The sequence below is a fragment of the Panthera tigris genome, chromosome A1, assembly GCF_018350195.1.
Source record: "Panthera tigris isolate Pti1 chromosome A1, P.tigris_Pti1_mat1.1, whole genome shotgun sequence".
Taxonomy (NCBI): Eukaryota; Metazoa; Chordata; class Mammalia; order Carnivora; family Felidae; genus Panthera; species Panthera tigris.
The window spans coordinates 122,922,758-123,499,473 of NC_056660.1; the positions used below are offsets into that span (position 1 = coordinate 122,922,758).

General features: G+C 38.0%; 10 protein-coding genes, 2 long non-coding RNA genes and 3 pseudogenes across 29 annotated transcripts; 7 read left to right on the forward strand and 8 right to left on the reverse strand.

The window, feature by feature from the left end:
- Window positions 1-6,859: 6,859 nt before the first annotated feature.
- On the forward strand, window positions 6,860-10,730 carry LOC122238682 (sperm-associated acrosin inhibitor-like). Its single transcript, XM_042986740.1, has 4 exons — window positions 6,860-6,926; window positions 7,953-7,990; window positions 9,174-9,289; window positions 10,681-10,730. The coding sequence occupies exons 1-4, from the start codon at window positions 6,860-6,862 to the stop codon at window positions 10,724-10,726; spliced, it is 267 nt and encodes an 88-aa protein (XP_042842674.1). The 3' UTR covers window positions 10,727-10,730.
- Window positions 10,731-10,807: 77 nt separating this feature from the next.
- Window positions 10,808-99,823, reverse strand: CDC20B (cell division cycle 20B). The gene is made up of 15 exons (XM_042986759.1): window positions 99,716-99,823; window positions 96,311-97,748; window positions 96,071-96,133; window positions 73,553-73,781; window positions 72,198-72,328; window positions 66,681-66,774; window positions 64,007-64,123; window positions 59,522-59,718; window positions 58,142-58,236; window positions 49,680-49,905; window positions 47,683-47,808; window positions 47,089-47,206; window positions 41,879-42,063; window positions 35,921-35,972; window positions 10,808-10,835 (listed from the first exon to the last, which is right to left on the reverse strand). Exons 2-13 carry the CDS (start codon window positions 96,440-96,442, stop codon window positions 41,918-41,920), a joined length of 1,674 nt encoding a protein of 557 aa, XP_042842693.1. The 5' UTR covers window positions 96,443-97,748; window positions 99,716-99,823; the 3' UTR covers window positions 10,808-10,835; window positions 35,921-35,972; window positions 41,879-41,917.
- GZMA (granzyme A) lies at window positions 30,851-38,814 on the forward strand. Its single transcript, XM_007079949.3, has 5 exons — window positions 30,851-30,944; window positions 33,718-33,856; window positions 35,456-35,597; window positions 35,797-36,066; window positions 38,598-38,814. Exons 1-5 carry the CDS (start codon window positions 30,875-30,877, stop codon window positions 38,760-38,762), a joined length of 786 nt encoding a protein of 261 aa, XP_007080011.2. The 5' UTR covers window positions 30,851-30,874; the 3' UTR covers window positions 38,763-38,814.
- LOC102972454 lies at window positions 81,947-82,373 on the forward strand (annotated as a pseudogene).
- On the forward strand, window positions 84,386-89,700 carry GPX8 (glutathione peroxidase 8 (putative)). 3 transcript variants are annotated; one of them, XM_007079944.3, is made up of 3 exons: window positions 84,386-84,830; window positions 85,402-85,666; window positions 89,075-89,700. In XM_007079944.3, exons 1-3 carry the CDS (start codon window positions 84,627-84,629, stop codon window positions 89,236-89,238), a joined length of 633 nt encoding a protein of 210 aa, XP_007080006.1. In that variant the 5' UTR covers window positions 84,386-84,626; the 3' UTR covers window positions 89,239-89,700. The 3 variants fall into 3 exon arrangements, with proteins under 3 accessions (XP_007080006.1, XP_007080007.1, XP_042842661.1); XM_007079945.3 differs by having other exon boundaries at window positions 84,389-84,830; window positions 85,405-85,666; XM_042986727.1 differs by having other exon boundaries at window positions 84,390-84,677; window positions 85,405-85,666.
- Window positions 93,229-94,217, reverse strand: LOC122238684. The gene is made up of 2 exons (XR_006217737.1): window positions 94,171-94,217; window positions 93,229-93,369 (listed from the first exon to the last, which is right to left on the reverse strand). It is a non-coding gene; the product is annotated as an uncharacterized LOC122238684 (long non-coding RNA).
- Window positions 99,824-131,345: 31,522 nt separating the features above from the next.
- On the reverse strand, window positions 131,346-138,133 carry MCIDAS (multiciliate differentiation and DNA synthesis associated cell cycle protein). Its single transcript, XM_042986789.1, has 7 exons — window positions 137,787-138,133; window positions 137,604-137,700; window positions 137,334-137,425; window positions 134,090-134,162; window positions 133,300-133,523; window positions 132,570-132,680; window positions 131,346-132,321 (listed from the first exon to the last, which is right to left on the reverse strand). Exons 1-7 carry the CDS (start codon window positions 137,901-137,903, stop codon window positions 131,881-131,883), a joined length of 1,155 nt encoding a protein of 384 aa, XP_042842723.1. The 5' UTR covers window positions 137,904-138,133; the 3' UTR covers window positions 131,346-131,880.
- A 4,437-nt stretch (window positions 138,134-142,570) lies between these two features.
- Window positions 142,571-145,268, reverse strand: CCNO (cyclin O). Its single transcript, XM_007079943.3, has 3 exons — window positions 144,595-145,268; window positions 143,793-143,978; window positions 142,571-143,274 (listed from the first exon to the last, which is right to left on the reverse strand). The coding sequence occupies exons 1-3, from the start codon at window positions 144,976-144,978 to the stop codon at window positions 142,789-142,791; spliced, it is 1,056 nt and encodes a 351-aa protein (XP_007080005.1). The 5' UTR covers window positions 144,979-145,268; the 3' UTR covers window positions 142,571-142,788.
- Window positions 145,269-145,352: 84 nt separating this feature from the next.
- LOC107179439 lies at window positions 145,353-187,796 on the forward strand. Of its 2 annotated transcripts, XR_006217752.1 has the most exons (10): window positions 145,353-145,486; window positions 148,720-148,781; window positions 149,964-150,035; window positions 162,898-163,120; window positions 165,410-165,480; window positions 169,665-169,861; window positions 172,223-172,360; window positions 175,532-175,668; window positions 177,273-177,361; window positions 187,764-187,796. It is a non-coding gene; the product is annotated as an uncharacterized LOC107179439 (long non-coding RNA). The 2 variants fall into 2 exon arrangements; XR_006217751.1 differs by lacking the exons at window positions 149,964-150,035; window positions 162,898-163,120; window positions 175,532-175,668 and adding an exon at window positions 149,276-149,416.
- Window positions 163,478-209,658, reverse strand: DHX29 (DExH-box helicase 29). Of its 2 annotated transcripts, XM_042986774.1 has the most exons (28): window positions 209,290-209,658; window positions 202,130-202,203; window positions 200,620-200,733; window positions 198,518-198,647; window positions 197,675-197,817; window positions 195,620-195,745; window positions 192,596-192,722; window positions 191,434-191,592; window positions 189,556-189,721; window positions 189,175-189,298; window positions 187,327-187,935; window positions 185,502-185,645; window positions 177,984-178,160; window positions 177,207-177,347; window positions 175,761-175,905; window positions 175,507-175,624; window positions 174,810-174,894; window positions 173,235-173,323; window positions 172,236-172,364; window positions 172,073-172,148; window positions 171,117-171,341; window positions 169,660-169,796; window positions 169,164-169,257; window positions 167,243-167,545; window positions 166,291-166,422; window positions 165,317-165,413; window positions 164,437-164,490; window positions 163,478-163,773 (listed from the first exon to the last, which is right to left on the reverse strand). In XM_042986774.1, the coding sequence occupies exons 1-28, from the start codon at window positions 209,468-209,470 to the stop codon at window positions 163,718-163,720; spliced, it is 4,155 nt and encodes a 1,384-aa protein (XP_042842708.1). In that variant the 5' UTR covers window positions 209,471-209,658; the 3' UTR covers window positions 163,478-163,717. The 2 variants fall into 2 exon arrangements, with proteins under 2 accessions (XP_042842708.1, XP_007079999.2); XM_007079937.3 differs by lacking the exon at window positions 164,437-164,490.
- Window positions 209,659-209,839: 181 nt separating this feature from the next.
- On the forward strand, window positions 209,840-314,939 carry MTREX (Mtr4 exosome RNA helicase). Of its 2 annotated transcripts, none has more exons than XM_007079939.3 (27): window positions 209,840-210,045; window positions 218,236-218,373; window positions 219,737-219,803; window positions 223,726-223,788; window positions 224,638-224,750; window positions 229,930-230,104; window positions 231,619-231,709; window positions 233,126-233,250; window positions 234,517-234,615; window positions 235,283-235,385; window positions 237,004-237,135; window positions 238,700-238,779; window positions 240,271-240,381; window positions 242,321-242,422; window positions 245,489-245,614; window positions 252,679-252,829; window positions 263,533-263,705; window positions 264,526-264,594; window positions 275,952-276,080; window positions 287,752-287,862; window positions 289,092-289,280; window positions 294,260-294,423; window positions 299,742-299,847; window positions 303,727-303,783; window positions 304,928-305,090; window positions 312,266-312,370; window positions 313,874-314,939. In XM_007079939.3, the coding sequence occupies exons 1-27, from the start codon at window positions 209,912-209,914 to the stop codon at window positions 313,924-313,926; spliced, it is 3,129 nt and encodes a 1,042-aa protein (XP_007080001.2). In that variant the 5' UTR covers window positions 209,840-209,911; the 3' UTR covers window positions 313,927-314,939. The 2 variants fall into 2 exon arrangements, with proteins under 2 accessions (XP_007080001.2, XP_042842719.1); XM_042986785.1 differs by lacking the exon at window positions 209,840-210,045 and adding an exon at window positions 217,332-217,522.
- LOC107179410 lies at window positions 217,213-217,851 on the reverse strand (annotated as a pseudogene).
- On the forward strand, window positions 253,839-256,594 carry LOC102958812 (annotated as a pseudogene).
- On the reverse strand, window positions 314,029-402,436 carry PLPP1 (phospholipid phosphatase 1). Of its 3 annotated transcripts, XM_042986815.1 has the most exons (7): window positions 373,929-374,013; window positions 368,383-368,636; window positions 349,106-349,257; window positions 343,295-343,575; window positions 325,665-325,722; window positions 315,042-315,218; window positions 314,029-314,519 (listed from the first exon to the last, which is right to left on the reverse strand). In XM_042986815.1, exons 2-7 carry the CDS (start codon window positions 368,393-368,395, stop codon window positions 314,388-314,390), a joined length of 813 nt encoding a protein of 270 aa, XP_042842749.1. In that variant the 5' UTR covers window positions 368,396-368,636; window positions 373,929-374,013; the 3' UTR covers window positions 314,029-314,387. The 3 variants fall into 3 exon arrangements, with proteins under 3 accessions (XP_042842749.1, XP_042842747.1, XP_007080004.2); XM_042986813.1 differs by lacking the exons at window positions 368,383-368,636; window positions 373,929-374,013 and adding an exon at window positions 401,862-402,436; XM_007079942.3 differs by lacking the exons at window positions 349,106-349,257; window positions 368,383-368,636 and adding an exon at window positions 401,862-402,431 and having other exon boundaries at window positions 373,929-374,083.
- A 72,992-nt stretch (window positions 402,437-475,428) lies between these two features.
- On the reverse strand, window positions 475,429-559,139 carry SLC38A9 (solute carrier family 38 member 9). 11 transcript variants are annotated; one of them, XM_007079935.3, is made up of 16 exons: window positions 559,023-559,137; window positions 558,089-558,188; window positions 545,745-545,891; window positions 524,495-524,627; window positions 520,102-520,223; window positions 519,901-519,964; window positions 519,580-519,673; window positions 517,653-517,823; window positions 515,073-515,132; window positions 511,731-511,925; window positions 509,627-509,734; window positions 494,864-494,970; window positions 483,901-484,014; window positions 482,331-482,479; window positions 477,370-477,459; window positions 475,429-476,211 (listed from the first exon to the last, which is right to left on the reverse strand). In XM_007079935.3, exons 3-16 carry the CDS (start codon window positions 545,855-545,857, stop codon window positions 476,046-476,048), a joined length of 1,686 nt encoding a protein of 561 aa, XP_007079997.2. In that variant the 5' UTR covers window positions 545,858-545,891; window positions 558,089-558,188; window positions 559,023-559,137; the 3' UTR covers window positions 475,429-476,045. The 11 variants fall into 11 exon arrangements, 10 of the variants coding, with proteins under 10 accessions (XP_007079997.2, XP_042842789.1, XP_007079996.2 ...); XM_042986855.1 differs by lacking the exons at window positions 545,745-545,891; window positions 558,089-558,188; window positions 559,023-559,137 and adding exons at window positions 526,431-526,515; window positions 539,570-539,925; window positions 543,116-543,362 and having other exon boundaries at window positions 524,495-524,755; XM_007079934.3 differs by lacking the exon at window positions 558,089-558,188.
- Between the last annotated feature and the right edge of the window lie 17,577 nt (window positions 559,140-576,716).

The following is a 576,716-nucleotide window of genomic DNA, read 5'->3' on the forward strand; positions in this document are numbered from 1 at the left end:
ATCTTGGTTACTTTTAAAAATGCCACGGGGCACCTGGGTGGCTCAATCGGTTGAGCGTCCGACTCCAGGCTCAGGTCATGATCTCACAGCTTGTGAGTTTGAGTCCCGTGTCAGGCTCTGTGCTGACAGCTCAGAGCCTGGAGCCTACTTCGGGTTCTGTCTCCCTCTCTCTCTGCTCCTAGCCCACTCGCATTCTGTCTTTGTCTGTCTCAAAAATAAATAGACATTAAAAAAAAAAAAATGCCAGTGCCCCCCCACCACCACCACCACCACCAAAAAAAAAAAAAACCCCACCAATGCCCAGGGTCTAACATAGAGCAATTGAATCACCATCTCAGGGAAGGAACCCAGGTATTATTATAAATCTCCTCAGGTGATTCTCATATCTGGTCATACTTAGCAATTACAGATCTAGAATTCTTTTTCTCTTGCCCTAGGTCTTTTGAGCCTACACAACACACTTGCTTGGACAGATTCTACATATCTGTTGTAGGACCTATAACTACACATTATTTTCTCCCCTCCCCATTCATCTGTGCCTATCAGATCAAATTGTCCCCTACTGCATGCTGCATGAATAGATTTGATGCCATCTGTATAAGGCAAGTTCCCACAATCTGAGCAGGATGAAAGGTACTCCAGTGCCTTATCTATAATCGTTTATCTTATATCTAGTTTCTTACACAAATATATTTAGAGGAGATTTCTCAACATAGTGGAGCTAGCTGATGAGGCAAGAGTGAACAAGACAGTCACAGTCTTCTTTTGTCCTTTCTTCTTCCTGAATGGGCAATCTGTGGTAGGTTATGGTGACTTGTGTGTAAGATAGCTTCCCTTATCAACAATAGCCAAATTATGGAAAGAGTCCAAATGCCCATTGATGGATAAATGGATAAAGAAGATGTGGTATATACATATATACAACTGAATACTACTCAGCCATAAAAAAGAATGAAATCTTGCCCTTTGCAATGACTTGGATGGAACTAGAGTTTATTACTCTAAGCAAAATAAATCAGCCAGAGAAAGTCAAATACTGTAAGATTTTCACACATATGTGGAATTTAAGAAACAAAACAGATAAACATAGGCGAAAGAAAAAAAGAGAGGGAGGTAAACCATAAGAGAGACTCTTAACAGTAAGAACAAACTGAGGGTTGCTGGAGGGGAGGTGGGCAGGGATGGGCTAAATGGGTGATGGGCATTCAGGAAGGCACTTGTTGGGGTGAGCACTGCATGTTATATATAAATGGTGAATCAGTCAACTGTATTCCTGAATCTAATATTACACTATTATGAAATATAAAAGATGGCTTCCCAGACTGCTCTAGGCCTGATCTTTCTAGTAGTGTCTCTTCCTGCTTCTTTGAAGGATCAATTGAATATTCAAAATCGCATGCATTTTTAAATGCTGCATCGAGGATTATTATCCCCTAGCTTTGCCAACACATATCTGTTAACATGCTACTTTCTGCTGATTTCTGAGATAGAGTAAAGAAGGTAAAATCTTCTGTATTGGAGAATAAGGGATTCAGAAGTTAGGGAATTATAGCTGTTCTTTCTCAAAGGGGAGGATCTAGGATATGGTCTTTGGTTCCAGGTCTTCTGCCCATTAAAAAAACAGACAGTGGGGCTGTGTGTCATAAACATTTTAAAGAGTTTCTTTACAGAATTCTTTGAGAATAACCGGGGGGGTGGGGGGGGGAGGAGGAGGGGGGAGGGTTCCATTTTGTAATGCTTAGCTCTGACATTTTCAATAGGTTAACAAAAGAGAGTGCTTCAAAAACCCTTTTAAAAATTGCATCAGTGATGGATTCTGGTCCAACATGTAAAGAGCTTGGAAAGTGTCACCCACATCTTCACAACAAGAAAAGAATCTGAATGAACTGAAAATGAATAACGTAGGTCTGTCAGAGATCACAGGGAAACCACTGACTGAAACCCAAAAAGACTGGCTGATGTAGAGAATTACAGCCACTGTAATTGAGTGGCAAAAGTCACTGCTGGACCCGGCACCTAGCAAGAGGTCTCTAAGGATAATTGACCTATTTATTGCTAGAGATAATGTTAACTAGCTCTGAGTTAAGAAAAACTCTGAGTGCCCACACATATGGGAACTCTCATACTGTCATGTATTTTACTTCCAGGAGACCCAATAGGTTCTCAGGATAAAAATTAGAGAAAAATCCCCTAGTGCTTCTGTCAGGAGATTAATAACCATTTTAAAATATTCAAAGCCCATTTGGTTATTCTTAATAAAGGCCTTACACTCAAGGAACATGAAATGTACCCTTGTCTGATTTGAGTTTTCTAGAGTCTATCAACATGGAGGAAGGGAAATTATGCATAACATAGACTACATTACTTAAAGCAACATTTTCCACCCTTGATTTTGGCACATATAAAAAGTATAGATAACCTAGATCATCCTTGTTCTGTTGTATCAAAATCTCCAGGACAAATGTCCTGTACCTAAAATTTTAGCAAGAACCCATAGTAAGGCAAACATTGACAGACACTGTTAGTCCTAAGAAGTGCTGACATTTGAAAGAAATACAGCTTCTGTACAGAAGTTTGGGCGGGAGTTGCTGTGTTTTTTAAGGTACAGGTGAAGCCAACATTTCAGAGGCAAAAAAGAGTATAGCACTTAAATATGCTTTAAATAATTTGTGATTTTACTTTTTTTTTTTAATGTAATGGCTCCAAGATGAATGGATAGACTTGGGGGGGATGGGGCCCTGCCATCTGCAACTTAAGTCTTTCATGGACTGAGTTCTTTTGGTATATTTTCTATATCTAATATAAAAAGACCAATTTTTTAATGTTTATTTATTCTGAGAGAGAGAGACAGAACATGCATGGGGGAGGGGCAGAGAGAGAGAGAGAGACACAGAATCCAAAGCAGGCTCCAGGCCCTGAGCTGTCAGCACAGAGCCCCACGCGGAGCTTGAACTTATGAGCCATGAGATCATAACCTGAGCTGAGGTCTGACGCTCAACCGACTGAGCCACCCAGGCGCCCCCAATTTTTTAAGCTTGGAGCAATAGACTTGAAAGTTCTAGGCCTGCTGAATTTTATCAAATAAACTTTCATGGTGTGACAACCCAAAGTTGTGGCTCTATACAGTTACAAGTGTTTGATGGCACTTCTGAACCCCTACAAGAAAATTATGTCCCAAATGTGCTTAAAGTAAAATGTTGTTCAGTAATACTCTTTTGGTATTTTTATAATTAATGATTCACCTGTGTTAGATTAGATGTTGTTATAACTGAATATAATTTGTTCAACAGGCCAAATAAGGTCATCACCTCTCTTTAAAAGTTTTGGCTTTGGGGCTCCTCGGTGGCTCAGTTGGTTGAGTGACTTGATTTCGGCTCAGGTCACAATCTCATGGCTCTGAGTTCAAGCCCCACGTCAGGCTCTGTGCTGACAGCTCGGAGCCTGGAACCTGCTTTGGATTCTTTGTCTCCCTCTTTCTCTGCCCTTCTCCCGCTCGTGCTCTGACTTTCTCAAAAATAAATAAACATTAAAAAAAAAAAATAAATAAATAAAATTCTTATAAGAATGTAGGGCTTAGAATTACAATAGCATGGTATTAAAACAAATATTCTCCTAACATTTTAAGAGTTTTCTGTCCTGGACAAGTTAGACTAGAATTCTCTGGCCCAGATACATTTGTACTGATCATTGCCAGAGACATCTTTTAAAGTAAGATTGCAAAATGCCTTCGGTTTCTTCTGAGACAGAAGGTGAACTGGAGGAATTCAGTCTTCCTTGAAATACGGGCAAATGTGAACTTTTGTTACTCTATTTTCAACAGTATGAAGTTTAAACACACACACACACACACACACACACACACACACACACACAACATTATTCAGCGACCCGGTGGTGGAGTTCATGTACATGTCTCAGTTGGTGTTTTACATATTTATGTAAAATTCAGGTAACTCGCTGTTTTTGCCCAAAATAGTGGATTTCTTTGCCCACAATTTATACGGCTGTGGCACTGAGAGACTGAGAACTGCTCTTACTTCTCATTAATTCCTTCCTTCTCCCTTAACATCTCTATTACGTTAAAGATACAGTCTTCTCCTTCCTGTCTTACCTCTGATGCAAGTTGAATAATATCTTCATTTTTTTTTTTTTTTACTGGAACTTTTAACTCACACATCTAACATCCCTTGTACTGGACAATTTAAAAAAAAAAAAAAGTCTTGTGGCCTTCTGGGATTTACAGGCTGTCTCTCCTGCTCTTAATAGCGGCAGATGAATACATATAGGAGGAGAGGTCTAGTGTAAGAGACATGAAGGGCTTCACAATAATTTCAACTGTAGGCTTCAGTTTCCTTTTTCCTCAAATGTCCTGCATCAGAAGAACTGATCTGTCACAGAAGCTTCTGATGGTGTCTATGTCAATAATTCAAAGAGCCACTGTCAGAATAATTTTCACTTAACTAGAATAATGGAGCGCTTTCTGCACTCACCAGATTTTATGTTCTTCCATTAAATTGGAACTGAACAGTGCTACACTTGAAGTTTCCTTTCTGAGTCCTAGCTTTTGCCACTGTTTAAAAAAGACAGGTTCGGGGCGCCTGGGTGGCGCAGTCGGTTGAGCGTCCGACTTCAGCCAGGTCACGATCTCGCGGTCCGTGAGTTCGAGCCCCGCGTCGGGCTCTGGGCTGATGGCTCGGAGCCTGGAGCCTGTTTCCGATTCTGTGTCTCCCTCTCTCTCTGCCCCTCCCCCGTTCATGCTCTGTCTCTCTCTCTGTCCCAAAAATAAATAAAAAACGTTGAAAAAAAAAAATTTAAAAAAAAAAAAAAAAAAAAAAAAAAAGACAGGTTCGATTATGGTGGCAAAGGCAAGCCTAACACCCAATTCTGACTGCAAACTGTTTTAATATTTTATTCTTTACATCTGAGACACAGGGATTGTTACTCCCACACTTAAAGAAGTTGTATATTAGGAAATCTAAATATTGTGTCATGATTACTGAGCGGTAGATGGGAACTGAAATCAAGTTTCAATTGCCACAACTCCAGAAATCTGATTGTGAAGGAGATTAGTGAATTAGGAAGACAATGGCTGATTAAATCTTAACCCTACTTCAAAACCTCCAATGTTACCCACTTACCTTATTTATATAACTTAAGGCATTGCGCCCATGTGGTCTCAGTTTCATTCCTGTGAATATTCTTTATTTTCTTCCAGATTTATTGAGATTGAACTGACATATAACATTGTGTAAGTTTAAGATGTATAATGTGATGATTGGATACAAATATATATTGAGAAATGATTAACACAGGAAGTCGGTCTCTCCTGTGCCTCCTATACACATCCTATCCTTTAGGCGAGGGTCCAAAGCTGGCTACACCATTGCTCCTCTGGCAGTTTTTCAAACATACCATCACGCAGGCTTTGGGTACAAACAGTTGATTCACACTCTCGGCGGTGAGATCAAACAGCGATAAAAGGTCTCTAGCTGATATCAATTCCTGGCTGGAAATTTGTACTATAGTTTCACAAGATGCTTTCATTGGGAGAAACTGGTTAGAGAATGTAGGAGAATTCTGTATCATTTCTTACAACTGTATTGACTCTATAAGTATGTCAAAACAAAAAGCTTAAATTTAAACTTTCAGGAGAGCCTATGGGGCGCCTGGGTGGCTCAGTCATTAAGCGGCCGACTTCGGCTCAGGTCATGATCTCGCGGTCCGTGAGTTTGAGCCCCGCGTCGGGCTCTGTGCTGACAGCTCGGAGCCTGGAGCCTGTTTCTGATTCTGTGTCTCCCTCTCTCTGACCCTCCCCTGTTCATGCTCTGTCTCTCCCTGTCTCAAAAATAAATAAAACGTTAAAAAAAAAATTTTTTTTTAAATAAATAAATAAACTTTCAGGAGAGCCTAAATTTAAAATAAATCTCCAAATGAGTCTATGTGCTCTGGTGTTGCAAAATACTGAGGGTCTAGGCAAGTATCAAATTACGGTTCACAAAACTTCTTGTCTTTGCTGGCTTTGATTCTCCTGTCCTTTCCAACTCAATAGCTTGGAAAGCTTACATGTATTTTCTCTATCTTAGTATCTATGATTATTCTTATTACCTTTTCCCATCCTCATACTTGTGTATTCATCAAGATCAAATTGTCCCAAGCCTCTTGCTGAGGGAACAACTGAGACATCTTTATGACACAGAACACAGAATACTTCAAGGTCTTACCTACTAGGGATCATCTGTTTTAGCCCATCTGGCTCCTCACCAATAGGCTCATAAGGGAGACTCCTCTGCTGGGTGGCAGTGGTTGAGAAAAAAAGGTGAGCAAAATAGACACAGTCCCTAGAGATGTGGACCTTATTCTCTCCACTGCCTTCTCTGCTTCCGGTCAGTGAAGTAGGACATGTATAAAGGTAGCCGTGGTCCACAGCATTGCTGTGAGGATTGTTCCAGGTCACTCCTTCCTGTAATAACTATTTCCATGTTCTCTGGAAAAACTGAGACTCCAAAGTACCTTTTCCCTTCAATGGCAGCCAGGTTCCTTGTGGGCTGTGCCAAAGCATCTGGGAATAAGCAGCTCCTTCTTGAATGTGCTAAGAGGATTTTTCTTGGGATTGCTATCATGTCTCTAGAAGGCCTTTTTTTCACATATATGTCCTACTGAATATGAGAGTTGGACAAAGGAAAATGAGAATGCATGGTCTACCTTAATTAGGAATCTAAGAATTAATTAATTAATTAGGAATTCAGTGGGGTGGGAGGGGTTTCTGGGTCAGTCAGAAACTTTTATCTGGAAATAGGAAATTTATCCCTGTGCCGTGTATTATAAACCTGCCAAAGTTTCCTTCCACAGAATTGATAAAATGTCTCTCTTCTCATCGTGGATCAAAGCTATTTTCATCATTGCCTTGGCATTTCCTCTTTATTCTGGTGAGTGTATTTTCCAATTCGAGGTGAAATATTTCATATCTTAGAAAAATGCAGGAAATAACCGCTGTAATCTAGGCATGAGGGAGCTTTTTGGAAACATCTAAACTGATGAAGCGATAAAAGGCACATTACAAATGTCTTTTAAAAATTGCGTCAGTGGATTGTTTTTCCTCACTTCCTATTTTGGACAGGTGAAGACAGAATAATGGGTTAGAATGGGCAGCAGAAGTTCGCTCTTCAGTCATCTCTGACTAAAGACCATGACCCAAATCCTTTTTTTTTTTCCCCCTTTTTGGATGTCAAATTCCATGGTTGATAAATACAAACTGTGAGGAGGAATGATCTCTTCTGGGTCTGCTGTTGGTTAATATCCTGTCTTCTTGACCACTCACTGAGTTCCTGAAGATAGGCCTTTGTTTAAGGAGAGACATGTTGACTCCTCTGGTAAAAGTTATCTTTCTTAAAGCTCAGGATAGACCATGAATTTCAGAAGAAGGCATCTGTGTTCTGTTGGATAGATGCACACATTTAGGTCAGAGTACTGATTAATTAAGCACTAACTGATTTCTTCATATTTAAGTGACATACTCTAATGCATTGTCTTCTCTGTCTTGGATGTGTTGTCTACAAAACTTGGGGGGAAAACAATGCTATCTTCAAAAAAGGATGTCAGGGATTATTAAAAATTATACATCAAATTATTTTTCAAAGAGTGAGAATAATTGGGGATTTCAAACAATTTCCAAATGTGATAATGTTCAGTGGATTTTTTATTTTGCTAATGGCACAAAAGTCTTGCCTCATTACTTGCTGGGTGTTGAGTAGCAATTCACATAGGTGTCTGCTATTAAGAGATGGGCTCTGTTTACCACAGACCATTCTGCTTCTTCCTCCTCCCCACCCCACTTCCTCTGCATCTTCCTCTTCCACCTTCTCCTTCTTCTTTCCTTGTTCTCCTTCTCGTTTCCCTTCTCCTCTTCCTCTTCTTCTTAATTTTTAATTTTTTCATCTATTTGTTGGTTGCAGAAACTACTTTTGCACCTATGCCAGAAGCCAGAAGTACGGTAAGTGAAAAAGGATGGAAGTTGGAAAAAATAAAGTAAATAATTAGTTTATTTTATTATAAATTTTAATAGCAAAATTCATCAAACAAATGTACAAGGAGGTCTTTCAAAAAGTAAAAAAAAAAAAAAGTATCATTATTGCACTGAAGTCAAGAAATAGAAATGTAGCAGCCACATAAAACCATTACCCAGACAACACAAACATGTTCATCTCCCATTACACAAAAATTCAGTTAATGTGCACAAATATGTCATACAAGCATCTGAGAAAGGTCAAATGGTGTTGACAGTAGAAGTGTTCATTTTAGCAAAACGAAGGTTTTAAAGACACAAATAAATATATAACCAAAATATGCACTTTAAGGGTGGATCAAATAATGATATATATACTTAGTGGAATATCAAATAGAGGTGAAAAATTAAACTACAGATTTATGTATATGAATAAACAGAGAAATTTAAGCTGATATAAGCATGCACACATATTGTTTATTTATGTAAATTACCAATACTGTCAATACTAAACAAATTGCATTTATATTCGTATGTTTATACACACCCACACACAAACACACACACAGACACACACATACATAGTGAAATTATCAAGAAAGACAGGGGAGTGATAAATAGAAAAATTCAGTTTCATGATTTCTTCTAGAGTTTGGAAGGAGAAAGACGTGAAGGGAAGTGAAGATGGTGGTCACTAAATTAGAAAACCACATTCAGCCAGTTCTAAGACCTTTTAAAAAAAGTTTGTAAACTTTGTTTACACGTTTGTAAAGACATTTTAATATCTTATTTTTTAAGTGGCATGTCTTCATTCTTATAGGTGTTAGTGTTATAGATGTTTGTTTTCAAAACTACCTACAGACTATAATTTTTAATTTTGATGCATAACATTTCTTTCTTTTTTATGTTTATTTCTTTATTTGGAGGGAGAGAGGAGAGAGAGTGTGCACATGCAAGCAGGGGAGGGGCAGAAAGAGAGGGAGAGAGGATCCTGAGCTGCTTCCGGAAGTGGTGCACGGGCTCTGATCATGACCTGAGCTGAAATCAAGAGTCTGAAACTTAACCAACTGAGCCACCAGGCATCCCAATGTGTAGCATTTCATATGAAGATTAAAGAAAATTTTAGAGTTTCTTTCCCTGATAAATTCTATTGTATCTCTATGTTTAACAGCCACAATGTAGACCATATTCAGATGAGCAAGATTATTGCACCAGAGAATCAGATCTAATCTGTGCGAACAATGGAAAAACTTATGGAAATATATGTACTTTCTGCAGGGAAAAGAAGTAAGTACACAATAGTGAATATTTGCTCTTCAAAAGTATGAAGAAACCATCACAAAAGGATCACAAAATCCATGTTGCCAATAACCTAGGCACAACATATATAGACAGTAACTGTAAGATGCATGTAAAAAATTAGGGGCCACACTTGTATCTTTCCCTGAAGTTCTTGTTTCTGAAATTTAATTTTGTATTTGAGCTCTCACTATAATTTTGCTTCATAATGTGCAAAGGTATAAATCAATTAATTGAACTTAATTGAGAATTACTAATGACAGACTAGCAATCACTATGATGTAATTCCAAAGCCCAGATGCAGAACACTAGATCTCTGAGGTGGCCATGATCCTGACCCTTGCAGACCTCTATCTGCAGGGAGCATAGTCATGCAAGAAACTGAACTAACCTTTACAGTTTGAAATCCATCAAAATGGGCCCATTCATCTAGAAAGAAGCTCCTCTGATGGCCAAGTTTGTCTCATAAACTCCAGGATAGCCTCCAAATATCTTCCTTGGAGGGCAGGGCATTCTGGAACACTCCCATCCAATCTCCCATCCTGTCCCCCTCACTCTGAAAAAGTTTGCCATCTGATGGCTGGTTTGTCCAACCTTCCCACCTCCCCCCCTCATTTTCTCTCACAGGTGTTTGCTTTCACACATCTTTGCACATTTAAGCCCCTAAATTGGCCTCTGTTTCCAGAGAACTATTAAGACAGTCTCCATTATCTCCTCTCTCAGATCTGGGTGCATCCCCAAAGACTGAGTCAAAACTGACTCAGAATGTAGGAAGAGTCAAGCAACCCAATAGGGGAAGAGGACATGGGCCAGACCCTAGTAGCCAAACCCAGCTGCTTCCGGAAGTGGTGCACAGGCTCTGAATCATGTTCCATGTTCAAACCCCTCCTATTGAGAAGTGCTTTGTTATCATCATGTTTCACATACAAACTATATTCTGCATGCATATCATCTGACTTTCTCCACCATAGAAATGGATCCAATTTGTGCAACCAATGATCACATTTATAGCAATGAAGGTATTGTCTTCAGTGATACTACCCGGGGAGTTTAAAAGATCTTTTTTCAATAAAGTTTTCATTTTAGAATAACTTTAAATTTTCAGAAGAATTTAAGAGATAGTATCAATTTTCTATATCTTTTATCCAGTCTTTCCTAAGGTTAATACTTTGTAGAACCCTGGCAAACTTCTCGAAACTAAGAAATTAACATTGTTATATCACTATTAACTAACCTACAGGATTTTTTTGGATTTCACAACCTTTTCCATTAATATACTTCTTTTTTTTTTAACATTTTTTAAATGTAGCACACTTTATTTCTTTCCTAAAACTTTTTAATTTACTTTTTTTTTCCCCTGTCTCTTGCTTTCTCTACAGGAAAAATGGTGACAAATTTGATTTTGCGCATTTTGGTTACTGTTGAATATTGATCACACTGTAGCTTTCATTGTCATCACATTTTGTGATACATTCCACAGCCATTTAGAATATTCTCAATCAGAGCCTTCAATTCATAGATGACCAGGTACATCCTGTGAACAGAAGATGAAATACAGAGCATTTAAACTTTTTTCCAACTCTACGTTCCTGTCATTTCAGGATTTTTAATTCTCTATGTTCAATTATTCAATGATAATTTGAAAAACTAATGTCTTAACTGCATGTTTGATAGCATAAAAAGTAGCATAATTAAAAAAATAAATGTTTAACTCATTAAAATGTTTAATTGTTGTTATCTTTCTAAAATACCCTTTCTTGGGGTACCTGAGTGGATCACTCAGTTGAGCATATGACTTCGGTTCAGGTCATGATCTCACAGCTGGGAGTTTGAACCCAGCATTGGGCTGTGTGCTGACAGCTCAAAGCCTGGAGCCTGCTTTGGATTCTGTGTCTCCCTCTCTCTCTGCCCCTCCCCTGCTCTCTCTCTCTTCCTCTCAAAAATAAGTAAAACATTAAAAAAATTTAAAAATAAAGTAAAATAAAATACCCTTTCTTTAACTGAGCCATGAGTTAAGACATGTGCATACTTTTGGCAACTATTATCAAAGCAATTTTCAGAGGTGAACAAGTAATATGTTACTTGAGTGTTTAACAAAAATACAGATTCTTGGGTCCTTTCTGTTTTAGACAATCAAAATTTCCAAGAAATGGAGGTCTGGGAAATTGAATTCTAGAAACGCCCAAGGTTAATGTTATGGTCATGAAAGCTAGGCAATAAGAACTTAATTGTTTAGTTAATTAATAAGAGCTTAAATTTTGTAATTGAATGAATTAAAGAATGTGCTTAAAGATACTGCAAGATTTCTAAGGCTTAGGAAGTATTTATTGTATTATTTTCTTTCTCACGAATAAATCAAGAGTTGAGTGAGTAATGCCAGATGATACTAGGATATCCATTGGTGGTGAAAGTCTGATGCTTTTCCTTTTCCTTCCGTCTCTCAACTAACAAGAACAGCTTTTAGCTAAGTGGCCAAATGATCATTTCAAGCCCAATTTTGATGACAGAGATGTAGATTGACTACTGGAAAATAAGTAGCAACCTGCCATACACAGTACATCAAGCATGCTCATTTTTGGTTAAAAGTTTTTTTCACAGTTTTATTGAAGTGTGTGATCTATGTAGGGGCTATTTCTTTGCTTAAAATCTTTAGGATTAATTCTTAATGAAAATATCTGTTGGAATGTACTTTTTTGAGAGAGAGAGCGGGAGAGAGAGCACACATGAGCAGGGGACAGGGGCACGGGAGATAGAGAATCTTCAGCAGGCTCCATTCTCAGTACAGAGCCTGATGTGGGGCTCAATCCCATGACCCTGGGATCATGACCTGAGCCGAAATCAAGAGTCAGATGCTCAACCGACTGGGCCACCCAGTCGCCCCTGGAGTGTACAGTTTTTGAGTCATATTGTAAAAAAGCATTCAGCCAGTTTCATGACCTTATTCTTTATAGAAATTTCATATTAAAAAGTTGTTTTCAAAACGCAAATAAATATCAAACTAAGATATCACCTCACACTCCTTCAGATGGCTACTATCAAAGAAGCAGAAAGTAACAAGTATTGGCAAAGACATAGAGAAATTAGAACTCCTAGGCTCTATTGGTGGAATGTAAAATGGTACAGCCAGTATGCAAAACAGTATGATGATTCCTCAAAAAGTTAAAAATGGATGATCGTATGACCCAGTAATTTCACTTCTGGGTATACACATAAAGAATTGAAAGCAGGGAGTCAAACAGATATTCACATACTCATGTTCACAGCAGCATGACTCACAATAGCCAAAAGGTAGAAGCAGAGCAAGCGGCCCTCAGCGGGGAAACAGAGAAACAAAATGTGGTGCATACATATCAGGAAATATTATTGAGGAAGGAAAGTCTGACGCAAGCTACAAAAATGGATAAACATTGAAAACATTATGCTAAGTGAAATAAGCCATTTATGAAAGAATGAAGACTGTGATTCCACTTACATGACGTACCTCAAGTAGTCAAATTCATAGAGACAGAAAGTAGAATGGTGGCTTCCAGGGACTGGGGGAAGGAGGAATGGGGAGTTAGGGTTTGATGAGTATGGAGTTTCCACTTGGAAGGATGGAAAAAGTTCTAAAAATGGATATTTGTGAAGGTTGCACAACAATGTGAGTGTATTTATTACCACTGAACTGCATGCTTAAAAATGGTTATAATGGTCAATTTTATGTTACATATATTTTTTTACTGCAATAAAAAATCCTGCGAAATTTAAAAAAATTTTTAAAATAAAGGAATTAGGAGCACCTGGGTGGCTCCGTCGATTAAGTCTCCAACTCTTGACTTTAGCTCAGGTCATGCTATCACAGTTCTTGAGATCAAGCCCCATGTCACTGTCAGCACAGAGCCTGCTTGGGATTCTCCCTCTCCCTTTCTTTATCTCTCTACCCCCCTCTCTCTCACAAGATAAACATTTAAAAAAATAAAGGAATGAAGTACTATTAAATGCAACAAACCAGATGAGTTTTTTTCTGAAAGATGTTAAGTTTCTCAACATCTGCCATACAGTACATACTGAGTTTCTGGAAATTAGCATCTAGAGCCTGTGAAAATACATTAGCGATAGCCATCTTGGGGATACTGTTTCTCCTCATCCTTACTCTAAACTGGTACACACCCAAGATCTTCCTCATGCCAGAATAAAGGCAGTGTTAGACCCAAAAATGGAATGCTTTTGTTTCAGTGCTCCAAGATACAGTTCACTTACTGTTATATGTTTCTAGTGTTTGTGAAAGGAGTTAGCTTAAGAAACTAGGACTTTCAACATCCAGAAAGAGTTGGCAGGGCAGGTTTGCCAGTGGTGTCTGTGCTGAGAGTGGCTTAGCCAGTCCTCTTCAGAATCGCTGTCAGAATCCATTCGGGAAACCGTCAAGGAAGGCAGACTTCAAGTTGTTGTTTTGACTGACTTCTCCCTTTGATAGGATCCTAAAGACTCCAGGACAGACATGGCTTTCATCCCTAACTACTTCTCCTTCTTCTTCTTCTCCTTCTTCTCCTTTTCTTCTTCTTCTTTTCCTTCTTCTTCTTCTTCTTCTTCTTCTCCTCCTTCTTCTTCTCCTCCTTCTTCTTCTTCTTTTCAGGGAGAGAGTAAGAGAGAGCATGACCGGGGAAAGAGTAGAGGATCTCAAGCAGGTTCCATGCCCAGAGCCGAGCCAAATGTGGGGCTTCATCTCATGGCTGTGAGATCAGGACCTGAACTGATAACAAGAGTCACAACTGACTGAGCCACCCAGGTGGCCCTCTAATTCCTTTTTCAGTAGTACTAATTGAGGCAAGATTTAGGCCTGATGTCCTCCTCTGTATTCTTAAAGGTGTGGAACGTGGCGGGGGGGGGGGGGGGGGGGGCGGGGGGCACTGAGAGGAAATCCTTCTAATTTCACCCAGTTACCTCATGCTCCTGCCAAATTCAACAGCTTGCTATTCGCAAAACACTTTCCCACCTCCCTGCATTTGTGCATGAGCTTTCCTTCACCAGGAGGACCATTTTGCCCTCTCTCTCCAATCTCCACACGTCTAAATCCAACCCTCTCCTCCATGATTCCTTACCTAACCTTCACAGTTGTCACATGATTCCTTCCTCTTCCAGAACCCCATAGTGTTTTAGTGATGTCCAGTTTTTGGCATTTAGCATTTTCTACCTTGTAGTTTGTGTATTGATATTTTTACCTTATCTCCCTTACTAAACTCCTTCAAAGCAAGGGTCTCTTGCTGATTTACCTTAGAACCGACTCCGGCCCCACAAAATGTTAGTATAGCATCTTTCTCATAATAGGAAGTCAGTAAATATCCCACAAATTACTGAATAAATGAATAAACCTATGGATGGATGCATGAAATCCTATCAGAGAAGCCCAGCAAGCCTGGAAAAAGCTGTGCCACCAACCATTAGTATTTCAAACGCTCCTGCTTCAGGCCTTGCCCTGCCCCTCTCACCTCTGCAGGAAATAGAGGCTATGATGGGAGGATATGTCATCATCTTCAAACCTCTGTCTCTAGCCCTTGAGCCTCTGAAACAGTAAGGCCCATGGCCCCTCTCTGTACACATCCATCCCCGTGCCTCACAGTCACTTCAAACATGAAAGCCCAGAATCCACCAGTTAAGGAGGCTGAGTATAGATCACAACTTTTCCAATTGTTCCCTGGAGCCCTGAGGTTCCAAGAAGGAAACTGGGATGGCAGGCCTTGGAATGCTCCCCACCCCCACCCCCCACAAAGACACTTGAATTCAAAGCACTGAAAAGTTCTGTGTCTTCCTCAAAACAAACACCAGGTGTCTCCATCACCCCGAGACATCCGCCATTACCACTGCCTCAAAATCTCCGTCAACATGCTGTCACTCAGCTGTAATCAAGCCCTGGAATCAAGTCACTCTGCAGGAAACTCCCCTAACTGCCAGTCTACTGGCCAGTTTCCACAAAAGGCAGACACGTCCCCCTCAGGCACGTGCTCAGCCACTCCCTCCAGAGGTTCCTCCCTGTCCCCTGGACTGCAGGGTCCCCTCCACACTTCCTCAGATGTTCCCTCACTTTGCCCAGGACAAAGTCACAAAGAAAATGTAGACTAGTGTATATTTGCCCAAAACTATATTCTGCAAGTTAATTTTGCAAGGCATTCGCTTAGCCTCAGAGGTAGTACAAGTCCTCCAAGGGTGAGTATACGCCTACCTAAGAGAAACTGGAGCTGCCAGGTAAGATAAATGCATTACTGTGGGGGCAATCCACGGGGACAGGGAGAGTCAGGGCTAGAATCCAGATTTTTTGCTGCTCTCCCCGCCACTGTAAACATAGCTAACTTAAGTTGACCAGCTCTCTCATTTCAGGGAGATAGTCTCAGACATCACTTTTGTACAGACAAGCGCTCTTGCACAGACATCACCTTTGCACAAACTTTATTGTCACATATACGTCACCTATGCACACTCCTCTCTATTGCACAGATGCTTATGCAGAGACACTGCTGTTGCACAGTGGATAAGAGAATGGGCTCTGGGGTCTGTCCGGATTCGCATTCTAGGCACACAATTAACCAGCTGTGTCAAGTTCCTTCACCTTATTAGGGAATAATAATAATAATAAGTCCCTTATTAGGGAACAGATTCCCCCATGTGTAAAGTGGATAGTTGAGAAAATTGCAAGAGATAATCACAGCAGCATGTATAGTAGCTATTATTAAAGACAAGCTCTTTCCTACAGGTCAGCCATATGATAACTGCCGTTCCATCTTACTCTTAAAAAATAGTGCCACTTTGGAGATGTGCCTACTGAACATCTTAGTAAAACTACCCCATTCATTATTTTCTCAGGTTAGTTCAAAGTTTTCATTCTAACTAAAGACATCTTAATCAAGCTTTTGCGTTAATACATGGTCAGCTTACTGCACACACATACACACACACTCTTGCAATTCACAGCGTCCCTCTACACCTCACCTGACATCCCACTGCCCAGGGCACCCTGGGACCCCACCACATCCCTTTCCAGGTGTCAGTTAAGAAGGTCTCATCTTCCATTTACCCTCAACTACCTCTTGAGAGATAATCAAACAAAGTGGCCTGGTAGACAAAGAAAAAACCATAACCCAAATTGCTTGGTGCCCACAGGAGCTCCCCAATAATTAGCTTTATTTTCCCACAACATAAGATGTGGTTTCCAGCTTCTGAAAACCATTTACTCTACTAGGATGGGATGTGTCGAACTCACAGAGCTGGGGAGCTACCACTCCCTGCCCAGAAGCTGTGCTTTCAAGTGGTTCAGTATACAACCACAAAACTACATCTATGCTTCAATCTGTGAATGCTGTAAAAAGTAAAAAACAAAAACAAAACAAAACAAAAAACCTCTACATTCCTTCAGATTCACCCAGACCCCCCCCCAAAAAAAATCATCTATCTCACAGACTATCAGTAAAATAACTCAAAAAAGCCCAAACAGGGACAACTGGCTGGCTCAGTCTGTAGAGTACAGATTCTTTTTTAAAAAAATTTTTTTAACGTTTATGTATTTTTTGAGAGACGAGACGAGAGAGACAGCGTGAGCAGGGGAGGGGCAAGGAGAGGGAGACACAGAATCTGAAGCAGGTTCCAGGCTCTGAGCTGTCAGCACAGAGCCCGATGTGGAGCTCCAACTCACAAACCTGAGTTGAAGTCAGATGCTTAACTGACTAAGCCAACCAGGCACCCCTGTAGAGCACAAGATTCTTGCTCTCAGGGTCATGAGTTCAAATCCCACATTGGGTGTGGAGTCTACTTAACTAAAAAAAAAAAAAAAAAACCCAAATAAAAATAGAATAAGCATTCAAATATACTAAAATGAAGTTTAAATACTTTTTTTACATTGTAACTCATTGTAATTAGCCAAATCCTTTTGCAATGTTCATATGTGATAATTGGTAAACTGGCCAAGTTCAAGGATACCTCTCCCTATGAGTGGTAAGAATATATTACAAGATCACTCTTCTGTCAAAGGTAAAATTCAATACAGACAACAAAGGAAAGCCAACAAGGACTCTATTTTTAAATGTCCAAAAGTATGGAGAATAATATGTGAACCCATCATATATTAACATATCTATCATCCAGCCCCCTTCACCAGTTAATTATCAAATTTTGCCAATTCAAGGACTTTTGAAAAGTAGGTTTATTTATGTCTTATACCATCATATACTAAAGTATATGTTTTAACAACAACAACAAAATAGCACTTGGTTGTTGTGAGGCAGAGGAAAGACTGAATTAGGTCTCAGAGGAATGAGACGCACTATCTGTTTTGGCCAAGGGTATACTGCAGAAGTGTGTGGCCTTGAGTTCAAGTCCCTAGTCTCCAGATGCTGAGAGAAGCTGAGGAGAGGGATTTCTAAAGGTCTAATCTCCAGGGTGCCTGGGTGGCTCAGTTGGTTAAGCATCTGACTCTTGATTTCTGCTCAGGTCATGATCTCGCTTTGCGAGTTCGAGCCCCACATTGGGTTCTGTGATGACAGTGTGGAGGCTGCTTGGGATTCTCTCTCTCTCTCTCTCTCTCTCTCTCTGCCTGTCCTCTGCTTGTTTTCTCTGTCTCTCTCAAAATAAATAAACTTAAAATTTTTTTAACTTATTTATTTTTTTATTTAAAAAAATTTTCTAATGCTTATTTATTTTTGAGACAATGTGAGAGACAGAGTGCAAGCAGTGGAGGGGCAGACAGAGGGAGACACAGAATCTGAAGCAAGCACCAGGCTCTGAGCTGTCAGCCCAGAGCCCTATGCGGGGCTCAAACTCACGAACCATGAGATCATGAGCCGAAGTCAGACGCTTAATTGACTGAGCCACTCAAGCATCCCTAAAAAAAATTTTTTTTAATAAATAAAGGTTTAACCTCCTACACTCCTGAGAAACAAGCCTCAGGCAGCTCCAGCCCATCCTGGCTCTGACTCACTCTGAGTGGATCTTTTCTCTTCCATCTCCACTCACTCCCCACCCCCAGGCCTAACAAAAAGGAAATCAGCTATAATGCCAAGACTGCGTCTGGCAAAGACTGTAATCTGGAGGAGACTTTAGGTAGATATGGAAGGAATGCTAACATTTGCTGAGTGCCCACTGTGTCGGGGGTAACACATGACATCCGTGCTTCTTTGCCAGTGCTTCAGTTTCTAGAATTGAAGAGGCAACTATGTCCAAGTAGCCCAGATTAGTGAAAGAATCAGACTGCAAATGTCATCTCAGTCTAACGAAGGAAAGTGCAAAGTCTTCCATTCTTTCAGGAGGGATAAAAGGCTCACTCTATTATTTCTTTAAGTATTTCTTCTGCCACCTTGTCCCTCTTTTCTTATTGGGATTCCAATTACATGATGGTTAGTTCAGTGTGTCCCACAACTCTTAGATGAACTCCTCTGGGTTTCTTTCCTTCTTCCTTCCTTCTTTTCTTTGTTTTTTCTTTCTTTCTTTCTTTATGTCTTTCTTTCTTTCTTTCTTCTTTCCTTCCTTCCTTCCCTCCTCTCTCTCTCTCCATTCCTTCCTTCCTTTCTAGTCTTTGTACTTGTGTTTGGACAATTTCTACTGACCTATCTTTATGTTTCCTATTGAATAAAGTCTCCTAATGAGGCATCCAAGTTTTTAGTCTTTCAACATGATTTTCATCACTAGCCTTTCTATTTGGTCCTTTCTTGTACTTTCTCTGTCTCTGCTGATATCCTTCATATGGCCATGCCTGTCATCCATCTTTTCTGCTAGAGACTTTAACATAGTCATCATAATTACTGAAGTTCTTTTTATGATAATCTAACATTTGAGGCATATCTGAGTTCAAGTCTACTGATTGCTTTGTCTCTTGACCATGTGATGTTTTTCTTTGCTTCTTTGTGAGTGTCATAATTTTCAAGACAGAAGACACTGAGGTAAATAGTTTCATGTCTGGATATGTGGATAACTCTTCCTTTTCTAGGCATTTACTGTGAGGAAATGAATCAATCTAGTCAGGAGTTAACCTGGGTTTGTATTTATTGTTGCTAGTTACCACTGGTACTCCTCAGGCTTTAAATTCCTCTGGCATTACCTTGGGTTATGGCTGGGGTTGGGTTACCAGAGTGTGTTTCTCAATGTTCTGTTCCACTTTAGCCTTAGCCTGAACCTTAGTGAGATTCTCTGTCCTCACTTTTGTCTCCTCCCCTCCCCTCAGTAGTAGACTGCTATTATTTTTTACTCAGTTCTTGATGTCCTGGGGGTGGGAAGTGGGGAGACACTTTCTCATGTCCATAATCAGCCCCTGTCTTAGGCAGACATGATATACCTTGGTCTCAGGTGTGGGACCATGTCAGTGATCCTGTCCCTCCCCTAGTGGCAGACGACTTTTTTCTTGTCTCTTCCCAAGAAATAGAAATAGAGTGTTGGTTTTTCTCCGTTCTCTTCTCAGGGCTACAGTGTGTCTTCACCGGTGCCCCGAGGGTTAGTATTTGCTGAACTTTCCTCAGCAGCTTAGGGTGTTTGTGAAGAAAATAGGAGTAAAGCATCCTGGTGAAGTTTTGCACCCTGCCCGCCCCCCTCCCACCCCAGTGGTGACTGCTCTGCTCCTGGCATCAAAGAGGGGTTCTCCCCAGTCTTCTGCCTTACCTCTTAGATCTCTCATGGTGAGGTCCACAGAGAAAACCTGCTAGCTAGTGCAAACTCTCCTTGTGTCTATAGTTCCAAAGGGCTCTCTATCTGTCCGCTAACTGGCACATAGCCCTTAAGCAACTTATGTTAAAATTTGCCTGAATTCTTCTGATCACCTTCTATGATGTCCAGTACCTCTTTCTATCATGCTTTACTCCAGGCAAGCAAGCCCCAGCTCTCCTTGGAAGTATCTATCAACCCTCAGATCTCAGCCTTCTCGGCTGACCTGCAGTTTCTGTTGAAAGCAACTAAAAAATTTTGGAAATAGATAGGACACAACATTATGAATATAATTAATGCCACTGAAGTGTGCACTTAAAATGGTTAAAATGCAAACTTTGTGTTATGTATATTTTATCACAATTTTAAAAATTAATAGCTATATATCAAAAACCATTGAACTATACATTTTTTATTGAAGTATAGTCAGCATACAATGTTATATTAGTTTCAGGTGTGCAACATGATGGTCTGACAAGCCTGTACATTATGTTCACCAGGATAAGTGTAATTACCATCTGTCACTAAACAACATTATTATAATACTACTGACTGTATTCTCCATGCTGTAATTTTCATCCCCATGACTTATGTGTTTTATAATTAGAAGTTTGTACCTCTTAATCCCCTTTGCCTATTTCACACATCTTCCCAATTCCCTCCCTTCTGGCAGCCATCAGTGTGTTCTCCATATTTATGATTCTTTTTTTGTTTTTTGTATGTTTGTTTGGGATAAAGAAGATGTAGCATATATATATATATATATATATATATACACACATATACATACAGTGGAATATTACTCAGCCATAAAAAAAATGAGAGCTTGCCCTTTGTGACAACATGAATTGTATACTTTAAGTGGGTATATAAATTAGATACCTCAGTAAAGGGGTTTTTAAAAAGAAAGAAATGAAATGGGGGGGGGGGGGCGGTCCCAGTGGTAGTAGTAGATAAAATGGCAGTAAGGTGGTTACTGATGTTACAGATCTAGCAGGGTCACATGAGACACAGAGCTGGGGGTTGGGGAACAGGGGGAGGGATGTCTGTTAGCTTCATTACCTAGAAAACCCATGACGTAGAAACCTGTAGCCCTAGATCACATCTAACTGACAGAATTAACAGCCAGAAAGTTGTGGTGGGTACCTCCTAAAAGTCTCTTCTCATGACAACGTTCAGAAATCAAAGAAGTTACAGTTATCCCTCTCCCACCTGCCCCACTTTGGGGAAATCCTGTTCCCACACATCCGTCTTCCGTGGGAGGCAGGGGATGGGGGCGCCCAAACCCCGAACTGCAGGTACGAGGGCAAGTGCCCATTGTACTGCTGCTCTCCAGCCCAGCCTCTCTGCCCTGGCCCTTTGTGGAAAACTCATTACCATTAAATAAACTAATTTTTTTAAGTTTATTTATTTTGAGAGAGACAGAGAGAGTGCAAGCTGGGGAGGGGCAGACAGAGAGGAAGACAGAATCCCAAGCAGGCTCCACACTGTCAGCACAGAGCCCGACACGAGGCTTGATCTCACAACTGTGAGATCACAATCTGAGCAGAAATCAAGAGCTGATGTTTAACTGACTGAGCCACCCAGGCACCCCTTATCACTAAATAAACTAATTTTAATCCCCTTTATCTGTCTCCTCCATTCCATCCCCACAGTGTCAATTCTGACCTAGACAACAATTTCCTAACTAGTCTCCCTGTCTGTTGACTCCCTCCTTCCTTCCCCCATCGCTGGAAGCAGTCAGCCTCACACCCCAAACATGAATTTGTGACTATCTTCTCCCATTTAGCAATCTCTCCTCAGTGAGCATTCATTCTAGGTAAAAATTAGGTCTTGCTAGGCAAACAGCATTCCAAGACAACTTCCAAATCCCCACCTTCTGACAAATTGCTGTTTACTAATCTTGTTATATACAAACATTCTGGAACTGCCACTACCCACAGTGGTGCCAGAGTGGCCTCACTTGAATGAGGACAGAATCCTGAGCCTCTCCTGATTAAAACCCTTTGCTGACTTGCCATTGTCACTGGCCTAGTCCACATACTTATTTACCGTGGTCTAAGATTGCTCCATAAAGTTCCCAACTCTCTACCCTCATCTTCCACTACTTCCCACACTCAGGTTCCTGAAACACTGAGCTACTTTTAGTTACCTGAGAAATCAAGGTCATGAGGGGCAGCATTTATCACACAACTAGCACAGTGCCCAGAATTTAGGAAACAATTAAATATGTATTGAATGTATGTATTAAAATCATATTCTGTATCAATCCCATATGTCAGGAAAATTACCCCACATCACCTCAAATACCCAGGAAGTGCCATATTTATCCTACCATGCTAACTAAGGCAAAATGCACTTTGCATGCCTACTCCAATTCCTGGAACACAGTTCCCTCATTAAACAGGTGGATGGATGGATAATGGACAGATGAATGGATGGCTAAATGGTTGGGTACATGGAAGGAACTGAAGGACTATGAGAGAAGGTATGTGATGTGAGGAGAGGTCCCCATCGGGATGGCTAAGTTCCTGAGTGCAGAGAACATGTCTTCATTCATTGCATTTTTGGAGCTCAGAACACAGTCTAACAGAAAGTTTTCAACAGATACATGAGGGGTTAATCAATGTGTGCTTACATGAATTATATAAACAGTATTTTCATTGTAAACCTTGTCTTAACATTTACATACACCATTGAGATAAATATGTGAAAACCCAATCCTATTTTGTGATGGTCCAGTTTACAAGGCCACTCCCCACTCCTGGTACCACTCCCAGCTCTCTTGGCCAGAGCTCCCAGGGAGGAGAGATGATGTGCTACCATTTTCTTAGAGATCAGAATACTTGATGAGGGGGTGGGGGGTGTGTGGAGGGAGAAAAGGAGTATTGAGGAGAAGTACCAGTCCAAGGGCACAGAGCTGGGCAGAAAACATCTCGGCAACAAGAACAACTGATTGCTCAGTCTTTCAAGAGCTGTAAGAATTACTGCTTCAAAGAATACCCTATGGGAGGAAGGAGGAGAAGAGAATTCATCTGCTAGATTCCATCTCCTGCTATTCAATGGATTTCCCAAAAAGGCTTAAACTCCCTGTATTTCTGGGTCATGCTGCATCCTAGTCTCAGCAGCAGAGGCAGAGCCCAGTCATAAGAAACAAAAGCAGGCATGAGGCAAGGTGCTGTCAGGTGGTGCCCAGTGAAGACAGTCCCAGACCATACAGAATGGGTCTCCACAGGGTAGCTGAAGAACAAGTGGCTGACATCCACAAACTGACACAAGGCAAGAGGATCTGTGGTGACACCACAGAGTTGTTTGATACAGCAACATTTTATGATCACTTTGCATGTTATTTAATAGTTGCACAGAACGGTTGTAGGGATGAATTATAACTTACAAACTATGGCATGCAGAATAACGCTCCCCACCCTCCTAAAGATGCCCACATCCCAATCCCTGGAGCCTGTGAACATGTATACAATGCAAAGGGGGATTGAGGTTGCAAGTGGGATCAAGGTTGCTAATCAGCTCAACCCTAAAATAGGGAGACAACCTGGGTGGGCCCAATGTAATCACAGGCATCTTTCAAAGTGGAGGCAACTGGTCCAGAAGAGTCCATGTAGAAGTGATGCACTGTGAGAAAAGACTCCCCCAGGCATTGCTGGCTTTGAAGCGGGAAGGGGGCTGCAAGCCAAGATCCACAGGTGTCCTCTAGAAGCTAGAAAAGGTGAGAAAATGGATGCTCATCTAGAGGTTCCAGAAAGGAATGCAACCTTGCTGCACCTGGATTTTAGCCCAGCGGGACCCACATCAAACTTGTGACCTACACAACTGTAAAATAATACACTATTGTTTTTTTTAGCCCCTAAGTTTGTGGTAATTTGTTACAGTAGCAATGAGGAACTAAGGGACTTAATTCCTTATTTGGGGGCATTTAGATTACTTTCAACTTTTCTTTGTCACAGAATGATAAGGCAATGGAACTCCTTATGGCTAAATTTTTATGCATCTCCACAATTTTTTTAATTCCGAGAAATGATCTGTTGAGTCAAAGATCATGCATAATTTAATAACCCTTACATGTATTGCCTTCCAGAAAGATAGTAACAGTTTGAAATAACTGTCAACACATCAGAATTTCCAACAGAGTACTCTTTTCGTTTTTTTTTTAATTTTTACCAGTTTAACAGGCAAATATGGTACCCAAATGTTTTAAATTGCATTTTTATTATCGATAATTTGTGCTGTGTGCCAATGCATTCTTCCATAGAGTAGGAATATAGCAGCCTTTTTTACATCTTCTCTGGAAATAACTAGTTCAAATTCTCTGATCATCTGTCTTTTCAGGTGTTCATCTTTTCTTCTCGCTTTGTGAAAATACCTATCTATGTTACATCTATGGAAAATGTGTGCAATCTGACTTTATGTTTTATGTTTTAAGGGGCAGAAGCTTTAACTTTTTATGATTAAGTCCATCAATCATTTTGATTTCTAAATTCCTTGATGCCATATTTCAAAGCCTCTCATTTCTACACGTATATGAATATTTATCTGTATCTTCATTTAGTGCTTTTATGGTTGAATGATGTGAGTTAAGACTCTAGCTTCAGTTTTTCCTTGGTGGTCACCCAGCAGCCTCAACAATGAATGTATCTAATATATATCCTTAGGTTTAAAGATGATATTTCAAAGCAATTTCTGACATAGATTTGAATTCTCAGCTTTCTAAAATAAACTCGTATTTGAAAGTGAAAGAAGTGGTCAAAAGGAGAGCAATTTTCTATCACATGCTCTTAATCTATCAGTCTCCACAGCTTACCCTTTAGGGTAGAAGAGGGCTAAGCCCAAAGGAAATGACTTTGTCTGTGAGACAAATAAGTAACCACACCATCGCTAAAATAAGATTATGTTTCCAAGTAACATAACACTAAAATCTTTAACAGCATAGCAGAGAAATTAAAAAAAAGAAAAGAAAAAAACCCACATCCTTGCGTTTCATTATATATTGCTAATGTCCATACCTGAAACAAAGTGGTCTCCCTATGTGGGTAACAGAGGCCACGAACATTCTTTTCCTTTTGCTTTCCCTATCTCCATGTGTCTCCTCATTCTCCTTACTTGGAAGTAAGACACATTTTCACATGCTTTTTAGTTTTATTCATGAGAAAATAGAATTCTATGTTGCTTTAGTTTATGTTTAACATTGTGTAAAAGGGAAAAAGAAATCAAAACTTCATTTCCAATAGTTTTTAATGTTACTAGTTGTCTTTGCTAGCTCAAAGGCATATTGACTTTTTAAGATGAAAATGTACCTTTTACGTCTACAGTAAAATAAGAAAGCATTGACTGTATCTGGTGACAATCTTAAATTCAGGCCAGATCTATAGAGCAAAACCCTTAAGTGAATGATCAACAAAGCCACTAAGTTGGGGGTATATAGATGACTCATTCAGTCATACAAATACACTGATTAGTCATAGCTCTCAGATAGATAGATCTCAAGACTTTTGGTTTCAGAATGAGTTCGCAAGTCTCTTTTTTCCAGTGGTGGGGGGAGTGAAGAAAGAAATAATATCATTATAAAATAATCCAGTCCAAATATACATATATTTGCTAACATTTAATAATAAAACTTACAATAAAACATGGCAGCATTCTAAATGATTTACTTATATTAACATTTAATTTTTTAAGTTATTTATTTATTTATTTTGAGAGAGCACATGCATGCAAGTGGGGGAAGGACAGAGAGAGAGAGAGAAAGAGAGAGAGAGAGAACCCCAAGCAGGGTCCATGCTGTCAGAGCAGAGCCCAATCCCATTAACCATGAGATCATGACTTGAGCTAAAATCAAGAGTGGGACACTTAACCAATCAGGCACTCCAACATTTAATTTTTTTTAAGTATCAATGTTATCAGCTCCATTTTTATATATAAGAAAACTAAGGCACAGAGAGCTTAATTAAATTTACTGAAGTCATCTACTGCTAGGCCTGGGATTTGAGCCCAGAGTTCATGCTCTTAACCACACACTGTGATATCTTACAGTTCAATGGTATCTTCAGAGCTGGGATTCATACCATGGGATCCATGAGCTCCTTCAAGGTCATGGATAGACATGAAAAAGTCTGTGAATCTCCCCCCAAAAATATGCAAGTATTTGTGTGCATATGTGTGTCTATACTTTATCAGATTCTCAAATGTCTATGTATTTCAAAAATAAAAAATAAAAATGTTAAAGAGTCACTACTTTAGGAAAACAGCCCCTTCGTCGGGCTCTGTGCTGACAGCTTGGAGCCTGGAGCCTGCTTCAGATTCTGTGTCTCCCTCTCTCTCTGCCCCTACCCTGCTTGTGCTTTCTCTCTCTCTCTCTCAAAAAAATTAACATTAAAAAAAAAAAAAAAGAGTTCTTCCCCCTTGTCCATCCAACCAGATAACAAGCATGAAGGCCATGAGAAAGCATGAGTGGCAGAGAAGGAAAGAAGGTGCATGTGGGCATCTGATGCCATGTTCTATGGAAAGGCTTTCCCTTGTGGCTGTTTCAGCTTCTAAATGTTAGCAAGATGGGCCTGGGAGCACCAGTTACTCGGAGGAGCCACTGAGGAAGTGGGGACAGTCAAACGTCAGGAAGTAAGGGCTGAACCCAGTGCAATGATGAGAATGTGACACTGGCCACTACTCTGTTGTCCTCTGTTTTTACAAAGTCCATCATACCAAGACCCTTGGCTGTTTGAAACTGAGCTTGAGGTATGATGAAAAGATGAAAAGAACTAAAATTGGCTCCCTCTTCTGTGTATTCAAACTTGATCACACTCTGTACTCTCCTGGTCTTGACTTTTTTAAAAGGGAGCAAGGTAGTGAGCCAAGAAGAGGGCTTGGCAAATGAAAGAAAAGAATGGAGTGTGGGTGAGCCCTCAAAGGCAGGTGAGACCCTCAGGCTGGCTTGCACATGCTCAGAAATGGGAAAGCCACATTTCCACTAACCCTGGCCCCTCTTCTACTCTGCCCCACTGTACCAGGAGCCTTGGTTTTCTTCCATAGGTCTCATTACCAGTCAGTTCACAAACCTAAGACCATCTGAATGGTGACTGAGTTCCCCACTACAGGTTTTCAAACCCAGAACTATCAGCCGCCACCAATATAATTTTATCACTAAATGGCCAACTGAACTCAAGTTAACCTAGACTAGCCTAGCATAACACACCTATCCTATGCTGTGACTTTTTAAAAATCAATTGTGGATTGTCAGGTCAGAACGTGTCTTCAGCCATGTCTTTCATTAGAACATATTAAATAAGCAAGACCTATTTTAATCAGAGCTATTTTCTGGGTCGTGTTCCTGTTTTTCTTGCCCAAAACTGCATCTCCTGTCTGTCTTCTAACTGGAAGGTAAAGTTACTGTAACCAAAGCTATAGAAATACTTAAGCTACGAGAAATAGAAGACCCAGTGTCATGCAGCAGAATGGGAAAGTGCCAAAAGAGACTCATGCACAAATTTGAATACCTTGAGAGAAGTCAATGTCATGGTGATAGACCAAAAAACATGCAAGTGACACAGACCAGAATCTGAGAAAGGAGGGATAATGACGAATAATTTGTTAGTGTTTATTATTTCTGGGTTGATGATTCTGGGGACTGATTCAGTTCCTTTGATAAAGACACCAATAGATAAGAAAGGGAAAATCTCACTGAGGGGAAATAAGACTTCACATTCAGGGTGGGAGTGAAAGGAGTTAGATATTCCTGTCTAATCAGTAATCTTCTATCTGTAAATTGTGCTTTGAGATGAAAGAGGATGTGATTTCTTAGATGTGACAACAAAGACCCAGACAAAAGAGGTTGGTGAGCATTTAAAATTTTTGTACTTTAAAGAACACCATCAAGAAAAATAAAAGACAAGCCCTCCACTGGGAGGAAATAGTAACAAATCATATATTTTATAAGGGAGTCATATCCAGGATATATAAAGAGCACTTAAAATTCAATAATAAAAAGACAACGCAATTTGTTTAAAGCAAAATATTTGAATAGACATTTCTCCTAAAAAGATAAATAAATGACTAGTAAGCACACGAAAAGAAGCTCGTAGTTATTAAGGAAGCTACAGTCAAAACCTCAGTGGTTACTACCTCACACCCACTCTAATAGCAATTGTCAAACAACAACAAGTACTGCCAATGATGTAGAAACCTTCTACAGTGTTGTAGATTAGAACCTTCATACAATGTTGAGGGGAATGTAAAATGATGCAGCTACTTTGAAAAACAATTGAGAAGTTCCTCAAACAGCTAAACATAGAGTTACCATATAACCCAGTAATCTCACTCATAGGTATATACCCAAAAAAATGATAACATATCCATACAAAAATGGATACCTAAATGTTTATAGCAGCATTGTTCATAATAAGTAAAAAGTAGAAATAGTCCAATATCCATCAACTGATGAGTGGATGAATAAAATGTGGTATATCCATGTGATAGATTATTTGGTAACAAAAAGGAATGAAATACTGATACATGTTACAATATGAAGTTCAAAACCATTGTGCTAAGTGAAAGAAGTCAGAGGGGTGCCTGGGTGGCTCAGTTGGGTGGGTATCAGACTCTTGATTTTAGCTCAGGTCATAAGGTCACGGTTCATGGGATCGAGCCCTGCATTGGGCTCTGCCCTGACAGAGAGGAGCCTGCTTAGGATTCATTCTCCCTCTCTCTCTGTCTCTCTCTGTCTCCACCCCCCCCCACCACTCCTTCCCCGTTCATGTTCACCTTGTCTCTCTCTCTTTCTCTCTCTCTCAAAATAAATAAACATTTTTTTAAAGTAACAAAAGACTACATATTCTACAGTTCTTTGTATGTGAAATGTCCCAAATAGGCAAACCAATGGAGACAGAAATTGAAATAGTAGTTGTCCAGGGCAGGGGTGTGGAGGAAGGAGAGTAATCGGTTCAAAGGATTGTTAATGGGTTCAAAGCTTCTTTGGGGATGATGAAGATGTGCTAGAATGAGTTATGGTGATGGTTGCACAACTCAGTAGATAGACTCAAAACCATTGAATTATAAACTTTAAATGGGTTAACTTAATGGTATGTAAATTATATTTCGTAAAGCTCTTAAAAGTTAACACGAATGGGGGAATAGCAACCACATTCACGTAAAAAGAACAGAATTGTCACTGTTTGCTTTAGGAAACTTACTGTAGCTATAGGCAATCAAGACCCAGCTTTTTTTTAAGTCTGAACTAAAATTACTTGCCAGAACCAGAAGCTGGGTATCCCATTGCTGTTACTGAAAACTGTTACTGAACCTTTTACGATGAACCTTTAATGCACTAGTATTATCTGGGGAAAAGGAAACATTGGGGTTTCAGTGTGACTCCCTTATAATAAGGTCATGTGATTTCTGAAAAAGTAACCACCAGGTCTGAAGTTATCAGCATGTTAACTCTGGGGATGGTTGGTGTAACACCAAACATCCTGAAAGAACATATGTATTATAGTAAAGACCACATCCTCAGCTCAGAAAAGAAGAATAAGATATTTCTAATAGAAAGAATACAGAATATTCTTCCTTGAGGGACTGAGGTTCATCTGTCTTAAAGACATTCTTCAATATTAGAACAAAAATGGGACACCTGGGTGGTTCAGTCAGTTAAGCGTCTGACTTCAGCTCAAATCATGATCTCCTGGTTGATGATTCGAGCTCCACATTGGGCTCTGTGCTGACAGCTCAGAGCCTGGAGCCTGCTTCAGATTCTGTGTCTCCCTCTCTCTCTCTGCCCTTCCCCACGTGCACTCTGTCTCTTTCTCTCAAAAATAAATAAACACTAAAAAAAATTTTTTTAATATATTAGAACAAAATAGCCATGTCTACCATTTTCCTTCTTTAGCTAAATCCAGAAAGAAGGAAGAAAGGGAGGGGAAAGGGGGAGAGGGAGAAAAGGAAGGGTGGGGGGAAAGAGAGAAGGAAAGAGGGAGAGAGGGAAGGAGAAACTCAGTATCTTTCTGAAGTTGTATCATCAAGCAATCAGGGGAAGCACAGAGGACTGCAAAGAGCCACCACCTCCTCCCCCCACCTCCCTCTGTCTCCATACCTGCCACAGACTTCAGACAAGAGCACAATAAATTATCCTCCACAAAATGGGGAAGGAAAATGTAGGGAGGAACTTCCTAACAAATAAGACTTCCTTATGCACCTCTACCTGGCCTTGGTCTATTAATCCTTACATAACCCAAGGAGATAACTAGAAAAAAAATATGATTGGTGATCAATTTTTAGGACACTTTTCCAACCTCTAATTGAAGTCTTAACAGATGCCATTAGTGGATACAGAAGATAGTTCTGCTATTGATGAAAACTAAAATCCTCAAAATTTCTGCTGAGACATTTTAAAGTCTCTCCTTGTAGGGGCACCTGGATGGCTCAGTCAGTTGAACGTCCGAATTCGGCTCAGGTCATGATCTCACGGTCTGTGAGTTCGAGCCCCACATTGGGCTCTGTGCTGACAGCTCAGACCCTGGAGCCTGCTTTGGATTCTGTGTCTCCCTCTCTCTCTGCCCCTCCCCCACTCATGCTCTGTCTCTCTCTCTCTGTCAAAAATAAACATTTTAAAAAAAATTTTAAATAAATAAATAAAAATAAAGTCTCCCCTTGTATAATATGTTCAGAGGACAACAAGGTCCTCTCACCCCCATCCACAATATAGAATTACCATCCTTTGCCTTAGCAGTCCTAGCAAAGGAAAGCATGCCCAAGGGTAAGGAGCAATTATTCATTGTTGTCAGTTGTGTTTCATTTCTTAACGCTCATGTTACAAATTGGAAAGACAAAAACCACATCCTTTGTACCCTCAATATATAGTGTCGGTGAAGAACTAACACAGATTTTCATGTTGACTGATTTGAGGTGGGGATACCAGCCACAATGAGGAACTCCTATACACTTCTGGCATCCTCTCTCTTGATTGCCATTTTTCTCCTGCTAATTCCTGGAGGTAAGACTGATTCTCATCATTTCCATTATAACCATTAAGCAAAGTGGAGCAGACTCTCAGTGAACTTTAGGCAATATTAGCTCAGGGTAAGAGCAGATTTTTTGTTCCTCAAGCTTTAACATTCTTTCTTACATTCTAGCTGTTTATTTTAAAAGGAAAAACATCCTTCTTTCTTCTCTAAAATTGCTTCACAAGAAATAATAGAACCACCAGGGTTTAATACTGCCAATTTATACCTTGAAAGTTGCCCCCTAAAATTGCCTAAATGTTAAAACAATAAAAAATTAAAAAACCTCTTGGGTTAGGAAAATAAATATACCTTTCTGGAAAGGAATAGTGGTATTCAGCCTTTCTGTAGAAAATGCATAGATACTTTTTTTTTTAATGTTTTATTTACTTTTGAGAGAGAGAGAGAGAGAGCATGAGGGAGCATGCAAGCAGGGGAGGGGAAGAGAGAGAAAGTCAGAAGATCCAAAGCAGGCTCCAGGCTGACAGCAGGGAGCCCGATGTGGGGCTTGAACTCACAAACTGTGAGATCATGATCTGAGCCAAATTCAGATGCTCAACAGACTGAGCTGCCCAGGCAGCCCAATGCATAGTTTTAAATAAAATTCAAAAACCTGACTTAGTCACCCAAAACAAATTAGAAACGATTTGAAATTGTATCATTTCCCTAGGCTAGTGTGTCATTGAGAATGTTGCCACCTTGACTCTTTGGAAGTGCTATGGTATTTAGTATTAAGCTAAGTCTTGGGTACACCACCTAGTAACCAACCTACCTGGTTTTGTGTGAGCTACACGGGCACCAGTTTGAAATGCTGTGAAACTCACAGCATTATCACAAGACTGGTTGTAGCCCCTGGGTGGCTCTAGGTTTTCCTTGAAATCCTTCAAGAAAGTGAGGACTGGTCTGGGGCTGCCTGAACTGTGCTGATGTTAAGGACCAGTCATGTGTTTATCTCCAGGTCCATCAGCTTCTGGAGGTGGGAATGGTGGGCAGGGGCTGATGGAAAACCTATCTCACCAGGAATTTCCAAGGAAGTTCTATGGTTTACCTTGCAACTAAAAATGAGAAGAAATTTTTAAAATAACAAGGTTGAAGCATTTGGGGGACAAAGGGGTGGCATAGGATGACTGTGTTCGGGCTTGTTAAGTCCTCGACAACAGTGAAAACAGAGCAGATGAAAAATCCAATGATATCTTTTCTTCAAAGGAAACAACAAAAGCAGCTTGCTCTGCTCTGCTTTGTTTCCTGTGGTCAGAGAGAGCAATGTGGGCCCGTAAAGGGAACAGACACAGCAGATCACATGATGCTCTGGACCAGCGATCTCAACCCTCTTACACATTAGAATACTCTGGAGGGCTTTTTAAACAATGCTCGCATCCAGGCCCAGCTCCAGAGATGCTCATTCATGTTGATTCTGGGTGGAGACCAAGAGTTGCTAGTTTCCCAAACTTCTCACCTGCTCTAAACCCTTTTCCTGACCCTCATAGGAGTGGTTGGTTGCAGGAGATGTTGACCTTTTTTCTGAGGCCAGTGTATGTGTGCACCAAACAGGGGACCCTGAAAAATGAAGTAGTCTACTGACTTTATGATTTCTGCAGCCCAGAAGGTCTAAAGACGCACCTTTTAAATCTATCCACGCATGACTCACCCGAGGAAAATTTAAGATGTGGGTGAAGTTCTCTGCGTTGTTCTAACTTCCTTATCCTTTACCTTCTAGAGCCTAGAATTTCCCCCTTCCCAACTCACTTCCAGAAATGAGAGCCATTCACGTCACTCTCTTCCCCTTCTCTCACTCTCATTATTTGCATCTTACTGTGGATATGGCAGTGAGTTAGCTTTATAAATGGAGTAGCAGGCCCTGTGCCCTTTTTTAAGAAACCATGAGTCTCAGCCAATAGTCAGGAGACATATTTTGGGAAAATCCAAGAATATCTGGTGTAGGAAGGTGGAGACTCAGAGTACATCACAAAGACCCAAGATCACTAAACCAGCATGGATCATGAGCCTTGTGTGTAGGTCTCCTGTTCTCTAGTAATGAAACTATACTCCAGCTCTGTCATCAAGGAAATTTGACTAAGGCACCATTTTCTCCTTATAGCATCTTCTTCCTTCTCCTCCCTCATTGGAGAGGGCCTTCATGAAACCATGTGTTTGAGTCTGCAGGTTGAAGGGGAGCCTTGGGTGCAACAGGTATTATTCTCTCAGCTTAGGAATGAGGAGAGTACATGTTTCAATAAACAGAGAGCTCCCAATGACCAAAGAACTCGTAGGTGAGGGCAGAGCTAAATGGTGCCATATCAGTTTGTAAGGTGTGTTTTTTTGCAAGGGCTTTAGGTGACAAGGGCGGCTCTCAGTCTTCTAAAAGCTTTTCCACTTCCCAAGATGAATAGCCGGAAGGGAGGAGGGAGGAGTGCAGATCGTTACTAGCATCTCCGGTAGTAACTGTTACTGGTGCCAACCAATGCATAGCTGTCTGCCCTTTGCAAGCCCTGAGGCTTGAGGTCACTGGTTGTGACAGATCTCCAGCCTGATAATCCCTGGAACTGCCAATGGCATGGTTTCTGTGGGTGAAACAGCAGGACCCTCTCAGGAGTCCAATAGGAATGGGCTTTACATTCAGACATCTGAACACCTGCGTGGGGTTTGGAGGTGCTCTCATCTGTCTCCTCTCCAAGGAGGAAATGCTTGTCTGGTCTTAGAAACATGGCTTGAGGTAGAGCTCTTTGGGGTGGGCACTGACTTAAGTTGCCTTTTCCTTTTTCACAGATTTCTGTGTAAAAATTATTGGAGGAAATCAAGTGACTCCTCATTCAAGACCCTACATGGTGCTACTTAAAGGAGAAAATATCTGTGCCGGGGCTCTGATTGAAAAAAACTGGGTATTGACTGCAGCTCACTGTGTCCTGTAAGTGCTTGGGTTTTAAAAAATGTTTGTGGAGATATTCTCATTTGGGGAAATATTAACAAAGAGAATAAATCTCACTAAAACCACAGGAAGTTCATGTGTAACTTCATATCACTGAAGTCTCCAGGAAATTGCTGTACCCCAGCAGGGAGTTAAGCCCACAGAATCAGACCAATGGGGAATCCACAGTGAGCACCACACTTCCTCTGGAGCTGCTGGGTCCAGGTGCTGCAGGGCTTTGCTTCTGGCCTTGACTTCAATGACTAGAGAGAATAAACCACAGTCTGGAAGGATAAAACTGAAGTGTCCCCTCAGGATCCTGAGCACAATAGTCAAGTAGAGAAAGCTCGTGTCTAAAACCTTCCCGTTTCCCCTAGTGAACTTCTCTCACACTTCAGCCATCTCTTAACACCTGCTGACTACTACCTTCAAACCTCTGCCAGGCTTGGGTTTTCCTCCATTCTCTAAATCAAACCTGTAAACCTGGGCTGTCCCTTGTAAAAGCCACTGTCATATTGGTTATGTAAATTTCCATGTGGCTCTATGAATTTAAGTTGAAGTTAAATAAAATTGCAAGTTTAGTTCCTTGGTGGCACTAACCACATTTCACATTTTCAGTAGCCACATGTGGCTAGTGGCTACCATATGGGACAGTGCAGATGTATAGAACATTTCATCATCCATTTGCACTCTACTGGAAGTACAGTTCTAGCCTCTTGAGTGAAACTCACATCAGCTGATGTAATGGAAGAAAACTATGTGTAATGGAATAATAGTGTGTGATGGGGGGAAAAATCACTGGAACTATCTGTTTAGTGTAGTTTATACTAGGTTGTGAATGGCACTAAGTGTGACTGACACTTAATTATTAATATACCAGAGAAATTTTTTTAAATAGGCTCCACACCCAACATGAGACTTCAGTTCATGACCCTGAGATCAAGAGTCACATGCTCTACTGACTAAGCCAACAAGGAGCCCCCTGAGTATTTTGATTTTATTAACCAAATGAACCTTTAGCATGGAGTAAAAAAAGAACCCTGGCCCCCTCCTTCAGATCACCATCCCCCACCCCCAATATACACACAGTGCCATGCAAATAGGGTCCTTCATTGGGCAGTCATATTTCTGGAAGTTTGCCCATTTAAGTTTGTTACAAACTTAAATCTTACAAAGATCCCTCCAGTGCATTTCTCTAAACTATCCAGTGCCTTTTGCTTCTGTCTCTAGAACACTGAGAACTTTGTGTTTCAGTATTCTGCAACCAAATTCTCTATCACAGCTCAAGGTGGGTTAAGGGATACAACACTAAAGCCCCAACCCACATGATCCCAAGACTTGGCTTAGCTGCTATGGAATTCTCTTGTTATTTACTTTTCAATGAACCTAGTTTAGCATGTTATAAAGAAGCTGGTGGTAATAACGATGAATTCACAGGCAACTTTTTATTCTTCAACGTACACTTTTTTCTTTCTGAGCCATAAACAAGTATTTCCACAGCAGGTATACTTACAAATGAGACAGTGAAACTGATCACTTAACATGCTCTGCTACTGATACAAAGAGTAAATCCTGTTAATATACTGTGTCTGTTTTCAGGAACAGAACGTCCCAGGTCATTCTTGGAGCTCACTCAATAACCAAGAATGAGCCAGAAAAGCAGATAATGTTTGTTAAGAAACAATATCCCTATCCGTGCTTTGACCAGGACACGCATGAAGGTGATCTTAAACTTTTACAGGTATGTACCTTTGGTTGACTTAAAAGTCATAGAACCTCCTACGTTCTGGCTGCCAAATGGAAATTTTTTCCTCGGTGCCCTAGAGCTATAGACTATAGTTACATAATGGGGTCCTCGATGGTTGGGCTAGAATTTAAGTAAAAATGTGACCATCTAGATTACCTCATTTTGTTAAGTCTTCATGCTTGTCTTCTAACAGCTGACCAAAAAGGCAAAAATTAATAAAAATGTGAGCACCCTCCGTCTTCCTAAAAAGGGGGATGATGTGAAACCAGGAACCATGTGCCAAGTTGCAGGCTGGGGGAAAATTCATAATAACTCACCTCAGTCAGATACTCTGAGAGAAGTCAATATCACCGTCATAAACAGAAGAATCTGCAATGATCAAAAGCACTATGATTATCATCCTGTGATTGGACTGAATATGATTTGTGCCGGCAGCCTCAAGGGTGGAAAAGACTCGTGCAATGTAAGTGAAATAAGATCCCATGTTTGAGCTGTTGGAATTACTCATGCAGATATAGAACATGTAACATCATGCTTTGTCTTGTCATGGCATTGGCTTCTGTAGGGTCCTAGTGCTTTTTTTAAAGAAGTTTGATAAGATGCCAGTCAAAAAACTTAATGTTCTCAGCTTAAGTAAGTTGTTCATCAAAAACAAGTTCACTGCTAAGGCATGGGTTGATCTAGCACATCTTCTTGATTTTACAAAAAAAAAAAAACAAAAAAAAAAACACTGAGAAGCAATGTTTTTCTCATTTTTCGTATGAACATACACAGCTCTAAATTTGAAAATCTGGGACATCCAGGAGAGCTGAAGTCAGGGTTCCTCTAGGGCCTCCACTCCCCGTACAGAGAATGTGCAAGTGTCCATACCAGACTCCCCTGAGCAGCAGCAGGACGGGGCTCTGCTGAAAGACAGGAGTAGAAGAGACACCTCATAAAGTTTTCAGCTCTGAGTTTATCATTTCTCACCTTTCCCAAAGACCCTGTAGAGAGAGCCTCCTCTGAAGAGAAGGAGCTGCCGTGTAGGTGGTCTGGGAGTTTAAATTGGAGACTGAGAGATCCAGAGGTCTCTGCTCTTTTCACAAGTTTGTCCAAATACCGGCAGAATCTGAATGGCTTGATTTCAGGAACAAGGCTAAGCAAATTTCAGGAAAAGATGACATCTGTCTTCTGCATCTTTGCACTTCCTGTCCTTTGCCCTCCCTCTTCCCTCCCCTCCCTTCAGCCACCACTCTGGAAATCCAGGAACCCAGAACCTTCATGCCATTGGGACCACACGCAACACCCTAAAGCCATGGCAGCATCCCAGTATGCCTGTCTGCCTCTCAACAGCCACCCTCTACCATCAAAACTTAACAGTCCTTCTCCCGTTCCCTCAGTGCCCAAGACCCCTCAGAAGTGGCTATGGGTGAATTAAACCTGAGGGACTAATTATGAAAATTTCAGGCACTGCATGAAACACACCATTCCAGGAGGGGTCCCAGGCTTGCACATAGTTGCTTAGTTCATATGCTCATAAGGCTAGTTTTTGCCTGAACAGGAGGGATCGTTGATGCCTTCACATGGCTGAGAAGGAGCTGGGCCCTCAGACCTGGCGCTCGCAGAGCTCCATGCGTATGCCTCAGTGGCCCTCTGTGCAACACCAACAATCTTTCCTAAAGCCAGAGCAGTGAAATGGCCACTTCAGACTCTGGATCTCAAATACATTTAAATATGCTGATTCTAGAATTCCACTAGAGAAAACAGGATCACACAGCTGGTGGCACAGGATGCATAAAGCATTGACCCACAGCTAACTGAAAGGGCTCTGCTAGTGGAGGCAGTTAGCTCTGAAGTGCGATCACTGGCTTCTGGGACCTCCCATCTAGTGTCAGATGCTCCAAAGAGACTTGAGGGAGAAATTTCTATTTGACAGGATGAAGGGAAAATTTGCTTTGGTTTTGTTCCTTTGGGAAAACAATTATCTGCTTGGAGAAACGAGAAAACATGGTATTTACTCTTTGCCTCAACATCCCATCTGCATTTGATTCTTTTACCTCTTGAATTATTAAGCATTTTAAGAAAATGACAGGGACCCCTGGGTGGCTCAGTCGGTTAAGCATCTGGCTCTTGATTCATCACAGGTCATGACCTCCAGGTTGTGGGACAGATCCCCATGTCAGAAATCTCTCTCTCCTGGGGTGCCTGGGTGGCTCAGTTGGTTAAGTGTCCAACTTTGGCTCAGGTCATGATCTCGTGGTTTGTGGGTTCAGGCCCCGCCTCAGGCTCTGTGCTGACAGCTTGTTCAGAACCTGGAGACTGCTCTGGATTCTGTCTCCCTTTCTCTCTGCCCTTCCCCCACTCACACTCTGTCTCTCTCAAAAATAAATAAACATTAAAAAAAATTTGTTTAATAAAAAAAAAAAAAGAATTATCTCTCTCCCTCTCTCTACCCCTCCCCACTCATGGTCACTCTCTCTCAAAATAAATAAACAAACATTTTTTAAAATGTAAATAGGAGGGTTTCCCTTATTTTTTTTAAGGTTTATTTATCCATTTTGAGAAAGAGTGCAAGCAGGGGAGAGGCAGAGATGAGGGAGGAGAGAGAGAATCCTAAGCAGGCTCTGTGTTGTCAGCACAGAGCCCAGCACAGGGCTTGAACCATGAGAGCATGACCTGACCCAAAATCAAAAGTCGGGTACTCAACCGACTCAGACACCCAGGTGCCCCAGGAGGGTTTTCCTTCTAAAGCACAGTCAGTCTCAAAATTAGTAGATAACGTGAACAATAATACATTTTATTTCATGTTCACTGGTTTATAAATAAGTTGAGTAAGCCAGTTTTCAAAATATTAAAATCTTTCCCAACATTTTGAACTTTTAAGCACTAATTTTCATTTAAGTCAAGGTTGGTCTTAACTCCACATTGAATGCTCCACATTAAATGGAACCTCTTCCATTCCACTAGTGATCACGTTCCATGCTGATCTCCACTACCCATCTTGTTTTCCTCCAGGGAGATTCTGGAAGCCCTTTGATATGTGAGGGTACTTATAGAGGCATTACTGCCTTTGGCCTTCCAGGGAAATGCGGAGACCCTCGAGGACCTGGCATCTATACTCTTCTCTCACAGAAGTATCTCAACTGGATAAATAAGACTATGAAGGGGCAGTTTAGATAACTGTATTTCATTTCATTTGCCATCACTTGTTAATGTTATCATAAATAAAATCAATTTGTGTAACTGTATCCATTTCTCTTATAACTTTAGTGGGCAGATCTGCACTGGCAAAGTAACCTTGTGGATAATGCAATGGAGACAGGAGGAAACCAATGTCACAGTGTCATCCATGTGTCAAGTGACAATCATACTTTGCTTGCATTATTCAGCATCTCAGTGGGACCCATCAGGAGTGCCAATAAGGTCAGGTCTGTCTAGTAACAAAAACAGTGTTGGACCCAGCAATTCTGCAGGAAACAGAAACAGCCAGTCTGGAGCATTTGAGTTAGAAGAGGAAATGCCTTATGGTGTTTTTCCAAAGGCAGGTGAGAAATAGAAATTAAAATTTAGGGGACACAAATGAAACACCTGGACACACAAGAAAAGTATACAAGAGAAAGTCACCCCCCTTTCTCATTAGTTGGTATTTAAGCCTTAGATTATCTAGGTGATTTCCTGGTTCTCTTCGTCTCTGAGCCTGGGTAGGGCCAATCAACATGGTGGCTACAGTGGCTGCCATCACATACTAGGGAGTGAGTGCTCAAAGTTTTCCTTGAAAAAATTCCATGTTGTTATTCATCACATTGAACTCAGTGGATAGTCATCAGTTCAGCAGCCCCTTCAAGATGTGATTAGGTGAATGGATTTCTTCACTTTCCATTAGTTCCTTTAGAAATATACATGTGTGTGCATGCACACACAATGTATACCCAAACCAAGAACACACATCAACACTAAGAGACAGCTTCTTAAAACAAAGAAGGAAGCCTAGCTCAATTACCAATGCTCAGGCCCCACCTCTAGAAATTTTTATTTAATTGTATTCAGTGAGACCCAGGACATAGTATTCTTTATCTAATCACCACAGTGATACAAATATGCAGCTAGTGATGGGAATCCCTACACTAAAAAGTGAGGTCTGGTTCTGGTATCTAAAACAGAGGCTCTAAGAGAGTCACTAGGATGATCCTGTAGATACCTACTATCATCCCTAATTCCTAGTTAGGATTTTAACAGCAACAAGAGGATGGAACAGTCCCTACCAGAAATATTAGAGGTTTAGAAGTCCACTTAAAAAGTACTTGCATGGAACCCTCACTCATTGCTGGTAGAAGTGTAAACTGATACTTCTTAGGAAATTGGTCAATGACGTATATTCTATGACTTAACCATTCCACACCTCAGTATATACCCAACAGAAATGAGTGCTTTTGTCCACCAAAGACATGTTTAAGAATGTGCACAGCAACTTTATTCTTAAAGTTGAAACTGAAAATAGCTCAAATATTCATCAATAAAATGGATAAACAATTGTACATTTATACAATGGAATATTACACAGCAAGAAAAAGAACAATCTACAGATACATGTAATGATATGAATTAATCTTACAACCTTAATATTGAGTGAAAGAAGTCAAACAAAAAGAATATATAGTGTGTGATTCCATTTATCTGAAGGTTTGCATAAGACAAAACTAACTATAGGGATAGATGTCAGAATAATGGAGAGGTGTTGACTAAGAGTGGGTACAAGGAAGTCTTTAAGGTACAATAAATGTTCGTATCTTGATCTGAATAGTATATTAATATCAAATGGGTGGTATAGACTAATACCAAGAGTTCAAACCTAGGTAACATCATCTCAAAAACACTTGCTGGAGTGGTTTGGACTTAGCAGATGAGCAAAGAAAATGAAGAAAGTAGGAATTCCAGACTAGAAGAAAAGCTCCAACAAAGGCATCAAGGTAGGAAATCACAAGACTTAGCCCAGGGTCAACACAGTCCCACTTCAGATCCTCTATCCCCCTCTCTCTGTCCCATCCCTGATCACGCCCTTTCTATCAAACAAACATTTTTTAAAAAGGTAATTGAACAAAAGAACAATGGCCTGATTGAGCCTAAAAACAATTTAGCAGTTATCAAATCCAAATTCCTGTTCTTATAAATGTTATAACAAACCCAAGGCCATTCAGTCAGTTTATGGCAGAGCCAAGGTAAGCACAGGTATCATACTTCAGGTTCTGGGCTTGGGACCTGAAGGTTGAGGTGAGGGACTAAGGTAATATGGAGTCATTGAAGGTTTCTGAGCAGGGGCCTAAGAAGATCACCACAGTGCTTATAAAAATGTGACCGAGGGGCGCCTGGGTGGCGCAGTCGGTTAAGCGTCCGACTTCAGCCAGGTCACGATCTCGCGGTCCGTGAGTTCGAGCCCCGCGTCAGGCTCTGGGCTGATGGCTCGGAGCCTGGAGCCTGTTTCCGATTCTGTGTCTCCCTCTCTCTCTGCCCCTCCCCCGTTCATGCTCTGTCTCTCTCTGTCCCAAAAATAAATTTAAAAACGTTGAAAAAAAAAATTAAAAAAAAAAAATGTAACCGAACAGTGGTGTGGAGACCCATGAAGAATAAAGATTGGAAAAACAGTTAGAAGGAATTACAACAGAGTGGTCATCAGGTATTCAGGACATGCCTAGGCTGAAACAAAAGGGAGAGAAAGAGAACAAAAGGTAAGTGGAGTAAACATGGAGCAGAATAATCTGCATGTTTCCTGAGTGACGGGATGACCAGGATAAGGATGAGACCACGAAAGGGGACAAGGAAGTCCTATGGAAGATCTCATTTTGAAAGGAAATAATATGCATGCTTAACATACTGCCTACCATACAGTAGGATTTTAATCAATATTTTTCAAGCAAAATATTATTTGTATGTATTTTTAACATTCTGAGTTTGAGCTAAAGATAAGAAAGGATCTCAGAAAGGAAATATCCAGGGGCAGAAAGAAGGGTGAGGTTGGAGCTTGGAAAGTCAAGTGGGAAAAAGGAGTTTAGAAATCTCTTTTATAGATACTCTGACTAGAGCAGTGGAAATGCATCTCTAACAAGAAAGAGATAGAGAAAAAAGGAGAAAAAGGAGGAGGAAGAAGAGGAGCAGGAGGGAGAGGAAAGTAGAAAAGAGGCCAAGACAATGTCTGGGAAATCCAACAGGAGGAAGTGAGGAAAATAAAGCAACCTGAGAAAGAAAGTCAGGAAAACAGACATTCACCGCAAGAAAAGCACTTTATCCTATTTGATCCTCACCACAACCCCATGGAGAAGACAAGGCCAATGTCATCATTCTCACTTCAAAGTGAGGAAACTGGAGCTCACAGAGGGGCTGAGTGACTCACAGCAGTTCCATACACAGGCTGTGCCATCGGCTGCGGCAGAAAACACTCGGGTCTGGTCTGGACTCAAAGCCAGGTGCAGCACTCTGCCCCTGTGTCCTGTGGGAAAAGGGGAAGACAGTTAATGTCCCACATGACAAGAGCTGTTGCTGAGGTGGGGCCACAAATCCCACCCCAGGATGAAGGCTTCTCCAAAACCTGCCGAGTTTGGAGCTCATGCTCCCACTGAGCCTGTGCTGTGGTAAACAGAGCCAACTATGGTCAGTACCCTAAAGTGGCTGAGGTTTTGCTTCACCATTTCCTTTTCAGACCTCTTCCCCCTTGTATTAGTTTCCTTGGGCTGCTGCAACACGTTACCAGAAACTGCCTGAGACAAGAGAAACTTACTGTCTTACAGTTCTGGTGACCAGAAGTCCAGAATCAAGGAGTGGACAGGGCTGCCTCCCTCTGGAGATTCCTGGGGAGATTCCAACTTTCGCCTCTTCTAGCTGTTGGCAGTCCTTGAGTTGGGGCCACATCACTCTATTCTCTGCCTCTGTGGTCATATGGCCCCTATTCTGTGTGTCTGTTCTCTGTGTGTCTCTTGTAAGGACACTTGTCATTGGACTTAGGGTTCATCTGGATAATCCAGGATGATCTCATCTCCAAATCCTCAGCTTAATTACATCAGCGAAGATCTTTTCTCCAAATAAGATCACAACCACAGCTTCCAGGAATTTGAGGAGGATGCCTTTAGGAATCATTTTTTAGCCCACCACACCCTTCACGCCCCAAACCACTATCACTTCTATCTTCTCTAATCCACCAACACCCAGCAATTGCTATTGCTGTGCTCCTGCCTCCCATACCATCCCTTTTCTTAACCTTTCCAAAAATGTCCTCCCCTTGGGATCTAGATTTCAAGGAGCTAATCAAATAAATTGATTCAGCTTAATAGAAAAGGACCCAAAAACCTCTCCCGCAAAGCAAATATGAGTCTTAGTTATCTAATTCTGGAGACAATACCCCTTTTTTGTTACGTAACCAATTATCTCCCAAAAAAAACCACTTTGTGGAACAGTAGTTCTATATGAAGTTAATGGGTATTAAATATGGAAAAAGTGTCTAATGCTCACATGAGTTTGGGAGCTCCAGGTTAAAAAGAATGAAACAGGATTCCTTATTTTAAGACTGCTATATTTGGGAGAAGAGAGTATAATAGGCAGCATTTCTGAAACATATTTTATGAGAGTCCTTTTGATGCAAGCATCTCACATGGCTCCTGTTCCTTGGAAAATACTTGGCAAAACCTATCCTAACCCAACAGTGACTGTAACAATCAAAACTTCAGGCCAAAGCAGGCAAAACTGACTCCATGAAAGGAGGCTGAGGCTGGGATGATGGGGGGAAGGAACGAGGTTGGATAAGCTTTTGAGTGAGGAAGTAATTGGGGGCACACATAAAATCTAAGTAGGTGAGTGGTCATCTCCTCATAGGACCACTACAGCTTACAACTCAAGTGAATTCTGGAATTTCAGAAATAATCTTGTGTTCTGACACCTGATTCTCAGCAGCAAGAAGTGCAAATATACTATTCCACTCCCAAAGAAGACATATCTTAGAAACTTGGGAATATTTCCATCCACACATATCACTCCTAATCCTCTCCTGCATGTTCACACGTGTGTGCACACACACGCCCCTATGGTGACATGGGATTAGCCGCAGGTGTGTCAGTACATTAAAAAAATGTAGATTTTTTTAAATCTACATGTAGATTCATAGATACAAAGCAGCTCCCTTATTTTATACATGAAAAAAAAAATTCAGGAATACCAAAGGTCTTGTCCTAGTTCACAAAGCTAATTCATGGCAGGACCAGAACTATAATCAAATCCAATGCTCTAAACATTTAGCCCATCCTCCAAATCCAGAGCAAAGAAGAATCTTTTCTCCTATTGAAGACCACTGTCCCTTATTTTTTTAATTAAACACTTAAAAATTAAAGCAATATGAATGAAAAGCCACTTAATTTAGTTAGCATAAATATAGAACATTACACAGGAGACCTGAATGGCTTAGTTGGCTAAGCATTTGACTCTTGATTTTAGCTCAGGTCATGATCTCACAGTTGGTGAGATTGAGGCCGGCATAGGGCTCTGCACTGACAGCACAAAGCCTGCTTGGGATTCTCTCTCTCCCTCTCTATGCCCCTTTCCCACCCATGCACTCATTCCCTCTCTAAATAAACAAACAAACAAACTTAAAAAAATAACATTACATAAATACTTTCAAATTAAACTTAAGAGAGGTGCTTGGGTGGCTCAGATAGTTGAGTGTCTGACTCTTGATCTCCACTCAGGTCATGATCTCACAGCTCCTGAGTTCAAGCCCTGTTTCAGGCTCTTTGCTGTCAGTGCAGAGCCTGCTTTGGATCTTCTGTCCCCATCTCTCTGCCCCTCCCCTGCTCACTCTCTCTCTCTTTCTCTCTCTCTCAAAAATAAACATTTTTTAAAAAGAAAGAAAGTAGAAGAGGAGTAACAGAGAAAAAAATTCCATATCTTTTCTAAAGCAGGCTTTGAAAAATGTCTCAACTTAAAAAAATGGACAGCTACTTCCAGAATTTGTTAGGAAAATGGAGTTTGTATCAGAAGTAAAGGCATTCTCGAAATACTTCTCTCATAAGTGACAATCTTAATTTACTAGATTAAGTGGGAAATTCCATCTTTATCTCAGCCAAAAGTCATCCTTTAGGATTTATATCCCTAAATTCTAAGAATATTATCACTGAAAGGATTGAAAGTTTTGTTTTCTTTATGCAGCTATCATTACAAAGGAGACCACATATCGATGCATGTGCTATGGACTGATGAAACCAAATCAAAGGCCAGATCTCACTTACAGGCTAGAAAGTTACCCACTCCCACTTCAAAGCTTGTAAATTACACCTTTGGGGGGGATGAGGGGAAAGAAAATGGTAAGCTTTCTTTCTTCTGAAGTTATATGGGTGAGGCTTCTTTAACTGAATTTTCCCCCCAGAAAGTCATGACTGTGGTTAACAGAGTGAGACTAAGGAAGGGCATGGCCAGAATCTAGAAGTCTTTTTCCAAATTTTCTGACCACAACTCACAGTTCAAAACTACATTTTATGTAGTAACCCCATATTAGACACATATCTGTACTGCACAGCGTAACAAAAGTTTTGCAAAATAATACCTACATATACATTTTTCCATTCTATTCTATTCTATTTCATTTTTTAATGCTAACCACCTGACGTGTGTTTGTATAACACCCACCCTGCTAAACATTTTTGAGAAATATCGCATGTGGAAGATACTACTGCATCAGAGATGAGAATTAGTGTCTAAGACCTCAAAAGTAACTGCATCTTCTCTGACCATAAACATGTTAAGAGGAGAAAAGGTTAAATGCACTCTTTGGAATTCTGTCTAATATCAGTGAAAGAAATTCACAAAGCATTACTAAAGATGCTAAAGAATTTATAGTTTGTTTTTTTTAATGTTTTTTAAAAATTTATTTAGAGGGAGAGACAGAGCATGAGCAGTAGAGAGGGGCAGAGAGAGAGAGAGAGAGAGAGAGAGAGAAAATCCCAAGCAGGCTCCATGATCAGTGAAAAGCCCAGATGTGGGGCTTGATCCCAAGACCCTGGGATCATGACCTGAGCTGAAATCAAGAGTCAGATGCTCAACCGACTGAGCCACTCACGTGCCCCAAGAATTTATGGTTTGTTAAAGCTAGAGAAAAAAGAAAATGTACCAGTTAAGTTCATTCTTTATTCCAAGTATCAGCAAATTTACTCGAGTAGCTATCAGATGTCCTAACCTAGCTGAAGGATCTAATTAGCTACTGGAATTGTAGTTTTATGAAGAATCAGGTTTAAGGCTTGATTAAAAATGTTTCTCTAATCAGAAAACATCCCATGCACTGCACGTCTTATGATTTAAAATATGCAAAGGATCAACTCATGTCCATCCTACACTCATGGCTGGCCCCCCAAGTAGCTCTATCAAGAACTGCCTACATTTTTATTCACCAAATCACACGGTATAAAGATATAAAGGTCATCCCAAGGTCAGTCAGAGGTCCAGTCAGACTGACCAGCAGGAGCAGGAAGTCTTTCTGTGAAGGGTGTTTTTTTTTGTTGTTGTTGCCAAATGACATTATCAGAATCTGCAAAGAGAGTCAAAGTATTACCTCTGTCTAACAGGATATATATTTGGGCGTTTGTCTGTTTCTTCCCACAAAAGTGTAGTCTCCATAAGGGCAAAGATAATGTCTGTCTTGTTTACATGTACATTCCCAACACCCCCAAAAAGTGCCTCACACATGCTAGATGCACATTAAGTGGGCATTGAATAAATAAATCCCAGGTACTGACCAGGACACACATTGCGTGTGAAGAGGAAGAAGACAGGATATGTTATCAGAAGCCTACAAGAGATTGGATGCCATACTTTGTTCCATCATCAACCATCATTTCTATCTTCATATTTACCAGGGCTGGGTAGAAGGGGATACCTATTCACCCATGAACCCCCTTGAACATTCCAGATTGTCCCCGAGAGGATTTAAGACCCTTGAGGACGAAACCTGAGTCTTGTTCCCCATCATGGGATCTTCTTCTCAAGAAACACCCCGTAAATGTTTATAGAACTAAACTGAGAAAGAACCATTTTCTGCCTTGAAGGGGCAGGGGAGCACCAGGGCTTCTTGATCTTTAGTGGTCTCCCCTCAGAGAACAACATCTCACCCTTTTCATCTTTCCTTATCTCCCACACATTCCAGCACTGCTGGTTCTTCTGCAAAGTAAGGTAAGACAATTTATGATACTAACTCCAGAATTCAAAAACATAGTTTAGGAACTGTCCCTGATCATCACTGCTTCATCCACACAGGTATGCAAGAAGGAGAAGACATGACAATTTTAAGTGATGAAAAACCTTAGTCAAATTCAGAAGCACTCATCTATACACACCCCGAGGTGGTTGTAGGCCTTTCTCCTCTGACAAAATATCTATTTCAAAGAGCCAGCGGGGAAAAATATTTCATTTAGGGCTTTTCCTGCCAATGACACCTCACTTAGCTATAGATACATGGCATTTTACTCACCTATTTACTTACCAAAAAATCCAGCCAACCTGGCCAGACCGGGACAGGCCCACACAGTCACATCGTTCTTAGGAGTACCTTGGCCACTTGCAATCTCCTTTGTCTTAGGGAGCCAGATTAGGGAACAAATCTGTAAGAATGGCCCCCAAAACACAGAATTATGGCAATGTCTGATTCATTATGAATGTGTTTCAAACTGATTCTAGGCAGTGTGTTCTGTCCACGTGCATCCTCCAGTCCGCAGCTGGGGTTAGGGTGTTAGAGGAATGACATGAGTTCTAGGAAAGTTTATCCCAAGCCAACAAAGGACTAAATACACAAATAGGTTTAGCTGCAATGAACCAACAAATTTAAGTAGACTGGCACACAGTCAAAGCAGTGCCGAGAAAAAAGGGAAATGTGGAAAAAATCTGGGGGGAAAAGGATACACAAATTAACTTTCGACTCACAGATAAAGGTTTTAGAAAGAGAAACTCTCGAGAACTGAAATCCCAATAGGCTCAGCAAGTACAGAGAGGTATGTTTGGGTCCTAGGCTCTCTCATGAATCATTTTCACAAGGTTCTAGAATATCAGAGTGAAGGTCAACTCCAGCAGAGACTGTTACCTGTGAGTTCATGTTTGGGGTCTGGATGGTTTGCCCAGTATTTATGTCCAAGATATGTAAGTGTCCGTCCTTCATTCCGCCTCCAACAGCAAGGACTGCAGACTGCCAGGGACACCAATCCATGGCCTTTAAAGTTCAAATAAGCACACAGGCAGGTCAGCCTTGGAGAAAGTGAGTTTGGGAATGTGCCTGCTCAGGTAAGCAAAAGTGCCAGAGGTCTGCACACGCCACAGCTCTCCTGGACCCCTGATCTAAAGGCAGGAGCAATGGCAATCTCTAGAGGTTACTCCGAAGGGACTAGAGACCACCTATTAGGTGCCTTCCTTAAATGTTGATAACAATTGCAAATATTTTTAAACAAAGAAAAATCACCCAATAATATGTTCCGAAAACTACACTCAACATGTCCTATGTGGCAAAACTCCACTGCTGGAGTAGTTGACATGTCCCCTAGAATCTGGTTATGAAATGCAGCCTTCCTCTCATTTGTCTCCCTGTGTCTTTAGGTTCTAGGTCAGAGAAGAAAAGACAAAATGGAGCCACACATGATTGCTCGCAACTCAAAAGCTCTCATGCATTTCAACTCCTAATACGTTTCAGGAAATAAAATTGCCTTTGATTTGCTTATTTATAAATTACTATAGTTAATTCTGAAAAACAAGATTTAGTGTTTCATATTTCTACTGATAATTCAAATGATGAGTAATAGTCATTTTAAAGGACATTCTAACAAATATTTCATTTCTACTTATCTGTATATAGATATCTATAGATCCATCCTGGTATTAGGCTGCCACAAGCTTGACTTGCTCAGGTTTCAGAAACTCTTGGTTGAATTCATTGTATTTCTGACAACAAGGCGTATAAGAAAGTAACTTGTTTGGCTTGGCTTGGGTTTTTCACATGGGTTTCTATTTTGCTTTATTTTGTTTTATATTTTGTTTGCTGACAGAATATTTTACATACGTTTTTCCTACATTTTTTTCAAATCATTAAGAATGGGCATTTGGACTTAAAATCATTCTTAATGTTCTGTGGATATTAAAATCCACAAACCAGAGTATTGGGCCACCACTATTCCTTAGCAGCAGGTATTTTATGTTAAACCCTCTATCAGGAAACTCCATGATAACGTTTTAAGTTCTCATTCCAATAAATTTGCTCATAGTAAAGTAGAACCATTTCTTTGCTCTATAAGTGATAAATATCCTGGGACTAGACTGAAGCCAACACATATCTCTATGTCACCAAAGGAATGAAAGTATGGATTTTTTTCACTAGAAATAAGAATTTAAAATACAGAGAAATAAAAAATATATATTATACAGAGCATGGTGGAATATTGGTTTAAGTGTGAAGCACCCTTCCTCCTCCTTCTGGTAACGGGTTTCCTTTCATGGGTGTGAGCTCATGACTCAGGCCTCACCAGTGTACCCATCTCTCTGGCCGCAATTATCTGTTGGGAGATGAGAATGTGTCCAAGTTCATATCAGAGTCCTGCCTGGTACTTTTCTACCAGAGTTACAGGGAACGGTAGTTTCTTCACCAGTTCCCATCTGGGAGAATCTGAATTTAAAGCTGATAAGAGCCATCTTGCCCACAGAATGGATTCTGAATAAAGAATGAATTGAAACAGAGACAGGCAGAGCCAAGGGCCAAAGAGACAGAACTCTAACGACATTATTTAAGGCCCTAGATCCAGACAATATTTGAAACAGCTGTATGTATCCCGGACTCCTCAGTTGTAAGAGAAAATATATTTACTTTTTTGCTGAAGCTCAAGATTAAGTCTGGTTTCGGTCACTTACAAACCACAAAACCTGATGCATGGGAAGTATAAATAGGATTGTCTTTGAGGAGAGTGATGGCAAAATCCAAAACAAATTCTGGGCAAAGAAAATCTCAAAACGTTGGCTTAATGGCTTTGTTCTCAGGTGCAAAGGATACTCAGTGATCTCTTCGTAAAGAGCAACTTGGAAAGTGATTGATGCTCTTACCTTGACTGCAGTAGGTTGGGGTATGACTTTCAGTGGTTGAACCTGTGCTTTTGCACTCGGGTCACCGGGCCATATAGTCAGCAGTCCGTCACTACAGCCACTGGAAAGCAGCCTACTGTCAGGCGACCACTTCAGAGCACACACAGCTTGTTGGTGGTGAAGTGTTCCAACATGATGCCGGGCTACCCGAACGTCGTGATGATAAACACGGCCCAGCCTCGACCCACTGCACGGAGGTAAAGGGGTAGGTTTCTGGCAGAAAACTTGAGCCCTATTGCTAACAAGCATTTGAAAACATGAAGGAAAGCATAGTCCACACTACCAAGAGACCCCTCAGGACAGATTCACAACACAGGTTTTGAACATTCTTTGTATTAGTCATGATAGAGGATTCTGCCTGGGTTATTGTTTTCACAAGTGAAAAAAATTTGTGGGGCAGACTTTCAAATCTGGGTATTGAGAGGATATCCTTTGATAGATATTTCTAACGGCTTTACTATGATGCAGGCAGCTATAGAAAAGATAAATTTAAAAGATTACCTATTTTTTCAGGAAGGAGTCTTTGTACCGAACCTAGGAAATAGTACTTTCCTGGAACTCAGAATATTTCCTATTATCCCAATGAAATAGTTTGAGTGTATATACTAAATATATTTTAGTAAATATATTTATATATTTATAGTAAAATGTCAGACATAGAAATGTATTATGTCCTTTTTCTCTTAAGCTACAAATCCATTATTAGTTTTGTTAATGCTACTAATATCTTAAAAGGGTATAAAACTATCTGAATGTCACAGAAAAACTGCAATGTGATTCAAAATCAGTGGATAATGTCTACTCAGTCTTAGTGATTTGGATCCAAATAATGGTAAAGATCCTATCACTCTATCAAAGTTAATGAACTCTTTCTGAATGAGTTTAATTTTCCCCAAGGAGCAAGTAAATAAGTACCTTCAATTATTTCTGAAATTTCTCAAAATCCAGTATCATATTTAAAAACCATTCAGGCACCACACTGAATAGCATTCTGATGAACAATATGGGCTCTGCGGCCAGACAACCTGGGTTCAAAGCCTGACTCTGCCCCCTTTACTAACCATGTGACCTCAGGCTAGTGTCTTAGTTTCCTCATTAAGAAAAGGTTGGGGTGGGGGGGAGGTGGATTAGAAAACACTTTATAGCGTTGTTGCAGGGATTAAGACAAAATTACACGCATAACCAGTATAGCACAATGCCTGGCACACAGTACTCCAAAAATGTTCATTGCTATTATTATAAGAAAAGGATCTGTTCATTTTCCTCATGGATAATAAAATTAAACTTAAACAATGCAGCCCATGAAAGGAATTCAAATATAGAACTGACCTCACTACAACCTCTCACAGAAGATGATTAGCCCTTTATATGGTATTTTAAGTGTTTTTAGGTTGGGCTTATAATCACAAGGTATTAAAATCTCGAATTTATATCTTAGCCACTTAAAGAAATTATAAAAAGGCTTTGGAATTTATTTAATTTATTTATTTTTTTTTCTTGTTTATTTTTTTTTTATTTTTTAATATATGAAATTTACTGTCAAATTGGTTTCCATACAACACCCAGTGCTCATCCCAAAAGGTGCCCTCCTCAATACCCATCACCCACCCTGCCCTCCCTCCCACCCCCCATCAACCCTCAGTTTGTTCTCAGTTTTTAACAGTCTCTTATGCTTTGGCTCTCTCCCACTCTAACCTCTTTTCTTTTTTTTTTTTTTTTCCTTCCCCTCCCCCAGGGGTTTCTGTTACGTTTCTCAGGATCCACATAAGAGTGAAACCATATGGTATCTGTCTTTCTCTGTATGGCTTATTTCACTTAGCATCACACTCTCCAGTTCCATCCACGTTGCTACAAAAGGCCATATTTCATTTTTTCTCATTGCTACGTAGTATTCCATTGTGTATATAAACCACAATTTCTTTATCCATTCATCAGTTGATGGACATTTAGGCTCTTTCCATAATCTGGCTATTGTTGAGAGTGCTGCTATAAACATTGGGGTACAAGTGCCCCTATGCATCAGTACTCCTGTATCCCTTGGATAAATTCCTAGCAGTGCTATTGCTGGGTCATAGGGTAGGTCTATTTTTAATTTTCTGAGGAACCTCCACACTGCTTTCCAGAGCGGCTGCACCAATTTGCATTCCCACCAACAGTGCAAGAGGGTTCCCGTTTCTCCACATCCTCTCCAGCATCTATAGTCTCCTGATTTGTTCATTTTGGCCACTCTGACTGGCGTGAGGTGATATCTGAGTGTGGTTTTGATTTGTATTTCCCTGATAAGGAGCGACGTTGAACATCTTTTCATGTGCCTGTTGGCCATCCGGGTGTCTTCTTTAGAGAAGTGTCTATTCATGTTTTCTGCCCATTTCTTCACTGGGTTATTTGTTTTTCGGGTGTGGAGTTTGATGAGCTCTTTATAGATTTTGGATACTAGCCCTTTGTCCGATATGTCATTTGCAAATATCTTTTCCCATTCCGTTGGTTGCCTTTTAGTTTTGTTGGTTGTTTCCTTTGCTGTGCAGAAGCTTTTTATCTTCATAAGGTCCCAGTAATTCACTTTTGCTTTTAATTCCCTTGCCTTTGGGGATGTGCCAAGTAAGAGATTGCTACGGCTGAGGTCAGAGAGGTCTTTTCCTGCTTTCTCCTCTAAGGTTTTGATGGTTTCCTGTCTCACATTCAGGTCCTTTATCCATTTTGAGTTTATTTTTGTGAATGGTGTGAGAAAGTGGTCTAGTTTCAACCTTCTGCATGTTGCTGTCCAGTTCTCCCAGCACCATTTGTTAAAGAGACTGTCTTTTTTCCATTGGATGTTCTTCCCTGCTTTGTCAAAGATGAGTTGGCCATACGTTTGTGGGTCTAGTTCTGGGGTTTCTATTCTATTCCATTGGTCTATGTGTCTGTTTTTATGCCAATACCATGCTGTCTTGATGATGACAGCTTTGTAGTAGAGGCTAAAGTCTGGGATTGTGATGCCTCCTGCTTTGGTCTTCTTCTTCAAAATGACTTTGGCTATTCGGGGCCTTTTGTGGTTCCATATGAATTTTAGGATTGCTTGTTCTAGTTTCGAGAAGAATGCTGGTGCAATTTTGATTGGGATTGCATTGAATGTGTAGATAGCTTTGGGTAGTATTGACATTTTGACAATATTTATTCTTCCAATCCATGAGCAGGGAATGTCTTTCCATTTCTTTATATCTTCTTCAATTACCTGCATAAGCTTTCTATAGTTTTCAGCATACAGATCTTTTACATCTTTGGTTAGATTTATTCCTAGGTATTTTATGCTTCTTGGTGCAATTGTGAATGGGATCAGTTTCTTTATTTGTCTTTCTGTTGCTTCATTGTTAGTGTATAAGAATGCAACTGATTTCTGTACATTGATTTTGTATCCTGCAACTTTGCTGAATTCATGTATCAGTTCTAGCAGACTTTTGGTGGAGTCTATCGGATTTTCCATGTATAATATCATGTCATCTGCAAAAAGCGAAAGCTTGACTTCCTCTTTGCCAATTTTGATGCCTTTGATTTCCTTTTGTTGTCTGATTGCTGATGCTAGAACTTCCAGCACGATGTTAAACAACAGTGGTGAGAGTGGGCATCCCTGTCGTGTTCCTGATCTCAGGGAAAAAGCTCTCAGTTTTTCCCCGTTGAGGATGATGTTAGCTGTGGGCTTTTCATAAATGGCTTTTATGATCTTTAAGTATGTTCCTTCTATCCCGACTTTCTCAAGGGTTTTTATTAAGAAAGGGTGCTGGATTTTGTCAAAGGCCTTTTCTGCATCGATTGACAGGATCATATGGTTCTTCTCTTTTTTTTTGTTAATGTGATGTATCATGTTGATCGATTTGCGAATGTTGAACCAGCCTTGCATCCCAGGAATGAATTCCACTTGATCATGGTGAATAATTCTTTTTATATGCCGTTGAATTCGATTTGCTAGTATCTTATTGAGAATTTTTGCATCCATATTCATCAGAGATATTGGCCTGTAGTTCTCTTTTTTTACTGGGTCTCTGTCTGGTTTAGGAATCAAAGTAATACTGGCTTCATAGAATGAGTCTGGAAGTTTTCCTTCCCTTTCTATTTCTTGGAATAGCTTGAGAAGGATAGGTATTATCTCTGCTTTAAACGTCTGGTAGAACTCCCCTGGGAAGCCATCTGGTCCTGGACTCTTATTTGTTGGGAGATTTTTGATAACCGATTCAATTTCTTCGCTGGTTATGGGTCTGTTCAAGCTTTCTATTTCCTCCTGATTGAGTTTTGGAAGAGTGTGGGTGTTTAGGAATTTGTCCATTTCTTCCAGGTTGTCCAATTTGTTGGCATATAATTTTTCATAGTATTCCCTGATAATTGTTTGTATCTCTGAGGGATTGGTTGTAATAATTCCATTTTCATTCATGATTTTATCTATTTGGGTCATCTCCCTTTTCTTTTTGAGAAGCCTGGCTAGAGGTTTGTCAATTTTGTTTATTTTTTCAAAAAACCAACTCTTGGTTTCGTTGATCTGCTCTACCGTTTTTTTTAGATTCTATATTGTTTATTTCTGCTCTGATCTTTATTATTTCTCTTCGTCTGCTGGGTTTAGGCTGCCTTTGCTGTTCTGCTTCTATTTTCTTTAGGTGTGCTGTTACATTTTGTATTTGGGATTTTTCTTGTTTCTTGAGATAGGCCTGGATTGCAATGTATTTTCCTCTCAGGACTGCCTTCGCTGCGTCCCAAAGCGTTTGGATTGTTGTATTTTCATTTTCGTTTGTTTCCATATATTTTTTAATTTCTTCCCTAATTGCCTGGTTGACCCACTCATTCGTTAGTAGGGTGTTCTTTAACCTCCATGGTTTTGGAGGTTTTCCAGACTTTTTCCTGTGTTTGATTTCAAGCTTCATAGCATTGTGGTCTGAAAGTATGCATGGTATAATTTCAATTCTTGTAAACTTATGAAGGGCTGTTTTGTGACCCAGTATATGATCTATCTTGGAGAATGTTCCATGTGCGCTCGAGAAGAAAGTATATTCTGTTGCTTTGGGATGCAGAGTTCTCAATATATCTGTCAAGTCCATCTGATCCAATGTATCATTCAGGGCCCTTGTTTCTTTATTGACTGTGTGTCTAGATGATCTATCCATTTCTGTAAGTGGGGTGTTAAAGTCCCCTGCAATGACCACATTCTTATCAATAAGGTTGCTTATGTTTATGAGTAATTGTTTTATATATCTGGGGGCTCCGGTATTCGGCGCATAGACATTTATAATTGTTAGCTCTTCCTGATGGATAGACCCTATAATTATTATATAATGCCCTTCTTCATCTCTTGTTACAGCCTTTAATTTAAAGTCTAGTTTGTCTGATATAAGTATGGCTACTCCAGCTTTCTTTTGGCTTCCAGTAGCATGATAAATAGTTCTCCATCCCCTCACTCTCAATCTAAAGGTGTCCTCAGATCTAAAATGAGTCTCTTGTAGACAGCAAATAGATGGGTCTTGTTTTTTTATCCATTCTGATACCCTATGTCTTTTGGTTGGCGCATTTAATCCATTTACATTCAGTGTTATTATAGAAAGATACGGGTTTAGAGTCATTGTGATGTCTGTATGTTTTATGCTTGTAGTGATGTCTCTGGTACTTTGTCTCACAGGATCCCCCTTAGGATCTCTTGTAGGGCTGGTTTCGTGGTGACAAATTCCTTCAGTTTTTGTTTGTTTGGGAAGACCTTTATCTCTCCTTCTATTCTAAATGACAGACTTGCTGGATAAAGGATTCTCGGCTGCATATTTTTTCTGTTCAGCACACTGAAGATATCGTGCCAAGCCTTTCTGGCCTGCCAAGTTTCAAAGGAGAGATCAGTCACAAGTCTTATAGGTCTCCCTTTATATGTGAGGGCACGTTTATCCCTTGCTGCTTTCAGAATTTTCTCTTTATCCTTGTATTTTGCCAGTTTCACTATGATATGTCGTGCAGAAGATCGATTCAAGTTACGTCTGAAGGGAGTTCTCTGTGCCTCTTGGATTTCAATGCCTTTTTCCTTCCCCAGTTCAGGGAAGTTCTCAGCTATAATTTCTTCAAGTACCCCTTCAGCACCTTTCCCTCTCTCTTCCTCCTCTGGGATACCAATTATGCGTATATTATTTCTTTTTAGTGTATCACTTAGTTCTCTAATTTTCCCCTCATACTCCTGGATTTTTTTATCTCTCTTTCTCTCAGCTTCCTCTTTCTCCATAACTTTATCTTCTAGTTCACCTATTCTCTCCTCTGCCTCTTCAATCCGAGCCGTCGTGGTTTCCATTTTGTTTTGCATTTCATTTAAAGCGTTTTTCAGCTACTCGTGACTGTTCCTTAGTCCCTTGATCTCTGTAGCAAGAGATTCTCTGCTGTCCTCTATACTGTTTTCAAGCCCAGCGATTAATTTTATGACTATTATTCTAAATTCACTTTCTGTTATATTATTTAAATCCTTTTTGATCAGTTCATTAGCTGCTGTTATTTCCTGGAGATTCTTCTGAGGGGAATTCTTCCGTTTGGTCATTTTGGATAGTCCCTGGAGTGGTGAGGACCTGCAGGGCACTTCCCCTGTGCTGTGGTGTATAACTGGAGTTCGTGGGCGGGGCCGCAGTCCAACCTGATGTCTGCCCCCAGCCCACCGCTGGGGCCACAGTCAGACTGGTGTGTGCCTTCTCTTCCCCTCTCCTAGGGGCGGGATTCACTGTGGGGTGGCATGGCCCGTCTGGGCTACTTGCACACTGCCAGGCTTGTGGTGCTGGGGATCTGGCGTATTAGCTGGGGTGGGTAGGCAAGGTGCACGGGGCCGGAGGGGCAGGCTTAGTTCGCTTCTCCTTAGGTGATCCACTTCAGGAGGGGCCCTGTGGCAGCGGGAGGGAATGAGATCCGCTGCCGGAGGTTTGGCTCCGCAGAAGCACAGAGTTGGGTGTTTGCACGGAGCGAGCAAGTTCCCTGGCAGGAACTGGTTCCCTTTGGGATTTTGGCTGGGGGATGTGCGAGGGAGATGGCGCTGGTGAGCGCCTTTGTTCCCCACCAAGCTGAGCTCTGTCGTCCGGGGGCTCAGCAACTCTCCCTCCCTTTGTCCTCCAGCCTTCCCGCTTTCCGAGCACAGCTGTTAACTTATGACCTCCCAGAGGCTAAGTCGCTCTTGCTGTCGGAACACAGTCCGTCCGGCCACTCCGCTTTTGCCAGCCAGACTCGGGGGCTCTGCTTGGCCGGCGAGACGCCCCTCCGCCCCGGCTCCCTCCCGCCAGTCCGTGGAGCGCGCACCGCCTCGCCACCCTTCCTACCCTCTTCCGTGGGCCTCTCGTCTGCGCTTGGCTCCGGAGACTCCTTTCTGCTAATCCTCTGGCGGTTTTCTGGGTTATTTAGGCAGGTGTAGGTGGAATCTAAGTGATCAGCAGGACGCGCGGTGAGCCCAGCGTCCTCCTACGCCGCCATCTTCCTATTTTCTTCCGGAATTTATTTAATTTAAACCTATCTTAAGAACTACCATATAGGGGCACTTGGCTGGCTCAGTCGGTTAAGCATCTGACTTTTGGCTCACGATTCGTGAGTTTGAGCCCAACATTGGGCTCTCTGCTATCAGCACAGAGCCCACTTTGGATCCTCTGTCTCCCTCTCTCTCTACCCCTCCCTACCACCACCCTCCTCTCAAAAATAAATAAACATTTAAAAAAAGCTACAGTATAAAGATGAATGGCAGTTATTAAAAGCAATATGTATTCAGATCAATGATTTAGGATCACTGGGACAAGTCACCTAACTTTTCTGGTTAAAAAGTAGTCCGACTAAACCAGTAGTTCTCAAAAATGATAAAGCATCAGCATGTCTTTGAAAATTAGAAATGCAAATTATCAGTGCACCTTCAGCTCTACTGTATCAAATTCCCCGAGGCCAGCAATCTGTGCTTTAAGGAGCCCTTCAGGTAGTGCTGATGCATGCTCAAGTTTGAGAACCACAGAACTGGCTACTCTATGAGGTTCTGTCCAGTTCTGACGTCTGTGGGTCTATGAATTGGAAATGTACCTCAGAAAGCTTAACATATTCCAAAGTCTTGATCCTGATAGGAATAAATACTTGATTTCAACAAAATATCCCTCTAGTAGGTATTACTTGGTACAGAGAAACTTTTTGCTTAAACAGTTTTACATTTTGTCTGAACAATTTACTGAATCCTGAGCCTCACTTTCCAGTACTAGCATATGGCGTAAGTGCATAGCCACCATGGTACCTGTGGCCACTGGACCACTCACATCACCAGAAGATCAGAATATCTGAGAGGGTAGAGTCATAACTGCTAACTAATAGCCTACTTTGTTTTGGTTTGTTTTGGTTTTGGTTTCAAATATTATAGTTCTGTTCACTCAGCCCCCATAATCCTTTGATGATATAAATATAATTGGTTGCAATAAGATGCTTCTTACCTGCTAAGAATATAGTGATTCCAGCTCAAAGCCCCAACCACTGACAAATGACCAAGCATATTTCTCAGCCGCTTTTTAGTTACCACATCCCATAGCTTAAAAAAAAAATTAATAAAAAAAATTAACAAGGAGAGTATATAGCATTAAAATTTTCACAGCCCACTATATTCTCAAAGGCCTGACAGCCAATTAATGTTGATATAGCCAGTCCTTGTACTAAAGGAAAGCTCAGTGAGCACCTTTAATGTTGGGCAGCATTTCTCCACACTGCCTGTATATTCCATCACCTAGGGAGCATGCTATGGATGCTAGCCATTCTGATTTAATGAGGGAGGTAGAGTCTGTGGATATGGTATTTATTTTAAACTTCCCCAGGTGAATTCAGTGGGAAGCCACATGTTGAAAATGGCTTTCATACTTATAGTTTCTTCTAAATTGTGGGAATTTCATATCTGGAAATCCACTGACAGGCTAAGAAACTCCTTTTCTGCCACTATAAATGATATTCTGACCCATATGAGAAAGAGAATTTTGTTATAAGAAGAAATCATGACATACCCTTCATAGCATCCAATATCACCGCAGAGGTGAGAAAGTAGCGAGTGCCATCTATGGCCCTCCAAAGTCATTGAACACATGAGCAATATTGTTTACACTATTGCTAATAATAATAATACATGAGAAAGTAAATAGATTAAAACTGGTAAATTCACACTTCAGAGAGGCTATCAGAGAAAAAAATCATTTATTTTAAGTAACTCTACTCCTGATCATGGCTTGAGGTGGAAAAGAAAAGCTGAAGGTTATCTTCATCTCTCCAAAGTCGTAACACTGGGTGTCTACAAACCCAACTTTAATTTGAAAAAAACAGAGAAAAGACTTTTAAAAAGGTAAATATAGAGTTGCCTGGGTGGTTAAGCATCTGACTGTTGATTACAGTTCAGGTCATGATCTAGAGTATCCTTAAGTCCTCATTAAATGACATTCGGAAAAGAATCAGAATGGTGTATACTCTCGCTCTCCGTAGTTTGTTGTTTTGCATTTATTTTGAGAGAGAAAGAGTGTGTGTCTGTGTGTGTGTGTGTGTGTGTGTGTGTGTGTGAGGGATGGGCAGAGAGAGAGAGAATCCCAAACAGGCTCCGTGCTGTCAGCAGAGAGCCCCACGTGGGGCTCGATCTCATGAGCCATGAGATCATGACTTGAGCCAAAATCAAGAGTCCAATACTTAGCCAACTGAGCCACCTAGGCAACTCACTCTCCATAGTTTCAAATGACACAACTAATATAATTTCTCTTGTGTATTAACTTACTATTAAATGTCAATTTTAGACATCTAGCAATTACAACAGAGCACATTTGGAGAAAAAAACCATCCATTACTTGTACTTCTCCCTCGCTGGTGCCAACTGCCAGGCAGTTTCCCTCTTTTATCCAGGACACAGAAGATACATAGTTACAATTGAGAGTGAAGTCTATATTTTCAATCTTATTGTGGCTTTCCCCATTCCAGATGTACACAGAGGATCCAAGGGCTATAGCAACAAGATTTTGAAAATTCCAATCTAGAATATTGAGATCTACAAGAAAAGATGTTCATATTAGGGTAATTATTCAACCAAATAAAAGTAATTTTCAAATAAACAACTTTTTTATAGGTAGATGAACAAATTTAATACCTTTCCCATAGTCAGTTGGAAAATAGAATCACCCATGCAAGCAGATCATTAGAAGTTCAAAAATAAAAACTACAACTCTGTGTCAAGATTCACAAAGAAGTAATAATGCTTACTATTTACATCAAATACATTTATTTAGAGTCATTTAGAGAACTTCCAAGTTTCATCTACCATTATTACCACCCATGTACCTTCTCTAACAAATCACTAAAAATTAAAAGTCCACAAATTTTTTTCATTGAAATTATCTGGCCCTTCGTTCTGTTTTTGTTTTTGTTTTAATTCTAATGTAGTTAACATACAGTGTTATATTAGTTTCAGGTGTGCAATATAGTGATTCAACCTTTCTACACATTACTCAGTACTCATAACAGTAAGCGTACTCTTTTTTTTTAATGTTAATTTATTTTTTGAGAGAGAGACAGAGACAGAGCATGGGCAGAGGAGAGGCAGAGAGAGAGGGAGACACAGTATCTGAAGCAGGCTCCAGGCTCTGAGCTAGCAGCACATAGCACAACCCGGGGCTCAAACTCAAAAGCCATGAGATCACAACCTGAACCAAAGTCGGACGCTTAACTGATTGAGCCACACAGGCGCCCCAATAAGTGTACTCTTAACCACCTTCACCTATTTCACCCACCCCCCAACTCACCTCCCCTCTGGTAATGATCAGTTTCTTCTCCATAGTTAAAAGTCTGGTTTTGCTTTGTCTCTTTTTTCTTTTGTTCATCTGTTTTGTTTCTTAAATTCCACATATGAGTGAAATCATATGGTATTTGTCTTTCTCTGACTGACTTATTTCACTTAAAGTTATATCCATCAAAAAAAAATTATATCCGGGGCGCCTGGGTGGCACAGTCGGTTAATCGTCCGACTTCAGCCAGGTCACGATCTCGCGGTCCGTGAGTTCGAGCCCCGCGTCGGGCTCTGGGCTGATGGCTCGGAGCCTGGAGCCTGTTTCCGATTCTGTATCTCCCTCTCTCTCTGCCCCTCCCCCGTTCATGCTCTGTCTCTCTCTGTCCCAAAAATAAATAAAAAACGTTGAAAAAAAAATTAAAAAAAAAAAATTATATCCATCCATGCTGTTGTAAATGGCAAGATATCATTCTTTTTTATGGCTAAATAATATTTCATCATATGTATATAGATATGTATATGTATATGTATATGTATATATATATATATATATATATATATATATACACACACATGTATGTGTGTGTGTGTGTGTGTATGTGTGTGTGTATCACCTCTTTTTATCCATCATCTATTGATGGACACTTGGGCTGCTTCCATAATTTGGTTATTGTAAATAATATTGCAATAAACATAAGGGGAAGGCACATAACTCTTATGGAGACATCCTTGAACCTACAATATCCATATGATAGATGCCACCATCATTTCTAACCAAAATACCACCCAACTACGTATATCTAGAAGAAATGGTCACTGACATATATGATACCTGAAAGTTCCTAGCAGCATTCTCCAGCTTATACTCTAAGAACTCTTTAACTGCCAAAAGAAACCATATTTGTATGACCACATTCTAAAATGTATCCTACCAAGGGGTGCCTGTGTGGTTTAGTCAGTTAAGCCTCCAACTTCGGCTCAGGTCATGATCTCGTGGTTCATGGGTTCAAGTCCCATGTCAGGCTCTGTGCTGATAGGTCAGAGCCTGGAGCCTGCTTCAGATTCTGTGTCTCCCTCTCTCTCTGCTCCGTTCCCTGCTCATGCTGTCTCTCTCTCTCTCTCTCTCAAAAAATAAATAAACATTAAAAAATTTTAATGTATCCTACCTTATTTATTTTTAATTGAAGTAGTTGACATATGACCCTATCTTATTTCTTATAAGACAAAAACTCTTATCCTGATTGATACATATCAGTACAAAACTGTGAAGCACGCCAGTTTCACTATAGTGACCTAAGCCACCTATAACCTACCTCTCCCAATGATGACAACCATAAACTCTGAACAAAATTTTAAAAAAACCCATTGAGAACTGGATAATAAGCAAAAGCAGTGAAACTAAGTAAGGGAGTCAAAACTTGAAGAAGCAACCTGCTGAGGGGTGAGTTTCTCACTTTTTTTCTCACGTGGTTTTGCCAGAGGATGGGCCCCAGTCATGGAGTAGCACCAGCAGCCCAAACTCCAATAGAAAAATCACTGTATCTCTGGTGAGAGGAGCCAGGGAAAGAAGCCTGAAGTGGCCAAAGTGTGTAGAGAAAGTCCTAGAGGGGAGAGAGACACAGAAAGGTACCCTCTAATGGTGAAAATACGAACCCACACACATCTCAGCCTATCCCAGAATTTGTGTCAGGACAGGGAAAACTCAAATCAGCTTAGCAAAGACTTTTAGAGCTGAACTGAGATTTGAAGCCTCCATTTAGGTCTCAGCCTGGATTCTGATCCCTATATGTAAGGGATAGACCCAAACCATCATAATCAAGGCTGAAGAAACTGATCTGAGACTTAAAAGGCCACCCACAAAAGGCAAGACCAATAAACCTAACTAAGACAAAAATGATAACATTCTCTGCAGGACCCAGAGTTAATACCACATATAATCCACAATGTCCAGGACACAATTTAAGATCACTGGGCATATATAAAAGGAAAATATAATCAATAGATGAGAAACCTAAAATGACAGTTATAGGAATTATCAGATAAAGATGCTAAAGCAGCTATAATAGAATATACGAGCAGAATAGAATAGATTATTCTCCATGAGGCAAAGAAAAACCTACTTGAAGTGAATGAAAACATAGAAAATAGAAGCAGAGGAATAGAAAAATAAAAACTATAAAAGTAAAATAGAAGCCATAAATACAATAAAATAGACATTTTGAAACTGAAAAATACAATACCTGAAAAATCTTCTGGATGGGCTCAATAGCAGAATGGAAATGACAGAGGGAAGAGTCACTGAATTTGAATATAAATCAACAGAAATTATCCAGTTTGAAGAACATATAGGAAAAGAAATTGAAAAAAGAAATGAACAAAACCTCAGGGTCCTGTGGAATAATATTCAAAGATTCTCACATGTGTAAGTGGAGTCAGGTCCTGGAAACAAGAGAACAAAGTTTCAAATGGCCTTAGACCTCTCACCAGAAACCATGGAGGCCAGAAGTCAGTATAATATATTTTAAACGCTTAAAGAAAAAAATCTGGCAACCCAGAATTCTATATGCAGCAAAAATATCATAAAATGGAGTATAAGAGAAGCCTTTGCCAACTAACCGGATCTGAAACAATTGCTAACAGAAGCTTTTCAGGCTGAAGGGAAATCATATGAGATGGAGATTTGGATCTTCAGGAATGAAAGAGAAGAGTAGAATTGGTAAATACTGGGGTAAATATAAAGACCATTGTCCCCTCTTTTATTTAAAATACAAATATGTATGGACTTTTAGAGTAAAATTTATAGCAATAGTAGAGTTTTCAATGTTTGTAGACATAAAATGCAGAACAACTACAGTAACCTAAAAAAAAGTGGGGGAGGAGGGTGGAGGGGACCTATGTGATTACAAAATTTGCATCTACTTACCTGTTCACCAGTCCCCAGTGTATCCTCTTCATTGCCATTATCATTAACCACCAACTAACGACGTTGCTGAAAAATGTTCTATCTTCTCTCCTCCACCCCTCCAAGTTCTACCCATTTTTCAATCACAGCTCAAGTGTGATTATCTCCACAAAGTCTTTCTAGACAAAGATCCAAAGATCACTGAACTAGCTCCTTTCATCCCACAATTCATTATTTATATTCTACACTGTCATGTTGCTGGAAGTTCCATGTGAGTTAGTCCTGTCTTCCCAACTAGATTATAAAGTAGGCACATGACGAGAAGACCCCATGTGGCTGTTGACTGATTTGATTTATCTATGTTTAAAATATATGCATAAGAATAGGCCACTATTTTCTCAGTTCATTCTAATACAGTAAAAAATATGTATATTGCTCATGCCCTCCCAACACCAACAGTACCCATTCCAAACATGAAATTTGTACAAGGAAAAGGCAAACTATATTAACGGTATTTGGATGGTACAGCTTTGGGACATGAGGCACAAGGACCATCAGGTTCTTCCAAAATCAAATTTCAAGTTCACGCCACCACATTGGATACAATGTGTCACTTCTACTTTTTAATTAATGATCTAAAAAATAACTTACAATAGTCATTTCGAAGACCAGTAAGATGAAATTTCACCTCTGGTTGCAGTATGGAATAGTTTATACCACTGAATCTTTTAAGATGGAAGGATTCATCTCTGACTCCATCTCTGCAGCCTACAAGAAACAAACACATCTACATATCTTTATGATCTCAGGAACATAATATTTATCCTTGCAGGGATTAAGAGATAACAGAGTAAGAAAGAAAGTAGTCCTCCTGATAAAACTGAATTACAAGTTGCAGGAGAAGGAAAGGGAAAAAAGGAAGACTTCAGTATTCATTGAAACAAAAATTTTAAAAATATTTCATGGTTTGGGATGAGCACTGGGTATTGTCTCTAAGCCAATTTGACAATAAATTATATTTAAAAAACATTTCATGGCATTTTTTAATAAAAAGCCTGAGTGCCAGACCCAAATGTGACAACAGACCTTGTGGAAAGCACACAGAAACCTTATATCATACTATGAATATTTATTCTGTCACTTGAGTTTTTAAAATTTTTTTTAACGTTTATTTATTTTTGAGACAGAGAGAGATAGAGCATGAACGGGGGAGGGTCAGAGAGAGAGGGAGACACAGAATCTGAAACAGGCTCCAGGCTCTGAGCTGCCAGCATAGAGCCCGACGCGGGGCTCGAACCCACGAACTGTGAGATCGTGACCTGAGCTGAAGTCGGACGCTTAGCTGACTGAGCCACCCAGGCACCCCCGTGTCACTTGAGTTTTTAAAATCAAAGTAGTTTGGGGGTGCCTGGGTGGCCCAGTTGGTTAAGTGTCAGACTTCGGCTCAGGTCGTGATCTTGCAGTTCGTGGTTCGAGACCTGCATGGGTCTCTGTGCTGACAGCTCAGAGCCTGTAACCTGCTTTGGACTCTGTGTGTGTGTGTGTGTGTGTGTGTGTGCACGCATGTGTGTGTCTGTCTCTGCTCTTCCCCTGCTCATGCTCTGTCTCTCTCTGTCTTTCAAAAATAAATAAATGTTGGGGCACCTGGGTGGCTCAGTCGGTTAAGCATCCAACTTCGGCTCAGGTCATGATCTCACCGTCCGTGAGTTCGAGCCCCGCATTGGGCCCTGTGCTGGCAGCTCAGAGCCTGGAGCCTGTTTCAGATTCTGTGTCTCCCTCTCTCTCTGACCCTCCCCCGTTCATGCTCTGTCTCTCTCTGTCTCAAAAATAAATAAACATTTAAAAAATTTTTAAAAAAAAGAAAAAAGAAATGTTAAAAAAATTTTTAAATCAAAGTAATTTTTGCATATCCATTTGTCTGTCACATCAACAATTACCTGATAGACATAAGCACTACTCTGAGTTTTTGTCAGTAAACATTTGTGGGTTCATTTATTTCAGCTCTTTGTCTCACTGGTTCTGTACCAGAGCATGCAGTTATTTCTGGCTAGTTTTACCCGTGAATATCTGAGGTCAGGGTCATATCTTGGGCTCAGTTTTAATTCTCATCCAAAGACCCAACTAAGTATAAGCCACAGGCCACTGTCTTTTCATCTGTACAACCACTTGGCTTGTGATCAAACTAAAAATGACATAAATGAATAGGTGTTGAGACCACCCAAGTAATTTGTGGTCTCTATGACCACATGGCTTTGGATAAAAGCGTAAGAGCTTCACAGTGCTAAACCAAGAAGTAGATTAGTACTCCCAGCCTTGGTGTTAGCCATGAAGAGCTACAGTTGTGAGTAAAACTGCAAGGTTGCTGGAAACACTCAAGCACCGCCAATAAAGGTTTTTTAAAAAACAGGTTGTTTTTTAACAAACTTTCAGTTACAAAATAAGAGTCATAGGGATGTAATGTAGAGCATGGCAATTACAGTTAATAATACTGGATTACATATTTGAAAATTACTAAGAGAGTAGACCTTAAGAGTTTTTATCACAAGAAAAAAATTCTGTAACTATGCATGGTGATGAATGTTAACTGGAATTACTGTGGTGATCATTTAACAATATATACAAATATCACATTATTATGTTTTATACCTGAAATGAATACAATTGGCCTTTGAACAACATGGGTTTGAACTGCTATGGTCCACTTATATGCTGATTGTTTTTTATAAATACCATACAGTAATATAAATGTATTTTCTTTCCCTTATAACTTTCCTAATAACATTCTTTTCTCTAGCATACTTTATTGTATGAATATAGTATGCAATACATATGGCATACAAAAGATGTGTGAATCACCTGTCCAAATTATTAAGGCCTCCAGTCAACCATAGGCCATTAGCAATTAAGTTTGGGGGGAGTCAAAAGTTATATACAGATTTTCAACTGTGTGAGGGGTTGTTTACTTTTTAGAAGTGTGATATAAGTAGATTGAAGGAGGTGAATGAGGCAGGAGAACTAAGTTGTTATCTACTCTGCTAGAAAGTTATGATAAAGTCTAAAATCTCAAAAAAGAGCAGTTTACAAATATTACTTAGAAAATAGTTGTAAACATTATCAACAAGAGCCAAACCGTGGCAAGAACCCAAATGTCCACCAACTGATGAATGGATAAAGAAGAATAAGGAAGAAATGAAGAAGGCAGGGAGAGAGAATTATCTGAATTTTATAATTATGTTTATTAGTCTAATAAATATAAAAAAGAAATGAAGAAGGCAGGGAGAGAGAAGGGTAGGAAAGAAGGACAAACAAAATCTTTGCCCCATACCTTTCCAAACACATTGGGATTTCTCACAGAGCTGCATTTTCCCACTAACCCAGTGAGCCACCTTCTGGGTCAAAAATAGCTGGTTTAGGCATTTCTGAAAACAAATAAATACTTCTTTAGAAACATATATGCACATCTCAGATGTTATGCATGACATAGTGTTAAACCAGTAATTCACCAGCAAGTTCAAAGTTTCCACATTATCAAAACCAACACTACAATTGCTATTTTTTATTACCTAACCAGCATGTAGTGAATACAGTGCTGAGCATTTTACATGTATTATTTCTAATCTCCCCAACAACTCCATAGGGCAGGTATTACTCAGCTAGAATAAAATCTTCTTTACTCTTCTAGCCTAAAAATCTTTTTAGCCCACAAACCAACTAAAAGGCCAGTGAGATCATCAAAGCCTGCAAGAACTGAAATGTCATGATATTTCTGGTACGTTGTGAAACTGAAAGACCTCCCCAAGATGATAAAGTTGATTGTATGTTAAGGCTACTTTTTCAAGAAAGATTTCTTTCAAAAGATGCCTCTCAGCATTTAACCTGGAGGTGCTCTTTCAGTCTGTTACTGAGATTTTCTCTGGGTCTTAATTTTCCTCCTCTGTAATATGTTGAGATTGAACTAATCATCCTAAAGGTCTTTTTCCATTAACACCTTCACCTATTAGAAATGGGAACACCAAATCACTGGGATCTTAAATAACATACCTCAGTTTCCACGAACACAAAAATCGGATTGCTGTTTCTTTGGACCAGTATACAAAAAGCACTTCCGACATTCTTACATCCAATTTCAGTCAAAAACAGATGAGAAAATTACTACAAGTATAAAGAAAAGTACTTGCAGAAATTTCCTAGAAACATTTTAGCAAACAGTTAAAGCAGAGATGATTCCTTTTTTTCTCCTTCATGATAATATATTTAATCTTACATATAAAACAACTGTGGGATCACCATAATTCACACAGAAGTCTCTCTCACAGGCATCATTTTGAGATTTTGGTTTTCTGCCCAGATATCATGCTACATAATAGGCATTGTCAGTCAATGAATCATGGATTTTTAGGTATTCTAATTAGAACAATTCAGTATAAAGCAGGGTTTCCCACTTTCAGCACCACTGGCATTTGGTAGTAGATAATTCATTATTGTGGGGGGCTGTTCTGTCCTTTATAGGACATTTAGCAGTATCCCAGCCTCCATCTACTAGATACCCTCTCACTAGGTTGTGATAGTCAAGAATCAGACATTGCCAAATGTCCCTTGGGGAGCAAAATCACCTCCAGTTGAGAACTACTGATAACAAATAATGTTCCTAAAATCGACTGGCTTCTCCAGTATCTATAGTCAGCACAAAGCTGCCCAAGACATTACCTGGCACAGTGTGCTTCTGTTTGATGTCCCCAAGGGTGCTCTACCCCAGGTAAGATCTATTAACTACTTTAATGAACAATTTGGCCTAGAGCTGACTATATATCATAATTTTGAACATCTCCTCAGCTATGCAGGCCCTTGTTGTAGAAACACCCCCACATGACTTCTGAGGACCACATGAAGACACACATTTACTGTCAATGAGAAAGACCTCACTGTATCTGCACTACTCCTGATGCTGCTTGATTTCTAATCAGTCATTAAACAAATGCTTGACATAAAATAGTCAAACAGTTTCCATTATCCCTTTCTCAGGTTTTCCAGTGATGCTGGGACAATGTTCTGATTGGATTACAATTGCTGTAACAATGGTAGTTTGCCAACACCATTGTGATCGCACAGAGCCACCTACTTACTGCCACCAGTTACTATAGAGCCTAAGGGAGAGAGTAAAAGGAAGTTCTGAAGATCAAGGCAGTACAAACTCCAACTGGCAAGACGTAGGGTGTGGAAAGGCAATGGTGCTAATAACCTGGCCTGGATGTAAAGTCAACATTTCCCCATTGACTCAGAACTCTCTAACCTTCTGCACTTCCAAACCCTTAACCAACAGTAGAGCACTCAGCAAAAGACCTGCTCTAAGATATTTGTTTTCACTTTGCATGTTATTTCAAATAATTAAATTTTACATTCACGATATTGTTCCTCTAGCAAGATATATATGCCAAACACTGAAAGCACATACTAAATGAGAAACTGCCTAAATTGAGAATTTATGACGTTCCTAGTGTAACGCTTTCTAAATTAAACCTTTATTCCTTCAGAAGCTCTTCGTTGGATTTGATACACTCAAAAATATGCTATTGATATTTCATGTGCCCTAAGATTTGGGTCAGATTCCTCAAAGATCTTAAAACCATAATAAAGGGGCTCCTGGGTGGCTCAATCGGTTTAAGTGTCCAACTCTTGGTTTCAGCTCAGGTCATGATCTCACAGTGCGTGACTTTGAGCCCCATGTCAGGCCCTGAGCTAATGGCACAGAACCAGCTTGGGATTCTTTGTCTCCTCTCTCTGCCCCTTCCCTGCTCGCACATTCTCTCGCTCTCTCAAAACAAATAAATAAACATTTAAAAACACATAATAAATAAGATACTTAAAAGAATGAAATTAACTTAGTCAAGAAACAAACAAAAAAAAAAAACAGTAAAAAGGACTTAAGGGAAATATTTAAAAGACCATCTTGTAGAGGAAGAATAGAATGTATCCTGAGTGACCCCAGATGCCAGACCAAGTCACAGAATAGTTGGAAATGATTGTACAAGAGATCTTTTGGCTGAGGGGAAACATACCATAATATGTGTAATTTTATTATATTTTTAATCTTTACCTTTGTTAATGTTTATTTTTGTAATATAAGTATAATTAACATACATATAAGAGTTTCAGATGTACAATATAATGATCCAACAATTCTATACATTACACAGTGCTCATCATGATAAACGTACTCTTAATCCCCATCACCTATCACAACCATGCCCCCCACCCACCTCACTCTGGTAACCATCAGTTTGTTCTCTGTAGTTAAGAATCTGTTTCTTGGTTTGTCACTTTTTCCTTTGTTCATTTGTTTCTTAAATTCGACATATGACTGAAATCATATGGTATTTCCCTTTCTCTGACTTACTTCACTTAGCATTATACTTTTGTGCTACATCTCTGTTGTTTCAAATGGCAAAATGACATTTTTTTTTAAGTTTATTTCTTTATTTTGAGAAGAGAGCACAAGAGAGTGGGAGAGCAGCAGAGAGAGAGAGAGAGACAGAATCCCAAGCAGGCTCCGGCTGTCAGTGCAGAGCCCAACGTGGGCCTCAAACTCATGAACAGTGAGATCATGATCCGAGCTGAGATCAAGAGTCAGATGCTTAACCAACTGAGCCACCCAGGTGCCCCAAAATGTCATTCTTTTTACAGCTGAGTAATATTCCATTGTATGTATATGTATATATATTTTATTTATTTATTTATTCATTTGTGTGTATATATATACACACATATGTATATATATACACACATATGTATATATACATATCTATATGTACATACATATAGATATGTGTGTGTGTGTATATATATATATATATACATATATATATATACCACATCTTCTTTATCTATTCATCTATTGATGGATCCTTGAGTTCTTTCATATCTTGGCTATTGTAAATAATGCTCCCATACACATTGTGATGCATATATATTTTTGAATTAGTGTTTTTGTTTTCTTTGGGTAAATACCTAGTAGTGGAATTACTGGATCATATGGTAATTCTATTTTTTTTTTTAATTTTGAGAGAGAGGGCACAAGCAGGGGAGGGGCAGAGAGAGAGGGAGAGAGAGAATCCCAAGCAGACTCTTCATCAGCACAGAGCCCGATGTGAGGCTCGAACTCATAAACTGTGAGACCATGACCTGAGCTGAAAGCAAGAGCCAGATGCTTACCCAACTGAGCCACCCAGGCACCCCTGGTAATTCTATTTTTAATTTTTTGAAGAATGTCCATGCTGTTTTCCACAATGCTGCACCAGTGTGCGTTCCCGCTAACAGGGCACAGGGATCCCTTTTTCTCCACATCCTCACCAAGACTTGTTATTTCTTGTCTTGATTTTAGCCATTCTGACAGGTGTGAAGTGATATCTCACTGTCATTTTAAGTTGTGTTTCCTGATGATGAGTAGCGTTGAGCATGCTTTCATGTGTCTTTTGGGCATCTGTAGGACTTCTTTGGAAAAATATCTGTTCATATCTTCTCATTTAATTGGATTGATTTTTTGGTGTTGAGTCGTATAAGTTCTTTATATATTTTGGATACTAATACTTTATTGGATATTGCAAATTTCTTCTCCCATTTGATGGCTTTTGATGGTTTCCTTCACTGTGCAAAAGCTTTTTATTTTGGTGTAGTCCCAATCACTTAACTTTGCTTTTGTTTCCCTTGTCAGAGAAGACATATCTTTAAAAAAAATGTTTCTACAGCTGATGTCAAAGAGATTACTGTCTATGTTTTCTTCTAGAAATTTTATGGCTTCAGGAACCACATTTAGGTCTTTAATTCATTTTGAGTGTATTTTTGTGTATGGTGTAAGAAAGTGGTCCAGTTTCAGTCTTTTGCATGTAGCTGTCCAGTTTTCCCAACACCATTTGTTGAAGGGGCTTTCTTTTTCCCAGTGCATATTCTTGCCTCCTTTGTTGGAGATTAATTGACCATACAATTGTGGGTTTATTTCTGGACTCTATTCTGTTTTATTGATGTATGTGTCTGTACTGTGCCAGTCCCCTACTGTTTTGATTTTTACAGCTTTATAGTATATCTTGATATCTGGGATTGTGATACCTCCAGTTTTATTCTTTTTCATGTTTTCTCTGGCCATTCAGGGTCTTTTGTGGTTCTATACAAATTTTAGGATTGTTTATTCTGATTCTGTGAGAAATGCTGTTGATCTTTTGAATGGAATTGCATTAAAACTGGAGATTGCTTTAAGTAGTATGGGCATTTTAACAATATTTCTTCTTCCAATCCATGAGCATGGCATATCTTTTTATTTGTGTCCTCTTCAATTTCTTTCATCAGTGTTTTATAGTTTTTGGAGTACAGGCCTTTTACCTCTTTGGTTAAGTTTATTCCTAGGTATCTGTTTTACTGTTTTTGGTGCATTTGTAAATGGGATTGTTTTCTTAATTTCTCTTTCTGCTGCTTCATTATTAGTGAATAGAAATGCACTGGATTTCTGTATACCTATTCGATATCCTGTAACTTTATTTAATTAATTTATCAGTTCTATTAGTTTTTTGGTAGACCCCTTAGGGTTTTCTCTACATAGTATCCTGTCATCTTAATCTTTACCTTTTTGCTGTCTCATTTTCACTTTTTTGATTGAGACTAACTAAACTTGTATTATATTTCTTTTACAAAGTGCCCTTATTCATGTCCTTAACTCACTCATTTTTTCTATCAGGAACCCATCATTTTCTTACTGACGTGTAAGAGCAGCTAAGCCAGCTCTTTCTTCACATTTGGGACTCAATTGTCTGAGCCTGTCAGGATATGAGATCTTCAGTTCTTTGTCTTTACCCACCTGGCCTTTTGAGGCAACATTTTCATTCCAGCCTCTGCCCAGTGCATGAGGTGCCTTGCAAAAATGGAGAGCTGAGTTATTTGTTTCAAAATTCCCTTTGACGGGGGTCTTCAGTGGTTCTTTGTAGGACCCTGCAAGAAAAACACTTAGTTTTTAATTTGTTCTTCAAAACAAGATAATCACTTTGGTTGGAAGTCAACCCATGGTGTCTTTCACAACAGAATGTGAAAGCACAGGACCACACCTCTCTAAAAACCACGGAAGATGGGGTAAAAGAGGAAAGATTGGCCTTGTCGAGAATGCCAGGGTCATAAGTGAGCACTGCCTCAGTGGCCTCTGTAAGAAATGCCAAGATTAAAGACCTGATTGCAACTGCAGCAGCAGCCTAAATGCTTTATCTCTGAATGGAAAGAACATACTTGCACATCTGAAGAATAGATACAAACAGTTCCATGGGTTAAAGTGATGGAGCAAAGGTATCTGGTTTGCCCAAGCTATGATCATTCTGCCAGGAAATCACTATGGGATGCTTGCTTTCCCAACATTGGCATCCACTCTATGATCATGAGCAAATCACTTTGCGTCTCCATCTCTCTGTTATAGAAAGATGCTGTAAGGGTATTTTGAGATGACAGTAGTGAAATACTTTCTAAGTGAAAGTGATAGCAAAGTCAGTGTTATTTGCATCATTATTATTCATATCTGTTCTCTTCTCAAGATTGAGAAAGCCCTTTACCAGATTTTTAACTACATAGAAAACCTTGCCAAGTCATCCTGTAAAACTAAGTATATTTTTGTTCATATCACTTGTTCAACAGAGGAGCTAATAAGGACCACTGAAAAATCTTACATATGTAATCTTTACAAAAGGAATCATATACCAATGTAAATCTCAGAAATGCATCGAAAATACAACATACTGTCTTTTGTTCTTGTTTCCTTTCCTGCCCCTTCCCCACCACCTTGGAAATTTCTTATTCAAAGGAAGGAAGAAAAGGAAAGCAGTTGACTAAATGTGATACTAGATAGTTCTATGCTACAGAGATTCTTTGAGGAATTCTATTTCATTGACATTTTTCAACGTTTTTTTGTTTTGTTTTGTTTTGTTTTGTTTTTTTTATTTTTGGGACAGAGAGAGACAGAGCATGAATGGGGGAGGGGCAGAGAGAGAGGGAGACACAGAATCGGAAACAGGCTCCAGGCTCCGAGCCATCAGCCCAGAGCCTGACGCGGGGCTCGAACTCACAGACCGCGAGATCGTGACCTGGCTGAAGTCGGACGCTTAACCGACTGCGCCACCCAGGCGCCCCTCATTGACATTTTTTAAATGGCCTGTGGAATTTCTATTACCTCACCTAGAATCAAGGTCTCTTTTTCAGGAGTTATCTTCAGCACGGATCCAGAAGCTTCTGGGAGGTAAGTGGTTGAACGCTCTTCCTCAAAGGAATCAACTGCCAGATCCCTGGTTTGGCTTTGCCGCCATCTGGTGGTAATTGGGCTACTGGCAACGGGAACCTCTGCCGACAGTCTCTTCACAAAGTTGCTCTTAAAGTTAGAATATGTAGTATTAACTCCGTCAAATATCTATTTAACATAAAAAAAAAAGCCGTAATTTATAGTGGCCTCAACGATGCAAAATTAAATATTCCTTAAAAGGAGAATTATTAACAACTCATTTAGTACAACACAAATTATATATGAGATTTTTTATTTTCGTGACCTGAGAGAATGTTATTTTATACATATATAAATATGTATGTGTGTGTATACTTACAGCCTCTGTTCAAGATTCTCAAGATATATAAAAGCAGCTTATGGAGTGATTATATTTACAGTTATTATAATTACATATCAATATAAATATGAAGTTGAAATAACCATTTATATTGAACATGTAAAATCACATGTTCATATAAAATCACAAAATTGCAAATCTGGAAATAAACAGTAATTTTCTTTTTTTATTTTCTCTTTTTAATTTTACATCCAAGTTAGTTAGCATACAGTGTAATAATGCTTTCAGGAATAGAATCCAGTGATTCATCCCATACATATACCACCCAGTACTCATCCCAACAAGTGTCTTCCTTAACGTCCCTTGCCCATTTACCACAGCCTCCCACCCACAACCCCTCCAGAAACCCTCAGTTTGTTCTCTATTTTTAGAGTCTCTTATGTGTTGCCCCCCTCCCTGTTTTTATATTATTTTTGCTTCCCTTTCCTTATGTTCATCTGTTTTGTATCTTAAATTTCTCATATGAGGGAAATCATGTGATATTTACCTTTCTCTGACTAATTCTGCTTAGCATTATTCACTCTAGTTCCATCCATGTTGTTGCAAATGGCAAGATTTCATTCTTTTTGATTGCCAAGTAATACTCCATTGTATATATATACCACATCTTCTTTATCCATTCATCTATCGATGGACATCTGGGCTCTTTCCATACTTTGGCTATTGTTGATAGAGCTGCTATAAACATTGGGGTGCATGTGCCTCTTCAAAAGAGCACATCTGTATCCTTTGGATAGATACCTAGTAGTGCAATTGCTGGGTTATAGGGTAGTTCTATTTTTTTTTTTAATTTTTTTTAATGTTTATTTATTTTTGAGAGAGACAGAGACAGAGTGAGAGTGGGTTAGGGGCAGAGTGAGAGGGAGACACAGAATCCGAAACAGGCTCCAGGCTCCGAGATGTCAGCACAGAGCCCGACGCGGGGCTTGAACTTGCAAACCACGAGATCATGACCTGAGCCAAAGTCGGACGTTCAACCGACTGAGCCACCCAGGCGCCCCTAGGATAGTTCTATTTTGAATTTTTTGAGGAAACTCCTTACTTTTTTTCAATAGTGGCTTCACCACTTTGCATTCCCACCAGCAAGGCAAAAGAGTTCCTCTTTCTCCGCCTCCTAGCCAACATGTGTTGTTGCCTGAGTTGTTAATTTTAGCCATTCTGACTGGTATGAGGTGGTATCTCACTGTGGTTTTGATTTATATTTCCCTGATGATGAGTGATGTTGAGAATTTTTTCATGTGTCTGTTAGACATCTGGATGTCTTCTTTGGAGAAGTGTCTATTCATGTCTTTTGCCCATTTCTTCACTGGATTATTCATTTTTTGGGTGTTGAGTTTGAGAAGTTCTTTATTGATTTTGGATACTAACCCTTTATCTGATATGTCATTTGCAAATATCTTCTTCCATTATGCTGGTTGTCTTTTAGTTTTTCTGATTGTTTCTTTCACCATGCAGAAGCTATTATCTTGATGAGGTCCCAATAGTTCATTTTTGCTTTTGTTTACCTCGCCTCCAGAGATGTGTTGAGTAAATTGCTGCAGCCAAGGTCAAAGAGGTTTTTGCCTGCTTTCTCCTCGAGGATTTTGTTGGCTTCCTGTCTTATGTTTAGATGTTTCATCCATTTTGAGTTTACTTTTGTGTATGATGTAAGAAAGTATTCTAGGTTCAATCTTCTACGTGTCACTGTCCAGTTTTCCCAGCACCACTTGCTGAAGAGACTGTCTTTATTCTACTGGATATTCTTTCCTGCATGTGAAAGATTAGTGGGCCATATGTTTGTGCATCCATTTTTGGGTTCTCTATTCTGTTCCATTGATCTGAGTGTCTGTTTTTGTGCCAGTCAGTACCATACTGTCTTGGTGATTACAGCTTTGTAATACATCCTGAAGTCTGGAACTGTGATGCCTCCAGCTTTGGTTTTCTTTTTCAGGATTGCTTTGGCTATTCGGGGTCTTTTCTGGTTCCATACAAATTTTAGGTTTGTTTGTTCCAGTTCTGTAAAGAATGTTGGTGTTACTTTGATAGGGATTGCATTGAATATGTAGATGGCTTTGGGTAGTATCGACATTTTAACAATATTTGTTCTTCCGATCCATGAGGATGGAATATTTTTCTATTTTTCTGTGTCTTCTTCAATTTCTTTAATAAGCTTTCCTATAGTTTTCATTGTGTAGAATTTTCACCTCTTTGGTTAGATTTATTTCTAGGTATTTTATGGGTTTTAGTGCAATTGTAAATGCGCCCGATTCCTTGATTTCTCTTTCTGCTGCTTCATTATTGGTGAACAGAAATGCAGCCAATTTCTGTGCGTTGATTTTATATCCTGTGACTTTGCTGAATTCATGAATCAGTTCTAGCAGTTTTTTGGTGGACTCTTTTGGGTTTTCCATATACAGTATCATGTCATCTGCAAAGAGTGAAAGTTTGACTTCCTCCTTGCCAATTTGGATGCCTTTTATTTCTTTGTGTTGTCTGATTGCTGAGGGTAGGACTTCCAATATTATGTTGAATAACAGTGGTGAGAGTGGATATCCCTGCCGTGTTCCTGACCTTGGGAGGAAAGCTCTCAGTTTTTCCCCATTGAGGATGACATTAGTGTTGGGTGTTTCAATATGGCTTTTATAATCTTGAGGTATGATTCTTCTATCCCTACTTTCTTGAGGGTTTGTATCAAGAAAGTATGCTGTATTTTGTCACACGCGTTCTCTGCATCTATTGAGAGGACCATGTGGTTCTTGTTTTTTCTTTTATTGATGTGATATATCGCATTGATTGATTTGCAGATATTGAACCAGCGCTGCATCCCAGGTATCAATCCCACTTGATGGTGGTGAATAATTCTTTTAATGTATTGTTGGATCCAGTTGGCAATACATAGCAATTCCCTAGTTCAAACTTTTCATTTCACAGATGAGAGATCTGAGGCCTAATTGCTCAACATTTATCTCATTCCCTCTGAGAAATCCCAGGAGTTTGGTATTACAGATCCTACGGTGGCAAACCATACCATGGATCTATGTGTGAAATTCAACTGCGAATGACAAACTGGAAATATGATATATATATTTTTTAATTTTAACATTTATTTATTTTTGAGAGACAGAGCATGAGCGGGGCAGAGGCAGAGAGAGAGGTAAACACAGAATCTGAAGCAGACTCCAGGCTCTGAGCTGTCAGCACAGAGCTCAACTCAGGGCTCTAACTCACAAACCGCGTTATCATGACCTGAGCTGAAGTCGGATGCTTAACTGACTGAGCCACGCAGGCACCCCAAAATATATTATATTTTTAATAAGATGTAGGGCATGTTAGGTTATTACCCTTGTGTAAAGGACTGTCAGAGAAATTTAGACAAATTTACAATCCAAATAGAAAAAAAATAGAACATAGGACCTAAACGGGCAATGCACAAAAGAAATAATTAAATGCTCAAAAAATATTCAACCTTGCTAGTAATCAAAGAAATGCTAACTTAAAACAATAACAAGATGCTAGCAATGGTATTTTTTAATGACAAGCCCCAAGGTTGAAGGTTCTAGAAACAAACACTGGCATATATTGCTGGTAGAGTATAAATTAGCATTGAAAAAGGAGGTACATGGTGCATAAAGACGGGAAGGACTCAATGTTTACCAGTAGAGAATTGACGAGGTAGATTTTTGTGACATCCTTAAAAGGGAATATTCTGCAGCCATTAGAAATTAGGACATACATTAAGGAAATGCAAATCCAAAACACAATGATGTACCGCTTCACACGCTCTAGGATGGCAATAGATGATAGGTAAGTAAGTAGATAGATAGATAGATAGATAGCTAGCAAATGTTAGTAAGAATGTGGAGAGACTGGAACCGTTACACATTGCTTATGAGGATGTAAAGTGGTACCACTGTGGATAACAGTTGGCAATTCCTCAAAAAATTAAACCTAGAATTACTGTATGATTCAATAATTTCACTGCTAGGTACAGACCCAAGAGAAATGAAGCAGGTACTCAAACTCAAACCAACTCAGGTACATGGGCGTTCACGGTAGTACTATTCACAATAGTTGGAAGGTAAAATAACCCAAATGTCCATCAGCAAAAAAATGGATGAGCAAATTGTGGAAGATATATGTTTATGTGTGTACATATACATATATTATACATAATATAATTGTTTATTCACAAATGACGTATCAGTTAAGAAAAATGACCAAGAAATTTCTTATTGACAATCTTACACTGTCTTGGCAGTTGTGTGTTTCTCTGGCTCATCTCCTGTCATACCCTCCATACTGTCTCCCCACCTTGATGCTCTTCCACAATTCTCTGCCAAGGTAACTTCTAGCCCACCTTCACAACTGGAATCAGCCATCATATCACGAAGGTGTCTCTGACATTACCTTCCTCTCCGTTCCATTACCTTCCTCCCCCTTCCAAACTCCCCATTAGGCCACCTGTGGTAGGTTAAATAATTGCAATACTTAATTTTATACATCGGCTTGATGGATTAAGGGATGCCCTGAGATCTGGTAAAACATTTTTTCTGGATGTGGCTGGGAAGGTGTTTTTAGAGAAGATTAGCATTCGATTTGGTAGACTGAGTAAAGAGATCCAGCCTCACCATTGTGGGTTGACATCATCCAATCCACCGGGGTCCCAAATGGTACAAAAAGGCAAAGGAAGGGCAAATTTTCTCTCTTCTTAAACTAGGATGTCCATTTCTTTCCTGCCATCAGACACTGGAGCTCCTGGTTCTCAGACCTTCATACTCCTTAATTTACACCAGCTGCTCCCCAGACTTTGGACTCAGATTGAATTATCCCGCTGGCTTTTCCTGGTTTTCCATCTTAGAGATGGCAGATTGTGGGACTTTTTAGTCTCCATAATTTGGTGAGCCTCACGTATATATATTTATGTATACTCTATTGATTCTGCTTCTCTAGAGAATCCTAATGCAATAATGATGCTTTATCATTAGACATGAGAGACAGCTGATATGCATTGAAAATGGCTGGCAGTTTTAGACAGCCACCACCAGAATATGAATCAATAGCATAATGCAATGACCTTTTTTAAGCAATACAATTTTAGGTCTCATTAAAGGAAAGACAGTGTCCAAAACAAGAACAAGGAAAACCCATTGTCTCTGCACTGGTCAGGACCCATCTGCTGGAGAACTGGGTCCAGTCTTGAATCTGTCTTGTAAGAAGGAGATAAGCAAGCCAGGATCCCCAACCTGAGTTCATTTAGAGGAAAGGACTGCAATGATACAAGGTCAGGGAACACAGCAATAGAGCAACACATGAATGGAGTGAGGGCTTCTGGGGTATTTAGTCTACAGGAAAGAACACCCGTAAGGAACAATCTTCAAATATGAAACAGAAGGCAATTTATGAAACAAAGAAAAATTTACTTTGTATTGCTCCCTATGACAAAATTGAGAACAGTGAATGGGAGGAGACAAATTTTTATTCAGCACAAAGAACTTTCAAAGAGTTACAGCATGATTTTCTATCATGTTTTGAATGCGTAGTACAGTTTTCGGTCAGTTCCTCCTCCAAGGACATGTGGCTCATAGTGGTACAGATGAACATTTTTTAAATACTCATGTGTTTTAATGTGCATTTTTAAATGTTTTAAAATGTTCAATGTGGACATAAAGTCTTCTGTTATTAAAAAAAAATGTATTTTGGTAAAATAAATGAGCCAATTTGAACCAAAAATGTTAACTAGCAAATGGCACAGATGGAAAAATCACAGACATATATGCAAATGACTACAGCTTAGGGAACGTTGTGGTAGAATGTGATATTTCATCTTCACTGTTTTTAAACTTTATTCCAGGATCTATCTCTTGCTGGGGAAATGCCTGTTACATAGTTTTAAATGACTGGCCTATGTATCAATAAAGAGAAAGAGGATGATAAGAAAAATAAGACAAAGGAGAAAAGAATGAATGACTGGATACTTTAAGCACATCAGTTTGGCTTGTTTACTTTTCAGAGTTCACATGGTGTTGGCCTTAAATAGGGAGGAATTCAGAGCACCAGGGCCAAAAAAATAAATAGAAAGGAGCCTAGAGAATTTAAAAATAAAGTCAGGAAGTAACCAAATGAAACAACTGGGAAAATAGAACAAACATATATAGTGATAAATTATCTGACTCACAAATATTCAGCAGGTAAGAGAAACCTAAACATTCCAAGGAAAGACATGCTGATGATGCCAGGGTGTCTCTAGAACGTTATGGCAGAGACAAAATTAACAAAGATGGCCCATCAGCTCTCAGGCATATCATCCCAATTCCCTTTCCTTAGCCTCTGAATGTCTGCCCCTCCCCTACCAACCCCACCACCGCCAGTCCAACAAGGCAGCAAGACATTTCAAATTTGGAGTCGTAATAATATTTCAAATTAATCATGAAGATCAAAATGTCCCTCTTCTTATTTTTGCACCGTAAATGTCTCCTCATCCTGGTATTGGGCAATACAAACCAAGCAAACACTTGGAGAGCATTTATTTTCAGGTATTGGTCGCTTTGTTCTGCACTGCCAATGGCTGCCACTGGGGGCTCCAGAGTGTTTTTGGCATCTATCCTTCCCTTCTATCAGGCTGACCAAAGCGGCCTTCATTAAGACACTATTCTCTCTCATCTTTTTTTTTTTTTAATAGTTTTTTTTTTTTAACGTTTATTTATTTTTGAGACAGAGAGAGACGCAGCATGAACGGGGGAGGGGCAGAGAGAGAGGGAGACACAGAATCGGAAGCAAGCTCCAGGCTCTGAGCCATCAGCCCAGAGCCCGACGCGGGGCTCGAACTCGCAGGCCGCAAGATCGTGACCTGAGCTGAAGTCGGACGCTTAACCGACTGAGCCACCCAGGCGCCCCTATTCTCTCTCATCTTGACTTGTTACTCTGCAGACTCTGTGACTCCTTCCAGACAACTTCAGTACATATGGCCAAGTTGTTTTGTTGTGGTGGTCCACTCCCTCTCCTCTTCGGACCCTAACAGTGATTTCTCATAAAACTAAATGTCTCCTGATGAATAAAACCCCCTTACCAGAGACAGTACTACAGTAATCTCATCCACCACATTTTTTTTCTAAGTAAACATATTTCTATTACAGAGAAATTGTTGAATGTAGTTGAAATAATTTGGGTTATAAAGTTAAAAGTCTTAAACTCTCTTCTTGCTTGTTCTACTTACTTGTTCTGTGATTGGGAGATTACTAACTTCTTCCTGTTTGAAAGCATTATTGCATTCTGCCGGTAGAGAGCTTTATACTACATGTGATTGCTTTTAATATGTGTATATATGTGTCTGATTTATAAATAAATCATGGGCAGTATAAAGCTTTCTACAAACATAAGCCATTTATTTAGTGCTCAGTTATTTGCTGCCTTATATTTGTTCCCCAAATGTTTCTTGTGTATTTTCTCCTCTCCAAAACTGATTTCAAGCTCATGTGAGGCTGCCTCCATCACAGACATTATTTGTATCTTCTTCAGTGCCTGTGGTGCTTGATTAACAGAGTGGCCCAGTAGGTTCCCTTGACCTTCAACTCATCATTCTCTTCCCCTCCTTTAACAAACCTTCCTTGATCTCCTGAAAGAGTGTTGTTGGTTTTTCTAGCATACTATCTCCTATGCATTGAAAATTGCAGTGTTGATATAATTATAATTTGAGAATGGTTTTGTATAGACAGAACATGGAAACAATGATGACAGATCCCCCAGAAAACTAAGAAATGATGATATCACAACATATACAGAAAAAGACTCTGAGAAATGAAGAAAAAAAGAAATGTCTAAGGGCCAAAATCTATCTATGTTCACAAACATCCAGGCTGGGAGTTGCCCAAACTCCCGTGCTGAATGTCTGATTAATGGGCCTATAAGGATATTTATATATCATTCATATATGAAATCATATATGTTATAAAAGCATATATATTTCTTTCTGTCCCCAGCCACCTTAGTGAGAGGAGCTGCCACCATGTCCCCCCACCTGCAATGGATGGTCGTGCGGAATTGATCCTGATCAAAAGGGACAAGCAGACATAAAGCACCAAGCCCAACAGGCTTGCAACTCTTTCCACTACAATGGCCTGGTTTACCACAAGACTGCAGGCATGGATCCAGAGGCCTTCAGCAAAAATGTAATGATGGTGATGAAGCGGAGATCTGACCAGTGAAAACCTACCACCTCCTACATGCATACCAACATCAACAAGAATGCCCTGGCCACCCTTAGCAGCATCAGGCACAGGATCCGCAAGAACATGGACCGCCCAGGTCTGTTCATGGCTGCCATTTGCAGAGCCAGCGCCATCCTGCACAGCCAGAAGCCTATGATGGTGAAGAGGAATCAGGCCTGCCCCACCAAGAGCTCCTGAGCACCTGCCCCCTACCTCCAAAGCAACAAAGATGTCAATCACTTAAAAAAAAAACAAGCAAACAAACAAACAAAAAAAACTTAAGAATCGTAAAATTAACAAACTGGCTTTGATTTTGGCCTTGACAAGAGATTAACTTCAGTTTTCAAAGTACTTTTAATATTGCATGAAATTTTGGGACAATCCAACATGAAATATCAGGCTGGTACAAGCCTTTTATTTCTGGTTAATAACTGGCATGTTGGCTTATACAGAACCTCTTGTAAGCATAATTTTGATATTCTCAAAGACCAAGCTGTAGATCACTTGATGGGAGTTTCTGTACTTACAAAACACTGAACTAGAAAGTATCATAATGATTTTATCAAAGTAACATTACCCTATGGGGCCATGCCTGGGGTACAGTCAATCAGCATCCTCCTCCAAGGGAACCCTCTGTCATCTCCCTCAAATCAGTTATCATGGGCTGGGTTTACATGGTTCAAATTACAGCAGGTGTTCTATGAATTAACTTTTTTTTTTTAATTAATCATTAAAACTCAAGTTCCTGAGCCATGTCCTTCAACAGCCTAGACAAACGGAAACTAAAGAGGCTTGTTACAGTGAAAACCAAAGGAAAAAAAAAAAAAAGACTGAGGTCTAAATTTTCTCAAACTTAAATGTATGCTTGAGTCAGGAGGCCAATTCTGGTTCAGGAAATCTGAGGTGGGGCTTGAATAGCTGCGTCTCTAACAAGCACCAGGTGATGGCAGCACTTTTAAGTCCAAGAACCTTGGCGTAGCAAGGTCAGAGAATTGAAGTCCGGGTGTCATATGAAGTTTGGCTTTCTCAGTAACTCAGCCAGAGAGCATCAAAGTAAAATTATCATAGTGAAGAGGTGATACAACGTGTTTTGTATACTTTTTTGTTGTTTACTGGGTATTAGGTTTACAGGAGAATACTTTTCTACTGTATCCTTTATTATCAGGCTGCAAGAGTGGGAGCCAAGTGGTTTATCAGTCTCTTGACAGGTTTTATATGCCTAAGCTGTGGGTTTGGCTCCGGAGGCAGAGCTACCAGCCCCCTGAGCAACACCAAGAGTCAGGACCAGGTAGAATGAGGCACCTTAATTTGAAATTTGCTGTGTGTCTTGGGGAAGAGTCCAAGGTGACTAAAGGAACCATGGATTTCAGGATATGCAGCTACCTCCATTTCCTGTCCACACCTACCCCTATAATTTTCAACAGTAAAGTTAAGCCTCCTGTAAGAGACAACAGCCACAGGAAAAGTGAAGGTAAAAAAAAGAAGCAACTAGATGATGCACCGAGGTAGAGGTGGGTTTGGAGGGTTTCCTTGTTCATTTTTGCCTTCTTGGTAGAATTGTCTTATTTAATTGCTAAATTCCTGATTTATTATCAAGTTCAGTATTTTTCCATCTACAGGTTGCAGACCATTGGTGAACCCTGAAATCCTTCATTGTCAGGGGTCAGAGCCAGGCTGTTTTAAAACTGCCACAGGCATATCAAAGTTCAAAGGGGAAGGAAGGATCATTTAATCAGACTTCTCAGTTACATGCATCTGAGTTAAATTATAAAGTGCATTTCTTACTGGGAGTCAGGATCAAAAATTTGAAAAACACTGGCCTATAGTTGGCTTTATGATAGAGGAGGGTTTTTTAAAGCCTTCACATTGTATCTAATCTATTTATTTTTATTATATTCACCTGGCATTGCCTTAATGAGATGAAGTCAAAGTAAGTAGCCACTTTAGTTATTTTTCTGCCCTTTCCACTGTAAATATCTTGAACTCGTGTAGCAAGTTTAATCCATACACATAATATTAAACCCCTTCAGGTTATACATCATGTTAATAGAGCACGTTTAATCTACACTCTGAACTATTCCTGGATGGTATTTAACCCACTCCTCTACATTCGCCCAGTTACTGGGAGCATTCACTCCCCAGCTTTCACCCTACAAGGGCACCATCTTCTGGTGAAAAATTTTGTCAGGAGAATGTTAAAGAGCTCTCGAAACAGTCCTGATCTTCCTAGCGAAGATTGCAATAGGCATCATAAATACATTGAAATTCTTTAGCACTCTGTTTTATCCAGGAGTCTCGTTCCATTCCCCATCTGAGAAGGGTCTTTCTATTCCTTAGCAGTGAAAGGACCCCATCTGTCCTTCCTGGTTTTCCGTTAAACTGAGCTGGTTTCAAGTTTCAGCTCCTCCTTGAATTCCAGCCTGCTGAGACTTCTCTCTAGAATCATCCAAAATGGAGCCTCTTACAGCTTACCCTTTAAGATGTTCGGGGCCGAAAGCAAAGGTATTTGCAGTTTTACTGTCTATGGTTCTATGCACAGTAATGTTATTTCTTCTACAACTAAAATTCCTAAAACCTAAAATCAACAGCTTTTATGCCTTTGAAGTGAAAGATGCAAAAGGAAGAACGGTTTCTCTGGAAAAGTTTAAAGGCAAAGTAAGTTGTATCTTCTGTTTTTTGTTGGTTTTTTTCCTACTGCTTGTTGATTTCTCTGTTTACTTTAATGGAATCAATTTTTCGTTGATAAAGGGTCATAAGTTATAATTTAGTTTTCAAAGTAATGTAATTAGTATATCACTCTGACCATCAGAGTTCTCATCGTGTATATATACAGTACTTCTAATTGATAAGCTGATTATCCTGTTTTCAGAGGCATGCTAAATTAACACTGTAAGTTGTTTAGGAAATTTTTATAATTAGTAATGTGAATATGGAGACATTAAAAAATACTACTTCCATAAACTAGCAACATTAAAAAGCACTCTTATCAATGATCGTATTTTCTTTTATCTTAAACTGTTTTACCTGATGCTTTTTTAATGGTAGTGATTTTTCAGAGTCTTAACTCATGCATCCAGGTTAAGATTTTCAACAAAATTGGGTATGTCTAAAAATATAAAATAACCATCAGCTTCAAAATGGTTTAGGATTTTAACTACTTGCAGAATATTTTTTTTTAATCTTTTTATTTGCTTCACTTTCCGGTTGGATTTTTTTCTTTTTCCGGGAGGTTGCACTAGTTGTAAACGTGGCTAGTGACTGCCAACTCACAGACAGAAATTACTTAGCACTGCAGGAACTGCACAAAGAGTTTGGACCATTCCACTTCAGCGTCTTGGCTTTTCCGTGCAATCAGTTTGGAGAATCGGAGCCCCGCCCCAGCAAGGAAGTTGTATCTTTTGCAAGAAATAACTACGGCGTGACATTCCCCATCTTCCACAAGATTAAGATTCTAGGATCTGAAGCAGAACCTGCATTCAGATTTCTTGTTGGTAAATATCTACTTTGCCTCATCAAGTTAATGTTTTCAATTGCTTTTCATTTTTAAAACAAATGTACCAGGACCGTACGCTTTCTATTTCATGTGAAATGCTTTAAGTGGGAAAGTTTGGTAAAACCATCAGAAAGCCAGAATCTCATCCTTGGTGACTTTCTAGAAGTTATGCTTCTCTGAAATCAATGTTTTAACTTCTTGAATGGCAAAATAAGTCGACTCCGGTGTATTCTTTTCCTTATGATCACTTTCCTGAAGAATTTAGCTGAACTGTGGTCATGGCTATCTTCACAAAATACCTTAATTCCTCTCTTATTTAACTGGCACTTGGGGAAATGTCCCTCCCCATTACCAATGCTATCCATGTCTCATGAATATTGCTGGGCATTATTAGACATATCTTTGTGATTAATTTTAAGTTCCCTTGTCTGAAATATTGTCTTCATGGATGAATAATATCTCTGTTTTTGCTAAAATTCAAAACAGAAGAATTTTTTTTTTTTTTTTTTTTGAGGACAATAGTGTTACGTTGTCTCTAAAATTAGGCTAGCTACAGAAATCTGTTTAAAGATTTTCCTGGGTCAGTTAGCATAACAGTAGTAAAGTATAGTGACTAGGGAAATAGGTTTTAGCCGCAACCTACCTGGATTCAAGTCCCTGCTCTGTTAGTTTTGCTGTGTGGCTTCAGCTACAAGACTTAACTTCTCTGTGCCTTCTTCCTCACTTGTAAAATAAGATTATCAATATAAGATAATTTGGAGGATTAAGTGTGTTAATAGACGTAAAGTATTTATATGTTTCTTACACTGTGCCTAACACTATTCCAAAGAGCATTCAGGGACTCCTGGGTGGCTCAGTAGGCTAAGCATCCAACTTCAGCTCAGGCTCTGTGCTGACAGCTGAGAGCCTGGAGCCTACTTTGGATTCTGTGTCTCCCTCTCTCTCTGCCCCTGTCCCCTTCATGCTCTGTCTCTCTCTCTCTCTCTCAAAAATGAATAAAGATTTTAAAAAAATTTTTTAAATCATAATAGATAAAAAACAAAGGACATTCAGTTAATGTCCTCTCATCTGACTTATACAGATGATACCCTCAGTCCCTATTCTCACTGCAGATAATTTGAATTTTGATAAAACAGTGACCTCAGTCAGGCAATCAAGCTTCCAGTCTAGTAAGCCACTTCATGATGTTCTACAAAATTTAAGTGTGAAATCAGAATCTTTTTAAAACATTAAATTTCTGGGGAAAATCAACATAATGTTCCACCTACCCTTGTGTAATCAAAAAAGTAAGTGATTTAAGGTTTCAGTGAAGTTAGATGAAGCTCCAGAGATGAAGACCATGAGATCATAGCCAAATGGAAATGAGTTTTTTAAAACTAGCCAAAATTGACAGTAACTGATCATGTGATCACAGTGCACATGTGTGCAGGTGTCACTAAACAGGGCATCTGGGCAGGGAGGCAAATGCAGGCTGAAGCTCAGCCATAGCAAGGCATGTGCTGGGGGACTGTACTGGCCTGGAAGAGTGCCTTTTCCTAACTCGCAAAGATGTTTACGTCAGGTAGACAGAGCTCTGCCCTGGAGGGCATTATCTTTAGAGACACATTTTCCATTATAGAAAAGAGCAATTTTGCAAAATGATGTTAAGATGGCTTTCATGTAATAATAGGATGCTCACACGGAGTCCTTGATGTTTGCTCTAGTCAAAAATACTTTTCTCTAATAATGAAATAAATTGAAATGCTTGGCACAGTACTCCAAGTAAAACACATATAAGTTATCAGGCTACTTTTTATTTTTATTTCTTAATTTTAACCTATGCTCCCTGACTGCTTCTTTCTCCCAGCCCAAAGCAAAGCATTCCACACCTTCAAAACTCTAGACAGTGTGTTCCTTCTACCAATTTCATCGCTATTTCTGAAAGAATAGTTAATACTTACAATTTCTGCCTCCCCGTCTCAATTACCTTCTTAGATGACTGTGTCTGGCTTCTTGCTCCATGAATCTCTTGAACCTAGCAGGTACCAGTGACTGCCATTCTGGGCCCTTCTCTTTCTTCTTTTAAGGTTCCTCTTTTCCATCCACCCTTAACTGTGCTGATTCTCAGGACTGTGCCACGGCCCACTGGAGCTCTTCTTATTCTATCCCCTTTCCCTGACTGAGCTCTCTCTCCTAAGCCCCAAAGCCTTATATTCACCTGCCTCCTCTGACAGAATGTCCCACATACACCTGAATCCCCTCCTGTAAAAAAATGAATTTGTCATCTTCCTCCTAAAATCTGCTTGGAGTAGGAAGTAGGAGTGGGAAGTATAGGAGTAGAAGGTCTAGATATCAGGGCTGGCTCTACCGCTCATTAGCCACAAGACCTCGAGTCTAAGACTCCATTTTTCTCATCTGCAAAATGGGGTTAATGATAATACCCATTTCACAGGGTTGCTGTAAAGATTCAACAAAAGGATCCATTTAAAGCAATGAGCATACATTCCTGGGCACATAGTAGACACTAGATACATCTTAAGTAGTTGTTTATATTTTTTTCACATGTTAGTCAATAATGAACATCAATTCTGGATAATGTAAATGGAAAAAACATTATATTTCTTACATACATTAAGATGGTTCAAAAGGACCACATAATTTCCCAATATGACTTAATACTGTATGTTAACTAACTAGAATTAAAATAAAAACTTAGAAACAAAATAATGTGATTTAGAATTCCTTTCTGTTTTCCTCTACATAATATGTAACAATACTAAAAACATAGGTATATTTAATATGTAAAGAATTCCGTACAGGCCATTACCAAGGACCATAGAGTATCATTTTATCTTTAAAAATGTTAAGAAACTGAAAGTTTTGAGCTAGTGACAAGGTAAATTTTTTGTTGCTGTTTTTTTTAGTTTTCTTAATGTGTATTATTTTTGAGACAGAGAGAAAGAGAGAGAGAAACACAGAACATGAGCAGGGGAGGGGCAGAGAGAGGGAGACACAGAGTTTGAAGCAGGCTCCAGGCTCTGAGCTCTCAACACAAAGCCTGACGTGTGGCTCGAACTCATGAACTGTGAGCTCATGACCTGAGCTGAAGTCAGACACTTAGCTGACTGAGCCACCCAGACGCCCCAACTTTTTTATTTAGATCAATAAATCCAGAATAAACCACTTTGTTTCATGATTCCGGACCAGTAGAATCATCAGTGAAGTCACCAAATGTACAGAAATATGGTTACTTGGAGCTTGAGTTTTGCCTTGTTTGGGTGTTTTATTTTTTGTTTTGTTTTGCTTTTGACATTATGATAATCTTAGAACTTGATTCTTAAGTTATCACTTACATAGATACTAATAGAAATGAAAATCTTGACAAAAAATAAAATTATGCTTATGAAAATATATTCTGGTACTTTAGATTCTTCAAAGAAAGAACCAAGGTGGAATTTTTGGAAGTATCTGGTCAACCCTGAGGGTCAAGTTGTGAAAACCTGGAGGCCAGAGGAACCCATTGAAGTCATCAGGCCTGAGATAGCAGCTCTGATTAGACAAATGATCATAAAAAAGAAAGAGGACCTATGAAAATGCCAGTGAGTCATTCAAATGCCGTAGTCGGAATATAGAAATGTCAAGGGGAGGGGGGGTTTGGTCTCAATTTAAATACTCTGACAATTAAATACGGCACTGACGGATTTTTTGTTTGTTTGTTTTTATGATACCTTGCCAGTGAGTGGTAATGAATAATGCCCCCAGGACAGAGATGTTACCCAAAACAAAAATAAAGAGTATCTAAAGAATCAAAATGAAATATACTAAGTATTTCATCAGATCACACTAAATAATTCAAAATACAGTCATCAATGTGCTTCAATATCCTGTTGTTCGACTTGACATTTTCAGGATTGTACTTAATGGAAATGCCAATCCACTAGACCTCTGTTTGAATTCAAGACACTGTGTGTGACTGAATTTTCTGGATTAACTAACTGTAAATGGCTATTTTTATGTAATAAAATAAAAAATAAACACTGAAAAAATGTTAAATATATAGAGAGATTCAAATCATTATGTACTTTTGTTTCAGGCACAGGAATTTTGTTTCTTTAGTTGTTTTTTTTCTGTTTTCTTTTTTAAGTACAGGTTCATAGTATGTTTTACTGTATCTGCCCAAATAGTCATTTATAAATGACACTATCCTAACATTTGAAAAACCTTCATCATTGTCAATATTTCTCTATTATTTTCCAGAAGAAACTCAAATTTTATAAATAGAATATTAATTGCTGAGTAAAAATCCCAAGAGTAAGAAAAAGGTTATGAGTATATGATTATTTAGCTCAATTCTTTATATATTAATACTGGTTGCTAATTTATTCAGATTAGATTAACCTTTTGGAAAGAATTCAGTGCTGCATCATTCTGATGGCTAAAATAATAAGAATCAACTCTAAATAGTCAAAGGTCTGAAGGTAAAAAAGGGAGGGACTAATTACACCAGTCTTAAGCATCAGCAATCACTAAACCTTTTGACCGAGTCACAACATGCTTTTTCTCCTTTATCATAACCTTTATATTCTGTCCATCTTCTCATTATTGGCTGATAAAGCAACTTGCCAAGTTGATGAAGGCTAATTATTGCCCCACTAAATATATATTCATTTCATGAAATGAATAGGAATACTAGGGCTAAAGAAAAAAAAAAAAGTAAAAACGCAGTTATGTAAAATTTGGCCAAGAAGGAAGACCCAATCTAAATAGCTGTGAGCTGGCCCCCATATACTGTCCTGATTAATGAAAGTAAAGATTTTTTTATGGTGAAGTCAGTAATGCCACCTCAGCATATAGTTCTTTGCAAGTGTTTAAAGTCCTTGGAGAAACCAAAAATATTTCCTGGAACACCTTCTGCTTCAAAGCATATATCCAGCCACACAGCTCTGATTGTATTTAGTAAGATATCTGGGGGCTGGGGGGAGGCACAGTTTCTCTTAGAGGTCCAGAAGATTCACAAGGATAGCCTCAAGAATGCCAGGTTAGTGTGTCAGCAAACCTGCTTGTACCCCTCACCAGCTGTATGATGTTGGGCAAATCACACGACTACTTTCAGATTTCCTCACCCATAAACTTAGGGAGGTCAGACTGAACAAAGAGCCCCTTCCAACCTTCCAAGTCAATGATCGTGCTTGACAAGGTGTCTTATGTGATCAGGACTGGAATCAGTAATCTGAATTATTTTTGAAGAAATAAAAGCCACCTAACAAGCCTATGTGTCCTTTGCAATTTTGCCCCAAGAACATAGAAGCAGTTTGAATTCTGAGCCTAAGCAGTTTGAATTCTGAGACTCTAAGCAAAATTTTGTTAAGGGCAAACTTTCCAAGTATTGTTCTCAGAGCATTCTTGCCATACACCCCATTTACAAGTGCCACAAGACTGCTGCTGTGGTGGGGAATGACCAGGACTGTCCCAGTGAATGCAGTTCAGATGTCCATCCTGCCCAAAGTCACTAGTTCTCTCCAAAGCCATATAAAGGGGGTTTTCACTTACATATCTCCAATCCTCCGTGTTTATTCAACCTACAGTCTCTACTATAGTCAGTCCTTGGTTCTCTTCCCTTCCCCTTTGGGTATGCAGGGAAGGCAGGTGGGGATTTGAAAGTGTGGCAAGTAGGTGTCCATTCAGGGTTCTGTAACAATTAGCCTCTGTGTACTAAAGAGTGTGTGAAGCCATTTGCTGATGTACTGCTCAACCCATAACTCCAGTGTCTTATATGAATTCTGCCAGGTATATATACATAAAGAGAAAAAATTGCATCTTCTTGAATTGAGCCTCTCTTCCCTGTCTCGGCATCAAAGAGCCTTGGACATAGACTGCTACTGTCTAAATTGAACAGTATAACAGAAAAATAGCTGGCATCATGTAAAAAGGTACTCATGGACAAAGGGACAAAATCAAATTCATTTCATTGTGGTCAGTAGTTCGTTGGCTTGAAGTTTGTTTTTGTGTATTTGGAAGGTGGAAAGGAGTACTTCCTTCTAACTCCTGATCTTCATCTCATAGCAGACATAGCCGTGGTGCTGGGAGATTGGAATAAATAGGAATTTGCCTGAAGTATACCATGAAAGTCATACTTCATTTTCAAAAATGCTTAATAATTAGTATAATCTTAATGTATATATGTGCCTATATATAATTCCTAGCGATTGTAGTATATATAGCCTGCACACAGTGGTGGCTGGGAAGTAATAACCACCTCTCTGGAGGAGGGGTTCCAGTTTGCAGCATTTGCCAATTTCCATGGTATAAATGCTCCCACATGGCCAACTTCCAGCTACCAATGCTTTAATAACTGGCATGCCAGATTTCTGAAAATTTAACACTCAGTTCACACAAACCACTTTACGTTGGATCCAGAACACAAAAACTTTTAAAAATCAGACTTGATTAGGTTATCATAAGGATCTCCAAAGAGCTCAATCTAGAGCAAAAACATATATTATTTATTTTTATAAATATACTGTTTTGGTGGCTTATGTGAAAATGTGGAACTACAGTCCCTGAAATATGAAAAGCTGCTAACAATATGCTATATAATCACAGTAAAATCTAATGATTTCACTGGATTGTCTGCAGGTAGTCTCAGGTAGGAAAATACTACTGTAAAAAAAAAAAAAAAAAAAAAATTGTAGGGGCGCCTGGGTGGCTCAGTCGGTTACGCGTCCGACTTCAGCTCAGGTCACGATCTCGCGGTCCGTGAGTTCGAGCCCCGCGTCGGGCTCTGGGCTGATGGCTCAGAGCCTGGAGCCTGCTTCCGATTCTGTGTCTCCCTCTCTCTCTGCCCCTCCCCCGTTCATGCGCTCGCTCTCTCTCTCTCTCTCTCTCTCTCTCTCAAAAATAAACGTTAACTAAAAAAAATAAAAAATAAACAAAAAAAAAAAATTGTAGACAAAGCCTAAGCAGAAAAACAAAACCTGTATTTCTCTATATTTTCAACATATTAACTCTCTTTCAAGACTACCTTGCAGAAGCTAAGAAGTCTTGGTTGGTCCCTGTACAAAACATTACATTCATTCATAGTGTTTCTTTGGGGGAAAAAAGGATGTTTGGGCGTGGCTATAATGTGAACACTTTATCCATGTGTATTCCTCACCTTGATTTCATCTTTCCCATGGAATAATAAAATTCTAATAACTGTCACGCCTAGAAACTAACATACCACACTCCTCCCCACTCTTCCTTCCTCTCGCTGAACTGGTAAGGCCATACCTTGCAGAGTGAAGCCTTCTCTTTTTGGAGGAAAGGAATAGAGTGGCTTTGATGTCCCAGTTGTGGGTCCCTGTCTTTCCCTCTGATTCCTATGGAGACATTCTTCATTTGAATATATATATTCATTCTCCTCCTTACCCACTGATCTCCTTAATTCATCTTTCATGCATTCCATTCTCTCTCTCTTTCTCATCATCTCCTGAATATGGAAGTGAAGAACAGCTTTAAATATGTATTGTTTATTGAGTATAAATGTTTGCATTTTATGTCTCATTCTTTAGTGTAAAAAAATTAAAACACAAAGGCCAAGCCTTCTAAATTAAGTAGGTTTTATTTTTATCAACAAGTCAGTGGCTTTCCATAAAAAATAACATGTTGAAATTTAGCCTTGTAAGAAAAATGATGAAAACAGTATTTACATGGGAGGGATCCTTAAACACACACAGAAAAATGCTGAAAATGAAATGGAAAACAATGAAAAGAGGATATGAAAGTAGCAAAATGCATAAAGAATCAAATTATAGGTATAAATCTCCCATGGTTTTAAATGTTTAAACTTAAATAAGAATAAAAATTGTTAAATCAGTAATTTGTAATTCACTACAGTGGACTGTAATATATTTCTCACATCTCACTTAGAATATAACTAATTGACCAGACCACCTAAAGTCAGCTTCACGAACTTGCTGCAAATGCCCACATGAGGACACTGATGTCACTGTTTATCTGGGACCCAGCAAGTTCCTGAACACTGTTGCATGGGTCAAAATGGCCTCCACAGGAATCAGAAAATATTTAAAAGCATATGGTACAGTTAGTTCTTCCCACTTCACAAGCTAAATATCATGCTCAAATATTTTATGAGTCTGTGACTTGACAGAAAATGAAGTGAAAAATTCAGGCAAATCCTGCAAACAATTCAACCACATCCCCCAACCACACCCCAAAATTTCCACTTTTCTTGATATTTCAAGTGAAAATGTTTGAGTTGATTGATTCATCTTCAAAGTTACCTCTCCATTCTCTCTTCAGCTGGTACATACACATGGTTACAGAGACCTGCTCTAATGGCATATTAAGAAGCTGATTATCTAGAAAGAATACTATAGACTTAGTTGAAAACTGGGGGAAAGAGTTTAGGCTTTCCTTTTCAAATTGTCATTGTATTCTAAATTTTATATTAAAAATAAATACTAAAAAAAATAATTTCACAAATACTTTCATACTGTGTACCCAGGACTCCAAAAATATTACCTGGAAAAAAATTTTAAGAATTAATTATATTGGGGGCGCCTGGGTGGCTCAGTCAGTTGAGCATCCGACTTCAGCTCAGGTCATAATCTCACAGTTTGTGGGTTTGAGCCCCATGTCAAGCTCCGTACTGACGGCTCAGAGCCTAGAGACTGCTTCGGATTCTGTGTCTCCCTCCGTCTCTGTCCCTCCCACACTCGCATTCTGTCTCTGTCTCAAAAATAAATATTTAAAAATTAAAAAAAATTAATTGTATTGCTTTCTTCACCATTTGTAACACTGTCTATGGTGTTATAATTGAGTGACTGAGGAGCAATTACAAGTATTATGGTTACCAGTGCCCTGGTTCATAGCAAAAAGTATACATATGCACCAAACACACACACTAATTACAGAATCAATTATACTCTGATGTTCATTGTATATGCAATAAGATAGCAGTTGCATGTTAGCTGATGTCATTCACATCTTCAACCAGCTAACAATACACTGCCAGCCCATCACACACAGGAAACCAGTGCAGCTTGTTAGCAAGAAGAATTTGTCCAGAAGCAAGTGGCAGGGTAGTTGTGGCTGCCACATTGACCCAAAGCAGCCAGCTAACAATACACTGCCTACCTGACTCAGGTCACTGCTGCTTTTCATGGCCCATGAAGTCACTGAAGCTACTGTATGCAATATGAAACACAGTAGCTGAACTGTAATCTTAATAGTCACAGAAAAGAAAACTCATAAATAAAACTTGTTACTCCAAAATTATTATAAAAAAAGAAAAATACTATTTTTAAATCTCAGCAAAAATTTAAAAAGACAAACTTTCAGAACACTTGCACTTAGCTGTTCCACAGTAAATGCTTGGATATCAAAATATGGTTTTGCAGTACAAGTGAATTAACAAAGTTATACTTAACTGTAGCTTTTCCAATTATTTCTCTTTACTGAGAAATATTTTCTCTTTACTGACCAAAAGACCAATTGTCTGTATTAGGAAGGAAAATATTTAGGAGTCATGGAAGTGCATAATTTTGGTGTAAAAGAAAACTGTAGCTATTTTGGAAGGAAAAAATCATTCTTAAAGTATTTAGGGACTTAAGTTGTCATTATTTTGTCCCCCATTATAAATAACATTAGGCATTGCATTCTGAAAGGGCTGTTATGTGTTTGATTTATTGTGTCACCACTTAAATATTGCAAGATTTTTAAAAGATTAAGAAAAATCTGTAAAAATGTTAATGGGTTTGAAACTAGAATCTATGAGTAAAGTTTAGAGGAATAAGAACAAGTTCATGTAGAGAGAAGCAAGATGAATGGTGATTATGAGAGATTTAAAGCATATGAGGGATGTTTATGTAGTAAAAATAAGAAAAACTCGTTTATATTTGTTTTATTCTTACACTGATGAAGAGAGAAGCTACAGGCCTTGGCTTCAGACTTTGAAGGAGAAAAAGTAATACATCGGATCAATTTTAACGTGAGGATCGACCTTGGATTAGGCCACTTCTCCCGATTATCCACAAGATGGCACCATTTCCATTTCTTTGGGGGGCAAGCTTTTAAATGCAACAGAGGAAAGTACAATTCGCAACTGTTAAAATGAAATAGTAACAGCCAGCTAGCAATGCGCTGCCTACATCCAAGCTTCATCCTTTTCTGTTGAGCCAAAAACTAGAAAGCCCCATGGATATACAAACAATTACTCTTGTCAGGGATCTTCAGTTTCTTATAGAAATGTGGGGGGAGGGTGTATAATTAGACTCTGCAGTTAGTGATATTTTAGGAGACTGATTTTTTAAATTTTCATATTCTTAGACCAGGCCGTACTTCCAACAAGTACCTTCTTTAGGAAAAATTAGTTTGTTCAAAATCAGAATTAAGAGAACCACAGTAAGCACTAGACACTTACCTTGGGAGAACCTTGACTTCTCTTTTGCTTCATGTCTTTGGCGAGCACCCGCATGACGTTCTCCTTGGAAAATATATATAACATATGGAGAGAAAAATCATAATGTTAGGCGCGGAATGTTTCTAGATCCTCAGCTTGTCCAACCCCATTTACTCATTTTCTCTACCAGCCAGGCACCTCTAGAACACAACTAAATTACACATCGCAAAATGAAGGATCGGGGTTTAGAGTTTGTCCTACCTGTTGGTCCTCAGCGGGCAGAGGCCCCTTCAGGGAGTCGGGGCTGGGAAACAAAAGGACGTTACTCACCCACAGCATCTCTTCTTCCGTCCGGACCCTCCGCGGGGCGGTGCGCTCCAGTTTCCACTCCATCTCAGGAGGATTTTCCCCTGCCGGGTGTTCGGCCTCACCTCGATCGGCTCTGGTTTTCCCCCCGGTCTAAGCCAGCCTTGACGCCTAATCGTCAAACCTCTAGTCTCATCCCCCAGGACCATCATTTTTCGCTCTTAACCTCCATTTCCCCCATTCCTCCCACTGCTCCCAGAGAGTATTCCCCAGGGTACTGTTTAAAAAGCTGGCGGGGCGGCAGCGGGAGCGGGAATCCCCCTCTCCCGCTTCTCATTGGCCAGCGCTTTGGTGACGTCAGAGGTCGGGAGGGATTCCCCCCGGCGCGCCCCTCGGCCCGCCTCCACCTTCCAGCCCAGCCTCGCCGCCGCCTGCTCTTTGTCCGCGGAGGCGCGCACTGGAGCGCCAAGCTTTGCCGCGAGCCTTGGCGGGCCTGAGCTGGGCCGGGCGCCGAGGGCTGTCACGCCAGCAGGAGATGAGGGGGTTGGCGGGCGAAGAAGCGGGTTCTGTGAGTTCACGTTCTTTCCGTTTGCGGGGGGGGGGGGGGGGGGGGAGAAAGTTTTGTTACAACGGGACTTTCTCTCCGTTGGTAATGGTGACCGTTTGTGTAAGCCATAGATATTAGACGTATCCCCCCAACGTGTTCATCAGCTCTTGTTCCACTTTCAGATAGGCAGGGAAACGTGGCAAGCGTTCTGTGCTGATGAGAAGGGAGAGCATTGACATTCACTCAAGTGCTTCTCTGCTGCAGCCATTTGGAAGTGGGCAGGTTCTCTCACTTGAGCTTCTGCGCTATCTTCCCAAACAAGAGTTGGTGAGCGAGGTGAAAGAGTTGGTGAAAGCTGGTGACAGGGAGCACCTCATGAGGAGTGAAGAGCCAGCAAGAAAGCTGAGCAGACTGGGGGCTAAGTAATAAAGGAGAGGATGATATTGGGGGTTAAGGGAGGGGGTTAGATGGAAATGACAAGGAGACAGATGGGCTGTGTAGCCTTAGCGGCCCCACCTGAGCTGCCAAGAGAGGTTGGCTGTGCCATATGGCAGGAGGGAAAACCGTGTCTGGGAAGCTTCTGACAGTCAGCTTTTCCCTCCCCATAACCACCTCCCTACCTCCCCCCGTTTGACATGGGACTGCTTGTGCTCTCATGCAACATGTGCGTTTGTGCATTTTACCAGGTAAGGGATTCATAGATATCAGATACTCAGAAGGGTCAGTGATTTATAAACAAAACAACAACAACAAAAACTCTAAACTTACTCTCCTGTTTTCCTTCTTACTGAAAGCAAGAAAAATTGACATCAAGGCTGAGACCCAATCTTGGGACCAGTTTTCCATCTACAGTAATAAAGGTTAGGGAAAATGCTGCACAGGGTAACATAATCAAATGAGGCTTATCAAAATGCTTGATAGCCAAATGGATTGAAATATGTAAGTTTCACCCACAAGAATTTCACCTCCTTACAGTGCATTGACTTCCAGTAAATCTTTTCAGCAAACACGAAGGCTAAATAAAGTGAGATATTGGCTGAGTTTCAACTGTATTGTTAATTTAAAGATCAGTTTTGCAAATGTCAGCTAAAATTAGCAGCATATTAGAAATCGAAGACTTTTTGTTCTATTTTTAAGTACCATTTTACTGTACCATTTAGCAGGGAAAGGATTCATAGATAACAGATCCTCAAAAGGGTCAGTGATGGGCACAAACACAGGAGTAATAAATCCAGTTCAAGTAATGAGCTTCTAAATCCATGTAAACTGTGATTTTAGAATCCATGCCCTTACAAGTATTAAGAATAGTGTTTTATTCTTTTAGAATTCAGTTATCTGTAATGCATTCATAAATTCCATTTTAGCCACTAATTCCACAGCATATCACACAATCTCCAAATGCCTTTCCCCCCTAGGTTAAAGCAGTAAAAGTATTTTCCTTTAAAAAGTTATTGTGCATTTAAGTATTCATATTGAAATTTAGTAAGAATGATGGAAGTAGAAAAATCACCATGAGCAAACACCTTAGTACTAACTGTTGCAGTCAAGGATCATGAATGGTAAAACTGAGGTACATATGATGAGGGTGTCTGCCTCCTATGACCCAATGCAAAAAGGAAAATCGTAACTTCTCATTGGACAAACCTGGCAGCCACCACCTCACCATTAAGGACACCATTTTAATTAACCTCACCATTAAGGACACATTGACATCTTGTGCCTCCTGATATGATGCACTAGAAAGGGCACAAAATAACTTATTTAATATTTTTGCCCAAAAATGCATAACCTGAATTAATAATGAGAAAATACTAAACCAACCAAATTGAAGAACATTCACAAAATGGTGAGTAGTATTCTTCAAAAGTATAGTCATGAAAAAGAAAAACTGAGAAACTATCACCAATTAGAAGTATCTATGTAAAACATAACAATTAAATGCATTGTGAGATCCTGGATTGAATCCTGGACTGGGGTGAGGGGGAGGAACAATTGTTGTAGAAATCTGAATAATATCTGTAGATAGTGAACAGAGTAGTAGTAATGCTAATTTCCTACTTATAATAATTGTGTTATAGTTGTGTTAAATGCTAACGTCTGGGGAAGCTGGGTGAAGGATTTAATGGAATTATTTGTACCATTTGTGTAACATTTTTCTAAGTCAAAAATTATTTCAAAATAAGAAATTAATATCATGTGATCATATTAATAGGACATATGGCACAACTGTTTAAGATAAAATTGATATATCCTGTAAACATTTTATCTTAATATTTATCAAATACGGTTTAGGAATAGGGTCTAATTGATGTATTTATGTGCCTGTGTGTGATTTACTCTCTTCAAAGTGTTTCCTCCTTTCGAGAGCGTTTTGCAGGCAGATCTGTGATAAGGACCAGGGCTGTGAGGAAGGCTTCTCCACAAAAGCCAAGGCCAATTCCAACGGTGTCAAGGTGAAGGGGGGTAAGTGGTGAAGCAGTGAGAAGGGAGAAAGGCGTTTTTCTTGACTCCTGTCTGGCCTGCGGTCTGAGTCTGAACAGGTCTCTACCGATGGGAAGCCAAGAGGAGAAACAAACTTGCCAAGTGCAGATTTTTTCAATTACATGATCACATTTTCTTCCTAAATAATAATGTTAAGAATCTCACATACACAATGCACCAAGTCAGCTCCCTTCATCCGCCCTCCCAGCTTTCTCCTTTCCACAGAGCTGTCAGACCTTTTCCAATGCATTTACGTACATACGTGTGTACTCAGTCTGACGCTGTGCATCTTCCTACGTAAATATGATCTTACTATACTTATCGTTTTGCACCTTGCTTTTTTCTACTTCGCTGTATTCAGTTGCAAACCGGAGAGCTTCCCCATCCCCAGCTCCAACTGCCGGTTCTCACGCCCCTCTGGCCCGGCGTCTCCCGCTAGGCTTGCGCCCCCACCTGTCGTACCAGCCCGCCCCGACTCGCGCCCCACCTCCCGCGCCAGCCAGACCACTTTGGCGCCCGCCTACCGGACAAAAGGGACCGTTGCAGTGCGCTCCAACCGTCCCTGGGGCACTTCCCCGCCAGGTGCGGGTAGGGGGTGGGGAGTAGGAGGGAAGTGCCTACCATTCAGGATCCATTCAGCTCCACTCCAAGTAGGATGGGAAAGCCTGGATGCAGGGGAGAGTTTGGGATAGCTGCACTGTGGTAGAGTCTGGAAGTTAGCTGTGAAGTTTGGGGAAAGAAAGGGAAGGAGACCATCACATTCTGGCCAAATAAACTGAGCGTGTCTGCTCCCAATCATATATAGCTCAAAATAGCACGTGGGAAGGAATAAATGAATCCCTTATAATTCAGGCTAGCAGCCGGGCTCGGAAAATAATTTGTAAAGATTCTACCAAATAAAAGCCTCAGTCAGAAGAGTACTCAATAAACTACTGTGTCACCTCTGGTCACAATGGACTTACCACTTTTTCAGTTATAAGTGGTTTTTGTACATGCCTATTTTTCGGTTACCGCCCGGCTTCTAAGTACCGGGTCTGTCCTTATTAAGATATATTAGTCCATGATACCCGAGCTAATGAAGGTGGAGGGTACAATTTACCGAGCTTAAAGCGTGAAATCTGAAGATCACTTCGCCTCCAACTATTCATCTTCTTTTATGCATTTTCCCCTTCTCTTTCTGCTTAAGGCAACTCTTGCGTAGGGTACTAACTAAAATAAGATACTTCTCCAGAATTGTAAGGAATGTAAGGAAAATACCAAACTGAAATCAGTACAAATCTGTATAAACTATGGATAAAGTGAGGTATATGAACATGGTACCCCCTCAAAGAGGGCTCATGAATGCTGTAGACTTAAAAATACTTTTACTAGATATCCTAGCAGCACTTCAAACACAACATAATCCAAAACAGAATTAAGAATCCTTCTTATTCCCCCTCACCGCAAACAGCCTGTTTTCTGCCTACTTGCACCCTTTTCCCAATATCCCTATCTTACTTGTGGAATAGAGTCAAAGTCAGCCTTCTTTAACACTTTCCCTTCCCATAAGATTACATCTGCCTTCTTCTTGAACTATTATTACAGTAACCTCATTGATAATTCAATATCTAGTCTATTCCCATTAATTCCATTTAACATGTTTATTATTAATAATATATTGATTATTATTAATATAATTGTTACTAATTAGTATTAATTAATTTTAATTAATTAATTATTATCAATTATTAATATGTTTTCATTAATAATGTTTATTATTAATTAATTCCCATTAATTCCATTTAACATGTTTATTTGCACAGAACAAGTTCCAAACACCATGTAAAGCAGTGAGGATCCAGTGACAAAGCTATAAAAGTCACTATGCATTATCTTTACTGAATTGGATTTCTCCCCTGCCCCAAATCCCTATAAGGATTTCCTTACACACAGAATTAATTTCCAAACTTTCTATCTGACATGCAAGCCCTCTACAATTCAACTTCCTCCTACCTTTCTTGCATCATCTGCGATGATACCACTGGTATATTCTGTTCCCCACAATGTAGGTGATGCCCAGCCCTCTCCTGCCTTCGGGCTACCTCTCTTGTTGTTGTTTGTTTATTTATTTTCTTGCAAGGAAAATGTGGGGCTCATGCTCTACTGGGGCTGAGTCAGTGAAGCACCCCACCCAGGCAGCCATCTCACTTTTGAGGGTTTTTTTTTTTCATGTCTTCTAGCAATCTTACCCTTGAAATTTCAGTTACCTGTTCCAAAACCCTTCTCAAATCTCCCTAATTCTAACTTTTTCTTCCCTATGTTCCTGTAGCATTTTGTTTGTATCTTTAGTCAGCTTAATTCCAGGTTTTGTATTTGTATAAGTATATTGTAAGCTCCAAGAATACAAGGATCTGGTCTTTTTCATCTCTGTATCCTCCAGAGAATGGCTCAATGCTTTGTACATAGTAAGCTTTGTACATAGTTCATATTCAATAACCGTTGGCAGAATTGATTTGTAGATGAGATTAGAACCGTTCACAAATCCTGGAACTAGGATTGTAGAGTCACAAAACAAAGACCTTAATATGGCTATTCCTAGAAGGTAATACACCCAATTTTAAGAAAATTATGGGTTAAAGGGTATAGTGGAAAGCAAAGGTGCTTGGACTAAGGTAGATTTGGGTCTTCCTAGGCCTGCCACTTGCTAAGCATGTAACTTGAAACGTGTTGTTTCACCCCTTTAAGTCTCAGGTTCCTCCTCTGTAAAATATGATAATTACTACCTACTATACAGATTGATAATGAGGTTCAAGAGAGATATTATAAAATCCCTGAAAGTAAAAATTCTTTTCTTTGAGATGAAGTAATGATACTTAGATGGCTAATTTAAGAGAGTATTTGGATAATAAACATGTCTCTATAAAGCACTGGCCAGAGGCTAGTATCCCTAGGTCCAGAGCCTATACATAGTAGGTGTCTGACACATAGTAGGTGGTCAAGAAATAATATATAAGTGAACAAATTCCAAACTCCAATCCAGTTCTCTAAGTAGTAATACACTAAATCAAGAGGAATCCATATGGCTACTCTAGTTTGATGGTTATATCACTGGAGAATACACATTTTAAATGTGTTCCAATTCTCTGCTCACCAGGCAACTTTTTGATTTATGACTTAAGCTTAAGTCTGGGAAGTCTTACCCCTGATATGGAAATGATCCCACTCTAGACAGTTATATATCTGCAATTGTAAATGAATTGAATTCCCATTTATTCACCAGATTTGAGCTTGGTAAGTCAGTACCACATAATTGCAATGAATTGACGACAGTTCTGGAGAAGTGGAAGAGAAATGGAGTGGTGAAAAGAACAGTGGAATTCCACTCTGCCATTCATTCACAGTGTGGTTTTGGCCAAGTTACTCCTCCCCACAAGAAGTCAAATTACAAAATGAGGAGAGAGTAGCCTGAGCGAACGCCAACATATTTCTCACCTCTGCATCATACGGTTGACAAATTACCCACCAAAGTGACCTCCACATGGTATCCCCCAACAGGGAAACTGATTGAAATCAGCCATTCCTTCAGTCACTGTGTCTGATCACAGCAATGCGAAAGCCCCCTGCCACAGTTCCCACCAGTACATGAGAAGTTAGCTTTCTAGAGCTTAACATAAAAGGAAGCAGAGTACCACCAAAGGGCAGTTTGGAGCCTTAAGTCCTAAAGTCAGGGCTTCTTTTTATAAAGCCAGAGGGTGAAGAATTGGAGGATCAGTTTAAATAAACCCATGCAAAAAGCTAATTTAAAAATCAGTCTTTGTTTCTTCTTACCTATTTTAAGATTGCTTACTCTTACACCTTTTTTCCCAAGTTTTCCAGGGGCCACTGGTAATTTAGATGTAAACTTTCAAGTCTAGGGTTTGATTTTATCCTATTTACAATCTAAGAAGTTAGCCTCTGCTGTTTCATAGATGCTGGTAGAAGACACAAGACTTGTGGGTCAGAGACAGGGGCTTTATTACTCACAACACAGCAATCAGCAGGAGCACTATGCTTACATCAATTCACCATGCCTCCAAATCTCAGAGGTGCAATGCAGAGGGCCCATATAGATGCCTGCCCCCATAGTGGGTTGCATGAGAGGAAAAGAATGCTTAGCTTGGGGAATCCACTGCTTTTACAGTAAGCAGAAGCAAGCCTGCTCTTTTTCCCAGATGGAGAGGTTAACTCACCACTCAAATTTATTTGTTGCAAATCAGTTCTGAGAAATAGACTAGATAAAGGGTCCTCCAGAGCTCGGATCCTTAGTATATTTAGCAAACCTGCAGGAATGTGAGAGACTCATTCCACTTGAAATTCCACTCCACTCCACTGTGGAGTATCTTCCAGATAAATGTTAAGGTTTCTCTTCCTAATCCAATTTTATTTTTATTAATTGGATTTATTAATTAATAAATCATTGATAATTAAATAAACTATTAAATTGGTTGTTAATTTTATTAATTGGATTAATTTTATTAATGACACAGAATGTGTTCCTTTTTGTCTTTTTGCTCCTTTATAGCATGGAGTTGTGAAAAGACCACAGGCTTTGGAGCCTGAAGACTTGGTTTTGGAAGCTTAGCTTTTTCCACCTACTACTTGTATGAAGTTAGCCACATCATTAACCAGAACCTTTATAAGGCCTAAAATTCCCCAAATGATCTGGCCTCTACCTTTCTCTCCAGCTTTGCCTGGAACCACCCACCTCCTCGCATTCTTTTTATAAGCACTTTTCCTTAAACAAGCCATTCTCCTTCACCTTGAGTTCTGTGTATACAGTTGACCCTTGAACAATGAAGCGCTTAAGGGGCACTGGTCCCCGACATGGTTGAAAATCTGCATATAACTTTGATTCCCCAAAACTTACTTATTGCTGTTGGCCAGAACCCTTACCAATAACATAAACAATTAACATATATTTGGTATGTTATATTTATTATATACTATATTCTTAAAGTAAGCTAGAGAAGCGAAAATGTTTTTAAGAAAATCATAAGAAAAATACATTTACGGTACTGTACTGTATTTATGGGAAAAAGTCTGTGTGTAAGTGAATCCATGTAGTTTAAAACCCATGTTGTTCAAGGGTCAACTGTATTTTGTTCTTCCTATTGCCCCTCCTCCTTGACCTAGTTAACTTCTGTTCTTATTCTAGATCTTAATTCAAACATTACTTCCTTATCTAACTTTTCATGCCATATTCCACCTCCTAATTATTTGCTCTCATGGCACCCTCTTCTTTTACCATTTAGGATTTATTTTGATTTACCCCACCCCAAATCATGAGATAAGCTCTATGTGATTCTACTGCAAGAAGTCTTGGAATGACTTAACTTCTCTTAGCCTCATTTTTTCCTGCTATAGAACTGAACATTTGAATTAAAATCTCTACCTTCTCAGGGCACCTGGGTGGCTCAGTCACTTAAGTGTCCAACTTTGGCTCAGGTTATGATCTCATGGTTTGTGAGTTGGAGCCCCACGTTGAGCTCTGTGCTGACAGCTAAGAGCCTGAAGCCTGCTTTGGATTCTGTGTCTCCCTCTCTCTGCCCTTCCCCTGCTTGTGCTCTCTCTCTGTCTCTGTCTCTCTCTCTCTAAAAAATAAACATTAAAAACAAGTTAAAAATAACTTTTAAAAAAATCTCTACCTTCTCTACATTGTTCTGATGTAATTTCAAGTAAAGGGTATCCCAGGAGTTAGTATAGTGTAGGTATGGTATCCAGAAGTGGACTCTGGAGTACAGCCAAATTTGGTTTGAATAACCCCCCTTCCATTTACTATCTGTAATATCTGGGGCAATTATTTGATCTCCCAGCTTTAATACCCAGGCAAAAACACATGTGATCATGGAACTTTACCTGAAAATCTTATCGGCACTTCATACGTGCTGGGCACATGGTATGTGCTCAGTAAATCTGTTACAAGTGCTGCTGCCACACTGATTTGTATGGCCTAGAAAGCACTGCCTGGTAGAAATATAATGCAAACCATATATGTAATTTTACACTTCCTAGTAGACATACTAAGAAAAGTAAAGATAAGTAGGTGAGATTAATTTAAATATTTTATTTAACCTAATATATACAAAACATCATGTTCACATGTAATCCATATAAAAAATGAGGTATTTTATGATTTTTTTCTATTAAGTCTTCAAAATGTTGTGTATATTCTACACTTATAGAACATCTCAATTCATACTATCTGCATTTCAAGTCCTCAATAGCTAGTGGCTACCATTTTGGACAGTGTAGCCTTAGACACTTCTAGTAGTTCCAATGGCTCTACCCCTTTTCCTCTGTCAGGTTGTCGATCTGACCTACTTCAGCTTCTTCAACCATTTGTTCAGCTTTTTCAACCAATTATTCATGGACTGGGTACTATTTTAAGTACTAGAAGTAATTACTTAACTCTAGTTTTTACTCAATATGGAATATTTCCTTCTTTTTAAAAAAAAAATGTTTTAAGTGTTTATTTATTTTTGAGAGAGAGACAGACAAAGTGGAAGCAAGGGAGGGCCAGAGAGAGAGGGAGACACAGAATCGGAAGCAGTTTCCAGCCTCTAAGCTGTCCGCACAGAGCCCGATGCAGGGCTCAAACTCACCGACCGCAAAATGGTAACCTGAGTCCTAGTCGGACACTTTAACCGACTGAGCCACCCAGGCACCCCTCGAGTATTTCCTTCTGAGACTGGTTAAAGAAACAAAATATCAAGGGAGACTGCTAAAATCTCTTGGTGATGATGTAATAATTGCATGATTTATATATTATGATCTAAGTGTGGTATCCCAAAAGAAAATCAATTATAAATCCTATGCATTCATTTCTAATCAATTTTTAAATTTCCCACATCACAATGTAAAAGTTCACAGATTGGGGCGCCTGGGTGGCTCAGTCGGTTAAGCGTCCGACTTCAGCTCAGGTCACGATCTCACAGTCCGTGAGTTCGAGCCCCGCGTCGGGCTCTGGGCTGATGGCTCAGAGCCCGGAGCCTGCTTCCGATTCTGTGTCTCCCTCTCTCTCTGCCCCTCCCCTGTTCATGCTCTGTCTCTCTCTGTCTCAAAAATAAATAAACATTAAAAAAAAAAAAAAAAGTTCACAGATTGGTCTTCTGCATTGAACACAGTCAGATGGAAAGAATGAGAGTCGACATTCTCTTGATAATCAATTAAATTAAAACATATATTGTCTTTATTATGCCAGATCTTTGGGTACTTGACCTTGCTCAATCCAGTATTTAGTGCACTTGCACTAAATTAAGGAAACTTCTCCCTCCTGAAGGTGGCACTGTGAACAAGGAAGAGTAATTATTAGCACTGTTCACTATAGAACTTACTCAGGAACTATAGGACTATATTACTAGATTTTAAAAAACATACAACATAACCTGCATCTTGGTTATTTGATGACTTTCATAATCCTAATTGCTTTTTTTCTTTCATTTTGATTATTCTCACTTTCCTTTTTTAGCTCAAAATTACTGTCAATTGTAATTGTGCCCATTAACTTTGTAAGTTTTTATATTGAGATACTTTTTTCTTTACAAAACAAAAATAGCTAAAATGTACTGAATGCCAGCTATGTTTAGCCAATGTCCTAAGCACTTTAAATACGTTATAAGCACTTTTCTACAAACTTTGGCAGTGGAATAAAGAAAAACCATTTTAAAAGAATATTTAATGTCCACAATTCCAACCTACTTGATTTTACTGGGAAATTAAGAGTTTATAAACTTATTTCTCTGCTTTTGGGGTGGAGGATAACATGTACGGAGATAAGATATGTTTGTCTTCATTAAATAGAGACTTGACCAAATAAGAGCCTTTATTTTGTTAACTGCTATAAAAAGAAAGAGAAAAAGAAAAACAAAAAGAGAAGGGAAGGGAAGGGAAGGGAAGGGAAGATCTCATTAAGGACATTTTCTGTTTCCTGTTAACAAACCCCAACAAGCCCTGACAAGAATCAGACCTAGTTTAGCATGGCACAAGCCTCCTAAATTATTTTGTCATCAAGTATGATAAATTGTGATTCAAACAACCTGAAAGTTTAGATTACCTTATTACTCAACAGCCTAGCAAAATCTTACACCTTCCACTTTGAGACCACATTATTTGAATGCATTATGGATTGGCTGTGTGCCATGGCTGTATTCTTGTTTTCTGTAGAGATTCCACAGCTTTATGCCCAGATATTTAGTCAACAAATGCCCAGAAAATCTGATTTGTATAACTATTATGAAAAATTTGCTCCTCAGCTGCACCATAAGACCGTCAGATCATCACACTTAAATGAAACACTTCTGGGGCACCTGGGTTGCTCAGTCAGTTAAGCATCAGACTCTTGATTTCAGCTCCCGTCAAAATCTCTGTTTCCTTGGGATCGAGCTTCTCCTCGAGTAGCCTGCTTGTGATTCTCTCTCTCTCTCCCCTCTCTCTCTGCCCCTCCCCCACTTGCATGCATGCAATTTCTCTGTCTCAAAATAAATAAATAAACTTAAAAAAAAAAAAGAAACACTTCCAACTATGCTTACCCAGTAAGCAAACATACCTGTGTAAATACAGAAGCATTTAGTTAACATTTCATACTGTTCAAATTAGCAAGTGGGTCATAATTTCAACACAATTGTGTTTACATTTCAGTAATATTATATGCAAGGACCTGATTTACTAGAGTAAGGCAGTGAGGCAAAGTCTTAAATTCTTCTTTATGGGAATAGGAAACACACAGTAGCATACTAGTGATATTTACAGAGTCATATGGCTGGTAATTTTCTTTAGTAGAAGTATATGGAAATTTGCAAAGTCACTGTATGTACGCAGGACTAAAGTATCAATGCTCTCTCTTCCTTTGAAATGTCATAATTATGTTCAACTCCTGTTCAACAGACTTTTATTCTTCAAACAGTACACACTACAGGGCAAATGGTAAAATGAAATGCCTCTGGTACTCTCAGGCTACAAGTGGAGATATACACAATAATTCTGATACTCACGGTCTGTGTGATAAAATTAAAATTCAAGATACTTATAGGATAGTCTTTTTATATAAATAAGTGTACAGTCATCTGTAAGCATTGTCTTCCTAAGATTAAATAATTTCAATTCTTATTTCTCAATGCTTTGTTTACTGTCCTCCTCTGAATCCTCAGGTTTCAATATTATTATCTTTGATTATAGAACTCCAAACTGTACCACCATTATAAAGGGCCCAAGGGTGAAAATTGGAAGAAATGCCTTACTTCCCTTAAATTCCTAGCATTTTGTTTATTTTTGAAGTAATTATACAATATTCATGATCCCATGAAGATATGTTAAATATCTAGCCATAGGGTATTGCTTAAATAAATCATTCCACATCTCTATAATGAGATGGAGTCATTAAAATATTTCAGAAATATGGGGCTCCTGGCTGTCTCAGTAGGTAGAATATGTGATTCTTTTTTTTTTATCACGTTTCACTATTATGATTTTTTTTCAAGTTTTTATTTAAATTCTAGTTACTTAACATACAGCATAATAGTAACTTCGGGTGTAGAATTAGTGAGTCATCTCTTACATATAACACCCAGTGCTCATCACAACAAGTGCCATCCTTACTTAGTACCTTTCACCCATTTAACCAATTTCTGGGGCCCCCCTCCAGTAACCCTCAGTTTGTTCTCTACAGTTAAGAGTCTGTTTCCTGGTTTATCTCAGGAATAAGAGATACCCTCCCCCATGTTCATCTGTTTTGTTTCTTAAATTCCACATATGAGTGAAATCATATGGTATTTGTCTTTCTCTGACTGACTTATTTTGCTTAGCATAAAACACTCTAGCTGCATTCACCTCACTGGAAATGGCCAAATTTTTCTTTTTGATGTCTGGGTAATGTTCTGTTATATATATTCCATTATATGTATATATATGTGTATATATGTACATACATACACACACACACTCCCTATCTTCTTTATCCATTCATCAGTTGATGGACATTTGGGCTCTCTCCATAGTTTGGCTCTTGTTGATAATGCTTCTCTAAACATTGGGGTGCATGTATTCCTGGTAATCCATACTTTTGTATCTTTTGGGTAAATACCTAATAGTGCTATTGTTGAGTCATAGGGTCGTTCTATTTTTAACTTTTTGTGGAACCTCCATACTGTTCAGAGTGGCTGCACCAGTCTGCATTCCCACCAACAGTGTAAGACAGTTCCCCTGTCTCCACATCCCTGCCAACATCTGTTGCCTAAGCTGTTAATTTTAGCCATTCTGACAGGTGTGAGGGGACATCTTATCATGGTTTTGATTTGTATTTCCCTGATGATGAATGATGTTGAGCATCTTTTCATGTGTATGTTAACCATCTGCATGTCTGTAAAAATGTCTATTTATGTCTTCTGACAATTTTTTAACTGGATTATTTGTTTTTTTGGGTGTTGAGTTTGATAAGTTTTTATAGATTTTGGATACTAACCCTTTATCAGATATGAAATTTACAAATATCTTCTCCTATTCTGTCGGTTGCCTTTTTTATTGATTGTTTCCTTCACTGTGTGGAAGCTTTGTATCTTGATAAAGTCCCAATAGTTTATTTTTGCTTAGTTTCCCTTTCCTCAGAGGAGATATCTAGTAAGAAATTGCTACAGCCAGTGTCAAAGAGTTTACTGGCTGTGTTTTCTTCTAGGATTCTGACGGTTTCCTGTCACATTTAGGTCTTTCAACCGTTTTGAATTTATTTTTGTGTATGGTGTAAGAAAGTGGTCCAGTTTCATTCTTTTGCATGTTGCTGTCCACTTTTCCCAACACCATTTATTGAAGACACTGTCTTTTTCCACTGGCATTCTTTCCTGCTTTGTTGAAGATGAGTTGACCATATAGTCTTGGGTCCATTTCTTTGTTTTCTATTCTGTTCCACCAACCCATGTGTCTATTTTTTTTAAGTTTATTTATTTATTTTATGAGAAAAACCACGAGCATGGGAGTGGCAGAGAGAAGGAGAGACAGAATCCCAAGTAGCCTCCGTTCCATCAGTGAAGAGCCCAATATGGGGCTCAAACTCATGAACTGTGAGATCATGACCTGAGCCAAGATCCAGAGTCAGACGTTCAACTGACTGCGTCACCCATGTGCCCCAATGCATCTGTTTTGTGCCAGTACACTGTCTTGATCACTACTGCTTTGTAGTATAACTTGAAGTCAGGAATTGTGATGCCTCCTGCTCTTCTTTTCTCTTTCAAGATCACTTTGGCAATTTAGGTCTTTTGTGGTTCCATACAAATTTTTAGGATTGTTTCTTCTAGCTATGTGAAAAATGCTGGTGGTATTTTGATAGAAACTGCATCAAATGTGTAGATGGCTTTGGTAGTATAGACACTTCAACAGTATTTATTCTTCTAATCCATGAGCATGGAATGTTTTTCCATTTCTTTGTGTTATCCTCAGTTTCTTTCATCAGTACTTTTTTTTTAACTTTTTATTTAAATTCTAGTTAGTTAACATTAAGTGCAATATTGGTTTCAGGAATAGAATTCAGTGATTTACCACTGACATACAACACCCAGTACTCATCACAAGTGCCCTCCTTAATGCCAATCACCCATCAGTGTATTATAGTTTTCAGAATACAGATCTTTTACCTCTTTAGTTACATTTATTCCTAGGTATTATGGTTTTTTGTACAATTGCAAATGGGATTGATTCCTTGATTTCTCTTTCTGCTGCCTCATTATTGGTGTGTAGAAATGCAGCATAGGGGCATGAATCTTGTGATTCATGAGTTTAAGCCTAGCATCGGGCTCCGCACTGACAGTGCAGAGACTGCTTGGGGTTCTTTCTGCCCCTCCCCTGCACGTGCTCTCTTTCTCCCTCAAAATAAATAAATTAAAAAAAAAAATAAAAGGAAATGCAACAGATGTCTGTACATAGATTTTGTATCCTGTGACTTTATTGCATTTTTGTGGTCTTTTGGGTTTTCTTTTTTTTTTTAATTTTTTTAATATTTATTTTTGAGAGAGAGAGAGAGAGAAAGAATGGGAGCGGGGAAGGGACAGAGAGAGAGGGAGAAACAGAATCCGAAGCAGGCTTCAGGCTCTGAGCTGTCAGCACAGAGCCTGATGCTGGGCTCAAACTAATGCCATGAGGTGATGACCTGAGCTGGAGCCAGTCCCATAACCAACTGAGCCACCCAGGTGCCCCATGGGTTTTCTGTATAGAGTACCTGTCATCTGCAAATAGTGAAAGTTTGACTTCTTCCTTCCCAATTTGGATGCCTTTTATTTCTTTTTTGGTCTGATTGCTGAGGCTAGACCTTCCAGTACTATGTTAAATAGCAGTGGTAAGAGTGGACATCTGTGTCTTGTTCCTGACCATAGAGAAAAAGGTCTCAGTTTTTCCCCATTGAGAATGACATTAGCTATGAGTTTTTCATATTTGGCCTTTATTATGATGAGGCATGTTCCTTTTATCCCTACGTCATTGAGGGTTTTATTAAGAATGTATGCTGTACTTTGTTAAATGCTTTTTCTGCATCTATCGAGAAGATCATATGGTTCTTAGAACATTTGATTCTTGATAACCAGGTTGTGAGTTCAAGCCCCATGTTGGGTGTAGAGTTTACCTTTTAAAAAGTATTTCAGAAATAAAAGCCACAAAAGAATCATATTGTTGGGTAGGAAAAAAAATGAGTGTACAATGGGGTATGATTTCTGTTCTTTCAAGTATGTATTTATATGTGTATGTGTATATATATATATATATATATATACACACAAAAATGGAATTTCCCACCAAAGCAGGGTAATACAGGTGTTTGTTACTCTTTTTTGCTTGCAGTTATTGATTTTTTAACAAGAAAAAAATGCTTCATTTTGTAATAAAATTCTCAGAATTAAAGGAAATTTTAGAATCTTTGTTTATTAGCATAATGCCTAACAAATCTAAAGAAGTAGAAATTGTATATACAAGAGAATTCATACATTTTTAAGACTTTCCAGCCAATTTTAAAATAGACAAAATTCACAGACTAAACCACAAGCTACTCATCATAGAAACCAGATCCCAGCTCAGAGTGGGCAGGTCAGGCTGTGTCCCTAATTGATACATAATTATACATAAGGATACAATTGGAGAGTTGCCTTCCCTTTAGATTCTACAAGTTCTCTTGCTTTTTAAGATCTCTCTTTTAACATGGAAATTCCTTGGCTTTGTCACATTATTAAGTGATATTTATTGACATCTTAGCACAAATTAGGTAAAAGCAAGAATGAAATAGAGATAAATCCTAGGCATGGCGAAGTGAAGGAGGGGTAAGGAGCATGACAGGCATCAGGAGTTTTGAGGGCCAAAAACAAGCTGCTCAAATTTTACTGAGGCAGAGGGAATGTAAATTTCCTGAGTACTTGTATTATCAAGTGAGAAAATGTTTGTAAGAGTACTTTAAGAATGTTAGAGCTCTCTACAAATAGCTAACATTTATTGAACTCTAATGTGACCACTGTACTTGTTCCCATTAACATTCAATTATGAAAAAACCTATGGATATCCACCACTGAGTGAAGTAGGCCCTGCCAGTGTCTCCATTTTCCAGATAGGAAACTGAGGCATGGAAAGGTTAAAGAATGTGCTGGATCCCACAGCTAGTAAATGATTGAGCTAGGACTAAGACTCAGATGGTCTGCTCCAAAACAGCTCTTAGTATTTTTGCTTAAATGTAGATGTTAAAGTTTTTTGTTGCTTTCTTCACAGGCATTATGGTATTTTTTGTTGTTGTTTATTTGTTTTAATGGCTTTATTGAGATATAATTCACATAGCACAAAATTCACCCTTAAAAGTCACTGGTTTTTGGAATATTCACAGAATTGTGTAAGCATCACCCTGATCAATTTTAGAGCATTTTGATGAACCCAAGGAAATCCCTTACCCTTTAGCAGTCACCCCGTTCCCCCTAGGCAACGGTTGCCCTAGGCAACCACTAGTCTGTTTTCTGTCTCTATGGATATGCCAATTCTGGACATTCCTTAAGTATAGACTCATTCAGCATGGTCTCTTGTGACTGGCTTCTTAAGTTTAGCAGAATGTTTACCAAGTTTATCTACATTGTAGCATATATCACTTCTTTATTCTTTTTTACTGCTGGACAATATTCTATTGCATGGACACACTACATTTTATTTATTTATCAGATGGTAGACATTTGTGTTGTTTCTACCTTTTGACTATATGAATAATGCTGCTATGAACATTCATGCAAAAGTTTTTTATGGACATGTTTTCATTTCTCTCGGGTAGACATCTAAAAGTGGAATTGTTGGGTCATATGGTACCTCTATGTTTAACCTTTAAGGAACTGCTAAACTGTTTTCCAAAGTGGCTGTGCCACACTACATTGCCCTCAGCATTATATGGGGATTCTAATTTCTTCATATTCTCACCAACCCTTTTTATCTGTCTTTTTTATTATACCAATCCCAGTAAGTATGAAGTGGTATCTATTACATTGTGGTTTTGATTTGCATTTTCCAAATGGTGACTGATGTTGAGTATCTTTTCCTAATATGCCATGATATGATTATTTCTAAAACTTAGGGGCCCCTGGGTGGCTCAGTCAGTTAAGTGTCCAACTCTTGAGTTTAGCTTAGGTTATGATCTCACAGTTCGTGAGACTGAGCCCCTCTTCGGGCTCTGCACTAACAGGGCAGAGCATGCTTGGAAATCTCTCTCTCCCTCTCTCTCTGCCCCTCCCCTGCTTCAGATCTCTCTCTCTCTCACCCTCTCACTCTCCTTCTCTCTCTCTCTCTCTCCCTTTCAAAACTAAATACACATTTTTTAAAAATAAATAAATAAAACATAGAAAATCAAGACCTGAGCTGATAGTAATATGGGAAAGACCCTAACCTAGGAAAGATCAAGCTCCTGACAACAGGATCCTCATTTCATTCATCTTGGAGACTTTCTCAGCACAGTAGAGGTGTTACAAAAATGTGTGCTGAATTACACTCCTGACGTTCTTTGTAAGTCAGTCATTTCACAGAAGGTATGCACAAGTATTAAGAAGCTTTCCCAAATAGAATGTATTTCATTTAAGGGAGCATCACACTACCTGCATTTCCTACATCACATGAATTGACATAATGGGAAACAAGACTAGAAACAGCCAGCACTATAGAGTGTAATAAACGGAGTCTCTCTGGTTGAGGTAGAAAGTCTATATCTGAAAGACTAAACTCTAGAGCAAATGAAAACAGACTGTGAATTCTGCAGTTAGCCTATCAATTCAGATAAAAAGAGCTAATCAGTTTCACATGGTCCAGTATAGATAATCAAGAAATACAGAAATGGATTTTTTTAAAAAAAGGATTGATCAAGAATAGGTTACATGAAGCAGTCTGGCCCAGGGCTTTGTCATCACCCTCCTGAGAAATGACAAGTTGTTAACTGCAAATACACACTGAGGCTATAGGCCCTTTGTCATCTGCCTGTAGACATGTATACAATTATTTGTAATTTATGTATGATTTACTTCATAGAATGTAGATTCTCTTCTTTTCAGGCAGTTTTCTTTATAACTTCTCAAGGTAAAAGAATCTAAAAAACTGGGACACCTGAGTGGCTCAGTTGGTTTAGTTGCCCAACTCTTGATTTCGGCTCAGGTCACAATATCACCGTTTGTGAGATCAAGCCCTGCATCAGGCTCTGTGCTGACAGAGTGGAGCCTGCTTGGAATTCTTTCTCTCTGCCCCCGCCCCTGTTTGCACTGTCTTTCTCTCTGTCTCATAATAAATAAATAAACATTAAAGAAAGAATCTAAAAAACAAAACAAATGAACAAACAACACACAGGTAAACAGACTTCTTAATACAGAGAACAAAAGGGAAAGGGGGTAACGGAATGGATAAAATGGATGAAGGAGATTAAGAGGTACAGACTTCCAGTTATAAGTAAGTCTTGGGGATGAAAAGTACAGTATAAGGAATAGAAGCAATAATATTATAATATACTTATTGTGGTAAGTGTTTCTTGATGTATGTAATTATTGAATCACTATGTTGTACCCCTGAAACTAATTTAATATATGTCAACTAAAGTGCAATTTAAAAAAAAGAGAATCTCTGGGGTGCGTGGGTTGCTCATTTGGTTGTATCCAACTTTGGCTCAGGTCATGACCTCATAGTTTAAGCCTGGCATCAGGCTCTCTGCCCTCAGCATGGAGCCTGCTTCAGATCTTCTGTCCCCCCCACCCCGCCCTTCCCCTGCTCTCTCTCACTCTCTCTCTCTCTCTCTCAAAATACATAAACATTTAATTTAAAAAAGAGAATCTCTTTGGGTATTTTTACTCTAAATGAGTAGAGCCAATAGGTATTCATAGATACCATCCTGGACAATATCTTATGTTCAGCCAAAATCTTCTCACTGTAAGTAAATAAAAACAAAACAAACAAAATGAAATAAATTAAATAAAAACAAACCTAGGTTACGCCACTATTTAATTTACCTGATGAACTCAAAGTAGGTTCCATAAGATAGTTTGATAAAAATGCCAATAAATATACATTTAATAGAATAAGGACATTATTGTTTGTATATAACAAAAACTAGATTGTATTTTTTGTATTTGGACAACTTTAATTTGTCATTCTAATTCGATCTAGGAGTTCCATTTAGTTGAAAGGTTTTCAACATAACTATAAACTTTTTTTCCCTCTAGTATCAATCTATTAAATATTTTTGTGCCAACCCATAGCTGGATTTCGGGTGCTTTAAGTATTTGTTTCAGGGACACCTGGGTGGTTCAGTCAGTTGGGCATACAGCTTCAGCTCAGGTCATGATCTTGCGGTTCATGAGCTCGAGCCCCACGCTGGGCTCTGTGCTGACAGCTCAGTGCTGACAGCTCAGAGCCTGGAGCCTGCTTTGGATTCTCCCCCTCTCTCTGCCCTTCCCCTTCTTGCACTCAGTCTCTCTCAAAAATAAATAGACATTAAAAAAATTTATTTTAAGTATTTGGTTCAGAAGATGAAATACTTCTTGAGTACATCACTTTGTAAAACTAAACTCTGAAACTAAAAACATTCTCCTGTTATAGATGTGACTTTTAGATGTTCAAATTTCTTTGTACTACAATGACATAAAGATTTTTCTATAATGTAGCTGTATTCATTATTCACTTAGCAACTTTGAATTCATTTTAAAATTCCCATAAAAGTAAGCGTAACACATAACCCCATTCCCTCAGCCTCTCTTTCATGCCAAGTTCAGCTCCACTGTTCTCATCTTTCCATTCCCTCCACATAGCAAAGGTCTCCATTCCTGGTATACATGCGTTATGGTTAAGCCACTTACTGTGGAGTGTTTACTCTTAAGAATAGGTATCCGCAAAACTTTCCAAAAGTAAATGCATACATGTCTTGCTTTCGATCCAGAAACAAAGAACCTAAAGCTAAAGTTTCTCTAAGTAGTAACACCTGAAAGTTTCTTTATTTGCTATTGAATTTGCTGTTTTATGTTTTGTTTGCTCAATACTTGTGTTCATCTTGGGAGGAGGAGCCAAGATGGTGGAACAGCATGGAAGTTTTTTGTGTGTCTCGTGTCCATGAAATACAGCCAGACCAACACTAAACCGTCCTACACACCTAGAAAACTGATTGGAGGATTAACACAACAATCTGCACAATCTGAACCACAGAATCAGAAGCAGGTTCATCTATTCAATATTTTTTTCTTTTCATCTTTTACATTTCTTTTCTTTTTCTTGAATACAGAAAGAGAAAAAATTCATTTTCATTTTCAACTTTTATTAAAAATATTTTTCTTTAATTTTTATTACTGTATTTTTTACTTTGTGTAAGTTTTTTCAAATTCTATTTTACTTCCATCATTTTATTTTAGTCTACTTCAGTGTATTCACGTTTTCAAATTTTCAAACAATTTCCTTTTTTTCTTTTTTCTTTTTTTCATTTCTTTTCTATTTCTTGAATGCAGAAAGAGAAAAACTTCATTTTTACTTCAATTTCTATCAAAAATATCTTTACTTAATTTTTTTACTATATTTTTTGCTTTCATGTAAATGTTTTCAAATTCTATTTAACTTCCATCATTTTATTTTACAGTATATTCACTTTTTCAAATTTTCAAATGATTTCCTTTTTTTTGTTTTTTCATCTTTTTTCCCTTTTTTGTTTCTTTTCTTTTTTCTTGAATACACAAAAAAATTCATATTTATTTTTAATTTTTATTACAAATATTTTTCTTTAATTTTTTTCTACTATATTCTTTCTTTTGTGTATATTTTTTCAAATTCTATTTTACCCCCATCATCTCATTTTAGTCTACTTCAGTGTATTCATTTTTTCAAATTCTCAAATGATTTCCTTTTTTTTTCCTCCCCCCACCTTTTTTTTCTCTAATCTGCCAAACCACTTTCAACATCCAGACCAAAACACACCTAGGATCTAGCATCATCTATTCGATTTGTGTGTGTGTGTGTGTGTGTGTGTGTGTGTGTGTTTAATTTTTAATTTTAATATTTTTTTAATTTTAATTTTTTTAATTTCAATTTTTCTACCTCATTAATTCCTTTTCTCCCTTCAAAATGACAATGCGAAGGAATTCACCCCAAAAGAAAGAGCATGAAGAAACGACAGCCAGGCATTTAACCAACACAGACACAAGCAAGATGTCTGAACCAGAATTTAGAATCACGATAATAAGAATACTAGCTGGAGTCGAAAATAGATTAGAATCCCTTTCTGCAGAGATAAAAGAAGTAAAAAATAGCCAGAAATGCTATAACTGAGCTGCAATCACAGAAGGATGCAGCAGCGGTAAGGATGGATGAAGAAGAACAGAGAACCTCAGCAATATAGAGGACAAACTTATAGAGAATAAGGAAGCAGAAAAAAAGAGGGAGATTAGGGCAAAAGAGCACAATTTAAGAATTAGAGAAATCAGTGACTCACTAAAAAGGAACAACATCAAAATCATAGGGGTCCCAGAAGAGGAACAGAGAGAAACAGGGGTAGAAGAGTTATGCGAGCAAATCATAGCAGAAAACTTTCCTAACCTGGGGAAAGACACACACATCAAAATCCAGGACGCACAGAAGACCCCCGTTAGATTCAACAAAAACTGACCATCAACAAAGCGTGTCATAGTCAAATTCACAAAATACTCAGGCAAGGAGAGAATCATGAAAGCAGCAAGGGAAAAAAGTTCCTAACATACAAGGGAAGACCGGTCAGGTTTGTAGCAGACCTATCCACAGAAACTTGGCAGGCCAGAAAGGAGTGGCAGGATATATTCAATGAGATGAATCAGAAAAATATGCAGCCAAGAATTCTTTATCCAGCAAGGCTGTCATTCAAAATTGAAGGAGAGATAAAAAGTTTCCCAGACAAACAAAAATTAAAGGAGTTTGTGACCACTAAACCAGCCCTGCAAGAAATTTTAAGGGGGACTCAGGGGAGAAAAGATTAATATATATATATATATATATATATATATACTAAAAGCAACAAAGATTAGAAAGGACAAGAGAACACCACCAGAAACTCCAACTCTACAAGCATCATAATGGCAATAAATTCATATCTTTCAGTACTCACTCTAAACATCAATGGACTCAATGCTCCCATCAAAAGACATAGGGTAACAGAATGGATAAGAAAACAAGATCCATCTATACGCTGTTTACAAGAGACCCACTTTAGACCTAAAGACACCTTCAGTTGAAAATAAGGGAATGGAGAACCATCTATCATGCTAATGGCCAACAAGAGAAAGGCGGAGTAGCCATACTTATATCAGACAATCTAGACTTTAAAATAAAGACTGTATCAAGAGATGCAGAATGGCATTATATCATAATCAAGGGGTCCATCCACCAAGAAGACCTAACAATTGTAAACATTTATGCACCAAATGTGGTAGCACCCAAATGTATAAATCAGTTAATCACAAACATAAAGAAACTCATTGACAGTAATACCATAATAGTAGGAGATTTCAACACCCCACTCACAGCAATGGACAGATCAACTAATAAAAAAATCAACAAGGAAACAATGGCTTTGAATGACACACTAGACCAGATGGACTTAACAGATAGATTCAGAACATTTCATCCTAAAGCAGCAGAATATACATTCTTCTCCAGTGCACATTGAACATTCTCCAGAATAGACATATACTGGGATACAAATCAGCTCTAAGTAAGTTCAAAAAGATCGAGATCAGGGGCACCTGGGTGGCTCAGTCGGTTAAGCGGCCGACTTCGGCTCAGGTCATGATCTCACAGTCCGTGAGTTCAAGCCCCGCATCAGGCTCTGTGCTGACAGCTCGGAGCCTGGAGCCTGTTTCAGATTCTGTGCCTCCTTCTCTCTCTGACCCTCCCCTGTTCATGCTCTGTCTGTCTCTGTCTCAAAAATAAGTAAACATTAAAAAAAAAATTAAAAAAAAAAAAAGATCGAGATCATACCGTGCATATTTTCAGACCACAACTGTATGAAACTCGAAATCAACCACAAGAAAAAATTTGGAAAGGTAGCAAATACTTGGAGACTGAAGAATATCCTACTAAAGAATGAATGGGCTAACCAAGCAGTTAAAGAGGAAATTAAAAAGTATATGGAAGTCAATGAAAATGATAACACCACAACTCAAAACCTCTGGGACGCAGTAAAGACGGTCATAAGAGGAAAATATATAGCAATCCAGGCCTTCCTAAAGAAGGAAGAAATATCTCAGATACACAACCTAACCTTACACCTTAAGGAGTTGGAAAAAGAACAGCAAATAAAACCCCAGACCAGCAGAAGACAGGAAATAATAAAGATTAGAGCAGAAATTAATGCTATTGAAACCAAAAAAACATTAGAACAGATCAATGAAACCAGAAGCTGGTTCTTTGAAAGAATTAACAAAATTGATAAATCACTAGCCAGTTTGATCAAAAAGGAAAAGGAAAGGACCCAAATAAAACCAAGAATGAAAGAGGAGAGATCACAACCAACACAACAGAAATAAAAACAATAATAAGAGAATATTATGAACAATTATATGCCAATAAAATGGGCACTCTGGAAGAAATGAATAAATTCCTAGAAAGATATACACTACCAAAACTGAAACAGGAAGAAATAGAACATTTGAACAGACCCATAACCAGTAAGGAAATCAAATTAGTAATCAAAAACCTGCCAAAAAACAAGAGTCCAGGGCCAGATGGCTTTCCAGGGGAATTCTACCAAACATTTAAGGAAGAGTTAACACCTATTCTCTTGAAGGTGTTCCAAAAAATAGAAATGGAAGGAAAACTTCCAAACTCTTTCTATGAAGTCACCATTATCTTGATTCCAAAACCAGACAGAGACCCCACTAAAAAGGAGAACTATAGACCAATTTCCCTGATGAACATGGATGCAAAAATCCTCAACAAGATATTAGCCAACCAGATCCAACAATACATTAAAAAAATTATTCACCACGACCAAGTGGGATTTATACCTGGGATGCAGGGCTGGTTCAATATCCACAAAACAACATGATTCATCACATCAATAAAAGAAAGGACAAGAACCATATGATCCTCTCAATAGATGCAGAGAAAGCATTTGACAAAATACAGCATCCTTTCTTGATAAAAAACCCTCAAGAAAGTGGGGATAGAAGGAGCATACCTTGAGATCATAAAAGCCATGTATGAAGGACCCAACGCTAATATCATCCTCAATGGGGAAAAACTGAGAGCTTTCCCCCTAAGGTCAGGAACAAGACAGGGATGTCCACTCCCGCCACTGTTATTCAACATAGTATTGGAAGTCCTAGCCTCAGCAATCAGACAACACAAAGAAATAAAAGGCAACCAAATCAGCCAGGAGGAGGTCAAACTTTCACTCTTCACAGATGACATGATACTGTATATGGAAAACCCAAAAGATTCCACCAAAAAACTGCTAGAACTGATTCACGAATTCAGCAAAGTCACAGGATATAAAATCAACTCACAGAAATCGGTTGCATTCCTATATACCAACAATGAAGCAACAGAAAGAGAAATCAAGGAATCGATCCCATTTACAGTTGCACAAAAAACCATAAAACACCTAGGAATAAATCTAACTAAAGAGGTGAAAAATCTATACACTGAAAACTATAGAAAGCTTATGAAAGAATTGAAGAAGACACAAAAAAAAATTGGAAAAAGATTCCATGCTCCTGGATAGGAAGAACAAATATTGTTAAAATGTCGATACTACCCAAAGCAATCTACATCTTCAATGCAATCCCTATCAAAGTAACACCAGCATTCTTCACAGAGCTAGAACAAATAATTCTAAAATTTGTATGGAACCAGAAAAGACCCCGAATAGCCAAAGCGATCTTAAAAAAGAAAACCAAAGCAGGAGGCATCACAATCCCAGACTTCAAGCTACACTACAAAGCTGTAATCATCAAGACAGTATGGTACTGGCACAAGAACAGACACTCAGATCAATGGAACAGAATAGAGAACCCAGAAATGGACCCACAAACGTATGGCCATCTAATCTTTGACAAAGCATGAAAGAACATCCAATGGAATAAAGACAGTCTCTTCAGCAAGTGGCGCTGGGAAAACTGAACAGCGACATGCAGAAGAATGAACCTGGACCACTTTCTTACACCATACACAAAAATAAACTCAAAATGGATGAAAAACCTCAATGTAAGACAGGAAGCCATCAAAATCCTCAAGGAGAAAACAGGAAAAAACCTCTTTGATCTTGGCCACAGCAACTTCTTACTCAACATGTCTCCAGAGGCAAGGGAAACAAAAGCAAAAATGAACTGCTGGGACCTCATCAAAATAAAAAGCTTCTGTACAGTGAAGGAAACAATCAGCAAAACTAAAAGGCAACCGACAGAATGGGAGAAGATATTTGCAAATGACATATCAGATAAAGGGTTAGTATCCAAAATCTATAAAGAACTTATCAAACTCAACACCCAAAAAACAAATAATCCAGTGAAGAAATGGGCAAAAGACATGAATAGACACGTGTCCAAAGAAGACATCCAGATGGCCAACTGACACATGAAAAAATGCTCAACATCACTTATCATCAGGAAAATACAAATCAAAACCACAATGAGATACCACCTTACACCTGTCAGAATGGCTAACATTAACAACTCAGGCAACAACAGATGTTGGAGAGGATGTGGAGAAAGAGGATCTCTTTTGCATTGTTGGTGGCAATGCAAGGTGGTGCAGCCACTCTGGAAAACAGTATGGAGGCTCCTCAAAAAACTAAAAATAGAACTACCCTACAACCCAGCAATTGCACTACTAGGCATTTATCCAAGGGATACAGGGGTGCTGTTTTGAAGGGACACATGCACCCCCATGTTTATAGCAGCACTATCAACAATAGCCAACAATGGAAAGAGCCCAAATGTCCATCGATGGATGAATGGATAAAGAAGATGTGGCATATATATACAATGGAGTATTACCCAGCAGTCGAAAAGAATGAAATCTTGCCACTTGCAACTACATGGATGGAACTGGAGGATGTTATGCTAAGTGAAATTAGTCAGTCAGAGAAAGACAAAAATCATATAACTTCACTCATATGAGGACTTTAAGAGACAAAACAGATGAACATAAGGGAAGGAAATAAAAACAATATAAAAACAGAGAGGGGGACAAAACAGAAGAGACTCATAAATATGGAGAACGAAGTGAGGGTTGCTGGAGGGGTTGTGGGAGGGGGGATGGGCTAAATGGGTAAGGGGCATTAAGGAATCTACTCCTGAAATCATTGTTTCACTATATTCTAACTAACTTGGATGTAAATTTTAAAAAATAAAAAAATAAAATAAAGGTGAAAAAAACCAAATGTTTTTAAAGGAAGGCAAAAGATTGCCACTAAAAATTAAAAAAAAAAAATACTTGTGTTCATCTTGTTGTCAAAGTAACATTCTGATTTTACTTTTTAGTTTTTTAGTTTTTGCTAATTGATGGTTTTCCTAAGCATTGCAGAAAAATCTAGCTTTAATTTCTCCCCTCCAGTCTATTATGTTTAAATTTTATTATTCAAAGACAGGAAACGTTTAAATTAGAGAATCAAAGGAAGGAACAAATGGAAAGGATTTTTTCTTTAAAGTCTTAAAATTTACTGGGGCTCCTGTTTGGCTCAGTTGCTTAAGCGTCCAACTTCAACTCATGTCATGATCTCGCAGTTTGTGGGTTCAAGCCCCACGTTGGGCTCTGTGCTGACAACTCGGAGCCTGGAGCCTGCTTCAGATTCTGTGTCTCCATCTCTCTCTCTCTCTGCCCCTCCCCTGCTTGCACTCTGTCTCCCTCTCTCTCAAAAATAAATATCTAAAAAAATAATAATGTCTTAAAATTTATGTAGAGAAAACTAAATATAATAAGACTCACTGAAGTGGGGGCAAAGCTAGGAATCAATTGCAGAGGCAGTTTTGCTATGAGAACTTAATGGCATTGAATCATTTTTTCATTCATCTGTAATAAGAGTATTAGCATATACACTAAACTATTACAAAAATAAATAATAAGGTGTAGAGAATCTCACTGTAAATTTTCAGGTAAAAGCCAAATATTAGTAAAATGAAAACAAACATAATAACATGATTTTGCTCAGTTATGTTTGGGCATAGACCAAAAAAGACATGTCACAGAGAAAGACATATACTGTATAATTTCATTCATATATGCAATCTAAGAAACAAAATAAACAAAAAGAGAGAGAGAAACCAAAAAACAGACTCCTAACTATAGAGAACAGATGGTTACCAAAAGGGAGGTGGTGGGGTATCTATGAAATAGGTCACGGGATTAAGAGTACACTTATCTTGATGAGCGTTGAGAAACATATGGAATTGTTGAAATGCTATATTGTACACCTGAAACTAATATGACACTGTATGTGAACCACACTGGAATTTAAAAATAAATAAATAATAAAAATTTAAAGTAAAAAAAAAAGACATGTCAGTTTAGATTTAGAAATAATACTGAGTCTTAAAGAGCAAGATAATTTTTACTTTTTTCTTTGTTTAACGTTAAAAGGAAATATCTGATAGGATGGATGGATGGATGAATGGATGGATGGATAGATGGATGAAGAGAGAGAGTGATAGCATTTAGATATAACTGTTATGGGGGAAAGAGACAAATTTCTCATGCAGACGAACTCCAAATAATTTATATAGATACTCTACCCCAAAAGAGGAACAGTACAACTCTCTGTTTCTTAAGGTGGGTTACATGTACTAGACTTTCACAGGGAAGTAAGGAAGAAAGAGAAAGAGTAGCCTTATAGTGAAGGAAACTAATGAACACAACATAGGTGATCAAAGGCAACAATCAACAGTCATAAGTTATGTTGATAGAATGTACCCTTGTTATGATATGATGAAAACGTAATTTTACCTATAGGATCTTCCTCCAACAAAACACATAACCCTGCTCTAATCATGATAAAAACATCAGATGCATTTCAGTAGAGGGGGACATTTTAAAATACACCTGACCAGTGTTCTTTAAAGCTGTTAAGGGCCTCAAAAACAAAAAGGGTTAGAAACTGCCACAAAGTCAGTATAAGGAGTCATGACAACTAATGTAATGTGGTATCTTGGGTGGGATCCCAGAATAGAAAAATGATGTTAGGTAAAGACTGAGGAAATCTGAATAAAGTGTGAACTCATGTTAATAATAATTTATCAATATGGCTTATTAATTGTTAACAAACATACTATACTATAGTTAACTATACTAACTATATGTGTTAATATGGGAAACTGTATCCCAGGGGATATCTGGGAACTCTAAAAGTCTATTTAAAAATATATATAAATATTTCATATGTCAAGCCAGAGCAAATTATGTCAAAATATCATAGTCTAAATTCAACAGATAATGTCTGTATGTTCAACTCATTTATGTCTGTGTCTTGTTGATACCAAAGAAAGTAAAAGAAAATTAAATAAAGTAAAAAATTAAGTTAATTAAGTCAGATTCAGAGTGTGTACTAAAAATCTGAATGACTCTTTTTATAAGGTTTTCATAAGATTGAATATTGTTTCTAGAGAAGTTAGCTCAGCTGCAGTAAAAATGAAACCATATTCATTGGTTTTGCTTCCTCTTTCTGATCCTTATGACTTTTTTTTTCCTTACCTTATTAAACTGGCTACAACTTCCAGTACACTGTTACCTAAAAATGAGCTTTTTCATAGATGAGAATTTTTATGGGAGAGAGACACTGTAGTGTTAGGTTTATAGGTTTATAGTTATACATATTGATGAAATGTATATAAAAGTAGCAGAAGGATAAGAAGATAATCATCAGAACTATACTTTTCAGAGTTTTAGAAGTTTTATCTGTAGTCACTCAACATTAAGTAGATTATAATAAAGTGAAGAGGCTCATTTTAATCCCTAGATTAGCAACTACTTAAAAGATGCAAAAAGATACAGCTAAAAGCCCATCAGAGAAATTAAAATGGAATACTAAAAAAAAATTATTAAAAGAAGGCAAATAAGGAACAGAGGAACCAAAAATAGGTGTATATAAGACAAATAAAAAGTAGATGGCAAAATGGCAGAGTTAAGTTCAACTGCAACAATAATTACATTAAACATAAGCGAACTGAACATTACATAAAAAGGCTGATGTTGTCAAACAGGATATAAAAGTAAGAACCTCATATATGCTCTCTACATATCTTAAATATAAAGATAACAAGTGAGTTGGAAATAAAACAAAAGAGAAAATATTTGATGCATACACTATATATAGAAAAGCAGGGGTAACTATGTTAATACCAGGCAAAGTAGACTTCAAGACAAGAATATGACCATAAAGAGAAACACCATAATAATAGAAAGGGCCAATACATTTAAATATATATAATAGTATAAAATATGTGCCTTAATATATGTGCCTAATAAACTTCACTATATATGAAGCAAAGTTGACAGAATGAAAGGAAGAAATAGACAATTCCAAAATTACGGTTGAGGATTTTCATAGTATTTGATAACACAATAAGACAGAAAAAGCAAAAATAAGTGAGGATATAGAAGATAGGAACAAAAATATCAACCACCTTAATCTAATTAACATTTAAAGAAGACTGCCCTCAGTTACTTGAAAATAAACACTTTTCAAATTATAAGTTACATGCACCAACTTAGAACATAAGCATGCCATTAAACAAATCTCAGTAGATTTCAAAAGATCCAAATCTTAAATAGTATGTTCTTTAACCAAAGAAGAATTAAATGTTGATGTCATTACAAAAGGTTAAAGTAGAACCTTTGTAGGTAAGGCCCACATATTTGATACTGGTTCCAAAACCTCCCTAGGGGATTCTCATGAGAGCCAGTGTTAAAAACCAGTGATTTTGTCATGGAAGCAACTAGCAAGGTAAACAGCCAAAAGAAATTTAAAAAAATGGTTGCACCTGGTGAGTACAGTAACAATGGGAGAGGCAGATCATTACTTTTCACATAAGTTCTCTGTTTAAGTTTTTTTAACCGTGTGTATATCACTTTGATAAAAGTTCAAATTTAATACTTAAAACTTCTTTCTCCGAGGTGTGGTCTCCAAGTTCCCTCATGTACGTGGATTCTCCACTGTTACTATGTCTGATCTCTGTTTTCATCAAGGCACCTATTCTAATTTTAAATTATATATTTATGTGTTTGCAGGTTATTGTTTGTCTCACTCCCTAGCTTCTAAGCTCCAAAGGGGCAGATCCACACCTGTTGTATTTACCAGTATGTACCTAATACCTAGCACACAACAGGTATTCAGTATATACCGGTTAAATTAGTGAATTGTTAAATGCCTGGACTTATTTTTATTTCTTTTTTTTTTAAATTTTTTTTTAACGTTTATTTATTTTTGAGACAGGGAGAGACAGAGCATGAACAGGGGAGGGCCAGAGAGAGGGAGACAAGAATCTGAAACAGGCTCCAGGCTCTGAGCTGTCAGCACAAAGCCCGACGCGGGGCTCGAACTCACGGACCGCGAGATCACGACCTGAGCCGAAGTTGGCGGCTTAACCGACTGAGCCACCCAGGTGCCCCTATTTCTATAATAAATATGTATTACCATTACAATATAGTATAATGTATGATGTTATAAAAAGAAAAATAATGTATTTTTAATATAAATATATAAATCAGAGTGAATGTGGTGTCCACATTCATGTTTGCTTAAATTATTTTCCTTGTTCAGTTGTTAAAGATGAAATACAATGCAATTTTCAAGGCTCATTTTACATTGATTAATCAGGCTTTATTGTTTTCTAAGGTCTTATGCTCTTATTTTATACTTGCTTACTCATAAATATTTTTATAAAATCTAAAGATTTGTAGGGAAGATGGAGACATTAAGATTAAACTTTTGGGGCACCTGGGTGGCTCAGTCAGTTAAGTGTCCCATTTCAGCTCAGGTCATGATCTCACAGTTCAAGCCCCACAATGGGCTCTGTGCTGACAGCTCAGAGCCTGGAGCCTGTTTCAGATTCTGTCTCCCTCTCTCTCTATCCCTCCCCTCCTTGTTCTCTCTCTCTCTCTCAAAACTAAATAATAAACATTTTAAAAAATTAAAAAATAAAAAGATTAAACTTTAATATGTTTTAATGTTTATTTATTTATTTTGAGAGAGAAAAAGTGGGGCAGGGGCAGAGAGAGAGAGAAAAGGAGAGAGAGTCCTCTTTCTGACAGGCTTCCTTCTGTCAGCACAGAGCCCAAAGAAGGGCTTGAACTCCCTAACTGTGTGATCTTGACCTAAGCCAAAACCAAGAGTCAGATCCTAGGGTTGCCTGGATAACTCAGTCAGTTAAGTGGCAGACTTTTGATTTCTGCTCAAGTCATGATCTCACAGTTTGCGGGTTTGGTTTGTGGATTCAAGCCCTATGTAGGGTTCCACACTGTCAGCCTGCTTGGGATTCTCTGTCTCCTTGTCTCTCCTTCTCTATCTGCCCCTCTCCTGCTCATGCTCTCTCTCTCTCTCTGTCAGAATAAATAAATAAACATTAAAAAAAAAAAAGTTGGACGCTTAACCCACTGAGCCACCCAGGCATGCCATAAACCATAAAACCATAAAAAAAAAATTTATTTATTTATTTATGTGTTATTTCATGTGTAGAAATAACTCTATATGTGTATTACTTTCTGCTTTTTTTGTTAATGTTTTTATTTATTTATTTTTGGGAAACAGAGACAGAACAAGTGGGGGAGGGGCAGAGAGAGAAGGAGACACAGAATCTGAAGCAAGCTCCAGGCTCTGAGCTATCAGCACAGAGCCCGACACAGGGCTTGAACTTATAACCTGTGAGATCATGACCTCAGGGATGCTTAACTGACTGAGCCACCCAGGTAACCTATGTATTACTTTCAAATAGTAGTTGGTTTGCTAATTTTCTATGTTTCGGGAAAGATTAATTTTTGGTTTGTTCAAAAAAAAATTTCTCACTTATTCTTTGTTGTATGCTGTGTACTCTAATCTCCAGTGACACTAAGTTGACAGAGGTTCATGGGGAGGATGACACCTATTTCAACCTAGTGACCTTTGGAAAACATCTCCCTCCCTTCTGTCTGCTGACCCCAAATACAGTGAATGATGAAAGCCAGTCAACCGTAAGTTTTTTGGATTACTATATTTCTTCAAGTGTTATTAATATTCACAAGGAGAAGATGCCTTAATTTGGGTCACAGCTTTACAAATGTCCTTCTATTCACACCAAATCACGAGCAGGAGGCATCCAAGTTTGTAATGGACTGGCTTTGATTTTGCAGCACGTATGCATGGCCCCTCCATGATGAAGAGCACATGTTTGACGTCCATACTTTATGTCAAACCAAGTAGCACATTCATTTGTCAACAGAAGCCACATTGTCTGTGTCATATTTTAAAAGTTGAGGGACACATTATTTCCCTTGGAATTAAGTGAAATTGAAGACTTACAATAGGCAGCTGAGATTTGATTGCACACAAGTAGTAAGAAACATTAAAGCTACGGCAGTTTTTAAAGTTTATCATTTTCTCAAAAAACAACTCCAAAGAAGAAGAAGAAGAAGAAGAAGAAGAAGAAAAGCAAAAAGGAAAACTTCTAAGCTATAGAATAATAAAATCAGTGGTACCATAAGGTCTCTGACTCTTGTAAATGTGTTCTTAGGGGAGTTTATCCTGCAGGAGTACAGGATACTGACTTCAGTGTAAGAAACTGTTGGTTACTCCTACAGGTTTGAAATTACTGAAGAAGTGTTGTTTGACGCAGGCACCAACCCCTCGACACTCAGCACTAAGCCAAGCTCTCCCTCCTCTTTGTACTGGGAAAACAGGAGAGGGGTTGTGTGCTCTTTATATGTCAGTGACTTTCTGCTGATCGCTCCTCAGGGCAAGCTAAGGTTTTCGTTGTTTTTGTTTTTTCTGAAGCTCAACTGCAGTAACTTTATATAGAAGCTGATGAAAGGAATTCTGAACTGTCCAGTGTACTTTTTAAGAGTCCATTTGTTAGACAAAATATGAGGAAATGTGGTATATTCTATCACTTTTTTTTTTTTTTTTTGCTTTGTTTCTAAATGGCTATTTAAATACAGATAACAGTGCCTAGGACAAACTGGAGGAGCAGGTCCTGCCACCCTGCCCAGCTCCCCTGCTACCTGATATCACCACTTAGATGACAGAATGGGCGATGTGGTGGAACACGGCTGGAAACTCCCCCAAGCTGAACCCACAAATGCAAGGAGTAGCTCTCAGGTTGAGAACGGCAGGTTGGGACAAATCACTACTTGACATACGCTACTCACATAATTTCACAACCCAGTGGAAAAAGGAACCCCACACAAAAGGAAATAGAAAAAAAGTCAAAGTGAAGGCACTATGTAACGTGTAAGTTTTTCTTAGAAGATCAACCTTAGAAATATAAGACATGAATGTGCACCTCAGTTTTATCTATGGAATTCAAATAGATAGTTTTGTTTTTACCAAGATTTCCCAACTGGTTTCTGGTGCGTATGTGTGCATGTGCGCACACACACAAATATACATATTATATATATACATATATATATACATACATATATATACATATTATATATATACATACACACACAAATATATATACTTTTTCACATGAAATATGCCGTTTTCTTAAAATCACTTATGTTTTTATCAACAAGGTTTGCTTTTTGTGTGATTATTCTGTTCAGACATATAAAATTATAATTAATATAAAATAAACCATAAATCTTACAAAATTATATGAATGATCATTACAAACAAATGTGTTTAGCACCTATTTTGTAGGTAGCTCATTGCCTCTACTTTATCGCCCTAAGGCAAGTGTTTTAGCTGTCTCTCCTAATTTTTTATTCTTCCAGCCAGGATAAAAGTTTTCAATAGTAAGAAAATTAAGGGTCCTTCTAGGACCAGGGGAAGTTGAGTGATGTAATTAAACAATCACCCAGAAGCCTGGCTTCTGGACCTACAATCTTTATTAATTTTTTAATATATAATTTATTGTCAAATTGGTTTCCATACAACACCCTATGCTTATCCCAACAGGTGCCCTCCTCAATGCCCATCACCCACTTTCCCCTCTCTCCCCCCCCCCCCCGCCCCCCGCATCAACCTTCAGTTTGTTCTCAGTTTTTAAGAAGCTCTTACGGTTTGCCTCCTTCCCTCTCTGTAACTTTTTTTTCCTCTTCCCCTCCCCCATGGTCTTCTGTTAAGTTTCTCAGGATCCACATATGAGTGAAAACATATGGTATCTGTCTTTCTCTGCCTGACTTATTTCACTTAGCATAAAACTCTCCAGTTCCATCCACATTGCTACAAATGGCCAGATTTCATTCTTTCTCATTGCCAAGTAGAATTCCATTGTATGTATAAACCACATCTTTATCCATTCCTCAGTTGATGGATATTTAAGCTCTTTCCATAATTTGGCTATTGTTGAAAGTGCTGCTATAAACATTGGGGTACAAGTGCCCCTATGCATTGGACCTACAATCTTTAAACGACTAGTGAGAAAACCTGGAAGTTCCCAATAATGCTTCTTATTATAGAAAATTACTTAATCTCTTACAGGCTCCTTTCCCTTCTTATAAAACTAGGGCATTATACAAATATAAAATAGCTAAGTGATTTCTAAGTCCTTTCCACTCTAGAAGTACATAATTCAAAGCTACTAAAATAAATACTTTTAAAATTGAGATTTATATGTGTGTTTACACGCACACATACAGCACACACTGTGGAAGGGAAGGGAATATACAGTATTTTATACCAGGACTGTGCAGGACATCATTATCGAGACGTTTTGGTGTCTGAAAAAAAAAGTTTCAGGGTGGCATTCGCCCAGCAGAGGGAGTCCTTCTGAAGCCAGTTTCGCGAAACAGTTCCCAATTAGCCTCCCAATTAGCCTCCAGGCGCTTCAGTCCGGATACAGGGCAGTGTTTGGGGGAACATCATCCCAGCTCAACTGGGGACCCAGCGGAATTTGTATCCCCCGTTGGCGGTCCGAATGGTGAAGGCATTGCCCTGGGGGAAAGCGAGGGTGCGGATGGTGCTATGGCTGCGGATGGGGGTGCTGAAGGAGCCACCCTCTTCTAGCTCACTGCGGCTCAGGTTTAGCGCGCTCCGGCTGCACTCTGTGCGCAGCCCCCGGAAGGTGCCGTGGAGGTTCCCTGGCATGTCATCCCTACTCGCGGGATCCGGCTGTAGCCGGAGCCGCTTGGGGTCGCGGCCCTGCAGCGCTTCATCGCAGCGCTCGGAAATCTCCCTCAGGATGGCGTCCACTTCCGCGCAATCCTGCCCCGCAGCACTGAACAACTCCTCCAGGCTCCTTTTGGCTGTCGCCTTGAGCAGGAAGGGTTCGGCTGTCGACCCGCAATCCCGGGACTGCGTGATCATCAGCTTCTACAAAAGATGGAGGGGCGCCAAGCTGGGGCAAGCCTGACTCTCTTGGTGCGGGGTGCGCAAAGAAGACCTGGGTCCCTTTCGAACTCCGCGGACTCCGATGCAAGCTGCCAGTGGCTCAGCAAGCTCCCAGCAGCCTCCACCTGTCTCCCAACTCTCTCTGGGTCCCAATTCTGGGGACTGGGGGAGGGGTGCACAGGAACATTTCCGACGTCCTGCAATGACCCACACTCCCGCGCCCCACTTACATCCAGCACCGAGGCCAGGTGCCGGGTCCGGCTGGCAAGTTCCTTCAATTGCACGTTCCGCTCTTTGAGCGAGGCGATCTCCTCCTGCTTCTGGGTCAGCGTCACGTGCAGCTGCAAGAGGAGACCCAAACATTGAAAGGTAGGCCACTGTGGTCGGTCTCATCTGTATACTCTGCATGAATTATACCAGGGGTCTAACATCTAATCTGGAACTGGGGGCCGAAGGGCATTTACACTGGTGAGAATAATAATCGCTTTTGTTTATTTGACTTTTGTTTGTTTTACAAAGCACTTGGACAAAATGTATCTTGATCCTCCGTGTACTGTGGTGGTGAAGAGGACGAACTTGGGCAACAAGCAGATCCAGGTTCTGCCTCAGAAGTTCAATCTTCCTATACCTCAGGTTCCTCATCTGGGAAATGGGACTACTATCTTGTTCAGTGATTGTAAGTATTAAATGAGAAGAGAAAGTAAATGGATAAGCACAATATCAGGCATATAGGAATGCTGCACTAAATACTGGTGTCTGGCAGGATTATTCCCACTTACTGCGGTTGGCAACAGGAGAGGCCCTGGAGCAATCGCAGTTCTGCGAAGCCCTCGCCCCGCCCATGCACTGGTTTTGCCTCACGGAGGGACACCTGCCAGCTCCTGCCACCCCCACTTCCGCCCGGAGCTCCATACCCAGTCCCCACCCCAGGATTCCTGGAAGCCAGCCCAGTGTCCCTACTTGGTTATTCTCAACGAGCGCGTCCCCCAATGCCCTCTGGTTCTGGTCGGCCACTTCCTTCCAGTACTGCTCCGGCCGGGGCACGTCTGGAGGGGGCAGCGGCGGTGACTGCAGTGCCCTTGGGTCCAGCGGCGGAGAGAGACAGGGCCCAAATGGCAATACGTTGCCAGGAGTGAAGGGAAAGTCTCCGCCGGTCAGAGGAGGCGACATCAAAGAGGATGAGTCTGAGGAAGAGTGGGAGCTAGGTTTGCAGCCTCAGACGCGTGCCCAGCTAGCTACAGGGACAAGACGCCACTCCGGATGTAGGATTTGTGGGAAGACCTTGTTAAGTAAAGCACCCCTCACTCTGCAATCCCTACGATTCCCAGGCCCTTTCTAAAATCTTCCTCATACACAGCAGGCACTCAATATATGCCTGTTGAGCTGATCTGAATAGAATCGCCACCGTGGCCAAGACAAACCTGCCCGAAGTCACACCGGTCCGCTGTTCTGTACACTCTTGTCACCCAGCCTCTCCCTGACCACATCACAGCGTAGGGCTCCCTCTCCCAGAGCTCAAACCGACAAGCTGAGAAAGCTCTAGAGATGCAGCGATTCATCTTCTCGGTGAGGAAGGGTGGAGTCTCATAAATACGCAAGGGCCTGACCCATTGAGGAGTTACTGACGACGTCGACAGGTGCTGGGTTTACCGCCTTCGCCGCCACGAAACCGAAATCTGAACTAGTTTGATTTTCGGAGTGGGGGAACACCTCTGCCTCCTTTATTTAACTGCAAGGAGACTGCACTTGCCTGCAATGAGATCATCCACTGTGTCTCTGAAATCCTGCAGATCAAAGTCCGCAGCAGTTTGCAGGGACTGGTTCTGGAAAAAAAAAACGGAGGTGTAAACTAGTTAATGTCAATTCCAGCAGGTCTGAAACTCGTTCCAGACCGAGTGTCGTCCTCCCGGGCTTGGCAGCGGGTCTGCACGCCCTCTCGTATGTTCGCAGCCAAGCCTCATACCTGAAAATCAAAGCCCCATTCCAGGCTTGGAATCCAGCAGGCTTGCACTGTCATGGTGGGGAGCGGGTGACTCGAAGCAGGGACCCGGCTCCAGAGGGTTCCGAAGGGCGCCGAAACTGTGCAGGCTGTTTGAGGCATGGGTCCTTCCGCGCGCATTGTCTTGCCCCCGTCCCCACCTCCTGCAGCCCGCTGCCCCTGAGCCGCCTCATTGGCCCGCCACCAGACAACCAGCTGTCTCCGTGTTGGCCTGTTGAGTTCTTCCAGCTCTCTCTGCACCTCAGTTCAACTTACCTCCGACCCGCCACAGAGCTAGTGCCCTAAGAGAGTGGGTGTGCGTACGCTCCGTCTTTCCTCCCAAGACCCTACGGCGTGGAGTGTCTCCAAAGAAATAACTTGAGGCTATATATCCCGCCAAGGTTCGGTCACAGCTAAACCACCTTCTCCCCATAAGGGAGGGAAAGGTAGGCTATGAAGAAGGGGCAGGGATGGTATGGAAACCGTTTCTGTTCAGCACCCAAGTGTGGACTCTATTGCTCTTTTGTTTCTCAGTAAGAAGTTTGCTTTTCCTTTACACTGTGATGCACCCCAACATCCTGACACCTGGTTCCTGCAAGGTGCCTGCGCGCGGCTGGCAGCCCCTGGACATTCTTATTCCCTTAATTCGTAGACATTTAGAGTTGACAAACTCTTTTACACAGAGTCCCTATGTTAATTTCCATGCCAATGTAGGAAGCAGGCAGGGCCCAGGAAGTGACTCCAACCCCTTTGATAAAGAATCTCGAGCTCAGAGAAATTGAATTGCCCCAAGTCATCCAACTCCGAAATGTAACCAGAGAGAATGATGGTGACTAGTTCAGTCTTTTTTCCTCTATGCCTTACTGCCTCTAGCTTTCATCTTTTTTAAGGAGAGCCTGGCTTCCAATGAACACAGCACTGGAGAAGAGGAAAGAAGATTCTCAAGGCACATGGTGTGAGGGAAGGTATCTAATATGCCCATAAGAAATATCTATTCTATTGATTCCACTATTATCGATTGATTGATTCCTTTGGGTTAATCATACTCATCTCCCCAAAGCTTTTGTTTACTATTCAAATATTGCTGAGAAGAGGAACCTAGTCTGGCCCTCATCTCAAAGAAAGTACAAGTATCAGCTTTCCTCAAGGAGGAAAACTTCAATCCAGGAGGCCTCAAGCACCAGTTGGGAACTGAGGCTATATGGGGTAAAGTAGCTTAGAAAGGGCTCAGACAAATCCTGAAACATTCTGTCCTGGTTGAAGGAGCTGCCTCAAATGAAACCAGACTCATTTTCCAAGGGTGGAAAGGTCCTCCTCTTAGTAGAGATTCAGCTGAAGATCTTACCACGAGGAGACTTGAGGCCAACACGAGACCTGGAGCCCAGGAAATGCTTCCTTGCATGCTTTCCCAGGTCCTTGGCTCATTCTGGACATCAAATACTTCTAGAGAGCTTCCTGTCTCTGTTCACCTTACCCAGCAGGAAGGAGGCTAGGAAATTTGACCTGAATGTGCACTGCCCAGAGTCTTCCCAGGGGATCTTCCTCTAAGTGGTCTCTTTCTTTCTGTACCAGCTCTGTCTTCTCCAGGAAAAGTTCTGGACCTCTTGGTTCATCTGGTAGGAGCTCTGTGCTTGAAACTTTGAATCCTACCTTCCCAATTAAATACAAATCTGGCATTTTCCCAAACTACAATGGCAGCGGGGGGACAGGGGAAGAGGTTAATACACAACATGATGTAAATTTTAAGTTGTGAATACTCAAGCAAAAATTCAACAAGATCCTGCTTGGTTTTCATTACTTGCAAAATAGGCATGTTGGAATAAGGGAGTGATTGGGCCTCTGGGTCAGTTGAAAGATGCTCAAGTTTTGTCTTTCCTTATTTGAGCATCCAGATATAAAAAGAAAAAATAAAATGGCATCTACAGGGCAATGCCCACTCTCACCACTTGCCTTAACAATCTGCTCTCAGTGGTCACCTACCCTGAGTCCATCTGGGCTCTAACCCAATTCCAAAGGCACTTAGGGGAAGCCTGGAAAGCTGTGTTCCATCACTAACCTCGGTTCTGGGAGGTGGTCATATCTTTTGGAATGTTCAGTGTTGGGCATTTCCCCACGGACCCCATGTGCCAAGGGCCTGCTGCTGGGAAGCTGGAACCGACACTTTTCCTGTAGGTTGCATGTAGCTAAGACCTCCTGTCCTTCTGGGCACTTCTTATTCCATTGATGAGCCAACCAGGCTTCTGGCTTCCCAGACACCAGTGCTGGGAGGCTCCATCATCTACCCCTGGCAAGTGGTAGAAGTCGGATGGGAGGAAGAAAATAGGTTTTCGAGGAAAAAAAAAAAGTCAAAATACCTCTTTGCCCCATGAGGGTAAGTGACACGAGCCTTTGCAGGGGGAGAAAATGCCTTTTATAAAGGGCCCAATTGCTGAAGGGCCATCTCTGCAAAGAGGAACGTTTTCTGTCAGATTTCTTCCAGAGTTCTTTGAACTTGGTCCCTCTTCCCCTAAATGTAAACTCTTTTCGTCTTTTCCAGTCTTGATCGAGTAGTTATCCTCCAATCTTCACACTCCTTAGATACCCAGGGAATGAAAACTGTTAGTGAATAGCCAAGAAGGGAATATGGGGGCACTGACAGGGCAGGTACCAGGTACCCAGCTCTTAAATTTGCTCCCACCTACTCGCCTGGTTCCTCAGTGCGCAATCTCCACATTGCTTTGTCACAGCTCCAGGGAAAAGATGGGGAGAACGGGAGACCCCTTCCCAGGAGGGTAGTCCTCCAAGTGAGCCCCTCTGTTCCAGGTTGGTCAGAGCAGCTCTGAGAATACGGCCGTCGCCACGGACTACGAGACAGGAAGAAGTTCCGGTCCTTGGGGCTGAGATTCCAGCACTACGTCTGCCCCCACTAGCCAAACGTGCCTGCGCTCCCCACTTGAGATGAGCCTTTGCGGAAAACGAACCCTTGACTCCTGAGTCGGAATCGGGGCTGTTCGGCTTCCAGAGTGAGGGGAGATACCTGCAATGCAGCCAAGTCACCACTAGGCGGCGCGTCGGACCCGAGTAGCGAGGAGCAGTCGGCGAGGTCCTGCAGGTCTATGGTGGTGAGCGCTGCGCGGGTAGAACCGGAGACACGCGCGGCGGACCCTGAACCTCCCGGCCAGGTCTCGCCGCTGGCATCCCCGCCAGGACATCCGGGCCCCGGGAAGAAAAGCGCTTCCCAGCCACGCGTGCCCCACCCACCCGGTTTGGGGAACCCGAGGGATCGCGCGGGAGCCACTGGGCTCACCTGGCAGCGCAGAGAGCTCCGCGTCCCGCCGATCTTCGTAGACCGACACTGGGCTGCCGCCGCTGCAACCAGGCAAGAACTTCCGCGGAGGGGCGAACTACCGGACACAGAAACGGTGAGCATGGATCAGCCCCGGGGACCCGGAGCGTACGGACCCTGCCCGGCACCGGCCCGCAGCCCCACCTTCTTCTCCAGCTTCCCGGGCTTGCTGAAAGGCCGGCCCCGCAGCTCCAACATCCTGTTGGGGCAGATGCTGTCGAAGGCTCGGCGTCCCGCCGCGGCGCCCCCGCACGACTGCATCCTGTCTCCCCTGCCGCTTCGGCCCAGGAGCCAGGTGCCGGTTATTCGGAGGCGGCGACAGGGGCTGGGTTGGCGACCCAAACTCAGCGCTCCGCCTGGCGCCAGCAGGGGAAGGCGCGTGGCCGGGTTGGAGGCGAAGGGTGGCTGAGGTGTGGAGGGAGGGCCGAGTGGAGAGGGAAGACTCGCCGAGCGGGAGGGGCAGCTCGCGCCTGAGCGCCAGAGGTGGCGCCTTCGGCCGGTGACAATCTGCGCGCGGGCGGAGGCGTTAAACCTAACCTGGCAACGCGGATTCCCCTGGGAGCTGCGAGCGCGCGGCCCCGGCCCGCGAGCGCCCTTTTGGTGAGCGTTGGCGCCGCAGCCTCCCGGCTGTGCCAGAGGAAGGGAGGGAATGAGGGCGGAGGAACCCCACTGGTCCCTAACTGGGCACCGCCTTCCGGCTTTTGGGCAGCAGAGATGGAGAAGTTAATGATTCTTACTTCATTTTCTTCCCACCCCAACCATAAGGCACGAAATAAACGCAGAGTGACACTCACCAAAGCCAGACCGTCCTGTAGGATTTGGTGGGGGTGTAGAATGATGGCAGGACTCCCCAGAACTGCCCCCACATTAAAGAAGACCCTTCCCCCAAGGCTGGGGGCGCACTTCTGGTCTTGATTTACCGACTTGCACGTGTTTTCTCTGGGCTTGATACTCTGTATACCTTGCCCCACACTTTCCGGGGCAGAGACGTCTGGGTACAGCCTTTAAAAGAGGGTCAATAAAGGAAAAGCGACATCTACAAATTCTCCACCCGTTTCTGAAAATGGCACACTGGACGATCCAAAATCCCCTAAAACCCTAGTCTCTTTCTCCCCCAAGGGCTTATCTGTCCACCTGTCCACCGCACATTTGGAAGTTCTCTGTACTGCTGACATTGCTTGCGCTGGGAAGTCTTGGCTGCCCTTTCCCAGCCCCAAGCCTCTCCCAGGAAGGGGCGTCTCTAAATTCCTGGGTGAGGGATCTCTGTCAGGACCACTCATATCTATCCAATTTGAACAATCATCTAAAATTATTTTTGTAACCTCCCATTGGGCACCTTGTTTGTATCTTTTTTTTTCTTTTCAAATTTTTATTTAAATTCTAGTTAGTTGACATACAGTGCAATATTGTTTTCAGGAGTAGAATTTAGTGATTCATCACTTACATATAACATTCAGTGCTCATCATAACAAATGCCCTCCTTAATGTCCATCTAGCCCATCCCCCACCTCCCTCCCTCAACCCTCAGTTTGTTCTCTATCTTTAAAAGTCTCTTAAGGTTTGTTTCCCTCTCTTTTTCTCCACTCCCATATGTTCATCTGTTTTGTTTCTTAAATTCCACATGAGTGAAATCATATGGTATTGTCTTTCTCTGACTGACTTATTTTGTTTAGCATAATGAACTTTAGCTCCATTCACCTCAATGCAAATGGCAAAATTTCATTCTTTTTGATGGCTGAATCATATTCCAATATGTACACATACCCCACATCTTCTTTATCCATTCGTCATTTGGTAGGCATTTGGGTTCTCGCCATAGTTTAGCTATTGTTGATAATGGTGCTATAAACATCTGGGTGCATGCACCCCTTCAAATCTGTATTTTTGCATCCTTTGGGTAACTACCTAGTAGTGCAGTTGCTGGATCATAGGGTAGTTGTATTTTTAACTTTTTAAGGAGCCTCCATACTGTTCTGCAAAGTGGCTGTAGCAGTTTGCATTCCCATCAACAGTGCAAGAGGGTTCCCCTTTCTCCACATCCTGGTCAACACCTGTTATTTCTTGTTGTTAGACCAGACAGGTGTGAGGTGGTAGCTCATCATGATTTTGATTTGTATTTCCCTGATGATGAGTGATGTTGAGCATGTTTTCATGTATCTGTTAGCCATCTGGATATCTTCTTTGGAAAGATATCCAAAGAATATGTGTCTTCTGCCCATTTCTTAACTGGATTATTTGGGTCTTTTTTGTTTTGTTTTTATTTTAGAGAGAGAGCATGATCCAGGGAGAGGGGCAGAGAAAGACAGAATCTCAAGCGGATTCCATGCTGAGTGTGGAACCCAAGGCACATGACCCTGAGATCATGACCAGAGCCAAAATCAAGAGTCGGACACTCAAAATACTGAGCCACCCAGGTGCCCCTGGATTATTTGTTTTTTGGGTGTTGAGTTTGATAAGTTCTTTATAGATTTTAGATACTAACCCTTTATCCAATATGTCATTTGCAAATATCTTCTCCCATCCCATAGGCTGCCTTTCATTTTTGTTGTTTCCTTCATTGTGCAAGCTTTTTATCTTGATGAAGTCCCAATTGTTCATTTTTGCTTTTGTTTCCCTTGCCTCAGGGGAGACATATCTAGTAAGAAATTGCTCCTCCTGAGGTCAAAGAGGTCGCTGCTTATGTCCTTCTCCAGTATTTTGACGATTTCCTGTCTCACATTTAGGTCTTTCATCCATTTTGAATTTATTTTTGTGTATGGTGTAAGACAGTGGTCCACTTTCATTCTTCTGCATGTTGCCGTCTAGTTTTCCCAACACCATTTATTGAAGAGACTGTTTTCTTTCCATTGGATATTCTTTCCTGCTTTGTTGAAGGTTAGTTGACCATACCTTGTTTGTGTCTTATACGGACTAATATTAGCAAAAATCTTCTTTTGAGGTGGCATAATCCTTTTTATTTGCATCTATTATCTGGGTTAATAAAGACATCCCTTATACTAATGGAGATGATTCTACAATAGTAGAATTAGAATAGACTTAGAGACTTTTTTGACCCATCTATAGATGTGGGGACCCAGTTGAGGTGAGGTTAGGCAGGTAGAGTTGGTGTGGTATCACTGATGGAGAGGAGCTCTGGCTTTAGGGTCAGAGTGCCTGAGGATTGGAACCAGGATCCACCAGATCAGTGAACCCCAGATCTTTAGGAAAAGCACTTGGCTGGCTCAGTCAGTTGGAGCATGCAACTCTTAATCCTGGGCTTATGAATTTGAGACTCACGTTGGGTGTGGAGATTCCTTTAAAAAAATACAATCTTTTTTGTTAAAGGAAAAGCATAACACTGACTTCAAAGAGGTGCTATGAAGATGAGATCATTTATGTCATGCAACTAGTGCTTGTAAGTTAATATTATTGCTGTTGTTTTAAGGAAGCTTTTCAGCTACACCTCTAGCCTCCCACAACCTAGTCCTGGCTCTTCTGGTTCCTGAGTAGCCTAGTCACTAGCCAGTCCATCCTCCATCCCTATCCAACTTCCCAATCTGTAAGAAGAGTAGGAGAGCTCTTAGTATTGCGTTTTGGGGAGATCTCTACACATGGAGACCAATCCCAGATTTTGCTGAATACACTCATTTCTCATCAGTGAGTTCCAAAGCATAGTATAAAAATAGAACCATTGTACACAAAAATGTGGCAAAAAGAGCTGGAATAGCATGCATATGTGACTCCTAATCTAGATGATTCTGGCACCAACTCACCCATATCAATGTTGGCTGAGTGATGGAGTAAAAACTTCTCCCCAAAGTCACTCTTTTGTAGAAGAGCCAGTGGCCCTACCTCCACCCTCAATAGCCCGACTGAGGGCTCTAGATATTTTGGGACTTGAATCAGATGATATGATTTTCCTTTTCAGCATCACAGACCAGCTTTTCCTCAAACAGCTTGGGGATCACCACTTCCCTATCACTGAGAAAGTTCCTGGAGGCAGAGAAGGGATCTGAAGAGCTCAGAGTAAGTGCTCCTAGTGCTGGAGAGGATGGGGAGGATGCTTGTGAAAACACGTACAAGGTAGTTTCTCCAAATCTGCTTTGAGCTGTTTGCTTTTCCCCTATATAGTTTCTATTGAATGGAAGACACTGAATAGATAACTTGTCTCACTCCTACCTCAGGAAGAAGGGGTTTTATTTTTGAGCATATCCACAAACCTCTAAGTGGGGGATGTTGAGCAGTGTGGCTGAGGGTGGGACTCTGGAGTCCAATCAACTGCCTTCACATCCTGGTTCCTCTACTATTCTTTACCCACTATGTGGGCCAGTGTTCTTCTATGGAAAATGGGATAATCAACTCGGCCTCATAGTATTGGAGGATTAAAATAATGAATGCTGAACACAGTGCCTGGTCCATTTAAGCACTGAATGATAGCCATGATTACTATGTCATTGTTATTCTGGGCTCACATGCAGCAGGTGTAAGACATATGTAAACTGTTGAACCAAGTGACTGCAGGGTAAATGGCCGTATTTATAGTGGTCACAACTGCCTGCAATGCCTTCATTCCCAACATCTGTTAGTTGCCAGGGTAGCTCTTGCTTTACCCTAGTTCATGGGCATGTATAGTCACCAAAGCTTGCCAGCTGGGCATCCTCTGCACCCCAGCCCCTCCAGACAGCATGGCCTGTCAGCTGTGGGTTCTATTCAAGTTCACATCCCACCTTCCCTTTGGACCTCTGGGAATGAGCAGTCCTCAGCCTCATAAGAGGGTCACAGAATACAGGCCTATAAGGGACCCTCAGACCTGGTGTTCCCACATAGGTATGCTAACTACAGAGTGAGGCAGGACCCTTCCATCGTTAAGGACAGCCTCTATTCCCCAACTGCTTTCACCTTCCTTCCCTTGAGATAACACGGGCAATCCTAGCATTCAGACAAACCAACACAGATAGTCTTTTTATTGGGGAAAAACTCGGATCTCTCATGTGCTCTTAGGACAATAAATAAACAAGGAGATGCTACACTATTTGCAACCTGCAGGATGACCTCGTGATCAAGTAGGAGCCCTGAACCCCTCTGTGGGCCAAAACTGTACTCCTTCAAAGCAATGGGAGAGGTCCAGCAGCTGGGCTAGGATAAAAAAGGAAACCAAAGGTCTCTTTCATTTCAATTTCGGGGACAGTCTGCACTTCTCGCATATCTGGAAGGGCAGCATGTGAGTCAGGGAGGTTTCGTTTATGGCCACCAGTAGCTGCAGCTTGCTCAGGCAGTCCTGCAGTGCGGCCTCAGCGTGCCCGCCTAGGCGCAAGTCCACCGGGCGCGGGAGCTGGAGCATACGGTCGGCCAGCGCCAGACAACAGATGGCTAGCAGGGAGGGAGTATAGCTGGTGAAGGCATAGTCGGCCAGGCTCAGTTCCGCCACGCCGCGGGCCAAGGCTTGTGCCTCCAGGGCTTCGGAGACTTCAGCCTGCCCGGCCTCCACGCGGGCGTGAGTGAAGTGCTCCAAGAAGAAGCTGATGGTTGGTGCGCCGAGACTGAAGTGCAGTTTGTGCAGCACGATGCACTCGAGGTTGCAGAGTTGCTGCCGGGAGAAGGCACCGCAGCACAGGGCCAGGAGCTGCTTCACGCGTGGCGGGTGCACCTCCACCTGTTAATACAGGGGCGTTCAGACCCCGCAAAGCAGCATTCAGGGCCGGACGCCCACCCCCGTATGAAATTCCGGAGAAAACCAGCACTCCCTCTGTCCCCCATCCCTTCCAGCGAGATAGCTGGGCCGTCGCCTCTGCGTTACTTCCACTTTAATCACCTGGGGTATAGTTCCAGCGTAGTTTCTCTAACTGGACAGTAGTCCAGCTAAAAAAAGGTTTGAGAAGTTTTAAAGACTTTTCCCCCCGGGGAGACTAGAATAACAAGGCTACCAAGAGCTGTCGGGACTTACTCTTGGGACTGACTTCAGCCTATTTCTTTGGGGGCCGGGTGAAAGGACTGTTGGTTGGGGGTGGGGGGAAACTGTCAAGTTAAAGCTGTGGGGTGCATACGTTTGGAAATGTATAACAAAATTAATTCAGAAAGCCCAGCACTAAGTCGTGTGCACTTGGAAAGCCAGGTGGTGACCAGAGAGTGGCCAAGAGTTTGGCAGTCCCATAAGACCCCGTGTGCAAGTACCTGTTTGCAAGCGATGAGCAGGGACGTGACCCCCAGCAGCTGGAAGCAGTCTGCAGCCACAGGGGTGGTGGTAAGAAAGCGGTCCAGAGTGTTCACCGCCAGGCACAGCGATTCGAAGGAGAGACGGAATTGGCGATGCACGGGGATCAGCCAGCTAAGCAGCTTACAGCGGGATTCCGCCGTTACCTGCCGGGAGGGAGGTGGGGGGAGGACCGGCTGAGCCTAGCGCAAAGAAGGTCTGCGTCAGGGACCAGCCAAAAAAAACCTAGGGAGCTTCCCTGGAGGAAGGCACAAAGGAGAAACGTAAATGCGCTGGTAACTGGGGAAAAACGGGGCAGCGCTGCTGCGCAGAGAGCAATGGACGGGCAAGGGGCCGGAATGCTCACATTCGTACCTGGCCCTCGGGCCGCGTGTGTATACACATTACCTTGTGTAATCCTCAGATCAATTCAGTGAGAGGAAGGGGCCCCTGCTATTCAGATTAAGAAACAAGCTCAGAATTGTTAAATAGCTTGCCCGGGGTCGGGAGGAGTCCTTACTCGAGCCTAGAAACTTTCTTGACTCGTCTGCATTCTACCGTGTCCCCGCTAACCAGTATGGAAACTTCGGACAAGTCACTTAAGCCATCTAGGCCCCACTCTTCTCCATTTGTAAAATGAGGACGGTGGCCCGGTCCTCCAAAGCCCCTTCCCGCTTGGACTGAGAACCTCCGTGAGCGCAGGCGGGGGCGCTGCGGAGAGCAAACAGCAGAAGAAAGAGCAAGAGGAGAGGCGGTGGGGAGCTCGCTCTACCAGCGCCTCACTTGTGGCTGCCGCGCCAGCGACTCCCGCGGGTGGAAGTGGCTCTCCCTCGCCTTGCGGAAGACGTAGCAGCTCTGACCGTAGTCACGGAAGGTCTGTAGATCTAGCTGCTCCAACTGCTGGGCAGGAGCAGGTAGGGGGCTGCAACATAGCGCCGCGGAAGCTGCTGGACTATCTGCACCATCAGATCCGGAGCTGGGAGACTCGAACACGTCACAAACACCGGAGTCTCCGGGGAGTGGGCACGGGCTCAGTGGCTGCAGCGGCTGCTTCCTCCGGAGACGCGGGCGCCTGTTCTTCTTCACCGGGGCGCGGAGGTTCTGGTCGTCCCGCCTCCTAGCCCGGGCGGCGGGGCTCACGAGATTCGTGGGGCAGGGGGTCACCATTATGCAGTCTGGTGGCCGCTCGGTGATTCCCCACCTGCGGGGAACCGGAGGCCCTCAAGAAAGTGCGAAATAGGCTGGCGAAATCGGCGGCGAGGCCCTAAGTACTCGGCGGGCTTCTGCCCTCTACCACACCCCCGGCTTCTCACTGGCTGATTACTGAGCGGCACGAGGCCGAGTTTTCCCGGCTAAAGAACCGCTTCGGAGCGAGCGGCTGGCAGCGTCCGGCTTGCGCAGCCCGCAAGGGAGAGGAGGAGCTAACTCGAGTACGAGCGCAGCAGCGGGGAGTTGCTAGCTCCGCGCGCGTCCTGCGTTACCCAGGTAACCCAGGTTAGCAGCTTGAGCGTGCGCGCCTCCAAGGGTGGGGGCGGGGCGGTGGCCTGGCCGAGAGAGCGCAGAGTACCGCCCAGGGGCTCAATTGCTCCCGGGAAAAAGATTCCGCGGCTGTCGCCGAGTCCTGGTCCGGATAATCTCGTACGTGCTAGCGCTTTCTACGCAGCCTCTAATCCAGGTTGGTAATTTTGCAAAAGTTAGCTTCCGAACTCCAAACGAAGCCTCCAACTAGAATCCTGTCAGCACAGGAGTTTTCTTAGTAACCCATACAAGCAGTAATTCTAATTCGACTGCGTTTGTAATTATTTTTTAGGCGGGACCCCAGGACCCGGGTATCCCTCTTTGCGCCCCTCTCGAGGAGCAGAGCCCCCGCAAGTTCCTCTGCGCTACGTATCTGGGAGCTACTCCAGCCAGCCAGGCAGGCAATAGTGCTGAAATCAACCAGAAAAAATGGCCCCGCGAACGTCCGACTGCGGATTTGCAGTCCTATAACATTTGCTCCGCCCTTGCCACCCCAAACCAAGTAAACTGGAGCTGTTACGAACATAACAAGGTTGGAGGGTTGCATTGCTAGATTGATCGAATTGCTCACGGCCTTTTCTGTTTTAGGTCATTAGCTTCTAACCCGCTCCCCGGGGCAGCTCAATCCTCCTTGATTATTCCCTGCTCTCCGTTTTTGCTCCTTCAGAAGCTCAAAAAAATAAAGCTGGAACCAGAAGCGGAGTGCCCAGGCAGGAAAGACTGGACTGGATGTGGCAGTTTCCTCAGGGCACTGCTGGTTTGGTTCCTAGCTTCCTGTCCTGGTAGAAGCTGGAGTCTTCTGCCTGAGAGAACCTTCCTAAGGGGCTCGTATCCTGAGGAAAAGGGGCACAGGTAGCATCTAGTCAGCGTTGTAGGCATTTCTCAGTGGCAGAAAACCCACAACCCTCAGTTTGATGAACTTTCCAGAAGAACTCCAAGAAGTGAGGTTGCTAGGTAAGGCAAGAGCAGGTTGAGCCATTCCCACCTCATGTCAGAAGAAAGCAGAGAAATGTGTATAATCAAATTTAAATCCCTGTCCCTGGAAATTTAGTTGCATGTGGGGGTGTTGACTCGTAGAGATGCAGGAAAGAGAAAAGAGACAGATTTTGGGTTCTGGTAAGTTTTACTCCTATTTCCCTGTAACTGAACAAGGTCTTTAGTTATAGACCTAAACAGTGTCATTTGTAACTTGAGAGATGAGGTAAGAATCACCGGTCTTTCAAGATACAGGTGCTAGGACTTGTTGTCTTCTCTCAAGCTTTTGCTGGGGGACCATTATGGGAGGAGCAGTTAAATCTGTGGAGAGGGCTCAGATGTCAGACTTTTTCCTTGAGAAGCTTTCTGGATGAGGAGGAAGGACCTAGGAATTCTGAGCCTTCTTATTAACCCAGATGGCCATTTGGTACAGTGGAAGGAGCACAAAGTCAACTTCTAGGGTCAATATTGTTGCTCCCATTTATTGGTCATCCTGGGCTAGCTGTTTACATTCTCTGAGCCTCTGTTTCCTCATTTGTTAAATGTGGTTGTTAATACTTGGCTTGAGAGTCAAGTGAAATAAGTGAAAACTCAAAGTCCTTTTTGAACATGAAGTAGGGGGGGTCACCTTAAAGCCTTCATTGGGAAGTCAATATCACCCTGGAGATATTGTGAAAAAGCAGAAGAGTCATTTTATCCACTTGTGGATGTGAGGCTAGTGTCTGTAGTTAACTCCCAACAGGCAGTACCTGAGCTTTGTACTGATGGGTGATATATTTCTTGGTATTTGTGGACTGCCTGTGATGCCAGGTCTAAGACAGTTATGAGGGCTTCATGAGTCCTGGGGTGCCTGGCTGGCTCAGTTGGTGGAGCATGCAATTCTTAATCTCAAGTTGAGCCCCAAGTTGGGTGTAGATATTAAGAAAAGAAAAAAGTTTCCGGGGTCCTTCCGTCACAGAGCTGGCACTCTAGTGGGAGAAACAAAGAACCACTTGTCACATTTCAAAAATTATTGTGATAGAGTATCTCCTGGGTGTAGGCTTGACAAATAAAATACCGGACACCCAGTTAAAATGAAGTGTCAGATAAATTTTAGCATGAGTCTGTTTCAAATATTGCATGGGACACATTTATACTGACAGATTGTTATTTATCTGATATCCAGATATTTTGTGGGTCATACTTAAACTAAAAGATTATTGTTTATCTGAGATTCAAATTTAACTGGGCCTTATAACATCTGGCAGCCCCATCTGGGTATCATGGAGCCCATGGTAGAGCTAACTGACCTGGTCTGGAAAGGCTTCCCATGCAAGTGATGGTTAAGCTAAGACAGAAGGTGGAGGGCTTGAAAGAAGAGAAGAGGGATTTGGGTGACAATTCCCCACAAAAAGGAATAGGATGTTGGAAGGTCTGAAATTATGGCTCTTGTAACATTCTAGGGTCTACCTGATAAGGAATGGCTGGAACACAGAGTTGTAAGGGAGAGAAAAAGTGAGATAATCGTTAATACTGACCCAAAACTTGTATGTCTGGTACTGTTATGATCCATATGAATATTATTATAGTATTTAATCGTCACGACAACTCTATGAGATAGATTCTATTATTGTCCTCATTTTATAGATAAGAAAATTGAGGAGTAAGAGGAAAATTAATTCGGCCAAGGTCCCACAGATAGTAAAGGGTAGAACAAGGATTCAAACTCAGCCTGGCTCCCTGTTCCATAATCACCATGATACTGTTTCAACAGCAAGGTCATTCAGTGTCTTGAAGGTACATTAAATGCTAAAGACTTTACCTGAAGCCACTGAAGAGGTCTTAATCCAAAGAGAGAAATCTGTCTTTTGTTTTAAAAGATTATTCTGGCTGATGTGTGGAAAATGGATTGTAGGGAAAAAGACTGGAGGCCATTTAGATGCAGTATTTGTGGTATGAACAATATGGTCCAAGTTAAGGGCTTTTTATTTTTCTTATGAGGAGTCTTTAAAATTAATATCTCTTTTCTAATTTGAGACCTGGGTGCAATGCACCTTAAAGGCACTAGGTAGATCTAAAATACTTTAAAGATGTAGAACCTAGGGGCACATGGGTGACTCAGTCAGTTAAGTGTCCTACTCTAGATTTTGGCTTAAGTCATGATCTCACAGCTCATGGGTTCAAGCCCCACATTGGGCTCCGTGCTGACAATGTGGAGCCTGCTCGAGATTCTCTCTCACCTCTCTGTCAAGATGAATAAACAAACATTAAAAAAAAAAAAAAAAAAAGGTGTAGGACCTAATTAAGCCCAGGCTTTTATAATGAAGGTTGATTAACCATGATTTGACCCTGCTTATTTTCAGGTGTGGTTTTTGGAACCTGCAAGAGAGTATTAATATAATAGAACTAAAGTTACCTTGTTTTGTTTTTTTCCAGTTTGGCACTTCATCTTCAATGAAAAACCCTCATCCTGCCCCAGGGCTTGGACAGTGATTGAGGTAGGAGGAATGCATTTACTAACAATACCTTGTTTAGCAAACAGAGTAGGTGGGTTGGGGTTGGTACCAGATATGTGAACTATTTTGTTAGCACCTCAAGATCCTTGAGCTCACTTTTGATTTTAAGTCACTAAAATTTATATTGGTCACTAAAAATTAAATTTACTTAAGACTGTTTTCTATTAATGTAGTTAAGTGCCCAAATTGGAAAGTGTTTAGGATACTTGAAGTCAGAGAAGTGAATTTCTGGTATCCAATGTGGCTGAGGAAAATAATAACTGCCATAATTTTGCTGATATACCTACATATATGATAGGAATTGGACATTGAGAAGAAGTAAAAGAGTAGTAAGCAAAGTAGCATTCTGTTTGGGGCCACTTCAGGCCCCAGCTCTTTTGAAATACGGGAGACTAAGTGACCTTGCTTCAGTGGGCCTTGAAAGCTTTTCTTCAGACTGTGATAGCCTGATGCTCTCTTTGCTCCTTTCCCTTTAGATGGTAGAATTGCCCATGTAGATCCAAGGTGTCAGGAGGGAACAGTCCTCCATGATTCACTCATAACAAGAAAAATGCAAGCTAAATCCATCATGAGATACTATATTGTACATAATCTGATTGATAAAATTCAAACGTTTGGTAAGAGGATTTAGGGAAATAGACCTCGTTTTTGGTGAGAGTGTAAATTGGTACAGCCATTTTGGAAGACAATTTGGCAAGATCTGTAAAGATTTAAAATGTACATAATCTTTAACTCTGAATTTCCACTCCTTGATAATTAGTCTGCATCAGTGCAAAATTACTTTATAAAAAGGTGTTTATCACAATATCCTTGTTAAAAGCAAAACGTTGATTGTCTTCAATAAGGGACTTCTAAAACACAAAATATTATGCAGCTGTTAAAAAGAATGACGCAGGGGGCACCAGGGTGACTCAGTTGGTTAAGCATCCAACTCTTGATCTCAGCCCGGGTCTTGATCTCAGGATGGTAAGTTCAAGCCCCAAGTTGGGCTCCTTGTTGTAGAGCCTACTTAAAAAAAAAAAAAAAGAATGAGGTAGATGGTTATGGACTGATGTAGAAGGATTTTCAAAATACAGTGTTAAGCAAGGTACAGAGCAGAATGTCAAATATATTGTCACTTGTGTAAAAAAAAGAATATCTACATATATCTTTATATATGCATAGAATCTCTCTGGAAAGATACACAAGAAATTGGTAACATTGATTGCCTTTGGGAAGAAATCCTGGGAGACAGAGGTAAGAGAGAGAGGGTCTTCCTGCTATACACTGTCATGATCTTTTGAATTTTGAACTATATTTGTGTGTAATCTGTTTCAAAAATAACATTTTTCATATGCCTGTGGCCTGGAAGTTAGAAAACAGGGAACCCAGGTTAGTCCTGAAAAATGGTGATCACTATTATATGTGGACATTAGAAAGAGCGGATAGAGTAGAACAGGGCCTGTGTACTCCGGGAGCAAAGTTTTGTAACTTTATAAGTGAAACTGTTCTTTTGGAAGTTGGATTATATATCAATGAACGGAACAAATATCCCGGTCTTCATGGAGTTTATAGGGATGGAAGTGCCCGGAGAGACAAGCAATACAGGGACTGGCACATGGGGAGTGCCACAGGTAGATTGCGTTATTTATTTTTTTTTAATTTTTTTAACGTTTATTTATTTTTGAGTCAGAGAGAGACAGAGCGTGAACAGGGGAGGGTCAGAGAGAGGGAGACACAGAATCTGAAACAGGCTCCAGGCTCCAAGCTGTCAGCACAGAGCCCGAAGCGGGGCTTGAACTCACGGACCGTGAGATCATGACCTGAGCCGAAGTCGGCCGCTCAACCGACTGAGCCACCCAGGCGCCCCAGATTGCGTTATTTAATACATTGGTTAAAGTTCACTGGAAAAATTTGGGCGAAGAACTCTAGGAAATGGGGGAGTTGGCCATGTGGACATCTGAGGGGGTAGCATCCTAGCCAGAGAAAATAGTGATGAAGGGGCCCTAAGGCATGAGCAGGTCTGCCATGTGGAGGAACAGCAAGGACACCAGTGTAGCTGGAGTAGGAGTGAAAAGGAGAGCAGCAGATGAGGTGGGAGAGGTCATGGGGCCAGATCACATAGGACCTTGTTATTGCCAGCATTCAGTGACTTCTTAGGTCTTGTTATGTTGCACTTTTATTTATTGTAGCATTTAACCATCACTTCAACCGTACGAAAGAGGTACAGTTATTTTACCAATTCTACAAATGAGAGAATTTTTAGAGAGGATCAGGTGCTTGCTTGAAGATACACAGCTAGTAAGCAGAAAATTAGGATTTAAACCCAAGTCTGTGATTCTAGCCTGGACATTCATCCTTATGCTCTTCTATGTTCGTTAAATGCTAAGCGAGAACCAAGAAAAGGCTTTGAGTCCACCCTTGGGCCACTGCTTAGAAAGAAGAGTAAAGCTGAGGGAATAGAGTCCACAAAAGATGGAGGAGCCCAGCGGGTCAGAGCTGGTTGGACCTTTTTGTGATAAACTTGGAGGCTCTGTGGTGTAGTTTAGCAAGGCAGGCAGAGTTCCCTACCCCAAGCATGTGCCAGGAGGCACAAGTTGAGCTAGGGAAAAAGAAGCAAGGCTTCAACGCTAAGAGAAGTGTGAAGCCATTTGGAGTGTGATGACCACAGACTGTATCTGATTTCTGTGAACCAGCCACCTCTTAGGAGGTGATGACATGAGAAAGTGACAGTTGACTTAGTTTCTCACAGAGAGCACTGGTGCTGAATAAACAAGTTTAAATTGTCGGGAGAGGGCAAATTTGGTTATCTGGCAGCCTTGCTCAGAGTGAAGAGATGGTCTCATAAAGGCAGCTGAGCTGAAGAGTGAGGGGAAAAAAATGGGTGGGTTTGTACCTTAGCAGTGACTGATAGGTTGTTTAAATGTTCAGCTTTCTTTCCACCTTCCATTCTTGGTGTGAACGTGCATTTTAAATTAATTAGTAGATCCAAAACAAACCAATAAAGGATCTTTAAAAAAAGATCTGTTACTAGAATATCACTGTACCTAAATACTGTAGTTGTCTCTCTCTGCCGTTTCACAGCCATTATTTAACAAGTGCCTACTAAGTACTGGGCACTGCTCTAGGTTTGCAGCAGTGGATAGGATACACAAGGCCTCTGCTTGCACAGAATGGGAGGGGAGAGGCTGAAAGTAAAACAGTGAACAAAATGTAAATGATATCAGGGGTGCTTGGGTGGCTCAGTCGGTTAAGCATCTGACTCTCGATTTGGGCTCAGGTCATAGGAGCCCCTGTGTTGGGCTCTCCGCTGACAGCACGGAGTCTGCTTGGGATTCTCTCTTTCCCTCCCTCTCTGCCTGTCCCCAGCTCTTGCTTTGTGTGTGTGTGTGTGTGTGTGTGTGTGTGTGTGTCTCTCTCTCTCTCTCTCTCTCTCTCTCTCTCGTAGTAAGTCTGTGCAGCAATTTGAGTGTGCTGCCCTGGAGAGTGAATGGGGAGTATTTTCAGTTAGATGGTGAGGGATGCCTTTTGGAAAGCAATGCTCATGTGCTGCTTGTGTTCACAAGTGAAAATGTCTTTTTCTTTTAATGTTGCGCAAATCCATTCCCTAAGTGAGATTTCTCAAAATATCAGTTCAATTGATATGTCCTTGTTTGGGGAGCAGTGTTTTCTGGTGGGGAGGGAATCCTACAAATGTTTAGATAAGGATAGTTAAATTCTCCTGAAGTAGTTATCTCAAGGTGATTGGCAAAGAGGTGAATTTGAAGTAGGCTCACTGTACACAGTGAATTTTTCCCAACCACATGAAAGATAAAGCTAGTACATCTCTGTGCTTATTATTGTTACTTTTATTATTTTAAATGATGAGGCTGCGGGTTGCAGAAAGGTCTTTTTAATGTCCAGTGGGGCATCCTATGTTAAAATAACCTCAGGCTCCTCTGTTAAATAGGGAAGATCTATCCTGTCTTTTCTTTCCCTACCACACAGACAACAAAGAGGGCAGCAATTAGTATCTTTAGACTGTGGTGAAATAACCCTTTGTCCTAAATGGAAAGCAAAGCTGGTCCTATTGAAGAACAACAAAGGGGAAGGCTGAAGGACATGATATGTAATGCAGCTACTTGAATGTCAAATCACAGGGTGCAGATCAAAACAGAGCAGCTGTTGAGGGCTGCCTTGTCACATATTTCTTAGAATTTATGAGAAAAGCCACCAAGGGTCTGCAGTTAACAAAAGCTTTCAGCAAGTAGCAAGTTCGGTTGCCCTGTTGGAAGTTAGGTGCCCTGTTGAGAGGCAGGCTCCACTCTCTAAGTTTGTTTAGCTATGTGGGTTTGAAATGAATGGATGGAGTGGCTGAATTTATTTTCTTCCCATGTGGCAAGTGTGGATGTTAAAGTTGTATCCTTCAGGAGCAGTGTTTCCTAGTACTTTGGAGAGACTGACAGATGCTCAGTGTTCCTCAGCATTATGGCCCACATTTCTGTATTATTACTATATCTGCTGTTTCTGTTTCAGCTTAGAGGCATATATGTGTAAACCCCTTAGGAAGCATCTGATTTGTTCTAGACATTGTGCATTCTAGATTGTATTTTAGAATTGCATTCTAGACTATAACATAATTCTCCCGTATTCTGCAGAATACATTTCTGTAACATTTATTTCTTTACATTTTTTTAATGTTGATTTATTTTTGAGAGAGAGAGCACAAGTTGGGGAGAGGCAGAGAGAGAGGGAGACGCAGAATCTGAAGCAGGCTCCAGGCTCTGAGCTGTCAGTCCAAGAGCCCAACACAGGGTTTGAACTCACAAACTGCAAGATCATGACTGGAGCTGAAGTTGGATGCTCAACAGACTGAGCCACCCAGGTGCCCCTGCTGCCCATTTTATAATGGTTGGTTGGATAGTTTCGATATTAACCCCTTATCAGATGTATGATTGGAAAATATCTTTTCCCATTCAGTAGGTTGCCTTTTTGTTGTGTTCCTGGTTTCTTTCACTGTCCAAAAGATTTTTCATTTGATGTAATCTCATTTTTTATTTTAGCTTTTGTTTCCCTTGCCTCAGGAGACTGGTCAAAAAATTATTGGTAAGACCAATGGCAGAAAGTTTATTTCCTGTGTTTTTTCCTAGCAGTTTTATGGTTTCAGATCTTACATTCAAGTCTTTAATCCATTTTGAATTTGTTTTTATATATGGTGTAAGATAGTGGTCCATTTTCATTCTTGTGCATGTAGCTATTTAGTTTTCCCAAAACCATTTCCTGAAACTATCTTTTCCCCATGGTATATTCTTGTCTCCTTTCTCATAGATTAATTGACCTTCTCATTTTTTTTAAATGTTGGTTTATTTTTGAGAGAGAGAAAGACATGAAGGGAGGGAGGGAGACAGAATCTGAAGCAGGCTCCAGCCTCTGAACTGTCAGCACAGAGCCTGACACGGGGCTCGAACTCATGAACTGTGAGATCATGACCTGAGCTGAAGTTGGATGCTCAACCAATGAAGCCCCAAGTGCATCTTGACCTCCTAAATGTGGGTTTACTTGTGGGCTCTCTGTCCTATTTCACTGATCTCTGTGTGTCTTTTTTCTTGCCAGTACCATACTGTTTTGACTTACAGCTTTGTAGTATAATTTGAAATCTGGTAGCTTGGTATCTCCTGCTTTGTGCTTCTTTCTCAAGATTGCTTTGGCTCTTTGGGTGATGTACAGCTTTTTCTGTGGACATAGGTTTTTATTTCTTTGGGGTATATAGCTAGAAATGGAATTGCTGCTGGGCCATGTATTGACTCTTTGATTAACTTTTTGAGGAACTGTTTGCCAAAGTGGTTGCACAATTTTATATTCCTCCAGCAATGTATGAGGGGTCCATTTTCTCCAAATTCTTACCAACACTTGATATTGTCTGCCTTTTTAGTTATATTAGTAGTGGTGAGGAAGTACCTTGTTAGGGTTTTCATTTGCATTTCTCTAATTATTTACACTCTTAAACATCTTTCCATGAGTTTTAGCCACTTGTGTATCTTCTGTGGGGAAAAAAGCCTATTCATATCCTTTGTTTTTTTTTTTATTGTGGTGAAAAACACATGTGAGATCTACCTTCTTAATACATTTTAAGTACACACATATGGTATTAGTGTTGTATAGCAGATCTCTAGAATTTTTTTATGTTACGTGGTTGAAACTTTATACCACTGAATAGCAGCTCCGCATTTCTCCTCCTTTCCGGCTCCTGACAACCACCACTCTATTTTGTTTCTGTGAGTTTGACTACTTTAGATACCTCATGTATGTGGAATCATGCAGTATTTGTCCTGTGATTGGCTTATTTCACTTAACATAATGTCCTCTATGTTTATTCATGTTGTCACATATTGCAGAATTCCCTTCTTCTTAAAAGTTGAAAAATATTCCATGATATGCATTTACCACCTTTTCTTTATCCATTCATCTGTCATTGAACATTTAGGTTGTTTCTACTTGGCTGTTGTGAATAATGCTGCAGGAAACATGAAAGTATAAATATGTCTTTAAGATTGTGATTCCAGTTCTTCTGGATAAATATCCAGAAGTGGGAATGATGGTAGATCATATGGTATTTCTATTTTTAATTTTTTAAGGAACCTCCATACTGTTTTCCATAGCAACTGCACCATTTTACCTTCCTACCATCAGTGTGCAAAGTTTGCACTTCCAACATCCTTGCTAACAGTCATTATTTTCTAAATAGCCATCCTAACGGGTGTGAAGTGATACCTCATTATGGTTTTGATTTACATTTCCCTTATGGTTAGCAGTGTCGGTCATCTTTTCATATACTTACTGGTCATTTTATATCTTCTTTGGAGAAATGTCTATTCATAGTCCTTTGCTCATTTTTAAAATCAGATAATTTAGGGTTATTTGTTGTTGGGTTTTTTGTTTGTTTTTTTTGTTTTTTTGTTATTGAGTTGTAGGAGTACTTATTTTGGATATTAACCCCTTTTCAGATACATGGCTTGCAAATATTTTCTCCTGTACCATAGGTTGCCTTTTATCTCTTTTGATTGTTTCCTTTGCCATGCAGAAACTTTCTACTTTGATGTTACCTGCTTTTCTTGCCTGTGCTTTTAGTGGCCTATCCAATAAACCATTTCCATTACCAGTGTTATGAAGCTTTCCCTTTACATTTCTTGTAGGAGCTTTACAGTTTTAGATCTTGCTTTAAGTGTTTAATCCATTTTTTAAAAAATTTTTTAAATGTTTTATTTATTTTTGAGACAGAGAGAGACAGATCATGAGCAGGGGAGGGGCAGAGAGAGAGGGAGACACAGAATCCAAAGCAGGCTCTGGGCTCTGAGATTCAGCACAGAGCCTGACACGGGTCTCAAACTCACAGACCGTGAGATCATGACCTGAGCTGAAGTCGGACGCTCAACCGACTGAGCCACCCAGGCGCCCCAAATCCATTTTGAATTGATTGTTATTATGTATGATGTAAGATGGGGTGCAGTTTCATTCTTTTGCATATGGATATCCAATTTTCCCAGTAGCTTCTGTTGAAGAGACTATCCTTTCCCCATTGTTTGGTTTTGGCACACTTCTTGAATATCATTTGACCATGTAGGTGTGGATTTATTTCTGTGCCCTCTATTCTGTTCTGTTGATTTATATGTCTGTCTTGGGTACCCCAATACCATGCTCTTGTGATTACTGTAGATTTGTAATGTTTAGAAATCAGGAAGTGTGAGACCTTCAGCTTTGTTCTTTTTCCTCAAGATTGTTTTGGCTTTTGGGGTCATTTGTTGTTCCATTATAAATTTTAGAATTGTTTTTTTAATTTTTAATTTTATTAATTTTTATTTTAAAAAATTTTTATTTTATTTAAAAAAATTTTTTTAGCTTTTATTTATTTTTGAGAGAGACAGAGCATGAATGGGGGGGCGGCAGAGAGAGAAGACGACACAGAATTGGAAGCAGGCTCTAGACTCTCAGCTGTCAGCACAGAGCCCCATGTGGGCTCCAACTCATGAACTGCGAGATCGTTACCTAAGCCGAAGTCGGACTGGCGCCCCTATTATTTTTTTATTTTATTTTATTTATTTATTTATTTATTATTTTTTTTTTTTAAAATTTTTTTTTCAACGTTTTTTATTTATTTTTGGGACAGAGAGAGAGACAGAGCATGAACGGGGGAGGGGCAGAGAGAGAGGGAGACACAGAATCGGAAACAGGCTCCAGGCTCCGAGCCATCAGCCCAGAGCCTGACGCGGGGCTCGAACTCACGGACCGCGAGATCGTGACCTGGCTGAAGTCGGACGCTCAACCGACTGCGCCACCCAGGCGCCCCTATTTTTTTATTTTAGAGAGCGTGCAAGGAGGGTAGAAGGGCAGAGGAAGACAGATAATTTTTTTTAATTTTTTATTTTGAGAGAGAGTGAGCAAGAGCACAAGTCAGGTAGGGTTAGAGTGAGGGAGAGAGAGAGAATCCTAGGCAGGCTCTGCACTATAAGTGCCTGATGTGGGGCTCAAACCCCCAAACCATGAGATCATGACCTGAGAGAGAGAGAGAGAAAGAGAGAGAGAGAGCAGGCCTCACCCTCAGCACAAGCCTGACATGGACTCTATCCCACAACCTGAGCAGAAATCAAGAGTCAGACACTCAACCAACTGAGACACCTAGGAACCCCTAGAATTGTTTTTTCTATTTCTGTAAAAAATACCATTGGGACTTTTATAGGGATTGCATTAAATCTGTAGATTGCTTTGGGTAGTATAGACATTTGAACAATACTCAGTCTTCCAATCCATAAGCATTTATTTTCCTTTTATTTGTGTCATCTTTAATTTATTTCAGCAGTGTTTTAGTACACAAGTCTTTTGCCTCCTTGGCTAAACTTCTTCCTAAATAATTCATTATTTTCTATGCCATTGCAAATGGGATTGTTTTCTTAAATTTTTTTTGACTGTTCTTTGTTAAGTATGTAAAAATGCAACTGATTTTTAGATGTTAATTTTTTTAATCCTACAAATTTGCTGAATATTAGTTCTAACTGTGTGTGTGTGTGTGTGTGTGTGTGTGTGTGTGTGTGTTTGTGTGAGAGAGAGAGAGAGAGAGAGAGGTAACAGGTTTCTACATATGATATGTCACCTGCAAATGGAGATAATTTTACTTCTTCCTTTCTTGTTTGAATGCCTTTTATTTTTCTTTTTTTTGTATAGTTGTTCTAGCTAGTACTTCCAGTACTATGCTGAATAAAAGTGGTTAGAGTGGGTATCCTTGCTCATTCTTGATCTAAGAGTGAGAGCTTTTTCACCAACATCGGTATGATGTTAGCTGTGGGATTTTCATCTATGTCCTTTATGATGTTGAGGTAATTTCCTTCTATTCCTAGTTTGCTCATTTTTTAATTGGGTTCTCTTTTACCATTGACTTGTAACATTTCTTTATATATTCTAAATACAAGTCCTTTATTAGGATTTTCACATAATTTGTTGCATTACATGGGTTGACTTTTTACTTCCTTGATGGTGTCCTTTGAAGAACCAGTGTTTTTACTTTTAGCTTTATGATGCACTTAATTTTTTGAATATGGTATAAGATCAGGGTCCAAATTAATTCTTTTGCATATGGATAACCATTTGTCCCAGCATCATTTCTTGAAAAGACTGCTCTTTATCTATTGATGGTCTTGGCACGCTTATTAAAAAGCAGCTTACCATAGATGGGTGGGTTTATTTCTGAATTCTCAATACTGTTCCATAGATCTATACATCTATCCTTATGCCTATATACTGCTCAGATTATTTTTGAATGGTCTTTTCATTTTTCCTCACTAGCTGAGTGACCTCAGAAAATTTAGCTTCTTAGCCTCAATTTCCTCATCTATAAATTGGAAATAAATTATCCGTCTCCCCTTAGGATTTTTGTCAGGACTAAACAAAAATATAATAAAGCTCTTAGTTCAGTGCTTATCACATAATGTTCAGTTGAAAAAATTTTTTTGAAGATTTATTTATTTTTGAGAAAGAGCACAAGCGGGGAAGAGGCAGAGAGAGAGGAGGACAGAAGATCTTAAGCAGGCTCTGCACTGACTGCAGCCAGCCAGATGTGGGGCTTAAACTCATGAACCGCGAGATCATGACCCAAGCCAAACTTGTATGCTCAACTGAGCCACCCAGGAGCCCTTAAAAAAATAAGATCACTTAAGATCATGACCTGAGCTGAAGTCGGACCGTCAACTGACTGAGCCACCCAGGTGCCCCCCCCCCCCCAGTTTTTTTCAATGTTTTATTTATGAGAGAGCTCAAACAGGGGAGGGGCAGAGAGGGGGACAGAGGATCTGAAGCATGCTCTGTGCTCATAGCAGTGAGCCCAGTGGGCTCAAAGCACAAACTGCGAGATCATGACCCGAGCCAAACTTGTACCCTCAAGTGAGCCACTCAGGAGCCCCTAAAAAATTTTTAATGGAAAAAAATGCTTAAAAAAATTTTTTTAAACATTTATTTACTATTGAGAGACAGAGCATGAGCGGGGGAGGGACAGAGAGAGGAGGAGACACAGAATCCAAAGCAGGCTCCAGGCTCTGAGCTGCCAGCACAGAGTCTCATGTGGGGTTCAGCCTCACAAACCTTGAGATTGTGACCTGGGCTGAAGTTGGAAGTTCAACCGACTGAGCCACCCAGGCGCCCCTGGAAAAAAGTTTTTAATAGAAATCTGCTTTCCTTTAATGTTTCCTTTCCTTCCAGCTAATCTTCTCTAAGACTGTTCTACTTGTGAACATAAGAATTGATGTACCTTGAGAAGAGGTTGAAATATTCCTATACCACTACCAGGATTCAACAACTTCTTACCTGAAGAGAATGCCATTTTCTCATACGATCCCCTCCCTCCCTTCTGCCTCCTTTCTGCCACCGTGTATCTCTAGGGCCCTGTATTTAAGGTCCGGCACTTTGCTGCTTTCCCACCAACCATAGCACAATAGCACTGGCCTAGTCTTCTCCATCCTTTTCCTGTGTCCACACTGATAAAACAACATATTGATCATCCTGTTTCTGAACCTATCTTCTGTGATACCCATGTCTATTTTGTTGTCTACCAGCATTAGGTTTACTTATTGCAACAATTACATCTCAAATTTTAAATCCTGAAATTGTTGGGACACCTGGGTGGCTCATTCAGTTAGGCATCCTACTCCTGACTTTGGCTCAAGTCATGATCGTATTGTGAGATTGAGCCCTGTGTCGGACTCTGTACTGACAGTGCAAAGCCTGTTTTATATTCTCTCTCCCTCTTTCTCTGCCCCCACCTCCCGCCTGCTCATGCATGCATGCACTTTCTCAAAATATACATACATACATACATACATACATAAATTCTGACATTCTCTTTCTTAATCACCCTCCTTACCTTTCACTTATTCACAATGAATTAGGATTAGATTCTGACTTCTAATTCCTCAGCCTCTCCGTTTTCCTTGTCCATGGCCTCTCTTCTAGTGCCGTTTGCCTTTATGTAAGCATTTTTGGACAGTGATTCAATGAGACAGTCTGTTTCATTCTAAGATCTCATGGTCACCTGAAAGCAAAAGATGCCCACTATCGACTTTATCTGTTCATCTCCTCAAGATCCTAAGCATTCATTGCTGAGGAAAGCCAAAAAGCCTTCCCAACTTGTTCCTGATAATCTTGTTTAGTTCTTTGTTGGGTTCTCTCTGATGCTAATATTACACACACACACACACACACACACACACACACACACACACACATATTTTAAATAGTCTCCATGCCCCTGAGGCTTGAATTCAAGAGTTGCATGTTCTACCCACTGAGTGAGCCAAGCACCCCTCATACTAATATTATTCTTAGTCTCTCTGTTGGTTATATGTTTTGTCTGCAAATCAGTGAGGATCTTCCCATCCTAAAATATCTCATTCCTCAACCTCTTAGCCTTGTTTCTTCATCATATCTGTAAAGAATACTGATTTGGTGCCCCAGCCTTTGAGTTTGTATTCATTACCTAAAAATTAGGCTTTGTGTGTATGGAGGGTTAACATTGCAGCCCCCAGGTTGCTATCTTTAGGAGAGCCTGCCTGCAGAGTTGGCTCCTGGCTGGAGCCTGGGAGCTTGGCTTTTGAAAAGTTGCATGTTTTTCAGATAACACTGTTTTGCCTGCTTGGGGCACTGAATGCTTGCTTTTCTTCTGGGAGTCTGGAATTTTGATAGTTACAGTTTTGATTTTTGTGCCTACATGAGCAACCTCCAGAAAAATACTTTTGGACTCTGAGTCTCAACTGGGCTTCTGTGGGTAGAAAGACTGCACAACATGTATGGGAAGCCTGTGTAGATTCTGCCAGAGTCTATGTGATGTCTTTTTTCCTTGCTAATCCTGTTGTGTATCCATTCTCTAGAATCAACTATAGCCTCTGAGTCCCATACATCCTAGTCAGTCTTTGAATGTGTAGGTGGTTGTGAGACCTGTGACCATGTCCTTCCTTGCCACCCTTAATTATCTTTCTTGACTTCCATAAGAAGCTGCGGTTTTATTTGACTCCTTGTTCTCACTTCCCTCATTCTCAATGATTCATTTGGCAGACATTTACTAAATGCCTGTATGTGCCAGGCATTGTACTCAGTATACATTCATGAGTGACACCGTCATGGTGCAGCATATAGTCTAGTGGGAGAAATCAAAAACCAGATGTTACATGCTGAGGAAAGTATTGTGTCGTAAGAACAATTGGAAGGGGAGATATACTTCAGGACGAGTGGTCAGTGAGGTAGTCAGTAGGGTGGTCTGTGGAGACAGCAATGATGCAGGATAAGTTCTGTTTGGTAAAGAACAGAAGCAGTACTTTACAGCAGAGAAGAGCATGTGCAAATGTTGAAAAGGCCAGTTGGATTCAAAAGGAGCCTGGTGTGGCTGGAGCACTGTGAGAAATGGGACAGGAGAAAAGGAGGTTGGAGAGTTGTAAGGTACAGATCATTTAGAAATTTGTAGGTCATGTGTATGTATACACATGTATACACACACACAACAGAGTACTACTCAGCCATAAAAGAATGAAATCTTGTCATTTGTGACAACATGGATGGAACTAGGGGGTATTATGCTAAATGAACGAAGTCAGAGAAAGACAGCATGCGATTTCACTCATGTCAAATTTAAGGAACAAAAAAGAAGAGAAAAAGACACAAACCACAATACACATTCTTAACTATAGAGAACAAATTGATGGTTACCAGAAGGCAGGTGGGTCAGGGAATGGGTTAAATAGGTGATGGGGATTAAGGAGTGCACTTGTCACAATGAGCACTAATACATAGAGCTGTTGAATCACTATACTGTACACCTGAAACTAAAATAACCCTGTATGTTAACTATACTGGAGTTACAATTTAAAAAAAAAAAAAAAATTGATGATTATTCTTAAAGTGATGGAGGAGAATGGATTATAGAAGAGTAAGAAGGGGAGAGCCTAGTTTGGAGATTACCACAGTGATGTAGGTGAAAGATGATGGTGACCTGGGTCCAAGTGATGGGTGAGGGCCCTTTGGCCCTAATCCTGATGCTACTGTTTGACATTTTCAAAGGAATAATGGTTACATTTCGGAAATTTAAATGGTTCTTGGCCCAGTTACTATCAGTGTGATCTGGAGCTAGTTAGTTCACTTACCTGTGCCTCAGTCTCCTCATTTGTAAAAAGGGTATAATGAACTACCTATTGTGATGGTTGTTGTGAGGATTAAATGAGTTAATATCTAAAAAACATTTGGGCACTAGCTTGCACACTCAGGTGATGGGAAACATTAGTTCTATTGTAGGACTCCAGTCTCCGTAGGTCACAAACTGATCCTCCTCCAGCATATAAACTAACGCTTTATTCTGACATCTCCAGTTCTATTAATGGCACTAGCTAGTGATTCCAAACTGCACTCATATTTGACTTGCTCTCAATTCCCTTATCACACTGCAGGCAGAAAGTTAGTACTTAGTAGCAATCTCTAATTTTATTTTTACTTCCACCTGCACATAAAGTGAAAGTCACAGCTTCTTTTATTCACTCATCAACAAATATTGAGTACCTATTATGATGAGTCCAGCATTTGGACTAGATTCCTATTCTAATCTTTTGTCCTTCAGATAGAATTCCTGCCATTTGGTCTACACAGGACTATATTTGAAGTTCTTCCACAATCTTGATAAGAAATGAAGGGAAAATTCCTCTACATAATCAAAATGGAGTTTCAAAAGATTCTCAGTGAAACAACTGAAGCCACTAAAAAATATCCAAGTACTATCTCACATTTACTGACTTTACCAATTATGAGTGCAAACAAGGATTCAAGGTCATTGATATGAAAAGGTAAATGGTATAAGCTATCCATCCCAAAGTTAACAGTAGCATTAACCATTCCTGCCTGTTCTCTAGCACTGCATCTTTATGCTTAGTGGATAGATAGCATCTATTAATACTGTATACTTATTTAGGTTTTAACTTTGATTATCAAATATTAAATAACTGACTTCTGAAGCTGTTCCTTTTCATGGAAATTTAATTACATTACAACTGCTTTTGAAGCTCATTTTCTCTTCTGGGTCAAGAAGGTCTAAACTCTCCTGATGAGAAGGACTGCTGGAGGATAGAGTGTATACATAGGGAATCACAACACTAAGTTACAGAATCTATACAGGCAGGCACATAAGGATGTATAAAGCATGGATGATACCAAAGAATTTATTGTAAATGTAGTGGCAAATACATTGCAAATAATCATCATTAAAAAGGAACTAGAAAATTACACATGTTTAAAGTATGTGCTTTTTTTTCCACCACCTTTAAGTTATGGCTAGTACCAACATTTTAAGTACTGAAATACTTAATGGGATGGTCGATTTTCACATAATTTCATGACTGTATCTTCATCTTAATTTTTAAAGCAGTTGACCATGACTTTCAGTTTCAGTTCTTATTCTCTGTTTTTATCAATTCTGTAATGATCTGTAGTATCTTGTCATCTGAGTAAAACAAACAAACAAAAACCGTGAACAAATTTATCACTGGCTAAATTCTCAATGTATACACATGTGACCAACAGGCACACTTGATTAAAAGATTCTTTTAAGTTAGAATGCAATACTAATTCCAACAAGATTCAAACAAGAGATGCCCACATAACAGAATTTGTTGCACTACAAATATTATTAATTATTGTTACCATTATTCCACACCTTACTTTGACAAAAAATAGGCTTAAGGCCCAAAGAGATGATGTGATATAACTATTTGTCCTTTATTAGGAATTGTTTCTTTAAAAATTCCTTAAAGGGGCGCCTGGGTGACTCAGTTGGTTAAGTGTCTGAGTCTTGATTTCAACTCATGTCATGATCTCACAGTTTGTGGATTTGAGCCCTGCATTGGGCTTTGCCCTAATGCAGAGCCTGCCTGGGAGTCTTTCTCCCTCACTCTCCTTCTCTCTCAAAATAAATAAACTTAGATCTTATGGTTGTTGTTTTTTTGAAAAGTTTATTTATTTTGAGAGAGAGAAGGAGCGCTGGCTGAGATGTACTGCAGGGTTTACTGGTTGTTCCATGTTCCTCAGAAGATGTAGGGATCTCCACAACATGGGCAAGGAGGAAGGAAATAGTTTGTTTCCTTTGGACTAAACATGAAACAATTACCTTTAACAGCAAAGTGCTCTTGAAGAGGTGTCGATAGGTAGGTGACAGATCTCTCTACACAACAAAGGTATCAAACACCAATTAATTTGACAAACAGAGCAACAGAGGCCACATTATTTGCTAAGGAGGTTTTGTTAACAGATACTTCTACTTTTAACCAGTTGCTCTGATACTGTGACTTCCTAACAACTTCTTACTACTCTTTTTACATAGGTGTAATTATCAGGGCTGTAATACTGAAATTCTTTATATTAGACACCTCAGTGAAGGAATGCCCTGAGTTTCAGTGGTTGCAATGGGAAATTCTGATAACTGGGACCATGGCCTGACATTCAAATTCTTGGGGGCTACTATGACATTAAAAAAAAGAAAAGATAACTTGCTGCAAGGTAAACAATGACAGGTCTAGAAAGAAACAGTATTTTTAAGATCCCTAAGAAAAGACCCCACATCTCTTAACATATCAAAATGTGATCTAACTTTCCATGTCTATTGCAGATTTCTGCTGGAAGGATGTTGTACTTTTTAAATATACACTAGCTCAACATTTGTGAGAATTGTGGAGAAAAACATGCTGGAAACTTCACAGAACGTCCCTTATAATCCAAGTTTACAATGCTCAGTTTTACTATCCTTTTTTCTGTGAAATGGCCAGCAGTTTAGAAGTGAAGCTTAAAAGAGGAAGGAGTAAACTAACAATCTTAAGAGGATAATTAGGTTGTGAATAATGAAGCACTATGAGTCTGATAGAATTCACCATAAAATAAATTTTACTAAAACAGCTTTTAATCACATGGACTTGAAGACTTCAGTGTGCTCTAATATATTGCAATATTTAACAGTATATGGTTTTCTACTTACATTATAATCAAATACTTACTTTCAAGGGACATCTTAGGATTTTCAAGCTTTTTTCTTAAAACGGAATCAATGAGAACTCTAAGCTGCTTGAAAATGACAGCTATTTTTACAGGGGCCTGTTGAGAGAAGACAGATTGGACAAAGTTAATCCCCTGGAGTGTGAATGTGTTTCAGTAAATGAAGGTAAGGCTGTATACCTTATGATCTGCTTTAGCACATCGTGACTTTAATATACTGAATGGTTAAGTGTACAATTTAATGATTTCTAATATATTTAAAGAGTTATGCAGCTATTACCACAATCCAATTGCAGATGACCTCTACCACCCTGTCCTCTTGGAACTGCATACATTTTTAAAGTTGTATTTAAAATCTACTCTCCAGTCTTACTCAAATCATGATGGCATACAGTAGCAGAATGTATTAGATTTGTTTAAGTTGGTCAATGTTGATGGAGTTACAAAGAAATTAGTCTAGTTTTTCCAGAGGAAAACTTGACAATATTCATTAAAAGCTATGAATTTGTCTTTGTCTTTTTAGAACTTAAGTTTGAGGTTCATATAATTCTAGGTCTAATACTTGCTCTGCCAATAACAATCCATTTAATCTAAGAAAAGTTATATAAACTTCTCACTGAACTTAAGTGCCTCATGTATAGAAAGGAAACTAATGAAGTTAATGAACAAGGTTATTAGGGTATTAAGTTTGGGATAATCCATGTAAACTATTGAAGTACACAGCACATGGCAAATTATTTTTACTGATAGTAAATGCCATCTGTAATAGCAATAGAGTTGATTTTCATATTTAACAGATTGAACGTATTTTAACAGATTTAAATGTAGGCAAGATAAAATAAGAAGGTCTTCCACTCTAAGTCAAATTGTAGGCAGAAATTATGCAAACTCCAATAAAATTTAAAAAATCCACCTCAGTAGTACTGCACGTACTACAAGAAAATTTTAATGTTATGAGATCAGTTGTAGCATGTACCTGAAAATAGATCCAGCCATCAACAGAAAGAAGACGTTCCCGGTGTTGAACTTCTATATCACCACCAAAAAGTAAAACTGGAAAAGGGGTTATTAGGGTAGTTTCCCTCAAATATACTCGGGTATACCTTACCTGCACAGGAATAAAGAGAAAAAAAAAAACTTCACAGCCTATAAATGTAAGAAGTTCATTTATGTTCCATGTAAGCATTTTTCTATAATTTACTATTATTTATACTATTGAAAGGCATTTTAAAACATGAATTGTAAGGGTGAATTATATTTCTTGAACATAAATGAAACTATGAACAATTTTATAATGCCAATGCTGTTAATGAGCTCAAAATAATGAGCTCAAAAATAATATTGTTTTAAAGTGTCTAGTTTCTAGACCAGTGTTTAGCTATGGCCTTTAGTAATTTCTCATGCTCTACATGTAAGTTTTGGGAGCCACTCCTTGAAATTATGAATCCTTGTTATTTTAGCAAGCTATGATTTACAAGACTGTTTTAATAGTAATCTATAAATATTTGCTATTAACTTATCTTGGGTTACATTGTGACTCAAACTGTTGCTATAGCATATATTGTTCTATATTATCCCATATGATTATTTGGAATGCACATAAGACAGGTCTTTGTTCCCTTTTGAGAGAGCACCTTTTGGTGAAATCTTAGGAAACGGATACATTATTAAACAATATCTATTTGCTATAATTGTCTTATTTCAAGTAAGAAAGATAATGGTCAGAGTAGAAGTTTTAATATTTTTCTTTCATTAAGTAAAAGAAATAGGGCTTTTTTGATGAAAAACTATATTTTTGTACATATTTGAAATCAATATGTATAAACTCAGTTTGATAACCAAAAATAATAACTTGTTGGGGCATCCTAACTTGTTATGACTGACTTCTAGAATACCCTGAATCGTGGCATTAAGAATGAGCATTTTACCTTCTCTTGGTATAAGAGCCATCCATAAGTTTGCAAATCTCGATTTACTGAGGAGGGATGTACTTGAGCTTTGCCTTGGGCTGTCTCCACAATACAAGCCAATTTTTCTGTAACATCAACTGATTTTGTATAGATGATCTTTCCCACGTTGTCATATAGTCCAGCAGCCAATACAGCTTTAAGAAGGGCAATTTCTTGGAAGGACAGTGTGTGTGAGGCTCTGTTTCCTTCCCAGTCATTAGATGCTGTGGATGATGAAAATCCTGCTGCCTTAACCAACTTTATTAACTCCTGCTTTACATCCTAGATTGGTTTATGTTGAAAAGAGATAAGATCAGAATTGAGTAAAAAAGAAAAAGTGACAAATACCCCTTTAATATATATTGCTGTTTCCTATCAAAATTGATAGGATACCGAATTATTATTTAGTTCCCTACAGCCCAAATCAAATGAGGGAGGAAAAAAAAATTGTACTGGCAAATCAAGGATTGAAGAGTTATCTATTTCCACTACTCCCAGACTTTAGATGTCATAAAACATAATGTCTAAAATAGGAGAGCAATAAAAATGTGTCTGAGCACATTTGCGTTCAATATATTTACTTAGGTGGTAACTCTGCACAATTTTACTCAATGAGGATGATCACACAGAACAAATAATGAAGAAGAATTGGAGAGGAACCTTGATCCTGGATTGCAAATACTTTGTTCATTTGCCTCTGGCAGTCTCACCTTAATTCTAACAATGGCAATTTCATTTAAACTTTATCTAGGTTTAGTAACCAAGTGCCCATTAGCTTAAATCCTATAGGAAGGATAAGCATTTGTCAAAGTAAACCGGCTATAAGCAATTAAAAGGTGACATTTACATTTAGGATTTCCTTTGGGTTTCTGATTTGGGGCTTAAGAGACTTTGATTCCAGGTGAGAAAAAGACAAACAGCTGCCTTAACACCACAGGGTAGGTGAAGAGATGGAAAACCATGCAGCCCAGGGAAGGGGAAGAAAAGGCTCACAGAAGGAAGGAGCTGAGAGGCAACTTGGGAGGTTGGAAGGAAGTGGGGTGGAGTGGAGACATAGGAGTGTTAGCTCTCCACATCTTGAATCCCAGTGAGCCCAGAGGCAGCTGTTCTTCAGTTTATCCCTTTATCCTTTTGTGAAGGACAAAATTCATTCCACTCAGAGATGTCCCTGCTCTTATTCCAGCCATTATTTTGAAGCACAGAAAATAATGGGTTAAGTTATAGGAGAATAAAATATTCAACCCAATATGAGAATAGAGGAATTCTGTGAGATACATTATTTTCTGAATTCTTTTATAGTGTGCCTGTAGTAAAACCTGTAGTCACTTAAATGGTATAATGAACACCATTTCCTAAGCACCATGAAAATTAAGTGTTTGAGGAGGAGCCCTGCTTTTTGCAGTCACTTGTCTTTATATTTTAATTATTTAACTCTGTCTTCCAAGAAATAATTCTGGTCCTCAACAGTAGTCAAAGCCTGAGTGATGGGCACAGCTGTCAGGTTTCCCATTCCAAGAGCAGCTTTATACACCTGGTCACAGTCAATCACAGGGTATGATGCCTTTCCATAACTATCATCCTACACTGCAACTAAGTAGCTGGCTAATATTTAGAAAAAGAGATGAGAATCTCACGAGAAGGAATCAGGGCTCTTAGGAAAAAAGATTCCAAGCCTTGGAGCATTTTATGATTATTACATTATGATTGTTAAACACTATTTTAAATCACTGTGTAATACATAAAAGTTACCTGTTGGAAAAAACAACAAAACAAAAAATTATAGATTAATGCAGTAAATTAAATCCATACTGTATGTCAAGCACTATTGTAGGCATTTTCCTAAAATAAGCCTATCAGTCAACCAAAAAACCCTGAATTACAAAGTTGTATTACGACTTACTTCTAGGGTTAACAGTGATGTTCTATTAAGAAAATTCCTCCGGCAATACGCAATTTCAGAACGATAGCCTCCTTCTTGCCGGGCCTTCTTCCATCTAGATAAATAAAATGACCAAAGTTCAACATGTTTTCTTTTCAAACTGTCTCTTTCAGAGGTAGTAACCAAAGTAAGTTTTAATTAAAGTACAATCATTTGAAAAGAAGAGGGGTCTTGATTGTTGTAGGAGCTACTAATTGAATATAAGAATTTGGCAATACTGTTATTTTTTATGTATAATAGTAAATTAACTTCAAATATGAGGTAATATAGATACAATAATACAAAGTACATTGTTCTTATTTAGAAAGGATTATAAAAATATACCTTGACAGATGAAGTAACTAAAAATAAGTGTAAATCTTAGATGTATCTTTTTAATGAAAGTCAAAGATAAATTTTTTAAAGTAAATAGCCTCAGGTCATCGATTTACTGACAACACCCAGATTATTTCTTTACCCTAGGTATGCATTGTAGATCGTCAGGTGGTCTGAATCAGCCATAGCCAAAGCTGATTTTGCAAGATCTGCCTCATCTTTTCGACCAATTGGTGTAGTAAAAGGAGACTTCTCTGTCATCACTGCAGCTAGTGTTGCCTATCCATAAATAACCAAAAAAATTTATCATTAAGGAGGTATACACGGAAGACTGATTTGTAAAAGTAAACAAATCATAAAATAATCCCACTTTCAAGTTGCATGTTTCTTTAGTACCCTTATGGTGTTCTACAGTAGCTACCATTCAATTTTAATTCATTACTTGGGACTTCATTTTATGTAATTTAAAAAATATATCACTTTTATACCATATTTATAGAGAGGTCACATCACCAGAATCGGATAAAAACCTGTATGTGTGTATAGTGATTCATAGTCTGTCACACAGTTATATCTGGACTTTTGGCCTACTATATTTCTATGCCTGCAAGTCTCTTTAAATACTTCAAAAATAATTTGGAGTGTATAATGACCCATTTCTTACTATTGCAGCTTTTCTTTTTTTTTTTTTTTATTTAAAAAAAAATTTTTTTTTAACGTTTATTTATTTTTGAGACAGAGAGAGAGACAGAGCATGAACGGGGGAGGGGCAGAGAGAGAGGGAGACACAGAATCGGAAGGAGGCTCCAGGCTCTGAGCCATCAGCCCAGAGCCCGACGCGGGGCTCGAACCCACAGACTGCGAGATCGTGACCTGAGCTGAAAGTCGGACGCTTAACCGACTGAGCCACCCAGGCGCCCCTGTTGCAGCTTTTCAAATTAATTATCATGACAGAGGTTATTTTTTGGACTCAACACAATTCTGGTGAGTATTTCTAATAGTAGAGAAACAGACTAGAGTACGTTACACTGTCTTCATTCTGTTTTTAAACAGCATTGATTTGTAGTCCCAGAAAAGGCCACAGCCTGATGAAACTGTAAAGTTGAAATGGAATAGCAGGCATATGAGCTCAGAGATTCAGCAAGAGGCACAAAGTTGGTTAATTCTGAGATAATTAGGTAAAACTGAACTGCTGGTAATTGCTGGCTCAGAGAGATAATCCAGAAACAGAAGGAGAAAGTTTTTGATTCTACTTAAAAAAATCTGTGGGATTCAAAGCTCCTTAAGAATCATCTACTATGTACTCAAATAAATATTTCAAGTGCGATTTTTGGTAGCAAAAGCCAAACCCATTTACAAAATAGTACCTCCAGCATACTTAAGTACATGGATTAATATTTATGATCTTAAAAATAAATATTAAATATTCAAAAATTCTCATCAAGCATTCACACCTCCTGGTTTTAATGCTAGTACTGACATTCTATTAATTAAAAAAAAAAAAAATCAAATTAAAAGTTAAGAATTGCTTCCAAACTTAGTAATTCCCCAGCCAAAATGATAGTTAAAGTGAAGAAGCAAGATCATCATTTATTTTACCACTGGGTCAAGGCAGCCAAATATGGCACCAAAAATAAGCATCTTGCCAATCTTGACGTTCACAGGCAGGGCTGCAAGGTGCTGGCCCAATGGAGTCAGTGTAGGCTCATTTAGTTCACATGCTCCAATCTTTCGGAGTAAATTCATTGCATTGCTGATCACTTGAAGCTGAGGAGGATCTAAAGCTTTGGCAAGGAAATCTTCAGGAGAACCAAGACTGCATTTCTGCAAATTAAAAAAGCGATCAATCAGTATGTTGTTAGAACTGACCAAAGAGATGGTCACATTGGAACTTTAGGTAAAATTTTGAGCAAAGAGGATAAATGTCTGAGGAAGGCTATCCTGTTATAATCCCAAGTGTGTGAGAAACTGTGTATGTGTTAAGGGCTGGCATGAGGTCAAGATCTTCTAATCTGTATTTTAGTTTCTTCATTCCTGATTTTTGTGAAGTCAAAATCTTAAGAACTGAAGGATATTATAGATCTTTCAGACTAGGAAGCCCTTGGTCAACATCAGGGTTTCTCAATCTCCACACTGTTGTTATTTGGGGCCATATAATTCTTTAAATGACTGTGCTGTGCACTATAGAATGTTTAGTAGCAGTTCCCTGGTTTCTACCTACTAGATGCCCATATAGCATGGCCTCCCTCTCCTCCCAGTTCTGCCAACCAAAAATGTCAGAAAACATTGCCACTTATCCCCTGGTGAGCAATACTGCCCCCAGTTGACAACTAAGGTCTAGGTACCGAGACTGTATTTTAGTCTACAAAATATGAGTGTCTCTGGTAGAATTAAAGCACAGTGGGTTTGTTTACTTATAAAGAAAATGGGGGAGGGGTATTTACTAAAAAGTAAATAAAATACTTGGAAATCTAGGGGAGGGGAAGTTTACATCTTTTTTTTTTAGAAAGGGGTAAAGAATGAACACATTAACACCTGAGTTCCTTTAGAATTACCATAATATGAAGACATAACTCCTCCAGAGGCACACGCAAAATTTCAGGGACAGAATAGTCCATAAAACCTTCAAATCTGAAAAATAATATTAAACACTTTACATATTATCAGAAATGCCACACTATAATCGTTTGTTTTTCAATTTCCAGTGCTATGTTGTACCTTTCTCTTGTGTACATTCGGAAGCAGAAGCCATCTCTGACCCTCCCAGCTCTGCCCTGGCGCTGCAGAGCACTTGCTTTACTGACAAATGTCTCAACCAAAGAACTCATCTGACTGCTTTCATGGTACCTAAAAAAAAGTTTTAGGAAAGAATATTTAGATCAAGGACTTAAAATCTGAAAAAGCTGGAAATATGTGACTCTTAAAATTACACTGAAGACAGGCTTAAAATAGTCTATCATAATTGTGGACCAATATTTTCCAAATCATGTTTCATATTTAAATAATTTAGCAAACACTGCAAATTAAATCTCATACTATCAAATTAAAAACTCTGGCACAAGGAAAAAACTTGTTTAACTTGCCCTTTTCCAAATTAATCTGACCACTGCCTCTAGGTAGTCATATGCACTGCCAAATATTGCTGAATTTTCCTAATACAGGAACAGTGTATATATGGATTACAATAGACTACTAAGGTGGTCTTCTCCTGGTTTTTGCAATATAAACATTAAAATGTTTAAAAAGCAGTAATCTGAATCTGAAGATTCAGGTAAGGTTAAGTGCCAGTTATTGTAACAGGTACGTTCAATTATGAAAAATATTCATGCTCCCCATTTACAAATGAGGGAACTGATGATTATATTTAATGGTATTATTACTTGGTAAAGATTACAGATCTGAGATTTAAATCCAACTTTGATTCCAAAACTCACACTGTTATAACCTCACAAATAATTATTGTTTCTGTAAAGCTATTTTGCAAACAAATTTACAAAAAATCATGTTCTGAAAATTTTCTTGGAGAGCAGTTTTCTGCAAGAAGCAGAACACTGGCATTACTTACAGGAAAGCACATGGCATGATTTTCTTGGGTATTTGAAAGTTTCCCATAGTTTCTCTGAGGCTTTGGGTAGAATTAGGACATTGGGATTTTTCCTATATGATTCTGAGATTTCTCCTAAGAATTCAAGAGCCCCAAACCCTTTTCAAACTTACTTATTTTCTTTTGTTCTTCCAGTGTCAATTACAAATACAACATCTGGAATAGTGATACCTGTCTCTGCAATATTTGTTGCTAAAACAATCTGAAAATAAAGAAAAAGCCAAAACATTAGGTAACAACTTCCAGCAATGTGCCATTAAACTTTAGTTTGAGGTGATGCATTTTAAAAAGTGAATCTCAACATTAGTTATAAAAATCCATCACCTACTTGCTGTTACTGTGTAATTTTAACTTGTTATAATTAGTTTCATCACTTCAGCTTGCCAATTAAAGTTACAGATTTTTATTCCAACAAAAATACCATTCCCCTAATTCTAGTCAGTCATTTTAAAAATGATGTTAACTAGCTGGGAAATTGGGTCAGAGAATAGAGACAGCTATGCACAATCACTCCAAATTACTGGAGAAAAAATAGTACATCAGTGAGAAGTGGGTTGCTGCCTTGGCTTATTATCCCTGTGACCACATCCCATGTTAGATCCAATTCTAATTTTAAAATTCTTTTTATTATTTATTTATTTTTGAGAGATTGAGCAAGCAGGGAAGGAGCAGAAAAAGAGGGAGAGAGAGAATCCCAAGCAGTCCCTGAGCTGTCACGTGGAGCCTGGCACAGGGCTTGAACTCACAAACGGCAAGATCATGACCTGAGCAGAAAACCAAGAGTAGGACACTTAACCAAATGAGCCACCCAATTGCCCCTCTCGTTCTAAAATTCTTAATGGTGATGACTGAATAGTGCACTTTTTGCATTTTTCCTTCTGTATTCTTGGAGAAAACATTTTGGGAATTTCACATCAAATATTCAATGCATATTGCTCTATATCAACTCTGTATTTTGATAGTGAATGCTTGTTTCTCTCATTCATTTGACCTAGGAAATAATACTGGGTTCTCAGACTTAGATGGGACCTAGGTGCTCATTCTACCTCAGTAGCATCTAATTTTTTTTTTTTTTTTTTTTTTAAGAGGTTGAACTCTTTTCTTTAAACCAAATCTTTGAGGGAAGCTAAAATGTTACAGATCAGGACAGCCTCAGAACCCAGGCTCCTGCACTGCAGTCTAGGCTTTCTGGGAGCTCTAGTATTCCCTACAGTTCTTATATGGTACCCTTTATCCCCTTCTAAATTTGAGAAACTGTCTACCAAGTATCTCTTCATTCAGAATCCTCAACAGAGGAGGCAGTGAAAATACTGAGACTATTTCCTAACCTAATGGTCTATGCATTAAAAAAATAATCCAGGATGAATACATGTAGAACAACAATGAATCTGTACAGGATTCAAATAGCTCCTGACATCCAACATCTTTCATGAAAAGGATGGGAAAAGTAGTGATTTTTCTTCCCACAAGCGAAAGTGATGCCATGTTTTTCAACTGTCATTCCCCTAAAAGTCTTGTCCCTTTAATAATGTATACTATAAATTTTCAAATACTTAAGTATTGGGTTCACTTTCTCATTATGTTAAGCTAGTGAGCATCTGGAGTCTGCCATGAACTGTGAGACACTTAATTACATTTTCATGAAATATTCAACAGATCACACATAAATTTGCTGTACTGAATTTTACCTTCCTGACTCCAGGAGGAGGAAGTGTGAATGCTGCAGCTTGGTCTTGAGTTGAAAGAATAGAATGGAGAGCTATCACTTTATATCTGAAAGTTAAAATCATAGTTCTTAGCAAGAGTTTCTCTTTAGAAGACACTGCAAAGAATAACAAAATTTATTTGCAAATAGAAAGCAATTTAAAAAATTTTTTATTATGAAAAAATTCAAACACCTAAGTTATGAGAATGGTACAATGAAACCATATACATTCATCAAAGAGAAAATAATATGAATTTATATGGAATATAAGGTTTAAAGAATTTTCAAAATATGCTTGGATACTACAGTGATAACCATGATAGTAATAAACTGTATCAAAACAGATACAGTAAACAGCTGAATACCTATATCTGAATGATAAGTTGCACTCTGTAGGGGTTTTGCACTATCCAGTGGGTTGGGGAGGTGAGTCACTATCTTATTCTGAACCACAGGATTCCCTCTGTTTAATGAATTAAAGACACAGAACAAAAGTAGAAATCATACCTAAAATTTTTAGTACATTTAATGCTATAATAGAAATGTTAAAAACAAAAACCTTACTTCACTTTAGACAATTTTAATTAAAGGTAAAAAGACTGAGAATTCTAAGAGTTTTAATATACAAAACATTTTTTAATTTTAAAACTACTTGGAATATAATGAAGATCTGTGGTTACCGTTCAGAAAAAAATCTTCTGTCAGTTGACAGGAGATCATACAGCTGTTGAATATGAGCGAGGCCTGGTAAAAAGATCAACACTGCTCCTTCAACATTTCTGAACTGGGGACTTCTGTCTGAAATTTTTTAAAAGATAACAATATTCAACATAAGAAAAAAGGTAAGGAATAGCATATAACATGTTAATAAAATGTTTCCAGTTAGAAAAGTTTTATCAAAACAAATAGAGTCAGATTAGTAAAAGATACATACCTAAATATATAAGAAGTTCCAAAATGAGATCAAGGTTGATTTTATGAGGATTCATGTAGAGAATAGCATGCTGAGTGCGGCTACTATACTTTTGGTAAAATGGATTTAAATCAGCACTTGATCCAGTCTGAACTGGTATATATTCCTAAAAGAAACACAATCAGAAAATGGTGAACAAAAATATTAAATATTTTTATAAGACAAAGAAAGATGCAAATCTGCCCTTCTTATCATTATTTTGTTAAAATACAGCAAGGGTACAATTTTTAGTAAGTATTAAAAAGTATTAAAAATTTTCACATCTCATGGGGTGCCTGGGTGGCACAGTCGATTAAGCGTCTGACTTTGTTTCGGCTCAGGTCATCATCTCATGGTTCGTGAGATCAAGCTCCAAGTTGGGCTCTGTGCTGACAGTGCATAGCCTGCTTGAGATTCTCTCTCTGCCCCTCCCCCACTCACAATGTTTCTCTTTCTCTCTCTCAAACTTAATTTTTTTTAAATTTCACATTTCATTTCATTCAACATCCTTAAGTACAGCAAAACTTTTAATCTTTTCATGTACATACTAAATTAAAGAAGAATGGAAGAAAAACAGAACAGTGTATGCACTGTTCTGTGGCAACTAAGAAGCAGATCAAGAGAGGTCATAACTTTAATAAGTAGTTTATACCTGCCTCATTCCTATTAGATTCTATTTCGGTTGCTAAAGTCCAGTCACCTCTTTTGAAATACCTTTAATTTTCTGAAGTCTTTCTTTAGTTTCTAATTTCTAACTCTGGAATTTTAGGGAAAGATTTTAGTTTTTGCTTCTTTGATTTATCTGCTTAACTAGAAGATAAAGTAACTAACTTTGTGTTTCCATCAGATTGGATATAAGCATGAAATATTGTGGATCCAATAAAAATACTGGATATAGTACCACTGGCTAAAATGCAAGCTAATGTAGTTTTATGACAGCTCTAAAAACAAACATGTCACTGAAACGAACTCTCTAGGAAGAACTGTGCTTGCCCTAGACAGCTTCTCTATATAGCTCGGGTTGGCCTGTACCAGGACAGCTGCTGAGAGAACCAATGGCAAGGATCGATCTCGACTTTGGGCCTGCCCCACCCTCAACACGTAAGATGTTCAGATAAAATACAGAAAATCATTACAAATTTACTCCTAAATAAGTGATCACTGCTCTGAAGCAGTAAAGGTTGCCTCTTATTTATATGCTCCTTGATTTTTTTACGGGTATCTATAGGGCCAAAATAGTGAAAGAAGATAAAATACCGTAAACCAAAGACTGAAGATTATTTTAAATTTTGCTCAAAATCCTATCTCTTCCTCTTCTCCCAAATTATACTTGAATTCACTGTGCCAGCCATATGATTTTAAACCTCTCATGGAATGTTATACTTTGGATATCACTATCAGATGTCTTTGAAAATGTTTTCTTTTTACCTGGTACTTTTTTATTCCCCCTGCTTTGCTTGTAACATTAATGGTTATTTCTTCTTCCTCCTCCAGAAATTTCTGACAATATTCTGAGTCTTTCTCCAGTACAAATCCTGTTTCTTCTATTATATCTTCAAGATGAAAAACCTACATAGATTAAGGTATATGAATGGTAAATTCAAATCCATTTCGGTAAATACCATTTTAAAGAGAACAATGGGATCATTGTCTTTTGAATGTTACCAAATGTTAATTTAGAATATTATGAGAAAAGCTTCTTTCTGCATTATTTGGGAATGGAAAACTTTGTTGATATAGATGAGTTTGTCCCTAGAAGTCTCTGGACAAATTACATTATGGTGTATATTTTTTATTTGTGAAAACTGGTTAAAAGAGCAGTCTTTATGAGCTGAACCCAAAGAACAAACATTAATAGAATAAGCAGAAAGGAAGCTTCAAAAACAAGCCTAAATTTGAGAGTTGGGTGAAAAAGGAGTTCCTTACTGCCACCTTCAATCTGGATATAATGGTTTGGACACAGAAGTGTGTTTTACGTTCTGTACTTCTCAGGTGTATCTTTCAGCAGAATTGTCCCTTCCAGCCTCCCCACCCTCAATCCAGGCAGCACTAGCCATCTGATTCCCGAGCCATCTCCAAGTTTTCTCTTGACCTGCAGTACTGTAGGAATAGGTATGGGCTCAGATGACTACAGCCTGTCTTCTGGTGAAACTCCCTGGTAGGAATGTAGTTTCTGTTCATATAGGTGTTTTAAAGAAAACTTACCTCCACAGGATAGCTTCTTCCTGAAATTCTAAGAATAGGGCAGTGTGTGAAATATGTGGAAAACTTTTCACTGTCTACAGTGGCACTCATTAGAATCAAGTGTAGATCAGAGCGTTTCTGTAAAATTTCCTTCAAGATAATTAGTAAGAAGTCTGACTGGACGCTTCTTTCATGAACCTAGTATAAAATGGAACAAAAAAACAATCATATATAAGGGCTACTAAGAGGCTAAAATAATCAGACACTCAAATCTACTAAAAGTTCATATTTATAGTCAGCACATGAGGAGGGAGAGAGAAGCTGTATGTTTCAAATGAGGTACTTGGTAATCTGCTGTGCAAGTCCCTGAGACTTTATCCTCATGTGTTGGGGCAATGATGAAAACACATTAGGGGCACCTGGCTTGCTCATTCAGTGGTGTGTGATTCTTGATTTCAGGGTTGTGAGTTTCAGCACCACGTTAAGTATACAGATTAGAGATTACTTAAAAATCTTTACAAAAAATAAGGGGCACCTGGGTAGCTCAGTCGGTTGAGCATCCAGCTCTTAATTTCGGCTCAAGTCATGATCCCAGGGTTGTGGGATCACGCCCTGTGCTGGGCTCTGTGCTGAGCACAGAGCCTGATTAAGATTCTCTCTCTGCCCTGCTCACATGTTCTCTCTCTCTCAAAATAATTTAAAAAATTTTTTACACAGAGGAATCATGTAGTCTGAGTTCAACTTAAAAAAAGAAAACTGGCTATAATATGGAAAATGTCATAGAGGACAGCAACAGAAAAGTTTCAAATAGAGGTTTTGTAGTACTTAAAGAAATAATAGTAGTCTATATGAGGGCAATGCCATTTGAATATGGAGAAAAGTGAATGAATTTGAAACGAGTAGAATCAACTGGTATAAGTGATGGGATGTGGGAGGAAGAAGGAATAATCCTAGTTTTACTTTTACCAGGATATTTATGTCTGAAACTCATGAGTGATTTCCTGATGGTAAGGCAAATCTGAGGAAGCTCATCAAACAGATGTTAATTTATGCAGAAAATGATTTTTTTTTAAAAGGACAAATAAGGGTAGATCATAAAATAGAGCTAAAAAAATGTGTATGTTAGTAAGCACATTCTGCAGAGGTAGGCAACAACATCTGGCTGTAAACATACTAGCAACCAGCAAGAAAAGCTATTTAACGCACATAGTGACCATAAACTAAAACAAATCACACAACTATTTGTAAGAATAAGGTAGATGTACTATTCTGAATGTTACCAAAAAGAAAGGTCCTGAATAGCATAATGAACTCTGTTCAGACATCTGTTACATCCTTATATTTAACATGATGAATTTCACTGAGCTTTTTCTTTGTTTTTACCAGATTGTTCAAGATGTTAACAGTATTACACTTAAGCACAATTCAGTAAATCATGTAACAGAATGCTAATACTAAACCATGAAAGAACAGCTTCCTGAAGTTGGTCTGGCTTTTCAATGAGGGTTCACTCTGAGGCAAGAATATATAATAGGGAAAAGACAGTCTTTTCAATAAATGGTGTTGGGAAAACTAGACCACCTTCTTACACCAAACACAAAATAAAATGGATTAAAATTCTAAATGTGAGACCTGAAACCATAAAACTCCTAACAGAAAACATAGGCAGTAATCTCATGGACATTGGTCTTAGTAACATATTTTTATGGATTATGTCTCTTCAGGCAAGGGAAACAAAAGCAAAAATAAACTATTGGGACGACACCAAAATAAAAGCCTTTTGCACAGTGAAGGAAACCATCAACAAAAGAAAGGCAACTTAATAATGGGAAGAGATACCTGCAAATGATATATCCAAGAAGGGGTGAATATCCAAAATACATAAAGAACTAAAACAACTCAACACCAAAAAAACACAATTAAAAAGTGGGCAGAGGACCTGAGTAGACATTTTTTCAATTAAGATATATAAATGGCCAACAGATATATGAAAAGATGCTCAACATCACTCATCATCAGGGAATGCAAATCAAAACAATGAGATACCACCTCAAAACACTGAAAATAGCAAGAATTAAAAAGATAAGTGTTGGTGAGGATGTGAAGAAAAGGGAATATTCATGCACTTTTTCGGGGAATGTAAACTGGTGCAACCACTATGGAAAAGAGTCTGAAGTTCATCAAAAAATTATAAACAGAAATACAGAATGATCCAGTAATTCTATTACTGGGAGTTTACCCAAGAAAATGACACTAATGCGAAAAAATACATGCACCCATGTTTACAGCAGCATTATTAACGAGGGCCAAGATATGGAAGCAGACCAAGTGTCCATCCGTAGATGAATGGATAAAGATATATATGGTATATATACAATGGAATATACAATGAAATATTACTCAGCCATAAAACAGAATGCAATCTTACCATCTGCAACAACATGGATGAATGAAGAGATTATTATGCTAAGTGAAATAAGTCAGACATAAGGCAAATAACATATGAAAAAATATGTATTTCCGATAGTGACAATATGGTGTAGCACTATGGGGACCCTGAGTTTGTCTCATCCATGAAACATAGCTAGATTAGCATCAAGCCATTTTGAACACCTGGAAAGTGATCTGAGAATTAATGCAAAAATCTGCCTAATTTGAGCCAGAGAACTTGGCAGGTATATGGTGCAGAGAGGTGAACTGGGGGGAGAGAAAAGCCACAGAGCCATGGAGGGTAGGGAGCTGTTTTTGCAGAGACAACAGAAAGAAAAAGGAGGAAGACTGCAGCACACCGGGATCACGCAAGCAAAGCACTCCCTTTAAGTAAGAGTAGCTGGAGAGAAAGAGATAAAGAGTGAAAACACTTGCAGGAGACTTGACAAGAAATCTGTTCCCCAAAACTATTGATGGGGAGGAAGGAGATGGTTTCAATACCACCAGGCTTCTATAAACAGTGGAGCAGAGAGTCTGAAGTTTCAGAGCTTAGAGCCTGGGGCGCTCTGACGAGGAAGTAGGGGGAATCCCCAGGAGCATGCAGCACAGTCTGAGGGGTCCATGTGCCACATAGGGAGAAGCGGTTCCCGTTTGGAGTGCCTGTGGTAGAGGCCATACAGCCTCCCTCCAGGCCAAAGTCCTGGTGGACCCTGGAGAGCTGCCATGTTTACTGTTATTGGAACAAAGACACGAATACAGCAAAACCTGGCACAAGCTATGTGTTGTGATTTACCATAAACTCAGAGCCTCTGCTGCTGTGCGATCACATGAACATTTTCTGGGACAAGACAGCACCAGGCTGTTGCTCAATGAGACCCTCCTCCAGAGAATCAGCATGGATCCGAGAAGTGGATTTTTGAAACAGCTCCATCTGAGATAAAACACTGGAGGGAGGCACCACCTGGCAATCAGATAACTTGGACACAGGGTAAAGGCGGGGAGTGGGTGGCAGCCTGAGACAAAGGGGTGATTGAGGGCATGAAATTCACGCACCAGAGACTAGAGAACTGGGGAAAGCCATTTTCACCATGCACAGATGACCCCAGTGAGCTAAGCAGCACTACCAAGTGGAGAAGGGAGCCATTGCACCCAGCCCCACCCACCTGCACCCTCCAGGGACATCCCTTAGAAGACCAGAACAAATCCCTTCTACCTGCTTAGCTTATGGACTGGACTATATAATGTGCTGCAAAATTGCAGTTCTAGGTAAACTGGATATAACTTCATTCAAGTTTCACTCTGCTTGCTTGTTGTTCATTTTCTTTGCTTCTGTTTTTCCTTCTGTTTTCTTTTTCCTTTCTTTTCTTTCTCTTTCTTGGATACAGAAAGAGCAAATTTTTTTAAAAATTTTTTAATTCTATTTTTATATTTAATTAAAAAATTTTTTAAAACTTTTTTTCCCTTTCTCTTTTCTATCAAGCTTCTCTCAACAAGTAGACCAAAACACACCTAGGATCTAGCTTCCTTTATTTTTTGTTTTTTTTAATATTTTTAATTTTTAAATTTATTAATTTTTTCTTCCTCCAAAATGATACAATGGAGGATTTTACCAGACAAGAAAAAACAGGAAAAAATGACAGCCAGGGATTTAATCAACATAGATAGAAGTATGATGTGTGAACTAGAATTTAAAATCACGATTACAAGAATACTAGCTAGGGATGAAAAAAGTATAGGAGACACCAGAGACTCCCTTTCTACAGAAATAAAAAAACTAAAACCTAGTCAGGCCAAAATTAAAAATGCAATAACCGGGGCGCCTGGGTGGCTTGGTCAGTTAAGCGTCCAACTTCGGCTCAGGTCATGATCTCATACTCCGTGAGTTCGAGCCCCGCGTCGGGCTCTGTGCTGACAGCTCAGAGCCTGGAGCCTGTTTCAGATTCTGTGTTTCCCTCTCTCTCTGCCCCTCCCCTGTTCATGCTCTCTCTCTCTCTGTCTCAAAGATAAATAAACGTTAAAAAAATTTTTTTTTAAAAATAAAAAATAAAAACGCAATAACCAAAATGCAATTGCGAATGGATGCTGTGATGGTGAGGATGGATGAAGTAGAGCACCCAATCGGTGATACAGAAGATAAAATTATGGAAAATCATGAAGCAGAAAAAAAAGAGGGAAACAAAGTCTAAAGATCATGATACAAGATGTACAGAACTCAGTGATTTATTAAAGAGTAACATTGTGTCATAGGAGTGCCAGAAAATGAAGAGAGACAAAAAGGGGCAGGAGGTTTACATAAGCAAATTATAGCTGAAAACTTTCCTAGTCTGGGAAAGGTCACAGATATCAAAATCCAAGAGGCAAAGAGAACTCCCATTAGATTCAACAAAGCTGACCATCACCATGGCATATCATAATCAAATTTACAAAATACACAGACATGGAAAAAATCATGAATGCAGCAAGGGGAAAAAAACTCCTCAACCTCCAAGGGAAGACAGATCAGGTTTGTAGCAGATCTGTCCACAGAAACTTAGCAGGCCAGAAAGAAGTGACAGGATATATTCAAAGTGCATAATCGCAAAAATGTCCAGGCAAGAATTCTTTATCCAGCAAGGCTGTCATTCAAAATAGAAGGAGAGATAAAGAGTTTCCCAAACAACAACTAAAGGATTTTGTGACTACTGAGCCAGCCCTGCAAGAAAATTTAAGGGGGGGGGGGGGGGAAGACTCTTTTTTTTCTTTACATTTTTTAAAATGTTTATTTTTGAGAAAGAGAGACAGATCATGAGCGGGGAAGGAGCAGAGAGAGAGGGAGACAAAATCTGAAGCAGGCAGGCTCCAGGCTTTGTGATGTCAGCAGACCCCAACATGGGGCTCAAATTTGTGAACCATGAGATCATGACCTGTGCTGAAGTCAGACGCTAAACCGACAGAGCCACCCAGGCGCCCCTAAGGGGGTGGGGAGGGGGACTCTTTGGAGAAGAAACAAAACAAAAACACACCAAAAGACTAGAAAGGACTAGAGAATATCATTAGAAATGCCAGTTGTACAGGCAACACAATGGCACTAAATTTTTGTCTTTCAATAATCACTGTAAATGTAAATGGACTAAATTCTCCAATCAAAAGACAAAGGGTATCAGAATAAGAAAACAAGACTCATCTATATGCTGCCTATAAGACTCATTTTAGACTTAAAGACACCTGCAGAATGAAAGTAAGGGGATGGAGAACCGTCTATCATGCTAATGGATGTCAGAAGAAAACTGAAGTAGCCATACTTATATCAGGCGATCAAATTTTAAAGACTGTAACAAGAGATACATTCATATTATTAAATATATATACATATAAATATGCATATTCAATGTCAACCGTTATTTTTTTTTCTGGGATATGAGATTATAGGTTTTTATTTTCATTTTTGTATCTTGCTATATTTGTAATATTTTCTTTTTAAGTTTATTTGTTTTATTTTATTTTTTTTAAAGTTTACCTTTTTTTTAATTTTTTTATTTTATTTTTATTTTTTGAGACAGAGAGAGACAGAGCATGAACGGGGGAGGGGCCGAGAGAGAGGGAGACACAGAATCGGAAGCAGGCTCCAGGCTCTGAGCCATTAGCCCAAAGCCCGACGCGGGGCTTGAACTCACGGACCGCAAGATTGTGACCTGAGCTGAAATCAGACGCTTAACCAACTGAGCCACCCAGGCGCCCCTTAAGTTTATTTATTTTAGAGAGAGTGCATATGTATGAGAGCATGAGCCGGGGAGGGTCAGAAAGAAGGGGGGAAGAGAGAATTCCAGGCAGGCTCCACACTGTCAGTTCAGAGCCCGATGCGAGACTCAAACTGACGAACCACAAGATCATGACCTGAGACAAAGTCGGACATTTGAATGAGCCATCCAGGCGCCCCTATTTGTACCATTTTCTAAGCAAAAGGAGGAAAATGACCGAACAATCTATATGTAGTCTATTAATTAAAAATCAATGAATGACTCAACTTTAATACTGCCTTCTGAATTTAGTGAATTAACAGACATTTATAAAAACTTTACATCAGGGAAAATTTTTTAAATAGTTCTTGTATAATAGAAATGCTATGTATCTTATTTCTTCTGGACAAAATCATGTACAAAGCGAATCAGTTTACATGTGGTAGGCTACTGCACCATTTAAAATAATTCTAATGGGAGGGGCACATGGGTAGCTCATTCGGTTAAATGTGTGACTCTTCATCTCAGCTCAGGTCGTAGTTTCACAGTTCCTGGGATCGAGCCCTGAGTTGGGCTTTGCTGCTAAGAGCAAGGAGCCCACTTGGTATTCTCCTTCTCCTGCTATCTGCTCTCCCTTGCTTACAGGCTCTCTCTTTCTCTCTCTCTCTCTCAAAAAAAATAAATAATTCTAAGGGGAAATTTTCAATTTAAACATTCAATTTAAGTGTGCATTAAAATTTTATCCAAGGACATACAACTCTTGATTTCTGCTCAGGTCATAATCTCACCATTTGTAAGTTCAAGCCCCGCATTGGGTTCTGTACCGACAAGGTGGGACCTGCTTGAGATTCTCTGTCTCCCTTTCTCTCTGCTCCTCTCTCTCAAAAATAAACATTAAAAAAAAATCTGATTCAAGGAGGGATATATCTATAGAGTAAATGATGAAGATTTCTTGGTTTTTTTTAGTACGAATTAAGGAAAATCCTTTAACAACCAAATGTAGTTAAGAGGCAGTAACACACCACAGACTGCATCCAGATGGCCTCAGTTTGAACCCCCTAGTTGCAGAACTTACTGGCTGTGTGAACTTACACATAGTATTTTAACCTCATTGTGCCTCAGGGCAACTGTCAAAAGAGATAACAGTATCTACTTCACTGGATTTCAGGAAAGGTTAAATGAATTTATATATATACAGTCAGAAGCATATAGCAAATGCCATATGGTATTAAAACAATTAACATGAGACATATTTGTTAGAGAAAATTAAATTATTATATACACAGGGGCATTTAATAAGCATGAAGAAAATGTTAGGTAGTATTAGAAATAGCATCCTTTTAACGTGAAACTGTTTAGAATTTATCTGAACACGACTACAGAATATACTCACCTCGTCTACAATAACATGAGACACATTGGTTAGGAGACCATCTTCCTGAAGTTTTCTTAGCAAAACTCCTGTTGTACAATAGAGTAACCTTGTAGATTCACTAGCTCGAGATTCCATCCGGATCTGATATCCACACAAAGAATTCTATAGGGAGAACATAAGGTTGAGATAAGATTCTCATAAGTGATCTGGGAAACAAGAGCTAAGAAATGAAGCACAGGTGCTGATCCTGCTACTAAGTAGGGCAGTTTAAGGAAATCTAGTGAAATTAAAAAAAATTTTTTTAACGTTTTTTAATTTATTTTTGAGAGAGAGAGACAGAATATGAGTGGGGGAGGGGCAGAGAGAGGGAGAGACAGAATCCAAAGCAGGCTCCAGGCTCCGAACTTTCAGCACAGAGCCCGATGTGGGGCTCGAACTCACAAACAGTGGGATCATGACCTGAGCCGAAGTTGGATGCTTAACCGACTGAGCCACCCAGGTGTCCCAAATTAACTAAAATTATTGTCCCAATATCTTCAATTGTATAAACCTATAAAATTTGTTCTGCTAACTTAAAAAAAATTTTTTTTAAATAATTACTTATTTTTGAGAGACAGAGCGTGAGCAGGAAAGGGGCAGAGAGAGAGGGAGACACACAGAAGCCGAAGCAGGCTCCAGGCTCTAAGCTGTCAGCACAGAGCCTGACACAGGGCTCGAACTCATGAACTGTGAAATCATGACCCAAGCTGAAGTTAGATGCCCAACCAACTGAACCACTCAGGTGCCTCTGGTTTGCTAACTTTAAACAAGAAAAACTTTTGATCTTTTCAAAGTGTTGAGACAAAAGCTGTTCACTCCAGGTACCATCAAAGATTGATTATTGTATTCTAATTAAATTATCTTGCAACAAAATATTGAGGTACTCAGGACAAAAATTTAGAGCAGTTCCTACAATTTGGTCTACTTTTCTGTCAAGATTTCATAAAAGCTGCCAGTGTTAAAGAGCAACTATTCTCATACCAGTAGTGGTGCCTCATGGGAATCTTGAGGTGACTTCTATTCTCATCACATTTTTTTATTTCTTCAGTTATTTTTAAAATAATTTTTTGTATGTATGTATGTATGTATGTAATGTCTGCACCCCATGTGGGGCTTGAACTCACAACCCTGAGATCAAGAGTCACAAGCTCTACCAAGTGATCCAGCCAGGCTCCCTTCTAAGGTCATTCTTTTATTTGCCATGTATGTACATGTCTGTTATTCTCTTAACATAAGTTCCTTATAAGATAGAAATTATGTCTTTTTTTCTTCTTACATTCCATGAGAGAAATCCATACCATGTTTCACAAAAATTTATAGTGAAGGGTTACCTATCTTAAAGACAGAAGCAAAAATGTTAGGGGCGCCTGGGTGGCTCACTCGGTTAAGTGTCTGACTCCAGCTCAGGTCATGATTTCGTGATTTGTCAGTTCAAGCCCCATGTCGGGCTCTGTGCTGACAGCTCGGAGCCTGGAGCCTGCTTCAGATTCTCAGTCTCCCTCTCTCTCTGCCCCTCCTCACTCTGTCTCTCTCTCTCAAAAATAAATTAAAAAACATTAAAAAAAATGTTAAATACCATCTCTAGAAAGAACAATTCAAAGTGTAATTAAGCTGAGTTGTATCAACCTGGAATTCATATTTGGTTCTAAGCAATTTTATTAATTTCTATATTTTGCAGTTATTCTGCTACTGAATAGCCAGTAGCAGTGTCAAAACTCATACACTGTACAGGTGTCATTTGGATCCCAAGAGCACAGATGAGTAATGTCACCATTCACTGAGAAGGAGTTGAACGACATCTTACCCTTCCTCCAGGTCCATTTTCACAGCCCAACTCATCACATACTCTTGTGGCTAAACTCACTGCTGAGATTCTTCGGGGCTGCGTGCAGACAATGTTACACTTACTAGCTCCCCACTCATTTAGAAGCAAATCTTCCAAGAGGAAATGTGGTACTTGAGTACTTTTGCCACTCCCCGTTTCACCTGCCACAACCACTACCCGGTGCCTTTTAAGAGTTTCAACAATTGAATTCCTATGCTTGAACACTGGTAACTGCTGCCTTTCCTTTAGAAGTCTCTGGTACTTAGGTGTGCTTTGCAACTTCCTAAAGAGGGCTCTAACAGGTTCCAAATCTTCTGCCTTTTCTGATTCCAAGGACAGTGCAGAAAAATCCTCATCAGAAACTAAATTTTCCCAAGATTCCTCAGGATCTTCAGAGTTTTCTCTCTTATTTTCAGAATGCTGTTGCTGCTGCTGCTGCTGCTGTTTCAATTTGTTCAGAAGTTTGGCAATAAAAAGATCACGTGGCTTATTGGTTTCCATTTTATTTAATTCTTCCTTTTTCTTTTCTGCATCACTCCACTCCAACCAAACATCTCGGTAAGTGGGAGGAAGTAACTGGTGCACAGACTATAAAGGGAAAAAAAAAAACACCAGTATGTTATTTTCACTAATTACTTAATATTAAAATTCAATAGGCTGGAACTTAGAAGGATAGCTATTTTCCTCTTAAAATGTAATTTGTCTCTTAGTTACTACTTTAAGATGCACATGCATATGATGCAAATTTATAAATAGCATATCATATTTCAGGCTTCTAAACTTACTGTGTGACCTTCGACAAATAACCTGTGTCTCAGATTCTACATTGGTAAAATGGGCCTAATATCTCCCTTACAGACACACTCTAAAGTAAACTTTTAATACATGAAAAGTGCTCATTCTTGGAGCAAACTACTGAGTATATTTTTATTATTTATTCCTGCAGTGGTACTATGTAAATATGTAGGTGACCCATAAAGCATTTCTGAAAGAAAATTCCCTCTGAGATGCTGGCACGTAAATGATATTACAGGTCAAAGTATTTAAAATAAACTACAGTGAAGTGAATCTAAGTTGTCCTAATTCTGTGTCATAAAAGAGCCCACAATTATCTCTATAACACTGAGAGTTACTTCTATCAATTAAGCTTAGCTTATGATCCCTTTTTGCAAAATAGGTGAAATAAAGACATTACAGATTTTTACTGGCAGAAGCTGGAAAAGAACTATCGTTTGGAGTTCCACTTCATCAGGGTCTAAAGTTTCCAGTGGTTCTAATTTCCCATGAAGAACATGTATTTATTGCAAAAAAGAAATGTTGACAATCCAACAATCCAAGAAAAAAAAAAAGCTTCCTTCAGAAGTACTTCAATCTTTCTTAAACCTGAAAGCTTATAGTTCATATATTCTAAAATTGAAAACTGGAACTAAGTTCTATAACTTTTCAAAATTGAGAAAAAAATGTAACATTCAAGGGAGACATAACATTTAAGCATTAAACTGTTTAAAAATTCTCCTTACTTCAACCAACCTAGAACAACTATTTTTAATCCATAAAATAGCACAGCCTGAAAAACTAGACCAGTGAAATTGTTCAGAGCCTCTGGTCTAAGGACAGAAAGACCAAGCTATGTTTAGGGGCAAGACGCAGTCAAAATCATAAGTAAGCATTAAACGAGGATTAATCTGAAGAAGCGCTAAGTAAAAACTGGCACCGAAGGCCATCGTTAAATACATTCCATATGCTCATAGTTTTATGTTGGCAAAGTACAGTACACGCACTACTCCACGAATGACTTTTGAAACACATCAATTTAAAAAGTCTCACCTGCCCTTTCACTAAACGGTACAGAGCTAGAGTTGCTCCCAGGTGCTGAGCTTGCATGCCATCTTCTGTTAAGATTGTAGGGCATACTACCAGTACGTCATCTTCAGACTTGATTACTCTTACCCTACAAGGAAGCCAAAGATTTTTAAAATAAAATTAATGAAGTAAAAACAAGTCAGAATTCCATTCACACTGAGCCTAAGTTTACATTAATTAATTAAATATTTCTAATGAAGACACTGTACTAGATAACATATCAGCACTATCAACCTGAGATGTGGAATAAGAGAGCTTCCTAAATATGTCTACTTCACATGTAAGAAACAGATTTTTCATCTTAGATTTTTCTAAAAGTTCATTCAATTAACCAAAAAAACATACCTACATTTCCAGTATCTACCTACTGGAACTTTTTCAAAGGAAGGATTTGGACTCTTGGGAAGATTCTTCCTGACCCAATCGATCAGAAATTGTTTGGGAGATTTTCCAGTCCAGCTTCGAGCTGTATAGTCAAAATTTCTTACATCATGAGGTTCTTTCTTTTTCTCTAAAATGATAGACAAAGATTGTTTTTTAAAAAATTGTCATGTGGTAATGTGTAGTCTCTTTTGAGTGATCAAAGTCCTCTCAATTTTGGGAAAAGACCTTTAGAAGAGAATAGGTTTAAAAAAAAAAAAAGTTTGCTCTTCTGAGCGATGTAAGGATATCCTCTTAATGGATAAAACCACTAAATATCTGAATCTTTAAAAAAAAGTATCCTGAGTAACTCATCCATTCTTATAAAATATCTATGATAACTAATCATGTGATGAATTGTTCAGGGTACTCTGAATTATAGTATTTGGGAGGCTACCACACAGGGAGGGTAATCTTTTGAAAAAAATATAGATTGGATGTCATTTCTCTGCTTAACAGCTGCCGCCGCCACCGCCACCTTCATTGGTTTCACATTATATATAAAATAAAGTCCAAATTCTTCACCACTGCCTAATACCTTTTCATGGTCCATCTCTGCTTATCATGCTCACTCTATTATAGCCACACAGGCAGGCAGTCACTTCCTCAAATGCTCTAAGCCTGCTTGGCCCAGTACAGAGGAAGTAGCCACACATGAACAAATCTAAATTAATTACAATTAAACTTTCAGTTTCTCAGTTGCATTAATCACATTTCAAGTGCCCATTACTCCTATTTGGCTAGTAGCTATCACACTGGATAGCCCAGATATATAACATTCCTATCATAGAGTGTTCTGTTGAATAGTCTGCTCTACATCTTCTCTACCTTAGACTTCCAATGTACTGTCTCCCTCCTTCTAAGGTGGCTCTTCCCACCAAGGTATCACTGGGCTGACACCTAATCATCTATCAGATCTCAGAGCAAATCAACAGCCCCATTGTTATCTCTAATATGAAACACCAGTATTCTTGCTCTGATAGCATACATCACAATTTATAATTAAATATTTGTGTATATTTAATGCTTATCTCCCCTACAAGACCATACACTTGAAGAGGGCAAGGACTAGGTTATTTTGTTAATTACTGTACATAAAGCAACTGACATTATAAACAATAAAAATTCAATAAATATTTATCATATATAATTAAAAAACTGACAATTTAGCATAGGACTTGACTAAAGTACAGATAAATATCATACAAGCTATTATCAATAATGTACTTAGCACAAATAAATGCACCATTACACACATCCAGTGGCATGGCAGTACTCATGGCAGAGTCCTCTTAGGGCTGTTTGAGTTAACCTTGAAGCGAGGGTAAGGTTGGCCAAGTAGGGGATAACAGAATGAGCAAAATCATGGAGCCATGAAATAACACATGTTCTAGAGAATGTTGCGGCTACAGTACTTAGCTGGGAGAATAAAGTGGGAAGGCAGATTGTGGTAGAATGCAAAGGCTCTTCAATGCCGTGATAAGTATGGACTTACTACTGATTGAGGGTTTTTAACAGGGAAATCACATTTAGATAGGTTATGGAAATAATTCTGGCAGGAATTTGGAGGATGGACTGGAAAGAGATGAGGCTGAAACAAGATACTTAAAATTACAAAATGATACAAGAGTTATCATAATTATTATTTTTCCAAGACAGCATGTGGAAGCGTAACTTTACTGCAAGCTTATGTAGTTTGCTAGATGTTTGCTTATGTAGTTTGCTAGAAACTAACAATTTCTCAGTTGTATTTTCACTGACAGTTTACTACTTTCACCTCGAGACCCTTTCCCTTTGTTTTACCTTTCTCTTCTTCAGTAGCAGGTACAGATTTTTCAAATAAGTTAAAGTTCAAAGCCCTTTCCTCTTCTGTGGCTACAAGAGGCTTTTTCCTTTCATTCTGTTGATGTGAAATCTTTATGGCTGGATTGAATACTGGATGGTCTTCTAAAGTTTCCATTTCTACCAAGAAAAAAAGAATTGTGCTTTGTTGTATTTGTTTTTTATGTCTCTTTACTTTGCAGAGACGGTTAAAAAACAAACAAAAAAACTGCAAAACAACAACAACAAAAACTAGAACAGCATTCTTTCTTTTTCCTTGCAGCCAGTTATTCAACACTTTCTACTTGGAATTTATGCTAGAAGTCAGAGGCAATTTATTTTCACATCATATAGTAAAATGTTTTAAATGAATTATTTAACAGATGTAGAAGGTCTGGAAAAACATACTCATTAGACATGAATGCTCATGGAAGTGTACCTGACTCTCCTTTTTGAATGAGGATGGTATTTTATGGTATATTTCAAAGGCTGACAAACTATGGCCCATGGGTCGCATCCAGCCCTGCTGCCTGTTTCTGTATAGCCTATAAGCTAAAAATGATTTTGGTATTTTTAACTGGTTGAAAAATATACGAAGCATTTCGTGACATGTGAAAATTTATATGAAATTCCTATTTCAGTATCCATAAAGTTTTATGAGAATATAGCCATTTATTTACATACTACCAATGGCTACTTCTATGCTGTGACAGGAGAGTTCAGTAGTTGTGAGAGCATCTATATGGGCCACACAACCTACCATATTTATTATTTGCCTTGTTACAGAAAGCCTATCAATCCCAGGTATAAACTGTTAGGAAAGAGTAGACAAGAAGAGGCAACCTCCATGCCAGGAAAGCCAAAAAAAAGAAGAGACATTTATATACCTAAGAATTTTTTTTTTTTAATTTTTTAACATTTATTTATTTTTGAGACAGAGAGAGACAGAGCATGAATGGGGGAGGGTCAGAGAGAGAGGGGGACACAGAATCTGAAACAGGCTCCAGGCTCTGAGCTGTCAGCACAGAGCCCGACGCGGGGCTTGAACCCACGGACCGCGAGATCATGACCTGAGCCGAAGTCGGACGCTCAACCGACTGAGCCACCCAGGCGCCCCTATACCTAAGAATTTTTAAGTGTTTACCTCTTTGAAATTTCCTTATTTTTTCTTGAGCCTCTTTTTGGCCTTGCTTGTTTTTTTCTAGTTTAAAGGTAGCTGCCTGCTCCTTTGCATCCAGAAGTTTTGCTGCAAGGTGCAAGTACCTTTCATTCTGTTCCAAAGAAGATATTGATTCAGAAATTTAAAAAAGAACAAAATCAGTTAAGTCATTTGTCAATTTATTATAGAAAAACCTATGATCTTTTAATCTTATTCTTTGATCCAGCAAATCTGCTTTTAGGAATTTTTCACAGAGAAACAATACAAAGGTGCAGATTTGTAGGTAGTAGTGACAGAAGAGGAAAAACTGCAAATCAAAGGTACTCATCTACAGAGAAAATCTGTCAGCCATTAGAAAAAAAAAATGAGGTACCAAAAGAATGAGGGTGATCCACATGGAAAATTTCCTTGACATGTTAAATAAAATTAAAAACTACAGAATAAAAGTTAAGTAAGCTCATTTCTGTAAAAAAGAAGTATTTTGTTTTTATACATAATTTACATAAAGGATTGTGTAGATAATAATAATATTCATCTGAAAGTTACCTTTCCATAATCTCTTTCTTGTAGAAAATAGGGACATTAAAAAAAAAAAAAAAAAAAGGCCTCTGGTAAAAATGGGTGTTATAAAACTTAAGGACTAGCTCCGCTGAGCAAACATTAGACGCAGTTTAAAATTAAACTCAAATTTGTTTTTTTCCTTAGGTTAACAAAGTACAGATGAGAAGCATCAATGCACAAGGTGAAGATAAGGGCATGTATAATGCTGCTATGAAACACAACTGTTAACATGAATGGAAAAGAGATCAACTAAGGCAGCACATCGAGCTGAAGTCTGGAACCACTTTGTGTAGAACACACTGATACAGTGTAAACAGAAGCGTTAGCTGTCTGTACCTCCTGTTCACCCAAATCACACTCATTCTTCCATCATTCCTATTTCTGCCATTGATACCACTGTCCCTCCACCTGCAAATCTCTTGCTGTCTTTAGCTCATTAACTTCTTTATTCAGTAAACCAAGACTTTCTATTGGTTCTTGCTTTAAATGTTTCTGTTGCCTTCCAATTCCAATACCAATTTGGAGCCTTATTATTTCATACCCGAGGAAGTGCAAGAGCTACCAAATGGCTTCCCTATCCTTTCCAAATCACCTTGAACGCTACTAAATATTCCAAACCACTTTAAGCACTTTAATTTTGACCTAAAATACCAAATTCTTGTAACTCACCTGCCCCCAACTTTGAGAAGCTCTTCCCAAGAAAAAAAAGTCAAATTCATTTTTGGGGGATCAAAATCTTCTGGTCTCAGCTAAACTCACTTGTTTACTCCTTCCTGTCAGTACTCATCTACATTTTATACTCTGTATATATTCATATATTGTTTAATACCCAAAGGCTCATTGCACAATCCACTTCTGTACACTGTTCACACTATTTTACCCATATGGATCATCTTCCCTTTACTGCCCATGCACACTTTGCACCCTTCAAGTTCCCCCTCTCTTCTTGCAGTCTTGACCAAATGTTCTAATCAGAAGAGACCTCTTCTTTGACCCTTAATGGAGACTCATACTGTCCTAAGTTCTTTTTGCTTATATTAGTTTAATATAGGCACAGAGTTTAAAAAATACGTATAGGATACAGAAGAGTATAAAAAAAGAAGTGTCCCTCTCATTCTACCACCCCAGTCCTAATCACTAATAATAGCTTCTCGTGTATCTTTCCATATCTTTTCTGTGCATATAGAATGAAAATACACATATATTTTTTTCTTTTACACAAATGGGTTCATCATACTACACATGGTGTTTTGCAACTTCCCTTTTCTCTTTCTAAACCAATTTTATTAAAGTATGATTTACATATAACATAATACACCCATTTAGGTATACAGGTGAATGTGTTTCATAAATATATATATTGATTTAACCATCATCCTAATCAAGATAAAAAACATTCCCACCATCCCCAAAAGTTTCCTCATGCTGCCTTACAGTCAATCCTCTTTCCCTATCCTTGGACTCAAGCAACTACTGATCTGCCTTTTGTCACGAGAGATTGATTTAGCAAGGATGACTTATCTGGAATTTAATATGATAATTACACATGTAGTCATCTGTGTCTCCCTTCTTTCATTCAAGGATAATGTTTTGGAAAGTTGCTTGCAGTGTTTGCCTATTATGAATATAAAACTGCTATGCACATTTGTGTACAGGTCTTTTGTGGACATGTTTTCAGTTTTCTTGAATAAATACCTAAGAACGAAACTGTTCTGTCACATGGCTAAGTGTATGTTTAACTTTTTAAGGAAGTGCCAGTTTTCTGAAGTGGATATACCATTTTATACTCCCACAATCAATGTCTGAGTGTTCCTGCAGCTCCATGCACTCCCAACACTTGGTATTACTGATCTCTTTAATTGTAGCCATTTTGATGAATATACAATAGGATCTAACTGCAGTTTCCATTTTCATTTCTCTGATGACTAGTGATCTTGAAATTGTTTTTCCATGTTTACTGGCTATCCATATGTCTATTTTTGTGAAGTATCTGTTGTCCTTTGAAAACTTCTTTATAAATTCTAAAGTCTACTGTCAGACACGTATTGTAATATTTTCTTCCTACAACTTGTTTTCATGTAACCTTACATTTTTAGTTTCTCTTATATCTAGGTTTCTCTGACCAGACTAAGGATTTTTTTGTAATGAAATGTGCCTTTATTTTATTATCCAAGGAATTTAGCACACTCCTTACAAACGATAATCATTTCAAAATACTTGATGATTATATGTTTAAAGATGGGAGGAAATGTAAGTAACACTTATTGAGCAGTTACTTTGTGCCATTTTTATTTTGTTACTTTTAGGTTTTATTTTGCTTAATCTTTCCATCCACTCCTAGAGGTGGGTATTTCTTTAATTTACAAATGAGAAAACTAAGTTACAGAAAAGTTAAATATGTTGCCTATGAATAGCCAGCTAAAAGCCTAACACAAATTTCTAACTCACAGGGTCAAATTTTTCCTCTTCTAAACTTTTAGAATTCTCACTCTTTTCTTCTTCATTTTGCTGTTCGGCATACTGCAAAATCCATTCTTTCATATTTACTTCCAAATTTTTTTCTTCCTTTTTTGGCTAGAAAGGAAAAACAAATATCTGAAAAACCAAAGTTAGAAAAAGGTGTCAAACTATCAAGTGTCCCTGTTTTTACTATTTTTTTTTTCACTCAGAAACAGTAGACACGTAAACCTCATAAAATCATATTATATACTGTTCTGTGAAGGACAAACGAATTCCACCTTGCTTTAAGAAGTCTAAACTTTCAAAATCAAAAAGGTATGTCTATATAAAGAGGCAAAACAATAAGGAGAACTTTAAAAACTAGTGCTACTCCAGGCAACTGGGTGGCTCAGTCAGGCTGAGTATCCAACCTCGTCTCAGGTCACGATCTCGTGTTTGTGGGTTCGAGCCCTGAATCAGACTCTGGGCTAACAGCTCAGAGCCTGGAGCCTACTTTGGATTCTGTGTCTCCCTCTCTCTCTGCCCCTCCCCTGATCACACATTCACTCTCCCTCTCTCTCAAAAAATAAAATGTTTAAAAAACAAAAAAACCAACTAGTGCTATTCCTTAAAAATAGTGGTTTTATGGGGATAATGCTTCCAGATTTTTGTTTTTGTTTTGTTTTCAAGCTTTACTGGGGTATAACTCATATATTTAAAAACTGTACATACTTGGGGTGCCTGGGTGGCTCAGTCAGTTGGGCATGCAACTCTTGATTTCAGCTCAGGTTATGATCTTGCCATTCATGGGATCAAGCCCTGTCTCAGGCTCCCTGCTGACCGCGTGGAGCCTGCTCGGGATTCTTTCTCTCCTTCTCTCTGCCCCTCCCCTATTCACATGTATATGCTTTTTCTCTCGAAATAATAAACTTTAAAAAATTGTACATATCTAATGTACGTGTTAATATATCAATTATATATTAACTTATCATAATGTATACATAAACTCATTCTGATGAGTTTGGACATATGTGTACATTCACGATACCTACAATTGAGATACTAAACATATCCATCATCTCTATAAACTTCCTTGTGTTCTTATGTGCACATGGATTAGTGGGGATAGGGAGTGGTGATTGTGGTGAGAACACATAACATGAGACCTATCTTCTGAACATATTTTAAAGTGCATAATATTGTTCTGTTAACTATAGGCACTATGTTACAAAGATCTCTAGAACTTACTCATCTTGTGTAACTGAAACTAAATGATTAGGCAACATTTCCCCATTTTCCCCTCTCCTCCCTTCAGCCTCTGGTAACTTCCACTCTATTCTCCACTTCTAAGAGTTTAGCTATTTTGGATACTTCACTTAAGTGGAATCCTATAGTATTTATCTTTCTGTGACTGGTTTATTTCACTTAGCATAATGTTCTCTAGGTGCGATACGCAGTGTATTTAAGCATAACACCCTAATGAAGTACACCTTCCAGTCTTGACTCCTTGCTGTAATCCCCTTCCACACGTATTTTGGAATTGGCCATGTGATGTGCTTCAACCAAGGAAACATTACCAAGATACAAGCTAGGGCTTGGTAAGAAATTTATAGACTGGGGCTTATCATCTTGAAATACTTGGTCTTAGAAGCCAGATGCCAAGTAAATCAGACCACCCTGTGACCATCATATATGAGGAAACATAAGTTAGCCACATGGAAAGAAGGATGCCTGGTTAGCCCCCAGCTGAGGTACTAGCCCTATAAGAAACCATTTTGGATATTCTAGCCTAGTAAGACAACTTGGGGAACAGATGGACTAAACAGCTAACCCGGGTCCAGACTGCAGAATCAAAAGAAATAAACTGGTGGTTTAAGTCACTAAATTTTTGGGTGGTTTGCTATGCAGCAATAGACTACCGAAACCGTGACAGAAAAGTTTGGCAAACTAATTCTCTTCAATAAGCAAAAACATTATTGCAACCTAGTATTTCTACTCATAAACTGCTATAATGCACTTTATTCTGATTTCTATACAACTTCATGTGTTTAATTCTTAAATTACCTTAATCTTAGTATCTTCTGGTTTTTTGATTTTAGGTTGCGATGGAGGTGAAACAGTGGCTGGTATTTGAGGAGACTGGAATTTTGGCCTACTTTTAGTTTGTTGCTCTTCAAATTCTTGACTGAATCCTTCAGGAAGTGCATCTTAAAAATTGGGATTTAAAAAAAAAACATACAGATGATAAACATACACATTCATCATACACAAAAATCCTGGCTAAACAAAGAGCACCTAATTTTCTTCCACGCTCATCTCCCCAAGAATAGAAATCCTATGATGAATCTGACTTTATTGTCAAAGTGCGAACACTCATCAGATGACAGCCCACCTCTAACTGGCCATTTATTTCACTCTCAATGTGTTAGGCTCCTAAATTTTCAAAAAAAGATTTGAACCCTTCCCAACTCTTTGGTTGCCTATTACAGTATATGGCAGGATCCTTAATCAGTCATACAAGCAATTTGCACTCTAGGTTCTTGATAAAGATGACAACCTTGACTCTCTGGTTATTAAAACTATCCAAAGCCAGATGGCCCAAGTTTCTAAACCAAAACCAGGAGAGACAGTCTGATAGGTAACAGGTAGGCAAACTTTAAAAATGTGTTCTATGAAGTGCATTATAAAATGACTACTGACAACTGAAAGTAATGCACAAAAAATTTCTTCTTGCATGGACTACAACCTCTGAGAATATACTACAAAGGGCAGAAAAGGGTAAGAACATTCAAAAAATAATTCTAAGACAGTGAAAAAATTTTAAGTAGAGGTTGATACAAATATCACAAATTCTGAATTTCAGAAGGGCTTTAGAAAATGAAAGACTTTAATGATAATACTACTTACCATCTGAAAGATTTAAACAGAGCCAATCCAAGGCAGAATGGAGATCACCTCCCTGTAAGAGTGTGTTAGTCATGGCATCTTCAATGTCCTTAGTCTTAAATGAAAATGCTTGTAAAGCCATGTATAAATCCTGTAAGAGGGAAATGCAAAAAAGTCATTCGGTCAATTTTCTCTCCTTTTATTACTAATTTTATTCTACCACTCATTTTATTTTTATTTATTTATTTAAGTAGGCTCTATGCCCGGCGCAGAGCCCAATCAAGGGCTTGAACTCACAACCCTGAGATCAAGACCTGAGCTAAGATCACAAGTTGGACACTTAACTGACTGAGCCACCCAGGTGCCCCTCTCCCACTCATTTAAATTTTTTAAGTTTATTTATGTATTTAGAGAGAGAGAGAGGGAGGGAAATCAGGGGAGGGCAGAGAGAGAGGGAGAGAATCCCAACCAGGCTCTATGCTATCAACACAGAGCCCAATGCAAGACTGAAACTCATGCCATGACCTGAGCCAAAATCAAGAGTCAGATGCTTAAGCTACTGGGCCACACAGTAGCCCACTCATTTTAAACAAGAAATTCTGATACAAATTATTATTTCAAAAATATCTTTTCTCTCTTCTAGTTAGAAGAGTTAAATATGCTTACCAGATTGAGAATTTGAGAACTATGGATAAATTTTAAAAGGACCTCAAAGGGTGCCTGGGTGGCTCAGCTGGTTGAGCATCAAGTTTCAGCTCAAGTCATGTTCTCACGGTTTGTGGGTCTGGGCCTGGCACTGGGCTCTGTGCTGACAGCTGAGAGCCTGGGGCCTGCTTCAGATTCTGTGTCTCCCTCTCTCTCTGCCCCTCCTCTGCTCACAAAAATAAACAAACATTTAAAAAAAAATTAAAACAGTAAATAAAAGGACCTAGAAAATAAATAAATAAATAAAAGGACCTGGAGACACTGCTCATATTCTTACTATCCAACGATATCGTTTGCAATGTAGTGTTTCCTATCAGTCATTTTTCTGATCTTGTGAAAACAAATTTCACTTAATGTTATAACATAAGCAGGGCACCTGGGTGGCTCAGTTAAGCATCCGACTTCAGCTCAGGTCGTGATCTCGCAGTTTGTGCGTTTGAACCCCACATTGGGCCCTGTGCCGACAGCTCAGAGTCTGGAGCCTGCTTCTGATTCTGTGTCTCCCTCTCTCCCTCTGCCCCTCCACTGCTCATGCTCTGTCTCTCCCAAAATAAATAAACATTAAAAAAAATTTTTTTTAATCATCGTAACATTAGCATCTTCCCAAGTTATCAGAAACTCTTCATCACTTCTAAGAGTTACATACTTCATTAGGTAGGTGTATCATAATCATACCTTTTCCTATTAGTGGCCACTCAGGATGTTTTCTCTTTTTCTTACGATTAGTGCGTCAATGAACATGTTCATCTATAAAGTAAAGCATCTTAATGTACTTTCTAAAGCATGATCTTCAGAGCTGGAGAGAATTACGTTCAAATCCAGACTGTGCTTACTCTACTACTTACTCATTAACAACTGCAGACTATAGCTTATGTAGTATCTTTCCAAGCCCTGATTCCTTCATTTGAAAAATGGGTCAAAGTATCTTCTGGTATTGTTGTGTCAGAGAAAATGTAAGCAAAGTGCCCACTATAGAGCCTAATATAATTTGTGGAATGTAATTTAGTTTTCACATCACCATTTTAATGTGTGTACTTGTATATGGCACAATTCCTTCCCTAGTTTTGCAGATGGCAATGATCTACATAAAATCTCAACAGAGCTGAAAATGTCATTTTTTCTCACTATCTTACAACGTAGAACAGGCTTAAAAATGCTCCATTAAAAATAAGGAACTTAGTGGGGGCACCTAAGTAGCTCAGTTAAGCGTCTCTTTTGATTTTTGCTCAGGTCATCATCTCATGGTTTGTGGGTTCGAGCTCTGTGTTGAGCTCTGTGCTGACAGCATGGAGCTTGCTTGGGATTCTCTCTCTTCCTGTCTCTCTGCCCCTCCCCTGCTCATGCATGCACTCTTTGTCAAAATAAATATTAAATAAACATAAAAAAAATACGGAACTTAAAAAAAGTTTGCAAAATACCTGTAATTTTTTGGCAGTAAGTCTTCCAGAAATCACTCCTTTGTCATTATTTTGCTTTTTATGCTCATTTATCACTCCAATAATTCTTTGCTCTAGTTTGTGATTAATTACCACCTGTTGAAGCCAAAAAGGTCCTATCAATTAGAATCTAAATTATTACATAATATTTAATAAATAAATGATTAGAAGAAAATCACATAGTTTTCTGTATCCCTGCCAACAATCCAAGAATTTCCGCTAAAATCAGGTAAAATAATTATATTTTAGACCGCCATTCATTGGACTATATCTGTACCACATATTTAAGAAAAAATGGGATATGAAAAAAGCAACATATGACAAGGAAGAAATCCTCTTACAAACCCTCTGAAGCTGCACTGTCTTCGAATTGCTATCATAAAGACCGATTCCTAAGCTTGATCGTAAAGCTGAATCAGAATCCTTGTGGATGGAGCCCAGGAATCTGCTTAATGTAAACCCCAAGCAAACAGCTTTAAAGAATGGATGTTACACTAAAAAGAACACATATCAAACAAAAATAAATACTATATAAATAGTAATAATTAGGTAACACAAATTCTTTTGGCTCCCAATGTTTGATCTTGTTTTTCTATTAGCCACTTTGCATTCCATTTTTTTGTTTCATATGTTCTTTCCAAACTTTAAACTTCAGAATACACAAACATGTACCTACAAACATGTACCTTTCCTTTACCACATCTTTACTGAATGCCTACCATGATCTATGCTCAAAAATATACTACAGAAATCAGTCTAGCACAGGAAACCTATATAAAAAGATACACTGTAAACCAGCATGGCAACTATTAAAAAAAAAATGGGACCACAAGAAAAACTGGTGAGTTATGAAGGACTTCTTAGAGGCTCCAGAGGTGACAGACAGATGGAGAAGGGGAAGCAGGTCACTTTAAGCAGAGAGTTCACTGACAAAAGCCTAGAGTCATAAAATCACATGGGACTTGGAAGAACAATGAGATTTAAACTAAAACTTTAAGTGGAGAAGAATAATGGAAAGGAGGCTGGAAATGTATACTAAACCAGGTCTGAAAGGATGCATATGCTATCCTTAAAGATTTGTATCTTGGGGCACCTGGGTGGCTCAGCTAGTTAAGCATCCGACTTGAGCTCAGGTCATGATCTCATGATTTGTGGGTTTGAGACCTTCATAAGGCTCTGGGCTGACCGCTCAGAGCCTGAAGCCTGCTTCAGATTCTTTGTCCCCCTCTCTCTCCCCTCTCCTTCCTCTTTCTCTCAAAAATAAACATTAAAAAAAAAAATTTTTTTTTTAATTTGGATCTTACCCACATCTTCCTTAAGTTCCCATAGGCTTTCAACATATATGTTATGATTTACATCTATTTAGTACAAATCAGCAATTAATTTATTACAAAAATTTTAAATACACCATTTCTTTTATTTAAGAATATACCTTTTTCTTTCTTTTTCAAAGAGAACATTTCTTGAAATGACTCAAGACCTCAGTACTCACTTTCAAAATAGATTTATCCAGATTTGCAGGACCTCCAGAATCATTTGTAGAATTAAAACTATAAATTTTCGGACCTGTATATAACAGACAACAAGTAGTCAAGGCAGTTTAATCATTAATAATTACTACATTATTTTTTCTCTAAAAATTGCTAAACATTAAATATTTGATTTCACCTCTTTTCCCTACTTCACCAAATAACTCAATCTACAAGTCAGCAATACTGCCTCTAAATTTTCACAAACATTTTACCAATTAGCATTCTCAAGGTTAACAAGTTACTTACAAAGAGCAAAAGCATTGTATATTTTTTAAATTAAATCTACGTTCACCTTTATATTTTCAAAGTCAGATGCTCTTCTGCGTGGCACTTAACTGAAGCAAGATCTCTCAGAGGATATTAGATTCCTGGCAGAGAAGATGGTTATTTTTTAAGAGAAATACTCCCACCTAAAGTATAAATGAGGCAGCAGCTCCTGTCATCTTCTCCTATTTTTTTTTTAATCTTCATTTTTGAGAGAGAGAGACAGAGACAGAGCATGGGTGGGGGAGGGGCAGAGAGGGAGACATAGAATCCGAAGCAGGCTCCAGGCTCTGACCTGTCAGCACAGAGCCTGACGCGGGGCTCGAACTCACGAACTGTGAGATCATGACCTGAGCTGAAGTCGGATGCCCAAATGACTGAGCCACCCAGGCGCCCCTCATCTTCTCCTATTGAGTCCAAGGGTTGCTGTACTAGTTTCTTAGGACAAATTACCACAAACTTGGTTGGCCAAATGTAACATATTCTCTCACAATTCTGGAGGCTTTAAGTCCAAAATCAAGTTGTCGCTAGGACCATGCTCCCTTTAGGTTCTAGACAAGAATCCTTTGGTAATCCTTCTGGTAATCCCAGGAATTGCTTGCCTTGTTTGCCTTTTACACATGGGGCTTCACATGGCCTTAGACTCTAGTGTCTGTGTTCACATATCTCTCTCCTTTCTGTGGACACTAGCCACTGGATGATTCCATCTCAAGATGAAAGATCCCTCACTAATTTTATCTGTAAGGATCTTATTTCCAAATAAGGTTGCATTCTGAGGTTCCAGGTAGAAATGAACTTTGGGGAGATGGGGGTGGGGGAGTGGGAATGATACTACTATACCCATTACAGTTGTCAAGTCTGTTCCAGCCAAGAGAAACACTATACATATCATCAGTTCTCTAACGAGTAACCATGAAGGAACACATATTATTTTCAAACCATTAGTCTCATGATCTGTTTATTCTCTTAAAAATCAGTGACGATCCCAAATACTTTTTATGTGAATTATAACACTGATACACATCACGTTATAAAAAGGAAAAATTTTTAAATACTCATTAATTCATTAAAAAGAACAAACCCACTATAATATAAATACTTCTTATGAAAAATACCTACATTTTCCAAACCCCCCCAAAAAATGTTTTGGGTTTTTGCAAATCTCTTAATGTCTGGTTTCTCCATTCAATTTTCTGTATTATCATCATGTAGCCACTGAAAAATACCACTGTACACTCATGAGAAAATGAGTACAAATATGGCAAATAACATTTTAGATTAATGAAAACAGTTCTCATTTCATGGAGTCCCTGACAGAGAGGTTTCAAGAATTCCACAGGATCCCTTGAACACACTTGACAAACCACTACTATATAAGAATACTCCTAGAATCTTAGAACGTCTACTCACTCTGCTGTTAATAAATCTCAAAGTAAGGATTTTTTTTTTTTTTTTTTTTTTTTTACTTTCGGAGAGAAACCTAAACATTAAATTTATAAGTTGCTTATTATGATTTTAAAGGTCAAAAACTTGGGTCTCTGTTGACTTAGAGTTTTCCTTTTAAGATGCTACTTAATATAATTAGCCATTTTAAAAGGAAAAAGTTTTGGGGTGCCTGGGTGGCTCAGTTGGTTAAGTGTCCGACTTTGGCTCAGGTCATGATCTCATGGTTTGTGAATTCGAGCCCCGCGTTGGGCTCTGTGCCAACAGTTCAGAGCCTGGAGCCTGCTTTGGATGCTGTGTCTCCCTCTCTCTCTCTGCCCCTCCCCCACTCATGCTCTGTCTCTGTCTCTCAAAAATAAACATTGAAATAAAAATTTAAAAGAAAAAAGTTTTTCAGAGTAACTATTTACATTTGGGCAGTCTGAATTAGAGACATCAGTGGTTCCCTGAATTATTTCTATGCTAGTTCTACAGGAAGTACCCAAGGTTACCTAGAGTATATGAAAAGATAGGGACAATTCTGGCACATTATGGTTAATTTCCTTATCTTGTAGTCTTAAACTTTAATTCTAGTAACCTTGCTCATAAACTCAAGTCAATAGTCATAAACGCGAGTACATATCAGTAGTCCTTAACCATTTCTGTGAAGTCTCATCATTTGCAGTAAACTTATTCACAAATTTTGCATACTAATCAGAGTTTCTAAGTCCCAAAAACCACTGAGGGGATCCAATTACAACCCTTTTGGGAAAGGTACAGATGGTAGAGCAGTTTATTACCAAGACTATACTGAGAAGCAATTCAAGGTTGATGTGTTACTGATGGAGGTGAAATTATAAATTCCTTTAATAAGTTTTTGTGTTGAAGATTGAAATAAGCTCTCCTTTGTCTTCTCCAACCACTCTCCCTAAGACAAACAACCATATCACTTCTTAGAAGTCAGCTTATATTGTGAACTTCCAGAGGGCAAATAAAAGAAGTGCTGAGTCCCCAGAAAACCAGGGAGGGAATGCACACAGATACTGCTGCACATTCACTGGGTGCAATTAAAGGTCTCTAAAAGTGGATATGTTTTCATTTTAATCAATAGGCCAAGGAACTAAGGCAACAATGAGATCTTGCCACAGAGAAAGTACCAATTAAATCAAGTAAGGCCCTTTCTATTTCGAATTCTTCTTCTTCTTAAAACATGTTTATATAAGAGTTTTAATGAGTGTGAACGAAAGCTTCAGAATTTGAAATGCATCTTAAACAATTTGATGGAAAACTTCCCAAAATATATTTATGCTTCCTGTTATATACACAGTACCATCAAGAAAATCCAAACCTTTTTATGATGTGTTATTATGAATATCTATAATTTAACTTAAAACCTGCAGAGCTAGTAAGAAGACTGACCTTACTCAATTCCTCCAAAACTGCTCTAATTTTCTACTTGGTGATTCTGTAGTCTCCTTTCTTGTCAGCTGCCAACTTTCAGAATGTCCATGTAACTGCCAGATTCTAATGTGTTATTTAGCAAAAAGTGAAGGCACCAGAAGAAAATAGTAACTCAAACTTAGAAATTAGTAACTCTATTTTCAAATGCAATTCTAAGTCATTAGGCCATGGAACAAAGATGGGTCCCATTCTTTTGCCAAATAAAGTGTACAGGATTTAGGACAGCTACTTGAAGACATTTTTCCATAAACTGTGGTTTTCTGTTTCAGACAGAGGGAGTTACTGTAAATTTGACTGGAAATAAGGATGCTAGTGTACAGTATATCCAAGGCAAAAGTATTATTGATTTCAAATTTAGAAATGATAGTTCATAGAACACAGCACACTATTTTAAAAAATATTTATTAAAGTTGAAGCACAGAAAAAGTGATTTCCTCAAGATGACTCTGCTAAAAAAAAAAACCACACCAGCCAAAAAAATCAATGTGTTGTTGCCAACTACTCTTTCTTTCACAACATGTTCCTTTTATAATGTATTGTTTTGTATCACGGAGTGATTATAATGACCCACTATTGCTAATACACTCACTTTGAGTTGCTAGCGCTGGTGACAGGTGTACTGAGGCATTTTGGTTTCTTTCTGACCAACAGTACACATTCGTAAGGGGATGTGAACCAGGTAAGGGATCTAAACAGGGATAAATAAGACGCAGTCCTTGTCTTCATGGAGCTCAATTACTAGTGGAGTCATTAAGTAACTATGCAAATAAACTGCGAAAGGGAAATACAGGGTATCTAGAGAATAAATGAGGATGAAATGATACAATCTGAGCAGTCAGGGTCTGTGAGGAAGTCCATACTGCCAGAGCCACCTGACTAATCCTTTAAAAATGTAAACTACCTAAGGTCTCTCCTACATTTAATGCCAACACTAGCCCCTTCTCTTTCATTCTACCCATGGACTTTCTTCTTTTTTTATTTTTTTTTGTTAACATGCCAAGCTTGTTCCCATCTTAGGGCCTTTGCCCTTGTCCCCTCAGCCTCAAACATTGTCTTCAGATCTTCTAATAACTGGATGCTTCCAACCACCTCAGCATAGATGTTTCCTCAGGGAAGCCATCCCTGTTCTGAGCAAAAACAGACTCTACTATTTAATTCGTTCTTTACCAAGTCACTTTTCTGATTTTTGTTGCACTTTTTGTTTTATTTGGATGACCCTGAAAAATATTTATCATGGTTTTATGAGTTAACTCATGACATTAGTCCCCCTAGTCTTGTTTCCCTCTTAGGATTTTTACATCTCAGCTAGGCTTAAGGATTTTCACAAACGCCAGCCTTACAGTTGTTAGTCCTCTCCCTCGATCAGTTCATGTGGTATCTCCAGGGCCTAGTCTTGCCTAGAACATAGTAGCAATTTAAAAATTATCTGATGAACAAATGAAGTGAAAAAAACAGGAGTGAGAGAATACTGAGAATTGTGCCAAGAGTCATTTCATGGCAGAAGAGATTTTCTCCCTCTATGTGACAGGACAATTTTGAGAAACTAATGCTATGTACAATCCTTCACATTTTTGAAAAGAGTTGAGGGGAAGTAGAACAATTACACTTACATTAACAACTAAAACAAGTTCAGAAATGTTTTTTCCTCCAAAGTAGGCCTATCATGTTATATAAAAATACCCAAACAGAAAAAAAATCACGTCACAGTCTGCACAGCAGATTTATTTTCAGTGCTGTATATATGAACTTAGTTATAAAATCTTTCCTACAAATTTCATAGACAACCTCTCATTTTTTCTCTCTTGACATTTGGGAAGGGCGTTATTGGATTTCACTATTTGGGATAGATGTGTTTGGGACAGATGGCATTCTGTTAAGAGAAAATGGCAAGAATACAAGGAGGCAGAAAGTCAATACCTGCATTTGGAACAATGAAAATACATTAGATTTGCTATAGGTAAATACAGGAATTAGTAACAAGGCTGGAAAAGGAGTCTTAGATGCTAGATGAATGGTTTGGACTTAATCACAAAGTCAGTGCAGACGCTGTGAAACAAACTGAGAAGTGCTATGCACAAAGCAGCATTTCTTCAATATTAATCTGATGACTGCAGGCAGGACAAACTAGAGGAAGAAAAATAAGAGGTAGGGAGACCCATTAGAAAGCTTTGTTGGTACTCCAGGAATTCATGAGTACCTAGACTGATGCATGAACAGCACAAAGTGCTGAAAAGTGAAAATGGTGTACACAGAAGGTAAGTGAAGATTGTATAAAGCACGGCAAGAGATTCGATGTGAGGAAGAAAAGAAGACATTAAAAGTAATTATTAACATTGAATAAAAAGGAATATGGAAAAACAAAAACAAGGAGATCATAGAAGCTAGGGTCAGGAGAGAAGGATAGTTTAGTATGAGCCATGTTAAATTTGAGAGGCTTGCAATATAGGGTCAAAAGGTCCACGTAAATATGGAAATGGCTGACCTGAGATTAGAATAAAAACCAGGACTAGACAGAGTGAGTGAGGAATCATCTACAAAGAAAAGGACAGAATTAGTAATGGAAGTACTCTCCTAGAAGGACTGTAGATGGAGAACTATACTGTTACAGACTAACACCTTCATTGTTTTGGGGCAGGAGGAATAGGAAGCCAAAGAATACAACAAATGATTATAGAGTTGAAAGAATTCAGAGGCATATCAGAAAAGACAAGAGAATCCAAAAGAGGCTGGTTCAGAGGAAAAGAGCCACAGAATAATAGTCAAAGAGAAATGCTATGTATTTGTATTTACAAGCATCAAAACTTGGTAGTTAAAATGTTGCAATAAACTGTGGGGCAAAGATTTATTCACCTTGTAGGTGAAAGTTTGTTAAGTGTATACTTCTTTAGTGCCATCTTCTCTTATGCAAAGCTTACATTCCATGAGGACCTCGGGACCCAAGCTCTTTCTTCACTCACCATCTCTGCACATGGAGTTTCTTAACTCTGCCAGGAATACTACACTATTTCCCCCATTCTTTACAGGGTAACACCTACCAGTCCTCCTGATCTCAGTTTAAAAGTCACTTTCTCAAAGAGACCATCTAGGACCCCTCCTCCTCTCCAGTAAAAATTAGGTTAGCTTGTTAAACCTTCTTCCTTAGTTTTTCTTTGTGGCACTTATCAGTTATAAAGCAATGCTGGTAGGATTATTTAATGCCCGTGTCCGCCATTACATCAGAAAGTTCTGAGAGGTGACTTGTCTACATTGCTCATCCCACCCCTAACATCATGAGATACAGAAGTGTTCAAAAACGTGTTGGACGAACATTTCAATAAGAACTATAGGCAAACAAGCTAAACAGAACAAAATAGAGGATACCTGTACATGTTTTAGAATCAGTTTTTATATAGGGGCCTGCTCATCTGTAGCCAGAATCAGCAATCTCTGAGTTATCAAACTAAATTACACAGTAAGCAAAGAATGCATGACAGTGGTAAAGATTAGAAATATTTCCACAATAGGTTATACCCATATTCGGTGTTTAAGTACTGAAATTCTTATTACTGGTTCTTCCATAACACATGAAAACAGTGGTTGAAAATGATACGAAGATCAAGTACAAAAAGGGCCTGACTCCAGGAGGTTAGGAACTCCACACATTACCCTCTGCATCAACCTAGCTAATTTAGATAATGGCTCAAGACTAATTCCTGCTGAAACGGGAGCAAATGCAATTTTTATTCTGTTCTCTTAAGAAAAAGCACGGTTAAGTGGGAGATGCCAGGCTGCAAGAGGACTACTGTCATAACTTCAGAGGCCCCCAAAGCTTACACTAACCTAGAACAAGGCCACCGCATAGAAACTAGCAGCTGCAGGTGTGGAAGACACAAATTTTGAGACCTAGGGTCGGCCCAGGTTGCGCTGGCTTCTACCGCGTAAACAGCAGCAGCTGCTCGGGGTGGAAAGCCCGGGGCCCCAGGACCGCTCGTACCTTGCTTGACTCGGGGCTCCCTGGTGCTAGCGGCAGCTGCGGGGGGCGGCCTGGCCACCGGCTTCTTGTTTTGGGCCTCCCCAGCAGCTCCGGCCTCGGCGGATTTGGCTCTGGAAGCAGACACGGCGGCCCGGACCGCCGCGGCCCCGGGCGCTTTGTGTTTCTTGTTCTTGCCTCCCATACTGCATCGATGGCAAAGAGCCCTGCTGCTGTAAGTCCCGGAACCACCGCAGCACCGTCTCCAAGTGCTCTTTACATTCCCCGGGTCCCACGCCGCCACCCTGCGTCCTTCATCCGGGCTTCTAGGGCCTTGGCGACCGCTGAATTTCAATTGGTGCGACTCACCAAGGTTCCGCCTCCTCGCCTCCCTCTAGGTGCCTACCGCATGCCGGGCATTCTCGCCGCGCTCCTTCTTTAAGTTAGCGAACTGGCCATCTAGTCGTGGTGGGAAAGGAAAAGTCGGAAGAGAAGAAGTCAAGGAAGAATTCTGGGGGATGGGGTTGCGTGACTAGACTACTTTTGTCTCCCATGGGGTACAGCTGAGGTTTCCCTTGGCGTCATTGTCGGTCCGCTCGCAGAGCATCGTGGGTAGGAGGGAGATTCGGTCTCCCAGCTCGGAAAGATGGCGGACGCTTTCGGGGATGAGCTCTTCAGCGTGTTTGAGGACGACTCGGCCACCGCACCCGGAACTAAAAACGACAGAGAGAAGGAGAAGGGGAAATGGAAGGGGCCGCCAGGGTCTGCAGAAAAGGGCGGGTAAGAAAAGTGTCAGGATGTTGTTTGTTTTTTTTCCCTCTTTTCTCATTGCTGAGGGGAGAAAATACAATATTCTTCTGAAGAGCATGAGCAACTGTGGTGCAGACCGAGTGGCATCGGGAAGTGAAGGGTTTTGGGGAGAATGTTGAAGGCGGGGGGGAGGAATGTTGGTTTGGTGAGTTGGGATTTTGGCGGTCCCCGGTGCCCGCAGACAGCGTGAGCTCCTGCCACAGTAATTCCTTGACGCCTAGGTTGCTGACTCTACCCCCGTGTGCGCCGTGGAGTCGGGAGGACAGGTGAGGTGTATCTGTTAGGTTCTGTGGCCCACAATACCTGGCACGGTCTTTGATGAAACTAATGACCAGTTGAGTAAAGGGTTAAGGAGCTTAGAAAACGTGACTTGAATTGACTTGGAACGGGCAAATCGCAACAGGAGGACTCAGGAGAGATTTAATCTCCAAGCTGTAGCTTTTTGCCCTTAAAAAAGAACGTGTCTACTACTAAGGTTGTGAGGATTGACTGTGAATGCACCTATGTACCAGCACCTAACAGTGCTTATCACGTAATAGATTCTCAAAAGCTGGCTATCGTTGAGTTTACTAAGAAAATTTTTAAAACGTAATGGTTTCTAAACATATGTACTAGATTGATGCATAGAACTATCGTAAAGTGTACGATATTGTTTATAGTAGAGCAAGGAAAAGCTGATATTTGGATTAAAAAGATGATTCATTCTTAACAGAATTTACTCTTAGCTAAGGGAGATACTCAGTAAATAGGATTAAATTAGACATGATTTTTTTCTCAAGGAATTTTTAGTCCTGGTAAAGAGGTAAAACCAGGTACATGTTTTAAAGGTTAGTAGGTGATTGAGATAAAATAGTGTATACAGTTAAGTGCCGTACAGTTCCAAAAGAGATCTCTGTGTCATTCAGGGATTTTTTTTTTTTTTTTTGAAAGACAGAGACAGAGTGCAAGCAGGGGAGGGGCAGAAAGAGAGGGAGACACAGAATGCAAAGCAGGCTCCAGGCCCCGAGCTGTCAGCACAGAGCCTGATGTGGGACTTGAACTCACGGACCGCGAGATCATGACCTGAGCCGAAGTCGGCTGCTCAACCGACTGAGCTACCCAGGTGTCCCTGTCATTCAGGGATTCTTACATGCAAGAGGCTATTCTGGGGAGAGGAAATGATTTGTTACTGGCGGGCTAGAGGGAGTGTTTGTTTAGGGACAAGAGATAAAACAGAGTAAAAGTTGGTTTTATTTAGACTGTGAAGGATGCTAAATGTCAAGCATGAGAGTTTTAATTTCACTTTTAATACCACGAATTTTTTCCTAACTTGGTGATTGGTTAAGTAGAGTGGTAGTTTAGGAAAATTAATGTGATAGCGGCTGTCAGAGTATGTTGAAGGAGGAAAGATAATAAAAATAAGAAAGGGAATTAGGGAAGTATTTCAGTTTATTCATTTAGGAGATGAAAAGAACCTCAATTCAGGAGGTAGCAGAATGAAGGAAAAGGAAAGGTGGAAAATGCTGTGAAGGAAAAAATTGATGTGTGTTAACAATGAAGCAGGTCAGAACAATGGAAAAGGAGTCAAAAGAGATTTTTAAAAAATATTTATTTTGGGGAGAGAGCAAGCAATGGGAGGGGCGGAGAGGGGAACAGAGGATCTGAAGCAGGCTCTGTGCTGACTGGCATCAGTGAACCCGATGTGGGGCTAGAACCCACAATCTCGAGATCATGACCTGAGCTGAAGTCGGGCACTCAACCAATTGAGCCACCCAGGTGCCTCAAAAGAGATTTTGAATTTGGATAACAAGAAGAGGAAAACTATGGAAATTTACAGGAGATAGTGATTTGTAAATGAAATTAATTTGACTTGAGACGAAGGAAGTGATAATACTATATCCAAATGGAGGTGTCCAGTGGGCAATTTTAATTAGGGTTTGGGCAAACCTTAGAACAGGAGGTTATGTGTACATATAGGGATGTTTGAATTGGTAGTGTTTGAGTTGGAGATCCTTTGGGCAAGTACAGTGATGAAGACAGAGATTAGAGGAATAGCAGAATAATCACTGTAAAATGTCTTGTAAATGGGAATGAAACACAGTAGAAAAATAGTCTTTGTCATTGAGTTAAAAGGAGTTGGGAGAGGGTGGGGGAACATTTAAGGGAAAATGAGAAAGACAGTTCTTTGCTTTTATTTTTTTTCCGTATAGGAATAATTAATAGTTACTGTAGTTTGGGCAACTACAATATAATGAAGATAATACACAAGTAATTTCCCACTTTAGTAAATACCGTGCTTCAAAATTACTAAGGTAAAATTAATTCACTTTGCATTGTACTAGTGGTAAGCTGTTTCCACGAACTTCTAAAGGAAGAGTTTGTAGGATACAAAAATAATCAAATTTACGTTTTAATTTTATTAGGAAATATGTGAACATTAGAGAAGAGAAATACATAAGAAAATACAGAACACTAGGGACTTAAGGGATTTTATTTACTAACAACATTCCTTTTTTTTTTTTAAGTTTACTTATTTGTTTTGAGAGAGAGTGTTAGTGCACACGAGCAGGGGAGTTGGGGGGCGGGGTGCAGAGGGTCCAAATCTGGCTTTGTGCTGACCGCAAAGAGCCCTATGCAGGGCTCGAACTCACAAACCATGAGATCATAACCGGAGCCCAAGTTGGGCACTTAACCAACTGAGCCACCCAGGCGTCCCCTGGATTTTCTTTCTTAGGCTGTCATTTAACTAGTTCCTGTATCCTCAAGTATTTACTGTAAATTGTCCTTATATCTAAAGCTTCACTGTCCGCTACACCACTGTAGCTATTGCATACTTAAACTGTAGCTAGTCAGTATTGAGATAATGCTCTCAATGTAATATGAGATTTTGAAAACTTAGTGTAAAAAAAAAAAACCACAAACTGCCTCATGAATCTTTATCTTGATATGTAATGAATTGATAATGTTTTCCATATATTGGGTTAAATGAAATACTGTAAAACTGGTTTCTTTTTAACTCTTAATGTGGTTTTTAGAAATTTAGAATTATGTGTGTAGCTTGCATTATATATGTATATATTCGATAGCTCTGATAGAATTGATTAGATTCAGGTTCAGTTTTAGATAGGAATAATTCATAGTGGTGCCATGTACTTCCAATTGCATTGCATCATAAGATTACATCATGAGACATATGTAGTGTTATTCCACACTTTTTAAGATCGATCATTGGGTTAAGATAGATCAATCTTAACTCCTCTTCAACTTTTCACATGATGGGTTTAGCACACACCTATGTTGATTGCCTAGCTCCATTATTTTGTTGGTGGTTGGCAAAATGGCAGTTTTTCTATTTTTGTCCTTTCTACGTTTATTACCTCACATCCATCTATAAAAAAAAAAAAAAGAACACTCTCATACCAGCTGTTACCTTGAAATACAGTGCATAGAAGAAATAGGAAAAATGCTTGATAATTTATCAATTTTAACAGAGATTAGTTGTGTCCTAAGGAACTTCCAATGGTGACCAGCATGGGTGTATGATTATGTGTTTAGCTTCTTGATGAATGGATTTTCATGATTTGATGTGTTACACTCCTTTGCACTCATTTTTCTTTACCTTTTTTAAGCTTTATTCGGGTATATTTGAAGTATCCTAAATCACTGCCACAATCAAGACCCCCAAAAGTTCTGCATGCCTTTTTGTGATGCACCCCTCTCTCCAGTCCTCCTTCCAGGCAACCGCTGATCTTTCTGGCACCGGCGAACAGCTTGCATTTTCTAGAATTAAATTTTAAATGAAATACTACAGTATATATTCCTTTTTGGTCTGGTTTCTCATATTCATTGCTTTGAAGATTTGTTCAGTTGTGGTGTATATCATCAGTTCCTTTTTGTTGCTGAGTGGTGTTCAGTTTTATGGATATAGCATATATGTTTATACCTTTATCTTTTGACGGACATTTGAATCATTTGCATTATTATTTTTCATAGTCCTACCAATGCTAATTCTTCGTGTTGGCTCTTGTCTCCTTTTGACAAGCTTCATCAGTCTTAGATAGCTTCTCTGCTTTTTGCCAAAAGATACTCTTGACTCATAGTATACATTTTCAGCCCAGACCTGGAATCTGGTGTCTTCAAAGGGTCTCTAGTTCCTTATAGTGGGAAATGTTCTTTAGGGCTTCGAGTGCTCTTGGGTACAGGATTTCATTGCTTTTAGGTCTTTACTATGGAAAGAACTGGGGAATCATTGTTTTTAGAAAAAGAGTTCATGCTGACATTTACAATACAATTAATATTATAGGGTCTTTATTTGGCTTTTTTGGTTTTTATAGTTTTATCCTTTTTTTTTCTGAAAATGTTCATCCGTAACAATATTACATAAACTTTATTTTATGTATTCTTATAATATTTAAAAAAATAACAGTGCATAATAATACTGCAATTCAGAATAAAATATTGAATAGATTGTGGTTCTAGTTCATGGTTCTTTTTGTCCTTAGAAAAAATGTAGCACACCAACAGTGAAAATACTCTGTAATAGTTCCTTTTTGAAATGTTTATGCTACTAATTTGATACCTGTTATGTTCACTTGTTTCAACTTATTTTCCATTTTAAGGATTGCTAAAATTTTAATTTTTAAATCATGGTAAAACAGTTTATGGTTCCAAAATCAAAAGTATAAAACAGTATTCTTGATTTTATCTTTGCCTCTTCTGTCCTGTTTGTTCCCTCTCCTTGAGTTTTTGGTTTCTTTTTATTATTTCTTTTTTTAATTTTTTTTTTTTTTAATGTTTATTTTTGAGAGAGACACAGAGAGACAGAGCATGAGCAGGGAAGGGGCAGAGCGGGAGAGGGACACAGAATCCGAAGCAGGCTCCAGGCATTGAGCTGTCAGCACAGAGCTCAACTTGGGGCTGAAACTTGCAAACCGTGAGATCATGATCTGAGCTGAAGTTGGACACTTAACTGAGCCACCCAGGCGCCCCTCTTTTTATTATTTTCTTTCTGAAAATACACATGTGCATGTCTGTCTTCACTCATTTTTATGCAAAAGGTGCCATTTAAAAACTGTTCATCTTTTTTCTCTTAGCATGATGAAATACAGATACCTCCATGTTAGTATATAGAACTCTTACATTGGGTTATTTTCAGTTTTTTACTGTTACAGATAGCCTTGTACATGTCTGTTTTTGAAATTTTTAAAAATTTTTTGCCATGTTATTTTGGCACAGATTCCTAGTAGAATTTTGAGGTTAAAGGGTAAATGTATGTAGTTTTGCTAGGTGTTGCCAAATTCTTTTCCACAGGCGATGCACCTTTGTCTTCAATGGTGTGGCAGGCCAAATGATTCATCTCCCTCTCCCCCTTAATGATGTCCTTGTCTCAATCCTGAGAATAATTGTCAGAATTAAGAAATTAACATTGATACAGTATTATTATCTAATCTATACACTTAGTCATATTTTGCCAATTGCTTTAATATCCTTTATAAGAAAAGGGGTCTATGTTGGATTCCATGATGTGGTTGTCATGTCTAGAAATAACATATGTTCATGGGGTTTCAGTAATAAAAAACTTACTCTTAAAGGGTAAGCTTGTTATATGTGACACTTTATTTCCATCTTTCTGTTTAACTCAGGTGTTTCAAGGGTGCAAATTCCACATGTGACATACATACCAAGCTGTAAGAGAAATAAATAATTGGGGACCTAGAACTCTAACATAACAGTCTTAATAATATAGCACTTCTGAAGGAAGGTATTCTATAAATTTAGATTTTAAGTTTCTCAAAGGTCTAGGAATTAATTTTTTTGTTTTATGGTTGTCACCAGCTGCTAGTAGGTTTTAAGTGTAGTGGTTTTGTAGATGCTTACTAAATCAGGGTTAGAGTAGTGGAATGTTAGAACTAAAGGGATCTTCAGTATCTTCCAAATGTCTTACTTTACTGAGGACCAAGGATATTGATGGCTTGTCCAAAAGAGATTCATGTAAGTAGTTAGCAATAAATAGACTGGGCAAGAATGGTTACCTTTTCCACTAAATTGGGAGGAATTGGGTTTACATATTTCAAGTTTTGCTAAGCATCAAAGAAGAACCTTTGTTAGCGAAAGATTGTTCAGGCATACCTCACATCATTACCACTATTTGATACTCTTATTTAAAAAAAACAACTTTCTAAGTAAAACATAAAAAGAGAAGTGTGAAAGTCCATAAGTTGAATTTTCATAGAATAAACACACCAATGTAACCCCCATTTGGGACAAAAAATAGAATTATTTCAGACATCCTTCTTTTTCCCCCGGAAAAGTGACTGTCTTGATAATGTGTTAGGTTTTTCTTCTGTTTATGACTGTAATGTAAATGGAATCATTTAGAATACATTCCTTCGTGTCTGGCTTTGGCTCAACATTGTTCATAAAATTCATGACAGTAGCTATGTCAAGTTGAATGCAGAAGCAGATGCAGAGTCCAGATGCATACTTTTAAGCCACACATTAAAGAGATTTGCAAAAATACAAACAATGTCACTCTTCTCATTAAAGATTATTTTTGAAAATACTTATTTTTTTATCAAGTGTCATTTATGTTAAATCTAACAGTAATAATGTTAACATAATGTTAAAATAACATTGTTTCCATCTTAAAATGAATTAATAAGTAAATATTTTAATAAGAAAATTGTTCAATATTATTATCTAATGTGGTAAATATCAATAGGTATAACTACATAAACAAAATTCTTTGGAATTAATCATTTTTAAGACAATAAATAATTCTGAGGCCAAAAATTTGAGAGCCACTGATTTGGTATAGTCTAATTTATAGTTTCATGATGAGCACTTGTTTTCAGTTTATTTTTGTATGCTTATTGGCCATTTGGATATCCTCTTTTATAAAATACCTGTTGAAGTCTTCTGTTCATTTATTTATTTTTAAATTTGTTATCTTCACTCTATTTTAGTTACATAGTTTTTGTCAGTTATATGTGATTCAGATATCTTCTTCCACTCTTTTGTCTTGCCTTTTTACTCTCTTAATGATATATATATATATATGTATACACACACACACACACACACACACACACACACACACACACATATTTTTTTTGGTCGTCAACTTATCCTTTATTAAAATAGTTTACTTTGTAGTTCTTAACTAGCTGGGCATTCCACTGCACCACTATTGATGTCATCTATGATGTCATGAGTGTGGCGGCCATCAACATTGCAGCCCACAGACTGAGTGGTCCCCATAATCTCTTTAATGGTTCCAGAGAGTTCCCTGGCTAATGATCCATGCCGCATCTCTCAGGCAATGTTGACAATCTCATCAAAAGTGTTATTTCCACTGTGCTTAATGTTTTTCTGCTGCTTTCTGTCTCTTGGACGTTCCTTGAGGGCTTTGATAATCAGGGCGGAGGCAGAAGGTACCACTTCAGTCTGGGCCTGTCTGTTCTGAATGGTCAGTTTCACTGTAATCCTCAGACCCTTCCAATCACCAGTTGCCTTGGCGATGTCATCACCAACCTTTTTACTCCCTTAATGATATTTTTTGATTAACAGAAATTCTTAGTTTTAGTTCACTCTGATTTATCAAACTTAAGTTTTGGTTAATAATTTTATGTACTGTTTAGTAAAATATAAAAATAATTCTCTCATTTTATTTTCTAGAGGCTTTGTTGTTTTGCCTTTCACAGTTACATCTAAAATCCACATGTGATTGATTTTTGGATGTAAAAGCATGTGGGTCAGATTAAATTCCCCTTGGCTTTCTAGTCCACCAAGTGCCATTTATTGTCATTACTTTTGACCAATGAATCCAACCACAAAAAATATTCTTTAACTGTAATATTTTGGTAAAAGCAAAAGTATTAAATGTTTATTGAAGGTCCTCTTGTATGTAAATGTTTAACATTGTTTTAATTCATGGTTTTTAAAAATATTAAGTTAGTGTGAGCTGTAAAATATTTTTAAAGCAAAACTTCCAAGAAACTTTGAAATATCAAAGGAGTGATATTCGGTTTTATTAGGGTATTCTGGGCTTTAGCCGGTTTTGATTTGTTTCATCTCCTTCCATGCCTTTTTCTGTTAATGACATATATAATACATGGAGTAATATTTTATGGAATCATCCTTAAAAACTGCAGAACCGATTTTTAACCATTTACTTTTCAGGAAACGTTTTGATGGTAAATTACAATCGGAGTCAACTAATACTGCAAAAACCAAGAGAGATGCAGATTTCGAGGGCACAGATGAACCCATATTTGGAAAGAAGCCTAGGGTAGAAGAATCAATAAATGAAGATTTAAGGTAGTATTCCCATTGGCATAAATGTCAGTAACTCTTAAATGGTTGCGTGAAGTTTTGAAAATTACTTAAATGATGCTACTTTATGAAAGTGTTAAATTCAAGAAATGAAAAATGTATTTTAGTTATACATTCATACAAAAATATAGAACATCTGTATAAGTTTGGGGAAATGGAAGACAATATAGAAGAGTCATCTTTTAATGTTTTAGAATCCAACTTGTGAGAAAGAATCGTGAAGTCTGATTTTTTTTTTAAGAAAAAAACCCCACATTTCCTTTATTTATTAATGTCAAAGAATAGGATGGAACACAGAGAGTGGAATAAATGGAAAGAATAAAACTGACCCAATGGAAAAAGTAATTGAAAAGGAATGTTAAGAGGAATTAGATTTTTACTGTTACGTGTTGGAATAGAGTGGCTCTGAATCTCAAGACTGCTATCAGTGAGGGAGACCATGGATTTCTCTGACTGAAATAGCTGGTATTTCTCTTCTCTTTATAAAAGTTGGTGTCAGTTACTTAGGTTAACCTGTTTGTTATTGTGTGATGGATCTTCACAGCTTCTTTCTTCTTTTATGCCATATTTTGACTTGGCACTACCATGAAGAATTTACTCTGAATTTTTTAAACTAGTTAGCTCTTGTAGTTAGCAGAAGTTACTACTGTAAATGGTGGTAGATGTGTCACTGAAATATTTCTGATACACCGTTTTCCAAAGCTAGTGGAATAGGTTACAGTATAATAGTGGCAATTTAAAATCATTGTTGCTTATTATAGTAACCCTTGGGTTTTGTTCAAAGTATGATTGGTTATTGATTTAAATAAAAATCAAAAGTAAATAAGAATAATCTAGTATAAAAATACATCTATTTTTCTTTACTTTGTCCACAGTCATGTCCTTTCAGAATCTAAACAGAACCTAGATGAGTATAACTTAAGATTTTGAATAGGGAACACTTCTGTTAATTATAGCAATGTCTGTATTAAGCTAGTTTATTTTGTACTCTCTGTCATGTAATGGTTTTTATAATGAGCTTCATGTTTTGAAGTAGTGACAATGCTTTGGAAGGGGTACTTTTTTTTTAAATAGTTACTGGAATTCAGCTGACATAATTCTTTGAATAATCCACTTGGCATCTGTTCTGTATTTGTAAAATAGATGTTAACTGATTTTGAATTCTCAGCCTATATGTGAATAATGTGAAAACTTTTTTGAATATTCTTAATAGCCAGATTTTTTCCAACTTGTAATACTCATAATTAGGCAGTTTCCTTTTCCTTAGCAATTCATACAGGAGGCTTATTATCTAATCATAGAAAAATAATGTATTTTAACACAGCTTTAATACTTTTTTTTTTTTAAGTTTGGCTGACTTGATGCCCAGAGTCAAGGTACAATCAGTTGAAACTGTTGAAGGATGTACACATGAGGTAAGCACAAACAGTATATGGAAGTTGGTGTTATAAATGGAAGTTTGCTTTGGACTATCTAATATGATCAGCAAGCCATTTAGCCTCAGGGGCTTTAGAAACAATTACAGTTTCTGTAGCGTATATAGTCAGGTGGAAGGAGCTGGGGTTTTGTATCCTAACCTGAGCTAGTATCTTGAACAGCACTTAATCTTGAACAGCACTTTATCTAACTACAGTCTTGGATAAATTTCTTAACCTTTTTTTTTTTTTTAATGTTTATTTTTGAGAGACCTAGAGACAGGGCACAAGGGGGGAGAGGCAGACACACATAATCCGAAGTAGGCTGCAGGCTCTGAGCTGTCAGCACAGAGTCTGATATTGGGGTTTGAACTCATGAACCGTGAGTGAGATCATGACCTGAGCCAAAGTTCGATGCTTAACCAACTGAGCCACGAGGCGCCCCAAATTTCTTAACCTTTTTGACATTGTTTTTTAAAATTTTTAAATTTGGAATAATGTGTTGGTTGTGAAGATTATAGAAGAAAATTAGTGTAAGGTACCCAGCACAGAGTAGGTGTTCAATACCCATTCATCCCCTTACTCCTAAAGTCAAGTAATAGTGCCATTTTATAGGTCACATGCTTTCTCATGTCCTGCTCTGATTACTGATACATTGCAATTTCATTATTCGCCACAATGTGGTAACCGCTGATAGCTTGTAGTACCCCTTTTAGAAGAATTTATAAATATAAGGGACTAAAAAACGTTAAGAGAACTGTAACACTGTTTATACTAATAAAATCTTATTAAAAGTCTTTATTGACTAAGCAGAGTAATTCCGAATTAAAATGGCTTTTGATAAACATTTATAACCTTATTTTTTTTAAATACCTGTTTTTTAGCACTTGTTTCTATGAGTTCCTTTGTATTCCTTTAGAATAGCACTTAGTTTGGAATTTGTAATACCCATTTGATCATTCAGTACTTAGTTAGACCCTATTCAATGCTCTGGTATTAAAAAAGATGAGGGGAGGGAGGCCACACAATTTGCTCTTAAGAGGTCACAAGTTCTTGCTGTCCTTCACAATTCTCCACAATCCCTCCTTCTGTCACTTCTCAGTTTTTTAGCAGCTAACTTTACCTTTTACTTCATTTAGAGGGTTGAGGCTATCACATTGGAGTGTCCTCTGTTTATAACCTTCTTCACCAAGCCTGTTCACACCTGTCCTGTCCACTAAAAGGAAAAGGCAATGCTAAGGAGGCTTGTTCAGTTAGTGTTCTTAGTTGTAACTTGTCATGCTTTCACAATGACCTAGAAGCCTTCATTTTCCCTTGTTTCTAGAGTTGAGTCTCTTCTGTATTTGTCCTTCCCTATCAGCATATGAATATTCAGAAGATTCTCTTATTCTAGGTTGCTTTTCAGCCACTATGTTGTTTTTTTTCCCCCTTTTGTGGTCATTTAATCAGTATATATCTTTAGAGTGCCAGGAACATTGTATGATTCACTAAGTATAAAGAAATAGAAGAGATGTGGTCCCTTACTTTTGAGAGTTGCTATTGAGTGCTCTGCTAGGAAAATCCCTGCTAGACTAACTTGCCATTCATTTTTATAAATACACTATAATTAGATTTCTTCTTTCTCCATTTCTTTCAAACTGTTGTCACAAGAATCACCAATGACTATTTAGTATGTCTGTTTGACTCTTGATCATTTTGCTGGTTTTTTATTTATCTGACTCCTTAGTCTCTCTTTTCTGCCTATTACACGTTAGTGTTACCCAGACTGTTCTCAGAGAATAAAAACAAAAACTTTTTGATTCTTATACATGTGAAACATAACCTATTATTCTTGCTGCTGTTAAATCTTATAGAAGCTAAAATCTTCATTGCTTCACATTGATGTTCTTGGTTCATGTCATAGAAAGTACCAAAAGAGATGTGAGAGGGTCACTCAACTGATCAGATACAGCCATATAGGTTAATCATATCTTATTGGGGATCATAACATGATTTGGAGTCTAGGCTTCAGATTTTCAGATCCAGAAATTTGATTTTCTCAGTGTACCAACAGTTGTGCTTTCTTGGATAGACTCACTTTTGTCATATTCATAAGAGATGGAGGTATACAAAAACATGTCATTTCCTTAATTTAAAGCATAAGTAGTTTTCTCACTATCAAACTACCTGTAAATTTCTTAGAATACTAATAAAGGGGAATATACAGTATTAAGGGTAAGACTAGTGAAAACTATTCTGTCCCCCAGAAGTATTCATTCATTAATAAAAACACTTGATAAGTGTTTCTTAATGTATGCAGGATAAAATACCACATTCTTACTTATCTCACCTTTATAGATTACATTTAGAATGTCACAGTCTTTCTAACACATTCATTATACTGGGTATATTCATTAGGTTTCATAATTTACTAAGTTTCACTATTTTAAATTACGATCAGAGTCTAGTTATTCATTTTTTAAATACAGTCCACATTGTGGTTATATGTTTGACCCTGAGCAACATGAGTTTGAATACAGATTTTTTTTTTTTTTTTTTTTTTTTTTAAAAGTAAGCTTCATGCCCAGTATGGAGTCCAACTTGGGGCTTGAATTCATGACCCTGAGATAAGAGTCAGATGCTTAACTGAGCCACCCAGGTGCCCCTAAATGTAGACTTTTTTTTTTTTTTTTTTTTTATAAATACAGTACTGTAAATATATATTCTCTTCCTTAGGATTTTCTTAATTTCATTTTCTCTAGCTTACTTTTTCATAAGAATGCGGTATAAAATACATGTATATAATATGTGTTAATCAACTATATTACCAGTAAGGCTTCTGGTTAACAGTAGGCTACTGATAGTAAAGTTTTAGGGGAATCAGAAATTACACGTGGATTTTTGACTGCATGGGGGGTAGGGGGGGTTGTTGCCCCAAACCCCATGTTCACGGGTCAGCTGTAATTGAGTTGGAAATTTACTGAAGATTTCTTAGTCTTTCTAAGGTGGATAATCTCATGTAATACTTGCTTATTTAGGTTTTGCTCTTATAAATTATTTCTAATTTTAGTGTGTACCTTATTTTGCCCCTGTGCATTATTTAAACACTAAATGGTTTAATTCTTGGGAATTTAGATACATTATGAACTGCTGCTCTCCAGATCTTTTTTTTTTTTTTTTTTACACTTTTATTTCGGAGAGAGCGCGAGTACCCACACAAGCTAGGGAGAGGGGCAAAGGTAGGGAGAGAGAGAATCCCAAGCAGGCTCTATGCACAGCATGAGCCTGACACAGGTTTCAGAGAGAGAGAGAGAGTGAGTACCCACACAAGCTAGGGAGAGGGGCAGAGAGAAGGAGAGAGAGAATCCCAAGCAGGTCTATGCACAGCATGAGCCTGACAGAGGTGTATCGATCCCACCACCCTGGGATCATGATCTGAGCTGGGTTGGGCACTCAGCCGACTGAGCCACCCAGTTGCCCCTGCTCTCCAGATATTAACCTTCTTTACTGGAGAAAAAGAAAGTTTCTGCTTTAGGAAATACGGAGTATTATTTTATTCTACATGGTTTTCTTTCATGTGACAGCATCCGTTTTTATGTCCATTTAGCTTTTTTGAGCATTCCTTAATATTAGGCAGTACATTACATGTGGAAAATACAAAGATAGCTAAGATAGGTCCTAGACCTTAATAAACACAATTTCTTTAGGGAAATGGACTTAAAGGGTTTTAATCCCCTTACCGTTAGATAAACATAAGTAGAGGTTTTTTGATTATTGTAGCTTTAGCATTTGTCTTGTTCTTAAAAGCAGTTATTTAATTTTATAGTGTCTAAGACTGTAGCAGACCCTATCACTTGTACTTTTCAAGCCAGCATTAACTATGGAATGTTGAATGTTCATCAGTTCTCGAATAGTAAGTTGGTGATTTTTGTTTTAACATTAGGTTGCACTTCCTGCAGATGAAGATTATTTACCACTTAAACCTCGAGTTGGAAAAGCTGCAAAGGTCTGTACTTTGGGCAATACAGTTTGTACAGTTTTGTGTCTCTTTTCTAAAAATCTTAAAGATAAATTCTTTCAAATGAGATTTTTATACTTCCCAGTGTGTGTATACCAAGAAGAAGCTACCTGAAGTCAAATGTAATGAGAACCAAATCAGTAAACTACCATGAAGAAAATCATGCATGATGTGATGAGATTTTTAAAAATGAAAGTAATGATTCTCCACATTCTTAAAGAATTTAATGAAAAATATGTCAATCTTTCTCTAGAAAAAAAGCATGTGTGCAATGTCATACATATAGTTTGAGAAGTTTAACAAGCTTTTAATGAAACTTTAATGCTTATGTTAAATTGATTTTGAAGTACTGGTAGACCTTAAATGATAATTCAGAGTCAGTTTTTTTCTCTGAATGAAAAACGGAGCATTTCTTCAAGTCTAGTAGATGTATTATTCTGCCTCTGCTCAGGGAACTTAAGTGAACTCGAGCAGAGTTCCCATCCGAATGGAAAGAATACCTATTTTAGGGGTTGCTGTGAAGGTTAATAATATATGGAAAATGTGTTGCACAGTGCCTACCACAAAACGTGGACAAATGGCAGTGTTACTCTGTTATAACTAATATAACGTGTATGTTAGCATAGTAAATTGAAAGATAGCAGAATTAGCTTCTGTGCTGTTTAAAGATGTTTTTTTAGTCTTCCTGATTTTCTCTGGTGGGTAGCATAATTTTTAAATAGAATCATAAAGAAGTGTTCCCAGAATGCTTCTGGGGGGGCTAGCATCTCTTGATTTTAAGTGTGTTCTGATATGGCTAGATATTTTCATGCCAATACTGTTTTTTTTCTTTTATAGGAATACCCGTTCATTCTTGATGCTTTTCAAAGAGAAGCCATTCAGTGTGTTGATAATAATCAGTCTGTTTTAGTATCTGCACATACATCAGCAGGAAAAACTGTATGCGCTGAGTGAGTAGCTTTCTATTTAAAGGAAATTTTAGGCCTGTTAATATTTGTTCCTATGCTGGTTTCTGATGTTATATTCTCTTGTTGGATTGACTCCTTTATTATTATATAATGTCCTTTTTTTATTTCTTATTATAGTCTTCGTTTTAAAGTCTATTTTGTCTGATCTGAGTGTGGTCTTCCCTGCTTAATTTTGGTTTCCATTTGCATGGAGTATCCTTTTCCCGTTCCTTTACTTTCAGTCTGTGTGTGTCCTTATATCTGAAGCGAGTCTCTTTAGGCAGCATATAGCTGAGTTTTGTGGTTTTTATTCCATTCAGCTATTCTGTGTCTTTTTATTTGGGAATTTAGTCTATCTACATTTAAAGTAATGATAGATATGTACTTATTGCCATTTTATTAATTGTTTTCTGGCTGTTTTGTGTTCCTCTGTTCCATTCTTGTTTTACTGTGTACTTTTTAAAAGAATTTTTGAAATAACTTTTTTTTTTAATCTCACTCTTTACAAGTTTAAATTTTGGGGCTCCTGGGTGACTCAGATGATGATTAAGCGTCTCACTTCAGCTCAGGTCATGATCTCCGGGTTCATGAGTTTGTACCCTGTGTTGGGCTCCCTGCTGTGGAGTGGCTCCCACAGAGCCACTTCAGATCCTCTCTCCCCCTCTCTCTGCCCCTCCCCTGCTAGCATGCTCGCTCGCTTGCTCTCTCTCTCCCTCAAAAATAAATAAAAACTAAGAAAAAAATTCTTTTTACTGTTTAAATTTTTTTGATTTTTGCAAGTAAAGACAGTTTTACTTCTTTCTATTTTAAATACTTTTAATGTCTTGCCTTTTTGAACTGACTAGCACAGCCTAGTACAATGTTGAATGGAAGAGATGAGAGAGGACATCCTTGCCTTGTTCCTGATATTAAGTCTTCATCAGCATGTTGTTATCTATAGGTTTTTCTTAGATGCTTTTTATCATTTTAAGGAAGTTCACTTCTGAGTTTGCTTGTGTGTGTTTATATGCCTATAGAATATTTTGCTATTGTATTTTGTCCAATTTTTTTTCTGTTAATATAATGAATACATTAATTTTCAAATAATAAACCAGCCTGAGATAAACCACAAGGTTATGATACATACGCTTGTAATAAACTGCAGTATTGTGATTTATAAGATACATATTTAGTCATTTTGATGACCAAATATGTTTCTTGTATGTATTTAGTCTTCATCCATGGTTCCTGGGTCAAGACTTCTAAAACCCTTGGAATTTCATGTGATAAGAGCAATAAAGGTCTTTTGTTAGGTTTTAATGAGTTGACTTTGGATGGACTGGTTGCCAGGAGAATCAGCTATGTGATCCCTGTAGAATAGAGGGAAGAGGGCTGAGGGTTAAATCAGCCACTGACCAATGATTTAGTCGTGACTGTGATGTGAAGCTTCCATAAACCCAAAAGGACTCAGGTCAGTGAGGTTCCAGGTTGGTGAACATGTGCAGATGTTCTGGGAACAGATGTTCCAGAATAGTGCACACCTGGATAGGAAGGGCATTGGGAGATCTTCATCCTTTCCCCATACCTTGCCCTGTGTATTTCTTCATCTGGTTGTTGATTTGTATCCTTTAATATAATGGCAAATATAATTAGTATATTTACTGAGCTCTGTGAACTGCTCCAGCAAATTAATCTGAACCAAGGAGGAAGTTGTTGGAACCCTCTATCTGAAATCACTTGGTCAAAAGCACAGGTATCTGGCCTGGAGCTTGCTACTGGCATCTGAAGTGGGGGCTGGAGGACAGTGTTAACTGAGCCCTTAATATGTAGAATCTGAGGCTGTCTCTGGGGAGTGTCAGAATTTAGTTGAATTCTCAGACACCCTGCTAGTGCCTGAGAATTGGTTGGTGTTGTGAGTGGGGGACCCTCTCCCATGTTTGAATTGGGTCTAGGAATCCCCCCAAAATTCATGTTGGTAGATACATTATTGGATTAGATTTGCTTAAATTGTGGTAAGCATTTTTGCTTATGTTCATGAAGGATTTTGGTCTGTAGTTTTATTGTAGTATCTTTTTTTGGTTTTGGTATCAGGGTAACGTTATCTGTTTTTTTTACAGATTAGTCTGCTAAACTGATGCTGTCTGAACAGCGTCATTTTTCTTCTTCTTAAAGAAACACTTTTACATTTAATGGTAGCACAAATCTCTTGATGAAAAATTCTTTTAATTTTTTCTTTCTTTTGGTAAAGATTTTATTTTTAAGTAATCTCTCCATCCAATGTGGGGCTCAAACGCCCAACTGCAAGATACTAGAGTTGCATGGTCCTCCATCTGAGCCAACCAGGTGCCACTCTTCCACCTTTTGTATATCTAAAACATCTTTTACTTTGCCTTCATTTTTGACAGATACTTGCAGTCAATAAAGAATTCTAATTCCTCTAAGAGTATTTTTTGACTTGCATAGTTTATGACAGGAAATCCCTGTCATCCTTACCTTGTTCCTCTGCAGATAATGTATCGTTTTTTTCTTGGCTACTTTTAATTAAGATTTTATCTTTATCAGGGTTTTAAGCAGTTTATTTATTTTTAGAGAGAGAGAGAGAGGAGAGCATGAGCTCTGGGGAGAGGGGCAGATGGCAAGAGAGAATCATAAGCAGGCTCCATGCTCAGTTTGGAGCCGTGCTCCATCCCATGACCCTGGGATCATGACCTAAGCAGAAATCAAAATTAGGCACTCAGCCCACTGACCCACCCAGTCACCCCTTAACCAATTTATGAGGAGGCTTGATGTAGTTTTTTTCATGTTTCTTGGACTTTGGGTTTGTTTTTCCATGTTGCCTCTGGCTTCTCTTCTTTAAGGTCTCTGATTACTATTACATTGGGCTACTTAAAGTTGCCTCATGATTCATTGATACTGTGTTCATTTTGGGCCTGTTCTAATGCTGTATCTTCCAATTCATTAATCTTTGCTTCTGCATTGTCTAATATGTCATTAATCCCATTCCACGTATTTTTATCTCAGATGTTGTTATTTGTTATTAGCTCAGATTTTCCTTGCTGGAAGTTTATTTTTATGTGTGGTGGTTTTTTTTGTTTTTTGTTTTATTTCCCATTTGTCTTACTGCTTAACTTTTTTTAGCTTCTTGAACATATGGAATACTGTTTACAAGCTGTTTAAATGTCTTTGTTACTGCTTTTTTCATTTGTGTTACTTCTAATCTGTTTTGATTGACTTTTCCCTGCGTTATAGGTCCATATTTTCCTCCTCCTGCATATTGTTTTGATGGAATGTTTGGCTGTTGTTAATTTTCATCACTGTCTTGGAGCAGTTTGATTATGATGTGACTTTACATAGCTCTTCTCATGTTTCTTGTGCTTGAGTTTGTTGGGCTTCTCAGATCTGTAGGTTTATTATAGTTTTCATCAAATTTGGGATAATTTCAGCAATTTTTTATTTCAAACATTCCCCTTCCTCCTTTTTCCTTGGGATCTTCACTTAAACTTGTATCATGCCTCTTTAAGTTGTCTCACAGCCCACTTACTGTGGGTTTTTTGGAGTTTTTTGGAGTTTATTCTGTGTTTTTCACTTTGGACAGCTTTTCTTGTTAGGTCTTCAAGTTTAATCATCTTTTTTTCCGCCATGTCTAATCTGATTTTAATTCTATCCAGTGTATTTCAAATCACACAATGGATTTTTCATCTCTACGAGTTTGATTTGGGTCTTTTAATTTTTTCCATTGTTTTTTTCTTACTGCTTTGTCTTTGTCATTCAGTTTGATAATGTTTCTAGGTGTGATTCTTTTTCATTTTTCCTGCTTGGGTTTATTGTATATGTCAAATCTGTAGATTAATATATTTCTGTTTAAAACAAATTTAGGAAGTTTCTCACTGTTATTTTTTCACATAGTTTTTTCTTTTTCCTCACTTTGAAACTTCCACTGGGACACTGAGGTTGTCTCTTTTTTCCTTTCTTTAGATTTGATAATTTTTGTTGATCTATCTTCATATTTACTGATACTTTGTTCTGTCATCTCAAATCTGCTCTTGAACCCATCTAGTGAATTCTTCATTTCAGTTATTATACTTTTCACCTGTAGGGTTTTCATTTATGTATAAGTATAAACACAATATCTCTCTGTTCAGATGGCCTGTTTATTGAATAATTACCCTCTATTTCCTTTAATTCTTAGAATATGGCTTCCTTCCATTTTTTGGACTTGTTTCTGATAGCTGCTTTGAAGTCTGTGTCTGCTAAGTCCAATATCTGGGCCCACTGAGAATTAGTTTCTCATGACTGCTTTTTTCCCTAAGGATGGATCATACTTCCCTGTTTCTTTTATCTTCTAATGTTTTGTTCGAAAGTGGACATTTTAGATAATATATTGTAGCATCTCTGTATCCTTTTTTCTTTCATATCTTTCCCAAAGTTTGTGTTTGATCATGTTTGGACAGCTTTTAATTTTTTGTTTAACTATTCGAGAAATATGGTTATATGGTTGTGATATTATTATTTCCTCAAATAGGTTATAAGCCTTTTGTGGGCCAGACTGTGTTTTAAACAGGAAGACTCTACCACAATGCTAACTTTAGTCATCATGGTCTATATTTAAATACTTAATTAAATTTTCTTTAGAAAACCAAAACTACTTTATTGCATTTTGTTAATAGCTATGGAGGAACTTTTCCATAATTAGACCTACCATAATTCCAGGCAAGGACTGATTTGGTATCTATTACATGTGGGAATGAATACATATGGATGAGCTTATTTTTGAAACTCAAAAGAGCAAAGCTCATTTTCCAATGTTCAGTAATTGTTTATGCTCTATGTGTGTATAAACAGACAGGCAGAGGCTCTCAACTTTTGGAGGCTCATTTATAGAACCAAAAGTGTTTTACTTGGAAGAAATAGGGTAACCATTAGTAATCTTTTGGTATTAATAATTAAGTTACATTAACTCCAAGAGACCAGAGTTAAATATTCTTGTTTGGTTAGACCACTACATTTCAGATTTATTATAATTATTATTTTAATAGTTTGTCAGTAGTGATTAGAACAAGATACTCATGTTCTGCCAAGTCCATTGAAAATAAGTAATTAGGGGAAGTTGTGACAATTTATATATTAACAGAATTTTTAAATTACATACTTTAAAGAAAAGGTTTTGTAAATACTTGATTCTTATTTGCTTTCCCATTTCTAGGTATGCCATTGCATTGGCTTTAAGGGAAAAACAGCGTGTAATATTCACTAGCCCAATTAAGGCTCTGAGTAACCAGAAATACCGAGAAATGTATGAAGAGTTTCAAGATGTTGGTTTGATGACCGGAGATGTTACTATTAATCCTACAGCATCTTGTCTTGTTATGACCACAGAGGTAATTTATATGGTGCCTCATCCAGTCTTTCCTTTTAAATTTAATTAATGTATTTATTCACTTAGTACACCTAATGCGTTTTTACTTGCTCTATATAAACAAAATGTAATGCTTTATTTTCTGAGATTTACTTGACAGGGAAAAAAGTTCATCTTAAAGGTCTATTTTTAGTAATTACATAAATTTAGTTGTAAATTTTAATATTTCTATTATTTGTCATATGATATAGATTTTTTTCACCAAATATTTTTATTTTTAATTAAAAAACGTTATTTTTTGAGAGAGAGTGCACTCGCAAGCAGGGGAGGGGCGGAGAGAGAGGGAGGGAGAGAATTAAGCAGGCTCCACACTCAGCACAGAGCCAGTGGTGTGGCTTGATCTCACAAACGTGAGATCATGACCTGAGCTGTAATCAAGAGGCAGACACTTAACTGACTGAGCTCCCCGGGTAATCCCGTCAATTTGTTTTCATGTCACTGACAATAAGTCTTTAAAAATATTTGGTGAGGGGCACCTGGGTGGCTCATTCGGTTAAGCCTCAAGACTCTTGATTTCGGTTCAGGTCATGATCTCATTGTTTGTGAGGTCCAACCCCTCATGGGGTTCTGTGCTGACAGTGAGGATCTGCTTAGGAGTCTCTCTCTGCCCCTCCCCCGCTCTTACCTGTGTGTGTGCTCTCTCTCAAAAAATAAACGTTAAATAAAAAGAAAATAGAGTTTTGTATACATAGTTTCATATAAGTAGTGGCTTTTCCTTCCACTTTTTATTTTTGTATCTTAGTGTTGATACAAATACATAAATAAGTTCTTTTAAAATGCCCAGTTTAGTTTCCTCCCATAATAGCAGTTAAGTTTTACTTAAAACCTATATGTTTATATCTTATGTTTTGAATACAATCAGTTATCTTTGCTATACCAAGTAATTTCATACGTACTTGATTTATATCCCTGCATTTTATAAGGACATGGTACAACAGAGTGTAAATTAGCTTCTGGTCTGCAGAGTCAACCAAAAACATTGCTCACTTTTCATTTTGGTTCCCAAAGTAAGTTTCCATTCTCAAAACTTTTTCCCATGTGTGGAAGATTTTCTTTAACTCAAAAATCAGGATACTGGTTGCCAGAGAGCATCCATGTTGTGAGATGAAGTAGAAAAAATCAGTAAACAGCATAAGGTACCATGTGTTGGATAGAAGATAATTTTAAGTTACTCTCATATGCTACATAGTGTGGATCTTGTGATGAGTGTTGTATGTACAATGAAGTGGCTTCATACTTGAGATATATGGAAATAGGAGTGATAATTCTCTCCATGGATTGTACCTGATTACTAACTATTGAAAAGCCATTTATTTTGGTTTTATGAGAGAAGGAATATTATTTGATTTATGAAATGTATTTAAGATGTAATCTCCTAAAATTATTTTAATACTTCTATTAAAAAAGCATTTCTAAAATTTCTTGTTAGAAAGAACTTGTGTCACAATTTTGTGAAATCATTTATATTTTTTTTAGATTTTGAGAAGTATGCTGTACAGAGGTTCTGAAGTTATGCGAGAAGTTGCTTGGGTCATATTTGATGAAATTCATTACATGAGAGATTCAGGTATATTCTGCCATGTTGAGATGTGTGCCATGTATTTTCCTTAAGAAGGGCATTAGGAATTTTGAAGAACTAGTTAAATTTTGCTTTGAATTTTCATGTGGCTAGAGTTCTAATAGATTTTCCACTACATTGTGAGAAACATGATATAATACTTTAGATAGGATCTCATTTAACTTTAGTTTCTTAAATAGTAATCAGGTAAGAAAAAATGCAAATTCTTACAAAACAATTGGAATTAAAACTAGTTTGTTTTTAATAGACAATGCTCCAAAATAACTGTTAAAGAATTTTTAAAACTTTTAGCCTACAGAGTTAACTTTCTTGATTTTTGGTTACTATTTTAGTTTTTAAAAACTAAGAAATGCATGGTTATGGTAAAAAAAAATACTAAGGATTATGAAATAAAAATGAGAAAAAATTATAATTGTCCCTTTACTTGAACTATTACACTATTGTAAGGACTAGTAGGTATACTTGGACTTTTGAGTGGAGCTGGGAGGGCTAATGGTTACTTTTAAAAGTTAAATATTTAGTATGTACACAATTAAAGTAAAATTCAGTTTTTATTTAAACTAAAATACTGAGTTAACCTGTATTTGTAGTAGAAGTAACAAATTCATAAAAGTAGGTTTTGAATAGGTCTGTTTTGGTTTTAAAATTCTGAATCCTGGGGGTGCCTGGGTGGCTCAGTCATTTGAGTGGCTGACTTCAGCTCAGGTCATGATCTCATAGTCCGTGAGTTTGAGCCCTGCGTTGGGCTCTGTGCTGACAACTCAGAGCCTAGAGTCGGCTTCCAATTCTGTGTCTCCCTCTCTTTCTACCCCTCCCCTGCTTACTCTGTCTGTCTCTGAAAAATAATAAACATTAAAAAAAATTTTTTTTTAATAAAATTCTGAATCCTGTATTGATACATTTATTTTAGAAGAAAAGTCTCACACTGATTTTTTTTTCCATTTAAATAAAAACTGACATGATTTTACTGCTCATTAAATCTTTCATATCTAGAGATCATAAGGGTAATTTGGATGAAAGTTGCCTTAAAGTAACAGTGTGTCTTTGAAATTTGTTGCTGTATAACTTTTCTAAAAGTTATTAACTTTGTTTTCTCAAAATGAAATGGAAATACTGTTTCCATTGTCATGGGACTCTTATGCTGTGTGAGAAGTTTCAGTCTGGAGCTACTCCAGAGGCTGTAATTGTAGAGTACATTGTGCTTTTAGTGATTTAGTCTCCCACTTTTCTACTGGGTAAATTCACAGTAAGAACCATAGTAGTTTTCAGTAGGGATTTGTAGCTAAAAATATTTGTGTAAAGTGATCTGCATTTCTAATTAATGAGCTTGGGATAAGATAATTTTAGATTACTTACCAATAAAGTGACTCTGAATTCCAAGGTATATTTGTTTTTTTTTTTCAGAGCGTGGTGTTGTATGGGAAGAAACTATTATTTTGCTTCCTGACAATGTCCACTATGTCTTTCTTTCGGCTACTATTCCAAATGCCCGACAGTTTGCTGAATGGATTTGCCATTTACATAAACAGGTATTTTCTTTGTTTTTTGAAGTCTTCAATACTTAAAATGTTAAGTTGTGATTGCTATCTTATATACTTTGTTCTTGATACTGCCCTAGAATTAAGAAAACCTTTTAATGTGAAATTACTTCTCAAGTCAAGCAAGCTCATCAGAATCAACTGACTAGCTTTTTACAAGTGTGTATTTTTTTTTAAATTTATTTATTTATTTTGAGAGAGACAGAGCATGAGTGGGGGAGGGGCAGAGAGAGATGGGAAGGTGGGGAGAGAGAATCCCAAGCAGGCTCTGCGCTGTCAGCACAGAGCCCAGCATAGGGCTTAAACTCACAAAACCGTGATACCATGACCTGAGCTGAAACCAAGAGTTGGAAGCTTAACCAGCTGGGCCACCTAGGTGCCCCTTAAGTTTGTATTTCTGAGTGCCATCTTAAACCCAATATGTCAGCATCTCCTGGAGTAGGGTCTTGGGAGCTCTGACTTTTAAAAGCTCCCAAGTTGATCCTGGTGGTCTGCCAGGTTTGGAAACTAATGCATTTATTCATAGAGTGAGCCCTCTGAGAAGAGAATTTCCTCTAAGACCTCAGTACCAGGAAAAAGCTGGGCATTTCCTGAGCATGTGATATGATTTTTCTGTGAACACAGTCACATGTTTTCCTTTTGCTTTTGTGGTCCAACTTTTGCAGCAGTATAGGGCCTTATGGCAAACATTTGTTTATGTGTACTAAATTTATTCTTGGTTTTGTTTTCCTGCCCTCATTTTTCCTTTGTACCAATATTCTTACAAAGTATTATCTGTTCATAAGGTCTCTAATTGTGTTTTTCTAACACCTATGTTGCTTCTGTACAATAGAAACCTAGTGGATCTTCAACCTGCTGATTTAGTAAAGCTTTGAAAACTCACTCTGGGTCAGACAAGTCCCATTTACCTCAGGGAGCATTCTGTTTCACCATACCACTGCAGTGTAGTAACAGCATCTTCTTTAATTTTAGTATCACAAGTCTAGGGTATGAATCCAAGGTCTTTATTGAAACTCAAATCATATATCTGGCCCTAATTAGGGTATTGATAAAATTGAATAGATGGTAATGTCATTTGAGAGCTGATTTTTCCACATTTTTCTCTTGCCTTGTTTTAAAAATTTTTAGTTTTTCTCTTTTTGGGGTGTTGAATTCAAAAGTGTATTTCCCCAAGATCTTTTACTTAGATCAAATACACAGTATTATTTTGAAGAAATTAAATATTATGTGCCTAATTGTTTTTCATTGTTTTTACAGCCTTGTCATGTAATTTACACAGATTATCGGCCTACACCATTGCAGCACTACATTTTCCCAGCAGGTGGAGATGGCCTGCACCTTGTGGTTGATGAAAATGTAAGGGAGTAATGGTGATTCTTAATCTGTAGTGTCAGGATAGAAGTTCATTTTTTCTTTCTTAAGTAGTTTTATAGTCCAGAATTGTTGGGTTTGTGTGTACTTCTATTTCAAAAATTATATTTAAGACTTGTGTTTGGTTCTCTGTTTCTCTTGTGCATGAATTAAGATTTTTCTTCTTTCCCGGTATTTTAAAATGCCTGGAGAATAGGGATTTAGGATGTGTTTCAGATATGTTATGTTTTGCTTTACCCCCTTTTAGTACCTCTTTATCACCTTTTATTGTACCTTACGCACAACTTTATTTTGTATTTTTTGTTTTACAATTTTTTTAATGTTTGTTTATTTTTGAGAAAGCACGCCTGTGAGCAGGAGAGGGGCAGAGAGGGTGAAAGTGAATCCCAAGCAGGCTCCAGGGTCATTGCCCACAGGGGGCTCATCTCATGACAGTGAGATCATGACCTAGGCTGAAATCAAGGGTCAGATGCTTAACTGAGTGAGCCACCCAGTGTCCCTGTACAACATGTTTTAACTCTTTTAGTGACCTTTGTTATCATTATCGTATTAAATTATTTTTATTTTGAGGAAGGTTTGTTTGGAGGTATGAAAAATGTTTGGATTTTGGTTAAATCTTACTGAAGTAATGTAGAAAAATATTTGATTCCAGGGTGACTTCAGAGAAGATAATTTTAATACTGCAATGCAAGTACTTCGAGATGCTGGTGATTTGGCAAAAGGAGATCAGAAGGGGCGAAAAGGAGGAACAAAAGGTAATTTGAAATTTTGTTAACTTTTTTCCCTCAGGAAGCTGGATAAAGATCTAGATAGTAAATGATAAAATTGGATAAAGGTTCATCTCTTTTTCCTATATGACATTAATTGAGATATAATTCACATACTATACATTTCATCCATTAAAATGTACAATTTAATGGTTACTGGTATATTAACAGAATTATGCAATCATTAACATAGTTTTTTTATTAAGATATAATTCATATACCATAAAAATCACCTTTTTTAAGTGTACAACTCAGTGTATTTTAGTATATTCACAAACTTGTGCAACTACTATCTAATTCCAGAACATTTTCATTAACTCAGAAGGAAACCCTGTATCCATTAGCAAGTATTCCTCATTTTTCCTCACCTCTTCCCACACCCCTCGGCCTTAGGCAGTCCCTAATCTACCTTCTATTTCTTTTTTCCTTTTTGAACATTTTATGTAACTAGAATCACAATTTGTGTGTTTTTTTGCAGCTTCTTCTTTCACTTAGCTTGTTTTCAAGGTTCATTCATTCTATAGCATATGTCAGTACTTCATTCCTTTTACAGTCAAACGACATTTCATTATATGAATATGCCACATTTTATTTATTTGTTATCAGTTGTTGAACATTTGGGTTATTTCTCTTTATTGCTTATTGTGAATAGTGCTGCAAATATTTGTGTTCTGTAAGTTTTTATGTAAGCATACGTTTTCTTTTCTCATTGAGCATATACCTAGCAGTGGAATTGTTGAGTCATATGGTATTTCATATGTTTAAATTTTTGAATAACTGCTAGATTATTTTCCAAAGTGGCAGCTCCATTTTACATGCTTCAGAAGGGTCTGAAGTTTCTATTTCCTCCACATCCCTGCTAGTATTTACTGTAATCTATGTGAATATAGTCATCCTAATGGAATAAAGTGGTATCTGAGGGTGGTTTTGATTTACATTTGTCTCATGGCTAATGTGGTGTTCATTTATCTTTTCATGTGCCTATTGGCTATTTGTATATCTTATTTGGAGAAATACTCAAAATCTTTTGCCAGTTTAAAAATGAAATTGTCTTGTTGTTGAGCTATAAGGATTCTTTGTATACTCTGGATAGTAGACCCTTATCTATATTTTCCCATTCTGTGGTAATGTGGTCTTTTCACTTTTTGTTGGTGTCTTTTGGGGCCCCTGGGTGGCTCAGTTGGTTAAGCGTCTGACTTTTGATTTCCACTTAGGTCATAATCTCATGGTTTGTGAGTTTGAGCCCCACGTCGGGCTCCACACTGACCTTGTGGAGCCTGCTTGGGATTCATATTCTCTCTCTCTCTCTCTCTCTCTCTCTCTCTCTCTCTCTCTCTCTCCTCGCTCTTCTTGCTCTCCTCGCTCTCTTTCTCTCTGCCCTTCCCCTCCCCCCTTCAAAACAATGTTTTTAATTTTGATGAAATCCAGTTTATGTTTTTTTTTTCTTTTGTTATACATCATACCTGAGAATGCTTTGCCTAATATCATATCTTGGAGATTTACTTCTATATAGTTTTTAAGAATTTTATAGTTATGTACTTTATGTTTAGGTCTATAATCCATTTGGAGGTAATTTTTACATATGTTTATATACTCTTTTTTGCAGGACCATCAAATGTGTTCAAGATTGTGAAGATGATTATGGAAAGAAATTTTCAACCTGTAATTATTTTCAGCTTTAGTAAGAAAGATTGTGAAGCCTATGCACTTCAGATGACCAAATTAGATTTTAACACAGGTACTATGTAATTTCAGCATAGTTTTAATGTTACGTGTAAATGAGTGTATATCTGTTTCTAGTAAGAAGATCATTATGTTGTGATTAATCTATTGTGTATTGCTAGGATATGCAGTTCCCCCTACAGTCACAGTAACAAGTACTCATTACCTTATAAAATCTTTAAAAAAGACCTTGTTTTATTCTTTCCTTCCTTTCCTTTCTTTTGTTTTCTTTTACTGGGAGGTTTAAAGTACATTGCTCTGTGTAAAATCCAAAAACCCTTACTGAAAAATACTAGAATTATATTCCCTTATACTTCATTGCCATAAGCTCCTTTGCTTTGGGGATTTTCTGTGTGACTACGTAAGGTTAGGTTTCTTGGTCAGATCACTTTCTATATAGAAAGTGCTGTGGTTTCGGGGTGCCTGGTTGGCTCATTTGGTTAAGTGTCCAGCTTCGGCTCAGGTCATGATCTCACAGTTCATGGGTTCGAGCCCCACGTTGGGCTCTGGGCTGACAGCTCAGAGCCTGGAGCCTGCTTCGGATTCTGTTCTGTCTCTTTCTCTGCCCCTCCCCGCTCACACTCTGTCTTCTCTCTGTCTCTGAAAAATGAATAAACGTTAAAAAAGAAAACAAAGTATTGTGCTTCATTCTTCTGGAAATCCAAACCAGGAAGGCTTGCCCTTTATTTAACCGTGGTATAATCTTTTGAATAAAGTAGTTACTTGTATTTAATTAATAAATTATTCCCACATATTATCTGTAAATGTAACCCAAAGTCACACAGCTAGGTAGTAGCACAGCCTATCCAAAAATTCAGCATACTGAATACCAGCCCATTTATTATTCATTTCATCCTTTTACTATGTAATCTTGTATTGTGAGGAGTGAATAATATCCTCAGTCATCCAAAATCAAATGTCATTTGTATTGCTTTCATTACCAAGGCACAGAGCTAAACCCATGCATTTTAGGGCTGTCTTTTTACTTATCCATAAGCAAAGTGATAATAACAGATAACCCACATAAACTCCTAAAGTTAGTGATATTTTATTTTTTAATGGAGAAATTGCTGTGCTTAGAAATGTTTTCTTTTAACTGCTAATGCTGAATTTGCTTAATGTCGCAGGGTCATATATTTAATTGAGCAAATATATATTGGCTTCCTATTATTTAGTAGATGCTATATGTGAAGGCAGTATAAAGGTTAAGAGCATATGCTTTGGAATTGCTCCTCTAACAGTTAATAGCAGTTTCCATCATTTGGAGTTAGTCTCACTTTCCTCAGTAGTGGATAATAATAGTCCCTGTGATCTATAATTGTTAGTCTTACATATTGGATATACAGCACTTAGTGTAGTTTTTGTTATTTTTATAAGATAGTACTTTTATTCATGGATAAATTCTGTTAGATATATTTTGAAGGGCAATGAATTTTATTAAATGGTAATTTTTATCCACTTTCCCTTTTGACTGCCTTAAAAACTCTTTTATTCTTTATAGATTTTTATTCTTTGCAGTGTGTGAGGTTTGGTATCACTGATTCATTTAGATATTTATGTACCTTTGAATTTTTTCTTAGATGAAGAAAAGAAGATGGTTGAAGAAGTATTCAGTAATGCCATTGACTGCTTGTCTGATGAAGATAAAAAACTCCCTCAGGTATGATTTAGTGTCCCTAAGTGTGGGTATTAAGTGTGATAGGGTACTTTGACTTCGCATTTCTTGGTTTTGTTACTATATATTGCACTCTTTATGCACTGCTTTAAATATGTTGCGTTGTACCCAGAAATAATACCTTGATTTTTATTTTACACTTCTGAAAAGATAACAGTAGGAAAGATTTGCAACCTAAGGGAACTAAAAACTAGCATGGTCTGGAAATTACTGCTTCAGTTCCTAATACTACAGAATTATTAGTGCTAGTTTTAAGTGACTAAATTTCTTTATTTTATTTAGAGACACAGAGAGGGAGGGAGGGAGAGAGCAAGTGCCTGTGCAAGGGGGAGGGGCAGAGAGAGAGAGACAGAGAGAGAGAATCCCAGGCAGGCTCTGCATTGTCAGCAAGGAGCCTGACACAAGCCTTAAACTCAGGAACCAGGAGATGATGACCTAAGCTTGAAGATCAAGAGTAGGACACAACTGACTGGGCCACCCATGTACCCCAAGTCACTAAATTTCTTAATTCATAGGACTACCAAACAAAACACGTAATGAAAATCATGTGTTTAGCAAGGAATTTAATGTCTACTCTGCTTTTAATCCAGTGGCTTCTCTTTTGACTATTGGAAATGCCTGGAATTTCTAAAATCTACTTATGACTAGGTGCCCCTCTCAGAAGTTCTGGTTTCATTGGTCTGGTGTGTGTTGTGGTTGTTAGAATCTCAGAAGCTCTTCAGGTGATTCTGATGTGCATCCAAACCTGAGAACTCCTGTAGTATGACCTAATATATGAAAATTTTGTTTTGTGAAAAGAAAGTTCAGAGGTCAGTCATACTCTGCTTATAAATGATTGCTCTGATATATAAGGGATTTATGGTAAAACTGCAGTAGGATGTTTAAAATAGTATTTAACTTACAAGATTTTCTTGTAATTTCTCTTCCAACCTGAATTACTAGTATTTGAGGGCTGAGCTATGTCTTGATACATTTTTGTTACCTTAGCATAGTTCTAATAGTAGACATGTAATGCCATTTGTTAAAGTGCTAATGAGGATGAATTCTTCAGTAATTCAATTGTTTTTAGGTGAAGTACATATTTATATTGAGTATGCCTTGTGTTTATTTATTTATTTTTAGTAGGAGCTAGCTATTATTTTTTTAAGTTTATTTTGTGCAGATATAAATGTCCTTATGACTTAATTTTTGGGGACAAGGTGAAGTGATGCTGGAAAATTTGAATGAGGCAGCAGTGCATATATGAATTTTATTTAAAACATATCATTCACATTAAGGAAAGCTAGGACAGAATTATGTTGAGTTTTGAGTTTAATAATCTGGGAATATGGGTTTAGTTTTGGTTTTATTCTGAAAAGGTTATATAACATTTCTTTGAACAGCCTTCTTTCTTGATCACACATTTTTCTTCGGTTTAACATTTTTGATGTCCCTTTTCTGTACATTATTGAAAAATAAACATTATTCCAAACATAGGTCGAACATGTACTTCCTCTTTTGAAGCGGGGAATTGGTATTCACCATGGTGGCTTACTTCCTATTTTGAAAGAAACTATAGAAATTCTCTTTTCTGAAGGATTGATAAAGGTATGATTTTATTTTTATTTATTATGCCTTAGAATTGTGTCATATGGACAGTTTGAAAATTATTATTATTTTTAAGTAGGCTCCACACCCAACATGGGGCTTGGACTCACGACCCTGAGATTGAGCTGCTTGCTCGATTGACTGAGCCAACCAGGTGTCCCAACAGTTTGAGAATTATTTAGAACACTGTTTCTAGGCAGCTTTACATATATGTGCATACATATGAATGTGTAAAATATGTAAAAAATGTTTAAAAGTAAATATTTACATATATATGTTTTTAAACTAGGTCCTGTGGAATGACTTAAATACTGAAGTTGATTTTTATATATAGTGTTATAATTCATTCAGGTTTATAGGTAAAATTTTATTGGTTTTTCTTCCTATTATTCAAGTAAGAAATGGTAACACTATACAGTGTGGGGTTTTTCAGAAGGTGCTATTTAATTATCAGAAATGGAATTGATTCTTAGTGGACTCCTTTCTATATACAGACTAAAACAATTAGAAAAGACAGGAGAATTGCTGGTAGACTTACAAAAGAGTTTTTCAGGATATGCTATTTTAAACTGCAGGGAGTCTAACTTAATTTTAAAGGTTATGTTGATGTTTGTACCCAAAAATAAGGTGTTAAAAATGGGAAACAAATTCAAAATGTAGTCATAAACCTGCATATGACTCATAAGTTATTTTATGTTTAATGTTCAGGTTAGAATTTGAAAAATCAGAGTTATGAAGATCTCAGCACTAGTAGAACATTTAAAAAGTTAGTCACATTTAAGAACATAACTTAGGAATTTTAGATAAAAAATTGGTTACTATTTATACCTTGGTCCTGGTAAGGCCCTGTTGATGTTCTTTTGTTGATTATTGTTGAGGCTTATTTTAAAGAATCTTTTCTTAAAAATTTAAGTGATAGTTGGTGGTGGTAAAAGTCAAATAGAACGATTGCAAATAAAGCAAAAAATGGAAGACCATATTCCCCTTCACTTCTCAGGAATACCCATTAACATACATACAAATAATACAGGACTTTTCTTTAATTTTATTTCTTTATTTTGAGAGGGAAACAGTGCGAGAGAAAGAGACAGAGAGGAAGAGGGAGGAAGCATTAGTTGGGGAGGGAGAGAAAGGGAGAGAGAATTCTAAGGAGGCTCCTCATTGTCAGTTCAGAGGCTGATGCGGGGCTCGAATTCACAAATCATGAGATCACGACCTGAGCTGAAATGAGGAGTCATTTAACTGACTGAGTCACCCAGACACCTGATGACTTACATTTTAGACAAAAATTATACTACCCATGTTACTAGATTTTGTCATATGCATAGCTTTTCATTCTTTTTAACAAGTGAATGGCATTCTTTTGAGTTGATGAAATAAGATTTTTTAATTTTCATTTCTATTGGTGAAAATTTAGATTGATAATACTTCAGTGACTTTACTTGTATGTATACATCTTTGTGTGCTTAAACCATACAGTTTTTTGTGTGGTCCAGTTTTTGTTGGTAAAGTCTTAAAAGTGAACTTAGCCAGTAACTCTCTTCTCCCCTCAGAGATCCTGAAGATGGCTCCAAAACTGTGGTATCATTAGTTGGAGAGCCAGGAAATGTGACTTTCTGTGTTTAGAAAAGTAATCTACAGCCTCATGCTTTGTACATTAGACCGGTAGTATCCTCTTCAAGTTAGCACCACTGGAATTTAGGAAAAACTTTTCTTTTCCCTAATTAAAAAATTTCTGGGATGCAAGGGACTTTAGATACTATTTAATCATTTTATATTTAAAATACTGAAACACATCTGGGACTAGTATGTGGTCTTATTTTTGCAATCTCTAATAACTAATTTTGAAAAGTAATGTTTTGTTTGTACTTGAAAATTACAAAACTAGTTTTTTAGCTTAATGTACATGTTTAATCATGTAAATTTTTCATTTATTTAGGCCTTATTTGCCACAGAGACTTTTGCCATGGGAATTAATATGCCAGCTAGAACTGTTTTATTTACAAATGCCCGAAAATTTGATGGGAAAGATTTCCGATGGGTAAGTAAAATAATTAACATGTTGAAATAATTTTTTTTAACATTTATTCATTTTTGAGAGAGCACGAGCAGGGAGGGGCAGAGAGAGAGACACACACACAGAATCCAAAGCAAGCTCCAGGCTCTGAGCTGTCAGCACAGAGCCTGACACGGGGCTTGAACCCACAAACTGTGAGATATGACCTGAACTGAAGCCATACCCTTAACCAACTAAGGCACTCACGTGCCCCAATGTATTGAAATAATTTTTATTTTACCATTTGTTTTACCTAAAGTGATTCGGGCTTATATAATCTTTGAGATTTTTCAGTTATAAATCTGAAGAATTTGTACCCGAGCCAATAAGCAAGTTCATCAACATTACACTTGAGATCCTTCATTTCTATCCATTAGCCAAAAACAAAAACCTCTCTTGATGAAAGAGTTTGACGATGAGGGATAAGTGTGCAGATGATTCGTGAATGCTTTAAAACATTAAAAAAAATTTTTTTAATGTTTATTTTTGAGAGAGAGAGACAGAGTATGAGTAGGTGAGGGCAGAGAGAGAGGGAGGCGCAGAATCCGAAGCAGGCCCCAGGCTCCGAGCTGTCAGCACAGAGCCTGACGTGGGGCTTGAACCCGCAAACCATGAGATCATGACCTGAGCCAAAGTCAGATTTTTAACTGAGCCACCCAGGCGCCCTTAAAGCATTTAAATATATCTAGAATGTTCATTTTTTAAAGTTTAGGGTATTTAAAGCACCCAGTCTGTACTGACTGCAGTTGCACCTCATTATTTAACCTTTCACTTTTAAAATAGAGGTTTTGGGGCGCCTGGGTGGCTCAGTCGGTTAAGCGTCCGACTTCAGCTCAGGTCACGGTCTCACGGTCCGTGAGTTCAAGCCCCGCGTCGGGCTCTGGGCTGATGGCTCAGAGCCTGGAGCCTGCTTCTGATTCTGTGTCTCCCTCTCTCTCTGCCCCTCCCCCGTTCATGCTCTGTCTCTCTCTATCTCAAAAATAAACAAACGTTAAAAAAATTTAAAAAAAAAAATAAATAAATAAATAAAATAGAGGTTTTAATAGGTTTAGATGTAATGTCTTTTCTAAGGCACAAGAAAGGAGAGAAAGGTGGAATCATGCGTAAAACAGTGAATTTGGATAAAAAGTAAATTCTTAATCAGGGACAAGGAACCCATTCAGTAAACAGTTCCTGAATTTAAACTTTGTTAAAGTTAAACCCAATCTCTAAATAAACTTAGTTAGCAGAGTATAATAAAATGTTGTGTTACGGATTCTAAGAAGTTATGTACAGAAGGATAAAGCATATGAAAGAAGACACTTCATAGAGAGGGCAATCCTTATACTTAGAAACAGCAGCAAATGGTTACTTACCCAGTACACAGGGGAGCTTCCCAGGGGTGAAAAGCAGGTAGAAGAAGAGAAATTTCTAGTTTGAGTTCCAGTACAAGCCAAGAAGACTCAGGTAAATTGGGTTTTGAGAAATTTTTCAGTAGTTCGCTATTTCTTCACTTAACCTTTTGTCCTTCAAAGTGATTTTTTTCTGCTTAGAGAAGTTTCTGACAGTAATTACTGATCATCAAAACACTGAAAAGCACTCATGGTAGAATTGTAAAGGCAAGGCATTTTTTTTTTATTTGTTTTAAAATTTATTGAATGCTATACAAAAGAAATAGAAGTACAGTGAGATAGGTGCCATTTCTCTTTAGAAATTTTTACATAGTATTCAGAAACTTTCTCTAACCTGTAACTTTTTAAAATTAAACTTTTAAAAATTCCTATAGAATGTGATTTGTCTGTAAACCAGTTAAAAGTTTCATGTTTTATATTTTAAAATAGTGTAAGTTTTAAAAATCTTTATAATTTATCAGTTTAAAATTACTTAAGTCTCCAAATACAATTGATGCCACAAGAAAATGTGTAAATAAGTGTTTTGCGACTTTACATTCTTCTTGGCATCTCAAGGACTCTAGGGTAAGACTGCAGTGTATGATAGATTATTGAACTTAAGAAAGCAAGCTTGATGAGTCAGGATCATTTTATTAAACCTGAAAATCATAACCAACCATAATCTTGTAATGATACTCTTGGGCCCTACGGAAATTCTCTTGGATTGCCTTTTCAGAATGTTCTTATCAGATCTTTTTTTAGGATTGGCTTTTTTGTTATGTTTTTCTGGTGCCTTTGTTGCTTCCTGGTTGTTAGGTCTGTTTTTGATGCTGTCATTAATACGCATTCTTGTAGCATACTGGTTTTTAACTCTTTGAGTCAGATATTTTTTGAGAATCTGAAAACAGTGGACCCTTTCCATCAGAGAATAGTATAGAGACACTTACAGATAAAACTTTGTCCATTCTGTCTGTGGTTGAATGTCACCCTGAAATGACTTCTAACCTTTCTCCATTAGGTTCTATTCTTAATGGTGAATGGACTCTCCTGAATTCTACCAAAAAATAAGAACTGTACTTGAAAAATAAGTTTATATTAATCTAATTTTGCAAATTAAGAAAGTTTATTACAATCAAGTAAAAATTGGTATTTAGTAGAGTTTGAGTCTTTGTTTACTTTCTTATTTCTTAGACTCTACTATTCCAGAACGTCTAGCTCAAAGATGTTTTTTATGTCCATGGATTAGCCAATCTTTACCTCAAGCTATGGTATATGTGATCATTTTGGAGCTAAACATTCTTTTTTTTTTTTTTTTTTTATGTTCACATATTCATTTTTGAGAGGGAGAATGCATGGGGGAGGGGGGCAGAGAGAGAGGGAGACAGAGGATCTGAAGCAGGCTCTGTGCTGGCAGCAGAGAGCCCGTAGTGGGGCTTGAACTCATGAACTGTGAGATCATGACCTGTGCCAAAGTTAGATGCTTAACCAGCTAAGCCACCCAGGTGCCCTTGTAATATTTGCATTTTTGTGTTTTCACTTAAACTCCTAAAAGGTGATTTTTTCAATCACGTTCCCTTTTTTGGAATGTGTTAACTTGTGTTTTGTGTATTTTTCTGATTTAAGAATATGTTTTTCACCAGGTTTTCTCCTAAACTCTGTGTTTTTAATTATGTTCACTCAGATTTCCTCTGGTGAATACATTCAGATGTCTGGTCGAGCTGGAAGGAGGGGAATGGATGATAGAGGAATTGTGATTCTTATGGTGGATGAAAAGATGAGCCCAACGATTGGAAAACAGCTACTTAAGGTAACTGAGTTAAGATTCTGTGGCGTCACCAGGAATTTGAGAAACTTATTTCAGGAGGTACCTTGAAATTAGTTGTGTCAGTTCCAATACCTTTCTAAGTAGATGAGTTAATCTACTAAGCCATTTCTGCTTGAAAGGTAGAAGACAGTAACTGCTCAAAGTGCTGTACCCTACTTTTGTACCCTACTTTCTGTTATAATAAGTAAAGATCAACTCATGTGAGGGAGGGAATGTAAAGATCCCCACAGAAGGCAGAAATATTTACTTTGCCCTCCCAATTTAAGACACTTTCCCTAACTGCCTTCTCCACTGAACAAATTGCTCTTCCTGAGTAGGGCACATGCTCTCAGTATTTTGGGCCATTACCTTCCCCTAGCTTTGTAACTCCACATAGCTTAATAAATTAATTCTGCAGTCTAGCATTCTAATGCTATTGATGGATCATAAATATCCCAACAAATAAAGTTCAACTTTTAAGCTTTTTTCAAATTAGCCTGTTCATTTTGCGTGTTTAGTATTTTTGTTTTGGATTGTCTTAAGGGTTTTATTTTTGTTTTATCTTGGAGAACTTCTCAGGGAGGTTTGGCCTGGTTGCTTTCCTTCTCCTCCATGCAGTAAGAACTTATTAAAAATTCCTAGAGAAAACTGTTAGTAAGATGGGAAACTCAACATTAATTAAAAATATAAAATTAACTGGCAGATCATTAGCTAAAGCTTCAAAACTTGTTAATTTCATACATGGGTCATTATCTCTGAAATGGACCCTTTTCAGTTCCTAAGACTTGGGAACAGCAAGCAAGGAGAATTTGAGATATGGGTGTGGGAAGTCTTATATGCTAAAGCAAATATATGTAAGAGTATATGTTTTTTTTATTTGAAGACAAAGTTTATCTGTACATATTCATAGCCATCATATGGTGTTTTAGAGATTACCACTTGGAAACCTGTTTTTAAGTGTCCATGTAACTTTAGTTCTTCATGTAGAGAAAATGACACAAGATTAGAAATTTGTATTTTTAGTCTTCAAATTGTGCCAGATATAATAAACATTATTTTTCTTTCCTTGTGATCTATATATGGAAAAAATTGAATCAGGTTGCTAAATAGTAAGAAGCAGGATTTTAATGACAGTATCTGGTTCCTTTAGTACAGATTTTTCATTCCATTTACTTGGCATTTCTGCATGTAAAGTGCACCTGTTAAGTTTAAAAGTTCTTTTTTCTTTCATTTCAAAAATTTTGTTGTGGAAAAAAATACTAATTCTTGAATATTCTGTTGAGATCTACCCTCAACAAATTTTTAAATTTCAAAATATACTGTTGACTATAGGTACACTATCATATGTCATATCTCTGGAGCTTATTTATCTTGCTTGACTGAAAGTTTATGACTTTTGATTAGTAATTAACCTTTTATACCCCACCTCAGTTGTTGGCAACCACCATTCTACTATTTGATTCCATGAATTTGACTATTTCAGAAAAATCATATTCGTGGATTCATGCAGTATTTATCTTTCTGTGGCTTATTTCATTTAGTATGATGTCCTCAAAGTTCATGTTGTCACATATTGCAGAATTCTTTTCTTTAAGGCTCAATTGTGTTCCATTTTATGTATATACCACCTTTTTTTTAATCCATTCACCTATTGATGGACATTTAGATTATTTCCACATCTTGGCTATGTGAATAGCACTGCACTGAACATAGGAGTGTTAGTATCTGGTCACCATTTTAATTTTGATTCTTTTGGTTAAATACCCAGAAATAGAATGCCAGATCATATGTAGTTCTTATTTTTTTTTTTTAATTTTTTGAGGAATATCCATTCTGACCGTTGTAGTACGCAAGAGTTCCCATTTCTCCCATCATTTTTATTTTAATGTTTATTTTATTTGAGAGAGAGAGAGAGAGAGAGTGTTAGGGAATGGCAGAGAGAGAGAGGGAGAGACACAGAATCTGAAGCATGCTGTGGACTCTGAACTGTCAGCACTGAGCCTGAGACAGGGCTTGAACTCACGAACCGTGAGATCATGACTTGAGCTGAAGTCAGATGCTTACCGACTGAGCCACCCAGGTGCCCCTTTCCATCATTTCTTTCTTTTTTTTTTTTTTTTTTTAATTTTTTAAAATATCCGTCCATTTTGAGATTGAGTGAGAGAGAGAGAGAGACAGAGGACAAGCAGGTGAGGGGCAGTAAGAGAGGGAGACACAGAATCCGGAGCAGGCTCCAGGCTCTGAACTGTCAGCACAGAGCCTGACACAGGGCTCAAACCCAGGAACCGCAAGATCATGACCTGGGCCAAAGTCATATGCCCAACTAACTGAGCCACCCAGATGCTGCTCCATCATTTCTTAAATTAACTCTTTAAAGCAGGTTTATTGAGATATTATTCACATTGCATACATTAATCAATATTCCTGATTTTTAATATATTCACGGTTTTGCCACCATCATTACAATCAGTTTGGGAATATGTTTATCAGCCCAAAAAGAAATCTTATATCCATTCAATCACTCCCCATTTCCTTCCTCTTTCCTTTCCCCTAAGCAAACCACTAACCTATTCTTTGTCTCTATAGACTTGCCTTTTCTAGGCATTTCATATAAATGTATTCAGATAATATGTGATGTTTTGTATCTGGCATTTCTTTAGCATAATATTTTCAAGGTTTAGCCATATTGCAATATGTACCAGGTCTTCATTCCTTTTTATTGATGAATATTGTTCCATTGTGTGGATTTAGTACAGTTTATCCCTTTATCAGCAGATGTATATTGAGGTTGTTTGTACATTTTGGCTATTGTGAATAATGCTGCTATGAATGTTTCTTTACAGGTTCTTAGGTGAACTTGTTTTTACTTCTTTTCCATATATACCTACGAGTAAAATTGCAACGTCATATGTAATTCTATGTTTAACCTTTTGAGGACTTGGCAGACTGTTTTTCCTCAGCAGGTGTACCATTTTACAGTCTTACCAGCACAGTATGAGGATTGTAATTTCTTTGCATTCTAGCCAACACTTGTTATTACCTGTCCTTTTGATTTATAATCATACTAGTGAATGTTGTACTAGTGGTACCTCTCACTTAGAATACTGTATAGTTTGACTTGCTGAAAGGGTATAGTACCTGCTTATTGATAATATTGCAGTTACATAAGCAAATATGTGTCTACATTTCTAGGTTTCTGGACACATTTATTGAGACTAACTGCCCTACTACTTTTTTTGTCCCCTAGGATTTTTTCAGGTAGTTTTACTATTGTTAAAGAATTTGTAGGCAACTTATTCAGAACAATAGCAACTAATAGTTTTAGAACATTTTACATATTTTAGGCATGGAAATAATTACTGGCACTATCCCAATTTTATAAATAAATAAGGCATACAGAAATTAAGAATTTTTTCCAAAGTCATTTTGTTGTTAAATGGCAAATCCTGCTTTTAAAGTAAGACAATGTGATTTCAGAGTCCATGCTCCTAACCACCATGTGCTACTACTGCTTCTCAGTACTTCATGCAAATAGATTGTTCAATTACTGGCTCAGACAGAATTTGGCATGACAGCACATGCCAAATTGTTCTTTTGACAAACTTTTTTTTTTTTTTTAATGTTTATTTTTGAGAGAGACAGAGTGTGAGCCAGGGAGGGGAAGAGAGAGAGAGAGAGGGAGACACAGAATCTGAAGCAGGTTCCAGGCTGTGAGCTGTCAACACAGAGCCCGACGTGAGGCTCGAACTCACAGACTGTGAGATCATGACCTGAGTCAAAGTCGGATGCCTAACTAACTGGGCCACCCAGGTGCCCTATTCTTTTAACATACTTAATACAGTATATGAACTTATAAATCATTATAACCTTAGGTCTGTTTTATTTTCCTTTAAATGTCAATAATTGAGATTCGCCCTTAAGTAATAGGATTTTACTGAATGGAATGTTTATTTTCTCAAGTAATAATTAAAATACATAGATTATTCAGAGTCACTGTATGCTAAAGGAATTAGTATGCTTTGTACGTTGGTAAAATTTGGATCTGTTTGTCATATTTAATCATTTTTCCTTTTGTTAGGTTAAGTAGTCTTAGCCAGAAAGATGACAGAATACATCTGTTCATTGCTTGTTGGCTAAAGGTTATTTGTGGCAATTTACAGTATCTTAGCATGCATACACAGTTCTATATTTGTGCATGTAAATCATTTAATGATCTTACATTTAAAATATTTTAGTAATTTCTTTCTTAGCCTCTTTGGCTTGACTAGTTTTCTACCACCCATTATAAAAACGTATTCAACTTTCCAAAATGGCTCTTGTTACAGTGTCCTCTTTTTGTTTATCTAATACCTTCATATCCATTGCCCTTTAAAACTTTTTATTTTATTATGTTTATTTTTTAATGTTTATTTATTTTTGACAGAGAGAGAGAGTGTGAACAAGGGAGGGGCCGAGAGGGAGACATAATCCAAAGCAGGCTCCAGGCTCTGAGCTGTCCGCACAGAGCCGGATGCAGGGCTTGAACCCACAAACCAGGAGATCATGACCCTGATCGGGGTCTGAAGTCGGATGCTTAACTGAGCCACCCAGGTGCCCCCGTTGCCTTTTTTTTTTTTTAAGTATATTTATTAATCTCTACACCTAACGTGAGCTTGAACTCATGACCCCCAGATCAAGAGTTAATATACTTTACTGATTGAGCCAGCCGGGTTCCCCTCCATCTGTTGCTTCTTATTTATGGTCAGAGTTTTTATCTATTAGTTCAGATAGAATTTGACATAAGACAGGAGCTTGTTCTTTTTGTATATACTTGATGTGAGCTACAAAAAAAACCAAAACAACTATTCATTATAGTGTTTTCTTAAATGAAAAGTTGGGTCAGACAGAAAGTGTGTGTATAATACCCAGAAAGACTGGTGAATGTATCTTTTATTCTTCAGCAGTTAAGAGATCCTTTACATTTCTCCAGTATAATCACAAAAACATATATATTCCATAATTTCTGAAATGAAATTTCAACTTAATGGTTTCTTACAGAACATATTGTGCTTCTTGTAAGAGACTATCCAGGCTTTCTGCTCATAAACGGTTGTGTGTTCATTTCAACCTGAATTATGTTGTTAACGGCTAAGGAAGATGAAATTTATTTCCTGGTTTTTCAAAGCTTTTGGAACTTTAGGAAGAACATACCTTGAGTATGTGATTTCTTATGGACCTTTTTTGAAGAAGTGGAAAGACCCATGTTTATGCATTTTCTTCTGTCTTCCACTATTATAGTTCAAAAAGCAAAAATAGAGTGGCAATTTTTTATACTCCTTGCCTGAATGAACCATGCACTCTACAACTTCAGAAATCATTAGAAGTAGAATACCATTCGAAAGGTAGTATTACAAATCTGCTTTGGAAAATTGATATGTAGCTCTCTTAATCGTACTACCTTTCAGTGAGCAACTTGTCAACTGAAATAATCCTTAAGGGGAGCCTGGGTGGCTCAGTCAGTTAAGCGTCTGACTTCAGCTCAGGTCATGATCTCACGGTTTGTGAGTTCAAGTCCTGCGTCAGGCTCTGTGCTGACAGCTCGGAGCCTGGAGCCTGCTTCGGATTCTGTGTCTCCCTCTCTCTCTATCCCTCCCTGACTAGTGCTGTATCTTTCTCTGTCTCTCAAAAATAAATAAATGTAAAATAATGCTTAAAAAACTACTTAGTATTGGCTACCGTTGTTCCAGGTTAAAGTTTAGGTGACCCTTTTATTAGGCTTTCTGTTGATACATGATTTAAAAATTTTATAATTTGGCTGATCAAATTAAATATATAAAAAGTTGAGAAATACTTGATCAATATTTGAGGGTTCCTATAATTTTAGTAATGTGAATATTGAATATTGAAAAGATAGGGATGTGAAATAAGTTGCAATTTAATTTGCCCTCTAGGAGGATTTTAGCCCACAGACTCCATAAGATGGATCCTCCTACCTCTTTAGCTTGAGCAAGTTTCTTCACATCTCTGAACCTGTTTCTTGTTTAAAATTAAGACAGTAAATTGGTTTTGTTAGGAATATTGTGAATTGAAAACTTATTATTGAAAGTGATTAGTATATTGATTGGCAAATGCTTTGTAGATGTGGTCATTTTTAAACTTGGTGAATCTATTTACATATATACATAGAACAGAAAGTGAGTAGCGAGCAGTATATGGCTCAATAGCACAGTGTCTACTAACTCCAATTCGGGAAGGAAGAAGATGGATTTTCACACCAGCAATTAAATACTTGGCCAGAAAGTGACACATCACTACAATTTATTGGCCCACACACCAGGAGTCCAGAAAGTGTAACCTTATGAAGTGCCTAGAAGGCAGAAAGCTAAACATACTTGGCTTTTATTTTAAGAACAGTATTTTTTTTTTTTTAATTTTAACGTTTAATTTTTGAGACAGAGACAGAGCATGAATGGGGGAGGGTCAGAGAGAGAGGGAGACACAGAATCCGAAACAGGCTCCAGGCTCCGAGCGGTCAGCACAGAGCCTGGCACAGGGCTTGAACTCACGGACCGTGAGATCATGACCTGAGCCGAAGTCGGACGCTTAACCGACTGAGCCACCCAGGCGCCCCAAGAACAGTATTTTAAGAACTGCTGTTGGGGTGCCTAGTTGGCTTAGTCGGTTGAGCATCCATTCTTGGCTCTCAGGTCATGATCTCACGTCTTGTAGTTTGAGTCCCCCGTTGGGCTCTGTGCAGACAGCTCAGAGCATGGAGCCTGCTTCAGATTCTGTGTCTCCCTCTCTCTCTGCCTCTCCCCTGCTTACATTCTCATATCTCTCTCATTCAAAAATAAATAAACATTAAAAAAAAAATTAAGAACTGCTGTTCCTAGTCAGTGGATTTTTTCCCCCTTCCCTTTCCCAAATCTCAACTGTTTTATCACTTTATGTTGGTCATTTAAAGGAAATAACTTAATACATTTCTATAGTATTCCTTAACATGGATTAAATTGTTAAGCAGTTTAATTGGCATCTGTATAAATTTATTTGAAAAAGTTACAACATTGACATTTTTTTTTTCCTCTTAGGGCTCAGCTGATCCTCTAAATAGTGCTTTCCATTTGACCTACAACATGGTTTTGAACTTGCTACGTGTAGAAGAAATTAATCCTGAGTACATGTTGGAAAAATCCTTTTACCAGTTTCAACATTATAGAGCAATTCCAGGAGTAGTAGAGAGTAAGTATAAAATTACTGTAACAGTCTATTTAGCTAGTAGAGTAATAGCATAATTACTGCATTATTGGCTGCTAGGCCATTGTTTATTTTCTGGTTAGCTATATCTTGGTTTTTACATAAAGTGAGTACTACAATCTGATTATTATAACCAACTAGAACATTTTAAAATAAAAGTAAGAAAACTCTGTCAGAATACCTTTATAGTTGGTTCAAATTTAATATAATTTAGTGTTATGGTCATATTACGTTATAGCTCATGTTGATGAATAATGATACAGCAAAAAGCCTGGTATATTAAAATTTGACCTGTAAGAAGCATGTGTGTATTAGCCTTGCCCTTGTATGTTTTCTCAATATAAAAGAGTGCTATAGCACAGGTTTGTAAATGATTAAGGAAATTTAATACTTCAACTGGGATTTGAGTTCAGCCTTTTTAGAATTTCTAGCTCCTATTTTGATAATGCTTTCTGAAGTTGAGAAACTAAGTGTTCTGTGGTAACTCTTTTCAAGTAGAATTGATTCTTAGAGGATATTTTGGCTGATCATCAGAGCTGATTAAAATCCAAAACAGAGGCAAAGATTGAAAATACTGTTTTGGGTAGATCTTACAAAAATAATACATAGTCATAAAGAAAAAGCCCCCAGAAAATTGAGCGGAAGATAAAGAGGAAAGTTAAAATCACTTGTAATCTCCTACAGAGCCAGCCACAACACTTTGTAGCTCTTCAAAGTTTTTTTCTTTCTCATACAAATGTTTTTTTTAAAGTGGGATTAAGTACATTAGTTCTTCCTTAACCACCGTTGTTATGTGTTCCAAGATTCCCACAGGATACCTGAAACCACAGACAGTTGTAACAACATATTGTAATAAAGGTTACGTGAATAAGGTCTCTCTCTCTCTCTCTGTCTCTGTCTCTCTTTGTCTCTCTCTGTCCCTCCCTCCCAACCTCCCATACCCCACCCCCAAAATATCTTATTATACTGTACACACCTTTCTTGTGATGATAAAATGCCTACCGAAGTAGGCAAAGTGAGGTAAATGACATAGGCATTGTGATGTAGTGTCAGGCTACTATTGACCTTCTGACAGATCATCTGTTTATAGAATGCATTTGAACACAAGTAACTGAAACCACAGAAAGCAAAACTGTGGATAAGGGGGAAGATGACTGTATACAGTTTTTATAAAAGTAACAATGATATTTACATTTAGTACCTTTTGTTAAATATTTACCTTATGCCTTGGCTTTGTGTTAATACTTTACATTCATTACCAGCTCTGGCTTTTTAAAATTTAATTTCCAGTATTTTTTGAAAGTATGATATTTATAACTACATAACATTTCCATTTTATAAATGTGCTATGATACATTTAACAATAAAGGCAAATTTGAGATACTTTTATATCAGTTCAATTTTTATGTAGCCAAAAGTAAATGAATTTTAATAATGTGCCTTAAAGGAAAAAGGCTGAAAACATCCAACTGTGTTAATTTATTTTTTCTTTTTCTTTTCTTTACCTTTACATGGATGATAGATCATAGTTATTTCTTCTTATGTTAATTTTTCAGGTCTTAAGTAAGAGAGGGTTCTTCATTACAAACTATAAAACTGGAAGGAGCTTTGTGATCATTTTACAAGTTGTTTTAAAGACCTAGCACTCCCTTCTCCCTGAATCCCTGTATCCTTATTGCTAAGTGCCATGGCTTCCCCTTCAGATTCTGATTAGACTTTACCAGCCATGTGGGACCAGTCATTCGCCAATCACTGGAAGATTGAGCCCCCAGATACATTTGTTTGTCCTGTCCCCAGCAACCCCAGTTGATGGCCACAAACAAAGCAGATCTGGTTTTGGATGATACCATTCCATGTCCTTAACCAGAGATACTGAGGAAATAACTTTCCAAATATTGTCTTACAAAATAACTATCACTGTAAAACAATACTTGTCACCAGCCAGTGAACAAGTAGTAGAAACCCACAGGTTTGGTGCACTTTGATTTGAGGGAAAGTAGGGCAGGGCATCTATCTGGAAAGAAGTTTGGAAATTCTGGGGGAAACCTAGTCAAAAAAAGAAGTGGGATCTTGATGAGCTGCCCAAATTTGAGACAAATTTTTAGGTTTGGCGAGGCACACTGTGCAAGGGGTAGAAACATATAGAAGGCATAAGGAAATTACAAATTGCAGTTAGAGGTCACAAGTGCCCAAAGTCCGTTCTGAATTTTTATGAGGCAAACTTGCCTGCAAATGTAATGGTTGTCATTGTAAGATCAAATTTTATTGAACGTGCTGCTGTTACAAGGTCAGTGATAGCTCCTAACTCCAAGTGGATTGGATATGGTTGGAGCAGCACAGACTGGATCCAGGAAAACATTGTCTTATTTGCTGCCTGCTCTCCTCCACATCCATCAGCCATTCCTAAAGAGAGCTGATGGGTTTGTTTGCTTGGTGCTGGCACCAACTTGAGAACTGGCCTAACATGTACAGCAAGTAGCTGCTGAATACTGTCGAGCATGTCATTGGAAGCCCACTTGCATCTATGGTGGTGCTCCTCAGGGACCACATATTTGTGATTTCGAGAGAGGTGTGGAAATCTGTATTGCATTATCTGGAAGACTATTTAGAGTGTGGAAAACCAGTCAGAGAAGAACCACCTACTTTGTCCTTGATGAAGTAGATGGAATGCTTATAGGGGCTTCGAGCCCCAAATAAGGAAGATTGTGGATCAGATAGGACCTGACAGGCAAACCCTAATGTGGAGTGTGACTTGGCCCAAAGAAGTAAGACAGCATGTTAAAGATTCTCTTAAAGAACTACATTCCTATAAACATTAGTGCACTAGAACCGAGTGCAAACCACAACATTCTTCACATTGTAGGTGTGTGTCATGATGCAGAAAAGGATGAAAAACTTACTCGTCTAATAGGAAAGATCATGAGAGAGGAGTACAATAAGACCATTTTTGTTGTTGTTGAAACCAAAAAAAGATGTGATGAGCTTACTAGATAAATGAGAGAGGGATGTCCCACCATGGGTATCCATAGTGACAAGGGTCAGCAGGAGTATGACTGGGTTCTAAATGAATTCAGACATGGAAAAGCTCCTATTCTGGTTGCTACAGATGTCACCTCCAGAGGACTAGTTGTGGAAGATGTGAAATTTGTCATTGGATATGACTACCCTAACTCCTCAAAGGAGTTCATTAAATTGGAAGAGCTGCTTGCAGTACACAGCACAAAACAGGCACAGCATACACTTTTTTTTACACCTAATAAAATAAAGCAAGTGAGTGACCTTATGTCTGTGCTTCCTCAATCTAATCAAGAGCACTTATTCCCAGTTTGCTTCTGTTGTTTGAAGACAGAGGTTCTGGTTGTTCAGGGGTAGAGGAGGCATGAAGGATCACCGTTGGGACAGATACTCTCTGGGCAAAAGTTGTGGATTTAATACCTTTAGAGAGAAGTAAAATTAGGACAGAGGTTACTGTAGTCTGCTTAAGAGATTTTGGGGCAAAAAGTCAGAATAGTATTTATAGTGCTGCAGTCTACACCTGTGGGAACTTTGGAAGTAATTTTGTGTCTCTTTACCAGTTTTAGGACTGGTAATCCAATGGGCACTTACCAGAATGGTTATGATAGCACTTAGCAATATGGAAGTAATATTCCAAATAATGCACAGTAGTATGAACCAAAGGGCATATGCGTATCCTGCTACTGTGGCTGTGCTATGATTGGCTATCCAGTGCCAACAGATTATTCTGAGTAATACTTGAGAAGTATCTGTAAATGTCTGTTTTTCGTAATTGTTCTTTATCTTCTATGTTTTCAGACAAGATAGTTTTTTAAAACTATGTATTTATTTATGCAGAGAAAGAGCACACAGGCATGTGTAAGTGAAGAAGGGGCAGAAAGAGAAAATCCCAAGCAGACTCTGTGTTGACAGCTCAGAGCCTAATGTGGGGGCTCAGTCTCCTGAACTGTGAGAAATCCACAGTGACTCTTAGCCGAAATCCAGAGTCAGGCGCTTAACAGACTGAGCCACCGAGACATCCCAGACAAGATAATTAATAAATAAAGGGAAATGCAGATATGACTGCACTGCAGCAGTATTTATGGTATACATTTTCACTATGTAAGTTGGATATTTCTCTGCATTCCTGAAACAGTTTTTAGGGTGGTTTTTTTTTTTGTATTAGAAAATGCAGGCTTTGTTTTCATAAAAGTAAATGTACAGTAATTAGAAATAAAATAAATGAAGGCAACACATGACCTTCTAATGAAAATATTTGAAGACTGAAAAAAAAAAAAAATCAAGGCCTAAGAATAAATAAAGGTCTAGGGAAGTTTAACTCAATATCTGTGGGTATACGTTTGATTGGTGGCATAATTAGGATTAGAATCTTGGACTCGTGCTGCTAAGCTAAGCTGTTTTTATTAAGTCATAGGTCATTCTTTTTTTTAATGTGGTAAGAGTAGATTCAGTAACTTCTCTGACTGAAAAATACAAGGCTGAAAAAAAGGTGATTAAAGAAACTTGAGCTGGTTGGTTTTTTATTTTTTATATTTTGGGAAAACTTTTTAATGTTTATTTATTTTGAGGGGGAGAGAGATCCCCTTCAAAATTTTGAGATCACAACCTGAGCTGAAGTCAGATGCCCAACCAACTGAGCCATTCAGGTGCCCCTGAGCTGGCTGGTTTTAAGACTTACCTTTACTTTAAATACCACAAACAAAACTTGAATTTTTAAAATACACCTTATAAAATTAATGGCAAATGTATGTAATTTCAGATTATATTTATTATTTTCTTGTTAAGTATCTGATGCCATTTGTCTTGGTGAATAATTATGACCTTAGCAAAGAGAATAATGATTCTCTTTTGTCAAGGAAGCATATTTTTAAAGGGGTTATAAATCTTTCTCCTGCAAAGTAATTATATATAATAATAGAATAAAAAACAGTATCAGTAAGATTTAAGTACATTGTGGATTTGGATGTAAATTAAGTATTTTTATCAGATTAGGACATTCATTAATTTTGCTTCATATGTAGAAATTTCCGATGCTGCCTTTGAAACACATATACGGTTACAAGCCAGCTTAATATTTTAAATAAAAAGAATTAAACTTTAAAATATTCCTACTGGGGTGCCTGGGTGGCTCAGTCAGTTAAGTGTCCAACCTTGCCTCAGGTCATGATCTCATGGTTCATGGGTTTGAGCCCAAATTAGGCTCTGTGCTGACAACTCAGAGCCTGGAGCCTGCTTCGGATTCTGTGTCTTCCTGTCTCTCTGCCCCTCCCCCACTCATGCTCTGTCTCTCCTTCTCTCTCATAAACAAACGTAAAAGATTTTTTTTTTAAATATTCCTACTAAGCAGTTGCCGCTAGGTCATGCATGAATGGGATAATTATATACACACATACACAGCCATTAGTTAGATTGGTTTAGTTACTGAATAACCAAGAGAAATAGGAGGCACATTGGTGCACCAACCTTTCATGTTTTTTCTTTATAAAAATACTGTATTCTAACAACCAACAAATTCTTTTTAATTTCACTTTATATTCTTTTATAATTCCTTAGAAAGTATGCCAGATATGGTGGGGGATAGAGTGAGAAGTCAGTATTTTCCCATTTATTTAAACCCCTTTTTATGACTTCTCACTGGACTCAGATTATTAAATATGACTTTGACAAAGTCTCTGCTACCTACTCTGTGAACTTAAACATTACCATCATTTCTCAATCCCCTGTTCTCTGTCTCTCTGAGCCCTGGCTGCTGTTATTTTCAGGGTGGTTCTGACTGACTTGCCTTTTAAAGGGATTGTAAATAACATAATCTGCAACTCCTGGTATTGCTACGATACATACACTGGATTCTTCCTGTACTTGAATTATCCCTGCTTTCCCTACCTATGTTTTTAAAGGAGAAAGACCTTTTTTTTTTCTGACCTTTTGATACTAATAAAAAGATTAAGTGTTGAGTAGAAAAGTTTAATGTGAAAGAGGTAGAAATTTAAGTACTGAAAAAGAATTGATGACAGAATTGTACCACCTTTGCTACAGTCTGCAGGACTGAGTGGTATGACCCAAGAGTCATGTTGGTGTAGGAGAAGATGGTTTTAGGTGATAAAGGCTATGCTGTGTGCTTTAAAATTGCAGAATACATCTTAAATGCAGTTTGTTCTCATTTTCAGTTATTACGAAGAAGGGTATAATTCCTTTTGCTATTGATACTGCTAGAACCTTTTCAAGAGAGCTGGTATTATTTTCATCATATTAAATATATCCAAATGAAAATGGAGACTGTTGTCTTTGAAGTATAGAATTAATCTTTATACCTTCTTGTGGTTTGCAAACTTAGATGGCTGGCGTACATGAGATGTTTTCATTTTGATTTACTGAGTCCACATTAGATTTTCCAGTGGGCTATAGAGAAAAACTTCTAGGATTTCACTGTTCTTATACTGAAAGGGAAAATGCTAAATCAATTTTAATCTTTTGTGTAGTGTCATTAATAGATAACGCAATGGTTAATAGCAAGAGTTGTGAAGTTAAATATGGGTTTGATTCAAGACTATCTGAGCCTTAAGTTTGCTCATATCAGCCACTTGTATAATATCTAATTCATCCAGTTCATAAGAATTAAGTGAGATAATTTATGTTAAGTGCTCATCTAGTAGTTTTAATTACTGATAGCAGTGCTATACAGATCAGTAAAGCCATTTAAACTTTAATCTTTTAGAAAATTTGCTCAATACTGGGAATAGCAGTCCTTTCCCCATCACTCCCAGGTCTATATCTGTGCACATATTATAGGATATTAATATATTTTTGGAACCACCACCTTGCCTCTCCCTCAAAAGGAGGAAATTGGTTGCTAACTGTCTTAACAGTTTATGAGAATATCTGTCACATGCTGTTTCCTAAGATACTGAGGCTTTCCTATGGTGCTGCACTGTAGTAAAACCAGCTTTTTATACTCAGGTTTCTCTACACTTACAAAGTTCTGTATGGCTGTAATGAGAATCTTAGATACAAAATGCATGTGACTTCTTAAAATGTCTCAGACTTTTGATTCATTAGTTAAGTGGTCTGAGCACAGAAGTGATTTGGAGTGGAGGATGGGGAACAATATTTAAGACCCTATTGTCTCCATAAACAAATTCTGTCAGTGCTTAGTGTTTCATTGATGCCTACCAGTGTTACTTTGTAACTTTAAATGGGGCAGCAGGATTAACATTTCTGTGTCGTTTTCCTTACAAAATTTCTTTTTTTTTAAGTCTATCATTTTTGAGAGGGAGAGAGGGAAGGTGACCAGACACAGAGAGAGAGAATTCCAAGCAGGCTCTGCATGGTCAGTGTGGAGGCTGCGAGAGAGAGAGAGAGACAGAGAGAGAGAGAGAGAATCCTAGCAGGTTCTGCATCGTCAGTGTGGAGCCTTACCTGGGGCTCGAACTCATGAACTGTGAGACCACAAACTGAGCTGAAATCAGGAGTCGGATGTTTAACTGACTCAGCCATCTAGGCGCCCCCTGCCCCTTATAAAACTGCTTATTCACTTTAGTCTGTCAAATATTCTTTTATAGTTTTATATTGTTTTTTTAATAATATTTATTGCCATATATGTGGTAAGAATTGCTTCTAGTCTTCATTGAATGTAGTACAGTTCTTATAAGAAGCCATGCAGTTTATTTAAAAATAACTTAAGAGGATGTATTATGCCTAAGGAAATGCAGAAGACCAGAAATTTGAGGGAACAGTCTGTGAGAATGTTGAAGATGATAATAAAAATAATAATGAAACTTTTAATATCCTCCCTGAGTGTGTACTGTGTGTTATACTCTTAGCTAAGTTCCTTCCGTATCTTTTGTCAGTTAATCTCTAATTATAGTCTTGTGGAGAATGGGTGCTCTTGTTATCTTCACTTTGTGGATAAAGAAATTAAAACATGCAGATTACATAGAGTTTGATCAATGGAATAGAATTGAGAGTCTAGAAGTAAATCCATACACCTGTCATCAGTTGATTTTCTTTTTTCTTTTTTTTTTTTGAAAAACAACAAAACAAACAAAACTTACGTTTTTAAATAGACTCACTTTTTTTTTCAATATATGAAATTTATTGTCAAATTGGTTTCCATACAACACCCAGTGCTCATCCCAAAAGGTGCCCTCCTCAATACCCATCCCCCACCCTCCCCTCCCTCCCACCCCCCATCAACCCTCAGTTTGTTCATCATTTGATTTTCAACACATGCTCTTGGAGCAATGGGATAGCCACAGGTAAAAAATGAGGGGCGCCTAGGTACCTGAGTCAATTAAGCATCTGACTTCGGTTCAGGTCATGATCTTATGGTTTGTGAGTTTGAGCCCCGTGTCGGGCTCTGTGCTGACAGCTCAGAACCTGGAGACTGCTTCAGATTCTGTGTCTCTCTCTCTCTGCCCCTCCCTTGCTCGCGTTCTGTCTCTCTCAAAAATAAACAAACATTTAAAAAATGAAATAGACACACCATATACAAAAATTAACTACAATTAAATGAATGTCCTGAAAGAAGAGCTGAAACCATAAAACTCTTAGAAGAAAACATAGATATAAATCCCCATAACCTTGTATTTGGCAGTCATTTCTTATATAAGACAATGAAAGTGGAAGCAACAAAAGGAAAAGTAAATAAATTTTGATTTCATCAAAATTAAAAACTTTTATGCTTTCATAGACACCACTAGTAAATAAAGTAAAAAGTAAAGTCCACAGAATGGGAGAAGATAATTTGCAAATCACATATCTCATAAGGGTCTAATATCCAGAATATGTAAAGAACTTTCAATAACTCACAAACAGAAAAGACAAATAATGTAATTTTTAAATGGACAGAATGTTTGAATAGACATTTTTCCACAAAGAGGATAAACCATTAGCCAACAAGCACACAAAAAGATGCTCAATATCGTTAGTTATTAGGTAAATGCCAGTCATAACCACATAGAGATGCCACTTCACACTCACTAGGATAGTTTTTGGGTTTTTTTGTTTTTTAAATTGTTTTTAGTGTTTTATTTATATTTGAGAGAGAGAGTGTGTGTGAGCAGGGGAGGGGCAGAGAGAGACAGACAGAATCTGAAGCAGCCTGCAGGCTCTGAGCTGTCAGCACAGAGCTCCACATGGGGCTTGAACTATGAACTGTGAGATCATGACCCGACCTGAAGCAGATGCTTAACCAACTGAGCCACCCAGGTTTCCCGTTTTTTTTTGTTTTGTTTTGTTTTGTTTTTTAAGATAATTAACAAAACGGTATGGTAATGGTGGAAAATAGTTCACTTCCTCAACAAGTTAAATATAGAATTATTATAATATCCAACACTTGCACTCTTGGGTATATAACCAAAAACAGAAAAGTATTTTCAAACAAAAACTTGTGCATGAATGTTCATGACAACACTATTCACAGTAGCCAAAAGGTGGAAATAATCCAAATGTCCATCAACTGATAAACAGATCACCAAAATGGTATACTTATATAGTGGAATAATATTCAGCCATAAAAAGGAGTGAAGTACTGATACATGCTGTGCTACAGTGTGGTTAAACCTTGAAAACATGCTCAGTGAGGGAGGCCAAACACAAAGGGCACATATATGTGATTACATATATGTGAAATATCTAGAATCCATACAGACAGAAAGGTTGTCAAGGACTAAGGGAAGGAGGGAATGAGGAGTGTTTACTTAATGAGTATGGAGTTTCCATTTGGAGGAGTGAAAATATTTTAGAAGTGATTGGTGGTGATAGTTGCATATGTTGTGAATGTAGTAAATGTATTAATGGTGAGTTTTATGGTTTGTGTGTTTTACCCCAGTTGAAATAGTGTTTGTTCACAATGGGATGGAGGTGTAATGAAATGAGTGAAGAAGGGAAGTCAGCACTAGGTGCAAGAATCAGAGCAGGGAGTGGTATCAAATGGTTAGATTGAGAGGACACTTCTGGAAAGGGGCCTCTGTTTTGGCCACTGACTCAGTAGAGAAAGAACTGTAGTTGAATTGCCAGTCCTCGGTTTTAGCGACCTACACCCTGGTGGTGGTAAAAGTCTGATGTCAGTAGCAAACTGGATTCTTGCTGAAAGTGAAAGCAGCATATTATTTAAAAGATCCAAAATAGTTCTATCCAGTGGGACTTTACACAGTGGTGGAAATGTTCTATATCTGTGCTATTCAAGTACAGAAGTCAGTCAGTAACCGCATATGGCAGTTGAGAATTTGAAATGGTGCTAGTGCTATTGAGGAACTAAATATTTAATTTTGAATTAATTTTAATTTAAATAGCCACATATGGCTAGTGTCTGCTGGCAATATATTGGAAAAGGCTGACAAAGTACATTTCTACCATCACAGAAAGTTTTACAGGACAGTGCTGTATTGAGCAGGATAGGCCTAGTATAAGTAACCCCCTTCCCACATCCATAGGAGTGAAACAGTTTATCACATGTCTGCCAATTCAGACTCACTTTGAGGATTGACAGTTAGTGAGTTGCGGAACTTTAATGTGGCACCTTAAGGTAGAAAGGAGAAAAGACACAGGATGACTTACAGTTATCAATGCAGGCTGACTTTCTTTTCCACATTTGTAGTAGGAAAACAGAGGTATCTTTTATAAAATTTATGTAAGTATATTTTTTAAATATTTTGTATGTGTTTTATTTACAGAGGTAAAGAACTCAGAAGAACAGTATAATAAAATAGTAATACCAAATGAGGAAAGTGTTGTCATCTATTATAAGATTAGACAGCAGCTTGCCAAACTGGGTAAAGAAATTGAAGAATATATTCACAAACCAAAATACTGCTTACCATTTCTACAGCCAGGTCGTTTGGTAAAGGTATGTCATTTTTTTGTAAATTATTTGGATGTTTCAGTATTTAATATTTTTTGGATCAAGATTTTAATTTTTTGTTTTTAATTTTTTAGTGTTTACTTCTTGAGAGGGGTGGCAGAGGGACAGAGAGAGAGGGAGACATAGAATCCGAAGTAGGCTCCAGGCTCTGAGCTGTCAGCACAGAGCCTGACGCAGGGCTCAAACTCATGAACTGAACCGCAAGATCGTGACCTGAGCCTAAGTCAGACGCTCAACCGACTGAGCCACCCAGGCGCCCCTTAATTTTTTTTTTTCTTGTACAAATGCTTCCTGCTACAAGACTTGATCTGTATAAATTATATTGTTTTTACACATTTCACATGGGATTGATTGGGGGTAGGGTCATGGGTGAAGACCTTTTAATCTACACTGATTTTCATCTTGGGGGATATAAATTGAAGTAGACACTTTTGGAAATAAAATATTTCCAGTAATCAAAAAATAGAAGCGGTTTTGTAGGTAGTTTTAAGAACTGGTTGAAGTCATTAGCTATAAAATATAGAAAGATTTCAGATATTTTCAGAACATATGCATCATATCATTTTAAAAATTTGATTGCCAGTTGAGAGATTCCTATTGCTATTCTAGAGGCCTGTGAAATTTGGTGGTGATTTCTTTCTTTAAGGCTAATAATCTTTTTACTTATGTTTAATAGTGATCTTTCAACAAATATTTTACCAGGAAAACGCAAAGTTTTCTTAGCCTATATATAACATGGGCATGGAAGTCTACAATTGTCTTTTGACATAAATGTTCTTGTTTACTTGCTTCCTTTTCTTTTTAGGTAAAGAATGAAGGAGATGATTTTGGCTGGGGAGTAGTGGTAAATTTCTCCAAAAAGTCAAATGTCAAGGTAAGCCATTTCCCTTGAGGTAGAATCATATATAAATTTTTCGTGAAGTTTTTTCAGACTCGTGAAATTGATCAAAGTAGAGATAGCATTACTTTAAGAGAAGCTGTATTAAATTCTACCATGAGGAATTAAGGTTTTGAATTATCTTAAATTTTATCCTTAAAGTGCTGTGGTTGTTTTCCTAACAACCACAGATTTTAATTTCATTACAATATGCATGTCTTCTCTGAATTCATTAGTACTTTTTATAATTTTACTCTTTAAACTGAATATTAGAAAAAATTATCTTCTGACACTGAAAATTAGAATTTTGATTCAGGTACATAATACAGATTTGAAGAAAAGGTATTAGAAGAGCTAGATTTACTCATTCCCTCTAAAGGAAGACAGTAATGAAGTTTACTTTGGTCATTATTTATATAAATATTTTGGAAAGATTATTTGTATATAAAATCAAGGAAGATTTTGTTAACTTGTTACATCAGTGACTGTCTTGAAATTAAGTTAGCCATTCCGTCTGTTATGTTTTCTGTCAGTGTGTAACCTCAGGCAAGATATTTTGTGTCTCCATGTATATTTTTCCTTATTTTTAAAAATGAATAGTTTTCATAAGATGGTATCTGCATTCTCATGAGGTTTACCATTATGATTTTATTGTCATTAACTTCTTTTTCCCACCTGTGAATAAAACATGTAGGAATTAAGCTTTCGGATTGGAAGTTATTCCTGATAAATGTAAATGAATTTGGAGATACTGAAGCATTTGTTTTGGAGAAACAATTAAGTTCATAGGTTTGTAATGGGTGTTTTTGTGAGTGATCTGTGATTAATCCCACTGAAGAACTTCTTAAGGATATTCAGTTTGTTTTTACCATTTTGATAAATTACCATCTTCATTAGTAATTATAAGATTTGTTTTTTAAGTATTGTCACACTTGGATCCCAATTTAATAAGCATTCATTGGCCACACGCAAAATCTCTGTGCTTACATCTTTTGGTGAACAGCAGAAAGCAGATAATTAAAATAAAAGGCAGGATAGTATAAGTATTTTAGTAAAGATGTAAGTAAAGTGCATTTGTAGCACAGAGGAAGAAGAAATTATGTCTGAGCTATTAGAGATGGCATCTAATTAGGAAGATAATTTAAACTTTCAAAGGAACCTTGAAGAAAGAGTAGTATTCATTTAATGAATATTTACCACTGGAGGAGCAGCGATGTGCAGCAGGCCCAGAACATTTCAGTTAAAGAGTAAAATTTTTAAAAGTATTGAAGTTAATCATGGAAAATAGTTAAAATATACATTTGAGTATATTGGGTCTCAATCTAAACATGTGAAAACAATGGTAGAACATATGTTTGAAGATGAGTTGGTTGGCTGATTGGTTTGCTTGCATTTAGTTTGGTTGTTAGTTTTTTTAATGTTTATTTTTGAGGGAGGGATTGATCTGATCAGAAGTTACTGTATTGTTACAGTGTTTGAAGGATATTGGAAGAGATAGCATAGTAGACGCAAGTTTGTCAATTTAAGGAGACTCTTACACTTTCAGGAGTGAGTCAGAAGGAGGATGGTAATAGAAGGGTTCACATGGTGGAGACTGAGGAACTAAAATGGACAGACTTGTGTGGGAAGTTGGGGGGAGTGTTAGTGATGGTAAGGTTTCAAAAAAAGTTGGCTTTATTGAGTCTAACAGTATTAAACTGGATAAAGTTGCCTCTTTCATTCTGTCCTTCCCCTTTTTTAAAAACACATAATGAAGTGAAGCTTGGGATTTTAACCTTGACAAAGATTGCATCAGTATTATTCATTTGAGTTGTGACTAGCTCTGACTTAGAGCCTTTTATATTTTCTATTTCACTACCTTTAGCTATGAGAAACTATTAAATGCTTGCCTACCTCTTCTCCTTTCCATACACACACGCATTATTTTCTTTAGGAATAATTATTAGTAACATAGATAAGATTTTCCTTGAGAAGCACTTTAAAGGATGGTAGTCTTTATTGAAATTTCTGACAGATGTTAAGTTCTGTTTTCTGTGTACATTGGAAAGTGTGGCAGTAAATGCTAAATGTTGTGGTTCCATTCATACTTAGATAACTCATGATGGAAAAGCCGTTGCCAGTTTATTCATTCTATAACTTGTCTGTATTTAAGGGAATTTGCTAGGGCAGAATATTTTTACCTACACTGTACTGAAGTGCTATTTTTTTTTCACTACAGGGTTTACATATTGCATGTGTTTCTTTTTTCATCAGTTTTATTGAGGTAGTATTTACACACTATACTCAGTGACTTAGTATATTCACCATCACCACAATTTCAGAAGATTTTCATCACCTCAGAAGGAAAAGGAAACTTTTGTCATCCCACCCTATCTTCCCATACCCTCAGTCCTAAACAACTACTGATCTGCTCTCTATAGATTTGCCTATTCTGAAAATTTCATTAAATTGAATCATGATGTGGTATGTGGTCTTTTGTGTCTGGCTTAGCATAATGTTTTCAGGGTTTAAGCATGTTGGATATGTCAGCACTTCATTTCTTTTTATGATTGAATAGCATTCCATTGTACAGATACACTATGTTTTGTTTATCCTTGGACTGTTTCCACCTTTGGGCTATTATGAATAATGTGCCTGTAAGCATCCATGTCTAAGTTTTTGTGTGGACATATGTTTTCATTTCTCTTGGGTGTGAAATTGCTGGGTCCTATGGATACTGTATGACCATTTAAAGAACTGCCAGGTTGTTTTCTCAAGTGTCTGCACCATTTCACATTGCCAGTAGCAGTGTATGAGGGTTTTGATTTCTTCACATCTTCATCAACCCTTAATACCTAATTTTTTATTACTTTTGATGTATAATGGTATCTCGTTGTGGTCTTGATTTGTATTTCCATGATGACTAAATACTGTCAAGGATCTTTCTGTGTGCTTTTTTAGATTTTATTTTTTATTTATTTTTAATGCTTATGTATTTTTGAGAGAGAGAGAGACAGAGTGCAAGCAAGGAAGGGGCAGAGATGGAGGGAGACACAGGATCTGAAGCAGGCTCCAAGCTCCAGGCTATCATCATAGAGCCTGAGATGGGGGCTCAAACCCACAGCCTGTGACATCATGAACTGAGCCAAAGTTGACGCTCACCCGACTGAGCCCTCAGGCACCCCTCTTTTTATGTGCTTATTGGCCATTTGTATATTCTTTGGAGAAATGTCTTCAGCTCTTTTGCTCAAATTGAAATTGAGTTTTCTTTTTATTTCTAAGTTACAAGTTCTTTATGATACTTGATTTCCAAATATTTTTCTCCCGTTTTCTGTCTTGTCTTTACTTTCTTGATAGTGTCCTTTGTAGCACAAAAGGTTTTAGTTTGATGTAATCCAATTAATCAATTTTTTTTTTCTTGTTACTTATAGTTTTGGTGTCCTATATAAGAAACTATGGCCAGGGGGCACCTGGTGGCTCAGTCAGTTAAGTGTCTGACTTAGGCACAGGTCGTGACCTTACGGTTCATGAATTCAAGTCCCACATCAGGCTCTGCTGTCAGCACAGACTTCGCTTCAGATCCTCTGTTCTATCCACACACACCCCGCTCTTCCCACCTCCTGTCTCTTCTTGTTCGCCCTCTCTGCTCTCTCTCAAAAATAAATAAACATTAAAAAACAAACAAAAGAAAGAAACTGCTACCAACATCAAGGTCATGAAGATGTACCCCTGTGTTTTCTTCTAAGAGTTTTATTGTTTAAGCCCTTATATTTAGGCCCTTGATCCATTTTCAGTTAATTTTTGTATGTGGTATAAGGTAAGGATCCAGCTCCATTCTTGTCCTAACCCTGGTTGTTGGGAAATTCTTTCCTCTTTAAATAATCTTGTCATCCTTATCAAATCTCAGATGACCATAGACATAGGTTTATTTCTGGACTCTCAGTTCCAGTTAAGATTCTCAGGACCCGCATAAGAGTGAAAACATATGGTATCTGTCTTTTTCTGTATGGCTTATTTCACTTAGCATCACACTCTCCAGTTCCATCCATGTTGCTACAAAAGGCCATATTTCATTTTTTCTCATTGCCACGTAGTATTCCATTGTGTATATAAACCACAATTTCTTTATCCATTCATCAGTGATGGACATTTAGGCTCTTTCCATAATTTGGCTATTGTTGAGAGTGCTGCTATAAACATTGGGGTACAAGTGCCCCTATGCATCAGTACTCCCGTATCCCTTGGGTAAATTCCTAGTAGTGCTATTGCTGGGTCATAGGGTAGGTCTATTTTTAATTTTTTGAGGAACCTCCACACTTTTCCAGAGTGGCTGCACCAATTTGCATTCCCACCAACAGTGCAAGAGGTTTCCTGTTTCTCCACGTCCTCTCCAGCATGTATAGTCTCCTGATTTGTTCATTTTGGCCACTCTGACTGGCGTGAGGTGATATCTGAGTGTGGTTTTGATTTGTATTTCCCTGATGAGCGACGTTGAGCATCTTTTCATGTTATTATTTTTTTTAATTGGAAGAATTTGGCACCTGGGCCTCGGCTTTTCCTTGTAGGTAGTTTATGATTACTAAGTCAGTTTTATAGGTCTTTTCAAGATTGTTTATCTCTTCTTGAATTCGTTTCATTGATTTGCTTTCTTAGAAATTAGTCCATTTCATCTAGGTTACCTAATTTACTTGTACACAGTTGTTCATCATATTACTTTGTAATCCAATTTATTTCCATAAGGTGGCCAGTAATGTCCGTCTTTGATTTTTCATTCTAATAATTTGAATCTTTCATCTAGCCAAACGTTTGTCAATTTTGTTGCTCTCAAAGAACCAGCTGTTTGGTCTCAGTGGGTTGTTTTTTTTGTTTTTTTTTTTTGTATTTTTCATTTTCTTAATTTCTGCTCCTTTATTAATCCTTCCATCTGTTAGCTTTAGGTTTAGTTTGCTGTTCTTTTTTATTGTCTTAAGGTGGGAGGTTAAGTTATTAATTGGAGGTCTTTCTTTCATTTTAATATAGGCATTTATGCTTGTTAATTTCCCCGCAGATATTTTAACTGCATCCCTTAGGTTTTGGTATATTGTTTCTTCATTTTCATTCACTTCCAGGTATTTTCTAATTTCCCTTTTGATTTCTTCTGTGACTCACTGGTTATTTAGGAATGTGTTAATTTCCATATATTTGTGAAATTCCCAAATTTATGTCTTTTTTTTTTTTTTTTTAATGTTTATTTTTGAGCAGGGAGGTGGGGTGGGTGGGGAGGGGCAGAGAGAGAGGGAGGCACAGAATTTGAAGCAGGCTCCAGGCTCTGGTTAACACAGAGCCCTATGCAGGACTCAAACCCACGAACTGTGAGATTATGACTGGAGCTGAAGTCGAACACTTAACTGATTAAGCCACCCAGGTGCCCCCTATATTTGATTTCTAATGTCATTCCATTGTTATTGAGAAATAATTGGTATTATTTCATTCCTTTTGAATTTATTGAGATTTGTTTAATGGCCTGACATGTGGTCTATCCTGCAGAATGTTTTATGTGCAGTTGAGAAAAATGTATATTTTGGTTGAGATATTCTATAGATGTGTATTAGGTCTGGTTGGTTTATAGTGTTGTTTATGTCTTCTGTTTCTTTTTTGCAGATCTTTATGTTTAGTTGTTCTATGCATTATTAAAAGTGAGACATTAAAGTCTCAACTATTATTTTTGTTTCATTTTAAAGTTTATTTTGAAAGAGTGAGAGAGAGAAAAGGAGAGCAAAAATCCTAAGCAGGGAGATCATGACCTGAGCTGAAATCCACAGTCAGATGCTTTAACTGACTGAGCTACCCAGGGGTCCCTCAACTATTGTTTTTGAATTGTCTATGTCTCTTCTCATTTCTGTCATTTTTTGCTTTATGTGTTTTTGTTTTCTATTAAAGTAGAAATTTATCTGAAATTAGCATAGTTATGTCACCTTTTTTTGTTGCTTACATGATACACCTTTTTCCATCTTTTTATTTTGAATCTTGTGTCATTGAGGTTCAACTTTGTCTCTTACAGACTGCATAGTTAGATCTTTTTTTATTCATTCTGAAAAATTTCTGCTTATTGATTGGGTTGCTTAATCGATTGGTTAATCCATTCACCTTTACTGTTATTGATATAGTTGGATTTGTGTCTTTCATTATGCTTTTTGTTTTCAATAGTCTCATTTCTTGTTTTTCTACTCCTTTAGGTTTGCATTCAGTGCTTATTTTCTAACATAACATTTCAGTTTATTTGATGATTTCTTTTTCTATAATTTATATTTTTCTCTCTCTTTTTTTTGTTATTTTCTTAGTGGTTGCTAGGGCTCAATATTTAATATTTAATATTTCCATATTAAGTTAATAGAATAAGTTTCAGATTTATACTGAATTCCAGTGAGATGTAGAACTGTTACTCCTGTATGCATTTATTCCATTTTCCCTCTTTTTTGTGGTATAGTCTACAAATGTTATGAACCCAACAATACACATTACAGTTATTAATATAGTTTTATGACGTACAAAGAAGCTTAGAGACAAATTAGTAGGAGTGCTATAGTGAGTATAGTTGATAGGTTATTTGTTTGTGAGGCTCAGGGCAGGGGCAATAATGCAATTTCTAGACAAAAGGAGACCAAGTATTTATAGTTTTTGTTATATTAATCTCATCATTTATCATTTCTGGTACCTTTTATTGGTTCCTCTGGATTCAGGTTACCATTGGAGTTACTGCCTTAGCTCAGTACAACTTTGCTCCTACCCACTTACTTTGTGGTATTATTGGCAAATTATTGGCAAACGTTTCTATATATTATAGACTTAACAATTCAATATATACATGTTGATTTTACCTTTAAATCATTTAATAGAAAAAGAAATAATTCTTTAATTATTTTTAAAGTTTTTTTTTGGTTTTGGTTTTTGTTTTTTTTTTTTGAGAGAGAGTATGAGCAGGGGAGGAACAGAGAAAGAGGGAGAGAAAGAATCCCAAGCAGGCTTTGTGCTGTCAGTGCAGAGCCAGACATGGGGCTTGATCTCACAAACCGTGAGATCATGAACTGAGCTGAAATCAAGAGTCGGACACTTAAAGCGGATCTGCTAACAACATATTGTGTCAGTTTTTCTTTTTCTGGGAATGTCTTTATTGAATGATAACTTTCCTGGATAAATAGATTCTTGGCTAACAAGTGTTTTTCTATGAATATGTCAACGCACTGCCTTCTGTTCTTCATTGTGCTGAGAAGTTTCTGCTGTTAATCTTGTTCTGGTCCTTTGTGAGAGATGAGTCCTTTTTCTCTTGCTGCTCTCAAGAGTCTTCTCCTTGTATTTGGTTTTCTGCATTTTTTTTAAAATTTTTTTTAATGTTTATTTATTTTTGAGACAGAGAGAGACAGAGCATGAATGGGGGAGGGTCAGAGAGAGGGAGACACAGAATCTGAAACAGGCTCCAGGCTCTGAGCTGTCAGCACAGAGCCCGACGCGGGGCTTGAACTCACGGACCGTGAGATCATGACCTGAGCTGAAGTCAGCCGCTTAACCGACTGAGCCACCCAGGCACCCCGGTTTTCTGCATTTTTACTGTGATGTGTCTGTTTTTTCATCTCCTTATATTCATTCTACTTGGTATCCATTGAGTTTTCTGGATACGTAGATTAATGTTTTTCAGTTAATTTGGGAGTTTTCAGCCATTATTTCATCAAGTATTTTTTCAGCCCTTTCTCTCCTGGGACTCACATATGGGTATGTTGTACTTATTGTTATCCTACATTTCTCTGAGGTTCTGTTCATTTGTCACCTTTTCCCCCCGCTGTTCTTTGGATTGCATAATCTCTGTCAGCCTGTTTTCAGATGTGCTGCTGTTTTCTTCTACTTCAGATCTCTTGAGCCCTTCTAGTGATTTTTTTCATTTCAGGCATTGTATATAATGAATTCATGGATTTCCTTTTTGTTTGTTTTTATCATATCTGTCTTTATTGATACTCTATTTGATATGATATTGTTATTGTACCTTCCTTTACTTCTTTAATTATGGTTCCTTTACTTGTTTGAACATACTGGCTACCATTAAGTCTTTGTTTAATATAACATCTGATGACTCTGATAGGTACTTTATTCTGTTTCTTGCTTTTTTTCTGGTACATAGGTCTTGGATCATACTTTTCTTTTCATGTCTTAACGTTTTTTCTTTGAAATTGGACATTTTAAATAATGTAGTACTCTTGGTACTGGTCCCTCTTTCCCTCCCCTCTCACAGGCATATTGTTATTTGCTTGTTTATTAAGTTAGTGATTAGCTGGATTGAGGAGCAGAGAAAGAGGGAGAGAAAGAATCCCAAGCAGTCTTTTCCACCCCCCCCCACCCCCCCAAAACTGGCTTTACCTAGCATGTCCTAAAGTGTTTAGGTAAGGACCTGGCAGGTAAAGCATGGAGGCAGTAGCCTCAAGTATTTACAGCTTGCCTCTCCCAGCATGACAGCAGTGCCTTAACGGTCAGGTAAGCAAGAGCAGTTGAGGCCCCAGCATTCTCAGCAGTCCCACACATGTAAGATAGAGTCTCTGGCCAACCACTGGTGGCTGGGCAGAAGAAGGGAACCCCTACTTCTCAGATTCACTTGCCCAGAACTTAGCCTCAGCAATGGGTAGGTGGGAGCAAGTTAAGAAATGCTGCCATCCTACCCCTCTTCGGAAAATTGCCCTCCAACTGAGAGAGCTTCGGGGAGAAGGGAGCCTTGCTATGTTTTTTGCCTTCAGTAGTCTGCAGTTTCTGTCTTGCTGAGTTAGGAAGAATGAAGTGGGAGTGATCTTGGCTTAGATATCAGACTTACGTTGTTTCTAACGAATTTTAGTGTATTTTCTTGAATAGATGTTTCTTCATATGCTGTATGTCTTTAGAACCATTTCCAAAACCAACTTTACATGGTTGGTTTTTTATAACTTTCTTAAGTTTGCTCGGGAGGTGGGTTTGTAAAAACTCCTCGTGCTGTCATGCTGGTAGTTGATCTCAGGTTTTATATTTTTAAGGGAGAAAAATTATCCCTAACATAATTACATTTATACACACAGTAAACAAGTTTTTAAATGATTTCTCTTTTGGTCCTTAATCCGTGTTTAAAAGTGGTACGGGTTGATGAGAATTATTTTAGGCAAATATGGAATGGGGAATAGAGAAGAACACATTTCACTTTTTTTCTGTTTAAATTGATGGTAAAACTGATTTTCCCACTAAGTTGCTTACATTTGTTTACTAAAAACATGGACTACTTTCTTATTGATTATGTAACCTATCAGAATACTAAGTCAAAGAGTTTTATAGGTTAATAAGGTTTGGTAGAGAGAGAGGAAGAATATACATTGAAAAAGAAAATAGTTTAAGCATTTTAAAGAGATTCAAATGTTCTTGTCAACATTTATTTTATATTATTTGTTTACATTCTACAAATGAGATAATCAAAATTACATTTTAATCTGAAAATTTCCATTTACAGTAGGAAATTAGCCATATTTTTAAAAGAATGAAAAGTTAGGAAAAATATAGTTCAATTATATGATTAAGAAGTTAAAAGTAAGGAGACAGTCATACAAATTTAAAGAATTTATACTAAAAAAAAAAAAATAAAGAATTTATACTAAGACAATCATTGAAAAGCCAAATAGAACATCTGAGTAACTATTTTCTCTTTTATGTGAAGGACGATGTTACCCATCTTTACCACAGTACAGAGCTTAGAAGTAGTTCATTGAAAAGAGCAGTTGTGTAATCTTAAGAAATATTTTTAACAGCAAATTTCCATTTGATGCCACACTAAAGTTTTTGAGGTGTGCTTCTGTCATAACACTTAAGGAATATTTCTGGAATGTTGAGAGTGATTTTGATAGCTTTACAAAAATTACATATGATATACTTGAGTTCTGACAGTCACTTCTGTGATATAGCTTACAGAGGGAGAATATTAAATTGAAAAAAATCTGTGGAGTTGGAGCTAAACCTAGTAAGACAGTTTTAAATTCTCTACATTACAGATTGTTGATAAATCTTAGATTATTTTTGTTTAAATACTTATTTGTCATCTAACATTTTGGAGTTAGTTCATTAATGAGACTGTAGAATGTGTCTCACACAGTGGGTTTTTTCCTGTCTGGAAAACTAAAGATAATAGTCCTTGATTCTCCTTACAGTCATTTGTCCCCTGGAAGAATTAACAGTTGGGTCATAACTATTTGGCTCATTGTTTATAAAATTATTTTATATTGACTAAGCTCTACATAATACATAATCTTTGCAGTTACAGACCTAATTGAAAATACTATTCGGCTTTTGTGTCTATACCGAAGTGGAGAATGTTTTGAAACTTCTTTAAAAATAACCATAATTTGAAAAAAAGTATGTTGAGGGGGGAAAAAAACCCAGTTGAAGAAAAAAAACTGAGTTTTCTTGAGGAATGGAGCTTATGCTTTCAGAAATTTGAACTCAGTAATTTAAGATAACTGTGATTGTATTTTTGGTTTGTATTTGGAAGTATATTTTACCATTGTTAAGCAGTTGGTAGTTGATTACAGAAATAGATCGTAGGTATGGGTTTATTTCTTAAAAGTTTTCCAGTTTTGAACAGTAACTGTGCTTGGGGGGATACTAAGCAGTCATTTCTTTGACATGTTCACTCCTCAGTCAAAATAACTTTCCTTTTATTGATTTTATGCAAAAGAGATCACTCACATGTTGAATTAAAAAGCAGAGAGGAATTCTTTACTGAAGAAAAAGGTCTTACTGCTGTTTGAAAGACATTGCTGTCAAACAAATTATCATAAATTGCACATGCAATTAATCCTTGTATCTCAACAATCATGTTTTTATTAGAGAATATAAAAGACAAAAGTCTTTTAATAAAGTCTTAATACAATGGTATAAAAACACATTGTAGAGGTGCTATGAGGATAATTTTCATGTTGTTTAATTAGGATAATTTGAAGATAACAGATTTGTTTTCTGACACTGTTAATTTCTTACAGTTTATTTTTCTAATTCTGATATAATAAAATGATTAATCATTAGAAACTTGAAATGGCATTTTATGTCATAGTTAAGAACTCATACTGTTTAAATTCATAAGTATCAAGCCATACCATCTTGAACATAAAATCTCATCTGAATTCTGAAGTTTCAACTAATTTCTGTGTTTTCTCATCCAGTGGAGCATGTTGAAGGATAAAGAAGGACAGCCTTCATATCATGACATAAATATTTACTGTGCAGTATGTGCCATTATCATAATGCTAAATGCTGAGAACATAGTCCATGTACATATAAAACTTAAAATTTTTCCATCAGTTTTTAAGACATAATAAGTTCCTTTTATCTTGTTTTTTTCCTAGCCTAATTCTGGTGAACTGGATCCTTTATATGTAGTAGAAGTACTTCTGCGCTGTAGCAAAGAAAGTTTGAAAAATTCAGCTACTGAGGCTGCAAAACCAGCTAAGCCTGATGAGAAAGGAGAGATGCAGGTTTGGACTTTATTTATCATCTTCAGATTTCAAGTACTTATTGAATTATTTATAATCACTATATTTCCTGCATATGATTATAGTGAACATACTTGATGTCAAAATTGTAAGTTTTCAGAGTTTTTAAAGGTATATTAAAGCCATCTAAAATATCAAAAGGATGATTAATGAGATTTAAGCTCTCTGTTTCTGTATCAAATTGTGGTCAGGTAAACAAAGATGAAGTGAAAGATAAAGAGAATTTAATAATTTAAATTTTCACATGAAGCTGGATTTTACTGGGACTACTAAAGATGTTTTATCTTTTTTATGATCAAATAATTTTACAGTGTTACTTCATGTTTATTATATTCCTTTGAAATATGAAAGCAGTGTTTTAATAATTGAAAATTCCTTCATAAGTTTCCCTAGTTGGAACCATTTAATTTACATGTGCTTTTAACAAAATTTCAATTATAGTGTAGTTGACATACAATATTATTTTAGTGATTCGACATTTATGTATTTATATATATTAAGAAATGCTCACCATGAGGGCATCTGGGTGGCTCAGTTGGTTAAGTGCCTTGACTCTTGATTTCGGCTCGGGTCCTGATCTCAGGGTTCCTGAGATTCAGCCCTGTGTCTGGCTGCTTGGGATTCTCTTTCTCCTCTCTCTCTGTGCCTCCCCCACTTGCACTCACACACATGTGCACACTGTCTCAAAATAAATAAATAAACATTAAAAAAATGCTCACCGTGATAAGTGTGGCTACCATCTGCCAGCATATGAAGTTATTATGATATTATTGGCTCTATTTCCCATGCTGTGCTTTTCATCCCTGTGACTTATTTTCTACCTGGAAGTTTGTATCTGTTAATCCCCTTCACATGTTTCATCCATCACCTCACCTGCCTTCCCTCTCGCAACCACCAGTCTGTTTGTTCTCTGTATTTATAAGTTTGTTTTTGGCTTTTTGTTTATTACTTTTGTTTTTTAGATGTCACATATAAGTGAAATCATGTGGTATTTATCTTTGAGTTATTTCACTTAACATAATACCCTCTAGGTCCATCCATGTTGTTGCACATGACAAGATTTCTTTCTTTTTTATGCCTGTGTGTGTAAAACACACCTTTATCCATTCATCTGTTAATGGACAGTTAGATTGCTTCCATATCTTGCCTGTTGTATTTGTATATAATGCTGCAATAAACATAGGGGTACATATATCTTTTCAAATTAGTGTTTTCATTTTTTTTAGGGGTGATAACCAGAAGTGGGATTAATGGATCATATGATATTTCTGTTGCTAATTTTTTGACGAGCTGCCTGTTTTCCATAGTGGCCGTACCTATTTACATTCTCACCAACAGTTCACAAGGGGTCCCTTTTCTCCACATCCTCACCAGCAGTTAATTTCTTATCTTTGTGATACTAGTCGTTCTAACAGGTGTATGGTGGTATCTCATTGTGGCTTGGATTCTCATTTCCCTGATGATTAGTGATACTGAGCATCTTTTCATGTGTGTGTCAGCTATCTGAATGTCTTCTTTCGAATAATATCTATTCAGGTCCTCTGTCTAATTTTAATCAGATCTTGTGTGTGTGTTTGGTTGTATGAGTTCTTTAATTTTTTTTTTTTTTTGGATATTAACCTCTTAGTGGATATATCATTTGCAAATATTATCTTTTTCCTTCAAGTAGGTTGCCTTTTCATGTTGTGGATGGTTTCCTTTGCTGTGCAAAAGTTTTTTAGTTTGATGTAGACTCTGTTGTGTATTTTTGCTTGTGTTGCCCTTGCCTGAGGAGGCCAGTCCGAAAAGACATATTGCTAAGGCAATGTTTTCTTTGTTTTCTTTTAGGAGTATTATGGTTTTGGTTCTTATTTACATTTAGTTCTTTAATCCATTTTGAGTTTATTTTTTTCATATGGTATAGGAAAGTGGTCCAGTTTAATTCTTTTGCATGTGGCTGTCTAGTTTTGTCAGTACCATTTATTGCAGAGACTGTCTTTTCCACATTGTACATTCTTACCTCATTTTTCTTAGGTTAATTGACCATATAATGGGTTGGTTGGTTTCTTTCTTCCTTCCTTCCTTTCCTTTCCTTCCTTCCTTCCTTCCTTCCTTCCTTCCTTCCTTCCTTCCTTCCTTCCTTCTTTATGGGTTTATTTCTGGGCTCTCTTTTTTGTTCCATTGATCTGTTTTGGTGCCAGTACCATACTGTTTTGATTACTATAACTTTGTAGTATAGTTTGAAATCTGGAGTTGTGTTGAGTCTCAGCTTTGTTATCTTTCTCAGGATTACTTCGGTTGTTGGGCTTGTTGGGTTTTTGTGATTCTACACAAATTTTAGGATTGTGTGTTCTTTGAAAAATACTGTTGGTGTTTTGATAAGGATTGCATTCAGTCTGTAGATTTTTTGAGTGGTATGGCCATTTTAACAGTAGTAATTCTTCCAGTCCCTGAGTATGGGCTATCTTTTCCTTTTTTTGTGTCATCTTCAATTTCTTTCATTATTATCTTACAGTTTTCAAAGTACAGGACTTTCACCTCCTTGGGTAACTTTATTCCTAGGTATTTTATTCTTTTTGATGCAGTTGTAAATGGGATTATTTTCTTAATGTCTCTTTCTTACAGCTTGTTATTAATGTAGAGAAACATAACAGATAATTGTATATTGATCCTGCAATTCCATTAAATTTGTTTATTCTAACAATTTTTGGTGTTGTCTTTATGGTTTTCTGTATGTAATACCATGTCATTTGCAAACAGTGACAGTGTTACTTCTTTATTACCAATTTGGATGCCTTTTATTTCTTTTTCATGTCTGATTGCGGTGACTAGGATTTCCAGTACCATGTTGAATAAAAATGGCAACAGTAGTCATCCTTGCCTTCTTCTTAATCTTAGAGGATAAGTTTTCAGCTTTTTACCATTGAGAATGGTATTCGCTGTGGGTTTGTTATGTGTCCCATATTTTGTTGGGGTATGTTCCATCTGTACCTGTTTTGTGGAGAGTTTTTATCATGAACAGATGTTGAATTTTATTACAAGCTTTTCCTTTATGTGTGGAAATCATATGATTTTTATCTTTCCTTTTGTAAATGTGGTGTATCCTGTTGATTGATTTGTGGATATTGAACCATCCTTGCATCCCTGGAATAAATCCCACCTGAGCATGGTGAATGATACTTTAAATGTATTGTTGAAGTCAGTCTTTGTATTTGTGTTTTTTTTCCAGTTTTTCTTTCTAATGGAATTTTAGTTTCATATCATTGTGGTTGGAAAAGATGCTTGATATAATTTCAGGCTTAAATTCATTAAGACTTGTTTTGTGGCCTTACATGTAATCTGTCCTGGAAAGTGTTCCATGTGCACTTGAAAATTATGTGTATTCTTCTGTCTTGTGGATGGTAAGTTTTGTATATATCTGTTTGTTTTATGCTGTCTAATGTGTTCTTCAGAGCGACTGTTTTCCTTACTGATTTTCTATCTGGGTGATCAGTCCATTGATGTAAATGTTCATGTCCCCTACTCTTACTTTATTACTGTCAATTTCTCCCAGTGTGTTTCTGAATATTTGCTTTATAAGTTTAAGTGCTTCTCTGTTGGATGCACAGAAACTTACAATTGTCACATCCTCTTGTTAGATTGATCTCATTATTATATAATGTCTCTCTTTATCTCCTATTACACTTCTTGTTTTAAAATCTGTTTTGTCTTAGTGTTGCTACCCAGCTTTTTTTTCCCCACTTACATTTGCATGGAATGTCTTTTACCATCTCTTCACTTTTTAGTCTGTTTGTGTCTTTATGTCTGAAGGGAGTCTCTTGTAGGCAACACGTAGATGAATCTTGTTTTTTATCCTTTTAGTCAGTGTTTGTATCTTTTGTTTGAAGTGTTTATTCCATTTTCATTTTATTTTATTTTATTTTATTTTATTTTATTTTAGTCAGTGAGAGTAATTTTATTTTATTTATTCATTTCTTTTGTTTTAATTAGTGAGGCCCAGCTATAATTGTTGAGACCATGCTGGCAGGCAAGATACCAATTCTAGCTGCTGCTCACTAGTTATTTTGGCAGTAGTCACTTTGGGTGGACACAGGTTCTAGCTGAGGCTGCCTGGTGGGTATGGTATGGCATGAGCCACTTTGGGGGGAACTCCTGTCAGGGCAGGTGGGTTGGATGATCCACAGGGGAACACCAGAGCAGGTTGAGCAGTGCTAGAAGGTAAATGGAGAGTGTCAGAACTGGCTTCTGCAAGCATCAGGCCAGCTAGGCTACAGGAGGGGAAGAAAAATGGCACCTGGTAAGACTTTATTTCTCGAGAAAATTCCTACACTTCCAGCCCTTTTGGCACACACCCTAAAATTACTTAGTAGATCTCCTTCACTTAATAACTTGTATGTTTTTCAAACTGCTGCCTTTCTGTTGGGTCTCAAACTGAATGAGTACACTGGCACTTTAGGAGTGGATTCTAAGTTTCCTCTAGCCCTCCGACTCTCCCAGAGTGAAGTTTCCTTGATTTTCAAAGCCAGATGTTATAAGAGGGCTTTTCTTCCTGATGCACATCCCAGGGTAGGGGTACCTGATGTGGGATTTGATCCTTTCACTCCTCAGGTGGAACTGTGTGCTTGTGATATCACTCCTGTTTGTGGGTCACCATGCTGACAGAGTTGGTTCCCAACTGTGTCCCTGCCCCTTCTACTCTTCTCAGTATGGCCTTTTTTCTTTATCCTCATTGTGGAAGAGCTGTTATACGTCTTTGGTCCCTTTTCAGAATGAGCTGCACTGTAGTTAAGGTCTTGGTGTGTCCATAGGAGGAGGTGAGCTCAGGATCCTCTTGTTCTGCCATCTTCTCAAGCTCCTCAGTTTACCTGTGGTTTCAATTAATTGCAAAACATTCAGTTTGCCATATGAGATACCTGTATTTCTTGAATATCTCACCCCCCCTTTTAATAATTAGGACAAAATTACTGCAGGTAAAACCTCAATACTGAGATTCCAAGTATGTATTTGAAGGCAGATATACTGGAATTTTGTTATTTTAAAACATTAAGTATGTGGTGTATTCCTAGGAATTTTAAGAAATGTCTTTGTGATGATATATGATATAATAACCTTTGATTTATCGAAATTAAAATCTGCCGTTGCAGCATCAGAGGATGCTGCTTTGGATCATTTCAAATGACAGTGAAATTTGGAATTGCCAGTATTGAAGGATATTATTCATTATTAAATGTTTTAGAGTGATAATTAAAAGTATAATTACTTCCGAATCCCACCTAACGTTTGGTTTCAATTCAATCTTATAATTTCATTGCTCAAACTTCAGCCCTATTATAACTTGTATGATTTTTTTTCCATAATGTGTATTTTACAGTTGACTGCTTAACTGTAAATGAGAGTAAAACTCCCACAATTTAGCTGATAGTCACTGTATTCAAAAGGACCTTTGAAGTTATTGCAGCTTGCAATGGCAAGCATGTAGCACACATGCCAACATTCTTTTTCTCTCCTGACAGACATCGATGAAAAGTCATGACATTCTTTCACTGAAGGTTTTGACTCTTTAAGATAATGATCTAATGACTAATTTCATTGGAGTTAGTATTTTAAGGAAAACTTACTTGTTGTCTATCTTGCTTCTGGCCCAGATTTTATTTAGCTTAGTCACTGTGCCCATTTTACTTAAAGATATTGAGAAGCTTTGTACTACATAATGATCATGATTTGTCTCATTTTAATGGTTTGTGCAGGGTAGATGCCCCTGGGTCCTAGGCAACCTGCGTCTTTCCTTCTATAACATTTTTTAAACTGGGGTATAATTGAAGTATAATTTTTTTTTAAAGGTTAATTTTGAGAGAGCATGAGAGTGAGTGGGGGAGGGGAAGAGAGAATCCCAAGCAGGCTCTACACCGACAGGGGGCTCACTCAGTCTCTAGAACATGAAATCATGACCTGAGCCAAAAATCAAGAACCTCACTGAATGAGTCACCCAATGCATAACATTTTTTAAAATTTTTATTTATTTTTAAGAGATGATGAGTGGGGGAGGAGCAGAGAGAGAGGAAGAGAGAATCCCAAGCAGGCTCTGTGCTGTCAGTCCAGAGTCTGACATGGGGCTTAAACTTAAGAACTGTGAGATTATGACCTGAGCTGATACAAGAGTCGGATGCTTAACCGTCTGAGCCACCAAGACACCCCAGCATATAACATTTTTTCAGTTTATTTCCAGGAATTAAGTGGGGATGTATTAGTATAAGTTATATATATAGTCTCTGACTTCAAGGGGTTTACAGCTTAATGGGGGGAACATTTTGTGCTCAAGTTAGTGAACATCAAAAATGTATCCTCCAACTGGAGTAGAGTGTGTTTGGTGGGGGGAAGTCAATAAAGGTTTTATAAAAGAAGTATTAAGAAAATGAACTGACCTGGGGCTCCTGGGTGGCTCAGTCAGTTAAGTGTCCAACTTAGGCTCACGTCATGATCTCACGGTTCATGGGTTCGAGCTCCACATTGGGCTCTGTGCTGACAGCTAAGAGCCTGGAGTCTCCTTTGGATTTTGTGTCTACCTTTCTCTCTGCCCCTCCCTTGCTCGTGTTCGTGTGCTCGCTCGCTTGCTCCCTCTCTCTTTCTCAAAACTAAATAGACATTTTAAAAAATATTAAAAAAAAAAAAGAAAACTGACTTGTAAGGATCTTTTCAGACAAGAATTGCTTTTCCAGCTGAGAAAGCAACATACACAGAGCATGAAACATGCCTTTTTAAAAAGAACTCTGAGTTCTATTGAATGATCATACTAGTAAAACAGAGAGAAGGACTATACCTTAAGACATAGTGTGTGTATATAATATTGTTCACTTCTGTAAATTAATATTTTGAATAGGAATCCTGGACACAGGATTCATAGACAATTTATAAGGAAATTTCATCTCTCAACTGCACTTACTGTGAACACTAGTCTGGATAGGTTTAAACCAGATTTCCTTTGCGTGAAATATGAGTAGGAAGTGGCATTTCCATAGTCATTTTTCTTTCTTTTAACTTGGAGTGTGTATGATACAAAATTAAGCTTTTTAAATGCTTCTTGGATTGCTGCAAGCTTTTGGTTAATTTCCAGAGTTCTTGAAGGAAAATGAGATCAAGGCACACATTTAGTTTTTATAAATCTAAAATTTAATAAAACATATTGGTTTAAATAACTTGGCCTGGACTTGATTAAAATGTAGTTAGTTCAAAAAATATCTTTTCTGGGGGTGCCCAGGTGGCTCAGTTGGTTAAACCTTCAACTTCGGCTCAGGTCATGATCTCATGGCTTGTGAGTTTGAATCCCACGTTGGGCTCTTTGCTGACAGCGTGAAACCTGGAGCCTGCTTCAGATTCTGTGTGTGTGTGTGTGTGTCTGTCTCTCTGCCCCTCCCCTGCTCATGCTCTGTCTCTTTCTCCTTCAAAAAAATAAATAAACACTAAAAAAAAATACATGTATCTTTTCTGGATGAAAAATTCAAAAATTATATTTTAGCTAATGTCCTTGATTTGAAGAAATGAGATCATCTGAAACTTATTTAGGTTGTATTCACTTAAACTTACTGACTTCTGATGTTAGCTACCTTATCATTTGCTTATCTTTTTCCTTTTTAAAAATTTTAATTAGTTAATATACAGTGCAGTGTTGGTTTCAAAAGTAGAATTCAGTTATTCATCATTTCCATACAACACCCAATGCTTATCACAAGTGCCCTACTTAATACTCATCACCCAGTCTAGCCCATCTCACACCCACCTCCCTCTGTCAACTCTCATTTTATCCTCTATCATTAAAGAGTCTCTTGTGATTTGTGTCCCTTTCTTCTCTTTCCTCCAGCCTTCCCATATATTCATCTGTTTTGTGTCTTAAATTCCACACATGAGTGAACTCATTATATCTTTCTCTGATACATTTATTTCTCTTAGCATAGTACATTCTACCCCCATCCATGTCGTTGCAGATGGCAAGATTTTATTCTTTTTGATGGCTGAGTAATATTCTATTGCATATGTATACCACATTTTCTTTATCCAATCATCAATGAACATTTGGACTCCCTCCATAGTCTGGCTATTGTTGATAATGTTGCTATAAACATTGGGTGCATGTACCCCTTCAAATCTGTATTTTTGTGTCCTTTGGGTTAATGCCTAATAGTACAATTGCTGGATTGTAGGGTAGTTTTATTTTTAGTTTTTTGAGGAACCTCCAAAACACTGTTCTCCAGAGTAGCTGCACCAGTTTACATACCCACCAGCAGTGCAAGGGGATTCCCCTTTTGACGCATGCTGGCCAACACCTGTTGTTTCTTGTGTTGTTAATGTTAGCCATTCTCACAGGTTTGAGGTGGTATCTCATCATAGTTTTGATTTGTATTTCCCTGATGATGAGTGACGTTGAGCATCTTTTCATGTGTCTGTAAGCCACCTGGATGTCTTCCTGGATGTTGTTGTTTTCTGACATTTTGAATAATGTACATATATGTCAGTGTTCTCTTTCGATTCAGACACTGCATCTGTTATTTGCAAGGGTCACAAATTGCTGGTTCAGTAACCAGTTCAGCCCTCCTAATGTCTTATTTAATTAATTTTTTTTCAACGTTTTTTTATTTATTTTTGGGACAGAGAGAGACAGAGCATGAACGGGGGAGGGGCAGAGAGAGAGGGAGACACAGAATCGGAAACAGGCTCCAGGCTCCGAGCCATCAGCCCAGAGCCTGACGCGGGGCTCGAACTCACAGACCGCGAGATCGTGACCTGGCTGAAGTCGGACGCTTAACCGACTGCGCCACCCAGGCGCCCCTAATGTCTTATTTAAACATGAAATTGACAACTTGAAAATAAAAATAATTATATTAAAATATTATAATCAAGTGAAAGCAGCCCCAAATCCACACTGAGGCAGGTAGGTAGGTAGGTAGGTAGGTAGGTAGGTAAAATATAGAAGGAACGAATATGTTAGAAAAGTCACCATTAGGCAACTACCAAATAACTAATCCATGGATCCTAAAACTAGTGAGTTGACAGTTTAAACGAGGAATGGGATATTTACAAAGTAATGAATATCCCTATAAATTTCCTATTAATTGTAAAGGGAAAAGTAGTAAGTTTACATTAGAGAATGCCAGAGATAACCACTTGAATCAAGTCATAAAAATTAGTATCACTAGTAATGTTGACCAGTAGACAGGAAGAACAAAAAACATCATTTCTGCCAAAAATTCATATCCTGAATTTCATGATTCATCATAATGAGACAAACCCAAATTCAGAGGCATTCATAAAATAATTAGTGTATTCAAAAATGTCAGTGTCCTGAGCAGCACACACACACACACACACACACAAAAGAGAAACTGTTCCAGATTAAAGTAAAATAAAGAATTACCACAACTAAACATAATTTATCATCCTAATTTGGATACGTAGAGTGGTGGAAGAGAACAAGTGTGGTATAAAAGGCATTATTGGAGAAGTAGATGGAATATTAATATGCATTATAGATTAGATAATAATTGTTTCAACATTAAATTTCCCTCTTTTAATACTTGTACTATGGATGTGGTATATGTGTGGGGAGAGAGAATGATAAAGCAAATGGGGCAAATGTGAATATTTGGTGAATCTGAATAAAGGTTTATGGGAACTCTTTGTTCTAGTAACTTTTCTAAAAACTTGAAATTATATAAAAATGTCAATTCCATAAAAACAAAGTAGGCAGTATTCTAGATTTAAAAAGGCTAAAGAGATCTGACAACTAAATGCAAGAAATGATCCTTGGCTGGATCTTAGATCCAAAAGTGGTGGTAGTATCAGGGTACATGGGTGGCTCAGTCAAGTTAAGTGTCCAACTCACTTTTGGCTCAGGTCATGATCTCTTGGTTTCATGAGTTCGAGCATTGTATCAGGCTCCACGCTAATCCTGCCAACTCTACTTGTGATTTATTCTTCTCTCTCTCTCTCTCTCTCTGTCAAAAAAATAAACTTAAAAAAAAATAATAAAGCTGGTGGTAGTATCTATAAATGGCATTAGTGAGTCATTTGGGGAAATTTGAATATGAACTGTATATTAGATTATATTATTAAATTTTTATGGTATAATGAGGTAATTCTTAGAAGATACATGATGAAGTATTTGCTGGTGAAGTGACATGTTATCTGCAAATTAATTTTAAATGGTTAAAATAGGAAAAAGGAAGGCAGAAAGAAAAACACTCCCCCACCAAAATCCCAAAGTCTTAACTAGAAAGAGGAAAAGCACGTATGGCAAGCTATTAACAGTTGGAAAGATCTAGTTGAGAAAATACAGTGGACAGTTTGTTGTATTATTATTTTAGTCACTTTTGAATAAGAAGTTGTAGCTGTCTGCTTTAAACAATACATACTTTCTCCATTTTTTCTTTCTTTTCTCTTTGGTATTTGAATATGATCTCTGTTCTTTTAGCTTTTACACTAAATAACATTTTTTAAAGGTGCTTATTAACTATTTTAAAACACTTTACATGCATTATTTCATTTAATTCTCACAACAGTTTAATGAGATAGATATAATTTCATTTCCATTTTTAAAATAGGAAGAATGAAGCCTAAAAAATTTGGACTTCCTCAAGGTCTCAAAACTAGCAGAAAACTGAATCAAAACCCAGGCAGTCTTGACTCTAGAAACTCTGCTCAACTGCTCTACCATTTTATTCAATAAAACACTATGAATATATTTGTTAACCAGCAAGCCAATGGCAGCTGTTTTATTTTAGTAGCGATCAGAGTAAGGTAGCCATTGAGAATAATACACTGATGAATTTGGACCTTTAAAAGTGTTAACTTCTCAGTGTACAGACAACCTCTAAATTTAAAGTCAGTCTCCTTAAAGGAAGCAAAATGGTATACTTCATGGTGAGGAAAAGGTATTCTTGTCAGGAGAGAACATGAAAGAAAGTTTGAAGATAGGTGATTCTTGAATATTATGTCTAATGGAGTATACTGTTTTCTGTGGTTGAAATACTTTTTTTCATCTCTTCATTAAAACCTATCTTGTGGGGCGCCTGGGTGGCTCAGTCGGTTAAGTGTCCGACTTCGGCTCAGGTCATGATCTCGCGGTCTGTGAGTTCGAGCCCCGCGTCGGGCTCTGGGCTGACGGCTCAGAGCCTGGAGCCTGCTTCCGATTCTGTGTCTCCCTCTCTCTCTGCCCCTCCCCTGTTCACGCTCTGTCTCTCTCTGTCTCAAAAAAAAATAAAATGTTAAAAAAAAAAAAAATTAAAAAGAAAAAAAAAAACCTATCTAGAGCTTACATGAATCCTACTCACCCATAAACAGGAGTCTTTCCTTCCTGTGTAGTGCTATTATATTTTAAGATATTCAAAAAGTGCCAATAATGAGTACATGCAAATAAATAAAGCATGGATTCTGTATTGAGGGAATAACTAATTTTTAGGTGCCATTTATTTACCTGTTATTTAGAAGTTTGAATTAGGTTTTACTTTTGAAATACAGTTTCTGGTAAGATATGTGCTTCTATAGTGATTATTACCTACTTAATCATATGTGCTACAAATTGTAAATACAGCTTCGTTTTAAGGATTCAAGCTAAATTTGGGAAATGGCAGAGTTTGAAAATGTGCAGTTTTAATTGTAGCATTCTGTAACTTTTTCTTGGTAGGTTGTTCCAGTTTTGGTGCACCTCCTGTCTGCTATCAGCAGTGTTAGGCTTTATATTCCTAAAGACCTTCGGCCAGTGGATAATAGACAGAGTGTTTTAAAGTCAATACAGGTACACGTATTAGTTTTATAAATTTAAATATAAATTTTATGTAAAGATAAATAGAATTTATAACAAGACAGCTTAAATGCTTTAAAATATATTGCTTTCTTTAAAAAAAAAAAAAAAAAAAAAACTATAAACACTGCCAGTAGTGGAAGTTCGTGATTTTTGTATAGATTGTCCACTCCTTGAATATACCAAAAGTGAGAAGTAAGGGAGAACCCAAAAAGGAAAACATAGCTACTGTTTTATGCAAAATGTTTTGCTTTATTTGTTGAGTAAAAATAACTAGACTGCATTAAAAATTTTATGTATAAAAATCATGTGCCAGGACTTTTAACCATTTTTTAGTTTTATTTTCAATAAGAAAAATTATGACATTCTAGAAATCTATTTTCCAGTAGGGGAAGAAAATGGAATTTTGTTAGTTATTTGGTCAGCAAACATTTGGATTATCATTTACTGGTCAGCAAAGGCTCTGTACTTGAATTTGAGAAAACAAACAGGATGCTTTCATTGTAGAGCAGGAACATTCAAGCTGTGGTCCTAGGCAGGCTTTCTGAATTGAATAATTGTCTTGACAGTTTTATAGAATTTTTATGTGGATAAACTGTTTGTTGTTGTTGTTTTATCCCTAACTCACCAAATTCTATTTTACCTTTAAGGCCTATCCCAAGACCTTGAAAGTCTCCCAGGGCAGTACCAGCCTACAGTGAGCTGTCCCTTCTCTGAACTCAGATGCTCTTATATTTAACAGTTAAATCATGTAAAAAAGAAAAAAGAAAAAAGAAAAGACCCCAAAACACAAAATTAATGACAGGAATCTGGACCCTTTAAAAAACTTATGTCTTTCGACTCAGTAGTACCCCACTCCCCTAGGAATCAGCCCCAAGGAAATAATGTGAAAACTGAAAACCATTTACACCTGGGTTGTTTAATATAGGATTATTTATGACAGTGAAAGGTTACAACAACCTAAATGTACAATAATGTGTTTATCAATAAGTTGTACCACACTTAGAACTATTCAGCTCTAAATACTAAAATTATTAATAAATTTAACACATCCCTGTTTCGGTATATCATGGTATGATTCAAAAGGAGGTTTCAAAACCAAATGCAACGGAAAAGTACAATCCAGTTTAAGTGCATTTTTCAATGTGTTTGTGCCCAGAAATACATAGAAGGAAATATTTATTTAGTCTTAAATAATTTTGTCTATAAATTTTTTGTTTCAGGAAGTTCAGAAACGTTTTCCTGATGGTGTTCCCTTATTAGATCCTATTGATGATATGGGCATTCAAGATCAAGGGCTGAAAAAAGTCATCCAGAAAGTAGAGGCTTTTGAACATAGAATGTATTCTCATCCACTTCACAATGATCCAAATTTGGAAACAGTGTATACTCTTTGTGAAAAAAAAGCACAGGTATGGCAGAAACTTAGTTTGTATCATAAAATTCTATATATTTTACTAAATAGATGATTATGTGTTTTCTATTTTCTTTTCCTATTGGTTTCATCAGCTAACACAGGGAAATATCTCCTTATCTTTTGAGGAGACCATCACCTCTTATCACCAAGACAAGATGAAGATCATTTTGTTATAATTTGGTATTTGATGGGTTTTCTTAAGTTTTTTTAAATGTAATATAATTCATGTATAGTAATATTTACCCTTTTAAAGCATACATTTCAGGGGCGCCTAGGTGGCTCGGTCGGTTGGGCGTCTGACTTCGGCTCAGGTCATGATCTCACGGTCTGTGAGTTCGAGCCCCGCGTCGGGCTCTGTGCTGACCGCTCAGAGCCTCGAGCCTGTTTCAGATTCTGTGTCTCCCTCTCTCTCTACCCCTCCCCTGTTCATGCTCTGTCTCAAAAATAAATAAACGTTAAAAAAAATTTAAAAAAAATAAATAAAGCATACATTTCAGTGGTTTCTAGTATATTTACAGATAACTGCAACCATACCACTGTCACAATTCCAGAGCATTTCCATCATCCCCAAAAGAAACCTTATACTAATTAGCAGTCAACTCTATTTCTCCCATCTTGCAGCCCCTAGCAACTACAAATCTCCTTTCTGCCTCTGTCAATTCGCCTATCCTGGAGATTTCATATAAGTAAAATCCTACAGTATGTGGCCTTTTGTGTCTGCTTTCTCCACTTAGCATAATGTCTTTGAGGTTCATCCATGTGGTAGCCATGAATTAGTACTTTATCCCTTTTTATGGCTGAAAAATATTCCATTATATGCATATACCACATTTTGTTTAACATTTCAACAGATGATAGACATTTGGGGTTTTTCCACTTTTTGGCTGTTTTGAGTAACCCTGCTACCAACTTTTATGTACGAGTTTTGTGTGAAGATATTTTCATTTCTCCTGTGTGGAATTAGGTAGAATTGCTGGGTCATATAGTAAGTCTAGGCTTAACCTTTTGAGAAACTGCTCACTTTTTCCCCAAGTGGCTATACCACTTTACATGTATGTAAATGTACATACATACATTTACAGCAATTTATGAAAGCTCTTATTTCTCTGTGTTCTCACCAACATTTGTTATTGTCTGTGTTTTTGATTATAGCCTTCCTAGTGGTATGTAATAGCGCAGCTTTTAGGGTAATTAGCTGTAGTCTCTAACCAGAAAAACTAGTTAATTTACAGATAATTAATTTAGGATGACCTAAAAGAGCAGAAGACTGTGATAAGTACTCAGAGGCATATAAAGCTTACCAGTTAGTAGAAGACAGCACCCTATTAAAGATTTTTTTCCTCAATAAATTTTACTGAAATGTACTTTGGATATACTGAGTTAAATAAAATATTATTAGAATTAATTTCACTTTTTAAAATGTGGTTACTGGAGGATTTGCTTTTTCAGACAGTGCTACAAGAACATACTTGTACTGCCTCACAGATACATTATTTATTGTGAATAATGAATTTAGGAAAAGCTTTTTGATTTTTTTTTTTTCAACGTTTTTTATTTATTTTTGGGACAGAGAGAGACAGAGCATGAACGGGGGAGGGGCAGAGAGAGAGGGAGACACAGAATCAGAAACAGGCTCCAGGCTCCGAGCCATCAGCCCAGAGCCCGACGCGGGGCTCGAACTCACAGACCACGAGATCGTGACCTGGCTGAAGTCGGACGCTTAACCGACTGCGCCACCCAGGCGCCCCTAGGAAAAGCTTTTTGAAGTGAAGACATTACTTTCCACTGTATACTTCTCTTCAACTAGAATCTTTTGTACTCTAGAAATGTTCCATCCGCCTTCAAACTTACAGCTCCTTGCTGTTAAGCCTTTTCAGCTTTTAATCGCATGCCACTTTTATCACATTAGTCTTCCTGTTACACAAACTATTATTTTAAACTCTTTAGGATCAGGCATTTCATTTTAGCTTTCTTGTACTCTCCTCTATCCCAAGTGATCTCTTTATAAAATAGATACCTAGTATTTATTGAACAAGTGTGTGAGTGGAAACTTCTTGGCTTAACAGAGTAGTATGTTTAGTTCACAGTTTTACAACACTCTTTCTAGCTTTCTGTGAACTAACATAATGGGGCCCTGGGCTGCGGTGGGGCACAGCAGCTGTGTTCTTGGTGGACATGTAGTGCACCATGCTCTGATCCACCATGAAGGTACTGCTCAAGATGAGGAAACTGAGAAACCAAAAGTGTTAGTAACTTCTACAAGGATACCCATGATCCTGGCCTGTTCATCTCTCCTTGGGACCATTGCATCAGCTCCCTACCTTCTTACATTTACTTTCTCTGTTTCCACCAGAGAGTCACCCTTAGCAATTCCACAACACGAAAACAAAGAGACTTGAGCTTGGTTTAATAATGACTGGAAAACGTCCACAAAGAAAACGGTGCAAAGCCACAGAGAGTGGTGTTACCTGAGCTGTTCTGACATAAAGGAAAAAGGCCTTAGTGTCTGGCTAAGGGACTGACTAAATAATCTTGTTGTGAAAACTCAACAGTATGTGGAAAAATGCTTACACAAGAGCATTAAATGTAAAAAGTTGGATCTGAAATTGATGTGGACTATGATTATAATTTAGCAAAAATAAAAACATATACCAAAAAGACAAAAAGGGAAACCTTAAGTGGTTGTTTGGGCAGTGAGATTATAGCAGTGTTTTTTTCTTCCTGTTTTTTGCTCCCTAATTGTCTGTAATGTGCTTCTATAACATTTTATAATGAAAGAAAACTACAAAGAGTTAACAATTTAGGGAAGGAAAAACAAGTCTTTTTATGGCCTCCTACTGACTGAAGGATAAATTTCACATCCCTTAACCCTGCCTAAGAAGACAAAAATCTGATCCCTCAGCTGTCATCATTTTAAGTGCTCACATCTGACCAAGTTTTCCTGCTTCTAGGAATTGAGACTCCAAGGTGAGGTAGTACAAGTATGTTCTTGTAGCACTGTCTGAAAAAGCAAATTCTCCAGTAACCACATTTTAAAAAGTGAAATTAATTCTAATAATATTTTATTTAACTCAGTATATCCAAAGTACATTTCAGTAAAATTTATTGAGGAAAAAAATCTTTAATAGGGGGCTGTCTTCTACTAACTGGTAAGCTTTATATGCCTCTGAGTACTTATCACTCTTCTCTTTTAGGTCATCCTAAAGAGGACATCCTCTTTCAAAGACACTGTAGAAAACAACTTTTTTTAATATTAATAGACCTGATGAGTTATGCTAGTATAGCTATGCTAGTTATGCAGAAAATTGTCCAGCATAGAAAGCATTCTTTTTATCCTCATAGCATTATGACAACACATTTGTTCATAACAGTGTAGATAACCATTAAGAGATTGGATTCTGACGGCTGGCAGAGTGGTTTTGAATGCCATCTTTATTAATCACTAGCTCTGTGATTTTGACCAAATTACTTAGTAATCTCTGTCTCAGATATTTATCTTTGTAAAATTTGTATTTAATATTAGTTACCTACCCTACATATTGCTATAAGAATTAAATGAAGTAATGTAGCAGCACCTGGGTGGCTCAGTCAGTTAAGTGTCCAACTCTTGATTTCAGCTCAGATCATGATCTCATGGTTTGTGGGATCGAACCCTCCATGAGGCTCTGTGCTGACAGTGCAGAGCCTGCTTGAGATTCTCTCTCTCCCTCTCTCTCTGCCCCTCCTCCACTCGGCGCTCACTCTCTCTCAAATAAGCATTTTAAAAAAATAAAAATAAATTCGGGGCACCTGGGTGGCTCAGTCAGTTAAGCATCCAACTTCAGCTCAGGTCATGATCTCTCTCAATCTAGGAGTTCAAGCCCTGCGTCAGGTTCTGTGCTGACAGCTCAGAGCCTGGAGCCTGCTTCATATTCTGTGTCTCCCTCTCTCTGCCCCTCACCTCAAAATAATAAATAAACATTAAAAAATTTTAAAAAAATAAATAATGTAAAGCACTGAAAATAGGGTACATAGTTAGCTGTCAGTAAATATCCATTACTGACCACTGTTTTGCCTTTATCATTTCTGCTCCTCAACTGAGTCTTAATAAATCTGCAAAATTCCAGAATCTTTGAATTTTAACTTCTATTCCCTAAAATTTTCTTTTTGCCAGTCTTTTTCTGAACTTGAAGCCCTAACCTTGGAATCCAGTGTTGTCTTGCTCTTGTACTATGATATTCTTGTCACAGTTTGAAAGTATGTAATATTTACTGATAAATAGAATTTTAAAACTCATCCACTCTGAAGGATGACCTAAAAATACATTTTCCTTTTAAAATATAGAATAAAGACCTGTTCTCTTTGCTAAAGCCATTTCCAGCTTTGGCAGTTTTATGATAGAATTAGAAGGCAAAGAGAAAGGAACACCTTTCAGGACACATCATGGGGGAAATATTAGTAGCCAAGAAATAAGATTCATATATCTCCTTTTGCTCTTCTCTAAACTACCCCCACATTTTCTAAGGATGAAAAGCTGGAGCTGATGCTGCTTTAGAAGCATGATTAATGGTCAAATCTTATCTTGGGAAAGCCTATTCTAATTTACCACTGAGTTTTTCTACCTCCAGCAGGTTACCTTATCTAGCTGCTGGCTGTCCAACTCTCCTTCTAGACTTTCCTCCTTGCTCCTTATTTAAGCAAGAATCATACTCTGTTCCCCAACTTCTTAAACTTCATCAACTCCTATATCTCCCTAAGTTGCCTTACATTTTTCAAATGGATGTTTTATATTTCCATATATTTAACATTTATACAAGTATTTAATAACTACAGATGTATTATTCCTTTTTTCTAATATCCTAGGTAAGTATCTAAGAAGTTCCAGGTATCCTTGTAAGGTATCTTTATGAAAGATTTTTTATTTCATTACATGAGTAAATTTCATTTTACTTTGTTTACTTTATTGAACTTTCTTTATACTTTCATATGCCTTAGATTGCAATAGATATTAAATCTGCAAAGCGAGAACTAAAGAAAGCAAGAACTGTCCTACAAATGGATGAGCTCAAATGCCGCAAACGTGTTTTAAGGAGGTTGGGATTTGCTACTTCTTCTGATGTCATAGAGATGAAAGGACGAGTGGCTTGTGAGATAAGCAGGTAAAACCTGGTTGTTCTAGAAAACTGATTTTAAAATGAGATAGTGTGTTTTTTTTTTTTTAAATGGGCACTTTTTTTGTTGTTTTTAATGTTTATTTTTGAGAGAGAGAGAGACAGAGTGCGAGTGGGGGAGGATCAGAGAGAGAGAGAGAGGGAGACACGGAATCCGAAGCAGGCTCCAGCCTCCAAGCTGTCAGCATAGAGCCCGACGCGGGGCTCAAACCCACAAAATGTGAGATAATGACCTGAGCTGAGGTTGGACTCTTAACTGACTGAGCCACCCAGGCACCTTAAATGGGCACTTTTTTTTTTTAAGTTCATTTATTTATTTTGAGAGAGATAGGGAGGGAGAAATCTTAAGCAGGCTCTGTGCTGGCAAAGCATGCAGAGCCTGACATGGGGCTCAAACTCACAAGTTGTGAGATCGTGACCTGAGCTGAAACCAAGAGTCGGATACATTAACCAACTGAACAACCCAGGCGCCCCAGTAAATGCAGTTTTTGATGATGAAATTGAGAAATTAGAAAAGAATTAAATAGAGAAATTAGAAAAAGAATTTTAAAAATCTCATGGGGTGCCTGTGTGGCTCAGTCAGTTAAGTGTCCAATTATTGATTTCGACGCAGGTCATGATCTCATGGTTCCACACTGATAGTGTGGAGCCTGCTTGGGATTCTCTTTCTCCCTCTTTCCTGTCCCTCCCCTGCTCATGCTTTCTCTCTAAATAAATAAATAAACAAACAAACAAACAAACAAACAAACATTAAAAAAATTTTCTTCCACCTACTAATTAAAAAAATTTTTTTTAATGTTTATTTTTGAGAGACAGAGCAGGAGCAGAGAGAGAGGGAGACAGAGAATCCCGAGCAGGCTCCAGGCCCAAGCTTTCAGCACAAAGCCTGACTTGCAGCTTGAACGCACGAACTATGAGATCATGATCTGAGCTGAAGTCACTCAACCAACTCAGCCACCCAGGCGCCCCTCATTCTACTATTTAATACAAATGCAATTGGCATATTGATGTAATCCTTTTTTTCTTTTTGTTAATGCATTCTGGATTTTTACTTAATTCTAATCTTAGTTTATACACAGTTTTGTGTACTGAATTCTTATTTACAATTATGGACATATTCCCACCTTAAACTTTAGTGTAATAACCATTTGCTTTTTATATATATTAGAGTTGTTATTAAAGTTTGGGGCTAACAATTAGGGAATTACAGCATAGCATATTATAGGCCACAGCATAAAACTGGATATAAGATATTATCTATCTTGGTGATCTTTTACCATATTACAAATGACCTTAAAACTAAATGACTTGAAACCATAGCAGTCATTTCATTGTCTCTGGTGGTTTCTGTGCGTCAGAAACTCAGGAAGGGCCCATTGAACGGTTCTGGTTCAAGGTCTCTATGTGATTTCCATTAGCCTGAAGATATATCTTGTTTTGTCCATGGTTTAACAACCATTATTCTCAATGAGTTCATGTTTTTGAAACAGTTACTTGTATATTCACCGTGGCTCTAATGGATGGAGCTGGAGAATTATAGGCCTTGTATATGGTTTCAGACGTTTCTGGGGCAGGCCTATTCATACTATTATTGATCATTTAGTTCGGCTGTTAAGAACTGGTGTCTACAGGAGCCAGCCAGGAGGAGACTGTGGTAAACCAGAACAGTTCTTGGCCACCAAAAGGGGGCAGCAACAACCCAGCCCCAAATAGTTGTTATTATGGAATAATGTGTTATCAGATTTTTCAATTTAGAAAAGCCAAAAATCCAGATTTTTAGGTGAAATGAAATCCCTTGTTTTTTAAGTATTCACAAGCTAATTCAGAATTTTTTAGTCACTGTCTGGGCCAAATATATCATTTGTTCAAGTTAGATTTGGCATGTCAGCATCTAGTTTTCCTTAAACCTACTTTCCTACTTTGTCGTTAAAGAATCGTAGGCACCTTAAGGTTAATAATTTACCCAGGAATAAAGCTTCACCACAACACTGGTCTACTAATTCATATGCCAAAAATAATGTTATTGGAATTATTTCTTTGTAATATTATATAGAATCTAACAACATAGAAATTAATTTCTCTTAAGTATCTATAGCTGGATTTAGTCTTGGGAGAATGGTATTGGTTATATTCTAAAACAGACTAGGTAGAGAGATAGAAGTAACACTATCACATATGAAAGTATGTTACCTTTCCCCCTGTATTTGCTTCTCCCTTTGGTTTCTGTCTTGCTGAATAAGACCCAACCTCTGAAGAGAAAACTTGGGAGTCATTCTAGACTTCTCTTCCTTCTCTCTCTCTTCCCATCTTCCGGTTTCCTCCACATCTGTGCCCCTTTAACTGTTCCCACTGACTACTAGTGGGCCTTCATTATTTCTTGCTAGGGTACTACAGAAGCCCTCATTTTTGTTGCTTCCTATCTTGAGTGTCTGTAACCCATCCTTTATACTGCTTTCAGAGTATTCTTTCCAAAGCACAAATCCTGTCATGTCAATCTTTTGATAAAAGTCTGTCAGTTATTCCCTAATGCTTTTAGAATAAATTCCATAATTTAGTGTTGTTGCCCTTCCTCTGTAGCCATATCCCACATATTTCTTTCTCTTAGCATGACCTTTTCCCTCGCTCCCACCTCAAATCCTGCTCATTCCTGCATATTTTTCCTAGATGTTATGAAACTTGCTATGAATGTCTCCAGTCTTATTTTGAGTTTCTCAATTTTCTTTTTACATAATTGCCTATATAACCTGTTAGATCACTCTCCTATGATCTAGTAATCTTTCCTGTCTGCTTTTGTAGGGTGTATATAATAACATGTAGTTCCTTAAGTTGTCTTGCCTTATTTGTACTGTCCTCTTTGTTTGACTTAACTCTCCTTTTACCATCAGAAGACCAAATTTAGTTTTTAACTTTATTTTTGAATAGTTAAAATTATTTATAAAGATTGATAGAGACTTTATCCTTTTTTAGAAGTCAAAGTAAAGTTTGTTTGTTTTTTTTAAATAGAATTGAATACCGAGCGTGTTTGGATGGCTCAGTCATTAAGCATACCCCTTTTGCTCAGGTCACCACATCAGGCCCTGTGCTGACAGCTCAGACTGGAGCCTGCCTAAGACTCTGTGTCTCCCTCTATGTCTTACCCTCCCCTGCTTGCCCTCTGTCTCACTCTCTCTCAGAAATGAATAAACATTAAAAAAATTTTTTTTAATAAAAATAGAGTTAACACCCTCATGGTTACTGTTTTATAAATGTAAGAGACTTTATGGAACCTTGATTACAGAATTCTAGAAACACTGTCTTTGTAGTCTTTTGTAGCTTCCATTGAACACAGTTAAAAATTTATAATTTTTTGTTTTCTACCCAGGATGGCAAGGAGAAAAAAAAGAAAGATATTTTCCAATTATTAGACAAATCATAAGACACAGTGATGATAGTGAAGTCATATAAGCAAAATCTTAGACTATAGGTAAATTCTCAAACTGAAGAATCAATAAGGGAATAATAGATCTCTAAGGACAGAAAGAAAAAGTTACGATTCCTATTTTACTTTTCTTTCGGTTCAAGAAGGAGTTATGTGATGTTTTGTGCTAAGAACTTGGATCATCCCATTCTACTAGAAGGATTTATAACTGTCTTTCATCTTTTATGATTTGCTTGCTAAATTGTGTTTGATATGGTTTTTAAGTAATCAAATACTGAAAACAGTGGTAAATATAAGGAAATTATCAAGAAAAAGTTGGAGAGAGAAAAAAAATTGGTTGGATTGATTATTCTAATCTTTTTTTTTTTTTTTTAAACTGTTATTTATTTGGAGAGAGGGAGACACAGAATCCAAAGCAGGCTCCAGGCTCCAAGCCGTCAGCACAGAGCCCAACACGGGCCATGAGATCCTGACCTGAGCTGAAGTTGGACACTTACCTGATGAGCCACTCAGGCACCCCGATTATTCTAATCTGTATAATATAAACCTGAATATGAAAATGTTGTACAATAATTATGCAGCAAAGAGGATGGCCTTCCTCTCTTCAACAGAATTACAAGTTGTCAAAATTTTTAAAAATAGTGTATTTTGATGATCCAAAAGAGGAACCAAAAATAATAAGCTAGAACCTTTAAAGGAGATGTATTTAAAATCTGCTGTCAGTAGTATATTTTGATAATATTAAGTGCAGGAAAAAAACCAGACATGATGATGAGCTAGTACCTCTTGGGGATGTATTTGAAATTTGGAATTGCGGGGCACCTGGGTGGCTCAGTTGGTTAAGTGGCCGACTTCGGCTCAGGTCATGATCTCACTGTCCGTGAGTTTGAGCCCCGCGTCGGGCTCTATGCTGACAGCTCAGAGCCTGGAGCCTGTTTCAGATTCTATGTCTCCCTCTCTCTGACCCTCCCCCATTCATGCTCTGTCTCTTTCTGTCTCAAAAATAAATAAACACTAAAAAAAAAAAGAAAAGAAATTTGGAATTGCGTATACTACATGGATATAGTCCAGATTTGTGGATGATAGTTGATGAACAGCAATTTGTAGCGTTTAAAGACCATTGCCCATCTGGGTTATACACATTCTCAACATTGGGAGACTGTGGAATAAAATGTGTGGCTACTATGGGTACATTCTAATTAAGATTTCTAATGAAGTTGTTTTTCATTATCCCTTTTTGTTATAAATTATTTGTTAAATAACTTAAAAACAATTAAATGGAACCCTGGACCCAGAGGAAAAATGGTGATGACTCTTTTTCCTGGTATGCTGAGAGTTAAGAAATAAAATTATTTCAGTAAATGTTTGCATTTTGGTGTTTGCTAGAATGGTATTTTTACATGAAATTCCCATTTTACATTTATTATTGATGTGTTGATAAATATAAAGACCTGCCATTTTCTTAAATAAATCCTTGTCATCCTCGTTGATTACTCATCATGGTCAAATAATAGGCTTTATTTAAAAACTTGTTACATTTTGGGGCACCTGGCTCAGTTGGTTAAGCCTCTGACTCTAGATACTGGCTCTGGGCATGAGCTCATGGTTCGTGAAATTGAGCCCTGTGTCAGGCTCTGGGCTGATAGCTCGGAGCCTGCTTGGGATTCTCTCCGTGTGTCTGTCTGTCTCTCTCTCTCTCTCTCTCTCTCTCTCTCTCTCTCTCTCCCTGCCTCTCCCTCTCCCCCTTTCCCTCTCCCCTTCTCTCCCTCTCTCTCTCAAAATAAATATTTTAAGAAAACAACTTGTTACATTTTAACATGTATGTTAACATGTGTGTGTTTTTATGTTATGACATTTGAAATTTATTCTCTTTTTTGTGGTGATCTAGTGCTGATGAACTCCTTCTAACTGAGATGATGTTTAATGGCCTTTTCAATGACCTGTCTGCAGAACAGGCAACGGCACTACTAAGCTGCTTCGTGTTTCAAGAGAATGTGAGTTAATAGATTTAATACCTTATTTATTAATTCATATATCCTGTAACTTAGTGGTTATGGATATTTTTAATTATGAAACTATTTCCTGTTTACATGTGGGCAATGTTAATTAGAAATCAACACTACTTGGGGAGCCTGGGTGCCTGGGTCCACTAAGTGTCCAACTTCAGCTCAGGTCATGCTGTCACAGTTTGTGTCTTTGAGCCCTGAATCAGGCTCTCTGCTGTCAGCGCAGAGCCCATTTCAGATCCTCTGTCCCCCTCTCTCTCTCTCTTTGCCCCTCCACTGCTCATTCTCTTTCCCTCTCTTTCAAAAATAAACATTAAAAGGAAAAAAAAGAATTTAATAAAAAAAAATTGCTACTCCAACACAAATATAGTAAGAGAAGTTGTAAATAATTAAATATGATTATCAGAAAGGAGAGTGAAATAGGATTTTATTTCTAGATAGTCATTAATCACATTCCAAGTTTTAAATTTGTTCTGTAACTCAGTGCATTGTTTGAAGTCTGGTCTAGTCAGATAGTCCTGGAAAGAAAGATGAATGAATGAAAATAAAGGGAGGCAAAAGAGTGAAAATGAAAGGGGAGGTTAAATTAATATCTCTCCTTCCAGTAATGGAGAACAACTTTGAAACAGCTGATCCTCCTAGAGGCTAAAATCTTCATAGGCAATGTTTGAGGTGGTGGCTCTAGGATTCTGATTGCTGGTTTAGCAAGAGCTCCCTTTCAGCAGCTCTTAAAAATCAAAAACAAGTGCTAGATGGCATACCACAAGAACATGAACGAGTCTTGTACTTTATTCCAAAAGCTGATATGGTTTGGGTTTTGTTTTTGTTTTAATTTTTTTTATGTTTATTTTTGAGAGAGAGCAAGAGAGAGACAGAGACAGAATGCAAGTGGGGGAGGGGCAGAGAGAAAGGGAGACACAGAATCCAAAGCAGCCTCCAGGCTTTGAGCTGTCAGCACAGAGCCCGACGCGGGGCTTGAACCTGTGAACCACGAGATCATGACCTGAGCTGAAGTTGGACGCTTAACTGACTGAGCCACCCAGGCCCCCCCCCCCCCCCCGTATGATTTGTTTTAAAAAGTAAAATGTGTGTTTTACATTTCAAACTTTATTCATGGTGGATGAAGTGGACAAAATAAGACAAAGACATTTGCCTCCTAAGAATAATTTAATATTGATATCTAAATTTTTAGAAGACCTTTTACTATATACATTTAGTGCAACTTTCAAGTAAACTGTAGAAGACAAATTTTTTTTCCATTCTGCCATTGATCTGTTAATTATTTCCTTATTAAGCAGATCAAATACATTACTTATTGACTTAAGTAGGTGCTTTTCTCTCAGCTCCCTAATTATTGATGAGAATTACAGCTGATGTGGCAATGATTACAAATAGGACAAAAATCCAGAAACAATTTATCTCCTCTGAGAGTGTCCACTATTCACCTGTGAAGCAATTTGCATATGAGGAACACATTACTTTACAAAATATTGTGTTTTACTCTCTTTTTACATTACATTAATTTCAAAGACAATTGTTAAAAGTATTTGTCAAATTCTCTTTGAAAAGACCTAAGTTGGACCTGGATTGCTGCCCTTCTGCCTGTGTCCAACTTTGTCTTAGGGCTGATTTTTTGCATTTGCTTTTTTTTTTCTAATGTGGCACTATAAAAGTACTGTTTTCTGAGAGCCCAAGTATGTTTCCTCTTCAAAGGAGTTGGGCTTAAACTAAACCATAATTCTTAATTTGGGGAGAAGATGTCACTATAGGTGGTTAATTAAGATTTGTTTAGTGAAACCACACTGTATTATATGTAGTATCAGTTGTTGTGGTGGTGCCTTTCAATATGAAAATGAAAAATTATGCTAAAAGTCACATGGAATTGTTATAAATATGAACAAGTCTGCTTAATATGCTCACTTCTTTTTAGAAATGTGTTCTAAAACTGTGTCCCTACATTTTTTATATTAAAAGTAATTTAAAGACTAAATACAAACTTTATAATATAAATATTAACTGACTCTAAATATGTATTAAGCATCCCCTGTGTGCAGTGCCCAGACCTAGGCATTAAGGTACAGCAGTAATTTTTGCTTTCCTGATACTTATATGCTAGTAGATGAAGGTAAAGAAGAAAAAAAATACAGATTATGTCAAATGGTGATGAAGGTTTTAGAGGAAAGTGAAGCAGAGGAGGCAGACAGAAATCATGGGGATAGGATTACTCTTTTAAACAAGGTGATTAGTAAAGGCCTCACCAATGGAGTGAAATTTGAATTGAGACTTCAAATAGAGATGAAGGAATAAATTGTGCATATATTTTATGGGAGAGCATTGGTGAAATGACACTTAGCTTGCTTACGTGAGGACCAGTGCCTTCTATTTATATGACCAGAGAGGAAATGATCAGTAACTGTTAGTCATGAATGGACACAATATCAAAGATGATAAGCAGTGTTGAGTTCACTATTAAACTGAGATGTTGAGTTCTTTTTGGCCATTTTGTTTTCTCATCATTCATCTTTTTTTTTTTTTAAGTTTATTTATTTATTTTGAGAGAGAGAGAGAGAACATGCAAGCAGGTAAGGAGCAGAGAGAATCCCAAGTAGGCTCCATTCTGTCAGCGCTGAGTCAGAAGTGGGGCTCAATCCCATGAACCATGAGATCATGACCTGAGCCAGAACCAAGAGTCAGATGTTTAACTGACTGAACCAACCAGGTGCCCCTTCATTCATCATTATTTTTTTTTTATAAGTTTATTTAATTTTTGAGAGGGAGAGAGAGAGAATCTCAAGCAGGCTCCGCTCCACCAGTGCCAAGCCTGATGCAGGGGTTTTAACTCGCAAACCATGAGATACGACCTAAGCCAAAGTCGGACACTTATCCAATTGAGCCACTCAGGCACCCCATTCATCATTTTTTTATTTGGACAGGAATAATATATACAATCTAGTTTATGATTTATCACTTAATAATACATATGACATGCAAAACAAAACCAGTGCTATGTAAATACTGGTGCTTAAAGTAAAGGCATAGCTATTACAAGAGCTTTTTAAAAAAATTTACATATAATTTAAATCCAGGGTAGATATATACGTATGTCACACATACATATATACCATTCTTACAATGATTTTATTTTTGTTGTGGCTGCCTTTATCACATTTTGTTCACAAATAATGTCTTTATTGTAATCACAAGTTTATAGGTTTTCAGGATCTGACCTTTTATTTCTCTCTGACAGGGTAGAAAACCAACACACAGAATTCAAACCACTTGTCTAAGTTCATTTGCCCAGTTGGTAATAGGCCTCAAAACTCCTATTATTCTAACTGAAAACAAGTGATGAACTTTTCATTAGTGGGAAGGCAATCTTAAGAACACTACAACTCAGACTAAACTTTTAACTATCCCATACTTTGTTAGAGAGCTAGAAATACCTGGGTAAAATAAAAATTGAGGGCACTACTTAATGTTCTTTACCCCAAATTTTCGGTTTCCAGACTAAGAGTTTCCTGGGAACCAAAACTATTTCAAAATCTGACTATGATAAAATAGCTTATAATAATTTTGATGTAACTAAACTACTTTGCATGTTTATAATATTTGCTCTCCCTCCATTCCATTTGTGGCCACAGAAAATAATAAATTTAGCAGTGTAATATTTTCCTCTGAAATAGAATAACTTTATAATTTAGGATGAAAGGTTGCTTACGTCAACTAAGGTGATTAAAAATTCTAAATGCTAATAACTAAGGTCTTATAATTTGCTATTGATGGATATCCTGAAAGCTCTGTTTTCTTTGTTATAGCAAGAAGTATATACTACATTTTAAACTTGGGTTTTATCCTTTTCTTTTACAGTCAAGTGAGATGCCCAAATTAACTGAGCAGTTAGCAGGACCACTTCGTCAAATGCAGGTAGAAATTTTTTGAACTGTATATTTTATGAATAGAATATGTAAAATAAACATTTTTCATAGTCTTAGTATTTATCATTCCAGAGACCACTTCTTTCAGGATTAAATATGTTACTTGATGTTAGTCTTGTCATTTAATGCTATTAAATGCTATTAAATTCTCCCCCACCAGTGTAATAAATTTTATTGAGTTGCTGTGAGTGCAGATTTAACATGGAATAATGTATCACATACTGTATCAGCAACTCCGTGCCTGCACTGTTTTCCTCGGTGTTAAGAACTGCTTCTTGATGGACTAGGATTTAGTTAGCATAATTTTTGTGTATTGTTTTCCATTCTAGTTTACAACAAAGTTTTAAAATATGTTTTATCCTCAGAAATTAATTATCCCTGAGTCCTCAAAGGCACAGTAGCTTATAGTAATTGTGTGTTTTATTTTCTGGGGATAAACTGTTTTATCTACCTTTTCAACATTAGAAAGACAGGGAAAGATGAACTATATGACACTGCAAAAGAGGAGGAGTGAATTATAACAAAGTCTCTTCGGTGGAACATTTAACATCCCTTGTTACTAAGAAATTTAAACTTCCAGAACCAGGGAAGTTTATATAGTACTTGGTGGTTTTTGACCTTTTATATTACCCTGGAGGAAAGAATGGATCTAAATTTCTCTTTGTGGGGAAAAAATAAAATTAAGATTTATATTTTTTAAAGCATTGTTGGGGAAAAGCATTTTTTTGCCATAGGATTTGTGCTTTTTAAATCTGTTTTGTTACTGATGTCTTTGGGGTTTTGGGGTTGTTAATAAAATACTTAGAGATTAGTTAAATTCTACTCTTGAATAATTTTAGTGAAGAGTTTCTGGTTGTTTTTGGTTGTTGTTTTTTTTAAAGGTGTAACTGGGTGAAAAACACACTCATGATCTATTTTTCTTAATTCAGTGTAATGGAGAAATTTTATTACTTGACACTTAGCAGTGGAAAAGGAACTATAGCTACTTAGAAGCACAGAATATCCAAATTGTGGGCATATTAACCTAGGAAGAAAAAGGGAACTTGTAGAATTCTGGCTTTGGAAATCTAAAGAAAGAAAGTATATGGGAGGTCAGAAGTAAAAAATACTAAGTAAATCTTCTATCTTCAAAGGAATGTGCTAAAAGAATTGCAAAAGTTTCAGCAGAAGCCAAATTGGAAATTGATGAGGAAACTTATCTAAGCTCATTCAAACCTCACTTAATGGATGTAGTGTATACCTGGGCAACGGGAGCAACATTTGCTCATATCTGCAAGATGACAGATGTCTTTGAAGGTATGTTTAAATCCTATATGCATACATTTCTTTCCTTTTTTTGTAATATTTATTTGAGAGAGAGAGAGCACGAGCGTGGGAGGGGCACAGAGAGAGGACAGAGAATCTGAAGGGGGTTCTGTGCTGACAGGAAAGGGCCCAACGCAGGGCTCAAACTCACAAACCATGAGATTATGACCTGAGCAGAAGTCAGATGCTTAACCAACTGAGCCACCCAGCTGCCCCTACATACATTCCTTTTGATAGGAAATTATATACTCAGGATGGCAGTGTTTTAACTAAACAAAAATGATATTTTATTTTTTATTTTTTGAAAGAATCTTCAGGCTCCACGTTGAATGTGGAGCCTGATGTGGGCTTGATCTCATGAACACAAGATCATGACCTGAGCCGAAATCAACAGTCAGATGCTTCACAGACGGAGCCACCCAGGCACACCCCAACAAGAATAATGTTTTTAATTTTCGGTAATAAAATGGAATAATGCCATCACAGATAAACAGATGATCCTACTAAGTCATATTTGTGTGGTGTTTTTTGTTTTTTTTTTTTCCTCTTTGGTTTTATTTGCTTGGCAGTAACCTCAAGGCTTGCTGTATTAATTCCACTTAAAAGAGCTGAAAATGCTGTCCATCACTGCATTTCTAATAACAAACTTGGCCTCAGTCAGATGTTACTTCAGCATGAATCAGATTAATATGCAGAATTTTTAAAGACTGTAAGATAATTGTTACTCAACTGAACAGACATTTTAAATGAAAAAATGGCAGAGGGAATATGAAAGAAATAAGAATTACAAGAAGCAAAAAAAACCCACAGTATTTAAAGAAGACCGTTTTAGAAATGTTTTATTCATTTCAAAAATATTGGCTTATGTAGATATTTATAATGGTGAATGGTATTTATCAAATTAGAGATTTACGTTAAACTCTTTAAAAATGAAAGTAAATGAGCTTGCAGTTTATAGAGATTATTATAATAATATTTTAAATGCTGTTGTTACTATTTTTAAGAGAAATTATATTTTGGGACATCCAATATTATATGCTTTTAAACATTATTAAAGACTATTAATCGATGAATCATTGATTTTTATGATGCAAAGGTCAAACATCTCTGCAACAGAATATTAGAGCCTTTACTATACTACATTGAACTTCATTGGTTTTAAATTTTAATGTTGACGTTTATAGCATTTTTTTATTATGGTGTCCTATTACATGGTGTATATGGTGTCACAAAGTTTATTTCTAAGCCTCCATTAAATGATCATTTAGTGATATGGTTCTAGAATCTTGCTCTATTATGTGACTACTGTGTGCCAGGCATTGTGCTAGTAAACACTTTATATAATTTACATCTAATCACCAAAGTGATTAACTCAGGGTAGATATTATTTCTTCTTTGTTCAAGAAAGCTGAGTTTTTAAAAAGTAATTTTCCCAACGTCATGGAGGTGTGGTATATGACGGCACTAGGATTTGAACCTCGGCCTCTGTGATTACAAATCACATGGTAGTTTATAACTGCATCTAAGCACCCTAATCTCTTATCCTTGAATTTCGGATCTAGAGACTTCTTAAATCCTAACCTAGATTGCACCATCTCCATCCACTGACACTTCATGCTTGTAGGAATGGTAAGAGGGTATTTATAACAGTTTCATGGTGAGTAGCCATAGCTGAGGATGTGAGAAGAGGAAAGCGTGACACACTTCACTTGTGAACACTGCATAACACACAGGAAACTTGGTATGTGTGTGACCACTTGCGCAGTGTAAAGCACTTGCGCAGTGTAAAGCTGCCATACGGCACCACCACTCTTTGTCTGGCATCTTTTTGGAACATAAGAATGAAATAAATTAATGACTGTTCTATGCGTAGGTAATTCCAAGCTATTATGCTCATATTTATAGAATATCTGCTTCTCTGAGAAGTCAGACACAATGACATAATAGTGGTTCATAGCAGATAGTTTGTTTTGTTTGAAGAAAAATCAAGGGGCAGGAGATCTGCAAATCTGGAGAGCCCTATAAAATTGTCTTTGTGGATTATTCTTTGTACTTAAATGGAAGAATTATCACAGTATCGGAGATAGATCTGAAACTGCTAAAATTGAAGACAGTTTGGTGTCTTAGAGCATACCAGCATTCCTGAAATCTATTTTGCCCCTTTCCAATTCCTTGGGGCTATTTGTACATCACAATTTGTGTGAGAAATCTAAGTTTGAAAATCTGAGGAATTCAGTTTATAACTATAACTTGAAGTTGGGTCTGACATCAGTGTAATCTTCATGTTTTTCTAGTCTGGTTGCCATTATATCAGCTATACTTTTTCTTTGTAAAATTGGGATAGACTGTATATTAACTCTTAAAAATAAAACGTAAGTAAACAGCAGAAAAATAACTGAGAACCTTGATTTACTTAGGATAGTCCATCCTTTTTCCAGCATACTGTGTGTCCCCCCCACTCCCGCCCTTTACTTACCCTGCTGTTATTTAGTTCTTCCATTTCAGAATAGCTATTCTCTCAACTTGTTATAGTACATGTTTTATATGATTGGGAAAATACTGTAACCAGAGTTCTAGCCCATAGTATATTGTGTCTTGTATGGGCACAAAATGATTGCATTGGAAATTTAAAATGCACTTTGTTGAAAACATATTTGTTACTAGTTTGATTCTTAATTATCTTTTTTTTTTTTTAATGTTTATTTTTGAGAGACAGAGTATGAGTAGGGGAGGGGCAGAGAGAGAGGGAGACACAGAATCCAAAGCAGGCTCCAGACTCTGAGCTGTCAGCACAGAGCCTGAAGCAGGGCTCGAACCAACGAACCATGAGATCATGACCTGAGCTCAACCGACTAAAGCCACCCAGGCGCCCCTTAATTTTTTTTTTTATATGAAAATAAAAGTGATCCTTTCATGTCATTTCAGAGGTAGTTTTAACTATTTTTCAGACATTAACTGGCACAAGTTAACATTTTAATGATAAATACCATGTGTTTGAAGGGATGCCTAATGCAAGAGAGGAGCTTATACTGTGATTCAATTGAGGAAGTTTGAAGACTTCATACAAATATTTACTTCCTTTGTATCACCCTGAAAACAAAACGGTATAATGTGGTTTTTTTTTTCTTATTTTTATCAAACTAAATTGGAAGAGTAATTCAAAACAGTATTTGTAGGGGCTAAGGTCTGGAGTTTCAATCTATTACTCTATGTAATAGATCCATTGTAAGTTTTCAGAGGCCCTTAAATTTTGTCTATACAGAAACAATATTGTACTCTTCACTGTGCATGAACGACTTAATTTTCACTTATTTCATCACAGGAGGTTTCTAATGACATGTGCTATCACTGGAAATGTTTGTTTCTGCCTGCCACAAGTTTTTAAAACAAATGCTGTGTAGTGCATTCACACACTCTGCCTCCACTACAAGCTCTTCTCAAAATGCCTTTCAACATGCATAGTTTTACCCTTCCCTAGGTCAAGGTACATCACTCTCACTAGGGATTTTCCAATGGATTTGTTCTTAGAAATACTTTTGCTAATAATAATAATAGGGTGACCATTTAGTAACATGTATTATGTCTGTTTCATTTCTGGCAAAATTTTAGTACTAAATTACTTAGTATTTGATTCTTAGGCATTTGGTGAATAATTACTGAGACCCTGGTAAGGGAGCAGGTACTGTGCTTGGTGCCTTGTGAGCAGCCGTCTCTACCCTCCAGAAAGGGTTTGGGCCTGAGCTGCGATCCAGTGATACATAGTTGCAAGAAAATGCATTTGTGATCCTAACCTCAGGTCAAACTCATTAAAACCACTTACATGTGAGTATGAAATCAGATTCAGAACATGAACTATGGGGACCACTTTGTGGAATACCAGAAAGCTGGAGGTAGAAATACTGTTCAGAGAAAGGTGTTACTTTCCATCCTCAATGCGAATCATACTGTTCTGTTCAAGAACCAGATGAGCCTCGTGATTACAAAATTGCCTTTTAAAGCATGTGTGCCCAAATGTCCATCAGTCAGTGAATAATTAAATGGTGGTCAGTATCATGTAGTGGCACCTATAAAAAGGAATGAAGTACTGATTAATGCTAAAATGTGAATGAACTTTGAACTCCTTAAGGTTCTAGGTGTAAGAGAAGGCAGATAGAGGGGAGCCTGGGTGCTCAGTCCATTGAGCATCTGACTTCAGCTCAGGTCATGATCTCATGGTTCATGGGTTTGAGCCCCACTTCGGGCTCTGTGCTGACAGCCCAGAGCCTGGAGCCTGCTTCCGATTCTGTGTCTCCCTCTCTCTCTGCCCTCCCCTGCTAGAACTCTGTCTCTCTCTCTCTCAAAAATAAACCCTAAAAAAAATTGTTTTTAATCAAAAAAAAAAAAAAAAAAAAGGCAGAGGCAGCTATTGTATAATTCCACTTATATGAAATGTCCAGAATAGGCAAATCCATAGAGACAGGAAGTAGATTAATGGTTGCCATGGGCCAGGGTCTAGAGTAGGAAGCAACATTGAATTCTGAGTAATCAGAATTTTTTTTTCTTTAATTGTGACAAAATATACATAAAATTCACCATTTTAAATGTCCATTTCAATGTCACTGACCTTTAAACTCAGGTTTACCTCACCATTCCAGAAAGAACTCAACATTGAGATTATAATTCATGGAGCATAAAAATCCACCCTTTTAATTAAGAGTATTATTTAGTGGTTTTTAATGTATTCAAAGCTGTACAACCATTATCACGATCTATTTTTAGAATATTTTTACCACCCACAAGAAGTCACTCCTCACTTGCTTATAATATAGTCCCTCACATAGTAAATGGCATAGACGAAATGTAATCCCTGGTCTGTACACTTCCAGAGACAGTGGACATAGGGTGTCAAGCGTCTGCTCCCCTGCTCTGTTGGGGACATGTGTTGTCTCATTTTGTTGAAATTACTACAAATCACCAGTGACTTTCTGATTGCCAAAATCAGAAAACACCCATTTATCTGACTAGATCCTACTTGCCGGTTTTTACCACTTACTGTTTCTAGAAACTCATTAATGGTAAATTCTTTGGTACTACCTGGCAATGAAGGTTTTTACACAAGTGAAGAGCTTTACAGTAAGGCCTAAGAAACTTATAAAATATTTATTTTTTAATTATTTTAAATGTGTAAATTATATTATAAATAGAAATTTTCTAAAGTAATACACATTGAGAAAATTTAGAAAACATCTCACTTCTATGATCTTTGACATAATTTCTCCATCATTTATTCCTAGCTCTGACCTTGTTCACGTTATGTCTGTAACTTTTTTCTCCCCTTTTCCTTCTTTGGAAAATGAGGATAATGACAGTGCTTGTCTCGTGGAATTGTAAATGTCAAACAAGGTGATTTACATAAAATACACACTACAGACTTGCCACAGAATAAGTGTTCAGAATCTAATAAAGTACCTTGCTAGGTGCTAAATAGCTTTGACAGAATTGTGTAGTAGAAATAGGGTGTACTTGAGAGGTGGAGTTTTTTTTCTCCCCAGAACTCCATAAACCTTTTAATGAGAGAAGGGTGAAAAAGGCTATGGACTTTGGATATTTTGGTAAAGGGTTATATCATGACATTATATTCCTTTATGGTTTTGCCCATGTCAAAGAATTTATGTATCTCTTATCTCAAGTGACACCATCCAGAGTTAGGTAGAGCGAGCCCTTTCTTTAAATAGCATTTACTATCGTTGTACATACCTTAGAAATGAGAGTAGGGTAAGGGCCTACATCACAGAGTTAATTACTTAGTGGCAGAATCTGGGCTAGAACCCAGGTCTCCATCAAGTCTTTGCTCTTCTTTGCTCTGAGCTGGTGCCTCAGCTCAGTCCTTTGAACCAAGTCTAAAGTTATGAACATCCTGTATATAAGAGATGGAAGGGTATTATCCCCAGTTGTCTTTAAAGTAACCTGTGTGCTGATCATCTTCATTACCAATGTCATCCCAACAAAACTCACAGAATGTGCAATAGCATTGTTGTATTTTCATTGCTCTGGCCCATAGGTGGCTTCAGGGGAGGAAAAAAAAAAAAGGAAAACTCAGCCCCAAACAGTGAGTATATTTCAAGAACTTGATTAATGCTGATGAATTATTTCAGTGTTATAAGGAATAGAAGTAAGGGCTTAAGAGTTACTAGCTGGCATGTCAGACAGGTATTCCTAATGTATATCAGACATTAAAAGTAAACTCCCAAGAGTTGTAAACTTGAGCACATAGCTCTTTGAGAAAGGATCCTAGGCCCCTTCTTGCTGAAGTGAGACAGATGTGAAATGATGTTTACAGCTTCAGCTTTAATACAAACACTTGTCTCAGGGAGTCAAATACAATGGAAGGAGGCTTATCTCTTCTTTTGTGTTCCCTTGAGGCACACTGTGTGAAGAAAGCACTGATGAAAGTCTGTTTAAGGTCAGGAAGAATGGATGCACCTCTGAAATGACAAGTCTGATCCTCTTATTACTCCTCCACATAAAAATCTCTGCATTCTCTGCAGTTGACACTTGATCTCGGCCCAGGGCATGATCTCGCAGTTTGTTGAGTTCGAGGCCCACTTAGGGCTCTGCACTGATGGTGCAGAGCCTGCTTGGGATTCTGTCTCTCCTTCTCTGACCGTCCCCTGCTTGTCCTAATAAACTTAAAAAAAAAAATCTCTGCATTCTCTTCACAGGATGGTATCCAGATCCCTAGTAGGCCACACTCCGCATCCTTGAGTAGCTGCAGTTTGTCAGACTTCTCTGCATTGCCTCAATGGTCATCCCTTGTTACTCTGTGACAGAGACCTCCTCATTCTTAATAGACCCTGGTTATATGTTGTCTTTGCTGGCCTTCACCCAAAGTTGCTCTCTCCCCTGCTCCCAGAGCATTTTGTTTATTTCTAAATGAGAGCAAATGTCAACCCATTATAAGTCCATGACTCTCTAGCATTAGTCAAGGATGGGAAATTTAACTTTTTATATCCTTCCTAGTGCCTACCAGACAGCCAATGAAGTTTGCTACCTGATTTACTGGATGGGAAGTCCCTCAAAGTACTGTTAGTTAATCATCCCATGTTCTCCTATCTTGCCTGTTAACAAAAGTTCTACTGTTTTGGTTATTTCCATTTTATAAGTAATTTGTTTCCTTTTCTTTATAGGCAGCATAATTCGTTGTATGAGGCGCCTGGAAGAACTGCTTAGACAGATGTGTCAAGCAGCAAAAGCCATTGGAAATACTGAGCTGGAAAACAAATTTGCAGAAGGTCAGTATCCAGTCTATAAGCTTTTTCTAATAATTAAGGCAAATCCTGTGAGACCTGAGTTCTTGACCACAATGTAGGAAGACTTTTTCAGATGCTTTCCAATGGAATGCCATGGAGGGCTATCTAGTAGTGTTTAAAGAAACTTTTAGAGTGTATGGGAAGAAGTTTTGGGATTTTATGTATAATCATTTGTAAGATTTTTTTATTGAGTACTGTGTGCCAGGCATTGTTTTAAGCACTAGGGGATACAGCAGTGAACCAAAAAACCCACAAATCCCTGCCTTCATGAAGCTTACATTCTGGTGTGGGGAGATGTAAAATAAGTTAGCACTTAAAATATTTCAGGTGGTTATAAGTCTACAGAAGAAAAAGAGGAAGAGACAATAGGAATTGAGAGATAGATGAGATGCCTGGGGGCCCTACTCAGGAGGTGGCATTAAGGCCCACTCAGGAGTCTATGCTTGATACACTTAAGCAGCAGCACAAGGCCAGTGTGGCTAAAGCAGAGTGAGCAGTGAGTAGAATAGTATGAAGGAGAAAAGAAATTATCATTTTAACCCCTAGGCCCGGCCTTTTTCCTGAAATGATTATTGGAGGTTTTGAACACAGGAGTGCTGTGCACTGGCTTGGGTTTCACAGCAATTCTTGCTGTTGCATTGTAGGCCAGTCTGTAGATGAGCAAGGTGGAAGCAGGAAGACCAGATCATGGAAGGATAGCCAGTCCGAGGTGGTAGTGACAGAGGTGGGCGGTGGGTCTAACATGTTTACAGTTTGTTCCATCTGACACAACCAGTGTCCTGAGACGAGGTGTTCAGAAACTGAGTTATGTTTCCTTATGCTCAATGGGGCAGACCTATTTCATCAACCCGAGTTTAAGTCTCGTTATATAAACTTTTTATTTTTTTTTTAATGTTTATGTTTTATTTTGAGAGAGAGAGTGCAAGCAGGGGAGGGGCAGAGAGAGGGAGACACAGAATCTGAAGCAGGCTCCAGGCTCTGAGCTGTCGCACAGAGCCCGAAGCAGGGCTCAAACCCATGAACCATGAGATCATGACCTGAGCTGAAGTCACATGCTTAACTCACTGTGAACCACCCAGGCGCCCCTAAACATTTTTAGATAATAAGATTTGTCCTGTCTTCGCGCAGAAAGAATTTCACATGGTAAGTGAAAATACAGGATCTCCTGACGTAGGCTGAAAGTACACGCTTTTGGGCCAATAACTTCTTTTGACAGTTTAGTCCTTTCCTCAGTAATAAGTCTTTGTGAATAATTTGAACCACTCCCACCCCCTACATACACACACGGAGACCTACTGGGCATTTCAGAGTCTAGCCTAAGTTTTTATGTTTCCCCCCCTCTCAGAGGTGGCTGTGGACTCTTCCAGGTATCTTTTAGACCAACAGGGTCTTGTACCATCAGGATTGTTGTGTTAAAACCGCACCAGAGGGGAATCACGATCTTTGTGGTCTTAAAATTTTAAATCTTATTTTCTTTTCTTGTAGGAATCACCAAAATCAAGAGAGATATTGTATTTGCTGCCAGCCTCTACTTGTAAAAAGAGCCAGTGAAATGAATGTGGGATTTTAAAGTTTTCACCACCTGATTACAACTGACTACATACAAATGCTTACACAAGTATTGATTTGGTTCTCTCATCTCAAGGCAGTCGTTCAAACATTTTAATACGTATTATGTTTAAATCAGGCATCATGCTAAGAGAGCATACATTACATACACATTTGTACATAAGCATTACATTTTTTTAATAAAAAAATGTACAGGTGGGCATTGTTTTAGTGAAAGGCTTAAAGTTTTTTAAATGAATTCAGAGCTATTAGATAACCACGGTGTTAAAGGGAACTATATACACACAGGTAAAGTGGGCATCCAAGAGGTATAGCAGCAGCAGTCCCTTAAAGGCTTGTACACCATGAAGAAAACGCATCCTCTTGCCTTCTGGTTGCAATCATTTTCCTTTAGAAAGCGGGCCAGCTTCATCTGAGCACTCTGCTACCTTCAAGGTTGGTGATTGTTCCTATAGTGATTGCTTGCGGTTGGTGTTTCATGCAGAGTTGTATGAGAGTCCTCCTCTTTCCTTTCTTTAAAAGGAGAATTTCTCTCCCTGAAGAAATCTGATACATACACTACCTACAGAGAACAAATTCTACTTAGAATGGGACAAAAGTATTTAATGATGTAATTTAATTTTAAAAACCATATGCATAGTTGTAACAGTTTGCAAAAAATAAATATAAACAAAAGGCATATGTTAAAGGGTACAGAAAATTAGTGACCAACAGGAAGTTTTAATGTTAAAGGAAATTCTTCTAAAATTCGGAGTTGCTTAGTTAGGTCTTAAGTACAGCTTTACTCTGTTAGCACTTAAGGTATTCTTCAGTTCATACAAAAAAAACCCAAAACGCTGTAGGCATAGCCTTTTACAAAACTACATGTAGTAGTAAGTTTTTATAACTTTTAGGAAAAGCAGCATAGTTTATTATCTGCTGTCCGTCCTAACATGACTTAGTAACATCGGTGTTCTTACTCAGTAAAAATTACTAAGCCACAGTATCTTCCTTTGTATAGTTTTTTTCAATAGCACATGTTTTCTACTTATTTATCCCAGTGTTTATCAGTATCAACATATAGGGTGCCGTCCTGTATACTTACAACTAATATTGCCACCAGAGCTCCTTGAATGAGTCCAGTTAGTACATCACTCCAATGGTGCTTGTAGTCAGAAACTCGAGAAAGACCCACATAAATGGATACAGCAACAAGACCAAATTGCAGTGTGGGGCGTAAGAGTCTTGCCCAGTCTCCCTTCATCCTGGCTTGAAGGTAAAGCTAATAGAAAAGATAAGAATAAAGAGTTTAACATACCAACTAGAAACTTTAGTATCACCACACCCCTAAAGTGTCGGTGTTTGAAATGATTAATAGTCATTAAATGTTAATAGTCATTACCATTAATAACCACTGAATAATCAGAGTATAAATTATATATGGAATAGGGCTTTAGGCAAGCATTCTCATGCTCATTAATACCTGAAAAGTTAATCTTTTTAAAAACCAAAACAGGGGTGCCTGGGTGGCTCAGTCTGTTAAGTCTGACTTCAGCTCAGGTCATGATCTCGTGGTTCATGAGTTCAGGCCCCCATCAGGCTTTGTGCTGACAGCTCAGAGCCTGGAGCCTGCTTTGGATTCTGTGTCTCCCTCTCTGTGCCCCTCCCCCATTCACGCTCTGTCTCTCTCTCTCAAAAATAAACATTTAAAAAGTTTGTTTTTAAAAAAGCAAAACAAAAAGTGCCCAAGAAACCTGACTTTTAGAAGAGTTTATTACTATATCTAGACTACTTTTGAAATTGTAAAAAAGACAATTGTTGACAGCGCCTCTTCCTGTGTTTTGTGTTATAATTCTGATTAAGAGGCAACTGTTATCATTAGTTCCAAGTCTTGGGATAAACTGCTAGCATTCTGAACACAAGGTTGTCCTTATTCTGGGCCAACCTACTAAGTTTTCTGCCCTGTTTGTCTAGGGACTAAGTTTAATTCATTCAAACAGTTTACTTGACAGTTCCACAATCCTCAGATTACTTTAAAGGATAACGAAGAATAAATAATCTGTATTTATAATACAGTAATCTGCCTAAATAAGTACAGGTTCTCTGATCCAACAATGAAATACATTTTCTGATTAGCACCTATACACCCTTTTAGTTCCATGACTTTACACCAATCAGGTGAGAATTTCCCCTCTTCTCTGTCAGCCTGCCTTTGACTTTGGGTGCATCCCTAAAGACTTGACCCCCTTTAAGCAAATCTGGTCTCTTTTTTTGAAAAAAAATTTTTGCCTTATTTCTATCTAGTAAGAATATGCCTTCAAACTATATTTCAAAAATTCTGTTTGATAATTTGTGATTCATACACTTAATCAAATGCATTCCTCAGAAAACAATGTATGTTGGCTGTGTGCATTGGCACTGCCTATTTGAAATAGATACACAATCCATTCCCAGCTCTTTGACCAATGCTGTGAGCATTCAGTTCTCAGCAGCTGGCAAAGACTCAGAGGTTATCTAATTTTATCAAGTTTTTTACATGGTTGTACAACATGGTTGTAAAAGAACATGAGTTGTTCAACTGAATTGCACTCATTAGCTGGTTTAAAGTCCTACTGGCTTTCTGCAGAGCCCCTCCTTTCCTTTTTTGTTTGTTGTTGAAGCTATAAAAACATAAATAGTAAGAGGCTTGTCTCAACATTCTGGAGTTGAGAAGAAAGTCGGTTCTGGTTGAATCAAAGTTTGCATCTGGCAGCTGAAGCCAATTTGGCGACACAAACATGCCAGTTAGAGTCCCCTCACTAGTTCTACCTTAATTGGATTTTTTTTTTTCATTTTCAGGATAACAGTACCTTGAGTGAGGCTGAAGCCAGGTTTGGATATTACTGCCTAAAAGTGCAGCTGTCCCTATTCTGGTTATTTAGTTGCCTCTGCCTTTTCATATAATTGTTAAAGGCATCGGTTCTGCAGACTAAAAACATATACCTATGAGTTATAAATCCTTCTATGAGTGTATCTTAGGGAGACTTGCACCTGTCTCTGCTAAGGACATAGCAAGAAAAAACAATACCAACTCTAAAATGGAACTTCCACTTAGTCCTATGTTGTGCTTTCAACTCAAAGTAAACTCAGGACGCTGAAGGTCCTTCCTCACTTAGGATTCTAAAATCTTCAAACAATATTTTCCTTCCAAAGACCCTGACTTTAACACAAGGTTCAATATACTTCAGATGAAACCTATATACCCCTTTAAGTTTTCCCCTTACAGATCTACCCCAGTATAGGTGTTACCCCCATCTCTGGGGATCCAAAGATTACTTCATCCTAAGGGGGTACTAGGAATCCTTCCCCCGCCCCATTGTGGTTATATACCTAACTTTGCCCTCCCTCTAGGCTCTGGCTCCTCTGATGACTAATGGCTGTGGCATGTATGCAGGCTGTGGTCAGAACAGTGGTCATAGCTCTGGGTGAGGTTGGCTAATTGAGTGTGCTTTGTATTTGCCTGCTGTGTGTTTCCCTGAGTCCAAGATACTCAAGGGAGCTCTGGGAAGGTCAGGCATCACTTAACCTATAGCCCTGTTCATCTCCATGAAAAATCTTCCATTTCAGTAGACCTCCAGGGGTAAATACTGAGTTTCTTGGACTTTGGATCACTTGCCAAGTCTAGACTTTGACAACTCCCCACCCATGTTGCCAGGCAGATTCACCATATCTTCCTGGCGGCTCCATGTCCAAAGCCTTTCTCAGGTTCTGCAGTACAGATCTCTTAAGCTCCTACCCTCTGAAGGCACTAGACATTTGAGTTCTACCACTCATCTAACTGCTTCCCAAAATCATTACCTATTGGCTATTGTTTCCTTTTGCATTCTTTGACTTTGTGGGTTTATAACCTTTTATTCTGTTGCTTGTCCTTTAAGAGGAAAGAGAACAGCATATGCTCCTTTAAAAAGTTTCTGTCAAGGAAAGAATATGTTCCTAACTGCCTTAGAGAAACAATGTCTGAAGCTCTCACCACTGTTCTACTAGTCCTAGATATAGGGACAGAGCTCATGGATTAATGCCACATCTGACAATAAGAAGGCTCTGTAAGTCCCTGCCTTTGCAAACTCCATTCTTACCCCCCGTCCCCACACATGCATATGCCAATCATATAGGCACTAAAACACATTCAAGGTCGCCTGTCTGGCTCAGTTTGTTAAGCATCCAACTCTGTTTCAGCTCAGGTCATGATCTCACAGTTCATGAGTTCAAGCCCTGCATGGGATTCTCTGTCTCCCTCTCTCTGCCCCTTCCCTGCTCAAAATCAACATTTAAACAACACACACACACACACACACACATTGGTGGAAGGAAGTCCGTTCCTTATCTTGTAAAACTCAGAAGAACTACAGAACTCTAATCCAACATTGTGTACAGTCCTGACAGACTCTGTGGCAATCTTACAAATTCCCCTCCGGGGCGGGGGGGGTGGGGGCACTGTCTTCCCACAACACAGTTGAAGGGGGAAGGGGGAGCCCCATTTGAACCACACAGCTCTGCCTTTACTTTTGAGAGGACACTGAAGATGACCCATGACACACCTGACCCAGACATCTGCTGCACTGTATTCTCCCTCTGGAATTTACACTGGAAGGATGGAAGGGTTCTCTTTTTTGTTAGAAGTGTAGAAAGGATACCTAAAAGGATACAGGATAGGCTACTTGCAAACTCAGCTTATAAGGATGTAAAAGCTATGGTTCAGCAATGACAGCAAGCCAGTGAGTAAATGGATCAGAATGGCAGCCACACTGAAAAGCCAGGCGACCAGTGAGACTGAGCAAGTTCAGTTCCGTTCCTGGTGGGAGGCTAGTTTCTGGACTGTGTTGTCTTTACTATCAACCTTTTTTTTCTCTGGGAGATCGAAATGAGTCAGTTGCTTACATACAACCAAAAGATAAAAAAGCCAATTACCAGCCACTCCTGTGTGTTTAACCAAAATCTCATTTTGTTTTAATTTGGATTCTGACTCAAATGATGAAATTTCACTTTTTAAATAGGTAAGTTTCAATTTGAAAAGGAAAACCATGTTTATACACCTGGGTTCAAATAGCAAGAAAAAACTTAAAAAAAATAAAACCCATGAAAACAAACATATTAAATGTCCACTGAAGTGGACATTGAAAGAGTCCATTAAATGTCCATTGAAAGAGAAGTCTGGCACTAAGCACAGGATTTACTTCCATGACTTCTTTCTACATACACTATAAGGTGTGAGCCTCTACCATAAGCCAAATAGTTATCTACCATCTCCTTCAGTCTCCTCTGGCCCATTCTGATTCTTCTCTGAGAGTGGTGCAGTTTGGCCTCACCTGGCCAATGAGTATTTCGGTCAGCTGGTGGGAGATGGAGTCCTGCGGAATGAGAGAGATTCTAAGCCTCTGGATCCCTCCTGATCCTAAACATCCAACTTTCTGGTGAAGGAAGCTCCAAAGTGGAAAGTTCACTACTAGAAATATGAGAAAGGGTAGAAAAGGCCAAACCTTTTCTACCTGCAAGACATAACCTGCAGCTGGTGTAGTTGGTCACAGAAGTAAGTACTCCCCAGAAGCAAAGACAACAGTCGTGTTTGTTGAAGGAACACCTGAGCCTACCACTAGGGTCACCCCTGCTGTCACATCGAGGAAAAGGCAGGAGGCATGTGGGTTTCCATAAGGCACAAACAGCATAAAGAAGTACTAATAGGAAAAGCAAAGATCTATCCTACACTTAACTAACCTTTGCACTGCTCCCTGCCCCCATTTTCATCTATTGAAAAAGGCAGGATAGACCTATATACCACAGGAGGACTTGGAGGGGAAATCAACCTCAGGGCTCAAAAGGAAACCAGTGAGGCCTATCTCTATTCCTCCCTGTCTGCAGCAGGGGAACTATTATTTGAACCTGACCACACTGTGTTAGAGCACATCAGGTACAACCACTGATTGTACATAGGCCAGTATGTAGGGTTAAATGTCCAGCATCTTTTTTTTTTTTTAAGTGTCCTCTCTTATTACTCGGCAATCAAAAAGAATGAAATCTTGCCATTTGCAGCTATGTGGATGGAACTGGAGGGTATCGTGCTAAGTGAAATTAGAGAAAGACAAAAATCATATGACTTCACTCATACGTGGACTTTAAGATAAAACAGATGAACATAAGGGAAGGGAAACAAAAATAATATAAAAACGGAAGGGGACAAAACAGACGAGACTTATAAATACGGAGAACAAAGGGTTACAGGAGGGGTTGTGGGAGGGGGGATGGGCTAAAGGGGTAAGGGGAACTAAGGGATCTACTCCTGAAATCATTTTTGCACTAATGATGCTAATTTGGATGTAAATTTTAAGAAATAAAAAACAAAATTAAAAAATAAAGTGTCCACTCTTAACAAAAAACCTATTGAACATGGGATGGAAATAAGTTACTATGCCCAGTATTTTTTAAAAGAAGTAAGAGCTTCTTAGTGGAGATCTTACTAGAGACTCATAAAGGCAATTTCTTATTCCTTAAGGCAACAAGGACAGAGGAATCGATATGCTCAATATAACCAGATAGTCAAACCCAGAGAGGATTGTAGGAAGACACTCTACCATTCAGGCAGCAAATGCTTCCCTGACAAGTCCAGAGAGGCCTTCCTCCTAATCCAGAGAGAACCCAACACTGAATCTCTATGAAGAGCCTCATGATGGTTTTATAGAGCGCATGAAGACCTGGTCAAAATAAATAGGAGTTTTCAATGTACAGGGCCACAATGGAACAAAATTAGAAGGTACACGTTTTTCTTTTTTCTTTTGTAAAAATTATTATATATACATCTTTTTTGAAGAAGGAAATTCAATGTCTGTTGACACAACTTTGGTATTCTTTGATTATTTTATTATCCCCAAAGGGTAGAATATAGCCTTTTTTTGCCTAAAATTTCTAAAAAAAATATTAGCTTCTATTAAACTATTCTATTAAAACAGATTGCTATTTTAAAATCTGATTGCTAATCAAAATATTTTTTGAAGTGGATTTATTTTGCCTTTCCTTGATCCTGTAACACTTAACTGCAAATGCTGTTGTCTCACAAGAGTTTCTTAACCTTTTCTTAAAATGAGAGGGCTATTTTTTTTTCCTTTTTTCAATTTTAAAGTAGAGTCGGTGGGCCAGCTTGCAAGCTATGAATGGTTTTCACATTCGGGGTGCCTGGGTGGCTCACTAGGTTGAGCATCTGACTTCTGATTTTGGTTCAGGTCGTGATCTCCCGAATCTCAGGATCGAGCCCCGCAGCAGCGAGAATGCAGAGCCTGCTGGCAATTGTCTCTTTCGCTCTCTGTCCCTCCCCCACTTGTGATCATGTTCTCTACATAAACAACTGAACATGTTTAAAGAATAGTTTCCCCATTTTAAAGGACTTTTTAAAAGAAGAATATGCAACTGAGACTGCATGTGGCCCACAAAGACTAACTATGATCTGACCTCTTACTGAAATCTTCTGCCGACTCCTGGACTAGACCAACAGCAGCATGTTCAACACAAAGAGATATTCCTTGCTCTACTTATTTGAAATACAGCTTCTAAGCCTAAGCCAGGCAATATATTGTTCCACCTACATTTGATGACAGAACTGGCCAGGAGAACACCCTAAGACTGACCTCTGTTTAGTCTTCTCTAGGCTTCAATTTCACCATCTTTAGGATTCACAGAGTTCCTAAATTTAGATGTAGAATCCCATGTTACAATTAAGATCCATGTAGTTCCTGGGCTCTGTTCACTTGCCCAATGCTCAGCATTAATTCACAACTTGGAAAACATCTTCATGAAATACCACTAGGTAATACATGGTGAGTGAGAGGTAAGGGGTTGTACAAATCTTAAGGAAATCAAAGAGCCAGATTCAGACAAGTGGGCAACACTATCCAAACACAGCGGTGGGGGTGGTGAGACCCAGACACAAGCCTTTCTGTGGCAGGGAAGGGGGTCTAGCTGAAGCACCGACACTAAGGTACTTGGGCCCCCACTATGGTAATTTATACAGGAATTTCATAAAAGACAGTGACATAAACAATCTGAGATTTCAGGCTCAATAGTACAGTGCTGGGAGAATTTTTTAGTGCATTCCTTTAGTATATTCCAATACATTCCATTTATATATATGGACTGAAAAAAGAACAGTCTCATAACATGGTTCTTTCCTGGACAGTCAAGTAAATTTGGAATCTTTGGCATTCAGCCTAGTTCAACAGACATCACTAAGCACAGAAACTAGCTATGTGCAAAGAAGCCAGGCCATATGCTCCTGCCAGCCTAGGTGGTTTTCATGGGTGCTGACTGTCTGGCACTGTGTGAAGTGCAGGGCTGGGCTGCCTGCCAGAGGTGAACAACAATGGTCAGGAATATCTTCTCTTAAGATACTTCTTCAAGTAGAAGTTAATTTCTGGGTGTCAGGATTTCCTTACAAATTTTGACTATCAAAAGCCATCCTCAGAATTTAAATGACTGTACATCTCCACCCAAATCTGGGACTGGCCCATGATGCCAAGATGCCTAGGGAAACAAGATGAGTCATTGCCTAAGGAATTGGCAGAGGAGGTGGAGTGGTTAAATGTTGTATATAAATGTGAAAGCTGGAAAGCGGGAGCCATCTGTGTGTTCAGGGGCTGAAATAAAAGCTTGGGCCTACATCCACATCAAGTAAATATTTCCACTGCTTAGAGTCAGTGAAATGCAGTGCACGACTGCTCTGGCCAACTTTCTTCTCCAGAAAGGCCTTGGTCTCTGAGAAACATATTTATTGGAACTTTTCATTATAACTTTATATCTAATAGCTCATACCCAATTATTAAACTACAGTGTCGGTAATTTTCCCTCTGCTTATAGCCCTAACTTGCCTCCTCATGTGCTCCTGGGTGTCCACAGAGCAGGCTTACCACTGAGGCCCTCTAAATAATCATTTTGTCTTCTGTACATTAGTTTTATATTTTACAGAAGAGCCCTCAGTAAAAGTTTATATCTGACCGAATATATATCTATTTTGAGAAGGGTCAAAGGAGCAAAGATGAACAGTAAACTATAGGATATGGACGCTGATACATCTAAGAATATACTTTACAATTAAAAACAGGTGGTAAAAGTTGTATGTCATCACCTGACCTTCAAAATAATTGGACTAGGGTTAAGATCAAGCAGAGAATCAGCAAAGCAAGGGAACCTGATAAATAAGAGACCAGTAGAGAGCTTACAGACCTTAATAGCCTCCCAAGGCCCCTACTTCTCCATTTATAAAAAGGGTGGCAACCATCCCTCTTCTACTTCATGAGGATTACTAGAGTCAACAATTAAAGTAGTATCAATGCAAATCATCTGTATCAACCTCAGATTCTTTTTTTCTTTTTATTTTTTACATTTTATTTATTTAGTTTAAATTTATTTATGTATTTCTTTAGTATTTATTTTTTCAAGTTTTTATTTAATCTTTTTTTAATTTTCTAAGTTCACTTATTTTTGAGAGGGGGAAGCAGAAAGGGGGAGAGAGAGAGAATCCCAAGAAGGCTCTGCACAGTCAGAACCCACGACGAACTGCACTGTTCGGACCCACCAACCCTGAGATTGTGACCTGAGCTGAAATGAAGAGTGGGGCGCCCAACCAACTGGAGCACCCAGGTGCAAATTATTAAGTCTCTCTCCTTAAGCCCTGAAAAGATACTGATACATGCAGATGAAGGACCTAACAAAGCTCAAAACCTACCCTGGTGAGGTCGGCTGTGGCCATACAAATCACATCCAAACGTTCAAAAGCCATCAGTGTAGTCACAAACTTGTGCTTTGGGAAGATTTCTCAGGCTACTAATGGCTCTAGCCTTCATCGCCCCCTGTCTCTATGCCCTATTTAAAAAGAAAAATATACAGTGGCTCCTTTTAGAAAGAATGCTAACTTTTCCTAGTAAGATAAATGAACAGAGGATATTGGAATAGTACTTCTTGTTACTCCCTTCAAATAAGTCACATTCCTCATGGCACGTTTTCAGAAACATTTGGGTGTGTGTTTTCAAAAAGAAGCCCTAAATTCTGCTGAATTAGTACCCTGTTGCTTCCTCACAAAATTAAATTAACCTAAGACAAAAGACTTAAAATCCAGAAATGCTGAAGAAGCCAAAATTAGTTCTACTGAAATGGTTGTGAAATTGTGGGTTTGAATTTTATATAACACACACATCTGTAATTTTTATATTCTTTTGACTTTTCAAATTTGGTTTTTCCCATAAAAGCAGGATTCTGGTAAAAATTGATTTTAAAATCTCTCTAAATGAGACCAAATTAACTCCCAGCAGTCTACTCTTAATATTACATATCATGGACTTACATGTAAGCATTAAATACTTCTATAGCACTTAATGTGACCAAGGGGGAGAAAAAATTTACATGGAACACAACTATATAAAAGTCCATTCATAAGATTAAAAGTTACAGCTGATCCTTTAGGGTGAAGATCTTCTCCCCCTCTCTTAAGAGTTTTTCTAACAAATTTTGTTGAAAATTTGTTGGAACTTTGTTGGAATTTATTGGAAATTTGTTCTTAACTTTATATAAAGAGAGAAAGAGACAGAGACAGACGGAAACTGGGAACATTATAAAAAATAAGTCAACTGAATTGACCTTTAAAGACTCCTTGTAGGGGGACCTGGGTTGCTCAGTCTGTTGAGAGCCCAACTCTTGATTTCAGCTCCAGTTATGATCCCAGGGTAGTGGGATTGAGCCCTACTTAAGATTCTTTCTCTCTCCCTCTGCCACTCTCCCCTGCTCCTCCTCTCTCTCTCTCTCAAATCATACATACATACATATTCCTTGTATATGCCCTAAAGCTGGGTCTTCCTAAAGCTACTCTGGATACACATTTGTCTCTAGATATGAAGAATGTAGATGCAAATATTTTCTAACTCTTCACCGTCAGCTTTGTATACTGCAGGTGCAAATGGCCATGCTGCTTTCTGGACTAGCAATTAGAAGTGGACCTGAAAACCGTATACATGAAAAGCTCCTGAAGCAGCAACTGCCTCTCCCAGAAGCCGAAACCTTTCTAGTCCTGTGGAAAGCCATCAATGAAATACTTGAGAAGGTGAAAGGAAAATAAAACCTACTCAAAAAGAAGCAACAACTGCCATCACATCAGCTAATCAAAACTCAACTCCTAAACCCAGCAGCCGCCAGGAGGAAAGAGGCCAGGCTGCCGCACCCTCCTGCCAAGCACAGGGGGCCAGGGCTCCCAGTTAGGGTAAGGTTATCACAGCAGCGGTCACCTTGGCCTGGTATTTCAGATCAGTGACCTGCTGTGATTACACAGAAGGTGTTGCTACGTTCCAGGAAATATGTCCCAAAGTGAGGGCACACATCAACCAATTCTTAGCACCAGGTTTACAGATTTGATGATTAGGTTTCTACCGCTGTCAGGAAAAACCTACTTCAACAGTGAAGACTCCCTACAGTCCTGAAGGTTCTCAATTTGCAACCTGCTCCCTAATTGTGTCCATTTGTTACCTTTAAATGAAGGACAAAAATACTTCTGAACAGTTGTAACTGGCTTTGGCAGAAGCACAGGCATCCATTCTCTCAACTGTGGCCAGCAATGGAGCACAGCTGATGAGATGCCAGGGGTGGCCACACAGGACAGGACACCCAGGCTGAACACATGAATTGTATGCGGTACATAATCCCCCATAAACAGAGTACTTACTGCCACGAACAGCATGCAGTACATGGAGAATGAAGAGTGGCCCGAGTAAAAAGACAATCTAGAAGAGAAAGAAGAGAAATGTCAATTTTCCTTCCTAGAGGCAGGTAACAGTCATGCTATCCTAAATCTTACGCCATAATAAGTATATCTCTTTCCCCTCACCATAGAAATCAGATGAGTGGGGAAAAGGGACAGTTAGGACAGAAACATTGTAGTCTTGAGGGACGGGGTGTCTTATTACTGAGACTTCCAGGGTAGAGACAAACATTTCTCAATTAATACCTGACAAGCCATAACTAGTATAAATGGTCTGACTTCATGACATATAAACTTAACTGACCATGATCTAAGTTTTATTTTCTACTTGCAGAGTTTGTCCTTGAGTACTAGTAGTACCTCCTTTGGAACACTCAGAAGTTGACTACCTTTTCAAAAATAAAATCACTTTTAAAAAATTAAAAGTGGCATTTTAGCATTTTAAACAGGCACACATCTTGCCTTAGAATTCCCACCAAAGTGCTTTTGTTTGACATATATTTTAAAATTATACACTGACAGTCCTGTACCAGATGAATCCTCTTTCAATATTATATTCTATAAACATGTGAATATTTACCACCTAAAAATGACAGAATGCTTGCAAAACTTAATTTTATGGCACTTTTTGAAAAGGGGAAATCTCACTAACATTCATGATCTAAGTTCTTACATAGTACTGGCCAGTGATGCAGAAAAGGCAAGCACACACATCTGACAAAGTAAAAGTACTCCATGCAAATGCAAAAGATGTATCAAGCAAATAATTAGGATGTTTTCCTACAAAGAATAAGAACAAAACCAAGAAAGGCAGGCTTTTAAGTATTTTACTTATTACACCTTGCTTGATTCAAAAGGAATTTGGTTCCCTGGATTCAGCGAAGAGAATTTGAAACATCAGAATGTCAATCTGTGTATGCAACTAAGGGTGGGTGGCAGGAGAGATTTCTTAAGCCTGTATTGGCGATGATCTACCAAGAATTATGATAGTCTTTTTCATAATCAGACACATCTCTAAGAAAATGAATATTCTCACTTCTTGTACCAGCTAAGAATTATGTAATTAAGTCTGATAATTATTGTAATTTAATCTATGTAAAACAAGAAAAATAAATTACTTTTAGCCTTACTATTTGGCTGTAGAGAACAGATCAATACAAATCCTTACTTTAAATCAGATAATTGGAGCAGAGTTCTGTACATTTTATGTTTCAGTAAGTTATACTGACGAGCGTATAAGTAAATAAAAGCTAATTTCAAGGACTGTCAAATCCTATCAAGCCAACACAACCACGATCAAAGAAATGTTTTCAAAGCCAAGCAAGTTCAAAGTTTCACAAAGACTTCATGTTCAGAGTATTCACTGTACACTGTGCTACAAAGTCATAAATTCAAAAGTATGTGATAGTTTTAAAGAGTTCTGATTCATTCAGATTTCGTTAGTTGAAAACAAAATGGTTTCGGTTTTTTATTCTAAGTGCATAAACAGACATTTTATTCAGTATAGAATCAGCCAAACAATAACCTGTGACTTCAACAAATGGATTAAAAGACACAAATAAGAACTCTATTTGACCTCAGTCTCTAAGTCTTCTTCACCCACAGTAAGTGATCAAATAGATCATGGTAATACTGACTTTTATTACCATTAAGAACAGAATAAAACACCAAAAAAAAAATTATTTTCATATTCCATATACATCTCTTTACTGGAATCTCTTGGAGATACAGGTCTTATGTCTGAAACTCACAAATGAACAAATAATTTTATCAGTACAGCACGAGACCCTTGATCTCGGGATTGAGAGTTCAAGCCCCATGTGGCATGTAGAGATTACTTAAACATAAAATCTTTAAAAAATAATAAAAATAAAGTAAGATCTCAAATGTAGTGAAAATGCAGAATGTTTTCATCATAGTAACCTCACTGAAATGTTTAAGATATTGGTCCTGGCCTCCAAACACCACCCTGTTCTTAGATTTCCACCAATCCTAGGCTACCATCGGACTTCATTATAATTCCTCCAATGAATGTACACAGATAAATAACTACACCAGCTTTCCATCAAAGCTTAAGAAAGTCTTTTCAGAGAGAAAATTTACAGAAAAATATATATATATTCTGAAATGCAGCTATTTTCACTAGCTCAGGCATGGACTATTAAACTGAGCGTGTAGACAAGTCTTGACAATACAACTTACTGTGAATGGGATTCTATTCCAAATGCCAAACTTAAGATTTTCTCTCTCTTGGGAGAGCTCATTAAACTTGGCCTGAATCCCAAAGTCATAGCCTTATAGCCATCCACCCCTACTGTGTCTGTCAGCTCCCCCTCCTCAAGCCATCATTCTTCCAACTCAGTTTTCCAACATCTACATAAATGCTCAGCCTTATCAACTGGCAAACAGGCAAAAACAGCCAAATCCAACCTGTATCAGTCATCAGAAGCAAGCAACTCACATAAAGCGTTTCTTCATTTTTTACATGGCATTTACGAAGTATTTTGGGGCTCATGAGGAGATTGAATCACAACCTCCTAAATCATCTCAATGTCCTTGCCCTCCCTCAGATTTTCCTCCTCCCACACCCCAGTGTTAAAAGGCACAAACCAATTATATCTTTAGCTATTCTCTTAGTTTGAAATGTCTACTTTGCATTCAACGTTGAATGATGGCTTTCCTGAATACAGAACTGTAGGTTAATGCTTTTTTTCTCATTACTTTGAGGGTATCATTAGACTATCTTCTAGTTTCTACTTCTCTATTAAAATAGAAGCTATCTGTCTGCCATTCCCTTCTGGGTTACCCATCCTTTGAAACTGCCCCCCGACCCCAGCACCTCCACACCGAAGTCTCCACTATTCTCCAGTCTCACGATCATGTGTCTAGTAGGAATGTCTTCTTCTTTATCTGATTTAGTATTCGTTGGCTTCTCATTTGTATACTTCACCCAATGCTGAACAGGGTTCAGCCATCATACCTTTTCTTTGTTACGTCTCCTCCATGCTCTTCTCTTTTTCTGAGATTCAACAGGTTCAACATGTGACACATTTTCATCCTATCTCTCCGTATCTCTTAACCTTTCTTTTATACTTTTAATCTTGGTCTGTCTTCCATTTCAGCTCTGAGCCCTTTCACTGTGTCTAATATGCTTAACCAGTCTATTTATTTACATTACTATGTATCATTTATAAAAGATCCCTTTGGTTCTTTTTCAAACCTATGGTCATTTTCCACCTTTATCCTACATTATATTCTCAATCTCTTATTTATACACAGTAGACAAACTTATTTTATATTCCATATGGTAATTCTAATATCCACAGCCTTTGAGAGCTTCTGTAGTTTGTCTTATCTCCTGACTCTCATAGTTTTCTTCTATGGATGTTCATTCTTATGAGCTCGTGTCCTTGGAACTCTATCTGTGGGGAATTGTAGAGGCCTTGGTTTAAAAAGAGTTCTTCCACAGATGTTTGTTCTCTCCTGATGGGTTCACTACCAATCCATTTTAAAATTCTTTTTTTTTTTTTTTTAAAGCCACATACATAGTATGAATTCTGGCCCCAGAACAGTGTGACTGTGGCCCTCTAGTTAAAATTCTTTCTGACAGCCCCCCCACCCCCCAGGAGGATGTTGCCCTTTGGGAGTCCTTAAATTATCCCGGAGTCTCCCCTCTGCCCACACTGCACTGGCCTCAGCCTTTATCTCTTGTGCCCCATGTTCAGAGCCCATCCAAACTCAGTCTAGGCTACCAGAAAGTGGCACATAATTTCAGGGCACATATCAGGTTTACAGCATTAACAAATCCCAACCTCAGGAAAATTCCTTTACTTTCTCATAAGCATGGCTATGTATTAAAAAGATTTATTTATTTATGTTTATATATGTTTTAATACATAATACATACCAACATATGCATATGTGGTGTAATATATTACCCAGCACATCTAAGTCTATCATTAAGTATTTCTAATCCTCCATATGGCCAGAAATAGAGGCAGGCTTTTTTAAAACAATAATGAGGACTAATAAAATGTTATCTAGTATCAGCTACTTTACTAGGACACATATACTTTGGCAAAAAGAGTTTGTTTTTCATTACAAAGGGGTCAATGCTCATAAATGTTTCCAATTATTACTATTCCACCACTTCACTAGCTACTAGTACCTTCTATGTGCAGGTATTTAATACACAGTATTTCCACTCTATAAAAATCCCCATGGTGGGGGCTGTCAATCCTATTTTGTACATAGAGAACCTCCCAGAGGTTCATTAACTGGCTCAAAAATCACATCACTTTGAGGCTTAAATCTGAGTCCTCACAACTCTTTCCCACTGTGCCATGATCCCACTCCTATGGAAGGCAGGGTAGACCCAGAGGCAGCACTGATCCTGCCATCTCCCGAGGGATCCTGGGAGCAGTCATTAGAAAGAACAGGAGTACAGCTTACACAGGGCAACTTGTGTGAAGTTAAAATGTAAAGAAGAGGGGCGCCTGGGTGGCGCAGTCGGTTAAGCGTCCGACTTCAGCCAGGTCACGATCTCGCGGTCCGTGAGTTCGAGCCCCGCGTCAGGCTCTGGGCTGATGGCTCGGAGCCTGGAGCCTGTTTCCGATTCTGTGTCTCCCTCTCTCTCTGCCCCTCCCCCGTTCATGCTCTGTCTCTCTCTGTCCCGAAAATAAAACAAAATAAAAAAAAAAAAAAAAACGTTGAAAAAATGTAAAGAAGAACTTAGATAATCTATGAAAAACCAAATGTCAATATGTAAATTATTTTAAGAGAATACTAATTTGTCCTTTGTCCACTCTAAAGGCCAAGTAAAAGGAAGTCAAACTGCAACATGAGGCATTTTCTCCAAATGTTATTTCCTGATTACAAAGTGTACACAATAGCAAATTAACTTGAAGGACATGATAAATTTCCCTTCTGCGGTAACCTTTAAACATAGAATGACCCTGTAATAAAGTTAAAACATGTCCCAAACAAATGCACAAAGGAACAGTTTCCCAAGTATTAGTACTATTTTATTTCAAAAGGATTTTTACAAGCAATAGCTGTGCTAAATGCTCAGGTAATGAGCTCTCAGGCTGTTATCTTTAAAAATCTCACATCTAAGATACCGGGGGAGTCAAGTAGGCAGTGAATGGGGAAAATGGGGACTCTCAAAATGCACTGATGTGAGTGCACACTTTTCAAAGGGTGATTTGACAATATCTATCTGTATGTAAACCCACCCTATTTTTCCACTCAGTAATTCCACTTGAGGGCATCTATGCCAGCAAAACATGCATGAGTGCAAAGATGTTTGCTGCAACACAGCTACACCAACTCGAAGACAATGGTTCTATCACTATTCTTCTGAATACTCTAAGTTAGCTAAAATGAATTAAATTAACTCTATGTGAACTGACAAATTATCTCCAGGGCACATTTTAAAATATGTCATTTATTTATGCCATATAAAACATACACCTTCACATTGAATGTAACAATACACAGAAAAACAAGGACACACAAACTGTCACAAGGAAAGGAATCACATGGAGATTAAAAAAAATCTTTCCCAGGGGCACCTGGGTGGCTCAGTCGGTTGGGCGTCCGACTTTGGCTCGGGTCATGACCTCGCAGTTTGTGAATTCGAGCCCCGCGTCAGGCTCTGTCAGGCTCAGAGCCTAGAGCCTGCTTCAGATTCTGTGTCTCTCCATCTCTCAGCCCCTCCCCTGCTCGTGCTCTGTGTCTGTCTGTCTCTCAATAATAAATAAATGTTAAAAAAAATTTTTTTTTAATCTTTCCCATTTTACAGTGATAATATTACTGTAATAATACAGTAATACTGTGTATACAATACAGTAATACTGTAATAATACAGTAATATTACCAGACAATACAACCTAGTATTACAGGGATTATTTACATACACACACACACACAAACACACAACACACATTTATATTTTTACATATATTTATATTTTATATATAAATATAAACAATGATAATCAAAATATCTGATATGCCTGCTTACACATTTCCTACAAACCTCTTCCACACCAAACACGCATGCACGCACCCAAACTCCTCTCCCCAAACAGCAGTGTCTGAGCACACGCACCGCGCCTTCACATTCACGCCCAGAGCCCAGCAGTGACCTGAGCCCTGGAAGCTTGTTCTCACATCTCTCAATGAAATGTCTTGACATTTATGTGTATTTTTAAATATCACAAGTGTTTCTAGAAACATATTTGCACATAATTTCATACCACTGAAATTCAGCATATGAACTCTGGTTATTACAAGTAACAGAGCCAATAAACATGTGATTTTGATACATGTGTTTGGAAGGGGGGAAATTTTTTTTAAAAATCAGATTTCTAGAAATACAAGAACCATAGGATAGCTCTCCCCCAAAGGTTACAGAGACAAAGATGAAGGTAATAAATGGCAAAAGAATATAAGATGGTCCCAACCAAAATTAATTTAAGTAAAATACAGCAAAAATCAGGTAAATTCATCTTATTTGCTTGAACCAACCAAAGACTGAGAAATTATTTCACAGCAGCAAAAACTGTCATATATTTCTTGAGTTATTTTTTACAATGATTTTTACTATATTTCCATTTAAAGCTACAATGAATTTATATGGCATCAATTTTAACCAAGCCATATTATATGAAAGTGACATGCCTATCTGAAATAAAACAGATGTGAGTATCCAATATTATTCATTAATATTAATGCATCAGCATCAAATACCACTTCATAGCCACTAACATCAGTGAACCATATACCAAACAATCTAATTAATATCTGTAGATACCACATCATGAACCTTAAAGGAGAGAAACCAGCAGGACTGTGAGAAAGGAAAAAAGGGGAGAAAGCAGGACACAATTCGTATGTGTACAGGGTATTTTAAACTCTTGATTAAATAAACCAAGTGATGATTTAAAAAACCAACTGATGATTAAAAACAAATGATCATGTGTCTTCTGTTTATGGGAGACTCGTATGGAAGGCAGGACCCTAAAAAGTACGAAGTTGCTGAGAACTCTGAGATAAAGTAAAACTGGGTGTGTCTTGAAAATCAGATGACTGGGGCATAAATGGTTCTACACTCTGAACAGGGAAACTCTGTGTCTCTGATGGATGAGCAGAGATTAGGTTGTGACAAAGGTTACTGACAGAAGGGTAAAACATACTTAAGTGCACTGACCAGGGGAAGAGAGGTCACAAGTTCCCTATGGCATGAGAGAAAAATTGATGACTTGGTGTACAAAGACTCCAAATCACCACAGTGGCACTACCTAAGATTTAAAAAGGAAACAAAGGGCAAATGGTAGATTAAACAGAGGACATAACTCTGAAGCATTCCTATGCCAGCAACTAGTAATGCTTTACCTACCTCCTACCCTCCCCCTCGCCTTTTTTTAAACACACTGAACAAAGAAGACTACCCTCACTAAAAAGTAGATTTCAGAGCGAGATAGATAGAAGGAAAAGCCAGTTCTAAATCAAGTGCTCGGGTATTTTTTAAAGGGGAAGAATGCTAGCCAGAGACAAGACTGCGAGCAAGACCTCTACTTTCAAGCCTTTCCCAAAAAGAAAACCTGAAGGCCAGCAAAGCCTGTGACCACCTGGCTAGCACACTCCACTTCCCACCCTGATGCAGATCACAAAATCACCACTAACTCTTTGTCACTGGGCTCAGGAAGGATGAGGTGCACTGATGTGGATGTTGCCAGTAGCAAGAGAAAAGGGAAAAGCCCCCACAAATATAAAATTATTAGAGCCCAACAGGAAGCTGGCCAGACAGGTCACTCTCCGTTCCTTTCAGAACAGAGCAGGGGACATCGCACTAGAGCTCGTGTTACCAGAAGACTAGCAGAGTGCCACAGCACTTCTCACACAACCTTTCTACCCAACGGACAAAGCAGGAGAGTCACACTTCCTTTAGTATCTGAAGTTCTTCTGCATTAGAAGAAAACAAAGCTGAGGTCATACAATATTTAGGTATCCATGTTAGTATATTTAGATTAGAACTGAGTGGAGGAAAGCTGAATATTTTTTACAAGTATAAAAACAAAACCACACCACCTTACTCTCCTGCTTCAGGTCTTTCACTTGCACAAACTGCTGATTTAGAGTAACAGACTCTTCCTGAGCCCACCAACTACTGTGGAACCATCATCATCTGCTACCCAACTACTTACAATTCCCAATATACACCATGTTTCATGGTCTCTGTGTTTCTTCATCACTGTGCCTGGAATGAGCCTCCCAACTTTGATAATTACTTCACAAGAGTCAATTCAGCCACTATTTCCTCCAAGAAACCTTTCTTCAGCAGCTAGGGTGAAGTTATCTCCCTTTCTTCAAAAAGGAAAGAGATGTCTATCATCAGTGAACACATCTATCCCTGAATCCACCTTCTACAGTAAATCATCTGTTGTAGTACTTTCTTCCTCCATTCCACCCAAAGCTGGGTAGGGACAGGACAAGGCTTATAAATAGGAATATCTGGGTTTTTTATTTTAATTATCACAGATGTTCATTAGAAAAATTCAGAAGGTACAGCAAATCAAAAGAAAAACTGCTGATAAATTCCCAACCTCCCTGAGATCCCATCTTTTTTCCTTATTTTTTATTTGAGAGAGAATGTGTGCGACAATGGAGGTGGGGGGGGGAGAGGGGGGGAGGGGGGGAGAGAGGGAGGGGGAGAGAGAGAGAGAGAGAGAGAGAGAGAGAGAGAGAATGAATCTTAAGCAGGCTCCACATTCAGTGTGGAGCCCAATGCGTGGCTCCATCTCATGACCATGGGATCATGACCTGAGCTGAAATCAAGAGTCAGATGCTCAACTGACTGGGCCACCCAGGTGCACCGAAGATCCCATCTTACTACATGTTGTAGCCCTAACACCCAGTACTGTTACATCAACCATAAATTATAAAGTATGTGCTCAATACATTTTTTAGGCTAAAACTGAACCTAATGTCTTGATGATAAATGGATTTTTATGTAGTTATGCCAGAAACTATAAAATTCTTACTTTTAATATTTTATTTTATCTTTTTTTTTACTTTTCATATTTTAAACGTCACAAACAAATCTACCTCCCCTGCCTCCCCTGATGTCCACCTCCACCAAAGGACCAAGAGGGTTAATGGCTCCCCAAGAAGTACACCTTAACTATCTTGTGTTTTGAGTTGTAAAAAAATGCATAAAAGAAAACTAAGGACATATGTTATCTCTGCATATGTCTTAGCTAAGTCTATGCCAGTAATCACAGCAAGCCACATGAGGTAAGTTATCTGCTTTTATCATCTTACCTCTGATATGTTTTCCCCTTACAGTGGTTACAAATTCTGACTTTATCAACACAGGTCAGGAGAATTAGGAAGTCTAATCCAATACCCTGCTCTTTTCACCCTTCTGTAAGAAACTGTGAGCAGTGTCAATGTGTGTCAGCTTAAACATGCAGTGTACCTAAGGCCTCTTCCCAATACATCTGGCAAGCATTTTAATAATGTGTGTAAAATGCCCAGAAATCTTTTTTACATTATGAACAAAGGCAGTTGGATTAGTGGAACAAATGATATCCACAAATGAAGAAGTAACAGATATATTCTGCTGTTAATTAAAAAAAACAATTAAGTTTTAAAAACATTCTCAGGGGCACCTGGCTGGCTCAGTAGGTAGAGCATGGAACTCTTGATCTCGGGGTTATGGGTTCGAGCCCCACACTGCGTGTAGAGATTACTTAAAAATAAAATCTTTAAAAATTTTATTTAGAAAAGAACATTCACAAAAGAAAAACAAGGATGATGAGTAAGGGAAGGGTTTTAGATATTGTCTGAATCCTACTTTCCACTGCCTGGAGGAAAATTTTTTCCATTTTTAAAGGATTCATTTCTATCCATCAATAAACCAAAAATTCTGAAAGCTCCCCATCTTCATAAGTTTCCAAACAATACCTCAGAAGCAAAACACTGCAGTTGCAATAGATTACATAAGAAAAAAAATAATGGTTAACAGGATACAAACACAAAAGAAAAAGGTTAACCAATCCTATAATCTTGCTTGAGTGCATATATAAGTTCATTTATTACATAAAATAAGGTTTGTTGAGTCAGCCAGCAGTGAGGTCCAAGATTACACCTCTCTACCAAGCTCACAGGGGATGTCCATCCTGCTGGTCAGAGCAGAGGACCACTCTTTGAATGACAAAGGGAGAGGAATGAGAAAAAAGATAATTTTGAACTTACTGAGTAGGAATACTCTTAAAATTAAGTCAATAGTTTGGACACTTTGTGGAGATAGTCACATCAAACCAATGCTGATGCTTTTCCTGTCTTCCTGTTGCCTTAATACAAAAGCTACTTAAAACAGAAAAATACTGTTTTCTTTAAGAAGCACACGAAAAGGGGTACCTGAGTGGCTCAGTCAGTTGAGTGTCTGACTCCTGACTGTGGGTCAGGTCGTGGTCCCAGCGTTGTGGGACGGAGCACCACATAGTTATCCACGCTCAGCACAGAACATGCTTAAGATTCTTTCTCTCTCCCTCTCCCCACTCACGGTCTCTCTCTATATATAAAAATTAAAATTAAATAATTTTTTAAAAAAAGAATCACATGAATTAAGATTTCAGTGATCTCTGAATTATGAGCCAACACAACCCCAAAGTCATGCTTGTTTTACTATTCACAAATGCAACTCACATCCTAACCTCTCAATAAAAATACTTATTTTCTAATAAAATTCAAATACTTAATGCATGTTGTTCACATTTATTCTGCATGGAAACTCAAGCTTTACACCATTCCATCTATGAGATTTATCATTATATTTTAATCTGGAAAAAGTACTCACTAATATATCTATGAAACTTTTTTTTTCATATTTCAAAGCTGACAATGTGGAATTCAAGAGTTCTAAGGTGAAGGTACAAAGCATCAAGAATATGCACAGTATGATCTTGATCTTGAGGGCTGAAGGTACAAAGCATCAAGATAAAATAATCAGCTGATGATGTGTTCATGTGAGTTAGTAACCTTTTAACATTTAATGCACAGCACTGCTTGATTTATCAAAACCTAAGAATTTCTTTCATCTTAATATATCCACTGCCTCCTACATTCTAACTCAAAAACTAAGAAGAAAATCCAAGGACAATTTCGCAAAGCGCCCAAAGCTGATATATTTGTTCATAATTAATTCTCTAAATTACCATTTAAAAAGGGCGAAGTGGATGGCATGACTGTTATTAGTTTTGAGGGTGGGAGGGCTGTTTTTAAAATACATTATGACGTACATATATCTACCAATAAATCGTGGTAGGAAGTCACTAAATGTAAAGAAGGGATCTTATCTTTGCAAGTATGCACATCAATCAAAATAAAGTCACATGTCAAGGCAACTAATTCTGCATTCATAAAAGAGATTCAGGCACCAAGTTAAATCTCAAGGGAGAAAAAAATCTTTTGCTTTTATTCCACACTAAAAAAAAATTATATGGAATGCATAAATGCAACACAGGCTAAATCAAAATTATGTGTAAGAATATATTTAGCTATTTAACTAGGTATCCTGTTGTGTAACTTTGTTTTTATTTCTGAACAAAGTAAAAGTTCCCTTAGCCTTAAATGCCCCAGATTGCCTTTATAAATTAACAACTGACAAACAAAACCCTCTTTTAAAATGATACCAGTACATTAAGTCTACTAAAATATTGCCTATATACCCTAATCCTGCCTGCCTGCCTCTGATCATGTCGCTCCTGGACCTGAATACATACCCCACCCTAATTCTACACATTCAAACCTTACCCTCCAAACTGCCTCCTCTACTAGAAGTGGTATGACTACCCTCCGATTTCATTGAGGGTTTTATCTTTACACCTTCAAGCCTGTATCCATTCTATCACACACATAATCTCCAAACATGTCACAGCCCCCGCACAACACCACGAGAGCAACTTGCACACCTTCGTAGCTTCCACAGTGACTAGGACTAATTAGTAGTTGAAGTTAGTAACTTCAGAGATAGGCTGAAGCCGTGATACGCAGATTAGGATCCACAGCACCATCGGGGAAGGTTTGGGGAATGAAAATTCTTGGGCTCCATCCCAGACCCACTGAATCAGAAACTTTAGGGCTGAGGCCCAGCTCTATGTATTTAACAAACCCTCCATGTGATTCCAATGTGACTAAAGTGTAAGAAACAATGGGGCTTAGGACGGCCGGTGGCTCAGTCAGTTAAGCATCCCACTTTGGCTCAGGTCATGATCTCACAGTTCATGGATTCAAGCCCTGCATCGGGCTCTGTGCTGACAGCTGGGAGCCTGGCACCTGCTTTGGATTCTGTGTCTCCCTCTCTCTCTGCCCCTCCCCTGTTCACACTCTCTCTCAAAAATAAATAAACATTAAAAAAAGAAAGAAAAAAAAGAAACAATGGGGCAAAAAGAGTCAGTGTGAGAGTGAGGTAATAGTCACAGCTACAACTGAAAGTATCACATACTAACATTCAGAACAGAGGAGGTGGCAGGAAAGAGGTGCTGGCCTTGAAGTCACTCTCCTTTTAAATGCACTAATAGCTAATGTCCTTTCACAGAGTGGAGGATCTTTTAAAATCATCCCCTCTTTCAGGGCACCTGGTGGCTCAGTAGGTTAAGCCTTAGTCTCTGCTCAGGTCATGATCTCGTGGTTTGCCAAGTTCGAGCCCCTAGGGCTCTGTGCTGTCAGTATGGAGCCTGCTTAGGATTCTCTCTCTTCCCCTCTTTCTTTGGCTCTTCCTCGCTTGTACTTTCTCTCTCTCAAGATAAATGAATAAACTTAAAAAAAAATTTGTTTTAATCATTCCCTCTTTTATTCTATATATTGCTTTTACCATGTAGATATAAGACGAAGACAAAGGCTGTCTTCTAGGTTACTGATACACATGAGAAGTATAGATAAACCTGAATTATTCTGAAAGATAAACTATCCTGTAATGTCTACAATTAGACCACACAGAAGAAGCCATTCTCTCAGAGTGTAAAGCAGGTTTTACCAGATACTTTATACCACAGCTAATCAGTCTAATTATAATGGGTTTTCACTACTGAGGCACTCCCTCAAAATTTACCTTTATTTACCTGCATGGGGGTTGCTTTAAAAGAAAGACAAAAGGAAAATTATGTCTCACATTCGACCAAACATATCACGAGTAAACATCTACGTAATATAAAGTGGCCATAATCCAAAAGAAATGACTTTGTACTGAACATCTGATTTATATAGCCAAAGACCAGTCACTCAGAAATGATCAGGAACACTGAGGCTATGCTTAAGCAAATGTAATTTAAATAAAAGCCAAAAGGGGCACCTGGGTGGCTCAGTTGGTTGAAGGTCAGATTTTGGCTCAGGTCATAATCTCACAGTTCCTGGGTTCTAGCCCCCATCAGGCTCTCTGCTGTCAGCACAGAGCCTGCTTCAGATCCTCTGTCTTCCTCTCTCTCTGCCCCTGTCCCGTTCATGCTCTCCCTTTCTCAAAAATAAACAAACATTAAAAAAATATTTTTTTAATAAATAAAGCCAGAAAAGAGAAGTGAATCTCTTAAAAACAACAGTTTCTATACTGTATTATCACAAATAGAGCAGCTGTTAGTGAGCTCTCTTGCTCCACTATACAGCCCAACTGTTAAAACCAGAAATAGATAAGACCAATTAATTGATGTTCTAATGAAAAGCCACAGTGCTTATTTCTAACCACACTTTCTTAAGTCACTGACAAAGACATTTTGCAAAGACCTGAATAGCCCAACCGCCAGACCAGAAAAGCCTTGATAGCAACAGAATGACCATACCCCACACGTCCCCTTCCCTGCCCATGGATCATGGGCTGAACCTATACTGACCCCAACCCACAATCACGTGTTCCCTGCCTGCTCTCTTGCATGTATGCTCCCAACCTCTCTCTATAACACTGTAGGTGTCCATCTTGCTGGCAGAGAGGTCAGTGTTGGCAAACCTAGCTAGGAGCTGTCCAGCCCCCCTGGGGTTCCTGGCACAGAACAATCCGCCCCAGTAGCACCAGGGCTCACCCACTCATTCCCTGAGTTAGTGGCCAGTGATAGATCATTCAGTAACAAAGCTAGTTGTACACAACCTGAAATTCACCTTGCATTACATCCTGAGATAACAAATGTCATGCAAGCTTGTGTTCCCATCATCCAGGGGATATAAAGCACTGGTTCACAAAGTGTGGTCCTGAGATTAAGCACAGACGCAGCAGCCTCTGGGAGTGTGTTAGAAACACATCTTCTCAGCCTCCACCTCCACTTCGCGAATTAAACACCTGATGATGAAACCTAGAAATCTGTAGTTTAACAAGCCCTCCTGGTGATTCTAATGAATTACTAACATTTAAGAGCCATTGGTCTAAAGATTCTCTTTGAGAGCATCTCCTTAGGATTCTCTGAAGAGAATCTTCACCTGGGCAGAGTGCTACAGGTCTGAACTACCTGGGCTCTTGAGTAATTTCTTTTCACAGACTTAAAGTAATGCTATTCTCTTTGGCATAAGCAATGGCAGCTGGATGTCCCACAGTTACAAGTATAGCCCCTTTTCATTTATAGTAAATCCCCAGGTATTAATTTTAAATTTAATATTTAAATTTAAATGAAGAGAAGTTCTCTGGATATTACAATGAGTAAGTATTCCACTATAGTCCATTTATGTTCTCACTTCTATGTTTAGGACCCAAGGCCACAAATGAAGCCTGGTAAAAGTCCATCAGTGATATGAGACCACAAGACCGTGCAAACAGGCAGGAAGGGCAGAAGGAGTAGAAGGGAACAGAAGAAAATAAGAGAACAAATGGGGAAAAAATCAAGACCAAAAGCCAAAATTGTAGAAGAGTACTCTCACCCCTAGATGTAACTGTGACTCATTTATTGTCAACAAAAATGACTCATTTCGGGTGCTTATGTTCCCTTCTCTCCAACGTTAAGCATTGTAATTTTATAATTAAAAGTACAGGGGGCAGGCTGTGTAGAGAAACATACTAAAGGAGATTATACTATAATCCTAATATATTACAGACAATGTCTAGACTGACATGTTTTTGTGTTTTTGGCATCCTGACTTGTAAAATTCAACAAAAGCAATAGGAAAGCCTGAATCCAACCAAATTATGCTCCACAATAGAATAGCAAAGCAAAGCCACAGTTATGCACCAATGTTACAAAGCTCTGAAACTGCAGCAACACCTAAATTATGCTGGAAACATTAATGGAAATCACATTTTTCTCAGAACACACAAAATTTTCTTAAAATTTCATTTCTAGGTTTGATTTTCCTTATTTCAGAGCCCGAAAGCTTACCAACAGATCTTCTCATTCAAAATGTGGGTTGCTGAAGAAACTTTAAAGGGTAAAGTGTTAAAAAACCTACATGTATTTAAGTCATCAGAGTATAATAGTACATGCTGGCCAATTTAGATACACTAGGAAGAGATACATAATTGGACATGTATAGACTGAAAAATGTAATTACTTTTATGCTATTTAAAATAAATTATATTATTTCACATTTTGTCCAAATGGCTTATATAAGAAAGAAAAACCTCTCAATAAGATATATTGTTGTGTTACAGGGGTGCTGGGTGACTCAATTGAGCGTCTGGCTTCAGCTCAGGTCATGATATTGTGGTTCGTGGGTTTCGGGCCTGTGTCAGGCTTTGTGCTGTCAGCTCAGAGCCTGGAGCCTCCTTCAGATTCTGTTGTCTCCCTCTCTCTCTCTGCCCCTCCCCCAACCTTGTGCTCTCTTTCTCAAAAATAAACATTTAAAAAAATTTACAAAAAAGACATATTGTTACAAGAAAGTTTTGAGCCAAGATTTATGCCCCTGAACCAGAGAAACAGTACATGTGTGAAGAGTCTGTGTCCTTTAAGAATCATTTATAATGGTATTTTCTGGAGTTTAGGTAAACCCTTATTACCTGGTGACTTTCTTGAATCCCCTGGCCAAGAGAAAACATTAGAGTTTTTCTATGCAGGAGAGATATTAGAGAGACAAGCATGGATAGTCCTCTGTATTTCCCTGGGTCTTCAAACTCTTCACCAAAGGTCGCTTAACCTCCTAGTCATTAAATCTGAGAACTTTCCCTCAGACACTATAGTGCTTTCAGAGCAGAGAATGAGATCTCCACATCTCACACCCTAAGAGCCCAGGGCTGGTATTGGTAATTTCATTACTCCTCAAAGCCATTTCTGCACCATTCTTCCTCTAGCCCTCATAAAAATGCTTGCTTACGTAAATTCAACAATACTACTTTCTGCTATCTACTTCTCAATTCCCTACTGCATTAGTCACTTCTCCCTCCTTCATTCATTAGGACTTTATACCCCTGTATCAGTCCTCCTATGATCACCTCAAAGCTTGCCATTCAATAGCCTCTCTATTCTCTGGCCTCATTATCAACAAGGAGGTTCTCTTCCACTGCCATCACTTGTTTAATATAAGTCCTCCATGCTAGACTAAGCTCCATGAAGATGAGAACCACAGCCTTCTAGTTCACTGCTGAATCTCCTGCACACAGCACAGTGTATACTCTTAGTTAAGTAAAGTGTTTTTTCATCCCTACTAAATTTAAAAATTAGGAGCTACTATAAGGCCTGTGTAGCTTATAAGAGAACCAACAGGGATAATAAAACGTCTGAGAATCATATATGAGAAACAGTCAAAGGATGTTTTACCCAGAGAAAAGTCTTTGTTGGATGATGAATAACTAACGTAAAGTGATAGCTACTTTAAAATTACAAGGTCAACCATATAGAAAAAATAAAGGTGACAATGCTGAGACTTGAGATGGGAAACTGGCTCTCCTACTAATTAGTGATTTTATTTAATGTTACTGGGCCTCCGTTTCCTCATCTATACATTAAAAGAGTTGGACCTTTTGGGTTCCACACATCTGTTTCATTCATTCCTAACAGTGCTCCAGGTATAGAAAGGAGCCCATGAAGGATATTAAAAGAAGGCAACCCTAAGACCAAAAGCTGTCAAGATATAAAGTGTCCTTATAAAAATATTCTCGAAAAATACTAAGAGACTGAGCAGAACTTAATACACAACTGGACTTCATCAAAAGTCAGCAAACTATAACCCCTGGAGCAGCCACTGTTTCTGTTAATAAAATTTTATTGGAATATAACCAAAGCCATTAGTTCAAGGATTGTCTGTGATGGGTTTTTCCTGGTACAACAGTACGGCTGGACAGTTGTCAAATTAAGCAAATGGCCCACAAAACCTAAATATTTACTGCCTGGTGCCTTAAGAAAAAGTTTGCTGGTCCTGAACTATATGACATACCAAGTTCATTTTACATTATTATTCATTGGACATGCAAAGACTTGCATTAAAATGCTCTTAAATAGAAAGTAGGGCAAAAATGGGGAAAAAAGAATAAGATAATAGGTCAAAAAATGGTCTCAATTCACGTCCCAGTAACTACACTAGTTCTCTCTTTAAGCTAGTGGCTAACTCATCTCCAGTTTCTGGAACCTTATTTCCCAAGAATGCACAAGATAAAACAAACATTAAGGATTTAACACGCACCTGCCCTCCTTCACTTTTTGTGCATTCCCTCGACATATGTAGTTTTCAATATAACCAGAACTGCAGTTGATTTTTGACCAATCTGGGTCACAAACATCCAAGAAGTGAGGCCGCAGTCTGCCTATTGAATACTTGGCAATGTCAGTCAGGGACTGACTAGCAGCTGCACCAAATAAAAATGTTCCAATGGCTTTGTAAATAGTGGCTATGTAGTTATTCCTGATAAAGGAATTCGAGTGCAAGAGGTTATAATAAACAGACAGGGCTTCTCCAACAATCATCTGAAAAACAAACAGAAAAATAGTATGTTAAAGCAGGAACCAGGCACTTAAGCAAAATAAAAAATAGAAAATAAAATGATAAATCACAATAAAATCTTTATTTTAAAAACACCACCTTTTTTTTTTCCATTTGCAAATGGAGAGTCAGTTAGGATAGCTAAATCTAAACCATGAAAAAAGGTGCTAGATGAATTGTGGATACTGCTTAAAAAGCAATGGCCAAAACAATTTCAAACTCTACCTGAAACAATACGATCTTACTTTTTTTCTTGTACTCAAATACAGTGAGTTTTAATACGCAATGATGTATCACAGAGAACAAAAACCATGGTTTGTTAAAAGAAGACAAACTTCCCCAATTAGAATATCCCTTATATAGTACTTTTTCTGGCAGTCTTCATTTTTATCAAACATTCCTCTGAATCAAACACATCCATCATATTTTAAAAAGTAAAATACTTTCAGGGAGTAAACTAATATAAAAGCAGAGATCTAACATGGAGGCCAAAGGGTACAGAGGGCAGAGATCAGCTGACACATAGCCTCCCAGTCCTGCCTCTACAGACTTGTAGGCCTGGCTTTCTTAGCAAGTCTCATTAACTGATCAAACATACATTTGATGGTCTCCTTCTCCAAGAAAATATTTCAAGTGACTCTTTCCTCTTTATTTTTCACTGACTTTGTTTGGCACTAAAAGTGGAGACAACAAAGCCCCCCCCCCCCCCCGCACCCACCGCTTCCAGTAGAGCATGTGTCAGCATAGGCCATTGGTAGTGAGTTTAAAGGCATAAAAAGGCTTCCAAATACTTGACAAGCTCGTAGACCAAAACCCTAAGAAATCCAAAAAATACTGAAAGGCAAAATTATAAAAAAATTCATACTTTCTGATAAAATAATCCACGTTCTAGCCACTTGAGACCAAAATAAATAGTTAAATGACAAGAGTCAGCTTGCTGATATTGGTGGAAGTGGGGAGACACAAGTCACAAAGTTGTGCTTAAGATACAAACTAGTTTCATGGCTTTGTCTTAAATTTTCATTAACAATTTTACAGAAAATTCAAACATTTCCATGTAGTGGATATAATTTCCAATTATCTTCAGGGTCAGCCTTATCATAGGTAAAATAAATGGTTGTCTTCTGAAAGAGATTTCTTCATCTGTCTCCATGGCTCCTAGGATTCCATAATTAGAATGTTAGAACTCTAACAACTGTGAATTGTAGACTATGAATTGTATAAAAGCAAGAACGAAGTTTTAGTCATTGAATAGAAAGCCAGTACCACCACGGTGGCCTAAAACAGAGCAGATGGTTAATAAATTTTAATTAAAAGTGTTGCCTCTTGGGTAAAAGGTAAACACCCTTAGTTTCAACATTAAGCCCCACAGAAATACATTCCTCATTATAGTGCTTAATGTGAATGACTTAATCAGATCCTTTTCTCAGGAGAGAAAAACCATATGCACTTCTAGGGATACCACACCTCTGCAATTTTGCTTAGGGTTCTCCCCAAGTGCCTCTGGTAGCCCCGTATTAAAGTATACACTGTCTCCTCTGACTGTTAAGATATTCCAGCAACTGCCTTGATAGATCAACAGCAAGAAAATACTTCTCTCATGTTTCATTATGGAATTGTTCTTTGATCATTTAAAATATAAACCAAGTTTATTAATCAACCACAATCTGAGCAGCTGAAATATCCCCACCTCAGCTGTCTGCTGTTCATCCTGCATAAGCACTCAACTGTTTTCCAACTCTTGATCTTTGGGAGTCTTCCTAGGCATGATGATCATTTTTTAGGACCACCCAAACCCTGGTCTTGACACTGATGACAGCAAGTCAGCTCACTAGGAGAATTCAGAGTACTGGGCACAGATGACAAACTGATTCACAGAAGTAGTGTAAGCTGAAACTTAACCCTAAATGGTGGGGAAGGGCAGAGGGGCGCTAAAGCTGACAAACACTAGGCTAGTGTACATCATTTTTTATTATGCCCTCTATCTTAACTGAGGGAAATAGACGAGTTCTAAACTGATTTTCCAAATTAAATGTTGGGATGTGTCTGTGCATTTCACTACACATGACAGCCATGTTTGTTTCATTTTAATGTGTTATTCTGCCCTTTGAACCATTTATGCCAATGCTTAGCCTTTTGAAGTCCACACCTAAGCTAACTGTAGTCTTACTTTAGAGCTGGGATCACTTGTTACACATTATTTATACTCCAAAGATATGATAAATTATTAAAGAAATAAAGATAAGTTTGGGGGACTAAAACCAAATACTCTGAAAGATCAAAGCTAATAATTACCTAAATACATGTAATTCAGTCATTTCAAAATAACCTATGCCCCACACTATTTTCTCACCATCGCCTTTAAAAATCCATCAACCAAAAGGATTTATACATCTTTACAGTGTCCCTGTATTATGTGTCTTCCACTCAGGGTCCACCTTCCCAAAGGTGTAGTCTAAAATCACTGGTGTACTTCTACTCCTTCCTAAATATCTCTAACTACCTTCATTCCCGTTATTCTACTGAATATTTTTCCAAAGTCAAAATGGTCTCATTGGATTGAACGGGTATGAAAAGTCAAAATGGTCTCATCAGATTGAACAGGTATGAAGTCTGAATCACAGTCCTGATTTTTTTTAAAGAACTGATAGATTTTCTAGTAAATAAAATTAAATGTTTACACGTTTAACCAAGTGCTGCCTGAAGGAAGTGGAGTTAATGAACAAAGTTAATTTTTTGTTTAATTACTACATAAAACACTGCTCTGTGAACAGGACTTTGATAGCACCTTTAAACAGTATGTTCTCTTTTTTTTTTTAAAGAAACCTATATTCAATTTATTTGTTTTATTAAACATAAAGATAACTTTCTCACAGCTCATGATGAAAGAGTCAAAACTTCCAAATTAATGAAAGGTAAATAACAAGTCCTTACTAAGTGTTGTGTCAGGCACTGCCCTCGATGGGCAGACCATACCCCCACACTTGCTGCCCGCAGTCAGCAACCTTTCCTGCTGCAGGCCTTTGGTCTGTAATGGATTTTCTGTAGTTCTGTTGGTGCAGCATCCCTTTTAGCGAGACGCGAAGTCAAGTAGAAATGAAAGACAAATACTTCTGCAGCAGCATTAGAGTACTCCAAGGGACAATCCTGCATGAACTCGGCTACTAAGTTGACCCTTCAAACGGCACAGGTTTGAACTGAGCAGGTCCACTTACACATGGATATTTTTGATAAATACAATACAGTACTGTAAATGTATTCTCCCTTCTTTAGGATCTTCTTACTTTTTCTTTTTTCTAACATACTTTATTGTAAGAATATGGTATGTAACACATGTAACATACAAAATGTGTGTTAATTGACTAGGTTATCAGTAGGGCTTCCAGGTAACGGTAGGCTATTATTAGTTAAGTTTGGGGGGGCATCAAAAGCTATAACATGGATTTATGACTGCACTGGGGGTCAGTGCTCCTAATCCCCACCTTGTTAAAGAGTCAACTATATTTGCAACTAAGTGTCCTACTAAAAATTTTATATTCAAATAGTATCTCAGAAACATATATACTTAAAAATAAAAAACTACTCTTACTGCCTCTTTAAAGGAACAATCATATAGGCCTGACTTTCTTTCTTTTAGTAGTAAGAATTCAGTTTAAGATGTATCTAGATCAAAGGGATCTGCTGATTTCTTAGAACTTCAGCATACTGCAGGAGAGCCAACCAGTATTACTGTGCAATTACTCTTATTTTATCTGAGCACCTGGGACATGCCAGAATCCACCATGCCCAGGTCCATGGCAGGCAGCAACGGTACCCAGAAGAACAGGAACTCACAGTCTCATGAAACAAACTTGTTTATAATGAAGGTGTTCTTTTATTAATTATGTACCACAAATTATGAGTTGATTAATTCTCAAGGCTAATAAGGAACTGTGATTATTCTTGAATAAAACATTAAATTTCTAGGGGCACCTCGGTGGCTCAGTCAGTTAAGCATCTGACTCTTGATTTCAGCTCAGGTCATGATCTCATGGGGTTCGTGAGATTGAATCCTATGTCAGGCTCTGCATTGACAGCATGGAGCCTGTTTGAGATTCTCTCTCTCCTTCTCTCTGCCCCTCCACTGCTCACACTCCCTCTGTCTCTCTCAAAATAAACTTAAAACACACACACACACACACACACACACACACACACACACACACACACATTACATTTCTAAATGAAGGGTTTTTTTTTCAATAAACTCCAAAACAGACAAGACATATATGTTATCTTGTTAGCCTATCTCCTGAATGGGACCATATTTTTTCCTTTAAACCATATAAATCTTCTTTCTAAAGTTATAAGTTATGGAGCATAAAACTATTTAATCTAAGTCACAGACTCTCTAGGTCAAGACATTATAAAATAATCTAGTCCAATCACTTGAAGTCTACTCCCTGGAGCACATTCTCTAAACATTCCCACCTGAAATTCTAAAAACAATAGTTGCTATTATGTTTTAGTACCAATAAAACTTCTTGTGTTCACTGCTAATCATATATAGAACTTTGGCTTTTCTCTCTAGTTTGTGCCATTATCTAAAAATTCTTTAGGGGGGCACCTGGGTGGCTCGGTCGGTTAGGCGTCCGACTTCGGGTCAGGTCATGATCTCACGGTCTGTGAGTTCGAGCCCCGCATCAGGCTCTGGGCTGATGGCTCAGAGCCTGGAGCCTGCTTCCGATTCTGTGTCTCCCTCTCTCTCTGCCCCTCCCCCGTTCATGCTCTGTCTCTCTCTGTCTCAAAAATAAATAAACGTTAAAAAAAAAAATTAAAAATTCTTTAGGGGCACCTGGGTGGCTCAGTCGGTTGGGCATTCAACTTCTGCTCAGGTCATGATCTCATGGTTTGTGAGTTTGAGCGTCACGTCAGGCTCTATGCGGACAGCTCAGAGCCTGGAATCTGCTTCGGATTCTTTGTCTCCCTCTCTCTCTGCCCTTTCCCTGCTCACGCTCTGTCTCTCTCTGCCTCAAAAATAAGTAAATGTTAAAAAAAAGTTTTCTAAAAAATAAAAATTCTTTAAAGTAACATGGGTTAGAATGAAGTCTTAAGATTAGTTACTTGTGATTTTTTAGAACTCAGTAACTAGAAAGTAGGTATATATACATTGATTCCGCAAATTATAAAATACCCTAGGGTATAAAGTATGCTAAAAACACACTGCTATAACATTCATCTATTTCGTGACTACTGCACCAATAGCAAATGAGAGCTCTACACATCACAGGGACTCTGAAAAAGATTAGCATAAAAGCTACACACTTTCAGTGAGGTTCTTCTAATTATACATTGTTATTCCTTTGGTCCCACTTACAACAGCTGAGATTTTCTTGATCAAGTAACACCTTCAATTAAAGGTTCGAAAAAACACACATTGTTTTGGACATTTATGCATTCAATAATTAACAGATTAACACAAAATTAAGCCAATTGCCCAAAAGTGATAAACTTGGAAAAGTGGATTTGACTTACAACAATAATACTGAATGGAATGATTATTCCACCTAATAACGCATAAGGTATGGTGTCTTCTTTGTAAGGGTACTTGATGGACTCATCAGTACAGAATATTCCTCGCTGGAAGGGGGTATGCCTTGAAGTAAGAATTGCAAAAGGCAATCCAGCTAGCAAAAGGAATAAATGAAAATATCATTAAAATAGAAATATGAAAATTAATGGCAATAATTATCCCAGAGACTGTTTAAAAATGCATTTGCCATGAAAATAAATAAGAGCACACGTAAAAAGGAAATGCAGCAATGCATGCAATAGAAGTTAAAAAGATTACAGTTTAGATTAAGAAGGTAGAAAGAACAATGCTTAACCAATTTAACGAAGAGCATCTTCTTCCTTTCTTCTTACCCAAATAAACTAAGCCGATTTTAGGGAAGACAAAAAAAACAAAACAAAACAATTCCCTTCTCATGCTCTTGTTTGCTGTTTAATCACAGGACTTTCAACACTATTCCCAAACCAATTTGTCACACACTTTGCTTCCAAAAGGAGAACAGAATTTTGATATTCCCCTTTTTGTCTCTACATTACTACCACATTTAGACAGGACATGGTCACGGCTAAGCTACAGAGTATCTAAAAAATGTGTTATCCACTCTTTTCTATACCGTCTACAGCAAGTTTAGAGCTGCTATGAAAAGGACCTGAACTTAAACCAAGTTTAAGAAATAACAGACAATGGAGTCAAGTACAAAAACTCCAAAAGACTGTTCTCTCTGGTTTCATCACTGTTTTCCCTGAAGATCATGTCTCACACCTCCTAAAATTAAAATGTCTCTTCCCTAAAAGTCAACTTTAAGAATTCATTTCTCCTTTACTTTACTGAAGCACACATACTGATTAACATGAAGCATACTGATTAGGAATGCCCTGTAAGAGTGTTAAATTAGCAAAAACCTTCTACATGAGGTCTGTGTCAAGATTTATCCAAGAGCGGAAGATTCTCTCCCTCAGAGACCCATTCTCCCAGCAGTAATGCCATCACCATCAAGCTATCACACTCACTATATATTCAAATGTTCTTTCCATGAAACTACAAGTCTTGACAACCATTTACAGTTCTCATTAACTCCACTAACGCCCCAAAGGCTGAATGACAACTATAACTCTGCCCCCCTGCCTGAGTATCATTACTACAAATATCAAGTATGTTCTATCTAAAAGGGCCAAATGAAAAGAAGCACTTTCTACGGCGCCTGGGTGGCTCAGTTGGTTAAGCATCCAACTCTTGATTTCAGTTCAGGTCATGATCTCAGGGTTTCATGAGTTCGAGCCCTGTGTCAGGCTCTGCACTATGTACAGAGCCTGCTTGGGATTCTCCCTCTCCTCCTCTCACTCTGCCACTCCCTGACTTGTGCTCTCTCTCTTGCAAAATAAATAAATAAACGTTAAAAAAGGTGGGGAGGAGGGCCTCTGGGTGGCTCATTCAGTTAAGCGTCCAACTTCAGCTCAGGTCACGATCTCCTGGCTTGTGGGTTCAAGCCCCATGTTGGGCTCTGGGCTGACAGCTCAGAGCCTGGAGCCTGCTTCTGATTCTGTCTGTCTCTCTCTCTCTCTCTCTCTGCCCCTCCCCTGCTCACATTCTGTCTCTCTCTCAAAAGTAAACAAACACTTAAAAAAATTAACAAAAAAAAGCACATTCGGAGTTATTTATCTTCCTGCTTTTCATTTATACCCTGAATACATAAACTGAAGTTTATATCTCTGTATTAAGCTATTTGCCAAGAGTGGCCACCCATTAGAAGTCTTTAAGACATTCACAAGGTTCCCAAAGGCATACTTATAGTAAATGCTACAATTACCAAAAAAAGAAAAAAGAAAAGAAAAAGAAAGAAAGAAAATTAAACTACAACTGACTTTGCTAACAGACCCTTATACCACCTCTCATATCTGATTTCAGACTATCCTCTGATTCACCAACCTGTCTGCATTCAGAGGAATGTGACAAAATGCCCAAGACTTTAATACAGATACCACAGGTGAGCACAAACATTTTATCCTTAGCACACACTGTGGAGGTTAATAAGCAGATAGATGATTTCAGTTATTGCCTGCCCCATATAGTAACAAAACATTCATCCTTCAATAGCCATACTCTTACCCAATGAGCAAATTTATTTTGTATTCACAAAGAATCACCATGTCCACAATTCAAATCTACACATAATAATGGAAATTTTCACTCTCTACATTGCATATTTCTGAATTAGTTGAATTTTTCAATGATTTCTTTTTTTGTGGTAAGACAAGATATCTAGTATGGAAATTAAATCCACATATAATTAGTGTCCAAAGTGCAGTAGACTTTATGTCCTTATTCTCAGGAAAAATTCCTCTTAATAAACCCAAATATATTGAAAAATGTTCTTAGCAAGCATATCCACCAAGTTGATTTTTTTCCCTCTGACCACAAAGATTATGTTGAAAATTATTTTTAGATTTAGAAAAAAGGTTTGTGGTATTTTTTTTTTTTAGTATAGAAGGAAACAAAATCACATACAAGTATAACTAGTCCATTTTTAAAAACAGGAATACACAAATGGAAAAATATTGAGTGAATCCATTCTCAAAGAATTCTGGTAGGTGCTACCAGGAATACAAAACTGAGTAAGGCACAATACATACATAACCGTCACAGAGAATAAAAAGAGGTACAAAAAGCTATGAAGCTTCAAAAGAGAAGCTTTGATAATATTCAAAAAAAATGGTGGTAACCACAATCAGAATCTCAGTAGAAATTGTCTGGTAAAGATAGATTTGGGGATATAAAGGATTTCTGAAGCCAAAGGGTAAGAGAAACTCTGCAGGACAGACAGGAAGTGAAAAGAAGTGGAGGGTGAGGCACCTGGCAATGGCAATATTAAAGGAATGAGCACAGGAGGAAGATCCACTGAGGCAAACCTGGAAGGCGGAAAAAAGGTCAAGAGAGAATAACATCACTGAGGCCAAGTCCAGAGAGAGCATCTCAGGAGGTGGTGAACTGGTCCACAGCATCCAACACATTTTTAACAACCAGACTTAGTAGAAGTGGTTTTAATAAGGAAAAAAGGGTGGTAACCAAACCACAGAGATTTTAGTAAGGAATGATTAAAACACACACACACACACAATAAGCAGGAATATACCACAAATGTACACTATTCTTTTGAGAGTGTGAGTAAAGAAAAGCAATTGTATCACAGAAGGCCTTAGAAATATTTCCAAATTAATATTTGCAATCCCTCATATAAGTCCATGAGATCTATTACATCACTGCCATTATCCAACACCATTTCATTTTCACTAAAACTGAATGTAGAGCCCAAAAAGGGAATGGAGAAGACCAAATAACCAGTTGTTCACTGACCCACTTAGGGTCAGTGACCACGTCCAGATTCGTCCTCTGGAAATTTTGGCATTGGAACAAAGACTGACTCAGTCAGAGCTGGCAAGCAGCACTGAACCATGCACAAGAAAGACTGGCAAAAGAAAATGCTGAGGACAAAGCAGGACTGCAAGGAAGACAGAATGACCAGCCTGGCCCCTAAGAGCGAGAAATGGGGAAAGCAGTCTTGGCTCAGCATTGTCAAAGGGTCCCACCCATCTTGCTGTTTTGAACTTTGAGTGTCTTGTATCCTTTCAACAAAAGCTAGTTAGAAAGGAAATCTCCTTGCAAACAACAGAGCCATAACTAAAATAATTATAAACATTCTTCCTACTCTGACAGCATATAGATTACTAATTTTTTGATTATGCTACATAATGCTACAGTGAACATTTCCAAATACTAATTCTTATTTTCAGTTCTAATTATTTCCTGAGAATATATTTTTTATGTGGAATTGTAGGCGAACAGATATAAATGTTAAGGTCCTTGACAAACTGCTCCGAAAAGGTTATTCTACATAATAGCAATTTACTCCAACAGCCACAGGGTACATAAATATGGAGAAGTGCAAAATTTTAAGACTTATGATGCTATCTTCAGTATTAACCGTACATTTCTAGGCAAAAGGGTTCCACTTACCCTTTTGTCAATGTAAATCAAACACCCTTTTCCTTTTACCTCAAAGATTACATCTCCAAAACAATCCCTTTTCATCATTAGTCAGATGACTACATTCGTCAAACCATGTTTCTCCTAATACTTAAGTTTGCAAAATTCACTTTCATTTCCTTTTGGAAAAAAACAAAACAAAACTTTACTGAGGTATAGTTTACATACCATAAGATTCATCCACTCTAAATACATAATTCAGTGATTTGGGTAGACTTACAAAGTTGCACAACCATCACCACAATCCAGGTTTAGAACTTTTTCATTACCCTAAAAATTCTCATGAGCTCATTTGCATTCAATCCTTGCTCCCACTACCAACCCCAGGCAACCACTCATCTGTTTTCTGTGTTTACATAGATTTGCCTTTTCTGAGCATTTCCAATGAATGGAATCATATTATATGTAGTATTTTCTAAGTCCTCACATCACTCAGCATAATTTTTTGAGGTTCATCCACATTGTAGCATGTACTTTGTTCCTTTTTTATTGCTAAATAGTATCATACTATATGTATATATATACAACATTTGGTTTATCCATTCACCAGTTAATGGATATTTCAGTTGTTTCAGTTTTTGTCTAGTATGACTAATACCACTATAAACATTTATGTGTATGTTTTTGTGTGAACATAGATTTTCCTTTCTAATGAGTAGACACCTAAGTATGGAATGGCTCAGTCATATAGCATATATTTCTGTTTTAGGTTCATGTTTAACTTATTAAGAAACTGCCAAACTATTTTCCCAAATGGCTCTACCCCTTTACATTCCTACACTCTGCTTTTTAATATGCCCATGTGGCTAGTCATATTAGCCCATGTGAGAGTCAGATTTTCTGCATGGTAAACTCATACTTACCCACAGGTAAGTACAGCATTCTACAAGTGAATACTTATCATAGTTCAAAAGAGGGTATGTGATATGGTAGCTCACCACTTCCAACAACTAAATACCACAAGACCACTTCTCCATCCCTTATCAGAGATAGGAAAAGACAATATAAGAACATGGTCACACACCATCTTTAACTTCCTCTGCACAAGTACTCAGAATCTCAAAACCATGATATAAACAACAGTGTTAGTTAGAAAGACTGGTGGTGGGGTGTCCAGCAAAACTGAGAAACTGTAGTTAAGAACTTTTTTACTGTAAGCAAACAAAACAATCAGCAAAACTAAACGGCAAATGTCAGAATGGGAGAAGATATTTGCAAACGACATGTCAGATAAAGGGTTAGTATCCAAAATCTATCAAGAACTTATCAAACTCAACACCCAAAAAACAAATAATCCAGTGAAAAAATGGGCAAAAGACATAATAGACACTTTTCCAAAGAAGACATCCAGATGACCAACCAACGCATGAAAAGATGCTCAACATCACTCATCATCAGGGAAATACAAATCAAAACCACAATGGGATACCACCTTACACCTGTCAGAATGGCTAACATTAACAACTCAGGCAACAAGAGATGTTGGCGAGGATGCAGAAAGAGGATCTTTTTTGCATTGTTGGTGGGAATGCAAGCTGGTGCAGCCACTCTGGAAAACAGTATGGAGGTTCCTCAAAAAACTAAAAACAGAACTACCCTACGACCCAGCAATTGTACTACTAGGCATTTATCCACAGGATACAGGTGTGCTGTTTCAAAGGGACACATGCACCCCCATGTTTATAGCAGCATTATCAACAATAGCCAAAGTATGGAAAGAGCCCAAATGTCCATTGATGGATGAATCGCTAAAGAAGATGTGGTGAGTATATACAATGGAGTATTACTCGGCAATCAAAAAGAATGAAATCTTGCCAATTGCAACTACGTGGATGGAACTGGAGGGTATAATGCTAAGTGAAATTAGTCAGAGAAAGACAAATATCATATGACTTCACTCATATGAGGACTTTAAGAGACAAAACAGATGAACATAAGGGAAGGGAAACAAAAATAATATAAAAACAGGGAGGGGGACAAAACATAAGAGACTCTTAAATATGGAGAACAAACAGAGGGTTGCTGGAGGGGTTGTGAGAGGGGAATGGGATAAATGGGTAAGGGGCACTAAGGAATCTGTTCCCTGAAATCATTGTTGCACTACATGCTAACTAATTTGGATGTAAATTTTAAAAAATAAAAAATAAAACAAGTTTAAAAAAAAGAACTTTTTTACTATAAAGGGAGCTCTTCTAATAGTGAAAACTACACAAATGCCTCCATAAAATAATGTTTTAAGGTTCATCCATGGTGTAGCATAGACTGAGATCCTGTTCCTTTTTACTACAGAATGGTACTACATTACAGGGATATAAAACTATCTGATGCTCAGGAAAGAGTGGCATGCAACTCCTGAGTCCACAGCAGCAAATCATTAAGGGGTACACTGCCCCAAGGCTAAGAGCATTAGGCATCAGTCTGAAAAATCCTGACACAAAGATGTCAGGTACCATACCTCAACAGCCTGGAACATGAACAGACCCCACTGGGAGATATAAGATACCACCAAACAGAGAGAGAATGATGTCCTTTTGTGAAATACCTCAATGATCATATTCTTCTCCTAATTCCTGAACAAGAAGGGAAGGATGGAGATGGAGACAGGAAATGTAAAGAACCGAAAGGTATAGACTAAACTGCAGGATAATGGGTCTATTATTATTTTTGATACCTCACACTGTTTTTTAAAATTTTTTTATGTTTATTTATTTTTGAGACAGAGACAGAGAGAAACAAAGCATTAGTGGGAGAGGAGCAGAGAGGGAGACACAGAATCTGAAGGAGGCTCCAGGCTCTGAGCTGTCAGCACTGAGCCTGATGCAGGGCTCGAACCCACAGACTGGTAGATTATGACCTGAGTCAGACACTTAACCAACTGAGCCACCGAGGTGCCCCTGGAGGTGTGTGTTCATTTAGTCTACCTTCTTTATTAAGTCATTTGAAAATATACCTTTGTTTACTTACCAATGGGGAAAATTCCAAGTAGGAAAGAGTCAATTTTGAAAATACCAGTTGCCAAAGATGCTAGTGAGGACCTAAAATATAATCGTACTTAAAAAGATAATAAAAAGAATATGTCAATGCTTAATTTCTTTTCCTTCTGCATATATTTAAAGAGAATGAGGGTCGCCTGGATGGCTAAGTTGGTTAAGCTTCTGACTTCGGCTCAAGTCATGATCTCACGATTCGTGGGTTAGAGCCCTACATCAGGCTCTCTGCTGACAGCTAAGATCCTAGAGTCTGCTTCAGATTCTGGGTCTCCTTCTCTCTGCCCCTCCCCTGCTTGTGTTGTGTGTGCATCTCTCTCTCCCAAAAATAAGTAAACATTAAAAAAAAAAATTTAACGAGAACGAAACCGTGGTGACTATTCAAGAGAACCTGTGAAGGCACTCTGCCCCATTCACACATATAATAAAGTGTACTTGGGTACATGGGAGTACGTGATAAAATAAAGTTTGGGAAAGAGAGGGAATGAACTAGAAACAAAAACAATTAGTGAACTACACCAAAAAACAAGAGTCAAGAAAAGGAAATGAAGATCAGTTTTTTTAAAGCACTGAATCTTTCTTTTGCTGTAAACAATTCAGAACAGTCACCTTATATATAACATACCCTCATGTTAACAGAGCACTGATATGAGTATATTTCATTAATATTAATCTTTACTGAAGAGATGGTTTTTTTAAAAATTAAAAATAATTTAACCAACACAATAAATTAGAACTTAAATTAACCGAAACTAGAACATTTTCCTATTTTAAAACTACCACTAAATCTTAAAGAAAGAACTCTGAAAAGCTTAGTATTAACTACCTTTGAACACAATTCTGTATACAAATCAAAATGTTAAAGAATTCCGTCTGTAACAGAAGTCTTATGAATTCAAGAAATTTAAGGAAGATATAAAAATAACTGTTATTTTTGTCAACATTAAGGGATATTATAATTCAAATAGAGAAGGTAAAATCTCAAAGCCTTGAGTACCATTTCTTTAATAAACAAGCAATCATTCAACAATTAAGTGGGTTCCTACTACTCTGTACCAGGCACTAGTTTGAGGCAAGGAGGAACCAAGATTCAGCACAGATCTTATAGGGTCAAGTTCTGGATTCATTTTGATTTTTTTTTTTTCTTTTTGAGAGAGAGAGAGACAGAACAGGAAAGGGGCAGAGAGACAGAGGGAGACACAGAATCTAAAGCAGGCTCCAGGCTCTTAGCTGTCCACACAGAGCCTGATGAGGGGCTCTAACTCAAGAACTGTGAGATCATGACCTAAGCCAAAGCTGGACACTCAAGTGACTGAGCCACCCAGGTGCCCTTTATTTTTTTTTAATGTTTATTTATTTTTCAGAGAGAGAGAAAAAGAGAGAGCAAGCAGGGAGGGGACAGAGAGAGAGAGGGATACAGAATCCAAAGCAGGCTGCAGGCTCCGAGCTGGAGCCCAAGTCAGACACTTAACTGACTGAGACACCCGGGCACCCCTGGATTCATTTTGAAAGTAGAGCCAATAGTATTTAATGAAGGATGGGCTGGATATAAGTGTGATAAAAGAGGAATCACGAATGACGCTGATGTTTACCATGTGAGAGACCAAAAGTTTAAAGTTAAATTAACTTGGGGAAGGGGTGGGGGGGGGTGGTGCCTGGCTGGCTCTGTCAGTAGAGCATGTGACTCTTGATCTTGGGATTGTGAGCTTGAATCCCACACTGGGTGTGGAGCCTACTTAAAAAAATAAAATAAAATAAAATCTTAAAAAATAATAATAATAAAGTTAAATTAATTGAGACAGGGAATATTGGAGACTGAATATCAGAGCGGGCAACAGATAGCTCCAAGAGTTGAAACTTGGATGTACTGAGTTTGAGGTGCTCATTAGTAGACATATCCAGTAGACAGTTAGCCAGTAAGCCCACTGAGGGAGAGGTCCAAAATGAAGATATAAATTTGTCACAGAGGTGGTTTTCAGAGCTATGAAACTGGATGAGATCACCAAGAAATTGGTACAGATCGAAAAGAAGACCAAAGAACTGATACCCAGAGCACTCCAAAATTAAAAAGTCAGGAGGAGAAGGAACTTGAAAAGAATAAAGAGAAAAGGCAGCCAGTAAGGCTGAATTAAAAGTAGGGGAGTATAGAAAATCCCAAAGAATCTATCCCAAAACTCCTAGAACTAGTGTGTGTGTGTGTAGCAAGGTCAATCACAATCTATATAGTAGCAATGGACAATTAGAAGCCAACAATACCATTAATAACAGTTCAAAAAACTTAAATACTAAGTTATAAACCTAAGTAAGTATATGTAGGATCTATATGCTGAAAACAACAAAACACTGATGAAGGACTGTTTTTCCTAAATAAATAGAAAGACATCATCTTCATGGATTGGAAGATATAACAAGTTCAAGATGTCAATTCTCCCCAAATTGAGCTACAGCTTTAATGCAATTATTATCAAAATTCCAGCCATATTTTTTTTGTAGATACACTGATTCTAAAATTTATGTGGAAAGACAAGGGAAACAGCTAAAACAAGTCTAAAAAAAAAAAAAAAAAACCCAAAGCTAGAGGACTCACACTTCCTGAAATTTACTGAGAAAAATGTACCTATTTTTTTCTCCATTTGATTTTTAGCTACTCAATATATATTTTTACCACCCAAAATAAAGCTACAGTAAGACATGTGGTATAAGAGGAAGGAAAGATATATATAGATAGATAGATATAGATATAATATATAGATATAGATATCTATAGATATAGATATCTATATATATCTCTCTATATATAGATATCTATATCTATCTCTCTATATATAGATATCTATATATATCTCTACATATATAGATATAGATATATCTCTCTATATATAGATATCTATATATAGAAATCTATATCTATAGATATTATGTCTATATCTATATATTATATCTATATATATATAAAGCAAGAACAAAGTCCAGAAATATATCCACACAAGTATAGCCAACTTTTTTTTTTTTTTTTTTTTTTTTACAAAGGTACAAAAGTCAGTCAGTGGACAAAGGAGGGTCTTTTCAGCAAATGATATTCAAACAATCGGTTATTCATACACACATAAAAAAAATGAACCTCAATCTAACTTCTTACTTCATATAAAACTTTACACAAAATGGATCACAGAGATATACAGAACAACACAGAAAGCTCTAAACTTTTAGAAGAGAACATTTTTTTGAGAGAGAAAAAGAGAGTGTGAGCAGGGGAGGGGCTGAAGGGGAGAGGGAGAGGGAGAGGGGGAGAGGGGGAGAGGGGGAGAGGGGGAGAGGGAGAGGGAGAGGGAGAGGGAGAGGGAGAGGGAGAGGGAGAGAGAGAGAGAGAGAGAGAGAGAGAGAGAGAGAGAGAATCTTAAGCAGGCTCCATGCCCAGTGTGGAGCCCAAGGTGGGGCTCAATCTCACAAACTGTGAGATCGTGACCTGAGCTGAAATCAAGAGTCGGATACTTAAGCAACTGAGCCACTCAGGCACCCCTAGAAGAAAATATTTTTAAAAGTCTCTGTAATAGGATTAAGTGAAGAATTCTTAGACATAATACCAAAAACGCAAGTCTATAAAAGAAAAAAATACCAGTAAACTTGATACTCCAAAATTTAAAATTTTTACTCTCAAAAGACATTTAAGAGAATGAAAAGACAAGATACAGACTGGGGAAAAATACTTGTAAATCACATATTCAACAAAAGACTTTACGCACCCAGAATAAATGAAGATCCACAGTTAAAAATATTAATAATAATAATAATAATAATAAATAAAAATCTCAACAGAAAATGAGCAAAAAACTGAACATACACTTCACCAAAGAGGATACATGGGTATGCAGCAACCACATGAAAAGACGTTCAACATCAATAGCCATCAGAGAAAAGCAAACTGAAGTCCCAAGGACACATCACTACACACCAATTAGAATAGCTAAAATAGGGGCGCCTGGGTAGCTCAGTGGGCTGGATGTCCATCTTCAGCTCAGGTCATGATCTTGCTGTTCTTGAGTTAGAGCCATGCATCAGGCTCTGTGCTGACTGCTCAGAGCCTGGAGCCTGCTTCAGATTCTATGTCTCCCTCTCTCTCTGTCCCTTCCCCACTCAGTGTCTCTTTCTCTCTCTCAAAAATAAACAAACATTAAAAAAAGGAAAAAAAAAGTGGCTAGAATAAAAATACAACATTAGTGCTGGGGAAGATGCAGAACTAGTGGACTATACATTTCTGTTAAGAATGTAAAATGATGTAGAAAATAGTTTGGCAGTTTCTTAGAAATTTAAACATACATTTATTAAAAGACTCAGCAATTCCACTACTAGGTATCTACCCTAGAAAAATGAAAACTTATATTCACCCATTCAAGTATAGCCAACTATTTTGTTGTTGTTGTTTACAAAGATACAAAAGCAATTTAATGGAGAAAGGAGAGTCTTTATGGCAAATGACGTTGGACTAAATAATTGATCATCCATACACAGATACAAAAAAATGAACCTCATAGAGCTTTTCTTGTAATAGTCAAAAACTGGAAATAACCAAGATGTCCCTCAGACAAACAGAAAAATAAACTGTGATACATTCATGTATTACTCAAAAGTAAAAAAAAAATCAATTATCAATGCGCTCAACAACTTATACAGATCTTAAGGGCATACCAGGGATTAAAAAAAAAAAAAGGTCAATTTCAAAAGGATATATACTGCATGAATCCATTTATATAACATGATTGACAAAATTATAGTGATGCAGAATAAATCACTGGTTGTCAAGTATTAGGGACTGGGGGAGGGTGTGACTAGAAAGAAACAGTCTGAGGGAGTTTCTCTGTGGTGATCAACAGTTCTGAACAGTTACACGAGTCTATACGTGTGATGTCATAGAATTTTACACACACACACACACACACCAAAAAACTGCATGTAGAAACTGGTGAAATCTGATTAAGGAGTGTATATTAGTTAATAATACTCAGAATTTTATCACAGTTATCAAACAAGTTATCATTGGAGGAAGTTAAGTCAAGGGAAGAGGGAACTCTGAACTATTTTTGTAACTCGTATGAGAGTCTAAAATTATTTCAAAATAAAACATTTTTAAGTGTTTTTTTTTAATGTTGCTAATAGATCAAGTAAGACAAAGACCACTAGACTTAACAATTTATAAACTGCTGGTGACTGACAGGAACTGTTTCCATCAAGGTGATGATTAGAGAGCAGAATGCTTAAAACTCAAACTGTGGAGGGTTTTAAGTTATCGGAAATGGCATCAACTAGGACATGATCACAGAAGTTAAACGGTTGATGCTGATTCATAGGGGCACATGTACCCCAATGTTTACAGCAGTGCTTTCAACAATAGCCAAATTATGGAAAGAGCCTAAATGTCCATCAACTGATGAATGGATAAAGAAGATGTGGTTTATATATACAATGGAATACTACTTGGCAATGAGAAAGAATGAAATCCTGCCATGTGCAGCAACGTGGATGGAACTGGAAGGTATTATGCTAAGTGAAGTAAGTTAGGCAGAGAAAGATATCATATGGTTTCACTTATATGTGGATCTTGAGAAACTTAACAGAAGACCATGGGGGAAGGAAAGGGCAAAAAAATTGTTACAAACAGAGAGGGAGGGAAGCAAACCATAAGAGACTCTTAAATACAGAGAACAAACTGAGAGTGGGTGAGGGGTTGGGGGAAAGGTGGAAATGGGTGATGAGCATTGAGGAGGGCACTTGTTAGGATGAGCACTGGGTGTTGTAGGTAAGTGATGAACCATGGGAATCTACCCCAAAAACCAAGAGCACACTTTACACACTGTAATGCTAGCCAAATTGGATAATAAATTATATTAAAAAAAAATTAGAAGTTAAATGGCTGAAACAGACAATGAACTGGATCTTTGAAGTTGAAAAGTTAAGGGAATTGAGAATTTCTTACCCAATTTGGGGAGGGGGAGGATCAGCTTATTCTTCAAAAATTCTCAAGGAGGCTACTGAACTATATCAAGTACAATAAACCACCAGATGTTCTTCTAGAGTTGCTCAAAGGTCTACAGTAAAGTTTATGAAAGCCCTAAACAAGTAGTAAAGTTAGACAATGGGAAACGATTGAGGAAAAAAAATACATGCAAAGCATTTTGCTTCCACTTAAAAGGTGAATAATTGAGAGTACCTTTCTCCAAAATACAACACCAAAGTGGTTTACATATTATACTAGGAGCAAAATCAGTTAACCCTATCCTTAAGAACAAGGTCAGACTTTGAAACCAGTATGATGTTTGCATCAGTGAAACAAGCCCTCTTCTCATGGCTTTCTGATAGACACAAAAGCATCCTTTTTCAAGTTAGAGAAATACATATGAACAGATTAAGTGACTTACATAAAGTCACACTGAATTTCAGGAATGGAGCAAAGAATCAGATTCACATTTTCACTCTTAAAAGAGTTTAGATGAGGATTCAGAAACTGTTCCAGCAGATAAAGTCAACATAGACAGACAAGCTTCACTGCAAGGTTTAGTGGCTATCACTAACCCAAGCTTCCTGCCACTCTTCCCTAATCTAATCTTCACCACCTTGATTCACATTCATAACTACAACTAATAAAAGAAAATCAAAATCAAAGAGTTGTACTCTTTTGGGCTTACCCACTTTCATCAAAACAGACCCACTCCACACTGAAGACAATGAAGTACTGTCAAAAAGAATGTGATCTACAGAGTAAGGTAGATTTGAGGTTAATATCCCAACTCCACCCTTTGATAGCTATAAAGGAAAAACACCTACAAGCCTCAGAGAACTGCTAGGAGGAGATTTTTAAAAATCTCTAACATTGTAATAATTCATACACAAAAGCCACAAAAGAACACAGCCTTCCATTTACCCTATAGGAAAAAAATTCTAAGCCAAACAATGAGCAGCCAAACTACAATAATTTCAAAGAGAATAAGCAAAATTCTATAGTAAACAAAATGGATGCCTTTCCAGTTACTCTTTTTTTTTTAAGTTTATTTATTTCTTATGAGAGGGAGAGAGAGAGACAGAGAGAGAGAGCGCACGCACACAAGCGAGGGAGGAGCAGAGAGAAGGAGACACAGAATCTGAAGCATGCTCTAGGCTCTGAGCTGTCAGCACAGAATCCTCTGCCAGGCTCTAACTCACAAACTGTGAGATATCACTTAATCTGAAGTCGGACCCTTAACCAACTGAGCCACCCAGGCACCCAATCAGTTACTCTTTTCATCTCCTTGCCCCATGATTTTCTTATTGGGACACATGAAACAGAAATAATCTCCACGCTGGAGATAACAGGTAACAGATAATCTGCTAAAATTAAACAAGGGTATACTCCCCACCCCCAAGTTACAGAGAAATTATATAAAAATTATACAGAAATATTTTTTCTCTCTCTCTCAAATTTTGAGAGCTCCTCGAAGAATGCTTTTAGGTATATCAGAAGATTAACATTCAAGTGTAAGAATGTATAGAACACGTATGTGTATTTAACTAAACACACAACTTGTACACTGTGCTTCAAAACTACCACATGTTCTACTGAGAAAATCACTGAATCACTAGACCATGCATCCCACTTTTCTTGCCCTGCCAGTGACCTCTGCTTATAATCCCTCTAGATACAACAAGATCACAAATTGGATTTCCACCCCCACCCTCTAAGCCAAGACAACCACACCTGTGGAAGAGCTATTGGAAAGTAGCTTAATTAAAAAGACTCCTCTCGGCTGCTACCCACTGCGGTGAGCAGCTACTGATAAGGCAGCAACTGGGACCTGCTTTCCAAAAAGAAGCTATTCGGACACAATGCTCTGAACTGGTGTTGACTGTTCACAAGCCAAAACCACAAGTAAAAACACAAGTGTTGTTTCTACAAGTAATACAGAATTCTATTTCTTGTCATGTTAGAAACACAGGTTCATGATAAAAGCAGCAAATTGTCATTTTTAAGACCCTTTCTCATTCTCATTCCAAATATGAAAGCTTAAAAATAATTAATAAAAATGTTGGAGAATTTCTTCTAATTCTTATTTAAAGAAGGAGCCCACAGGAATTTGGCTACAATAAAATATTAAGTGATCTTGTAGAAAGCCAGATACAATGACATAAACTATTTATAGCTACAGGAAACACCAAAATGTTTCACGAGTGACTTCTTTACAGACACTATTTTTGCTCATGCTTCACAATTACTGAATAAGGTAGTATTCAAAATCCCTCTACTGCATTGGATACACTTATTTTTTAGGACTTACATCACCAATCCTGCACTCCCATCACAAATGAGTTAGTTTCACATAAGCAGTTTTAAGCTTACATTTTTAAACATAAGTCCTGTTTTCAACAAAAACTAAATTTAGGATTTTCAAATATTTGTTTAAAGTAACCACGTAACATGACCAAGAAATTAAATAATTTTAAGTCAGCTTTCTTTAAAGGGCTTAAAGATCCTTTACTCTAAGATCCCAGGCCTCAAAATCCTAGTTCTTTCCTAACATTTGGTATCCAAATCCAACCTGAACAAATGAAGGAATGACTCTGGTCCTTATTTACCTCACTTAATTGGGACTAGTCATATTTCATTATACAGATATTAAGGTCTTTGAATATGTGTTAGACTCTTGCTGAGAACACTACATAAGATATACAAATTACACAACCTTTCAAAAATTCAAAAAGTTTTGACTCCAAGAGTTTGGGATAATGGACTGTGAACCTGTATTTAGATAACATCTTCACTATGAAAAGAAGCTTCTAAATTCAACCTATTAGTTTTCAGGATGCTAAAAAATTTTTAAATTATTTGAGTTTTATTACGTAATAAAACCTGAAACAGCAATGATCCCTTACATAAAATGTACTAAACATCTCCCACACATGTATTCTCTTAATTATCGGACTGTGTCACAAGACTTGTTTCCTTATTTTTTCATTATAAAAACTGAAAGCTTGCACTGAATTTGTAAGTAACTGTCATGTTTTCTAAATTTAAGTCTTTGCCAGACTAAGTCATAAAGTAAAACATTTTATTTTATTTATTAAACTGTCAACCAATTTTGAACTCCTTTCCTGGGAACCAATAATCTGAAGTCAAAATACTCCTATGAGTTAACATAAATAAGATGAAGCGTAGCCCTGAAATTTTAGTTTCCTACCATATAATCCTACTCCTAGCAATGAATATATAAATATTCATTAACTACAAGGATAATCATTTTTAGCAATCATTACTAATATTTAGCCAAAGAACACTGACATTTCACTAGACTTGATGAACAAATTTTTTTCTTTAAACATTTTTTTTTAATTAATACACTCTATCTTTTAGAGCAATTTTAGATTTAAAAAAAAAAAAACTGAGCAGGAACATTCCCTCTCCACAACCACAACCGTTAATTTCCCTCCATTATCAATGTCTTTAACTGATGAACCAATACGGATATATTATGGATATATTATTATTAACCAAACTCTATAGTTCACATTAGGGTTTCTTTCTGTTGTACCTTCTATGCGTTTTGATGAACACATAATGACAGGCATCCACCACAAAAACATCATGCAGAAGAGTTTCATTGTCCCCAAAACCTTCTGTACACCAATCCCTCATCCTTCCTCTGAAACCCCTTTCAACCAAAGATCATTTTGCTGTCTCCAGAGTTTTTTCAGCATGTCATATAGTTGGAATTATATAGTATGTAGTCTTTTCAGATTGGCTTCTTTCATTTCACATTATGCATTTAAGGTTCTTCCATGTCATTTTATGGCTGGATAGCTCATTTCTTTTTAACACTGTATATATTCCATCATATGAACATACCACAGTTTATCCATTCACCTACTGAAGGACATCTCAGTGGCTTCTAAGTTTTGGCAATTATGAATAAAGATCCTGCTGTAAATACTGTATGATTTTCTGTGGACATAAAATGTTTAATTCATTTGGATAAATACCTAGAAGCACGACTGTTAGATCATATGATAAGATTATGGTTACTTTTCCAAGAAATTGACAAACTATCTTCCAAAGTGGCTAAAGCATTTTACAATCTCAACAGCAATGACTGAGAACTTCTGTTGCTCCACATCCTCACCAGCAGTTGCTGTTGTGTTTTGAATTTTAACCATTCTAATAGGTGTATAGTGGTATCTCATTGTTTTAAATTACAATTCCCTACCGAACTAAGATACTGGCCATTGTTTCATGTTTATTTGCCATCTATATAATATCTACTTCAGTGAAGTGACTGTTCAGATCTTTTCCCTACTTTTTGATTGGGCTATTTATTTACATATTGTTGAGTTTTAAGAGTTCTTTGTATATTTCAAATAAAGTCCTTCACCAGATATGTGTTTTGTAAATATTTTCCCTCAGTCTTGCTATACTATACACAGAGCAGAAATTTTTAATTTTAATGAAGCCAAACTTACCATTATTTACTTCAAGGACCATGCTCTTGGTATTGTTACCTAAAAACTCATTGCCAAATCCAAGGTATAAATTTATTTTTAATTACAAAAAAATTTTCAAAGACACAGGGTCATGAGTTTAACCAATTTCTTAAAACCTAAAAAAAAGTATATAACATCCCCATCTATAGTTATCAAAATACTATTTATGAAAGAAAAAAATAAATTAATGAAATACTAACACAAATGCTTACATTTTTTTTTAAGTAAACTCCATGCCACACATGGAGCTTGAACTCATCACCTCGTGCACACTCCACTGACTCAGCCAGTCAAGCACCCCAAATGCTTACACTTTTATCTTAAGTATGTCAGATGATACTTCCAAAATAAGTCATACTGACATACTCTGCCTTCAGACTCTTTAGTCCATAATGAAAAAAATACAAGTATTGCTATGCAAATATTTTCATACATTCAGAGATGAAAAGTTTGCAAAATAAAAATGGTCTGTTTTACAAAAAGGTTGAGAGTTAACATAAAGAAGATAAATTTGGGGCGCTTGGGTGGCTCGGTCAGTTGAGCATCTGTCTCTTAATTACAGCTCAAGTCACGACCTCACAGTTTTGAGATCAAGCCCCGTGTTGGACTCTGCACTGAAAGCACAGTCGCTGCTTGGGATTCTCTCTCCTTCTCTTCCTGCCCCTCTCCCTCTCTGCCTCTCTCTCTGCCCTTCCCCCACTTGTAATCACTCTCTCGCTCGCTCTCTCAAAATAAACTGTATAAAACAAATGTAAAAAAGATAAATTTGACCTTTTTATATATCTTAATATAACTGCATACTAATGTCATTATATCCATCAAAAATACATTTGTATTTGGCCATTTTGCCAACTCAGTGTTCACCAAATTAAATTATGTCCCTTTTGGGGAACCTGGGTGGCTCAGTCGCTTAAGCGTCCAACTTTGGCTCAGGTCATGATTTCATGGTTAGTGGATTTGAGCCCTCCATCGGGTTCTGTGCTGACAGCTCTGAGCCTGGAGCTGCTTCAGATTCTGTATCTCCCTCTCTCTCTGACCCTACCCAGCTTGTGCTCTGTGTCTAGCTCTCTCAAAAACAAATAAACATTTAAATAAAAATTTATGTCCTTTCTGCTTGAAAAAGTGAGGGGTGATAAAGAGATCTAAGTGTGGTGAGGAAATAGAACTCTGAAAGCAATTTATATGGTAAGACGACTTAATTTCTATGGTAAGCAAAATCAACATTTTAATTTCAATATTCTTCTCACATATAATTCATTGATGAAATTCATGTAGTAGATTTTAGGGCTTCTCAAAAATCAGGTTTCTCGTCTTGAAATAACATTCAACCTATTTAAGTTAGAAAATAATGTCCACTAATTTAGTAGAGCTGTGCCTAGCATGTGAAGCAATAGTTCTTCATCCCTTAACTTTAGCAAAGGCATTGCATAACAATCCCTGAAACTATTTTTAAGATTTTATGACAAGATATTTTTTCCAATGAATCCCTTAAAAAGACATAGCATTTAGGAAAACAACAGTGAAATTCAGTAAGTTTGGCTACTATGAAACTAAGAGAACTTCAGTTTTCATAATCAGCAGTGTATACTCAATATTTATGTAACTTTTCTTACCTTTAAGTACATCCAATATAAATTGAGATTTATCAAAATATTTTCAAGTGTTCTGTTAAATGGATGTATAATCATTAATATACCAAATTTACACATTACCTCTTTCAAACATAGCATGAAAAGCTCCTGGTATACCCTGAACAAGAATCCTGTCAGGTCAGTTTTGCAGGAATCCCACTACCCTTGAAGTATTCTCTTAGTAATTTTCCATCTCCTGATATTCACACACTGTCTGCCTCTGTTGTATTCAGAGATGAACTCCATCTCTTGTTCCTATTGCAATAATCTTGAATAAAGTCTTCATCACCATTTTAATAAGGGTCAGCATTATGTTTTCTTTAATAATAGAAATCCTGTAAGGGACAAAACATCAAATTCCTCAGTAAACGTTACTTGGGAGACTGAAAGAAAAGGAAAACCTAAAACTTCTTCTTAAGATTACTCTTTATCGGGTGAGCACCTGGGTGGCTTGGTCAGTTAAGCGTCTGACTTCGGCTTAGGTCATGATCTCACGGTCCGTGAGTTCGAGGCCCGCGTCGGGCTCTGTGCTGACAGCTCAGAGCCTGGAGCCTGCTTCGGATTCTGTGTCTCCCTTTCTCTGCCCCTCCCCTGTTCATGCTCTGTCTCTCTCTGTCTCAAAGATAAATAAATGTTAAAAAAAAAAAATTTAAAAAGATTACTCTTTATCAACATCTGAGTGCAGAATTGTGTTCAAGACACCAAGTCCATAGAGTTAAAGATAGAAAGATGTGTCTATAACACAGAATTTGGCCTTTGTCTCTGGCTCTTAAGAGGAGACTAAATTCCTGGGATTTCCTAAGTCACAGGAGTATCTTTGTTATTCATGAACCTGTTAGATCACACCTGAGTTTATGCTGACAAGATGACTCACAGTAGGGTCCTGGTCACCAGAAAGATCAACCAAGTGATCAGAGGGATGGAGCTTAGAGCCCTAAGGAAGCCAAAGGGACTGAAGATTGAGGCTTAATCAGATGGCCGATGATTCAGTAAATCATACTTAATCAAATATGAATGAAATAAATGAAACCCCGAAACCCCAATAAAAACACCAGACAGTTGAAGCTTGATGAATCCATCAGAGTGCTAGAAGGGCGACAAGCCTTGATTCCACTGGGAGAGGGCAGAGAAGTTCTGCATTCAGGCTTCCCCTAACCCCATTTCTTGAGGGTTAAGGGAACCTCAAGGGTTCCCTCAAGGGAACTTGAGGTCCTGGGAGCCTCCAAATTTGTAGTAGATTGATGAGAAGTATAGGTGGCCTGGAGACCCCCAAACCTGTGACTGCTATCTCAAGTGAGGGCAGTCTTGTAGGGGTAGAAAGTCATGGAAATCCTCTAGATTTGTAGCCAGTTGGTTAGAAGTGTGGGTGACCTGCGGACCCTCAAACTTACATCTGACAACTAAAGTAAGGACAGTCTTTTTGGAGACTATGACCTTAAACTAGTGGAATCTAATGCCAATTCTGGGTGGTTACCGTCAGAATTGGATTATAGTATACCGCTACATGCAAGACAAAATTTCTGTCTTTAAGGAGATAGATATGGGTTTATCAGTAAATCCACTCAAGTCCACAGACAACCCAACAAGGACAAGGAGTGGAATTTTTATTTTGATTTATTATGCATCTTCAAAATATCATTATTTAGGGGCATCTGAGTGGCTCAGTTGGTTAAGCGTCCAACTTCGGCTCAGGTCATGATCTCACAATTCATGAGTTTGAGCCCGCATCAGATTCTGGGCTGAGAGTTCAGAGCCTGGAGCCTACTTCAGATTCTATGTCTCCCTCTCTCTCTGTCCCTCCCCCACTCACACTCTCTCTCCCTCAAAAATAAACATTAAAAGGAATATTTTTATAAATATCATTATTTAAATCTTTTATTTTGGTACTTTCTTGGAGACAACTAAACCCAACCACCTGAACAGTTAAGCTTCTGGAAAAACTATGTGAAAATGGGTATACAGTTCAGACAGTTAAGCTTCATGTTTATCAAAATGAAAATGGGAAACTTTCTAGTGGGTTTTAAAATTACTAAATTAAAAAAAATTTTCTAAATAGCCTTCCTTATTTGAAAAATTGTATGTGTTCATGGGAGGAAATAAAATAGGAAATATGAGAGATAAAATGAAATAATCTCATATACTAATAATCTCACTATTCAGAGAGAACCATTACCACTCTTCTGTTTCTCCTTCCCACTTAATATATTAAAGAGATCTTTCTAGTATAACAAATATCAAAAACTATAAAATATATGGATATTACAGTATTTCATCACTGGGGTAAATCATTAACAGTCTCCTAAAGCTGAACTAATTTATTTCCAATTTTCTACTACAAAAAAATAATGTTGTAATAAACATTCTTGTAACTAATTCTCTGCAAGAAACTGGTACTATTTCCTTAGGGTAAACTATTTGAAACATAACTTCTAGGTCTAATCATATATTCATCTAACATGAATTTATAATCCTACCCACTTTTGGATATGAGAATACTTGTTTTATACACTTGACAAGCTAGGGAAAGATTTTACCTTTGCCAATGTAACAGGCCAAACCATTTTATCAGTGTTGCTTTAAAATGAACTCCTTTGGGGCACCCAGGTGGCTCAGTCAGTTAAGCGTCTAACTCACGATTGTGGATCAGGTCACGATCTCACATTTTCATGAATTCGAGCCCCTCCTCGGGATCTGCATGCTGACTGCACAGAACCTGCTTGGGATTCTGTCTCCTTTTCTCATTGCCCCTCCCCTACTCACACTCTGTCTCTCTCAAAATAAATAAATGAAATTAAAATGAACTCCTTTGATTTTTTTTAAAAATCACATCTTTTTAAAAATATTTTTTGGCAATTTTTGTCTTCCACTGACAACTTTCTGTTCATGTCCTTTGCTCACTTTACTTTAGGGCATTCATCTGTTCCTCACTAATTTATAAGAAAATTTATATATAAACAGTCTAAGCCTTTTTCACATATATCCAAATATACCCATAGTTGGTCATGATTCAGTTGACATCACTAAATAATATACAGTGTCTCTTTAGGAGTTTTTATAAGCTGGCCACAGAAAATAGTCTATACCATTACTTTAGGCTAAACATTTTTACTACAAGGTTATACCATGGAGCAATCAAGACCTAAAAAAAAGTTTCAACCAGAAAAAAAAAAGACTTAAAAAAAGCAACTACTCACACTCACTACTCAAGTCAATGTAAAATAACCCATTAAACACAGACAATAGTTTTCTATTCCCAAACTGTATACATTTTAAACTCTAGAAAAAGTATACTAATTCATTGTAACACAGGGATTTGGGATTTAACACTTACTTTATCATTACTATCATTACTCTGAAAGTCTGCATGAAAATTCAGGATTTTACCATTTTCTAGAAATGTAAAAATTTACGAAAGTAATGTATGAGGAATTACAGAGGGAGAAGATAAGCCTACTTGAAGTCAAAAGGAGAGGAAAAAAAAAAATGTCATATAAAAAGTGGATTCTTAAAACCCAAAAAGAAACCTTAAGACCAAAAACATAGAAATCTATAATTTTCTGAATGTTGCATCTTTTTTGATTAGCTGATAAAAAGTACAGAACGCATTTTTTAAAAAAGATTATAGACCTCAAATTGTAAAATAAAGTCACTGTTTAAAATCTTAGTACTCATCCAATTATAAAGTATGTATGCATATTAAGTTACATCAAACACAAACCACTTTACAGAAAATAAAATTGTCTTCTATACCAGGTCATTTCACTCAATAGCAACCTTATGCGAATTAGTATTGAAGAACCCAAGGATTCCTATCTAAGTCTTTTCCTGTTGTTTTTTAAAAATTTAGCTTTATTGCTATTAACTTAAAAGGTGCTTGATATTTATTAATAACTCAAAAAATGTTATTAAACTAGTAAAAAAAAAAAACAAGGAACAAAACAGAATTTCCAATGTGTTCATAATGACCTAAAAAAAATGTCCAACTAAAGGAAATAACATCAAAATATTAACTGTCTTCAGGTGGTAGAACTAAGGGTGATTTCTTTTTCCTTTATATAACAGATTTTCTTAAACTCAGAAATGAGTATCTATTATTTATATAACTAACCTTTGTAAAGAAACAGATAAAATGTACCAAGTCAAACAACTAAAAGTAACTTCCTGATAGTCAAACAATTATCTCCTCAAGGAAAGGGATAGTTTTTAAAAACTTTATCTGGTTATAGCTGCTCAAAATAACAGCTGCAATAAATACCTTGCACTTCATACAAAGTACAGTTACCGTAAGACAGTACAGTCTATTTTCATCTAAGTAGGAATACTATACGCTTTGCTGCACAATGTTTCAAAAGCTTGAAGCCTAAAATAAACCTTACCAATTATGATGGAAATTACTTTTTAGGGAAAAATTAATTATTTCCCTAAAGTAAATCCCAGATTTTTCTCCTCTTTTAATCCTATGAAAGTACTTACAATCAAATTAGAATGTGTAGACAATAAAAGGAAATATTTAATATATCTTGATACATTACAAAAAACCCAGTACCCTTTACCTTCCACAATAAAGTGCTAAAGACCATCCAAAAACAAACAAAACAACACAAAAATCTGCTAGTGAAAAAGAAAAAAAAGAACTCAGGTATGAAATGGAAAACCAAAGAAGTAGTTAGGTTATTATTCTTAGCCATCAGGGCAAAATAGGGAAAGAAAGCTAGCCAGTCTTATGATGGAAACAAGCCTGCGAGGTCTGCTAAGACAAAATTTTTAAGTCAACCATCTGGGGAAGCCAACTGCCAAAAGACAACTGGTCAAAAGGAGAAATACACCAGGAACTGCTGCACTCCCAAGACACTCAATGAGGTAAATCTTTGCTCCTTCTCTTCTATTTCCAAGTCACATAAAGAGAAACAGCAAAGGGCAAGATTCAGGAATCACAGCCAAGGATAAAAAAAGTAATCATGAAAAAAAAAAATAAATAAAAGATAGTAATCACAAAATCTCATTGGTCAATCCTAACCCTAATTTGTGAAACTTAACCTAGAAGGAAAGTTTCCAGGTATTTGAAAAAAATGAAAACCAAAATTATCCTATAAACCGATAAACTATCTAGGTCATACTATTTTTAAAATAGTAAGTTTTAATGTATTCCGAGGATTTTATTTTGCATATGTATTGATATTCTTTGTGCTGAAGTGTTTTCTCAATTTTAATAAATAAATCTATCTCCTTTTTATAGCTTCAATTTTCATTTAAAATAGGATAAAATAAGCATCATCTTAGTTATAGCTCTGCCATAAAACAGCTTACTGGGCTTAAGCAAGTTTCTGGGCCTAAGTTTCTTCACTGATGTACTGAAAGGGGTTGGTCCAAATGACTTAAATGAACCCTTCCACTGTAAAATAATCATTCTCTAATTCTTCAGGATGACATCAAGTTGTTTTGGGTAACATCCCCCTGTAACTGAAGTAACAATGTCTCTAGGTTAAAACAGTGGGTGTCCTCCTCAGTCATTCACCATATCACCACTGGTGAAGACAGTGCTACAGATTTGCTCCCACCCCAACTCCATCACCTCATCCAACTTCCGCACAACATACCCATCACTACCTACTTATTAATTTACTTACAGAGGAAATGGGTAAACCAAGCCCCACTATGTTGAGGACAGTGGATGTGACGGTACTGTCATGGTACGGATACTGGATGCTGTTGTCTTTACAGAAAAAGCCTCTCTGAAATGGATATATTTGGCCCAAATTTAGAACAGCCATAGGCATGGAAGCTGTTGGGGAAGGGAAAAAAAGACACACATGGTTAAATTCAGTTCACTTCATTAGGAAGTAAAGTCTACTGAATGGGATGCAAATCTTAACCATATTTGGTACTTTTTGAAAAGGATCAATATTCCAAAATACCCAAGAGTGAAGATTAAGGAAACCATGCAGCATTAGCTTGTCCATATCAGCCCCACCTTTATCAAGTATAAATTCTCTTACTTGCGTTGACCTCTGATTTTAAAAACATACAATAAAGAAATCCCCATGGAATTGGCCCATGGAAAAATAAAGTTGAAAAAACAAGAAGGATTTATATTTTACATTTTGCAATTAATTTATTTTTAATTGACTTGTTCAGTATCTTAAATATGTTTAAGAAAAAAAAGGGAAAACTTTGTGAATACATTAATTTTGAGCAATATCATAACAGCCAAAAATAGTCGAGGGGAAAGAAAGAAAATAGAAACCATAAGTACATCTGATAACAAAAACTGAAAGAAACTAGTCTTTCAGTCTTTATCCTCAAGATAAATTTTAAATGATTTTTATTAGCCCTGGCAAGGCTCCAAATCACTTTAGTAAGTTATACAGGAAAAATGAAATTTTCACCCAAATAAAATGAGAGACCAAAGAGAAGTTAAATAAGTTAATAGCTTTGTAATAGGCTCAAGTTTACCATGTTTTTATGCTTTGTTTCATATAATTCAAACAGTCAAGCATTTACTCACTACTAGCTCAGTACTAGCCTAGGCCATACAGAGAGACACAACTAGTATAAAACAGACCCTGGGTTCAAGAGCCTAAACTGTACGTGTAGACACAGAATATACACTAGAGGAAATGGTTTAAAAAGTAATACCAAGATAAACTTTTAGGGGGTGATGAAACTGTTCTGTATCTTAAATGTGATGGTTATCCATAACTCTAAGCATTTGCCAAAACTCACAGAATGTACGACAAAAAATGACTCTTACTGTTTGCAAATTTACAAAGAAATACCATAAAAAGAAAGTATGGCTAATTTCTTAAATGGTATAAAAGGTCCTATAGGAATTCAGAGGTCAACGTGAACCAAAGTAATTAGAAAAGACGATTTTTTAAAAAAGCAACTGAATTGAACTTGTAACAGCAGGTAAACTATAGGCAATAGGGAGGGGCTCAAGGAGAGCATTTCGTGGTATAAGGAAGCATGCATAGCAGGAGGTCGCACTAACAAGAGCAGACAGGGAATGAGCAAGGGGTTTTTCAAGGTATATAACATTTTATAGCCAACATGTATTACATGCTCACACATGACAGGCACTATGCTATGCAGAGTAACTCCATCCTTACCTACAACCCTGTAGGTAATACCATTTCTCCCATTTTTCACACAAAGTTATTATGAGGCTTAGACAAATGCAGACCTTGCTGAAACTAATAAATAGTCGAACCAGGATTCCAACACAGGCTGATTCCAGAGTCAATGTATATATGGCCTCCCAAGGAGGCCAGTGATCTGGATAAATTAAGAGATTAGAACTGTGAAAAGAAGGCAAGACCGGGAGGCAGGAGACGTGTTGTCTGGAAAAGCTTGTTCAGTATAAAATACTTATTATGTTCATAAAAAAACTCAAAGTGAATGGAATAAAATGTTCTCTGCTACAGATTACTCTTAATTCTTCAATTATGGGTGTTTTTTTGGGATAAACAGTGCTTGAGATTATTGTGTTTAATAGAAAGAATTAAGCATTTAAAATACTGGCCTAAAAAAGGACTTTTCCTATAGGAAGTAAAATATCACTGTGCTCTTTGTTCAGACAGGATCAGCAACAGGGTAAGATAAAGGATGTGAGAAATTCACTTTAAAAAAAAAAAAAGTAGAAAGGTGACCATTTCATACAGCTTTGAAACAATCCAGGAACTAACTGATAAGTAGTGTGTTGACAGTGAAAATAGAGAAGGATGCATGAAAGAGTGTTCTGAATATAGAAATGACTCAACTTCACACCTAGTCACAATTACTGAGGCAGACTTGAAGATGAACTTCAGGGTTTGGAAATAAAATGGTGGTCCCACGGACAGAAATGTGAAGTTAGGAGTGGAAGGTGGTTTATGATGGAACAAAATTAGTTTAGTATTATTGAGAATATTGCCTTTGGGGTAATCTGGTAACTTCTTAGCCTGGCCTCATCTTTCACTCTTCCCCATGTAGCCCTTAAGACTCCAATCACACTGAACCATTTGCTGTTACCTGAACATACTATGTTTTCAAAACCCTAGGTGCCTTCATATATGTTCATCCTTCTAATGGGGATACTTGCCCTCTCATTTCCCCTTCAGTCCAAGGCAGGCATGCCTTACTTATCTGTCCCATGGCACCTTATAGACTCATCTATCACACTGTATTACATATTGCTTCTGACATTCTGTCAGCAACTTCAAGGCAAAGACGCTATCATTCTCGTATTCTTTGCACCAGGCACACACACAGTTGGCTCTAAATGAAAAGACACTAAATGGCTAAATGAATAATGGATAACAATCAGAAGTAGGGAGAAATATGCAAGTTATTGGCATTAGAAGTGGTAACTTAAGCCAGGGGAATCAAACAGTTCAGAAACTGCCAAAATCAAAACTAACAGAGATAAAACAATCAGCTAATGACTAATATCCATAGTGAAATCATGAACAGAGACTGTAGGAGAGAAAGGAAGAAAAGATGATTCCATGCTCTAGAGGGCAGGGGCTGTATCTGTTTCATTCAGCAGCACACACTGGCCATTCTTGGCAAAGAATGAACAACAGAGAAATAGGGCAATGTTGTGATACAAAAGCCAACAGAGGTAAGAGTATCAAGCCTGTATCTAGAAAGGTAAAATGTCAAATACTGAGACATTAAGGAGAGTGAGAACTGAGTAGTCTATGAGGTCTGAGTAAAAAGGGTATCTCAGGTAACCACCCTTTTATGATAATATTATACCACCTGCAATAACACTCCAATATCTTTATGAAGAATCTTCAATAATGAGCTTCAATACTGGACTGTCACTGTCTAAGCATGAATCTCTTTCTTCAGGTTAAATATATCACAATTATTATCTCTACTGCTCATATATTTTATATATACACATGTGTAGAAGCACATCCCTATGAAGTGAATTCAGTGCCCCAAAGAATTCTTATGTTGGAGCTCTAACCCCCAATTTTATCATACTTGGAGGTAGGTCTTTTAGGAGGTAATTAGGGTTGAATGAGGTCATAAATCCAATGACTTAATCCAATAGGACTGGTCTTATAAGAAGAGGAAAAGATGGGGGGTGTCTGGGTGGCTCAGTTGGTTAATCGTCTGACTCCTGATTTTGGCTCAGGTCATGATCTCATGGTTCATGGGTTAGAGCCCCATATCGGGCTCTGTGCTGACAGTGCAGAGCCTGCTTGGGATTCTCTCTCCCTCCTCTACTCATGCTCTCTTTCAAGACCTCAAAATAAATAAAACTTTAAAAAAAACATTTTAGTTAAAAGAAGAGGAAAAAAGAGAGATCTCTCTCTCAGTGTGCATGCCTGAGGAAAGGCCATGAGAGGACACAACAAAAAGGTGTCCATCTATAAGCCAGGAAGAGAGTACTCACCTGAACCCAACCATGATGGCATCCTGATCTTACAATTCCAGACTCCAGAAATATGAGAAAATAAAGTTGTTGTTTAAGCCACCATATCTTTGGCATTTTGTTACAGCTGACCAAGCAGACTAAGGCAGGCACACGCATGCACACACGCACACACACACACACACACACACACACCATAGCATATCTATCCCCCTAAACAGACACCTCTATTTAAAAAGCAATGGAATATTCTCTGCCATAGAGATAATTTTCAATAATATTTTAGGATAGTAATGGAGAATACTGTGTTCAAGTTAGTGTTATAGGAAGATGTCTCTCTAAATAAACCCTCTCCTGTGTCTCCTCTCTGACCCTCCCCACTCATGCTCTTTCTCTCTCTTAAAAATAAAATAAACATTAAAAAAAAAGAGAGAGGGTGCCTGGGTGGCTCAGTTGGTTAAGCATCTGACTTCAGCTCAGGTCATGATCTTGAAACTTGTGAGTTCGAGCCTGGAGCCTACATTGGATTGTATGCCTCCCTCTCTCTGTCCCTCCCCCACTCACACTCGGTCTCTGTCTCTGTCTCTGTCTCTCTCAAAAATAAATAAACATTAAAAAAAGTGATGAAATAAGCATTCAATACAATAAAGTATTTTCAGTAACTTATTTTTTAAAAGCTCAATAAAGTGAAAAGAATATAGATCAAACATGAATGAAATGGAAAACGAAGGAAAAGTCAGATCAACTAACTACATCAGTTTTTGCAGGTTAATGAAATTATTAGTCTTGTTAAAGGCTTAAGAAAAAAAGAAAAACACAAATACATCAAATTATTAAACTGTTAACAAGGTACCACCTCTATCTCTGGGCTAAATCTTATCAGAAACTCAGAGATACTAATTAACTCAAGAGTACACAGCTTGTGGGTATGCACTAGGGCAAATAACCACTATTACACAGGTGGTAAGCAGGGGAGCCGGCATTTCAACAAAGTTCCTCTTCTTTTCACCACATCATACCACCTTTTTTTTTTTAATTTTTTTAATTTTTTTTAGGAAAGGAGTCTAACCACCAGGGTCCCATTTCCCTGCTCTACAAACGAGAAAGAAGAAAAACATTTTCTTTTAGGTCCCATTCAGTCAAGTTCATGATTCTTAGAAACTAAGTTGGTCTACATACAGGCAATTGATTTCTTTCAGTAGGACTGGGTATGAAGGTGGAATTGCTCTGTGTGACCTAGGATACATCTTAATCTACTACATGTGGGCTGACTGAGCCATCCTAAAGTCTAAGTCAACTTTGCTGTAAACTACAGAAATGTGAAACTTCAGCAAAACTTACAAGAAAAATAAACAGTGAGGGAACTGCTTCTAGGGGTTCATGGTTTACCAAAAGGTAGTGGGTAAAACCCTTATGTAAAAAATATTTTCCCTTTCAAAAAGAAAAAAAAATCCAGCATATGTAAATTTAACTATGTTTGTGTATTTTTCTACATATAGTATACTTGAGTGTAACAAGTAAGTCTACAGTTACTTTCGTGAAATGTGCCTGTACAAACCCTTTCATTTTCTCCTTTTAGCAGTCCTAGGTTAAAAGTAAATAAAAACTTTTTGGCTCTTTACTATTTTGTGTTACTTGCGCAGTTTATAGAAAGTTGTATTCATTCCAAACTTAAGGAATGTTCTTTATTTGGTGTCCAATTAAATTTGAACAAAATACATGGGGAGGAGAGAGGGATACAGTATTTTTCTTGCTTTCTTTGCAAACAGGTGTTGCATGTTCTTTCCAGAATCACATGAAAAATCCTCCTGCTAATTGACACATTATATGTTACATCTGAACAGAAGTTTTCTACCCCTCCTTTAAAAAGATCATTAGATGTCCATAAGTAAAGGGTCACTGGGTGGCCCAGTTGGTTAGGTGTCCAACTCTTTATTTCAGCTCAGGTCATGATCCTACAGTTCATGGGATCAAGCCCAGCATCAGGCTCCATGATGACAGCACAGAGCCCACTTTAGATCCTCTGTTCCCCATCCCTCTCTGCCCCTCCCCCACTTACACACGTGCTCTCTCTCAATCTCTCTCTAAAAAATAAATATTAAAAAAAGAAAAAAGATGAATATATGAAATTATCAATTATAAAGGGGAGAGGTGAAGCCATGAGATTTTATCACTCAGTGAAAGAGACAATAGTCATAATCTTGGAAAGAAAACACAAAGTCAACAAAGCCAACTAACAGGGAAGGAACTACCAGGAAAACAGGATACAATATGAAAGAAAAGATAATGCCAGGAAAAATGAAGGGGCACTTTAAAAAAATACCAGTAACAGTAGCTACTTTTTAATTAACTCTTACCCTATATCCTGACAGTATGGTACGTGTTGCACTTTTCTAATCTCAATTAACTTGAAAAGGTAAGTACTATTATATCGATTTGAAGATAAAGAAACCTGCCCAAGGTCACAAAGGTTGCAGAATTAGGATTTGAACCCAGGTCAATGAGGCCATGCACCCACTGAGTTCACCTGGTCTTAACAAATGCCACTTATAAAGAAGTTGAGCAGAAAAGGAACAGACAAGAGGTCACTGACAGAAGAATTGCTGCACTTGGACTGGGAACAGAAAGACTGACAAGATTTAAGAAGTGAAGAGCGAGTGGGTAGAGGTGACCTTTATATGTCCTCTGGACAAAAAGGAAGGAAAGGGTAACTTGGTCCATACCTTGAAGAACAAATAAGGCAGAAGAAGGCTAACAATTTCTTTTTGTCTGTAGCACAAAAGGTAGGATAGTGAACTGAGGTGATAGAATGGGTTGGGGTGGGTGGAGGGGGGGGCGGGGTGGGATGCAGAGGGGACTTGACAATATGGATGAATGGACAAAACTAGATCCATGGTAGATGGGAGGAAATGAAAGCACAGGTAGACAACAAAGACCATCCAAAACAGGGTCAATTAGAGGTTTTTTTTACAAAAAATTTTAAAAGCTTCCTATTTCATTTGTATTGCTATGCAAAGTAGTCACAAAGCAAGTCCCCTTTGGAGAAGCCACACCTAATTATTAGTTATTGGCTTCACTCTTTCCCTGCGGCCATAATCCCCCTGGCCCTTTGGCCCTGATGGAAAAGTGTAGCAAAGGGGAATAAAGAAGACTAAAACACCGTACACACCTCTATGTATTTGGCACCATACTGAACATCTAACATTAATTTTCACTTCATCCTAACAATTCTAGAACACAAGCTTCATTAGGTATGGACATTTTTGTTCACTGATATATCCTAAGCACTTAAGTCAGTGCTTACAACAGGGCAGGCCCTCAACAAATATTGGATGAATGCACAGAGTCACCTTGTAAAACAGGTATTATCATCCCCATTTTAAGGATGAGAGGATGAGTCAAAAAGGATAAGTAACTTAATTAAAGTCATAGATATAATAAGGGTGAAATTAAAAGTATTTAACAACTAGTGCTGCACCAGCACTGGCCATTCAGGACAGACACCAGCTGGTGCTAAAGCTGGGTTCTGCTTCAATCTTTCAGTTGTGGGATCTTAAAGAGGTCCATAGAAGGGACTACGACAATGAAGAGACCAGGACAATGAAGGGTTGTGGGCTAGAAAAGGTAAGACTCAGATATACACTACTGGCTATCAGCTGTGATAGTAACTGTTGCATCCAGGTTTCAAACATGTATTTATTTAACCCCAAAACCCTCTAAATGAAGTGCGTACCATTTGCTAAAATGTAGTACCATTTGCTAAAAAATGACAGAGCAGAGGACAAATGGAGGTTTTAATAGAACAGAAAAACATTTTGGGGCATCTGGGTGGCTCCATCAGTTAAGCGCCGACTTCGGCCCAAGTCATGATCTCGCGGTTTGCATGTCGAGGTCTGTGAGGACAGCTCAGAGCCTAGAGCCTGGAGCCTGCTTCGGATTCTGTGTCTCCCTCTCTCGCTGCCCCTTCCCCACTCATGCTCTATCTCTCTGTGTCACTCAAAAATAAATAAACATTAAAAAAAAAAATAGAAAAACATTCAAAGCAATTATAATGGAATAAAGAGACTAATGGCATAACAACTGCAATGGGAAATGGAATTAGAAATGCATTTAAGATTGATCACTAAAAAAAAAAAAAAAAAAAAGGATTCATCACTGAGTTCAATCTGTTGCCAGGCAATCTAAAAAAAAATAGGATGATCCAACGAAAGTAGAGGGAACTGAAAAATAACAGAAATATGAATGAGCAAAACAAAACTGCAGTATAAGGATGTTTTGTTCCAGGTCAGTAATTTAGATACGTCTCAATAAGAAATGAAAAATCATAAAAAAATTTAAAAATTTTTTAAAAATAATAAATAAAAATAAAAATAAATGAAAAGTCAGCATTGGCTCTTGATCAAGAAACGCCTGGGTGAAAGCTGTACTGCAGGAAGATGAGTTTATGCAAAGTAGAGGTGGAAAAGGGGAAGAGCCCTGAGTCAGGCAGGAGGGATCAGTGATAGAACTGTATGTTTGGGTATGATTCACAGAGATGGCACATGAAGTATCCAGGGCCACGAGTTCAAAGAACAGTGCACCCTCGGCTTTTAGAGACACCTGCACTCTGGTCACCAGCTTAAAGTGACCACATCTCTGTGGCTGACGGTTTTACTATAAAAAGTACTCAGTTATCTTGCTGGGTTTTGTTTTGTACTTAAGTTGGGACAAAGGGGAGAAAAAGCAGTTTGGATCTAAGTGACATTTACAAAAGAATTTTACTTTCTGTGCTTTTTTGTCACTAACGACCTATAATATACTCAACCCTGGAGTGTCTTCATTCATTAAGATACTTAAAATAAATGTGTGTATATATTTAAACAGCTTTTAAAAAAAAATACCCAGAACTATAAGGACAGGTTATTTTAATATGGACTCAGATTTCTGCACACACACACACAAAAAAATGTTGGCCTATTTATTTATACACGAACAAAAATAAAAAGCAAGAAGTTGGTCACCTGTTGTTCCCTTCCCAAAAGGCACACAGTGCCAACTGGCCAGGACCATTAATTCCTTCCACCCTCTCATGGTAACAGCTGTTCCCTTTCTTTTTCAAGCTGGCAAAGGTCACAGTCAGTAGCACTCTTTCCATGCAGATTTCTATGTTCAAAAGGCAAGGAGATGGTGGACATAATAGGGTGTGGGGAAAGACAGCTAATTTTTTTCTATGTTACTTTCTCCTGGGCATTTATCAGAAATCTGTTTTGGGCTTCTTTGATATTTGAAGCTGTAACTATAATCATTTCTCAGCTGAAAAAAAATTATGTTTACATGAAACTGGAATTGGGGATGATATAAGCATTTTGAGAGTTCAAGGCCAAAAACTGTAGCAAAACTGTACAGTAACATTTACATCATTAATGGCTCCCTAATTAGAAATGCATTATGCTATGAGAAGAAGCCAGACTCAAAAGGATACATACTGCATGATTTCATTTATATGACATTATAGGATGGAGAACCAATCAGTGGTTGCCAGAGGTGTAGGAGGTGGGAGGAGTTCACTACAAAAGAGCAGCAAGAAGAAATTTAGGGTAATAAATCAGTTCTGTATCTTGTGTGGTGGTTACATAACTCTGACGTCTAAATTGTCTCAATTCAAAGAACTGTATCCTTAAAGAGTGAATTTTGCTATATATAAATTTTGTTTAAGTCTAAATGTTGACTTAAGCCTCATACCCTGTTTCTCTATTCCCCTCACCTGTTCCAAACCTCTTGCCACACTGTACATGATGACCCCACCCCTTCCACCTAGCTAACATCTAGTCGCCACTCTAGCTTCTATATAACTACTCATGAAATCTTTGGTGTGGCAAGGTGAGGTCCTGCATAGAACTGGGACTTTTCCACCGAGCTGGGTTTCCTTTTGGCATTCTCCCAGTTATTAAATTTAAATGAACATGGGCAAATTACTTACCTATCTGAGCTCAATTTTCTCACATGGTGAATGCAAATAAATACTATTTATATACCTCCCAGAACAGTTGTGAACTAAGAGCCTAGTAATGTGCCTAACATAGCACCTGGCACATTAAGACAATAAATGCTTATTCCCTGATCTTTCTCCTCTGCCTACTGCCTCTAATGAAAAAGTAATTTTTAACTTGGAAAATGTATCAACACATATACAAGAGGACTTCATGAAGTAACTACCTGTATTTTATTTTTATTTTTTTGTTTATTTATTTTGAGAGAGCGAGCCCAAGCACACGTGTGCAAGTGCAGGAGGAACAGAGGGAGAGGGAGAGAAACAGAATCCCAAGCAGGCTCTGCACTGTCCACACAGAGCCCAATGTGGGGTTTGAACCCATGAACCATGAGATCATGGGCTAAGCCAAAGCTGGACACTTAACCAACTGAGCCACCCAGTTCCCCTAACTACATGTGTTTTAGTTATCTTTCTTCAAAGGCTTGTCAATAGCCAACAAATTTCACAACAGTGTAAGACAGTAAATCAAGGGAAAGATACCTCTTTGAAGAGGTTCCTCTTTGAAGAGTTTATTTAGTCTTTAAAGAAATTATGACCTATAGGGTTCTATCTGGTTTTTATTTAAGCTTTTAAAACAACGCCTCTGTTGTTCAGATGGGAACACATGGTTAATTTACTTCTCTCTCTGAATTTACAATGAGACTTCCAGTCTCAGCAATCCCATCTACAAACTTCGCTTAACCAACAAAGTCTCTTGTATTAGTAGCTGGTCAACTTCTCCCACTCAGTGATAAGGTCTATATTCCAAACAATAACAAGTGTGTGTTCATTATTATAGTGATTCTTGAATAAAGCTGGCAAAGTGATATGCTTTTAAAATTTCTAGGACAGTCATCTTCTAGAAAGGTAATGCATAAATGCCACTTAAGAGGTTATGTATGGTGGTGATTGGGGGCAGATTTAAAAACCTTTCAGGAGACTGCTTTAGCAACTTAAATTGATTTCACCATTTTGGTACAAAATTAGTCATCTCGATGCTCAAAAGATGAGTAAGAAATAATTTAAGAATCAAAACTATAAATCAAAAATTTTAAATAAACCAAATAAAATCCAGACCTGAGACCTCACCTGCTTTTAACAGTTTACATGTCCCCCTTTAAAAAATGTATCATGTAATGTAAATCTTAGAAGTATTTATGTGGATCCATCATGTCTAGTCTGAAATTACGGCAAATGGCGAGGATCCAAAAACTAAAAATAGTCATACTAAGATGTGTCTCTGAAGAAAAATATAAGAACTCTTACTTTGGCAGGAAGTCACCAAAGTGGCATATCTAAATTAGTAAGCTTTGTTTAAGACACACACACACACACTTTTTTTTAAATGCACACAAGTCAAAAAAAAACTGGTAAAATTCTTTTTTTAATGGTTATGATTACTGCAGTAGCAAATCATATATCCATTTTCCCAAAAATGTATGTTTGTGCCACTCAAGCTATTTTATACAGAAGATAAACTGAAGGAGGTACTCCCACCAAGTATTACTTCAAGAGTAAGAGCAAACATTCAATGTTGAAACTACACAATAAGCAGCAGCTAGCTGGGAAGCAAGAAAAAGGACACGCAGACATTAGTTTGTTGAGTGCCTAATAAGTACTCGGTGCTTGGGGCACTGGTTTCGGCTTGGGTCATGATCTCATGTTTTCATGCATGGGTTCAAGCTCCGCATTGGACTCTGTGCTGACAGTGCAGAGCATGCTTGGAATTCTCTCTCTCCCTCTCTCTCTGCACCTCCCCCACTCACGTGGTCTCTTTCTCTCACAAAAATAGAGACACCTGGGTGGCTCAGTTGGTTAAGCGTCCAACTTCAGCTGACATCATGAACTCATGGTTCAAGAGTTCAAGCTCCACATCAGGCTCCGTGCTGCCAGCTACAAGGATACCAAGTAATCCATTCTTCTCAACAAAGAGGGTTCTTTAAGAAGTCCAACTATTCTTACACAGTACCATATATCTAAAAATGGTATTCCTAGGGGCTCCAGGCTGGCTCAGTCAGTAGAGCATGTGACTCTTGATCTCAGGGTCTTGGGTTCAAGCCCCACATTAGGTGTAAAACCCACCTACCCCCCACCCTCCCCCTCACCACACACACTTGGGAATTCAGTTGTTTTTTTAAAAAGGTATTCCTGTATCTGGCAAGATCATTCTTCCCCATCCAGCATGTCATAGGTAACCACAAGAACCTATTATCCCAGCCTATTAGTGTTTCAGCTGATACCCCTAACTGATCTCCTCCCACTCTCCGAAATGATTGCTAGGGCCAGTGCTTGGAATCTTCTCTACTATACTCTCCTTTCTCAGTCCAACATTTTAAAGTAATTACCAATACCCACAATTTCCATTTCTTTACCAAATACCCACTTCTCAGACCACTCAAATATGGAAACTGCTTTCTTTACATAAGAAAAGGCTATCAATGACATTTGTGTAACTAAACCCACTGTACACTTTACAGACTTTATCTTACTTGACATTTCAGGAGAATGTAGACATTGTTACCACTCTCTCCTTGGAGCACTCTCTTCACTGGACTTTCTGGAAACATTCTCCGAGTTATTAGGGTTTCCTCTCCATCTTGTGTTCTTCCTTCCTTCCCAACAATCTGAAATGCTGGTGTTTCTTAAAGCTCTGTCTGAAACCTTCTCTCCTCACTTTATAACTCCTGCTTGAGATTTCAATTTTTATGACTTTGATTACCATGGAAATGTCAGTGACTCCCCATACTCAGACTACTCCTCAGACTACTCCATTTGTGCAAACAAGGACTTGACTTCCTCTTCAAAATCTCAAAAGCATCTTAAACATAAGGTGCTCAAAACCAAAATCATTCTCTCTTCTCTACCCCTCTTCCTATATCAGGTCATGTTCTCTCCTAATGCCCCCCAACTCATTATCTGGCAGCAATTAACATCCATCCATTAAACAAGACAGAACTTTCAGAACTATCCTTGTTATCTCCCTCTCTCTGATTCCCCACATTCTATGTTTCACCAAAACCTGTCCATTTTGCCTCCCAAATATTTCTTAAATCCATCCACCTTTCTCCATCTGCACCACTCCCTCATTAGTCTTACTACCATTATCTCACTTGGACTATTTCTTTCTTTTTTAACATTTTTTAATTTTATTTTGAGAGAGAGACAGAGTGTGAGTGGGGAAGGGGCAGAGAGAGAGGGAGACACAGAATCCAAAGCAGGCTTCACGCTCCAAGCCGTCGGCACAGAGCCCAACACGGGGCTTGAACTCACAGACTGTGAGATCATGACCTGAGCCAAAGCCAGATGCCCAACCAACTGAACCACCCAGGTGTTCCTCACTTGGACTATTTCAACAGCTTCCTAACTCATCTCCCTAAATCCATTCTTTTCCAGCCCTAATCTATTATTCTACCCTATATCCAAAGTCATCATTTTAAAAAGCTACCCCATGCTTCTATTCAAAACTTTTTTTTTTAATTTTTTTTTTTAACGTTTATTTATTTTTGAGACAGAGACAGAGCATGAACTGGGGAGGAGCAGAGAGAGGGAGACACAGAATCGGAAGCAGGCTCCAGGCTCTGAGCTGTCAGCACAGAGCCCGACGCGGGGCTCGAACTCACGGACCGTGAGATCGTGACCTGAGCCGAAGTCAGACGCCCAACCGACCAAGCCACCCAGGCGCCCCTATTCAAAACTTTTTATAAACCTTCACAGTACCCAACTCTCTCCTTTATAGCACTTATTAGTTTATTTTTATATTTATTTGTCTGATTATACACATCTCCTCTAAGAGTGTGGCACACAATATGTGAGGGACAAATACTTGTGGAATAGATGACTCCTATGTAATGGAGAATAAATAAGCCTAAGAGAATATACAGATAAAGACACAGCCCTTTTCAGATAAAGAAACTGAAGCTGTGAACATGGGTGATTTACCCTAATTGTAGGTGAAAGAAGTGGAATTCAAACTCAAACCTGTATGTTTCCAGTGTCCACACACCTAACTTAAAATGCATCCCATAAATCAAAAAAAAAATCTCTAAAAATGTTTATATGTTACTAAAAACAAATGGAAATCATTTCCTATATTGGTAAAATACATTTTTTTTTAAATAAAGTTCTATTGAAACTACAAGGTAAGACACACTGAAATATGTCTATGGCTAGCACCTGTATGAATTGTAAGATTTCATTATTTGTTCTTTCTGATAGTTCAAAATTTCAAACTCCTCTACTTTTACTAAGACTTTAACTTAAAAAATACTCGACCAACTTATAAAGTCTCCCTATCCCAGTATATCATTCATAATCATGAAAAGTCCAAGGACGTGAAATATGGTAACTATCACAGCATTTTTCCAGCAATCTGATTTTTTCCCTTAGTAAATCCTAAACATAGGTTGAATTAACTGACCAACTTAAAGGCCAGCTCTTTACTTCATTAATTTTATATTATCTATTTTATGTGATCCTTATATTTTCCAAATGAAAAATCAGAATCTCCACCACAGTCTTTTTACTGGGCAGCAAGCAATCTCAGACCTTGTGAAGCACACATCCTCATGATTAATTTTCTCAACCTTCTTCCTATTGAAGAAGCTTCATCCTCTCCTGAACTCCCATTTGAAGGCAAACAAAAACAGACCATCCAGCAATATTTACCTCATTTCTTTTCTTTTTCCTCATTCTTTTTGCCTCCCTTTTTATTAGAATAAATTTATTTAGCGAAAGCCCACATCAGGGCCATATCAAGAGGCTCTCTTGAGTTTAAAATTTCAGTAATGGCTATTGAATAATTCAATGCTTTTAAATGTATGTTTTAAATTATTAGGTAACAAAAAAATAAGCTCTTAAATAGTACTCAATTTTGTCAAGATTTTCTCATAACTTTGGCCATGTTACCTTAATTCTGGTGCCATACTTCTAATTGATGTTGAGTTTCCATGGCTGTAGGGTAGATGAAACTCCTTACCTGTCCAATGGGTCCAATGGGTCCCAACGCCCCACATAGTAATCATCAGGCAGCCAGCTACAGCTACACAGTAACACTCAGGTGTTACCATTCCAATCATTAATCAGCTAATGAACTGCAAGACTAGTACTGAGAAAAATTGAAAATCTTAGAAAATGTAATTACTCTATTTCAAGGAACATCTCTCACCTGTTTATTATTCTGCAGGTCAACGGAATAGAGCATAGCACAGGCCGATTACAATGTTAGAAGAGATTCCCTTGGTGTGTTAGATCTTTGCCAAAAGAATCTGACAGACTTTACTGAAGACAAACTACTACTGATACAATAATCTGATATTCAGCAGACTACATTAAAATCGTAGTTTCTTTCCTTTTTTAATTAAATAGTAGGTGAACACTAATCTCCACCTTTTTTAAAAAATAAAAATCCCTTCATTAAAATTTCAGTCTGACCAAATTATATTTTACAATGGCTTTTCAAGGTAGCACATGTTCCCATTTGTCACAGTATGACTAAGGCAAGAATAACGAACTAGTTCTAGGATTTCATGAGCCACCTGGTCACTGATAAAGTTGTGTACCTAAGTGTGGCAAAAGAGGAAACGAGGGGGGGTGGTCTACATTATTTTGTATCAGTGCCTATCACTACTTCCTAAACACTTCAGTTTTCAGCTTTTTCCTACTTTCTGCTGACAATAACACTCACCCCATTCTTCACCAGACTAGACTTATAATTGATCTCCTACAGGTCTGCTGCAGTTGCTCAAAATACCCCCTCGTATACTATGTGCTCTCTGTCTTCCTACCCTGAGTCCACTGGTGTCAAATGCTGTTAATATATTCTGCAGCAACTGACTCTTCTTAATCAGCACGGTTTGCTTACCACTGTGATCCTGAGAGATAGGCAAGGCAGACATTATTCTCATTAGAAATTACACATAAATAAATGAAGCAGCCCAAGAGATCTTGCCCATGTGATCAGAAAGAATAGCAGAAGCAAAACCAGAATCTGACTTCCAAACCAACTGCCTTCACTGCTAGATCATACTCTAAAGTATTTAAATAAAGTTACAAAAACAAATTGCCACTCACGACAAAACCTCCACTATATCAAATCCTAAACAAGGGGGAAGGCCCACTTAAAAACCTATCTCCATAAAAGGTAATTTACTTACTTGTAATTAGATTTGGTTCATAATTAGACTACATTCAATGACAGCACTTAAACTCTCACTCATACTGTGAGACATAAAGTTAGTATTAATTTAGATATCCAACACTAGCTATAAAGTTGAATATTACCCATAACCTGCCTAGCAAGTTTTGATAACATCACAGTTTAAGAAACCTTTTCCCAACTGAGCCATTGAGTTAGAAACAATACATATTTGGAAAGGAGTCCATTTAAAATTCCTTTCTCTTATCCATGCCATTTGAAAAAAAAAAGTAAAATACAATAAACATCACTTGCTTCTGCTACACTGCCTAACTATGCTAGGTATATTTTCCCAATCAAATTACGATGTCATTTGAAAATCTGTGTTTTTTTTAAAAACAGGTTTTTTTTAATTTTACTTACTTATTTTTGAGGGGGGATTTAATAATTAACAAGCTATTTTCTGTTCTTCACACATTAGTATGAAAACTACCTTTGTCCTTCTGATGACAGCTGTGCATGTTGACTGAAAACTCATGAGCTTTTTTTTAAGTTTATTTTTTTTATTTTTTCATTTTTTTTAGTTTATTTACTTTGAGAAAGAGTGTGAATCGGCGAAGGGCAGAGAGAGAAGGAAATAGAGAATCCCAAACAGGCTCAATGCTATCAGCACAGAGCCTGACTCAGGGCTCAAATTCACAAACCATGAGATCAGGAAATCAAGAGTCCGACGTTTAACCAACTGAGACACCCAGGTGCCCCAAAAACATAGTTTTTAAGTTAAATATCATAAAAGTATGAATTTTAATTACATTTGTTAATATATTTAACAAACTGTCTCTCTGAAGAAGGCTACTACCTAAAGTTAGGGCTATCTCAGAACACTGCAGACAGGTGTGATCACTATATATATATATACCTATTTCTTAAACTCTGGAAAGAAGAAAATACAAAATCTTATTGATGAAAAGAAGTTATGATGGGAACTGGTTATGTTTAGCTCCTTCAACCTCAAGTTGGGTCTTGATAAGTTTATATTTAACAAATAAAACCTTCGTGTTTCAGGAAATGGGTACTAAGAGGAGTTAGGACTATCCAAACCATGCTCTTACTAGTTCACACATCTATTCTATTACACTGTTCTCTCTCCAGCCACATTCATTTGGGTACCTTGCCTATGAGTTGTGGGAATATTGCTCACCTAGAAGCAAAATCAGAAGATCTTTGTGAGCTGATTCCACAGAGAAATAGGTTAGAAGTAATAAAAACATTTCCCAAAGTGATCTGGGCACTAAAAACTGAAATACAAACCAGTTTCCAATGTTAATTCATTTAAACTGAAACTAGGGGCGCCTGGGTGGCTCAGTCAGTTAAGCATCTGACTTTGGCTCAGGTCATGATCTCAGAGTTCATGAGTTTGAGCCCCAAGTCAGGCTCTGAGCCTGGAGCCTACTTCAGATTCTGTGTCTCCCTCTCCTTCTGGCCCTCCCCTGCTCATTCTCTGTCTCTCTCTGTCTTTCAAAAATAAATAATCGTTAAGAAAAAAAAAATTTTTAACTGAAACTAGAACACTAAATGTTCCAAAAGAAGAGTCACCAGCACATGATATCAAATTTAAATAACAGACTGGGTCACTGGTACCAAAGTGGTTTTTAGTTTAATAATGATAACAGCAGCACAGGCCAGGACTATGCTTAACACTTCACTGTGCTAAACACTTCATATACATTGTCTCATACATTATCTCAGCTAATTTCACAGCACTATGAAAAATGCCCTATTAGCATCATCTTTTTCCTCATTAGATGACAAAACTCATAGAGGTGAAGTGACCTGCCCAGTGTCATACAGTTATTAATAGATGGGTCTAGAATTCAAACCCTGGAAGAGTAGCTGACTCAAGTGTATTGCCTATTCATTCATGTAACAAATACTTGAATGCCTACCATGTGCCACACACCTTCTGAACACCCACCTCCTGTGTCTTTATCCAGCAACACAAATGGGGCCTGAACTTTCCACAGGAATTATTTACAGAATTTAGAACTAGACAAAAGTAATGTGCCCAAAGGTGCACATTATTTATGCTGGAAAGTAAAAGCAACCATTTAAGAAGAAATCATTTTGAAATACAGATAGGCTTCATTAAAATACCAACCAATCTCCATTTACAAGCCTTTGCATATCTCTTCAGTGTAGAGACCCTGTCTTACTCTTAGTAACCTCAGAGCTAGGAAATATCAGGCATTCAACTTACTATACAGTATTGTCACTGTTTCTTATGAGTCTGTCTTCCACAGTAAACAAGAGCTATTTGAGAACCAAGGCTTTTGTTTACTTTTTTCGCCCATTTTTGTATTCCAATGCTGTGACATAAAGTAAGGCTAAAACCTCAGAGCTTTATGATGATTGCCTGAGCTTATGTAAGAAATTTACAAAAGATTCGTTTAGGCATTCAATGAATAATGTTTTTCTTCTCTTTTCCTCATTTACCCCTCAAGCGCCTAGGCAGTCAACCCATCTCTCTTACTGCTGATGTAAATGTACCAAAAGGCAAGGCAGAACCTCACTTAACAAGCTGCCAATTAACTCAAGAGCTCATCTAGGACACATTTCCTATATGTCATTTTCCTGGGCACCCCACCCTGAAAAAGACTCAGGAAACATTTCCAAACAGTGACAAATGAGAACTAAACCATGAGATTCTAACTATATCTGCTATAATGAGTTCCCAAAGGTGACTCTGAACTCTACACACATGACTCCCATGAAATATAGTGAAGACCAAAAGTCTTCCTTTCCTGTATAGAAATGCCAACAACAATGCTACCTGAAAAAAAAGTCTGTGGGTATGTTACTTAACAGGGCAAATTCAAGGATGATATGCTGTCTCGGCAAACTCTTAGTAGTAATTAGGAATTTGAGTTATGAAAAATTAAAGTGCCTCCTTTGGGTATAGCAGGCACATGCTCAAAATATCGTTAAGTAGAAATGGATTCTGAAGTCACATCATATAGAATTAAGATAGTCATAAAACAGTTAGGCTACCTAAAAATAATCATTGTTTTTACAATCAACTAATCTCCTAAACCTCTCCTTTGTCAACTTCTCCATTTATTAGTACCTTTCTTAAATATTGACCAATTTGCATTCAAAAGTTATAATCCTTAAAAATCCATTTCCCAATTCCCAATTATATCACTTCTTGGCTGGTTTCCATTGGGAGAGTTTCCCAAATATTCTAGGCCTCAGTTCTATCACCTACAGAATAGAGATGACCAAACTACCCTCCCTGAGCAAGTTGTTAAGAGACCTTACAGGCCACACAGGGCCTAGTAATCACTAAACAAATGTCAGTTATTATTATTATCCACTTTGACATTTAGAAGTTGGTTACAAAATTCACTATTAAGAATACCATGGAGAGGGGTCTGGGTGGCTCAGTCAGTTAAGCACCAGATTCTTGATTTTGGCTCTGGTCATGATCTCATGGTCCTGGGATCAAGTTCCAAGTGAGGCTCTGCAGTGGGTATGGAGCCTGCTTAAGATTCCCTCATTCTCTCTCCCTCTGCTCCTCCCCCACTCATGTTCTCTCTCCCTTTCTCCAAAAGAAAGAGAAGAGAAGAGAAGAGAAGAGAAGAGAAGAGAAGAGAAGAGAAGAGAAGAGAAAAAAGAAATTGGAGCACCTGGGTGGCTCAGTCAGTTAAGTGTCCGACTTCAGCTCAGGTCATGATCTCATGGTCCGTGGGTTCGAGCCCTGCATCAGACTCTGCTGACAGCTCAGAGCCTGGAACCTGCTTCTGCTTCTGTGTCTCCCTCTCTCTCTGCCCTTAACCCACTCGCATTCTGTTTCTGTCTCTCTTAAAAATAAACAAAAAAAATTTTTTTAATACAAAAATTTAAAAAAGAAATGAAAGAATACCATGGATGCATACTATATTCCAGTCACACTGGCCTCTTTCCTGTTACAAAATGCTCTTCACCATTTGGCCCTCAACACTTGCTCTTCCCTGTGCCTGGAATCATCTGGAATCATCTTCTTCAAGTTCCTCCATACCCTCCTTATTTTCATCCTTAAATCTTAATTCAAGTATCACCTCCTCAGAGAAGCCTTCTTTGAGATTGCCACCCTCCACCATCTGACACTCTTCTACCTTGTGTGAACTCTTTCATGCCATTTACAAACATCTGTAATTGTCTTAAATATTAGTTTAGAAATGTTATCTTTTTTACAGTAATATTTATAGCTACTAACATTGTATTAAGCACATTATAGGTGCTTAATGAAGATAATGCAAAGTCAAATATTTAAAAAACTTAATACTGTTCTCACACACATCTATACACACACACACACACACATACACACACACAAATTTCACATTAATATACATCAAAAGAAACACCTGACTGAAAAAAAGCAAGAGTAATGGAAAGAGCCCAAATGTCCATCGACTGATGAATGGATAAAAATGTGGATGTATATACAATGGAATATTACTCAACCATCAAAAAGAATAAAACCTTGCCATTTGCAACCATGTGGATGGAACTAGAGTGTATTATGCTAAGCAGAAAAGTCAGTCAGAGAAAGACAAATACCGTATGATCTCACTCATATGTAGAATTTAAGAAACAAAACAGTTGAACATAAGGGAAGGAAAAATAAAATAAGATAAAAACAAAGAGTAAGGCAAAACAAAAGAGACTCTTAACTAGACAGAAGAAACTGTGGGTTGCTGGAGGAAAGGTGGATGGGAGGATGGGCTAAATGGATGATAGGCATTAAGGAGGGCACTTGTGATGAGCAGTGGGTATTGTATTTAAGCGATAAATCACTAAATTCTACTCCTGAATTAAAAAATTTTTTTTAATTTAAAGAGTATAATAAATGAAAAAAATTAACAAGATGGAGAGGAGAGTATGGAGAGGTATTACACAACAATTGTTTGTTGTCCATTTAACTGCAGAGAAGAATTCAAATAATAGAATTTGCACAAATGAGGATGTACAATGAAGGCCATTCACAAATTTTGAAAATATGAAGTTCACTTTTTATAGGGAATGACCATTTCCATGGCCTGGGCAATAAAAGTAGTGAAGGTGACTCAGAGTACAGATAACTCCATTTTCTTGATTAAGGTGAAATTCAGGACTTAGCATGGTATAAAGTTTTTTTATTTGTTTAATTACTCTCTACCACAGACCTATACAGATTAATTTCCACCACTGCTGGGATTACCACTACTTGGAGATCATATATGTGGCTTTTGCACATGACTGATACAACACTACTATTTCAATATGCTCTGTAAGGTTCAAAGACATTCAATGAGTATGCATCAGAAATGTTTCAAAGTTTGAGAGTGTTTTTGCCCCTAATACAAAACTAGCCGATGTTACTGCTATGAAAATAATTATGTTACAGTTAGTAGGATTACAGAAGATTGATTTTATTTCACAAATGTATCATGCACATTAAGTGCAAGACACTGCTCTAAGCTCTTTACATACAACTCACTCAAGCTTCACAACAACCATATAAGGTAGGTACTTTTATTAGCAAAGAGAGGCACAAAGAAGAAAACTGCCCAAGGTCACACAGTTAGTAAATGGAGGAAGTGAAATGTAAACCTAAGCAATTTGGATCCAGAGATCATCGTTAGACTATGCTGCCTCTCTAATATTTTAAAGGAAAATTAATTGTTTATAAAAAACAAGACATTTCCAATGTTAGACTAGTTTTAATTAAAAAACAAAACAAACAAAAAATTATAAGCCATCTAGGCTTTAAACCTAGACAGCAAGAAGGCTGAAGGGAAGAAGGAGGAGGAAGAGAAGAGAAAGCTACTTGTATCCACTGTTCATAATATCTGAATGGTGAATGCTTTTTAAAATGAAAATCAGACAAGACAGTGTCTATGTAATCCTTAACTAGCTTATTACAGAGACTGTGTATTTCCATCCCAAATGCTGAATTAAGCCACCTAAATTAGGAGGAAGCAGACAATTAACATTCCAAATTCCTTTCCATAAAATTGAAGCTATATTTTAACTGGTTCACTTAAAATCTGGGAGTTTAGTGACTTTCTTCCAAATTCTCTTTTTTACTAGGGTAAACAATAACAACTTAAACTTCAATTTCTTATCCAAGAGAATAAAAAAAAAAAAAAAAATCCCCCAAGCTGAGCATACATAGGAAACTTTGGTAGAGCTCAGCCAAAAATGACTAAACAAAAAAAGAGTAATCAAGATCCATAGCACGCCCCTGAGTTTCCAAAGGGATGTAATTCAAAGAGAATATAAATGAAGAATTTACATTTCATAAAATCTATAGAGAAGAACATTCTCTGAACATTTCCATACTTTATTCCAAGCAAGGTAAATTAAAGTTAAAATTCAACTGTATAAAACCAACTGGAGTCAAACAGTAGCAATTTCTTCCAGGTCTCTGCTTTTGTTCAAAACTGGCTTTTTAAAGGTAGAAAAACTCTTGCGGCAGGATTCCAGTCTAACAAAAGAATATGCCAGTTTAACGAATTTTTGATCATTTTTTGAGATTCCATCCCTCTCTCTGTAGCTGGGAATAGAAAAGTTATATGAAAAAAACACAAACCCAGTTACCTTTCATCAGAAGCAAAAGAGGTTTGCTTAATAAAAGTTAAAGGAAGTTCTGGGTGGCTCAATTGGTTAAGGGTGTGTCTCTTCATTTTAGCTCTGGTCATGAACTCACAATTTGTGGGTTTGAGCCCTACATAGGGCTCTGTGCTGACATCACCAAGTTGGCTTGGGATTCCCTCTCTCCCTCTCTCTCTATGTCCCACCCCCTGCATTCACTTACACAGGTGCACACTCTCTTCTCTAAAATAAATAAATAGGTGCTCCCAGGGCTCCACTGGCTAAGCATGTGACTTCATCTAGGTCATGACCTCAAAGTTCATGAGTTCGAGCTCTGCAATGGGCTCTGTGCAAACAGCTCAGAGCCTGGAGCCTGCTTCAGATTCTGTGTCTCCTCTCTCTCTCTGCCCACACCCCCGCCTGTGCTGTCTCTCTTTCTCTCAAAAATAAACATTTAAAAAAATAAAAATAAATTTAAAAAAACATTGTAAAAATAAATACAAGTTAACTGAGGTTGAAATGGCTAGTGATCAGGTAAGCATTTTGTCCTACTTATTTATTTTTATCTTCAGCATCCAACACGATGCCAGGCATCTAAGCAAACACATGTTCAAGAATGAATGAATGAATGAATGAATGTCAGGAGAAAAGGGAAGGCACAATATGCTGCAGACTATTTAGCAAGTGAAAATCTTTCACTAAATATTTAATTTTTTTTCCCCTTGAGAAAGGGGTCCAGAATGAGGGAAAGGAAAGGGAATCACTCTTCAGAGGTAATACTTAAGGTGCAGATGTCAGTATTACAGCAATGACATATGACATCAGTATTGAGATAATTACCAGGGAAGAATAAGTAACAGGGATTCCACAACCGCCTACTATCATCGGCTGCCAGTTTTTTGCTGCCAGATTTTATTCTTAATCTATTGACTACGATTTGACATAATGATGATACCACATTTGGAGCATGGTAAGGAAACTATGACCAACCTTTCTTCCAAGAAAGCCAACACTGGAGCCCATGAGCTCCTGTCTGCACCTGCTATAATGGGCAGCTGTAACTGATGTTAGTGAAGAAAGGGAAGCTACTTCAGATCTGTTTTGGACATGGATGAATGTTATCAGTAGGGCCCAAGCAAAACAAACAAACAAACAAACAAAATAAAAGCACATTCAAAGAAGGTATTCAACAGAATTTAATGAAGGAACCATCTTCAAAAGCAGAGGCAGGATTTAAGAAAAGCAGCAAGGGATGGTGGAAAACTCCCATGCCAGCAACATCAGGAAGCCATTATCATCACTAGGCCTAAAGGGGCAAGTAAGGGGTTACCAGAACCCAGAAAGATCTGTAACTGTGGCTGGCTGGCAGAAGAGGGCCATTTAATAGAAGCTGTGACCTACTCACAAAACACAGAACGGCTTTAGCAACACAAATCCAGCAGGAAGGAACTGGCTCTTCCAGGCCTCCTACTGACACACCACCAACCAAGGCAAACCAGAAACCAGAAACCAAGAGGTCAGTTGATATAACTCATAGAATCTGCTTCCCAGAGTACAGATAAAGGTGGGGAACAGATCTGGAGGGGCAAAAGGAGAATGTGGAGCACAAAAAGGTATTCTAAATGACTGCCACACAGCAAAATACAAGTATACAAAAAGTTTTTGCCAGTTCCTCCTAAATCTTTTAGACACCATGGAACCGTCTACAAAAAAGTCATAAATGTAGGGTACCTACTTGGGTTTCTACTGCCCTACATCAAGGTGGGCAAGAAAAAAAAGATTCTAAAAGTAATTCCAGGTAATTTCTGTCCCTTCTGCATCCCTAAGGATAAACAGACAAACCATTTATTTGCAATGGATCAGATCTAAGACAAGTCCCTTCTCTGTACTCAAAGGGCACCTATTCCATACCACAATTATTACACTTATTAGGATGTACTATAAGCCGTTTATTTGTCCTTCATTAGACCCTGAACTCCTTTAGGGCAAGGATTGTCTTAATCAACTTTGAATCGCTAGCACCTAACATGCACCTGACAGAATCAGCCTTCAACCTATGTGCACAGAATCCATCAGTGGACTCAGCGTCCATAACTGGCAGCCTTATGCCACAGGGGATAAAATGTGGAATGACTCTCAGAAATTAAACACTAGTAAGTTTTATTCAGGACATCATTTAACACAATGAGCAAAAACATAGTTCCCTTCATACCAGCCTGCTATCATTTCCTATCCAGCAGCTTTTCTTGTGTGCTTAGATACTTACAGCCAGTCTTTTCTACAATGACAGAACTCATCATCAAAAGATCTAGAGAAAAATGGCAAGACTATGCTCCATTTCAAATACACATTATATCTCAAAATTCTGACTTTTTCTAAGAACTCACCAGATCCACCGAAGAAACTCATCATTTGGTTTATGAGATGGAGGAATTCATGTTTTACATGATAAACATGACTGAGAGGTAGAAACACACACAGCACATGTTTAATGATCACTTCAACAGACATCACACTCCATAAAATTATAAAGTAGTCATGTGACACAATCATGTTACATCATCAAATTAAAATGGATATACTGTATGATGTTGGGGTGGTCATTAACAGAACCTGGAACATATTCACATTATAATTATGAGTCACTTTCATATAACCCTGTATTTAAGAAGTGTTTAATCATCTTTTTGTTGGTATAGGCAACTCTTAACTGTATATACTCCACAGAAAAAGAATAAAGTTAATTCCAAATTGATAACCCTCTTCAAGCTACCATAATTTTAGTCTGTCAATCTCCTGCTGTCAGTAAAGTGAATAAAAGCCAAATTTAAAATAACCTTTAGACTCCAAGAGGTGAATTTGCTATAAAAATGTATTGCCTTCCAAAACCCAGTAGGAAAAACTTTTGTATCCCAGCACCTTCATTGCTGTTTGTAATGGAGAGTTGACATTGTTAAATTTAACGTCATCTTATCTACCAAATTAAAATAAATTAGTACTTCATTTTCTGTTTAGGGAAAGGGAATTTTGGGCTCATCACGAAAATCTTCTGAATTACTTTAAAAGAAACTTGAGCAATACAATAACAGATAAAACATGTTTCAATAGACCAGGTATCTTTTTCTAAAACATACTTAATCCCTAAGCCCCCAAAGCAAGTTTTTCCCAAAACCATTAAAAACACTTAAAATCAAAAACACAATTTCATCTTTTTGAAAGCCATCATAAATCCTGAAAATGTCAGGTCAATAAAATTATAGCAATAAAACTGTTCTTATTACCTCTACAGTACAATTATGTGATCTTTGCATCATGTTGAAAACACAGACCAGAAGAACTTATAATTTATAAAACTGTACTACAAATGGGTTCTCCATTTTAGATGAATTTTAAAACACAGAAACAAAACACAGATCTACCATATGACTGTGTATATTAATATTAACTTTGGTTAACTTAAAGCAGTATGAGGTTTCACTTATCCTAGTACAGTGCTTGGCCCACAGAAAAAAACAGGACATTTGTTTTACAAATTATTAACTCTCACAAGGGAGAAGAGGAAATAGATATATAATTCTGAGAGTACACAATTTGTGGCAATGGCAGGTAATATCCAATATATTAGAATTATCAAAACTACTTGTGACCAAACATTTTCCTCTCCCTTCACTAAAATATATGTGACATTTAACAATGCCCTAGTGACACTGTGCTTTAGCACATTTTAAAATTTAACATCTTACCAGAGGAGAGGTAGGTAGTGAGATCAGTGAAACAAGTGAAAGGGATTAAGAGTACATTTATCATGATGAGCACGAAGAAATATATGGAATTGTTCAATCACTATATTGTACACCTGAAACTAATATAACACTGTATGTTAATTACACTGGAATTAAAAGAAAAAAAAAAGAAAAATCTAAAACTGCAATAAAATTTAATGTCTTTACCAAAGGTAAATTTTTCATTGTAAATAAATTTCAACATATTTAATGTAGTTATTAGTATGTTTTGACATTTGAAGAATTTGTTCTCCAAAGGGGTTGGGGAAGAAAAAAAAAGAAAGAGAGAAAGAATTACTTCTGTTTCTATAAAAAATAGTGTTCCAAAATTCTGTTTCTCTTTTCTGAACTTAACTCCAAAAATTCACTGTGGAGCTCTAAAAGAGCTCTCGGTCAACAATAAAAATATTTCATAAATAATACAGGGTTTTTACCTCAAAAAAGAGGAAACAGAATTTATAAGAATTCAGGAAGACTGCAGCCGCCTAAATCGTCAGGTTTGAGGCAGGAAAAGTGGAATACTGGATTCAAATCGGGGATATTTCCTATCGGTGAAAGCCATATGCACACCTGCACCAAGGATGCCACAGTCAACAGATCTCCAACACTGAGGTGTTGCCAGTACCATTACTTTGATACCTGACTCTGGCTACCCAAACCTCGAGCAGGTCTTCTTGCTTTTTTGTTTGTTTGTTTGTTTTCCCCCACAACGTCTAAATAGTTCTCAACATATTACCTTACACACAATACATATTAAAAAGGTGAAAGTTATTCCTTCCAATCCTTTATCCAGATGCCTATCCCTTATCCAGATGACTTCAATTCTTTCTTGTCAAAAGCAAGGAGCAATTGGGAACCTGAAGCCCCAGAAATGAACTCTTCCATTAGGAAGCCAACGCCAGAATTGCTGCAGCCAAAGAATGTGTAGTGCTCCTTGTGGGCTGTCACAGGAGATGGAAAGCTACACCATGGCAAGGTCTGTACAGAGAAGGAAACAGCAGGTCTGGAGCACGCGCGCATACACAACCAAACAGCCAGTTTCTTCAGATCCATAGGCAGAAATTTGGCATCCTCACACCTACTTGCAACCTGACAATTTACAACCTGGTAACACCTTCTAATTAGGAAGGTTCTAGTCTTTTATAGACGAAAAATTAAACTGCTTCCCACAAGTAAGATAAACCAGGCGGGGCGCCTATTACTGAGAATACCCAGTGAATCAAACCTCCAGTGTCTCTACAGATCCTGACGTGCCAGTGACCGGGCTTCCCTACAGCAGAGAGGGGAGGAGCCCACCCGGCTCTGCTGGAAGTGGAACGGGAAACAGAGGACAGGAGCAAGGGACGGAGCGCAGAGACGTGAACAGCGTCCAAGCAGGGCTAGGCTCAGCACACCGGCGGGCGACAGACAAGACAGTGGGAGCCACACACGGACCGAGGTGCAGGCTGCAAAGCGGGATCCCCGGGCTGCGGAAGCCGTCCCCCGAGTCTCGCCCCGCAAAGGTGCGCGCGTCAGAAACACACACCCGCCCCCACGCCCGTGGGCAATTCTCGGCGAGTCCCCTCCCAGAAGACACACGCCCGTACCCACCGGGGCACCCCACCCCGGGCTCGCACGCACACGCCCCTCAGGCCGGCGGCGCGTACGTACCCAACAATACGCAGAGCACATCAAGGGCCACGTACGGCAGCCGCGTCTTGTCAAACATGGTCTCGGTCCCAACGGCCCGCAGCGCGCGGTAGATGAGGCACACGATTTACGACACGGGGCCAGTGGGTGGCGACGACCCCGAGCTACGGCTCCTCCCGGCGCGGGTAGAGCAGCTGAGGGCGGAATAGGTCCGGGCGGCGCTCTGGCGGCCAGCAATGGCGCCCGGGACCCCTGCCCTCGCAGCTCTCACCCGCCGAGACGCTCGCGTGCCAGCTGGGGCTGCTCCCTGGTCTCAGGCCCTCTTCGGTAGGCCCTGGCCTGCCCCGGCAGATTGCTGTCCGGATCCCGGCACCCTTTCCAACAGGCGGAGCGTCGAGACTCGTGCTTTAAGGGTGAAACCCGTAGGGAGGAGGAACGCGGGCTCGGCCCCTCCCGCTGGGTAGAGCGGGACCGACCAGCGCTGGCCTTCGCTGGCTGAGGGGAGGGAGATGGAGACTATGCGGCCAGTAACGGGCGGTGGGGCGGAGCCTGGAACCCCGCCCAAGAGCACCAGCAAATAAAGGGTGCCGGCCCCGCCCCGCCCGACCTGCAGGGCCCGCCCCTGAAGTGGGTTGCACTGCCTGTTGGGCCGACTCTGGGGGCGCCTCGGGTCTGAGGCGAGGGGCGTTGCTCCGACCCACGTGGGTCCGGTGGTCGCGGGACGTGGTCTCCTTAGCTCTGGCAGCAGGTTACTCCTGCCTGGGAGGGAGACCTAGACTCCAGACCCTCGATCCTAGAGCGTCGGCTCCCTGCCAGCCATCCTCATCCATAGGGATTGGATAATAAAGAGGTCCAAGATAGGCAGTGACAAAAGACTTGTCCTAGCGTTTCTTAGGCTCCTCTGAACCTTCTACTTGTCTAGGATTCCACCTAGGCCTTCAAGTCTGGCCTGGCTGAGCTCAGTATTAGTATGAATCCTGCTAAGTCATCCCCCTCTTGATGTCTGATGCCTTTGATACGTGATCAAATTCCTTATCCTCCACCTTTGGCCTGCTTTACTGTTTCTCCATGGTAATTTTCCATCCACTGACCCAGTCACTCTTCTTGTTTGTTGGCTGTGTATTCCCAGCTGTTTTTATTCAAATTTCAGCACAATTTTGTTCTCCTATTGCAGTAATTTTGACCCTCTTTAGTAATAGTCTTCCTCACCGTTTTAACAAGTGTCAATAAATAATTTTTCTTTAACTGAAATGAGCAGTCTTCTCATCCCTGATTCTAGGAGGACCTTAGCAGAGATTTAGTAATCTCAGTTTCCTAACCTGTTAAATTGGGATGATAATCCCTGCTGTGTGTTCTGGTCAAGAAGTGGTGAAGCCTGGAAAAAAATAATAGGAAAATGTTCTATAAAAGGTCAAAACCTCTACAGTTGTTAAAGACTGGTGTGTTTTCTTCTTATTCATATCCTCTTACACAAAGATGTAAGATGCAAATCAAAAACTGTACCTACTACTTCTCTGACTTTAACTGCCAGATGCCCCTGAAAAAACAGAGGGGTAAAAAAAAAACAATGGAGGGATAACATTTCCCTCAATGATTCTGAAGATAAAGCCCCAAGTGATATCCCACAAGCAAAAATGTATTTGAAGAAGCATTTCTTCTTTAAAAAGAATGTAAATTTTGAGAAGCCCAGGTGGCTCAGTCAGTTGAGCATCCAACTCTTCATTTTGGCTCAGGTCATGTTCCCAGGCTGGTGGGATTGAGCTCTTACATTGGGCTCTGCACTGGGCGTGCAACCTGCTTGGTATTCTCTTTCTCTCTCCCTTTGCCCCTGTCCCCAACTCACTCACACACGCTTTCTCTCTCAAATAAAAAAAATTTTTTTTTTAAAGTAAATTCTGTATTTCACCTTTGTTTGAATATCTTTTAAAAGTTTTAAACAATTTAGGGGACTCAGTCTGTTAAGCATCTGACTCTTTGTTTCGGCTCAGGTCATGATATCACAGTTGGTGGGTTCTAGCCCCGCATTGGGCTCTGCACTGACAGTGCAGACCCTGCTTGGAATTCTCTCCCTCTCTCTCTGCCCTTCCCCTGCTCATGTTTGTGCTCGCTAGCTCTCTCTCAAAATAAAAAATAAACTTTAAAAAAGTTTTAAACAGTTTATAACTGAGAATAATGTACCATTGCTTATACGGCTTCCCTTACTTCCAGAGTTACAAGGCTCCTAGAGTGCAAGGCCATAACAAATTGAAATTACTTGTGATATCTACGTATTTGGTATTCATTCAAGAAATATTTATTGTGATTATATGCTGGACATAATCTAGGGAGAGTGCTTTATTTAAACAGCTTTTGAAATAAACATTTACTTTTAAAATGATTTTTCAAAAGTAAACATTCAAAAAACCCTATTGATTAATAATTGTTGTTTGTTCATTCATTCATTCAACATTTATTGAGTCCCCAGTATATACAAGACCCAGTGCACACTAAAGAGAGACTAAGATGAGCAAGAAAAGACCTCTGCCCTCTGGGAGGCTGCTGCTTGATCAACAAGACTGGCATGTAATTGAATGAATATTGTGATAGAAGTCTGTTGGTGTACAACAGGCACATAAAGCAGGAATAAGCATTTTACCTGGGAACTCTGGAAAAACTACATAGGGAGGTGATAGATTGTTCTTGCCTGTCCTTTCCCAACACCAGAACAGATTTTCTTAGCTGAGAAGGAAGTAAAGAAAACAGTTAATATATTAACAAATTTTTTTGCCCTTTGGAGGAGTTACAGATAATTGCTTTAAAAATAGATCAACAAGGTATACCTGGATGGTTCAGTTGGTTAAGCATTCGACTTTGGCTCAGGTCATGGTCTCACAGTTTGTGAGTTCGAGTCCCACGTTGGGCTCTGTACTGACGGCTCAGGGCCTGGAGCCTATTTTGGATTCTGTGTGTGTGTCTCTCTCTCTCTGCCCCTCCCATGCTCATGCTGTGTCTCTCTCTCAAAAATGAATAAACATTACAAAAATTTTTAAATAAATAAAAATAGATCAACAAAGCAAAGTCCTTTAAAACGTATTAAGTCATTCCCTGTTTTTTAAAATGGGATCTGTAATTTGTGCAGATTATAAGCAATGAATAAATCCTCTATTGAGAGAATGTCTAAGAAATGTCATTTTCTTTTGGGGTTTTTGTTGTTGGGAGTGGTGGTATTTGTTTTGGTCTATTGTCATGATTGGATTCTGGTATAATATTTGGAATTGAGAATAACTTAAATAACCTTGAAATGATAGTGAAAATAATAAAAAGGAAACACTGATTGAATAATGACACTATTACCCTTGGGGATAGGTACTTATGTGTCCCTAGATTGGGCATGAAACCTCAGAAGCTTTCTTAAATGCCTAACAAAGTTTATCCTTGGGCCTGCATGTTCCTCTGTCTAATACAGGCATTAAACAAAAGCAAAACACAGTGGGCTTGGGAAGAATAGTCCTGAAGAGTCCCCGAAGGTGACAGAAACTAATTTTTTCTCTTCTTTTGTTGCTAAGCATTTTGAAAAGGACACTATAATCTACATCCTCCATTTCCACTTTCTCTTTGCATGTTGCTGTGTTCTCACTTCTGTTGCCACTCCTCTACTTGCACTGTTCTTTAACATTAAATTATTAAGCCTCTCTCTTTCTGTTATCACCCTGCTTCTTGTCTCAACTACTTATTTATTTCCCAAAGTTGCTGCAAGGTAATAATAAATTCCCCTATAGCATTTGTGTTTGTATGTGCTTATGTTCTTTTTCCCACCTGAACTGAAGCAAATACAGTTTTTATTATACTAAAATATCATTGTAAAGCTAAAACAATTAAAATTGTAAATGTCTGGTTGACCAGAGCATGTGCCTCCCTCCAACATGTTTTTTGCAATATGATGTATTAAAATTATTTTAATACTTATTACCAAAGCTATTTTTTCTTGTTTCTTATTATGTAATATTTGACATATAAATATATAATATATGAAATACAAGTTATGAAGCATAATAATAAAATGAGCAACTATTAATCCACTACTGAATTTAATACCTAGAATATTGCAGGATCATTGAATTCACCTGGGTGTTGTATCCCATGTCCCTCCTTCAAGAGGGCTAACCACTATCCTGAATTTTGTGTTTATTTTGTTCTTGCTTTGTTATTTCTCTGTTGAAAAACATATAACCATATATGTATGTATCTCTAAAAATATATTGCTTAGCCTTCTTGTTTTTAGCTTTTAAAAACATTATGTGATATATGTAGTCTTCTCCCTTTGATTTTTTTTCCTCTCAAAATTGTATTTCTTATATTTATACATGTTACTGCAATAGTTGTAGGTCTATTATATGAATATATCCTTTGTACGTTTTTCTGACAATGGGCATCTGGGTTATTTCCATTTTTGCTATTACAAAAAATACTGCTGTGAACATTGGCATGCATGTCTCCTGTGTGGAATCACTAGCAGTGAAACTGCTACATCAAGGCATCTGCCCACATCCAACTTCACTAGATAATCCTAGGTTGTATTCCCAAGTCATTGTACCATTTTACCTTACCCACACTAGCCGTGGAGACGGCCCCACATTTTTGTCAACACTTATTTTTGAGAGGTCTTAATTCTTGTTAATTCAGTGGATAATATGTAGTCATAATGACCGGCTATCACAATGTAGTCATAATTTGCATTTGCCTGATCATTAATGTGATAGAGCATCTTTCAATTTGCTCACCAAAAATATTTCTTCTTCTACCAATTTCCTGCCTTCTGCATATTTTTTCTATTCGGTTGTATACCTCATGTTTATCAAAGTGTAGAAGTTCTTTCTATAGTCTCAATAGTAATCACTTGTGGCTTGTGATTTCACTTTCTTTATGAGCAGCTGGGTTACAGAGTTCTTACAAATGCAATATAAGCAGAAGTCTACTGGCAGGTTTCTCTGAGAGTTTTTGCCATCCTAATCAAAGGAAAAGACTGGCTTCCCTTCTTTTCCTACCTTCTTTGAACTTGGATGTGATATTTAAGCTATAGCAGCCATCTTGTGATGGTGAAGAAAAGGCCAAGAAGAGTAGTGCCACTGGTCTTTAAACGTTGAGCCACTAAAACAATCAGCAACTAGCTACCTCCAGATTTCTCCATATGTGAGAAAAAACAAAAATAAACAAAACAATTGTTTAAGCCTCAAATATCACAACTGATAGAAGGCTAAAGAGTATGTTGAGTACTATTTCTGAGAAATCATGTAATATTACTCTAAGAAAACCTTTCACTTGAGCTAACTTAATTGAAACTGGTCCTTCAAACCACACAGACCTACATGAAAAAATTGGGGCAGAGAGAAAAGAGGGCTCAAGGAGAATGAACTTTGAAGAATGGTTTGAGCATAGAGACGAAATAAATGGCACATTCTGAAGCCTCTGAGTGAGAAAGGAGGTGAAAACGCTCACATGTTGGATTAGTGGAAATGAAGGTTCTAAAAGGAAGGTTAAAGCAGTTTATAGCTTAAAAGTGTGGCTGGAGGCAAAGAGGAATCACTGAAAATGCATAGTGATTTGACAAAAAGTCATTTAAAACAGGTAATCTAGTAGTGAGCAGAAGTTCTAATCTCTGAAGTCTATAAACTGAAGACGACAAACCTTATTTTGTAAACTGCATTATTCAGTTTCAAGTTGTTTTCTATGTTTATTTCCATTTTATTACCCTCCATCTTTCCTAAAATCTTGTTTATGCTTTGTAGCCCTTTTACAGTTTTGCTACACAGTATTGGGGTTAAAGTCTTCTGTTAACTCTTGGGCCCAGTGCACGAGTGTGAGGAACTATAGGAAGGAGGTGAATCTCTAGGATCAGTTTTGGGGGCCTCATGGATGAGCAAACCAGCTTCTCCCACCAACACTCTCCTTTAGTGTTGCAGATCCTGTGTTTTATGTCATCAGTTGATTTTTAGGAAGACAAGATCTTCTTAATAGGCTTACTGTGATGATCAAATACGAAAGTAAGTTGCCTAGCAAATGTCTGATCTAAGCAGACATACAATACATATTTTTTTCAAAAACAAAGATTTCTGTGAATCTACCTCCATTATTTTTGCTTCCCTACCACCCACTCAACCCAAAATCTACCATAGTTCCCTAATCTACCAAAGAAAGGGGGTTGGTGTGGCGTGACTTGTTCTTAGTAAATCCACACCTGGCTCTGTTGATCACCACTTCCTTTTCTCTACGATGCTCACAAATTGTTTCTTTAACAATCTTTTTTAAAATGTATCACCAGAACTACAGAAGTTAATTACCTATAAAATATCTATAGTGTTAAAGCCAACACGTATATTGTTATTTAAAAAAAACTCTTGAGGTGCCTGGGGGGCTCAGTGGGTTAAGCATGGGACTTCAGCTCAGGTCACGATCTCACAGTTTGTGAGTTCGAGCCCCTGGTTGGGCTCTGTGCTAATAGCTGAGAGCCTGGAGGCTGCTTTGGGTTGTGTCTTTTTCTCTGCCCCTCCCCACTCGTGCTCTCAACGCGCGCGTGAGCTCTCTCTCTCTCTCAAAAATAAACATTAAAATTTTTTTCAATAACAAAAAAAAAATCTTGAATAGGATTGCCATCTAGTTCCTGCTCTTCTTCAGAATCTACCTTCTTCAGCTGTTTTAGAAACAAAATAAAATCCACCCTTCTCTCCTGATTCCTTTTCTGTTCACAACCCATGGGTGTGCTCTTCTCACATTATACTTTTCCCTCTCTTCAACCCATGACTGTATGGGTATGACTGCCTAACTCATTTCCTTAAGCAATGGCAGTAGGCATCCTTCAGCACTGTATTCCCAGCTCTAGAGTTGTACTTGGCACAATGAAGTCACATGCAACTAAAAAAAAAAAAATTGCTTGAATAAACAAATGAATGAGAAAAAGGAAAATAAATAAGAGTTCAGAAGAGAGTCAAACTGTGCCTCCCACCCTTTTTTCCTGTTATTTTAGTATTTTACCCCCAAATTTAAGCTTGTCTGGAGGGAAAGGGAGGAGTAGGGTTAATTTTCCTGCCACTTTGTTTACGGGTCCATGACACCACTTTATAAGCACTTTTTTGTGTCCATGATAATATGAAGTACTTTAAAAGTGGATCTATCCCCTTCTAAGTGAAGATGTTATGGAATACACCTGAATGGAAGTCAAGGGAGCAAAGGAAAGCAAAGGAAACTTACAGGTGCTTCCCTGCTTTTCTTCCTTATTAAGATCAGAGCCTGTAAAGCATTTCTAAGAACTTCCTAACCCTCTAGGGGCTACCTTCCCTTTCAGAGTTTCTCACATAACAGATTTCATTTAACTTTCCTTTGCACTCTTTAAGGTTATTTATTTATTTTGAGAGAGAGCAAGCACGAGTGGGGGAGGGGCAGAGAGAGAGGGAGAGAAAGAATCCCAAGCTTTCAGCCCGGAGCCTGACAAATATCATGACCTGAGCCCAAATCATGAGTCACATACTTAACCCACTGAGCCAACCAGACGCCCCTCCTTTGCACTTTTAAAATGCTGCCTGTCTAACACCTATAGCAGTCATACTCAAACTTTGCACATTGAAATCATCTGGGGTGTTGGTTAAACAGGCTTCCGGTGGCAGGGTCGGGGAAAGAGGTAGCAGGCGCCATGTGGGGCTCTGAAGGTGGCAAGAGGAAGCCCCTGAAGCAGCCCAAGAAGCAGGTCAAGGAAATGGACGAGATAAGACATTCAACCAGAAACAGAAAGAGGAGAAGAAACTCAAGGAGCTAAAAATGCAGGCTATGGGGAAGGGCCCCCTGCCACAGTTAGAATTAAGAAATCTGGTAAAAAGTAAGCTGTTCCTTGTGCCTGAGGCAATGGTAATCCTAAATTCCATTCCTGTTTAAACTTCTGGATTCCCTGTCATAGCATCTGTTGCCACCTATAGCTTGAATGAAGTGTTGGAAGTGTTGCCTTAGATCCTGTTTACATTTAAGAATACATTCAATCCAGAAATTCTGATTTTAAGATGAAGATCTAGTGTGGAACCCAAACATTGTTTTGTTATCATATTTAACAAATTCCCCAGGAGATTCTGATGCCCATCAGAATTTGAAAACCTCAGGTCTAGTTTGCCCACATTTTCACTTTCCAGACAATTTTTTTTAACATGTATTTATTTTTGAGTCAGACAGAACACAAGCAGGGGAGGGGCATAGAGAGAAGGAGAAACAGAATCTGAAGGAGGCTCCAGGCTCTGAGCAAGTGTTCAGCACAGAGCCTGATGCGGGGCTCGAACCCATGAATCGAGAGATCATGACGTGAGCTGAAGTCAGTCACTTATCCGACTGAGCCACCCAGGCACCCCTCCAGACAATTTTTAATAAAATAAAATTACTTCCTTCATGTAATTATAACACATTAAGACTGCAGTACTTACGTAGTAATTAAACACCTGGGCTCAGGAATCAGGCTCGCAGAATACCTTTGAGCAAATTACCAAAAACTTTCTCTGCACCATTTTTTTTTTACCTGTAAGATAAGAATGATAAAAATAGGACCTACCTTATAGGTTTGTTGTGAGGATTACATGAGATAATATGTCTAGAACACCTAGCACAGTGCCAAGGCACATAATAGGTACTCAATAAATGTTAGACATTATTAATTGAAGATTTCTGTCACCTCCTCATCGGAACCAGGTTGATGGTGTGTCCTATTAGCCTATGAATAGTGTTCAGGGGCCCTCCAAACCCTTTGCAATTTTATGTTAAATTTTTTTATGCATTCTCCTGTGAAACAGATATATAGAGAGCTCTTCCCAGATTCTCAAAGGGGGTCTGTAACACTCTACTGAACTCTAGAAGCTAGCTTCTCAAAAACTGCCCTTGACTGGCAATGCCTGCATTCCCTGAGACTTCTCAGGCAGACTCAGACTGCACTCCAGAATGACTAAATCAAAATCTGCACTTCAACAAGATGCCAAGTGATTCCTGTGCACATGCACATCTGAGAAGCATGCTCCAGAAATTTTCCAAATTTCCCTGATAATGAGAATAACCTAGTATGCTTATCAAATATGCAGATGATCTGATGTCTTCCTTGGAAATCATGATTCATTAAGTCTGGATTATTTTTATATTTAGGGAGGAAATACCAGTCTCAAAGATGAAGCTATCTGCAAGTGAAGAATTGGTCAGAGAATCTATTTTTTGCTGAACTAGACTTCCTGCTGCAGTCTCTTTACCCTCTGCATGTAACAGTGGAGGACAGAGTACTTAGGCTTCTTCAAATCACAGATGCTTTCCAGTTCCTATGCATATGAATCCTTGTGATCAATCTTTGTTTTCCCTAGCAAGCATGAGTCTGTACCTAGCTACAAAAAATGCCCAATACAATACCACTAATTACCTTGGGGATTTGTAAAATGCAATACGTGATACATTTAAAGCAACACTTGTGACATTACACTTAAGGAATTGCCATGCAACATAAGAACTAAAACATCTCCCATATTGAAGTTACCTGGCTATTCCTTCTCAATCCCATACCCCCAGCCTGCTCCATTTTCCATCCCTTCCAACACAGAGGTGACCACATTCTACATTTTGCCTTTATCACTGCCTTTATTTAAAAGAAAATCATGGCTTTACCACATATTTGTCCCTAGTCAGTGTTTTATATGTTTTTGAATTTAATTTTTTTAATTTTTTAATGTTTATTTATTATTAAGAGACAGATAGAGAGAGTATGAGCATGGGAGTGGCAGAGAGAGGGGGAGACACAGAATCTGAAGCGGGCGCCAGGCTCTGAGCTCTCAGCACAGAGCCCAACGTGGGGCTTGAACTCACAAACCACAAAATCATGGCCTGAGCCAAAGTCAGATGCTTAACCAACTGAGCCACCCAAGAGCCCCATATGTTTTGAATTTTATAAAAACAGTATCATACTATGTACACTAGTGAGGATTTGCTTTTTTACTCACCATTATTTCTAGTGTATTCATGTTGTTTCCTGTTGCTACATCAATCATTCTCACTGATGGATAAATTTCCATTTCTGTGAATATGCTATTCTACTTATCCCTTCACCTGTCAATAGGCATCTGGTGGTTTCCTTTAGAGTTTTAAAATGTATTTCAAAAAATACCCTTAGGGGGCACCTGGGTGGATCAGTCCATTAAGCGTCTGACTCTTGATTTCAGCTCAGGTCATGATCTTGCCGTTCATGAGTTTGAGTCCCTCATTGGGCTTTGTGTTGAGAGTGCGAGCCTGCTTGGGATTCTCTCTCTCTCCCTCTTTCTCTCCCCTTCCCCACCACTCACACTCTCTCTCAAAATGAATAAATAAATAAAGAAACAAACAAACAAAACTTTAAAAAATTACAAAATACACTTAGGCAGGAGTGTAAAGGAGCACTTTATAGGAGTGGAATTGCTAGGGTATTGGGGTAGGCTGACAATGCCCCCCAAAGATATGTCCGCATCCTAATCCTTCAAACCTATGATCTTATTTGGAAAAAGAGTTTTAGCAAATGTAATTAAGTTAAAGATCTTGAGATAGGGAAATTATCCTGAATTATCCTAGTGAGCCCTAATTGCAATCCAACTGTCCTTATAAAGTGGGAGCCAGAAGGAGATTTGAATTCAGACAGAAGAGAAGGCAAGGTACCTTGCCAACACCTTGATTTCAGTCCAGTGAAACTGATGTTAAACTTCTGGTCTCCAGAACTGTGAGGGAATAAACTACTATTGTTTTAAGTCCTCAAGTTTGTGGTGATTTGCCACAGCAGACACCGGAAACTAATACAGGTAGGCATACGTACAAATTGAGAAGGTAATGCCAAACTATTTTCTACTGAGGATGTGCCAATGTCATGTATCAAATATTAGTTCCAGTGGTGGTTCCAAAATTTCTGTATAGGAGGGTTTAGGAAACTTGTATTGAAGCTATATTTACATGATACTTAAAAAACAATGGGGAAAAAGACCACCAAAGGTCCCTATCAAAGAATGTTGGTGGAGAGAGTGGGTTGCCAATCATGGACACATTTTCAGGTTATTAGTTTGCAGGCTTGCTAATCACAACTGATCCAGTCCTCTGCTTCCTTGTATTATTCTCTTGCTGTTGGAAACCATGGAGAGATCATCTTGTTGGCCCATGGTCAGGGAGGTCAGGGAGGTATAACTTGTTCTTAGATGCCTGAACGGGTTTTTAAGATCACTGGCATGTCATGTGTTTATTGGAATGATTTCCCTGTTTATGAAGCTATTTTTGTTGTTTTACCAAGAGCATGTTTATGTAAAAGCATTGCCCTGGCCTTTGCACCTTGCAGAAACAGCACTTTTCTTCATGACAGAGGCTCCAAGAACACCTAAGGGGTTGAACTACAGATAAGTCCCCTGTGCCCTTTACTCTTTGCCTATCTGTTTGATTCGATATAGTTCGTAACTCAATCTTGCCAAACTCCTGACATTCCAGGTCTCTTTTGCTGCTGCTGACAGTTGCAGCCCATTAGGTATAAAAGCATGAGATTTTTAAAAATTTTGCATTTCCAGCAATCAGGAGGATGGTATATTAGTCTCTGTTGCCGCTTTAACAAATTACCACAAACGTAGTAGTGTAAACCAAAACAAATTGATTATTTTATCGTTCTGTGGGTCACATCCAACATGTATCTCAGTGGGCTAAAATCAAGATCTTGGCAGGGCTGTGCTCCCTTCTGGAAGATGTAAAGGAGAACCCATTTCTTTGCCTTCCTCAGCTTCTAAAGGCTGCTCACATTCCTTGGCTCAAAGTTTCCCTCCTCCCTCTTCAAAGCTAGCAACAGTTCATCTCTCTGGCCATTTTCCCATAGTCCCATCTCCCTCTGACCACATTGAGAGAAGTTCTCCAACTTTTAAAAATTAATTAATGTATTTATTTTGAGGGATGGAGGGTAGAGAAAGAGAGAGACAGAATCCCGAGCAGGCTCCATGCCATCAGCACAGAGCCCGCCGACACAGGGCTCGAACCCACGAACTGAACAGTGAGATCATCACCTGAGCCAAGATCAAGAGAGGATGCTTAACCGGCTAAGCCACCCAGGTGCCCCAGAAGTTCTTCAATTTTAAAGACACATGTGATTTTAGGTCCCAGGTATCCCAGAATAATCCCCCTTGTCAAGATTCTTACATTAATTACATCTGCAAAGTCCTTCTTGCCATATAAAGTAACATATTTGCAGATTCTGATAATTAGGACATGGACATTTTTGGGGGGAGCATCATTCTTCTTACCACAGATTTGTTTAAAGAGGGAAATACAGAAAAAATACTATGCTTATTTAGTAACAAGAGCTATAGGCATGTATGCCATATAAGCAAATTGTTGTTCTGAGGACCCATTAGAGCATTTCCTTTAAAACTTTTTATTGAGGAGCACCTGGGTGGCTCAGTCATTTGAGCATCTAACTCTTGATTTCTGCTCAAGTCCTGATCTCATAGTTCATGGGTTTGAGCCCTGTGTCAGCCTTTGAGCTGTGGCTTGGAGTCTGCTTGGGATTCTCTCTGTCTGCCTCTCCTCTGCTCATGCTCTCTCTCTCAAAAATAAATAAAAATAAACCTAAAAAAATATTGAAAAAATACCTTTTATATAATCTCCACACACTTGATCTTAGCCAAAAGACCAAGAAGCAATGAAATATAATCTCCATAAATAAAAGTGCACTTATTATCAGAGTACAGGTGGATAAATTTTTTATAAACTAACACATCCTTGTAACCTGTGCCCAGAAAAAGATACAAGATATTGACCACTCTGTAGAAAACCTCCCCATATCCTCTCCAGTCATTACCCATGTCAAGAGTAATTGCTGTTTTAACTTCTGGCATCATAAATTAATTTTGTATACATTTCAACTTAATATCAATGGATAAGTTTATTTATTTATTTTGAGAGAGAAAGAGCACTGAAGGAGCAGAGAGAGAGAGGGAGAGAGAGAGAATCACAAGCATGTTCTGCACCATCAGCATGAATCCTGATGTGGGGTTCAAACTCATGAACCATGAGATCATGACCTGGGCCGAAATCGACAGTCAGTCGCTTAACCGACTGGCACCCCTAGTATGTACTCTCAACAATATAGACTATCTTGGGATCTCTTTTGCACTGCTGGTGGGAATGAAAACTGGTGCAGCCACTCTGGAAAACAGTATGGAGGTTCCTCAAAAGATTAAAAATAGAACTACCCTACGACCCAGCAATCGCACTACTAGGTATTTATCCAAGGGATATGGATATGCTGTTTTAAAAGGGCACATGCACCACAATGTTTATAGCATTATCAACAATAGCCAAAGTATGGAAAGAGCCCAAATTTCCATCAATGGATGAATAGATAAATTAGATATTATATATATACATATACATTATATATATATATACACACACACACAATGGAGTATTACTCGGCAATCAAAAAGAACGAAATCTTGCCATTTGTAACTACTTGGATAGAACTAGAGGGTATTATGCTAAGCAAAATTAGTCAGTTTACCATTCTTACCAGCAATGTATGAGAACTTCAATTATTCCACATCCTCACCAATACTTTTTTTTTACAGCCTATAGTTTTCTCTATATACATTCTGCTAGGTGTGTAGAAGTATTTCATTATGGTTAAGATTTGCATTTCCCTAATGACAAATGAAGGTGAGCATCTCTGTATACATTTATCAGACATTTTGTGCATTTTTCTATTCGATTGTCTTTTTCTTATAGATTTTTAGGAGGCCTTACTATATTCCGGAAACAATCTTTTTTTTAAAATTTTTTTAAAAGTTTATTCTTTTTTGAGAGACAGAGAGAGACAGAGCATGAGTGGGGGAGGCGAAGAGAGAGAGGGAGACACCAAATCCCAAGCAGGCTCCAGGCTCTGATCTGGCAGCATAGAGCCCAATGCAGGGCTCCAACTCACCGCGAGATCGTGACCTGAGTCCCAGTCAGACGCCCAACGGATTGAGCCACCCAGGCGCCCCTGGAAACAATCTTTTTGATGGCTATATCAGTGGGTTGTCTTTTTATGAGCATAAGTTTTTAATTTTAACATAGTCCAAACCAATTTGCCCATTTCTCCCTTTATGGTTAGCATTTTTGCTGTCCTTTCTTAACAAAATAAAACAAACAAGCAAAGAAAAAGCTGTCTTCTATTTTCTTTTAACTTTGTTTTCTTTTTCAACTTAAAATAGGATGAATACTCATTTTAGAAATATATGGGTAATGAAAAAGGAATCAGAGGGGGGAAAAAGTCAACCATAATTCAATACCCCACAACAAAGATACTTAATTCATGTTTTATGACCTTTTGATGTTTGACTTTGAAAAAAAAATTACATGTCATGGTAATTGAGTGAGACCAATTACATGGAAATTTGGACTTCATTTCATTTATTAATATAAAAGTATTAAATGTACCAACCTACATTGAAAAATTAACCTATTAATCTCAGTACATTTTACTTTCTCCTAAGTCTTAATTGTTCTTCCAATAATACTAGATTTTTGCTTTCCTAGGAATATAACGCTTTGCTACAAAACTGTGGTAGAAATCTAACATAATAAGCATCTGAAACTCCTTATCTCATAACATGTATTTTTTTTTTTGCAAAAATAAGATAGTGACTAATATTCATTGCCAGGTAGATAAAAATAAAACCTTAGTTCATAGGCATGGTTTTCTAGTTTTATTTTATTTATTTATTTATAAAAAATTTTTTTTTCAACGTTTTTAATTTATTTTTGGGACAGAGAGAGACAGAGCATGAACGGGGGAGGGGCAGAGAGAGAGGGAGACACAGAATCGGAAACAGGCTCCAGGCTCCGAGCCATCAGCCCAGAGCCTGACGCGGGGCTCGAACTCACAGACCGCGAGATCGTGACCTGGCTGAAGTCGGACGCCTAACCGACTGCGCCACCCAGGCGCCCCTGTTTTCTAGTTTTAAAAAACACTGACTTAATCCCTATAAAATATTCAGTTCACCAAAAAGTTCTGGGGCCTTAAAAATAAAAATAGTTTCAGAAAAACAACCTATAATTTCCTTTTCACACCAGAAATATTTGTTGGATTGTGTTAAAAAGAATCTCTTTCAAATTCTTTCCCCTAATTCTGATCAGATAATTTCCCTTGCACACTATACACATCCAATCAATAAATATCTATCAAGCACCTACTATATGCTAGGTACTCCAGTCATATGGCTTCCAGAAGACATTGTACCCTTGTGACCTTGTCGAAGACCACAGGATGCAGCCTTTGGGGAGGCACCAAGCTTCATTACACATTTGTAATGTGTAATGGGGTATAATTTGGAGAATCCTGAGGCATACACCCCATGACCCCACCAGCACGACTGGGACCTTTCTGCCTTATTCTTGCCCACCTGTTCCAGTAGCAAGTGGAAACCTGGTTCTGAACTCTAGCTAGCTCTGTGGCTGGAGCCCTGCAGCAGTTAGAATCCACCAAGGAAACAAAAGCTGTTCTGGAGCACCTGGGTGGCTCAGTCTGTTGAGCATCTGACTCTTGGTTTTGGCTTAGGTCATAATCTCACAGTTCGTGAGTTCGAGCCCCGCATTGGGTTCTGCGCTGACAGTGAGAAACCTGCTTGGGATTCTTTCTCTCCCTCTCTCTCTGCCCCTCTGCTGCTTTCTCTCTCTCTCTCTCTCTCTCTCTCTCACACACACACACTAAATAAACTTTAAACGTTTTGAAAAAGTGTTAAAAAAAGAAACTTCTGAATATGTAAAATATAATCTAATAAAAGGAATTGGTTATGTGGATGATGAAATAGCTGAGAAGCCAATATGGGATGTTCAGGTATCCGAGATATTAGCAGCAGCAGAAGGAAGGCACTACCACCTGAAGGCTAGAGAGAAAGGGTAGAAAATGATACGATTAGAGCCCCCATTGGTGGGAATCAGCTAATGGGAGCAAGAACCACAATGGGCCTGCCTGATGGAAGTGGAAATCATGAAGAATATACGATTGCTGCCAGAGAAGGTTAAGACAGAAAAGCAGGGAAAATGCCCTGCTTTCTCTCTTCTGCCCTTCAGATTTATGCCAGTGCCTGATCCCCACTTAACGACAGGCTGAATGGGGCTAGGAAACAGCCTGCAAGAACCAGGCACCCTACTATGCTGAGCAGAGAGGACAAAGAGCTGGAAGAATAGATCTGAGAATGGGTAACCCAGGACTAACAGGACCATTCTGAGACATCTTGGATGTCACCTACCTGTTTTATAGTTTACCTGCTTTATATTTACTTGCAGCTGAACTCTGTGCATTCGCATATCAAAATTCGTATTATCTCTCGCTGGAACTCCCCATCACCAGCTTCTTGCCTCAGTCCATATTGGAATCACATGGAGCTGGTTTGAAAAAGTACAGATTCTTGGACTTCTCCCCAGATAGTGAATAAGAGTCTTTGGAGATAAAGTAGAAAAACATATATTTTTAACATCTCAACTTGATTCTGATGTAGACAGTCTTTGGACTCATTTTTTTTAAAGTTTATTTATTTAATCTCTATGCCCCATGTGGGGCTAGAACTCACAACCCCAAGATCAAGAGTCACATGCTCTTCCGACTGAGCCACTGCTAGACTCACTTTTAAAGTAGTGCTGGGCACCTGGGTGGTTCAGTCGGTTAAATGTCCTACTTCCCCTCAAATCATGATCTCCTGGCTTGTGGGCTTGAGCCCTCCGTCAGGCTCTCTGCTGTCAGTGTGGAGCCCACTTCAGATCCTCTGTCCCCCCTCTCTCCCTGCCCCTCCCCTGCTCATGTTCTGTTTCTCTCTCTCTCAAACATAAACAAATTAAAAAAATTAAAATTGTGCTAAAAGATGGGACTACCCTAATTCCAAACTTCTAGATCTTCCAATTTGCTTTCATCCTGGTAGAATGAAACCTGCCATGCCAAGCTGGACTGTAGAATGAGGGTATTCTCCAAACACACTTGTTTAATACATAAAAATATACCAAACTTTATATTTACATTATCACTAAAATCTGCATGATAGATTAACTTCAGTATCATTCTTATAACCAGATTATGTCCAACAGTGTCTGTGAATATACTGTTTTTCTGGTTTAAATTGAATTAAACTTGGCATTAAAAAGAAAACTTTCTCTGTCATCGGATTTTAGTTAATAATGAGATTGGCCATTTTATTTTATTTAAATACATGTTTGTTTATTTTTGATAGCGAGAGTGCAAGCAGGGGAGGGGCAGAAAGAGGGGGACAGAGAATCTGAAGCGGGCTCCATGCTGTCAGCAAAGAGCCCGCTGTGAGGCTCAAATGCATGAACCTCAAGATCATGACCTGAGCGGAAGCCAGATGCTCAACTAACTGAGCCTCCAGGTGTTCTGGGATTGGCCATATAGACTTTAGCCATAATTGTGTATATTTCACAGAGTTTAAAAGGCACTAAATATCAGAACCACGTATCTATAGAAGATAGGATTCATTGCTTCTCAGCCTTTTGGCTAAGATCAAGTGTACAGAAGATAGGATTCATTTCTTGCATATTTGGTCTCTCTCATAACTTACTAATATCTTCTCTATTACTTTGTTTTGTTTCTTACTGTAGACCCAGCTGCAACCTGAGGAGGTATCTCAACAACCACACAATAATGGAGGAAAGAGAGAACTGAGGAAGTGGGGCTCTGAGCACAGATCTAGCTTGGACATGAGCAGATTTTTCTTTAATGTTTTGCATATTAGGTTTCATATACGATTTTATGTGGGAAAAAAAAAGCTTTCACTTACTCATTTTTGAAAATCCTGGACTCTGGACAATTCTTCACATAGAACAAACAAAAGTTTCCATAATTGCAGAATCTTCTATGTTTGATGTTTCTGGGAAGTAGGCTCTTCATAGAGGTGTGATTTAATGCAGTTTGGGGACATAAATCTGAACAAGCTCATTAGTCTGCATATTACCTACAGGATTTATTGATGATGGTATGAAACTATCTGACAGCCATCAGCCAGGAACAATGTATGTATAAACCAGGGGATGAGAAACAGGGTCAACAAACATCATGTGGTCAGAAAATGTCGTTACCTAGGTTAACTACTAATGAACTGTTTTAACTTTAGAAACTTCTTCTTGCTCTGACAGGACTATTTTGTTTTTAATGACTATTTTTAAAAGATTTTTCACTGAAACCTTAGGTGGCTTGGATTTGCCATCAAAAAATAATTTTGGGGGGGCATCTAGGTGGCTCAGTCACTTAGGCGTCTGACTCTTGATTTTGGCTCAGGACATGATCTTACAATTCGTGAGTTCGAGCCCTGCATTGGGCTCTGTGCTGACAGTGAAGAGTCTGCTTGGAATTCTGTCTCCCTCTTTCTGACCCTCTCCTGCTTGCTCTCTATTTCTCTCTCAAAATAAATAAAAATAAACTTAAAAAAAGGAATTTTTTATCTTTGAAATATTGGTTTATTCTTTTAGTGAAATTAGGCAATGTGACTCTGTTGTGTCTTTTTTCTACCTTCAAAGACATAATGCAATTTTAAAAAATTGGTTAGCTATTATTTACCTCCAGCAAGACATGTTTTATGGTCATATTGAGTTCCACTCAAGATGTGGTTAAAGCCAGCCAGTAGTGTTAGTAGTTGAAAACAGTGAGGGGTAAGTGTTTCATGTAGTTAAAAACAGTGAGGGATAAGTGTTTCATGTGTACAATATTCATATGACTCAGAAGCATGAGTTTGCTTGGTGAGATGTTACACAGCTATTAAAATGATACTTACAAAGTTAATATGATATCATGAATGATATAATCTTTAGTGGAAATGGAAGACATAATTACATACAATGTAATTATGATCATATTTTAAAATATATGCACAATATCCTTTGATCCAACAACTCCACTTCACAAACAGGTGTGCAAAGATAAATATACAATGACCACTGTATTCTTTATAAAAGCAAAAAGTTAGAAATAAAAAATCTTCATCAGTAGGGATTACATAAGGTATGGTACATCCGTGCAACAGAATACTATATAGTCATTTTTTAAATGGAGGAGATACACATATTTGGACTCTGAAAGATGTTTAGATGTATTGTTATGAAAAAAAAGCAAGTTATTGAACAGAATATACAGTATAAACCATTTGGTAAAAATATCAAGTCAGCATATATAATAGATAACATATTAGATACTACATATCAACTTATATATTATAACATAATATAGAATGCATATATAAACTTGATATATGTAATAGATAATTTTATCAAACTTTTCACAGTAATTATTTTTATGACTCTTGTGGGTTGGGATCATAGGAAATGTTAGCTTCTCCTTTATTCATTTCTGCATATAAATTGTTTATGGTAAGCATGCCAATTTATAATACATTATAGTATAATACATGCAATTTATGATACAAAATACATAAAATTTCAGTATTGAAAAAAGACTGGAAGGAAACACAATAATATGACTGTAATGATTGTTGATAGAACCATGAGAGATTTAAAAAAATTTTTTGTGCTGTAATAATTCCATGTATAACTCTTATTCCATATGTTAATGCCACACTTCTGTAATAAAAAAAAAAAAAAGAGGAAGAGAAAGAAGGTAGGGAGTTAGAGAAGGAGTTGTCAAGGATTAGATTAGGTCATTTAAACACCTAAACATCTTCTGGTTTCAATTAACTGTTTAGTCAGTGATAATGTTGAATTTTCAGAATGCCCAAAGTGCAATTTGGTGAATCAGGTTATTTAAGAAGGCCAAATTATGGGAGAAAAGGCATCAGAGATAAATATATAAATTGCTTTTGCTGGAGGCTTCCACCAAATGTGTTCTTACCACTGTATTAATCATATAAACTGCTAGCACTGGAATCCCTCACAGTACAGGACATTCACTCCTGGAGCACTGCTTCTCCATTTGTATGTAAGGAACCATCAATGCATGTGATTACAAGCCAGAGTAAAATTTTTTTCTTTCTTTTTTCTTTTTTCTTTTTTCTTTTTTTATTTTACAGAGAGACAGAGTGTGAGCAGGGGAGAGGGAGAGAGAGAATCTTTTTTTTTTTTAATTTTTTTTAAATTTTTTATTTTATTTTATTTTTTCAATATATGAAATTTATTGTCAAATTGGTTTCCATACAACACCCAGTGCTCATCCCAAAAGGTGCCCTCCTCAATACCCATCACCCACCCTCCCCTCCCTCCCACCCCCCATCAACCCTCAGTTTGTTCTCAGTTTTTAACAGTCTCTTAAGCTTTGGCTGAGAGAGAGAATCTTAAGGAGGCTCCACACTCAGCATGGAGTCTGACACGGGGCTCGATTCCACAACTTTGGGATCATGACCTGAGCCAAAATCAAGAGTCAGACACTTAACCAACTGAGCCACCCAGGCACCCCTAGAGTCAATTTTAAACAAATAGTGACTTTGGCAAATTTATAGAGCATTAGAGTCTTGAGGCAATAAGTCCCTCAACCTTGTGATGTCAGCCTATTTCTCAGAAGAGCTCCCAACTGAGTTTTTCCCAGAAATTTGACCATCTGAGGCAAAGATGTAGACACCAGTTCTTCACCTCGAGTATGCCTTTTCTGGTAAATTCTCTTGCAGGAAATTTTAATATGCCAAGAAAACTTCTGCAGCAGACTTCAATTGCCCTAGAATTTGAATTCTATAGATCATAGTTCATAAATGGTACCACCCATAGGGGACTCCTACCAGGACCCCTGTTTTCCCAGCACCTACAATTCTTGCTGATTTTCCACCTTTCTTCCTGTCTATCTCCTCCTCCTCCTCCTTCTCCTCCTCCTCCTCCTCCTCCTCCTCCTCCTCCTCCTCCTCGATTTTCCACCTTTCTAACAAGAGGGGGATAGAGAAGAGGGATCAATAATTGGCAATCAGACCAAAATCCACAAGTTACCAACAAAGACCACAGCAGGTGGGATTTGCCACAAAACCAGAAAGACAACCAGATTTATAGCATTTGAGTCACTGAACAGCAGTATCATATTGCAAGGAGCTTGCTGATGATGGAAAACCATTTTCCCATCTATGGAAAATCATCAAACTGCTTCACTCCTTTGCTGCTGTGTTTTTAATTGGCAGGCCCTAAGGCTTTGTGGCATGAGTTGCCAAACACATAAATAAAATGACTTTATGTCATAAAACCTTTTCAAATGCCAAAAGTAGGAAATGAGAGTTGATTCAAATGCCACAGAGACAAAAATGTGTTTTTTTCCTGGACAAAGGAAAATCAATGACTTAAGTTTGTGGCAAAATTTAGTCTCATGGCGCGCGCGCGCGCACACACACACACACACACACACACACAAATATCTTTTTAAAAAATTCTATTCAGCACTTGGGTACAAGCACATAGTGTACCCAGGAAGTTCAAATGTCTATTATCATTATTAATACCCTTGTTTTTCTCACCAGCTCATTGCCAAACACAACAAAGAATTAAGCACAAACTACTGTAGCAAAAGGGCCAGGAACATGAGTATCTTAGATAAAAAAGGACAGGCCAACTTTTCCGTTTCCTATAGGGCAGTTTCCTTCGCTTGCAAGGATGCCTTCTTGGAGAAGGCTACCACAGTGTGTCATAATGACAACTGCCCCATTTCACCAGGTAAAAGAGTTTCCTTCGATATGTTGGAAACAAACACTCCTAAGACAGTAATTACCTGTTCAACAGTCAAAATAAAAAGGGATCCTGAGTGGTTCCACTATCTCAGTGGCTGTGTTTTCTCTCTGGGAATGCGGCCTCCATCTGGGTTCAGGTGTGGTTTGGGGTTGCTTTCTCCGGGGGTTTTGCACAGAGTTCTCCTATCTTTGTAGACAGTTCTCAGTCAGTTCTCAGACAGGAGACTAAAGCAGGGATGCTTCAGTCCCCGAGGTATGCAGCTTTCAGCTAAAGTGGCCAAAGGAATGTCCCAACCAGGCATTTCTACCAGTGAGGCAAGCTAAGGGATTCTTTCTACTTTTTGGAACGTCACTGAGCTGTGGAAGGAAGAAATGAGTATGGTTTCCTTTTTTTTATTTCTTCCTTCTTTTTTTAAAAGCTGAAACAGGAGCAGGATTGTAGCTGTCACGAGCTGACTAAATATTTTTTTACAACACCAAACCCTTTAAAATCCTTGGAACACTCAAGAGAACTAATGTTTATGTTGGGGCCTTTACATTAACCGAGGGGAGGATGTGTGGCGTGCAGGTTACATGTGCACAGTGCCAGCCGCTGCTGGAGCTCCACATCTGAGGAAGGTGAAGAGAGAAAATCATTCTATACACGGTCTGGAATAACTTGAGACTGCAGAGAAGTAGGCTTCAGCTCAAAAGTCTGAGAATGGACGAATCAGCATGAGGTTTGCAGCAAGCCCGAGAATGCCCTTGACATTCAAACCACACACCCTAGCCTCCCTGCCTACCAGACTCGTAATTCTACTCTGTCTCTACGCCTGGGGAAGTTCTGTGCAGTGTCAGAATTTGGCCAGTAGGCCTCAAAACACTGTGAGGATTCTATTTCTTAAAGATAAGTCTAAGACCTAGTTGCAGAGGGTTGATTTCAATCTTCTCCTTTAGCAGAAGCCACCAAATTAAAAATATATAGAAAAATGGAGACTGCATGACTTGAAAAATTCACTTTAATCAGATTTATACCAGGGTGACTTAGCATTTATCTAGTAATTGGTTTTCAAGTTGAAACATTTTTTTTTGTTTGTTTTAATGAATCTATGGATCAGTTCACTGGAATGTTCACCAGCTACTCTTTCGAACTTATAAAATATTAGCCTTTAATAGGGTTGCTGAGCCAGTTTACACGTGAGTTGACCCTGAGGAATCTGAGTGTGACTGTGAAGGTCATTACCATAACTTAGAAAAAAGATGAAAGGGTTTTCTTCCTATGGTTAATCAGTAGGGCCATCTTCCATGTAGGAAATATCATTGGCTCTTATTGTCAAAGTAAAATGTTTAAAAGGTGAAAACTGGCCTTTAATACGAACATTTAAGTGAGCACATGTTGAATATTTATTTACCTTGTTAATTGGGGCACCATCAAGATGGTAAAACTGGTTCATAGGAGAATTCAAGAGACTGAATATATGTGGTTTATGAAAGAAAGATTGCCAAGTTAAATGTTGGGGTTTTGTTTTGTTTTGTTACTTTTTTTTTTTAAATGTTCATTTATTTTTGACAGAGAGAGAGACAGAGCATGAGCAGAGGAGGAGCAGAGAGAGAGGGAGACACAGAATTCGAAGCAGGCTCCAGGCTCTGAGCTGTCAGCACAGAGCCCGATGCGGGGCTCGAACCCACCAACCATGATATCATGACCTGAGATGAAGTCAGGCGCTCAACCGACTGAGCCACCCAGGTGCCTGACCCCCATCTAATTTTTTTTAAATTAGATTTTCTTTTAAAACTTCATGGGAATGCAAAATAGTACAGCCACTTTGGAAGACAGTTTGGCAGTTTCTCACAAGGCTAAATGTACCCTTACCATGTGATCCAGCAATCATAAATGAGTTGAAAATTCATGTCCACACAAAAACCTACACACAAATATTTACAGCAGCTTCATTTGTAAGTACCAAAACTTGGAAACAATCAAGATGACCCTCAAGAGGTGAATGGAAAAATAAAGTGATATATCCATACAAGGGAATATTAGCACTAAAAAGAAATGACACAAAAAGACATGGGGAAACCTTAAATGCATTTTACTAAATGAACGAGGCCATACTGAAAAGGCTACATACTATATGATTCCAAACATATGGCATTCTGGAAAAAGGCAAACTGTAGAGACAATAAAAAGATCAGTGGTTCTTCTTCTTCTTTTTTTTTTTTTTTTTTTTAATGTTTACTCATTTTTGAGACAGAGAGAGAGATAGAGCATGAGTGAGGGAGGGGTAGAGAAACAGGGAGTCACAGAATCCAAAGCAGGCTCCAGGCTCTGAGGTGTCAGCACAGAGCCCGATGCAGGTCTTGAACTCACAAACTGTGAGATTGTGACCTGAGCCAAAGTCAGATGCTTAACTGACTTAGCCACCTGGGCACCCCAAAAGATCAGTGGTTCTTACACACACAAGCACTCTGGATTTTGTGAAAACCAGAAGAAAACTAGGGAAGAATGCACACCTGAGATAGATGGTTCTCTCCAGGAAGAGGAGTAAGACTAGAAATGAGAAATAGAAGATGCAGATTAACTTTTGCCTCTCATATTTTTGCATTATGTTATGCCTTGGATATACACATATTAATTTAATAATTTTGGAGAAAAACTCATTAAATTAATACAAATAAAAATTACTAGATATTATTATAGAAAAAAAATAGCAGTGGTTCGCAGGGATTCAGGTGAGGTGGTCAGGTTGAATAGGTAAGGCACAGGAGACTTGTAGGGCAGTGAAATCATTCCATATGATACATGAATGGTGGGTAAGTGACACTACACATTGTTAAATTCCATAGAATGTACAACACAAAGAATGAACCACAAGGTAAACTATGGGCTCTAGTTAATAATAATGGATCAATATTGGTTCATCAGTTGTAACAAATTTTCCACATGAAGCATGGTATTATTAATAGGGGAAACAGTGGAAGTTGAGTAAAAGAGAGAGGATACATTAAACTGTCTGTACTATCTGTTCAGCTTATCTGTCAATCTAAAACTGCTAAAAAAGTAAAACCCCTTAATTAAAAAAAAAAAAAAGCGCTGAATGCCCTGTAGGATAATGAAACTATAACCTTTGAGGGGCACCTGGGTGGCTCAGTCACTTAAGTGTCTGATTCTTAGTTTTAGCTCAGGTCATGGTCTTGCAGGTCATGGGTTTGAGCCCCTCTGTGCTAACAGCACAGAGCCTGCTTGGGATTCTTTCTCCCTCTCTCTCTCTGCCTCTCCCTCACTCTCCCCTACTCTCTCTTTCTCTCTCAAAAATAAATAAACATTAAAAATACTATAACCTTTGAGATTCCTTTTTCCACCAAACAGAAATTATTTATAGCTCTACTCTAGAAAAATAATTTGCCAGGGGTGCCTGGGTGGCTCAGCTGGTTAAGTGTCCTACTTTGGCTCAGGTCATGGTCTCATGATTTGTGGGTTTGAGCCTGGCATTGGGCTCTGTGTTGATAGCTCAGAGCCAGGAGCCTGCTTCGGATTCTGTGTCTCCCTCTCTTTCTGTCCCTCCCCTGCTCACACTCTTTCTCTCTCAAAAGTAAACATTAAAAAATATTTTTTTAAAAGAAAAAACATTTGCCACTTACCAATCTTCTACAGGTTTATGTCTAATTTCATAGAATGTGGGCTCTAAGCAATAATAAATAGTAAGTTAAACACAGGCGCACTGCAGTAAAGAAGAATATAATCTGTGGGTAGGTCTGTTAGACAATGATGGTGTGACACTGAAATAACAGATGCACTGTCATCTTTTCACCATATTTTAAAATTTCAAATATTTTTTGTTAAAATTATAAAGCCCTATTTGCCAAATAATCTTGCTACACTCTTGGTCAATCTCACAAATGAATTTCCAAATTATGAGCTAGCTACTTGTATCAGCCAGGGCCCAATCAGGAGTCAGAAACGTTACCAATTATTTTAATAAATAATTCATTTAATAAACAACTGGAATAAGTAAATCATTGACCCATTATTTAATATAAAGAGTTGTTTATCAAGTGCTGGAGACCTAGAAACACAAGAAGAGAACATTAAGATAATCATAGAAGTAGTAACTTCAGGATGGGGAGGGACAAAGTGAGAGGCTGGAATACTAAAATTTAGATGCTCAGAGGGCAGAGACTGAAGATTTAAGATGCCTCTGGAACTAGAAGGAGGCTCCTCAGTAACTCCCAGAGTTACTGGGAGCCAGATCTCTGAAGTGGGGTCGTGGTTGGATGGTGTGGTATCACTGAGGACTGCAATGGAGCCAATTCTGGGAATGTGGACCACCTGCAGACTGGAATTAACTGTGGCTACTAGAAGGAACTGCCATTGTCAGGGTGAAGAGCTGTTTGCAAGGTGGCATTGATACAAACAGGAAACAAATAGGAAAGAGCAAGTGACCTGTTCCCCAGCATCTCCTATTGGCAGAACCTATGAAGAACAAACTTGGCAAAAGAGAATTGTGTTTTGCATCACAAAGCTGGGACTAGAAGTGTGAGTTTGAGGCTGGAACAAATGGTTAACCAGCACACTGTCTAACTGGAACACCTGAAATTAATATGTTTTCTGCTGTGAAAAAGCATGGCTTTTGGGGTCAGATGGATGTGGGTTTGAATGTTAATTCAAATGTGTATGTTACTCTAGACAAATACTGTATTGCCGTTACATATGTGTGTGTGTGTATATATATATATATATATATTTCTTTTCTTCTTTATATGTTTATTTATTCATTTTTGAGAGAGAGAGAGAGAGAGAGAGAGAGAGAGAGAGAGAATCCCAAACAGGCTCTGCACTGACAGTATACAGTCCATCATGGGGCTCAATTTCACAAACCCTGAGGTCGTGACTTGATCCCAAATCAAGAGTCAGTCGCTCAACCGACTGAGCCACCCCGGCACCCCCTATGTTGCCTTTCATTTCTCTAAGGCTCAGTCTCCTCATTTAAAATAGGACAAGAATGTCTATCTCACAGGGCTTTTGTGAGGCTTGAATAAGGTCAGGTAGATAAGTTATTTAATGTGGTGGCAGAGCCAGGATTGAAACTCAGGCAGTGGGACTTAATGTATTAATCATTATATATACTGGCTTTCCAATCTGTGTAAAGAACTACTTGATGGGTTAAAACCTAATACAGTTTGGATGGGTGGAGGGGAAGTGTGTGTAGTTATTTAAAAGCAACATAAGGATGGGGCGCCTGGGTGGCTCAGTCGGTTAAGCTGCCGACTTCGGCCCAGGTCATGATCTCGCGGTCTGTGAGTTCGAGCCCGCGTCGGGCTCTGTGCTGACAGCTCAGAGCCTGGAGCCTGTTTCAGATTCTGTGTCTCTCTCTCTCTGACCCTCCCCCGTTCATGCTTTGTCTCTCTCTGTCTCAAAAAATAAATAAACGCTAAAAAAAAATTAAAAAAATAAATAAATAAAAGCAACATAAGGAATCCCTATGGTGATGGCACTGTGTATATCTTAGTATGTGTGCTAAGTACCCAAAACTATACAGATGATAATGTGGTGTAAATGAGCACACAAACACACATACTAGGGAAATACAAATAAGGTCGCTGGATTGTATCAATGCCAATACCCCAATTTGTACTACAATTTTAGAAACTGTAAACACTGGGGCACCTGGGTGGCTCAGTTAGTTGAGTGTCTGACTTCAGCTCAGGTCATGATCTTGTGGTTCATGAGTTCAGGCCCCCATCAGGCTTTGTGCTGACAGCTCAGAGCCTGGAGCCTGCTTCAGATTCTGTGTCTCTCTCTCTATCTCTTTCCCTCCCTGGCTTGCTCTCTCTCTCTCTCTCTCAAAAATAAATGAAAACATACAAAAAAAAAAAAAAAGAAATTGTAAACACTGGGGCACCTGGGAAAAGTGTACAAGGGATCTCACTGTATTATTTCTTACAACTGCATGTGGATTTATAATAACCTCCATTAAAATTTCAGTTTGCTCTTGATGCTGAGACTACCTTCTATGATACCCTTATATTAACTGCAAGATGAGGAAAAAATCAAATAGGGATATATTCATATCATACTGAACATTTTAAACCACGTTTCTAGGGATGTAAAAATTAATAGTTTAAGGTTTTGATGTCAATGGATTTAACTTTATAAACGTAAGTAAAAGCTATGTTACCCTCAAATGATATTTTGACTCTATAAAACTTAATAAATCAGATATTCTGAAAGATTTAGGACAAAATCCCGAAAGGTAAATGCAAAGCTTGAAGCGACACACATTGTTTAGTCTCTGACCCTGTTACCCCATTACTGAAAGTGAAACACAACAGAAATGGGCCCCAGATTACCAAGAGTTCTTTTTGGCCCAAATCATCCAGAGATTTTACCGAAATCCTTCCCTTCATCTTGTGTTTGGACACGGCCAGTAAGCTAAGCTTTAATCATCATTCCAAATGTCAAGATGAAGTGACATTTCAAAAAACTCAGCCAGTTCCATAGATTTAAAAAAAAAAAACAAACCGAAAAACCTTCTAAAAAGCATGTGTCGAAAAGATCTTGCCAAACAGCTGAAGTAACAAATGAAATCTAGCTGGTTTCCGGCAGAGATTTATCTTCTCTTTCTGTGCGCGTTTGTTCTTATACAAGATAAAGGGCACTTATTTGGTTTTGTGATCTTTCTGCTGTGTGACTGTGGTTGAAACAATCAGTTACTCTGAATCAGTTGCCTAATTTGCTAAGGCTATCCTGTGGTTAAAGACATATCTGAACTAATTTCTGCACCTATACCAGGCTTACCGGCCCAAGAAGTGATTGAGTAATAAAAACACAGGGCAGGTTTTTACAACCAGACAAAAACAGAATGATCCTGAGAACACATCACACACCTTGCCGTGCCAGATGGTGATGTTGCATCTGTGTTTCCTTCAGGCTTGGAACATCTCTCACCCCAGAGAGGGGAGGAATGGAGATAAACCCTTTTCTGTTGGCTGCAGATCACTGCCCCATCTCATTTCATAGTAAACTGCAAATTTATGATAAATCATGCTATATTATACCACACAATTCTACCACTGAAATACAGTCAATTTCTCAGATAAAAATGGCCACTACAATGGGGGGAAAGAAACCTCTTTAATTGGGGTTGTTGAATTAGCATCTTGTTTTGAACTCTAAACAATGGCATATTATTGCACTCTAAACAGAGTAGGTGTCCTACAAATTCTTATTATCTGTGATAAGAAGTGAGAAGAAAAAAAATCCACACGAGACTATCCCAGTTGGAATTTGATGAAGACATGTAGCTTAAACAAAACCCAAACCTCTTTGAAAAAACAGTTCTATTATTGCTTTCATTTTAATTAAAAATCTTCTCTCTGTACAGCAAGAGCTATGAATTATATCTCAGAATTTTCCAAGACACCTTACAATTGTCATAAGAGGTCAAACCACCAAAAAGACAATGGAGTGAATTGAACAGGGGAGGAAATTGCATACATGTCTGGGCTTCTTCCTCTCGGGCTCCCACAACCTCTACTGAGCAGAAGCTGCCAATGGAGTACAAAGGTCTGCCCTTTGCTACAAATAACTCTGCTATTCTGAGGGCATCAAGGCCTCTATAAGGCAACAAAGCCAGTGCATTTGTGAGCTGAACTCAGTTATAAAGAATTTCAGATTCCAGAAAGGAAGTTTCCAGTGGACTGCACTAAATCAGGATAAAATCAGAATTAGATTAGTGCCTTTATGTACTGATTTGTGCTGAGAGCAGGCAGAAGGCAGGAATTTATGGTGCCGCCCCCTTTTGATTTGGAACCCCAGTTTGGTCCTGATTCAAGCGTACAAATTTCCTTCTACTCCTAGTCAACTGTGTTAACTGTGACAATTGTTAGGATGGGTAGCAAGGAGGCAAAAATTTAGGCATACCCACCACTCCTGGAAAACCAAATATAAGCGCTTTTCCATCAAAATACAGAATTTTAATTGGGATGCCTGGGTGGCTCAGTCGGTTGGGTGTCCAACTTTGGCTCAGGTCATGACCTCACGGTTCAAGAGTTTAGCCCCGCGTCAGGCTCTCTGCTGTCAACACACAGCTGGCTTCAGATCCTTTGTCTCCCTCTCTCTCTGCCCCTTCCCCCACTCAAAAATAAGTAAGCATTACCCCTCCCCCCCAAAAAAACCCCAGAATTTTAAGTAATAATCAGATGATTCAGGCAAAATTATTTCAAAATAATCTTTCTTCTGCTATTGCGATCATAGCATTCTGGGCCATGCCACGATATTAAAGTTGGTGTGGGCAATTGTTGTTGTGGTTATTTATGTAGTTTACTTATCTCCTGACATCCCAATTTTTGCTGATGGTACCATTACTTTCCTAAGATCCAGCCTTGGAACTTCAAAGATTCACCTAAAACTCTTCCATCACTTGCCACATGTAATTAACCAATACAATCAAGATATATTGTTTTTCTCACAACATCTAATGTATCTGTACCTTCTCATATTCACTCTCACTGCCATTCTCTGACACCTAAATATGGACTTGGCCTTTTAACATTCTAGTCACTGCCCTCTGAAGATGTACCTTTCTAACACCTTTTCTATCATTCCTTCACTCAAAAGCTTTCAGTGGCAATTACCTCTGTACCATTAAACAAAGATCTAAATTCAACCAAGCATCTATCTACAAGCTATAAAAATCTGACCTGGAGTTGCACTTATCTCCCTTCATAAATTATGCATTCCTCCCAAATGAGTCTAGTCATTGTCCCTAAAACATTTGACCCATTCCTATTTCCTTTGCTTTTCCAAGCCTGTATCCCCTTCCTGGAATGCTCTCCCTTGCCAGTATTTAGTCAGGCACCCTGGAGTTCTTAGTTAATTTCTTGTGTATCCACACAAGAAAGCTTTTGCTTTTCCAGCCAAATGTCATGCTCAGTACTGGACTGCTCCTGCAATCCAGATTCTTGGTTTTGAAGAACTTCTTTATTAGACTTAACTTTTAAAAGCTTTATTACATGAAACTTGCAAAAAAATTATGGAATCCAGGCTGTAGTTAGTTATTGATCCTCATCCACTGATGGATACAGTGTGGAACCTGGTGAATTCTATATGATGAATGGCTTTTATATATGATACAATTTTATCCTACGTGAAAAATACACAAATATGCAATATTTTTGCCAAAAGGAGTGTAAAAGACTGTCTTGTACTTTGCTATTCAAAGCGAGGTCCAGTGCTTGCTTCGGCAGCACGTATACAAAGCAAGGTCCACAAACCAGCAGCCCTGTATGATCCAGGAGTTTGTTAGTAATGTACAATCTTAGACACTACCCTGATCTATTGATTAGAATCTGCATTTTAACAAGGTTCCTCAGGCAATTTGTGTGGAAGGTGAAATCTGAGAAGCACAGAACAATTCCCACCTTGAGATCTAAAATGATTGCCTGACAAGTTGAAAAGAAAGAGGCAGTGTGAGATAATGGAAATTATCCTGAAATAGGAACCAGAAGTTGTACATTTCATGTCATTTACCAGGTCCGACCCTGGAAAAATCACTTAACCATTTTGAGCCTTGCTTTCTGATCTTTCCAATGGGAATAATACCTCCCTGTTATTTCAGGGAGGTGGTTGTGAGGTTTAAAAAGAAATGTGAAACTGATTTAAAAAACACATTGGGGTGCCTGGCTAACTCAGTTGGTAGAGCATGTGACTCTTGATCTGAATTTGTGATTTCCAGCCCCATGGTACGTGTAGAGATTACTTAAAAATAAAATCTTAAAAAAAAAAAAAAAAGTAAGGTCTACACATATTTAAAAAAAAAACTTTTTTTTTTTTTTTTTAAATATCTTTCTCAGGATCACAAAGGTGATTTGTGGCAGAGCAGGGACCATAGACCAGCTCTCCTGACTTCTAGTCCAGTTCGCTGTGAGGGAGGCTCCTGTCCCCACAAGTTCAAGAAGGTCCTTGGCGCTGCAAGAAGCAGCTGGAACAATCTTTTGAGAAAGGAATTTGATAATATGTCTCAAGAGTGTTTAAATGTGTTATTATCCCACAACCCAGTAGTTTCTGTGATAGAAATCAAGCTAAAGGAAATAACTGAAATGCAGATGAAGAATTTTAAGTAATTATGTTCACTGCACATTTACTTATAATAGAAAAAAAAAGGGCAAACAACCGGAAGGTCCAATAGGGAATCATTAAATTACAAGGCATCATAGGCTAGTACATTATGCAGCTATCAAAACTGTTGTCCGTGGGGTCCCTGGCTGGCTCAGTCAGTAGAGCATGTAACTCTTGATCTCAGGGATGTGAGTTCAAGCCCCACATCCAGCTCTGTGCTGACAGCTCAGAGCCTGGAGCCTGCTTCAGATTCTGTGTCTCCTTCTCTCTCTGCTCCTACCCCACTCACACTCTGTCTCTCTCTCAAAAATAAATAAACATTAAAAAAATTAAAAAACAAAAAAACTTGTTGTCTAAAGAGTTTTTAAGGACATGAGATGTTTGACACAATATTAAAACAAAAACAAAGGGAAATCATAAAATTATATATTAAGTAGGATCTTGACTATGTTAAAAAATGTGTGTGGGAGAAAAAGACTACAAGGTGACAGGAAAATATTAACAGTGACTTTCTCTGGGCAGCAGCTTTTTGTTCTGCTCTTCATTTAAAAAAAATGATATTGACTGATTTTGATCAGGGTACATAGAAATGCCTAAAATGGATTAGGAAAAGTGATAGTTTCCATAACCATTTGTACAGTGGAAGTGAATTAGTATCTTTTAGTTAGTAGTTGTGTTTGCTTTTTAAATAACTTGTTCTTCTCTCCCATTTTGTATAGAGGATATGCACACAAGGTAAAAAAAAAAAAAAAAAAAAATTTAGTCCCAGTAGTACAGTCAGGTACACAATATAATAAACCTCCCTCTGACCACATCCCCCAGAGGAACTCCCCTTCCCGGAGCAACCAGTAGTATCAGTTTCTTCTGTTTGCTTCCAAAGGCATATGCATTTTTCCCAAAAGGTAACACACTAGACTGCTTTGTACCTCTGTTTCTTTCTTTTTAAACTGTTTCTTTCCTTAAAAGTTCAAATATTCAGAAAAGTTACAATAATAGTAAAATGAACTCTTTTTTAAAAAAAATTCATTAATTTTGAGAGAGTGAGAGTCAGAGAGAGAGAGAAAGAGAGAGAGAGAGAATCCCAAGTAGGCTCTGAGTTGTCAGCACAGAGCCAGACTTGGGGCTTGATCCCACAACCGAAATCAAGAGTCAGAGACTTAACCAACTGAGCCACCAGGCACCCCAAGAATAGTAAAATGAACTTTTGTATGCCTTTCACCTAGATTCATCAATTAACATTTTGCCATAACTGCATTCTGTCTCTGTATGTATATAATTTTGATCATTGTTGTTATTGTTAAAATTATGATTGCTGAACCATTTCACAGTGAGTTGTAGATATTTTTATCCCTAAATACTCATTTGTGTATCTCCTAAGAACAAGGACATTCTCTTACCTAGCCCGATACAATGATCAAATTTGGGAAATTTAATATTGATACAATATTATTATCTAATACACAGTCCAAATAAAGATTTTTCCAGTTGTCCCAATACTATCTTTGGGGCAATTTGTAAAGCAGCGTATTTCTTTTGTTAGAGTCATGTAGCTTCTACTGGATGGATGAGGCCTAATTTACTTAAGTAGTAACTTATTAATAAACTTTCAGGTTATTTCCAATAGCTCAATTTACTTAAGTAGTAACTTATTAATGAACTTTCAGGTTATTTCCAATCTTCTGCTGTGACACACATATGTATTGTGCAAATTTCTTTGTACACACATACAAGCAGGTGTGTATCTGATAAATTTCTTGAACTGAAAGAGCTGTGTCAAAGACAATGTCCTTTTTGTTCTTTGCTGAATGTTGCCAAAACATAACTTCAAAGAGGATGTACCACTTTACACTTCCATCAAAAATGCATGAGTTTGATGATTGCCTTACATCAAACCTAATGCTGCATATTATCAAATCATTTGATCTTTGATAATGGGCATGTGAAAAGCATACTTTAATTTTTTTCTTATTGTGAACCTATATACATATAGGCTTACCTATCTGTTTACATATATGAATGTATATATTTCATATATTTAGAATATATTTACATTGCCTTTTCTATGAATTTTTTTGTGTTATTATGTTTGACTCTGCCTTGAACTCTCTGAGTAGTCTCAAACCAGAGCTACCAGGAAGCAGTGTTTTTCTAGAAAACTGGATGGAAGTTTTTCTTTTCCACATAAGTCTCAGGTATCTCCATGCCTCTAGACCCTGAGGGCTTGGGAATCCTCTTGTCCATTTTGAGGAGGTGCATGGCCTGTCAATTGCTCCTTAATAAACGTTGCTTCCACCAACGTACTGGGTATATTCTAGATGTTTCACCACTGATTCTCTGCTTCACATAGTCACAGAGAGTCCAGATGATACCAGCGAGCCTATGGGAAGCTGTAGATGTAGATATAGGTCTAAGCTGTCTGTGAGGTTAGAGAGTACCATCTACACTGTTCTGTAGATGCCTGCATATGACATTTAGTGTTCGTCAGATGACAAACTGGTCTATTTACTTTTGTTCTCTGCCTCCAGGCCTGTCCCTAACATTTGTGAAACCCATGGCAAGAATACAAATGAAGAGCCACGTACCATGTGTCTAAATATCTAAAAGTTATAAATCAAACCAACATACTGTAAATAACATATTTTATCCTCCTACCTTTACAAGCCTACCTTCATAATGACCCAGAAGGCTGGCTTCCAATTCAGTAGTAACAGAGTCCTCCAAGTTCCACACTGGAATGAGGGGACACCAGAAAGTCAGACTCTGGCCGGCTCCTCATTCCCTTTGCTCTCTGTGACTTTTCTGTCTGTATTTTCTTTGAAAAGTCTTTGAGTTTTCCTCGCAGCAAGTTGCTACAAGAATTTGTCATCTTCAGGTTATCCAGGCAAGATGTGTAAAACTGCAAAGTAGTTCATCCTTTCATGTATGTATGTTTCAATAGCACATACATTCATAAAGAGCAATGTTTGTTGTTAAAAATTTTTTTAATTCATTTTCTTTTTCTCATAAAGAAGTAATAAGTGCTCATTTAAAAAAATCTGGACATTCTTTAAAGGAATAAGAAAGAATGCAAAAAACACCTAACATCTCACCATTTAGAAAGAACCACGATTTATATTTTGGTATATATCTTCCTAGCCTTTTTTTTCTGTGGATACACATACACAAGCTTTTTTATACAAACATGAGATGATGTGTCATTTGTGGGGTTTTTTTTTTAAGTATACTTGACACTATCCATGTAGTTTTGTAATGTGCCTTTCTTTCTTTCTTTCTTTCTTTCTTTCTTTCTTTCTTTCTTTCTACATTTTCTTTAAGGAGGGGGGTGTGCCTGGCTGGTTCAGATGGTACAGCATGTGACTCTTGATCTCAGGACCGTGAGTTCAAGCCCCACATTGGGCATGGAGTCTACTTAAAAAAATAAAATTTTATTTTAATTCTAGTATAGTTAACATACAGTGTTATATTAGTTTCAGGTGTACAATATAGGGATTCAGTAATTCTATACATCATTCGGTGCTGATCATGATGAGTATACTCTTCATCTCCTTCACCTATTTCACCCATCCACCTACCCACCTCCCCTCTGGTAACTATCAGTTTGTTCTCTATAGTTAAGAGTATGTTTTTTGGTTTGTCTCTTTTTTCCTTTGTTCATTTGTTTTATTTCTTAAATTACACATATGAATGAAATCATGTGGTATTTGTCTTTCTCTGACTGACTTAGTCAGCATTACACTCTCTAGATCCATCCATGTTGTTGCAAATGGCAAGATTTCATTCCTTTTCTTTTTTTAATGTTTATTTATTCTTGAGACAGAGACAGAGCGTGAACAGGGGAGGGGCAGGGAGAGAGGGAGACACAGAATCTGAAACAGGCTCCAGGCTCTGAACTGTCAGCACAGAGCCTGACGCAGGGCTCGAACCCATGAACTGTGAGATCATGACTTGAGCCGAAGTTGGACGCTTAACCAACTAAGCCACCCAGGCACCCCAAGATTTCATTCCTTTTTATGGAGGAATAATATTCCATTATCTAATAATATTCTAATATATATCTCTATCTATCTATATACCTCACATCTTCTTTATCCATTCATCTGTCGATGAACACTTGGGCTGCTTCCATAATTTGGCTATTGCAAATAATACTGCAATAAACATAAGGGTGCATATGTCTTCCTGAGTTAGTGTTTTCATATTCTTAAAAAAATATATTTATTTTTGAGAGAGAGAGACAGAGACAGCATAAGTGGAGGAGGGTCAGAGAGAGAGGGAGACACAGAATCCAAAGTAGTCTTCAGGCTCCTCTGAGCTGTCAGCACAGACCCCAAGCGGGGCTTGAACCCACTAACTGAGAGATCATTACCTGAGCCAAATTCGGACGCTTAACTGACTGAGCCACCCAGGCACCCCAGTGTTTACACATTTTGGGGGTAAATACCCAATACTGAAATTGTTGGATCATGTGGTAATTCTATTATTAATTTTTTGAAGAAACTCCCTACTGTTTTCCACAGAGGATGCAGTAGTTTACATTCCCACCAACAATGCAAGAGGATTCCTTTTTCTCCACATCCTCACCAACACCTGTTGTTTCTTGTGTTATTGATTTTAGCCATTCTGACAAGTGTGAGGTGATATCTCCCTGTGGTTTTGATTTGCATTTCCCTGGTGATGAGTGATACTAAGCATCTTTTCATGTATCTGCTGGCCATCTGTAAATCTTCTTTGGAGAAATGTCTGTTTATGTCTTCTGCACATTTTTTTTAAGTTTTTTTTTTTTTTTTTTTTTTTTTTAGAGAGAGAGAGAGAGAGCATGCAAGTGGGGAGGGGCAGAGAGAGAAGGGAACAGAGGATGTGAAGCGGGCTCTGTGCAGACAGTACAGAGCCTGATATGGGGCTCTAACTCACAAACCATGAGATCATGACCTGATCTGAAGGCAGACACTTAACTGATGGAGTTACCCATGCACCCCTGAACATTTTTAAATTGGATTATTTATTATATGTTTTTTAGGTGTTGTGTTGTATAAGTTCTTTATATATTTTGGATACTAACCCAAAATTAGAGGGGTTAGTATCCAAAATATATATCAGGTATCAGAGATATCTTTTGCAAATATCTTCTCCCATTCAGTGGGTTGTCTTTTAGTTTTGTTGATTGTTTCCTTTGCTGTGCAGAAGATTTTTTTTTTTTTTTTGGTATATTCCTAATAGCTCATTTCTGCTTTTGTTTCCCTTGCCTCAAGAAGACATATCTAGAAAAATGTTGCTACGACCATTGACAGAGAAATTATTCCCTGTACTTTCTTCTAGGATTTTTATGGTTTCAGGTCTCATATTTAGGTCCTTAATCCACTTTGAGTTTATTCTTGTGTATAGTGTAAAGAAGTGGTTCAGTTTCATTCTTTTGCATGTAGCTGTCCAGTTTTCCCAATACCATTTGTTGAAGAGGCTGTCTTTTTCCCAAAGCATATTCTTGCCTCCTTTGTCAAAGATTAGTTGATGATATAATCCCAGGTTTGTTTCTGGCCTCTCTATTCTGTTGCATTGATCTATTTTTGTGCCAGTACCCTCCTGTTTCGATTTCTGTACCTTTGTAGTGTATCTTGATATCTGGGATTGTTATACCTCCAGTTTTGCTCTTCTTTTTCAAGATTGCTTTGGATATTCAGGGTCTTTTGTTGTTGCATACAAATTTTAGGATTGTTTGTTCTAGTTCTGTGAAAAATGCTGTTGGTATTTTGATAGAGATTGCATTAAATGGATTGATAGGGACTGCATCTATCCTGTAAACTGTTTTGGGTAGTATGGACAACTTAACAATATTTGTTCTTTCAATCCATGAGCATGGAATATCTTTCTATTTGTTTCTGTCATCTCAAGTTTCTTTTATCAGTATTTCATAGTTTTCAGAGTATAGGTCTTCCAACTCCTTGGTTAAGTTTAATTCTAGATATTTTATTATTTTTGGTGCTATTGTAAATGGGATTGTTTTTTTAATTTCAATTTCTGCTACTTCATTATTAATGCATTGAAATACAACATATTTCTGTATATTGATTTTGTATCCTGAGACCTTACTGAGTTAATTTATCAGTTCTAGTAGTTTTTTGGTGGTGTTTGTAGAGATTTCTATATATAGTATCATTTCATTGGCAAATAGCAAAATTTTTACTTTTTCCTTACCAATTTGGATGGCTTTTATTTTTTTGTTGTTGTTGTCTGATTGCCATGGCTAGGACTTCCAGTAATATGTTGAATAAAGTGGTGAGAGTGGACACCCTTGTCTTATTCATTCCTGACCTTAGGGGAAAAGCTCCCAGGTTTTTACCATTGAGGAAGCTGTTAGCTGTGAGTTTTTTATGTATGGACTTTATTGTGTTAAGGTATATTCCCTCTAGACCTACTTTGTTGAGGGTTTTTATCATGAATGGATATTGTACTTTGTCAAATGCTTTTTCTGCATCTATTGAAATGATCACATCGTTTTTCTCCTTTCTTTTGTTGATATGCTTTTCCCCCTTTTTAAGAAAAGTTTTATTTATTTTTGAGAGAGAGAGACAGAGACAGACAGACAGAGTGAGAGTAGGGGAGGGGCAGAGAGAGAGGGAGGCACAGAATCCGAAACAGCGTCTAGGCTCTGAGTTGTTAGCACAGAGCCTGACACGAGGCTCGAACTCACAAACCCATGAAATCATGACCTGAGCCGAAGTCAGATGCTTAACTGACTGAGCCACCCAGGTGCCTCTCCTCTTTTTTTTTTTTTTTTTAATGTTTATTTATTTTGAGAAAGAGAGAGAGAGAGAACGCACAAGCGAGTGGGGGAGGGGCAGAGAGAGAGAGACAGGATCTGAAGCAGGCTCTGCACTGACAGCAGATAGCCCAATGCGGGGCTCAAACTAACAAACCATGAGATGATGACCTGAGCCGAAGTTGGACACTTAACTGACTGAGCCACCCAGGCACGCCAGATATACTTTTCCTCTTAATAATATCTCACATCCCATTGTTGGTCTGTTAACTTTGGTCACTTGGTTAAGATACTGTCCTTCAGATTCCTCCATTGTAGTTACTCATTTAATTTAATAAGTTGAAAACTATGTTATTTCTTGTGTATTATAAATATTGATAGATTAAAATGAAACTCGAGGTACCTGGGTGGCTCAGTTGGTTAGGTGTCTGACTCTCAGGTTATGATCAAATGGTTTGTGGGGTTGAGCCCTGCATCGGGCTCTGTGCTGACATTGCAGAGCCTGCTTGGGATTCTCTCTCTCTCTCTCTCTCTGCTCCCCCCAACCCACATAAATAAATAAACATTAAAAAAAAATAAAATGAAACTCTAACATCACTGCTTAAAGTATATAGAACAGAATGATTTAATTTGATACCTAATATCAACTTTAAAAAAAATGGGAAAAAGCTTTTTACCTCTTGAAAACTCTATTTTCATTCCCCATCTCCTAGAGAATGTTATCCTGTGTTTGAACATTTCTTATTGATCACCCTATCATGGTGTCTTGAAAAAATATGAATATTAATAAAACTGCATTTATTAAAAATAATAATAATAATAGCTCACAGATAGCTTTCAACTTCAATAAAAGTAAATATGTATCATCATTCTTAATGTCTATAGAATACCCACTATATTTATTTGTTCATTCATTTAATAAATATTCATATATGGACCTGACACTGAGATAGATTGTGGAGATGCAATCAGAGGTAAGCAAGTCGTTGCAAAAACAAATTTACCATTATTAAGTCAATTAGTTGGACAGTAAAGTTGTTCAATTTTGCTATTATAAAAGACTATGGGAGTGCCTGGGTGGCTCAGTTGGTAGAGCGTGCTACTCTTGATCTCTGGGTTGTGAGTTGGAGCCCCACATTGAGTGTAGATATTGTTTAAGAATAAAATCTTAAAGGGCACCTGAGTGGCTTAGTTGGTTGAGTGTCTGACTCTTGATTTCAGCTTAGGTCATGATCCTAGGGTCATCGGATCAAGTCCCATGTCCCGTTCCATGCTGAGTGTGGAGACTTCTTAAGATTCTCACTCTCTCTCTCTCTCCCTGCTCCCCACACTTCTCCCCAGCTTGCATCCACATGGACTCTCTCTCTAAAATAAAAATAATAAATAGAAATAAAATCTTAAAAAAATTATGATAAATATACTGTACATAAATTTTTGTGCACTTACTTGAATATTTCCTTAAAATAAATTCCTAGAAGCATTCATCAATCAAAAGGAAATATTTTTAAAATATTGATACAAATGCAGATTGGCTTCCAGGAAAGTTGTTCCAATGACCTTCTCATCAACACTGTTTATTGCTCCATATTCTTGCCAACACTGGGGATTAGTAAGTTTTAAAATCTTTGCCAATCTGATAGGCAAAAATTAAAATAAATGTTATCTCTCTTTCAACTGACAGCTCATATCTTTTGCCTTGGGATGTTCGTCTTTTTCTTAGTGATTTGTAAAAATAATTATCTACACTAAGAAAATTGTCACGTATTTTACAAACATTTCCCAATTTTTTGTTTGTTTTCAGACATAGTTTATATTTTTCATAGTTTGGGTATTTTTAACCATATTGAAGTTATTTTTTTCCCATGTAAAACAATTTCTGTGTGACCATGCATAATTTTAATAATGATTGATAATTAATAAGCTTGTTCATTAAAAGCATTTGGGGGGCACCTGGGTGGCTCAGTTGGTTAGGCTTCTGACTTTGGCTCGGGTCATGATCTCATGGTTCATGAGTTTAAGCCCCGCATCAGGCTCTGTGCTGACAGCTCAGAGCCTGGAGTCTGCTTTGGATTCTGTGACTCCTTTTCTCTCTGTTCCTCCCCACTCGCTGTCTTTTCTCTCTCTCTCAAAAATAAATAAACATTAAGAAAAAAATATAAAAGCATTTGGAACCATCACGATCCAGATTTTTGTGTGTAGAAACAATAGTACAAACTTCTAGATCCCTGTTGAATTCCTGGCAGGGGAAATGGAGACCCTCAGGAGAATGCAGGAGGAAGAGTAGGTGACACGAAAGTCTTTTCCTTCGTGTAGAGAGGGGTGGTTTCTGCTGGGTGGAAAATGCACACTGAATGATTTAAAGAAAAGGAGTGGAAAAAAGAGGTAACAACCGGTTTGGCTGAAAGAGGTCTGGAGAGGAAGATGTGGTGGAAAGAGGGAAAGAGATGTGGTGCCAGTGGTACGGAGAGGAAATTTGGGGAAAGAGAAAGAGGCTTAAAGATAATTTTTAGGAAGTTTGTCAGTATGAATGCCAGTTTTCATAAAACCTGTGGCAACAAAAAAAACACATTGCTTATCATACTCTGAAGTTGAACTTGGACATAGTCTTGGTCCAAGGCAGGTGCTGGTAAAAGCAGTGCCAACCCAAAGCACCCACCTGTATTTAGGGCCCCCATTGTGGTCACGTGATGCCCCAACATTCAAGCCATTGAAAATAATTAATCTGACCCACTCATGGTGACTTACTCCCCTGCCAGCTCTCTATTCAGGAATTTGTGCCAGTGAGATGCTAGGAAAGGCTTACTGGAGAAAAGCAAAGTAAATGTCTCTCCTAATGAAAGGGGACAGTCAAGCTGTTGCCTCAGGTCTTGTGGCCTGGTGGAGAACTTGCCTTAGAAAGAAGCTAAATGGGTGGGTAGCAGAGAGAAAGACAGAAGATAGCTGGGTTCCTAGTGAAATTATCAAACCACTGAACACACCTCCTAAAGTCTGCCGTACTTCTATTCTCTCTGTCATATGAAATAATAAATGCCCTAACTCACTATGCCTGTGGGAGTCAAAATATCTGTTTCTTGCAGTTGAAAACATTCTAAGACACATAGAGTAAAGTTTGAACAAGTTGGAACCCTGGCAAATGTATTGAAATCCTAAACACAATAGTCTGGACTTGTTCACACCAAATGTTTAGATTGGCTCTCTTTTTCAAGAGCCATTCTGAATTTTTCCCAGAATATGCTGTGTTCTCTTCCACTTCAAGGTCTTTGCATATGTTGTTCCCTTTTTCTGGAACATTTCCTCCCTCTGCTCTTTGCAACCCTGACTCTGGCTCAACTTCAGGTCTCTATTAGAAATAAAGGGCTCCAGAGAGATTTCCGTGACTTCTCAGGACTGAGTGGGTATTCCCCCCATGTGCCCCCACAGAGCTCTGTGCTTTCGTGGGCACAGCTTCTGTCAAATTGTATTGACTTTCCTGTATCTCCCTGTGCAGGCAGGGATATATCTGCATTGGCCACCATTATCTCTGCAGTGACTGGCATATTGCCATACTATGTTCTCAACATTTGTTGAATGAATAAATAAAAGAAGCATTCATTTTTCTACTTGGGCTTTACAAAGATTTTGCCTTTCACAAGAAAGCTTCACTTTGTTGTAAACATAGACTACTTTTTGAAGAAAAAGTCTCTTGGAACAGAAAAAGGACATTAGATAGAAACTAAAGAAATCTGAATAAAGACTGGACTGAATTTTAATTAATAATAATAATAAAAAGGCAGGCTCTTTTTGTGCTGAATGCTTACTATGTAGAAAAGATAAAAAATTGAGATATAATCAACATACCATAAAATTCATCCCTTTAAGGTGTGTGATTCAGTGCTTTTAAGTACAGTTACAAGATTGTGCAACCATTTCCACTATTAAATTCATCAGTTGATAAACATTTGGGTTGTTTTTACTTTGGGGCTATGATGAGTGATGTTGCTATAAATGTTAGTGCATAAATTTTTGTGTATACCTATGTTTTCAATCCTCATAGCTATATACCTAAGAGTGAAATTGATGGGTCGCATGAAATTGCTCAGTAACTATTTGAGGAATCTCCAAACCGATTTCCAAAGTGGCTGCACCATTTTACATTCCCACCAGCAGTGTATGAGGGTTCCAATATCTCCACATCCTAGTGAAGATTCATTTGACTTAAATTTATTTGAGGCAAACAGAATGCTGACCTGGAGAAATAGGAATGATACACTTTCTACTCATGTGATTAATGTGTATGAATCAAATACTCAGTAATAACCTTACCAACCTGCCATTTGACATCTAAGAGCTCCTAAGGACAAGGCAAAAGAAAAGACCATGACTAACTTAGGAAAGAATGACTGATGTAACCAGAGTTATCTGTTTTTTGTTTTGTTTTGTTTTGTTTTAAAGCATGCATATTCAGTAAAGAGCCTGAAGTAAATTTAAATTTGAAAGTTATGCAGCAGTGGCCTCTGCTTAAGCCTAAACCATCCCCTGCTGGGATTCAGATGTGTCTGGGCCTGTTCAGTGGACTGTGCTGCCAGAAGCTGATTTGTAAAAGAGGCCAATAAACTCAGGAAAGATAATTTACTTAAGGGAAGAGAGACTCAAGCAAAAAAGTTTATTAAGCCTTTAGAGGGAATCATAGCTCTAAATACACAGGATTCCCCAAACCCTAGTCTTGCCTCCAGGTTATCCAGAACTCAGTCCCAGGAGAGAAAGTTCTGTGCATAAAATCTGAAATCATCGCTTCTATGCTTTGCATGTTTGTGTCCCTTCCACCCCACATTCCTCTGCTGAAATCCTTAAGCCCAGTGTGATGATATTAGGAGGTTGGGCCTTTGGAAAGAGCTTAGGTTGTGAGGGTAGAGCCCTCATAAATGGGATTAGTGCTATTATAAAAGAAACCCCATAGAGTTCTCTAGCCCCCTCTGCCATGTGAGGACACAGTGAGAAGCCGGCAGTGTACCACCCAGAGGAGGGCCTTTACTAGAACCCAACATGATTTGATCTTGGACTTCCAGCCTCCAGAACTGTGAGATAAATTCCTGTTGCTTATAAGCCACTCAGTCTATGGTATTTCTGTTGTAACAGTCCAAATGGACTAAGACAACTGTTTTCACTAGAAGCTCTAAGACAATGGATGAAAGGTAATACTGCCTCAGTAATCTACTCATAGAAATAATGTTACACAAAAGGGAGAGAGACTTCACGACCTCCAGCATATTCATCTCCATATTGGTACACTGAAGGCCCCGTGTTTCAGGGGTGGTGAGGGGGAAATGGGCCTGTAGGGGGTGGTTGGCTGGTGACACTGGAGGTTGCAGTGAGACAAGTTCCCACAACTGCATGAGTAATGAAGATGTAAGCAGTTGACATCACTGAAGAAGGGCAGGGCAGAAGCAGGCAGAGGTGGTAGCCCATGAACTTTCTGGTGAGCCCAGGTGATATGCTCTCTAGTGATTTCCAGAAGGGGTACTGATGCGGACTAGAGATGAGGAAAGACCAGGATACATGTGGATCACCAATATCTGTATGTTAAGACAGTGTATAGCATTTTGGCTGGTGTGGCTTAGGACAATAGAGTCTAACCATTAATGAAATAAAATTTAAAAAATAACTAGGTAGCTGAGGAATGAGCCAAATGGTTTTGAAACAAATGACTAAAAACACATTGTTCTTTTGGGATGACAGGTAGTCCTATAAAATAAATTTTTTTTCCACTTCAGAAGTCTTTGCTATTGTGATAACTGATGTAATAATACTGTTTAATGGCCTTTCCTATTGTAGGTTACTATGTTGTTCTCACATTCAGGAACTTTCCATTGCTTCAGAGGTGAACTTTCCCACAGTGTTCTGTCTCATGACATTTGAGGTTATAGATGAAAAGGTAATTAGTGGTCAATGGCAGGAAAAGTAAGCAGCTAATACAATGTGTAATGATAAAACAAAACAAAACAAAACAAAACAACAAAACAAAAATGAACAACCTCAGTTGGATCCAAAGATGTTGAGTTAACATAAAACCAACGCAACAGAACCTGTGAGGATAGCCACACCCTGGGGTTCTCCCATCTCATAAGGAAGCTGAAGGATGAATCCACAAATGCTACCTATTCTTTTTTTTAAAGATTTTTTTTTATTTGTTTAGAGAGGAGGGGAGAGTGGGTGAAGGGCAGAGAGAGAGAAGGAGAGAGAGAATCCTAAGCAGGCTCAGCACTGTCAGTGCAGAGCCCAATACGGGGCTCGATCTCATGAACTGTGAGATCATGACCTGAGCTGAAATCAAAAGTCTGATGCTGAACCGACTGAACTGACCCGATGCTCCCGTAAATGTTACCTTTTCAACCCCATGGAAATGAAACCATGCGATCAGACCTCTATTTTTCCAATAGGATGAAACACATTAAGTTCAGGCTAATGCTCTTTTTTGAAGAAATCATAAGTTATCATTAGACTCTTTTTCCATCAAAGAATAGTTTCCAGACTTCTAAGAAAGAAATATAACAGATCTCACCTCTTCTTGGTATGTGTTGAAGCATAAAAACAGGTCAAGGAGTGGTGGGGAGGTGTTTGTAAAATACCCAAGAAGGCATGGTTGGAGAAGACGCCATCTTCCCTCTGTGTGTGGAGAAGAGAGATCGAAGCAATGGTTTTCAAACTGTGGATTTGGTGGAGCACTAACTATCCTGAAATTATCCTGAGGTGACGGGAGGAGCCACATAGGTCCAATCAGACTGGCTGAGTTTCGAAATCTTTTGTATATTGGCTCTTGTTTAATATTTATATTGGAACATAGGGATTTGCTTCTCAAAGAAAGAGAGGAAGAGCACGAGAGAGTGAAAGAGAAAGAGATTGAGAGTGAGAGTGAAATACACTGGGGTTTGCTTAACTCTGCTTCTGCAAATGTTATGGTTTCTCAGGAGGAGGCTTCGCCTGGCTGGATCCTGTGTGTTAATCACATTTGTAGCAGACTCTGTTGCTGTTTTCCTTACTCACACCAGGAATTCATCTATTCCTGGATCCCAACAGATGGTCTTGGCACTGCTTGTCATGGCTGCTTTGTGACTGAGCTGAGCTGCATGGTGGAAACAGCAGAGCCCTTTGGCTGGGTCTGTCCCACCAACCCCTGGCTGACCTCTCATGGTGTACATCTCCACGTAGAGGGGAAGAAAACTCAGGAGCCTCACACAGGGGGCAGTTGAACTGCTGGTCCTGTCCAGAATTTGAGCAGCTCTGCTCAGGACAGCTGAGATTACATGAGAGTCAAGAAGAAGTCAGCCATTCCTTTAAGGGCCATAAACTTAACAGAAATGCCAAAAGATGACACAGCTAGAGGGAGGGCTTGAATGTTGGGTCACTTTAGCACTTAGCTCCCTGACCTTTGGAAACAACATGTGAAACAACGTGGACACTACTGAGTCCAAAACCAGCTTTGATATTTGGCTGGCGTTTTTGTTGTTGTTGTTGTTGTTGTTGTTGTTGTTGTTGTTGTTTTGGATTTTTGCTTTTTATTTGTTGTTTTGCATCTTTATACTCAGTCATTTTAAGACACTGTAGAGAGTCTTCTAATGTTTTCCATACATCATAATGGCATAAAACCAGGAGAGGTACAGGGACAGCTAGCAAGAATTACAAATAAAGAATAGAAGGAAGATATGGAAAAAAAGGAAATTAGGGTGACGTCTGTGAGCTTAATCAGTAACTTAATCTGGCAATGTAAAATTTAACCAGTTAAGAGCAAAGAGAACCATTTATTCCCTGATGAGCTCCTGATGAGCCCCAACCCTCACCTCAGGCGGGCTTTTGGCCTCCTTGGTCAACAGGCAGACGTGTCAGTTCCTGCTGGCCTTGATCCTGTCTGGCCTCTGGAACAACAGCCAACCGTCGATCATTCAGCATTTCTCAGTCCTGAGCCTCTGAAAGCTACACGTGGCATTATTGGGAGTTCTTGGCTTGTTAGTAGGCCTGGAATTTGTCTGCTGCACCCACATCTGGTCCCCAGATGGTAGGGCTGACCCAAAGCTTCCAGGTGTGCACTAAGCTGCAGGTCCCATGTTTGTTGCCAGTTTGGCAGCTTAGAATTTTGCCTGATTTTCACTGGGACTAGGAATCTGGTCCAGAAGCAGTCTGGAGTTGCCATACCTCTCCTGGCTCCTGCCAAGTCTGCTCAACCGTCTTTTCCCCTCTTACAGTCATTCACCCCACATCAGGCTACACTCAAATTCTACACTTGTGATTTTGAAAAATTTCAACAGCAAAGCTGAGAAGACAGTACAACGAATGGCCACATACCCTTCACTTAGACTTACTAATTGTTAGCAGATTACCATATTTGTTTTCCCTTCCTTCTCTTTCTACACACACACACACACACACACACACAGCATAATTGTCCCACTAATATCCTTTATGGCTACATTGTTTTCAATTCAGGATTCAATCAAGGATCATGCATTGCATTTAGTTGTTATGTCTCTTTAGCTTTCTTTGATCTAAAACAGCTTCCTTGCATTTTAAAACATCTTTCTTGACGTCAGTATTTTTGAAGAGTCCAGGATGACTGTTTTGTAGAATGTCCAGTTTGGATGTCTCATGATCTCCTCCAGATTAGATACAGTGGGACCACAAGGATGGCCTTTTTCCCTTCCTTGCACTGCTGCACATGCAGCATTTTGGGCAGAAATATCCTCTAGATATGACTGCCTCTTAGGTATGGGCTGTGCCCAATGTCCACTTATCTTCCTCTGCACATCACTGCACAATGACCATCTTCCCCCCACCCCCAGCAGAAGGCAGAACTGTAAGGGTGGCCAAGAAATTTGGGCTGGGCAGATTTGCCTGGGCTCCCAAGCGCCTGGCAGGGAGCTGCCACCAGACACTATTCTGACAGTTCAGTCAGACTGGCTTGGTTCAGAAGGGAAACAGCTAGACTTTCCCTTTTGGATCTCACTTTTAATTGTCACAGATGAACTCCCAGATACACTGGGGTCTTAGAACTCTGTCATAGTCTAGTGGTAGGTCAAGAGGAAACAAACAGGGAAGAATTTCTACAAAAGTCACATCTGAAAGGCTTTATAGGCCCAAAGGCTTTGGTGTATAACCTTCAGAAGGTGGATAGAACTTCTGGACTCAAGCAAGCAGAATCTGTAGGAAAAGGGACTATCATGCTGGGCTTCAGAGAGAGACCGGAAGGACCAGAAGGAATGGAGACTGGATGTCTGGTTGAGTACAAGGACTTGGCAGATATCCATGCTCTGCATTAGCAAGGAAGCCAAGTTCCTCCTTGGAAAGGAAGCACACGTACTGTAAGTTCAAAAAGTCAAAGTCAAAGTGAAAACCCAAATCCAGAACCTTCATTGATTGGAGGAGACCTTGGACTAGGAGTTCCTACAGGGTAGGAAGCGTTTCCTACTGTTTTGATTGAGCACTGTGCTTGGTGGATGAGAGATACCCAACCCTTGCTGCTGAAAAAATGAATGGATGGATAAATAAATGGATGTTATTTCTAAAGAAGTAGGACCACATTTAGTATTCAAGAGTTCAATTTAATTGGGAGGATCTGAGAGTCAACATCTGAGGATATAGATGGGGAGAGATGGCAGAACATAGCATTTTGGGATACTTAAATCAAGGATAACCCAGTTGGAAAATGGGGTTGAAGCACAGTAAGTTGCTGAATGTATTATAATTTGTTCTCAATCCACCTAACTCCAGACTTTTCTTTTGTGATGAGCTCATTGGTGTCCTAGTTTTCTGCATGCAGACATCTCTTGTCCGACCCTTGCAGAGCCAGAAACGTGCCTACCCCATCAGGGACACGTTCTGCCTCCACGAAGCTGGGAATGGGGCCACCAGGATGATTATTTTTCCTCCCCTGCCCTGCTGCATGTGGTAGAAACAGAGGTAGGATGTGGACACACTTATAACATCCAGCTATAAAGCATCATCCGAAGCTCGCTGTCTAACATCATAAAACCTGGGAAGAAAGTCCAGAAGTAGAGATGGAGAAATGCCATGGAAAGAAAGCCCAGGAAGCTCCTAATAAAACACAGATTAGATGTAAAGTTTTGGCACTTTATTAAGACAAGCAGGATAGCGAGCGTTCAGTGACAGAGCACTCAGCATCTGGAGTGCTAGAAGCTTCCAGCAAGATCTGCTAGACTGATAAAATGGCTCTGGAAGATCTCGTAATGGTTATAAGCACTGTGAAGGGGTAAAAAAAAGCCTTGTCAGGTGATTCAGAAGAAAAGTATTTTTAAGTTGAGAGGAGTGCAATTGTATTACCATCCCCACATTTAGAGATGAATAAAAAAGGCACAAAGAAAGGAAGTGGGCTGTTCCTGGGCCTCCCATAACTACAGTCCAGCTCAGCTTCCTTATATAGGTTTCTTTTTACACCCAGGCTCTCAGTTTAGGTTTCTAAAACTCATGGTTTTTATTTACAGGTCAAGCAAAACCTAATTTTTCTAAATGCTCACTGAAGACAATCCTGGTAAGACCCTAACTTGTGTTATGACCATGCCTAGTGCTCCCTCCATCCTATCTTCCTGTCTAAGTCCCTTTAAAAAGGTGGGTGACCTCTTCATTTCTATAAGCTTTCCCAACTTTCTTCTCTTTCCTCCTTCCCTCTCTCCCTCCATCTTTCCCTCCCTCCCTTCCGTCCTTTTATGTTCTTTTCCTTCCTTCCTTCCTTCCTTCCTTCCTTCCTTCCTTCCTTCCTTCCTCCCTTCTCTCTCTTTCTTTCTTTCTTTCTTTCTTTCTTTTTCTTTCTTTCTTTCTTTCTTTCTTTCTTTCTTTCTTTCGCCATGCGTCAATACAGCTGAGCCCTCCTGATCCCTGTTGGCCTCACAACCCAACTCCAGTTCTGTCCTTTTACTGGGGAGCTGATGTCAGCCTGGCTGGATTATAGCCTGGCAACCGTTCTGTTGCTAATGAATTGGCAGGGAGAACAAAACACTGCAACTCTCCTGGAACTATTTTGTCATCTATAGTTGGAGCACAGAAGACCTCTGGATTTGGAAAAGAACAAATGTCATTGAGTCTGCTCATTTGCCTTAGGATGTCAGGACCCACAGTTTACCACACCCTGAGTGTTGCTCTGATTACAGAACTCATGCAAATGACAAAAGGTTAAAGGAAAACTCCACCCTTGCAGCATTTCCCCACTCATTTCCCGCCCTCCTGGCAGTCCTGGGTCAGGAAAATTCTTATATTTATAGTCCTGTGAATGAAGGGCTAGTGGGGGGTGGGTAGGTTTGGCAGCTTCCTAAGGGCTGAATTTTGGAAAGCTGGGATTGAAAGAGCCCTTAAAAACATTAAGGCCAAAATTCTCCTCCAGAGAAACTGAAGCCAGAATGGCTGCCTGGTGGTGGGTTGAATTGTGTCTCCCCAAAATTCACACCCAGAACCTCAGAATGTTACGTTATTTGGAGATAGGGTTTTTACAGAGGTATAAGTTAAAATGAGGTCACTGGGGTGGGTCTTAATCCAATGTGCCTGGCACCCTGGCATATTGGATTAAGGAGAAGGAGAAATTTGGACCCAGAGACACGTTCAGGGAGAAGGGCATGTGAACAGGAAGATGGCCATCTACAAGCCAAAGAGAGAGGCCGTGAACAGATCATGGCCTCAGGAGGAAACAATCCTGCTGACACTTTGATTTCAGACTTCTAGCTTCCACCACTATGAGACAATAATACATTTCTGGTGTTTAAGCCGCCCAGTTTGTGCTACTTTGTTAGAGCAGCCCCAGCAAACTATCACACCTGGAATCTTAGTTCTAGAATGGCCATGTCAGGTAGGTCTCCTGACCCTCTTGCCCAAAACACAATGCCCCCTAGACTAGAGATACACTATGAAATTACCATTTACAGAAAACAAGAGTACTCAGGCAGGAATGTTTATCTCAGAATTTGAAGAGCAACATCTCTGATCTTCCGTGCTGGGATCAATAGAGAGAGGAAGATGTTCCCTACCAACCTCCATCCTACTCAGTTTAAAAGGCTGTCCCCATGTAATTCATTTCCCCAGAGCCCATGGAGATAGGGATTCTCTTTTTATATAATTGTCTCAATCTCTTTAAAAAATTGTCCAGCCTTTCTTTTTGTGAGAACATCCTTAGCTTAGCCACTCTCCTCTTCTCTTATGTACAAAGTTGTGTTCCTTATTTCTTATTAATGGTACCTTTGGTCTCTATCAATTTAAAATTAAGAAGTGGCTTGAATTTCATTTTTATGCAGGTAAACCATGGCACTTTGTTACTGGGGGAATTCCTTTGAAGAATGGAGTGATACAGATAACTTCTCCCAGTAGTGTGACTGACCTCATTGAAGTTAAAGCAATATCATCAACAATAACAATAGCCTGTACTATTAAAGCAGGTTCTTTTCCAAGTGAGAGCCCCCTAAAGGGGGCATTAGGAGATTAGGGATTGACTGAGGACACGAGAAGACTCTATTCTCCCTTATGTCTAGGTGCTGAGGGAGAGGCAGGTAGAGTAAAGCAATTATACTATTTGGGGAAAGCTTAGGAACATCACAGAGAAATCCTGGCAGACATGTGAAGAACACAAGGACAACCACTGAGCATGAGGGAGTAGCCAGTTAGCTTCAGAAAAACATTCTGTGAGAAATCTGTACCTCTGCTACCACCCCAAAATTCATTAGATGGGCTGGCCTATGATGTCAGGGACCAGCCATTACACTGGCTTTACAATATGGCTAGTTTGTATAAACCCCTGCATCACAGAAAATGTATACCCAATTGGATTTGTGATCAGTGGTTCCCAGATTTTAGGGTTTCATGAACCGTCCCCACCCCCCCCACCCCCAAAAAGAGGGGCACTGGCAAATGGTTGGCAGCTTTTAATTCAGCCAAATAAAAATATTATATAAAAATAGTATCTTCTATCAACATCATTTCATCATGTTGTTCATGAATATTTTAACAATTTTTTAAATTAAAGGATAAAATCTGTTCTTAAGAACAGTGACAGTCTTGCCCTCAAACGACATTTGGCAATCATGAGTGACATATTTTTTTGGAAAAAATGATATATTTATAAACTTATTTTCAAATGGAGAAATCACAACATAGTATTTTATTTATCACTGTTGCCTCTGATACTGTTCCTCGTGCTTGAGCCTGGCACCTGTCCCTGGGCTCTGGGGAGCTCCCTGAGCAAGCCCAGCATGCTCCCGCTTTAGCTGGATGGCAGGTATGACAGGGTTCCTCCCTTTGTAGCTCCCTTGCTTCTGCAAAAACAGATGCCCTTCCCAGAAGGCTTTGCTTCTCTTTATAGAGTGGAGAACTAAAATTTTGTATTACTTAATAGGGGTTCCTTATAATATTTTGTTAGCTAATATTAGTTCTCAAAAGGCTGTGTCATTCCCCACTACAAAGGTGATGTGTCCTTCTTAGTTTGGGTTCTCCCAGAAGCAGAGTCTGATACAAGAATTGGAGTTCGAGTAGGTTATTTGGAAGGGGATCTTGTTAGGTTTTTTGGTTAAATAGGTTATTTGGACTGGGGATTTGAGACAGGGAAGAAAAACAGCCTATAGAGAGGAAGCATAAATGAGCCCACTACCACTGGGGCAGCTGGGAGACTCCTAGGAGACTGCAAAGACTACCTCTTGGAGTGTTGCAGGACAATTCTCATCTGTTGCTGGGTGAGTTCTGCTCCTGAAGCCATCGCCCAGCACTTGCCACCAGCCCTGTGCATAAGCCACATGAGCTCCTGTAGCCAGAGTGTCTTCGGGCAGATCCACAGAAGCCACCTGCTTTTATGATAACAAGTAGTGCTAGAGGATGTGGGTGAGCACCAAAGGCATCTGCTGTACCCCCTCCGCAACCTCTCAAGTCTTGATACGAAATCATATCACTGACTTTTCCCTTCAATATAGAAAGTAGGAAGACCTGTGACATTCCTCAGACACTAAAGGAAAAAGGAAGGGCCTTCTTCCCCAAAGAGCCACATCTTATTTTTCTTCCTCCAGTAATCTTCATCTCCCATTTATGGGCAAGGCCACTGATAGACATCATGGCAATAAAATGTTTACACTTAAGACAAAAATCTCCCACTACTACCATGAGACTTTTATTAACAATGACCTAGGAGTATCTGGGTGGCTTAGCTGGTTAAGCATCCAACTTCCGTTCGGGTCATGATCTCATGGTCTGTGAGTTTGAGCCCCGCATTGGACTCTGTGCTGCCAGCTCAGAACCTGGAGCCTGCTTCAGATTCTGTGTCTCCCTCACTCTCTGCCCTTCCCCCATTCACACCCTCTCTCTCTCTCTCAAAAATAAACATTACAAATAAATAAATAAATAAATAAATAAATAAATAAATAAATAAACCTAGACCAGAGATGGTAAACTGACTCCACCACTGTGTCAACTCCCATCAATTGGTAGTGGCTGCCCAGAGCACTCTACTGAGATTTCTAAATCTTGGGGAGAAACAGTAGGTTGATTATGGATTAGGTAGGTACCAATCCATAAGGGGTATTAAAAAAAAAAAAAAGTCATTGGAAAACTTCAAAACTCCAAACCTAATTAAGTGGAGAAAACTGTATTTCCAATGTCCTTTCAGAAGCATACTATATGTGTATATATGTGATTGAAAGGAATATTTTTGTAAGATCCTTGGAGACTGTGCGTGAGGGACACAAAAGGCAGCTTGCTCTAGGCATGTCTTAGGTGTATCTGTTGGACGGGGCGTGGGGCAATCTAGGTTCTTTTGTTGACATGGAAGGAAAAAAAAATTACTGTAGGCAAAATTACACTTACAGGTCTCTTAAAATGCCCTAAAGTCCATAGTATCTGGGCCCTCTGAAAGTTATAAGCCTGTATAGTTAAATCCTAGAATGCGTACGTGATCCAACTCTGATGTAACAGCACATGGCCCCTATGTAGCCTTCAGAAGTGGCCACAGGGGACAGATCTGGTAGGTTGCAAGACGTTTACTTTGCTGACTGGATTATGTAGTGGTTAAGTTTGGCTGCCATCCTTACTCTTCACATGCTTCAGGTGCTCTGCTCCTCTCATATTAAATATTGACAAAATGATTAAGTTAGGCCCCTACCTCACAAAATACATGAAGGCATGTATTTCAGATAGATGTCAGATAGATTAATGAGCTAAACGTAAAAGATAAAAATTATTGTTTTTTTTTCTCAAGACCAAAATGATTTTTAAAACTTAAAAGTCTGATAACATCCAGTGTTGGCAAAGATGTGCAGTCATGGGTACAATTTCACAGAACTATTTCTATTAAATTTTTGACTTCATTTCTGATTATCTATCAGGTAAAAATACTCACGCATTGTACAAGGTTATTCACTGCAGCATTGTTTCTAATAGTGAAAAACTGGAACAAAATATTCTTCAAAGAAAAAATATTCCCAAAGAAAAATGGCTAAATAAATTAAGGTGCATTCTTAGAGGTACACAGTTTTTTAAAAAAGAATGAATTTGTACATATTGACATGGAAATAACTCTACACATATCACACTCATTTCAATTTAATTTCTTCATCTGTAAGATGGGCAGATTGAACTAAAAAATCTCTATGATTCCTTATAATTTACTTCTAAAAAGGGAAGTATGTCATATAGCTCAAGACTTCGTGGACTTAAAAAAATAAGATTGTCCCTTTTTCATTTTTTTTTCCTTGGAAATTCATAAAACCAATAACTCCCTCTACTTTTTCTCCTTCTCAAGGTTAAATCTACTTTATTTCTCAATTCAGAGGACCAAAACGTCTTGGAGCCTAAAAGCAAATAAGGAAACTCTGGAGGTAGATATCAAAAGTCTTATTAAGAAAAAAAAACAAACCCGAATGCATGGATTTCAAAGATAATATACTGCAGAGCTGGCAATTAAATGAATCATTCTCTAAACTCTCTGTACAATACTGGTAAAATCTATCAGCAGTGATCTGCTCAGCCAGAAAAGGGCTGTGTTTGTATCTGGGAAGAGAGGCTTAAGAAGAGGCTCCTCATGAATGACTAGGATGTCCTGGTTCCAATTAGAGGGGATTCCAAATATACATCAGTCAAAAAGCAATCTCCTAGGAACTGATAAATTTGGTAAAATGAAAGGATTTCCATTTTAAACAAACAGGAAAGATAACTTAAGGAAGCAGAAGTTTCGTTTCCATTTTGACTATATTTCCATAACCACTTGAGAACCCAGAGTTCCTTTGTTGCACAAGTAAAAAATTTGCTTAACCTTTCTGGGCCCTAGTCTTCCCCATATGGAAAACAGGTATGGAACTTTTGACTTATCTTTCAGGGTTACTTTTGAAGAAAGGTGAATGCTAGAAAAGCCTTTTGGAAACAGAAGAGAACACATCAATCTCTGAGGGAAAACCAGGACATAGAGCATAACAATAAATTATCCACTGGCTAAGAAAGTCCTGGATCCAATATAGACAATCATTTTGGTTCTTATTTACAGCCCCAAAGGCCTCTGAAGCTCATTAGGGTCTGGAATTACTTCATACACTGGGCTGGAAATTTCAAAGGAAAATTTCAAGAAATTTTACAGGAAACTTCCAAATACACTAGCTGCTTTGCTCTTCATGAAATGTTAACTGGACCATTTACTCTTTAAAATCAGGCTGAATTTTGCACTGGCAGAGTCAAATTCTGCCTCTATCTCTGAGCAACTCTTGCTATTGTCAATGCAGCTCTGTGTGTGGACAGGAGAAGAGAATATGTATGGCCCATTGTCCTACCAGATGCAAATTATGGTCCCGATTCAACAAAAAAACATCTGTACTCTACACAGGGAAAATAAGTAGAATCTCTGAAGCCAGACTGATCTTTTGTGGCATGGCATCCTGGCTCTTGCAGAAATTTACGTTGTGGCTTATGATTAGCAAGCAAAAAAAAAAAAAAAAAAAAGAGACTGAGGGAGAGAGCGCAAAAATGCACATGCACGCAAGAAAAGGATTCTGAAACTGACTTGATTTATAATTATTCTCAGTTTTGAGGCCCATGGTAAGGATAAAATATCTATTAAATTTTACTCAGAATAAACTGATAGTTTTTTGTTTAAAATTTTTTTTAAATGTTTATTCACTTTTGAGAGCGAGAGAGAGAGAAAGACAGAGAGCACAAGCTGGGGAAGGGTAGAGAGAGAGAGGGAGACACAGAATCCACAGCAGGCTCCAGGCTCTGAGCTGTCAGCACAGAGCCCAATGTGGGGCTCAAACCCACAAACCACGAGATCCTGACCTGAGCCAAGGTTGGACACTTAACATTCTGAGCCACCCAGGTGCCCTATAAACTAAACTGATAGTTTTTTGAAAGAGAAAAGATTTTAAGTCAGAAATTTTTATTTGTATTACATGGCTGTATGTGACAAAGTTGGTGCTTCATTCTATTTTTCCCTCTGGACCTTTGGGAAACCAAAACCCAATAAAAAGCAGTATCCATAATACAAGTGATTTTATTATCTGTAGTTACTGATGATTGTTTCACAGATGGTATGGATGACTGAAATAAAGTGTTGCTGGATTCCATGTAGGTTACACCCTTCAAATAATAAAATATATTTGATCTGTACCTATTTGTATAGAATATCTTAATATTAATCTATTAAAGCAGTGCCTGGCTGGCTCAGTCAGTGGAGCATGCAACCCTTGATCGTGGGGATGTGAGTTCAAGCCCCATGTTGAGTGTAGAGATTACTTAAAAATAAAATCTTTAAGGGGCGGCTGGGTTGCTCAGCCTGTTAAGCATCTGACTCTTGATTTCAGTTCAGGTCATGGTCTCATGTTCATGAGTTCGAGCCCCACATCAGGCTCCACGCTGTCGGTGTGGAGCTGGCTTGAGATTCTCTCTCTCCCTGTCTCTGCCCTGTCCTGCTCGCATGTGCTTTCTCTCTCTCCCTCTCAAAATAAATACACTTAAAAAAAAAACTTTAAAAAATATATATTAATCTAGGGGTCTGTGGATGGTTCGGTTGGTTAAGCATCCTACTCTTGATATCAGCTCAGGTCGTGATCTTGCAGTTGTGATCTCATGGTCATGAGATCGAGCTCTGCATTGGGCTCTGTGCTGAGCATGGAGCCTGCTTGCAATTTTCTCTCTCCCCACCCTCTCTCTGTCGCTCCCCTGCTCCCTCTCTCTCTCTCAAAATAAATAAATAAACATTAAAAAAATTAATCTATTCAAGTTTTCAGTTTTTTGTGCTCCTACCTACCTCCCATTCGCTGGGAGAGAGCTATAACAATAGGCAATTTCCACACAGTTGAGGAGTACTAAAGAAGGTGGTTTGGCTGTTCTGGGTGCCTTACTGAGCCAAGTAAACTAGGTCAGGGTTGAGAACCACTGGAACCCCTCCAAACCTTAACATTTTTTTGAGAGAATCTCCTTGAGTTAACTTGATAAACTGAAATGATTTCTGCAGCAGGCTAAATCTGATTAACCATAGAACATTACTCATACTCCAGCTATCAGGCAAAAAGTCATGAGAAACAAAGGAACCAAGAGAGCTATATTAAAAAGGACCTAGAAAAACAACAATATACCTTTACCTAGATTTCAAATCAGGATTCAGAGTAGGAGGATATCTGAGATGATTTAGACTTGGCTTTTACATAATAAACAATTTAAGGAAACCTCACAATGACCAGTAAATGTGCAGAAAACAATCTCACTTGTCATCAGAGAGGCTCTGAGCATCCCATGAGAGATTTGTTGCCTAAACTTGACCCCACGAGTTTGCCTTTTGGGCTCATTTGAGGCCTGGGAGGTGTTGAGCCCAATGGACAGGAGTTAGAATTGCTTTGTTCCTGCTGTGCCTTGAACAATGGCCTGACCAGAAATCCATTCATGTACCTCATTCTAGGTCCCAGGGTTGCCTGGTCTGTGTAAGCTGTTCCAGTTGGGCCTCATCCCTCAGGGTTTCAGAGATGCTATCTGCTGGTTCTGCCATTATATGACATCTTGTTTCCCTAACACCCAAGTTCAGTAGCACCTTGGATATTCATAGCTTTAGGGAATTCCTGGAAAACTGGCAGAAAAAGGAGAGGAAATGATGTGCTACCTGCTGCTGTGGTTTGTAGGTTGGTGAGTGTGATGGTTAACTGTGTATCAGCTTGGTCAGGCCATGGTATTCAGATATTTGATTAAACATACCTGGACACTGCAGTGAAGGTATTTTAATTTATTTATTTAAATTAATTTATTTTTAAAAGTTTATTTGTTTTGACAGAGAGAGACAGAGAGAGACAGAGGATGAGCAGAGGAGGGTCAGAGAGCAAGGGAGAGAGAGAATCCAAAGTAGGCTCCATGAAGCAAGTGCCCATCTCAGGGCTTGATCTCATCAACCATGAGATTATGACCTGAGCAGAAATCAAGAGTCGGATGCTTAATCGGCAGAGTCACCCAGGCGCCTTGATAGATATTTACTAAGTAGGCTCCATGTCAAGTAAAGAGCCCAACATGGGGCTTGAACTCATGACCCTGAGATTAAGACCTGAGCTGAGATCAAGAGTCAGATGTTTAGTCAACTGAGCCACCTAGCCGCCCCATGAAAGATATTTGTTTAAGAAACAGCTTTTATTGCTGTTTTCAGAAAACATGATATATTTTACTTTACCACTTTAGAAAATACAGATAAAGAAAAGACAATTAAAAAAAACGACCAAGTAGTCCTAACATCTAGAGATAACTAATGTTCATATTTTTTATATAAACTTCCAGCCCTTTATAGATATACAAATGCATATATATTTATATATGTATAAATTTTTTTAATTCTATACATAGTGAATTATGATCGCTATTAATATTTATAAATGTCTTTTGACATTACATTTATATATCTGCATCATCACTTAAATAGCTACATAATATTCTGTTAGATGGCTTATTCCATAACTCATCTCCTACTGTTGGACAACAGGTTGTTTTTAATTTTTCTACTACAAAGAATAAAGAGATGAACATCTCTGTGTATGTATGTCAACACTTGTCCAATTATTTCATTAGGATATACCTGTGGAAGTGAGTTAAAGGCTCACTTTGAAGCTTTGGTGCCTATTGCCAAATAACTTACAGGAAGTCTGTGCCCACTTATAAACCTACCATGTGTGTTTCACTGTCCATTTTCCACACTGTTGTCAGGATATTACTATTATTTTAGTATTTGCCAAGTAGAAAGCATTTAAAATTACTTTAAAAAATATTTATTTTGGGGAGAGATAGAGAGTGAGAGCGCGTGTGGGAGTATGAGTGGGGAAGGGGCAGAGAGTGAGGGAGACACAGAATCCGAAGCAGGCTCCAGACTCCGAACTGTCAGCACAGAGCCCAACGCAGGGCTCAAACCCCCAACCTGGAGATCATGACCTGAGCTGAAGTCTGATGCTTAACTGAATGAGCCACCCAGATGTCCCTACTTTTCTTTTTTCTTTCTTCCTTTCTTTCTTCCTTTCTTTCTTTCTTTCTTTCTTTCTTTCTTCCTTTTTCTTTTTTTTTTTTTTTTTTTGCTAGTAAGGTTGAACTTTTTTTCTTTAACAGCTTTGAGGGATAATATATACCATAAAATTCAACCAATGTAGGAGTATAATCCAATGATTTTAGAAATTATTGTGTAGCCATTACCACAATCTGCTTTGAGAACATTTCTAGGGGCGCATGGGTGGCTCAGTTGGTTTAGCGTCCAACTTCGGCTCAGGTCATGATCTCACAGTTTGTGTGTTCAAGGCCCACGTCGGGCTCTGTGCTGACAGCTCAGAGCCTGCAGCCTGCTTCAGATTCTGTCTTTCTCTCTCTCTGCCCCTCCCCTGCTCACACTCTGTCAATCTCTCTCTCAAAAAATAAACATTAAAAACAATTTTTTTAAAAGAACATTTCTTTTTTTTTTTTTGAGACCAATTAAAAAATTTATTGTTTCAGCTTTGAGATATTATTGACAAATTAAAATTGAACATATTTAGGGTTTAAAATGTGTTGATTTGACAGTCAGCATTGTGAAATGATTACCATAATCAAAGCTAATTCACATATACATAACTTCACATAGTTACTTTTTTTTTTTTTTTAATTTACTTGTTTTTTATTAGAAATAGCCCTTCAAAGCGCCTGGGTGGCTCAGTTGGTTAAGCGTCCGACTTCAGCTCAGGTCATGATGTCACAGTTCGTGAGTTCGAGCCCCGTGTCAGGCTCTGTGCTGACAGCTCAGAGCCTGGAGCCTGCCTCAGTTTCTGAGTCTCCCTCTCTCTCTCTGCCCCTCCCCTGCTTGTGTTCTGTCTGTCTGTCTGTCTCTCTCAAAAATAAATAAACATTAAAAAAATTAAAAAAAAAAGAAATAGCCTTTCAATTATATTTTTGGAGAAAGTATTAATGCAGTCTAACACTATTACTTGACTCTTAATTTGATGTCCCCTTTTTCTTTTTTCTTTTCTTTTTTTAAATTTTTTTATTATTATTTTTTAAATATGAAATTGTCAAATTGGTTTCCATACAACACCCAGTGCTCATTCCAACAGGTGCCCTCCTCAATACCCATCACCCACCTTCCCCTCCCTTCCACCCCCCCACCAACCCTCAGTTTGTTCTCAGTTTTCAAGAGGCTAAAAGAACATTTTTATCATCCTAGAAAGTTCCGCCATACCTGTTTCTTAAAAAAAAAAATTTTTTTAATGGTCATTTATTTTTGAAGGAGAGAGAGAGTGTGAGTGGGGGAGGGGCAGAGAGAGAGGGAGACACAGAATCCAAAGCAGGCTCCAGGCTCTAAGCAGGGCTAGAACTTATGAGCCTTGAGGTCACCACCTGAGCTGAAGCCTGATGCTTAACCGACTGAGCTCCCCAAGCGCCCCCCGCAACCCCATATTGTTTAAGGTTAATCCCGCCTCCACTCCCATTTCCAGGCAACCATTGTTTTGCTTTCTGTTCCTATAAAATGCCCTTTCTAGACATTTCACATACATGAAACCATACAATATTTTGTGTTTGGCAGCTGGCTTCTTTCATTTACACTATGTTTTTGAGATTATCCATTAGCATGGATCACTAGTTTGACCCTGAGCTTTTTTTCTTCATGTTTATTTGCAGTTTTTCTTCTGAGAACTGTCTGCTCCAAAGGCCCTTGTCCATTTTTCTATTGGAGCACTGAATGATTTTACAGAAGAACATCATCACTGTCATATTAAATACAGAATTCTGGCAGCACTGGGAAGACTGACTCTGCATTTCCAAATCTAGGACAATCAGTAAAAGTTTAGTGCATTGGATTAGGCATCATCTACATACAAAAAAAAACTATGATATGGCACCAAGGAGTAATTTATTTGAATTGTTTTAGTTTCCTGTACATAAGGAGTGTCATAAATTTCTAATTTATTTTCTAAAAAATGTTCAAGTTAATCTTTAAAAACTGATTTTACCTTAGTAGAAATATATCCTTTTTGGAACATGGTAGAGTAAATAAATAAATGTTGCTCTTGGTAGCATGTTTTCTTCATCGAGAGCCCTTAAAAAGTTCCTCTTCCTGGGCGGCTCAGTTGGTTAAGTGTCTGACTTTTCATTTCAGCTTAGGTCATCATCTCGTGTTTCGTGGGTTCAAGCCCCACATTGGGCTCTGCACTGTCAGAATGCTTGGGATTCTTTCTCCCTCTCTTTCTGCCCCTCCCCTGCTCTCTCTCTCTCTCAAAAACTAAATCAACTAAAAAAAAAAAAAAGTTCCTCATTCCTAAGATTCATTAAATAGCTATTGGACAATTAAACAGCATTCTTTGAACTCTTTATCTCTGCAAAAATTAAAAGCAACAATAACAACAACAAAAAATACCACTGCGAGACCCACCACCAAGTAAAAACTCTAAAACTTAAAAACATCCTATTTTGAACCCAAGTTGACCATTAATGAATTTGTACCCCATGCTATTTTGCTAAATCCTGTTTGACTCAGAAATAAAAGCTCAGACTTGGTAGAAGTTAGAGTTCTTAAATGTAACAGAAACTCAGTTTCCCATATTGGAGTACATAAAACTTTTCTTCATTACACCTCCTTCAGCCTCCTAAATGCCCCACTCTTGGAGCAGTTGTGGATGATTTAACTAAAAGCTAAAGAAGCTAAAGTTACAGCTCACTTGCCCGGCTGCCTTCCTAATTTTGCATGTATCTCCTTAAAAATTTTCTGGACCCACAAAACCTGGGTCTGCCCCTATAATAAAAGATCTCACTCACCTGTTCCAAAAGTTGTTTGTGGCTTGCTCTTAACTTCATGGGTTGAATGTAGCTTGATTTCTGCAAGCCTTCTTTTGCATGATTTTTCCTAGACATCCTTTTAGAAAACATGTTATGCAGGGTGGCTGGGTGGCTCAGTAGTTTAGGCGACTCTTGATTTAGGCTCAGGTCATGATTTTGCGTTTCTTGGGTTCAAGTCCCAAGAGCATTGGGCTCTGCACTGGCAGTGTGGAGCCTGCTTGGGGTTCTGTTTCCCTCTCTCTCTCCCTCTCTCCCATCTTGCTCTCTATCTCTCTCAAAATAAATAAAAACAAACTTTTTTTAAAAAAAGGAAGAAAATAGGTTATGCAAATAATAAAATGACAATACAAATGATTTACCTGGAATGCTGTCACCTCAACAGGTCACCCATGTTCATTCTCCTCTGGCCCCTTCCAGTTTTTGTCCATATGTTTACATAATTTTATGTGATTATAATTATCCTAGGATCTTAAAAAGTTTTATCTTGATAAACATGCAACATAAAGTTGCATTTATCGCACCTATCCTATACTCATCTCTTGAAAACGTGGATGATGTGGCTACATCACAGCATTCAGTGCAGACCGGGCAGCAGGAAAGGGTCAATGCCTGGCATTTCGGAGGGAAAATGACCAGATGCCTCATACACAGGAGGGTGGGCAACATGCTAAACTTCCAGGGCCACATCCAGTTTGTTCACTACTGTATGCTTTATGCTTAGCACAGGGTCTGGCATTCAGTCAAGTACTTAAACGTTGACTGAGGGACTAATCCCGAATCTGACTGAACCAATTCAGATTTTTTTTTTTTGAGGAGGGATGATGATAGAACAAAATTTTAGAAAATAGCAATTAACTTATTGTTGTCCATTAATGTTGAATCTGTCTCATTAATTAATTGAAGTGTATAGTAAGTGTCTGCTACGACCAAACATAATTGGATCAGTTGGGATCAAGAGAGGGCCAAAGGAGGAAATATGTGGAGATTTTGATATTCTTTTCAGTCCCAATCCCAATCGTAATCCTTACCTTATGGCCTGAGATGAATAAGGAGAATGGAGAAGTTTGCAATCTTTTAAAAAGACATCCTTATTTTCTCTTGCAGAAGAGTAAGAAAACATACAAAAATGACATTGGGGGAAAAAAAGAAATTTTACTTAGGAAAGGCAGAAAAATAGAGCTCTTCATTGCCCTTAAATGGTTTGGGAAGATTATGACACGGGGAGCTCTTTGCCAGAAACTGGGCTAAACTTACCTGAAGTGCCATGTTCTGTTTGTAATGTTCTGGTAGCAAGGGATCACAACACTTTATTGTTCAAAAGGGGTGATCATTTTAGGTTTTGGTTAGGTTTGTGCCCTAAGGAGGGCTCCTTGACACACGTCAAGTCACTTGAGAAATTTGACTCTGCAAAATATGGCACTCAAGCTTCTTTCTACCCTGGGGTCCGTGCTACTAGGCAATAACATTTCCTGGGAAATTCAATTACACAAAATCCTGGAGTTGTTTTTCTTCAAAATAATTTTGACTTAATTTCTTCTTTTATATAAAAAGACAACAAATTACATTTCAGAGAATACTGTTTAGGATATGAGGTTCCCGTCAGAGCTGTTTTGCAATACGTGTTTATATAATCTGAAGTGAAGTCGGCAGTCAACTGTGAAACTGGGGCCAGCCAGGCCGCCTTGTGCGCATTTCACTTTGGATCACAGACTAATGTAACAATCTATTGTTTAAGTGTCAACTAGATTTGGATTTTGTTTTTGACATTCAAATTGGGATAAGAAAACAAACTGCCACCACCAGATTCAAAAAGCAGTGCTTTCTAAAGGAAACATACAAAATAAATAAATAAATAAAATAAAATAAAGGAAACATACAGCATCAATGTTTTCTGCTTTTATCCAAAAACTCAAACATTTGACATTTTGAATCCTAATAGTTGGAGAGAAAATTTTATGGAATCTCTCTGTTCGTACTGCCTAATATGTTACTACTTATTTCTCCTATTAAACAATTGTGCTTTCCTGTCCCAAGATTCAAAGTAGTGAAAAATGTAGTGTTAAAAACGCAAAGAGAACAGTCAGGTGGCTTGGTCGGTTAAGTGTATGACTTCAGCTCAGGTCATGATCTCACAGTTCAGGAGTTTGAGGCCCCATTGGGCTCTCTGCTGTCACACAGGGCCTGCTTCGGATCTTCTGTCACCCTCTCTTTCTGCCCCTCCCCTGCTCATGTTCTCTCTCTCTCTCTCAAAAATAAATAAAACATTTAAAGAAGAATGCAAAGAGAACAATAATTAGTATACAGAAGCAGTTAAACACTTTTCATAAAACTTCTTAGAATAATATATTTAACTTTTATAACAATATAATATTTATAATAATACTATATCATTGCCAAAATAGAGGAGATTATATTTTACATGATCCCATGATGTATCAAAATACATCAAATATATAACATTTTGGACAGATATTAGGAGGAACCTGAAAACGAATTCTTGCTGCTTTACCCCACATTTTCTTTACCAGTCCTCTCTGAGAATCCCAGCTGGAAAGGGTTTTGTTTTTTCTAATGGTCCCTTGCCTTATAGTTAACTACTCACATAGTTCTTTACCAGATTAAAGTTCTTTTAGAATATGAATGAAATCTTATTCATCTTTAACTCCTCCAAAGCACTGAATGTGGTAGTTTACTCAATTATTTATGGAAACAAATAAGTAAAAATATAGATTGCAAAACATAATATAAGTAAAGTGACTGATTTCCTTTAACACAGTCCCTTTTTGTGGGTAAATTTATTCTTTACTGTAATACATTTTTTTGGGTGTGATGACGAAACTGATTTTGGATTACCCACAGATATCAAATGTCAAAGGACATTTCTTTGTTCTTTCTGGCCTAGTATGAGCATACCATATTTTCATCCAGAACTGTTCTAGGGATGACTTCTCTACACAAGCCTTTTTAAGTTTTATAATGTGCTCGGTTGTGTGCTAAATAAGCTAAATTCCAAGAAACTGAGGTTAACCACATCAGAGTAAAAAGTAACATAAGTTTAATTAGGAAACTTAAAAAGATGACAGTAGAGAAAGTATAAAATTAATTGTAATGTGATCTGAATGAATTCATATCTCATTGTTCTAATGTGTGAGCCAGGACATACACACTCACACAAAGAACATTCTGGCCAAGCTAAATAACAAGCCAAAGGTGTCAGTTTCATGAAAAGAAATTTAAGAAGGCAAAGTTATCCAGCATAAGCTTCCTGTAGGATTTTAGAAGTCCTAAATTATCAAGTCTTTTAAAGAAAACAAAAAGCAAATATCCACACTGCTTTTTAATTTAGTAAATATTGCATTCATTGTCATATTCACTTTGATCATTACATGGACAAAAATATACCAAGTCATTTTTCCATGTGTTAAAATATTCAAGTACATTACTGAAAAGAGACAAAAGAAAATTCTGTCTCTGAAGTTTTCAAAGACAAGGGTGGTGACTAGGGATAAGAAGGGATTAAACGTGGGTCTCAAGTTGCTGTGTAGCTTTTGATTCCTATGTCTCTAACTGAAGAAGACTTCACACTGAAGTGAAGAAGATTTCTGTGAAGAAATCACAAAGAGGCAGGAGATCCCAAGCATAGAGACACCTCCTCAATGTGAATATTCCACTCTAAGAGGTTAACATAGGGATACAGAAACTTAACGCAGAATCTTCTAATTAACCTGTCTTCAACCAGCAGTTTCTGCTAGCAAAAACTTTTCAGACTGCCTCCATCAACAAAAGTAATGGTAAGTTCAAAAGGCAATTACTGCATATTAATGTCTGTGGAGATGAAATCACATGTCTGATATTGGCTTTAAAATATTACAGTGGAAAAGGAAAAAAGGGGATAGATGAAGCAAATGCAGCATAAGTTTTATAATTAATATAGGGGATGGGGATGTGGCAGGATTATCTTACTGTTTTCTCTACTTTTGTGTATGCTTGAGAATTTTCATGAGACTTTTACGTAAAAGAATTTTAAGAAATACAGCTCATCAATACAGGTATGGGTCTATCGATGGGACAGTAAACTTTCATGAAAGAAAGTATTGCTGGTCTCAAATGTTGGGGTCCTTACTAGGCTTAAAAAAGATCACTTCGTCCATCTTTCAAAAACCATTTTACCCGTCTTTCTCAAAAGAAGGAAGTAACATAGATCTACACATTTTCCTGGAATGTGGGATATATATTAACAAAATGCACTTTTTAATGTTGGCCTAAAATTAGAGAAATCTAACTTTTGCATTTGAACATGAAGTCTGTTATTACATGGAAGACATGGGTTTGAATTCTGGTTTAGATTTTAGTTTGAATGAAAAAGAGGAGAGTGTTAATTTTAAGAATTCAGATTCCCTGGAGGAGTTAAGATGACAGAGAAGTAGGGGAACCAGGATTTTTCTTGGCCCTCAGACACAGCTGTATTGAGGTCAGATCACTTGGAACACCCAGGAAATCAATCTGCGGAGCAGCAGAAGGATCTCTACAGATGAAGGGAGACAGTTTGGCAGGACCAAGGGGTGTGTATGTGAATTGGCACAAATAAAATGGCATACCCACAGAGGGGAGAGAACACTTTCTGTGGAAAGACAAAAGGGAGAGAAAGAGAGAGGGATTGTGAAAGTCCGGCATCAGAGTTAGCACAAGAGGAAAACTTCCCTAAACTACAGACTGGGAAACTAAGTATGGACGATGTCAGGTTTTGTTTTGTGTGTGTGTGTGTGTGTGTGTGTGTGTGTGTTTGCAAACAGCCTTGGGAGCTGAAACTTGGAGGTTTTGGAGGTGTGTAACTCTCTCTCTAGAGTGGAGCTGTGGCACGTGCTCCTGCGGAGGAAGGAGCTGGCCCAGGAGTGCAGAGCATAGTGTAGCGATCTCAGGGGCACACTAGGAGAGAGACACCCCTTCCTGGAGTACTTTGGGAAGAGGGGTTATGGCCTCCCCAAGGACAAAAGACTCTGCAGGTGCCAGCCAAAGGCCTTTCATCAGCAGGGTGGAGAGGCTTTATTCTGGAGGAGGGGAACAGATCGATGTGGTACAGAGTCCTTTAATACATTGGGTTTTGAATCCCAGCCAAGCACCAAGGGTAAGGCTCAGAACTGGGGCGCAGGGCAAGCTGACCACCCTCGCCATTCTGTGAAGGCTGCCTGAACAGCACAGGCTGAGATTCCCAGTCTGGGGAGGAGAAATTGGGGTGATGCCATTTTCCCCAAAACACTATTGGGGCTTCAGAGAGCAGCACAGTGGACCCCAGTGGAGGTGGGACCCACTTACACCAAACCCTGTCCCTCAGTGCCTGGCAACTGATTACTAGAGGAAGACTGACTGACCCAATGTAGCCAGATTCTATTCCAGACCAGTATAGCCACAAGCAACAACAGACAAAAATTGTTTTTCTTCTTTTTTCTTTCTTTCCTCCCTTTTTCTTTTGGAATCAGGCTCATAGTTTCTGATTTGTTTTTTGTCATTTCCTATGTGTGTGTGTGTGTGTGTGTTCTCTTCTACTTTTTTTTCTTCCTTTTCTTTCCTATCCCTTTCCTTGGAATGAGCCTTATAGTTTTTTGATTGTCTGTTTGGTTTTCTTTTCTCCCCTTTCCTTTTTCTCTTTTTATGAGATCAGGCTCCCCACCCCCCCCCCCCACTATTTTTTTCCAGAGTCACTTCAACAAACAAATCAAAGCACACCTAGTTAAAGGTCTAAACACCACCACTGCAAGCAAGGAAGACCTCTGCAGACGACTGACCAGTGGGACACAGCAGCCAAAATACAGTAACAGAGTGCATGCAGCATGCAGCAGAAACACTTCCTGGAGTCCCAGGCCCTGGACAGTGTATGACCCCTTTTTAATACAGTAGTACTCTCAGATGCAGAACACATAACATGCTTTTAAAACACGCAAAAGATAGAAACTTAGCCAAAATAACAAAGATGGAGGAATTCTCCCTAAAATAAAGGTCAAGAAGAAATCACAGCCAGAGAACTGCTCAAAAGAGGTATAAATATTATATCTGAATAAGAATTTGAAAAAACAGTCCTACGACTAATAGCTGGGCTTAAAAAAGCACAGAAGACACCAGAGAAATACTTGCTTCAGAGATCAAAGACCTAAGAACTTGTCAGGATGAATTTAAAAATGCTATAACTGAGATGCAAAATAAACTAGATACAGTGACAACATAGAAGAAGCAGAGGCAAGAATAGGTGAAATAGAAGATAAAATTACAAAAAACAATGAAGCTGAAAAAAAAATGGGAAAGGAAACTACTAGATCATGAGGGGAGAATGACAGAACTAAGTGATTCCATGAAATGAAGCAATGTCCCTATCATATGAGTTCCAGAAGAAGAACGAGAAAAGGGGACAGAAGGTTTATTTGAACAAATTATATCTGAGAACTTCCCTAATCTGGGGAAGGAAACAGGCATCAAAGTCCAAAGGGACAGAGAACTCCCTTTAAAATCAACAAAAACACAACATAGCGTAGTGAAACTTGCAAAATACAAAGATAAAGAGAGAATTCTGAAAGCAGTGAGGGTCAAAAGGTCCTTAACCAAAAGGGTAGACATGTAAGGTTAGCAGCAGACCTGTCCACTGAAACCTGACTGGCCAGAAGGGAGTGGCAGGAAATATTCAATGTGCTGAATAGGAAAAATATGCAGCCAAGAATCCTTTATCCAGCGAGGCTGGTATTCAGAATAGAAGGAGAGATAAAGACTTTCATAGACAAACACAAACTAAAGGAGTTTGTAACGTCTAAGCCAGCCCTGCAAGAAATTCTAAGGGGGACTCTCGGAGTGGAAAGCAGCAAAGACTACAAGGACCAATAACATCATCAGAAACACAAAATCTTCAGATAACACAATGGCACTAACTTCATATCTTTCAATAATCACTCTGAATGTAAATGGACTAAATGTTCCAATCAAAAGACATAGGGTATCAGAATAGATAAAAATATAAATCCATCAAAATGCTGCTTACAAAAAACTCATTTTAGACCTGAGGACACCTGCAGATTGAAAATGAAGGGACAGAGAACCATCTATCATGCTAATGGTTGCCAAAGAAAGCCAGAGTAGCCATACTTACATTAGACAAACTAGACTTTAAATTAAAAGCTGTAACAAGAGATGAAGAAGGGCATTATATCATAATTAAGAGGTCTATCCATCAAGAAGAGCTTAACAATTGCAAATATTTATGCCCTCAACTTGGAAGCACCCACATATATAAATCAATTAGTCGCAAACATAAGTAAACTTAAGGATAATAATACCATTATTGTAGGAGACTTTAATATCCCACTTACAACAATGGACAGATCATCTAAGCAGAAAATCAACAAGGAAACAACATCTCTCAAAGACAAACTGGAATAGATGGACTTAACAGATACATTCAGAACATTTCATACAGAATATACATTCTTCTCAAATACACATGGGACATTCTCCAGAATAAATCACATATTGGGTCACAAATCAGCCCTTAATAGCTACAAAAAGATTGAGATCATACCACACATATTTTTAGATCACAACACTATGAAACTTGAAATCAACCACAAGAAAAAATTTGGAAAGCCCTCAAATACATGGAGGTTAAAGAATATCCTACTAAAGAATGAATGAGTTAACCAGGAAATTAAAGAAGAAATTAATGGAAGCAAATGAAAATAAAAAGACAAAAGTCCAGACCCTTTGGGATGCAGCAAATGTGATCCTAAGAGGAAAATACATTGCAATTCAGACCTATCTTAAGAAAGTAAGAAAGGTTCCAAATACACAATCTAACTTTATACCTAAAGAAGCTAGAAAATGAGCAGCAAATAAGCCAGTAGAAGAAGGGAAATAATAAAGATTAAAGCAGAAATAAATGATATAGAATCCAAAAACTAACAAACAAACCAATAGAATAGACCAATGAATCTAAGAGCTGGTTTTTTGAAAGAATAAACAAAATTGATAAACCCCGGGCCACACTTCTCAAAAAGAAAAAAGGGAGGACCAAAATAGATAAAATCATAAATGAAAGAGGAGAGATCACAACAATTACCATACAAATACAAACAATTACAAGAGAATACTATGAAAAATTATATGCCAACAAACTGGACAATCTGGAAAAAATGGACAAATTCCTAGACACTCACACACTACTAAAACTTAAACAGAAAGAAAGAAAATTTGAGGGGTGCCTGGGTGACTCAGTGAGTTGGGCATCCGACTTCAGCTCAGGTCATGATCTTGCAGTTCATGGGTCCGAGCCCCACGTCGGGCTCTGTGCTGACAACTCCGAGCCTGGAGCCTGCTTCAAATTCTGTGTCTTCTTCTCTCTCTGCCCCTCCCCCACTCATGCTGTGTCTCTCTTTCTCTCTCAAAAATAAAACAAACATTAAAAAAAAAAAGAAAGAAGAAAATTTAAACAAGCCCATAACCAGCAAAGAAATTGAATCAGTTATCAAAAAATCTCCCCACGAGTAAGAGTCCTGGGCCAGATAGCTTCCCAGGGGAATTCTACCAGACATTTAAAGATGAGTTAAATACCTATTTTCCTCAAACCTTTCCAAAAAAATAGAAATGGAAGGAAAACTTCCAAACTCATTCTCTGAAGCCAGCATTACCTTGATTCCAAAACTAGACAAAGACCCCATTAAAAAGGAGAATTATAGGCTAAGATCCCTGATGAACATGGATGCAAAACTTCTCAACAAGATACTAGCAAATCGAATTCAACAGTATATGAAAAGAATTATTCACCATTATCAAGTGGGATTTACTACTGGGCTGTGGGGCTGGTTCAACATTTGCAAATCAATAAACATGATACACCACATTAACAAAAGAAAGGATAAGAACCATAAGATCCTGTCAATAGATGCAGAAAAAACATCTGACAAAAATCCTCAAGAAAGTAGGAATACAAGGAACATACCTCAAGATCATATAGGCCATATACGAAAGACCCACTGCTAATATCATCCTCAGCAGGGAAAAACTGAGACCTTTTCTCCTATGGTCAGGAACATGACAGGGATGTCCACTCTCACCACTGTTATTCAACATAGTGTTGGAAGTCCTAGCCTTAGTAATCAGACAACAAAAAGAAGTAAAAGGCCTCTAAATTGGCAAGGAAGATGTCAAACTTTCATTCTTCGGAGATGACACGATACTCTACATGGAACATCTGAAAGACTCCACAAAAAAACTGCCAGAGTTTATATATGAATCCAGCAAAGTTGCAGGATATAAAATCAATATACAGAAATCAGTTGCATTTCTATACAACAATAATGGAGCAGAAGAGATATCAAGGAATCAATCCCATTTACAATTGCACCAAAACTCATAAGAAACCTAGGAAAAAACCCAGGTAAAAAGAGGTAAAAGATCTGTATGCTGAAAACTATAGAAAGCTTATGAAAGAAGTTGAAGAAGACACAAAGATATGGAAAAAAATTCCATGCTCATGAATTGGAAGACTATTGTTAAAATGTTGACACTACCTACAGCAATCTACACATTCAATGCAATCCCTATCAAAATAACACCAGCATTCTTCACAGAGCTAGAAAAACAATCCTAACATTTGTATGGAACCAGAAAAGACCCTGAATAGCCAAAGTCATGTTGAAAAAGAAAACCAAACCTGGAGGCATAATTCCAGACTTTAAGCTGTATTACAAAGCTGAAATCATCAAGACAGTATGGTATTGGCACAAAAACAGACACATAAATCAATGGAACACAATACAGAACCCAGAAATGGACCCACAAAGATATGGCCAACTAGTCTTTGACAAAGCAGGAAAGAGTATCCAATGGAAAAAAGACAGTCTCTTCAGCAAATGGTGCTGGGAGAACTGGACAGCGACATGCAGAAGAGTGAAACTGGACCACTTTCTTACACCATACAAAAAACAATTCAAAATGCATGAAAGACCTAAATGTGAGATAGGAAACTATCAAAATCCTACAGGAGAAAACAGGCAGCAACCTCTTTGACCTAGGCTGCAGCAACTTCTTGACATGTCTCCAGAAGTGAGGGAAACAAAAGCAAAAATGAGTTATTGGGACCTCATAAAGATAAAAAGCCTCTGTACAGCAAAGGAAACAATCAACAAAACTAAAAGGCACCGACAGAAGGGAAGATATTTGCAAATGACATCTTGAATAAAGGATTAGTATCTGAAATCTATAAAGAACTTACAACCTCAACACCCAAAAAAAAAAAAAAAAAAATACTCCAGCAAAGAAATGGGCAGAAGACATGAATAGGCACTTTTCCAAAGAAGATATCCAAATGGCTAACAGACACAGGAAAAGATATCCAACATCACTCATCATCAGGGAAATACAAATCAAAACCACAAAGAGATACCACCTTACACCAGTCAGTGTGACTAAAATTAACAACTCAGGACACAACAGATGTTGGTGAGGATGTGGAGAAAAGGGAAACTCTGGCACTGTTGGTGGGAATGCAAACCTGTGCAGCCACTCTGGAAAACAGTATGGAGTTTCCTCAAAAAATTAAAAATAGAACTACCCTATGATCCATCAATTGCACTACAAGATATTTATCCAAAGGATACAAAAATGCTGATTTGAAGGAGCACATGTGCCCCAATGTTTACAGCAGCACTATCAATAGCCAAACTATGGAAACAGCCCAAATGTCCATTGACTGATGAATAGGGGAAGATGATGTGGTACCTATATACAATGGAATACTACTCAGCCATGAAAAAGAATGAGATCTTTCCATTTGCAACAACATGGATGAACTAGATTATATTTTGCTAAGCGAAATAAGTCAGTCAGGGAAAGACAGATAACATATGATTCACTCCTATGTGAAATTTGAGAAACACAACAGATGAACATAGGGGAAGGGAAGAAAAAATAAGATAGAAACAGAGAGGGAGGCAAACCATAAGAGACTCCTGAATACAGAGAACAAACTGAGGGTGGCTGGAGAGGAGGTGGGTGGGAGGATGGGTTGAATGGGTGATGGGCATTAAGGAGGGCATTGTGGGGATGGGCAGTGAGTGCCATATGTAAGAGATGAATTACTGGGCCCTGCTCCTGAAGACAAGACTACACTGTATGTTAACTAATTGAATTTTAAAAAAAGGAGGGGGCACCTGGGCAGCTCAGTGAGTTGAGCATTCGACTTTGGCTCAGGTCTGATCTCACCCTTTGTGAGTTTGAGCCCTGCAGTGGGCTCTGTGCTGACAGATCAGAGCCAGGAACCCACTTCAGATTCTGTGTCCTCCTATCTCTCTGACCCTTCCCCATTCACGCTCTGTGTCTCTTTTTCTCAAAAAATAAATAAACATTAAAAATTTTTTTTTAAAAATTCGGACTCCCTAATCCTTTTCTCAGATTCAGGGATTTAACCTCTTCTCTGCCATTTAAGAAGTAAGCGGTGGAGTGGTTGGGGAACCAGTTCTTGGAAGTCTTACCTCAAACAGAATTAATTGTTTCCTGGATTAATCCCCAACACACTAGGAAGGAAGCCTCACTTTTCCAGTCCCTTCTCCATTTCCTTTCTCTCTTATAAGGACTCATGCACCTGACATTCTTTGCCAGGTTTCCTATATTCTTCCCCATTGGTCCTGTCATGACATCCTATGCAATGCTCAGAAATCTAAAAAGTAAGAGTCCTCTTGGGTTGATGGAGACAACCATACTGGTTCCTATGCAAAATGTGGCTGGGGGAACTAGAATTCTGACCTAAGTCACTGGTACTACATTAGAAACAAAAGGAGTCAGACAGCAATAAACTCTCCCAGTTCTTTTATTTTGTGTAAATTTCATGACCACAAAGCCTATACTGACATTCTTTCTCTCTTTTAAACAGAGATTAAGGATGCAGTTAAGAGTTCACTCTATTAACACTGATGCCATGGAAATTTCTTTTTAAAAATGAGGTATTTGGTTTACTGTCCCAAACAGTAAATGTTTGGACAAACTGCAGAAATGATCTAGCAAGTAATAAAATGAAAGTGAATACATTCAAACATAAAACAGAAATAGCATCTGGCAATAGTTGCTGTGACACCCTGAGAATCTTTACTGTAGTCAAAATAAACTTATGCACCTTAAAACTGTAAAAGCAAAAACCAGCGTGATTTTTCCTAAGGGCTTACGCTTCTACTCAGAAAAGACAGTGAGAATGAGGAGGTGGTGAATATGAAAAGAGATAAAGATCATTGCCCCCTTTTCCACTCTAATCAAAATTACTTATTAATGGACCTCCATTTCCTTTTTTTTTCCCCCAAATTATCTTAGGAAAACATTTAGAATTACAGCAATAACACCATTTACAAGTGAATTTATGTGGAATTGTTGTCAAAGTTGAAAATACCACAAAAGATCTTGAGAAAACATTGAGTATTTCACATAAAAAACTGAACAATCAAATTAGCCAGGCCCAAAATGATGATGAAAACGTGAAAGATTAATTTCGGCCATGTCAGACGGTCTTCTTGGTGGAGGGAAATTATATAGGTGAGAGATGGGTATATGAATACAAAGGCCAGGCCGCATGCTGCTCCTGAATACCTGTGAAATAAAAACTTTTTGGATTAATATTAATCTTGCATTTTGTTTTTGCTGATTTACAATTAAGGTAAATATAGTACCATTTAAACCCTCTTTAGTCTAATAAGGCAACAAAATTATTGATTCAAGTGTTGTAGACATAATGCATGTCAGTTGAAAACATTTTACTTGCTAAGCTAATATAAAATATTATTTCCTGTTCATCTTTATAGCATCTGCTTGACAGAGTTTTTTATGCATCTCTCCAATCTCCATAGTTCTTCTATGTCTCCATGTTTGTGGCTGCTTCCTCAGAAACATCTGGAGACAGGCTTCCTATCTTTGATCTTTTATAAACTAATTATGCATTCTGAGTCTTTGAAGGACTGCTAGCATCTGCTTGAGAAGAACAGATGAGTATCTCTGTGGTGTTCAGCATAATTATCAAAGATAGTAACAAAAATACCTCAACAAAAGACTGTCAGATCCGCACTTTCTTCTTCTTTACCCTATCCTTAGCTTAACAGAAACTTGAAAATCCATTATATTCAATAAGCATCAGGCCAATGCTCTCTCCTGATTCTTGCTACTTTCTTAGGTAAGGGTCTTCAAAAAAGTGACTCAGCCCTGCTTTCTATAGTCAAGGAAGAGAAATCAGCCCAGTATTCCATGAGAATGTGAGGTCACAACTTCACTCCCCATCTATTCAACCCATCACAACATTTTTAGAGAAAATATATTAAGTAAAGAGCCATATGGGATCTAAACTCCCATCTCAACTCTTACTCTCTGACTGCAACTCACAGTGAAACACGTTCTTGATAGAAATGGATTTAAAAACTTAGAACACAGCCTTAACATACTAGAGATCTTCAGGTACTCCAAGAAGTTATAGATTTTATATAAAAAATTTTTTATCTTGTATAAAGAGAAAAAGGTATAAAAGAAAAAGAGAAGGGGAAAGATGCCCAAGGGATAACGGGGCTTCTAGAATCAGGAAGAAGCAGTGATGGAAGATAATGAGCACTTTGACAGCAGAGAACTACATTTGAATGTTACCAGTTTTAAATACAATAATTTCATATAATTAAATTAACAACAACAATGACAATATCAACAGGAAAACCATAAAAATAAAGGCCAATATATGAAGGGACAGAGTTTCCTTATAGGCTGTACCTTATGATTCCTCCTATGTTTGGGTAGAAACAGGCCATTATTACTCCAGCTCCCACAATAATTAGATTAAGAATCAGCACGTGGAAAATGCTAGAAGTTGAGGAGTTTGGAAGAAAAGATAAAAATAAAAACAGGCAAATTATAACCATTAATATGAGAATAAAATTCATTACTAATATTTTTAAAATGAAAATGTCTTAAACTTGACAATAAAATTGCAGCAAAAATTGAAGGCAATGATAGTACTCAATGATAGTGACGGGACAGTGACCTTGGTCCTTTTGTGTAAATATATGAATAGGCTAAGATTTGCCAGAACAAACTAGTGTGTATCAGAGTTCACACCCTTTGGTCTATAATTGCATTTGGAATTTCTTAATAAACAAAAATATGAAAAAGCCATTAACTTCAAGATATTTGTGGCAAAACCAGAAGTATCCTAGATATACAGCAAGGTAATAATTTAACTGATGGGATATATTAAAAAGTATTCAAAATAACTTATCATTGTTACCTAGATGGTAAAAAGTCATCTAGACAACTTGGAAAAAAGCTAGCTAGATTTTTACTACAGAAAATCTGAAAACATTTGAAAAGATATCAGAAGGAAATATACTAAAAAGGCAGTAATAATTGTGTTATGATTTGGGATTTGGAGTAATTTTGCCCCTTTTCTGTATTTAACAAACTTTCTATGTGTTTTTCTGTAAAGTATTTATTTACTTTAAGGGAAAAGGCAAAATGGGCAGGTTTTCATCCTTCAGGTTCAGTCACTTAAAGATATTCAGTGAATAGAAAATAATGAATAGAAAAATAATGTAGGGGTGCCTGGATGGCCCAGTTGGTTAAGCATCCAACTCTTGATTTTGGCTCAGGTGATGATCTCACAGTTCTTGAGTTCAAGCCCCACATCAGGTTTGTGCTAACAGCGTGGAGCCTGCTTGGGATTCTCTCTCTCCCTTTTTCTCTGTCCCTCCCATGCATGTGCTCTTTCTCACTCTCTCTCAAAATAAATAAATAAAGAAAAAGAAAAAGAAAAAGAATGGACATAAAATTTGATGCTCAAGAAATAACTCCATTTCCCAAAAAGTTGATTCTTAAAAGCCAAATTTATACCTTAAAGCAACCTTGTGAGCCCAGGTTATCAGAAGGTAATTAAAACCCAATAAAGATTATAGAGAATAAGGAAAAATATTTATACAAATAAGCAGTTAGTCCTACATCCTCATGAATTACAAAGATATTCAGGCTTCCAGATCTTATTATTTATCTAGAAACTCCAACTTTAAAAATTGCTCCAGAGCTTTGAGACAATGGCTCTTTTGTTATTTCTGTGTTATAATAGGAAATAACATTGTGTATTTTCCAAAGAAGTGGTTCTGAGTGTAACCACAAACCCCAGGGAAGTTCCCAATACCTTTTCAGGAAGTCACTGAGGTAAAAATTAATTTCAAATCATAAAAGGCATTACTTGCTTTGCAAAAGCAATTGTATGTAAAACTGCTGGTCCCTTAGCATGGATAGACAGTTGCACCATTTTGTATTCTATACTGTATGCTTTATTGCAAAACATTCTCAAGCAAATCCTTCATAAAAAAGTAAAAGTTATTAGTTTTATTAACTTTCATGTTTTCGACACACACCTTTTTGCTATTCTGTGTGATTAAACAGGAAGTACATAATACAGCTTATCTGCTGCACGGTGAGGTATATTGGTTGTCTTGAGGAAAAGTACTTGTGCAACTGAGCTGGAGAGCAACCTAGCCGTTTTTTCCAAGGAATGCTATTTTTATTTGAAAGGCAGACAAACTGTGGTTCTTCAGACTCGGATATTAGACAGACATTTTCTTTTTCTTTTTTTTTAATTTTTTTTTTTTTGACGTTTATTTATTTTTGAGACAGAGAGAGACAGAGTATGAATGGGGGAGGGTCAGAGAGAGAGGGAGACACAGAATCAGAAACAGGCTCCAGGCTCTGAGCGGTCAGCACAGAGCCTGACGCAGGGCTCGAACTCACGGACTGCGAGATCATTACCTGAGCCGAAGTCGGCCGCTTAACCAACTGAGCCACACAGGCGCCCCGACGGACATTTTCTTAAAAATGAAAGCTTATGATCTTGTCACTTCAAGGAAAACATGTGTATGTGTTGTCAATGATAAAATTTGAGCTTTCAAGTAAAAATTAGAATTTTGGACAGCTTGTACTTGCCACCCTCAGTTTGACAGTTTTTCAATATTTAAAGAGGTTTATAATGAAATTGGTGGCAATATTACGAAAGTGGGTTTTGATATTATAAGGAAGTGTGTCAACATTTGGAAGATCTGCAGAAATCAGTGAAATGATATTTTCCAGGTGACTAAACATGATGTTACAAAAACATCACGGGTAAAGGATCCAAAGTGTAAGACAGACCAATGGGTTTTAATATAACTGAATTTCTGATTTGACTAACTTATAGGAAACTACCACTTGTTAAAATTTGGCAAAGTATCAAAGAAGAATATCCACAATAGTCTGAAAAGGCTATTAAAAGATTGCTTTTCCAACAACATGTCTATGTGAGGCTAGATTTTCTTCATAGATTTTAATGAAAACAACATATTTTAACAGACTGAATGCAGAAGGTAGGAGAATCCAATTATCTTCTAGCAAATCAGAGTTTTGAAAATGTGGGGTGTCTTGCTGGCTTAGTTGGAAGAGCATGTGACTCTTGGTCTCAGGCTTGTGAATTCAAGCCGCATGTGGGGTGTAGAAATTACTTAAATAAATAAAACTTTAAAAAGTTTGGAAAATGTAAAATAAAAGTTTTTTGGGAAACAATTATTTTTCATAAATATGTTATTTTAAAACAAGTAATAGTTTTATATTATTGCTTTTTAAAAATATTTTATTTAATGCTTATTTACTTTTGGGGAGTGTAGAGGTAGAGAGAGGGAGACACAATCTGAAGCAGGCTCCAGGATCTGAGCTGTCAGCACAGAGCCCGACATGGGGCTCAAATTCACGGAGTATGAGATCATAACCTGAGCCGAAGCTGGATGCTCAACCGACTGAATCACCCAGGCACCCTACTAATGTTTTTTGAATAAATTCATTAATATTTAAAAATTTTTCAGTTTTAATTTTTCATATGTTAAATATTGATAGATATAACTCACAAAAGGTAAATAAAGTTCCTGGGGGTTCTCAATAAACTTTAAGAGTATAAAGGAGGTACTGAGCTCAAAAAAGTATGCTCTGAATCATGCAGTCTGTAGAGGACTTGTAACTGCAGGATAAATGGTAGTGTGTTCCTGGTGGTAGAGAAAGAAATGCAATGTGAACATGAAAGGGAAATTTCAGACTATTTCCAAGAAGAAAAAACATTCTAATAGCCACCATTATGTAAAATAATGGCAGAAAACAGGAATAATTCATTTACCTAGAATTTTTTTCATCTATGTCTTCATTGTATTTATTTTATTCTGGTGAATGTAAATACAACACAGGGTATAAACACAATAGGAGTCTTGTATGTACTGAAATCCAAGATAAGCAATGTTAGAACTGTAGCTGTTGCTACTATCAATGCTAGAGACCTGGTACCTCTGGACTTTTGCTTTCATAGATTTTTTATTTTTAAACAAACATATTTATATTAATTATTTAGTGAATGAGGGAAAATACTGCATTAGTTCACTTTGGAGAAGAACTGATGAAGACTTGTTTTAGCTGGTTACTGTAAATGTAATTACAAAATTTTTTGTATGAAAGTTTTCTTCATTTAAGACCATTTATTTCAAGTAAAATAGGTTAGGACTAGGTACTTTTTAAGAGGATGAATCTATACTAAAACTTAATGTTAGCAGGACTTAACCAGGAATCCAGCATGAAGTTCTAGGGAAACACTGAAGCAGTTTATGAAAATTTCTCTTGGATGAGGGTGATTAGCTTTGAACAGATTTTCAAAAGGACTCAAAACTGCTCTATCACCAATAAGAGACTGAAAACTATAGCAGTAGTTACAGGAACAAATAGGAATTTAAACTTGTTATATATCTCACCTTCAATTCTAAACAATTATGATTTATGTAAAAATGCATGAATGTTAGGGGCACCTGGTGGCTCAGTCGTTTGAGCATCCGACTTTAGCTCAGGTCACGATCTCACGGTTCATGCATGAGTTTGAGCCCTGTGTCGGGTTCTGTGCTAACATCTCAGGGCCTGGAGGCTGCTTCGTATTCTGTGTCTCCCTCTCTCTCTGCCCCTCCCTGGCTCATGCTCCATCTCTCTCTCTCTGTCTCAAGAATAAACATTAAAAAAAATTTTTTAATGCATGAATGTTAATAAATATATGAGTAAATATTAATAATCAATAACTAAAATAAAAGAGTTGCTTCTCATTAGCCATACATTGCCAATACAGGTACTATATACTATTAACTTCCTGGCAATGTGTAAATAAATTGGCAGCTAAAACGTAAGATAAACATAACTGATATCAGAGCTAATATAACTAAACTAGAGGGGATTATCTTTATTTATTTATTTATTAAAAAAATTTTTTTTGATGTTTATTTATTTTTGAGAGAGAGAGACAGAGTGTGAGTGGGGGAAGGGCAGAGAGAGAGAGAGGGAGACATAGAATCAGAAGCAGGCTCCAGGCTCCGAGCTGTCAGCACAGAGCCTGATGTGGGGCTCGAGCCTTGAGATCATGACCTGAGCTGAAGTCAGATGCTTAACTGACTGAGCCAGCCACCCAGGCGCCCCGAGGGGATTATCTTTAAATCAATCTGGACAAGGAAGTAGCTTCTAATTTTAAAGCTCTTCAGGGAAAAGAACACCAGTGACCTATCTTTAGTAACCATTTTCATTAGGCAAATTTTTATAGCAAAAGGATCAGTCACATTTTAAACTGACCTGTTTGCACAGTCATTTGTTGCTTGGCACATCTTGCTGGCCAAGAGAAGAGGAGCCCTTACCTAGGATAAATGTCACCGAAGACATGGCCCAATAGCTGAACCCGAGCCAAATAGCCTAGGAGTGGGTATACAGTCATCATCTGGAACAGCAGGAATATCCTTGCAATGAAGGACAGGATGTCACTGCTAGGGAAGTTGTCTAAAAAATTCTAATCCAAGAAAGATAATGAAGTAATGTTAAAAATCAATTCAGTATATACAAATTTATATAATGGAATGTCTGTTTTTTTTGGAACATATGTGCAACTCAAATTGTGGTTTGCTCATCCACAAACTGTTTACATTAACTATTATTCTTCGATGAACCAAGTACAGAAATTGAAATAAGTGTTTAGAAACTTTGATACAAATTTGACATTGCCGCATTTTTATTCAGTTTTACAAAAGTATCAGTCTTCAATTGATTTGACATTAAAACAAATGACAAAGAAACCTTCCCCTTCGCTCTGGATCACCTTGTATCATTACTATTTGCAGGCTATAACTAAAAGAAGGATTTATTTTTATTTCCTGTCATGATTTTATCCATTTTAGTTTGGCATCTAAAAAAAAGTTAATCAGAATTTTTTTTTTTAATTTTCAAATAAGAATACCATAGCTATTCCTATTCCCAAGGGAGTGACCTTTATATGGGATTGTTCACATTGGGGGAATTTTCAGCAAGCATCTTCCTGCCAAAGAACTTCTGGAATCAAGGAAATCAAGAGAAGAACATTTCAAGCTATCATAACAGTAATAACTCAAACTTATTTCTCTTATAAAGATGAGAACATTATTAATGTTATTATGCTGAAATAACTCTTATAATTCATCCATAATAAATCACACTGTATATTCCACAACACTCTTATTGGAGGAATTTCTTATTGGAGGAATTGGAGACTAGAAAAAAGCCATCTGTAAAATGCTATTTTTGTGAGAAATCTGTCAGTCAGTCACATTAAACTAGAAACTATACTATTCCTAAATTTATGATAGGCCAAATCAAATAAAGTATTACTTATAGCAACTTTTTTGTAATTTTTTCCTTTTATTCATTCTGTCTTTCCCTCTCTTTTTAATGGTTAAATAGTCTTTCTTTGTTTTACTGGCTGCCATGCAGTACAAAATGAGTGTTAGACCTATTATTGGGGACTGATGAGCAAAGACATCAGATTATCCAGGACATTTCCAGATCTGGGCTTTGCAAAATAAGGAGATTGAATGTATTCTCAGTGGAGGTTTTATAAATTCATGAATAGCACTAGTAACAGTTTTCCAAACAATAATAATAGTATGCACACAATAGGAATCATCTATTTGAGTGCCAAAAGAGGCCAGCATACAGTATGCTTTCTCAAGAATCTCTTTAAAAATCTATGGTGTATGTATTACACTGCTTCATGGGATAGAAAACTGAAGTTCGGAAAGGATAGGGAAGGTGCCTAAATTCTCACATGTACAGTAAATAGTAGAGATGGTATTCAAACCCAGGTCTGTCTGGTATTGTATCTTGCTACTGTCTCACCCTGCCTGCTTTGCAGATATGAATGTATAAACAATCACAAAGAGAGGGTACCTAGTGCCTTACCTGCTCTATGCAATCTTTGGTTAATGGTGGTGAAGGAAATGAAGCAAAAACCAGGACTCCAATATAGAGGTAGGTTAATGTCACCAGCATATAAGCAATGGACAAGTCTCTCACCTGTAAAAAGAGAACAAAATTCCCATGATACTGAATAAATTTGCAGTTAAGTCTGCCTGAATAGACTAAATAAGAAAACTGACAAATAAATACAAGATTTATCTTTTTGCTATGTGTGTTTGTGTGTATGTGCCTTCCAGGTATCCAATCTGTTCACAGAAACTAAATAAAACAAAATTCACATACTTTACAATTAACCTGACTTTTTTTTTTTTACTATTTTGGAGTATGCAGATTAAGCTACAAGTTGGCAGATTTAGTAAATTAACATAAGTGGTGACTCAACAGAACATTATGACTAATTTCTAAGGTAATTTATTTACCTAATTATAAAAACATTTCACTAAAAATAATAAAGCTAAGGGACAATAAGAAAGCAAAATAAGCCATCTTCAGTATGACCGACAGAATTAAAATTCCTTCTTTTAGTAAAATGACTGTGTTAAACCATCAAAGCATGCCTAGGCTGAAAGAAACTGGTACACATTAAAAAATATATTTAATAAAGAAGAAATGCTAGTTAAAGAGCAGACAGTAAGCAGGTATCAAAGACAAGCTTAATAAACCTAAACAGTAAACAAAAGGAAATCAAAAGGCAGCTGTTCAAACAGCTGTACAATGTTATTATTGGAAGCAGTAAACAAATGCAGCATATTAAATCAAGTGGGTTGCTTTCTTCCACTGCTGCTCCTACCCTCCTGACCTCCTACCCCCATATGAAGTAAAAAGCTCCAAGATATTTAACGCAGCCAGCTGTCAGATCCAAACAGAACAGATCCCACAGCTCACGAATCTGGTCTCCATCACCACTAAAGTTACAGCCAAACAATTCAGCACAACTAAATTATGGCAAGAAGCCTATTCATTTTTCATTTTAAACACAAATTGCTTTGAAAGCTAAGAAAACAGATAAGAAAAAAATTATATACAATTTTACTTTAGTTTGATAACACTATAAGAAAAGTGAACATTTGGCATTAAGGAACATTACTGATCTTTTGGACGACTCTTTCCTTACATGGGTTGAGCAATAGTAGAAACTTATAAACTTGAATGTTGATAAATTCACTTAAAAGCAAGTAACAAACTATGAGAAATCCTAATGTTAGGTCTAAGTAGACAATCAACTTGAAAACAAACCAGGATTCTCTACCCTGAACTACATGGTGGACAGGCCTAAGAAGCTACAGGAGCTTAGACTATGCAGGATGATTCTAGCATTCTCAAAAAGCTTCTAACTGTTTAGGGTTGCGGAAGGAGTGGCTTACCAAAACTCCAGGGGGCTTTCAGAGTCTTTCCTCTTTAAAGTTCACGAAGCCTAGGGCCCATTTCAGGCTAGCCTTCAGTCACTCCTAAGGTTGTCTCATGGTCTTGTATAAGATGAACAGAAATGAATCTGGCAACTCTAACTTTCATAGCAAAGGGTAGTAGTCTCCTGTTATGATGTTTAAAAGTCCTTCTACCACTGGGGCACCCAGAAGGCTCAGTCAGTTAAGTGATTGACTCCTGGTTTCAGTTTAGGTCACAATCTCGTGGTTCATGAGTTTGAGCACCACATCGGGCTCTGTGGTGACAGCATGGAGCCTGCTTGGGATCTTCTCTCTCCCTCTCTGCTCCTCCTGCATGTTTGCGTGCTCTCTCTCTAAATAAATAAGTAAACTTAAAAGAAAAAAAAGTCCTACTTTCAACCTACTCAACACCAGTCAAAAACAGAGGTAGTCTTATAAAATGCAAAATCTCGGGAGGCCAAGATGGCTGTGTCAGAGACAGCTATACAGTCTTCAGCCTATATAATAGCACCTAATTGCCACATTATTTTGGCCAGGCTTTCTAAAAAGATGTGTACCTTAGTAGACTCTGGGGACAGTCTGATGAAGATGAAAAGTCTAAGATGCAAGAGCTTCCTAAACAGATAGTTTTTCCTTCTGCTTTCCTGTTCTTTTTATTATTATTATTTTAATTTTCATTTTTAATGTTTATTTTTGAGAGATACAGAGACAGCATGAGTGGGGAAGGAGCAGAGAGAGAGGGGGACACAGAATCCAAACTAGGCTCCAGGTTCTGAGCTATCAGCACATGGTCCAGTGCAAGGTTTGGACCCACCAACTGTGAAATCATGACCTAAGCTGAAGTCAGACTCTTAACTGACGGAGCCACCCAGGTGCCCCCTGCTTTCCTGTTCTTATAGCACTGAATACATATCTGAAATGCAGTACCTTTTAGAGTGTATTGCAGTTGTCATTAGTTTTTATTATAAAAGTAATACATGTTCACAATATGAAAGATCTTAAGTGGAAACAAAATGTCCCTCAACACCCAAAAAGTAGCCAAGGTTAATGGTTCTTGTATTATGTTGTTATGTTAATTTTTCTATGTATAAGTTGTTCCATATTACTAGATTATGAGATCCCTGAGGACAAGGACTGTGTCTTTTTCGTCTTTATATCCTCAATGCCCAGGACAATACGAGGCACACAGGTAGAACCTAGTAAATGTACAGAAAAAATAATAACTAAGCTGGTTATAGTTATTAGGCAGTTATTACATTGGCTAGGTGTTACACTATGCACTAAGCCCTTTATATGTATTATCTCATTAAATGTAAGTATGATACATTTCTTCATTTTATAGATGAGTAAACTAGTGCAGCAAGGTTACAAAACTTGTTCATGGTTACAAAGAAAGTAGCTGGTGAAGTCAGCATTCAAATCAAAGATGTTATAGCTCCAAATTGCATGCCCTTACTACTGCAATGGAGAAATGATCAGTCTTGAATGCATTTGTGTCGTAGTTAGTAAATAATACAGAGAACAAAGATAAAGAGGTAACAAGTTATGAGTAACAAAGGACACAACTGAATACACAGAGATGCAAGAGAAATATTAAAATCAGAAAAGTACTATAAAATCATTTTATAGTAGTTGAAATGTACATTCAATAGAACTAGGTCAAGAGTTGCATATCTGTTTTCATCTGAAACTACTCTAAAGAACAGAAAAGATGTTTTAATATGAAAGCAGCTGAGGTTTAGCACGATCCTGGGAAACATGCCACCTATGAATACCATGCACACATGTGGGTTTTGTTATTCTTTGGCTTGAATACAAGCCATCACTGTACTTGGCCTGGAGATATAGCCTCTTAAAAGCCCATTTATTGGAAAAGGGTAGAAAAAAGCTATCTGTTAGGCAAGTCTCAAAGTAAAAAATAGGTTTAAAAAGAGATACAAATGACAGTACGAATCCTACACATTAATTAGGTAACCTACTCTGCCTCATGAATGAGCAATGGCTGGCAGGGCAATGGTAGGGAACTAATTAATGATGGGAAGAACGCCACCTCAGAATGAGGACCAGCTTTACAAGGAGGCACAAGTGGTGCTGGAAGCACATTCTGCTTCTCAAATTATGGTTTATAATTTGTTCCACATACTGTTCATAGTGAAAATACTATCCAGTGGAGCATTTACTAACAAAAATGACAGAAACTGACCACACAGACCTACCCCAGACGTTTACATCAAAACTTCTGATGACGTAGTGTTAAGTAAACTACACAGATTAATATGAAGAAGCAAAAAGTAAATAACAAATTAAGATAGAAACCATCTCAAATTATTTTTAAAGAACTAGCAGGGTGTGAAACTAAATAAAGACAGGCAAAACAAACAAACAAAAAGCACTGTGTACGTTCTAATTCAAACATCATAAGGAAATACCAAGAGATTAGTCCACAAATCCAGGATCATTTTCCGGATGGTTACAGAGACGACATATTCTGATGAAAAAGAGTGAGTTGAGGGGTGCCTATGTGGCTCAGTCTGTTAAGCGTCTGACTCTTGATTTCTGCTCAGGTCATGGATCTCATGGTTCACGGGGTTGAGCCCTGAGTTGGGCTCTGCGTGGACAGTGTGGAGCCTGCTTGGGATTCTCTCTCTCTCTCCCTCTCTGCCCATCTCCCACTCTTGCTCCCTCAAAATAAATACACTTTAAAAAAAAAAAAAGAAAGATAAAGAATGAGTTGGATGATCTTCAACTCTACAACTTTTTTGGTTTTCTTTTGGTAAGGAATGCCTTACTAAAGAATAGAAATTATATCCCATTTAGCTACACATAAAAAAAAATTATGTTTAGTGAAAAAAAAAAACCATGAAATTAAATCAAACTTAACAAACCTGAAAAATCTGATCATTACACCTGTTTAGGAGCCTCATTGCTCTCCTTCACAAGTGTCTTTGCATCCAAGTCCGACTGTAGTTTATACAGAACAAAATGAGGCCCTTTTATTCTTTTGCCTTCTTCTCTTTCTTTTATTAAAAATTTTTTTTTAATGTTTATTATTTGAGAGAGAGAGAGAGACAGAGCATGAGCGGGGGAGGGGACAGAGACAGAGAGGGAGATACAGAATCTGAAATAGGCTCCAGGCTCTGAGCTGTCAGCATAGAGCCCTACACAGGTCTCAAACTTGGGAATGGTTAGATCATCACCTGAGCCGAAGTCAGATGCTCAACCAACCAAGCCACCCAAGCGTCCCCTTCTTCTCTACTTTCAACCCTTTGTTTACTGAGCTCTGAATGACTAACATAATATTAATATTAACAAGTCAGAGTCCCTGACAAGCTTCACATTTTCTGGCTTAAATCTCAAGAAAATAAATCATAATATTAACAGGACTTCTATGAGTTAAATTCCTTACTGAAACCCACTGAAAAGTATAGTCATTAAATAAACCAAATGACCAATTTTTTCTCAGAACATAGTACCCATTTAGCTTAGCTTATGCAAGTATATAAGCTAATTTCAGTATAATCAAAAGGAGAGTATATATATTTACATGTATTTAAAGTGTTTAGAATTTTGTTGGCACCAAGTGCTTCACAAATGTTTATCGTTAGTAGTTACTAACATTTTAAGAAGTTAACATGAAGTCTGATTTTTTGAAAGCTAGACCACATTTCATACCATAGTTTCAATTAAGACAGTAAGAAACCATCGACCATTTAAACTTTTAAGCTTTTACTTTTTAAAATATTTCCTACAAAGGATAAAACTTGAGTCAAATATTATCAGCTGAACCTCACATACTAGTTCTACAAAGTGCTAGTCCCAAAACTCAGCAGAAACAAGAACTCATTTTATGGTATTTACATAAAAAAACAGATTTTTGAGGTCCACTGAGTGTTCCACTAGGAAAGGCAGAAACTCTTCTATAATCCTTGGGAAACCATGAACTGAGTCTATCTCTCTGAGCAGTGCTGAGTTTCTCCCACTGGGGAATGCTCACCTCTAGATACACTGGTGTGCATTTCCAGAAAAGCAATTCTACATAAGAGTTTTAGGAAATGCAAAGCTAAGTATAGGCTGTCCTGTCTTTTCACAGTAGGATGAGACTAAATCTGCCTGGACACCTTTTTGAGGAAGATGTGGTGGCAGCTGCAGCACAGCTGAGGTCCACCTGCTCCTGTCTTACCGCTGTTCGCTCTCACCCAGGAACAAGTAGTCTGAAAGTTGTGCACTGCAGCCATGGCTTACAGACACTGGAAAGACTCCCAAAAAACCTGAGGTGGGAATTAATCGAATATGAATTACCCTAATCAGCCACAATGTATATTCCCTGGGGAAGCTTCATGCTGACTCGATCTGAGGCACAAAGGAAAAGAATATCAAAGAACCAGTTTAGAGGCCTACCAGGACTCTGAGAGTCACTACAAGAAAAACTCCTTGGGCAGAAGGTACTAAGATTCCTAAGATTTTCCAAAGTCGTTTCCAGACGAGGATCCATAAGCCACTCACTGACTTGCACAGTCCTTCAGAGATTATTTAGCCCTTCAGATACTATTAAATATCAAGTGGTCAAAGTCACTATTATAGATACTGACACCAATGATTTCAATAAATTATCAGTTGTTGGGGCACCTGAGTGGCTTAGTCATTAAGCATCTGACAGTGGCTCAGGTCATGATCTCAAGTCCCACATTAGGTGAGGTCAAGCCCTGCTTTGGGTGAGCCCCGCTTCTCTCTCTCCCTCTCCATACCGCCCCCCCCCCCCATTGTGGGATTCTCTCTCTCTCTCTCCTTCTCTCTGCCTCTTGCTCACTTGCCCTCTCACTCTCTCTCTCAAAAATAAAAATAAAACGTAAAAAATAAAGAAATAAATTATCAGATGTTAAAAAAAAATGTGCACTGCGATCACAATAATATATGAGAAAAATTATGATTGTTCCATGATCTTTAACAACTTTTGTCAAAACATTAAAAACTCCATTGGTTACAAATTTAAAAGGAAATGAAAAAGATAGTAAAAGTACTATTTATTTAATATACTATTTTAAAACCTCAGAAACAATGAGAATTAAAGTGTTTTATTTATTTGTAAAAACTTACCAAGGACAGTTTGAACTGTTTCCTCCTTCTCATAGTATAATTACAATCTACAACAACCATCTTTTCCACACCTTAGTGAATTGTCATATTCCTTCCTTCTAAGGTTGCATTGCTTTCCACCATTTCATCTTTTGTGCTTTCAAAGTTGTGAAGTATCTCAGAATTCTTTCAGTGTGAAGTTTTCTGCTGGTGTCACTTCCTCGGGAACAACTTCGTTCTTCTCATCACAACCATTTCCTTCATTCACATTGAGAGGTTCATCTTCCCTAAGTTCCTGTGACTGCCCATCTGGAGGGTCTCAAATGGCAGCAGTGTCTACCTTTCCACAAGCAGATGTTTCCTTTATGACTCCATCTATGTTTCATTCAAATTGTATTTCCAGTATTATCACTTTGTGTTCATTATTGCACTTTCACCTTTTTTGGCCAATTCCCTCTCTCAATTTTCCATTTTTGTAAAATATTATCTGGATTTACGACCAGGTTACAAGGGGGCAACTCAACCATCCGCTTGGCAGTCTGTGTGTAAAGTGAATTAGAGATGTGTGGTGACCAATCTCTGACAGACTCTGAAAGAAGTGATGTGAATGGTAATGAATCATGACATATGCCTGTTATTTCAGTAGTGATTTGTGAACTGAAAGGCAGGTAGCTACTAGTTTATGTAAGTATTCATAGTTCAAATCCTGTGGTAATTGGAATTTGAACCATGTTGTTAGGGGGACTGAGGTAATTTAACTAAACCAAAGTAACTATAAGTCATGCATATAGGAAGTGTGTAAAGTGAGGTCTGTTTATAACTTAACTCATGATTTTAAGACTTTTCTAGTAAGACAAAATAATTTAGAGTACAATAAAAATGTACATGCATGCTTAAAATTAAACATGAGAATTTGTCGAAGTTGTGTTCTTCACCTACAGATTCCCAGGTATACAAGGTATTCTCTGTCATTAGGAGACTTTAGTGGTAAAGTTTGAGAAGCACAGCCTTATGGATAGAATGATCCAATACATGAGAATTCTACACCTCACCAAGTGGGTTTCTAGGGCACTTGGTCTAAGTTGGTGTGAGAAGAGTTGATTAGTATAGATACGTGACTTAGTGAGCACCAAGGAACATACTGTTAATGAGATATACAGATTTCCTGCAGAGTTGAAGCAGATATTTTACACATATATTTATAAACTTCCTAAAACTTGGAGTAGGTAGCTTTGTTCAAGTGGCAATTAGTCTGGGAACTTGTGAAGAAGAAGGAAGGGATTTAAAAGTAGAGAACTTTAAAAATATATATTCAATTTCCCCTTATATCCTAAAGTTCCAAATACTTACTTAGGATAAATAAGATTATTTTTCCTATTCCCTTGGAAGATTTAAAACTGTTTATGACAAAAGTATAAGTATAATGAGACTAAACATTTTCAAGATAAAAACTAAATCTAATGTGAGAGGAAAGATAAAAACTCTAAAAGTAAGTTGTGTCTAAGAAAAGGTATACCAAATGATAATTCTTAAGTTTTCCAGAAGTCATGGCAAAAACAGAAACAAGAGTAGTTATATGATCCTTGTCAAATAATGAGTTCATTAGGAGAAACTTTTCCTAGTCTTGAACACAAAGAAATAATTCTCTACAGCCCGTGCATGAAAGATGGTAAGCAATTTAATAAAGAATATCCCAATTATGGTTCTTATTAAACAATGAAGCAACATTCTACACATGACTTTCTTGTATTACTATGAACCCTTGGTGAAAAGCCAGTTTTAAAATTAAAATCTGGTTCAGTGATGAGAGAATAGATAAAGAACGAATTGACATGGTTCGATTATATATTTTTTCTGGGGATCTACCCTATTAACATTATAGGAAGAATTAATATGTTCTCATTACAAAACAAGTTTTAAAGTACTGGAAAGACTCTGCATGGGAAAATACTTTCCCCTGTTAGCTGAGAGATCCACGGTATGTAATGTCAGGAGAAAAAGAAGGAGGGGCACAGAAACAAAAAATTTCTAGCTCCTACTGTACACCACAGCATGTTAAATACTTTTCCTATTTTATAATGTTTAATTGTGATTAAAACCCTGAGAGGCAGGTATCACATAATACTATTTTTACATATCAAAACAAATTGAAGGTCACCAAATTAGAAAGTTTGGAAAATCTAGATTTACTCAATCCCATTTACAGGCAATATGCCAGATGTGTTACCAGTTAATAGTAAACATGAAAATGGGAGACCCTGACTTATATTTTTGCTCTAATTTGAGAACTAACTTCCTTCTACTTAGATTTTTGCTTCAAAATGACTCTGCCAAACATTACTTGAAGCCTTCTCAGAATTCCCAGGCACAGTGAACTCTTCTTCCTTTTTATTTCAGTAACAATTATATAGGCCTCTAATAGAGCTTCACCATGGTTTTCATTTACATGGTTAGAAGCCATCAAACTGAGTTCCGAATCTGCAGACAAGGCCACAAGTAACTCCTTAACTTCTGCTTACTTTGGGTTCAGTTCGCTCTTCTTCACTATCTTAAGGTAGAGGTTAGGTTATTGATTTGAGATCTTTCTTCTTGTTTAATGTAGATATTTATAGCTATAAATTTCCCTTTAAGCACTGCTTTGGCTGCATCCCATTAGTTTTGCTATGTTGTACATTCATTTTCAGTAATCTCAAAGTACTTTCCAATTTTCCTTGTGATTTCTTCTTTGACTCATTGCTTACTTAGGAAGCTGTTATTTAATTTCCTCCATGTATTTAGTCAATTTTCGAAATTTCTTTCTGTTAGTGATTTTTAAATTCACTTCAATGTGGTCAAAGAACTTACTTGGTATGATTTCAATCCTTTTAAATTTATTGAGATTTATTCAATTTCCTAGCATATAGTCTATGTTGTATGTTCCATGAACATTTGAAACAAATGTGCATTGAGTTGTTGCTTGAGAGAAGACCTTTAAAAATGCTAATTACATCAAGTAGGTTAATACTGTTTTGGCTTTTTATATCCTTATTTATTTTCTATTCTATCAATTATTAAGGGAGGGGTAATGAAATCTCCAATTATAATTGCGGATTTGTCTACTTCTTTCTGTTTTGACAGTTGCTCCATTTATTTGGAGGCTCTGTCACTGGGTGCATACATATTTATGATTACTATGTTTTCTTGATGAACTGATCCCTAAAGATCATTATGTAATGTTGCTCTTTATCTCCAGCAATACTCCTTGTTCTAAAGTTGACTTTGTCTGATATTAAAACAGTTACCCTGCCTTTTTTATGTCTAGTGTCTGCATGGCATATCTTTATATTTAAACTAAGTTTCTTCCAGAGAACACATACAGTTGACCATGGAACAGGGGTTTGAACTACATACGTCCACTTATATGTAGATTCTTTCCAACAGTTTCAGTTCAGTAACATAAATGTATTTTCTCTTCCTTATGATTTTCTTAGTAACATTTTCCTCTCTCTAGCTTACTTTATTATAAGAATACAGTAGAAAATACATAATACATATAAAATATGTGTTTATCAACTATGTTATCAATGAAGTTTCTGGTCAACAGTAGGCTATTAGCAATTAAGCTCTGGGGAAAAGTTATATACAAGTTTATGACTATGGCGGTGGAGGGTGTAGCTATCAGCACTCTTTATTTAACCCCCGTTCAAGGTCAACTGTAGTTAGGTCTTGTATTTTAATCAGTTTGGTGTAATATATATACATACACACACACACACACACACACACATATATTATACACACACACATATATATGTATGTATGTATATTTAAGTTTTTACTTATTATGAGACTGAGAGAGAAAGGCAGAGACAGAGTCCCAAGCAGGGTCTGCGCTGTCGGCACAGAGCCCAATGTGGAGCTTGAACTCATGAACCATGAGATCGTGACCTGACCTGAAATCAAAGGTTAGATGCTTAAGTGACTGAGCCACCTAGGCATCCCCAGTCTGTTATCCGTTAATTGCAGCATTTACACCATTTATATTTAAAGTTATTGCCAACATGGCTGGGTTTAAATCTGTTATCTTGCTATTTGTTTTCCATTTGTCCCACCTATTCTTTGTTTCATTTTTTCCATGATCTTTTAGATAAAAAAGACTTATCACCACTGTTGGCTATTAGCATGCCTCTTTATTTTTTTAGTAATTATTCTACAGCAGGAGTTGACAGACTATGGTCCATGATGAAATCTGGCCCACTGTTTGTTTTTGTAAATAAAGTTTTCTTGAAACACAGCCACCATCCATTTGCTTAAATATTGTTTGTGGTTACTTTCATGACATAGCAGCAGGGTTAGGTAGTTGTAACAAAGACTGTATGGCCCACAAGGCCTAACATATTTACCATCAAAACATTTACAGAAAAAGTTTGCTCAGACCACTGCTCTATGGTTTAAATTTAAGAATAAAGATCCAATAACAAAATGTAATTCCTCTGACAATTACTCACATTATTTTCTTGATTCTTGTTGTTCTTCAAGAGTGTGATAATACAATTATGAATAAAGAAAGCAAGGGTAAGCACTCCAGTCAGCTGTGGAAACTGAAATCTTATCTCTAGGAGAAAAAGAGAGTGAAAAAACCCCACATTAAAACTGACAAGTAGAAAATGAATGTTAGTGGCCAAAAGTTGATTATGAAAAATTAGTTGTCTTTGCTTTATCCAGGGAATAATAACATTAAAATGCCTTTACAAAGTTCCTCAAGTCTAGCATTATACTTGAGCAAAGTACTTGAAAACAAAACAAAACAAAAAAGGAATCAAGAGAAGACTACTCTGTGAGGGTACTTTATATCAGATATTCCTGTTTGAGGTCACACAACTAATGTGTGGTGAAGCAGGATTCAATTTTAGGTCTAACTCTAAAGGTCTTCCTCTTCTAATATTTGAATCTGTCAGAAAAACACTTTTAGAAAATGAATCAGAAAAGGGAGAATTAGTCATCTAAAATTTTTCAAAGGCTAATCTAAAAAAGCATTGCTTAAAAATACTAGAAATAATTTAAATGTCTACAGAGAGGGGAATGGTTAAACTATGATACAGTTGCTCAATGGTATACAGTATATATGAATTATGTTCTAGATAATTATTTAACACCAAGGCAAATGTACATGATTTAAGTAGCATGCATAGTATGATTTTACATTTATTTAAAATATTTTGTGTGCATATATATGTATATATATATGCATAGAAAAAAAATGGAGAGATAATCACAAAGATTTAAATAGTGGTTACTTCTGACTAATGGGATTTATTTTATTTTTTAAATATTTATTTACTTTGAGAGAGAGAGAGAGACAGAGAGCACAAGTGGCAGAGGGACATAAAGAGAGGGAGAGAGAGAATCCCAAGCAGGCTCCATGCTGTCAGCACATGGCCCAACATGGGGCTTGAACTCACGAACCATGAGATCATGACTTGAGGTGAAATCAAGAGTCGGATGCCCAACCAACTGAGCCACCCCATGACTAGTGGAATTTATTTTAAATTAAACACTTACCTATATTCTCTTAATTTTCTACAATAAGTCCAAAGTTACGATGAAATAAGAATAATAAGACAATATTTCAAAAGCATTGTTATTTTCTGTCTTTGAGGTCTACTAACACAAAAATGAAAAAAAATGCTGTAAGGGGGAATAAGGCCTTGATTTACATGAAAACAGTGCTAGAGTAGATGACAAAGTGGAGAACAAGTCATCTTGGGGAGATTCCTTGTGTAAAAAGTAGAAACAAAAAAAGAAAGTCTACTGACTTTTTGCCATAATATTTTAGCAAAGAAAATAAGAATTAAGCACTAGCTTCTAAAAGAAATCAAGATGTAAGATATTAAAAATTATACACTTTAGTTTTCTATTAAGTTTTTGTTGGTCTGTTATCTTTTATCTGAATTTTTATTTGTGGAAACAATTCCAAGTATATTTTTCTTAAGAAAATTCTCCCCTTTACTGCCTGTAATCTTTAAAATTTTTTACATGTAACCAATAAAATAAAATGTGGAGGTAACTCCAACTTCTGCTTTAAAAAAATCAGCTTTTTAAAAAAGTTTTTTAGATTTTTAAGTAGTCTACACTCAACGTGGAGCTCGAACTTACAACACGGAGATCAAGAGTTGCACACCCTATTGACTTAACCAGCCAGGCACCCTCCTCCAAAATCAACTCTTAATAAATTGTGCATTCAAGGATAACATCATCACTTCAGATCAATAGTCAGCATTATATTTATGTAATAGTAACAGAGGTACCATTTTTAGAAAGATGATAAAATATTATTCACATGACCATATTCTTTGCAGAGAAACAATAGAAAAACTCTTCGGTAAAAATTCAAAGTCATCAAATCACAAAGGAAGAGAGCAAAAGAGAAAGAAACAAAGAAATTACAAAACAACCAGAAATCGATTAGTAAAATGGCAGTATTAAGTCTACACCTATCAATAATTATTTTAAATGTAAATGGATTAAATTCTCCAACCAAAAGACACAGAGTGGCTGAATGGATAAAATAAGACCCAACCAGATGCTGCCTCCAACAGACTCACTTCAGCACTAAGCATACAAATAGAATGAAAGTGATGGGATGGAAAAAGATATTCCATGCAAATGTAAACCAAAAGAAAGCAGGGCTATATGTATATCTGACAAAATAGACTTTAAATCTAAGATTGTAATAAGAAACAAAGAAGGTCATTATATAATAAAGGGATCAACTCATCAAGAAGGTATAACATTTGCAAATATTTATGCTCCCAACATAAAAACACCTAAACGTATAAAGGAAATATGAACAGATCTGATGGGAGAAATAGATAATAATACAATAAAAGTGTAAGATTTCAATACTACACTTTCAACATTGAATAGATAATCCAGAGAGAAAATCAAAAAGGAAATATTGGATTTATTTATTTTTTTTTTTTAATTAAAAAAAAATTTTTTTAACGTTTTATTTATTTTTGAGACAGAGAGAGACAGAGCATGAACGGGGGAGGGGAAGAGAGAGAGGGAGACACAGAATCGGAAGCAGGCTCCAGGCTCTGAGCCATCAGCCCAGAGCCCGACGCGGGGCTCGAACTCACGGACCGCGAGATCGTGACCTGAGCCGAAGTCGGACGCTTAACCGACTGAGCCACCCAGGTGCCCCGGAAATATTGGATTTAAATGACACATTACACCAGATGTACTTAACAGACATTTCCAGAACATTCCATCCAATAACAGAATACACATTCTTCTCAAGTGCACATGGAACATCTCCAGGATACATCACATGTTAGCCTATAAAACATATCTCAAATTTAAGAGGCTTGAAATCATACCAAGCATCTTTTCCAATGATGGTATGAAACTAGAAATCAATTACAGGAAAAAAAAATGGAAAATTCACAAATGTGGAGATTAAATAACATGTTACTGAACAACCAATGAGCCAAAGAAGGAATCAAAAGAGATATCAATATCTTGAGACAAATGAAAATGGAAACACAATATATCAAAACTTAAAAAATGAAGCAAAAACAGTTCTAAGAGGGAAAATTATAGTAATAAACATCTACATTAGAAAACAAGAGCTCAAATAAACAACCAACTTTATACCTCAAGTAATAATAAGAAAAAAGAACAAATTAACCTCAAGTAGTAGAAGAAAGTAAAAATAACAAGAGGGTAGAAATGAGAGGAGAGCAGAGATAAATGAAATGGACACTAAACAGACAACAGAAAAGATCAATAAAATTAAGAGCTGTTTTTTTTTTAAAGATAAACAAAACAGACACACCTTTAGCTGTATTAAACAAGAAAAAAGAGAGAGGACTTAAATTATAAATAGGGGCACCTGGGGGGCTCAGTCAGCTGACTGTCTGACTTTTGATTTTGGCTCAGGTCATAATCTCGGGGTCATGGGATTTAGGGATTGAGCCCTAAATTGGGTGTGGAGCCCACTTGGGATTCTCTCTCTTTCTCTCCCTTTGCCCCTCTCTCCCATTCATGTGCTCTCTCTCTCTCTCTCTCTCCAAAAATAAAATTTAAAAATTAAAAAAACATAAATGAAAGAGAAGACTTCACAAGTGATACTACAGTAATAAAAATCTATAAAAGACTACTGTAAACAAATACACACCAACAAATTAGACAATTTAGAAGAAATTAATATATTATTAGAAACATACAAACTACCAAGACTGAATCATAAATAGAAAATATGAACACACCAGTTTCTACTGAGGAGACTGAATCAGTAATAAAAAATCTCTCAATAAAGACAAGTAAGTCTAGGCAGGACCAGATGTCTTCACTGGTGATTTCTACCAAATATTTGAAGAAGAATTAATATTAATCCTTTTTAAACTCTTCCAAAAAATAAAAGAGGAGGGAACACTTGTAAACTCACTTTATGAGGGCAATATTACCCTGATATCAAATCCAGACAAGGACACTACAAGAAAATTACAGGCCAGTTTCCGTGATGAACACAGATGCAAAAATCCTCAACAAAACATTAGCAAACTGTTTTCAATAATACATTAAAAGAATAATACAGCATGATTAAGTGGGATTTATTTGAGGGATGCAAGGAGAGTTCAACATCTACAAATCAATCAGTTAATACCCCACATTAATAAAACAAGGGATAAAAAATCATATGGTCATCTCAATGGATGCAGAAGAAGCATTTTACAAATTTCAACATCCATTTATGATAAACACTCTCAACAAACTGGGTATGGAGGGAATGTACATCAATGTAATAAAGGGCATGACCAACATCATACTCAACAATGAAAAGCTGAAATCTTGCTCACCAAGATTAGGAACAAGACAAGGATGCTCACTCTCACCATTCTTATTCAGCATAGTACCAGAAATCCTAGCCACAGCAATTAAACAAGAAAAAGAAATAAAAGGCACCCAAATCAGGAAGGAAGAAGTAAAAGTGTCCCTATTTGCAGATGACAGTATATTGCCTATAGAATACTCTAAAGACTCCACTAAAGAACTGTTAGAACTAAGAAATAAATTCAGTAAAATTTCAGGATACAAAATCAACACACAAAAACCTCTTGCATTTCTTTTTTTCTTAAGCTTATATTTCTTTATTTTTAAGAAAGACAGTGCGAGTGGGAGAGGGGCAGAGAGAGAGGGATACAGAGAATCCTAAGCAGGTTTCACACTGTTAGTGCAATGCAGAGCCCGATGTGGGGCTCAAACTCATGAACCACGAGATCATGCCTTGAGCTGAAGTCGCACTCTGAGCCACCCAGGCACCCCTGTTGTACTTCTATACACTAACAATGAACCATTAGAAAGAGAAATTAAGAAAACAATCACATTTACAATAGCATCAAAAAAGAATAAAGTACTTAAGAATAAATTTAACCAAAGAGGTGAAAGGCCTATAAGGTAAAACTGAGAGTAATGAAAGAAATTGAAGAAGACACAAATGGAAATAGAAAGATATGCCATCTCCATGTATTTGAAGAATTATTATTGTTAAAATATGCATGCCACCTAAAGCAATTCAGTGTAATCCCTATTAAAATTCCAATGGCATTATTCACAGAAATAGAACAAACAATCCTAAAATGTATATGACACCACAAAAGACCCCCAAGCCAAAGCAGTCTTGAGGAAAAATAAAGCTGAAGGCATCACAATCTCAGATTCAAACTACAGGACAAAGCTATAGTAATCAAAACAGTATGGTACTGGCAAAAAAGAGACAAAGAGATCAATGGAACAGAAAAGAGTCCCCAGAAGTATATCCACACATTTATGGTCAATTCATTTATGTCAAAGGAGCCAACAATATACAAACTAGATCACTCATCACCCAGCTGTGAATTATCACCTCAGCAGTACTTTAGCTATATCCCCAGGTTCTGACAGTGTTTTCATTAACACTGCTTTTCTACATATTGTTGATTCAGAGAGAGGGAATAAATGAGGCTTTAGCACCTCTGACCTCAGCTTTAATTATTATTATTATTATTAATAGTGGTAGTAATTTGACTGGAGCAGCTCCATTATGAATCCTATGTTTAGGCAGGGAATTATATGACTACTTTTCCTCTACCTTACTGACCTCCTGGAGACATAGAGGACTATCTCCTACTTCAGCCAACCTTAAATAAAACAGAAAGATGGTTTGAGCCACTAAAGTTATTTATTTATTTATTTTTTAATGTTTATTTATTTTTGAGACAGAGAGAGACAGAGCATGAACGGGGGAGTGTTAGAGAGAGAGGGAGACACAGAATGTGAAACAGGCTCCAGGCTCTGAGCAGTCAGCACAGAGCCCGACGCAGGGCTCGAACTCACAGACCGCGAGATCGTGACCTGAGCCGAAGTCGGCCGCTTAACCGACTGAGCCACCTAGGCGCCCCCACTAAAGTTATTTTTAAGTTAAATAGAAAGCTCTTCATAATTGGGCTTTGCCTCTTTATCCTTATCTCGAGTCACTTCCCCAACAAGTATTCTTTCACTGCAGCCTCCCAAATTCTTGTAATTTCCTAAATGGGTCATGTTATCTCAGGCCTTAGCTATTGCTTAAACATATTGTTCTGTTGACGTGGAACACACCCCGTCCTCCAATTCTTCATTTAAAGAACTCCTTGGCCCTTAAAACATTCTCTGTTTAGAACCCATATCTAATTTCTAATTCTTTATTATTATTATTATTATTATTAAAGAGAGAGAGCAAGTGGGGGAGAGGGGCAGAGGGAGAAAGAGAGAGCAAAGCATGACTCGGGGCTTGATCCCACGACCCTGGATCATGGCCTAGGCCAAACTCAAAAATCAGATGCTCAACTGACTGAGCCACCCTCAGGTGCCCCTGATTTCTAATTCTTATTTACATAAAATTTCTCTATATTATTACGTCTCTTTTATATATCTCTGCATTATGATCATTAATTCACAAACTGGTCTTACTGCTCAACTGTAAGCTCCTGGAGGGCGGTGAGCCATGTCTTTTTTGACAATGTATGACTCATAATCAGAGGTATTAATTTCTATTCAGAATAAAGGACTTCAGCTGTTATCAGTGGTCAAAATTTGATTTTAAATTGTTCTTCAAACTGATTTTGCTTTTTGCTAAGATCTATTAGTTTTCAATAAGCTCTCTTCAGTATAGCTAGTCTTTCCTGTCTTTCAAAGCAGTCAACCCCTATTACCATTAAATGCTTCCTGAAGCAACTTGTTAGTTGATCCTTTTCTAACTATGTCAGGTGATACCAGTGTTGTTTGTCAAATTAGAATAAATATCCAGCTTTTTCCAATTAGCCAACAAAAACTCTTTTTGAGCATCTTTCCTAAAAACCTGAGGGGCACCTGGGTGGCTCAGTCGGTTAAGGGTCCAACTTTGTACCAGGTCATGATCTTGCATTCCGTGAGTTTAAACCCGGTGTCAGGCTCTGTGCTGACAGCTCAGAGCCTGGATCCTGCTTCAGATTCTGTGTTTCCCTCTCTCTGCCCCTCCCCTGCTCATCCTGTCTGTCTCTCTCTAAAATAAACATTTGAAAAAAACGCTGAAATTCTTTTCAACAGTTTTACTGATATATAATTCATATGCACTTCACCCATTTAAGTGTACAACCATTTTGGAAAGCCATTTGGTAATATCTACCAAAGCAGAGTATACGCATACCCTCTGACCTCACAATTCCACTCCTAGGTTAATACTCAAGAGAAAGCTGGCATATTTTCATCAAAGATATGTAGGAGAATAGAGTACTGCAATAAACATAATACTAAACAACTGGAGACAAATGTCCCTTAACAGTAAAAGATAAAACAAATTGTGGGTATGTATAGTTATATAGTAAGATGCCAGTGAGAATGAATGAACTACAAACAGACATAATATGGATCAGTATCACAGTATAATGTTGATTGGAAGAAGCCAGACACAAAAGAATGTATGTTCTATATTCCTTTTACGTGATGTTAAAAAAACAACTGACAACCTCCTTTAGGGCTAGAAGTTAGAACAGTGGTTATCACTGTAGGGAGACAGTGGCTGGTAGGCATACTGAATGGGACTTCTGGAGTGCTAGTTTTTTATCTGGTGCTAGGTATCTAGTATGTTCTTTGTGATGAATACTTATGAGTTGTGCACTTTTATATGTGGATGTTATGCTTCAATAAAAAGTTCAAAAGCAAAAACAAAAAAATGGTAAGGCCTACACATTAAAAATATGAAAAGAAAAATTCCATTATGTTTGGAGACATTATTAAGCATCGATGAATGCACGGTAGAATGCAGTCTGCTTCTAATAACATTAATAACAAAACTACTTAAATCATATGTAGTTAGAAAATTATTTTTTTCTGGTTGCATATGAACACAATGCTGCTATCAAATGGACAATCACCCCATAATCCTTGAATATCAGTGTCTGAAATCTTTGTGAAATCAGTTCCAAAGCATTTAATAGGTTTTCATTGTTAAAATGTATTCTTAACAGCAGTCTTAAATGTGTGCTAATTGTTAAAAGTTAAATAGTATTACAGGGCTCCCAACAAAATAACAGTATTCTCTTGCTTCATACCTCCCATCCTAAATCCTGTTTCCTAGAGGGAACTAATTATAACTTCTTATCTTTAATATGCTTATATTCCTTTTCCCTTATTTTTTAAATTTTAGACATAATCCATTGCTTTTCTACCTGAAGACTTTAGTCCTTTTCTATTACTACCATCACTCACATTTTCCCATCTCTAACCCCTCCATAAAATCACAATTCAAATTTTGATTTTACAAAATCAATATTCAGTGTTTTAATTTTCATGGTTATTCTGTACTATTCAGTTATTATTATGTTTTCTTATATAAAAATACTTTTGTTGGCCTGTTTTTATGGAGATATGGAGGTTTTTACTTTTTGGTTGCCTGTCTAGTTAACACTAATTTTTCCCCAAACTCTCCAGAAGAATGGTAAAACTTTACCCACTCTATCCATACAACACATCAAACAATCTTTTCCATTTCATTTTCCTTTTGGAAAAATTGCTTCCTGGGGTGCTCTGTCTGCTGCTGTGGTCTGGGCAGGGTGCTCGCTAGGCCTGCTGTACAGCTGTTTCCTAGGCTATCCCTTCACTGCCACTCAGAGGAGTTTGCAATTTACTGCTTTTTGGTGGAGCACATTTTGCAGTTTTTTGTGAGAAAGAGTTCCTGGAAGGTAAAATTTTGTGAGACTTTATTTTCTGAAAATAGCTTTAATGTACTCTACAACTTCAGTGAGGGTATGGTAGGATTTGAAATTTTAGGTTAAAATAATTTATTCTGAGACCTTCATGACACTTTTCTAGCTTTTGGAGTTATTAAAGTCTGATACTATTCTGAACCCAGACCTTTTTTACAGACCTATCCTTCATCCATAGAAGCTTTCAGGGTCTTCTCTTTATCTGTGGTGTTCTAAAATCTTATGATGATATGCTCTGGTATGGGTTTCATTCAGAGTGCTGGGCACTTTGGGTCCTGTACATCTAGAAACTCATGTTTTTTGGTTTGCAGGAAAGTTTAATTATTTCTTTGATAATTTCTTCCCCCTTCATATTCTTTGTTTCTTGGAACTATTTTTCATTATTGGGCTACCTGGATTAATGCTCTAATTTTCTTATCTTTTCTGTTTTTCCTTCCTTCCTTCCTTCTTTCCTTTCCTTCCTTGCTTCCTTCCCTCCTTCTTCTCTCCCTTTTTTCCTCCCATACATCCATGATTTCTAATATAATTTTGGGAAGTTAGCTTTATCTTCCAAATTTTCTTTGCATTCTTAATTTCCATTATATTTTTGGTTTCTTTTTCTTTTCTTTTCTTTTTGTTTTGAGAGAGAGAGAGAGAGATTGAGAGAGAGAGAGAGAGAGAGAGAGAGAGTGTGTGTGTGTGTGTGTGTGTGTGTACATGCACACAAGAGTGGGGTAGAGGCAAAGGGAGAAGGAGACAGAATCTTAGGTATGCTCTACACTCAGGTCAGAGCCTAACACAAGGCTTAATCTCAGGACCATGAGTTCATGACCTGAGCCAAAATCAAGAGTCTGACACTTAACTGACTGAACCACCCAGGCGCCCCATCTACTATATTTTTGGTTTCTAAGACCAAGGTACCTCCTTCTTTTTTTCCTTCCTTGGCATCCAAATACTATTTCATGGATATATCACTGTCTTGTGTCACTTTGAGAAGGTAATTTTTTGAAAGTTTTTTCTTTTGTTCCCTCTTATTCTTCTTGTCCCTTCAAGGTCCTCCCTCTTGCCCCAGTTTTGTTTTCATGTAAGAGGTTTTCCACAAATATCTAGTGATCTTTGTCTATTTTTTAACATTTAAAAGTGAAGCACTAAAAAAATGTATACTTAGTAAACATCTAAATGGTCTGATACAAGCAAGGTACTTGCCATTTCTTTGGGAGAACCCAAATATCCAAGACTCTAGGTCTTTCCTCTTGGGTTTGTCAGTTTCTACAGAGGAGAATCCTTTGTTATTCTATGTTGTCAGCATTCTGGGAGCCAAAGAGTAAAGAGAAGAGAATTGGAGGGGTACAGGGAGGCAGGACCTTCTCACCATTCAGCATATACACTTTCGCTTAGTCCCTGTTTTCAGACTAGAGCCTTCTTACCACCCTTTGTTGTATTTGGAGGGACTGAGTTCTGAGCCTGACTACTCAGTCTTCCATTTCTTGCTAGGTTGAGGAGGAAAGGGGTTTATAATACAACTACTCCTGATGTAAACTTTCAGGGAATTCTATCCATTTTAGGCCCTTTTCCTTACTCTTGCTTTGTGAGTGACCCAAAAACCTTCAAATACTGAGGGTTTCAATGTGTAGCTCAAAATGGCTTCCCCTGTAGTGGAATCCCTCTCTATAGATACTTACATTTCAGCTTTGTCTACTTTGCTGTCAGTCTAACCATCTTCCAGTTTGCCAGCATCTAACAATCTGTTGCTATCTCTTGCCTGCTGTTGTCTCTTCTACAGTCCCCTTTGTTTGTTACTTCTTTACTGTTGTTTTAATGACATTTAGGGAGGAGTAGGGATAAACACATTTATTCACTCAACATTGTTTAGTGACTACTCACTATGCCCTTGGAATTATTATAGGCCTTGGGGGTACAATAGTAATAGAGAATTATAGAAAACAAAAACAAAGAAACATTTCTTTTCTCAGGAGCTAATATTCTTCTTAAGGGAGACAGATACACAGGTTAAAAAAAAATACAGGTATTCCTTACCAAGTGAACTTTCAATCTCTGAATTTAAGAAACAAATACATTTGGAAACATTTTTAGAAATGTTTGTTATCTTAACTTCTGCTACTTTCTATCTGAAACTCAGGACCCAAATAGATTAGAAAAACAGATACCCCTTAATATGCCAATTCAGTATCAGAATTAAGAACTTAAAAGATATAGATGACCAGGAATATTTGCATATAAGATTTGGTAGAGGTGGGAGTGGGCAGGAAGCCATGGAAGGCCTCTCTAATGATACTAACCATATGGATACCTGCGAAAAGACAAGGGCATTGTGTACACAGTTAACAGTGCAAGGACTTGGGGACACAAGCATGCTTGCCATTCTTGTGGAACAGCAGGGAAGACAGTGTGGCTGGAGTAGACTAAATAAGTAGGAGAGTAGTAGGGAATGATAGCAGAGAGAAAGCCAGGAGTCAGATCATATAGGACCAAGACTATGATAAAGACTTGCTTTATTCTGAATGAGAAGGGAAACCGTTAGAGGCTTATGGACGTTGTGTTTTAAAAACATCACTCTGGCTGCTAGGGGTAGAACAAGACTACTGAAGGGGAGACAGAGTAGAAAGGGTGAGACTAGTTAAGAGGCTACTATAAAAATCCAGATGAGAAATTAGCATCTTGACACAATTCTTTTTGGTGGAAAGGGTAAGAAGTAGTCAGATTCTCCAGGGCACCTGGATGGCTCAGTTGGTTGGGCATCCGACTTTGGCTCAGGTCATGGTCTCACAATTTGTGGGCTCGAGCCCCGCACAGCTGTGCTGACAGCTCGGAGCCTGGAGCCTGCTTCAGATTCTGTCTCTGTCTCTCTCTCTCTGCCCCTCCTCCCTCACATTCCGTCTCTGTCTCTCAAAAAGGAATAAACGTTAAAAAAAAAAAGAAGTAGTCAGATTCTCGATTTATTTTATTTTATTTTATTTTTTAACGTTTATTTATTTTTGAGACAGAGAGAGACAGAGCATGAACGGGGGAGAGTCAGACAGAGGGAGACACAGAATCTGAAACAGGCTCCAGGCTCTGAGCTGTCAGCAAAGAGCCCGACGCGGGGCTCGAACTCACAGACCGCAAGATCATGACCTGAGCCAAAGTCGGCCGCTTAACCGACTGAGCCACCCAGGCGCCCTCGATTTATTTTAAAAGTACAGATGACATGCTTTGCAGACATGTAGGGTGGGGAAAAAAAAAGAACAGTCAAGTATGACTCCAAAGTTTTGGGCCTGAGCAAGTGGAAAACTGGAGCTACAACTTTCTGAAATACAGAAACCAGGGAGAGCAGGTTAAGCAGGTTGGAGGGATGGGGGTGGATGAGGAATAAAACAAGTATTTGTTTTTCATAAATTTCAATTTGAGATACCCAGTGGACATCCAAGGGGAGATGTAGAAGGGGCAGGTAGGTATTTGAGTATGGATCTCAGGGGAGAGATCTGGGCTAGAGATATAAAATTGGGACTAGTCATCATATAGACAATATATAAAGCCAGGTGACTACATGCTATTACTTAGAGAATAAGAGTAGAGATAAAAGAGGCTTGAGTAAAACCCTGGATAACTCCGTAATTCACCGGTCAGAAATATGAGAAAGAGTGGTCATGTAGAAGAATCAAGAGAAAATGGGGTTTTAGAGGTTAAGTATAGAAAACGTTTCAAGATGGAAGCAGTGACCAAATGTGCCCATGCTACTGATAGGTTGAGCAGGAAGAGAAGGAGTTATTGGTTGTCAGTGGAGTGACTGGGGCAAAAGCCTAACAGACATGAGTTCAAGGCAAAATGGAAGGAGAAGTAGAAACAGCACAGAAAACTCTTTCAAAGAGTTTTTCTTTAAAGGGAAACAACAGCTAGAGGGGAATGCAGGGTCGTATGAGCTTTTGTTTTTAGACTGAAAGACAGATTTATATTCTGATAGGAATAATTGAGTAAAGGAAAATTTTGATGATACATGATTAAAAAGACAGAAGGGATAACTACAGAAATAAAGTCTTGGAGGCAGGCAGGATGGGATGAAATACATAAGGAGATTTTTTTTTTCTCATTATTTTCTAATTACCTAGGAAGAAGAGTAATGGGATCCACTAAATTAAGAAAGTAATTTTAAGTAACAAAAGTATATAAATAAAGATTCAATCAGAATACAAGTTTATGTGAATTCTTCATCAGGACAGTAAAGAGTCATACCCTCCAAAGTTCCCTGACTCTTAATTATATTAGGATTTACTGAAAAAGATTTATGCTATATTTTCATTCCTAAGAAATTCTTCAATCATGATAAAGTAACCAGTTTCAGGACCATAAATATTAACACAAGCCTCTTTAATCCTCATGATTCTCCCTTCATAGCATTTAAAAGTGAAATTAAGTGAGGGATGTCTGGGTGGCTCAGTTGCTTACGTGTCCGACTCTTGATTCGGCTTGGGTCACGATCCCAGGGTTGTGGGATAGAGCCCTGGGTCACGCTCTACACTGAGTGTGGAACCTGCTTGAGATTCTTTCTCTCTCTCCCTCTCCCCATTCATTCTCTCTCTCTCTCTCTCTCTCTCTCAAAAAAAAAAAAAGAAAGTGAAATAAATGGCTTAACCTCTTTTTAAATATGTTCTCCTTTTCATCTTCTAAATATTTATACTCTCTTTTTTTCATTCATATTTCTCTCATGTCCTATCATTAGCAGAAACATTTATCGCTAAGACTCTTACTATAAATCAGTATGGATCTAATTTTAGAAAAAAACATCCTGGACTATTTTTATCAATGAATGGAAGCACTAGCTCAATGTTGCCATTTTCATCTGTGTTCAATTTTAAATACAAACTGAAAGAGAAGGATGCCTTTCAAGATCCAATATTTCCTTTATCCCAAATTGACACTGACTTATGAACTTCTTATAGAAATAAAAAAATCAAAGCTAATGCACCAAGATGATCTGAAAACAAGTAACCATAACAAACAACTTTCAACAAATACCAACTCAATACACCTGGAAAACCCAGGAATGTTGTAGCAAGAGAAATAGAATGAGTGGTAGACAATTATAATTGCTGACTTTAGAGAGTAACATCAGATACTAAATAAATTTGAATTCTAGACTGCCTGAATTAACAGGTGAAGAATGGAAAGAAAGCAGTCTCTCTAAACAAGGGGATTTTTTTTTTTTTTTAACATTTATTTATTTTTGAGACAGAGAGAGACAGAGCATGAACAGGGGAGGGGCAGAGAGAGAGGGAGACACAGAATCTGAAACAGGCTCCAGGCTCTGAGCGGTCAGCACAGAGCCCGACGCGGGGCTCGAACTCACGGACCGTGAGATCATGACCTGAGCCGAAGTCAGCTGCTTAACCGACTGAGCCACCCAGGTGCCCCTAAACAAGGGGATTTTGTACTACTTTCTCTTCATTAGTTTCCAGGAGACTAGTATAATACTCACTTCTATTTTTTAATCTGTTCTCTCATTTAGCATTATCCATTCATTGCTTCCTAATCCTCTAAATTTGAGTGACTTAAGAAATTCCCAATTTATAACCATGAGAGAAAAAAGGAGGGAGGGAACACTTAAAATTATCATCTCAATTAGCCTGAAAAACAATTTAAAAAAAACCATGAGGAGAACAATGATGTTAATGAAGAGTATTATCTACATATATTAACACTGACCAGGTTCTAAATCTCTGAAATTCTAAGGGTGTACTTTCACAGAAAAGTCTAGAAAATGAGTTCTTGATTTTTCAATTGCATTATAACTTCAGTGAACTTCAATTCTAAAGCAGAAAGGACAACAGACCCTGGTTACTCCTAACTGAAAGAAAAGCAGAGATATTTCAACTGTACCCCTGTTTTTAGCTTAATATTAAGCATTGATAAACAGTGCTTGTTCAAAAAATACCACTATTTGTTTTATGATAGCAATACTTTAACAATAGTTAACTAAAGGTCACATTTTTTTGTAATTTACTGATTCTTTATTTGACCAAAACAGCTCACCTGGTACAAAATATTCTGTTTGCATAAACCAATGAAATTCCAAATGAAATCCCAAGCGAATGGCCTTCAAGGTGACAAGGAAAATCAAATAGAGAACAGATACTGTGCCTGTGAGAAAAAAATTCAGAAACCATTGATCATTTTTGTGTATTTTACAGACTATTTTAAAATTAAGCTTTGTTTCTATATTCTCAGCAAAGTTTGGAAAATTATTACCTTCATGGATTATGCCCACTAAAACCCAGGTGTGATCTAAAGAACAGAAACAAGCTATGTGAGTTTTCAGAAAACAAAGCAAAACATTATATAGTGGGCCTAAGAACTAGATGAAGGTAGCTCATATACTGAAGAAGCCAAGACTGTCTAATTTATTTATGAGTTAAGTAGAGGATACATGCAAAGAATTCATTACAAAACTGTATGGTTACATAGGAGAAAAAACCAACATCAAACTGACTCTTATTCTTTGTATTGGAAATATCAGAGATAGTCAATAAGCAGGAAAAGTCTGCCACAGTATTTACTGAAAGATGGTAAGAAAGTAGAGAAAGAAAAGTAGTGACTGTGGATTATAAACCTATTTGAGAAAGGTGATAAGCCAAATAATCCATGAACACTCTGATGTCGTATCTGGATAAGGTTTCAACTAGGCAGTACTACCTATTAGATGAAAAGATTACAGATTCTACTCATAGGTATTTATACACAGGGTGAGGTGGACATTCACAGCTTCTGGTAATCTAGAAGTTAAAGAATTATTCCTTTAAGGAGTTAAATCCAGTCATTATGGAGTAGAGTCAGGAAATTCAAGTAGGTTTCTTTCTTTATGAATTAGATAAAAATTTCTGTAAAGAAGCCACAGTTTTAAAAGGGAGAGTATCAAGAAAAAGGGCAAAAGCAAAATATCCTTAAGGAGGTGGAAAATAATCAACCTGGTTACAAGTTTTGTGATTGTTTAGCAAATATTTCTATAAATTTATATGCCAACTTTTAAAGATCTGTTCCATAGGAAAGTCGGCAAGCAAATCAGGAAACCACAAATGAGCTACTCTGGGTTTGCAGATTAGCTGATTCAGAAAGAATAAAAACAAGAGGCCAAAGCTTATATAACCACAACTTTTAATTCTCTGTGGGTGTCTATGGCAGTCTTGCAGTGAATCCTATTGTGAGACAGAGAGGTATAGAAAAATACCCTTACCTCCTACTTTGGTTTTCTGAAACTCAAAAAGCTAGCTCCTTGATGTGATGAGTAATCTAATTATTTTATACTCTAGGGCCTACCAGGAGATCAGATCTATAGGGAGGAGGTGAAATCCTATGGTTTATTTGGGGTTATCAATTTTTTATGAATGTTATCCTTGTCTTTAGCTAACCAGATCTAAGCTTTCATTAGGGGTTCCTTTCGCCGTCTAAAAGCTCAGTGTTGCAAAAGTGCTGCAAAAAAAAAAAAAAAAAAAAGTGAAAACATTCCTTTAACGATGCTAAAATTTCTGAAATTTCTTCAGTGATTTCAGAAATTTCCGTAAAACAGGGCTCACAGTAAGAAGTCTCTTCCTTTAAAGAGGCCTTTTCTCTCCAGTAGAGAGAAAGCACTGAGGAGGATGGCAAAAGCAGAATAAAGCTGGGCAGGTTGAGTTAGATAAAAAATGATATCCCAGGTCGGAAGGTGGTAATTCTGTGCTATACTCTTAAATAGAAACTGTAGGAAAAAAATATTCCATAACCTCCCTTAGTAAGTTCTAATGATTCCAATCCTTAGGATTGAGAATTCCTATAATATCCAGTATGGATCTCTCCTCCTGAAATCTTAATGTTTCCTCTAATTGTACCCACAGAAGAAACGAGGAATAGTGTTTCAGTAAGGATAGAACAGGAAATCCAGTAACTCTTCTTTAAAAAAAAGAACATGGACTTAAAATGGTCATCTACATTTTCCTCTGTGCCAAACTCCACAAAGAAAACCAAAAAGCAGGGTAACATACAAATGAACAAATTGAACATAGATGAACAGGCCTGGTGGGTAACTCCCCAGCCAGACTGCATCCACAGAATCCAACATGTACTCCACTACACAGAAGCTCTATAACACAATGCCTTGGCTTACCTAGGATATTAAATTTTGAAAAAAATGAAGGAGATTTGAAATTGAGCAGTGGCAGCAGGAGCCCTATGAGGTAAAAGGGCACTGTCTTAGACTTATTCCACCACTTTTCAAACTGCTGCAGTCCCGTGTCATTGGCATAGAAAATCATAGAGCCATTGTCAGGGTGGCCACCACTCCCAGCACTTGGACAAATCACTGCAACAGGAAAGCATCAGATAAGAGAAGACCACAAAGAACAGACAATGAGTATCCCAAAAGACTGACACTTGTTCTACCAACCTCAACTTGTCTCATGAATATTAAGTTTCCCCTTTCTGGAAAAAATGGAGGGTTATATTTAGATATAGGATAGGACTCTTTTATCTGCAAACAATTAAAGGTGGTAGAATCTTAGACAATTCTGAGGTATATCCTTAATTTTTATGGGAAGCTATAAAATATCCCACCAACTATCCTTTGGTTCCATTGCCAGAGAGAAAATTTTGGGATGAATGGTATTTGATCTCATTTATACAATGATGTAAGAAATATTCAGGGTGATTTGTTACTTTTATGTTAATAACCCACACAAAGGCCAAAGAGCAGGTTTCTTTTAACAAAATCTATCGGGTTGGAATAAAAAGTGGACATCATTGAAACAGCTGACACAGTATTTCCAACACTGAATTGTTGGTTATGGCTTAAGAATCCTTGAATTCCAGCAATCTGGGATAATTCTTCCGTAAGTTTATCACATTTTACAGCAGCCTAAGAGCCTAGATGATATCCAGAGAAGTGGGAATTGAGTAAAACATTTTTCCTAACACTGATCTTCAAATGGTAATTTCTTTTGTTAAGGAGAGGCAATACACATCATTCTGTGTTTCTATTTTCACAATAGTACTTTTCTTAATAATCAGCTCTTTTTAAAAGAACTCTTAATGCTGGTGAAAAATACTCCTACTGAGCAACATTCATACTCATTACTAGTCAAAGAGAAAACGATACGTTCATTTTAAGTTCTGTTTTTAATTTTATTCTCTATCTGTTTCTTGGCATGCCACAAAGCCACTTAGTTTTCTTGCTTAGTCAGCATTTTTATTTTTTTTTAATGTTTATTTTATTTTTGAGAGAGAGAGGAACAGCACAGCTGGGGAGAGGCCTAGAGAGGGGGACAAAGGATCCGAAGCGGACTCTGTGCTGACAGCAGGGAGCCCAATGTGGGGCTCAAACTCATGAACTGTGAGATCATTACCTGAGCCAAAGTTGGATGCTCAACTGCTGAGGCACCCATTGTCCCTACTTAGCATTTCAACATGTATTTTTCTCTGTTATGTCTGGACAGAAGTAAATTAACTTGAATTTTTCTTGTGCTAGTAATTACAGTGGTAAAAAGCACAGGCTATGGAGATAAATTGACTAAATAATGAACCGTGACTCTGTCACTTAATACTTATGTAACCTTGGGCAAGTCATTAGTTTCTCTGTGCCTTCCTTGGTTTCTGCATCTAGAGAGTGAAGCAAAGAGGTACTGTACAACATTTAGACTAATGCCTGCTACACAGTAAGTATCCAAAAATGCCAGCTGTAATTTTATATTAACTGAGATGGACTATTTCATACTCTTACTATTTAATACATTCTTCAAAATAAGCAGATGAATCAGCAAGTGCTAGTATCAACATACCACTATGCAAAGTAAATTGACTTTGCTGATGGTGTTCTTGAAATCATCAGTGTATGAAGAGATTTTAAAATTATACCAAAATATTTTAGGATAATTATTCAAAGGTGTGTGTGCGTGTCCAGAAAAAAGCTGGTACTTCACTCACTCATTTGCTAGTGTTAACAAAATACAGGTTAATAGGTTTAATTAAAGAGCAAAGTAAGATACTGAATAGTAAATACTGAAATGGTTGCTTCATGAGAGAGACTTTTGCCTGTCTCCTACATCCCCAAAGTCTAGAACAGTTCCTGACACAGGCTTAAAAAATATATATTGAATGAACTGTCTTCTCAGAGATCAATGCATTCATCCATCAAAATGTTATCATCTTGGGGGCTCCTGGGTGGATCAGTCAGTTAAGCATCCATCTCTGGATTTTGCTTAGGTCATGATCTCACAGTTTGTGAGTTCGAGCCCTGTGCTGACAGCATGGAGCCTGCTTAGGATTCTCTCTTTCTTCCTCTCTCTCTCTCTCAAAATAAATAAAAACTTTAAAAAAATTATATCAATTTGGTATCTCTGAAATCTAAATACATAAAAGCCTTAGGTGATGTACAAGTTTAACAGTGAGACTGTTAACAAGGTTATCATAGCTTTGTTATTCACCTTCCCTGTGACTGCCATCATGGATAAATCCACATGCTACAAAGATTTATTGTAAATAAATTAATTGAAGGAAACTTTTCCAAGAAATTAAGATATTTTTGCTAAGCCTTCAGTTTATTTTTCTGTATTTACTAACCTTTGTTCATCAGGAAATTAATTATTCTGTAGCATACAGTTTTGTGTATCTTAAATATTAGTAACTAATACAATAAACATCTAAAAAAGTTAACAAACTGAGAACTATGCTTTTAGACTTCTGAAACAATTAGCAGAGATAGAGGCTCTTAAAAACAAGTATTGACTATTTATAGGCAAATATGGATTTTATAGATGTTAGTTACAATTGTGAATTGCATAATATGAACTCAACCTTGTTTAGCTTACATTAACACAACGTTTTATGGAGTGTGTTTTTTTATAAAGACACCAGTTGCTGAAAATTTAATAGTGGCTCAGTTAACATAATGATAATGATATTACATTAATTATTTACCTAAGATAAAGCAATATATTCTACCTTAAATACGTTTTGAAGTGAAGTAGAAAATTCAAAACAAAACAAAACAAAACAAGCTAAGGGGCGCCTGGGTGGCTCAGTCGGTTAAGCATCTGACTCTTGATACTGGTTCAGGTCATGATCTCACAGTTGTGATCTCAAGCCTCATGTTGGGATCCATGCTGAGCATGGAACCTGTTTGGGATTCTCTCTCCCTTTCCCCTACTCCCTCTCACTCTCAAAATAAATAAATAAACTTAAAACAACAAAACAGGGGCACATGGGTGGCTCAGCTGGTTAAGCTCAGGCCATGATCTGGCAGCGGTTCATGAGTTTGAGCACCACATCAGGCTCTCTGCTGTCAGGTCGGAGCCACTTCAGATCATCTGTCCCCTTTTTTCTCTGCCCCTCCCTCACTCATGCGTGTACTTTCCCTCTTTTTCTCTGTCACTCTCTCAATCAAAAATAAACAAACATTAAAAACAAAACAAAACAAAACAAAAACAAGCTAAGCTTCAAATTCTAAGCTACTTACCCGGGTTGCTATCATTGGTACTCAGTACAGCATCTGTGTCATTAATGTGATGAATAAAATCTAAAAATTAGAGAAAAAAATACATTTTAATACCAAATAAAAGCTGTTAAACCAATCACTCTCTAAAATCTTTGATCTATAAAAATCTTTTAAGATCTAGCATGGGGTAATATACCTAGTACAAGGAACCAAGACTGCTTCATTGTTAACACAGCTTCGCCTTTGTCAGCTTTCTGTACTTACAGTAATGATGCCATTGACTTCAGAGTTCTCACTATGGAAAATTTTCACATGATTGAGGATTAAAAAAAAAAAAAAAATCTAGCCACAAATCAGAATTTAGTTAAAGCCCTGGAATCAAACTGTACAACTGTTTTCTTTTACCCACACTAATTTATATGTAAGTATAGTTACACCTTATATAAAGAAGGGGAAAACCAACACTTATAATAGCCAAGATTATCAGGAGAACCACTTAAAGTTTTTAGAAAGTATACTACATGCTTTTATAGACTGACGGTTATACAGTAATTATTACTCACAAGAACCACTAAATTACACCAAAGGAAGTAGCAAAGTCAAAAGCATATGCAGATATCTGAGCATTCATATTATTCTATAGTTAATGAGAGAATGGGTAAAGAATGTGTTTTCTTGTTACTTTATTCTGTTTGATATTAATTTTTTATAATCTTAATAAGCATTAAAAAGTGATGATAAAAATGTTGGATTAGATTTTCAGGTCATAAAGTAAAGTATGTGAATTATTCATCTTCACTTCCACTGTATGCTTCTCAAGATAAAAGGAGGAGTTTAGTGCTCTAGGTTTTTATGCGATCTTCAAGGGTTATTAGTGATAAGATTGGAAGTTATCAATCTTTATATACATCGTGATGCCAAAGACTTAAATAAGGCTAGTAAAACCCTGATACCGAGTATACTAGGTTGAAGAGTCTCCCCCCAAATCCATGCCCATAGGAACCTTAGAATGTGATCTTATTTGGAAACAGGGTCTTTGCAGATATAATCAAGTGATGATAAGGTTGTATTGGTTAGGGTAAGCCATAAATGAATTTTATGGCTTCTTCACCAGAAGCTAGGAGAGGCAAGGAAGGAGCTTTCCCTAAAGGCTTCAAAGGGAGTGGAGCCCTAGTGACACTTCAATTTTGGACTTCTGGTTGCCAGGACTCTGAGAGAATAAATTTCTCTTGTTTTAAGCCAAAAAGTTCACGGTAATTTTTACAGCAGCCCTAAGTCTCAACAAGGACAGTGTGAGAAAAGAAATAAAAAAAAAAAAAATTCACACACACACACACACACACAGGCACACACACACACGGGGTAATACCTCTTGTGAAAAGACACAAAGGTCCTAAATAAAACAGTAGCCACACTCCTTTCAAAAGTAAACTGAATCCAGTAAGCAATTAAAAAATATACATCATGACTGTTAAACTAAGTTTATAACAGAATATTAAGAATGACTTAAATACTACAAAATGTATTCATTTAATTCACCATATTAACAATTTAAAGAAGAGTTTTATGATCATCTCAAGATTATTGAGCATCTGATAAAATCCAACACACATGAATAAAACTGCTTAAGAAAATAATAGGCAGCAATATCTTTAAGTTGCTAAAGGGTGTAACCAATATCCCACAACAAACATAATATTTAATGGTGAGACATCAGAAAGATTTCCACAGGAACAATATAAGGATGTCTACCAGCACTGCATCTATACAACTTTACACTTTGAAAAAGATAAGCATGTCTATATATATGTGCATATACATATATATACACATATATATGTTGTATGTGTTTGTATGTATATACATATATAAATATAAGGGTATGGCATACATAAATACAAATGTATGTATACACATATGAATCACTTAGAAAGTAATAACTGGCTAGGAAGTTTTCATTACTCATGGAGGAGGTAACTATCTTAACAGAAAATCCAAAGTGAATCTACAAAATTAGCATCAGTAAGAGTTCAACACATCTGCTAGATTCAAGATAAACATCTAAAAATTAGTTATGTTCTTTTATAATAGCAACAAATAACTTGAATTTTTATAATAAAAAAATATTATCACTACTTTCTAGGAAGATGGAATGGTTTCATGAAGGGGGTGTGGGTTACATGGATGTACTCATTTGTCAAAATTATACGGCTAAGATTTACGTGTTTCTATGAATTTAAATTCTATGTAAAAAAGAGAATTGTATATAAGATAGTAATTAATTGGGGTGCAGAGTGGATATAAGCATAGATCATGTTTTTTCAGTGGAAAAAATATTGCTCCCAAGGGGGAAAAAATTTGTACCTAGGGGGCAAAAAAGATCCCTTATCCTTTTTACATAGAAAGCACAAATATATATACAGTTCATAAATGGATAAAAAGTATATCTGTGATATTAAAACAAACTGAATCAACTATATTTTTCAGAATTACAAAATGACTTTTTGCTTTATTTATCCCAAGTCCAGAATTTAAGGCTGAAACTAAAACATTTCAGTAGTTACTGTATCTAAAAGTAACTAATGTTAAAGATATACTTACTAAAAATAAACTTTCCAGTATTAAAAAGAAAATTAGACATAAGCACCCAATAAACTATCATTGCTCCAATAAGAGACACCAAAGAGAAAAGGAGACTTGACCACTGTCCAAAGGAGCCAAAATAATATCTGCAGACATCTGGATATTCCCAGGTAGTGGTATCCACTGATGCTAGATAAACATAAAAGAAAGAATAAAATTAGATGTTAATCATATATCCCATAATCATAATTTGTGTTCCCTCAATTAACTCAAAATATTTAACAAAATATTAAGAATATTCCACCACCAAATATTAGATATTAAATCATATAAAAACATTATAGAACAGGGGCACCTGGATGGCTTAGTCAGTTAAGCATCCAACTTCAGCTCAGGTCATGATCTCACGCTTTGTGTGTTTGAGCCCCATACTGAGCTCTGTCTGCCAGTACAGAGCCCGCTTTGGATCCTCTGACTCTTCTCTGCCCTTCCCCCACTCGTGCATGCTCTCTCTCTCACTCTCCCTCTCGAAAATAAATAAACATTAAAAAAAAAAATTAAGGGGCGCCTGAGTGGTTCAGTTGGTTGAGCGTCTGACCTCAGCTCAAGTCATGATCATGCAGTTCATGAGTTTAAGCCCCACATCAGGCTCTGTGGTGACAGCTCAGAGCCTGGTACCTGCTTTGGATTCTGTGTCTTCCTCTCTTTCTGCCCCTCCCCTGCTCATGCTCTGCCTCTCACTCTCTCAAAAATAAATAAAACATATAAAAAACTTAAAAAACTACAGAACACATAAAAAAGAAATATAGATCAATGAAACAGTATAGATAATATAAGAAATAGATTATAGTATCATATAATTAATAAAAACAAATGATAAATCAAGGCTAGACAAAATCATCAGTGAGAGTCAGAAGATATTATCTAGTAATATTTGTCATACTTAAATAACAGTATGGAATAAAATTTTCCTGAGTCATACTTTATACCACATGATAATTTCAGACAATTGAGCTAAGAATTAAAAAATTAAATAACAGAAAAGTTAGAAGACAATGTAAAAACAGACACTGAAAGGTTTCCCTTTTCTATCAAATGAAGAAAGAAATTACAATGGAAAAGACAGGCAGATATAAACAAACTCATATAACACTAAAGCCATTAAATTGTTGAATGGAAAAGAAATTGACATGAAATAACAGCCAAAAGGCTAATGCTTACGTCATATATAGCACTTAGCAGATCTATAAGAACACCAAGAGACTTGTGGATAAATGGGATTGGGATAAATAAATAAAATTAAGAGAAAATATACCAGTGCTTAAGAGACCCCCTCCCCACCAAAAAAAATTGAAGACAAAATCTGGTCTCTTGACTTAGAATTGCTAAGATTCACTGAAACAATATATGTCTATTTCAGTCCTAAACTATTTTAAAACAATGTAAAATGGTATTTCTCTGATCCAGAATTTATAGATGAATAGAGGCAACGTATAAATAAACTTTGCAAATTCACTACAAAGGACACGTTCATATTTTCATATTTTTCTAGTTACATTTTCTAGTTTTAAGGAATTCCAACATTTAGATCTCTTGGTAGGGATAGATCAAAAGTTACCATTAACTGTTAAGAATCATAGAATTCTCAATTTAGTTCTGAAAAAGACTTTATTTTTAAAAGATGACCTTTAAAATTATTCTTATGAGGAAATTAGCACCAAAGTAAATGCATTCTGCAAAGAATTACAAACCTCTCTGAATTTAAAGGCAGTCACTAATTCACTGACTTATCAGTTCAGCTGAATGCTATGAATAAGACAAGTAAATCTTTAGGCACAAAATAGTTAACACACACATGGAATGTACACATTAATGATCTACTGTAACAGGAAATACTTATTAATACCCAAATAGCTACTCTATTTTTATCATGGCAAACTCTTACATATCATAGCTCGTGATTTCACTACTCTATAGCAGCAATAAAGTGTTAAAATGCCCATCAGCATGATGACACACATTCCAGTAGTAAAGCCAGCCTGTTTAAAAACACAAAAAGAACATATATCATGTTAGAATAAATTCATATGCAACCATATTATGTTACTTTAAACAATTATGATAAAAACCTGACAATGTAAAATTAAGTATAATTACCTATTTTCTTTAATAAATTTTACGTAGATTTATTAAAACCTTTATTATAAAGCTTACAATATGAAGAGAAAAAAATTCAGGCAAAAAGCATGCTGAAAAATTATATTACCTGTTTCATGCCCCAAGGAATACTTAGTATAGATGTTCCCATCATGGTATTCCAAATCATAAAACTGAAAACACAGAGTAACAGCAGTAAAAATAAGGAGTTTAACTATTCAAATATCTTAATTAAGACAAAAATTAAAATAACCAGTAATTTTCATTTATTTATAGTTTAAGTAATGCTCCAAAAATTAAGTTTACTCACATGGTTACTAAACTGGTGTTTTTACCATATCCTTCAGTGTAACTTTGGAGTTTATAAGCAGAACCCAATGGACTATATACATAGCACTCTTCTGGAGCTGGAACTACATGATCTGGAGCAATCTAGTAAGAGAAGAAACACAGAGAAATGTTAGAACCAGTAAATGTGCAAAACAGGATATTTTCTATACATCAGATTACCTGACTCTAGACACATTTCTAAGTATCATGAACAAATAAACACGTATTTCTGATTTATTAACATAAAAAATCCTTTCCAAATATAGTAGATCTAAAGGAAAAGAGTTTCAAGAATATAATAAACTGTTCATGTGAAATGAGAATGAATTCTTAAAAATACACAACTGCCAAAATATTTTTCTCTTTATTTTCATGAGAAATAAAGAAGAGTCAGCAAAGACTGAGATTAAAGAATTCTAGATAGAGGAGATTTGGACCTTAGGTTAGGGGAATTTCAAGAGTCAAGTGGCCACTGAACTCCTCTGTGAGACTGGTTTTACCAAAGAGGTAGGTAGGGAACTCAAATTATAAAGAATTGAAAGCCAAAAAATTAAAAACAGAACTACCCTATGACCCAGCAATTGCACTATTAGGTATTTATCCAAAGGATACAAAACTGCTGATTTGAGGGGCATGTGCACCCCAACGTTTATAGCAGTGCTATCAACAATAGCCAAATTACGAAAAGGGCCCAAATGTCCAGTGACTGATGAATGGATTAAAGAAGAGGCGGTGTATACACACACACACACACACACTGGAATACTACTCTGTGATAAAAAAAGAATGAAATCTTGCCATTTGCAACAATGTGGATGGGACTAGAGAGTATGCTAAGCGAAATAAGTCAATCATAGACAGATGTTGTATGATTTTACTCCTATGTGAAATTTGAGAAACACAATAGATAATCATGGGGAAGGGAAGGAAAAATAAGATAAAAATAGAGAGGGAGGCAAACCATAAAAGACTCTTAAATACAGAGAACAAACTGAGGGTTGCTGGAGAGGAAGTGGATGGGAGGATGGGGTGAATGGGTGATGGACATTAAGAAGGGCACTTGTTGGGATGAGCATTGGTTGTCATATGTAAGAGATCAATCACTGGGTTCTACTTCTGAAGTCAAGACTATACTGTATGTTAACTACCTTGAATTAAAAAAAAAAAAGAATTGAGAGTCAAACACAGCCTAAGGAAAGGCAAAGCAAGAATTCTTAAAGATGGAGTATGTAAGCAAGAGGGAAGGAGCTAAGAGAGTTTGAAAGCACACAGACGACTGAACAGATAATATATTTCCTATACACATAGCTCCCACCTTGCCCCCTCATACATATTCTGAATTCTACCTCCCTATGGAGGGAAGATATTACAGTACTCTGGTATAACTATGCCCATCTCCCTGAGAATAGCTCTTGAGAATATGCAGTCCTATATATAGTAGTACAGTAGTTAAAGACATAGGAGCTGTCTGGCATAAATCAACAATCTTTTATATTCAGCACCTAGTAAGTAAATTTACAACTTTGTGCTAAGTTTAGTGTTCAAGAAAAAAAATACAGTCCACAACTTTAAGAAGCTTAAATTCCAGCTGGAAGATACATGAAGCAATCAGATAAAGCTATCAGAGATAAAAAAAAAAAAAAATGAAGTGTGGGATACTATATGGAAGGAATGACAAAAAATTAACGGGGACTAGAATAGTTGGGGAAGATGTCAAGGAAGTGATGGAACACTGGGCCTCAGTAGTAAGACAAGATATGGACTGGTGCAAAAAGAAAGTGTCGAATCATTCTCTATTTATGCATATGATTCGTGGTATCTTGTAGGAAAAGAATGTCTCAAATGTTATGCCTGGTGTGGCTTTGGAAACAACTACTTCTGAGAAATAAAAAGGCATATATGGAGGGGCACCTGGGTGGCTCAGTCTGTTAAGCATCCAACTCTTAATCTGAGGGTCATGAGTTCAAGCCCTGCATTTGGCTCTACACTGAGTATTAAGCCTACTTAAGAATGAAAAGGCATATATGGAAATGGGTTTGTTGCCTTCTCTTTTATCCTCATTCCTCCTCGGAATAAAAAAGAAAAAGGGGAAGGGCCATGCTTGCATCAGTCAGGAGATAAACCATGAGCAAAGGTCAGAAAAAGTGAAAATCAAAAGTTATAGGGGGCAGGATTACACGCTAGAGAAGTTAAGAAGTTGCAAATTCTTGGGGTCCCTGGGTGACTCAGTCAGTTAAGCATCTGACTTCAGGTCAAGTCATGCTAACATGGAGCCTGGAGCCTGGAGCCTGGAGCCTGCAGCTTGCAGCCTGCATGGGATTCTGCGTCTCCCCTCTCTGCCCCTCCCCTACTCACGTTATATGTCTCTCTCTCTCCCTCAAAAATAAATAAACATTAAAAAAAAAAAAAAAAAAAAGAAGTTCCCAACTCTTAGGAATTACAGAAAAAATGGAGAATTGGATCCCACACTCTGATAGTAATCTAGGGCAGTGCTTTTCAAACTTGAATTTTCCTGTGATTGACACAGGGATATTGTTAAGCACAGATTATGATTCAGTAAGTCTGGAGTAAAGAATAGGATTCTGTATTTTTAGTAAATTCTCAGTGATGCCAATACTGCTGGCTTGTGCAGGCCCTGCTTTTATTAACAAGGATCTAGGAGATGTTGGCAGCCAAACAATTTTCTTCTCTTCCTGATTTTAGAATAAAAATATTAAGGTAAATGAGGAAATTTTCAGAAATAAAAGGTTTAATTCTATAAAATCCTGACACTTACGGCTTCACATTGTTTTGCCCTTAAAAATCTTTTAAGAAAAATAATTTTGGAATTCTCAGAAAATGAGCATGGATGTATACATATATTCATTAAAAATGGTCATATCACACTGTTACCTTTTGATCTCTGTTGACCGCTGTTTATATACTTTGATTTAGAGTTATTTCACTGTCAGTTAACAAAAGGTATTCAATTTGGTGTACAATGCTGACTTAATTTCCAGGCAAGCAATGTCCATTCAGGCCTAGACTGGCCCAGTCAGTATCTCTGAACTTTGCTTCCACAAGCAGAACCCCTAGGAGGTCTGAATTAGACCCAGAGATACCAGATTACTTCTACTCCACAGAGGGCTGAGATAATTCTGTTATAGAACTAAGACTTTACTGTAACTACTGATATAAATGCCTGGGGGAGGAAAAAGTGAAAAAATTGGGGAAAAAAAATGACACCACTCAGAATATGTGGGATGTCCTTATTTTGGCTATACAAAAGGAGATCGTAATACCTCAGAAGGCTTTAGTGAGATATCTATGTTCAAGTGATATCCTAATCATTGCCCTTTATTTTTATTTATTTATTTTTTAAATGTTTATTTATTTTGAGATTGGAAGAGAGAGAGAAAGCAAGCCGAGGAACAGAGAGAGAGAGAGAGAGATGGAGGGAGAGAATCCCAAGCAGGACCCGTGCTGTCAGCACAGAGCCCGACATGGGGCTCGAACCCACAAACTGTGAGATCATGACCTGAGCCGAAATCAAGAGTCAGACGCTCAACTGACTGAGCCACCCAGGCGCCCCTCATTGCCCTTTAGTAAATATCTAAAATTTCCATTTTTCTTTAAGCTTTAAGATTCCGAATATCTCATATATGATAATTCTTATAAGCAAACAAATTATTTCCAATATGTTTCTGATCCTAAAATAATATAGATTTTAGAAGATCAAGAGTCAACAACTATAGTCCATGGGTCAAATCTGGCCTTCAAACCAATTTTTTGCAGCCCCTTTGCTAAGAATGGTTTTTATATTTATAATGGTCATAAAATAAAAGTGAAGAATATGTAACTGTATGGGGCCCACAAAGCCTAAAATGTTTAAAATCTGCTCTTTGACCTATGTATTTTATCTACAAAAGGACAGTGCTAAATAGTAAAAATATTATACGTTTGCATGTATTTCAGTTTCCCATTCCTGCAGAAAATTTCTAAAAACATCTTTCCTTCGTAGCTTCAAACTTAAAAACTGAACAGACCAACCAGACTTGTTATTATTTATGTTTTTAATCAATAACCTCAAGTATTTCAGAAGTAGTTTGTCCTCCAAAGAGCTCTTAGGACTGGGGACTAGCAGAATTTAATCCAACAAATCTCTTAGGCTATTGTCAACATAGAGAGGTTGTTCCAAATCTCTAAGTTATGCTAGATAAGAATGAACTAGCCTGAGATGTAAGACATGTGTTAATTACTATCTTGACTTTCCATGATGCCATCCTTGGAATATGGCCAGCAAAAAATTCAATCACTGGGAGTTCCCCTGGCTTATGCTGTTCACTGTTCATTTCAATGTAACCTTAGACAATTAGCCATGTTTTTCCCCTTACCAGTGCCTTGTCTGCAGGAGCGGTGAGCCGGCTGTAGTAATGAATCCTCTTGTTCATGGCAGAGGCATGGTCGCTAACCCTCTGAATGACATCATTCACATTGACGATGTTTGTGGGCTCTATATAGAAAGGCCTAGAGAAGGGAATATACACTTGACAAAGAACATTCAGCCAGAAATTCTGGAAGTCAGCCATTGAAGAAAATAACTTCTTGTCCTCCATTAGAAATGAGATGCACCACCGCAAGACATTCACTTCTCACTTTTGGTGGGAAAAGAAAATTTTACAAAAGAAGCATTATCCAATCCACAGAATAAAGCTTTTGTCTCCTAATACTATCATAAACACTCTTTTCTACTCTTTAGGAATTTAGCAATAGAGGAGACATAACAGAAAGAGCTTCAATCAATTATTAAAAATAAATATAGCAGCTGTCAGTTTTCAACAATGAAATTTAGATCCACACAACTTTGAATATTCTCTCAAAAGGCTTTTGGCACTAAATCAGAGAAATTACTGACATAAATGTTCTTCTACTCAACAGTCTCTATTCCTTCTTTGCGGGCCAATGTTACTTCCTATGACAAATAAAATACAGATAAGTGATCTCAACCATCTCCCTTGTGAAACTTATCCAAAGTACTGTCAAATGGAACATCAAGACACCAGAGATATTTTGCCTCATTCTACTTCTCTTGGATTTCGGTAACAAATCCTATTATGTTATTATTTATGTGTATACTCCCTTCCCATAACTGTGTCCCAATTAACTGTAGATTCTGGTTTTCAATCATCATTTTCAGTCATTAACCCTGCCAATTCCTAACAAAACTCCTTTCATTTGCTTTCTAAGCTTCCAGTAATGGACTCCAAAACAGAAAGACCAGGCAGAGTAGCATGAAAAGGACTGCTTTCCTCCACTGACTCTCAGATCCCTCAAAGTCACAAATGATACTGTGCCCCAAACTGCATGTAATATGCTATTTCAGATTACATACAGATCCAAGTAATGAAGGAAAAAAAAACTAGATTTCTCTGGTTCCATATAACTCTTCTATATTTATAGTTCTGAAAGAAGCTTAAAATTTATGCTAGTCATTTGTGGAGACAGTTAATCTGGTCCTGTGGAATCACCTGAAAAACCAAGTGACTGAAATTTTAGTTTCTGCTATTTTTTCCAACTACTAGCTATAAGAGAAATCGTAGTATAGATGTTAAATTTAATCTTGTCTCTCTAGTTAGTATACAGAATCTCTGAATCTTCCTTTTGCTATTTATTCTCCACCACAGCACCTAAGTAGGACAGGTACTCTCCAATTCAATACACCAAATATCTTAAAGAAGAGCACTTACTAGAGCAAATAATATGGATATGGAGATCAACGTGACATTATATCTACACTAAGCATATCATTACTAAGTGAACTAAGCGATGTCAATAAATATGAAGGGGATATAAAGAAAATGAAACAGTCAAAGGCTGAATAAACTATCCCTACTTGGTAGTCTGAGGTAACTACCAATCCTCCCAAAGCACTATGGTATTTTATATAATTTGCATATCTACTGCATCAGTAGTACTAAAAAGCAATGTAAAATATTTATGTCCAGGAAACAGTTTAATCATACCTGGGGTCACAATCTACAGAGCATTCATTTCTTGTTTTGTAAGAATGATATCCCGCAAAGTTCAAGAAAGAACTATAGCTTAAAGTCAACATAAAGGAGAGAATGCAACTAATCAAGGATTACTAAAAGAAACTAACAAGAATGGTAGTGATAGAAAAGTATAAATATTCTACTTGTAGCTTCTTACTCTGAAAATTCAACGGTATTAATATCAACCACTAAATTGGCTTGAAGGCCTTGCTGAAAAGCAGTCCAGGAAGTGCTACATTTTTTGGCTTCTGGCATCTAACAAAAGTGTTAACTGTACCAGTTTAGTTGGCTTGGGTACTCTGAGAGCAGAATGACTCTGAAAGTTTTTCTTTTCCGACAGTTTTCATCGAGATGCTGAGTGCCTGTTCAAACAAATATTTTGGAATCTTTTCAAAACAGATTCTCTTTAAAAATATCCAACTCAGCATATCTTAACTAAATTATTAGAAACATATGTTAAAGCTTCATCTGAGAGCAAAAAATATACATTACATTTCTAAATTGAACTTTAGTTGGATCTGAAAACATTTTTAAAATTAGTATTATACAGAGAACAGTATTAAGAATTAAATACTTTTGAAATTTGGGTTTTTTCTTTTGAACACGATTTCACATGATTGCTCCCTATCAGTATTACTTCCCATTTGAAGTGTAGCTCAACTGTATCACAGCGAAAATAAATTATGACATTTCATGTAGAAGTTATATTTGTTTTACCTTATAAATATTTATGGTTATGCTACAGAAAAAAAGTACCTTAAACATTCAGCAAAATTTTTAAAATATTTAGAAATGTGACTCAAAATCCCATATATTCATTTAACAAACTTATAAACAGAGAAATGTTATTTCTACCTAACACCTTTTCTAGGTTCCACTCCTTACATTCCTTAAAAACTTTTGGCTTTTAAATCTGTCTCCACCCTTCTACTGACCAGTTATACTCCTCTGAAAGTTAATAACAATTCCTTGACTTTTAAGGTTCATACTCAATGTGAAGACCTATGACTTAAAGCTGTTTGTTCCTTTATTCACATCTCCATGAAAGCTGAAGCCTTCCAACACCTGCCAAATTGGGGTAGTTTGTTAAAAAATGAAAAGGGAATCAAGTATTTAAAAATCTCAAGCAAATAAACATTCAAAATAATGAACCCACAGTACTTGTTTCTTCCTCCTTGGTAAAATGCTATGTCTGACAGGCAGATTTTCAATGAAGACAGAAAAGAAGTTAATCAAGTCACTGTACCTAGAAATTTCTTGCTGCTACAACAAAAATATTGGTAACCTCCAACTTGCTGATGTGTTTCTCGCTTTCCCTGGTGCTTATACAACATCCTTTTCCACAAAAATCCTGCTCTACATTCCAGTTTCACTCAATATTACCAAAGGCTGAGCCTAAGGATCTTCTCTACTATGGTTAATTATTTTGTACTGGTTTTCAAAATTTATTAAATATTATTTAAGTGCCAACCAAGCATAGTTAAGCATAGTTCTAAACATTTAATAATAACTAAGACATAGAAACTGAAGGATCATAATCTGCTGGAGGAGACAGGTAAGTAAGCAATCCCAGTCCAGGGGGAAAAATAGAAAAAGAGAGTGAGTGCTTATGAAAAACAGTGGGAGCAAGAAAGAGTGGACAGACTTGTGTGGTGTTGGGTACGTGCAGTGTACTGTGTGATCAAACAGAAAGAGAAGCTAACCCATGTCTGGCAGACCACTAAGGAAGTAACACCTGAGGTGAATCCTAAAAGATAGAGGTAGACAGATATGGGAAAAAGTAGGAAAGAAATAGTGTTTCCAAAAAATATGTAAGAACACGTAGAAAGAACAAGGAGAGAGAGCATGATGTGTTTTTGAAAACTGTAAGTAGTGGGAAAAGTGGTAATATATAAGGCAAACATGGGCCAGGACACAGAAGACGTCACATGCCAATGAAGGATATGATCCAAAGGGAAGAACCCCCAGTCTCAGACTCTTCTGCTGATTCCTTCTCTAATTCCAACCCTCAAATATCAGAGTAACCCAGAGTTTAATCCAGTGGCATTTTTTCTTCTCTATCTAGAGTCATGGTCTTGGTGGTCTCATCTAGTCACATAAATTTAAATATCATGCATAGGCTGATGGCACTCAAACTATCTCCAGTCTGAATTTTTTTTTTTTTTTTTGAGAGAGAGAGGAAGCATGAGTGGAGCAGAGAGTCAGAGAGTGAGAGAGACAGAGAGAGAGAGACAGAGAGAGAGAGAGAGAGAGACAGAGAGAGAGAGAGAGAAAATCTTAAGCAGAATCAAGCAGGGCTTGATCCCATTACTCTGGGATCATGAACTGAGCCAAAATTAAGAGTCAGACACTCAACTGACTTAGCCAAACTCTCCCACCCATTGCATCTCTTAGACTTCAATGCTTACCATACTAATCACACCAGCCTCTTCACAGTTCCTGAAACACTATAAACAAACACCTGCTCTAGGATCTTTGTTAGTAATTTCAGGTAAAAACAAAGCCTCTGAAGGCCTTTCCCTAAATACCTGCATGGCTTCTTCTTTCAGGTCTTTCCTCACTTGTGGAATAAGGTATTTAGCTACCCTTGACAGCATAGCTAAAATTTCAACCCAGTTCTTTACCCTTGTCATTTCATAGATCTTCTCTGCTTTACAAGATCTCCTTAGCATTTATACTCCCCAACACAATATATATTTATTTATTATTGGTAAATATATTTTATTGCCTCCAGTAAATTAAGATCTACAAGAGGAGGGACTTTAGTCAATTTGGTCACTCTTATATTCTCAGGGTACAGAATAGTACATGGCATATTGTAAAAGCTCATTAGAGGGCACCTGGGTGGCTCTCATGATCTCACAGCTTGTGGGTTCGAGCCCCACGTTGGGCTCTGTGCTGACAGCTCAGACCCTAGAGCCTGCTTCGGATTCTGTGTCTTCCTCTCTCTCTCTGCCCCTCCTCCACTCACACTCTGTCTCTCTGTCTCTCTGCCTCAAAAAATACACAAACATTAAAAAAAAATTAAAAGCTCATTAGAATACGATGAGTAAAGTATGGTGTAACACTTTACAAAAAAGTTTATTTTGAAATAATTTTTTCAAGTAAACTATCCCCAACGTGGGGCTCAAACTCATGATTCCAACATCAAGAGTCGCACACTTACCAACTGAGCCAGCCAAATGCCCCATTATTTTGAAATAAATTAGAGTCATATAGAAGTTAGAAATATAGTACAGAAAGTATTCCCATTAACACTCCACTCAGGTTCTACAATGACATCTTATATAACCATACTACAACCATTGAAACTTGTATTACCTTTATAATCAGAAAAAAAGTGAATGAAAAATTATGGGGAAAATTCTTTCAACTTTTCTGTACATTTAAAGTATTTAAAATAAAACTTGGGGGAAGAAATGATGGAGGGAGTAATCAAAGTATCAAATACTGTACAAAATGAGAAGCAACCTGTACAAAAATCAACTTAGGGTGTTAATCTGGTTAATTTGAGTTATCCTCAAACCAATTAAAAATTTTTCAGGCAGAATGATTGTGTCAAGTGCTACTGCAAAGACAAATGAGATGGGAACTGATCAATGAAATGACCACCAGTGACTTTGATATGAGTAGTCTCAGTGGAGTAGTAAGGGCAAAAGCCTGTCTGAATTGGGATCAAGAGAAAAACTGGATACGATGAGTCTAAATAATCCTTGCAAAGAGTCTTCTGTAAAAAGGAACAAAAGAAATGGAGTGGTAGCTAAAGAGGTAAGTGTAAATAGTCTACAAAGTATAAAAAAAGCATAACAAACACAATCACCTGTAATCCCATGAATGGCTTCATTCTCTTGTAAGAAAACATGAGATTCCATTGCTATAATTTTAAAATTATAAATTGCTATAATTTTAAAATCTGACAATACCAAGCACTAGTAGGAGATAATGGAAACTGTTATACAATATAGTGGAAATGTAAACTGATAGAATTCCTGTAGAAAAGAGTTTGGCATTATCCAGTTAAGTTGAATATACACACACACCACTACCAAGCAAGTGCACTCCCAGGAATTTATCCTAGAGAAGTTCTTGCACATGTATGCTAAATACACATAGACTAATGTTTATAGGAATGCTATTTGTAAGATCTCCACACTGGAGACAACTCAAATGTCCAACAACAGTAGAATGTATACATAAACTGCAGATACTCATAGAATGAAATGCCAGAAAGCACTGGAAAGAACTATTGTTACACACAACTTGGGTGAAAATTATAAACAAAAATTCCAAAATAATACATACAGTATGATCTCATTTACATGAAGTCTACAAAAATGTAAAACTGATTTCAGTATTTTAGGGATACAGAGACAATAAATAATGAAAAGTAGGGAAATGGTCACACAAATGGGAGAAGAGTGTTTACCTACAGAGGAAGGAAGAGTGTTTGGTGAAAGACATATGAGGAACATATGAGGTGCTGTTATATCTAGACCTTGGTGTTGGTTGTACAGGTATTGGCTTTATAATTATCTTTAAAATTGTACTTAAGAGCTATACAGTCTTCTGTACACATATGTGATTAAAGACTTTAAAAACAGGCCTTTAACACATTTTTTCAAAATTTAGTAATGAGATCAAAAGGGACCATAACATCTTCTGTATCATACAGAAATTTACTGGTTATAGGAGTGCCTAGGTGGTTCAGTTGGTTAAGCATCTGAGTCTTGATTTGGACTCAGGTCATGATCTCACGGTTCGTGAGTTTGAGCCCCGCATCAGGTCCTGGGCTGCTAGCACGGAGACTACTTAGGATTCTCTGTCTCCCTCTCAAAAATAAATAATTAAACACACACACACACAAAAAGAAATTTATTGGTTATCTTTTGGCAAAATACCTTAAAGAGTGTCAAACTTAAATACAAGTTATCTACTTTTTGCTATAAAAAGTCAACTGTGGAAGAGGGCAGGAAGGTGGCGGCAAAGGACGATGCTAGGCTCACCGCGTCCTGCTGATCGCTTAGATTCCACCCACATCTGCCTAATTTACCCCGATAACCACCAGAAGACTAGCAGAACGGACTCTCTGGAGCCAAGTGTAGACCGAGAGGCCCACGGAAGGGGGTAGGAAGGGCGGAGAGGCGATGTGCACTACACAGACTGGGGGGAGGGAGCCAGGGCAGTGGAGGGGCAGCCAGCACACCCGGCAAGGCAGAGCCCCCAAGTCTGGCTTGCAAAAGCGGAGGGACTGGACGGAGTGTGTTCTGACAACCAGTGGGACTTAACACCTGGAACGTTATAAGTCAACAGCTCTTCTCGGAGAGCTGGAGGGAGAGTTGTTGAGCCCAGGAGGACGGGGCTCAGCTTGGTGGGGAACAAAGGCACTGGGAAGCGCCATCTCCCTCGCCCATCCCCCAGCCAAAATCCCAAAGGAAGCCAGTTCCTGTCACGGAACTTGCTTGCACCATGCAAACACCCAACGCTGTGTTTCTGTGGATCCATCCCTCCAATGGGTCTGCCTCCCTCCCGGTGCCACAGGGTCCCTCCCTAAGCAGACCACCAAAGGCAAAGTGAGCTGAGCCTACCCCTCCAGCCCCTGTGCACCTTGTAGATCCACCCCCGCTAATACGCCAGATCCCATCGAAGCAGCACCACAAGACTGGTAGTGTGCAAGTAGCCCGAACAGAGGCCACACCACTCCACAGTGAGTCCTGCCCCTGGGAGAAGGGAAGATAAGGTACACACCAGTCTGAGTGTGGCCCCAGCAGTGGGCTGGGGGCAGACATCAGGACTGACTGCGGCCCCGTCCACCAACACAAGTTACTCCAGACAGCACAGAGGAAGAGCCCTGCAGTTCCACGCCACTCCAGGGACTATCCAAAATGACGAAACGGAGGAATTCTCCTCAAAAGAAACTCCAGGAAGTAGCAACAGCTAACGAATTGATCAAAAACGATTTAAGCAATATAACAGAAAATGACAGCAGAGAATCTATTGCTACAGAGATCAAGGGACTAAGAAACAGGAGGAGCTAAAAAATGCTATAAATGAGCTGCAAAATAAAATGGAGGTGACCACAGCTCGGATTGAAGAGGCAGAGGAGAAAATAGGTGAATTAGAAGATAAAATTATGGAAAAAGAAGAAGCTGAGAGAAAGAGAGATAAAAAAATCCAGGAGTATGAGGGGAGACTTAGAGAACTAAGTGACATAATTAAGCGAAATAATGTATGCATAATTGGGATTCCAGAGGAGGAAGAGAGAGGGAAAGGTGCTTAAGGTGTACTTGAAGAAATCATAGCTGAGAACTTCCCGGATCTGGGGAAGGAAAAAGGCATTGAAATCCAAGAGGCACAGAGAACGCCCTTCAGATGCAACCTGAATTGATCTTTTGCACGACATATCATAGTGAAACCGGCAAAATACAAGGATAAAGAGAAAATTCTGAAAACAGCTAGGGATAAACATGCTCTAACATTTAAAGGGAGATTGATAAGACTCATGACGGATATGTCTACTGAAATTTGGCAGGCCAGAAAGGAATGGCAGGAAATCTTCAATGTGATGAACAGAAAAAATATGCAGCCGAGAATCTTTTATCCAACAAGTCGGTCATTTAGAATAGAAGGAGAGATAAAGGTCTTCCCAAACAAACAAAAACTGAAGGAATTCATCACCACTAAACCAGCCCTACAAGAGATCCTAGAGGGGATCCTGTGAGACAAAGTACCAGAGACATCACTGCAAGCATGAAACCTACAGACACCACAATGACTCTAAACCCATATCTTTCAATAATAACACTGAATGTAAATGGACTAAATGCGCCAACCAAAAGACATAGGATATCAGAATGGAAAAAAAAACAAGACCTATCTATTTGCTGTCTACAAGAGACTCATTTTAGACCTGAGGACACCTTCAGATTGAAAGTGAGGGGATGGAGAACTATCTATCATGCTACTGAAAGTCAAAAGAATGCTGGACTAGCCATACTTATATCAGACAAACTAGACTTCAAATTAAAGGCTGTAACAAGAGATGAAGAAGGGCATTATATAATAATTACAGGGTCTATCCATCAGGATGAGCTAACAATTATAAATGTCCATGTGCCGAATACGGGAGCCCCCAAATATATAAAACAATTAATCACAAACATAAGCAACCTTATTGATAAGAATGTGGTAATTGCAGGGGACTTTAATACTCCACTTACAACATTGGATAGATCATCTAGACACAGGATCAATAAAGAAACAAGGGCCCTGAATGATACACTGGATCAGATGGACTTGACAGATATATTTAGAACTCTGCATCCCAAAGCAACAGATGTACTTTCTTCTCGAGTGCACATGGAACCTTCTCCAAGATAGATCATATACTGGGTCACAAAACAGCCCTTCATAAGTATACAAGAATTGAGATCATACCATGCATACTTTCAGACCACAATGTGATGAAGCTTGAAATCAACCACAGGAAAAAGTCTGGAAAACCTCCAAAACCATGGAGGTTAAAAAACACCCTACTAAAGAATGAATGGGTCAACCAGGTAATTAGAGAAGAAATTAAAAAATATATGGAAACAAATGAAAATGAAAATACAACAATCCAAACGTTTTGGGATGCAGCAAAGGCAGTCCTGAGAGGAAGATACATTGCAATCCAGACCTATCTCAAGAAACAAGAAAAATCCCAAATACAAAATCTAACAGCACACCTAAAGAAAATAGAAGCAAAACAGCAAAGACACCCCAAATCCAGCAGAAGAAGAGAAATAATAAAGATCAGAGCAGAAATAAACAATATAGAATCTAAAAAAACTGTAGAGCAGATCAATGAAACCAAGAGTTGGTTTTTTGAAAAAATAAACAAAATTGATAAACCTCTAGCCAGGCTTCTCAAAAAGAAAAGGGAGATGACCCAAATAGATAAAATCATGAATGAAAATGGAATTATTACAACCAATCCCTCAGAAATAATCAGGGAATACTATGAAAAATTATACGCCAACAAACTGGACAACCTAGAAGAAATGGACAAATTCCTAAACACCCACACACTTCCAAAACCCAAACAGGAAGAAATAGAAAGCTTGAACGGACCTATAACCAGCGAAGAAATTGAATTGGTTATCAAAAATCTCCCAACAAATAAGAGTCAAGTCCCAGATGGCTTCCCAGGGGAATTCTACCAGACATTTAAAGCAGAGATAATACCTATCCTTCTCAAGCTATTCCAAAAAATAGAAAGGGAAGGAAAACTTCCAGACTCATTCTATGAAGCCAGAATTAGTTTGATTCCTAAACCAGACAAAGACCCAGTAAAAAAAGAGAACTACAGGCCAACATCCCTGATGAATATGGATGCAAAAATTCTCAATAAGATACTAGCAAATCGAATTCAACAGCATATAAAAAGAATTATTCACCATGATCAAGTGGGATTCATTCCTGGGCTACAGGGCTGGTTCAACATTCGCAAATCAATCAACGTGATACATCACATTAATAAAAGAAAAGAACCATATGATCCTGTCCATCGATGCACAAAAAGCGTTTGACAAACTTCAGCATCCTTTCTTAATAAAAACCCTCGAGAAAGTTGGGATAGAAGGAACATACTTAAACATCATAAAAGCCATTTATAAGAAGCCCACAGCTAATATCATCCTCAATGGGGAAAAACAGAGCTTTCTCCCTGAGATCAGGAACACAAAAGGGATGTACACTCTCACTGCTGTTGTTTAACATAGTGTTGGAGGTTCTAGCATCAGCAATCAGACAACGAATGGAAATCAAAGGTATCAAAATTGGCAAAGATGAAGTCAAGCTTTCACTTTTTGCAGATGACATGATATTATACATGGAAAACCCAATAGACTCTACCAAAAGTCTGCTAGAACTGATACATGAATTCAGCAAAGTTGCAGGATACAAAATTAATGTACAGAAATCAGTTGCATTCTTATACACTAATAATGAAGCAACAGAATAAAGAAACAGATCTCATTCACAACTGCATCAAGAATCATTAAATACCTAGGAATAAACCTAACCAAAGATGTAAAAGATCTGTATGCTGAAAACTATAGAAAGCTTATGAAGGAAATTGAAGAACATATAAAGAAATGGAAAAACATTCCATGCTCATGGATTGGAAGAATAAATATTGCTAAAATGTCAATACTACCCAAAACTATCTACACATTCAATGCAATCCCAATCAAAATAGCTTCTAGTTCTCAAAGCTAGAACAAGCAATCCTAAAATTCATATGGAACCACAAAAGACCCCGAATAGCCAAAGTAATGTTGAACAAGAAGACCAAAGCAGGAGGCATCACAATCCCAGACTTTAGCCTCTACTACAAAGCTGTAATCATCAAGACAGCATGGTATTGGCACAAAAACAGACACATAGACCAATGACAGAATAGAAACCCCAGAACTAGACCCACAAAAGTATGACCAACTAATCTTTGACAAAGCAGGAAAGAATATCCAATGGAAAAAAGACAGTCTCTTTAACAAATGGCGCTGGGAGAACTGGACAGCAACATGCAGAAGGTTGAAACTAGACCACTTTCTTATACCATTCACAAAAATAAACTCAAAATGGATAAAGGTCCTGAATGTGAGGCAAGAAACCATCAAAACCCTAGAGGAGAAAGCAGGAAAAGACCTCTCTGACCTCAGCCGTAGCAATGTCTTACTTGACACATCCCCAAAGGCAAGGGAATTAAAAGCAAAAATGAACTATTGGGACCTCATGAAGATAAAGAGCTTCTGCACAGCAAAGGAAACAATCAACAGAACTAAAAGGCAACCAACAGAATGGGAAAAGATATTTGCAAATGACATATCAGACAAAGGGCTAGTATCCAAAATCTATAAAGAGCTCATCAAACTCCACACCCGAAAAACAAATAATCCAGTGAAGAAATGGGCAGAAAACATGAATAGACACTTCTCTCAAGAAGACATCCAGATGGCCAACATGCACATGAAAAGATGCTCAACGTCGCTCCTCATCAGGGAAATACAAATCAAAACTACACTCAGATATCACCTCACGCCAGTCAGAGTGGCCAAAATGAACAAATCAGGAGACTATACATGCTGGAGAGGATGTGGAGAAACAGGAACCCTCTTGCACTGTTGGTGGGAATGCAAACTGGTGTAGCCTCTCTGGAAAACAGTGTGGAGGTTCCTCAAAAAATTAAAAATAGACCTACCCTATGACCCAGCAGTAGCACTCCTAGGAATTTACCCAAGGGATACAGGAGTACTGATGCATAGGGACACTTTTACCCCAATGTTTATAGCAGCACTCTCAACAATAGCCAAATTGTGGAAAAAGCCTAAATGTCCATCAACTGATGAATGGATAAAGAAATTGTCGTTTATATACACAATGGAGTACTACGTGGCAATAAGAAAGAATGAAATATGGCCTTTTGTAGCAACGTGGATGGAACTGGAGAGTGTGATGCTAAGTGAAATAAGCCATACAGAGAAAGACAGATACCATATGTTTTCACTCTCATGTGGATCCTGAGAAACTTAACAGAAACCCATGGGGGAGGAGAAGGAAAAAAAAGAAAAAAAAGAGGTTAGAGTGGGAGAGAGAGCCAAAGCATAAGAGACTCTTAAAAACTGAGAACAAACTGAGGGTTGATGGGGGGTGGGAGGGATGGGAGGGTAGGTGATGGGCATTGAAGAGGGCATCTTTTGGGATGAGCACTGGGTGTTGTATGGAAGCTAATTTGACAATAAATTTCATATAATAAAAAAAAACAATAGCTAAATTATGGAAAGAGCCTAAATGTCCCTCAACTGATGAATGGATAAAGAAATTATGGTTTATATACACAATGGAATACTACATGGCAATGAGAAAGAATGAAATATGGCCCTTGGTAGCAACATGGATGGAACTGGACAGTGTTATGCTAAGTGAAATAAGTCATACAGAGAAGGACAGATTCCGTATGTTTTCACTCCTATGTGGATCCTTAGAAACTTAACAGAAGACCATGGGGGAGGGGAAGAAAAAAAATGGTTAGAGAGGGAGGGAGCCAAAACATAATAGACTCCTAAAAACTAAGAACAAATTGAGGGTTTATGGGGGGTGGGAGGGAGGGGTGGGTGGGTGATGGGTATTGAGGGCACCTGTTGGGATGAGCACTGGGTGTTGTATGGAAACCAATTTGACAATAAATTTCATAATTAAAAAAAAAAGTCAACTGTGCAAAATTTGTTAATTCCTATTGTGATGGTAAGTTGCTATCAACAGCATGCTACATAGGTACAGAGCATATATTAAAAACCAAAAAGGCCTTGAGATGCTTGGGTGGCTCGATCAGTTAAGCATCTGACTTTGGTTCAGGTCATGACCTCGTGGTTTGTGAGCTGGAGCCCCACATCCGGCTCTGTGCTAACAGCTGAGAGCTTGGGGCCTGCTTCAAATTCTGTGTCTCCCTCTTTCTTTGCCCTTCCCCTACTCACACACTGTCTCTCTCTCAAAAATAGATAAACATTAAAAAAATTTTAAAAACCAAAAAGCCCTCACATACTTAATCTATCTCCCTTCAAGGCACAGATGATATTTTGACAATGACTGAGAAAGTAGTTTTGCTTTTTAAAAATTCACATTGAACACAGAATATTCTGATAATGGATGTTTAGAAATTTTTCCATTTGTTACATGATTCTATTGCTGAAAATGATGTCTGTCACCAATAAAAATTCATACCTGTAATTTTGCATACATGGATGAAAATTTTTTAATATTTAAAAACTTCCAAAGTATGTAAATGGTCTTTAAGTCTGTTATTAAACATAAAAAAGTCAAAATAATAATTTTAATGGAGCAAATGACAACACTAGTTAGTATCTTTGTATTTCATGTAATACAAGTATCAATCAGTATTTTCACTAAAAAGTGTTTATAGAGTACAAAATGTTTAAAAATCAGTGAAGTTAAACATTCAAAATATTTCAAATATGGAAATTTGCAAATATAAATCTTCAAATAAAAAATAAGTTTATAAAACTTTTTTTTTAAGTTTATTTATTTATTTTGAAAGAGAGAGAGAGAACAAGTGGAGGAGTGGCAGAAAGAGAGGGGGACAGAGGATCCAAAGCAAGCTCTTTGCTGACAGCAGAGAGCCTGATGCAGGGCTCGAACTCACAAACCGTGAGATCATGACCTGAACCGAAGTCAGACACTTAACCGAGTGAACGACCGAGTCGGGTTTTTTTATATGAAATCTTTTTTATAAGCTTTATAAAAAGCTATAAAAGTTGATAAACTTTTTAATAAACATTTAAAAAAGTTATAATTCTAAAGTAAATTATTAGATAAGACTATATCTAATGTTTCTTTCCCTTTGCTTCCTTCTACCCTGGTTACCTTCCAAACTGACACTTCTGAAAAAACTGGTCCAGAAGAACTTCAAGACCTTCCTCAAATATTTAGTGTCCCTTAAGTGGAGTGTTCAGACTAGGTGGGCAGCTCCTCCACTCTGGCCAGAAGCTACGGAGTTGTAGCAGTTTTGATTTCTCCCACAGTTAACTTGGTAGGGATAGTTCTGTCTATTAAGTTCTCCCCTTCCCCAGCAGAGAGATTAGCCACCTCTGAAGATGCAACTGTCTTTCCCCCACCTTCTCCAGGTGCGTATATGTTGGGGAGTAAATGCTAGAACTGAGCAGAAAGTAGAGCTAGAATGATGTAAGAAATGAAGGAGGAGAGAGTGGGGGATAATTTGGAGAGGGAACCAAAAAAGGGGAACAAAAGTACTGGTTGTTTTCAAATTAACAGTATTAAAAAAACACTAGTATTTTGGACTTTAAAAATAGCACGGGATACTAGAATATACAAAACAGCACTGCAATCACTCAATGTAAGAACTGAGTGACATCAGGGAGGATGAAATCTACCAAGTAAATTTCAACAAAAACTTCCACATAATTGCTGGATGAGACACAAATAAACTTCAAATCAGTTTGAATTACTGTGTAGCAAAATACTATAAAATATTTTAAAGTAATAGAGCACATTCACTTATTATTGATAATACACATAAGTTTTAATATACTGTTCATAAATAAAATTTAATTATCAAGATTATATCTTATAATTTCTATTTTGTTTTATAATGTACATAATAATGTTCAGAAGTATAAGTACATACTTTGCAAATGAATACCCACACATATGTACACACATACACATATTCAGTCCCATTATTTTTAGATTATTTTATTTTTTAACTGATAAGGGTGGTATGATGAAAAAAGTAAATGTTAATTAACCCCTGGTTGAAAGTTATGGGTTCCTTATTTTAGCATTCTAAGCTTTATTTAGCTGTAAGAACTTCATCAATACCATACGGACACAGAACTTCACCTGAATATTAGTTCTCAGGCCTGTGTATCTTAATTAAATATGGTTCTGCTAAGAATGGATTTCAAAATTCTTGAATTCAATGCAATTCAAGCTTTCACATTTTGGTTTAAGAGAATCTGTAAATTGTTTTATTTCTACTGTCCTAAAAACAATTCTTTTAGGGCCACAAAATGAGCAGTAACAGCAACGTGAGGGTTTTTGTTTGTTTTTAGTATCAGCACTGAATTGAGGCTAAAAGAATTTTTAAAAATTTCAAGTTAGAAGCACTTGTATATAAATACTAATATATAGTTCTTCAATTTTTCTCTAGGTTGAAGTAAAACAGTAACACCACCACACTCCATCCTTTCTTCTACCTAGAAAAAGCAGACCCAAAGGGAACATGGTGAGTAACTTCAACAAAGAAAGATTAGGAATGTGGGGAATCTGGTTTTAAGTCTGTTTGTTAAGTCTGTTAACAATTCTCTAGTTGTATACCTGCAATTGGTTTCATCACTTTTGCAGTAATTATACTATTGCACTAAATGCCTTTTGACCATATACTTGGATATGTTAAAAATACTGAGTAGATAGAGAAAGATGCCAATCCAATTCTTCACACCCTTTCCTCCCAATAAGACCTACTTGGACTTGACCCTAATGAGCACCAGTCAAACCAACTGGGATACTTCTTTCTTCAGGCTTCTCCAAATAACGTTAATGAGGGAGGAAGGGAAGAAAATAAAGCAGAACTAACTCCAAGGTGACAAACAGCAAGATCAGATATAACAGATAGATCTAGGGAAAACAGAAAGATCTAGGAAAAGAAGTGGAAGCAAATCATGTAAGCAGATAGGCATACAACAGAGAAGTTGAGCAAACAAAGACATTTGGAAAAAGAGGAAGGAGGAAAAAATATATAAGAACAAATATTTCAGAGAATAAAAGGATTCCAATGGGACTAGAAATAAGATCCCATTTATTTATTTATTTATTTTTAATTTTTTTTAACGTTTACTTATTTTTGAGACAGAGAGAGACAGAGCATGAACGGGGGAGGGTCAGAGAGAGGGAGACACAGAATCTGAAACAGGCTCCAGGCTCTGACCATCAGCACAGAGCCCGACGCGGGGCTCGAACTCACGGACCGCGAGATCGTGACCTGAGCCGAAGTCGGGCGCTTAACCGACTGAGCCACCCAGGCGCCCCGAAATAAGATCCCATTTAAAGCATTTCTAGCTTAAGAAGCATTCTCTTTAAGCATTTAGCAAAAAAGTGTTCCAGTGGGGAAAAAAAATAGTGGAACATAGGGCGAAGGGTGAGAGAAGTGGACTGAAGAGGGAAAGCAGAGGGAAGAGAGTAGGAGGAAAAAGAAGGAAGAGAGGGAGAGTATAGAAAGTAGTGCTACAACCAGCATGGTGGCCATCTGCTCTATGCTTCTGCTAAATCCCTCGTCTCATCTACTTAACACAGACGGCACGTTCCTCAAAATGTAATTTATGCAGGTCTGGAAACCAATCTTCCTGGGAAAACTACTTTTCTACCTTTTGTTGTACATCTCCATAATCCCAAACTATGAAACTACTAAGGCTCAGTAACCACTTCCAATCACTATTATTGGGCCAGGATCTACCCTTACAAATAAACTCCTCACTTTGCTTTGTCAGTCCTTCTCTCCCCTAAAACCACAATTATTGCTATTCAGTATTATTGACAGATGAAACAGAAAGAGGCTAGCTTACATGTGTGCAAACTAGTTCACATTCTAAAAATCCAGGGGCCATAGCAACATGTATTGTAAGACATCAGGAATGTTGCTTATTTTGTTTTATTTTTTTAATTTTTAAAATGTTTTTATATTTTAATTTTTGAGAGAGAGAGAGAGAGAGAGAGAGAGAGAGAGAGAGCTTGAGCAGGGGAGGGGCACAGAGAAGGAGACACAGAATCTGAAACAAGCTCCATGCTCCGAGCTATCAGCACAGAGCCCCACACAGGGCTTCAACCAGTGAACTGCGGGATCATGACCTGAGCTATAGTTGGATGCTTAAATGACTGAGCCACCCAGATGCCCTAGAATGCTGCTTATTTTAAATATCTACTTCTACTCCACTGGCTTACCAGACCTCTTGCAATGTTATCAATTACAAAAATCTAACTTTTAGGTTATGCTTTTGTATTTCCAGGTTTACCATATTAAAATGCAAATAGCCATAGAAAGATAATAGACTAAATCTCTGACACATTAGATTGCTTTCCATTAAAACACCAAACAGAGAACAGATCCCTACAAGAACAGGACAGATAAGTACTGGTAAAAAGGGCTAAGGAAAAGTATGGTTTACCAAGCATTGCCTAAAAGAAAACTCCTGAGTGAATTCTTGCCCTGGGGAACACAGGGCATACAGAGAAGAGCATGAAAGCTCTAGGCCCTAGGAAAAATGGAAAAGGAAATATCGGTAGAAGAAAACTGAAAAAGGAGAGCTCAAAACAAATTAACCACTTCACAATTTGGTTTCAGGCTGGCTGGACTGTTCAACTCCCAAAGGGCATAATCCCAGAGTCGCAGCACAGTATGAAGCAATCCTGAATACCAGCTCTATCTTGGGTTCCAGAAAGTCTGGGAAAAGCAGGAAAACAATCTCTTAGATGAGTGATTGCCAATGGAATATATCACATATGGCATAGGAGATTTCTAAACCTTTCTGTCCCTCCACCCACATTCCTAACTCCACCCCAAACCAGGTGGAAACTGAAGAGGGAGGAGAGGTGTGTAGAGAGAAAGGTGTACACATGTAGTCTGTAGTCTGCAGACGTTCCTCAAATGATCCAAATGGTAATGTCATGTATTCCTACTCTATGGTGACATGCTTCCTCTGCCATCTGACTAATTAGATCCCACTTCCACCAATGTGATTGGTGAAACGGTTTTAAGAACTCTTTTGAACTGATACATGATTTTGCTTGCCACCTAGTGGAGATAAAATTAATCACAAGCTGAACTGAGGCTAAGTAATCTAAAAGTATCCAATAGTTGTTTGCTATACTCTGACAGCCTAACATAGTTTCCCAAAGGGTGGCTACATGTAAGGATTTTTAGGTGGCACAAGGATGAATGCTATCTTAACTACTTAATATTTACCACAATGCACGTTAGAATAAAGTATAAACAATACTTAAAACACATGATTTCACAAACATGCAAAGATGAGGGTAAATTAAGCCTAATTTTAAAAAGTATAGATTTTTAAAATATATCTATATTACACAGGTAATACTATAATGGGACACCATCAAAACTATACAGTGACTCAAAAATGACCAATGTTTTAGAAATAGTTGTCTAAGCTGGTTCTTCTGATAGAAGATAACTTCCCTCAGTATGTCTGAGTATTTTTTATGCATATAAGTAATATAATCTTTTTATAGAAATAACAAAGTTTTTAGGTACTCCTACTTTTTTTCTCATCAAATAATTGTTTTTTTTAAAGAGAAATTATTTCACAGGTAAATTATCATTCATTACTGCTAAGTCTCTATAAATATTTGCCTTCCTTAAAACATGCTTACCTATGTAGTTATCCCATGATTGTCAATAGTTGATTCTTTCTCATTTTGACAAGTTTTATTACAGAAAATATATTTCCATTTAATCTACACAGTTAAACAAATTCTCACAGAACTGTCTGAACTCCTGACAACTTATTGCAATGGAATGCACTTTAATGACCTATGTTCTATTGTCACAGTGGTCAATTATCATAGAATTTAGAGGTTTTAAGAACATCTTGAGCACTCAATAAGCATTCATGAGTTCCTGTATTCACTTGATGTTGGAATAAACAAGTGAAAATTGTAAGACTCGTTTCATTATCTTCTCTGATGGCTACTATATTTCTCATAAGACAATTTTCACATTGCCATCTCTAGTTTCAAGAAAGACTGAAAAACTAAGTGTCTGGATAATAGAAATAGGATTATCAAGACTAGTTTAAACCAATCCTCCTACATCTCCTGGATTGGAACCTATTGCCACAGTCAACAAAATTAAAATCCTGTTGGCAAGGAATAGGTAGGGTGGTTGAATAGTTGTTCGGTCTATCTGCCACACCGCCCACCTCCTAACTCTCTCTCTGAGGAGGCAACCACTCTTATAGTTTACTACTTACTCTTCCAGAGTCACTTATACATATTGTATCATATACAGTTTTTTAAATTTATTTTTACCCAAACGATGGTACTCTATACACACTATTCTTCATTTTTTTGATTTAACAAAGTAAGTTGAAGACTTGTTCCATTTTAATATGTAATAAAGCCACTTCTTTCTTTTTAATGGGGGAAAATATTCCATTATATCAATATGCCAAAATTTATTTATTCAGTCCTGTAAAAAAAGACATTTTGATGGTTTTAAATCTTTTACTATTATTATAAAATAATGCATTAAACAACCTTGTACATATATTATTTGACATCGTGAGTTCATGCTTACAAGTAGTGAAATTCCTGGGCCATATAAACTTTGGAATTGGCTGCTGGCATTTTGGGGCTGGGGGAAACACTAAATTATGGACTAAAATTAAAGAGCATGACAATGTATTTTAGAATCCTTCCACTGAGTGCAAATTATGCTTTTTCATTATATGTCATATTTTACCAATTCTAACATATATACATTTCTAAAATACGAATGCATCTCATAATCCCATAGACCTTTTAATCACTGTCAGCCAGGTGGCAGTCATAAAAGTAATTATTCCTGATGGTATGACAGGTAACTGTAATTCCTGGTCACTTCACTCATCAAACCATTTAAGGACCATTTAAGAAGAAATATAAGCCATGATATTGCCAGAAAACCTTTGGTGACACCTTCTGGTAAGATCAGGAAAGTGCAAGCATCAAAACTAAAAGAAGGTGTCAGTGATTTGAAACAAAATTCTTTCAACAAATACTACATTATGAATGTTCTTTTTTTTTTTTTTTTTTTAACGTTTATTTACTTTTGAGACAGAGAGAGACAGAGCATGAACAGGGGAGGGGCAGAGAGAGAGGGAGACACAGAATCTGAAACAGGCTCCAGGCTCTGAGCCATCAGCACAGAGGCCGATGCGGGGCTGGAACGCAGGGACCGTGAGATCATGACCTGAGCCGAAGTCGGACGCTCAACCGACTGAGCCACCCAGGCGCCCCGACATTATTAATGTTCTTAATGGTACAAAGGACAATTGTGTGTGGGAGGGGAAAAAACCAATTCTGACGACACCAAATTATAAAACTGATCGCAAAGAATCAGATTCGAAATGTGAAGCATTAGTAATATCTTAACTGATACATTTTGCTTATATTTTCATTTTTATAATTGCATAAGAGATAGATGATAAAATAACCAAAAATAAAAAAATAAGCTCAAGAGTTCTTTCAGTAAATTAAAAAAAAAACATTCTCAGTCCTAAGAGACTATTACATCTGATGTACTGGTAGCAGTTTATCTTAGTATTGTATTACCAAAAAAAAAGAACAGTTCAACTCATAATCAGCATGTCAGATTTGAAAAAAATACTCTGAATCTTACTTTAGATCCCTCAGTAGTATTTTAAAGTTCCTATCATGCAAATTTTGCACATGTAAATGTTACTCATATATTTTTTCTTTTCTTCTATTACATTTTCTTACTAGAATACTATTCATCTTTGCCTATTTTGTAAACAGCCACTTTACTGAATTCTCTATTTATAATAATTTTTCAGTGAATTCTTTTGGGCTTTCAAGGTATGCAATGAAACAAAATTTAAACTCAAATTATCTTAAACTATCTGCTGGAATTTAAACTCAGTGAAGATAAAGACTATTTAATTTTACTGTTTTATCTTCAGCACCTAGCATATTACCTTGTACAAAGCAGGTAATCAAAATATATTTGTTACATAAATGCATCTCACTGTAAATCTTACTCCAACCCCTCCCACAACATAGATGGTAAGCTGAGTCAAAAAAAATCGGATACAAAAGAGGAAATAGTATTCACATTTTTTCTCTCCCACATACAAACATACAGATGCTATTAAGAAACTGGATATTTTATATTCAAAGGACTGGATATTTTATATTCAAAGCTATACATTTTTGTTATATAATTGGATCTAGTTTAATAAAACCTTAATTATGAAATAAATGTTTTATTTTAAACACTTACCTTTTGGATCTTAGATCTGATGAATCAAACTGGATATTCATAGGTCCAGGATTTATTTCATGATCTACTTCAGGGATGAGAAGATGCCTAGAATCACTATCCATATTTGCCATTTTTCTTAGTCTCTAAGCACGGATGAAGTCAGTCCTATATAAATCAGAATGGATAAAAAATTAAAAATTATTTTGCTACTAGTAATACATTTGCATGTATAAAGATACTGGAAAAATATAGGAGTTTGCTGATGATACCTTACTTAATGAGGTATATGCCTAAAATATTTTATCAGAAATTTGCTAAGTTGAAATGGAGTTACTGTTTATTTTTCAGATTAACTAAAAATAAGTGGAACAATCCATTTCCGGTAATAAAACAGAGTAGCCTATTTGGGCCCGTTTTCCTGCAGAAAGCTATTTAAATTATTGCAGAAAATACAGAAAACCTCTTTTGAAAAGCATCAAAAATAATGATGAAAAACAGCTCAAGAAAATGCTTCTGTCCAGAGAGTATTTGTTGTACCAGGAGAAAAGGGACTGAGGTTTTCAAGGCCATGTGAAGTATTAGAGAAATAGAAGATAAAACCTATGATTCACCCAAAGTAAGGAATGATATACTAAGACACCATCCCCTCTATTTCCAATAACACAGCTGGGAGTACAAAGAGCTTTACCATCAAATTAGGGATTAACAAGCGGTAATAGTGTCTCACTCCCTCACAATGGAACTACAAACAAGATTTCTTGACACTGCCACAGGCAGTGTGTATGTGCACACGCACAAGCATGCATCTTCAGAGGGGGAAGTGTTATATACCACAAACTGTGCTTTATGTGGATTTGCAAGGAGGTCAAAACACTTAAAGCTGTGAATATAATTTAAAGTTAACCTGCCTAATTGGGCTTCTAAGTAACTGCTAGAAACAAATGTAAATCTTTTCTGAGAGGACACAACTTAATCGTATGCCTCAAAGAAGACCTGCTAATAATCTTTCAAAGACAATGAACAGCACACAGTCAAAAATAACCTAGTATGCAAAGAAATAAAGTACTATTCATAAGAACCAGAAGAAACAACAGCATAGATTCATAAAGACTTCAACTTTAGGGGTTATGAAAACAAGATCAGAAAACAATTACGCTACCTATTTTTATATATAAGACAAAGTAGATATACATACAGTGGAATATTGCTCAGCCCCCCAGAAATGAAATCTTGCCATTTGCAACCACATGGTTGGATCTACAGAGAGTAATGTTAAGCAATATAAGTCAGTCTGAGGAAGACAAATATTTTACACTATCACTCATGTGCAATTTAAGAAACAAAATAGCAAACAAAGGGAAAAAAGTGACAAAACAAAAAACCTCCTCTTTTTTAAAAATTTATTTACTTTTGAGAGATGGAGAGGTAGAGAGAGAGAAAGAGGTAGAGAGAGAGGAAGAGTGAAAATCCCAAGAAGTTCCCACACTTAGCATAAGAGCCCGAACGAGGCAGGGCTCCATCTCAGGAGCTGTGAGATCATGACCTGAGCCACAATCAAGAGTCAGAGGCTTAAGTGACTGACACACCCAGTTGCCCCAGCTGACTCAACTGTAGACAACAAACAGATGGTTACCAGAGGGGAGGTGGGCAAGAGGATGGGTGAAACAGGTGATGGGAATTAAAGAGTATATTTATCTTAATGAGCATTGAGTTAAATACGAAATTGTTGAATCACTATATTGTACAACTGAAACTAATACAATGTTGTAAGTTAACTATACTGGAATTAAAATTTAAAAATAAACAATAAAATAAAGTAAAACAAAGAAAAAAAGAAGATTGTAAGCACAATGTCTTCCTCATCATAGAAACTAAATTCAAGAGGGTTTCTTCCTTCTATTGTCAACTTGCTATTAAGAATTTTTTATTTAAGGGGTGCCTGGGTGGCTCAGTCGGTTAAGCATCTGACTTGACTTGATCTCACCATTCGTGAGTTCCAGTCCTGCATCAGGCTCTGTGCTGACAGCTCAGAGCCGGGATGGAGCCTGCTTCGGATTCTGTGCCCCCCTCTCTCTTTGCCCCTCCCCCATTCACTCTCCCTATCTCAAAAATAATCATTAAAAAAAAAGTTCAAAACTAATGAACTAGAAGATAAATCGGAAGAAACTATCCAGAAGGGCAGAGAGAGAAAAAAACAGACAGAAAATGTGGAAGATGGGTTAAGAGACATGTGAGAAAGAATAAGAAGGTCTAACATGCATGAAATTGGAGAAACAGAGAAAGGAGATAACAGAGGTAATATTTGAAGAGATAAAGGCTCAGAATTTTCCAGAATTCATAAAAGATAACAAGAAATTTAACAAATCCCATGCAGAATTCATAAACAATCTTATCATAAGACTGGGAAAAAAAGAATTAAAATTCCAGACCAAAGGGAAAAAAAGTCAAGTGGTCTCACAGTGTTCTAAGGTCCTTGTATTGTCCGGATCAACACTGTACTTTGAATGCATGTTGTAATTTTAAAGGTAACTACTAAAATAGAAAACAGTATATAACTTAAAATCTAGTAGAGTAGGAAAAGAGAATGATAAAAAAAAATTGCAGACCTAAACAAAGGCAAGAAAGAAGAAAAACATAAAAGAGGTAGGACAAGTAGAAAACATAAAGTAGGTAAGATCTTCCCATTCTTTCTTAAACCCATGCTAATCAGGCTATCTTCCCCATCATTACACAGAAAGTGTTCTACAGTACCAATGACCTATACCCACTGGTCATTTTGTTAGTCTTTAATTTACTTGCCCTATCAGAAATAAGTCCCATAAGGGATCACTCTCCTCCTTAATAAACTAGATTCACTAGGGCTCCAGGTTTTCTCTATATCTCACTGGTCCCTCCTCCTTCTGTCTCATTTACTATTTGCTTCTTATGTCCCAGAATTCTTAAAACTGCAGAGTCCCAAGGTTTTCTTCTCTGTATGCCTTCAGTTTACAGGTAGTTACCCAATCTCATGTAACATCATTTATGTCATATAATACAGCAGCCACTAGTCACTTGTAGCTATTTATATTAATTTAAATGGTTATTAATATTAGTATTATTAATATTAATTTATAGTAATGTAGATTTATATTAATTACCATCAATTTTTTATTACAATTAAATTTTTAAAAATTCAGTATCTGAGTTACACTAACCACATTTGAAGTGCTCAATAGTCACATGTGGCTAGTGGCTACCGTATTGCACAGTGTAGCTATAAAACATTTCCATCATTGTACAAAGTTCTATTGATCTAGACAATGACCACCTCCATGTTAACATTTCTAAACAGAATTTCTCTCCTTGTATATCAGACTTGTATATCTAACTGCCTACTTAACAGGCTTTTTAAAAATTAATATAATTGACAACACTGTATTAGTTTTAGATGAATAACAATGATTTGATATATGTATACATACTTCTTAACATCTTTATTTGGATATACAGACAACCAGTATGTCCAAAACTGAACTTTTAATTTTTTCCCAAAAAACTACCCCACCCATTGTTTTCCTGATTTCAATTGATGGCATCTCCATTCTTCCAGTTAATCAGGCCAAAATCCTTCAAATTTCCCATGACTTCTTTTCTCAGTGTACATACAATCTATTAGGAAAATAGTGTTGGCTCTCTCTTCAAGTATATCCAGGATCTGACCACCATCATTTGTTACCAAGATTTCTACAACAGTTTCCTAATGGAGCTCCCTGCTTCTACCCTTATCCCTTTAGAGTCTCTGTACATAGAAGGGAGAGTTGTAGAGTGATACACTAAGGCATTTGATCTCACCCAACTGGTTTTTATCACTGGGGGAAGTGCTATCAGACCAAGTGGGTAAATTTGGGATGCTGAACATCCTACAATGAACAAGATACCTCCTACAATAAAGAATTATCCAGCCCAAAATGTCGATAGTTCTGACGTTGAGAAATCCTGCTCTGGGGGGTAAAAGAAGAGGTTGTGATAGGGAGGGACCATAGGGGACCTTATATGGTGATGGCAAATCCTATTGTTCAACTTGATTCTGGTTATATGGCCATTTGCTCTACAATTAGACATGTATTAAGCACTTTTCTGTACGGATGCTATATTTCACAAAGCACACACACACAACAGCAAACTCCGTAAAGTGAAATAAATAGGCTTTAACATTTAAAGGCATGTGCTTTACCTTTATTCCTCAACTATAAGTTATTATGATTATTCTCACTTTATAAATAAGGATACAAGGCACAGAGAAGTTAACCAATTACAAAATTAATAGGTAGGGGGAAGAGTTAGAATTCAAACCCAGGCAGTGTAAGCTCAGAGCCTGTACTCTTTGTCACTATGCTGTGCTTCTTTCTTGTTCTTTGCCCTTTCTCTGTCTTCTTTCATTTTCTTCTGTTTCTTATTACCAGATGACTTAACAAGTAAAGTTTTATTGGTGCTGTAGTTGTTTAATGGTCCTATGTCTGCTGTTGTTATTTTTCTAAATATATATATATGACAGAGTAGAAAGAAAACATGGTTTTTGAGTAAGCAATCCTTACCTGTCACTCACTATCTATGTAATTTAAGATTAACCATTTAACTGCCATGAATCTATTTTCTCATGTGTAAAACTGAAACAATAACATCTACCTCACTAGTGTGGTTGAAAACTACATGAACTAATGAATATTATACTTAATACTTTGTAATGGGAAACTAAATGTTCCAACACATTATTATTCCTCTCTGAAAACAAATGACAAAACTTGTGTTTTTACATATGCAGCCTCTTGAGGTTTTCTTCTTTTTTCTAAGTGAAAAATTCTGCAGTAATGAGGTAGAGAGAAGTAGGCAAATGTTGTCAAATGCTACTAATAAGTTTGACATGGATGTTGGCAACATATTCTATTCCCAGAATATGTGCATTTTCTTTCCTCTGTCTTTTCTTTCCATTTCTCTTTTCTGCTCTCCTGCCCAGCATTTAAGACAAAGCTCTCATTAACTTATTAGTCTTACTAGAGACAAACAAATAATGTTAAAGAAGTACCTTACATAATGGTGGTTTTTCAAAAAAAAGAGAAATCAAAATACTACCATCTCCAGTCATAAAAGACTTTATTTCTGTATCTTCCTATACAGAGTACACAAGTAAAAATGATTATTTTAAGATGAGACAACTAAAATACTGAGTAATGGCAAACTCTGAACAATATATGTATTCAAAACTTCTCAGTGAGCCTCTACAATGTACTTAGGTACCAAGGGAAAAAATTTTTTTAATTTTTTTCTTTTAATATTTTTTTAAAGTTTTTTATTTATTTTTGAGACAGAGAGAGACAGAGCATGAGCAGGGGAGGGGCAGAGAGAGAGGGAGACACAGAATCTGAAGCAAGCTCCAGGCTCTGAGCTGTCAGCACAGAGCCTGACACGGGGATTGAACTCACAGACTGTGAGATCATGACCTGAGCTGAAGTCGGATGCTTAACCGACTGAGCCACCCAGGCGCCCCAAAAATTTTTAATTTTTTAAAACGATTTATTTTTGAGAGAGATAAATACAGAGAACGAGCAGGGGAAGAGCAGAGGGAGAAGGAGACAGAATATGAAGCAGGTTCCAGGCTCTGAGCTGTCAGCACAGAGCCTGATGTGGGGCTTGAACTCACAAACTGTGAAACCATGCCCGGAGCCAAAGTCAGACACAATGGACTGAGCTACCCTGGCGCCCCTAAATTTTAACTCATGGTTCCCATCCTCAATAAACTTAAAAAATATTATCCAGCCCAATAGAAGTCTAGAAATTAGGCATCTTATCCTAAATCACTTACATAATAAAACCTAGTAAGATGTTAATTACCATTCTGATTTTCAGTTCATCATTTCACTTCTAATTAAAATCTATACCAATTGCTGGTCCTAGCTTCCAAATTAGCTTTGTAATATATCAGTGCAAGATTTGTAAAAAATGTTTATTTATTTATTTGAGAGAGAGGGGGATAGAGAGCAAGGAGGGGAGGGGCAGAGAGAGAGAGGGAGAGAGAGAATCCCAAGAAGGTTCCGCATTGTTAGCATGGGGCCCAACGCAGGACTTGAACCCACAAACCAATGAGATCATGACCTGAGCTGAAACAAAGAGTTGGATTCTTAACCAACTGAGCCACATAGGCACCCTGCAGTTCATCATTTCACTTCTAATTAAAATCTACACCAATTGTTGGTCCTAGCTCCCAAATTAGCTTTGCAATAGATCAGTGCAATATTTTTTTTTATGGCAAAAAGTTTACTTGACTGTTTAAAACACAGATTCACAATTTACATATTTGGATGTGAAGCATCAGAAATGATCCTGAATATCAAGTGTACATTATTCAATGGTAATTGTTATTAAAATTTCATTAAGATAAAAGTAACTGAGACAAAGTAATTTTACCAAAACAGAGTTAGTTGAGAAGCAAAAACACAAACTTAATCTTTCAGTTCCTTCCTTTACATAATAAAACTAATTAATAATTCAATTGACTTGTTTGGTTTAAAATTTTAAAACTAATAAGCAGTTTTCAAGATTATTTTGAACTACTAATTATAAAACTAGGAGTAATAGTCCTAACAAATTTCCTTAATTTAAAACTGCAGTGACAAATTAACTTGAAAAAGTTGTTCCCTGGATATAGAGAGAAGATATTCTATATAATGTATCAATGAAGAATACATACTGAATTAAGGTGGACATAGGTATTAAAAACTTGGGAAAGAAATAAAGCTATTGTAGAGAAGTTATGTCGTGTATTGGTTTGATATGATTTCAAATCTACGCATTTACAATCTAAGTAAACTTGTTTTAATCCATCCCTTTATGACAAAGAAAAAAAAAGTTTTAGAAGTAAAGTCATTTTGATAGAAGAATGAAGTAATTGTGTCAGGATGTCATCATCTTGTCTGTTTTCACTGGTAAGAACTCATTAGCTCAGCTGCTTATCAATAAAAACCTATGAGGAAGCAACTATGGCATGGGGACATCTGTACTGTAAATAGCAAGTATGTAAGGACTATCAGAATGTTCCCTGTAGGCAAGGCAGCCCTTTGCTGATCTAAAAGAGCTCTCCAAACACCTGGGGGCAATTAGCTCCTGCTGAGGTAAAGGCCACTTTTATCTGTAGTGGCAAAAGCCTGGTACAGCAGTGCTGAAAATCATCTTTCCCATTAACAGGGACAATGACCCTCTTTAGCAATGCACCTTAACAGGAGACTTTAACTTTTGCGCAGGCAGAAGGACATTAGCTCTGGTTGACTAAGCTGTCTTTCCCAAGTACCAACTCCAAAGCATATACCTTAACTAAATTTGGACTTTATTCCTTTCATGCCCCCCTTGTCCTGAACAACAGGGTGATAGTCTATGATTGATTTGGAGTATGTAATTTCTTTATTGGCTTATTAAGAGACATTATCCTGTATACTATTGGCTTGTGAAATTCCCACAGTGAATCTATCTTAAACAAACCCCTGTCAGATACAATCTCAGTCACAGCATTAATTTGCCTCCTGAAAAAAACCAAGTTATTAGCTTTACAGAACTTTTAAAACATTCTCTCAAATTTCAAAAATTAAATATTTTAGGAATTGAAAAGATGACTGTCAGACAACTAGTATCCTTTTATTAAAAAGAATATAAGAACTGGGGGTGGGGGTGTCTGGATGGCTCAGTCAGCTGAGCATCTTGATTTCAGCTCAGGTCATGAAGCCAGGGTCATGGGATCAGTTTTAAAACTGAGAAAAACACACCCCATGTTGGGCTCCATGCCGAGCATGAAATTTGCTAAAAATTCTCTTTCTGCCCCTCTCCCCTGCTTGTGGTCTCTCTCTCTAAACAAACAAAAAACGGGGAAATTCATTCAAGAAAATCTAAGGCACATAAAAATTTTTCTAAAAATCTATAAATTCATTTGTGTAAACATTTAGAAGCATGCCAGGCACTGCTTAACTCTGTACAGAAATTTGCTGTTATTTCTGAACTTAATAAAACTAAGCTTAATGAAATCTGTATACAGTGGGAGAAAAGTGATCAATAGAATTGCTAAGAAATGCTAGAGACAAAAATTTAATATTGATAAGGAAACATAACCTTATTGCTCCTCAATCTCCAAAAACTGATAAAATTATCTTCAGAAAGCATTGCCAGGGTATTCCTTTATTTGAATTATATACAATGGTTAATTTGGGGCATGGCCTACTCTGATTTATTAAGTAAAGTGTGGTAGTTGAAAGCTCATGTCATACTCCCTGGATTTGAATCTTGGCTCTTCTAAGATTGGGCAACTTATTTAAATTCCTCACTGGTGTGGGGGATAATAAAAGTACTAGTCTTACAGAGTTGGAGATTTAATGAGATAATGTAGGTAACGCACCTTGCTCACAATGAGTATTCAATAAATATAACTATCATTTTATTTTTTGGCTTTTTAAAAGTAACTAACAAAATTCAAAATTATATCTTGGCTTAACTTAGTGGCCTGAATAAAATCAGCTGACATATCTACATGCCTTTAGTATACAGTGAGTAAACTCAGTAAGGTAAGAAAGATAAAGAAGTTGAGCTTCGAAGGATTACTGAACTGTCACAAAGAGAACAGACCTAAAGGAAATAATTAATTTCTGAAGAAGAATACTAGGTGTCACTTTGGAGAAAAACTGAGAAAAAGACACACCAATAAATAAGTAATGGGAGTTGGAACTAACCTTTATTTACTGAACACCTACTACTGGCCTAAGTTTTAAATGTTTAAATGCAACTAATCCTTAGAATTTGGGAAGATGTATATATAACCTTCAAATTATAAAAAAAAGAAACTGAAGCTCAGAAATAACTTGTACTGTATTACTTGGCTAATGAAGCCATAGCTGGGATGGAAACCAGGTTACTTTGGTCCCATATGTTATTTCCAGTATATTGCAATGTCTGCCTGAACTTAATGTTTTTTGTTTTTAAAGTTTATTTATTTTGAGAGAGAGAGCATGAATGGGGTAGGGAGGGAGGGAGAGAGAGAGAGGGAGGGAGGGAGAGAGAAAGAATTCCAAGCAGGCTCTGTGCTGCCAGAATAGAAACCAAAGAGGGGCTCGAACTCACTAACTGCAGGCTCATGACATGAGATGTAATCAAGAATTGGTCACTTAACCAACTGAGCCACCTAGGTGCCCCTCAACTTAATGTTTTTAACCAATACTTTCTGCGGTATTGGTTCCTATGCTAAACTGAGAATGAAGTTGAGTTTAGGAAGAGAGGATTCTTGTAACTCCTGGAGATAATACTTTTGCTAAGATTAAATGTTAGGAAACCCAGAATGAGAAAAATCTAATGTTTATTTATTTTTGAGGTGGGGGAGGGGCAGAGAGAGAGAGAGAGAGACAGAGACAGAATCAGAAGCAGGATCCAGGGTCTGAGCTGTTAGCAAAGAGCCTGATGTGGGTCTCCAACTCAGGAAACGTGAGATCATGACCTGGGCCAAAATCAGATACTCAACCGACTGAGCCACCCAAGCGCCTCCAGAATGAGAAAAATCTAGAAAGATCCTTCAACTTCAGTCAGTCTTACCAAAAAAAGAAAATCAAAGTTAAGGAACACACAAGGGGCATACAAGATTTGATATAAAGGTTCCAGTTTAATCACTTACGTCTATTTGTTCTAAACAAATCTGAAATTTTGTGGCATTGTCAAATTAGCTCTTTATTCCAAACAAGCAGAAAATTGATATCTTAATGATCTAGTCCCTAGTGCTTTTCAATAAAAGATTTAATAACATTCAAGTAAATACCAAGAATTGTAAGGAAATTGGTAATTTTCAGTTGCCTCAATTAGTCAATTAGCTTGAACTTCAAATATCCCAACAATGCTATTTCAAAGGAAATGTAATGCCTTTTTGAAAGTCTTGATAAGTAGAAGTACTAGGTAATCTGAAGTTTGATAAATTAGGTTGAGAGGTAAATTAGCAATCCACAGCTAATATTATAATAACACAGAATAGTGCTATCAATGATTAACTGAAATGTTAAATAGCTCTATACCATCAATTTGCCATAGACCTAACACTGATAATAGGGAGCGAAACATGCAAAATGACATATACAGATATATTCACTTCCAGTATCTCACTCAGTCCTCTGAGTTTGAAAACAAGGTTCCAGGAGTGCCTGTGTGACTCAGTCAGTTACACTGTCCAGCTCTTGATTTTGGCTCACGTCATGATCTCAGTTTTGGAAGCTCCAGCAAGGTCAGACTCTATCCTGACCATGCATTCTCCCTCTCTACCCCTCCCCAGCATGTGCACTCTCTCTCCCTCTCTCTCAAAATAAATAAACTTAAAAATAAAATAAAATAAAACAAAGTCCCAGAAGAAAGGCTATTAATGTCAAAGCTAAGTCATTTAATAATGAGTCCCTAATCATGGACTTTAAAATTGGTTTCAGTATGGGGTCTCAATAGGAAAATAACAGTTTACTGACCTGCTTGCTGATGCCTGTGCTGAAAAGTACTTTTCTCCATAAAAAGGACATAGGAAGTAACCAAAGAAAGTTTATATGACACTATTTTCAAAAGGTATTGACTATATCAGTACATTTCAAAGGATGTCAGCTTTTTCCACACTAGGCTCAGAAATGTCCTTTCACAATTCTTTGCAAAAGGATGGCTATAGTATCTGGCCAAGAGGCTAGGATCAATCTGTAATAGTACCCACTCATTTTTGCCCAAAGAAATGTAGAGGTGACCCCTGAATAAAGCAGGTGTTGGGCTGCTGACACCGACTTCCCTCCCGCCCCTAGTTGAAAATGCACATGTAACTTGTGACTCCCCCAAAACTTTACTAATAACTCCTTTTGACTGGAAGCCTTACTGATAACATAGTTAACACATATTTTGTATGTTGTATGTATTATATACTGTATTCTTACAATAAAATAAGCTAGAGAAAACAAAATGTTATTAAGAAAATCTTAAGGAAAATACACTTATAGTATTATACTGTAAAAAATTCATGTCTGAGTGGACCTGTACAGTTCAAACCTGTGTTATTTAAGAGTCAATCACGGGGCGCCTGGGTGGCTTGGTCGGTTAAGCGTCCGACTTCGGCTCAGGTCATGATCTCGCGGTCCGTGAGTTCGAGCCCCGCGTCTGGCTCTGTGCCGACAGCTCACAGCCTGGAGCCTGTTTCAGATTCTGTGTCTCCCTCTCTCTCTGCCCCTCCCCTGTTCATGCTCTGTCTCTCTCTGTCTCAAAAATAAATAAACGTTAAAGAAAAAAATTTAAAAAAAAAAAGAGTCAATCGTATTGTGGACCCACTCACTATACAAGTATTTATATGTTCCTCCTCAGAGACTGAAAATTAGTACTATTACCTCTGCATATGGTAGTTTCAGATACTGTAATTACATTTCAGTTTAACAGAGCAAGCATTGAAAATTTTTTTTTCTGTAAGAGGCCAGATAACATTTTAGGTTTTCTGAGCCACATGATCTCAGCAGGTACTCAACTATGTCCTTTTGCACGGAAGACAATATACAAATGAGTGAGCATGGCTGTGTTCTAATAAAACTTTATAAAAAATAAATACATCTGGTGGCAATGGTCATAGCAATGCTTATAGTTTACCCACCTCTGTATTGCCAATATAAAAGCCAATGGAACCATATCATAAAAAAGGCAGCCTGGTTAAAGAAGTTATTTTGTGTATATGTGTTTTCTTCTATGTAAGTCTGTACCTGCTATAAAGTCCAGTAACAAACTTATCTAAACTTCTTCTGTATGAATCAGTTAATGGTCAGTCACTAAGAACTGTAATGCTTCAATTCTGATGTGACTATTGAAACATGTTTCCAAACTGATCGATAAATGCTTCAAAAGGTGTTAAATTTGACAGTGCTGGAGGGCAATGTAGTCTAATAAAAGAAATTAGCAGCCAGAGCAATGCAATTGCACCAAAGAACCCACAATGGGAACACTAAATGCTTTCATGTTTAGGCAATAAGAAAGAACGCTGATGGAGAAGTGAAATTTAAGTGTATTATAAAATGCAGGCCTAGTAGAAGTTTTTATCCTCCTAATGATTTTTTTTAAGTTTTATGATATCTCCTTTTCAAAAAAATACTATAAGTTATTATTTTATTTTGTAATTCAGGTTGGTATTCCCATGCTGTTTACCCTTTACTTTAAATATTTAGGGTATTGTCAATTAGCATACTGTTTTTATATGACTGAGACATTCAGCATTTAAGATAGAAAGAAAAAATCTAAGGCTACAGTTCTCAGAGCTCAAGTGGGCATACATTGAGAAAGGAAAGGTGACATCTTAATTTACTACCAACCTTTTATATTACTATTAAGTTTGTAGAGATTTTTCTTCAACTTCAGACAAGGGTTTCTTTGACCTATTGAGAAGTTTCAAAATGTTCCCTTCAGGGATTTCTTGTTATTTTGCATATGTCAGCATTAAAAAGAAAAAAGGAGAAGCAACAGGTTACAATTTGCTGATCTACTGATCTCAGCAATAGATTAAAGCACTGCTTGACAGTCCTGAAAATTAGGTTTTAGTCAAGTTGGCCATTAATTGGCTATTTGGTGGTAAGGGAGGCAGTTCCTCCAACTTGATGGACCTTGGTTTCCTCATCTGTAGAGTGAGGAGAACCTGCTTGACTAGATACTCTAAAAGGCCTCTTCCAGCTCTATTATTCTAAGACAGCTAAGATGTCAAGCCACCTACTATCAAGACACCGTGTCTCACATTTGAGCCGAGGAAAAGTGTGGCAAGGATTTAACTGTTTCGGCCCTCAACCCATTTGTGGTCCTCGCTCAAGGCACAAGGGTGTTTCTTCCCTGATCTGCTTTCTCCAACTCTTCCCTACTCGGGACAGGGAAAGGCTTTCCCACTGCCGCAATAACCCCAATTCTCCCCCTCACCCGGGTGTTTACCTACAGGCTTGAGCCTTGCCTTAAGGCTCAAGCAGGCACCGACTCCCCACAGCCCCTCGAATTCTCTCAGCCCCCATCGGATGGGAGTCACCAGAGCCCAGAGAGGAGCGCGCGTCTCCCCTCCGGGGTGGTCTCCTCTGTCCCGACTTTGGCCTCAACGCTCCCCCAAGAAGCAACTGTTTGGGCGCATTTCACCAAAGAACTTCCCCGATGACAGCCGGCTCCTCAGCAAGCTCAGCGGTTCCCGCCGCTTCCCCTCTGTTCCTCCCACCCCCCACTCCCCGCCCCCTCCCGAGGGGTGATTTTGAAAAACTAGGGAACAAGGCCTACCTGCACCGGCCAAGCCCTCAATCTGGGAAAAATGGGCGAGAAAACGGAGACCCTTTCCTAAATCCACTCAACTTGAGGCAGGAGGGGTTCTCCTCCCCTGGACAGGAAGAGACAACAGCCTCGGCCGCGGGGACCGGCGGGGGATGGAGTTCTGAGCGCACTGAGCCAGGCGCCTCTGCCAAACTTCCCTCCCCTGAGGACTACAACTCCCAGAGGCCTCTGCGAGAGCCAACGCGCCTTTCGCCGCAGAGCCCAGCCCCACTCCCGGCTTTAGGAGGTGGGGCGGTCAAGATGCGCAAATCTTGTCTCCTCTGCCGCCTGCTGTTGGTTCCTGTGTGGGATGCTTCCCTGACGTTTAAAGGCATCGAGGACGAGGAACGCCATCTCCTGCAGTCTTTACACTTCCAGAGGCCACATAGGAAAGGGCTGACCTCCCATTATCAGTCTCTTTTCACAGGCCCTTCTGGCTAGTGTTCTGTACTGTCGTCACGTGCTTGAATCCCACGGACAACAAGGAAAACTGGTTTGAAAAATGTTGGGGTGGCACTCTCACTCTCATGTCTGGACACTTAGGTTTTTGTTGTTGTTTGCGTTTGTTTTCTTTTATTATTTTAATGCATCGACGAATTTGTCTCCATGCTAAAAGAGGGCCTTTGGAGGTATATTTTAGCACCGTCTCCGCATCCCTAGTAGTTTCTCCCAAAGCCACCTCAAATAAACCTATAATCTAAGTAAAATGAGTGTGCATGTTGTAACATGTCAGCCCAATCAAAGTCCCCTGGAAAGCATATAGCATCACCTACGCCATTACATAGGAAGCCAGTAGCATCTTTTTCTCTTTTAAGAAAACAACCATAAAAACAAAAACAAAAAAACCCCACAAGTGCATTGTAATGTGATAATCCAAAGTAACAAATCCAAATTTAAAAGCTGATATTGAGTGCCAAGCATTTTACATATAATACCTCTTTAAATCTCCACCATGATTCTAGAAATGTACATTATCCCTATTTTACAAACATGGGAACAACCCTATGGAATTTAAGTAACTAACCCAAGGCCAAGCAACTATTAAATGGCAGAAGAGTCAGACTTAAAACCTGATGCTCTAAAAGTCTTATTTCAAAACCTGATTTCTCGAACACCACCAAACAGTGCCTGTATTATTGAGGGCTTGACAACAAGGCAGATGATGTAAGAAGTACTGCCTCTAAGGCAGATAAAAGTTATTTTGCTAATGGTGTCCTTATTAAAAATCTTTTTGCAATTACCCTTTAGCCTGCCTTCAAATAAGCAGAACATTCTTTTGATAATTTCAGTGATAGCAAAATTCTTTATTTGCATTCCAGGTCTAGAAGATAATTTTGACAAGACTGAAAAGCACAAAAGTGAATGGTACTGAGTGACATGAATGAAAATAGCAGATTAGGGAACTTGAACATGTTCCCTCTGTTAAAGCAGTACATAAGCTGGCAAGACTGCCAGAATCAACTTTTTTGGGGACTCTGGCATCTAATAAAAAATGTAAAACAACTAGGGGAACATTTAAGAAAAGACTGCTGAGTTTTGGCAAGAGAGGTCTATGATCATCTCTTACTGTCCACCTTGAGGTCGCCCTGAAGACAGCAGCCTACATTCCTGCTAGTTGCTAGTACCTGAGGGAGCAATGGGGATCTTCTTCTCAAGGAATTGTAATTGTGCATTTTGACCTATCTTGTGGTTCCCTGAAGGTTTGGCTCAAGGGCTTGCCTTTGTTTTGCCTGCCTTGCAATTTCCCAAGAACTGAAGCACCCCCCCCTCCCCCAGGCCATGTGAGTTTGTCTGAAAGCCTTTAAAGCAAATGTTTTAGTCACCAAGTTTACTAAATAGTTAGGTCCAAACAAATTAATATGCATTTATGTCCTAACAACTCAGTAGCCCTTTAAAAATACATACATAAATTGAAAGAAAAATATTTTATTTCATTCTTAAATAGCCTTGATTGCTTACTAGTGGGATATATACATCTATTGGGCACTGTATAACTTCTTGAAATCAGATAAGATACCACTATCCTTGTTTCCTGTTTCACATTGGATTTTTTAAAGAAAATGTTTATTTATTTGTCTTTGAGAGGAAAAGAGAGAGTGGTAGTAGAGGCATGGTGGAGGCGCAGAGAGAGAATCCCAAGCAGGCTCCCCACTGTCAGCACAGAGTCCTTCATGGGGCTTGATCCTAAAAACCGTGAGATCATGACCTGAGCTGAAATCAAGAGTTGTACTCACATTAGATTTTGCACAATTCTTGTTTGAGATCATAGCAACCACTGAAAACTCAACTTGGCAGATACAATGTTATCTAAAAAAATTAACTTGATCTAATGTTGAAACTGAATTATCTCAAGGTGCTACTTCACATGGTATCTGACAGATGTTTCTCTGTTTTCCTTAAAAATTTGAAATACTGTGCTCTGTGGGGTCCTGTGGGTTCCCTGTAGTATTCTCACTGGCTGGGAACTGCAGTTCTTAGACATTATTTTTCTGCTCTACAACGATTGTCAAACTTCTTCTATATAGGGCCCATTAGTAAGTATTTTGGGCTTTGTGACCATATGGTCTCTGTCAACAATGATTCAATTCTGTCTTTATGGCACAAATAGAGACAACATAAATGATACGTAAACAAATGGAGTGGCTGTATTCTAACTTATAGAAACAGGTACTGGGCTGGATTTGTCTCCAGGACCATAGTTTCCTGACCATTGGCCTAGAGGATCCAGAGTGGAGATGTTTGTGTATTAATTGGAATTCTTCTAAGGAGAAGAATTTTTCTCCATGATTTGATTACCCCAAGGTAAAATGTGTTTGGGAAATGTAGTATAAATACTTGCATCTTTCTTTTTACCAGTTTTCAAAATGAGTTGGTTGCCTAGCATCTTGCAAAGTTGACCAATGAGGTTTTTTGGTTTTATTTTTTATCATTAAAAATATATTTGATGAGGGGTGCCTGGGTGGCTCAGTCAATTAGGGGTCTGACTTCAGCTCAGGTCATGATCTCATGGTCTGTGAGTTCGAGCCCTGCGTTAGGCTCTGTGCTAACAGCTCAGAGCCTGGAACCTGCTTAAGATTCTGTGTCTCCCTCTCTCTCTGCCCTTCCCCCACTCACTCTCTGTCTCTCTCTCTCAAAAATAAACATAAAAATTTTTTAAAAATACATATATTTGATGTGTTTCAATCCTTTGAAGATATATATATATATATATATATATATATATATTAAATTTCAAGTTTACAAAAAAATTGCAAAGGTAGTGCCAAGAATTCCAATATATATTCTTTACTCAGAGTTATCAATTGTTAACATTTTGTCATATTTGTTTTATTCTTTCTCTTTCTCCTTCCATTTCCTTGCTTTCTCTCTTTCTCTGTACACGCACGTATTTCCCTAAACCATTTGAGATTAAATTGCATACCATATGCCTCTGCTCCTAAATTCTTTAGTATATATTTCCCCAAAAAAGGATTTTCACAGTATGATGATCAAAACTAGAACTTTAAAAAATTGACACAATGCTCTTATTTAAAAGTCTTATGAAAATTTCACCAATTGTTTCAATAATGTCTTTTATAAGATGCTTTGTTTTGATTTTTGTTTTGTTTTGTTTTTCCTCATCCAGAACCCAACACAGGATTGACCACACGCTGCATTTCATCTTCATGTCTCTTTAAAATCCTTTAATCTGGAATGGGTCCTTAACACTTTCTTTCCCTTTTATGACATTGATATTTTTGAAGAGTATAGGCCATTTAGTAAAATGTCCCTCATTTTGAATTTACCTAATGTTACTTCATGATTAGATTCAAGTTTTGCATTTTTGGTAGGAATAATACAGGAGTATTGTAGAGTCTTTCTCACTGCATCATATCATGAGGCACATGATATTCACTGATTATAAAGATTCTAATACCAATTCCAGAATGGGAATAGAGTTTCCCACACTATCAAGCAATTCTTAGACACCAACTGGGTGTCCTACCATTTAACTCAATTCTGATGCTATCTACCTGGACATTGAACCAGATTACAGGTTAATGGCTCAGTCCTACATGAATTCTCCCCCTCTCCTCCACTCAGACACCGCTTGAAACTACAGATTGTTCCTTGTACTTGTGACCAACTGGCTATAGATCAGAGGTTCCCATGACTCTCTCCTTGGGTTTGACTAATTTGCTAGAGTGATTCAGAGAACTCAGAGGAACATTTTACTTAGTAGATTACTGGTTTATTATAAAAGGCTATACCTCAGGAGCAGCCAGTTGGGAAGAGATGTCCATGGGGAAAGGGTATGGAATTTCCATGCCCTGTCTATGTGCACCACTCTCCTCAAATTCCCATGTGCTTATTATCTACCTGGAAGTTCTCTGAACTCCATCCTTTTGAGTTCTTAAGTAGGCTTCATATTACACAGACAGTATTGATTAAATCATTGGCCCCTGGTGATTGAACTCAGCCTTTAGCCCCTCTCTTCTTGCCGGAGGTGGAGAGTGAAGGGACTGAAAATTTCAACCTTCTAAATACATGGTTGGCTCCACTGACAACCAATCCCATACTTGAGAGTAGCCCAAAAGTTACTTCATTAACACAACAAAAGATATCTTTATCACTCTCATCACTTAAGAAATTTCAAAGTTTTAGCTCTGTGACAGAAAGGGGTCAAAGACCAAATATATATTTCTTAGTATAAATCGCAGTATCACACGGGCATATTGGTCATCATTGATACCTAGTCTCCAAGCTCTTTAGTGAACCATGTCTCCGGTTTTCATGGCTTCGTACAGTTCCCTCTCCTTGAATCTCCATTGGCTCTGTGATTTTTTTTTTCTCCAACCAACAGAATGTGGCAAATGTGACACTGTTTTTTCTTATTCTAGGTCTGAAGAAGCCTTGCAGCTTCTGACTTGATCTCTTGGAATGCTGTCTTTGGAATGTTTGTTCACTTGGAATCCTCACTCTGGGGTAGCTCAAAGAAAGAGAGATAGATGCCTGACCAACACCCAACTTTTCCAACTATTGTGGCCAAGAGATCCGAGTAAAGAGGCCATATTGAATATTTAATAGAATTAAAATGGGAACTTAAGGTGAAATAAATTGCAGACAACATCTGATTGTAACTACCTGAGCCCACTCAATCCACAGAATCTTGAAAGATAATAATACATTGTTTTAAGCCATTAAATTTTGGAGGAGCTTGTTATTTTTTTTTAATTAAAAAAATTTTTTTAATGTTTATTTATTTTTGAGAGAGAGAGACAGAGCACAAGCTGGGGAAAGGCAAAGAGAGAGGGAGACACAGAATCCAAAGCAGGCTCCAAGCTGTCAGAACAGAGCAGGGCTCCAAGCCCAGGACTCTCAGCCCATGACCTGAGTTGAAATCAGATGCTTAACTGACTGAGCCACCCAGGCATTCCTGGAGGAGCTTGTTATGTAACAATAGATAAGCACAATGATGACTTCAACTTTGATCCCTTGGTTAAGATGGTGTCTGCTTGGTTTCTCCATTCTACAGTTACTGTTTTTCTCCTTTATAATTAATAAATAATTTATGGGGGACACTTTAAGACCTTATTAATGTCCTTTTCTTCACCAAACTGTTGCTATGAGTTTAATAAGCCAGATTCAAATATTACTGTGATGGTTGCAAAATGATGATTTAAAAAAAACCCCACAAAACTCTACATGTATTAGTTAACATTTTGCTGTAAGAAAAAGCTTTGTTTTCCTTTTTCTTTACTTATACATTACCAGTACATATGTATGGGTTTTTATTTTATTAAATGTATTATAATCTGTTATTATCATTTTCACTCTGATGCCCTAATTGTCCTGCATTTGACTAGTGGGAGCCCATTTCATTTCGCTCTTTAGTGCTTTGGTAATTTTTGAAAGCTTTCTTACTTTTTGGTGCAAGCTGATGTTTCAGACTTATCTTGTATATTTACAACCATATTGCTGGTATCTGTTTTTTCCCCCAGAGGTGGTTTTTTGTAATGGGAAATGGCATCTAGAACCACAGTCTGTATGTTGGCCAACTCCTTGCTAATGGGTTGGTCATTGTTTCCAGGCTTTTTCAGTAGAAAGAGTTAGGAAATACTTTTTTTTTTTTTCAACATATATTTACGTAAAGGAGATTATATATCATGAATTCATACTATTGTTTTCAATTCACACTTAGGAAAATAGCATTATCACTTACCCTCTTTGATTTTCTATTTCAGTCTTTTTTCTCTTACACTGAAAATCTTAATTCTTAAACAACACTAATTTAATTATATATAATTTTATTACTAATAATATGATTATAGAATTAGTTTACTTTTGCAGGTTTGTGTATGTTATTTCGCCTTTTGTCCCACTAAAGACAAATGGTCAAATTACTGTATTTTGGATCACTTGGAATAATTTTCACTGTGTGACTAAATCATTAACTCAGTATGTATTTATGTGTATTTGTTTCCTTTGCTTTGAAATTTAATATTGGTTTTTACATTTTAACTTAGTTTTGTTTTATAATTTTGCATAACAATCGTATGATTTCACAATCAAATCTACTTGCTCAGGGAAGTGTAGCACATATTCTTATCCTTCTCAACCTGTTCCCTCTTTTTTTGTCATAAGTAGTACTTTTATAAATTTTGGTGTATCCTCCCATTTTTTTAAAAAATATAAGCAAATGTATCTGTTTTTAGGTAAATGCTAGCATACCGGACATGTTATTCAACCTTTTTCTAATAAAATAAATCCTAGTGATCATTCCATTGCAATATATAGAGATTATCCTCTTTTTTTTTTTTTTTTTTTTTTTTTTTTTTTTTTTTTTTTTTTTTTTTTTTAATAGCTGCAGAGTTCTCTGAAGGGGAGCAGAATATGCCACCCACAATTATGCCACTTTTGGATATTGATTATATTGAATTAAAGGTACTTTAGAAACAGCTATGCAGGAATGACTCTCTGAGCCTCCTTTGTGTCATCAAAAGCATGTGAAAGGTTAACCACCCTTCCCCTCCCCCCCACCTTCATACCAGGAAGGTGAAAGGCATCCTTATCGCCAGAGATATGGAATGTGGAGTCGAGAAGGCTGTATAAACAAAACTTATTATTTCTTCATCAATTTATTACCCTAAGTCCAAACCTTTTTTTCTTGTCAGTTCTTTCAAAAACATTTTTTGGGGAGTCCCTGGGTGGCTCAGTCCATTGAGTGGCCGACTTCAGCTCAGGTCATGATCTCACAGTTGGTTTGTAAGTTTGATCCCTGTGTCAGGTTCTGTGCTGACAGCTCGGGACCTGGACCTGCTTCGGATTCTGTCTCTCCCTCTCTCTCTGCCCCTCCCCTGCTCTGTCTCTCAAAAATAAATAAACATTAAAAAAATAATTAACATTAATTTTGAGAGAGAGAGACAGAGTGTGAGCAGGAGAAGGGCAAAGAGGAAGAGACAGAATCCAAAGCAGGCTCCGGGCTCTGAGGTGTCCACAGAAACTGACACAGGGTTCAAACCCACAAACTGAGTGATCATGACCTGAGCCCAAGTTGGATGCTTAACCGACTGAGCCACCCAGGCCCCCCTGTTTTGTCAATTCTCACGGACTTATTGCTTGTCTAAAAGGTAATAAAAGCCTCCTGCTTTGGTCATTTCTTTGAATCTCATATTTTTGTAGGGCTCCTGTACATATGACTTAACTTGGTTTTCCCCTTGTTAATCATTCTTATGTCAACTTAATTATTAGACCAGCCAAAGAACCTAGAAGGGAAGAAGGGAAAATTATTCCACCCTGCATGCGTGGATGTTACAGTCTGCCAATGAGGGACTTTTGAGTTTTCCAGTCTTTAGCTTTTAGTTCTGCAATTAATAACTTTGTGTACATACCCTTTTATATTTACTGACAGTGTATATTTGAGATAAATTCCAGAAATAGGATTAGGGAATCGAAGGGCAAGTGCACACGTAATTTTGCTAGATATTGTCAAATCCCCTTCCCTCAGGACTAGAGGGTAGTGCATCACCAACAGAAATATGAATGTGACTGTTACCTTGCCGCCTCTCTAGTAGAATACATTATCAAATATTTGCCATTTTAATTTGTGAAAAATTGTATTTTAGTGTAGTTTTAATTTGCATCATTCTTGAAAGAAATTGAGTATTTCTCTGTATTATAGATATTAATCCTTTTTTGGATTATGTTAAAAATAATTTTTCCCAGTTTGTCATTTGTCTTTTGCTTTTGCTATTTATTTTTTGTCATGAGAAGTTTTATTTTTGGGGGTGCCTGGGTGGCTCACTTGGTTGAGCATCCAGCGCTTGATTTGGGCTTGGGTCTTTTCTCACGTTCTTGGGATCTGACCTTGCATTGGGCTCTGCACTGACAGTGTGTATCCTGCTTAGGATCCTCTCTCTCCTCTCTCTCTCTACCACCTCCTGCACTTTCTCTCTCTCTCTCTCAAAATAAATAAATAAACATTAAAAAAATAAAAGAAAAGAATTTTAAGGATTTTTTAAATGTATATTTAATTTTGAGAGAGCATGTGCATGGGGGGACAGAGAGAGGAAGAGAGAGAGAGAGAGAGAGAGAGAGACACTCCCAAGGAGGCTCTGCACTGTCAGCACAGAACCTTATGCGAGGTTTGAACTCACGAGCTGTGAGATCATGACCTGAGCCTAAACCAAGAGTCAGGTGCTCAACCAACTGAGCCACCCAGGTGCCACAAAAGAAAAAAAAATTTTTTTTAAGTTTTATTATTTTTTCATCTTTATGTAGTCACACTATATAAAATTATTGCTTCTGGATTTTGATTGCTTCTGGATAGGTAGAATGTTTTTCCAAGTATAGAGGAATTCACTAGTGTTTTCTTCTAGTATTTGCATGGTTTTATTGTTTGTTTTTTAATTTTTTTAGATGTAATTTATTGTCAAATTGGTTTCCATACAACTGTCAGTACTCATCCCAGCAGGTGACCTCCTCAATGCCCATCAGCCACTTTCCCCTCTCCCCCACCCCCCATCTACCCTCAGTTTGTTCTCAGTTTTTAAGAGTCTCTTATGGTTTGCCTCCTTCCCTCTCTGTAACGTTTTTTATTCCCCTTCCCTTCCCCCCTGGTCTTCTGTTGAGTTTTCTCAGGATCCACATATGAGTGAAAACATACGGTATCTGCCTTTCTCTTCCTGACTTATTTCACTTAGCATCACACTCTCCAGTTCCATCCATGTTGCTACAAAAGGCCATATTTCATTCCTTCTCATTGCCACGTAGTACTCCATTGTATATATAAACCACAATTTCTTTATCCATTCGTCAGTTGATGCACATTTAGGCTCTTTCTGTAATTTGGCTATTGTTGAGAGTGCTGCTATAAACATTGGGATAAAAGTGTCCCTATGCATCAGCACTCCTGTATCCCTTGGGTAAATTCCTAGCAGTGCTATTGCTGGGTCATAGGGTAGGTCTATTTTTAATTTTTTGAGGAACCTTCACACTGCTTTCCAGAGCGGCTGCACCAATTTGCATTCCCACCAACAGTGCAAGAGGGTTCCCGTTTCTCCACATCCTCTCCAGCATCTAAAGTCTCCGGATTTGTTCATTTTGGCCACTCTGACTGGCGTGAGGTGATATCTGAGTGTGGTTTTGATTTGTATTTCCCTGATGAGGAGCGACGTTGAGCATCTTTTCATGTGCATGTTGGCCATCTGGATGTCTTCTTGAGAGAAGTGTCTATTCATGTTTTCTGCCCATTTCTTCACTGGATTATTTGTTTTTTGGGTGTGGAGTTTGATGAGCTCTTTATAGACTTTGGATATTAGCCCTTTGTCTGATATGTCATTTGCAAATATCTTTTCCCATTCCGTTGGTTGCCTTTTAGTTTTGTTGATTTTTTCCTTTGCTGTGCAGGAGCTCTTTATCTTCATGAGGTCCCAATAGTTCATTTTTGCTTTTAATTCCCTTGCCTTTGGGGATGTGTCAAGTAAGAAATTGCTACGGCTGAGGTCAGAGAGGTCTTTTCCTGCTTTCTCCTCTAGGGTTTTGGTGGTTTCCTGTCTCACATTCAGGTCCTTTATCCATTTTGAGTTTATTTTTGTGAATGGTATAAGAAAGTGGTCCAGGTTCATTCTTCTGCATGTTGCTGTCCAGTTCTCCCAGCACCATTTGTTAAAGAGACTGTCTTTTTTCCTGCTTTGTCAAAGGTTAGTTGGCCATACATTTGCGGGTCCAGTTATGGGGTCTGTATTCTATTCCATTGGTCTATGTGTCTGTTTTTGTGCCAATACCATGCTGTCTTGATGATGACAGCTTTGTAGTAGAGGCTAAAGTCTGGGATTGTGATGCCTCCTGCTTGGGTCTTCTTCTTCAAAATGACTTTGGCTATTCGGGGCCTTTTGTGGTTCCATATGAATTTGAGGATTGCTTGTTCTATCTTTGAGATGGATGCTGGTGCTATTTTGATTGGGATTACATTGAATGTGTAGATTGCTTTGGGTAGTATTGACATTTTAACAATATTTATTCTTCCAATCCATGAGCACGGAATGTTTTTCCATTTCTTTGTATCTTCTTCAATCTCCTTCATAAGCTTTCTATAGTTTTCAGTATACAGATCTTTTACATCTTTCGTTAGGTTTATTCCTAGGTATTTTATGATTCTTGATGCAATTGTGAATGGGATCAGTTTCTTTATTTGTCTTTCTGTTGCCTCAGTGTATAAGAATGCAGCTGATTTCTGTACATTAATTTTGTATCCTGTGACTTTGCTGAATTCATGTATCAATTTTAGCAGACTTTTGGTGGAGTCTATTGGGTTTTCCATGTATAGTATCATGTCATCTGCAGAAAGTGAAAGCTTGACTTCATCTTTGCCAATTTTGATGCCCTTGATTTCCTTTTGTTGTCTGATTGCTGATGCTAACACTTCCAACACTATGTTAAACAACAGCGGTGAGAGTGGGCATCCCTTTTGTGTTCCTGCTCTGGGGGGGGGGGGGGGGAAGCTCTCAGTTTTCCCCCATTGAGGATGATATTAGCTGTGGGATTTTCATAAATGGCTTTTGTGATGTTTAAGTATGTTCCTTCTATCCCAACTTTCTTGAGGGTTTTTATTAAGAAAGGATGCTGAATTTTGTCAAATACTATTTCTGCATTGATTGACAGGATCCTATGGTTCTTATCTTTTCTTTTATTAATGTGATGTATCACATTGATTTGTGAATATTGAACCAGCCCTGCAACCTAGGAATGAATCCCACTTGATCATGGTGAATAATTCTTTTTATATGCTGTTGAATTCGATTTGCTAGTGTCTTGTTGAGTATTTTTGCATCCATATTCATTAGGGATATTGGCCTATAGTTCTCTTTTTTTTGCTGGGTCTCTGTCTGGTTTGGGAATCAAACTAATTCTGGTTTCATAGAATGAGTCTGGAAGTTTTCCTTCCCTTTCTATTTTTTGGAACAGCTTGAGAAGGTTAGGTATTATCTCTGCTTTAAACATCTGGTGGAATTCCCCAGGGAAGCCATCTGGTCCTGGAATCTTATTTGTTGGGAGATTTTTGATAATCGATTCAATTTCTTCACTGGTTATGGGTCTGTTCAAGTTTTCAATTTCTTCCTGTTTGAGTTTTGGAAGTGTGTGGGTGCTTAGGAATTTATCCATTTCTTCCAGGTTGTCCAGGTTGTTGGCATATAATTTTTCATAGTATCCCCTGATAATTGCTTGTATTTCTGAAGGATTGGTTGTAGTAATTCCATTTTCATTCATGATTTTATCTATTTGGGTCATCTCCCTTTTCTTTTTGAGGAGCCTTGCTAGAGGTTTATCAATTTTGTTTATTTTTTCAAAAAACCAACTCTTGGTTTCGTTGATCTGCTCTACAGTTTTTTTAGATTCTATATTGTTTATTTCTGCTCTGATCTTTATTATTTCTCTTCTTCTGCTGGGTTTGGAGTATCTTTGCTATGCTGCTTCTATTTCCTTCAGGTGTGCTTTTAGATTCTGTATTTCGGATTTTTCTTGTTTCTTGAGATAGGCCTGGGGTGCAATGTATTTTCCTCTCAGGACTGCCTTTGCTGCACCCCAAAACGTTTGGATTGTTGTATTTTCATTTTAATTTGTTTCCATAGATTTTTTAATTTCTTCTCTAATTGCCTGGTTGACCCATTCATTCTTTAGTAGGGTGTTCTGTAACCTCCATGCTTTTGGAGGTTTTCCAGACTTTTTCCTGGCTGATTTAAAGTTTCATAGCATTGTGGTCTGAAAGTGTGCATGGTACGATCTCAATTCTTTTATACTTGTTAAGGGCTGTTTTGTGACCCAGTATGTGATCTATCTTGGAGAATTTTCCATATGCACTTGAGAAGAAAATATATTCTGTCACTTTGGGATGCAGAGTTCTAAATATATCTGTCAAGTCCATCTGGTGCAATATATCATTCAGGCCCCTTGTTTCTTTATTGATCCTGTGTCTGGATGATCTATCCATTGTTGTAAGTGGAATATTAAAGTCTCTTGCAATTACCACATTCTTATCAATAAGATTGCTTATGTTTGTGACTAAGCGTTTCGTATATTTTGGGGCTTTGAATTTGGTGCATAAACATTTATAATTGTTAGCTCATCCTGATGGATTGACCCTGTAATTATTATATAATGCCCTTCTTCATCTCTTGTTACAGCCTTTAACTTAAAGTCTAGTTTGGGGGTGCCTGGGTGGCTCAGTCGGTTGGGCGTCCGACTTCGGCTCAGGTCACGATCTCGCTGTCCGTGAGTTCGAGCCCCGCGTCGGGCTCTGGGCTGATGGCTCAGAGCCTGGAGCCTGCTTCCGATTCTGTGTCTCCCTCTCTCTCTGGCCCTCCCCTGGTCATGCTCTGTCTCTGTCTCAAAAATAAATAAAAAAACGTTAAAAAAAATTAAAAAAAAAAAGTCTAGTTTGTCTAAGTATGGTTACTCCAGCTTTCTTCTGACTTCCAGTAGCATGATAGATAGTTCTCCATCCCCTCACTTTCAATCTGAAGTTGTCCTCAGGTCTAAAATGAGTCTCTTGTAGACAGCAAATAGATGGGTCTTGTTTTTGTTTTTATCAATTCTGATACCCTATGTCTTTTGGTTGGAGCATTTAGTCCATTTACATTCAGTGTTATTATTGAAAGATATGGGTTTAGAATCATGGTGATGTCTGTAGGTTTCATTCTTGTAGTGGTGTCTCTGGTACTTTGTGGTCCTTGCAACATTTCACTCACAGAATCCCCCTTAGGATCTCTTGTAGGGCTGGTTTAGTGGTGATGAATTCCTTTAGTCTTTGTTTGGGAAAACCTTTATCTCTCCTTCTATTCTGAATGACAGACTTGCTAGGTAAAGGATTCTCAGCTGCATATTTTTTCTGTTCATCACATTGAAGAATCCTGCCATTCCTTCCTGGCTTGCCAAGTTTCAGTAGATAGGTCTGCTACTACCCTTATGAGTCTACCTTTGTATGTCAAGTCCCATTTATCCCTAGCTGTTTTCAGAATTCTTTCTTTATTCTTGTATTTTGCCAGGTTCACTGTGATATGTTGTGCAGAAGATCGATTCAAGTTATATCTAAAGGGAGTTCTCTGTGCCTCTTGGATGTCAATGCCTGTTTCCTTCCCCAGATCAGGGAAGTTCTCAGCTATGATTTGTTCAAGTACATCTTTAGCCCCTTTCTCTGTCTCTTCTTCTGGAATTCCTATGGTACGGATATTGTTCTGTTTGATTGCATCACTTAGTTCTCTAATTCTCCCCTTGTACTCCTGGATTTTTTTATTTCTCTTTTTCTCAGCTTCCTCTTTTTCCATAATTTTATCTACTAATTCACCTATTGTCTCCTCTGCCTCTTCAATCCATGCTGTGGCTGCCTTCATTTTATTTTGCACCTCATTTATAGCATTTTTTAATTCATCACTATTTTTTAGTCCCTTGATCTCTGTAGCAATAGATTCTCTGCTGTCCTCTTTGCTTTTTTCAAGCCCAGTGATTAATTTTATGACTGTTATTCTAAATTATTGTTCCATTATATTGCTTAAATAGGCTTTGATCAATTCATTAGCTTTCGCTACTTCCCGGAATTTCTTTTGAGGAGAATTCTTCCGTTTCATCATTTTGGCTAATTTTTTGTCCCTTGTGCATTTTAAAAGCTTGTTGTGTGCTCTGCACCTGCAAGCACTGCTATATTAGAGGAGGGTCATACACTGTCCAGGGCCTGGCCCTTCAGGAGGTGTTTTTTTGGAGATGGTTGCTTGCTCTCTGTTGTTGTGACTTTGGTTAGTTTATTACCCTACTCGTAGTAATATTTTGGACCCTCCACCAGGTGTGCTTTGATTTGTTCCTTGGAGTAGCCCTGTAAAGGAAAACCTATAGACAAACAGGAGACAAAAACACACAAACACACAAACAAATAACACAAACAAATAAACAAAAACAGAAAAGTAAAGACTAAAAACAAAAAACCCATAAACACCGACCACAAGTAAAGAAGAGGGTGGAGGTGGTGCTGATGGAAGAGCACATACAAAGAGAGAAAAAATAAACATTGATTAGGCAGAGAGACTAAAAGGCTTAATCCAGAGAGAGAGAAAGAAAAATAAAGACAGAGGTGGGGAAAATGGAATGAAGATAAAGTTACCCAGACAGAGAAACTATATGGGTTGATTATTCCAGAGAGAGAGAAAGGATTATAAAGAAGGAGGTATAACCAGCCTAGGGGAGGGAAGAGATAAGGAGGAGAAATGGGGGGCAGGGAGAATATATCTATACATCCAGAATTGACCTAGAGTTAATCTAGGCAATGCTGCATAGCATGTCGGGAGTAGCTGTCTGCAGGGTCTGTGCTGCTCCAGTGGATACGCAGTTACCCAGTGCAAAGGGGCGTGGTTTGGTGTAATCCAGACACACCTCCTCTATGGGCCTCAGGGTGTGATCCCTGAGGCCCAGCCTTGGTGATGGTGGTGGTCGGGGGGAATGGTGATCCCCTAGTCGCTTCTCCAGGGACCTGGACCGGTGGACTCAGTTTGAGTGTACTCACTATGCCGCGGAAGCAGATAGGGCGGTCTTTCTCTCTCTACCAACTTCCCTGACCTGAGCTTGGCTAGGATTCAAAGTCCTGCTCCCTGTGCTCTGGCACTGGGGAAGTGCCTCTCAGTGTGGTGATATGTGGTCCGGACTGGTCTTGTCTGTGCTGCCGCACTTCAGGGAGGACACCAGTCTGTTTGCTGCAGGTCTCCTACTGCATACTGAGAGCCACCACCCTTGCAGTGAGTCCCGGGTGGCGGACACAGGCAGGCTTTGACTTTTCCCATAGCACTCCAGGGAGACCGGCTGCCTTTTCTTCCTACAAACTGCGCCCTCGGCCCAGCCACTGCGCCCTGGGGTGGCAGACGCAGGCAGGTTCTGTACTAATGTGCAGCCCTCCAGGGAAGGAACCACTTTCTCCAACTACGGACTGAGCCCCTGACCTACCACCCCACCCAGGGCTGGCTCCCCTCCTCCCCATGTGCGTGAAAAGGGAGCCAGCTCCAGTCCAAAGAAAGCCCTGCAGTTAGAGATTGGATCCCTCTCAGTCTCAGTCTGAGGTCTTTCTCCTGTTCAGCTATGGTCCTACACTTCCCTAGCTGCCCTTTCTCTTCCCTTTGTCTCTCCACAGAAAGGGGTCACTCCCCTCCATGCCCATGTGACCTTTTTTTTTTTTATCTCCCCCAGTTTGCAGTTACCTACACCTATCTTTTTCCCAGCTTTCCCATTTTCTTCCTAGTAGATTCAGTTTGTTTTCCTCCCAGGCTCTGGTGTTCAAAGTCCTTTGGCTTCCGCATTTCTTTGTTTGAGAGATGTGGGAAGTATGGATTTCCCCTACTTCTCAGCCAGGTTAGCCAACTCTGGTTTTATTGTTTTCACATATGAATTTCTTATCCTGTTATATCGTATGAAGAACAGATCGAATTTTATATCTTTCTATATGGTTATCCAGTTATATTGAAAATATTTTTGTAGAGAAGTAGTCAACAGTGTCAAAGACTAATAAAAGACCTGTTAACTTAAGAATTGAAAACTGTCAGTCAGTTTTAGAAACAAGGAGGTCAGTGTTGCTATTGACCTTGGCAATATTGGTAAAGCAATGGGGTAAAAGCCAGAATCCAATGGGTTCAGGAATGAAAGGTGGGGAAGTAGAAAAATCAAGTACAGACAATTACTGTAGGTCCTGAATTAATAGTCTTTTCATTAGGCACCATATAAAAGATTCACAATTCTAAAACATAGATTTCAGGGAAAAATATTTTCAGTAAAATCTTTTTGTAAGTCAGTGACCAAGTAGGACAACAGAAACCATTACAAATATGTAAATAGAAGGAATTAGAAAATTGTGCCTTATGTGGATGTATGCAGCTCTGCAGTGCATGGAGTGGTAAGTAGTATGTAGGCTGAGGTCAGCTCCTTCTTGCCTCTTGGCTTGGGGCCTTTGTGTAGGGCCTAATCGTCTCAACTATAGCTGGTTAGCCCCATTTTACAGACAGAGTGATTAAATAACTTGCCCAAGTTCACATAGTTATTAAATGGACAAGTAGAAATTATCAATAGTGACTTCATAGTCAACTGCTATTAATTTCTTCCTCCCTGCTTGAAAGCTCAAAGTCTTTAGTCTTAGTAGGGGTAGGTAGAAAGAGATTTATCCCTGATCGAGTTTCATTGATTGGACCTGGTCATTACTTCTCTCTCTTTTTTTAAAATATAATTTATTGTCAAATTAGCTTCTATACAACACTCAGTGCTCATCTCAAGTTGTCACTACTTATCTTGAGGTGAAATACTTCTCTCTTTTATATCGAGGAAGATTTACAGTGATGACATTCACAAATTGTGTTTCCTTTGCCATTTGGGATACAGAAAAGCCAACTTTCTTTGTTAAGTACAGCTAACATCTAGTGGGAATGGGAAGGGCTAGACTTTGGTAGTACTATGCTTTCCTCGTGACTGTTTACCAACTTCCATTATTCACTGGTGAAACACTGTTTTGCAGTGAAGGGCCAAGAAGACCCCTTAGTCTTAGGAAGGATTGCACAAGGTACACAGTATTTGACTTGTATTATTCACTCACTTTTAGCTCTCCTTAAATACACTTGTAAAACTACTTAGGGACTACTGATATGTCATCTAGGAGGTCTGGTTGATTGCAGTCAGGAACTTTCAGGAATGCTATTTAAATAAGACTGGTTTCTAAACCAGAATCTCAAAATGTATTCATTCGTAATGGGGAGCAATTAAGGCTTATATGTCTTATCCACTGCACCTCCTTTCTTAGTATTGAAATACTTGGGGAAGTTGAACTATTATTTAGGAAGTTGCTAAGTGAGCATAGAATCAGAACAGGTTATGATGAAATATATTTACCTCACAATAGAGAAAATCTGTCTAGTTACCAGTCCCCATATCCAAAGTCTTTCCCATTTGCACCAATGTTTCCCAAACTTCAGTCCTTTGAATACCACCTTCATGATTTTTGCTGTTCCTGCATACCATTTATATTTACTTTTTCTTTAATTGAATAAACTTTTTTGAACTTAACTATTTAGTGTCATTCTAAGCAATTATAGTTCTGAAATCCTGCGTTTGTTATGATTCTTAGTTATCTAAAATATTAAAATAAATATTACTTTAGGGGCGCCTGGG

What these genes read in the sequence shown, in the direction of transcription:
- MCIDAS (XM_042986789.1), bottom strand. Translation starts at nt 137,903, where the DNA reads ATGCAGTCGTGCGGGGGCGCCGCGGCGGGACGCCGAGCCTTCGACAGC. An exon ending in GTGACTTGGCTGCATTGCAG is followed by an intron (nt 134,163 to 137,333) that starts GTATCTCCCCTC and finishes TTTTTTTTCCAG; the next exon opens with AACCAGTCCCTGCAAACTGC. An exon ending in ACCTGGCCTCGGTGCTGGAT is followed by an intron (nt 132,322 to 132,569) that starts GTAAGTGGGGCG and finishes CATCTTTTGTAG; the next exon opens with AAGCTGATGATCACGCAGTC.
- CDC20B (XM_042986759.1), bottom strand. Translation starts at nt 96,442, where the DNA reads ATGGAGTGGAAACTGGAGCGCACCGCCCCGCGGAGGGTCCGGACGGAA. An exon ending in AAAAGAGACCTTGATTCTAG is followed by an intron (nt 72,329 to 73,552) that starts GTGAGGTAATAG and finishes TTTTTCTTGCAG; the next exon opens with GGTCCTACAAAGAACCACTG. An exon ending in CCCAACCTACTGCAGTCAAG is followed by an intron (nt 47,809 to 49,679) that starts GTAAGAGCATCA and finishes TGAACTTTAAAG; the next exon opens with GCCATGGATTGGTGTCCCTG.
- CCNO (XM_007079943.3), bottom strand. Translation starts at nt 144,978, where the DNA reads ATGGTGACCCCCTGCCCCACGAATCTCGTGAGCCCCGCCGCCCGGGCT. An exon ending in CGCTGGCGCGGCAGCCACAA is followed by an intron (nt 143,979 to 144,594) that starts GTGAGGCGCTGG and finishes CCCTCCCGGCAG; the next exon opens with GTAACGGCGGAATCCCGCTG. An exon ending in TGCTCATCGCTTGCAAACAG is followed by an intron (nt 143,275 to 143,792) that starts GTACTTGCACAC and finishes CTGTATTAACAG; the next exon opens with GTGGAGGTGCACCCGCCACG.
- SLC38A9 (XM_007079934.3), bottom strand. Translation starts at nt 545,857, where the DNA reads ATGGCAAATATGGATAGTGATTCTAGGCATCTTCTCATCCCTGAAGTA. An exon ending in TCAGATCTAAGATCCAAAAG is followed by an intron (nt 524,628 to 545,744) that starts GTAAGTGTTTAA and finishes TCCCTTCTCTAG; the next exon opens with GCCTTTCTATATAGAGCCCA. An exon ending in AACACCAGTTTAGTAACCAT is followed by an intron (nt 519,965 to 520,101) that starts GTGAGTAAACTT and finishes CTGTGTTTTCAG; the next exon opens with TTTTATGATTTGGAATACCA.
- GPX8 (XM_007079944.3), top strand. Translation starts at nt 84,627, where the DNA reads ATGGAGCCTCTTACAGCTTACCCTTTAAGATGTTCGGGGCCGAAAGCA. An exon ending in TGGAAAAGTTTAAAGGCAAA is followed by an intron (nt 84,831 to 85,401) that starts GTAAGTTGTATC and finishes TTCTTTTTCCGG; the next exon opens with GAGGTTGCACTAGTTGTAAA. An exon ending in TGCATTCAGATTTCTTGTTG is followed by an intron (nt 85,667 to 89,074) that starts GTAAATATCTAC and finishes CTGGTACTTTAG; the next exon opens with ATTCTTCAAAGAAAGAACCA.
- MTREX (XM_007079939.3), top strand. Translation starts at nt 209,912, where the DNA reads ATGGCGGACGCTTTCGGGGATGAGCTCTTCAGCGTGTTTGAGGACGAC. An exon ending in TTTGCCATTTACATAAACAG is followed by an intron (nt 233,251 to 234,516) that starts GTATTTTCTTTG and finishes TTGTTTTTACAG; the next exon opens with CCTTGTCATGTAATTTACAC. An exon ending in CAAATTAGATTTTAACACAG is followed by an intron (nt 237,136 to 238,699) that starts GTACTATGTAAT and finishes ATTTTTTCTTAG; the next exon opens with ATGAAGAAAAGAAGATGGTT.
- PLPP1 (XM_007079942.3), bottom strand. Translation starts at nt 401,919, where the DNA reads ATGTTTGACAAGACGCGGCTGCCGTACGTGGCCCTTGATGTGCTCTGC. An exon ending in TTGGTTTACCCATTTCCTCT is followed by an intron (nt 343,576 to 373,928) that starts GTAAGTAAATTA and finishes TTTGTTTTTCAG; the next exon opens with ATGATTGTTGGAGAAGCCCT. An exon ending in CAAAAAGTGAAGGAGGGCAG is followed by an intron (nt 325,723 to 343,294) that starts GTGCGTGTTAAA and finishes TTTCTCTTCTAG; the next exon opens with ATTGTCTTTTTACTCGGGCC.
- LOC122238682 (XM_042986740.1), top strand. Translation starts at nt 6,860, where the DNA reads ATGTCTCTCTTCTCATCGTGGATCAAAGCTATTTTCATCATTGCCTTG. An exon ending in TGCCAGAAGCCAGAAGTACG is followed by an intron (nt 7,991 to 9,173) that starts GTAAGTGAAAAA and finishes TATGTTTAACAG; the next exon opens with CCACAATGTAGACCATATTC. An exon ending in ACTTTCTGCAGGGAAAAGAA is followed by an intron (nt 9,290 to 10,680) that starts GTAAGTACACAA and finishes CTTTCTCTACAG; the next exon opens with GAAAAATGGTGACAAATTTG.
- DHX29 (XM_042986774.1), bottom strand. Translation starts at nt 209,470, where the DNA reads ATGGGAGGCAAGAACAAGAAACACAAAGCGCCCGGGGCCGCGGCGGTC. An exon ending in AAGAGGAAAAATTTGACCCT is followed by an intron (nt 192,723 to 195,619) that starts GTGAGTTAGAAA and finishes TCTTTGGAACAG; the next exon opens with AATGAAAGGTACTTGCACCT. An exon ending in GGGGAATAAAAAAGTACCAG is followed by an intron (nt 175,906 to 177,206) that starts GTAAAAAGAAAA and finishes TGTTTCTTTTAG; the next exon opens with GAATATATACCAGTTCAGAC.
- GZMA (XM_007079949.3), top strand. Translation starts at nt 30,875, where the DNA reads ATGAGGAACTCCTATACACTTCTGGCATCCTCTCTCTTGATTGCCATT. An exon ending in GTGATCTTAAACTTTTACAG is followed by an intron (nt 35,598 to 35,796) that starts GTATGTACCTTT and finishes GTCTTCTAACAG; the next exon opens with CTGACCAAAAAGGCAAAAAT. An exon ending in GTGGAAAAGACTCGTGCAAT is followed by an intron (nt 36,067 to 38,597) that starts GTAAGTGAAATA and finishes GTTTTCCTCCAG; the next exon opens with GGAGATTCTGGAAGCCCTTT.